This window comes from Pleurodeles waltl, chromosome 6 (genome assembly GCF_031143425.1).
Source record: "Pleurodeles waltl isolate 20211129_DDA chromosome 6, aPleWal1.hap1.20221129, whole genome shotgun sequence".
In the NCBI taxonomy this organism is placed as follows: domain Eukaryota; kingdom Metazoa; phylum Chordata; class Amphibia; order Caudata; family Salamandridae; genus Pleurodeles; species Pleurodeles waltl.
In genome coordinates this window covers 79,258,603-79,796,392 of record NC_090445.1, presented here as the reverse complement: position 1 = coordinate 79,796,392, position 537,790 = coordinate 79,258,603, and the positions used below count along the sequence as shown (strand labels likewise).

Below are 537,790 nucleotides of genomic sequence, written 5' to 3'. Positions count from 1 at the left end.
GTGCTTGTTTAAGAACACAGTGCTGACCTAAGCAAAGAACAGCTAGATAGAGAGAAATAAAACAAGACTGTAAATGTGGCTATTGTTAAAATAATAAACTAAGCTGAATAAAATATATCTAGTTTACAGTGCACAGCGGCAGGGCTAGTGTGCTAAAATAACATGCATGGAGCTATAGCTAAAATGGCTACACAACAGCATCATGTCCATGTATATGTAGACAATTGTTCAGTATGAGATGTGCACAAAGTGCTAACAGACTGAAGAATGGGAGCAATATAGGTGACAATACATGCCTCACCAATAGTGCAGGAATGCAAGGAGAATGGATACACATAGACTATAGAACACATCAATGTCTACATGTCAATATTTCACATATGGACAGAGAGGGCAACTGGGTCAGTACATCACCCAGTCATGTTGCCCACTTGCATATCATAATATTTTGCCCATCGCATGCCACCATGACAGGAGGCTGCGACACGTAACACCATCTGTACCCTGGCATGTTTCCAATGTTGAAGTCACAACAGAGACACTATGCCAAAAAATATGCCCAAGGGAATGCTAAGGACATCAAAACATGTCACCTGTACAAAATGTCCAACATCAGAGTGATGTACGTGAGAGGGGAAAGGTGACATCAAGTACGGCAATGGTAAATGTGAGATACAGGGCTGTATGACAACAATTGTGCATGTGTCTGCTGGGGAGTGTGCAAAGTACTGCTGAGTGGCAAACATGAAGAGGCTATGTCCTTGCTCAATGAATCCACACACCACTGCTCTAGCTACATGAACATATGACATTGTCAGGGGCCTGATGCATGTGCACAGGGATGTGATTAAAATGGGGTTCCTTTGACTTACCTCTTCACATGCAACCATGGTTTTGTGTTGCTATAGGTACTCACACTGTTGTGATATGAGAAGGCTGGCAGCTATGCCAGGCCTCAACACTGTGACACAGTGGTTTGCCATTGTTTGTGACTGTCATTACTAACCCGATGCCACATATGTCAGCACACATGGACCACTGTATTGGCTCAGCCATGGAAATGTGTATGGATTGAGAGCAAAAGGCAACCTAACAAAAAAGTAGGGCATTAGTTTCACAAGATCAGTGACTGACAGAAATGAGTTACACATGTGTTCTGACATACGGAAACATGGGTGGCACTGATGTGACAACACATGCATTTGTCAAATGGCAACATGTGTTTATGCAGGAAGAATGTAATGTGAGGTTTCACATCCCATGAACACACCACTGTTGTCACATGTGACAGCAATCACAAAACATATGTCCATACACACACAAGGCAGATGCCAGTCTTACACAACACATGTATACTTGACATCTCCAACAAGTACAGTGCATGGGGGCAGAAATGGCACATGTGTAGCAGAGCAACATGAAGGGAAATCCAATGACACAGCACAGAGTGAACACACATACACAGGCAAATTGGCTGGGTTGACGTGATGTTAATGCAGTCTAAGTCCACTGAGTACTGTGTGTAAAAGTTTACATGGTTGTCACATATATTCCCATGTGTTGAACATAGGCCACCACACATGTTTGGTGTCGTAGGTATGTGTACATCTGTATCTCAAACATAACAATGTGGTCCACACCAAAATTAGCTGACGTACACATGTATACACACATAGCACACATGTGCCAACATGTCTGTGGACACAGTGTAGCTACACATGCATATGTGCATGAGGTATTCAGTAATCGCATTCAGCACACTCACAAACAAACCCATAGGTCCAACATCCCATTGTCACCATAATGACAGTGCTGGACATACACCCACATGTTGCCATTACATATATACACCATAGTTGTACACATATGTAGCACCTCAAGTCACTCAGGGTACACTCAAAGGACACAATGCAAAAATCCACGTAATACCGTCATGCGTGAAAAATTTTCACGCATTTGCCAAACAATACCCCTAGGCTAATAGACGCAAAGGCCCTATGTGTCTATCTCACATCCATAGGCTTTTTTCAGACTAATGGTGTGAAAATACGATGCAAAACCGCCATGCATAAAAAAAAAAGACGCATGACTGAAAAACTTGACACACGCACCCAGGAAGTGATGTACCAGGACATCCTGTCTGCAAACATGCTACAGTGAGCGTAGTTTCATTTTCACTTACAGTCTGTTTCCCTGTGACTGTGTGAGGATATTTTTGGTGCTGCTGAATTTGTGGAGTGTTTGCTGTGTGCGTTGTGTACGTTGCTCTGTGTCCTGAGTTTATTTTATTTTATTATTGTGTCAATACTTGTATTTTGTCTATTGAGTGTACTGTAATTGTCTCTGTATTGTTGGGAGTTTGTCTTGGGTAATTAAGTAGTTGGGGTAATTTGGGTAGTTGGGGTATGAGTAGGGGTTACGTTTAATTTCTTTATTATTTGGGTGAAATCCATTCACCACTGGTAATGTCTGGGAAAGGGAGGATGAGCCGGATGTCTGCTGATGAGCTGGGGGTTCATCTGGCTTGTGGAACACTACCTCCACATGATGCTGCAACTGGGTGGCCAGGTGATCCAAGGTTACCCCATAAAGGCAGGGTGCTCCATCATCTTACCCGGATATTAAAAACAGGAAGAAACGACCACCAAATCAAGCACTGTTGGGCAAATCGGGTGTTGAGGGAGCAGGATCTGCTTGCCCATTGGGTAGTAGAGATTGGTGGAACAGTTGGTAAGTCTCCTATTGCCTTACAACCTTATTTTATTAGCATATGCATAACAGTTGCTGTTAAGTCTGAGTGCTGCATGCAGTGGCTGTGGACATGTCATATGCGACCTGCATGAAGAGTTTATGCCTCACGTTAGGGCTGCATTTCAATTGTACAACAAGAAAGCAAATGCAGGACAGATGTATAATTTACCATGCACAACCATCTCCAAGTGTTGTGATACATTCATATTGTAACTAGGTAAAGAACAGCTACAAATGAGGCCTGCGCCATGCAACATGCATGAAAGGGGACCTCAAAACATTGTTTTTATCACAAATTGTCATCCGCTGAGTCAGAAGATAATTCCCTAGGTATTATTTTCCAGCACCCAGAACAGCTGCTGTGAGAAGCTGTGAATTGTGGGCATACAAATGTGTGAGAAGGGCCCCCATTTACTCAGCAGTAGTTTTTGTGATCTGTTGCATCTCCTGCTGAGTGCATCATTGACCTTCACATGAATAGATGATGTTGAACGACACATGCATCATGCTGTGACATGTTTCTGACTACGCATACACATGGCGGTGAGTAAAGGGTGCAATGAGAGCCACAAGGAAGGTACAGATGCAATTGGTAATGCATCACTGTTGGTCTATTGGGTCCTTTGTGTAAATAGCCAAGGCCATGTAAGGGTGCTTGAACATGCAATGGTCCAGACTACTGGCAGTTTCATGTTCCAGTTCATTGTGTATCACAGACAGCCTATAAGATGTCAATAACCAGACACATATGCAGAGTCAGTCCCACAGGCCGCTTCTCACTGACAGTATGGGCTGCCCTGCATCAGCTCTATCACTGGCATACGACTCACTAACCTACACCCCCAGATGCATCCTTTAGCCACTTAGCAAGTGTGTCCATGTTGAGTCATATATCTATGCCCAGGCACTAATTCCTCTCTAGACTAACAATGGTATACAATGGCAGCAATGGCAGGCCACACACTATTGGCACTACATCCATGATTACATCCAGTCAATGTGCAAGTAGGTATCTCAACATTACATGTGTACACTCCCATAGCTATTTTGAAAGTATGTGTACCTTGAGATGGCACACACAGATACCTTACTTGACTGAAGGATGTATGATGGCATTCCTCAACACCTTGGAATACCCACACAACCCCAGGGTAGTAGTTTGTCAGTTAGCTGTGACAATGATGTAGATGTTTACAGCATCAGATGCAGGCAGAAATGCTATGGGTGCTACAATGGGCCAGGCACTGCGACAACCACTGCATGCCCCTCAGATGGAATAAACATTATCAAGCAGTCCTATATGGTAATGGAGGTGTCATGCTACCAGACAGCTGCATGACAATGTCATGTATAAATGGTGCAGTGAGAAGCACCACAGGAGTTTCAGGGACAGTGATGGTTTGTAAGTGCGTGGGTCTACCTTATTTGAGAGTATGTGTGATAGAGTGATCATAGAAGTTGGCCAGTTACTGTGATCTACCACTAGGACAACTACCTCTTTCAGCCTAACAAGTTTACACTGTACAATGTTGTCCATGTACTGCAACTTGCCTTTTACACTAAGCAATGTTTTCCATTAATGTCTTGCAGGTGGACCAGCCCGCTACACCATTGGAGAGGTGCTGTGTATACAAGATCCCAAAGCATCCAGTAAGTGTCATATTGTGCGTCCTGTGCGCCAATCCAGGGAATGCTGTGAGTCAGTCAGAGGTGTGGAATGTAATGACAGAAGTATTTGGTCCTGACCAATGATCTGTTATCATAGGAGGATGGATAATGACATCATGTATGTTGGAATGTTATGCAAATAGAATGGCTTGCATGTAGTTCACAGGCCAACGTGTGTAATAGGAATAGTTATGGCTGACCACATATTCATAGCTGTCTACCATTATGGGTCACAAGGCAGCTGTACATGTACATAGCATGCCTGTTGACAACCACTTTGTCACAGCACCATTGTCAGCACCGTGTGCCACACATAACATACACTTATTGACATGATGGTACAGATGTGTGTTCTGTCTGCAGAAGTAACTATGGGGATTATGTAGGAGACACACATACCACATGTGCCTCAGTAACCTTTAGATCTAATTTGTTGTAGGACAGCAGGAGCCATTATGTGCTGCACAACAGTCAGTAGTGTTCACAATTTGTGGACAACTCCACTCCAGATGGTTGTTGGAAAGGTCTATGATTCTTCCACACCAGGGGCCATATGTAAGAGCCCCTATCGCCACTGGAGCATCACTTAACTTGACGCTCCAGTCGCGCTAATCTCAGCTTATTATTTACAAGAAGGTGTAACACAATTTTTGTGGCGTTACGCCTCCTTGTAATTATGGGCCTCTCTGACGCAGTTTTCAGCGTCAGAGCAGCGTGCAATGGGTGTTGCTGTGGGCATGCCACAGCAACATCCATTGCATTTTGATGCTGCCTCAGATCCAAGAGATTCCGTAAACCTGAGGCAGCGCCATAATCAAATGCCACCCCAGGGGTGGCATTAGCAAGGCACTGCGAGGAGGAATACTTTTATCCTCCTCATTTTCCCCTTTTTCTATGCATGCTCCATTCTGCAGCCCGCATAGAAAGAGCAAAATTGCCAGAAATGTTTATTTATGTGCAGGAAGGGACACCTTCCTGCACATGAACAATAGCACCCCTCAGCGCAGACATCCATGCACAATGGTGCAAGGATGCCTGCATTGGTGCAGTCAGCTAAATTTAGGGCCAATGCAGGGGACAACACAGGTGTACGCCTTATCCAATTAAATACGGCGCATCCCTGTGTTGTGAAATTGACGGGAGCGCGGCGCTGCAAATTTTGGCTCTGCATCGCGCCCCGTCATTTTCCCATGAATATGGGCCCAGATGTCCACAGTTTTCACAACATTGTCCTGCCACCATGATAATTTTGACGGTTGTAGGTCACATCACATATGCAAATGATGTGAATTGTGTGTGTGTAGCTGGTATCTTGATGATGTATGACATGCATGTGCTAATGATATAACACATTTCAGGATACAGCTGCAGCACTCAATGCTGTGCTAATATCACTGTGGACCATCCATACAGCCACCTTGTGTGTGCAGTTTTACACAAGTAGGACTACATAGCACAGCGTAGGGAGTTTCAGTTCTGTAATGTGTTGACAACTGTGATGTGCAGCTCAGACTTTGCCCAACCGTTCTTCTGCCAACATTGCATCAGTTGCACATGTGGACACATAATGGGATATGGGGTGGCTCCTTGTCACATATACTCAGGGCAGGTCTTACACCAGGACACATGAATGTAGATTTACCTGACCTCAGAATAGCAGGTTTGTAGTTAGCAGCCCCACAATGATATGGGCCCCACCTTAACTCCATAATGTGTGGTCAGGCCGTGATGTATCACCAGGGGTGTTGAGGAAATGGATAGCATGCCCAGGCCCCCTAATGGCCAGAGAGGCAGTTAATTCAGACCTGTAGAGGCACATGATCCTCACAAGTTACATGACACAAATGTTGATGAAGGTTGTATTTGTTCCTATCAGTCCTGGGCCCTTTTGATTTACTATGGATTGCCGTCATCTCACTTACATGTACGTGATACTGGTGATGTCTAGTTGGTTTTAGACATAGATGAGGATCACGTCATTGTTGTGGAATGTGTGTGGTACTGTGTCAGTTACTGTTGCAGTGTAAGTTTAAACTCTGTACAAACTCCATCCAATGCTGATACTGATGCTTGCTTGTCCTCATATTTCAGCTGCCAACATGACCCTTGAGCAGAGGACAGACCGTTACCCTCACATCCTAGAAGTGGAACCGGGATACTGTAGGATACTCAGCCATTACATGCATGAGAGAGCTTCCGGGGAATGGCATGCCTTTCCACACGGTGGTCCCACGATGCAGGCACCAAGGGACACAGGAGCCAGCACCTCAGGGTTGCAAGGGGTCCCAGCTCCACCTACGCCCGAAACATCAGCACCACCTGTCAGCACACAGCCATAGGTAATGCCACAAGCAGCTGGTTTACTGACTCAGTTTGAGCTGGACCTCAGGAGGTACCTGAATGCTATCCTCTAGCGACTTGACAAACTGGAGGAGGAATCGGCTGACAACCGGAGAATGTTAAAGTTCATCAAGAAGAATATCATAAAACAGAAAAAATGAACTTTAGGACTGTTAGACCTGAGAACCTTAGGGTGGCCATTCCACAACTTTTTGCCTGCCGCACTTCACTTTTCTGACACAGTTTTTGCTGGTTTTAGGACTCTGCGCACTTTACCAAAGCCAACCAGTGCTAAAGTGCATATGCTCTCTCCCATAAACATGGTAATATTGGTTCATTCCCAATTGGCATATTTAATTTACTTATAAGTCCCTAGTAAAGTGCACTACATGTGCCCAGGGCCTGTAAATTAAATGCTACTAGTGGGTCTGCAGCACTGGTTGAGCCACCCACATATGTAGCCCTTTAACCATGTCTCAGGCCTGGCATTGCAAGGCCTGTGTGTGCAGTTTTACTGCTACTTCGACTTGGCATTTAAAAGTACTTGACACCTTTCTCTACATATAAGTCACCTCTAAGGTAGGCCCTAGGTAACCCATGGGGCAGGGTGCTATGTAGGTAAAAGGCAGGACATGAACATGTGTGTTTTATTTGTCCTGGTAGTTGGAAATTCCTAAATACATTTTCCACTACTGTGAGGCCTGCTCCTTTCATAGCTTAGCATTAGGGCTATCGTCACATACTGTTTGAGTGGTAGATTCTGGTCAGAAAGGAGTAACCAGGTCATATTTAGTATGGTCAGAATGGTAATAGAAAACCCTGCTTATTGGTGAGGTTGGATTTTATATTACTATTTTAGAAATGCCACTTTTAGAAAGTGAGCATTTCTCTGCACTTAAAATCCATCTGTGCCTTACAGCTCGTCTCCAATCAATGTCTGGGCTGGGCTGGTTGACAACTTCCTTGTGCATTTCACCCAGAAAACCACAAACACAGGATACTCAGTCACATCTGCACTCATCTGCGTACTGAATGGGTCTTACTGGGCTGAAAGGGTGGAGGGTCTGACACTTACATTTCAAAGGCTAGTGGCCTGCCCTCACACAGTGGACTGCCAAACCCCCTACTAGGACCATGGCAGAAAGACCTGTACTGAAAGGGGTACTTGTGTACTTCAAAACCACTCCTTGAAGTCTCCCCCACTTCAAAGACATTTTTGGGTATATAAACTGGGTCTCTGACCCCACCATAGTAGACACTTCTGGACCTGAACCTGCAACCTGTCAAGAGGAATTGCTTGGCTGCCCAAAGGACTCATCTGAACTGCTTTGCTGAAAAGGACTGCTGCCCTGCTGTTGCCCTGCTGCCCTGCTGCCCTCCTGTTTTCTGAAGTCTCAGGGCCAAGACTTATCTCTTGGGGAAACTCCTTGTGCGCCGAAAATCGACACACAGCTTGCCGGAAAGGATGCATAGCCATTTTGCGACCGAGAAATCGTCGCACAGCTGAGCCGGAACGACGGGACACAACTTCCCGAGTAAACAATTGACACAGCGCCTGCCTTGCGGCCGGAACTTTGACATACAGCCTACCGGATCAACACACAGCCAAACCGGAACGACACAGCCATACTTCCCGAGTGAAGAATCGATGCAGCGCCTGCAGTGCGACAGAAAATTCAGCGTATCGCCTGCCAGAACGACACAACGCCTGTAACTTTTTCCTGCACACCCAGGATTTCCCTGCATCGTCCCTGGGTGTCAAAAAGATCCCTGCATCGCAGTGAGGAACCAAGACTGCGCGTCGGAAATCAACGCAAAGCCCCTTGCAGTGTGGAAAGAAACAACACAATGTCTGTGGGCCCTGTAATATCTGACGCACACCCTATTTTCCTCCTTTGCGGTCTCCATGCATGTTATTTTTGATGCAAACCAGGTACTTTATGAAACCAAGAGACAACTGTTGATTTCTAAGATTTAAGACTCTTTTTAATCTTGCAAAATTAAAATCGCAACTTGTGCTTATTGAATCTTTATCGTTTTGACCTTAATTTAATCAGATACAAATCATATATTTTTCTAAACCTGTGTGGTGTATTTTGTGGTATTTTCACTGTGTTACTGTATGATTTATTGCACAAATACTTTACACATTGCCTTCTAAGCTAAGCCTGACTGCTCCGTGCCAAGCTACCAGAGGGTGGGCACAGGATAATTTGGATTGTGTGTGACTTACCCTGACTAGAATTGTGGTGTATACCTCTGCCAACTAGAGACCCCATTTCTAACAAGGACTATTTGGACTACCTCTCAGTTCCTTCCCCTCCCTATTGCGGTTGTTAGTTGTGGGTTGGGTTTTAGATAGTTAGTATTAGGTTAGTGTAGGGTAGGCATTAGTTAGGTTAAGTATGTTGGGGGGTTTAATTATAAAGTTTTTTTGGGTGGAGAGCTGGGTGGGGATAATGTTTGGGTATGTGTATTTATGTAATAAAATAAAAAAATAAAAAAAATAAACATTTTAGAAAAGTCTAAAAATATATATATTTGTATAGGAAATAGGATGTTAGTACATGTGTAGTTTAGTAATTGTTGTCCTACTTGTATCTTGTTTCTTAAGGGGAGGGGGCAATGTTTAGAGTGTGGTGTTCCATGTGTAAGATAAGTTTAGATTATGTTAGATATATGTAGTTGTTTGATGAGCATAGTTAGTATAGGTTAGCTTAGGGTAGCGAAGGTTTTAGTTACTAGATAGGACTTTGTTTTAGCAATCATTTTGTGTCAGTTGCCTGAATTTCTTGGCCTTCTTATGAGTGCACTGGGCAAATTAGGGGAATGGAAAATGGAAACATTACTGTCTTGTAATCCCTATATGCTTCCCCTATGGACAAAGGAGCTTTCACTTTCTCTGCAACATCACGTCTACTGGTCCATGCATTTGCCATCCAGTGTACCCGCCGTTCACAATGTTCATGTGTACTTTGTCTTGGACAGGTAAGTCTGGTTCTTCAGCTGTCATTGGTGGGGTCATGTAGTTTCAATATTGAGACCTGTGACACATCTGACAACAGGCACAATTGGAACTGTATCCTGTAACACTGACAGATGCCCATCACTGATGATGTTAGCTACCTCTGTACCACACAAATGATTTGTTCTGGGACACCCAGCTGCCTTTATTGGCATTGACTTGGTTCTCAGCCATACCTGCTGTATATCAGAAGTAAATGATGAATGCAAACATTTTAGTTTTTATACTCAGTTAATTGGTTGTATCAGACAACACCATCATACACCTGTAGGAATCTGGCTCTGTATATACTAAATCAAAATGAGATATAGGCTCTCATTTCAACATTGGTGGTAAAAACCGCCTACCCCTGCAGCAACGGCCGCCAAAAGACCGTCGCCATGGCTACTAGCCGCCGCAATATTATGACCACAGCCGGATTTCTGCCATAAGAATAGTGGAAATCCGGCTGTGGCTGCGGATGGCAGTAAGGTGGAGCTGCTACCACCAGCAGCGCCACGCCAGTAGACCGCCGCCAGCCGTATTATGACAAATAATACTGCATGGCGGTGTTCTGCTGGCGGGCGCTGCTGGTGGTAGCAGTGCCCCGTCGTGTCTCCTGCTGGAGGACCCCCTGGATCCAGGTAAGTCGGGTCTTCGACAGAGGAGGGGGGTGTTGTGTGTCTGTGTGTGTGTGGGGGGGGTGTTTTTGTGTGTCCAGTGCTGAATGCGTGTGTGCATGTACGTGTGTGCGAATGTGTCTGTGATTGGCTGTATGCATGCATGTATGTATGTGTGTGGGTGTATGTGTGTGTATGTTAGTGAAGGGGGGGTGTGGATGTTGGGGGGGTATGTAGAGGTAGGGGAGGTAGGGGAGGTGAGGAGACCCCTATCAGTGACAGGGAAGGAATTCCCTGTCACTGACATGGCCTACCACCATGGATTTTGTGGCGTTACGAACGCCACAAAAACCATGGCGGTAGGCGGGGTCATAATCCCTCAGGCCGCACAATGGCAGCAGCCGGGCTGGAGATGTATATCTCCAGCCCGGCGGCTGTTACCGCCGTGGCGGTCAGAGTGGTACATTGGGGGGTTGGCTTCTGCCAACCCGCCAATGTCATAATGTGGCGGTAATTACTGGCAGCCTGTTGGCTGTACTTAACGCCACATTATCGCCGACCGCCGGGGTCGTAACGACCCCCATAGTGTGCACAGAGTCCAGGGATTCCCCAAGAGGCTTGACAGAGGCAATAATAAGTAATACTAATGTTCTATTTGTGGTAGTGTGGTCGAGCAGTTAGGCTTATCAGAGAGTAGTGTTAAGCATTTGTTGTACATACACAAGCACTAAGTTAAAACACACACTCAATGACTTAACTCCAGGCCAATAGGTTTTTATATAGAAAAATATTCTTTTGTTAGTTTATTTTTAGAACCACAAGATTCATTTAGCAGGTAAGTACATTAATAGAAAGGTACTTTGCATAGTAATAGTTGAGACTTTGAATAGATTCAATATTGTACACAATTTTCATTAAAATGGCAAAAAGCTATTTTAAAAGTGGACACTGCAAATTTCAACAGTTCCTGGGGAGGTGAGTACAGTACAGTATCAGAGGTAAGTACCACACTTGCCGCTTCAATCTCTGGAGTATAGGTAGCCCACCGTTGGGGATTCAAGGCAACACCAAACACCCAGCACTAGCAACACAGGGCCGGTCAGGTGCAGAGGTCAAACAGGAGCCAAAATAACGTGGGCGTCTATGGAGATAAGGGGTACTCCGGTTCCAGTCTGTTGGCAGGTAAGTACCCGTGTTCTTGGAGAGCAGACCAGGAGGGTTTGGAGAAGTACTGGAGGGGCTCCAAGTAGGCACAAAAACCACACCCTCAGCGGCACGGGGGCGGCCAGGTGCAGTGTGACAACAGGGTGTCAGATTCTCAATAGAACTGTATGGAGTGGCCCGGGGGTCACTTAGGTGCTGCAGGCAGGGCACAGGGGGGCCTCTCAGGCAAGTCACTGACTGGGCAAGGGCCGCCTGCTGGTCATTGCTGCACCGGTGGTCGGTTTCTCACGGGCCTGGGGGTTGCGGGTGCAGTGCTTCTTCCAGGTGTCGAATTTCTTCGTCCCAGGCAGTTGCGGTCAGGGGGGTCCTCGGGATTCCCTCTGCAGGCGTCATTGTGGGGGTGCAGGGAGGTCAGCCTAGAGTGGACACGTCGTCGGAGTCGCCTGGGGGACCTGTCTGGATAGTTGATTTCTCTGGACACAGGCCGGGGGCGTCGGGTGCAGAGTGTTGGGGACTCACGCTTCTGGCATGAGGTGGGAGTCCCTTTAAAGATGGCTTCTTCTTTCTTGGTTGGACAGGTCCGCTATCCACAGGAGTTCTTGAACTTGGGTGCAGGGCAGTCCTCTGAGTCAGCAGAGGTCGCTGGGCCCGTAGGATGCATTGCTGTTCGTTGTGCAGGTTCTCTGAAGCAGGAGACAGGCCGGTAGGGCTGGGGCCAAAGCACTTGTCGTCTTCCTTCTTCTCTGCAGGGTTTTCCAGGTCAGCAGTCCTTCTTCTTTGTAGGTCTTCAGGAATCTGAAGTTCTGGGATCACGGACGCCCCTAAATACTGAATTTAGGGGTGTGTTAGGATCACAGGGCAGTAGCCAATGGCTACTATCCTTGAGGGTGGCTACACCCTCCTTGTGTTCCCTCCCTTTGGGGAGGGGCGCACATCCCTATCCCTATTGGGCTAAATACTCCCAAACAAGATGGAGGATTTTCCAAGGAGGGGGTCACTTCAGCTCTGGTCACCTTAGGGGTGGACCTGGCTGAGGGGGTGGCTCCTCCTTGTTTTTCTCATTACTTCCACTGACTTGCCGCCAAATGTGGGAGCTGCGTCCCAGGGGCGGGTATCTTCACTAGCTGGAGTGCCCTGGGGCATTGTAACACCAGGCTTGAGCCTTTGAGGCTCACCGCCAGGTGTTACAGTTCCTGCAGGGGGAGGTGTGAAGCATCTCCACCCAGCACAGGCTCTGTTTCTGACCACAGAGTGCAAAAAGGCACTCAACCCATGAATTCAGAAACTCGTCTGGAAGTGGCAGGCTGGCACAGACTGGTCAGTCACACACTAACAGTAGGGCTAACATATAGGGGGCATCTCTAAGATGCCGTCTGTGTGCATTTCTCAATAAATCCCACGCTGGCATCAGTATGGGATAATTGTGCTGAGAAGTTTGATACCAAACTTCCCAGTATTCTGTGTAGCCATTATGGTGCTGTGGAGTTTGTTATGACAAACTCCCAAACCATATACTCAGTATGGCTACCCTGCACTTACAATGTCTAAGAATGGATTTAGACACTGTAGGGGCATAGTGCTCATGCAGCTATGCCCTCACCTGTGGTATAGTGCACCCTTCCTTAGGGCTGTAAGGCCTGCTAGAGGGGTGACTTACCTATGCCACAGACAGTGGTTTGTGGGCATGGCACTCTGAGGGGAGTGCCATGTCGAATTTGTCTTTTCTCCTCACCAGCACACACAAGCTGCAAAGCAGTGTGCATGCACTGAGTGAGGGGTCTCTGAGGGTGGCATAGTACATGCTACAGCCCTTAGGGACTTTCCCTGGCCACAGGGCCCTTGGTACCAGGGGTACTTTTACAAGAGTCTTAACTGTGTGCCAGGGTTGTGCCAATTGTGGAAATAAAGGTACAGTTTTAGGGAAAGAACACTGGTGCTGGGACCTGGTTAGCAGGGTCCTATCACACTTCCAATCAAAGCTGGCATCAAAACTAGGCAAAAAGTGAGGGTGATCATGCCAACAGTGGGATTGTCCTACAGAACCCACCCCCCAAATGAAAGAGGATGAGACTAACCTTTCCCAAGAGAGTCTTCATGTCCAAGTGGAAGAACTTGGAAAGGCCATCTGCATTGGCATGGGTAGTCCTAGGTCTGTGTTCCACTACAAAGTCCATTCCCTGTAGGGGTATAGGCCACCTCAAAAGTTTAGGGTTCTCTCCTTTTATTTGCATGAGCCATCTGAGAGGTCTGTGGTCAGTTTGAACTATAAAGTGAGTACCAAACAATTATGCTCTCAACTTTTAAAATGACCAAACCACCGCAAGGACCTCCCTCTCAATGGCACTCCAACGCTGCTCCCTGGGGAGTACCCTCCTGCTAATGAAAGGAACAGGCTGGTCAAGGACATCATCATTGGTTTAGGACAGGACTGCTCCTATCCCATGTTCAGAGGCATCTGTCTGCACATTGAATTTCTCAAAATAATCTGGAGCTTTTAGAAATGGTGCTGAGCACATAGCTTCTTTTAGGGTGCCAAAGGCCTTTTGACAGTCTAGGTCCAGTTTACTTTCTTGGGCATTTTCTTGGAGGTACGTTCTGTGAGGGGAGTCGCTATGAATCCATATCCCTTCATAAACCTCCTGTAGTACCCAGTCAAGCCAAGGAATGCCCTGACTTGAGTCTGGGTTTTTGGAGCTTCCCAGTCCAGAATTGTCAGGATCTTGGGTTATAAGGGTTGCACTTGGCCTCCACTTACAAGGTGGTGGCCCAAGTGGAGGCCCAAGTGCACAACTGTTCCCTGCCCTATATGGCATTTGGATGTCTTGATAGAGAGGCCTGCTGCTTGCAGGGCCTGCAAAACCTTCTTCAGGTGGACCAGGTGATCCTGCCAGTTGGAACTAAAGACATCAATATCATCTAGATATGCTGCACTAAAGGACTCCAAGCCAGCAAGGACTTGATTCACCAACCTTTGAAGGTGGCAGGGGCATTCTTTAAGCCAAAGGGCATAACAGTAAACTGATAATGCCCATCAGGTGTTAAGAATGCTGTTTTCTCTTTTGCTCCAGGTGCCATCCTAATTTGCCAGTACCCTGCAGATAAGTCAAAGGTATTCAGAAATGTGGTTGCACCTAACTTGTCAATCAGTTCATCTGCTCTGGGTATGGGGTGAGCATCTGTCTTGGTGACAGAATTGAGTCCTCTGTAGTCCACACAAAACCTAATTTCTCTCTTTCCATCTTAGGTATGAGGTTTGGGGACCAAGACCACTGGGCTAGCCCAGGGACTGTCAGAGTGCTCTATTACCATTGGTTTGTGGATGATAAGGTGTGGTGAACTTATAAGTCATGCCACATGTGTTTGAGGTAAGCTGACATGAAGTTGGTACCTCTGTCTGAAACCACCTCCTTAGTGAAACCCACTCTATTAAAGAGACCATTTAGGGCCTTGGCTATTGCAGGGACAGTAGTCACCTAAGGGGAATTGCTTCAGGGTATCTGGTAGCATGATCCACTACTACCAGTATGTATTGATTCCCTGAGGCTGTGGGACGTTCAAGTGGACCCACAATGTCCACACCAACCCTTTCAAAGGGGACCCCCTGCACTGGAAGTGGAATGAGGGGGGGCTTTGGATGGCCACCTGTCTGCCACTTGCTTGACAGGTGACACAGGAGCTACAAAGCTCCCTTACTTTATGGGACATAATAGTTCACTAACAATAGAAATGGTTCACTAATCTTCCCGATGTCTTAGTTTGTCCCAAATGCCCAGCTAGAGGCCAAAGTGAGGATAATCTGTCCGATGTCTTGGTTTGTCCCAAATGTCCAGCTAGGGGCCAAAGTGAGGATAAACTTTCTAAATGCCTGAGGCACTACCACTCTCCCAGTGGCACCAGGTTTGGGATCTCTTGCCTCAGTGTAAAGGAGTCCATCCTCCCAATAGACCCTGTGGGATCCACTGACTTTTCCTTTTTCCTGTTCAGCAGCTTGCTGTCTCAGGCCTTCAAGAGTGGGACAAGTATTTTGTCCTTGGCACAGCTGTTCCCTTGAGGGCCACCCTGGGCCCAAGAGCTCTACCTGGTAAGGCTCCAGCTCCATGGACTCAGTTCCATCAGGGGATAGGATATCTTCCTGGGAAGAGAGGTCCTCTTTCTTTTGCTGTACATAGGCTGGTCCCCAAGCCCTCTTACATTTTCTCTTGGAAGGTTGGGTCATTATTCCAGGCATTTCTTTTTCACCCTGTGCTCTGTGCTCTTGTTGTTACACACACCAGTTCAGGGATACCCAGCATGGCCGCATGGGTTTTGAGTTCCACCTCAGCCCATGCTGAGGACTCCAAATCATTCCCTAGCAAACATTCTACTGGGATTCCAGAAGAGAACACTACCTGTTTCAGGCCAGTAACCCCTCCCCATTCTAAAGTCACCATTGCCATGGGATGAACCTTAGTTTCATTGTCAGCATTGGTTACTCGATATGTTTGTCCAGCCAAATACTGTCCTGGGGAAACCAGTTTGTCTGTCACCATGGTGACACTGGCACCTGTATCCCTCAGGGCTTCTACCTTTGTCTCATTTATCAAGAGCCGCTTCCTGTATTTTTGCATGTTAGGTGGCCAGGCAGCTAGTGTGGCTATATCCACCCTACCCTCAGAGACTAGAATAGCTTCAGTGTGAACTCTGATTTGCTCTGGGCACACTGTTGATCCCACCTGGAGACTGGCTATTCCAGTGCTAACAGGAGTAGAAGTTGTGGGACTTTTCTTGGGACAGGCCTGTTCTCCAATTTGGTGTCCATGTTATCTACAGGTGTGGCACCAGACCTTCTTGGGATCAAAGTTTTACCCTTTTACCCATTTGTGGACCGTGAAGAGGCTCGGGCCCACCCTCCTGAGAAGGTTTTTGGAGCCCTTGAGAAAACTCTTTAGTTTTGTCCTTGGACATCTCACCACCCTTCCCCTGGGAGGCTTTGTGACCCTTTTCCTTTGGTCACACCCTGTGGAAGTCTTGGTCACCCTTGTCTTGACCCAGTGGTCTGCCATCTTTCCCAATTCTTTGGGAGAAATTGGACCTAGGTCTACCAGGTGCTGATGCAGTTTCTCATTGAAGCAATTACTGAACAGATGTTCTTTCATAAATAAATTATACAGCCCATCATAGTACTGCCAGTTATCCAACCATCTAGTGTTTTGACTGAGAAGTCAACAAAATCAACCGAGGATTGGCTCGAGGTTTTGTGAGCCCCCTGAACCTAATTCTATACTCCTCAGTTGAGAATCCAAAGCCCTCAATCACGGTAGCCTTCATGAGATCATAGGATTCTGCATCTTTACCAGAGAGTGTGAGGAGTCTATCCCTACACTTACCAGTGAATATTTCCAACAGGAGAGCTCCCCGGTGAGATCTGCTTACTTTTCTGGTTGCGCAAGCCCTATCAAAAGCTGTGAACCATTTGGTGATATCATCACCTTCTTCATATTTTGAAACAATCCCTTTTGGGATTTTTAGGATGTCAGTATTCTCTCTGACCCTATTTATATTGTTGCCACCATTTATGGATGCTAAGCCCATTTCTTGTCTCTTCCTTTCCATAGCTAGGAGCTGTTTCTCCAAAGCTAATCTTTCGACCATCCTTGCTAAAAGGATGTCCTCCTCATTGAGGCTATCCTCAATGTTCCCAGAGAGACTGGACTCCCCTGTGGAATAACCAGAATCTCTGACTCTGATTTGTGGAGACAGGGGTCTTGGAACCCTGGTCTCCCTAGTTGGGTTAGGAGGGGGGAGTTCTACGTCCAGATCCCCAACTTCTTACCCATCTGAGGGGAGGTCTTCCCCTTCAGTAGGGTGGTCCCTAGTGTACTCTGCCAAGAGCTCCTGGAGCTTGACCTTGGTAGGTTTGGACCCAGTTTTAATTTTTCTTAACTTACACAGGGGCCTTAGCTCTGCCTTCCCTAGATGCAGGTAAGGGGTGAAGCTGAGTTCCATCACCATATCCTCTGTTACTTATTATGGCCCTCATTATGACCCTGATGGTGAGTGATAAAAGTGGCGGTAATACCGCCAACAGCCTGGCGGTAAGTACCGCCAAATTATGACCATGGCGGTGATAACTCCCATAGACAGCCAATGTACCACACCAACCGCCAGGGCGGAAACAACAGTCACCGCAGCAGTAGCCAACAACAGCCAGGCGGAAGACAAACTACCGCTGAAAGGAAATGCCTTCTTGGCATGGTTACCCCCTAACTTTTTGCCTTTGCTGATGCTAAGTTATGATTTGAAAGTGTGCTGGGACCCTGCTAACCAGGCCCAAGCACCAGTGTTCTTTCCCTAAACTGTACCTTTGTCTCCACAATTGGCACAACCCTGGCACTCAGGTAAGTCCCTTGTAACTGGTACCAAGGGCCCTGATGCCAGGGAAGGTCTCTAAGGGCTGCAGCATGTCTTATGCCACCCTGGGGACCCCTCACTCAGCACATGCACACTGCCTTACAGCTTGTGTGTGCTGGTGGGGAGAAAATGACTAAGTTGACATGGCACTCCCTTCAGAGTGCCATGCCAACTTCACACTGCCTGTGGCATAGGTAAGTCACCCCTCTAGCAGGCCTTAAAGCCCTAAGGCAGGGTGCACTATACCACAGGTGAGGGCATCGGTGCATGAGCACTATGCCCCTACAGTGTCTAAGCAAAACCTTAGACATTGTAAGTGCAGTGTAGCCATAAGAGTATATGGTCTGGGAGTTGGTCAAACACGAACTCCACAGTTCCATAATGGGTACACTGAAAACTGGGAAGTTCGGTATCAAACTTCTCAGCATAATAAATGCACACTGATGCCAGTGTGCAATTTATTGTAACATACACCCAGAGGGCATCTTAGAGATGCCCCCTGAATACCTACCCGACTTCTAGTGTAGGCTGACCAGTTTCTGCCAGCCTGCCACATACCAGACATGTTGCTGGCCACATGGGGAGAGTGCCTTTGTCACTCTGTGGCCAGGAACAAAGCCTGTACTGGGTGGAGGTGCTTCACACCTCCCCCTGCAGAAACTGTAACACGTGGCGGTGAGCCTCAAAGGCTCACACCTTTTGTTACAGCACCACAGGGCATCCCAGCCAGTGGAGATGCCCGCCCCCTCCAGCCACTGCCCCCACTTTTGGCGGCAAGGCTGGAGGAGATAATGAGAAAAACAAGTAGGAGTCACCCACCAGTCAGGACAGCCCCTAGGGTGTCCTGAGCTGAGGTGACCCCTGCCTTTAGAAATCCTCCGTCTTAAGTTTGGAGGAGTCCCCCAATAGGATTAGGGATGTGCCCCCCTCCCCACAGGGAGGAGGCACAAGGAGGGTGTAGTCACCCTCTAGGACAGTAGTCATTGGCTACTGACCTCCCAGACCTAAACACACCCCTAAATTTAGTATTTAGGGGCACCCCAGAACCCAGGAAATCAGATTCCTGTAACCTGAAGAAACAAGAAGGACTGCTGACCTACAAGCCTGCAGAGAAGGAGGAAGACAACAACTTCCTCCCAGCCTGTCTCCAACTTCGAAAACCTGCAACCAGCGACGCATCCGACAGGGACCAGCGACCTCTGAAGCCTCAGAGGACTGCCCTGGACTAAAGGACCAAGAAACTCCTGTGAGCAGCGGCCCTGCTCAAAACCAGCAACTTATTTGCAACAAAGAAGCAACTTTCAAAGACTGCACGTTTCCCGCCAGAAGCGTGAGACTTCACACTCTGCACCCGACGCCCCCGGCTCGAGATCCAAAGAACAAACAACTCAGGGAGGACTCCCTGGTGACTGTGAGCCCGTGAGTAACCAGAGACAACCCTCCTGAGCCCCCACAGCGACGCCTGCAGAGAGAATCCAGAGGCTCCCCCTGACTGCGACTGCCTGTAACAAGGGACCAGACGCCTGAAACCAGCACTGCACCCGCAGCCCCCAGGACCTGAAGGAACCAACCCTCAGTGTAGGAGTGACACCCAGGCGACCCTCTGCCTTGCCCAGGTGGTGGCTGTCCCGAGAAGCCCTCCCTGTGCCTGCCTGCACCGCTAGAGTGACCCCCGGGTCTCTCCATTGTTTTCCACCTGAAACCCGATGCCTGCTTTGCAAACTGCATCCGGCCGCCCCTGTGCCAATGAGGGTGTGTTTTGTGTGCCTACTTGTGTCCCCCCCAGGGCTCTACAAAACCCCCCTGGTCTGCCCTCTGAGGACGGGGGATACTTACCTGCTGGCAGACTGGAACCAGAGCACCCCTTTTCTCCATAGGAACCTACGTGTTTTGGGCACCTCTTTGACCTCTGCACCTGACCGGCCCTGAGCTGCTGGTGTGGTAACTTTGGGGTTGCCTTGAACCCCCAACGGTGGGCTACCTATGTCCCAGAACTGAGACTTGTAAGTGTTTTACTTATCTCCAAATCTAACCTTTACTTACCTCCCCCAGGAAATGTTAATTTTTGCAGTCTTCCACTTTGAAAATAGCTTATTGCCATTTTTACAAAGACTGTATATGATATTGCTTTTATTCAAAGTTCCTAAAGTATCTAAGTGAAGTACCTTACATTTAAAGGGTTTACTGTAAATCTTGAACCTGTGGTTCTTAAAATAAACTAAGAAAATATATTTTTCAATATAAAAACCTATTGACCTGGAGTAAGTCTTTGAGTGTGTGTTCCTCATTTATTGCCTCTGTGTGTACAACAAATGCTTAACACTACCCTCTGATAAGCCTACTGCTCGACCACACTACCACAAAATAGAGCATTAGAATTATCTAATCTTGCCACTATCTTACCTCTAAGGGGAACCCTTGGACTCTGTGCACACTATTTCTTACTTTGAAATAGTATATACAGAGCCAACTTCCTAAAACTGCCCACCATATTAAGACACTGCAATCCGCCACCTTTTCCGGGGCGGTACCAACGCCATCCAAACCCTGGCGGAAACGCATCACAGAAGAGAAAGGACTTACCATCGGAGACATAGGGAAGAACAACGCCTCCACGGAACCCGAATTGGAAGTTTTCCTGATGATCTTCTATGTTATGCTCCACCTGGAACATCAACGCAGTCGAAGACGACGACGGTTAGTACAGCCGCCTAGCACACAAGGGAAGGAAGCAGGAAAACGAGAGTGACACACACACACTCACTACACACACCATCCTCACACACACCATACACTCAACCAGCTTCACACGAAAAACAATTTGCCCCCGAAACACAGCAGAATAATGCAAGAACAACAGGAATGGACGAAAGTGATTGTAATCAAATCACCATCTGAAAAAAGCAATAGATTTGTCAATGAAACAGATATGTACACAAAGGGACACTGCCTGGTCCAATGTTTAAAGGGCCCACATGGCCACAGGGCACAATCTAAGGATAAACTTGAATCCTGACCTCATCCGGATAGTAGTCTGCAGGGGCATCAGTATGCAAATGGGCAGGCACTGCAGGGGACTTGGGGGGGGCACCTCAGCCGGATGAGGGAACAAGCACACTGTTTCTGGATGGGGCTCCATGCCCATTGCTCTGTCCTGGGTAGTGCAAGGCCACAGTCTCTCAGGTGGGTGTCTTTCCCATTGGTTCTGGAGGGGGCAACTTGCCCATTGCTTTGTCCTGGGGAGTGCAAGGCCACAGTCTCTCAGGTGGGTGACTTTCGCACTGGTTCTGGAGGGGGCAACTTGCCCATTGCTCTGTCCTGGGGAGGGCAAGGTCACAGTCTCTCAGGTGGGTGACTTTCCCACTGGTTCTGGAGGGGGCAACTCATACAGCAGCCCCTGGAGGGTGGGCTACATGGCGTCCGGCTGCAGTGTGTTGGAGCATGGCGGTGCCTCCTGGGAAGACTCTGCAGGTGGTGATGGCTGCAGAGTGGTGGTGGATGGAGGTGCCTCCTGATCAGCCTCTGCAGTTGCTGATGGCTGCAGTGTCGTGGTGGATGGAGGCGCCTGCTGGGCAGCCTCTGCAGTTGCTGATGGCTACAATTCATCAGCTGGCGGTGGGGGCCCGTGACAGCTGTTGGTGGTGGAGGTGTCAGCCTCTGCTGGAGTAGAGGGCTTCTTCTCCTCCATTACATGGGGCATGGATCCCTTACCCTTCCTGGCAGGGGTGGATGGCCTCTTCCCCTTCCTTGATGGAGGTGCAGGCTCCTTTCTCTTCTTGCCTGGTCGTGCAGGGTCCTTCCCCTTCTTGCCTGTATGTTCAGCCCCCTTCCCCTTCTTCGATGGAGGTGTGGTATCCTTCCCACCATGAGTAGGTGGTGCTAGCACTGTCCCGTGAACTGTTTGGCTGAGGTGCTGGGCTGGGTCTTTGGTACCCCGCTCCTATGGGCAGGACAAGGGGAGCCGGAGGGAAGAAGTCAAGTTGGGAAAGGAAAAGCTTTTTAGGGACGTTGGGGTGGGAGGAGGGAAGAGTGATGGGAGTGGAGGTTGAGGGAGTGGTTGTAGGAGGTGTATGTCTGCTGGATTTGGGTGCAGGTGCATGGGCTGTAGGCTGATGTGGGGTGGATGGCTATTGGGTGTGTGAGTGCTTGCGTTTGTGTCCTCTAGAAGGGGGGAGAGACAGGGTGGGAGAGGACAGAGGGGACACGTGCAGGTGTGTGTTCTGCTTGGTGTGGTGATGCTGGTGGTGGATGTTGATGTAGTGCATGCAGGTGTGAGTGTGGATGTGGATGTGACTGGGAGGGAGGTGGAGGAGGAGGAGGAGGGGTGACAGTGGGGACAGTGGATGTTGTCATGTCTGCAACTGTCTGGTGTTTGCGTGAGGGCTTGTGGGATGAAGTGTGGTGCTTGTGTTTGCCTGTGACACTCTTTGGTGTGGTCTTGTGTGCATGCTCGTCTGTATGTGTGCCTGGGATGGGTTGGGGTTTAGGAGAATGGAACTGGGTAGTGGAAGTTGGAGGGGGGACGGTAGAAACAGGGACAATGGCTGCCATCAGAGAAGAGGCCAGAGCCTGAATCGATCTCTGTTGGGCCGCCAAGCCTCTGTGAATGCCCTCCAGGAATGCATTGAATTGCTGAATCTGGGATGCCAGCCCCTGGATGGCATTCACAATGGTTGATTGCCCAACAGAGATGGATCTCCGGAGGTCAATAGCCTCCTCACTCAGCGCAGCAGAGCTCACTGGGGCAGGGCCTGAGGTGCCTGGGGCGGTGCTGGTACGGGGGATGGTGGCTATACCTGCAGCTGGGGTGGTCACAGAGGTGTCCACCACCACCAGGGAGATCCCATCGGAGGAGGTATCTGATTCTGTGGTGTCTCCTTCAGTCTCCGCCGTGGTGCTCCCCTTGCCCTCCGTCCCACTGGTTCCCTCGGCGTCGGTGGACTCTGCCTCCTGGGTCCTGTGGGATGCTGCTACCTCTGTCACTGATGCCCCTGCTCCTCCACCAGATAATGCTAATGCACACAAGTACAGAATGACAAAACAAGAAAGTGGGGGAGAGTGACAAAGGATACACTGGGTCAATGTCTCCACCAACACCACATACACCAGCCTACACATCACCGTCACACATAGAGAACAGGCTTAAGCACTATGCATTGCACTACCAGTTATATGGCTAGTCACTAAGGCAAGATGAGGAGCACACACCGCCAACTGCAGCACTCCTGGGACCCACGATACCCTGGCTGAAATGGACTGCTAACAAGCTAGGTTACCTGCATTTGCCATACACCCATTACTCTTCAGATAACCCGCGCTGCAATGTCTGGCCTGGCCTTAGGGGCACCCACTAACACACTTTCACCACCCGGATACCACCCCACCAGCCAAAATATGTATTGATACCCACTGTACTCACCCCGTGTGGCTGCTGTGATTCCCTCAAGCACCCATCTAGCTCCGGGTAGGCCACCGCCAGTACGCGGGCCATCAGGGGGGGTCAGGGTCAGACGGGCACCCCTTCCTCGTTGGGAGGCCATGCCCAGTTGGGCCTCCGTGGTCTTCCGTGCCCAGCGTCTCAGGTCCTCCCACCGTTTCCGACAGTTGTTGCTCCGCCTGCCAAAGACCCCCAGGATCCGCACGTCTTTGGCGATGGCACACCATATTCCCTTCTTTTGTTGGGCGCTGACCTGCAGAGGCAATAAAGACAGGAGAACACACACAGTCCAGCCTGTCACAGAAATGTCCCACCATAACCGTTTCCATCACCATTGGCACACACATACTCCAGCGCACACCATGTACACCGCCACAAGACATTCCCCCCATTTCCCCACCCCCCTTACAGGATGCTTGCACACACATCTCCATGCATCCTTCCCACATGCATCCTGCCCAAAGTGTACTCACCCGTTGGTCTGGAGGCCCATACAGCTGTCCGTACTGGGGTAGGACCCCATCCACCAGTCGCTCCATCTCCTCCGAAGTGAAGGCTGGAGCCCTTTCCCCGGTCACACGGGCCATGGTAGGTTACAGACACAGGTCACAGCAGCACACGCAGTGTAGGTGTTCTCCTGTTGAAGGTCAGGAAACAAGTGAGGAATCAGATAGAAAATGGCGGTCATATCCGCAGCGGTGTACGAAAGTCACCGCCGGCATAGATCCCCACTGGCCACTGTACTCCATAGAGCCTAATATTATCCAATGAGGAATGGCATGGCGGTGCAAGTTCGCCTTCCACCACGACGGCCCACGTCGGCGGAATTACCTTACTTTCAACCGGTCCCTACATACAGGACAGGCGGTCACCATTTCAAGGGGGGGTAAACAGGCATATCGACAATTACTGCGTCACAGATTAGATGCCACATACTTCGCCATTAACACTGTCCCAATACATAAGTGCATCAAGTGGACTGCAGTTGTGGTTTTGTTGTTCCAATTGTGACAGCCTACTCACTCTTGTATCACTTAGATACCTACCGCTGCGGGTGAATAGGAGGTGGAGACATAACCCCGTGTACACACCCCTGGTGGACTTAACTACACTGGAGGACAGGCACATTATACTCACCTATATACTGGACAGGACCACAATCACAGAGTTGTGTGCCCAGTTGGAGCCTGACCTGATCTCATCTATCCATCATCCGACTGGGATCCCCCTCTTGTGTAAGTGCTATCAGTGCTCCATTTCCTGGAAACAGGTTCTTTACAAAGTGATAGTGGGCTTGGCAGCAGGAATGTCACAGCCAATGTTCTCAATTGTGCTGGGAAGAGTGTTGTCTGCCCTGATAAAACACAGGTGCATCTACTTTGCTTTCCCCCAGATGGAAGATTTGGCCACAATGAAGGCTGGATTCTATGCAATGGGACATATCCCCAATATTATTGGGGCGATTGACGGGACACATATTGTGTTTGTTTCCCCCCGCCAGAATGAACAGATGTACAGGAATTGTAAGAGTTTCCACTCACTGACTATGCAGATGGTGTGCCTAGTGGACCAGTATATCTCCCACATCAATGCTAAGTATCCTGGGTCAGTGCATGATGCCTTTGTCCTGAGGAATATCAGCATCCTAAATGTGATGGCCCAACTACAGAGGCACATGGTGGGGCTAATAGGTGAGCCTTGGTCCCCACCCACTGTATGTTAGTGTATGCCTCTGGTGTTGACACCATAGGATTGTGTGTGGCTAAATGTTGTCCCTCAATACCTGCAGGTGACTCTGGCTACCCAAACCTATTGTGGCTGCTGACCCCGTGAGGAATGCCAGGACAAGAGCTGATGAACGGTATAATGAGGCACATGGGCGAACCAGACGGATCATCGAGAGGACCTTCGGTCTCCTGAAGGCCAGGTTCAGGTGCCTCCATCTGACAGGTGGATCCCTGTGCCACTCACCCAAGAAGGTCTGCCAAATAGTAGTGGCATGCTGCACGTTCCACAACCTGGCCCTCAGACACCATGTACCCTTTCTACAGGAGGAGGAGACAGGAGATGTCCCTGTGGCAGCAGTAGACACTGATGACAGTGAGGCTGAAGAGGCTGGGGATGAGGAAGAGAACAAAAGAACATCAGTTATCCTTCAGTACTTCCAATGACACACAGGTGAGACAGTGCAACTACACATTTCTATGACTATTTGTGTATTCTGTGTGGCTGTGGCATGATGGCATTAACTTCCTTTTACCTCTACTTACTGTCACTTATGGTTTGTCATTTTACAGATGTTGGTGATATAACAACTGTGTGCTGATGTGCTGACTACAGCCAGCTACAGGTCATTATTTCTATGCTCTCACAATGTACAGTGAATTTGCAATGGATGTTACTGTTTCTATGAATACACATTTTAAACACATGACATACAAGTAGTCGAGTTGTGTTCAAGGGTGTTTATTGTAGTGCAAAGAAATGTAGGGGAAGGTGCAATAGAATGGGGTGATGACGGAGGAAAGTCCAGGGTATTGTTCCAGTCTGTTTGTAGCACAGGTCCTGTGTCCAAGGGGCCATACGAAGGGGAGCAACAGCAGTTCAAGGTGGACAAGGTGACTGAGTGAGACACAAGAGGGACAATCAGGAGAGTCTCATTTCCTTGCGGTGGTCTTGGCAAGTGTCTCTGGCTTCTGTCTGGGTCACAGGGAACATTTGCGGAGTGGTTCACCTTCTGCAGGGGGAGGGATGTTGGTGGCCTGTGGGTCCTGTGGCAGGGTCTCCTGCCCACTAGCTGCAGCAGAAGTGGAGAGCTGGTCAATGGTCTGGCTAGTGGTAGGGGCTCACTGGTGTACTGTTGCCTCCCTCATGATGCTGGCCATGTCTGCCAGCACCCCTTCTATGGAGATCAGGGCGGTGTTAATGGCCTGCAAGTCCTCCCTGATCCCCTGATACTGTCCCTCCTGCAGCCACCTGTTCACCTGCATGTTGTCAAGAATCTGGCCTATTGTGTCCTGGGAATGTTGGTAGGTTCCCAGGATCTTGAAGAGTGCCTCCTGGAGAGTCGGTTCCCTGTTCCTGTCCTCCCCCGTCGCACAGCAGTCCTCCCAATGTCCCTATGGCCTGTGCCTCTGTCCCCTGAATGGTGTGCCCACTGCCACTGACCCCAGGTCCCTGATTGTCCTGGGAGCAAGGTGTGGCCTGGGTCCCTGTACAGGTGGGTACACTGCTGATTAACATGTCCTCGGGACAGAGGTGTGGGTACGCTGGGTGGGTGCTGTGGTGTTGGATCCTGATGGGGGAGGCTCTGTGGTGGTCTGTGAGTGGGCTGGGGTGACCGACTGTCCAGTGGTCCCTGATGGGCCAGGTTGTTGGTCCAGATCCTGAAGTCCAGAGTTACTGTCATCACTGGAGGCATCTTCTGTTGGGGGACTGGATGGCTGTGGCACCTCCTTTCCACTGAGATTGGCTGGGGCACCTGTGGGTATGTAAGAGATGTATTATGCTTCATACCTGTGACATATTGTACATCCCTATCCTCCCCTCTATGGTTGCTTTTGCCCTGCCACCTTTGACTGCATATGGTGATGTATTGTGGGATTGTTAGTTCCCCTATGCTGTGCATGCTTTGGTGATGGGTGTCCATGCAGGGCTGGGAGGGCTGTCCATGCATTGGTATGGCATGCAGGGCTTGGCATTGGGGTAGTCATCTGCGTTGGTGCAGTGTGTGGGATGGAGTGATGTGATAGGAGTGAGGGTGAGGGTGTGAGATGGCATACAGGTATGGGGGTGATAAGTGGTAATTATTGACCTACCAGTATCCAGTCCTCCGGCTACTCCAGCGAGTCCCTCAGGATGGAGTATTGCCAAGACTTGCTCCTCCCATGCTGTTGGCTGTAGGGGAGGAGCCGGAGGTCCACTGCCAGTCCTCTGTATGGCGAGCTGGTGCCTTGCTGCTATGAAACGTACCTTCCCCCGTAGGTCGTTCCACCTCTTCCTGATGTCGTCCCTTGTTCTTGGGTGCTGTCCCACGTCATCCACCCTGTCCACGATTCTCCACCATAACTCCATCTTCCTTCCAATGGATATTTGCTGTACCTGTGCTCCAAACAGCTGTGGCTCTACCCTGACAATTTCCTCCACCATGACCCTTATCTCCTCCTCAGTGAAACGGGGGTGCCTTTGAGGGGACTTGGGTGTTGTGTGGTGTGTGTTGGTGAGAGTGTGTTGAGTAATGTGGTGGGGTGTGTAATGTGGGGTGCATGAGGGATGTATGGGTGTAAGTGGTGTGTGTCTAGTTGTCTAACTGGTCTTGGTGTCAGTCTGGTGGCAATGATTTGTAATCGTAAAGGGTTGTGGGTAATGTGAGTGTGTGTTTTATAGTATTGTGGGTGGGTGTGTGTGGTGTGTGTATGAGTGTCAGGTGTGTGTTTTTCGTATGGCCAATGTAGTGTTGTTTTGTATGTGGGTTTCCATTCTGAGCGCGGCGGTATGTACCGCCAATAGTTTACCGCCGTTGAATGTCCGCTGTAGTGATTCGTGGGTCATAATGTGGTGGGCGTTGTTCTGTTGATGTGACTGTATGGGTTTTGGGACCGCCACTTTTGACTGACCTTTGGGCTGGCGGATTTGTGTATGTGGCTATATTCTGACGGATTAGTGTGTGTATGTCATAATATGGCGAACGGATATTCGCCATTGTGGCGGTATGTTGGCGGCCATCAGCGTGGTAGTAAGCAGCATTTACCGTCAATGTCAAAATGAGGACCTATGTCTCTAAAAGCTGGGATTACTTTTTAAGAAACTAAAAACTACTTCTAGTACTTAAATCCTAACTTTTGCAAAACTTTTAAACTTAAAAAAGAGATGCTAACAGGGACTTACACAAGGCCCTAGCAGGACTTTTAAAATTTTTGAAAAATATTCAAAATTCAAAAATCAATTTTCTAATGACAATTTTGGAATTTAGTTGTGTGATCAGGTATTGGCTGAGTAGTCCAGCAAATGCAAAGTCTTAGACTCCACCCATTTGTTTCAATGTAGGAAGCTGGGTCTGTATATACAAAATCAAAATGAGATATAAGGGTCATTACGACCCCGGCGGTCGGTGTAATAGTGACGGTACATACCACCACTATTATGACATTGGCGGTTTGGCCAATGCCAAACCACCAAGTTAACACACCGACTGCCACGGCGGTAACGACCGCCGGGCTAGAGATTACAGTCTCCAGCCCGGTGGCCATCACTAGGCCACCCATGGCATTTTGACTCCGCCCACTGCCATGGTTTCTGTGGTTTCTGTACTGCCACAGAAACCATGGCGGTAGGCACTATTACTGCCAGGGAATTCCTTCCCTGGCACTGATAGGGGTCTCCTCCGCCCCTCCCCCTCCCCAGAAATCTCCCCCACCCTCCCACTCCCCCTCCCGACCCCCCCACATATACACACATACACTCTCATACATACACACCCATACGCACATGCATTCCTACATTCACCCACGCATGCATACATTCATACACACTCACAGCAACACTCGCTAACATACATCCAGGCACACATGCAATCACACGACACAACATGCACGTACACACACACCCATTCATGCACACATGCATAACACACGCATGCACGCATACAAACACAGTCACATCCCTCCAGAAGTGCACACAACACCCACCCACCCCCCTCTCCTTTCGGAGGACCCGACTGACCTGCTTGCAGGGGGGCCTCCGGCAGGAGACGGGACATGGCGCTGCTGCCAGCAGCTGCATCCGCCAGCAAAACACTGTCAGGCCGTCTCATGGCTGACAGCCGCACCACCTTACCGCCGTCCGCCGCCATGACCGTAGATGGAGTCCCGCCAGCCTTCTGGCAGAATTCCGCTTACGATCATAAATATGTGGACGGTCGGTAGCCACAGCGACGGTATGTTGGCGGCTGTCGCCGTGGAGGTAGGTGGCATTTGCCACCAATTTCATAATGAGGGCAAATGTGTGCACAGAGTCCAGGGGTTCCCCAAGAGGCTTGACAGAGGCAATAATAGATAATACTAATGCTCTATTTGTGGTAGTGTGGTTGAGCAGTTAGGCTTATCAGAGGGTAGTGTTAAGCATTTGTTGTACACACACAGACAATAAGAGAAACACACACTCAATAACTTAACTCCAGACCAATAGTATTTTTATATAGAAAAATATTATTTTATTTTTAGAACCACAAGATTAATTTAGCAGGTAAGTACATTACATGAAAGGTACTTTGCACAATAATAGTTGAGACTTTGAATAGATTCAATATTGTACACAGTTTTCATTAAAATGTCAAAAAGATATTTTAAAAGTGGACATTGCAAAATTCAACAGTTCCTGGGGGAGGTAAGTACAGTACAGTTTCAGATGTACCACACTTAAGGGTTCAATCCATGGGTATAGGTAGTCCACCGTTGGGGGTTCAAGGCAAACACCACACACCCAGCACCAGCAACACATTGCCGGTCAGGTGCAGAGATCAAACAGGAGCCAAAATAACGTGGGCGCCCATGGAGATGGGGTGTACTCCGGTTCCAGTCTGCTGGCAGGTAAGTACCCTCGTTCTCGGAGGGCAGGCCAAGGGGGTTTGGAGGAGTACTGGAGGGACCCCAAGTAGGCACAAAAACCACACCCTCAGCGGCACGGGGGTGGCCGGGTGCAGTGTGCCAACAGGGCCTCGGGTTCTCAATAGAATTCTATGGATGGACCCGGGGGTCACTTAGGTGCTGCAGGCAGGGCACAGGTGGGCCTCACGGGCAAGCCACTAACTGGGCAAGGGTGAGGGCCACCTGCTGGTCATTGCTGCACTGGTGGTCGGATTCTCACGGACCTGGGGGCTGCAGGTGCAGTGCTTCTTCCAGGCGTCAGATATATGCGTCCCGGGCAGTCGCGGTCAGGGGGTCCTTGGGATTCCCTCTGCAGACATCGTCGTGCGGGTGCAAGGAGGTCTGCCAAGGGTGGACACGTTGTCGGAGTCGCCTGGGGGTCCTCTCTGGATAGTTGGTTTCTCTGGACACGGGCCGGGGGCGTCAGGTGCAGAGTGTTGTGGACTCACGCTTCTGGAGTGAGGTGGGAGTCCCTTTAAAGATGGTTTCTTCTTTCTTGGTTGGACAGGTCCGCTATCCACGGGAGTTCTTGATCCTTCTTGGGTGCAGGGTAGTCCTTTGAGTCGGCAGAGGTTGCTGGGCTCGCAGGATGCGTTGCTGTTCGCTGTGCAGGTTCTCTGAAGCAGGAGACAGGCCGGTAGGGCTGGGGCCAAAGCAGTTGTCGTCTTCCTTCTTCTCAGCGGGGTTTTTCAGGTCAGCAGTCCTTCTTTGTAGGTCGTCAAGAATCTGAAATCCTGGGTTCAGGGTCACCCCTAAATACTGAATTGAGGGGTGTGTTAAGGTCACAGGGCAGTAGCCAATGGCTACTGTCCTTGAGGGTGACTACACCCTCCTTGATCTCCCTCCCTTTGTTGAGGGGAGCACATCTCTATCCCTATCGGGCTAAATCCTCCCAAACAAGATGGAGGATTTTCCAAGGAGGGGGTCACTTCAGCTCTGGTCACCTTAGGGGTGGACCTGGCTAAGGGGGTGATTCCTCCTTGATTTTCTAATTATTTCCACGGACTTGCAGCCAAAAGTGGGGGCTGTATCCAAGGGGCGGGCATCTTCACTAGCAGGAGTGCCCTGGGGCATTGTAACACCAGACTTGAGCCTTTGAGGCTCACCGCTAGGTGTAACAGTACCTGGAGGGGGAGGTGTGAAGCACCTCCACCCAGGACAGGCTTTGTTTGTGACCACAGAGTGCACAAAGGCACTCACCCCATGTAGTTAGAAACTCGGTGGGACGTGGTAGGCTGGCACAGACCAGTCAGTCACACACTAACAGTAGGGCTAACATACAGGGGGCATCTCTAAGATGAGCCTCTGCGTGCATTTCTCAATACATCCCACACTGGCATCAGTGTGGGTTTATTGTGCTGAGAAGTTTGATACCAAACTTCCCAGGATTCAGTGTAGCCATTATGGTGCTGTGGAGTTGGTAATGACAAACTCCCAGACCATATACTCAGTATGGCTGCCCTGCACTTACAATGTCTAAGAATGGATTTAGACACTGTAGGGGCATAGTGCTCATGCAGCTATGCCTTCACCTGTGGTATAGTGCACCCTGCCTTAGGGCTGTAAGGCCTGCTGGAGGGGTGACTTACCTATGCCACAGACAGTGGTTTGTGGGCATGGCACTCTGAGAGGAGTGCCATGTCGACTTTGTCTTTTCTCCTCACTAGCACACACAAGCTGCAAAGCAGTATGCATGTACTAAGTGAGGGGTCTCTGAGGGTGGCATAATACATGCTGCAGCCCTTAGGGACCTTCCCTGGCCACAGGGGCCTTGGTACCAGGGGTAGCCTTTACAAGGGACTTAACTTTGTGCCAGGGCTGTGCCAATTGTGGAAACAAAGGTACAGTTTTAGGGAAAGAACATGGTGCTGGGGCCTGGTTAGCAGGGTCCCAGCACACTTCCAATTAAAGCTGGCATCAACACTAGGCAAAAAGGTGGGGGGGTTGACCATGCCAACAGTGGCATTTTCCTACAACACCTTTCTCATGTTAGCATCCTTGTGTATAGCTTGGTGACCCACAGTCCTGCACTCATGTACTGCTATACTGTAATCATTGCAATGGATTCACACAATTCAATCATTTAGCTGAGTAGCTGGATCACAGAAAACGTAGACATGATAAATGTGTACAAGATGTTTATATACAGGTGGAAGTGTGAAAGTGACTTATTTACAATGTCCTGGTCCGAGACCCCATTAGTAAAAGTCACTGATATGTGACACAGAGTCCAGGATTGAGGGACATGTCATGAGATATGCTTAGGAGTAGTGTCCACTAGTAAGGAGGAACATAAATTGCCAATTGGTATGTCAGAGACAATGACAGTACATAGCAGACAAGTCAACAGTGGGTGGGCGAAGAGAGCCCATTTCCTACTGTCACAACACTGGCATGAACTTGAGAGCTAAGGTGAATTGTCCATGTGGCACACACTGGTGCTACTGAAAGTAAGTTGTTCCATATCTTCATACTCTGATGTGTGTGGTGCATCTTGTGCCATTGGTGGTGCTGTTGTTGAGGTAGAGGGGGCCAAACACCCTTCAGGGGACAAAGAAGTGGAGTCCAAGTTCCCAGCAGCAGCCATTTGTAGTAAGACATCAGGCATCACTGCAGCAAGGAGAAACTGCTGCTTTTCAATATAGCTGCAACATCGTGGTGGTAGACAGCTATGTCTCCCCTGAGGGAGGCCACTTCCCACTGAATGGATTCCAGACTCCTGTCTGCTACGATGCTGTCAGTTTGGGAGGGGAATTGCTGTGGCCTCTCCCTCATGGCAGCAGCTATGTCTGCCAGGGACTGCTGGACTACAGACAGTGGGAAGTGTGTGCCTCGGATGGCAGCTATGTTTTCATTACCTGTTATGAGGCCACGTCCATACTCCCTCTAGGCTGCCTGCCATGTCTCCATCCCCACCCACACCTGCTTGGCCAGCTCCCACGGGACTCCTGCCACTGTCCTCTGAAAGGTGGTCTCTGGGTCCTTGGAGTCCAGGGCCTTGTCAGTACTGGCAGGTGGTATATTTTGGTTGTTGGGTGGTTCATGTGGAGACCTAGCAACGCTGTGTGTCCTTGCTGCAACTGGAGGTGGTGTCTGGAGGGATCCTAGGACGCCATGAGAGTCGGTTCATTGACGGTTGTGAGCTGGTCATCCAGTTCACCATTGAAATCCAGGACAGGCAGGTCGGTAGGAGGAAAGCCATCATCCTCTGCAATGAGATGGCTAAAATCGACCTTGGACTGTTATGGCAGTTGACATGGCACAAAATGTATTCGGTAGTGGAGGCTCAGTGACTAGTTAAAGGCCCAAGGTTGGTATTGTACATTATGTGGCATATATTTTTAGCCCCTAGATCCACTGGAGTGTCACGTAAAGGGACGCTCGAGTGGCGCTATGGGCTGCGTCGTTATTACTAGGTGGCATTAAACCACTTCTTGTGCCTTGGCGCCACCTTCTAAAAATCATCCCCTTCCCATGCAGCACTTTTCATGGAAGGGCCGTGTATTGGCTGTTGCTGTGGGCGGCCCACACCAACACCCATTGCATTTTGACGCAGCCTCAGATTTAGGTGTTTTTGTAGACCTGAGGCTGCGCCAATATCTATCACCACCCCAGGGGTGACATTAGCAGGGTGCAATGTCGACGTATACTTTATTACCTCCTCATGTTTTCCTTTGGTCAATGTGTGCTGCATTACACTGCATACATGGACCAAGCAGATTGCATATCAGATTTTTTTTGTGCAGGAAGGTGCTCCTGCCCACAATATTCTCCCCCTCAACGCAGCCTTCCTTGCACTATGGTGCAAGTGATGTGGCGTTGGGGCTGGACAGCTAATGTACCACTGGCACAGGGGTGGACACACGGATGGCTCATATGCTATTGATTTTTGGTCAAGAATGCATTTACTAAATGTCAGTGCGTGATCCAGCCTAATTTGGTACATAGGCACCCACCTTCATTTCCAGCTTGATCAGGCCTCTATCTTGTTTGATGGGGTGATTGCCGCTACTTGTATCACTGCACACATGGGCCCTCATGACGAGTCTGGCGGTCCTATGACCACCTGACTTGCAATTGTGCTTGGACCACCGCCAAATTCAGCGGCCCAACAGGCACATTGGAACCATTGTGTAAGCGCCATGGTCCAATGGCCTACGGGCTGGCGGTACCACCGGTCTTGATCCTCCAGGCCAGCACTGCAATCAGTGCTGCCGTCCAGATTATTATCCGACTTTCCCACCAGCCTTTGCATGGAAGTCCATCCACCATGCAAAGGCTGGTGGTAATGGGGTGCCCCTGCACTTGGCATAGGCAGTGCAGGTGCCCCCATGGGAAGCCCCTTTGCGCTTTCCACAGCCCAACTTACAGACACTGATAAACACACACCAACATTGACGCTGGCTATATTACAAGCCAGCATCAATGTTATGGTGATTTTCCCAGAGAGCTGGCAGCCCAAGACACGGTTTCCACCCACCGTCCCAGCCGGAATCTCATATTGCCTACCACAGAGGGAAGACCGCACTGGCGGTCTTTCCAACACAGGACTCTTGCTGGCTGGCTCCTCTGACGAATTTCATAATGGGAGCCATTATGTTCACAGACATGCACCTTGTGTTATATTTGTTCAATTGTTTGCCCATTCCCATGTGTGTAATATGGTAGTGTCTGAGTTGTTGTGGGTTCACCCTGTATGTGTTGTGTTCCACGGGTTTCAAGCTTTAGTGCAGATTTTTCTCTTGTGGCACATTTCAGGTCAGCAGCAATATGTGTAGCTCAACACTGCACCAGGTTAGTTACTCAGGGAAGTGCCATGTTTACTGGGATATGGGCCAGACCTGCAATTCCCCCAGCAGATGCACTGTTTTGTTCTCTCTGCACTGAGACAGGCATTGTTGATGCATGATGTAGGAGTGGCTGCCTTTAGGGGTTGAATTGTTTCTGTGCAGGGTGGTGTTCCTTCCTGTCATGTTAGCTAAGGTGGCACTTCAATGTATGCTGCAAATTATGACATATGTGTACTGGCAATGCTAGAAGGAGATAGGGGAGCATTTTTGCGAAATACACCATCCTGGGACTACTCAATGGTATTGACTTCCGTCCTAGTGTCAGATGTCTAAGTTGTGTTGGTACAGGAAGTTTGACAATATGCAAGGGGTGTTGTGATGGCACAGTGTATACACTTCCCTTCCAGATAATGTGCTGCATGTTTACGTGGTAGAGTATAGCCCTGGCGATTGGTGCATATCCATGTTGTGTATATGTTGGGGGGCATAGCACAACCAAGGCGTGTGTACATGTGTTGCTTGTATGGGATGGGGGCATCTGGATTCAGGGCACATGTGTCCCCATGCACTCCTTTAGTATGCATTTGGTGTGTCCTATCTACCTCCCCCTTCTGGCATTTGTAAGATTCCTGTTAATTCCCCCATGCAACTTACCCTGCATTTGTGGTGGTGGTTGGTAGTCTGTGATGCCCTGTCCTTGGATTCCTGTGACCACTCTTCCGAGATGACCACTGCAACCATCTCCTCCAGCTCATCCAGGTCCTCCGGTGGTGCTGAACTTCCACCTCCAATCTGCAGTGCTGCCTTTCTGTTCTTGGCCAATTTCTTCTTATTCTTAGATAAGCTTAGTTCTTAGTTCTACGTGTGTATTCATGCCAGCGCTTCTTGCACTCAGTGATAGTTCTCTTCACCTCTGCCACGCAGTTGATTTGTCTACTATTTGCCGCCATATAGCCTCTCTCTTACCAATTAGCAATTTGGAGGTGATGAAGAGCTGGTGTTGGTGCTCCGTCACGTTTCTGACAAGGATGTTGTGCTCCTCCTCACTGAAACAACACTTGCACTTTTTCTTCTCCTTCTCCAAGAACTTCTGTGGATCCTCCAGGCTGGTGCTTGGGTGATAGTCGTCTCCCTGGGGTCTCTCCTTGCCTGATTCTTCCATTTTCAGTTGCACTTGCACTTTTTCCTGCTTGTGCGCTTAAATTTGGCATTAATGCAGGTTAAAAATGGCGGTAACCCTTTTGCAACATGTTTACGTGCCGCAAAACGGTTTTGCACCACTTTTGCAGCATCAGTGTCATTTTTCTTTACGACAGGGCGCAATGGTTAGCATCATTTTTGTTGACGCTCACCATTCCTTTGCGCAGGCTTGCCCTATTTCATAAATATGGCGCCCGGCTTGCTAATATTTTTGACACTAAACTGCTCTAGCACAATTTTGTGTCAATAAGTATAAATATGCCCCCAAATGCCAATGTTTTGTGGCCATATGTGGGACAGGTTGTTATTTAGTTCAAGAAAGTTTATTTTTGCTTAAGCACCAGAGACACAAAAGTTACAGGAAATGTAGCTTGATATGTACATGAAATAATTCGGGAGGTTGCCAACTCGGTTCCTGTCTTTATGTGAAGTTTTAAAGCTGGTGATTCAGGGCAAGGAAACAGACATTTGCAAGCGTGAGCAGAGATACAGATCTTTACAGCTAGACACAGGTATCGGCTTTCGAAATAAATGTGAGTGCAGTCAATTGGTTTCCATGGTAAAGATAGCCTAACGACATAAATAAGAACACTTTTGAACTTTAGAGCCACCTGCTGCAAGTTTTTTTACCCTGAACAGTAATATGTTAGCTGCAAGTAGTAGTAGTAAGGAGAGGTTTAAAGCGTTTGTAGGGTACCTAAAAAGAGAATTTATTTAAAAGAAAAGGCCTCATCACTATTAAACACACCAAACGAACCTTGTCATTTTGTAAAGTTTAAATAAAAAATGTATTTGTAGCACTCCTCATACGTAAAAGGTACTGTCTGGTTACCAAAAGAACAGCCTTCTATTACATCATTATATTTTTTGAGAACTTTTCTTCGCCTATTCGGTTGCTCAACATTAACGAATTCATGTTGTGTGCAAACTTGTTTGCACCGCCAATACAATGTTGCTCTTCATCCGAAACAGCTTCACTGGTATGAAGTAATTAAACAGTACTGACCGGAAACTGACTCAGCATTTGACTCTCATACCTCAAAAGGTATTGTCACATTGGAACTGTCAAAGCAATGGCCACACTCAGATCAGAATATCCCGAAGAGAAAGCTTTGAAAGAGGTACAAAGAAATCGCTGACATGAATTACAGCTGTATATAAAAGTAAATACATACAATATTTTAAAAATATAACTGCAATTTAAAAGCCAAAAGGCTTAAAATCCGCAAAGGCAGAAAGTAAATTAATTTGTTACATGAATAAAATATATGTACACAGGGATTGAGGAAAGCGTTGTACATAATGCAACTTGCAAAAACAAAGTATTTCTAGCAATAGCAAAGTACACAATAAATAGGTTTAAGATGAAAAAAATGTGCACTAAAACCAGATAATGCGTGGATTGGGAAGCGTGCGCCCCATTAAGGTTGAAAACAAAGTACAACCACTGATGAGATTAACAAAATGTGTACTAAAACCAGATGAAGCATGGCAACAGTGAAGTGTGTGCCACATTGAGGATCAAAACAAAACACGACCCCTGATAGGAAGTGCTTGTCGCAATTTAAAAAAAAAAAAGTCCTCATACCGACAATAAAGTGAGCCAAGTGGAAGAGTCCTTATGGGAGCTAACAATTGCCAGTAAGCATTTGCAATGCAATGGGTCTCGCATATTTCAAACAAGTTATTTGGTATCTTTTGACAACACTGCCCACGAGCAAAAACAAAAAAATATGAGTGGAAACTGAGAAAAGACGACTTAACAAAATAAAATGAAGTTTGTTTTAAGAAATAACACTTTGCAATTTTGTTTGTCCTGCTGGGTACCTTTTTGCCAGTCACAAGCATTCTGTTGCGGGGCACTGGAAGTTAGAACAAAATAGTACCTTGATCACGTGGGCAGCAGCGGATGGGCACTAATTAAGTTGAAATCAATTAGTGGTTGATCACTGCTCCACAGAGAGGAACGGAAATGATGCCAGACGTGCCTTGACAAATTACGCGGCTGTAAATAATAGTGTCACGCAAACCAACAAATGGTGAATGACTGGCGGGCTCCAACCCCTTTACTGAACACAATAGTGACTCACATGTGAGGCGCACGCGCTAGTGCATGCACTTGCAGGCTCGACCCTAAAAAGGTGGGAGAAAGCAAGTTAATTTGAAGGACAGTGACACTGACAAATAAAAAGCAGCAGGTGGGCTGTGAACCCACAAACTGCACGCAACAGGTCCGTATACAGCAACGAAAGCGCTGCTTAGACTCAACATAACGAAGTGCTATGACACAGCCAACGCTGGCCATGTGATAGTGCTTTTTTTCTAGCGGAAGGGAGTAGAGGAGAGAGGCAAGCCACAATGGGGGGCTGAAGGTCGGAAAAGCAACAACCTATTTTTATATATGCATAAAAGGAAAATTAAAAGGCCAGGACACCAAACACCTGCACTCAGACAGCAGTGTGAATGGCTAATGAACAACCGTGGTGCAGTGCAATTTAGTGTTTCATGCACATTTGTATCATATTTATATGTTTTCAATAGCAATGTTAATCTATGTGCATCATACTAATCAACGTTAGGTGGCTTCATTTACTAGTAAAAAGATACACATATATAACTGTATTATAATCTTTATATTCTCTCCTGAGAACTGTATTTGTGGGTAGTTATCTTTTTTCCCCAAGGATGACGTGACTTGGGCCTAGACCTGAATCACAAGAATTATTTATTGAACAAATGCATCGCATGCAGTGATTGACGTGGGTGGGACGGAGGGGCACGACGCCTCGTTATATTTTGCATCTTTAATACAATATACAGATTCATACTGCATAATTATATGAATATGAACTGCTTTTGGATATATTGATTTTACTAAATGATGGTTGTTTGCACCCTAAATACATTTTGCTAATAAACCTTTGTATTTTGGACACCATCCTTTCTGTCTTTATTGTGGAGCAAAATTGGCTTCACTGTTATTGAAATGTACTGCTGATGCTAGCTTCTTCTATATGCTTTCAGTTGACAGCCAAAGGTCCATATGGCCAATGAAAGATCCTGTATGATGACCACATGAGGATATTTAGATACAGGAAAATCTTCCCCATCAATAGCAGCTGTTTTAGAAAAGGGTATTTTGGATTGAATATGCAACAGAGTCTGACGCCTCACATCAGCAGGAGCTAGTCTAACCCCCTTGCTCACTAATCAAGATCCCATAACAACTGGAAGTGATTCAGTTCACAAGCATCAGTGCAACCCATCTATGCATGCACGTAAGCATGTATAATGTGAACCCAGATAGTAAACTGTGGATAGCTGTACATCGTAGAAGAGTGACTGACTCAGGATCACGCACAAGGTGGAGGGGGGGGTTGGGAGTTTATCTTTCTCTCTCATTAAGCACCAGGGGTTGGTGGGGCTGCAGGCTTTGGAACTGGGGAGCCAGGTTTGAGTCCAGGCCTCTGCTCAACATCTTGAGATTCTGAGAAAATCGCTTAGTCTCCCTGTGCTTACAAAAAGATAAACGTGACCTTGTGTAATGTAAATGGTGCACATGTAAAGCTCTCCAATACCTCTGGGTCGAGACGGTGCTACATAAATCTACAAACACAAAAAATTAGGCCCAGCATCTGTGAGAAGGTAGCCTCTTTCTAGCCTTGTTACCCCCACTTTTGGCCTGTTTGTGAGTGTATGTCAGGGTGTTTGTCACTGTTTTCACTGTCTCACTGGGATCCTGATAGCCAGGCCTCAGTGCTCATAGTGAAAACACTATATTTTCAGTATGGTTGTTATGTGTCACTGGGATCCTGCTGGTCAGGACCCCAGTGCTCATAGGTTTGTGGCCTATATGTATGTGTCACTGGGACCCTGTCACACAGGGCCCCAGTGCTCATAGGTGTGCATGTATATGTTCCCTGTGTGGTGCCTAACTGTCTCACTGAGGCTCTGCTAACCAGAACCTCAGTGGTTATGCTCTCTCATTACTTTTAAATTGTCACTAACAGGCTAGTGACCAATTTTACCAATTCACATTGGCTTACTGGAACACCCTTCTAATTCCCTAGTATATGGTACTAAGGTACCCAGGGTATTGGGGTTCCAGGAGATCCCTATGGGCTGCAGCATTTCTTGTGCCACCCATAGGGAGCTCTGACAATTCTTACACAGGCCTGCCACTGCAGCCTGAGTGAAATAACGTCCACGTTATTTCACAGCCATTTTACACTGCACTTAAGTAACTTATAAGTCACCTATATGTCTAACCTTTACCTGGTAAAGGTTGGGTGCAAAGTTACTTAGTGTGAGGGCACCCTGGCACTAGCCAAGGTGCCCCCACATTGTTCAGAGCCAATTCCCTGAACTCTGTGAGTGCGGGGACACCATTACACGCGTGCACTACATATAGGTCACTACCTATATGTAGCTTCACCATGGTAACTCCGAATATGGCCATGTAACATGTCTATGATCATGGAATTGCCCCCTCTATGCCATCCTGGCATAGTTGGCACAATCCCATGATCCCAGTGGTCTGTAGCACAGACCCTGGTACTGCCAAACTGCCCTTCCTGGGGTTTCACTGCAGCTGCTGCTGCTGCCAACCCCTCAGACAGGCATCTGCCCTCCTGGGGTCCAGCCAGGCCTGGCCCAGGATGGCAGAACAAAGAACTTCCTCTGAGAGAGGGTGTGACACCCTCTCCCTTTGGAAAATGGTGTGAAGGCAGGGGAGGAGTAGCCTCCCCCAGCCTCTGGAAATGCTTTGTTGGGCACAGAGGTGCCCAATTCTGCATAAGCCAGTCTACACCGGTTCAGGGACCCCTTAGCCCCTGCTCTGGCGCGAAACTGGACAAAGGAAAGGGGAGTGACCACTCCCCTGACCTGCACCTCCCCTGGGAGGTGTCCAGAGCTCCTCCAGTGTGCTCCAGACCTCTGCCATCTTGGAAACAGAGGTGCTGCTGGCACACTGGACTGCTCTGAATGGCCAGTGCCACCAGGTGACGTCAGAGACTCCTGCTGATAGGCTCCTTCAGGTGTTAGTAGCCTTTCCTCTCTCCTAGGTAGCCAAACCCTCTTTTCTGGCTATTTAGGGTCTCTATCTCTGGGGAAACCTTAGATAACGAATGCATGAGCTCAGCCGAGTTCCTCTGCATCTCCCTCTTCACCTTCTGATAAGGAATCGACCGCTGACCGCGCTGGAAGCCTGCAAACCTGCAACATAGTAGCAAAGACGACTACTGCAACTCTGTAACGCTGATCCTGCCGCCTTCTCGACTGTTTTCCTGCTTGTGCATGCTGTGGGGGTAGTCTGCCTCCTCTCTGCACCAGAAGCTCCGAAGAAATCTCCCGTGGGCCGACGGAATCTTCCCCCTGCAACCGCAGGCACCGAAAAGCTGCATTACCGGTCCCTTGGGTCTCCTCTCAGCACGACGAGCGAGGTCCCTCGAATCCAGCAACACCGTCCAAGTGACCCCCACAGTCCAGTGACTCTTCAGCCCAAGTTTGGTGGAGGTAAGTCCTTGCCTCACCTCGCTGGGCTGCATTGCTGGGAACCGCGACTTTGCAAGCTACTCCGGCCCCTGTGCACTTCCGGCGGAAATCCTTCGTGCACAGCCAAGCCTGGGTCCACGGCACTCTAACCTGCATTGCACGACTTTCTAAGTTGGTCTCCGGCGACGTGGGACTCCTTTGTGCAACTTCGGCGAGCACCGTTTCACGCATCCTCGTAGTGCCTGTTTCTGGCACTTCTCCGGGTGCTACCTGCTTCACTGAGGGCTCTTTGTCTTGCTCGACGTCCCTTCTCTCTGCACGACTCTCCAAGGCGTGGTGGATCCATCCTCCAAAGGGGAAGTCTCTAGCCCTTGTCGTTCCTGCAGTATTCACAGTTCTTCAGCCTAGTAAGAGCTTCTTTGCACCAACCGCTGGCATTTCTTGGGCATCTGCCCATCTCCGAATTGCTTGTGACTTTTGGACTTGGTCCCCTTGTTCCACAGGTACCCTCAGTCAGGAATCCATCGTTGTTGCATTGCTGATTTGTGTTTTCCTTGCATTTTCCCTCTAACACGACTATTTTGTCCTTAGGGGAACTTTAGTGCACTTTGCACTCACTTTTCAGGGTCTTGGGGAGGGTTATTTTTCTAACTCTCACTATTTTCTAATAGTCCCAGCGACCCTCTACAAGGTCACATAGGTTTGGGGTCCATTCGTGGTTCGCATTCCACTTCTGGAGTATATGGTTTGTGTTGCCCCTATCCCTATGTTTCCCCATTGCATCCTATGGTAACTATACATTGTTTGCACTGTTTTCTAAGACTATACTGCATATTTTTGCTATTGTGTATATATATCTTGTGTATATTTCCTATCCTCTCACTGAGGGTACACTCTAAGATACTTTGGCATATTGTCATAAAAATAAAGTACCTTTATTTTTAGTATAACTGTGTATTGTGTTTTCTTATGATATTGTGCATATGACACTAGGTGGTACTGTAGTAGCTTCACACGTCTCCTAGTTCAGCCTAAGCTGCTCTGCTAAGCTACCATTATCTATCAGCCTAAGCTGCTAGACACCCTATACACTAATAAGGGATAACTGGGCCTGGTGCAAGGTGCAAGTACCCCTTGGTACTCACTACAAGCCAGTCCAGCCTCCTACAGCATCTGACATCATTTTTTCATGTGCATGCTCGCATACTGGTAATAGGCACAGGGCTTAGTGGCTTCCGCTGCTGCCACCCTTCAAGTCATCTCAAATTTGCAGGCCCCAGAACAGAGAATAAGTGATTGAAAGTTTTTCATATGCCAACGATCATGAAAAGTGAATGTGCCTGCCATTCAGATTTCAATAATCACTTCCAGTCCCCCCCCCTTTGCAATAGCTGCCCCATTGTCACAGCTATGTAAAACAGAACCTGGTATTAATAGGTGAAGAGAGCACCCTGTCTTGTCCTGTGTGGGGAGGGAGTTGGCTTCCAGCAATGAGCAGGCCAAGATCTGTATCAGAAGAGTGCAAGCATTCATCAAGGGAAAGCAAAAGAGCAGAGCCTACCTTTAGCATATGCACGTTGTGCGCACACCCAGGGCACCGACCTCCAGAGGAGCACTGGAGCTCCATGCAGTAGCCTTCCTACGACTTAGGTCAGAAGAAAAGTATATTCAAGCAATTTTTCTACGGCTGCTGCTGCCCTTGTATGCCATTTATTTGTCATGGCAAATCTTGCCTCCCCTCAGTTTCCTCCTAAGCCTTCAAAATTTTCAATACATAGGCAAAAGGATGGGTGTGTACCAAATTTCCAAATTTGGTTTTGCTCAGGGTGCTCTCTGAGCATAGTCCAAATCTGCAAAAGAGGCAGAGTAAATGTGGTCCTGGATGATGGGATGACCAAAGGGCATTGACCCAAAAGTGAACCAGCTACTACCCCACCATCTGCTGAAGGACAAATGGTTTGAAGAGGCGCAGAATCCTAGGAATGGCAGTGCTGGCTGAAAGCGAGCTAGGGCTTCCACTAGTCACTGTGAGAAACCTCCATAGACAGGCAAGAAGTGCTCTCCAAACTGTGGGTAGCGGCCAATTTGTTTGGTTGATGAGTAAGGAGGGTCCACGCAACAAGAATGACAATTGTAGGTGGTGCACACCATGAGAGAAATGCTAGATTTGCCATTCGAGTTAACGGTCCTAAGGAGAGGGAGAAATGGTTGCGGAGAGCAACGAGAATTAAGAAGAGCTCAGGAACCTTGAGGCCTCCCATGAGTAAGCCACAGCAGCTAAGAGTGTTAGAGGATAAAGAGTATCTGGGAGTATCACTGAGGACAAGGGCATCAGCTCAGCCACTGCATATGGAAGGAGCAGGCAGCATGGACAAGTGGTCTGCGAGCACCAGTGGGGCAACGCAAGTTCTATTGGAAGGCTGTAGGCGCTGTAACTATATGGGGGACAGAGCGGGCTGTGTATTCGTAGGTCGTTGGTGGGTGTATGCAGGGAACTGGTTGAGAGTGCCTCTGGCATGGGCTCAGCTGCTGATGGAGTGTAGTCCTTAGGAGTAGCCTCCTGCAAACAAAGTGGGGTGCAGAACTGTGGCTGCTGCACGTGTGTTCAATGGGATAGAAAAACAATCAATGGCATAGCCCAGAGCTCTCACTTACGAGAGCTACTGGCTTTTTCAGTGTTTTTTAGCTGTATTGCACAGCAGTATGGGTGCTTTCTTTTCTGGCTCAAGCAACAACAATGGGTAGTGGCGAGAAAGCAGGGGCGAGCAACAATAAAAGGCAGGGATAGCAAGCAACAACCATGGGAAGGATGGTGGGGGGATGGGATAAGCAACGGAGTGGGATGGGGAGGATGGAAAGTGCCTGCAAACAGGTGCACTCCTATGTAGTGCTACTAACTAAATAGAACAACAAGAATTTACAATGCAATAGGTCTCGCATTTTCTTGAGTTAGAGCTATTGACATTGTAAATTCATAGCTGAACTTTTCATGCCACATAAATTGATCAACTCTGCCTCATAATTTCGTCTTTTCCTGCCATATAATTCCAGTTGCCCAGCATTTAACTGAAGCACTTCCATTTACTTTCTTCCTCTATTTTAAACATATGTAATTATCATATAAACATTTATCAGAAATGAACTTTGGGCATTAGAGTGTGTTGGTCAAAACACCATAACAAAAATATAATTTGGGACGGATTGGAGGGTGAAAGGAAAGAGGGAGTCTGGAGTAAAGATGGAGAGAAAAAGTGGTGTAGTAACAGTGGCCTAGGCCCTGGAGTAAGAAAGCAAAATGATTGACTGGAATTTCGGTAGGAAAATAAAGCAGTAATTAGACTTGAGTGAGGTCCGTAGGCCTCTGAGCCCCAGTGCCACTGCACCTGTTGCTACATTGATAACTAGGCCTCAGGAGAAAAAGCATATGGCACAGAAAAAGAGAAGCGAAAGGAATACAACAGACAAAAGGAAGAAAGAGAAGGGTATGCAATGAAATAAAACAGAAGGGAAAATAGGAACAAGAAAATGAAAACACAACTAAGAGGAGAAATAGAGCAAACGGGAGACAGAAGAAAAAAGGAAGGAAGCTGGCGAACGAAAGATAAAGAGGAAAAAATAATGAAAGAAGTGTGAAAAGAAAGAGAAAAATTAATAATAGAGAAAAAAAGAGATTTGGTTAAAGAAACAAGCAGTGAAAGAACCAGGGCAGGTACGTACTGACACTTTCCCACAGACACAGAATGGGAAACCCACTTTGACACTTCAGGCCCGACAAGTAACTTGTGGCTTCCACATACAGAGGGGAAAAAGAGGGATTTATAGTAAAATGTGAATTGACACATAAAGATAAGAATAACACCAGAGAAAAAAAGGAAGAAAGGTCGAAAAAAAGTGAAAGGACGCATACCGAATCAAAGTAAAGAGCAAATAAAAAAGTCAAAGAAGGAATGAAGGGAATAGAAAAAATAGTGAAAGAATGAACGTCTAATGAAGGAAAAAGAGAGGAACAAAACAAGGAATTAAATAACCAAGTTTTTGCAAGCTTAAAAGAGGAGGTAGCAGGAGCAAGATCAAGAGGGAAATAAAAACAACAACTTGCAATGCAATAGGTCTTGCATATTTCAAACCAGTTAATTGTGATCTTTTGATAACAGAACCCATGAGCAAACACAAAAAAACATGAGTGGAAACTGAGAAAAGACGACCTAACAAAATAAATTTAGCTTTAAAAAATAAAACTTTGCAATTTTGTTTGTCCTGCTGGGTACGTTTTTGCCAGTCACAAGCCTTCTGTTTGCGGGGCACTGGAAGTTAGAACAAAATAGTATCTCGATCACGTTTGGGGCAGCGGACGGGTACTAATTAAGTTGCAACCAATTAGTGCTTGATCCGTGCTCCACACAGAAGAACAGAAATGATGCCAGACATGCCTTGACGAATTACAAGGCTGTAAAGAAGAGTGCCACGCAAACCAACAAATGATGAGTGACAGGTGGGCTCCAAGCCCTTTACTGAACACAAAAGCATCTTGCATATGAGACGCATACGCAAGCGCATGCACTCGCAGGCTCAACCCTAAAAAGGGAGAGGAGTAGAAATAAACAGTTGAAAGAAAGAGCGAAACTGTCAACGTTTGGATTTTAAGAGCTGGAAAGAGAAAAGTTGGGGAGAAAGAAAACATTGAAAGTAAACAGAGTAAAGGAAAGAATGGAGTGAGATAGGTGAAACAGGCCCTTCCAAATAAAGATGGCAGCTAAGAATAGATTTAATTGGCTCCCCCACGTCCTCAAACAAATGTCAGAGTGTGGAACAGCAGGGGGCACTGAAGAATAGCAGGAGGTGCACGAGCAGCAATATTTGGGCGCTTCAGATCAGGATTGGTGGTATAGACAAAGCTGTGTCCCGGCCCAGGGCTGGAATAACAGAAAGGCAGTGGGTGAGGAATGAGAAACAGAGCGTTGTGTAATACATAGTATTGGAATAATGGGGCGCTGCAGGTTAAGGTTAAGGTACACTGACAGAGTTTTATGTGAGCTACAGTACTGGAATAGTAACGGGCACACAAGGTCAGAAGTGAGGTATGTGAATAGAGCAATGTGCGGAACCTAGTGTTGGCTTGCCAGTGTTGCCAAGTGTTAGCCTGAAGGTGCCCTGGCGAAGCTGTGAGTGGGGCCCAGCATTGAAGTGGCATTGCCTCAAGCACAGAAGCGAGGAGTCCTGAGAAGAAATGTGCACTGAATTTTAGAATTTATGGATTTTGGCGTAGCTGTGGTGGTTCTCATTAACAATGGTCTTGGATGTTAGACTTGAGGTGCACTGGCTAAACTGTATTTTGCTCTTTTGGGTCCAGTATTGGCTTGGCAGTGGGACTGAATATTAAAATTGAGCTGCTATAATGGAACTGTATGTGAGGTACGGGGTCCCAGTACAGGAAAGGAAGTGACCTCACTGGGATAGAACTGGGATCCACTGATGGAGCTACGCCTGTGGTCCAGTACTACAAAAGCAGTGTACTGACTGTAAGAATTGAGGTGCTCTGGCAGACAGCGTGTGTGGGGATCTGGCATGGCTGAGGGGCTTGGAGCATGTGAAATGAGGTGCACTGATGGAGCTGTGTCTGTGTCCCAGTACTGTAACAGTAGTGTGTACTGACTGGAAGAATTGAGGTGCTCTGGTAGACAGCGTGTGTGGGGTGCTGGCATGGCTGAGGGACGTGGAGTGTATGAACTGAGGTGTATTGATGGAGCTGCGCCCGAGGTCCCAGTACTGGAGCAGCAGAGTGTACTGACTTGAAGAACTGAGGTGATCTGGCAGACAGTGTTTGTGGGGTTCCTGGCACAGGCACGGCTGAGGGCTTGGAGTGTGTGAACTGAGGTGCACTGGTGGAGCTGATTCAGAGGTTCCAGTACTGAAGCAGCAGAGTGTGCTAACTGGAAGAACTGAAGTGCTCTGACAGACAGTTTGTGTGGAGTTCCTGGCACTGGCACGGCGAGGGCTTGGAGTGTGTGAACTGAGGTGCACTGGTGGAGCTGGGCCCGAGGCCCCATTGCTGAGCAGCAGAGTGTACTGACTGGAAGAACTGAGGTGTGCTGGCAGACAGCATGTGTGGGGTTCCTGGCACTGGCATGGCTGAGGGCTTGGAATGTTTGAACTGAGGTGAACTGATGGAGTGGTGCCCGAGGTCCTAGTACTGGAGCAGCAGAGTGTACTTAGTGGAAGCACTGAGGTGCTCTGGCAGACAGCGTGTGTGGGGTTCCTGGCACTGGCACGGCTGAGGGCTTGGAGTTTGTGAACTAAGGTGCACTGATGGAGCTGCACCTGAGGTCCCAGTACTGGAACAGCAGAACTGAGGTGCTCTGGCAGACACCGTGTGGGGGGTTCTGGCACTGGCACAGTTTAGGGCTTGGAGTGTGTGAACTGAGGTGCAGTGATGAAGTTGCGAGTGGGATCCCAGTATGGACCAGAAGTGGGCACTGTCTCTAAGGATTGCAGAGTCCTGGTAAAGCTGGGTGACTATGCTATAAACAATTACAAGTGATTCTCCGCCCTTTCACAGCATCGGGGACCACAGACAGGCACCCCTGGTAAAGAAAATCCAAGCCAAGGAAGGGCAGGAGCCAGGCAGCTGAGAGAGGGTGCAGAGAGCTCACAAAGACCAAATGTGACCAAGATAACAGCCTGATTTATAGCCTTGTTTACAGCTAAGCTTGGAGCAAGAATGCTCTGCAAATGAAAATGGAAGCTTACCTGGACAGGAGCAGGAAACAAATTTAAAAAAAACATCCACCTACAGACCAGATATACAGGACAAAGCGTAATTATACAGTAGTTGGTTCCTGCTGCCACACAGAAGTAGAAACAAAGAGGCATGACTGACCACTAGCAAGCAAGGATTTTTAAATGACATAGAAACTAACAAATGAAATAGCTGGAAGCCCACAGAAGAAGTATACTTAAATGTATAGAAGAGATCGTACGCTTACACTCGACCTAAAAAGCACCTCAAGAAGAAGAAGCGTGCAGTCTGTAGAAGGACACTAGTCATAGACAGCATGTTGTACTTTATGCATGCTCCCTGGAAGTAGAGAAACATTTGACGAGAAAGTAAAACTAAAAGTGCTGACCAATAAGAAGCAAGGAAAGAAAGTGACATTGAAGTCACCCATTGGTAAGCAATGGGCGGCCTCTAAGCTCTTTAATTTTTTTTTTTAAAGAACAATAGTCTCGCAAATGACAGCATATGCGCTGTCTCAGACGAGACCTAAAAATGGCCACGTTAGTGAATTAGCTAAAAAATGGCCGGGGTTTGCAAATTGGGTCAGTTTTGAACTCTTAAAGATATGCTGTAAATTTGTCTTGCAAGGTATGGAAGACTGCATGGGTCACAGCTTGCTGCCGAAATCTTTGAGTTTTTTTTTAATATTAATGATATCAACAGTAAAAACTTTCGGACCAAACCATAAAACAGGTCACAAACAACCAAAATACCGGTCCCACACACTGACCCGTCAGAGCAGGCTGATGCCCCTATAGGACAGTCCAACCCTGAATGTTCTACATCTGGGGTCAGCCCTGCCATATACCATTCCTGGTGTCTGCTCTGAAACAAATTCCTGATATTCCTGAGTTCTCAGTGTTTGATGTCTGACAGAGAACATCTCATTGCTGAGGTCTATTCTGTAACATTTCACAGCGTATATGTCTGTTCTGGGACATTTCATAGCAGAGATTTGTAAAACGTAATTCCTGGTGATTGTTCCAAAATGTTGAAAAGGATGTGGCTACGAAAAGAGCAGCCAACTATGAAACTGGGAAACCTGGTTCGAGTCTTGATGCAAGCTCAACATCCTATGATCCTGGGCAAATCACTTAAGCTCCCCATCCCCAAACAAGCATTGGCAATGCCAACAGGTCTGGCTTTAAGTGAATGTTGTATGGTAATTTGAGCAAATAGAACAGATGAAGGACAGAATACTAAACAATGCAAACATTCACCCCCAGTCACAAAGATCTGAGTTTAATCCATCATTTTTGTTGCCCACCATGCCACCCCATTTTGAACCCTGCCATATACAAATCAGTCTTGACCCTACTCCCCTTGGCCACAGTCCCTCTCTAATGATGCTCACATAATTGTCTGGCGACAGCTGCACTGTCAAGCCTGACAATAAAAATGAATAGAGCCTTGTGTAGGGTTCCTGGTGCTGATGTAAAAGCGCTGCAATACCTTTGAATCAAGGTCGTGCTTTATAAAGTTGCAAAAAAATCCATGTTTCATTGCGGAGGTTGGAATTCGATTTCCACATTGCTGGTGTCTGTGTGTGACATTTAACCCTGGTGTCTGTGCAAGAATCCTCTATACTTCATGCCTGGTGTACAATATTACATAGCTAATAGTTGTTCTGTCTTGTGTGCTGCACATGTCTACTCTGAGACGTTTACATCTAGATGTCTCTTCTAGAACTCCATGAAGCGTGTCTGAACCAGGATGCGTTGCCATCGGGCTCTCATGGCAGACGCCATTAGCGATGTCTTTACTGCAACATTCGATGTGTAATAGAAAATATCTCACTAGTGATGAACCTTCTGGGAAAGGTCCCCTCAGATGTGGGTTAGGGGACAGTTAATACCGTAAGTCTGTGACATTCTTCTCAATTGTGAATGTGAGATAGAGAATCTAGCATTGCTGATGGCTGTTTTGAAACATTTGTAGCCTGCTATCTCTTCTAAAAAGCGGAGATGCGTGCAGCATAAATGTCTGGTACAGAAGATGCCAACGGCTGTGCTCTTACTGTGACTTCAGTGCCAGATGCCTATTTCAAGAGATCTGGGTTCCAGATGTCTGAACTAGAATATCTCACCGGAGATGTCAGTGAAATGATATTAAATGTAGATTTTCCTAGTAATTTATGACGGAAAGTCTTAATTTTATTAAAGACACAGAGGCGAATATTATGCGTTCTTTTCTTGAACGAGCAAGTCAAATAGAGTCATAAAACAAAGGGTAAATAAGTCCAACAATTGCCAGAGATAAAGAAATGAAACACAAGTCTTGAACCACAGCGATGAGCCGAGAGGGCGATGATTGAGGAAGCTGATCCTGGACAGGTTGCGATGACGCCTCCAGAGGACTCTTCTTGAAGAAGGAACTGATTGAGCTAGCGGCGTTATCCGGAAGCTGGAGGCAATGCTGGAGTCCCTGGGAGGGAAAGAAAAAGTACATATTAATAGAATTACTGTGGTGAGATAATATTCGCCTCCGTGTCCTTAATAAAATTAAGACTTTCCGTCATAAATTACTAGGAAAATCTACATTTTATGACAAGACCGGAGGCTCTATTATGCGCGTTTAAAGCTTGTCAATAACTAAGGAAGAAGCAGTTCTAACGGGTTTACAATAGAAGGTTTTGAAAACATTATCGTTTGACCAATCTGCCGACCTGAGAATGTCCTCTAAACTGGACCCAAGGGCAAAAGCTTTGGAGGCCATAGCCCCCCTGGAGGAATGTGCTCCAAAAACGGAAATATCTATTCCCGCTAGGGACATAATCAATTTAATCCAGCGGGCCAAAGTTGCCGAAGTCACTGGATTGTGGGGTTTTCGAAAAGAGATCAATAATTGATTGGAAGAGGACGTTCTCAGGTTAACGGTTCTTTTTTCATATTCTTTTAAACAAAGACCCACACATAACTTTGGCTTGTCCGGAAAGAAAGGGTAGAAAACGGAATGTAAGTTAGTTTTGGTGCGTTTGGAAATGTGAAATAGGACCCATGAAGGTAAGAACTGCCGGGCAGAGACATCTAAGGACCTAACGTCCGAAGTCCTTTTAAAAGAAATTAAGCATAGCAACATAGTAAGCTTAGCAGAGAGCATTTTAAGAGAAAGACTTGGATTATCCGGCCAGGAAAGGAAAAGATTGAAAACAAGAGAGACGTCCCAGATATGTGAATATTTGGCAGAAGGGGGTTTGGAGAGCTTGACTCCTTTCAGGAGACGACAGATCAAAGGATGGGACCCAATAGGGTTGCCATCAATATTTGAGTGGTTCATGGATATAGCCGATCTGTAAAGATTTATTGTGCAATATGACTTACCTAAGCCCTCCTGGGCGGCTAGGAAATTAATAATTAAATTTAAATCTGCTGAAAAGGGATTGGAACATTTTCCCAGACACCAGCTTGACCAAAGAGCCCAAGCTGATTTATAGGCTCGCCTCGTGCCGGGTGCCCATGCGTTATTAATGAACTCTGAAGCTTCTGCCGAAATAGTAAGGGGCTGTTGGGTACACCAGAAATGAGCCAGGCTGAGAGTGTTAAAGATTGTGAGGGCGACGAAAGGATCTAGAATGAGGGACCGAAAGGTCGGGAGTAAGATAGGGAAATCCACTGTCAGCTCGAGTAGGGGAGGGAACCAAACCTGAGATTGCCAAAAGGGAGTCAACAGGACGAGGGATGACTTCTGACGTCTGACCTGGTTCAGGACTCTGTTGATTAGGATAAAGGGAGGGAAGGCATAATTGAGGGATCCGGACCAATCTTGTAGGAAAGCGTCTGTAGCCAAAGCCAGCGGATCCGGGCGCCAGCTGAAAAAATGGGGAAGCTGAGTGTTGAGTCTGGACGCAAAGAGGTCTACCTGAAAAGGACCCCATTTCCTTTCTATCTGACGAAAGACTGACTGGTGTAATTTCCAGTCGCTGGAGTCCGAGAGGTGGCGTGAATGCCAGTCTGCTTTGGAATTCAATGATCCTGGTAGATATTCTGCTAAAAGGGAAAATTTGTGGGACAGGCAAAAATCCCAGAGGCTCTTGGCTAGCAGGGCCAGAGGTCTGGATCTGGTACCCCCTAAACGGTTGATGGAACGCACCGCTGATATATTGTCCATACGGAGCAGAATGGAGCATCGTGCTCTGTTTTTTGTGAAACTTCTGATCGCAAAGGAGCCTGCAAGAAGCTCTAAACAATTTATGTGCAATCTGGACTCCTCTGCGGACCATATACCGCCAGTCGATATCGAACCACAGCGGGCGCCCAAACCCGTGAGACTTTCATCTGATTCTAACACAAGATCGGGCACAGAGGGGAAGATGGATCTGCCGTTCCAAGTCTCTAAATGGGATATTCACCATTGGATTTCCATTTGGGATTCTTGATCCAAGGAGACGAGGTCGGAAAAGGCCAATCCTCGACGAAGATGAAGGATTTTGAGGCGCTGGAGGGCGCGGTAGTGAAGGGGTCCTGGAAAGATGGCCTGGATAGAGGAGGAGAGAAGGCCGACGACCCTTGCGAGGGCTCTGAGAGAAATAGTGTATTTTTGAAGAGTTAGGATTAGTTCTTTTTTTTTATTGCAGAAACCTTGGAACGGGGAAGGAACAGAGCGGCCGAAACGGAATCTATTTGGAAGCCCAGAAATTCTATTTGTTGACAGGGCAAAAGTACGGACTTTTCGTGATTTATCAGGAAACCGAGATCTGAGAGGAGGGTGGATGTTATCTGTAGATGGGTCAGCAAAGAGGATTTGCTCTGGTGCATGATCAGAATGTCGTCGAGATAGATAATCAGTCTGATGCCTAGGGAGCGAAGGTAGGTTACGACTGGTTTCAATAGTTTTGTGAAGCACCAGGGTGCGGAGGATAGGCCGAAAGGAAGAGAGGAAAAGTGATATGTTTTTGAATTCCAATGGAATTGCAAAAACTTTCTGTGAGAAAGATGAATAGGAACGGTCAGGTATGCGTCCTGCAAATCTAGTCTGACTAGCCAATCGAATTGGAGCAAGATATCCCTGAGATGGATAATGGTTTCCATCTTGAAGTGTCGATAGATGACAAACTGGTTGAAAGATTTCAGGTTGATTACCGGCCTTAGCTTTTTGTTCTTTTTGTGGATGAGGAATATAGAGCTGATGAATCCAGACGGATCTGGAGTGCAAGGGTGGATGGCGCCTTTTTCTAAGAGAGATTGGATCTCTAAAGAGATTAGAGAGGACATTTCTAGAGAAAACTTTGGAAGAGGAGGAAGACAGTATTGGAGGGGAGGAGAAAGAAGTTCGATCTGATATCCCTGAACAGTGGAAAGGACCCAAGGGTCTGCTGAGATTGACTCCCATTTTTGAAGAAAGAAACGAAGGCGACCTCTCACGGGAGGGCCAGAAAGTTGGCTTACCTTGATTAATGGGCGGTCTGGAGAAGCGCTGACCATGGTTGCGGAAACCCCTAGATCTTTGTGGGTAAAAGTGGGGTTTGAATTCGTGAGAATAGGAATTGAAGGAATTGGCATATCCTCTTGAGCCTTGATTCCTGTATGTGCGGCCAGTAAAGCGGCTCCTACCTCTACCGGCCCGGGAAAAAACACGTTGGTTAAAAACTTTCTTCAGATTTTGTTGGGCTTTGTCCAAGGATGAAAAGGTCGAAACAAAACGGCTGAGGTCTTTGATGAAGTTGTCACCGAAGAGTTTCCCGTCGGCCTGAATGCCGGGGTCCCGAGTGGCCAAGTTAGCCAACTTGGGGTCCATTTTGAGCAGAAGGCCCTTGCGTCTTTCGTGAATAATAGCAGAGTTCGCATTGCCCAAAAGACAAAAGGCTCTCTGAGTCCAAAGGGAAAGATCTAAGGGATCAATAGACGATTCCTCTAACCTGACTGATTCAGCTAGATCAAAGATCCCTGCCAGAGGACCTACCACGTCCAGGAGCTTGTCCTGACACGTGGTCCAGGCCTTGTCCACTCCTTTACGGGGATCCTTACCAAATTTGGTAAAGAAAGTGATGAGTGAGTCATTAATGGCTGGTGTTACAGTAATATTGGAGTCCAACGACGGTCTGGGGCATTCCGATTTTAATTTGGATCTCGTCTGTTTATCTAAAGGAAGACGTACACGGGAAGCAATGTAATCACCTACATGGTCCAACGGGAGCCATTCTGTTGAGTTAGGATGGTGTATGAGGGACGGATCAAACATGGGAACACCCTCTGAGTCGACCACGCTGGTAGAGGGGCCACCTGCCGCAATTTTGATACGTTTGGGGGAAGGAGAGGAAGGGGAAAACGTATCGTCAGGATTATCGGACTGAGATAAATCGTCCATGTCCTCATCGTCTGTGTCCAAAATTTTTGAAATCACAATCTTTTTAGGCGCAGTGATATGTTTTGATTTTGATTTACATTTCGATTGAGATGCCGTATTTTTGGCGGAAATCCCCTCCTTAGTAGGAGGCCTGGGAGGAATCAAGTCCTCAGTCTGGTGTGAGGCAAGCTCACTTCCTGTCTGTGCGCCTTTACCTGATTTGAAAGAGGATAGTTTCCGTTTTCTGCTTTCCCCCGCAGAATGGGCCATAGACTTGGACACCATGGACATGACTGAATTCTCAATATTTTTTGACATTTTGTCCATAGATGCTTTCATAGCATGTTTCACAGAGGACTGGATAAACTTATTCAAATCCTGTCTAAAGGATTCCTCATCCTCCTCAGAGGCAGACCTTGAGGGAGAACTCCCCAGTTCCATGATAAAAATTAAGTTACTGTGGGCAGAAACACCAGAAAAAATAAGCCCAAGAAGTGTACTTTAACCAGAAATCAAAGAGAGGTCAGTTAGGGGTTAATAGGAGCAGCACGCTCCCTGTACTGATAGTTGGCTCCTCCCCAAGGCGGAGACCCAAAGAGAAAACCAATTGAGGAGCGAAGAGGCACTGGGGAGAGGCAGCGATATAGAAGCTGTCCTCTGTGCACCGCCGGAGACGCGCGAAGCCGCTTCAAGAAAGGCTGCGGCAGACGGGAAGACCGGTAAGGGATTCCCTGTCAGACGCGCGTTGGAATAAGACGCACGCTGACTAAATGGAAAGAAAACTGTGCGATAGAACGCTCGGCGGAGCGCGCGCTGCAGTGACGGTTGTTGGCAGGAGGGGGGGGGGGAAGGAGGGGAAAGGAAAACGGGATAAAACAGCCGTGAAGCGGTGAAAAACAGTAAACAAATTACCCCCCCAACATAAGAACTACACCAAAACGATAAATAGCATCAAATACAACATCTAAAAAACCATTAAGTACGTAGAAGACCAAAGGAGAGTACTTATCTTGACTGCAAGCAGCAAGAAAAGAGGACTGCTTGCAGTCAAGGGTGCTCTCTATGGTTTATGGCCTCTTCCTATTGGTTCAGTTCTGGTTATTGTTTTGCTCCCATTGGTTAGACAATAGCTAACCCTCTTGGGAGTTGTAGTTTCTTGACTGCTGCTGTTTAAATTAAAGTAAGAAAAGAACGCATAATAGAGCCTCCGGTCTTGTCATAAAATTCCTGGTATATGTTCATAAACGTCAATTCACCGAAATGCCAGGGGTAGCAGAAGTGACATCGAACGACCTTTGACCTCCACTTTCACACACACACACACACACACACACATACTTATAAAAACACACAAATTCACACTTACATACTTTCTCTCTCACATAAACACCCTCTCACCCGCAAGCATGCACACAATAGACATTTACAAGCATTTTTTACTTACCTCAGCTGCCATGGAAGGGCATGTTCTAGCTAACTGTACTCCATGTTTATTACACTAATAGTGATTAATATATATTTTTTCACTATTAGTGTAATATAATATCGACAGACAACAAAGAGTGGAGCCCAAACTGACGTCCATAAGGACGAGCTGACACTGTGTCCCTGGCAGTGAATGTGCCACCTCTGAGGCCAGGGGTGGCAAAGGCAGTGCCAGGAGTCGCAAAGGGCAAGCCAGGGGTCGCAGCTGCGACCCCTGGCGACCCATAAATGACGTTTATGTTCTAGAAGGTCTATTGCGGGTTTAAAGGGGCAGGATAGATTAGTGAGGGCAGTTGTGTAATATTAAGCGGCAGCCCTGGGCTCTGTGGCCTTTAGGGTCTGACACCTGCTCTAGATGGAGAGATGTGTAAATTAGACAATGATTTTTCTAGTTCCTGATGTGATATGCCTTTTCTGAGGCGTCCTTGAATGAGCAAGCCGTGGTATGTGCTGTAAAAGCATTGGGGTTGGGTGTGCGATGTAGAAGGTTGAAGTACTGGTGTCTATTAAATATTTCGTCCTTTGAAGCCGGTCTGCAGCACAGTCTCCCTGATGTCTGTTGAGGAGGCCTGTGCTGCTGAGTGTGTTATAAATGACCAGTAGAAGGTGCTGTGAACTCTTCCTGTATCGTGACGTCACAGTGAGCCTTCAGAGTCGTGTTCCATAGCTGCTGTGTTGATCGTCAGGATGGCCGAGCGGTCTAAGGTGCCAGACCCAAGAGTGGTCTCTTCCTCTCAGCTGGGTGTTCTGGTCTCCGACTGGAGGCGTGGGTTCAAATCCCACTTCTGACACAATGTGTTTTTTTAGACCTACTTTAATCATAACCCCAGCGGGGACGAGACCTTAAACTCCTCTTTTTTGAAGGGGGTGGGGGGCCTCCGACCTCGCTGTAAGCACGGGTGGCTCAGGCTAGGAAAGGGCCCAATAAATGTGGGGCTTAGACTGCTCCCAGTAGCGCCCGCCAGGGCGGGAAGTGCTTTGTTGTGTGGAGTCCTGTGGGAGATCGTGAGGCAAACTGCAGATTGTGTGTTGTTTTAAGTCTCACCAATATAGCTGAAAAGGGTGAGTGATTATAAAAAGTACGCACAGACCTTTAAAAACACAGAAAACATAACGCCCATCGTAGGGCTCGAACCAACAACTCTGAAATTAAGAGTCTCATGTTCTACCACTGAGCTAGCCAGACTACGGACCCGCAATATCTGGCTCCCTTGTTACAGTGGTGTGCCTATTTATGTTTCTGTTGTGGTTTTTCTGGACCTGCTTCCGGGTACATACATGCAGCTCTCTTTCTGCTTCCTGTCGTCTGTCTCTTCACTTCAATGGGAATATTCCCAAGCAGCAGCGCAACCCCTGCCAGCCCCCGTGCGTGCTCTACCTACTCTTAATCTAACCCCAGCCTCTCACCCCTGCAGGAAGACTCCTGTGTCGATGCACGGATGTGTATCTGTGAAAACAAGATGACGATGTATTCCTGCTTCCCATTTTCGGTTCATTCTTTCCCTGCATTCAGGACATGACACGCACAGTGTCCCGCAGAGAGACTATGCAGAACACACTGAGCCTATAGCGCCTCACAGCCTGGCTACAGTGAGCTACAACAGTCGAAGAGAGTGAAGGTACAACTGGGCAACACACCCACTTACAAGGCGCTTGTGAGGCCCTGGTAGGGACTGTCACAGATGGGTAGACTGGCACAGTGCAAAGAGCTGCACCAACGTAGAAGTATCACAGGCACAGACTGGCGCATGGCAGTCTGGTGCAGTGCAAACTGCTGCAGCACTCATGTGAAGCATCACAGACTGCCACAGGACAGATGTGACGTATGGCTACACTGATCTGGCTGCGGAAAGAGGGAATGTAACCAAAGCTTCACCATCCTGAGCTCTGCCTGGTTATACCTGTGTAGTGACTGGGTAGAAACTGTACATTACATCAGGGATGGTATGAAAATAAGCAAAGCATTCATCACCCCGAGAGGAGGACAGTTTTACCCCCACAGTGTTTAGAAATAGGCCACACATTTTCTCAGCATAGGCCTGTAAATCTCACCAATACTGATAACTGAAGAGTTTCACCCCTGTAATGGCTGGAAAAAAGTCTTATATTATCACACAATAAATCTGTAATAACAATTACCCCCACCTTTGCTATATAATTATACCCAGCGTCATCAGAAGGGAAGTTTCCAGGCTTTCTGACAATGAAAGTGAAAAAGAACAATGTCTCTAAATAACAGGAAAACAATGCCTGGTCACTATCTTTTTTGTTTTGGCCTGAGGAGGACAACATCCATGACATTAGCATTGTTAATATAGGGAAATAAACATCCTAACTTTTAAATAAAGGTGTGGTTATTCATGACTGCGAGGTCATGGTGTGTCAATTACTGACTTTTAATGATTACTAATGTTATTGATTATTGTTGAAATTGACAAATTGGTTATTGATCAGTGTTGGTATTGTGTCTTTATGGTGGGAACATCTCAAGCGTTAGTCAAAAGGTTCATCGACCTATTCGTGTCCCCTTGTAAGTTTACTTATTACGGTCTGACGTGCTAACATCTGTTGTGTGACATTTAACCCCTGATGTCTTTGCAAGAATCCTCTATACTACATGGCCGGTGACAATATTACATATGTAATAGTTGTTTTGTCTTGTGTGCTGTATGTGTCTACTCTGAGGCGTTTAAATCTAGGTGTCTCTTCTAGAGCTCCATGAAGTATGTCTGACCCAGGATGCGTTGCCATCGGGCTCTCGTGGCAGACGCCATTAGCGATGTCTTTACTGCAACATTTGATTTGTAATCGAAAATATCTCCCTAGTGATGAACCTTCTGGGAACAGTCCCTTTAGATGTGGCTTAGGGGACAGTTTATACCGTAAGTCTGTGACATTCTTCTCAATTGTGAATGTGAGATAGAGAATCTGGCATTGCTGATAGCTGTTTTGGGAAGTATGCTGAAGATGTCTGTTGTGAAACATTTACATACTGCTATCTCTTCTAAAAAGAGGCAATGCCTGTGGCACAAATGTCTGGTACAGCAGATGCCAACGGCTGTGCTCTTACTGTGACTTCAGTGCAAGGTGCCCGTTCCAAGAGATCTGGGTTCCAGATGTCTGAACTAGAATATCTCACCGGAGAAGTCAGTGAAATTATATTAAATTTTTGGTTTATGTTCATGAACATCAATTCACCGAAATGCCGGGGGTAGCAGAAGTGACATCACACGACCTTTGACCTCCACTTTCACTCACACACACATACTTATAAAAACATACAAAAATTGACACTTGCATACATTCTCTCTCACATAAACACCCTCTCACCCGCAAGCATGCACACAATAGACATTTACAAGCATTTTTTTCTTACCTCAGCTGCCATGGACAGGCATATCCCAGCTAACTGTACTCCATTTTTATTACACTAATAGTGAATAATATATTATTTTTCACTATTAGCGTAATAAAAAAAATTGACAGACTACAAAGAGTGGAGCTCAAACTGAAGTCCATAAGGACGAGCTGCCACTGTGTTCCTGGCAGTGAATTTGCAATGAATGACGTTTATGTCAGAAAGGTCTGGTGCCGGGTTTGAAGGGGCAGGGTGGATTAGTAAGGGCAGTTGTGTAATATTAAGCGGCAGCCTTGGGCTCTGTGGCCTTTAGGGTCTGACACCTGCTCTAGATGGAGAGATGTGTAAATTAGACGATGATTTTTCTAGTTCCTGATGTGATATGCCTTTTCTGAGGCGTCCTTGAATGAGCAAGCCATGGTATGTGCTGTAAAAGCATTGGGGTTGGGTGTGTGATGTAGAAGGTTGAAGTGCTGGTGTTTATTGTTAAACATTTGGTCCTTCGATGCCCGTCTTGCAGCAGCGTCTCCCTGATGTCTGTTGAGGAGGCCCGTGCTGCTGAGTGTGTTGTGATAAATGTCCACTAGAGAACATGGTGAACTCTTCCTGTTTCGCGAGGTGGCAGTCAGCCTCCAGAGCCGCGTTCCAGAGACCTGCCGTGGATGGCCGAGCGGTGTAAGGCGCCGCATTTCAAAAGCAGTATTTTCCCTGGTCCCGTGATCAAATCCCGCTCCTGACATAAAGTAGTTTTTATACCTACTTTAATCATAACACCAGCGGGGATGAGACCTTAAACTCCTCTTTTTGAAAGGATGGGGGGGGGACAGGACGGACCGGAGCGGACTCCGAGCTCGCTGTAAGCACGGGTGGCTCAGGCTAGGAAAGGGCGCAGGAAAGGCTCGGCCTAGGAACGCTCCAAGCGGCGCCTCCCAGGGCGGGAAGTGCTGCGTTGTGTGGAGTCCTGTGGAAATGGTGAGGCAAACGGCAGGATGTGTGTGTGTGTAGTTTTAAGCCTCAGCGAAATATGTGAAAAAGGTGAGAGTTAATGTTAAATGAAAAAATGGAGAAACCTTTAAAAGGCATCACACCCAACGTGGGGCTTGAACCCACGACCCTGAGATTAAGAGTCTCATGCTCTACCAACTGAGCTAGCCAGGCTAAAGGAAGCATTATCTGTCACCCATTTTATAGCCGTGTACCGCAGTGATGTCCCTGAGAGTATCTATGTATTGGTGTTTATGCACCTGCTTCCGGGCACAAACCTCTCTCTCTCTCTCACTCTCTCTCTGAATGGGAATATTCCAAGCACCAGCGTAACCCCTGCCCGGCCTCTATTAATCTCATGTGCGGGTGGTTCCATGCACGGATGTGCGTCCGTGAAAACAAGATGACCTTGTATTCCTGCTTCCCATTTTCGTTTCCTGCTTTCCCTGCATTCAGGAAATGACATGCAGTCTCCCGCAGAGAAACTATGCAGAACAGACTGAGCTCATAGCGCCGCACAGCCTGGCTACAGTGAGCTACAACAGCTGACGAGAGTGAAGGTACAACTGGGCAACACACCCACTTACAAGGCGCTTGTGAGGCCCTGGCAGGGACTGTCACAGAAGGGCAGACTGGCACAGTGCAAAGAGCTGCACAAAGCTAGAAGTATCACAGGCACAGACTGGCACATGGCAGTCTGGTGCAGTGCAAACTGCTGCAGCACTGATGTGAAGCACCACAGACTGCCACAGGACAGATGTGACGTATGGCAGGTACAGGCTGGCACACAGGAGACTGGCACAACGCAGAGACTCATGGCGGGGTAGCATTATCACAGGTACAGACTGGCACAGTGCAAAGAGCTACACCAAGATGTGTGGAAGTATTACAGGTATAGACTGGAACAGGGCGGACTGGCACAGTGCAAAGACCCATGGCGGGGTAGGATTATCACATGTACATACTGGCACAGTGCAAAGAACTATACCAAAGCTGTGAGAGAGCGTAGTTTAAACATTACCTATTTTAGATGTGAAATGCTTATATTAACAACGCTAATATTATTCATTGAAACGTATTTTAAACGTGGAGAATTTTTTCACATGCATAAACTAATGTCGACTGTAAGGAATAATTGCTTGAGTTATGACTAATTGAATATATTAATACGTACGATAATTGCATTTTATTAGAATCCATAAGCCTTAAGTTAGCGTGAGTCGAAAACTAGCTGTGTAGCTCTCATATTAAAGCATATTTTTCTGTTTCTCCAGTGTGCTGACTTGCAAAAGGCCATGACCCATCATTTGTTCTTTTTCTTCGCTTATTGTATCATTGACTGTTATAGTCTCATCCGCATGCTAGTTGCTTTAGGATAAAGTTGCACGCTTTGCAACAAATATGGACACTTTCAAGGATACTGAACCACGGAAAAGAGAACTCTTGACCCGATGAACGTGCCAGAAAATGAAGTAACCCCGGATATGCCACCTACGAAAGACGTCAATTATGAAGACCAATCAGAAGAATGTAAATTATCGTAGAATGACAAATGCATTACTTAATGTATAATTTGATAGGTTACAGATAGTGGGGTGTAGTGACTATCCAATAGAATTTTGGGGGAGTGTATTACGAAAAAGGGATAAAAACCCATGACACAAGAGACTAGGGAGCATTAGGTAGGGAATGATATCGATTGCATCCAGAAACTCTGTCACTCTATTTGGTGATTTGAGACTTAGACAAAACCATCCTCACACATAGACTGCCCCATTACACTTTCTTCCTTATGAGGGAAGTGTCCCCTGCCATTCGACTAGATAGATTGACGGCGATCTAACTGATGTCCTGAAGACGAAGACTGATCCTGTATGCTGACCTATTCCGAGGAGGTTAAATTATGTTGTTGCTATTGAAATTCATTTATTTGCCTTTTCTTTCTAGGTACCAACTGCTGTGTATTTTTGATTAGAAACCTTAGTTAGATGTTTTCCAAATTGATGTTCTAAATTGTTTTGCATGAAGTCCAACATGCTGATGCTTATTGTGGTTAGATGAGGCATTTCATCTTGACTGACGTGACTGACGTGACTGACGTGGTGCTATGCTGAACTAAACATATATGAGGTTTTATGCGTCTAGATTTGTTCATCTTCATATTACTATCTTGTGTCTGTGATCTTTGTATTATTACCATATTGTGACTATGCTCTTTTGCTTCTTGGTTTTGAGATTAATACATTTGCTATTAAATTGTAATCAATAGGGAATAAAATTCACAAAACTTCAGTAAGGAGTGGACAAGCCGCAAGACTTTGTCAGCTGCAGTGTGTGTGAGTGTGACGTCAGTGGTGCCGCGCTGAGATAGGTCAGATGCTGAGAGGGGTCGCGCACGGATTGGCTGCCGTCCGTGAGAGGCAATAGGTTGAGAAAGGGCAGGTGAAGAGTGTCCTGGGAACTAAGCCATTTCTGATTAAATACGAAATAAAAAATTGCAAAAATTAATTTTGTTAAGGCATTCAAAAGCGCTCTAAAAGGAGATGTATATATTGTAGCAACTGATGGTGAACCTACACCACCTGAGGGTACTCCGGCTTACATAGTGATGGAAGAGAAAGGTGTCGCACCTTGTTTATGGATGAAACAGTGGCGCAAATTAACGGAAAAAGAAGGATGTTTAGCGTTTCCAGAGCATGGGACATTTAATCCAAAGGTACTAGAAAATCTGAGGTGGATGTTAAGTACACAGAAGCCACCTCCGAGACCGGCACAATATGAGGCTTTAGCGATTTGGGACTTAATGGCTCTTAGACACAGACAAGAAAGGTTTCAGAGAAGGCTGAGAAGGGCAGAAAAATCATATGCAGAAGCTAGGTGGGACAACGAGAACAAAATGTGGAGAAGGGGAATCGTAGATGGGTTGAAGTTATTTCCGGCAATAACCCAGGGAGAAGAGACACAGGGAAAGAAAGCCTCTTGTAAAACCGACAAAGATTCTGGCAAAACTAAAGAAAATAAGAGGTCCTGGGAAGAGAAAGATGATTCAGATGATGAGGAATTTATGGATAGATTGTTACATGATCGTCCGCCACCGTATGCAGTGAGCGACAGCGCTCCAAGCACTAGCTTGGATCCTGGGAACCAGACGCAGGAGAAGGGAGTTACTGATACGGTACAGACTAGCGATACAGCTTTGATACAGAATGGTGTCAGTGTACCCACTGCACCAGACTTGCCGATACAGTTGCAGCCTCCACCGCAGATAAAAAGAATTTACCCTGATGTTCCAGTGCTTGAGACTACTACGAACTTGATAGTGCCTGTGAGAAAGTAGCCTCTTTCTAGCCTTGTTACCCCCACTTTTGGCCTGTTTGTGAGTGTATGTCAGGGTGTTTTCACTGTCTCACTGGGATCCTGCTAGCCAGGGCCCAGTGCTCATAGTGAAAACCCTTTGTTTTCAGTATGTTTGTTATGTGTCACTGGGACCCTGCTAGTCAGGACCCCAGTGCTCATAAGTTTGTGGCCTATATGTATGTGTTCCCTGTGTGGTGCCTAACTGTCTCACTGAGGCTCTGCTAACCAGAACCTCAGTGGTTATGCTCTCTCATTTCTTTCAAATTGTCACTAACAGGCTAGTGACCAATTTTACCAATTTACATTGGCTTACTGGAACACCCTTATAATTCCCTAGTATATGGTACTGAGGTACCCAGGGTATTGGGGTTCCAGGAGATCCCTATGGGCTGCAGCATTTCTTTTGCCACCCATAGGGAGCTCTGACAATTCTTACACAGGCCTGCCACTGCAGCCTGAGTGAAATAACGTCCACGTTATTTCACAGCCATTTTACACTGCACTTAAGTAACTTATAAGTCACCTATATGTCTAACCTTTACCTGGTAAAGGTTAGGTGCAAAGTTACTTAGTGTGAGGGCACCCTGGCACTAGCCAAGGTGCCCCCACATTGTTCAGGGCCAATTCCCTGAACTTTGTGAGTGCGGGGACACCATTACACGCGTGCACTACATATAGGTCACTACCTATATGTAGCTTCACAATGGTAACTCCGAATATGGCCATGTAACATGTCTAAGATCATGGAATTGCCCCCTCTATGCCATCCTGGCATTATTGGTACAATTCCATGATCCCAGTGGTCTGTAGCACAGACCCTGGTACTGCCAAACTGCCTTTTCCGGGGTTTCACTGCAGCTGCTGCCAACCCCTTAGACAGGTTTCTGCCCCCCTGGGGTCAAGCCATGCTTGTCCCAGGATGGCAGAACAAAGGACTTCCTCTGAGAGAGGGTGTTACACCCTCTCCCTTTGGAAAATGGTGTGAAGGCAGGGGAGGAGTAGCCTCCCCCAGCCTCTGGAAATGCTTTCTTGGGCACAGATGTGCCCAATTCTGCATAAGCCAGTCTACACCGGTTCAGGGACCCCTTAGCCCCTGCTCTGGCGTGAAACTGGACAAAGGAAAGGGGAGTGACCACTCCCCTGACCTGCACCTCCCCTGGGAGGTGTCCAGAGCTCCTCCAGTGTGCTCCAGACCTCTGCCATCTTGGAAACAGAGGTGCTGCTGGCACACTGGACTGCTCTGAGTGGCCAGTGCCACCAGGTGACGTCAGAGACTCCTTCTGATAGGGTCCTTCAGGTGTTAGTAGCCTATCCTCTCTCCTAAGTAGCCAAACCCTCTTTTCTGGCTATTTAGGGTCTCTGTCTCTGGGGAAACTTTAGATAACGAATGCAAGAGCTCATCAGAGTTCCTCTGCATCTCTCTCTTCACCTTCTGATAAGGAATCGACTGCTGACCGCGCTGGAAGCCTGCGAAACTGCAACAAAGTAGCTAAGACGACTACTGCAACTCTGTAACGCTGATCCTGCCGCCTTATCGACTGTTTTCCTGTTTGTGCATGCTGTGGGGGTAGTCTGCCTCTTCTCTGCACCAGAAGCTCCGAAGAAATCTCCCGTGGGTCGACGGAATCTTCCCCCTGCAACCGCAGGCACCAAAAAGCTGCATTACCGGTCCCTTGGGTCTCCTCTCAGCACGACGAGCGAGGTCCCTCGAATCCAGCAACTCTGTCCAAGTGACCCCCACAGTCCAGTGACTCTTCAGTCCAAGTTTGGTGGAGGTAAGTCCTTGCCTCACCTCGCTGGGCTACATTGCTGGGAACCGCGACTTTTGCAGCTACTCCGGCCCCTGTGCACTTCCTGCGGAAATCCTTCGTGCACAGCCAAGCCTGGGTCCACAGCACTCTAACCTGCATTGCACGACTTTCTAAGTTGGTCTCCGGCGACGTGCAACTTCGGCGAGCACCGTTTCACGCATCCTCGTCGTGCCTGTTTCTGGCACTTCTCCGGGTGCTACCTCCTTCTCTTGCTCGATGTCCCCTCTCTCTGCTGGTCCAATTTGCAACCTCCTGGTCCCTCCTGGGCCGCAGCAGCGTCCGAAAATGCTAACCGCACGATTTGCAGCTAGCAAGGCTTGTTGGTGTTCTTTCGGCGGGAAAACACTTCTTCACGACTCTCCACGGCGAGAGGAATCCGTCCACCAAAGGGGAAGTCTCTAGCCCTTTTCGTTCCTGCAGAAACCGCAGCTTCTTCTGTCCAGTAGAAGCTTCTTTGCACCCGCAGCTGGCATTTCCTGGGCATTTGCCCATCTCCGACTTGCTTGTGACTTTTGGACTTGGTCCCCTTGTTCCACAGGTACCCTAGATTGGAAATCCACAGTTGTTGCATTGTTGGTTGGTGTCTTTCCTGCATTATTCCTCTATCACGACTCTTTGTCTTTTGGGGAACTTTAGTGCACTTTGCACTCACTTTTCAGGGTCTTGGGGAGGGCTAATTTTCTAACTCTCACTATTTTCTAATAGTCCCAGCGACCCTCTACAAGGTCACATAGGTTTGGGGTCCATTCGTGGTTCACATTCCACTTTTGGAGTATATGGTTTGTGTTGCCCCTATCCCTATGTGTTCCCATTGCATCCTATTGTAACTATACATTGCACCGTTTTCTAAGACTATACTGCATATTTTTGGTATTGTGTACATATAACTTGTGTATAATTGCTATCCTCATACTGAGGGTACTCACTGAGATACTTTGGCATATTGTCATAAAAATAAAGTACCTTTATTTTTAGTATATCTGTGTATTGTGTTTTCTTATGATATTGTGCAAGTGACACTAGTGGTACTGTAGTAGCTTCACACGTCTTCTAGTTCAGCCTAAGCTGCTCTGCTAAGCTACCATTATCTATCAGCCTAAGCTGCTAGACACCCTATACACTAATAAGGGATAACTGGGCCTGGTGCAAGGTGCAAGTACCCCTTGGTACTCACTACAAGCCAGTCCAGCCTCCTACATTGGTTGTGCAGCGGTGGGATAAGTGCTTTGAGACTACTTACCACTCTTGTCATTGTACTTTTCATAAGAGAAAAATATACAAAACAAGTTCAGTGTGTGTACACATTGCTAAAAAGTTTTGCATTTCCTCTTTTCACTCTTTTCTAAAGTGCTGAAAAGTACTTCTAAACTTTCAAAAAGTTCTTAAAAGTTTAAAAAGTTTTTTTCTGTCTTTCTAAAAAGTTCTGAAAACTTTTTTCTCTTTTTCTATCACTTTAACTCTCTCTACAAATGTCTGGCACAGGCCAAAATGTTGACCTGTCTAAGATTCCATATGATCACCTTGGCTGGAAAGGAGCAAGGAGTCTCTGCATAGAGAGAGGTTTGAGTGTAGGGAAGAATCCTTCCTTAGAACTGTTAATTAACATGCTTAGAGGACAGGATAAGGCCATAAGTGCCCCATCTGTTGAAAAAGTAGCTAATGGTTCTCAATCTGATCCAGGGACTCCCCCAGGAAAAGGTTCAGGAAAGAAACTTCTTAGCCTGCCCATTACTAGACAGTCTAGCATAGTTGGTACTGAGGTGGAGTCACATCATACAGATGATGTGCTCTCACATTACACTGTCAGCCAAGCTGTTAGGGTGGCTTCTGTAAGGGACAGGTCTCCTTCTGTTCATTCCCATCACACCTCTGTATCTAGAAATGTCCCTCCCACCAGCCCTGAAGACAGATTGTTAGAAAGGGAACTCAATAAGTTGAGGGTGGAACAAACCAGACTGAAGCTTAAAAAGCAACAGCTGGTTTTGGATAGACAGTCTTTAGAAATAGAGAGGGAAAGACAGAAGTTGGGTTTTGAAACCCATGGTGGCAGCAGCAGTATTCCCCATAGTCATCCTGTAAAAGAGCATGATTCCAGGAATCTGCATAAGATAGTTCCCCCTTATAAGGAGGGGGATGACATTAACAAGTGGTTTGCTGCACTTGAGAGGGCCTGTGTTGTACAGGATGTCCCTCAAAGGCAGTGGGCTGCTATCCTATGGCTATCATTTAGTGGAAAAGGTAGGGATAGGCTCCTTACTGTGAAAGAAAGTGATGCCAATAATTTCCAAGTTCTTAAGAATGCACTCCTGGATGGTTATGGCTTAACCACTGAACAATACAGGATAAAGTTCAGAGAGACCAAAAAGGAGTCTTCACAAGACTGGGTTGATTTCATTGACCATTCAGTGAAGGCCTTGGAGGGGTGGTTAAATGGCAGTAAGGTTACTGACTTTGAAAGCCTGTATAACTTAATCCTGAGAGAGCATATTCTTAATAATTGTGTGTCTGATTTGTTGCACCAGTACTTGGTGGACTCTGATCTGACCTCTCCCCAAGAATTGGGAAAGAAGGCAGACAAATGGGTCAGAACAAGGGTGAACAGAAAAGTTCATACAGGGGGTGACAAAGAGAACAATAAGAAGAAAGATGGTGAAAAATCTCAAGATAAGCATGGGGATAAGGGTAAAACCAAAGATTCCACTTCAAATCTTAAACACTCTTCAGGGGGTGGAGAAAAAACAAATTCTTCCTCTTCTTCTCAACCTACACAATTTAAAAAGCCTTGGTGCTTTGTGTGTAAAAACAGAGGCCATAGGCCAGGGGATAAGTCCTGTCCAGGTAAACCCCCTGAGCCTACCACCACTAATACATCAAGCTCTAGTGCCCCTAGCAGTAGTGGTACTAGTGGTGGGACTGCTGGCAACAGTCAAGTTAAGGGTGTAGTTGGGTTCACTTATGGGTCCATAGTAGAAACTGGGGTAGTCAGTCCCAAGACAGTTTCTGTCACACCTAGTGGCATTGGCCTTGCCACACTGGCTGCTTGTCCCCTTACAATGGATAAGTACAGGCAGACAGTTTCAATAAATGGTGTTGAGGCCTTGGCCTACAGGGACACAGGTGCCAGTATCACTTTGGTGACTGAAAACCTAGTGCATCCTGATCAACACATCATTGGACAACAGTATAAGATTATTGATGTCCATAACTCCACTAAGTTTCTTCCCTTAGCTATAATTCAGTTTAGTTGGGGTGGAGTTACTGGCCCTAAGCAGGTGGTAGTATCACCTAGCTTACCTGTAGATTGTCTCTTAGGTAATGACCTAGAGGCCTCAGGTTGGGCTGATGTAGAGTTGTATGCCCATGCAGCCATGCTGGGCATCCCAGAGGAATTGTTCCCTCTCATTTCTATTGAAATGAAAAAGCAAAGGATAGAAGGCCTGAAAACTCAGGATCCCTCTCCATCAACAGGTAAAAAGGGTATCACAGTATCCCCTAACCACCCTACCATTTAGGATACCATTCCTGTGGTGGGAGAAACCTCTCCTGGGGTGGCACCTGTTCCAAGGGAATCATCAGTTGGCAAAACTGTACTCCCTGAGGTGGAAGTAACTCTCTGTGGGATAACTAACATTGGTGACAAAAAGAGCACCATTTTAGTTAACATGGAGCATCCCTCCAACCCTCCCAGAGAAACTTTAGTGCAGAAACCCTGCACTGCCTCACAACACTTAGGACAGCATCCCTGCCCTAGTGTGGAGCTCATAGGACAGCATCCCTGCCCTGCTCCAACTCAACAGAAACAGCATCCCTGTTCTCTCTTCCAGCCATATGGACAAAGTTTTTGCCCAGCTATGGCTTTTCTGAGACAGCATCCCTGTCTGGCATTTCCATCACTACAAATAGGTTCAGTGGACAATTCCCACTGCTCTAAACTAAAACTTACTGATAGAAACTCTGAAAATACATCTTCACATTGTTGCTTAGCTAAAAAACTTCAAACAGGGTGGTTTACATCCCCACAGGGAAGTAACCATATAGTGGATGATAAAGGGAGTAACCAGTCTATTGCAGAGCTACTCTCTACTTATCACCACTTAGACAATAAAGTCTTAACTGGCCAAGGTTAGCCTTATTGTCCTTCGTTTGGGGGGGGGGGTTGTGTGAGAAAGTAGCCTCTTTCTAGCCTTGTTACCCCCACTTTTGGCCTGTTTGTGAGTGTATGTCAGGGTGTTTTCACTGTCTCACTGGGATCCTGCTAGCCAGGGCCCAGTGCTCATAGTGAAAACCCTTTGTTTTCAGTATGTTTGTTATGTGTCACTGGGACCCTGCTAGTCAGGACCCCAGTGCTCATAAGTTTGTGGCCTATATGTATTTGTTCCCTGTGTGGTGCCTAACTGTCTCACTGAGGCTTTGCTAACCAGAACCTCAGTGGTTATGCTCTCTCATTTCTTTCAAATTGTCACTAACAGGCTAGTGACCAAGTTTACCAATTTACATTGGCTTACTGGAACACCCTTATAATTCCCTAGTATATGGTACTGAGGTACCCAGGGTATTGGGGTTCCAGGAGATCCCTATGGGCTGCAGCATTTCTTTTGCCAGCCATAGGGAGCTCTGACAATTCTTACACAGGCCTGCCACTGCAGCCTGAGTGAAATAACGTCCACGTTATTTCACAGCCATTTTACACTGCACTTAAGTAACTTATAAGTCACCTATATGTCTAACCTTTACCTGGTAAAGGTTAGGTGCAAAGTTACTTAGTGTGAGGGCACCCTGGCACTAGCCAAGGTGCCCCCACATTGTTCAGGGCCAATTCCCTGAACTTTGTGAGTGCGGGGACACCATTACACGCGTGCACTACATATAGGTCACTACCTATTTGTAGCTTCACAATGGTAACTCCGAATATGGCCATGTAACATGTCTAAGATCATGGAATTGCCCCCTCTATGCCATCCTGGCATTATTGGTACAATTCCATGATCCCAGTGGTCTGTAGCACAGACCCTGGTACTGCCAAACTGCCTTTTCTGGGGTTTCACTGCAGCTGCTGCTGCTGACAACCCCTCAGACAGGTTTCTGCCCCCCTGGGGTCAAGCCAGGCTTGTCCCAGGATGGCAGAACAAAGGACTTCCTCTGAGAGAGGGTGTTACACCCTCTCCCTTTGGAAAATGGTGTGAAGGCAGGGGAGGAGTAGCCTCCCCCAGCCTCTGGAAATGCTTTCTTGGGCACAGATGTGCCCAATTCTGCATAAGCCAGTCTACACCGGTTCAGGGACCCCTTAGCCCCTGCTCTGGCGTGAAACTGGACAAAGGAAAGAGGAGTGACCACTCCCCTGACCTGCACCTCCCCTGGGAGGTGTCCAGAGCTCCTCCAGTGTGCTCCAGACCTCTGCCATCTTGGAAACAGAGGTGCTGCTGGCACACTGGACTGCTCTGAGTGGCCAGTGCCACCAGGTGACGTCAGAGACTCCTTCTGATAGGCTCCTTCAGGTGTTAGTAGCCTATCCTCTCTCCTAAGTAGCCAAACCATCTTTTCTGGCTATTTAGGGTCTCTGTCTCTGGGGAAACTTTAGATAACTTATGCAAGAGCTCATCAGAGTTCCTCTGCATCTCTCTCTTCACCTTCTGATAAGGAATCGACTGCTGACCGCGCTGGAAGCCTGCGAAACTGCAACAAAGTAGCTAAGACGACTACTGCAACCCTGTAATGCTGATCCTGCCGCCTTATCGACTGTTTTCCTGTTTGTGCATGCTGTGGGGGTAGTCTGCCTCCTCTCTGCACCAGAAGCTCCGAAGAAATCTCCCGTGGGTCGACGGAATCTTCCCCCTGCAACCGCAGGCACCAAAAAGCTGCTTTACCGGTCCCTTGGGTCTCCTCTCAGCACGACGAGCGAGGTCCCTCGAATCCAGCAACTCTGTCCAAGTGACCCCCACAGTCCAGTGACTCTTCAGTCCAAGTTTGGTGGAGGTAAGTCCTTGCCTCACCTCGCTGGGCTGCATTGCTGGGAACCGCGACTTTTGCAGCTACTCCGGCCCCTGTGCACTTCCGGCGGAAATCCTTCGTGCACAGCCAAGCCTGGGTCCACGGCACTCTAACCTGCATTGCACGACTTTCTAAGTTGGTCTCCGGCGACGTGGGACTCCTTTGTGCAACTTCGGCGAGCACCGTTTCACGCATCCTCGTCGTGCCTGTTTCTGGCACTTCTCCGGGTGCTACCTCCTTCTCTTGCTTGACGTCCCCTCTCTCTGCTGGTCCAATTTGCGACCTCCTGGTCCCTCCTGGGCCGCAGCAGCATCCGAAAACGCTAACCACACGATTTGCAGCTAGCAAGGCTTGTTGGCGTTCTTTCGGGGGGAAAACACTTCTGCACGACTCTCCACGGCGAGAGGAATCCGTCCACCAAAGGGGAAGTCTCTAGCCCTTTTCGTTCCTGCAGAAACCGCAGCTTCTTCTGTCCAGTAGAAGCTTATTTGCACCCGCAGCTGGCATTTCCTGGGCATTTGCCCATCTCCGACTTGCTTGTGACTTTTGGACTTGGTCCCCTTGTTCCACAGGTACCCTAGATTGGAAATCCACAGTTGTTGCATTGTTGGTTGGTGTCTTTCCTGCATTATTCCTCTATCACGACTCTTTGTCTTTTGGGGAACTTTAGTGCACTTTGCACTCACTTTTCAGGGTCTTGGGGAGGGCTAATTTTCTAACTCTCACTATTTTCTAATAGTCCCAGCGACCCTCTACAAGGTCACATAGGTTTGGGGTCCATTTGTGGTTCACATTCCACTTTTGGAGTATATGGTTTGTGTTGCCCCTATCCCTATGTGTTCCCATTGCATCCTATTGTAACTATACATTGCACTGTTTTCTAAGACTATACTGCATATTTTTGGTATTGTGTACATATAACTTGTGTATAATTGCTATCCTCATACTGAGGGTACTCACTGAGATACTTTGGCATATTGTCATAAAAATAAAGTACCTTTATTTTTAGTATATCTGTGTATTGTGTTTTCTTATGATATTGTGCAAGTGACACTTGTGGTACTGTAGTAGCTTCACACGTCTCCTAGTTCAGCCTAAGCTGCTCTGCTAAGCTACCATTATCTATCAGCCTAAGCTGCTAGACACCCTATACACTAATAAGGGATAACTGGGCCTGGTGCAAGGTGCAAGTACCCCTTGGTACTCACTACAAGCCAGTCCAGCCTCCTACAGTGCCGCCAGACCCGATATACACAAAGCCAAAGTTAATACAGATTGAATCGACCCCGAAGCTAGTGTCTCAACTGCCACAGCTGATACCTGGGTATAACCCTGTAGCAGGACCACCATTAGTACCTGTACCGGGTACACTGGAGCAAACCTATGGTGTTGCGGCTCCAAGAAGTCTGAGTTCAGGTCAGACACCTGCCGCTATATCGTTACCTATTACTGTTGGTTCCCCAGTGCCATTATATGCGCAAGATAAAACAGGGACGTGTGATCAGGGAGTTACGACTCAGGAAGCGATAAGAGGAGGGTCTATGAGAACTCCACAGATAATGGCCCCGGGAGAGCAAGTTAATGAGTCACTAAGACCCTTGATGGACCTTAGTCCCGTAGGGGCACCTCTCGAAGCAATGCGTCAAGCAGGGTTGGGAGTTTTAACTCCCCAAACCATGAGTACAAATACTTCACACTCTCCAGTGATACATGCAGGGAACATTTCACTGCAGGGTTTTACAGTACAACAGTTAAATGAATGGTTAGAGAAAACTTGTACCTCACAAAAGACTACAGTAACCACACTTGAACCTGAAAAAGAAAAACAAGACGAATACTTGAATATTGTACGATTAGGGACAGAAGCTGCCGAGTTAGTGGAAGGAACAATGGGAGTAAATAGGTTGGAATCATACACTGAGGCAGAATTGAGATACTTATGTCCCAAAATTACCAAAGAGGTAGGCAAAGTACATCAGAGATTAGCGAATCTGGCAGATAAATACAACATCGATATCGGAAATACTAAACATTTGAAAAGAAGTTACAGATTAGATTTTGACTCCAAAGATTTTGAACACATGAGATCTGCAGGCATGAAGGCACACCTGAGAGAACTGTTGCAAAGTGCACAGATTTGGGGTGCATTGGAGAAATGGGAAGGCCGATGGGCAAAGAAAAGAGATAAGGGAAAGGGAGATAGTCCAGGGTCCAATGAAGTTAGGACCACACCTAATCTGGATTCAGTAAAAATCTTACCTATGAGAGAGACAGCTGGTGGTGTTTTAGTGCATGTGCCATGGACTAGAGGAGACATTTTATCCTTTACGAATGATTATCCTAGGCTAAGAGAGAAGCTGATCGAGTGGTATCAACAGACGGACAGGTTCGTGAAGCTTGCAAAGTGTCTCTGGGAAGACTTGAATACTTTGTTTGAGATTATTGTTCCGCCGGATTTGTGGCTCGAGTGCAAGAGAGGGGTAGATTGGCCCACAAAGGAGCCGGCAAGAGATAAGGTGACTGGAGCACCTTCAGAAGAGGTGATGAAATATTATCATAAAGTAATTGAGTTCTTGAAACAAAAGGTGTCGCCGAAGGTGACCGATTGGCAGAAAATCGACCGGACCTCTCAAGAGGTTAAGGAGTCAATACATGCGTACTACGAGAGATTATTAAAAGCGTTCAAACATTACAGTGGTACTGAGACTATCGAACCGAAGGACATGAATCACCTTGTGTTTAGATTCGTCGAAGGGCTAAGACCGAAGGTCAGCCAGATGATTAAGAATCATTTGATTTGTTGGCAAGCTAAACCGATTGATGAAGTGTTGCAGTATGCGAAATACTGTAGTGATGAGATTGAGTTGAAGCAGAAAAAGTTGAAGGAGAAAGTGATGGTGATGCAGATAAGGGCTGCACAAGCTGGAATACAGGGAAATGGAGTTCAGCAAATGATACAGCAACAACCACAAATGAATGGTGTGTTCCAGGCACAGCCGAGAGGCAGAGGTCGAGGGTTTGTGAACCGTGGTTCGGACATGAATAATGTTGTTATTCAAAACGACGGTCAAGGAGTGAAAAAGATGTCACCATGTCACACGTGCGTGGGCGTGGGGCATTGGAAACGGGATTGTCCGAATATGGTGCAGGATGTTGCAGTTCAGCAAAGCATTAATGTTGGTACATTACAAAATCCACGAGGTCCAAAAGTGAGACATCAAAACCCGTATTTTCAGAATAATTTGGTACAAATGCCAGGGGTACAGCCCATGCAGCAGATGCAAATGCCGCGTTTTCAGTCAGTATCAATGCAACCAGTGCAGCAGCAGATTCTTATGGTGCCTGGACAGCAAATGCAATTACCCATGGCTCCGATGGAACAGCAACAGGTGATGCTTCCTCAGCAGGTCACAGGCCAGGTAACCAATCAAAATAACACTGTGCAACAATTCCCATTACGAGGTGAAAGTGGCATGAATGAGGATTGGTCAGATGACAGCTCAGACAGTGAAGAGTGCAGGCTTGCAGCATCTTTAGAGGTGGATCAGAGAGGCCCATATGTAGAGGGAAAAGTAATGGGCTATAAGGTTTCATTTTTGGTCGACACAGGAGCTACACGCTCAACAGTTCGAAGTGCAGAAGTCCCGAGATTACCTCTCTCAGGGCGTACTATACGAGTGGTTGGTGTGGCAAACCAGTACCTGACTAATCCGATTACTGATCCGGTGCAGGTTGAAATTGGTAATTTCCAAGGCCTGCATAGATTTGTTGTATGCAATTCAAGCCCAGTATCCTTACTAGGAAGGGACTTACTATGTAAGACAAAATGTTTGATTACCTGTTCCAACGATGGAATAGAAGTACAAACAAACAGCGACGATGAGGGAGAAGAGAGTCAATTCATAGAGGAAGGAGGAGAGACAAATGAAGACTACCCTCTGAATACTTTATTCCCAATGCATACTTTGATCGACCTACCTGTTGATTTACAAGGGACCGTAACAGAGAAAGTGTGGGATTTGACTGGGAAAGAAGTAGGGTTGATAAAAGGAGTAGAACCAGTCAAGGTTCAGATAAAGCCGAATGCAGTGTTCCCACAAGTACCGCAATACCACATGACCCAGGATGTCCTCATTGAGGCGTCACAAATAATTGCAGATTTTCTCAGACAGGGAGTCCTGAAAGAAGTTTTGAGCAGTCCGTGCAACTCTCCCATTATGGGTTTGAAGAAGCCCTGTGGGAAAGTTCGAATTGTGCAGGATTTGAGAAAAATAAATGAAATTGTGATAAAATGCTGCCCTGTGGTACCTAACCCAGCAGTAATAATGTTCCAGGTTCCTTGTGATGCTGAATGGTTTACTGTGGTAGACCTATCACAAGCATTCTTCTCAATACCTCTTCATGAAGACAGCCAATTTTTAGTCAGTTTCAAATTCCTGGATAAGGTGTACAGTTGGTGCAGAATTCCTCAGGGTTTTTCTGAGTCACCATCCATCTTCAATCAGATATTGAAGAAGGACTTAGAACCTCTCGTGCTGCCTTTTAATTAGACTCTTGTGCAATACATTGATGATTTGCTGATTGCATCCAAAACCAGAGACAGTTGTAAATATGATACCATTGCATTGTTGAATCATCTGGGAAAGAAATGACACAAGGTGTCACCCAGAAAGTTGCAATACTGTCAAAAAGAAGTGAAATACTTGGGACATTTGATTGAGAAAGGGTCCCGAAGAATATCAAAGGAAAGAATAACAGCTGTTTTGCAGATGAATCCCCCAATAACAAAAAGAGACGTCAGGATGTTTTGGGGAATGGTGGGCTACCGTCGCCAGTGGATACCCAACTTCTCGATCATCTCAAAACCTTTAATAAAATTGACAGGAAAAGAAGTCAAGGACGAGCCATACACAATAACTTTGACAAAAGAGGAGCTTGAATCATTTCTAGAATTGAAGGAATGCATGTGCAGGGCACCAGCATTAGGAATGCCTGATTATGAAAAACCTTTTCTGTTGTTCTGTCATGAACGTGATGCTTGTTCTTTGTCTGTTTTAACACAGGTCCACGGAGATGCAAATCGCCCTGTAGCATATTTTTCAGCTACCTTGGACCCTGTCGCAGCAGCCTTACCGGGTTGTTTGCGGGCAGTTGCAGCAGTTGGTCAAAGCCTTTCACAATGTGAAGGCATAGTCATGGGATACCCTCTGACAGTAATGGTTCCACATTCAGTTGAAATTCTGTTGACACGAACTAAGACACAACACATGACAAATGCACGACTCACTAGATATGAGACGATTATACTGGGGTCACCAAATGTCACACTAAAGAGATGCACTGTGCTGAACCCGGCAACCTTACTTCCCAATGAAAATACAGAAATCAAAGATGGGGAAGAATTTGAGCATGATTGTCTTGAGGTGACTGAGCTCTGTACCAAACCTCGCCCAGACATACAGGATACCCAGTTAAAAGAAAACGATTGCATTATGTTTGTTGATGGGTCCTGTCTAAGAGATTCAGCAGGAACATTGAGAGCCGGCTACGCAGTATGTACCATAACTGGCATTGTCGAAGCCTCCTGGCTCGAGAAAGTGTTTTCTGCACAGGTGGCAGAATTAATAGCTCTTACAAAGGCATGCCACGCAGCTGTAAATTTGAAAGTCACTATCTATACTGACAGCAGATATGGATTTGGAATTGTGCATGATTTTGGCCAACTTTGGTCACAAAGGGGTTTCATGACCTCCTCTGGTTCTCCTGTGAAAAATGGCGAACAAATAAAAGATTTGTTACATGCGATTCAGTTACCTCTTGAAATTGCCGTGGTGAAATGCAGTGCTCATACCAGATCACAAAATTTTGTGTCCATGGGAAACAGTTATGCAGATCAGGTCGCAAGATTTTGTACATTAAATTGTATATCGTTTAAAGAGCAGTGGGAATTGTTACCACAACCTGAAAACGACACAAGTTTAAGTCTAGCATTACGAGTGGTTGATACCTTAGATGAACTGAAAACATTACAAGGTCGTGCTAGCAAGGAAGAAAAACGTTCCTGGCAGAGAATGCAGTGTGTACAAAGGGCAGATGATCTATGGGTTTCAGAAGAGGGAAAACTGGTTCTGCCAAATAGTCTTTTGTCACAGTTTGCCCGGTTATACCATGGGCAGGCCCATCTAGGAAGAGACGCCATGATCAGATCCTTTAAGATTGATTGGTTCAATCCAAAATTCAGACATGCCGCAGAAATCACTTGCCACAGGTGCGTCATCTGTCAACAGATGAATGCTGGAAAAGGAACTGTGGTAACTTTGAGCCACATTGGGAGAGCTGGAGGTCCATTCAACAAAATGCAAATGGATTTTATCGAAATGCCTGTTTGTGGAGGATTGAAGTACGTGCTGGTGATTGTGTGTGTTTTCAGTCATTGGATTGAGGCATATCCCACACGTAGCAATGACAGTCTTACAGTTGCAAAACTACTACTCAGAGAACTGATACCAAGATTCGGGTTTCCGGTTTCTATAGAATCAGATAGGGGGAGACACTTCGACAATGAGGTGATTAAACTTATGTGTGCCGCACTCAACATTGAACAAAAGTTGCATTGTAGCTATCGCCCTGAAGCATCAGGACTAGTTGAACAGATGAATGGTACCTTAAAATCAAGAATAGCAAAAATGTGTGCTGCAACAAACATGAAATGGCCAGATGCTTTACCTCTAGTACTGATGTCTATGAAAAACACCCCAGATAAGAAAACGGGACTGTCCCCCCATGAAATCCTCATGGGCAGAGCAATGAGATTACCAGCGGTACCTGCAAATGCACTAGTGAATATTACAGATGATATGGTGTTGGATTACTGCAAAAGTTTGGCTGACGTGATTCGCTCTTTCTCTCACCAGGTGGAAGCTAACGCGTTGCCACCAATTGGCGAACCTGGTCATTCTCTGCAAACTGGAGATTGGGTGGTTGTCAAGAAGCATGTAAGAAAATCGTGTCTTGAGCCGCGTTGGAAGGGGCCGTATCAAGTAATATTGACGACCACCACTGCTGTGAAGTGTGCCAGGGTTCCCAACTGGATACATGCCAGTCACACAAAAAGGGTAACGTGTCCTGTTGAAGAGGAACTTGAAGTTTCCGGTACAGCAACTTCAGGAAGAGAAATCTCAGAGTCAGAGATCAGTCAAGAAGGAACTGAGACTACTGGAGAGCCCACTGAGAACAGCCTCGTTCCTCAAACTGTCAATGAGTTCGAGAGAGGTGACAGAGTGCCTATCTCAGTCGAGGCAGCAGGAGAACTAAGTCAAGGAGAGGTTCTCCCAGAAGTAGACGAGTACGGGTTAGAGTCCGAACTCAGCATAGAACCAGAAGACGAAAGAGAAGGAGAAATTGTAGATACAAATCGAAACGTGTCAGAGTCTCCTGAACCAGTTGCAGGTCCGTCAAGAGAAAACACCATATCACAAGAGGAGGGTGCTGTCCAACGTCCTGAAGGAAAACATCGAACAAAGACACATAGAGGCGATAATTGGCCAGACAAGTCACATCCTAAAATAAGAGAGGTATCAAATGACACAATAATAGAAGAAAGTGATACTTCACAAGCAGATGATCTGAGTGAAGGAGAGCAACAAGGTGAACGAAGGCTAAAAAGAAAAAGAATAGCAAACAGAAGATATACAGGTCTTGAATGGGCATATGCTACAACCTCTGAATGGCAAAATGAATTCTTAGCATTCTGTTTTGATCGAGAAATACCAGGCCAGTATTACGGTACCTGAAGATATTCAAAGGGAAGAACTCGACTGAAATTGAATTTGTGAAAGCTGAAAAAAAAAAAGACTTTAGAAACTACTGGAAGTGACACTAAACCGGATTTGACTTTAAAGAAACCTTATTACGACAAGCTGCTAACCGGAATTGACAAAAAAGGGTCCTGGAGTGAGTGAAGATGCTGTAATATACGCGAAGATTTTTTTTTTTCCTTTTTCCTCAAGTTGATTGTTGAACTGCTATTCTGATTCTATACAAACATGGCTTACAGTAGCAAAGGAAGTAAGGTGTGTGGTTGGTTAGGTCTTATAATAGGTGTTGTATGTGCAGTAATGATTGTGGGAGTGATCATGGGAATGCCATGGAGAGAGAAAGAAACTATTAATGCAACTTTGAAACCTGAAACTACAACTACTAAACTATCACCGTGGGAGAGATTTGAGCAAGACGCAAGACATATGCATGAGGGAACTAATGCAAAAGGGGAACTTTCTACTAATGTCTTCTATCGCTTATTAAATGAGTATGTGGAAACTATGGATGTGAAAGATTGTTATGTATGTACTAAAATCCCTTCATCTGTGTAGGAGGGAGTTACTTATCACAGCCTCCCTCTTACTTATGGAATTAGTTGCAGTTTGCTATTAACAAGATTCTATAATCAAGAGCATGTGCAGTACTTTTATTCAAACTTAGATGTTGTGTTTTCTTTTGTGCCTGTGATTGAATTCCTAAATAAATTAGCTAAAGAGCATGATATTAAAATAGTTAGAGGATTCTTTGAGCCAACACTTACATTTGGAACTGCTTATGCACATCGCAATAATTTGACTTGCTTATTATCTCCTGTAGAGAAAAGCTTTTTAGATCACACAGATGATAGACGCAAAGCACTAAAAGAAAGGTTAGAAAAAGGACTAGAAAAACATACTTATGCAAATGATTATGCTTACACTGCAATCAAAACACAAGGCAAACTAGCTATAGATGCATTACATCTAGGTAGGCTCTGTATATATAGACCAAAATCTGATCAAGACAATTTGTTTGTAGGTACGAGTGAATGTAGGCATGTGTTTTTGTTTCAGAGTAAATGGAGCTTTATGTTAAATGGACAAGATCCAGCAATCCCTGGAATCTATTATATTTGTGGACTGAATGCATATTACCGTCTCCCTAAGGGATGGTATGGGACATGTTATTTGGGAATAGTATTTCCAAAGATATACCAGATTGATGACTTGAAACAAATACCTAAAACGTCTGAATTACAACATCCTAGACAAAAACGAGAATCAGTGGCGGCTGTCATTGGTGATATATTTGGAGCCATAATCCCATCAGTGGGGGTTATTTTAAATTCTATGAAAATTCAAAAGTTGTCTACTATTGTGGATAACATGCTGACAAATTTTACAGGAGCTATACTCCTGATGGATACAGAACTTGCTGCAGAAAGAGCTATGACTCTTCAAAATCTGCTTGCTTTAGACATTCTTTTAGCAAAGAGTGGAGGTGTTTGCAAAATGCTTAATGAGCGTCATTGTTGCTCATTTATACCAGATAACAGTAAGAAAATTAGAAGCATGCTTACTAACCTTACCAGAGATAGTACAGATTTGAAGGATTTGAAAGAACCTGGTGTTTGGGAGAAATTTGGGAAAGGAATTGCCCGAGTGGGAAGCTGGTTTACCAACATTTGGAATGGGGTACTTGCAAAAATTATGATGGGTCTATTAATTGTTTTAATTTGTCTATTAGGATTGTGGGGGCCATGTAAAATCAATCACAAAGTGAAAAGAAATTGGACTAAAAGAACCAGAAGAAATGAAGAAAGTGAAAGAGAGAAAATGTTCAATGAAATATGGAAAGCTCACATAAGGGGCAAGATGTTGAAATGCGTATTATGCGCAAGGTGAAAAATTAAAATCAAAGAGAAAGATTGTGTGATGACGAGCGTCATCAGAGGAGGGACTGAGAGAGCGTAGTTTAAACATTACCTATTTTAGATGTGAAATGCTTATATTAACAACGCTAATATTATTCATTGAAACGTATTTTAAACGTGGAGAATTTTTTTACATGCATAAACTACTGTCGACTGTAAGGAATAATTGCTTGAATTATGACTAATTGAATATATTAATACGTACGATAATTGCATTTTATTAGAATCCATAAGCCTTAAGTTAGCGTGAGTCGAAAACTAGCTGTGTAGCTCTCATATTAAAGCATATTTTTCTGTTTCTCCAGTGTGCTGACTTGCAAAAGGCCATGACCCATCATTTGTTCTTTTTCTTCGCTTATTGTATCATTGACTGTTATACTCTCATCCGCATGCTAGTTGCTTTAGGATAAAGTTGCACGCTTTGCAACAAATATGGACACTTTCAAGGATACTGAACCACGGAAAAGAGAACTCTTGACCCGATGAACGTGCCAGAAAATGAAGTAACCCCGGATATGCCACCTACGAAAGACGTCAATTATGAAGACCAATCAGAAGAATGTAAATTATCGTAGAATGACAAATGCATTACTTAATGTATAATTTGATAGGTTACAGATAGTGGGGTGTAGTGACTATCCAATAGAATTTTGGGGGAATGTATTACGAAAAAGGGATAAAAACCCATGACACAAGAGACTAGGGAGCATTAGGTAGGGAATGATATCGATTGCATCCAGAAACTCTGTCACTCTATTTGGTGATTTGAGACTTCGACAAAACCATCCTCACCCATAGACTGCCCCATTACACTTTCTTCCTTATGAGGGAAGTGTCCCCTGCCATTCGACTAGATAGATTGACGGTGATCTAACTGATGTCCTGAAGACGAAGACTGATCCTGTAGGCTGACTCAATTCCGAGGAGGGTAAATTATGTTGTTGCTATTGAAATTCATTTATTTGCCTTTTCTTTCTAGGTGCCAACTGCTGTGTATTTTTTATTAGAGACCTTAGATGTTTTCCAAATTGATGTTCTAAATTGTTTTGCATGAAGTCCAACATGCTGATGCTAATTGTGGTTAGATGAGGCATTTCATCTTGACTGACGTGACTGACGTGGTGCTATGCTGAACTAAACATATATGAGGTTTTATGCGTCTAGATTTGTTCATCTTCATATTACTATCTTGTGTCTGTGATCTTTGTATTATTACCATATTGTGACTATGCTCTTTTGCTTCTTGGTTTTGAGATTAATACATTTGCTATTAGATTGTAATCAACAGGGAATAAAATTCACAAAACTTCAGTAAGGTGTGGTTATTCATGACTGAAAGGTCATGGTTGCGCCGAAGGTTTACTAATGTCTAAAGTGAAATATATTGTGGTGATATATGTTGACAATATTATTGATATATTGATTGATATATTGATCAGTTATCTCGTCTTACAGTGTCTCACCACTGGGTCCAAAGATTCATCGGCCTAAAACGAGTCCCGATGTGTATAAATTAACATAGAAGGGCGCGTTATCAGCTGCGAGGGCTACAGTACAGACCTGAAACATCACAGGCACCTACTGACGCAGAGCAGACTGGTACGTTATCGAGCGCTAAGACAGGACTGTGAGGTTTCTCTGCGCACATTCGGTGTATGACAGATCAAGTGTGGCATCTGAAATTAAAGCTAATGACGTGTTAGATTCCGAGCAGTCTTAAATGTGATATGTTATAATCGTGGGTTCCTGCTCAACCGTCGTTTACCCACGGAGAATTCATTTAAATGCGGGAAAAATTATCTAGTTGCCATAAAAAGAAATTTACATCCGTCTGATGAATTATCAGAATGACCGAAGTACAATGAACTTTAATAGGCATAGTTATATGGCCTAGAAATTAGCAATGAGGGTAAATCAGACAAGGAGACGGCAGGTAGTTTCACAAGAACTTCGCAAATCTAAGGATAATGGAGACCAAAATAAAGAAACACGTGTTTGCTCTAAAGATGAAAGAACGCTCCGGTGCCATCCTTTAGCAGCCAGTCCTCAGCATGCCTCTTGCAGCGATGGCAGTACTTGGTCGGTGTGGAGCATACAGGCGCTTCATACCGCGGTGGACACTGATATTACAGCTAACCCTAATGGCTTTCATCCAGCAGACCTAAACTATGCTCCCTACATGGTCCTAATTTACATGATCCATAGGTATATATATATATATATATATATATATATATATATATATATACGACTTCTTCAGCATAGATTTAGCCTGCTGCACGGCGTTGTAAAAATTTGGGAAAACTTTAGCTGCTCACGTGACAAAAATCCTGTTCAGCAAAAGCTGAAGCGCCTAAAGGATTGACTCTCAGACACATTGTTCGGTTGATGGTTGGCATCTCGTGCACATGTGACCTTAGGCATTCATCCTTACATTTTCTCCTGTAGAGAACAGCCCCTCCGTGTCCGTGAATACCAGATGCAGGAGTGGATGCCCCATTCAGGAACACTAGGGGCGATCTTTCAACACCCAGGCGACCCTTTCTCCTTCCAAGCTGGCCCATGGCTTCTAGGCGCCCGCCCCTCATGATAGCAGCGGTCCAGGTAAGGATCCGTACCTAGGTCGACCGCTAAATCTGGAATCCGGTCACCAACTCTAGGAGCTGTTGGGGGGATGGGGAAGAGTCAACCGTGGAATCTCTGCAGCTGTAAAACCATCTGAGACGTAGCGGCCAGAACACCGCTGAGGATACATTGAGCAGAAGACGATTGGATCGCAGACGTAAGAGGTATTGTTCCCGGGTTGTTTGAAAATGAGGGCCAAACGGTGCGATGTTCATCCCTCGGCCTCTTCCACATTGTTGATAAGAAGAGGTCTGTGACCGATAAATGCAGTAGAATAACACCCAGGAAGAAATCACTATCACGTGCATCCAGTTTCTAGACTAGATGACATCTAGTCTTGGTGACCAACCGCTCTGGGCCCCCACCTAGAAACGAACAGCCTCCACCCATTCGACCAAAATTACTGCAGTTTGCAAGCTCCCTATGTGACCCCATCACCACTACCACGGACCGCAGCGACCCAAAATGGCGGCCGCAACCCAGAGAGAAGCCGGAGCACCTCTTACCCGATAGACGCGACTCGGACCCCGCTGAGGGAAAGAAGCGATGACAGAGATTACCCTCTGCAGCAGAAAAGTAAGTGCAGTTAACCTCCCACCTTCGGAATCGGAGATGTTTGGAATGGGGGGGAGCATACAGCAACACGCACAGAGGAGCGCCGTTCTGAGCAGAGTGAGAGGCAGAAATGACTTGTAAAATAGACCCTCCTGCTAACGATCTGAGGGAGCGGTGGGTTTCAGAGACATCACTTTTCTTCCCTGTAACGATCCAGGTGGGAATAAACTGATTTTGGATCGTACATTTGGAACTCTGCACTCAGTAGTCAGAACTTACTGATATATGCAATCCAGGGCAGAGCCTGGGGGCCCTGAGTGCTGATGCTACCTGCTTCATTCATCCAAGACTGCTGAGTGGTTGAGTGGGAGAAAATCTTCAGAAATCCATACAGGGTAGCTAGCGGCTGTGAACGTGCCCCTTAAATCGCTCCCTTGACCCTTCACAGCATTGCTTTAAATACATGCTGTACAGAAAACTGACATCTGTACGTTTGGCGTTACTGAACTCACCTAAATAACTATCTAGTCCCTATTAATTCCACAAGAGACTGTAGGTGAAACTTTCCTGGAGTGTCTCTTGCATAGCTAAAAACTAGTATATGCCCTCCACAACCAACATTTAAATAACTGAAAGGATAACTCATGCACTGCCACGATGGGAAAACCAAAGAAACGTGAGACTCAGGAGCAAGAAGAATCGAGTGTGGCTAAACCCCGGATCATACCCCTAATATAAGGCTGCTTGATAATCCGCAAAATCAAGAAACTACTTGGCCAGTTGACCAGGGGGTCCTGGTGGTTTGTAGGGCGCCAGGCCCCATTGTGTATTTGTGGTGCTAGGAACTGTATTTCTTGTAGTTTGATTTTCTGACCCTGTTCTGGCTACCTCTAAATTGTGTTTTATGATTTTGAGGTTGTCTTGCATACTTTGGGTTATGCTAGTGAAATTATGTTCCACCCTGTGTTTTTTGCCCATAATGTTGGTGATACCTAGGAGGTAAGTGTCTAATATTAGACTGTTGAGATTTTGGGCGTACAATGCGTTTGATACCTTTTGTGATGCTGTGCTTTATGTGGTTTATATCTCAGGATGATAAGTACAGTGATTTTCCTCTTACACCACTCCATCTTCAGTCCTATCCTGTTGAATCAGCCCTGTTCTGAAGTAACTACCTATCCCTAATCGCCTCACTTCACTGTCTCCACAATAACTCAGGTTCCTGCACCCGACGTCTGGATTATGTGCCCCCCCTTGCCCTCATACTTCTCCTCACCACCACCGTCCTAGTAACACCCTTCCCTTATCCCCACCACCCTCCTCCTCCACAATTTCCCATCATGGCCTCCGCTCGAATTAAGTCTGGAATGAATTGCTACAAAATCATCTACCCTTCTAACCTGACTAAAGCTGCAGCAAAAAGTTTCAAGCATAACACCATTGAAAGTTTCCCCGATTCTCTTTTTGTCGATCAGTTTTACAATGGTCGGTATGGAGGGCTCAAAAACGATCAAATTTTTTTCACGCACGACATACCCTCTTGGTCTACCAGCTTTTACAATTCCTTTAACGTCACCTCCTCCTCCTCTATCCCTCATGGGAAACAGCTAAAAATGTCCCCCTCTGTGGGTTTTAACGGCTCCCTCACTATCTCACTCTATAACAACGGTACTGTTATGATCCAAGCCAAAGACACCTATCTCTCTCTCTTTGACCGCCTCTTCCCTTCCCTACTCCCCTCCCCTGCGACCGGGCTATCCCTTGACTCTCCATCTAGCTCCACCAATTACTCCCTTTCTCCTCCCTTGACCCCCCCACTCTCCAATAGGCTGCACCCTGGGGAGGCACAGGTCGACCCTCTTCTCTCCCCTCAGACCTCCCCTCCCATTCTTCCCCCCTCACAGTATGCCCCTCCCCTCTTCACTTCAGCCTCACCTCTAGCTAACACGCTCCTCGTCCATTCTGCACCGTCCCGGCACTCCATTCTCATCTCCTCCCCCCTATCCCTTACGGCCACCCCCCTCCTTAGACCACCTCTCCTCCAGCCCTCTCCCCTTGTCTATGTTCCCTACGTTCCCCTTGTTCCCTCCTCCTCTCTGCTTTTCCGCCCACTCCTCCCCTCACTATGTACCCCGATTTCCCCACAAATACATTCCATCTCTCTCCCTCCCCACTCTCCTCCAGCAATGCTGTGCTACCCCCTTTCCTCCCCTGGTAACCCCTTCCCTCCCTCGGACCGAGCAGAATCACTTCCTTTCTTCAACTTCCCTATCTCCCAATCCCCCCCACTCTGCCTGATACCCGCTCCCTCACAGCCACCTCACTTAGCTACCAGGACCTATCCAACCCCCTCCCCTCCCTTCCTTCCATACCTCCCTAATCCCTATGACTCCTCACACTCCTCCCCTCTCCTACCGCCCCACCGCCCCACTCCTCTCCTATCGCCCCCTAATTCTGCCCTTAATTCCTATCCTTCTTGCAACGCCAACAACGACAACTCTCCTCTCACCCCTGGCGCACCAACTCCTGCTCTCATCCAAAACCTTTCCCCACCTCTGAACCCTATACCCCTACTCCTCTCCCGTTCCCCCACCTCTCCCTGCCGTACACTGCCTAGTGCACCCCCTCCTGTTTCCATCGAGCCACCCAACATGCCGTGCTCTTCCTTACTCTCTCTGGAAAATAAGCTAGGCTCTCTAATCACCGCCATCTCCCAACTTGAAGCTACCATTTTAGTTTTAAGCTCCAAGATCTCGACTTTTCCACACACCGCAATTCATTTGGCAAACACTCACCCTTCAACGAGATGCACCTCACCCCCACACCCCATTATAGCTAAGCATAGCCTGTCGTCTGCAAATCCACACAAGCACTCGATCGCCACCCTTCCTTCACTTCCACTTCCCAGTAACCCTGTTATCTACACTATTCCGACCATCTCCTCTGTCAGAACCACTCGCCCACCTAAACCCTCCCGAGCGCCCTCATATAAGTACAATATCCCTATCACCCCTCATAACCCAAGTGCCCCCGTCACCAAAACAGTTGCGTCAGAGCTGCGCTGTTTACTCCACAACTGCAGATCTGCAATAAAACACAAACTTGAAATCTCCGATACCATCAACTTGCACAATATTGACATGCTCTTCCTCACAGAGACCTGGTTCAACGATACCTCTCAATCTATGTTTGATCTCCTTGTACCCACAGGCTATTCTATACTTAGAAATGACAGAATTGACAAAGTTGGGGGAGGTGTTGCAGTCATCTTTAGAAACTCCCTTCAACTTAAGGCTCATCCTAACAGCTCCTTTCACACCTTTGAATGCCTATCTCTTGAGCTTCAATTGCACCACCTCTCACCTCTCAGATTCCATGCTATTTACCACCCGCCTGGTAGCAGCCCTTCGTTTATGGAGGAACTCAAGGACTTCATCAGCGACCAATACACGCAAAGTGACAATCAGATCTTCGTGGGTGACTTCAATGTCCACTGGGGCTCGCCTCAAGACACCTATGCGAATTTGCTGGCCACCTTCCTCTCTGCAAACGATCTTATCCAACACTGCACAGAAACAACACACTCTAAAGGCTCAATCCTGGACCTTGTTATTTCTAAAGCAGGCTTGCTGACTATCGCTACCCCTATTCATGTAGACTGGTCGGACCACCTCCTCATCCCATTCTCTCTTCACCTATCACACTCTAAAACACTTGGCCAGCCTAAGAGGGCTACTTCCTGGTTCCGTGACACTAAAAATATTGACCTCAGTACCCTCTGTGATTCTGCTTTGCTATCACTTCCAAGGCTAGACCAGGACCTTGATGTTAACGATCTCACCTCCCAATGCCTCACAGTCCTTGCAGTCGAAATCAATAATGTCACTCCTCTCCAAAGCAAAAAGAAAAGGCCCACTCCCTCAGCACCTTGGTTCAACAAATCCCTCTATGAAGAAAGGAAGCTCCTAAGAGCCCTTGAGAAACAATGGAGACAAGTGCCCTCCACTGAAAATTTGGCCACGCTTCGTTCAGCAAGATCCAAGTACCACAAGCTCATCTTCCTTGGAAAAGCGTCGCACTACAAATCCCTCCTTGACTCAGCCAAAAATAGACCCAAAAAACTATTCGACCTCATCAAGAACCCAAACAGCTCTCCCCCAACCTCCAAATTGGAAGGTTCCACAAAGAAAGCAGCGGAATTCGATGTATTCTTTGACGAAAAGGTAAAATCACTTGTAAATCAGGTCATTCATCCTATCCCTACAGAGGAGCGCAAATCCTTAACCATTTGGCAAAACTTTGACCCCATCTCTGACGATGCTCTCCTTAAATGCATCCTCGATACAAAGCCTTCTAACCATTCTCTTGACCCCATCCCTAGTGCCATTGCCATTGACTTCTATACTAATTCTCTTTCCTATTGGACCACTCTGGTCAACCTCTTCCTCAGTCAAGGCTCCCTTCCTGTTTCCTTCAAAACTGGGCAGGTCACCCCTCTGCTTAAAAAACCCACCGCTGATGCGAACGACCTCAACAACTACCGTCCCATCACTAACCTACCCTTTCTTGCGAAAATCACAGAAAAATGTGTAGCAAAACAACTCTCTCGCCATATCAAGGAAAATGATCTTCTTGACAATTTCCAGTCTGGCTTCATTCAAAACTGCAGCACTGAAACAGCCCTGCTGCTAGTGATTGATGACGCGCTGCGGATACTCGATTCAGGGGAGTCTTGTCTTCTAATTCTTCTTGACCTTTCTGCAGCCTTTGACACTGTCAATCACAACACTCTCCTTAACACTCTTCAACAGAGAATGGGCATGGAGGGCAATGTGCTCAAATGGTTTGCCTCCTTCCTCTCTGATAGATCCCAAATGATCAAAATAGAGAACAGTCTTTCAGCTCCTTTAGCGGTCAGTCAAGGTGTTCCTCAAGGCTCCATACTTGCACCCACACTGTTCAATCTCTATTTAGAACCGTTGGGAAATCTCCTGAGTAAATCCGGGATCCACTATCATCTATATGCGGATGACACTCAGATCTACCTTAAGGTGGCCTCCACTCACGATCTCTCCTTCCTTAGCTCTACTCTCGACTCCATTCAAAACTGGATGATAACTCATCAACTGATCCTGAATCCCTACAAAACAGAATTCCTCCTCCTCTCCTCCTCACTTTCTCATCCCCCAGTAAAATCATGGATGGATCAGATCAATCTAATGAACAATAAGCCCATCATTGTCGAGAGCGCAAAATCCCTTGGTGTCATACTCGACAAAAAACTCAATCTACTCTCCCACATCGACTCCATTGCAAAGTCTGCTCGACACCAACTGCGCCTTCTTTGGGGGATGCGTCGCTTCTTCCCGGAGCACGACCTTAAAACTCTGGTCCAATCGCTGGTTCTCTCGAGATTGGACTACTGCAACTCTCTTCTTACTGGCCTTCCCAAATCCCACCTTTCCCCCCTGAAGTCTATTCTCCATTCAGCAGCTCGTTTCATATATGGGGCCAAAAGAAGCGACCACATCACACCCATGTTATCCACCCTCCGTTGGCTTCCCATAGAGGCAAGATCTATCTACAAAACTGCATGTATCACCCACAAAGCCTTGCACTCCTCCTCCCCTCGCTACCTGGTGAATAAACTGAAACTCTCTGGGGGCTCCAGACCATCACGTAATGCAGAAAAGTTATTGCTTGATCCACCCATTTTCAAGAAGGAAAGAACGATGGCCCAATCCTTTTCAGGCAACGCGGTGAGAATCTGGAACTCACTTCCGCCTCAGCTTCGGACCACCACCTCTTCCCAGGCCTTCAAAACTGACCTCAAAGCTCTCCTCCTTCAAAGACACTTCCAAATTTAATTCAAGCCCTCTGTTTTCTGAAGGAAGTCCTTCCATTATAGGAAAATCTGTTCTCCATGCCTATATAATTGCCTTCCCAGGGTGTTTTTGTGTTTTGAGTGTCTGCCATTTAGTGCAGTATTATACCTCTACCTGTATTTTGTACTCTTTTGTAACATGCACACGGCACCTTTCCTTTTACAACGTATCATTTGCTACCTTTTATTTCTTGTTTGCTTTTGATACATGCACAATGGCCACCACTGCCTCATGTAATGTAACTATAGTTTTTTTGTTTTGAGTGTCTACCTTTTATTGCAATTTTTTTTTATTTTTTCCTCTACTCGTACTTTATTTGCTCTTGTAACCTGCACACGTCACTTTTTCCTTTCGTATCGTTTGCTACCTCGTGTATTTTTTTTTGCTCTTGATACTTGCACAATTATCACTATTGCCTCATGTAATGTAAAGTTTGTTTTTGTAACAGACTCACTTGTTATTCTTCTCCTCTTGTATCTTTACTTTGCCTATTGTGAAGCGCTCTGACACCTTCGGGTAAAGTCCGCGCTATATAAAAACGCATTAAATAAAAATAAATAAATAAAATCACATCCGGCATCCCCTTTCTTCAGCTGGCAGGATGGCCGAGCGGTGTAAGGCCCCAGACTCAAGAGCGGTCTTTTCCCACCAGCTGGGTGTTCTGGTCTCTGAATGGAGGTGTGGGTTCAAATCCCATTTCTGACAAAATAATCTTTCACACCCACTTTAATTACCATGCACGCGAGATCTCTAACTTTAATTACTCACAGGGAGAAAACAGCCTAGGCCTAGTCCTTACTAAAAGTGTAGTTTTCTGTATGTGATGAAGAAAGTGCTTAGAGAGGCGGAGCTAACCTGTGCTCCGGGGCACCTTTCCAGAGTGAAAAGCGCTGCGTGAAGTATGATCGGACGCATTATGAGTTTTTTTTTTTAAGCTTGACTAGTATTGGTGGAAAACATGAGGACTGTAAAAAACGCGAATAAACCTTAAAAGAACAATTAGCGCCCACACAATCTTCATTTATAACCACTTTTCCTGACGCATAAACTTGTATACCCTTTTTAATTATGTCAGCGAGACCGCAAGCCTTAACTAATTATGGGGGGTAAGGGAGGGCACTGAGACCTCTCTAAATGTAAACTCTCAGAGCAGGAGGAGCTGAGACGGGCTACGATCGCTACCTGCAAGGGTGGAAAGTGTTGTGATAATGAGTGAAACTGCAGGATGTGTTTTTTTGTTTTGACAGATACTGGTGAATTTGGTGAAAAACATGAAGACTGCAAAAAACAATTAAGCGCCCAACGTGGGGCTCGAACACACGACCCTGAGATTAAGAGTCTCATGCTCTACCGACTGAGCTAGCCAGGCTGCTGTAGCTGTGTCATTTCACATGTTTTTTGTGAGGAACTAGTGTGTGGTTATCCCACGAGGCCCCTTTGTTTCATTTTCTCTGCTCCTGACTCGACACAGGCACCTTTCTCTTTCTCCATCTCTCGCTCTACCCCACTCTTATGTCCCCATCAGTCTCTCTGGAGCTCACTCTGGTACATACATGCATCTGTCCTCTCAACCTGTCTCTGGGCACATACTTGCAATTGCTTTTGTCTCTTTGCCATTGTTCTGGGTACAGTACACTCATCTGTCTCCCTGCATCCAGCCGCCTGTCTCTCTGGACCAGCTTCTGCTTACATACATGCAGCTCTCTTTCTGCTTCCAGCAGGCTGTCTCTCTTTGGGCCAGGTTTCAGAAGCCCCCACTGCCACCTTGCGCCACATTTGCATCAGTTTTAAAGCAAATGTGGTGCTAAGGTGGCATTTTCACCCACGCCATATTTACAAAGTGGCGCAATGCATGCATTCTGCCAGTTTGTAACCCCTTGCGCCACATTATGCCTGCGCCAGGCATAATGTATGCAAGGGTGGTGTTCATGCGCTAGTAGGCCCGAAAGAATGGCACAGTGAAATTTACCAGATTTTACTGCGCCACTTTTTCTCTCATTTTGCACAGCTGCTCAAAGCAGGCATTAAAATGACGCACCCATTTAAATCAATGCGCCTCCTTGCACTTTGCTACACTAGCATCAAATATTTTGGCGCTAGTGTAGCAAAGCGCCACAATAGCGTCAAACATTTTGATGCTATTGTTCTAACTACCACCATGGTGTGCCTTATGTTAAATACAGCACAACTATGGCGTTGTAGGTGCCTCTAGGGTGGCACAGAAAAAGAGGCTCGTCAGAGCTAATGAGCTACTTTTTTATCAATCTGGGTTTTTGAGTGTCTTCACTTGAATGAAAAGATTCTGAAGCAGCCCGCCCTGTGTGCATTTCCACCAACCATTAATACCCACTCCAGTATGTCACCCCGGGCAGATAAATAGCTTTGGAGGCGGTTCATAGCGCAATACGTGTCTGTGAAAACAAGACAAAGTTGTTTTTCTGCCTCAGTTACATTTCCACCTTCCATTACATTCAGGGACACAGGCACAGACTCTGTCAGAGAGAGTGTGAAGAGCAGAGTGACCCCATAGCGCCTCACAGCCTTGCTACAGTGAGCTACAACAGCTGAAGAGAGTGAAGGATTAACTGGACAACACACAGAGTTCCACTGGCTTGCGAGGCCCGACAGCAACTGACTCAGAAGGGCAGACTGGCACAGTGGAAAGAGCACCAAGGCTGTGTTGAAGCATCACAGGTACAGAGTGGCACAGGGCAGACTGGTACACCACGGTAGTCAAGAAGCACCGCAGGTACAGACTGGCACAGGGCAGACTGGCACAATGCAAAGAGCTACATCAGGGTAGTCAGGACGCATTGCAGGTATAGACTGGTGTAATGCAAAGTGCTGCACACAGGATGTGTAGAAGTATTAAAGGGGTAGCTTGGTGCAGGTCAGACTGGTGCAATGCAGAGAGGTACAGGACTGATGTTAAGTGTCAAGATACAGACTGGCACAGGGCAGACTGGTGCAATGCAGATAACTACAGCACTGATGTGAAGTATCATAGGAACCTGCAGACTCGTAGGAAACGTAGACTCGTACAATGCAGACAGCCGCAGCACTGATATGAAGTATCACTGGCGCAGACTGATGCAGGGCAAACTGGCGACATGCAGAGAGCTACAATATAGATGTGAACTGTAGAATATCTGCCTTTTCTGCATAGTCACTACAATGGACCCTATATTTGTGCTGGTTTTAGAACTCTGTGCAGTTTACCCCTGCTATTAAGTAGTAAAGTGCCTGTGCTCCCCCTTTGAACATGGTTGAATTGGCATACTTGATAATGGCATAGTTAACTTGCCAATAAGGTCCTGGTATATGGTACAAAGTGTACCAAAGACAAGGAAGTTAAATGTCACTAGTGCTATGCAGCACATATTGTGACATCCACTACAGTGACAGTGCAAACCTGGCTTCAGGCTCATCATTATAGCCTGACTGTAGCATATGGAAGATGCCATTCAATCAGTCAAAATAAACCCTCTCAATAAGTAAAAACCTCCCTTTTAAATATTAACAACTCATCCCAATGTAGGTGTTGTAGTCCGCTAGACAGGGAACATGGTATTTAACCATAGGGCATGTAGAACTTTAATGATAACATGTCCTTACAGTGATTAGCACCCACAAGCCATTTTCCACTGTGGGATGCCTAGCTGTCCTATTTAGAAAACCAGAGTACAGATTAAAATACTAATACTATATTTTGGGGATGGAACTAGTTACCAAAAAATGTAAACAACTATTTTAATAGTTAATAAAAATCCAATTCAATGGTGGGGTCGGATTTTTAATAGAAATTAAGGAAAAGTAACTTTTAGAAATCTATATTTTCCATGCCTGAAGTTCCTAGAGTCTAGTTTGCGTTGGCTCTGCAGCTTTTCACATCCAATAATTAGCCTTGAAAAGGTATGAAATGCTTCCCAGGAGCCGGTGCTGTAACAATACATGAGGGGACCCTCTCGAAGGGAAGATAAGGGTGCTCCATCACCCCACCTTAGTCCTATTGCACTGGATGCATTGTTGCGCTATCCCCCTATACACTTTGCCTCACTGCACAGTCTCTAGGATATATTAAACCTTTTTGAAAACAGCTCCTCAAAGACAGTCAATCAATATAAGGACAACCCAAGATTCTACAAAAACCTTTTTATTTAAGTTAGTTTTGGATTATATAATCTGACTTCAAAACAACCTTACATTGCTACACTGATCTGGCTACGGAGAGAGGGAATGTAACCAAAGCTTCACCATCCTGAGATCTGCCTGGTTATACCTGTGTAGTGACTGGGTACAAAATGTACATTACATCAGGGATGGTATGAAAATAAGCAAAGCATTCATCACCCCGAGAGGAGGACAGTTTTACCCACACAGTGTTTAGAAATAGGCCACACATTTTCTCAGCATAGGCCTGTAAATATCCCCAATACTGATAACTGAAGAGTTTCACCCCTGTAATGGCTGGAAAAAAGTCTTATATTATCACACAATAAATCTGTAATAACAATTACCCACACCTTTGCTATATAATTATACCCAGCATCATCGGAAGGGAAGTTTCCAGGCTTTCTGACAATGAAAGTGAAAAAGAACAATGTCTCTAAATAACAGGAAAACAATGCCTGGTCATTATCTTTTTTGTTTTGGCCTGAGGAGGACAACCTCCATGACATTAGCATTGTTAATATAGGGAAATAAACATCCTAACTTTTAAATAAAGGTGTGGTTATTCATGGCTGCGAGGTCATGGTGTGTCAATTACTGACTTTTAATGATTACTAATGTTATTGATTATTGTTGAAATTGACAAATTGGTGATTGATCAGTGTTGGTATTGTTTCTTTATGGTGGGAACATCTCAAGCGTTAGTCAAAAGGTTCATCGACCTACTCGCCTCCCCTTGTAAGTTTACTTAATACAGTCTGACGTGCTAACATCTGTTGTGTGACATTTAACCCCTGATGTCTTTGCAAGAATCTTCTATACTACATGGCCGGTGACAATATTACATATGTAATAGTTGTTTTGTCTTGTGTGCTGTATGTGTCCACTCTGAGGCATTTAAATCTATGTGTCTCTTCTAGAGCTCCATAAAGTATGTCTGACCCAGGATGCGTTGCCATCGGGCTCTCATGGCAGATGCCATTAGCGATGTCTTTACTGCAACATTTGATTTGTAATCGAAAATATCTCACTAGTGATGAACCTTCTGGGAACAGTCCCTTTAGATGTGGCTTAGGGGACAGTTTATACCGTAAGTCTGTGACATTCTTCTCAATTGTGAATGTGAGATAGAGAATCTGGCATTGCTGATAGCTGTTTCGGGAAGTATGCTCAAGATGTCTGTTGTGAAACATTTGCATGCTGCTATCTCTGCTAAAAAGAGGCGATGCCTGTGGCATAAATGTCTGGTACAGCAGATGCCAACGGCTGTGCTCTTACTGTGACTTCAGTGCCAGATGCCTCTTCCAAGAGATCTGGGTTCCAGATGTCTGAACTAGAATATCTCACCGGAGATGTCAGTGAAATGATATTAAATCATTGGTTTATGTTCATGAATGTCAATTCACCGAAATGCCGGGGGTAGCAGAAGTGACATCACACGACCTTTGACCTCCACTTTCACTCACACACACATACTTATAAAAACATACAAATTGACACTTGCATACATTCTCTCTCACATAAACACCCTCTCACCCGCAAGCATGCACACAATAGACATTTACAAGCATTTTTTACTTACCTCAGCTGCCATGGACAGGCATATCCCAGCTAACTGTACTCCATTTTTATTACACTAATAGTGAATACTATATTATTTTTCACTATTAGTGTAATAAAAAAATTGACAGACTACAAAGAGTGGAGCCCAAACTGAAGTCCATAAGGACGAGCTGCCACTGTGTTCCTGGCAGTGAATTTGCCATGAATGACGTTTATGTTTATGTCCCAGAAAGGTCTGGTGCCGGGTTTGAAGGGGAAGGGAGGATTATTAAGGGCAGTTGTGTAATATTAAGCGGCAGCCTTGGGCTCTGTGGCCTTTAGGGTCTGACACCTGCTCTAGATGGAGAGATGTGTAAATTAGACAATGATTTTTATAGTTCCTGATGTGATATGCCTTTTCTGACGCGTCCTTGAATGAGCAAGCCTGGTATGTGCTGTAAAAGTATTGGGGTTGGGTGTGTGATGTAGAAGGTTGAAGTGCTGGTGTTTATTGATAAACATTTGGTCCTTCGATGCCCGTCTTGCAGCAGCGTCTCCCTGATGTCTGTTGAGGAGGCCCGTGCTGCTGAGGGTGTTGTGATAAATGTCCAGTAGAGAAGATTGTGAACTCTCGCTGTTTCACAAGGTGGCAGTCAGCCTCCAGAGCCGTGTTCCAGAAACCTGCCGTGGGCTCCCGGAATGGCCGAGCGGTGTAAGGCGCCACATTCAAGAGCGGTATCTTCCCCAGTCCCGTGATCAAATCCTGCTGCCGACATTAAGTAGTTTTCATACCTACTTTAATCTTAACACCAGCGGGGATGAGACCTTAAACTCCTCTTTTTGAAAGGATGGGGGGGGGGGACAGGTCGGACCGGAGCGGACTCCAAGCTCGCTGTAAGCACGGGCGGCTCAGGCTAGGAAAGGGCGCAGGAAAGGCTCGGCCTAGGACCGCTCCCAGCGGCGCCTCCCAGGGTGGGAAGTGCTGCGTTGTGTGGAGTCCTGTGGGAATCGTGAGGCAAACTGCAGGATGTGTGTGTGTGTGCAGTTTTAAGCCTCAGCGAAATATTTGAAAAAGGTGAGAGTTAATGTTAAACCAGAAAAAGAAGAAGCCTTTAAAAAGCATCACGCCCAACATGGGGCTCGTACCCACAACCCTGAGATTAAGAGTCTCATGCGCTACCCACTGAGCTAGCCGGGCTGCTGTGATTATGTTATTTCACACACCCTCTGTGTGTTCTTTGTGAGGAAGTAGTGTGCGGTTATCCCAGGAGGCCCCATGTTTCATTTTCTCTGCTGCTGACTCGACACAGGCACCTTTCTCTTTCTCCATCTCTCGCTCTACCCCAGTCTTATGTCCCCATCAGTCTCTCTGGAGCTCACTCTGGTACGTACATGCATCTGTCCTCTCAACCTGTCTCTGGGCACATACTTAAATGTCCAGTAGAGAACAGTGTGAACTCTCCCTGTTTCGCGAGGTGGCAGTCAACCTCCAGAGCTGTGTTCCGGAGGCTGCCGGAATGGCCGAGCTGTATAAGGTGCCACATTCAAGAGCAGAATCTTCCCCAGTACTGTGATCAAATCCCGCTGCTGACATAAAGTAGTTTTCATACCTACTTTAATCATAATACCAGCGGGGATGAGACCTTAAACACCTCTTTTTGAAAGGATGGGTGGGGACAGGACGGACCGGAGCGGACTCCGAGCTCGCTGTAAGCACGGGCGGCTCAGGCTAGGAAAGGGAGCAGGAAAGGCTCGGCCTAGGACCACTCCCAGCAGCGCCTCCCAGGGCGGGAAGTGCTGCGTTGTGTGGAGTCCTGTGGGAATCGTGAGGCAAACTGCAGGATATGTGTGTGTGTGTGTATTTTTAAGCCTCAGCGAAATATCTGAAAAAGGTGAGAGTTAATGTTAAACCCGAAAATGGAGAAGCCTTTAAAAAGCATCACGCCCAACGTGGGGCTCGAACTCACGACCCTGAGATTAAGAGTCTCATGCTCTACCGACTGAGCTAGCCGGGTTGCTGTGCCAATGTCATTTCACACACCCTCTGTGTGTTCTTTGTGAGGAAGTAGTGTGTGGTTATCCAAGGAGGCCCCTTTGTTTCATTTTCTCTGCTGCTGACTCGACACAGGCACCTTTCTCTTTCTCCATCTCTCGCTCTGTCCCCATCAGTCTCTCTGGAGCTCACTCTGGTACATACATGCATCTGTCCTCTCAACCTGTCTCTGGGCACATACATAAATGTCCAGTAGAGAACAGTGTGAACTCTCCCTGTTTCGCGAGGTGGCAGTCAGCCTCCAGAGCCATGCTCCGTAGGCTGCCGGAATGGCCGAACGGTGTACGGTGCCACATTCAAGAGCAGTATCTTCCCCAGTCCTGTGATCAAATCCCACTGCCGACATAAAGTAGTTTTCATACCTACTTTAATCATAACACCAGCGGGGATGAGACCTTAAACTCCTCTTTTTGAAAGGATGGGGGGGGACAGGACGGACCGGAGCGGACTCCGAGCTCGCTGTAAGCACGGGCGGCTCAGGCTAGGAAAGGGCGCAGGAAAGGCTCGGCCTAGGACCGCTCCCAGCGGCGCCTCCCAGGGTGGGAAGTGCTGCGTTGTGTGGAGTCCTGTGGGAATCGTGAGGCAAACTGCAGGATGTGTGTGTGTGTGTAGTTTTAAGCCTCAGCGAAATATTTGAAAAAGGTGAGAGTTAATTTTAAACCAGAAAAAGAAGAAGCCTTTAAAAAGCATCACGCCCAACATGGGGCTCATACCCACAACCCTGAGATTAAGAGTCTCATGCGCTACCCACTGAGCTAGCTGGGCTGCTGTGCCTATATCATTTCACACACCCTCTGTGTGTTCTTTGTGAGGAAGTAGTGTGTGGTTATCCCAGGAGGCCCATTTGTTTCATTTTCTCTGCTGCTGACTCGACACAGGCACCTTTCTCTTTCTCCATCTTTCGCTCTACCCCAGTCTTATGTCCCCATCAGTCCCTCTGGAGCTCAGTCTGGTACATACATGCATCCGTCCTCTCAACCTGTCTCTGGGCACATACTTAAATGTCCAGTAGAGAACAGTGTGAACTCTCCCTGTTTCGCGAGGTGGCAGTCACCTTTCAGAGGCGTGTTACGGAGGCTGCCGGAATGGCCGAGCGGTGTAAGGCGCCACATTCAAGAGCAGTATTTTCCCCAGTTCTGTGATCAAATCCCGCCGTCGACATAAAGTAGTTTTCATACCTACTTTAATCATAACACCAGCGGGGATGAGACCTTAAACTCCTCTTTTTTAAAGGATGGGGGGGGACAGGACGGACCGGAGCGGACTCCGAGCTCGCTGTAAGCACGGGCGGCTCAGGCTAGGAAAGGGCACATGAAAGGCTCGGCCTCGGACCGCTCCCAGCGTCGCCTCCCAGGGCGGGAAGTGCTGCGTTGTGTGGAGTCCTGTGGGAATCGGGAGGCAAACTGCAGGATGTGTGTGTGTGTGTAGTTTTAAGCCTCAGCGAAATATCTGAAAAAGGTGAGAGTTAATGTTAAACCCGAAAATGGAGAAGCCTTTAAAAAAGCATCACGCCCAACGTGGGGCTCGAACCCACAACCCTGAGATTAAGAGTCTCATGCTCTACCGATTGAGCTAGCCAGGATGCTGTATCTATGTCATTTCACACACCCTCTGTGTGTTCTTTGTGAGGAAGTAGTGTGTGGTTATCCCAGGAGGCCCCTTTGTTTCATTTTCTCTGCTGCTGACTCGACACAGGCACCTTTCTCTTTCTCCATCTCTCGCAATACCCCAGTCTTATGTCCCCATCAGTCTCTCTGGAGCTCACTCTGGTACATACATGCATCTGTCCTCTCAACCTGTCTCTGGGCACATACTTAAATGTCCAGTAGAGAACAGTGTGAACTCTCCCTGTTTCGCGAGGTGGCAGTCAGCCTCCAGAGACATGTTCCGGAGGCTGCCGGAATGGCCGAGCGGTGTAAGGCGCCACATTCAAGAGCATTATCTTCCCCAGTCCCGTGATCAAATCCTGCTGCTGAAGTAAAGTAGTTTTCATACCTACTTTAATCATAACACCAGCGGGGATGAGACCTTAAACTCTTCCTTTTTGAAAGCATGGGGGGGGGAGGGCAGGACAGACCGGAGCGGACTCCGAGCTCGCTGTAAGCACGGGTGGCTCAGGCTAGGAAAGGGCGCAGGAAAGGCTCGGCCTAGGACCGCTCCCAGCGGCGCCTCCCAGGGCGGGAAGTGCTGCGTTGTGTGGAGTCCTGTGGGAATCGTGAGGAAACTGCAGGATGTGTGTGTGTGTGTAGTTTTAAGCCTCAGCGAAATATCTGAAAAAGGAGAGAGTTAATGTTAAACCCGAAAATGGAGAAGCCTTTAAAAAGCATCACACCCAACGTGGGGCTCGAACCCACGACCCTGAGATTAAGAGTTTCATGCTCTACTGACTGAGCTAGCCATGCTGCTGTGCTTTTGTCATTTCACACACCCTCTGTGTGTTCTATGTGAGGAAGTAGTGTGTGGTTATCCAAGGAGGCCACTTTGTTTCATTTTCTCTGCTGCTGACTCGACACAGGCACCTTTCTCTTTCTCCATCTCTCGCTCTACTCCAGTCTTATGTCCTCATCAGTCTCTCTGGAGCTCACTCTGGTACGTACATGCATCTGTCCTCTCAACCTGTCTCTGGGCACATACTTAAATGTCCAGTAGAGAACAGTGTGAACTCTCCCTGTTTCGCGAGGTGGCAGTCAGCCTCCAGAGCCGTGTTCCAGAGGCTGCCGGAATGGCCGAACGGTGTAAGGTGCCACATTCAAGAGCTGTATCTTCCCCAGTCCCGTGATCAAATCCTGCTGCTGACATAAAGTAGTTTTCATACCTACTTTAATCATAACACCAGCAGAGATGAGACCTTAAACTCCTCTTTTTGAAAGGATGGGGGGGGACAGGACGGACCGGAGCCGACTCCGAGCTCGCTGTAAGCACGGGCGGATCAGGCTAGGAAAGGGCGCAGGAAAGGCTCGGCCTAGGACCGCTCCCAGCGGCGCCTCCCAGGGCGGGAAGTGCTGCGTTGTGTGGAGTCCTGTGGGAATCGTGAGGCAAACTGCAGGATGTGTGTGTGTGTAGTTTTAAGCCTCAGTGAAATATCTGAAAAAGGTGAGAGTTAATGTTAAACCCGAAAATGGAGAAGCCTTTAAAAAGGATCACGCCCAACGTGGGGCTCAAACCCACGACCCTGAGATTAAGAGTATCATGCTCTACCAACTGAACTAGCTAGGCTGCTGTGCCTATGTGATTTCACACACCCTCTGTGTGTTCTTTGTGAGGAAGTAGTGTGTGGTTATCCCAGGAGGCCCCTTTGTTTCATTTTCTCTGCTGCTGACTCGACACAGGCACCTTTCTCTTTCTCCATCTCTCGCTCTACCCCAGTCTTATGTCCTCATCAGTCTCTCTGGAGCTCACTCTGGTACGTACATGCATCTGTCCTCTCAACCTGTCTCTGGGCACATACTTAAATGTCCAGTAGAGAACAGTGTGAACTCTCCCTGTTTCGCGAGGTGGCAGTCAGCCTCCAGAGCCGTGTTCCAGAGGCTGCAGGAATGGCCGAGTGGTGTAAGGTGCCACATTCAAGAGCTGTATCTTCCCCAGTCCCGTGATCAAATCCTGCTGCTTACATAAAGTAGTTTTCATACCTACTTTAATCATAACACCAGCAGAGATGAGACCTTAAACTCCTCTTTTTGAAAGGATGGGGGGGACAGGACGGACCGGAGCGGACTCCGAGCTCGCTATAAGCACGGGCGGGTCAGGCTAGGAAAGGGCGCAGGAAAGGCTCGGCCTAGGACCGCTCCCAGCGGCGCCTCCCAGGGCGGGAAGTGCTGCGTTGTGTGGAGTCCTGTGGGAATCGTGAGGCAAACTGCAGGATGTGTGTGTGTGCAGTTTTAAGCCTCAGCGAAATATCTGAAAAAGGTGAGAGTTAATGTTAAACCCGAAAAAGGAGAAGCCTTTAAAAAGCATCGCGCCCAACGTGGGGCTCGAACCCACGACCCTGTGATTAAGAATATCATGCTGTACCGACTGAGCTAGCCAGGCTGCTGTTCCTATGTCATTTCACACACCCTCTGTGTGTTCTTTGTGAGGAAGTAGTGTGTGGTTATCCCAGGAGGCCCCTTTGTTTTATTTTCTCTGCTGCTGACTCGACACAGGCACCTTTCTCTTTCTCCATCTCTCGCTCTACCCCAGTCTTATGTCCCCATCAGTCTCTCTAGAGCTCACTCTGGTACATACATGCATCTGTCCTCTCAACCTGTCTCTGGGCACATACTTAAATGTCCAGTAGAGAACAGTGTGAACTCTCCCTGTTTCGTGAGGTGGCAGTCAGCCTCCAGAGCCATGTTCTGGAGGCTGCCGGAATGGCTGAGTGGTGTAAGGCGCCACATTCAAGAGCAGTATCTTCTCTAGTTCTGTGATCAAATCCAGCTGCTGAAGTAAAGTAGTTTTCATACCTACTTTAATCATAACACCAGCGGGGATGAGACCTTAAACTCCTCTTTTTGAAAGGATGGGGGGGGGGACAGGACGGACCGGAGCGGACTCAGAGCTCGCTGTAAGCACGGGCGGCTCAGGCTAGGAAAGGGCGCAGGAAAGGCTCGGCCTAGGACCCCTCCCAGCGGCGCCTCCCAGGGCGGGAAGTGCTGCGTTGTGTGGAGTCCTGTGGGAATCGTGAGGCAAACTGCAGGATGTGTGTGTGTGTAGTTTTAAGCCTCAGCAAAATATCTGAAAAAGGTTAGAGTTAATGTTAAACCCGAAAATGGAGAAGCCTTTAAAAAGCATCACACCCAACTTGGGGCTCGAACCCACGACCCTGAGATTAAGAGATTCATGCTCTACCGACTGAGCTAGCCGGGCTGCTGTGCCTCTGTTATTTCACACACCCTCTGTGTGTTCTTTGTGAGGAAGTAGTGTGTGGTTATCCCAGGAGGCCCCTTTGTTTCATTTTCTCTGCTGCTGACTCGACACAGGCACCTTTCTCTTTCTCCATCTCTCGCTCTACCCCAGTCTTATGTCCCCATCAGTCTCTCTGGAGCTCACTCTGGTACATACATGCATCTGTCCTCTCAACCTGTCTCTGGGCACATACTTAAATGTCCAGTAGAGAACAGTGTGAACGCTCCCTGTTTCGCGGGGTGGCAGTCAGCCTCCAGAGCTGTGCTCCGGAGGCTGCTGGAATGGCCGAGCGGTGTAAGGCGCCCCATTCAAGAGCAGTATCTTCCCCAGTCCTGTGATCAGATCCCGCTGCCGACATAAAGTAGTTTTCATACCTACTTTAATCATAACACCAGCAGGGATGAGACATTAAACTCCTCTTTTTGAAAGGATGGGGGGGGACAGGACGGACCGGAGCGGACTCCTAGTTCGCTGTAAGCACGGGCGGCTCAGGCTAGGAAAGGGCGCAGGAAAGGCTCGGCCTAGGACCGCTCCCAGCGGCGCCTCCCAGGGCGGGAAGTGCTGCGTTGTGTGGAGTCCTGTGGGAATCGTGAGGCAAACTGCAGGATGTGTGTGTGTGTAGTTTTAAGCTTCAGCGAAATATCTGAAAAAGGTGAGAGTTTATGTTAAACCCGAAAATGGAGTAGCCTTTAAAAAGCATCACACCCAACGTGGGGCTCGAACCCACGACCCTGAGATTAAGAGTCTCATGCTCTACTGAATGAGCTAGCCGGGCTGCTGTGCATATGACATTTCACACACCCTCTGTGTGTTCTTTGTGAGGAAGTAGTGTGTGGTTATCCCAGGAGGCCCCTTTGTTTCATTTTCTCTGCTGCTGACTCGACACAGGCACCTTTCTCTTTCTCCATCTCTCGCTCTACCCCAGTCTTATGTGCTCATCAGACTCTCTGGAGCTCACTCTGGTACATACATGCATCTGTCCTCTCAACCTGTCTCTGGGCACATACTTAAATGTCCAGTAGAGAACAGTGTGAACTCTCCCTGTTTCGCGAGGTGGCAGTCAGCCTCCAGAGCCATGTTCCGGAGGCTTCCGGAATGGCTGAGCGGTGTAAGGCACCACATTCAACAGCAGTATCTTCACCCGTCCTGTGATCAAATCCCGCTGCCGACATAAAGTAGTTTTCATACCTACTTTAATCATAAAACCAGCGGGGATGAAACCGTAAAACTCCTCTTTTTGAAAGGATGGGGGTGGACAGGACGGACCGGAGCGGACTCTGAGCTCGCTGTAAGCACGGGTGGCTCAGGCTAGGAAAGGGCGCAGGAAAGGCTCGGCCTAGGACCGCTCCCAGCGGCACCTCCCAGGGCGGGAAGTCCTGCGTTGTGTGGAGTCCTGTGGGAATCGTGAGGAAACTGCAGGATGTGTGTGTGTGTGTAGTTTTAAGCCTTAGCGAAATATCTGAAAAAGGTGAGAGTTAATGTTAAACCCGAAAATGGAGAAGCCTTTAAAAAGCATCACACCCAACGTGGGGCTCGAACCCACAACCCTGAGATTAAGAGTCTCATGCTCTACCAACTGAGCTAGCCAGGCTGCTGTACCTATGTCATTTCACACACCCTCTGTGTGTTCTTTGTGAGGAAGTAGTGTGTGGTTATCCAAGGAGGCCCCTTTGTTTCATTTTCTCTGCTGCTGACTCGACACAGGCACCTTTCTCTTTCTCCATCTCTCGCTCTACCCCAGTCTTATGTCCCCATCAGTCTCTCTGGAGCTCACTCTGGTACATACATGCATCTGTCCTCTCAACCTGTCTCTTGGCACATACTTAAATGTCCAGTGGAGAAGAGTGTGAACTCTCCCTGTTTCGCGAGGTGGCAGTCAGCCTCCAGAGCCATGTTTCGGAGGCTGCCGGAATGGCCGAGTGGTGTAAGGTGCCACATTCAAGAGCAGTATCATCCCCAGTCCTGTGATCAAATCCCGCTGCTGACATAAAGTAGTTTTCATACCTACTTTAATCATAACACCAGCGGACATGAGACCTTAAACTCCTCTTTTTGAAAGGATGGGGGGGACAGGACGGACCGGAGCGGACTCCGAGCTCGCTGTAAGCACGGGCGGCTCAGGCTAGGAAAGGGCGCAGGAAAGGCTCGGCCTAGGACCACTCCCAGCGGCGCCTCCCAGGGCGGGAAGTGCTGCGTTGTGTGGAGTCCTTTGGGAATCGTGAGGCAAACTGCAGGATGCTTGTGTGTGTAGTTTTAAACCTCAGCGAAATATCTGAAAAAGGTGAGAGTTAATGTTAAACCCAAAAAAGGAGAAGCCTTTAAAAAGCATCACGCCCAACATGGGGCTCAAACCCACAACCCAGAGATTAAGAGTCTCATGCACTACCCACTGAGCTAGCCAGGCTGCTGTGACTATATCATTTCACACACCCTCTGTGTGTTCTTTGTGAGGAAGTAGTGTGTGGTTATCCCAGGAGGCCCCTTTGTTTCATTTTCTCTGCTGCTGACTCGACACAGGCACCTTTCTCTTTCTCCATCTGTCGCTCTACCCCAGTCTTATGTCCCCATCAGTCTCTCTGGAGCTCACTCTGGTATATACATGCATCTGTCCTCTCAACCTGTCTCTGGGCACATACTTAAATGTCCAGTAGAGAAGATTGTGAACTCTCCCTGTTTTGCGAGGTGGCAGTCAGCCTCCAGAGTTGTGTTCCGGAGGCTGCCGGAATGGCCGAGCGGTGTAAGGCGCCACATTCAAGAGCAGTATCTTCCCCACTCCTGTGATCAAATACCACTGCAGACATAAAGTAGTTTTCATACCTACCTTAATCATAACACCAGCGGGGATGAGACCTTAAACTCCTCTTTTTGAAAGGATGGGGGGGGACAGGACGGACCGGAGCGGACTCAGAGTTCGCTGTAAGCACGGGCGGCTCAGGCTAGGAAAGGGCGCAGGAAAGGCTCGGCCTAGGACCGCTCCCAGCGGCGCCTCCCAGGGCGGGAAGTGCTGCGTTGTGTGGAGTCCTGTGGGAATCGTGAGGCAAACTGCAGGATGTGTGTCTGTGTAGTTTTAAGCTTCAGCGAAATATCTGAAAAAGGTGAGAGTTTATGTTAAACCCGAAAAGGGAGAAGCCTTTAAAAAGCATTACACCCAACGTGGGGCTCGAACCCACAACCCTGAGATTAAGAGTCTCATGCTCTACCGATTGAGCTAGCCAGGCTGCTGTGCCTATGTCATTTCACACACCCTCTGTGTGTTCTTTGTGAGGAAGTAGTGTGTGGTTATCCCAGGAGGCCCCTTTGTTTCATTTTCTCTGCTGCTGACTCGACACAGGCACCTTGCTCTTTCTCCATCTCTCGTTCTACCCCAGTCTTATGTCCTCATCAGACTCTCTGGAGCTCACTCTGGTACATACATGCATCTGTCCTTTCAACCTGTCTCTGGGCACATACTTAAATGTCCAGTAGAGAACAGTGTGAACTCTCCCTGTTTCGCGAGGTGGCAGTCAGCCTCCAGAGTCATGTTCTGGAGGCTGCCGGAATGGCTGAGCCGTGTAAGGCACCACATTCAAGAGCAGTATTTTCCCCAGTCCTGTGATCAAATCCCGCTGCCGAAATAAAGTAGTTTTCATACCTACTTTAATCATAAAACCAGCGGGGATGAGACCGTAAAACTCCTCTTTTTGAAAGGATGGGGGTTTGACAGGACGGACCGGAGCGGACTCCGAGCTCGCTGTAAGCATGGGTGGCTCAGGCTAGGAAAGGGCGCAGGAAAGGCTCGGCCTAGGACCGCTCCCAGCGGCACCTCCCAGGGCGGGAAGTGCTGCGTTGTGTGGAGTCCTGTGGGAATCGTGAGGAAACTGCAGGATGTGTGTGTGTGTGTAGTTTTAAGCCTTAGCGAAATATCTGAAAAAGGTGAGAGTTAATGTTAAACCCGAAAATGGAGAAGCCTTTAAAAAGCATCACAACCAACGTGGGGCTCGAACCCACGACCCTGAAATTAAGAGTCTCATGCTCTACCAACTGAGCTAGCCAGGCTGCTGTGCCTATGTCATTTCACACACCCTCTGTGTGTTCTTTGTGAGGAAGTAGTGTGTGGTTATCCAAGGAGGCCCCTTTGTTTCATTTTCTCTGCTGCTGACTCGACACAGGCACCTTTCTCTTTCTCCATCTCTCGCTCTACCCCAGTCTCATGTCCCCATCAGTCTCTCTGGAGCTCACTCTGGTACATACATGCATCTGTCCTCTCAACCTGTCTCTTGGCACATACTTAAATGTCCAGTAGAGAACAGTGTGAAATCTCCCTGTTTCGCGAGGTGGCAGTCAGCATCCAGAGCCATGTTCCGGAGGCTGCCGGAATGGCCGAGTGGTGTAAGGTGCCACATTCAAGAGCAGTATCTTCCCCAGTCCTGTGATCAAATCCCGCTGCTGACATAAAGTAGTTTTCATACCTACTTTAATCATAACACCAGCGGAGATGAGACCTTAAACTCCTCTTTTTGAAAGGATGGGGGGGACAGGACGGACCGGAGCGGACTCCGAGCTCGCTGTAAGCACGGGCGGCTCAGGCTAGGAAAGGGCGCAGGAAAGGCTCGGCCTATGACCACTCCCAGCGGCGCCTCCCAGGGCGGGAAGTGCTGCGTTGTGTGGAGTCCTGTGGGAATCGTGAGGCAAACTGCAGGATGCTTGTGTGTGTAGTTTTAAGCCTCAGCGAAATATCTGAAAAAGGTGAGAGTTAATGTTAAACCCAAAAAAGGAGAAGCCTTTAAAAAGCATCACGCCCAACATGGGGCTCAAACCCACAACCCTGAGATTAAGAGTCTCATGCACTACCCACTGAGCTAGCCAGGCTGCTATCATTTCACACACCCTCTGTGTGTTCTTTGTGAGGAAGTAGTGTGTGGTTATCCCAAGAGGCCCCTTTGTTTCATTTTCTCTGCTGCTGACTCGACACAGGCACCTTTCTCTTTCTCCATCTGTCGCTCTACCCCAGTCTTATGTCCCCATCAGTCTCTCTGGAGCTCACTCTGGTATATACATGCATCTGTCCTCTCAACCTGTCTCTGGGCACATACTTAAATGTCCAGTAGAGAAGATTGTGAACTCTCCCTGTTTCGCGAGGTGGCAGTCAGCCTCCAGAGCTGTGTTCCGGAGGCTGCCGGAATGGCCGAGCGGTGTAAGGCGCCACATTCAAGAGCAGTATTTTCCCCAGTCCTGTGATCAAATACCGCTGCAGACATAAAGTAGTTTTCATACCTACCTTAATCATAACACCAGCGGGGATGAGACCTTAAACTCCTCATTTTGACAGGATGGGGGGGGACAGGACGGACCGGAGCGGACTCCGAGCTCGCTGTAAGCACGGGCGGCTCAGGCTAGGAAAGGCTCGGCCTAGGACCGCTCCCAGTGGCGCCTCCCAGGGCAGGAAGTGCTGCGTTGTGTGGAGTCCTGTGGGAATCGTGAGGCAAACTGCAGGATGTTTGTGTGTGTAGTTTTAAGCCTCAGCGAAATATCTGAAAAAGGTGAGAGTTAATGTTAAACCCGAAAATGGAGAAGCCTTTAAAAAGCATCACGCCCAACGTGGGGCTCAAACCCACGACCCTGAGATTAAGAGTCTCATGCTCTACCAACTGAGCTAGCTGGGCTGTTGTGCCTATGTTATTTCACACACCCTCTGTGTGTTCTTTGTGAGGCAGTAGTGTGTGGTTAACCCAGGAGGCCCCTTTGTTTAATTTTCTCTGCTGCTGACTCGACACAGGCACCTTTCTCTTTCTCCATCTCTCGCTCTACCCCAGTCTTATGTCCCCATCAGTCTCTCTGGAGCTCAATCTGGTACATACATGCATCTGTCCTCTCAACCTGTCTCTGGGCACATACTTAAATGTCCAGTGGAGAACAGTGTGAACTCGCCCTGTTTCGCGAGGTGGCAGTCAGCCTCCAGAGCCATGTTTCGGAGGCTGCCGGTATGGCCGAGTGGTGTAAGGTGCCACATTCAAGAGCAGTATCATCCCCAGTCCTGTGATCAAATCCCGCTGCTGACATAAAGTAGTTTTCATACCTACTTTAATCATAACACCAGCGGACATGAGACCTTAAACTCCTCTTTTTGAAAGGATGGGGGGGACAGGACGGACCGGAGCGGACTCCGAGCTCGCTGTAAGCACGGGCGGCTCAGGCTAGGAAAGGGCGCAGGAAAGGCTCGGCCTAGGACCACTCCCAGCGGCGCCTCCCAGGGCGGGAAGTGCTGCGTTGTGTGGAGTCCTTTGGGAAACGTGAGGCAAACTGCAGGATGCTTGTGTGTGTAGTTTTAAACCTCAGCGAAATATCTGAAAAAGGTGAGAGTTAATGTTAAACCCAAAAAAGGAGAAGCCTTTAAAAAGCATCACGCCCAACATGGGGCTCAAACCCACAACCCTGAGATTAAGAGTCTCATGCACTACCCACTGAGCTAGCCAGGCTGCTGTGACTATATCATTTCACACACCCTCTGTGTGTTCTTTGTGAGGAAGTAGTGTGTGGTTATCCCAGGAGGCCCCTTTGTTTCATTTTCTCTGCTGCTGACTCGACACAGGCACCTTTCTCTTTCTCCATCTGTCGCTCTACCCCAGTCTTATGTCCCCATCAGTCTCTCTGGAGCTCACTCTGGTATATACATGCATCTGTCCTCTCAACCTGTCTCTGGGCACATACTTAAATGTCCAGTAGAGAAGATTGTGAACTCTCCCTGTTTCGCGAGGTGGCAGTCAGCCTCCAGAGCTGTGTTCCGGAGGCTGCCGGAATGGCCGAGCGGTGTAAGGCGCCACATTCAAGAGCAGTATTTTCCCCAGTCCTGTGATCAAATACCGCTGCAGACATAAAGTAGTTTTCATACCTACCTTAATAATAACACCAGCGGGGATGAGACCTTAAACTCCTCATTTTGACAGGATGGGGGGGGACAGGACGGACCGGAGCGGACTCCGAGCTCGCTGTGAGCACGGGCGGCTCAGGCTAGGAAAGGCTCGGCCTATGACCGCTCCCAGTGGCGCCTCCCAGGGCGGGAAGTGCTGCGTTGTATGGAGTCCTGTGGGAATCGTGAGGCAAACTGCAGGATGTTTGTGTGTGTAGTTTTAAGCCTCAGCGAAATATCTGAAAAAGGTGAGAGTTAATGTTAAACCCGAAAATGGAGAAGCCTTTAAAAAGCATCACACCCAACGTGGGGCTCAAACCCACGACCCTGAGATTAAGAGTCTCATGCTCTACCAACTGAGCTAGCCGGGCTGCTGTGCCTATGTCATTTCACACACCCTCTGTGTGTTCTTTGTGAGGAAGTAGTGTGTGGTTATCCCAGGAGGCCCCTTTGTTTCATTTTCTCTGCTGCTGACTCGACACAGGCCCCTTTCTCTTTCTCCATCTCTCGCTCTACCCCAGTCTTATGTCCCCATCAGTCTTTCTGGAGCTCACTCTGGTACATACATGCATCTGTCCTCTCAACCTGTCTCTGGGCACATGCTTAAATGTCCAGTAGAGAACAGTGTGAACTCTCCCTGTTTCACGAGGTGGCAGTCAGCCTCCAGAGCCTTGTTCCAGACGCTGCCGGAATGGCCGAGCGGTGTAAGGCGCCACATTCAAGAGCCGTATCTTCCCCAGTCCTGTGGTCAAATCCAGCTGCTGACATAAAGTAGTTTTCATACCTACTTTAATCATAACACCAGCGGGGATGAAACCTTAAACTCCTCTTTTTGAAAGGATTGGGGGGGGGACAGGACGGACCGGAGCGGACTCCGAGCTCGCTGTAAGCACGGGCGGCTCAGGCTAGGAAAGGGCGCAGGAAAGGCTCGGCCTAGGACCGCTCCCAGGGGCGCCTCCCAGGGTGGGAAGTGCTGCGTTGTGTGGAGTCCTGTGGGAATCGTGAGGCAAACTGCAGGATGTGTGTGTGTGTGTGTGTAGTTTTAAGCCTCAGCTAAATATCTGAAAAAGGTGAGAGTTAATGTTAAACCCGAAAATGGAGAAGCCTTTAAAAAGCATCACACCCAACGTGAGGCTCGAACCCACAACCCTGAGATTAAGAGTCTCATGCTCTACCAGCTGAGCTAGCCAGGTTGCTGTGCCTATGTCATTTCACACACCCTCTGTGTGTTCTTTGTGAGGAAGTAGTGTGTGGTTATCCCAGGAAGCCCCTTTGTTTCATTTTCTCTGCTGCTGACTCGACACAGGCACCTTTCTCTTTCTCCATCTCTCGCTCTACCCCAGTCTTATGTCCACATCAGTCTCTCTGGAGCTCACTCTGGTACATACATGCATCTGTCCTCTCAACCTGTCTCTGGGCACATACTTAAATGTCCAGTAGAGAACAGTGTGAACTCTCCCTGTTTCGCGAGGGGGCAGTCAGCCTCCAGAGCCGTGTTCCGGAGGCTGCCGGAATGGCCGAGCGGTGTAAGGCGCCACATTCAAGAGCAGTATCTTCCCCAGTCCCGTAATTAAATCCTGCTGCCGACATAAAGTAGTTTTCATACCTACTTTAATCATAACACCAGCGGGGATGAGACCTTAAACTCCTCGTTTTGAAAGGATGGGGGGGGGGACAGGACGGACCGGAGCGGACTCCGAGCTCGCTGTAAGCACGGGCGGCTCAGGATAGGAAAGGGCACAGGAAAGGCTCGGCCTAGGACCGCTCCCAGCGGCGCCTCCCAGGGCGGGAAGTGCTGCGTTGTGTGGAGTCCTGTGGGAATCGTGAGGCAAGCTGCAGGATGTGTGTGTGTGTACTTTTAAGCCTCAGCGAAATATCTGAAAAAGGTGAGAGTTAATGTTCAACCCGAAAATGGAGAAGCCTTTAAAAAGCATCACACCCAACGTGGGGCTCGAACCCACGACCCTGAGATTAAGAGTCTCATGCTCTACCGACTGAGCGACCCGGGCTGCTGTGCCTATGTCATTTCACACACCCTCTGTGTGTTCTTTGTGAGGAAGTAGTGTGTGGTTATCCCAGGAGGCCCCTTTGTTTCATTTTCTCTGCTGCTGACTCGACACAGGCACCTTTCTCTTTCTCCATCTCTCGCTCTACCCCAGTCTTATGTCCCCATCAGTCTCTCTTGAGCTCACTCTGGTACATACATGCATCTGTCCTCTCAACCTGTCTCTGGGCACATACTTAAATGTCCAGTATAGAACAGTGTGAACTCTCCCTGTTTCGCGAGGTGGCAGTCAGCCTCCAGAGCCGTGTTCTGGAGGCTGCCGGAATGGCTGAGTGGTGTGAGGCGCCACATTCAAGAGCAGTATCTTCCCCAGTCCTGTGGTCAAATCCCGCTGCTGACATAAAGTAGTTTTCATACCTACTTTAATCATAACACCAGCAGGGATGAGACCTTAAACTCCACTTTTTGAAAGGATGAGGGGGGACAGGACGGACCGGAGTGGACTCCGAGCTCGCTGTAAGCACGGGCGGCTCAGGCTAGGAAAGGGTGCAGGAAAGGCTCGGCCTAGGACTGCTCCCAGTGGAGCCTCCCAGGGCGGGAAGTGCTGCGTTGTGTGGAGTCCTGTGGGAATCGTGAGGCAAACTGCAGGATGTGTGTGTGTGTAGTTTTAAGCCTCAGCAAAATATCTGAAAAAGGTGAGAGTTAATGTTAAACCCGAAAAGGGAGAAGCCTTTAAAAAGCATCACGCCCAACGTGGGACTCGAACCCACGAACCTGAGATTAAGAGTCTCATGCTCTACCGACTGAGCTAGCCGGGCTGCTGTGCCTATGACATTTCACACACCCTCTGTGTGTTCTTTGTGAGGAAGTAGTGTGTGGTTATCCCAGGAGGCCCCTTTGTTTCATTTTCTCTGCTGCTGACTCGACACAGGCACCTTTCTGTTTCTCCATCTCTCGCTCTACCCCAGTCTTATGTCCTCATCAGTCTCTCTGGAGCTCACTCTGGCACATACATGCATCCGTCCTCTCATCCTGTCTCTGGTCACATACTTAAATGTCCAGTAGAGAACAGTGTGAACTCTCCCTGTTTCGCGAGGTGGCAGTCAGCCTCCAGAGACATGCTCCGGAGGCTGCTGGAATGGCCGAGTGGTGTAAGGTGCCACATTCAAGAGCAGTATCTTCCCCAGTCCTGTGATCAAATCCTGCTGCTGACATAAAGTAGTTTTCATACCTACTTTAATCATAACACCAGCAGGGATGAGACCTTAAACTCCACTTTTTGAAAGGATGAGGGGGGACAGGACGGACCGGAGTGGACTCCGAGCTCGCTGTAAGCACGGGCGGCTCAGGCTAGGAAAGGGTGCAGGAAAGGCTCGGCCTAGGACTGCTCCCAGTGGAGCCTCCCAGGGCGGGAAGTGCTGCGTTGTGTGGAGTCCTGTGGGAATCGTGAGGCAAACTGCAGGATGTGTGTGTGTGTAGTTTTAAGCCTCAGCAAAATATCTGAAAAAGGTGAGAGTTAATGTTAAACCCGAAAATGGAGAAGCCTTTAAAAAGCATCATGCCCAACATGGGGCTCAAACCCACGACCCTGAGATTAAGAGTCTCATGCTCTACCGACTGAGCTAGCCGCGCTGCTGTGCCTATGTCATTTCACACACCCTCTGTGTGTTCTTTGTGAGGAAGTAGTGTGTGGTTATCCCAGGAGGCCCCTTTGTTTCATTTTCTCTGCTGCTGACTCGACACAGGCACCTTTCTCTTTCTCCATCTCTCGCTCTTCCCCAGTCTTATGTCCCCATCAGTCTTTCTGGAGCTCACTCAGGTACATACATGCATCTGTCCTTTCAACCTGTCTCTGGGCACATGCTTAAATGTCCAGTAGAGAAGAGTGTGAACTCTCCCTGTTTCGCGAGGTGGCAGTCAGCCTCCAGAGCCGTGCTCCGGAGGCTGCCGGAATGGCCGAGCGGTGTAAGGTGCCACATTCAAGAGCAGTATCTTCCCCAGTCCCGTGGTCAAATCCCGCTGCTGACGTAAAGTAGTTTTCATACCTACTTTAATCATAACACCAGCGGGGATGAGACCTTAAACTCCTCTTTTTGAAAGGATGGGGGGGGACAGGACGGACCGGAGCGGACTCCGAGCTCGCTGTAAGCACGGGCGGCTCAGGCTAGGAAAGGGCGCAGGAAAGGCTCGGCCTAGGACCGCTCCCAGCGGCACCTCCCAGGGCGGGAAATGCTGCATTGTGTGGAGTCCTGTGGGAATCGTGAGGCAAACTGCAGGATGTGTGTGTGTGTAGTTTTAAACCTCAGCGAAATATCTGAAAAAGGTGAGAGTTAATGTTAAACCCGAAAATGGAGAAGCCTTTAAAAAGCATCACGCCCAACGTGGGGCTCAAACCCACGAACCTGAGATTAAGAGTCTCATGCTCTTCCAACTGAGCTAGCCGGGCTGCTGTACCTATGTCATTTCACACACCCTCTGTGTGTTCTTTGTGAGGAAGTAGTGTGTGGTTATCCCAGGAGGCCCCTTTGTTTCATTTTCTCTGCTGCTGACTCGACACAGGCACCTTTCTCTTTCTCCATCTCTCGCTCTACCCCAGTCTTATGTCCTCATCAGTCTCTCTGGAGCTCACTCTGGCACATACATGCATCCGTCCTCTCATCCTGTCTCTGGTCACATACTTAAATGTCCAGTAGAGAACAGTGTGAACTCTCCCTGTTTCGCGAGGTGGCAGTCAGCCTCCAGAGACATGCTCCGGAGGCTGCTGGAATGGCCGAGTGGTGTAAGGTGCCACATTCAAGAGCAGTATCTTCCCCAGTCCTGTGATCAAATCCTGCTGCTGACATAAAGTAGTTTTCATACCTACTTTAATCATAACACCAGGAGGGATGAGACCTTAAACTCCACTTTTTGAAAGGATGAGGGGGGACAGGACGGACCGGAGTGGACTCCGAGCTCGCTGTAAGCACGGGCGGCTCAGGCTAGGAAAGGGTGCAGGAAAGGCTCGGCCTAGGACTGCTCCCAGTGGAGCCTCCCAGGGCGGGAAGTGCTGCGTTGTGTGGAGTCCTGTGGGAATCGTGAGGCAAACTGCAGGATGTGTGTGTGTGTAGTTTTAAGCCTCAGCAAAATATCTGAAAAAGGTGAGAGTTAATGTTAAACCCGAAAATGGAGAAGCCTTTAAAAAGCATCATGCCCAACGTGGGGCTCAAACCCACGACCCTGAGATTAAGAGTCTCATGCTCTACCGACTGAGCTAGCCGCGCTGCTGTGCCTATGTCATTTCACACACCCTCTGTGTGTTCTTTGTGAGGAAGTAGTGTGTGGTTATCCCAGGAGGCCCCTTTGTTTCATTTTCTCTGCTGCTGACTCGACACAGGCACCTTTCTCTTTCTCCATCTCTCGCTCTTCCCCAGTCTTATGTCCCCATCAGTCTTTCTGGAGCTCACTCAGGTACATACATGCATCTGTCCTTTCAACCTGTCTCTGGGCACATGCTTAAATGTCCAGTAGAGAAGAGTGTGAACTCTCCCTGTTTCGCGAGGTGGCAGTCAGCCTCCAGAGCCGTGTTCCGGAGGCTGCCGGAATGGCCGAGCGGTGTAAGGTGCCACATTCAAGAGCAGTATCTTCCCCAGTCCCGTGGTCAAATCCCGCTGCTGACGTAAAGTAGTTTTCATACCTACTTTAATCATAACACCAGCGGGGATGAGACCTTAAACTCCTCTTTTTGAAAGGATGGGGGGGGACAGGACGGACCGGAGCGGACTCCGAGCTCGCTGTAAGCACGGGCGGCTCAGGCTAGGAAAGGGCGCAGGAAAGGCTCGGCCTAGGACCGCTCCCAGCGGCACCTCCCAGGGCGGGAAATGCTGCATTGTGTGGAGTCCTGTGGGAATCGTGAGGCAAACTGCAGGATGTGTGTGTGTGTAGTTTTAAACCTCAGCGAAATATCTGAAAAAGGTGAGAGTTAATGTTAAACCTGAAAATGGAGAAGCCTTTAAAAAGCATCACGCCCAACGTGGGGCTCAAACCCACGAACCTGAGATTAAGAGTCTCATGCTCTTCCAACTGAGCTAGCCGGGCTGCTGTACCTATGTCATTTCACACACCCTCTGTGTGTTCTTTGTGAGGAAGTAGTGTGTGGTTATCCCAGGAGGCCCCTTTGTTTCATTTTCTCTGCTGCTGACTCGACACAGGCACCTTTCTCTTTCTCCATCTCTCGCTCTACCCCAGTCTTATGTCCTCATCAGTCTCTCCGGAGCTCACTCTGGTACATACATGCATCTGTCCTCTCAACCTGTCTCTGGGCACATACTTAAATGTCCAGTATAGAACAGTGTGAACTCTCCCTGTTTCGCGAGGTGGCAGTCAGCCTCCAGAGCCTTGTTCTGGAGGCTGCCGGAATGGCCGAGTGGTGTAAGGCGCCACATTCAAGAGCAGTATCTTCCCCAGTCCCGTGGTCAAATCCCGCTGCTGACATAAAGTAGTTTTCATACCTACTTTAATCATAACACCAGCGGGGATGAGACCTTAAACTCTTCTTTTTGAAAGGATGGGGGGGGGGAGGGGACGGACCGGAGCGGACTCCGAGTTCACTGTATGCACGGGCGGCTCAGGCTAGGAAAGGGCGCAGGAAAGGCTCGGCCTAGGACCGCTCCCAGCGGCGCCTCCCAGGGCGGGAAGTGCTGCGTTGTGTGGAGTCATGTGGGAATCGTGAGGCAAACTGCAGGATGTGTGTGTGTGTGTGTAGTTTTAAGCCTCAGCTAAATATCTGAAAAAGGTGAGAGTTAATGTTAAACCCGAAAATGGAGAAGCCTTTAAAAAGCATCACACCCAACGTGATGCTCAAACCCACAACCCTGAGATTAAGAGTCTCATGCTCTACCAGCTGAGCTAGCCAGGTTGCTGTGCCTATGTCATTTCACACACCCTCTGTGTGTTCTTTGTGAGGAAGTAGTGTGTGGTTATCCCAGGAGGCCCCTTTGTTTCATTTTCTCTGCTGCTGACTCGACACAGGCACCTTTCTCTTTCTCCATCTCTCGCTCTACCCCAGTCTTATGTCCACATCAGTCTCTCTGGAGCTCACTCTGGTACATACATGCATCTGTCCTCTCAACCTGTCTCTGGGCACATACTTAAATGTCCAGTAGAGAACAGTGTGAACTCTCCCTGTTTCGCGAGGGGGCAGTCAGCCTCCAGAGCCGTGTTCCGGAGGCTGCCGGAATGGCCGAGCGGTGTAAGGCGCCACATTCAAGAGCAGTATCTTCCCCAGTCCCGTAATTAAATCCTGCTGCTGACATAAAGTAGTTTTCATACCTACTTTAATCATAACACCAGCGGGGATGAGACCTTAAACTCCTCGTTTTGAAAGGATGGGGGGGGGGACAGGACGGACCGGAGCGGACTCCGAGCTCGCTGTAAGCACGGGCGGCTCAGGATAGGAAAGGGCGCAGGAAAGGCTCGGCCTAGGACCGCTCCCAGCGGCGCCTCCCAAGGCGGGAAGTGCTGCGTTGTGTGGAGTCCTGTGGGAATCGTGAGGCAAACTGCAGGATGTGTGTGTACTTTTAAGCCTCAGCGAAATATCTGAAAAAGGTGAGAGTTAATGTTCAACCCGAAAATGGAGAAGCCTTTAAAAAGCATCACACCCAACGTGGGGCTCGAACCCACGACCCTGAGATTAAGAGTCTCATGCTCTACCGACTGAGCTACCCGGGCTGCTGTGCCTATGTCATTTCACACACCCTCTGTGTGTTCTTTGTGAGGAAGTAGTGTGTGGTTATCCCAGGAGGCCCCTTTGTTTCATTTTCTCTGCTGCTGACTCGACACAGGCACCTTTCTCTTTCTCCATCTCTCGCTCTACCCCAGTCTTATGTCCCCATCAGTCTCTCTTGAGCTCACTCTGGTACATACATGCATCTGTCCTCTCAACCTGTCTCTGGGCACATACTTAAATGTCCAGTATAGAACAGTGTGAACTCTCCCTGTTTCGCGAGGTGGCAGTCAGCCTCCAGAGCCGTGTTCTGGAGGCTGCCGGAATGGCTGAGTAGTGTGAGGCGCCACATTCAAGAGCAGTATCTTCCCCAGTCCTGTGGTCAAATCCCGCTGCTGACATAAAGTAGTTTTCATACCTACTTTAATCATAACACCAGCGGGGATGAGACCTTAAAGTCCTCTTTTTGAAAGGATGGGGTGGGGACAGGACGGACCGGAGCGGACTCCGAGCTTTCTGTAAGCACGGGCAGCTCAGGCTAGGAAAGGGCGCAGGAAAGGCTCGGCCTAGGACCGCTCCCAGCGGCGCCTCCCAGGGCGGGAAGTGCTGCGTTGTGTGGAGTCCTGTGGGAATCGTGAGGCAAACTGCAGGATGTGTGTGTGTGTAGTTTTAAGCCTCAGCAAAATATCTGAAAAAGGTGAGAGTTAATGTTAAACCAGAAAATGGAGAAGCCTTTAAAAAGCATCACACCCAACATAGGGCTCGAACCCACGACCCTGAGATTAAGAGTCTCATGCACTACCGACTGAGCTAGCCGGGCTGCTGTGCCTATGTCATTTCACACACCCTCTGTGTGTTCTTTGTGAGGAAGTAGTGTGTAGTTATCCCAGGAGGCCCCTTTGTTTCATTTTCTCTGCTGCTGACTCGACACAGGCACCTTTCTCTTTCTCCATCTCTCGCTCTACCCCAGTCTTATGTCCTCATCAGTCTCTCTGGAGCTCACTCTGGTACATACATGCATCTGTCCTCTCAACCTGTCTCTGGGCACATACTTAAATGTCCAGTAGAGAACAGTGTGAACTCTCCCTGTTTCGCGAGGTTGCAGTCAGCATCCAGAGCAGTTTTCCTGAGGCTGCCGGAATGGCTGAGCGGTGTAAGGTGCCACATTCAAGAGCAGTATCTTCCCCAGTCCTGTGATCAAATCCCGCTGCCGACATAAAGTAGTTTTCATACCTACTTTAATCATAACACCAGCAAGGATGAGACTGTAAAACTCCTCTTTTTGAAAGGATGGGGGTGGACAGGACGGAGCGGAGCGGACTCCGAGCTCGCTGTAAGCACGGGCGGCTCAGGCTAGAAAAGGGCGCAGGAAAGGCTCGGCCTAGTATCGCTCCCAGCGGCGCCTCCCAGGGCGGGAAGTGCTGCGTTGTGTGGAGTCCTGTGGGAATCGTGAGGCAAACTGCACGATGTGTGTGTGTGTAGTTTTAAGCCTCAGCGAAATATCTGAAAAAGGTGAGAGTTAATGTTAAACCCCGAAAATGGAGAAGCCTTTAAAAAGCATCACGCCCAACGTGGAGCTCGAAACCACGACCCTGAGATTAAGAGTCTCATGCTCTACCGACTGAGCTAGCCGGGCTGCTGTGGCTATGTCATTTCACACACCCTCTGTGTTTTCTTTGTGAGGAAGTAGTGTGTGGTTATCCCAGGAGGCCCCTTTGTTTCATTTTCTCTGCTGCTGACCTGACACAGGCACCTTTCTCTTTCTCCATCTCTCGCTCTACCCCAGTCTTATGTCCCCATCAGTCTTTCTGGAGCTCACTCTGGTACATACATGCATCTGTCCTTTCAACCTGTCTCTGGGCACATGCTTAAATGTCCAGTAGAGAAGAGTGTGAACTCTCCCTGTTTCGCGAGGTGGCAGTCAGACTCCAGAGCCGTGTTCCGAAGTCTACCGGAATGGCCGAGCGGTGTAAGGCGCCACATTCAAAAGCAGTATCTTCCCCAGTCCCGTGATCAAATACCGCTGCAGAAATAAAGTAGTTTTCATACCTACCTTAATCATAACACCAGCGGGGATGAGACCTTAAACTCCTCATTTTTATAGGATGGGGGGGGGACAGGACGGACCGGAGCGGACTCCGAGCTCGCTGTAAGCACGGGCGGCTCAGGCTAGGAAAGGCTCGGCCTAGGACCGCTCCCAGTGGCGCCTCCCAGGGCGGGAAGTGCTGCGTTGTGTGGAGTCCTGTGGGAATCGTGAGGCAAACTGCAGGATGTGTGTGTGTGTAGTTTTAAGCCTCAGCGAAATATCTGAAAAAGGTGAGAGTTAATGTTAAACCCGAAAATGGGGAAGCCTTTAAAAAGCATCATGCCCAACGTGGGGCTCCAACCCACGACCCTGAGACTAAGAGTCTCATGCTATACCAACTGAGCTAGACGGGCTGCTGTGCCTATGTCATTTCACACACCCTCTGTGTGTTCTTTGTGAGGAAGTAGTGTGTGGTTATCCCAGGAGGCCCCTTTGTTTCATTTTCTCTGCTGCTGACTCGACACAGGCACCTTTCTCTTTCTCCATCTCTCGCTCTACCCCAATCTTATGTCCCCATCAGTCTTTCTGGAGGTCACTCTGGTACAAACATGCATCTGTCCTTTCAACCTGTCTCTGGGCACATGCTTAAATGTCCAGTAGAGAACAGTGTGAACTCTCACTGTTTCGCGAGATGGCAATCAGCCTCCAGAGCCGTCATCTTCAGGCTGCCGGAATGGCCGAGCGGTGTAAGGTGCCACATTCAAGAGCAGTATATTCCCCAGTCCTCTGATCTTATCCTGCTGCTGACATAAAGTAGTTTTCATACCTACTTTAATCATAACACCAGCAGGGATGAGACTTTAAATTCCTCTTGTTGAAAGGATGGGGGGGGACAGGATGGATCGGAGCGGACTCCGAGCTCGCTATAAGCCCGGGCGGCTCATGCTAGGAAAGGGCGCAGGAAAGGCTCGGCCTAGAACCGCTCCCAGCGGCGCCTCCCAGGGCGGGAAGTGCTGCGTTGTGTGGAGTCCTGTGGGAATCGTGAGGCAATCTGCAGGATGTGTGTTTTTAAGCCTCAGCAAAATATCTGAAAAAGGTGAGAGTTAATGTTAAACCCGAAAAGGGAGAAGCCTTTAAAAAGCATCACGCCCAACGTGGGACTCGAACCCACGAACCTGAGATTAAGAGTCTCATGCTCTACCGACTGAGCTAGCCGGGCTGCTGTGCCTATGACATTTCACACACCCTCTGTGTGTTCTTTGTGAGGAAGTAGTGTGTGGTTATCCCAGGAGGCCCCTTTGTTTCATTTTCTCTGCTGCTGACTCGACACAGGCACCTTTCTGTTTCTCCATCTCTCGCTCTACCCCAGTCTTATGTCCTCATCAGTCTCTCTGGAGCTCACTCTGGCACATACATGCATCCGTCCTCTCATCCTGTCTCTGGTCACATACTTAAATGTCCAGTAGAGAACAGTGTGAACTCTCCCTGTTTCGCGAGGTGGCAGTCAGCCTCCAGAGACATGCTCCGGAGGCTGCTGGAATGGCCGAGTGGTGTAAGGTGCCACATTCAAGAGCAGTATCTTCCCCAGTCCTGTGATCAAATCCTGCTGCTGACATAAAGTAGTTTTCATACCTACTTTAATCATAACACCAGCAGGGATGAGACCTTAAACTCCACTTTTTGAAAGGATGAGGGGGGACAGGACGGACCGGAGTGGACTCCGAGCTCGCTGTAAGCACGGGCGGCTCAGGCTAGGAAAGGGTGCAGGAAAGGCTCGGCCTAGGACTGCTCCCAGTGGAGCCTCCCAGGGCGGGAAGTGCTGCGTTGTGTGGAGTCCTGTGGGAATCGTGAGGCAAACTGCAGGATGTGTGTGTGTGTAGTTTTAAGCCTCAGCAAAATATCTGAAAAAGGTGAGAGTTAATGTTAAACCCGAAAATGGAGAAGCCTTTAAAAAGCATCATGCCCAACGTGGGGCTCAAACCCACGACCCTGAGATTAAGAGTCTCATGCTCTACCGACTGAGCTAGCCGCGCTGCTGTGCCTATGTCATTTCACACACCCTCTGTGTGTTCTTTGTGAGGAAGTAGTGTGTGGTTATCCCAGGAGGCCCCTTTGTTTCATTTTCTCTGCTGCTGACTCGACACAGGCACCTTTCTCTTTCTCCATCTCTCGCTCTTCCCCAGTCTTATGTCCCCATCAGTCTTTCTGGAGCTCACTCAGGTACATACATGCATCTGTCCTTTCAACCTGTCTCTGGGCACATGCTTAAATGTCCAGTAGAGAAGAGTGTGAACTCTCCCTGTTTCGTGAGGTGGCAGTCAGCCTCCAGAGCCGTGTTCCGGAGGCTGCCGGAATGGCCGAGCGGTGTAAGGTGCCACATTCAAGAGCAGTATCTTCCCCAGTCCCGTGGTCAAATCCCGCTGCTGACGTAAAGTAGTTTTCATACCTACTTTAATCATAACACCAGCGGGGATGAGACCTTAAACTCCTCTTTTTGAAAGGATGGGGGGGGACAGGACGGACCGGAGCGGACTCCGAGCTCGCTGTAAGCACGGGCGGCTCAGGCTAGGAAAGGGCGCAGGAAAGGCTCGGCCTAGGACCGCTCCCAGCGGCACCTCCCAGGGCGGGAAGTGCTGCATTGTGTGGAGTCCTGTGGGAATCGTGAGGCAAACTGCAGGATGTGTGTGTGTGTAGTTTTAAACCTCAGCGAAATATCTGAAAAAGGTGAGAGTTAATGTTAAACCCGAAAATGGAGAAGCCTTTAAAAAGCATCACGCCCAACGTGGGGCTCAAACCCACGAACCTGAGATTAAGAGTCTCATGCTCTTCCAACTGAGCTAGCCGGGCTGCTGTACCTATGTCATTTCACACACCCTCTGTGTGTTCTTTGTGAGGAAGTAGTGTGTGGTTATCCCAGGAGGCCCCTTTGTTTCATTTTCTCTGCTGCTGACTCGACACAGGCACCTTTCTCTTTCTCCATCTCTCGCTCTACCCCAGTCTTATGTCCTCATCAGTCTCTCCGGAGCTCACTCTGGTACATACATGCATCTGTCCTCTCAACCTGTCTCTGGGCACATACTTAAATGTCCAGTATAGAACAGTGTGAACTCTCCCTGTTTCGCGAGGTGGCAGTCAGCCTCCAGAGCCTTGTTCTGGAGGCTGCCGGAATGGCCGAGTGGTGTAAGGCGCCACATTCAAGAGCAGTATCTTCCCCAGTCCCGTGGTCAAATCCCGCTGCTGACATAAAGTAGTTTTCATACCTACTTTAATCATAACACCAGCGGGGATGAGACCTTAAACTCTTCTTTTTGAAAGGATGGGGGGGGGGAGGGGACGGACCGGAGCGGACTCCGAGCTCGCTGTATGCACGGGCGGCTCAGGCTAGGAAAGGGCGCAGGAAAGGCTCGGCCTAGGACCGCTCCCAGCGGCGCCTCCCAGGGCGGGAAGTGCTGCGTTGTGTGGAGTCATGTGGGAATCGTGAGGCAAACTGCAGGATGTGTGTGTGTGTGTGTAGTTTTAAGCCTCAGCTAAATATCTGAAAAAGGTGAGAGTTAATGTTAAACCCGAAAATGGAGAAGCCTTTAAAAAGCATCACACCCAACGTGATGCTCAAACCCACAACCCTGAGATTAAGAGTCTCATGCTCTACCAGCTGAGCTAGCCAGGTTGCTGTGCCTATGTCATTTCACACACCCTCTGTGTGTTCTTTGTGAGGAAGTAGTGTGTGGTTATCCCAGGAGGCCCCTTTGTTTCATTTTCTCTGCTGCTGACTCGACACAGGCACCTTTCTCTTTCTCCATCTCTCGCTCTACCCCAGTCTTATGTCCACATCAGTCTCTCTGGAGCTCACTCTGGTACATACATGCATCTGTCCTCTCAACCTGTCTCTGGGCACATACTTAAATGTCCAGTAGAGAACAGTGTGAACTCTCCCTGTTTCGCGAGGGGGCAGTCAGCCTCCAGAGCCGTGTTCCGGAGGCTGCCGGAATGGCCGAGCGGTGTAAGGCGCCACATTCAAGAGCAGTATCTTCCCCAGTCCCGTAATTAAATCCTGCTGCTGACATAAAGTAGTTTTCATACCTACTTTAATCATAACACCAGCGGGGATGAGACCTTAAACTCCTCGTTTTGAAAGGATGGGGGGGGGGACAGGACGGACCGGAGCGGACTCCGAGCTCGCTGTAAGCACGGGCGGCTCAGGATAGGAAAGGGCGCAGGAAAGGCTCGGCCTAGGACCGCTCCCAGCGGCGCCTCCCAAGGCGGGAAGTGCTGCGTTGTGTGGAGTCCTGTGGGAATCGTGAGGCAAACTGCAGGATGTGTGTGTACTTTTAAGCCTCAGCGAAATATCTGAAAAAGGTGAGAGTTAATGTTCAACCCGAAAATGGAGAAGCCTTTAAAAAGCATCACACCCAACGTGGGGCTCGAACCCACGACCCTGAGATTAAGAGTCTCATGCTCTACCGACTGAGTTAGCCGGGCTGCTGTGCCTATGTCATTTCACACACCCTCTGTGTGTTCTTTGTGAGGAAGTAGTGTGTGGTTATCCCAGGAGGCCCCTTTGTTTCATTTTCTCTGCTGCTGACTCGACACAGGCACCTTTCTCTTTCTCCATCTCTCGCTCTACCCCAGTCTTATGTCCCCATCAGTCTCTCTTGAGCTCACTCTGGTACATACATGCATCAGTCCTCTCAACCTGTCTCTGGGCACATACTTAAATGTCCAGTATAGAACAGTGTGAACTCTCCCTGTTTCGCGAGGTGGCAGTCAGCCTCCAGAGCCGTGTTCTGGAGGCTGCCGGAATGGCTGAGTGGTGTGAGGCGCCACATTCAAGAGCAGTATCTTCCCCAGTCCTGTGGTCAAATCCCGCTGCTGACATAAAGTAGTTTTCATACCTACTTTAATCATAACACCAGCGGGGATGAGACCTTAAAGTCCTCTTTTTGAAAGGATGGGGTGGGGACAGGACGGACCGGAGCGGACTCCGAGCTTGCTGTAAGCACGGGCAGCTCAGACTAGGAAAGGGCGCAGGAAAGGCTCGGCCTAGGACCGCTCCCAGCGGCGCCTCCCAGGGCGGGAAGTGCTGCGTTGTGTGGAGTCCTGTGGGAATCGTGAGGCAAACTGCAGGATGTGTGTGTGTGTAGTTTTAAGCCTCAGCAAAATATCTGAAAAAGGTGAGAGTTAATGTTAAACCCGAAAATGGAGAAGCCTTTAAAAAGCATCACTCCCAACATAGGGCTCGAACCCATGACCCTGAGATTAAGAGTCTCATGCACTACCGACTGAGCTAGCCGGGCTGCTGTGCCTATGTCATTTCACACACCCTCTGTGTGTTCTTTGTGAGGAAGTAGTGTGTGGTTATCCCAGGAGGCCCCTTTGTTTCATTTTCTCTGCTGCTGACTCGACACAGGCACCTTTCTCTTTCTCCATCTCTCGCTCTACCCCAGTCTTATGTCCTCATCAGTCTCTCTGGAGCTCACTCTGGTACATACATGCATCTGTCCTCTCAACCTGTCTCTGGGCACATACTTAAATGTCCAGTAGAGAACAGTGTGAACTCTCCCTGTTTCGCGAGGTTGCAGTCAGCATCCAGAGCGGTTTTCCTGAGGCTGCTGGAATGGCTGAGCGGTGTAAGGTGCCACATTCAAGAGCAGTATCTTCCCCAGGCCTGTGATCAAATCCCGCTGCCGACATAAAGTAGTTTTCATACCTACTTTAATCATAACACCAGCAAGGATGAGACCGTAAAACTCCTCTTTTTGAAAGGATGGGGGTGGACAGGACGGACCGGAGCAGACTCCGAGCTCGCTGTAAGCACGGGCGGCTCAGGCTAGGAAAGGGCGCAGGAAAGGCTCGGCCTAGGATCGCTCCCAGCGGCGCCTCCCAGGGCGGGAAGTGCTGCGTTGTGTGGAGTCCTGTGGGAATCGTGAGGCAAACTGCAGGATGTGTGTGTGTGTAGTTTTAAGCCTCAGCGAAATATCTGAAAAAGGTGAGAGTTAATGTTAAACCCCGAAAATGGAGAAGCCTTTAAAAAGCATCACGCCCAACGTGGAGCTCGAACCCACGACCCTGAGATTAAGAGTCTCATGCTCTACCGACTGAGCTAGCCGGGCTGCTGTGGCTATGTCATTTCACACACCCTCTGTGTGTTCTTTGTGAGGAAGTAGTGTGTGGTGATCCCAGGAGGCCCCTTTGTTTCATTTTCTCTGCTGCTGACCTGACACAGGCACCTTTCTCTTTCTCCATCTCTCGATCTACCCCAGTCTTATGTCCCCATCAGTCTTTCTGGAGCTCACTCTGGTACATACATGCATCTGTCCTTTCAACCTGTCTCTGGGCACATGCTTAAATGTCCAGTAGAGAAGAGTGTGAACTCTCCCTGTTTCGCGAGGTGGCAGTCAGACTCCAGAGCCGTGTTCCGAAGTCTGCCGGAATGGCCGAGCGGTGTAAGGCGCCACATTCAATAGCAGTATCTTCCCCAGTCCCGTGATCAAATACCGCTGCAGAAATAAAGTAGTTTTCATACCTACCTTAATCATAACACCAGCGGGGATGAGACCTTAAACTCCTCATTTTGATAGGATGGGGGGGGGGACAGGACGGACCGGAGCGGACTCCGAGCTCGCTGTAAGCACGGGCGGCTCAGGCTAGGAAAGGCTCGGCCTAGGACCGCTCCCAGTGGCGCCTCCCAGGGCGGGAAGTGCTGCGTTGTGTGGAGTCCTGTGGGAATCGTGAGGCAAACTGCAGGATGTGTGTGTGTGTAGTTTTAAGCCTCAGCGAAATATCTGAAAAAGGTGAGAGTTAATGTTAAACCCGAAAATGGGGAAGCCTTTAAAAAGCATCATGCCGAACGTGGGGCTCCAACCCACGACCCTGAGACTAAGAGTCTCATGCTATACTGACTGAGCTAGACGGGCTGCTGTGCCTATGTCATTTCAGACACCCTCTGTGTGTTCTTTGTGAGGAAGTAGTGTGTGGTTATCCCAGGAGGCCCCTTTGTTTCATTTTCTCTGGTGCTGACTCGACACAGGCACCTTTCTCTTTCTCCATCTCTCGCTCTACCCCAATCTTATGTCCCCATCAGTCTTTCTGGAGGTCACTCTGATACAAACATGCATCTGTCCTTTCAACCTGTCTCTGGGCACATGCTTAAATGTCCAGTAGAGAACAGTGTGAACGCTCACTGTTTCGCGAGATGGCAATCAGCCTCCAGAGCCGTCACCTTCAGGCTGCCGGAATGGCCGAGCGGTGTAAGGTGCCACATTCAAGAGCAGTATATTCCCCAGTCCTGTGATCTAATCCCGCTGCTGACATAAAGTAGTTTTCATACCTACTTTAATCATAACACCAGCAGGGATGAGACTTTAAATTCCTCTTTTTGAAAGGATGGGGGGGGACAAGATGGATCGGAGCGGACTCCGAGCTCGCTATAAGCACGGGCGGCTCAGGCTAGGAAAGGGCGCAGGAAAGGCTCGGCCTAGAACCGCTCCCAGCGGCGCCTCCCAGGGCGGGAAGTGCTGCGTTGTGTGGAGTCCTGTGGGAATCGTGAGGCAAACTGCAGGATGTGTGTGTGTGTAGTTTTAAGCCTCAGCAAAATATCTGAAAAAGGTGAGAGTTAATGTTAAACCCGAAAATGGAGAAGCCTTTAAAAAGCATCACGCCCAACGTGGGGCTCAAACCCACGACCCTGAGATTAAGAGTCTCATGCTCTACCGACTGAGCTAGCCGGGCTGCTGTGCCTATGTCATTTCACACACCCTCTGTGTGTTCTTTGTGAGGAAGTAGTGTGTGGTTATCCCAGGAGGCCCCTTTGTTTCATTTTCTCTGCTGCTGACTCGACACAGGCACCTTTCTCTTTCTCCATCTCTCGCTCTTCCCCAGTCTTATGTCCCCATCAGTCTTTCTGGAGCTCACTCAGGTACATACATGCATCTGTCCTTTCAACCTGTCTCTGGGCACATGCTTAAATGTCCAGTAGAGAAGAGTGTGAACTCTCCCTGTTTCGCGAGGTGGCAGTCAGCCTCCAGAGCCGTGTTCCGGAGGCTGCCGGAATGGCCGAGCGGTGTAAGGTGCCACATTCAAGAGCAGTATCTTCCCCAGTCCCGTGGTCAAATCCTGCTGCTGACGTAAAGTAGTTTTCATACCTACTTTAATCATAACACCAGCGGGGATGAGACCTTAAACTCCTCTTTTTGAAAGGATGGGGGGGGACAGGACGGACCAGAGCGGACTCCGAGCTCGCTGTAAGCACGGGCGGCTCAGGCTAGGAAAGGGCGCAGGAAAGGCTCGGCCTAGGTCTGCTGCCAGCGGCACCTCCCAGGGCGGGAAGTGCTGCATTGTGTGGAGTCCTGTGGGAATCGTGAGGCAAACTGCAGGATGTGTGTGTGTGTAGTTTTAAACCTCAGCGAAATATCTGAAAAAGGTGAGAGTTAATGTTAAACCCGAAAATGGAGAAGCCTTTAAAAAGCATCACGCCCAACGTGGGGCTCAAACCCACGAACCTGAGATTAAGAGTCTCATGCTCTACCAACTGAGCTAGCCGGGCTGCTGTACCGATGTCATTTCACACACCCTCTGTGTGTTCTTTGTGAGGAAGTAGTGTGTGGTTATCCCAGGAGGCCCCTTTGTTTCATTTTCTCTGCTGCTGACTCGACACAGGCACCTTTCTCTTTCTCCATCTCTCGCTCTACCCCAGTCTTATGTCCTCATCAGTCTCTCCGGAGCTCACTCTGGTACATACATGCATCTGTCCTCTCAACCTGTCTCTGGGCACATACTTAAATGTCCAGTATAGAACAGTGTGAACTCTCCCTGTTTCGCGAGGTGGCAGTCAGCCTCCAGAGCCGTGTTCTGGAGGCTGCCGGAATGGCCGAGTGGTGTAAGGCGCCACATTCAAGAGCAGTATCTTCCCCAGTCCCGTGGTCAAATCCCGCTTCTGACATAAAGTAGTTTTCATACCTACTTTAATCATAACACCAGCGGGGATGAGACCTTAAACTCTTCTTTTTGAAAGGATGGGGGGGGGGGAGGGGACGGACCGGAGCGGACTCCGAGCTCGCTGTAAGCACGGGCGGCTCAGGCTAGGAAAGGGCGCAGGAAAGGCTCGGCCTAGGACCGCTCCCAGCGGCGCCTCCCAGGGCGGGAAGTGCTGCGTTGTGTGGAGTCCTGTGGGAATCGTGAGGCAAACTGCAGGATGTGTGTGTGTGTAGTTTTAAGCCTCAGCGAAATATCTGAAAAAGGTGAGAGTTAATGTTAAACCCGAAAATGGAGAAGCCTTTAAAAAGCATCGCGCCCAACATGGGACTCGAACCCACGACCCTGAGATTAAGAGTCTCATGCGCTACCGACTGAGCTCGCCGGGCTGCTGTACCTGTCTTATTTCACACAACCTCTGTGTGTTCTTTGTGAGTCAGTAGTGTGTGGTTATCCCAGGAGGCCCCTTTGTTTCATTTTCTCTGCTGCTGACTCGACACAGGCCCCTTTCTCTTTCTCCATCTCTCGCTCTACCCCAGTCTTATGTCCCCATCAGTCTTTCTGGAGCTCACTCTGGTACATACATGCATCTGTCCTCTCAACCTGTCTCTGGGCACATACTTAAATGTCCAGTATAGAACAGTGTGAACTCTCCCTGTTTCGCGAGGTGGCAGTCAGCCTCCAGAGCCTTGTTCCAGAGGCTGCCGGAATGGCCGAGCGGTGTAAGGCGCCACATTCAAGAGACTACTCTTCCCCAGTCCTGTGGTCACATCCAGCTGCTGACATAAAGTAGTTTTCATACCTACTTTAATCATAACACCAGCGGGGATGAGACCTTAAACTCCTCTTTTTGAAAGGATGGGGGGGGACAGGACGGACCGGAGCGGACTCCGAGCTCGCTGTAAGCACGGGCGGCTCAGGCTAGGAAAGGGCGCAGGAAAGGCTCGGCCTAGGACCGCTCCCAGCGGCGCCTCCCAGGGTGGGAAGTGCTGCGTTGTGTGGAGTCCTGTGGGAATCGTGAGGCAAACTGCAGGATGTGTGTGTGTGTACTTTTAAGCCTCAGCGAAATATCTGAAAAAGGTGAGAGTTCATGTTCAACCCGAAAATGGAGAAGCCTTTAAAAAGCATCACACCCAACGTGGGGCTCGAACCCACGACCCTGAGATTAAGAGTCTCATGCTCTACCGACTGAGTTAGCCGGGCTGCTGTGCCTATGTCATTTCACACACCCTCTGTGTGTTCTTTGTGAGGAAGTAGTGTGTGGTTATCCCAGGAGGCCCCTTTGTTTCATTTTCTCTGCTGCTGACTCGACACAGGCACCTTTCTCTTTCTCCATCTCTCGCTCTACCCCAGTCTTATGTCCCCATCAGTCTCTCTTGAGCTCACTCTGGTACATACATGCATCTGTCCTCTCAACCTGTCTCTGGCACATACTTAAATGTCCAGTATAGAACAGTGTGAACTCTCCCTGTTTCGCGAGGTGGCAGTCAGCCTCCAGAGCCGTGTTCTGGAGGCTGCCGGAATGGCTGAGTGGTGTAAGGCACCACATTCAAGAGCAGTATCTTCCCCAGTCCTGTGGTCAAATCCCGCTGCTGACATAAAGTAGTTTTCATACCTACTTTAATCATAACACCAGCGGGGATGAGACCTTAAAGTCCTCTTTTTGAAAGGATGGGGTGGGGACAGGACGGACCGGAGCGGACTCCGAGCTTGCTGTAAGCACGGGGAGCTCAGGCTAGGAAAGGGCGCAGGAAAGGCTCGGCCTAGGACCGCTCCCAGCGGCGCCTCCCAGGGCAGGAAGTGCTGCGTTGTGTGGAGTCCTGTGGGAATCGTGAGGCAAACTGCAGGATGTGTGTGTGTGTAGTTTTAAGCCTCAGCAAAATATCTGAAAAAGGTGAGAGTTAATGTTAAACCCGAAAATGGAGAAGCCTTTAAAAAGCATCACACCCAACATAGGGCTCGATCCCACGACCCTGAGATTAAGAGTCTCATGCACTACCGACTGAGATAGCCGGGCTGCTGTGCCTATGTCATTTCACACACCCTCTGTGTGTTCTTTGTGAGGAAGTAGTGTGTGGTTATCCCAGGAGGCCCCTTTGTTTCATTTTCTCTGCTGCTGACTCGACACAGGCACCTTTCTCTTTCTCCATCTCTCGCTCTACCCCATTCTTATGTCCTCATCAGTCTTTCTGGAGCTCACTCTGGTACATACATGCATCTGTCCTTTCAACCTGTCTCTGGGCACATGCTTAAATGTCCAGTAGTGAAGAGTGTGAACTCACCCTGTTTCGCGAGGTGGCAGTCAGACTCCAGAGCAGTGTTCCGAAGTCTGCCGGAATGGCCGAGCGGTGTAAGGCGCCACATTCAATAGCAGTATCTTCCCCAGTCCCGTGATCAAATACCGCTGCAGAAATAAAGTAGTTTTCATACCTACCTTAATCATAACACCAGCGGGGATGAGACCTTAAACTCCTCATTTTGATAGGATGGGGGGGGGGACAGGACGGACCGGAGCGGACTCCGAGCTCGCTGTAAGCACGGGCGGCTCAGGCTAGGAAAGGCTCGGCCTAGGACCGCTCCCAGTGGCGCCTCCCAGGGCGGGAAGTGCTGCGTTGTGTGGAGTCCTGTGGGAATCGTGAGGCAAACTGCAGGATGTGTGTGTGTGTAGTTTTAAGCCTCAGCAAAATATCTGAAAAAGGTGAGAGTTAATGTTAAACCCGAAAATGGGGAAGCCTTTAAAAAGCATCATGCCCAACGTGGGGCTCCAACCCACGACCCTGAGACTAAGAGTCTCATGCTCTACCGACTGAGCTAGACGGGCTGCTGTGCCTATGTCATTTCACACACCCTCTGTGTGTTCTTTGTGAGGAAGTAGTGTGTGGTTATCCCAGGAGGCCCCTTTGTTTCATTTTCTCTGCTGCTGACTCGACACAGGCACCTTTCTCTTTCTCCATCTCTCGCTCTACCCCAATCTTATGTCCCCATCAGTCTTTCTGGAGCTCACTCTGGTACAAACATGCATCTGTCCTTTCAACCTGTCTCTGGGCACATGCTTAAATGTCCAGTAGAGAACAGTGTGAACTCTCACTGTTTCGCGAGATGGCAATCAGCCTCCAGAGCCGTCATCTTCAGGCTGCCGGAATGGCCGAGCGGTGTAAGGTGCCACATTCAAGAGCAGTATCTTCCCCAGTCCTGTGATCTAATCCCGCTGCTGACATAAAGTAGTTTTCATACCTACTTTAATCATAACACCAGCAGGGATGAGACTTTAAATTCCTCTTTTTGAAAGGATGGGAGGGGACAGGATGGATCGGAGCGGACTCCGAGCTCGCTATAAGCACGGGCGGCTCAGGCTAGGAAAGGGCGCAGGAAAGGCTCGGCCTAGAACCGCTCCCAGCGGCGCCTCCCAGGGCGGGAAGTGCTGCGTTGTGTGGAGTCCTGTGGGAATCGTGAGGCAAACTGCAGGATGTGTGTTTGTGTATTTTTAAGCCTCAGCAAAATATCTGAAAAAGGTGAGAGTTAATGTTAAACCCGAAAAGGGAGAAGCCTTTAAAAAGCATCACGCCCAACGTGGGGCTCGAACCCACGAACCTGAGATTAAGAGTCTCATGCTCTACCGACTGAGCTAGCCGGGCTGCTGTGGCTATGACATTTCACACACCCTCTGTGTGTTCTTTGTGAGGAAGTAGTGTGTGGTTATCCCAGGAGGCCCCTTTGTTTCATTTTCTCTGCTGCTGACTCGACACAGGCACCTTTCTGTTTCTCCATCTCTCGCTCTACCCCAGTCTTATGTCCTCATCAGTCTCTCTGGAGCTCACTCTGGCACATACATGCATCCGTCCTCTCATCCTGTGTCTGGTCACATACTTAAATGTCCAGTAGAGAACAGTGTGAACTCTCCCTGTTTCGCGAGGTGGCAGTCAGCCTCCAGAGACATGTTCCGGAGGCTGCTGGAATGGCCGAGTTGTGTAAGGCGCCACATTCAAGAGCAGTATCTTCCCCAGTCCTGTGATCAAATCCTGCTGCTGACATAAAGTAGTTTTCATACCTACTTTAATCATAACACCAGCAGGGATGAGACCTTAAACTCCTCTTTTTGAAAGGATGAGGGGGGACAGGACGGACCGGAGTTGACTCCGAGCTCGCTGTAAGCACGGGCGGCTCAGGCTAGGAAAGGGTGCAGGAAAGGCTCGGCCTAGGACTGCTCCCAGCGGAGCCTCCCAGGGCGGGAAGTGCTGCGTTGTGTGGAGTCCTGTGGGAATCGTGAGGCAAACTGCAGGATGTGTGTGTGTGTAGTTTTAAGCCTCAGCAAAATATCTGAAAAAGGTGAGAGTTAATGTTAAACCCGAAAATGGAGAAGCCTTTAAAAAGCATCACACACAACGTGGGGCTCGTACCCACGAGCCTGAGATAAAGAGTCTCATGCTCAACCGACTGAGATAGCCGGGCTGTTGTTCCTATATCATTTCACACACCCTCTGTGTGTTCTTTGTGAGGAAGTAGTGTGTGGTTATCCCAGGAGGCCCCTTTGTTTCATTTTCTCTGCTGCTGACTCGACACAGGCACCTTTCTCTTTCTCCATCTCTCGCTCTACCCCAGTCTTATGTCCCCATCAGTCTCTCTTGAGCTCACTCTGGTACATACATGCATCTGTCCTCTCAACCTGTCTCTAGGCACATACTTAAATGTCCAGTATAGAACAGTGTGAACTCTCCCTGTTTCGCGAGGTGGCAGTCAGCCTCCAGAGCCGTGTTCCGGAGGCTGCCGGAATGGCCGAGCGGTGTAAGGTGCCACTTTCCAGAGCAGTATCTTCCCCAGTCCTGTGATCAAATCCCACTGCTGACATAAAGTAATTTTCATACCTACTTTAATCATAACACCAGCGGGGATGAGACCTTAAATTCCTCTTTTTGAAAGGATGGGGGGGGGACAGGACGGACCGGAGTGGACCCCGAGCTCGCTGTAAGCACGGGCGGCTCAGGCTAGGAAAGGGTGCAGGAAAGGCTCGGCCTAGGACTGCTCCCAGCGGAGCCTCCCAGGGCGGGAAGTGCTGCGTTGTGTGGAGTCCTGTGGGAATCGTGAGGCAAACTGCAGGATGTGTGTGTGTGTAGTTTTAAGCCTCAGCAAAATATCTGAAAAAGGTGAGAGTTAATGTTAAACCCGAAAATGGAGAAGCCTTTAAAAAGCATCACACACAACGTGGGGCTCGTACCCACGAGCCTGAGATTAAGAGTCTCATGCTCAACCGACTGAGCTAGCCGGGCTGTTGTTCCTATATCATTTCACACACCCTCTGTGTGTTCTTTGTGAGGAAGTAGTGTGTGGTTATCCCAGGAGGCCCCTTTGTTTCATTTTCTCTGCTGCTGACTCGACACAGGCACCTTTCTCTTTCTCCATCTCTCGCTCTACCCCAGTCTTATGTCCCCATCAGTCTCTCTTGAGCTCACTCTGGTACATACATGCATCTGTCCTCTCAACCTGTCTCTAGGCACATACTTAAATGTCCAGTATAGAACAGTGTGAACTCTCCCTGTTTCGCGAGGTGGCAGTCAGCCTCCAGAGCCGTGTTCCGGAGGCTGCCGGAATGGCCGAGCGGTGTAAGGTGCCACTTTCCAGAGCAGTATCTTCCCCAGTCCTGTGATCAAATCCCACTGCTGACATAAAGTAGTTTTCATACCTACTTTAATCATAACACCAGCGGGGATGAGACCTTAAATTCCTCTTTTTGAAAGGATGGGGGGGGGAGGGCAGGACGGACCGGAGCGGACTCCGAGCTCGCTGTAAGCACGGGTGGCTCAGGCTAGGAAAGGGTGCAGGAAAGGCTCAGCCTAGGACCGCTCCCAGCGGCGCCTCCCAGGGCGGGAAGTGCTGCGTTGTGTGGAGTCCTGTGGGAATCGTGAGGAAACTGCAGGATGTGTGTGTGTGTGTAGTTTTAAGCCTCAGCGAAATATCTGAAAAAGGTGAGAGTTAATGTTAAACCCGAAAATGGAGAAGCCTTTTAAAAAGCATCACGTCCAACATGGGGCTCGAACCCACAACCCTGACATTAAGAGTCTCATGCTCTACCGACTGAGCTAGCCAGGCTGCTGTGCCTCTGTCATTTCACACACCCTCTGTGTGTTCTTTGTGAGGTAGTAGTGTGTGGTTATCCCAGGAGGCCCCTTTGTTTCATTTTCTCTGCTGCTGACTCGACACAGGCACCTTTCTCTTTCTCCATCTATTGCTCTACCCCAGTCTTATGTCCCCATCAGTCTCTCTTGAGCTCACTCTGGTACATACATGCATCTGTCCTCTCAACCTGTCTCTGGGCACATACTTAAATGTCCAGTATAGAACAGTGTGAACTCTCCCTGTTTCGCGAGGTGGCAGTCAGCCTCCAGAGCCGTGTTCTGGAGGCTGCCGGAATGGCCGAGTGGTGTAAGGTGCCACATTCAAGAGCAGTATCTTCCCCAGTCCTGTGGTCAAATCCCGCTGCTGACATAAAGTAGTTTTCATACCTACTTTAATCATAACACCAGCGGGGATGAGACCTTAAACTTCTTTTTTTGAAAGGATGGGGGTGGACAGGACGGACCTGAGCGGACTCCGAGCTCGCTGTAAGCACGGGCGGCTCAGGCTAGGAAAGGGCGCAGGAAAGGCTCGGCCTAGGACCGCTCCCAGCGGCGCCTTCCAGGGCGGGAAGTGCTGCATTGTGTGGAGTCCTGTGGGAATCGTGAGGCAAACTGCAGGATGTGTGTGTGTGTAGTTTTAAGCCTCAGCAAAATATCTGAAAAAGGTGAGAGTTAATGTTAAACCCGAAAATGGAGAAGCGTTTAAAAAGCATCACGCCCAACATGGGGCTCGAACCCACGACCCTGAGATTAAGAGTCTCATGCACTACTGACTGAGCTAGCCGGGCTGCTGTGCCTATGTCATTTCACACACCCTCTGTGTGTTCTTTGTGAGGAAGTAGTGTGTGGTTATCCCAGGAGGCCCCTTTGTTTCATTTTCTCTGCTGCTGACTCGACACAGGCACCTTTCTCTTTCTCCATCTCTCGCTCTACCCCAGTCTTATGTCCCCATCAGTCTCTCTGGAGCTCACTCTGGTACATACATGCATCTGTCCTCTCAACCTGTGTGAGAAGGTAGCCTCTTTCTAGCCTTGTTACCCCCACTTTTGGCCTGTTTGTGAGTGTATGTCAGGGTGTTTGTCACTGTTTTCACTGTCTCACTGGGATCCTGATAGCCAGGCCTCAGTGCTCATAGTGAAAACACTATGTTTTCAGTATGGTTGTTATGTGTCACTGGGATCCTGCTGGTCAGGACCCCAGTGCTCATAGGTTTGTGGCCTATATGTATGTGTCACTGGGACCCTGTCACACAGGGCCCCAGTGCTCATAGGTGTGCATGTATATGTTCCCTGTGTGGTGCCTAACTGTCTCACTGAGGCTCTGCTAACCAGAACCTCAGTGGTTATGCTCTCTCATTACTTTCAAATTGTCACTAACAGGCTAGTGACCAATTTTACCAATTTACATTGGCTTACTGGAACACCCTTATAATTCCCTAGTATATGGTACTGAGGTACCCAGGGTATTGGTGTTCCAGGAGATCCCTATGGGCTGCAGCATTTCTTTTGCCACCCATAGGGAGCTCTGACAATTCTTACACAGGCCTGCCACTGCAGCCTGAGTGAAATAACGTCCACGTTATTTCACAGCCATTTTACACTGCACTTAAATAACTTATAAGTCACCTATATGTCTAACCTTTACCTGGTAAAGGTTAGGTGCAAAGTTACTTAGTGTGTGGGCACCCTGGCACTAGCCAAGGTGCCCCCACATTGTTCAGAGCCAATTCACTGAACTTTGTGAGTGCGGGGACACCATTACACGCGTGCACTACATATAGGTCACTACCTATATGTAGCTTCACCATGGTAACTCCGAATATGGCCATGTAACATGTCTATGATCATGGAATTGCCCCCTCTATGCCATCCTGGCATTGTTGGTACAATTCCATGATCCCAGTGGTCTGTAGCACAGACCCTGGTACTGCCAGACTGCCCTTCCTGGGGTTTCACTGCAGCTGCTGCTGCTGCCAACCCCTCAGACAGGCAGCTGCCCTCCTGGGGTCCAGCCAGGCCTGGCCCAGGATGGCAGAACAAAGAACTTCCTCTGAGAGAGGGTGTGACACCCTCTCCCTTTGGAAAATGGTGTGAAGGCAGGGGAGGAGTAGCCTCCCCCAGCCTCTGGAAATGCTTTGTTGGGCACAGATGTGCCCAATTCTGCATAAGCCAGTCTACACCGGTTCAGGGACCCCTTAGCCCCTGCTCTGGCGCGAAACTGGACAAAGGAAAGGGGAGTGACCACTCCCCTGACCTGCACCTCCCCTGGGAGGTGTCCAGAGCTCCTCCAGTGTGCTCCAGACCTCTGCCATCTTGGAAACAGAGGTGCTGCTGGCACACTGGACTGCTCTGAGTGGCCAGTGCCACCAGGTGACGTCAGAGACTCCTGCTGATAGGCTCCTTCAGGTGTTAGTAGCCTTTCCTCTCTCCTAGGTAGCCAAACCCTCTTTTCTGGCTATTTAAGGTCTCTGTCTCTGGGGAAACTTCAGATAACGAATGCATGAGCTCAGCCGAGTTCCTCTGCATCTCCCTCTTCACCTTCTGATAAGGAATCGACCGCTGACCGCGCTGGAAGCCTGCAAACCTGCAACATAGTAGCAAAGACGACTACTGCAACTCTGTAACGCTGATCCTGCCGCCTTCTCGACTGTTTTCCTGCTTGTGCATGCTGTGGGGGTAGTCTGCCTCCTCTCTGCACCAGAAGCTCCGAAGAAATCTCCCGTGGGTCGACGGAATCTTCCCCCTGCAACCGCAGGCACCAAAAAGCTGCATTTCCGGTCCCTTGGGTCTCCTCTCAGCACGACGAGCGAGGTCCCTCGAATCCAGCGACACCGTCCAAGTGACCCCCACAGTCCAGTGACTCTTCAGCCCAAGTTTGGTGGAGGTAAGTCCTTGCCTCACCTCGCTGGGCTGCATTGCTGGGAACCGCGACTTTGCAAGCTACTCCGGCCCCTGTGCACTTCCGGCGGAAATCCTTCGTGCACAGCCAAGCCTGGGTCCACGGCACTCTAACCTGCATTGCACGACTTTCTAAGTTGGTCTCCGGCGACGTGGGACTCCTTTGTGCAACTTCGGCGAGCACCGTTTCACGCATCCTCGTAGTGCCTGTTTCTGGCACTTCTCCAGGTGCTACCTGCTTCAGTGAGGACTCTTTGTCTTGCACGACGTCCCCTCTCTCTGCAGGTCCAATTTGCGACCTCCTGGTCCCTCCTGGGCCCCAGCAGCGTCCAAAAACGCCAAACGCACGATTTGCGTGTAGCAAGGCTTGTTGGCGTCCATCCGGCGGGAAAACACTTCTACACGACTCTCCAAGGCGTGGGGAATTCATCCTCCAAAGGGGAAGTCTCTAGCCCTTGTCGTTCCTGCAGTATTCACAGTTCTTCAGCCTAGTAAGAGCTTCTTTGCACCAACCGCTGGCATTTCTTGGGCATCTGCCCATCTCCGAGCTGCTTGTGACTTTTGGACTTGGTCCCCTTGTTCCACAGGTACCCTCAGTCAGGAATCCATCGTTGTTGCATTGCTGATTTGTGTTTTCCTTGCATTTTCCCTCTAACACGACTATTTTGTCCTTAGGGGAACTTTGGTGCACTTTGCACTCACTTTTCAGGGTCTTGGGGAGGGTTATTTTTCTAACTCTCACTATTTTCTAATAGTCCCAGCGACCCTCTACAAGGTCACATAGGTTTGGGGTCCATTCGTGGTTCACATTCCACTTTTGGAGTATATGGTTTGTGTTGCCCCTATCCCTATGTTTCCCCATTGCATCCTATTGTAACTATACATTGTTTGCACTGTTTTCTAAGACTATACTGCATATTTTTGCTATTGTGTATATATATCTTGTGTATATTTCCTATCCTCTCACTGAGGGTACACTCTAAGATACTTTGGCATATTGTCATAAAAATAAAGTACCTTTATTTTTAGTATAACTGTGTATTGTGTTTTCTTATGATATTGTGCATATGACACTAAGTGGTACTGTAGTAGCTTCACACGTCTCCTAGTTCAGCCTAAGCTGCTCTGCTAAGCTACCATTATCTATCAGCCTAAGCTGCTAGACACCCTATACACTAATAAGGGATAACTGGGCCTGGTGCAAGGTGCAAGTACCCCTTGGTACTCACTACAAGCCAGTCCAGCCTCCTACATTGGTTGTGCAGTGGTGGGATAAGTGCTTGAGACTACTTACCACTCTTGTCATTGTACTTTTCATAAGAGAAAAATATACAAAACAAGGTCAGTGTATATACACATAGCCAAAAAGTTTTGCATTTCCTCTTTTCACTCTTTTCTAAGTGCTGAAAAGTACTTCTAAAACTTTCAAAAAGTTCTTAAAAGTTTAAAAAGTTTTTTCTGTCTTTCCAAAAAGTTCTGAAAACTTTTTTTTCTCTTTTTCTATCACTTTAACTCTCTCTAAAAAAAGGTCTGGCACAGGAAAAAATGTTGAACTGTCCAAACTTGCATATGATCACCTTAGCTGGAAAGGAGCAAGGAGTCTCTGCATAGAGAGAGGTTTGAGTGTAGGGAAGAATCCTTCCTTAGAACTGTTAATTAATATGCTTAGAGTACAGGATAAGGCCATGAGTGCCAAATCTGGTGAAAAAGTAGCTAATGGTTCTCAATCTGATCCAGGGACTCCCCCAGGAAAAGGTTCAGGAAAGAAACTTCTCAGCCTGCCCATTACTAGACAGTCTAGCATAGTTGGTACAGAGGTTGAATCACACCATACTGATGGTGTGCTCTCACATTATGCTGGTAGCCAAGCTGTTAGGGTGCCCTCTGTAAGGGACAGGTCTCCTTCTGTTCATTCCCATCATACCTCTGTATCTAGAAATGTCCCTCCCACCCACCCTGATGACAAATTGTTAGAAAGGGAGCTCAATAGATTGAGAGTGGAACAAACCAGACTGAAGCTCAAGAATCAACAGCTGGATTTGGATAGACAGTCTTTAGAAATAGAGAGGGAAAGACAGAAGTTGGGTTTAGATACCCATGGTGGCAGCAGCAGTATTCCCCATAGTCATCCTGCAAAAGAGCATGATTCCAGGAATCTGCATAAGATAGTTCCCCCTTACAAGGAGGGGGATGACATTAACAAGTGGTTTGCTGCACTTGAGAGGGCCTGTGCTGTACAGGATGTCCCTCAAAAGCAGTGGGCTGCTATCCAATGGCTATCATTTACTGGAAAAGGTAGGGATAGGCTCCTTACTGTAAAAGAAAATGATGCTAACAATTTCCAAGTTCTTAAGAATGCACTCCTGGATGGTTATGGCTTAACCACTGAACAGTACAGGATAAAGTTCAGAGATACCAAAAAGGAGTCTTCACAAGACTGGGTTGATTTCATTGACCATTCAGTGAAGGCCTTGGAGGGGTGGTTACATGGCAGTAAAGTTACTGATTATGAAAGCCTTTATAACACAATCCTGAGAGAGCATATACTTAATAATTGTGTGTCTGATTTGTTGCACCAGTACCTGGTAGACTCTGATCTGACCTCTCCCCAAGAATTGGGAAAGAAGGCAGACAAATGGGTCAGAACAAGGGTGAACAGAAAAGTTCATACAGGGGGTGACAAAGATGGCAATAAGAAGAAAGATGGTGAAAAATCTCAAGATAAGCATGGGGATAAGGGTAAAACCAAAGATCCCACTTCAAATCTTAAACACTCTTCAGAGGGTGGGGATAAAACAAATTCTTCCTCTTCTTCCCAACCTGCACACATTAAAAAGCCTTGGTGCTTTGTGTGTAAAAACAGAGGCCATAGGCCAGGGGATAAGTCCTGTCCAGGTAAACCACCTGAGCCTACCACCACTAATACATCAAGCTCTAGTGCCCCTAGCAGTAGTGGTACTAGTGGTGGGACTGCTGGCAACAGTCAAGCAAAGGGTGTAGTTGGGTTCACTTATGGGTCCATAGTGGAAACTGATGTAATCAGTCCCAAGACAGTTTCTGTCACACCTAGTGGCATTGGCCTTGCCACACTGGCTGCTTGTCCCCTTACAATGGATAAGTACAGGCAGACAGTTTCAATAAATGGTGTTGAGGCCTTGGCCTACAGGGACACAGGTGCCAGTTTCACTTTGGTGACTGAAAACCTAGTGCCTCCTGAACAACACATCATTGGACAACAGCATAAGATTATTGATGTCCATAACTCCACTAAGTTTCTTCCCTTAGCTATAATTCAGTTTAGTTGGGGTGGAGTTACTGGCCCTAAGCAGGTGGTGGTATCACCTAGCTTACCTGTAGACTGTCTCTTAGGTAATGACCTAGAGGCCTCAGGTTGGGCTGATGTAGAGTTTTATGCCCATGCAGCCATGCTGGGCATCCCTGAGGAATTGTTCCCTCTCATTTCTACTGAAATGAAAAAGCAAAGGAGAGAAGGCCTGAAAACTCAGGATCCCTCTCCATCAACAGGTAAAAAGGGTATCACAGTATCCCCTAACCACCCTACCATTCAGGATACCATTCCTGTGGTGGGAGAAACCTCTCCTGGGGTGGCACCTGTTCCAAGGGAATCATCAGCTGGCAAAGCTGGACTCCCTGAGGTGGAAGTACCTCTCTGTGGGATAACTAACATTGGTGAGAAAAACAGCACCATTTTAGTTAACATGGAGCATCCCTCCAACCCTCCCAGAGAAACTTTAGTGCAGAAACCCTGCACTACCTCACAACACTTAGGACAGCATCCCTGCCCTAGTGTGGAGCTCATAGGACAGCATCCCTGGCCTGCTCCAACTCAAGAGAAACAGCATCCCTGTTCTCTCTTCCAGCCAAATGGACAAAGTTTTTGCCCAGCTATGGCTTTACTGAGACAGCATCCCTGTCTGGCATTTCCATCATTACAAATAGGTTCAGTGGATAATTCCCACTGCTCTAAACTAAAACTTACTGATAGAAACTCTGAAAATACATCTTCACATTGTTGCTTAGCTAAAAAACTTCAAACAGGGTGGTTTACATCCCCACAGGGAAGTAACCATATAGTGGATGATAAAGGGAGTAACCAGTCTATTGCAGAGCTACTCTCTACTTATCACCACTTAGACAATAAAGTCTCAACTGGCCAAGGTTAGCCTTATTGTCCTTCGTTTGGGGGGGGGTTGTGTGAGAAGGTAGCCTCTTTCTAGCCTTGTTACCCCCACTTTTGGCCTGTTTGTGAGTATATGTCAGGGTGTTTGTCACTGTTTTCACTGTCTCACTGGGATCCTGATAGCCAGGCCTCAGTGCTCATAGTGAAAACACTATGTTTTCAGTATGGTTGTTATGTGTCACTGGGATCCTGCTGGTCAGGACCCCAGTGCTCATAGGTTTGTGGCCTATATGTATGTGTCACTGGGACCCTGTCACACAGGGCCCCAGTGCTCATAGGTGTGCATGTATATGTTCCCTGTGTGGTGCCTAACTGTCTCACTGAGGCTCTGCTAACCAGAACCTCAGTGGTTATGCTCTCTCATTACTTTCAAATTGTCACTAACAGGCTAGTGACCAATTTTACCAATTTACATTGGCTTACTGGAACACCCTTATAATTCCCTAGTATATGGTACTGAGGTACCCAGGGTATTGGGGTTCCAGGAGATCCCTATGGGCTGCAGCATTTCTTTTGCCACCCATAGGGAGCTCTGACAATTCTTACACAGGCCTGCCACTGCAGCCTGAGTGAAATAACGTCCACGTTATTTCACAGCCATTTTACACTGCACTTAAGTAACTTATAAGTCACCTATATGTCTAACCTTTACCTGGTAAAGGTTAGGTGCAAAGTTACTTAGTGTGTGGGCACCCTGGCACTAGCCAAGGTGCCCCCACATTGTTCAGAGCCAATTCACTGAACTTTGTGAGTGCGGGGACACCATTACACGCGTGCACTACATATAGGTCACTACCTATATGTAGCTTCACCATGGTAACTCCGAATATGGCCATGTAACATGTCTATGATCATGGAATTGCCCCCTCTATGCCATCCTGGCATTGTTGGTACAATTCCATGATCCCAGTGGTCTGTAGCACAGACCCTGGTACTGCCAGACTGCCCTTCCTGGGGTTTCACTGCAGCTGCTGCTGCTGCCAACCCCTCAGACAGGCAGCTGCCCTCCTGGGGTCCAGCCAGGCCTGGCCCAGGATGGCAGAACAAAGAACTTCCTCTGAGAGAGGGTGTGACACCCTCTCCCTTTGGAAAATGGTGTGAAGGCAGGGGAGGAGTAGCCTCCCCCAGCCTCTGGAAATGCTTTGTTGGGCACAGATGTGCCCAATTCTGCATAAGCCAGTCTACACCGGTTCAGGGACCCCTTAGCCCCTGCTCTGGCGCGAAACTGGACAAAGGAAAGGGGAGTGACCACTCCCCTGACCTGCACCTCCCCTGGGAGGTGTCCAGAGCTCCTCCAGTGTGCTCCAGACCTCTGCCATCTTGGAAACAGAGGTGCTGCTGGCACACTGGACTGCTCTGAGTGGCCAGTGCCACCAGGTGACGTCAGAGACTCCTGCTGATAGGCTCCTTCAGGTGTTAGTAGCCTTTCCTCTCTCCTAGGTAGCCAAACCCTCTTTTCTGGCTATTTAGGGTCTCTGTCTCTGGGGAAACTTCAGATAACGAATGCATGAGCTCAGCCGAGTTCCTCTGCATCTCCCTCTTCACCTTCTGATAAGGAATCGACCGCTGACCGCGCTGGAAGCCTGCAAACCTGCAACATAGTAGCAAAGACGACTACTGCAACTCTGTAACGCTGATCCTGCCGCCTTCTCGACTGTTTTCCTGCTTGTGCATGCTGTGGGGGTAGTCTGCCTCCTCTCTGCACCAGAAGCTCCGAAGAAATCTCCCGTGGGTCGACGGAATCTTCCCCCTGCAACCGCAGGCACCAAAAAGCTGCATTTCCGGTCCCTTGGGTCTCCTCTCAGCACGACGAGCGAGGTCCCTCGAATCCAGCGACACCGTCCAAGTGACCCCCACAGTCCAGTGACTCTTCAGCCCAAGTTTGGTGGAGGTAAGTCCTTGCCTCACCTCGCTGGGCTGCATTGCTGGGAACCGCGACTTTGCAAGCTACTCCGGCCCCTGTGCACTTCCGGCGGAAATCCTTCGTGCACAGCCAAGCCTGGGTCCACGGCACTCTAACCTGCATTGCACGACTTTCTAAGTTGGTCTCCGGCGACGTGGGACTCCTTTGTGCAACTTCGGCGAGCACCGTTTCACGCATCCTCGTAGTGCCTGTTTCTGGCACTTCTCCAGGTGCTACCTGCTTCAGTGAGGACTCTTTGTCTTGCACGACGTCCCCTCTCTCTGCAGGTCCAATTTGCGACCTCCTGGTCCCTCCTGGGCCCCAGCAGCGTCCAAAAACGCCAAACGCACGATTTGCGTGTAGCAAGGCTTGTTGGCATCCATCCGGCGGGAAAACACTTCTGCACGACTCTCCAAGGCGTGGGGAATTCATCCTCCAAAGGGGAAGTCTCTAGCCCTTGTCGTTCCTGCAGTATTCACAGTTCTTCAGCCTAGTAAGAGCTTCTTTGCACCAACCGCTGGCATTTCTTGGGCATCTGCCCATCTCCGAGCTGCTTGTGACTTTTGGACTTGGTCCCCTTGTTCCACAGGTACCCTCAGTCAGGAATCCATCGTTGTTGCATTGCTGATTTGTGTTTTCCTTGCATTTTCCCTCTAACACGACTATTTTGTCCTTAGGGGAACTTTGGTGCACTTTGCACTCACTTTTCAGGGTCTTGGGGAGGGTTATTTTTCTAACTCTCACTATTTTCTAATAGTCCCAGCGACCCTCTACAAGGTCACATAGGTTTGGGGTCCATTCGTGGTTCACATTCCACTTTTGGAGTATATGGTTTGTGTTGCCCCTATCCCTATGTTTCCCCATTGCATCCTATTGTAACTATACATTGTTTGCACTGTTTTCTAAGACTATACTGCATATTTTTGCTATTGTGTATATATATCTTGTGTATATTTCCTATCCTCTCACTGAGGGTACACTCTAAGATACTTTGGCATATTGTCATAAAAATAAAGTACCTTTATTTTTAGTATAACTGTGTATTGTGTTTTCTTATGATATTGTGCATATGACACTAAGTGGTACTGTAGTAGCTTCACACGTCTCCTAGTTCAGCCTAAGCTGCTCTGCTAAGCTACCATTATCTATCAGCCTAAGCTGCTAGACACCCTATACACTAATAAGGGATAACTGGGCCTGGTGCAAGGTGCAAGTACCCCTTGGTACTCACTACAAGCCAGTCCAGCCTCCTACAACCTGTCTCTGGGCACATACTTAAATGTCCAGTAGAGAACAGTGTGAACTCTCCCTGTTTCGCGAGGAGCAGTCAGCCTCCAGAGCTGTTTTCCGGAGGCTGCCGGAATGGCTGAGCGGTGTAAGGTGCCACATTCAAAAGCAGTATCTTCTCCAGGCCTGTGATCAAATCCCGCTGCCGACATAAAGTAGTTTTCATACCTACTTTAATCATAACACCAGCAGGGATGAGACCGTAAAACTCCTCTTTTTGAAAGGATGGGGGTGGACAGGACGGACCGGAGCGGACTCCGAGCTCGCTGTAAGCACGGGCGGCTCAGGCTAGGAAAGGGCGCAGGAAAGGCTCGGCCTAGGATCGCTCCCAGCGGCGCCTCCCAGGGCGGGAAGTGCTGCGTTGTGTGGAGTCCTGTGGGAATCGTGAGGCAAACTGCAGGATGTGTGTGTGTGCAGTTTTAAGCCTCAGCAAAATATCTGAAAAAGGTGAGAGTTAATGTTAAACCCGAAAATGGAGAAGCCTTTAAAAAGCATCACACCCAACGTGGAGCTCGAACCCACAACCCTGAGATTAAGAGTTTCATGCTCTACCGACTGAGCTAGCCGGGCTGCTGTGGCTATGTCATTTCACACACCCTCTGTGTGTTCTTTGTGAGGAAGTAGTGTGTGGTTATCCCAGGAGGCCCCTTTGTTTCATTTTCTCTGCTGCTGTCCTGACACAGGCACCTTTCTCTTTCTCCATCTCTCGCTCTACCCCAGTCTTATGTCCCCATCAGTCTTTCTGGAGCTCACTCTGGTACATACATGCATCTGTCCTCTCAACCTGTCTCTGGGCACATGCTTAAATGTCTAGTAGAGAACAGTGTGAACTCTCCCTGTTTCGCGAGGTGTCAGTCAGCCTCCAGAGCCTTGTTCCAGAGGCTGCCGGAATGGCCGAGCGGTGTAAGGTGCCACATTCAAGAGCCGTATCTTCCCCAGTCCTGTGGTCAAATCCAGCTGCTGACATAAAGTAGTTTTCATACCTACTTTAAGCATAACACCAGCGGGGATGAGACCTTAAACTCCTCTTTTTGAAAGGATGGGGGGGACAGGACGGACCGGAGCGGACTCCGAGCTCGCTGTAAGCACGGGAGGCTCAGGCTAGGAAAGGGCGCAGGAAAGGCTCGGCCTAGGAGCGCTCACAGCGGCGCCTCCCAGGGTGGGAAGTGCTGCGTTGTGTGGAGTCCTGTGGCAATCGTGAGGCAAACTGCAGGATGTGTGTGTGTGTGTGTAGTTTTAAGCCTCAGCGAAATATCTGAAAAAGGTGAGAGTTAATGTTAAACCCGAAAATGGAGAAGCCTTTAAAAAGCATCAGACCCAACGTGAGGCTCGAACCCAGAACCCTGAGATTAAGAGTCTCATGCGCTATCAGCTGAGCTAGCCGGGCTGCTGTGCCTATGTCATTTCACACACCCTCTGTGTGTTCTTTGTGAGGAAGTAGTGTGTGGTTATCCCAGGAGGCCCCTTTGTTTCATTTTCTCTGCTGCTGACTCGACACAGGCACCTTTCTCTTTCTCCATCTCTCGCTCTACCCCAGTCTTATGTCCTCATCAGTCTCTCTGGAGCTCACTCTGGTACATACATGCATCTGTCCTCTCAACCTGTCTCTGGGCACATACTTAAATGTCCAGTAGAGAACAGTGTGAACTCTCCCTGTTTCGCGAGGGGGCAGTCAGCCTCCAGAGCCGTGTTCCGGAGGCTGCCGGAATGGCCGAGCGGTGTAAGGCGCCACATTCAAGAGCAGTATCTTCCCCAGTCCCGTAATTAAATCCCGCTGCCAACATAAAGTAGTTTTCATACATACTTTAATCATAACACCAGCGGGGATGAGACCTTAAACTCCTCTTTTTGAAAGGATGGGGTGGGGACAGGACGGACCGGAGCGGACTCCGAGCTCGCTGTAAGCACGGGCAGCTCAGGCTAGGAAAGGGCGCAGGAAAGGCTCGGCCTAGGACCGCTCCCAGCGGCGCATCCCAGGGCGGGAAGTGCTGCGTTGTGTGGAGTCCTGTGGGAATCGTGAGGCAAACTGCAGGATGTGTGTGTGTGTAGTTTTAAGCCTCAGCAAAATATCTGAAAAAGGTGAGAGTTAATGTTAAACCCGAAAATGGAGAAGCCTTTAAAAAGCATCATGCCCAACATGGGACTCGAACCCACGACCCTGAGATTAAGAGTCTCATGCACTACCGACTGAGCTAGCCGGGCTGCTGTGCCTATGTCATTTCACACACCCTCTGTGTGTTCTTTGTGAGGAAGTAGTGTGTGGTTATCCCAGGAGGCCCCTTTGTTTCATTTTCTCTGCTGCTGACTCGACACAGGCACCTTTCTCTTTCTCCATCTCTCGCTCTACCCCAATCTTATGTCCCCATCAGTCTTTCTGCAGCTCACTCTGGTACAAACATGCATCTGTCCTTTCAACCTGTCTCTGGGCACATGCTTAAATGTCCAGTAGAGAACAGTGTGAACTCTCACTGTTTCGCGAGATGGCAGTCAGCCTCCAGAGCCGTCATCTTCAGGCTGCTGGAATGGCCGAGCGGTGTAAGGTGCCACATTCAAGAGCAGTATCTTCCCCAGTCCTGTGATCTAATCCCGCTGCTGACATAAAGTAGTTTTCATACCTACTTTAATCATAACACCAGCAGGGATGAGACTTTAAATTCCTCTTTTTGAAAGGATGGGGGGGGGACAGGATGGATCGGAGCGGACTCCGAGCTCGCTATAAGCACGGGCGGCTCAGGCTAGGAAAGGGCGCAGGAAAGGCTCGGCCTAGAACCGCTCCCAGAGGCGCCTCCCAGGGCGGGAAGTGCTGCGTTGTGTGGAGTCCTGTGGGAATCGTGAGGCAAACTGCAGGATGTGTGTTTGTGTATTTTTAAGCCTCAGCAAAATATCTGAAAAAGGTGAGAGTTAATGTTAAACCAGAAAAGGGAGAAGCCTTTAAAAAAGGATCACACCCAACGTGGGGCTCGAACCCACGAACCTGAGATTAAGAGTCTCATGCTCTACCGACTGAGCTAGCCTGGCTGCTGTGCCTATGACATTTCACACACCCTCTGTGTGTTCTTTGTGAGGAAGTAGTGTGTGGTTATCCCAGGAGGCCCCTTTGTTTCATTTTTCTCTGCTGCTGACTCGACACAGGCACCTTTCTCTTTCTCCATCTCTCGCTCTACCCCAGTCTTATGTCCTCATCAGTCTCTCTGGAGCTCACTCTGGCACATACATGCATCCGTCCTCTCATCCTGTCTCTGGTCACATACTTAAATGTCCAGTAGAGAACAGTGTGAACTCTCCCTGTTTCGGGAGGTGGCAGTCAGCCTCCAGAGACATGTTCCGGACGCTGCCGGAATGGCTGAGCGGTGTAAGGTGCCACATTCAAGAGCAGTATCTTCCCCAGGCCTGTGATCAAATCCTGCTGCCGACATAAAGTAGTTTTCATACCTACTTTAATCATAACACCAGCAGGGATGAGACCGTAAAACTCCTCTTTTTGAAAGGATGGGGGTGGACAGGACGGACCGGAGAGGACTCCGAGCTCGCTGTAAGCACGGGCGGCTCAGGCTAGGAAAGGGCGCAGGAAAGGCTCGGCCTAGGATCGCTCCCAGCGGCGCCTCCCAGGGCGGGAAGTGCTACGTTGTGTGGAGTCCTGTGGGAATCGTGAGGCAAACTGCAGGATGTGTGTGTGTGTAGTTTTAAGCCTCAGCAAAATATCTGAAAAAGGTGAGAGTTAATGTTAAACCCGAAAATGTAGAAGCCTTTAAAAAGCATCACGCCCAACGTGGAGCTCGAACCCACGACCCTGAGATTAAGAGTCTCATGCTCTACCGACTGAGCTAGCCGGGCTGCTGTGCTTATGTGATTTCACACACCCTCTGTGTGTTCTTTGTGAGGAAGTAGTGTGTGGTTATCCCAGGAGGCCCCTTTGTTTCATTTTCTCTGCTGCGGACCTGACACAGGCACCTTTCTCTTTCTCCATCTCTCGCTCTACCCCAGTCTTATGTCCCCATCAGTCTTTCTGGAGCTCACTCTGGTACATACATGCATCTGTCCTTTCAACCTGTCTCTGGGCACGTGCTTAAATGTCCAGTAGAGAAGAGTGTGAACTCTCCCTGTTTCGCGAGGTGGCAGTCAGCCTTCAGAGCCGTGTTCCGAAGTCTGCCGGAATGGCCGAGCGGTGTAAGGCGCCACATTCATTAGCAGTATCTTCCCCAGTCCTGTGGTCAAATCCTGCTGCTGACATAAAGTAGTTTTCATACCTACTTTAATCATAACACCAGCGGGGATGAGACCGTAAAACTCCTCTTTTTGAAAGGATGGTGGGGGACAGGACGGACTGGAGCGGACTCCGAGCTCGCTGTAAGCACGGGTGGCTCAGGCTAGGAAAGGGCACAGGAAAGGCTCGGCCTAGAACCGCTCCCAGCGGTGCCTCTCAGGGCGGGAAGTGCTGCGTTGTGTGGAGTCCTGTGGGAATCGTGAGGCAAACTGCAGGATGTGTGTGTGTGTAGTTTTAAGCCTCAGCTAAATATCTGAAAAAGGTGAGAGTTAATGTTAAACCCGAAAATGGAGAAGCCTTTAAAAAGCATCACGCCCAATGTGGGGCTCGAACCCACGTCCCTGAGATTAAGAGTCTCATGCTCTACCAACTGAGCTAGCCGGGCTGCTGCGCCTATGTCATTTCACACACCCTTTGTGTGTTCTTTGTGAGGAAGTAGTGTGTGGTTATCCCAGGAGGCCCCTTTGTTTCATTTTCTCTGCTGCTGACTCGACACAGGCACCTTTCTCTTTCTCCATCTCTCGCTCTACCCCAGTCTTATGTCCTCATCAGTCTCTCTGGAGCTCACTCTGGTACATACATGCATCTGTCCTCTCAACCTGTCTCTGGGCACATACTTAAATGTCCAGTAGAGAAGATTGTGAACTCTCCCTGTTTCGCGAGGTGGCAGTCAGCCTCCAGAGCTGTGTTCCTGAGGCTGCCGGAATGGCCGAGTGGTGTAAGGCGCCACATTCAAGAGCAGTATCTTCTTCAGTCCTGTGATTAAATACCGCTGCCGACATAAAGTAGTTTTCATACCTACTTTAATCATAACACCAGCGGGGATGAGACCTTAAACTCCTTTTTTGAAAGGATGGGGGGGGACAGCACGGACCGGAGCGGACTCCGAGCTCGCTGTAAGCACGGGCGGCTCAGGCTAGGAAAGGGCGCAGGAAAGACTTGGCCTAGGAACGCTCCCAGCGGCGCCTCCCAGGGCAGGAAGTGCTGCGTTGTGTGGAGTCCTGTGGGAATCGTGAGGCAAACTGCAGGATGCGTGTGTGTGTAGTTTTAAGCCTCAGCGAAATATCTGAAAAAGGTGAGAGTTAATGTTAAACCCGAAAATGGAGAAGCCTTTAAAAAGCATCACGCCCAACGTGGGGCTCGAACCCACAACCCTGAGATTAAGAGTCTCATAACCTACCGACTGAGCTAGCCGGGCTGCTGTGTCTATGTCATTTCACACAACCTCTGTGTGTTCTTTGTAAGGAAGTAGTGTGTGGTTATCCCAGGAGGCCCCTTTGTTTCATTTTCTCTGCTGCTGACTCGACACAGGCACCTTTCTCTTTCTCCATCTCTCGCTCTACCCCAGTCTTATGTCCCCATCAGTCTCTCTGGAGCTCACTCTGGTACATACATGCATCTGTCCTTTCAACCTGTCTCTGGGCACATACTTAAATGTCCAGTAGAGAACAGTGTGAACTCTCCCTGTGTCGCGATGTGGCAGTCAGCCTCCAGAGCCGTGTTTCTCAGGCTGCCGGAATGGCCGAGCGGTGTAAGGCGCCACATTCAAGAGCAATATCTTCCCCAGGCCTGTGATCAAATCCCGCTGCTGACATGATGTAGTTTTCATACCTACTTTAATCATAACACCAGCAGGGATGAGACTTTAAACTCCTCTTTTTGAAAGGATGGGGGGGTACAGGATGGACCGGAGCGGACTCCGAGCTCGCTGTAAGCACGGGCGGCTCAGGCTAGGAAAGGGCGCAGGAAAGGCTCGGCCTAGGACTGCTCCCAGCGGCGCCTCCCAGGGCGGGAAGTGCTGCATTGTGTGGAGTCCTGTGGGAATCGTGAGGCAAACTGCAGGATGTGTGTGTGTGTAGCTTTAAGCCTCAGCTAAATATCTGAAAAAGGTGAGAGTTAATGTTAAACCCGAAAATGGAGAAGCCTTTAAAAAGCATCACGCCCAACGTGGGGCTCGAACACACGACCCTGAGATTAAGAGTCTCATAACCTACCGACTGAGCTAGCCGGGCTGCTGTGTCTATGTCATTTCACACACCCTCTGTGTGTTCTTTGTGAGGAAGTAGTGTGTGGTTATCCCAGGAGGCCCCTTTGTTTCATTTTCTCTGCTGCTGACTCGACACAGGCACCTTTCTCTTTCTCCATCTCTCGCTCTACCCCAGTCTTATGTCCCCATCAGTCTTTCTGGAGCTCACTCTGGTACATACATGCATCTGTCCTTTCAACCTGTCTCTGGGCACATGCTTAAATGTCCAGTAGAGAAGAGTGTGAACTCTCCCTGTTTCGCGAGGTGGCAGTCAGCCTCCAGAGCCGTGTTCCGGAGGCTGCCGGTATGACCGAGCGGTGTTAGGCGCCACATTCAAGAGCAGTATCTTCCCCAGTCCCGTGGTCAAATCCCACTGCTGACATAAAGTAGTTTTCATACCTACTTTAATCATAACACCAGCGGGGATGAGACCTTAAACTCCTTTTTTGAAAGGATGGGGTGGGACAGGACGGACCGGAGCGGACTCCGAGCTCGCTGTAAGCACGGGCGGCTCAGGCTAGGAAAGGGCGCAGGAAAGGCTCGGCCTAGGACCGCTCCCAGGGCGGGAAGTGCTGCGTTGTGTGGAGTCCTGTGGGAATCGTGAGGCAAACTGCAGGATGTGTGTGTGTAGTTTTAAGCCTCAGCAAAATATCTGAAAAAGGTGAGAGTTAATGTTAAACCCGAAAATGGAGAAGCCTTTATAAAGCATCACACCCAACGTGGGGCTCGAACCCACGTCCCTGAGATTAAGAGTCTCATAATCTACCGACTGAGCTAGCCGGGCTGCTGTGCCTATGTCATTTCACACACCCTCTGTGTGTTCTTTGTAAGGAAGTAGTGTGTGGTTATCCCAGGAGGCCCCTTTGTTTCATTTTCTCTGCTGCTGACTCGACACAGGCACCTTTCTCTTTCTCCATCTCTCGCTCTACCCCAGTCTTATGTCCCCATCAGTCTCTCTGGAGCTCTCTCTGGTACATACATGCATCTGTCCTCTCAACCTGTCTCTGGGCACATACTTAAATGTCCAGTAGAGAACAGTGTGAACTCTCCCTGTTTCGCGAGGGGGCAGTCAGCCTCCAGGGCCGTGTTCCGGAGGCTGCCGGAATGGCCGAGCGGTGTAAGGCGCCACATTCAAGAGCAGTATCTTCCCCAGTCCCGTAATTAAATCCCGCTGCCGACATAAAGTAGTTTTCATACCTAGTTTAATCATAACACCAGCGGGGATGAGACCTTAAACTCCCCGTTTTGAAAGGATGGGGGGGGGACAGGACGGACCGGAGCGGACTCCGAACTCGCTGTAAGCACGGGCGGCTCAGGCTAGGAAAGGGCACAGGAAAGGCTCAGCCTAGGACCGCTCCCAGCGACGCCTCCCAGGGCGGGAAGTGCTGCGTTGTGTGGAGTCCTGTGGGAATCGTGAGGCAAACTGCAGGATGTGTGTGTGTGTAGTTTTAAGCCTCAGCGAAATATCTGAAAAAGGTGAGAGTTAATGTTAAACCCGAAAATGGAGAAGCCTTTAAAAAGCATCACGCCCAACGTGGGGCTCGAACCCACGACCCTGAGATTAAGAGTCTCATGCTCTACCGACTGAGCTAGCTAGGCTGCTGTGCCTATGTCATTTCACACACCCTCTGTGTGTTCTTTGTGAGGAAGTAGTGTGTGGTTATCCCAGGAGGCCCCTTTGTTTCATTTTCTCTGCTGCTGACTCGACACAGGCACCTTTCTCTTTCTCCATCTCTCGCTCTACCCCAGTCTTATGTCCTCATCAGTCTCTCTGGAGCTCACTCTGGTACATACATGCATCTGTCCTCTCAACCTGTCTCTGGGCACATACTTAAATGTCCAGTAGAGAACAGTGTGAACTCTCCCTGTTTCGCGAGGTGGCAGTCAGCCTCCAGAGCCGTTTTCCGGAGGCTGCCGGAATGGCTGAGCGGTGTAAGGCACCACATTCAAGAGCAGTATCTTCCCCAGTCCCGTGGTCAAATCCCGCTGCTGACATAAAGTACTTTTCATACCTACTTTAATCATAACACCAGCGGGGATGAGACCGTAAAACTCCTCTTTTTGAAAGGATGGGGGTGGACAGGACGGACCGGAGCGGACTCCGAGCTCGCTGTAAGCACGGGCGGCTCAGGCTAGGAAAGGGCGCAGGAAAGGCTCGGCCAAGGACCGCTCCCAGCGGCGCCTCCCAGGGCGGGAAGTGCTGCGTTGTGTGGAGTCCTGTGGGAATCGTGAGGCAAACTGCAGGATGTGTTTGTGTGTAGTTTTAAGCCTCAGCAAAATATCTGAAAAAGGTGAGAGTTAATGTTAAACCCGAAAATGGAGAAGCCTTTAAAAAGCATCACGCCCAACGTGGGGCTCGAACCCCCGACCCTGAGATTAAGAGTCTCATGCTCTACCGACTGAGCTAGCCGGGCTGCTGAGTCTATGTCATTTCACACACCCTCTGTGTGTTCTTTGTGAGGAAGTAGTGTGTGGTTATCCCAGGAGGCCCCTTTGTTTCATTTTCTCTGCTGCTGACTCGACACAGGCACCTTTCTCTTTCTCCATCTCTCGCTCTACCCCAGTCTTATGTCCTCATCAGTCTCTCTGGAGCTCACTCTGGTACATACATGCATCTGTCCTCTCAACCTGTCTCTGGGCACATACTTAAATGTCCAGTAGAGAACAGTGTGAACTCTCCCTGTTTCGCGAGGTGGCAGTCAGCCTCCAGAGCCGTTTTCCGGAGTCTGCCGGAATGGCTGAGCAGTGTAAGGTGCCACATTCAAGAGCAGTATCTTCCCCAGGCCTGTGATCAAATCCCGCTGCCGACATAAAGTAGTTTTCATACCTACTTTAATCATAACACCAGCGGGGATGAGACCGTAAAACTCCTCTTTTTGAAAGGATGGGGGTGGACAGGACGGACCGGAGCGGACTCCGAGCTCGCTGTAAGCACGGGCTGCTCAGGCTAGGAAAGGGCGCAGGAAAGGCTCGGCCTAGGACCGCTCCCAGCGGCGCCTCCCTGGGCGGGAAGTGCTGCGTTGTGTGGAGTCCTGTGGGAATCGTGAGGCAAACTGCAGGATGTGTGTGTGTGTAGTTTTAAGCCTCAGCAAAATATCTGAAAAAGGTGAGAGTTAATTTTAAACCCGAAAATGGAGAAGCCTTTAAAAAGCATCACGCCCAACATGGGGCTCGAACCCACAACCCTGAGATTAAGAGTCTCATAATTTACCAACTGAGCTAGCCGGGATGCTGTGCCTATGTCATTTCACACACCCTCTGTGTGTTCTTTGTGAGGAAGTAGTGTGTGGTTATCCCAGGAGGCCTCTTTGTTTCATTTTCTCTGCTGCTGACTCGACACAGGCACCTTTCTCTTTCTCCATCTCTCGCTCTACCCCAGTCTTATGTCCCCATCAGTCTCTCTGGAGCTCACTCTGGTACATACATGCATCTGTCCTTTCAACCTGTCTCTGGGCACATGCTTAAATGTCCAGTAGAGAAGAGTGTGAACTCTCCCTGTTTCGCGAGGGGGCAGTCAGCCTCCAGAGCCGTGTTCCGGAGGCTGCCGGAATGGTCGAGCGGTGTAAGGCGCCACATTCAAGAGCAGTATCTTCCTGAGTCCCGTAATTAAATCCCGCTGCCAACATAAAGTAGTTTTCATACCTACTTTAATCATAACACCAGCGGGGATGAGACCTTAAACTCCTCGTTTTGAAAGGATGGGGGGGGACAGGACGGACCGGAGCAGACTCCGAGCTCGCTGTAAGCACAGGCGGCTCAGGCTAGGAAAGGGCGCAGGAAAGGCTCGGCCTAGGACTGCTCCCAGCGGCGCCTCCCAGGGCGGGAAGTGCTGCGTTGTGTGGAGTCCTGTGGGAATCGTGAGGTAAACTGCAGGATGTGTGTGTGCGTAGTTTTGAGCCTCAGCGAAATATCTGAAAAAGGTGAGAGTTAATGTTAAACCCGAAAATGGAGAAGCCTTTAAAAAGCATCACGCACAGCGTGGGGCTCGAACCCACGACCCTGAGATTAAGAGTCTCATGCTCTACCGACTGAGCAAGCCGGGCTGCTGTGCCTGTGTCATTTCACACTCCCTCTGTGTGTTCTTTGTGAGGAAGTAGTGTGTGATTATCCCAGGAGGCCCCTTTGTTTCATTTTCTCTGCTGCTGACTCGACACAGGCACCTTTCTCTTTCTCCATCACTCGCTCTACCCCAGTCTTATGTCCTCATCAGTCTCTCTGGAGCTCACTCTGGTACATACATGCATCTGTCCTCTCAACCTGTCTCTGGGCACATACTTAAATGTCCAGTAGAGAACAGTGTGAACGCTCCCTGTTTCGCGAGGTGGCAGTCAGCCTCCAGAGCCGTTTTCCGGATTCTGCCGGAATGGCTGAGCAGTGTAAGGTGCCACATTCAAGAGCAGTATCTTCCCCAGGCCTGTGATCAAATCCCGCTGCCGACATAAAGTAGTTTTCATACCTACTTTAATCATAACACCAGCGGGGATGAGACCGTAAAACTCCTCTTTTTGAAAGGATGGGGGTGGACAGGACGGACCGGAGCGGACTCCGAGCTCGCTGTAAGCACGGGCGGCTCAGGCTAGGAAAGGGCGCAGAAAAGGCTCGGCCTAGGACCGCTCCCAGCGGCGCCTCCCAGGGCGGGAAGTGCTGCGTTGTGTGGAGACCTGTGGGAATCGTGAGGCAAACTGCAGGAAGTGTGTGTGTGTAGTTTTAAGCCTCAGCGAAATATCTGAAAAAGGTGAGAGTTAATGTTAAACCCGAAAATGGAGAAGCCTTTAAAAAGCATCACGCCCAACGTGGAGCTCGAACCCACAACCCTGAGATTAAGAGTCTCATGCTCTACCGACAGAGCTAGCCGGGCTGCTGTGTCTATGTCATTTCACACACCCTCTGTGTGTTCTTTGTGAGGAAGTAGTGTGTGGTTATCCCAGGAGGCCCCTTTGTTTCATTTTCTCTGCTGCTGACCTGACACAGGCACCTTTCTCTTTCTCCATCTCTCGCTCTACCCCAGTCTTATGTCCCCATCAGTCTTTCTGGAGCTCACTCTGGTACATACATGCATCTGTCCTTTCAACCTGTCTCTGGGCACATGCTTAAATGTCCAGTGGAGAAGAGTGTGAACTCTCCCTGTTTCGCGAGGTGGCAGTCAGCCTCCAGATCCGTTTTCCGAAGTCTGCCGGAATGGCCGAGCGGTGTAAGGCGCCACATTCAAGAGCAGTATCTTCTCCAGTCCCGTGGTCAAATCCCGCTGCTGACATAAAGTAGTTTTCATACCTACTTTAATCATAACACCAGCGGGGATGAGACCGTAAAACTCCTCCTTTTTGAAAGGATGGGGGTGGACAGGACGGACCGGAGCGGACTCCGAGCTCGCTGTAAGCACGGGTGGCTCAGGCTAGGAAAGGGCGCAGGAAAGGCTCGGCCTAGGACCGCTCCCAGCGGCGCCTCCCAGGGAGGGAAGTGCTGCGTTGTGTGGAGTCCTGTGGGAATCGTGAGGCAAACTGCAGGATGTGTGTGTGTGTAGTTTTAAGCCTCAGCAAAATATCTGAAAAAGGTGAGAGTTAATGTTAAACCCGAAAATGGAGAAGCCTTTAAAAAGCATCACACCCAACGTGGGGCTCGAACCCACGACCCTGAGATTAAGAGTCTCATGCTCTACCGACTGAGCTAGCCGGGCTGCTGTGCCTATGTCATTTCACACACCCTCTGTGTGCTCTTTGTGAGGAAGTAGTGTGTGGTTATCCCAGGAGGCCCCTTTGTTTCATTTTCTCTGCTGCTGACTCGACACAGGCACCTTTCTCTTTCTCCATCTCTCGCTCTACCCCAGTCTTATGTCCCCATCAGTCTCTCTGGAGCTCACTCTGGTACATACATGTATCTGTCCTCTCAACCTGTCTCTGGGCACATACTTAAATGTCCAGTAGAGAACAGTGTGAACTCTCCCTGTTTCGCGAGGGGGCAGTCAGCCTCCAGAGCCGTGTTCCGGAGGCTGCCGGAATGGCCGAGCGGTGTAAGGCGCCACATTCAAGAGCAGTATCTTCCCCAGTCCCATAATTAAATCCCGCTGCCGACATAAAGTAGTTTTCATACCTACTTTAATCATAACACCAGCGGGGATGAGACCTTAAACTCCTTGTTTTGAAAGGATGGGGGGGGGGACAGGACGGACCGGAGCGGACTCCGAGCTCGCTGTAAGCACGGGCGGCTCAGGCTAGGAAAGGGCGCAGGAAAGGCTCGGCCTAGGACCGCTCCCAGCGGCGCCTCCCAGGGCGGGAAGTGCTGCGTTGTGTGGAGTCCTGTGGGAATCGTGAGGCAAACTGCAGGATGTGTGTGTGTGTGTAGTTTTAAGCCTCAGCGAAATATCTGAAAAAGGTGAGAGTTAATGTTAAACCCGAAAATGGAGAAGCCTTTAAAAAGCATCACGCCCAACGTGGGGCTCGAACCCACGACCCTGAGATTAAGAGTCTCATGCTCTACCGACTGAGCTAGCCGGGCTGCTGTGCCTGTCATTTCACACACCCTCTGTGTGTTCTTTGTAAGGAAGTAGTGTGTGGTTATCCCAGGAGGCCCCTTTGTTTCATTTTCTCTGCTGCTGACTCGACACAGGCACCTTTCTCTTTCTCCATCTCTCGCTCTACCCCAGTCTTATGTCCCCATCAGTCTCTCTGGAGCTCACTCTGGTACATACATGCATCTGTCCTCTCAACCTGTCTCTGGGCACATACTTAAATGTCCAGTAGAGAACAGTGTGAACTCTCCCTGTTTCGCGAGGGGGCAGTCAGCCTCCAGAGCCGTGTTCCGGAGGCTGCCGGAATGGCTGAGCGGTGTAAGGCGCCACATTCAAGAGCAGTATCTTCCCCAGTCCCGTAATTAAATCCCGCTGCCGACATAAAGTAGTTTTCATACCTACTTTAATCATAACACCAGCGGGGATGAGACCTTAAACTCCTCGTTTTGAAAGGATGGGGGGGGGACAGGACGGACCGGAGCGGACTCCGAGCTCGCTGTAAGCACGGGCGGCTCAGGCTAGGAAAGGGCGCAGGAAAGGCTCGGCCTAGGACCGCTCCCAGCGGCGCCTCCCAGGGCGGGAAGTGCTGCGTTGTGTGGAGTCCTGTGGGAATCGTGAGGCAAACTGCAGGATGTGTGTGTGTGTGTAGTTTTAAGCCTCAGCGAAATATCTGAAAAAGGTGAGAGTTAATGTTAAACCCGAAAATGGAGAAGCCTTTAAAAAGCATCACGCCCAACGTGGAGCTCGAACCCACGACCCTGAGATTAAGAGTCTCATGCTCTACCGACTGAGCTAGCCGGGCTGCTGTGCCTGTCATTTCACACACCCTCTGTGTGTTCTTTGTAAGGAAGTAGTGTGTGGTTATCCCAGGAGGCCCCTTTGTTTCATTTTCTCTGCTGCTGACTCGACACAGGCACCTTTCTCTTTCTCCATCTCTCGCTCTACCCCAGTCTTATGTCCCCATCAGTCTCTCTGGAGCTCACTCTGGTACATACATGCATCTGTCCTCTCAACCTGTCTCTGGGCACATACTTAAATGTCCAGTAGAGAACAGTGTGAACTCTCCCTGTGTCGCGAGGTGGCAGTCAGCCTCCAGAGCCGTGTTCTGCATGCTGCCGGAATGGCCGAGCGGTGTAAGGCGCCACATTCAAGAGCAGTATTTTCCCCAGTCCCGTGATCAAATCCCGCTGCCGACATAAAGTAGTTTTCATACCTATTTTAATCATAACACCAGCAGGGATGAGACTTTAAACTCCTCTTTTTGAAAGGATGGGGGGGGACAGGACGGACCGGAGCGGACTCCGAGCTCGCTGTAAGCACGGGCGGCTCAGGCTAGGAAAGGGGGCAGGAAAGGCTCGGCCGAGGACCGCTCCCAGCGGCGCCTCCCAGGGCGATAAGTGCTGCGTTGTGTGGAGTCCTGTGGGAATCGTGAGGCAAACAGCAGGATGTGTGTTTGTGTATTTTTAAGCCTCAGCGAAATATCTGAAAAAGGTGAGAGTTAATGTTAAACCCGAAAAGGGAGAAGCCTTTAAAAAGCATTACACCCAACGTGGGGCTCGAACCCACAACCCTGAGATTAAGAGTCTCATGCTCTACCGATTGAGCTAGCCAGGCTGCTGTGCCTATGTCATTTCACACACCCTCTGTGTGTTCTTTGTGAGGAAGTAGTGTGTGGTTATCCCAGGAGGCCCCTTTGTTTCATTTTCTCTGCTGCTGACTCGACCCAGGCACCTTCCTATTTCTCCATCTCTCGCTCTACCCCAGTCTTATGTCCCCATCAGTCTCTCTGGAGCTCACTCTGGTACATACATGCATCTGTCCTCTCAACCTGTCTCTGGGCACATTCTTAAATGTCCAGTAGAGAACAGTGTGAACTCTCCCTGTTTCACGAGGGGGCAGTCAGCCTCCAGAGCCGTGTTCTGCAGGCTGCCGGAATGGCCGAGCGGTGTAAGGCGCCACATTCAAGAGCAGTATCTTCCCCAGTCCCGTAATTAAATCCTGCTGCCGACATAAAGTAGTTGTCATACCTACTTTAATCATAACACCAGCAGCGATGAGACTTTAAATTCCTCTTTTTGAAAGGATGGGGGGGGACAGGACGGACCGGAGCGGACTCCGAGCTCGCTGTAAGCACGGGCGGCTCAGGCTAGGAAAGGGCGCAGGAAAGGCTCGGCCTAGGACAGCTCCCAGCGGCGCCTCCCAGGGCGGGAAGTGCTGCATTGTGTGGAGTCCTGTGGGAATCGTGAGGCAAACTGCAGGATGTGTGTGTGTGTAGTTTTAAGCCTCAGCAAAATATCTAAAAAAGGTGAGAGTTAATGTTAAACCCGAAAATGGAGAAGCCTTTATAAAGCATCACGCCCAACGTGGGGCTCGAACCCACGACCCTGAAATTAAGAGTCTCATGCTCTACCGACTGAGCTAGCCGGGCTGTTGTGCCTATGTCATTTCACACACCCTCTGTGTGCTCTTTGTGAGGAAGTAGTGTGTGGTTATCCCAGGAGGCCCCTTTGTTTCATTTTCTCTGCTGCTGACTCGACACAGGCACCTTTCTCTTTCTCCATCTCTCGCTCTACCCCAGTCTTATGTCCCCATCAGTCTTTCTGGAGCTCAAGCTGGTACATACATGCATCTGTCCTTTCAACCTGTCTCTGGGCACATGCTTAAATGTCCAGTATAGAAGAGTGTGAACTCTCCCTGTTTCGCGAGGTGGCAGTCAGCCTCCAGAGCCGTTTTCCGAAGTCTGCCGGAATGGCCGAGCGGTGTAAGGTGCCACATTCAAGAGCAGTATCTTCCCCAGTCCCGTGGTCAAATCCCGCTGCTGACATAAAGTAGTTTTCATACCTACTTTAATCATAACACCAGCGGGGATGAGACCGTAAAACTCCTCTTTTTGAAAGGATGGGGGTGGACAGGACGGACCGGAGCGGACTCCGAGCTCGCTGTAAGCACGGGCGGCTCAGGCTTGGAAAGGGCGCAGGAAAGGCTCGGCCTAGGACCGCTCCGAGCGGCGCATCCCAGGGCGGGAAGTGCTGCGTTGTGTGGAGTCCTGTGGGAATCGTGAGGCAAACTGCAGGATGTGTGTGTGTGTGTAGTTTTAAGCCTCAGCGAAATATCTGAAAAAGGTGAGAGTTAATGTTAAACCCGAAAATGGAGAAGCCTTTAAAAAGCATCACGCCCAACGTGGGGCTCGAACCCACGACCCTGAGATTAAGAGTCTCATGCTCTACCGACTGAGCTAGCCAGGCTGCTGTGGCTTTATCATTTCACACACCCTCTGTGTGTTCTTTGTGAGGAAGTAGTGTGTGGTTATCCCAGGAGGCCCCTTTGTTTCAATTTCTCTGCTGCTGACCTGACACAGGCACCTTTCTCTTTCTCCATCTCTCGCTCTACCCCAGTCTTATGTCCCCATCAGTCTTTCTGGAGCTCACTCTGGTACATACATGCATCTGTCCTTTCAACCTGTCTCTGGGCACATGCTTAAATGTCCAGTAGAGAAGAGTGTGAACTCTCCCTGTTTCGCGAGGTGGCAGTCAGCCTCCAGAGCCGTTTTCCGAAGTCTGCCGGAATGGCCGAGCGGTGTAAGGTGCCACATTCAAGAGCAGTATCTTCCCCAGTCCTGTGGTCAAATCCCGCTGCTGACATAAAGTAGTTTTCATACCTACTTTAATCATAACACCAGCGGGGATGAGACCGTAAAACTCCTCTTTTTGAAAGGAAGGGTGGTGGACAGGACGGACCGGAGCGGACTCCGAGCTCGCTGTAAGCACGGGCGGCTCAGGCTAGGAAAGGGCGCAGGAAAGGCTCGGCCTAGGACAGCTCCCAGCGGCGCCTCCCAGGGCGGGAAGTGCTGCATTGTGTGGAGTCCTGTGGGAATCGTGAGGCAAACTGCAGGATGTGTGTGTGTGTAGTTTTAAGCCTCAGCAAAATATCTAAAAAAGGTGAGAGTTAATGTTAAACCCGAAAATGGAGAAGCCTTTATAAAGCATCACGCCCAACGTGGGGCTCGAACCCACGACCCTGAGATTAAGAGTCTCATGCTCTACCGACTGAGCTAGCCGGGCTGCTGTGCCTATGTCATTTCACACACCCTCTGTGTGCTCTTTGTGAGGAAGTAGTGTGTGGTTATCCCAGGAGGCCCCTTTGTTTCATTTTCTCTGCTGCTGACTCGACACAGGCACCTTTCTCTTTCTCCATCTGTCGCTCTACCCCAGTCTTATGTCCCCATCAGTCTCTCTGGAGCTCACTCTGGTACATACATGCATCTGTCCTCTCAACCTGTCTCTGGGCACATACTTAAATGTCCAGTAGAGAACAGAGTGAACTCTCCCTGTTTCGTGAGGGGGCAGTCAGCCTCCAGAGCCGTGTTCCGGAGGCTGCCGGAATGGCCGAGCGGTGTAAGGCGCCACATTCAAGAGCAGTATTTTCCCCAGTCCCGTAATTAAATCCCGCTGCCGACATAAAGTAGTTTTCATACCTACTTTAATCATAACACCAGCGGGGATGAGACCTTAAACTCCTCGTTTTGAAAGGATGGGGGGGGGACAGGACGGACCGGAGCGGACTCCGAGCTCGCTGTAAGCACGGGCGGCTCAGGCTAGGAAAGGGCGCAGGAAAGGCTCGGCCTAGGACCGCTCCCAGCGGCGCCTCCCAGGGCGGGAAGTACTGCGTTGTGTGGAGTCCTGTGGGAATCGTGAGGCAAACTGCAGGATGTGTGTGTGTGTGTAGTTTTAAGCCTCAGCGAAATATCTGAAAAAGGTGAGAGTTAATGTTAAACCCGAAAATGGAGAAGATTTTAAAAAGCATCACGCCCAACGTGGGGCTCGAACCCACGACCCTGAGATTAAGAGTCTCATGCTCTACCGACTGAGCTAGCCGGGCTGCTGTGACTGTAATTTCACACACCCTCTGTGTGTTCTTTGTAAGGAAGTAGTGTGTGGTTATCCCAGGAGGCCCCTTTGTTTCATTTTCTCTGCTGCTGACTCGACACAGGCACCTTTCTCTTTCTCCATCTCTCGCTCTACCCCAGTCTTATGTCCCCATCAGTCTCTCTGGAGCTCACTCTGGTACATACATGCATCTGTCCTCTCAACCTGTCTCTGGGCACATACTTAAATGTCCAGTAGAGAACAGTGTGAACTCTCCCTGTGTCGCGAGGTGGCAGTCAGCCTCCAGAGCCGTGTTCCGCAGGCTGCCGGATTGGCCGAGCGGTGTAAGGCGCCACATTCAAGAGCAGTATCTTCCCCAGTCCCGTGATCAAATCCTGCTGCCGACATAAAGTAGTTTTCATGCCTATTTTAATCATAACACCAGCAGGGATGAGACTTTAAACTCCTCTTTTTGAAAGGATGGGGGTGGACAGGACGGACCGGAGCGGACTCGGAGCTCGCTGTAAGCACGGGGGGCTCAGGCTAGGAAAGGGGGCAGGAAAGGCTCGGCTGAGGACCGCTCCCAGCGGCGCCTCCCAGGGCGATAAGTGCTGCGTTGTGTGGAGTCCTGTGGGAATCGTGAGGCAAACAGCAGGATGTGTGTTTGTGTATTTTTAAGCCTCAGCGAAATATCTGAAAAAGGTGAGAGTTAATGTTAAACCTGAAAAGGGAGAAGCCTTTAAAAAGCATCACGCCCAACGTGGGGCTCGAACCCACAACCCTGAGATTAAGAGTCTTATGCTCTACCGACTGAGCTAGCCAGGCTGCTGTGCCTATGTCATTTCACACACCCTCTGTGTGTTCTTTGTGAGGAAGTAGTGTGTGGTTATCCCAGGAGGCCCCTTTGTTTCATTTTCTCTGCTGCTGACTCGACCCAGGCACCTTCCTATTTCTCCATCTCTCGCTCTACCCCAGTCTTATGTCCCCATCAGTCTCTCTGGAGCTCACTCTGGTACATACATGCATCTGTCCTCTCAACCTGTCTCTGGGCACATACTTAAATGTCCAGTAGAGAACAGTGTGAACTCTCCCTGTTTCGCGAGGTGGCAGTCAGCCTTCAGAGCCGTTTTCCGAAGTCTGACGGAATGGCCGAGCGGTGTAAGGTGCCACATTCAAGAGCAGTATCTTCCCCAGTCCCGTGGTCAAATCCCGCTGCTGACATAAAGTAATTTTCATACCTACTTTAATCATAACACCAGCGGGGATGAGACCTTAAATTCCTCTTTTTGAAAGGATGGGGGGGGGACAGGACGGACCGGAGTGGACCCCGAGCTCGCTGTAAGCACGGGCGGCTCAGGCTAGGAAAGGGCGCAGGAAAGGCTCGGCCTAGGACAGCTCCCAGCGGCGCCTCCCAGGGCGGGAAGTGCTGCATTGTGTGGAGTCCTGTGGGAATCGTGAGGCAAACTGCAGGATGTGTGTGTGTGTAGTTTTAAGCCTCAGCAAAATATCTAAAAAAGGTGAGAGTTAATGTTAAACCCGAAAATGGAGAAGCCTTTATAAAGCATCACGCCCAACGTGGGGCTCGAACCTACGACCCTGAAATTAAGAGTCTCATGCTCTACCGACTGAGCTAGCCGGGCTGCTGTGCCTATGTCATTTCACACTCCCTCTGTGTGCTCTTTGTGAGGAAGTAGTGTGTGGTTATCCCAGGAGGCCCCTTTGTTTCATTTTCTCTGCTGCTGACTCGACACAGGCACCTTTCTCTTTCTCCATCTCTCGCTCTACCCCAGTCTTATGTCCCCATCAGTCTTTCTGGAGCTCAAGCTGGTACATACATGCATCTGTCCTTTCAACCTGTCTCTGGGCACATGCTTAAATGTCCAGCAGAGAAGAGAGTGAACTCTCCCTGTTTCGCGAGGTGGCAGTCAGCCTCCAGAGCCGTTTTCCGAAGTCTGACGGAATGGCCGAGCGGTGTAAGGTGCCACATTCAAGAGCAGTATCTTCCCCAGTCCCGTGGTCAAATCCCGCTGCTGACATAAAGTAGTTTTCATACCTACTTTAATCATAACACCAGCGGGGATGAGACCGTAAAACTCCTCTTTTTGAAAGGATGGGGGTGGACAGGACGGACCGGAGCGGACTCCAAGCTCGCTGTAAGCACGGGCGGCTCAGGCTTGGAAAGGGCGCAGGAAAGGCTCGGCCTAGGACCGCTCCGAGCGGCGCATCCCAGGGCGGGAAGTGCTGCGTTGTGTGGAGTCCTGTGGGAATCGTGAGGCAAACTGCAGGATGTGTGTGTGTGTGTAGTTTTAAGCCTCAGCGAAATATCTGAAAAAGGTGAGAGTTAATGTTAAACCCGAAAATGGAGAAGCCTTTAAAAAGCATCACGCTCAACGTGGGGCTCGAACCCACAACCCTGAGATTAAGAGTCTCATGCTCTACCGACTGAGCTAGCCAGGCTGCTGTGGCTATATCATTTCACACACCCTCTGTGTGTTCTTTGTGAGGAAGTAGTGTGTGGTTATCCCAGGAGGCCCCTTTGTTTCAATTTCTCTGCTGCTGACCTGACACAGGCACCTTTCTCTTTCTCCATCTCTCGCTCTACCCCAGTCTTATGTCCCCATCAGTCTTTCTGGAGCTCACTCTGGTACATACATGCATCTGTCCTTTCAACCTGTCTCTGGGCACATGCTTAAATGTCCAGTAGAGAAGAGTGTGAACTCTCCCTGTTTCGCGAGGTGGCAGTCAGCCTCCAGAGCCGTTTTCCGAAGTCTGCCGGAATGGCCGAGCGGTGTAAGGTGCCACATTCAAGAGCAGTATCTTCCCCAGTCCCGTGGTCAAATCCCGCTGCTAACATAAAGTAGTTTTCATACCTGTAGGAGGCTGGACTGGCTTGTAGTGAGTACCAAGGGGTACTTGCACCTTGCACCAGGCCCAGTTATCCCTTATTAGTGTATAGGGTGTCTAGCAGCTTAGGCTGATAGATAATGGTAGCTTAGCAAAGCAGCTCAGGCTGAACTAGGAGACGTGTGAAGCTACTACAGTACCACTTAGTGTCATATGCACAATATCATAAGAAAACACAATACACAGTTATACTAAAAATAAAGGTACTTTATTTTTATGACAATATGCCAAAGTATCTTAGAGTGTACCCTCAGTGAGAGGATAGGAAATATACACAAGATATATATACACAATAGCAAAAATATGCAGTATAGTCTTAGAAAACAGTGCAAACAATGTATAGTTACAATAGGATGCAATGGGGAAACATAGGGATAGGGGCAACACAAACCATATACTCCAGAAGTGGAATGCGAACCACGAATGTACCCCAAACCTATATGACCTTGTAGAGGGTCGCTGGGACTATTAGAAAATAGTGAGAGTTAGGAAAATAACCCTCCCCAAGACCCTGAAAAGTGAGTGCAAAGTGCACTAAAGTTCCCCTAAGGACAAAATAGTCGTGTTAGAGGGAGAATGCAAGGAAAACACAAATCAGCAATGCAACAACGATGGATTCCTGTCTGAGGGTACCTGTGGAACAAGGGGACCAAGTCCAAAAGTCACAAGCAGCTCGGAGATGGGCAGATGCCCAAGAAATGCCAGCGGTTGGTGCAAAGAAGCTCTTACTAGGCTGAAGAACTGTGAATACTGCAGGAACGACAACGGCTAGAGACTTCCCCTTTGGAGGATGGATCCCCCACGCCTTGGAGAGTCGTGCAGAAGTGTTTTCCCGCCGGATGGACGCCAACAAGACTTGCTACATGCAAATTGTGCGTTTGGCGTTTTTGGACGCTGCTGGGGCCCAGGAGGGACCAGAAGGTCGCAAATTGGACCTGCAGAGAGAGGGGACGACGAGCAAGACAAAGAGCCCTCACTGAAGCAGGTAGCCCCCGGAGAAGTGCCAGAAACAGGCACTACGAGGATGCGTGAAACGGTGCTCGCCGAAGTTGCACAAAGGAGTCCCACGTCGCCGGAGACCAACTTAGAAAGTCGTGCAATGCAGGTTAGAGTGCCGTGGACCCAGGCTTGGCTGTGCACAAAGGATTTCCGCCGGAAGTGCACAGGGGCCGGAGTAGCTTGCAAAGTCGCGGTTCCCAGCAATGCAGCCCAGCGAGGTGAGGCAAGGACTTACCTCCACCAAACTTGGGCTGAAGAGTCACTGGACTGTGGGGGTCACTTGGACGGTGTCGCTGGATTCGAGGGACCTCGCTCGTCGTGCTGAGAGGAGACCCAAGGGACCGGTAATGCAGCTTTTTGGTGCCTGCGGTTGCAGGGGGAAGATTCCGTCGACCCACGGGAGATTTCTTCGGAGCTTCTGGTGCAGAGAGGAGGCAGACTACCCCCACAGCATGCACAAGCAGGAAAACAGTCGAGAAGGCGGCAGGATCAGCGTTACAGAGTTGCAGTAGTCGTCTTTGCTACTATGTTGCAGGTTTGCAGGCTTCCAGCGCGGTCAGCGGTCGATTCCTTATCAGAAGGTGAAGAGGGAGATGCAGAGGAACTCGGCTGAGCTCATGCATTCGTTATCTAAAGTTTCCCCAGAGACAGAGACCCTAAATAGCCAGAAAAGAGGGTTTGGCTACCTAGGAGAGAGGAAAGGCTACTAACACCTGAAGGAGCCTATCACAAGGAGTCTCTGACGTCACCTGGTGGCACTGGCCACTCAGAGCAGTCCAGTGTGCCAGCAGCACCTCTGTTTCCAAGATGGCAGAGGTCTGGAGCACACTGGAGGAGCTCTGGACACCTCCCAGGGGAGGTGCAGGTCAGGGGAGTGGTCACTCCCCTTTCCTTTGTCCAGTTTCGCGCCAGAGCAGGGGCTAAGGGGTCCCTGAACCGGTGTAGACTGGCTTATGCAGAATTGGGCACATCTGTGCCCAACAAAGCATTTCCAGAGGCTGGGGGAGGCTACTCCTCCCCTGCCTTCACACCGTTTTCCAAAGGGAGAGGGTGTCACACCCTCTCTCAGAGGAAGTTCTTTGTTCTGCCATCCTGGGCCAGGCCTGGCTGGACCCCAGGAGGGCAGCTGCCTGTCTGAGGGGTTGGCAGCAGCAGCAGCTGCAGTGAAACCCCAGGAAGGGCAGTCTGGCAGTACCAGGGTCTGTGCTACAGACCACTGGGATCATGGAATTGTACCAACAATGCCAGGATGGCATAGAGGGGGCAATTCCATGATCATAGACATGTTACATGGCCATATTCGGAGTTACCATGGTGAAGCTACATATAGGTAGTGACCTATATGTAGTGCACGCGTGTAATGGTGTCCCCGCACTCACAAAGTTCAGTGAATTGTCTCTGAACAATGTGGGGGCACCTTGGCTAGTGCCAGGGTGCCCACACACTAAGTAACTTTGCACCTAACCTTTACCAGGTAAAGGTTAGACATATAGGTGACTTATAAGTTACTTAAGTGCAGTGTAAAATGGCTGTGAAATAACGTGGACGTTATTTCACTCAGGCTGCAGTGGCAGGCCTGTGTAAGAATTGTCAGAGCTCCCTATGGGTGGCAAAAGAAATGCTGCAGCCCATAGGGATCTCCTGGAACCCCAATACCCTGGGTACCTCAGTACCATATACTAGGGAATTATAAGGGTGTTCCAGTAAGCCAATGTAAATTGGTAAAATTGGTCACTAGCCTGTTAGTGACAATTTGAAAGTAATGAGAGAGCATAACCACTGAGGTTCTGGTTAGCAGAGCCTCAGTGAGACAGTTAGGCACCACACAGGGAACATATACATGCACGCCTATGAGCACTGGGGCCCTGTGTGACAGGGTCCCAGTGACACATACATATAGGCCACAAACCTATGAGCACTGGGATCCTGACAAGCAGGATCCCAGTGACACATAACAAACATACTGAAAACATAGTGTTTTCACTATGAGCACTGAGGCCTGGCTATCAGGATCCCAGTGAGACAGTGAAAACAGTGACAAACACCCTGACATACACTCACAAACAGGCCAAAAGTGGGGGTAACAAGGCTAGAAAGAGGCTACCTTCTCACACAACCCCCCCCCAAACGAAGGACAATAAGGCTAACCTTGGCCAGTTGAGACTTTATTGTCTAAGTGGTGATAAGTAGAGAGTAGCTCTGCAATAGACTGGTTACTCCCTTTATCATCCACTATATGGTTACTTCCCTGTGGGGATGTAAACCACCCTGTTTGAAGTTTTTTAGCTAACCAACAATGTGAAGATGTATTTTCAGAGTTTCTATCAGTAAGTTTTAGTTTAGAGCAGTGGGAATTATCCACTGAACCTATTTGTAATGATGGAAATGCCAGACAGGGATGCTGTCTCAGTAAAGCCATAGCTGGGCAAAAACTTTGTCCATTTGGCTGGAAGAGGGAACAGGGATGCTGTTTCTCTTGAGTTGGAGCAGGGCAGGGATGCTGTCCTATGAGCTCCACACTAGGGCAGGGATGCTGTCCTAAGTGTTGTGAGGCAGTACAGGGTTTCTGCACTAAAGTTTCTCTGGGAGGGTTGGAGGGATGCTCCATGTTAACTAAAATGGTGCTCTTTTTGTCACCAATGTTAGTTATCCCACAGAGAGGTACTTCTACCTCAGGGAGTCCAGCTATGCCAGCTGATGATTCCCTTGGAACAGGTGCCACCCCAGGAGAGGTTTCTCCCACCACAGGAATGGTATCCTGAATGGTAGGGTGGTTAGGGGATACTGTGATACCCTTTTTACCTGTTGATGGAGAGGGATCCTGAGTTTTCAGGCCTTCTCTCCTTTGCTTTTTCATTTCAGTAGAAATGAGAGGGAACAATTCCTCAGGGATGCCCAGCATGGCTGCATGGGCATAAAACTCTACATCAGCCCAACCTGAGGCCTCTAGGTCATTACCTAAGAGACAGTCTACAGGTAAGCTAGGTGATACCACCACCTGCTTAGGGCCAGTAACTCCACCCCAACTAAACTGAATTATAGCTAAGGGAAGAAACTTAGTGGAGTTATGGACATCAATAATCTTATACTGTTGTCCAATGATGTGTTGTTCAGGAGGCACTAGGTTTTCAGTCACCAAAGTGAAACTGGCACCTGTGTCCCTGTAGGCCAAGGCCTCAACACCATTTATTGAAACTGTCTGCCTGTACTTATCCATTGTAAGGGGACAAGCAGCCAGTGTGGCAAGGCCAGTGCCACTAGGTGTGACAGAAACTGTCTTGGGACTGATTACATCAGTTTCCACTATGGACCCATAAGTGAACCCAACTACACCCTTTGCTTGACTGTTGCCAGCAGTCCCACCACTAGTACCACTACTGCTAGGGGCACTAGAGCTTGATGTATTAGTGGTGGTAGGCTCAGGGGGTTTACCTGGACAGGACTTATCCCCTGGCCTATGGCCTCTATTTTTACACACAAAGCACCAAGGCTTTTTAATGTGTGCAGGTTGGGAAGAAGAGGAAGAATTTGTTTTATCCCCACCCTCTGAAGAGTGTTTAAGATTTGAAGTGGGATCTTTGGTTTTACCCTTATCCCCATGCTTATCTTGAGATTTTTCACCATCTTTCTTCTTATTGCCATCTTTGTCACCCCCTGTATGAACTTTTCTGTTCACCCTTGTTCTGACCCATTTGTCTGCCTTCTTTCCCAATTCTTGGGGAGAGGTCAGATCAGAGTCTACCAGGTACTGGTGCAACAAATCAGACACACAATTATTAAGTATATGCTCTCTCAGGATTGTGTTATACAGGCTTTCATAATCAGTAACTTTACTGCCATGTAACCACCCCTCCAAGGCCTTCACTGAATGGTCAATGAAATCAACCCAGTCTTGTGAAGACTCCTTTTTGGTCTCTCTGAACTTTATCCTGTACTGTTCAGTGGTTAAGCCATAACCATCCAGGAGTGCATTCTTAAGAACTGTAAAATTATTGGCATCATTTTCTTTCACTGTAAGGAGCCTATCCCTACCTTTTCCACTAAATGATAGCCATAGGATAGCAGCCCACTGCTTTTGAGGGACATCCTGTACAGCACAGGCCCTCTCAAGTGCAGCAAACCACTTGTTAATGTCATCCCCCTCCTTATAAGGGGGAACTATCTTGTGCAGATTCCTGGAATCATGCTCTTTTGCAGGATGACTATGGGAAATACTGCTGCTGCCACCATGGGTATCTAAACCCAACTTCTGTCTTTCCCTCTCTATTTCTAAAGACTGTCTATCCAAATCCAGCTGTTGCTTCTTGAGCTTCAGTCTGGTTTGTTCCACTCTCAATCTATTGAGCTCCCTTTCTAACAATCTGTCATCAGGGTGGGTGGGAGGGACATTTCTAGATACAGAGGTATGATGGGAATGAACAGAAGGAGACCTGTCCCTTACCAAGGGCACCCTAACAGCTTGGCTACCAGCATAATGTGAGAGCACATCATCAGTATGATGTGATTCAACCTCTGTACCAACTATGCTAGACTGTCTAGTAATGGGCAGGCTGAGAAGTTTCTTTCCTGAACCTTTTCCTGGGGGAGTCCCTGGATCAGATTGAGAACCATTAGCTACTTTATCTACAGATTGGGCACTTATGGCCTTATCCTGTACTCTAAGCATATTAATTAACAGTTCTAAGGAAGGATTCTTCCCTACACTCAAACCTCTCTCTATGCAGAGACTCCTTGCTCCTTTCCAGCTAAGGTGATCATATGCAAGTTTGGACAGTTCAACATTTTTTCCTGTGCCAGACATTTTTAGAGAGAGTTAAAGTGATAGACAAAGAGAAAAAAGTTTTCAGAACTTTTTTGGAAAGACTGAAAAAAACTTTTTAAACTTTTAAGAACTTTTTGAAAGTTTAGAAGTACTTTTCAGCACTTAGAAAAGAGTGAAAAGAGGAAATGCAAATCTTTTTGGCTATGTGTATATACACTGACCTTGTTTTGTATATTTTTCTCTTATGAAAAGTACAATGACAAGAGTGGTAAGTAGTCTCAAAGCACTTATCCCACCGCTGCACAACCAATGTAGGAGGCTGGACTGGCTTGTAGTGAGTACCAAGGGGTACTTGCACCTTGCACCAGGCCCAGTTATCCCTTATTAGTGTATAGGGTGTCTAGCAGCTTAGGCTGATAGATAATGGTAGCTTAGCAAAGCAGCTCAGGCTGAACTAGGAGACGTGTGAAGCTACTACAGTACCACTTAGTGTCATATGCACAATATCATAAGAAAACACAATACACAGTTATACTAAAAATAAAGGTACTTTATTTTTATGACAATATGCCAAAGTATCTTAGAGTGTACCCTCAGTGAGAGGATAGGAAATATACACAAGATATATATACACAATAGCAAAAATATGCAGTATAGTCTTAGAAAACAGTGCAAACAATGTATAGTTACAATAGGATGCAATGGGGAAACATAGGGATAGGGGCAACACAAACCATATACTCCAGAAGTGGAATGCGAACCACGAATGGACCCCAAACCTATGTGACCTTGTAGAGGGTCGCTGGGACTATTAGAAAATAGTGAGAGTTAGGAAAATAACCCTCCCCAAGACCCTGAAAAGTGAGTGCAAAGTGCACTAAAGTTCCCCTAAGGACAAAATAGTCGTGTTAGAGGGAGAATGCAAGGAAAACACAAATCAGCAATGCAACAACGATGGATTCCTGTCTGAGGGTACCTGTGGAACAAGGGGACCAAGTCCAAAAGTCACAAGCAGCTCGGAGATGGGCAGATGCCCAAGAAATGCCAGCGGTTGGTGCAAAGAAGCTCTTACTAGGCTGAAGAACTGTGAATACTGCAGGAACGACAAGGGCTAGAGACTTTCCCTTTGGAGGATGGATCCCCCACGCCTTGGAGAGTCGTGCAGAAGTGTTTTCCCGCCGGATGGACGCCAACAAGCCTTGCTACACGCAAATTGTGCGTTTGGCGTTTTTGGACGCTGCTGGGGCCCAGGAGGGACCAGGAGGTCGCAAATTGGACCTGCAGAGAGAGGGGACGTCGAGCAAGACAAAGAGCCCTCACTGAAGCAGGTAGCCCCCGGAGAAGTGCCAGAAACAGGCACTACGAGGATGCGTGAAACGGTGCTCGCCGAAGTTGCACAAAGGAGTCCCACGTCGCCGGAGACCAACTTAGAAAGTCGTGCAATGCAGGTTAGAGTGCCGTGGACCCAGGCTTGGCTGTGCACGAAGGATTTCCGCCGGAAGTGCACAGGGGCCGGAGTAGCTTGCAAAGTCGCGGTTCCCAGCAATGCAGCCCAGCGAGGTGAGGCAAGGACTTACCTCCACCAAACTTGGGCTGAAGAGTCACTGGACTGTGGGGGTCACTTGGACGGTGTCGCTGGATTCGAGGGACCTCGCTCGTCGTGCTGAGAGGAGACCCAAGGGACCGGTAATGCAGCTTTTTGGTGCCTGCGGTTGCAGGGGGAAGATTCCGTCGACCCACGGGAGATTTCTTCGGAGCTTCTGGTGCAGAGAGGAGGCAGACTACCCCCACAGCATGCACAAGCAGGAAAACAGTCGAGAAGGCGGCAGGATCAGCGTTACAGAGTTGCAGTAGTCGTCTTTGCTACTATGTTGCAGGTTTGCAGGCTTCCAGCGCGGTCAGCGGTCGATTCCTTATCAGAAGGTGAAGAGGGAGATGCAGAGGAACTCGGCTGAGCTCATGCATTCGTTATCTAAAGTTTCCCCAGAGACAGAGACCCTAAATAGCCAGAAAAGAGGGTTTGGCTACCTAGGAGAGAGGAAAGGCTACTAACACCTGAAGGAGCCTATCACAAGGAGTCTCTGACGTCACCTGGTGGCACTGGCCACTCAGAGCAGTCCAGTGTGCCAGCAGCACCTCTGTTTCCAAGATGGCAGAGGTCTGGAGCACACTGGAGGAGCTCTGGACACCTCCCAGGGGAGGTGCAGGTCAGGGGAGTGGTCACTCCCCTTTCCTTTGTCCAGTTTCGCGCCAGAGCAGGGGCTAAGGGGTCCCTGAACCGGTGTAGACTGGCTTATGCAGAATTGGGCACATCTGTGCCCAACAAAGCATTTCCAGAGGCTGGGGGAGGCTACTCCTCCCCTGCCTTCACACCGTTTTCCAAAGGGAGAGGGTGTCACACCCTCTCTCAGAGGAAGTTCTTTGTTCTGCCATCCTGGGCCAGGCCTGGCTGGACCCCAGGAGGGCAGCTGCCTGTCTGAGGGGTTGGCAGCAGCAGCAGCTGCAGTGAAACCCCAGGAAGGGCAGTCTGGCAGTACCAGGGTCTGTGCTACAGACCACTGGGATCATGGAATTGTACCAACAATGCCAGGATGGCATAGAGGGGGCAATTCCATGATCATAGACATGTTACATGGCCATATTCGGAGTTACCATGGTGAAGCTACATATAGGTAGTGACCTATATGTAGTGCACGCGTGTAATGGTGTCCCCGCACTCACAAAGTTCAGTGAATTGTCTCTGAACAATGTGGGGGCACCTTGGCTAGTGCCAGGGTGCCCACACACTAAGTAACTTTGCACCTAACCTTTACCAGGTAAAGGTTAGACATATAGGTGACTTATAAGTTACTTAAGTGCAGTGTAAAATGGCTGTGAAATAACGTGGACGTTATTTCACTCAGGCTGCAGTGGCAGGCCTGTGTAAGAATTGTCAGAGCTCCCTATGGGTGGCAAAAGAAATGCTGCAGCCCATAGGGATCTCCTGGAACCCCAATACCCTGGGTACCTCAGTACCATATACTAGGGAATTATAAGGGTGTTCCAGTAAGCCAATGTAAATTGGTAAAATTGGTCACTAGCCTGTTAGTGACAATTTGAAAGTAATGAGAGAGCATAACCACTGAGGTTCTGGTTAGCAGAGCCTCAGTGAGACAGTTAGGCACCACACAGGGAACATATACATGCACGCCTATGAGCACTGGGGCCCTGTGTGACAGGGTCCCAGTGACACATACATATAGGCCACAAACCTATGAGCACTGGGATCCTGACAAGCAGGATCCCAGTGACACATAACAAACATACTGAAAACATAGTGTTTTCACTATGAGCACTGAGGCCTGGCTATCAGGATCCCAGTGAGACAGTGAAAACAGTGACAAACACCCTGACATACACTCACAAACAGGCCAAAAGTGGGGGTAACAAGGCTAGAAAGAGGCTACCTTCTCACAATACCTACTTTAATCATAACACCAGCGGGGATGAGACCGTAAAACTCCTCTTTTTGAAAGGATGGGGGTGGACAGGACGGACCGGAGCGGACTCCGAGCTCGCTGTAAGCACGGGCGGCTCAGGCTAGGAAAGGGCGCAGGAAAGGCTCGGCCTAGGACAGCTCCCAGCGGCGCCTCCCAGGGCGGGAAGTGCTGCATTGTGTGGAGTCCTGTGGGAATCGTGAGGCAAACTGCAGGATGTGTGTGTGTGTAGTTTTAAGCCTCAGCAAAATATCTAAAAAAGGTGAGAGTTAATGTTAAACCCGAAAATGGAGAAGCCTTTATAAAGCATCACGCCCAACGTGGGGCTCGAACCCACGACCCTGAGATTAAGAGTCTCATGCTCTACCGACTGAGCTAGCCGGGCTGCTGGGCCTATGTAATTTCACACACCCTCTGTGTGCTCTTTGTGAGGAAGTAGTGTGTGGTTATCCCAGGAGGCCCCTTTGTTTCATTTTCTCTGCTGCTGACTCGACACAGGCACCTTTCTCTTTCTCCATCTCTCGCTCTACCCCAGTCTTATGTCCCCATCAGTCTCTCTGGAGCTCACTCTGGTACATACATGCATCTGTCCTCTCAACCTGTCTCTGGGCACATACTTAAATGTCCAGTAGAGAACAGTGTGAACTCTCCCTGTTTCGCGAGGGGGCAGTCAGCCTCCAGAGCCGTGTTCCGGAGGCTGCCGGAATGGCCGAGCAGTGTAAGGCGCCACATTCAAGAGCAGTATCTTTCCCAGTCCCGTAATTAAATCCCGCTGCCGACATAAAGTAGTTTTCATACCTACTTTAATCATAACACCAGCGGGGATGAGACCTTAAACTCCTCGTTTTGAAAGGATGGGGGGGGGACAGGACGGACCGGAGCGGACTCCGAGCTCGCTGTAAGCACGGGCGGCTCAGGCTAGGAAAGGGCGCAGGAAAGGCTCGGCCTAGGACCGCTCCCAGCGGCGCCTCCCAGGGCGGGAAGTGCTGCGTTGTGTGGAGTCCTGTGGGAATCGTGAGGCAAACTGCAGGATGTGTGTGTGTGTGTAGTTTTAAGCCTCAGCGAAATATCTGAAAAAGGTGAGAGTTAATGTTAAACCCGAAAATGGAGAAGCCTTTAAAAAGCATCACGCCCAACGTGGGGCTCGAACCCACGACCCTGAGATTAAGAGTCTCATGCTCTACCGACTGAGCTAGCCGGGCTGCTGTGCCTGTTATTTCACACACCCTCTGTGTGTTCTTTGTAAGGAAGTAGTGTGTGGTTATCCCAGGAGGCCCCTTTGTTTCATTTTCTCTGCTGCTGACTCGACACAGGCACCTTTCTCTTTCTCCATCTCTCGCTCTACCCCAGTCTTATGTCCCCATCAGTCTCTCTGGAGCTCACTCTGGTACATACATGCATCTGTCCTCTCAACCTGTCTCTGGGCACATACTTAAATGTCCAGTAGAGAACAGTGTGAACTCTCCCTGTGTCGCGAGGTGGCAGTCAGCCTCCAGAGCTGTGTTCTGCATGCTGCCGGAATGGCCGAGCGGTGTAAGGTGCCACATTCAAGAGCAGTATTTTCCCCAGTCCCGTGATCAAATCCCGCTGCCGACATAAAGTAGTTTTCATACCTATTTTAATCATAACACCAGCAGGGATGAGACTTTAAACTCCTCTTTTTGAAAGGATGGGGGGGGACAGGACGGACCGGAGCGGACTCCGAGCTCGCTGTAAGCACGGGCGGCTCAGGCTAGGAAAGGGGGCAGGAAAGGCTCGGCCGAGGACCGCTCCCAGCGGCGCCTCCCAGGGCGATAAGTGCTGCGTTGTGTGGAGTCCTGTGGGAATCGTGAGGCAAACAGCAGGATGTGTGTTTGTGTATTTTTAAGCCTCAGCGAAATATCTGAAAAAGGTGAGAGTTAATGTTAAACCCGAAAAGGGAGAAGCCTTAAAAAGCATCACGCCCAACGTGGGGCTCGAACCCACGACCCTGAGATTAAGAGTCTCATGCTCTACCGACTGAGCTAGCCGGGCTGCTGTGCCAAAGTCATTTCACACACCCTCTGTGTGCTCTTTGTGAGGAAGTAGTGTGTGGTTATCCCAGGAGGCCCCTTTGTTTCATTTTCTCTGCTGCTGACTCGACACAGGCACCTTTCTCTTTCTCCATCTCTCGCTCTACCCCAGTCTTATGTCCCCATCAGTCTTTCTGGAGCTCAAGCTGGTACATACATGCATCTGTCCTTTCAACCTGTCTCTGGGCACATGCTTAAATGTCCAGTAGAGAAGAGTGTGAACTCTCCCTGTTTCGCGAGGTGGCAGTCAGCCTCCAGAGCCGTTTTCCGAAGTCTGACGGAATGGCCGAGCGGTGTAAGGTGCCACATTCAAGAGCAGTATCTTCCCCAGTCCCATGGTCAAATCCCGCTGCTGACATAAAGTAGTTTTCATACCTACTTTAATCATAACACCAGCGGGGATGAGACCGTAAAACTCCTCTTTTTGAAAGGATGGGGGTGGACAGGACGGACCGGAGCGGACTCCGAGCTCGCTGTAAGCACGGGCGGCTCAGGCTTGGAAAGGGCGCAGGAAAGGCTCGGCCTAGGACCGCTCCGAGCGGCGCATCCCAGGGCGGGAAGTGCTGCGTTGTGTGGAGTCCTGTGGGAATCGTGAGGCAAACTGCAGGATGTGTGTGTGTGTGTAGTTTTAAGCCTCAGCGAAATATCTGAAAAAGGTGAGAGTTAATGTTAAACCCGAAAATGGAGAAGCCTTTAAAAAGCATCATGCCCAACGTGGGGCTCGAACCCACGACCCTGAGATTAAGAGTCTCATGCTCTACCGACTGAGCTAGCCAGGCTGCTGTGGCTATATCATTTCACACACCCTCTGTGTGTTCTTTGTGAGGAAGTAGTGTGTGGTTATCCCAGGAGGCCCCTTTGTTTCAATTTCTCTACTGCTGACCTGACACAGGCACCTTTCTCTTTCTCCATCTCTCGCTCTACCCCAGTCTTATGTCCCCATCAGTCTTTCTGGAGCTCACTCTGGTACATACATGCATCTGTCCTTTCAACCTGTCTCTGGGCACATGCTTAAAAGTCCAGTAGAGAAGAGTGTGAACTCTCCCTGTTTCGCGAGGTGGCAGTCAGCCTCCAGAGCCGTTTTCCGAAGTCTTCCGGAATGGCCGAGCGGTGTAAGGTGCCACATTCAAGAGCAGTATCTTCCCCAGTCCCGTAATTAAATCCCGCTGCCGACATAAAGTAGTTTTCATACCTACTTTAATCATAACACCAGCGGGGATGAGACCGTAAAACTCCTCGTTTTGAAAGGATGGGGGGGGGGACAGGACGGACCGGAGCGGACTCCGAGCTCGCTGTAAGCACGGGCGGCTCAGGCTAGGAAAGGGCGCAGGAAAGGCTCGGCCTAGGACCGCTCCCAGCGGCGCCTCCCAGGGCGGGAAGTGCTGCGTTGTGTGGAGTCCTGTGGGAATCGTGAGGCAAACTGCAGGATGTGTGTGTGTGTGTAGTTTTAAGCCTCAGCGAAATATCTGAAAAAGGTGAGAGTTAATGTTAAACCCGAAAATGGAGAAGCCTTTAAAAAGCATCACGCCCAACGTGGGGCTCGAACCCACGACCCTGAGATTAAGAGTCTCATGCTCTACCGACTGAGCTAGCCGGGCTGCTGTGCCTGTCATTTCACACACCCTCTGTGTGTTCTTTGTAAGGAAGTAGTGTGTGGTTATCCCAGGAGGCCCCTTTGTTTCATTTTCTCTGCTGCTGACTCGACACAGGCACCTTTCTCTTTCTCCATCTCTCGCTCTACCCCAGTCTTATGTCCCCATCAGTCTCTCTGGAGCTCACTCTGGTACATACATGCATCTGTCCTCTCAACCTGTCTCTGGGCACATACTTAAATGTCCAGTAGAGAACAGTGTGAACTCTCCCTGTGTCGCGAGGTGGCAGTCAGCCTCCAGAGCCGTGTTCTGCATGCTGCCGGAATGGCCGAGGGGTGTAAGGCGCCACATTCAAGAGCAGTATTTTCCCCAGTCCCGTGATCAAATCCCGCTGCCGACATAAAGTAGTTTTCATACCTATTTTAATCATAACACCAGCAGGGATGAGACTTTAAACTCCTCTTTTTGAAAGGATGGGGGGGGACAGGACGGACCGGAGCGGACTCCGAGCTCGCTGTAAGCACGGGCGGCTCAGGCTAGGAAAGGGGGCAGGAAAGGCTCGGCCGAGGACCGCTCCCAGCGGCGCCTCCCAGGGCGATAAGTGCTGCGTTGTGTGGAGTCCTGTGGGAATCGTGAGGCAAACAGCAGGATGTGTGTTTGTGTATTTTTAAGCCTCAGCGAAATATCTGAAAAAGGTGAGAGTTAATGTTAAACCCGAAAAGGGAGAAGCCTTTAAAAAGCATTACACCCAACATGGGGCTCGAACCCACAACCCTGAGATTAAGAGTCTCATGCTCTACCGATTGAGCTAGCCAGGCTGCTGTGCCTATGTCATTTCACACACCCTCTGTGTGTTCTTTGTGAGGAAGTAGTGTGTGGTTATCCCAGGAGGCCCCTTTGTTTCATTTTCTCTGCTGCTGACTCGACCCAGGCACCTTCCTATTTCTCCATCTCTCGCTCTACCCCAGTCTTATGTCCCCATCAGTCTCTCTGGAGCTCACTCTGGTACATACATGCATCTGTCCTCTCAACCTGTCTCTGGGCACATTCTTAAATGTCCAGTAGAGAACAGTGTGAACTCTCCCTGTTTCGCGAGGGGGCAGTCAGCCTCCAGAGCCGTGTTCTGCAGGCTGCCGGAATGGCCGAGCGGTGTAAGGCGCCACATTCAAGAGCAGTATCTTCCCCAGTCCCGTAATTAAATCCTGCTGCCGACATAAAGTAGTTGTCATACCTACTTTAATCATAACACCAGCAGGGATGAGACTTTAAATTCCTCTTTTTGAAAGGATGGGGGGGGACAGGACGGACCGGAGCGGACTCCGAGCTCGCTGTAAGCACGGGCGGCTCAGGCTAGGAAAGGGCGCAGGAAAGGCTCGGCCTAGGACAGCTCCCAGCGGCGCCTCCCAGGGCGGGAAGTGCTGCATTGTGTGGAGTCCTGTGGGAATCGTGAGGCAAACTGCAGGATGTGTGTGTGTGTAGTTTTAAGCCTCAGCAAAATATCTAAAAAAGGTGAGAGTTAATGTTAAACCCGAAAATGGAGAAGCCTTTATAAAGCATCACGCCCAACGTGGGGCTCGAACCCACGACCCTGAAATTAAGAGTCTCATGCTCTACCGACTGAGCTAGCCGGGCTGCTGTGCCTATGTCATTTCACACACCCTCTGTGTGCTCTTTGTGAGGAAGTAGTGTGTGGTTATCCCAGGAGGCCCCTTTGTTTCATTTTCTCTGCTGCTGACTCGACACAGGCACCTTTCTCTTTCTCCATCTCTCGCTCTACCCCAGTCTTATGTCCCCATCAGTCTTTCTGGAGCTCAAGCTGGTACATACATGCATCTGTCCTTTCAACCTGTCTCTGGGCACATGCTTAAATGTCCAGTAGAGAAGAGTGTGAACTCTCCCTGTTTCGCGAGGTGGCAGTCAGCCTCCAGAGCCGTTTTCCGAAGTCTGCCGGAATGGCCGAGCGGTGTAAGGTGCCACATTCAAGAGCAGTATCTTTCCCAGTCCCGTGGTCAAATCCCGCTGCTGACATAAAGTAGTTTTCATTCCTACTTTAATCATAACACCAGCGGGGATGAGACCGTAAAACTACTCTTTTTGAAAGGATGGGGGTGGACAGGACGGACCGGAGCGGACTCCGAACTCGCTGTAAGCACGGGCGGCTCAGGCTTGGAAAGGGCGCAGGAAAGGCTCGGCCTAGGACCTCTCCGAGCGGCGCATCCCAGGGCGGGAAGTGCTGCGTTGTGTGGAGTCCTGTGGGAATCGTGAGGCAAACTGCAGGATGTGTGTGTGTGTGTAGTTTTAAGCCTCAGCGAAATATCTGAAAAAGGTGAGAGTTAATGTTAAACCCGAAAATGGAGAAGCCTTTAAAAAGCATCATGCCCAACGTGGGGCTCGAACCCACGACCCTGAGATTAAGAGTCTCATGCTCTACCGACTGAGCTAGCCAGGCTGCTGTGGCTATATCATTTCACACACCCTCTGTGTGTTCTTTGTGAGGAAGTAGTGTGTGGTTATCCCAGGAGGCCCCTTTGTTTCAATTTCTCTACTGCTGACCTGACACAGGCACCTTTCTCTTTCTCCATCTCTCGCTCTACCCCAGTCTTATGTCCCCATCAGTCTTTCTGGAGCTCACTCTGGTACATACATGCATCTGTCCTTTCAACCTGTCTCTGGGCACATGCTTAAAAGTCCAGTAGAGAAGAGTGTGAACTCTCCCTGTTTCGCGAGGTGGCAGTCAGCCTCCAGAGCCGTTTTCCGAAGTCTTCCGGAATGGCCGAGCGGTGTAAGGTGCCACATTCAAGAGCAGTATCTTCCCCAGTCCCGTAATTAAATCCCGCTGCCGACATAAAGTAGTTTTCATACCTACTTTAATCATAACACCAGCGGGGATGAGACCGTAAAACTCCTCGTTTTGAAAGGATGGGGGGGGGGACAGGACGGACCGGAGCGGACTCCGAGCTCGCTGTAAGCACGGGCGGCTCAGGCTAGGAAAGGGCGCAGGAAAGGCTCGGCCTAGGACCGCTCCCAGCGGCGCCTCCCAGGGCGGGAAGTGCTGCGTTGTGTGGAGTCCTGTGGGAATCGTGAGGCAAACTGCAGGATGTGTGTGTGTGTGTAGTTTTAAGCCTCAGCGAAATATCTGAAAAAGGTGAGAGTTAATGTTAAACCCGAAAATGGAGAAGCCTTTAAAAAGCATCACGCCCAACGTGGGGCTCGAACCCACGACCCTGAGATTAAGAGTCTCATGCTCTACCGACTGAGCTAGCCGGGCTGCTGTGCCTGTCATTTCACACACCCTCTGTGTGTTCTTTGTAAGGAAGTAGTGTGTGGTTATCCCAGGAGGCCCCTTTGTTTCATTTTCTCTGCTGCTGACTCGACACAGGCACCTTTCTCTTTCTCCATCTCTCGCTCTACCCCAGTCTTATGTCCCCATCAGTCTCTCTGGAGCTCACTCTGGTACATACATGCATCTGTCCTCTCAACCTGTCTCTGGGCACATACTTAAATGTCCAGTAGAGAACAGTGTGAACTCTCCCTGTGTCGCGAGGTGGCAGTCAGCCTCCAGAGCCGTGTTCTGCATGCTGCCGGAATGGCCGAGGGGTGTAAGGCGCCACATTCAAGAGCAGTATTTTCCCCAGTCCCGTGATCAAATCCCGCTGCCGACATAAAGTAGTTTTCATACCTATTTTAATCATAACACCAGCAGGGATGAGACTTTAAACTCCTCTTTTTGAAAGGATGGGGGGGGACAGGACGGACCGGAGCGGACTCCGAGCTCGCTGTAAGCACGGGCGGCTCAGGCTAGGAAAGGGGGCAGGAAAGGCTCGGCCGAGGACCGCTCCCAGCGGCGCCTCCCAGGGCGATAAGTGCTGCGTTGTGTGGAGTCCTGTGGGAATCGTGAGGCAAACAGCAGGATGTGTGTTTGTGTATTTTTAAGCCTCAGCGAAATATCTGAAAAAGGTGAGAGTTAATGTTAAACCCGAAAAGGGAGAAGCCTTTAAAAAGCATTACACCCAACATGGGGCTCGAACCCACAACCCTGAGATTAAGAGTCTCATGCTCTACCGATTGAGCTAGCCAGGCTGCTGTGCCTATGTCATTTCACACACCCTCTGTGTGTTCTTTGTGAGGAAGTAGTGTGTGGTTATCCCAGGAGGCCCCTTTGTTTCATTTTCTCTGCTGCTGACTCGACCCAGGCACCTTCCTATTTCTCCATCTCTCGCTCTACCCCAGTCTTATGTCCCCATCAGTCTCTCTGGAGCTCACTCTGGTACATACATGCATCTGTCCTCTCAACCTGTCTCTGGGCACATTCTTAAATGTCCAGTAGAGAACAGTGTGAACTCTCCCTGTTTCGCGAGGGGGCAGTCAGCCTCCAGAGCCGTGTTCTGCAGGCTGCCGGAATGGCCGAGCGGTGTAAGGCGCCACATTCAAGAGCAGTATCTTCCCCAGTCCCGTAATTAAATCCTGCTGCCGACATAAAGTAGTTGTCATACCTACTTTAATCATAACACCAGCAGGGATGAGACTTTAAATTCCTCTTTTTGAAAGGATGGGGGGGGACAGGACGGACCGGAGCGGACTCCGAGCTCGCTGTAAGCACGGGCGGCTCAGGCTAGGAAAGGGCGCAGGAAAGGCTCGGCCTAGGACAGCTCCCAGCGGCGCCTCCCAGGGCGGGAAGTGCTGCATTGTGTGGAGTCCTGTGGGAATCGTGAGGCAAACTGCAGGATGTGTGTGTGTGTAGTTTTAAGCCTCAGCAAAATATCTAAAAAAGGTGAGAGTTAATGTTAAACCCGAAAATGGAGAAGCCTTTATAAAGCATCACGCCCAACGTGGGGCTCGAACCCACGACCCTGAAATTAAGAGTCTCATGCTCTACCGACTGAGCTAGCCGGGCTGCTGTGCCTATGTCATTTCACACACCCTCTGTGTGCTCTTTGTGAGGAAGTAGTGTGTGGTTATCCCAGGAGGCCCCTTTGTTTCATTTTCTCTGCTGCTGACTCGACACAGGCACCTTTCTCTTTCTCCATCTCTCGCTCTACCCCAGTCTTATGTCCCCATCAGTCTTTCTGGAGCTCAAGCTGGTACATACATGCATCTGTCCTTTCAACCTGTCTCTGGGCACATGCTTAAATGTCCAGTAGAGAAGAGTGTGAACTCTCCCTGTTTCGCGAGGTGGCAGTCAGCCTCCAGAGCCGTTTTCCGAAGTCTGCCGGAATGGCCGAGCGGTGTAAGGTGCCACATTCAAGAGCAGTATCTTTCCCAGTCCCGTGGTCAAATCCCGCTGCTGACATAAAGTAGTTTTCATTCCTACTTTAATCATAACACCAGCGGGGATGAGACCGTAAAACTACTCTTTTTGAAAGGATGGGGGTGGACAGGACGGACCGGAGCGGACTCCGAACTCGCTGTAAGCACGGGCGGCTCAGGCTTGGAAAGGGCGCAGGAAAGGCTCGGCCTAGGACCTCTCCGAGCGGCGCATCCCAGGGCGGGAAGTGCTGCGTTGTGTGGAGTCCTGTGGGAATCGTGAGGCAAACTGCAGGATGTGTGTGTGTGTGTAGTTTTAAGCCTCAGCGAAATATCTGAAAAAGGTGAGAGTTAATGTTAAACCCGAAAATGGAGAAGCCTTTAAAAAGCATCACGCCCAACGTGGGGCTCGAACCCACAACCCTGAGATTAAGAGTCTCATGCTCTACCGACTGAGCTAGCCAGGCTGCTGTGGCTATATCATTTCACACACCCTCTGTGTGTTCTTTGTGAGGAAGTAGTGTGTGGTTATCCCAGGAGGCCCCTTTGTTTCAATTTCTCTGCTGCTGACCTGACACAGGCACCTTTCTCTTTCTCCATCTCTCGCTCTACCCCAGTCTTATGTCCCCATCAGTCTTTCTGGAGCTCACTCTGGTACATACATGCATCTGTCCTTTCAACCTGTCTCTGGGCACATGCTTAAATGTCCAGTAGAGAAGAGTGTGAACTCTCCCTGTTTCGCGAGGTGGCAGTCAGCCTCCAGAGCCGTTTTCCGAAGTCTGCCGGAATGGCCGAGCGGTGTAAGGTGCCACATTCAAGAGCAGTATCATCCCCAGTCCCGTGGTCAAATCCCGCTGCTGACATAAAGTAGTTTTCATACCTACTTTAATCATAACACCAGCGGGGATGAGACCGTAAAACTCCTCTTTTTGAAAGGATGGGGGTGGACAGGACGGACCGGAGCGGACTCCGAGCTCGCTGTAAGCACGGGCGGTCAGGCTAGGAAAGGGCGCAGGAAAGGCTCGGCCTAGGACAGCTCCCAGCGGCGCCTCCCAGGGCGGGAAGTGCTGCATTGTGTGGAGTCCTGTGGGAATCGTGAGGCAAACTGCAGGATGTGTGTGTGTGTAGTTTTAAGCCTCAGCAAAATATCTAAAAAAGGTGAGAGTTAATGTTAAACCCGAAAATGGAGAAGCCTTTATAAAGCATCACGCCCAACGTGGGGCTCGAACCCACGACCCTGAGATTAAGAGTCTCATGCTCTACCGACTGAGCTAGCCGGGCTGCTGTGCCTATGTCATTTCACACACCCTCTGTGTGCTCTTTGTGAGGAAGTAGTGTGTGGTTATCCCAGGAGGCCCCTTTATTTCATTTTCTCTGCTGCTGAATCGACACAGGCAACTTTCTCTTTCTCCATCTCTCGCTCTACCCCAGTCTTATGTCCCCATCAGTCTCTCTGGAGCTCACTCTGGTACATACATGCATCTGTCCTCTCAACCTGTCTCTGGGCACATACTTAAATGTCCAGTAGAGAACAGTGTGAACTCTCCCTGTTTCGCGAGGGGGCAGTCAGCCTCCAGAGCCGTGTTCCGGAGGCTGCCGGAATGGCCGAGCGGTGTAAGGCGCCACATTCAAGAGCAGTATCTTCCCCAGTCCCGTAATTAAATCCCGCTGCCGACATAAAGTAGTTTTCATACCTACTTTAATCATAACACCAGCGGGGATGAGACCTTAAACTCCTCGTTTTGAAAGGATGGGGGGGGGACAGGACGGACCGGAGCGGACTCCGAGCTCGCTGTAAGCACGGGCGGCTCAGGCTAGGAAAGGGCGCAGGAAAGGCTCGGCCTAGGACCGCTCCCAGCGGCGCCTCCCAGGGCGGGAAGTGCTGCGTTGTGTGGAGTCCTGTGGGAATCGTGAGGCAAACTGCAGGATGTGTGTGTGTGTGTAGTTTTAAGCCTCAGCGAAATATCTGAAAAAGGTGAGAGTTAATGTTAAACCCGAAAATGGAGAAGCCTTTAAAAAGAACACGCCCAACGTGGGGCTCGAACCCACGACCCTGAGATTAAGAGTCTCATGCTCTACCGACTGAGCTAGCCGGGCTGCTGTGCCTGTCATTTCACACACCCTCTGTGTGTTCTTTGTAAGGAAGTAGTGTGTGGTTATCCCAGGAGGCCCCTTTGTTTCATTTTCTCTGCTGCTGACTCGACACAGGCACCTTTCTCTTTCTCCATCTCTCGCTCTACCCCAGTCTTATGTCCCCATCAGTCTCTCTGGAGCTCACTCTGGTACATACATGCATCTGTCCTCTCAACCTGTCTCTGGGCACATACTTAAATGTCCAGTAGAGAACAGTGTGAACTCTCCCTGTGTCGCGAGGTGGCAGTCAGCCTCCAGAGCCATGTTCTGCATGCTGCCGGAATGGCCGAGCGGTGTAAGGCGCCACATTCAAGAGCAGTATTTTCCCCAGTCCCGTGATCAAATCCCGCTGCCGACATAAAGTAGTTTTGATACCTATTTTAATCATAACACCAGCAGGGATGAGACTTTAAACTCCTCTTTTTGAAAGGATGGGGGGGGACAGGACGGACCGGAACGGACTCCGAGCTCGCTGTAAGTACGGGCGGCTCAGGCTAGGAAAGGGGGCAGGAAAGGCTCGGCCGAGGACCGCTCCCAGCGGCGCCTCCCAGGGCGATAAGTGCTGCGTTGTGTGGAGTCCTGTGGGAATCCTGAGGCAAACAGCAGGATGTGTGTTTGTGTATTTTTAAGCCTCAGCGAAATATCTGAAAAAGGTGAGAGTTAATGTTAAACCCGAAAAGGGAGAAGCCTTTAAAAAGCATTACACCCAACGTGGGGCTCGAACCCACAACCCTGAGATTAAGAATCGCATGCTCTACCGATTGAGCTAGCCAGGCTGCTGTGCCTATGTCATTTCACACACCCTCTGTGTGTTCTTTGTGAGGAAGTAGTGTGTGGTTATCCCAGGAGGCCCCTTTGTTTCATTTTCTCTGCTGCTGACTCGACACAGGCACCTTTCTCTTTCTCCATCTCTCGCTCTACCCCAGTCTTATGTCCCCATCAGTCTCTCTGGAGCTCACTCTGGTACATACATGCATCTGTCCTCTCAACCTGTCTCTGGGCACATACTTAAATGTCCACTAGAGAACAGTGTGAACTCTCCCTGTTTCGCGAGGGGGCAGTCAGCCTCCAGAGCCGTGTTCCGGAGGCTGCCGGAATGGCCGAGCGGTGTAAGGCGCCACATTCAAGAGCAGTATTTTCCCCAGTCCCGTAATTAAATCCCGCTGCCGACATAAAGTAGTTTTCATACCTACTTTAATCATAACACCAGCGGGGATGAGACCTTAAACTCCTCGTTTTGAAAGGATGGGGGGGGGGACAGGACGGACCGGAGCGGACTCCGAGCTCGCTGTAAGCACGGGCGGCTCAGGCTAGGAAAGGGCACAGGAAAGGCTCGGCCTAGGACCGCTCCCAGCGGCGCCTCCCAGGGCGGGAAGTGCTGCGTTGTGTGGAGTCCTGTGGGAATCGTGAGGCAAACTGCAGGATGTGTGTGTGTGTGTAGTTTTAAGCCTCAGCGAAATATCTGAAAAAGGTGAGAGTTAATGTTAAACCCGAAAATGGAGAAGCCTTTAAAAAGCATCACGCCCAACGTGGGGCTCGAACCCACGACCCTGAGATTAAGAGTCTCATGCTCTACCGACTGAGCTAGCCGGGCTGCTGTGACTGTAATTTCACACACCCTCTGTGTGTTCTTTGTAAGGAAGTAGTGTGTGGTTATCCCAGGAGGCCCCTTTGTTTCATTTTCTCTGCTGTTGACTCGACACAGGCACCTTTCTCTTTCTCCATCTCTCGCTCTATCCCAGTCTTATGTCCCCATCAGTCTCTCTGGAGCGCACTCTGGTACATACATGCATCTGTCCTCTCAACCTGTCTCTGGGCACATACTTAAATGTCCAGTAGAGAACAGTGTGAACTCTCCCTGTGTCGCGAGGTGGCAGTCAGCCTCCAGAGCCGTGTTCCGCAGGCTGCCGGAATGGCCGAGCGGTGTAAGGCGCCACATTCAAGAGCAGTATCTTCCCCAGTCCCGTGATCAAATCCTGCTGCCGACATAAAGTAGTTTTCATGCCTATTTTAATCATAACACCAGCAGGGATGAGACTTTAAACTCCTCTTTTTGAAAGGATGGGGGTGGACAGGACGGACCGGAGCGGACTCGGAGCTCGCTGTAAGCACGGGCGGCTCAGGCTAGGAAAGGGGGCAGGAAAGGCTCGGCTGAGGACCGCTCCCAGCGGCGCCTCCCAGGGCGAAAAGTGCTGCGTTGTGTGGAGTCCTGTGGGAATCGTGAGGCAAACAGCAGGATGTGTGTTTGTGTATTTTTAAGCCTCAGCGAAATATCTGAAAAAGGTGAGAGTTAATGTTAAACCCGAAAAGGGAGAAGCCTTTAAAAAGCATCACGCCCAACGTGGGGCTCGAACCCACAACCCTGAGATTAAGAGTCTTATGCTCTACCGACTGAGCTAGCCAGGCTGCTGTGCCTATGTCATTTCACACACCCTCTGTGTGTTCTTTGTGAGGAAGTAGTGTGTGGTTATCCCAGGAGGCCCCTTTGTTTCATTTTCTCTGCTGCTGACTCGACCCAGGCACCTTCCTATTTCTCCATCTCTCGCTCTACCCCAGTCTTATGTCCCCATCAGTCTCTCTGGAGCTCACTCTGGTACATACATGCATCTGTCCTCTCAACCTGTCTCTGGGCACATACTTAAATGTCCAGTAGAGAACAGTGTGAACTCTCCCTGTTTCGCGAGGGGGCAGTCAGCCTCCAGAGCCGTGTTCTGCAGGCTGCCGGAATGGCCGAGCGGTGTAAGGCGCCACATTCAAGAGCAGTATCTTCCCCAGTCCCGTAATTAAATCCTGCTGCCGACATAAAGTAGTTGTCATACCTACTTTAATCATAACACCAGCAGGGATGAGACTTTAAATTCCTCTTTTTGAAAGGATGGGGGGGGACAGGACGGACCGGAGCGGACTCCGAGCTCGCTGTAAGCACGGGCGGCTCAGGCTAGGAAAGGGCGCAGGAAAGGCTCGGCCTAGGACAGCTCCCAGCGGCGCCTCCCAGGGCGGGAAGTGCTGCATTGTGTGGAGTCCTGTGGGAATCGTGAGGCAAACTGCAGGATGTGTGTGTGTGTAGTTTTAAGCCTCAGCAAAATATCTAAAAAAGGTGAGAGTTAATGTTAAACCCGAAAATGGAGAAGCCTTTATAAAGCATCACGCCCAACGTGGGGCTCGAACCCACGACCCTGAAATTAAGAGTCTCATGCTCTACCGACTGAGCTAGCCGGGCTGCTGTGCCTATGTCATTTCACACACCCTCTGTGTGCTCTTTGTGAGGAAGTAGTGTGTGGTTATCCCAGGAGGCCCCTTTGTTTCATTTTCTCTGCTGCTGACTCGACACAGGCACCTTTCTCTTTCTCCATCTCTCGCTCTACCCCAGTCTTATGTCCCCATCAGTCTTTCTGGAGCTCAAGCTGGTACATACATGCATCTGTCCTTTCAACCTGTCTCTGGGCACATGCTTAAATGTCCAGTAGAGAAGAGTGTGAACTCTCCCTGTTTCGCGAGGTGGCAGTCAGCCTCCAGAGCCGTTTTCCGAAGTCTGACGGAATGGCTGAGCGGTGTAAGGTGCCACATTCAAGAGCAGTATCTTCCCCAGTCCCGTGGTCAAATCCCGCTGCTGACATAAAGTAGTTTTCATACCTACTTTACTCATAACACCAGCAGGGATGAGACCGTAAAACTCCTCTTTTTGAAAGGATGGGGGTGGACAGGACGGACCGGAGCGGACTCCGAGCTCGCTGTAAGCACGGGCGGCTCAGGCTTGGAAAGGGCGCAGGAAAGGCTCGGCCTAGGACTGCTCCGAGCGGCGCATCCCAGGGTGGGAAGTGCTGCGTTGTGTGGAGTCCTGTGGGAATCGTGAGGCAAACTGCAGGATGTGTGTGTGTGTGTAGTTTTAAGCCTCAGCGAAATATCTGAAAAAGGTGAGAGTTAATGTTAAACCCGAAAATGGAGAAGCCTTTAAAAAGCATCACGCCCAACGTGGGGCTCGAACCCACGACCCTGAGATTAAGAGTCTCATGCTCTACCGACTGAGCTAGCCAGGCTGCTGTGGCTATATCATTTCACACACCCTCTGTGTGTTCTTTGTGAGGAAGTAGTGTGTGGTTATCCCAGGAGGCCCCTTTGTTTCAATTTCTCTGCTGCTGACCTGACACAGGCACCTTTCTCTTTCTCCATCTCTCGCTCTACCCCAGTCTTATGTCCCCATCAGTCTTTCTGGAGCTCAAGCTGGTACATACATGCATCTGTCCTTTCAACCTGTCTCTGGGCACATGTTTAAATGTCCAGTAGAGAAGAGTGTGAACTCTCCCTGTTTCGCGAGGTGGCAGTCAGCCTCCAGAGCCGTTTTCCGAAGTCTGCCGGAATGGCCGAGCGGTGTAAGGTGCCACATTCAAGAGCAGTATCTTCCCCAGTCCCGTGGTCAAATCCCGCTGCTAACATAAAGTAGTTTTCATACCTACTTTAATCATAACACCAGCGGGGATGAGACCGTAAAACTCCTCTTTTTGAAAGGATGGGGGTGGACAGGACGGACCGGAGCGGACTCCGAGCTCGCTGTAAGCACGGGCGGCTCAGGCTAGGAAAGGGCGCAGGAAAGGCTCGGCCTAGGACAGCTCCCAGCGGCGCCTCCCAGGGCGGGAAGTGCTGCATTGTGTGGAGTCCTGTGGGAATCGTGAGGCAAACTGCAGGATGTGTGTGTGTGTAGTTTTAAGCCTCAGCAAAATATCTAAAAAAGGTGAGAGTTAATGTTAAACCCGAAAATGGAGAAGCCTTTATAAAGCATCACACCCAACGTGGGGCTCGAACCCACGACCCTGAGATTAAGAGTCTCATGCTCTACCGACTGAGCTAGCCGGGCTGCAGTGCCTATGTCATGTCACACACCCTCTGTGTGCTCTTTGTGAGGAAGTAGTGTGTGGTTATCCCAGGAGGCCCCTTTGTTTCATTTTCTCTGCTGCTGACTCGACACAGGCACCTTTCTCTTTCTCCATCTCTCGCTCTACCCCAGTCTTATGTCCCCATCAGTCTCTCTGGAGCTCACTCTGGTACATACATGCATCCGTCCTCTCAACCTGTCTCTGGGCACATACTTAAATGTCCAGTAGAGAACAGTGTGAACTCTCCCTGTTTCGCGAGGGGGCAGTCAGCCTCCAGAGCCGTGTTCCGGAGGCTGCCGGAATGGCCGAGCGGTGTAAGGCGCCACATTCAAGAGCAGTATCTTCCCCAGTCCCGTAATTAAATCCCGCTGCCGACATAAAGTAGTTTTCATACCTACTTTAATCATAACACCAGCGGGGATGAGACCTTAAACTCCTCGTTTTGAAAGGATGGGTGGGGGGGACAGGACGGACCGGAGCGGACTCCGAGCTCGCTGTAAGCACGGGCGGCTCAGGCTAGGAAAGGGCGCAGGAAAGGCTCGGCCTAGGACCGCTCCCAGCGGCGCCTCCCAGGGCGGGAAGTGCTGCGTTGTGTGGAGTCCTGTGGGAATCGTGAGGCAAACTGCAGGATGTGTGTGTGTGTGTAGTTTTAAGCCTCAGCGAAATATCTGAAAAAGGTGAGAGTTAATGTTAAACCCGAAAATGGAGAAGCCTTTAAAAAGCATCACGCCCAACGTGGGGCTCGAACCCACGACCCTGAGATTAAGAGTCTCATGCTCTTCCGACTGAGCTAGCCGGGCTGCTGTGCCTGTCATTTCACACACCCTCTGTGTGTTCTTTGTAAGGAAGTAGTGTGTGGTTATCCCAGGAGGCCCCTTTGTTTCATTTTCTCTGCTGCTGACTCGACACAGGCACCTTTCTCTTTCTCCATCTCTCGCTCTACCCCAGTCTTATGTCCCCATCAGTCTCTCTGGAGCTCACTCTGGTACATACATGCATCTGTCCTCTCAACCTGTCTCTGGGCACATACTTAAATGTCCAGTAGAGAACAGTGTGAACTCTCCCTGTGTCGCGAGGTGGCAGTCAGCCTCCAGAGCCGTGTTCTGCATGCTGCCGGAATGGCCGAGCGGTGTAAGGCGCCACATTCAAGCGCAGTATTTTCCCCAGTCCCGTGATCAAATCCCGCTGCCGACATAAAGTAGTTTTCATACCTATTTTAATCATAACACCAGCAGGGATGAGACTTTAAACTCCTCTTTTTGAAAGGATGGGGGGGGACAGGACGGACCGGAGCGGACTCCGAGCTCGCTGTAAGCACGGGCGGCTCAGGCTAGGAAAGGGGGCAGGAAAGGCTCGGCCGAGGACCGCTCCCAGCGGCGCCTCCCAGGGCGATAAGTGCTGCGTTGTGTGGAGTCCTGTGGGAATCGTGAGGCAAACAGCAGGATGTGTGTTTGTGTATTTTTAAGCCTCAGCGAAATATCTGAAAAAGGTGAGAGTTAATGTTAAACCCGAAAAGGGAGAAGCCTTTAAAAAGCATTACACCCAACATGGGGCTCGAACCCACAACCCTGAGATTAAGAGTCTCATGCTCTACCGATTGAGCTAGCCAGGCTGCTGTGCCTATGTCATTTCACACACCCTCTGTGTGTTCTTTGTGAGGAAGTAGTGTGTGGTTATCCCAAGAGGCCCCTTTGTTTCATTTTCTCTGCTGCTGACTCGAACCAGGCACCTTCCTATTTCTCCATCTCTCGCTCTACCCCAGTCTTATGTCCCCATCAGTCTCTCTGGAGCTCACTCTGGTACATACATGCATCTGTCCTCTCAACCTGTCTCTGGGCACATTCTTAAATGTCCAGTAGAGAACAGTGTGAACTCTCCCTGTTTCGCGAGGGGGCAGTCAGCCTCCAGAGCCGTGTTCTGCAGGCTGCCGGAATGGCCGAGCGGTGTAAGGCGCCACATTCAAGAGCAGTATCTTCCCCAGTCCCGTAATTAAATCCTGCTGCCGACATAAAGTAGTTGTCATACCTACTTTAATCATAACACCAGCAGGGATGAGACTTTAAATTCCTCTTTTTGAAAGGATGGGGGGGGACAGGACGGACCGGAGCGGACTCCGAGGTCGCTGTAAGCACGGGCGGCTCAGGCTAGGAAAGGGCGCAGGAAAGGCTCGGCCTAGGACAGCTCCCAGCGGCGCCTCCCAGGGCGGGAAGTGCTGCATTGTGTGGAGTCCTGTGGGAATCGTGAGGCAAACTGCAGGATGTGTGTGTGTGTAGTTTTAAGCCTCAGCAAAATATCTAAAAAAGGTGAGAGTTAATGTTAAACCCGAAAATGGAGAAGCCTTTATAAAGCATCACGCCCAACGTGGGGCTCGAACCCACGACCCTGAAATTATGAGTCTCATGCTCTACCGACTGAGCTAGCCGGGCTGCTGTGCCTATGTCATTTCACACACCCTCTGTGTGCTCTTTGTGAGGAAGTAGTGTGTGGTTATCCCAGGAGGCCCCTTTGTTTCATTTTCTCTGCTGCTGACTCGACACAGGCACCTTTCTCTTTCTCCATCTCTCGCTCTACCCCAGTCTTATGTCCCCATCAGTCTTTCTGGAGCTCAAGCTGGTACATACATGCATCTGTCCTTTCAACCTGTCTCTGGGCACATGCTTAAATGTCCAGTAGAGAAGAGTGTGAACTCTCCCTGTTTCGCGAGGTGGCAGTCAGCCTCCAGAGCCGTTTTCCGAAGTCTGCCGGAATGGCCGAGCGGTGTAAGGTGCCACATTCAAGAGCAGTATCTTCCCCAGTCCCGTGGTCAAATCCCGCTGCTGACATAAAGTAGTTTTCATACCTACTTTAATCATAACACCAGCGGGGATGAGACCGTAAAACTCCTCTTTTTGAAAGGATGGGGGTGGACAGGACGGACCGGAGCGGACTCCGAGCTCGCTGTAAGCACGGGCGGCTCAGGCTTGGAAAGGGCGCAGGAAAGGCTCGGCCTAGGACCGCTCCGAGCGGCGCATCCCAGGGCGGGAAGTGCTGCGTTGTGTGGAGTCCTGTGGGAATCGTGAGGCAAACTGCAGGATGTGTGTGTGTGTGTAGTTTTAAGCCTCAGCGAAATATCTGAAAAAGGTGAGAGTTAATGTTAAACCCGAAAATGGAGAAGCCTTTAAAAAGCATCACGCCCAACGTGGGGCTCGAACCCACGACCCTGAGATTAAGAGTCTCATGCTCTACCGACTGAGCTAGCCAGGCTGCTGTGGCTATATCATTTCACACACCCTCTGTGTGTTCTTTGTGAGGAAGTAGTGTGTGGTTATCCCAGTAGGCCCCTTTGTTTCAATTTCTCTGCTGCTGACCTGACACAGGCACCTTTCTCTTTCTCCATCTCTCGCTCTACCCCAGTCTTATGTCCCCATCAGTCTTTCTGGAGCTCACTCTGGTACATACATGCATCTGTCCTTTCAACCTGTCTCTGGGCACATGCTTAAATGTCCAGTAGAGAAGAGTGTGAACTCTCCCTGTTTCGCGAGGTGGCAGTCAGCCTCCAGAGCCGTTTTCCGAAGTCTGCCGGAATGGCCGAGCGGTGTAAGGTGCCACATTCAAGAGCAGTATCTTCCCCAGTCCCGTGGTCAAATCCCGCTGCTGACATAAAGTAGTTTTCATACCTACTTTAATCATAACACCAGCGGGGATGAGACCTTAAACTCCTCGTTTTGAAAGGATGGGGGGGGGGACAGGACGGACCGGAGCGGACTCCGAGCTCGCTGTAAGCACGGGCGGCTCAGGCTAGGAAAGGGCGCAGGAAAGGCTCGGCCTAGGACCGCTCCCAGCGGCGCCTCCCAGGGCGGGAAGTGCTGCGTTGTGTGGAGTCCTGTGGGAATCGTGAGGCAAACTGCAGGATGTGTGTGTGTGTGTAGTTTTAAGCCTCAGCGAAATATCTGAAAAAGGTGAGAGTTAATGTTAAACCCGAAAATGGAGAAGCCTTTAAAAAGCATCACGCCCAACGTGGGGCTCGAACCCACGACCCTGAGATTAAGAGTCTCATGCTCTACCGACTGAGCTAGCCGAGCTGCTGTGCCTGTTATTTCACACACCCTCTGTGTGTTCTTTGTAAGGAAGTAGTGTGTGGTTATCCCAGGAGGCCCCTTTGTTTCATTTTCTCTGCTGCTGACTCGACACAGGCACCTTTCTCTTTCTCCATCTCTCGCTCTACCCCAGTCTTATGTCCCCATCAGTCTCTCTGGAGCTCACTCTGGTACATACATGCATCTGTCCTCTCAACCTGTCTCTGGGCACATACTTAAATGTCCAGTAGAGAACAGTGTGAACTCTCCCTGTGTCGCGAGGTGGCAGTCAGCCTCCAGAGCCGTGTTCTGCATGCTGCCGGAATGGCCGAGCGGTGTAAGGCGCCACATTCAAGAGCAGTATTTTCCCCAGTCCCGTGATCAAATCCCGCTGCCGACATAAAGTAGTTTTCATACCTATTTTAATCATAACACCAGCAGGGATGAGACTTTAAACTCCTCTTTTTGAAAGGATGGGGGGGGACAGGACGGACCGGAGCGGACTCCGAGCTCGCTGTAAGCACGGGCGGCTCAGGCTAGGAAAGGGGGCAGGAAAGGCTCGGCCGAGGACCGCTCCCAGCGGCGCCTCCCAGGGCGATAAGTGCTGCGTTGTGTGGAGTCCTGTGGGAATCGTGAGGCAAACAGCAGGATGTGTGTTTGTGTATTTTTAAGCCTCAGCGAAATATCTGAAAAAGGTGAGAGTTAATGTTAAACCCGAAAAGGGAGAAGCCTTTAAAAAGCATTACACCCAACGTGGGGCTCGAACCCACAACCCTGAGATTAAGAGTCGCATGCTCTACCGATTGAGCTAGCCAGGCTGCTGTGCCTATGTCATTTCACACACCCTCTGTGTGTTCTTTGTGAGGAAGTAGTGTGTGGTTATCCCAGGAGGCCCCTTTGTTTCATTTTCTCTGCTGCTGACTCGACCCAGGCACCTTCCTATTTCTCCATCTCTCGCTCTACCCCAGTCTTATGTCCCCATCAGTCTCTCTGGAGCTCACTCTGGTACATACATGCATCTGTCCTCTCAACCTGTCTCTGGGCACATTCTTAAATGTCCAGTAGAGAACAGTGTGAACTCTCCCTGTTTCGCGAGGGGGCAGTCAGCCTCCAGAGCCGTGTTCTGCAGGCTGCCGGAATGGCCGAGCGGTGTAAGGCGCCACATTCAAGAGCAGTATCTTCCCCAGTCCCGTAATTAAATCCTGCTGCCGACATAAAGTAGTTGTCATACCTACTTTAATCATAACACCAGCAGGGATGAGACTTTAAATTCCTCTTTTTGAAAGGATGGGGGGGGACAGGACGGACCGGAGCGGACTCCGAGCTCGCTGTAAGCACGGGCGGCTCAGGCTAGGAAAGGGCGCAGGAAAGGCTCGGCCTAGGACAGCTCCCAGCGGCGCCTCCCAGGGCGGGAAGTGCTGCATTGTGTGGAGTCCTGTGGGAATCGTGAGGCAAACTGCAGGATGTGTGTGTGTGTAGTTTTAAGCCTCAGCAAAATATCTAAAAAAGGTGAGAGTTAATGTTAAACCCGAAAATGGAGAAGCCTTTATAAAGCATCACGCCCAACGTGGTGCTCGAACCCACGACCCTGAAATTAAGAGTCTCATGCTCTACCGACTGAGCTAGCCGGGCTGCTGTGCCTATGTCATTTCACACACCCTCTGTGTGCTCTTTGTGAGGAAGTAGTGTGTGGTTATCCCAGGAGGCCCCTTTGTTTCATTTTCTCTGCTGCTGACTCGACACAGGCACCTTTCTCTTTCTCCATCTCTCGCTCTACCCCAGTCTTATGTCCCCATCAGTCTTTCTGGAGCTCAAGCTGGTACATACATGCATCTGTCCTTTCAACCTGTCTCTGGGCACATGCTTAAATGTCCAGTAGAGAAGAGTGTGAACTCTCCCTGTTTCGCGAGGTGGCAGTCAGCCTCCAGAGCCGTTTTCCGAAGTCTGCCGGAATGGCCGAGCGGTGTAAGGTGCCACATTCAAGAGCAGTATCTTTCCCAGTCCCGTGGTCAAATCCCGCTGCTGACATAAAGTAGTTTTCATTCCTACTTTAATCATAACACCAGCGGGGATGAGACCGTAAAACTACTCTTTTTGAAAGGATGGGGGTGGACAGGACGGACCGGAGCGGACTCCGAGCTCGCTGTAAGCACGGGCGGCTCAGGCTTGGAAAGGGCGCAGGAAAGGCTCGGCCTAGGACCTCTCCGAGCGGCGCATCCCAGGGCGGGAAGTGCTGCGTTGTGTGGAGTCCTGTGGGAATCGTGAGGCAAACTGCAGGATGTGTGTGTGTGTGTAGTTTTAAGCCTCAGCGAAATATCTGAAAAAGGTGAGAGTTAATGTTAAACCCGAAAATGGAGAAGCCTTTAAAAAGCATCACGCCCAACGTGGGGCTCGAACCCACAACCCTGAGATTAAGAGTCTCATGCTCTACCGACTGAGCTAGCCAGGCTGCTGTGGCTATATCATTTCACACACCCTCTGTGTGTTCTTTGTGAGGAAGTAGTGTGTGGTTATCCCAGGAGGCCCCTTTGTTTCAATTTCTCTGCTGCTGACCTGACACAGGCACCTTTCTCTTTCTCCATCTCTCGCTCTACCCCAGTCTTATGTCCCCATCAGTCTTTCTGGAGCTCACTCTGGTACATACATGCATCTGTCCTTTCAACCTGTCTCTGGGCACATGCTTAAATGTCCAGTAGAGAAGAGTGTGAACTCTCCCTGTTTCGCGAGGTGGCAGTCAGCCTCCAGAGCCGTTTTCCGAAGTCTGCCGGAATGGCCGAGCGGTGTAAGGTGCCACATTCAAGAGCAGTATCTTCCCCAGTCCCGTGGTCAAATCCCGCTGCTGACATAAAGTAGTTTTCATACCTACTTTAATCATAACACCAGCGGGGATGAGACCGTAAAACTCCTCTTTTTGAAAGGATGGGGGTGGACAGGACGGACCGGAGCGGACTCCGAGCTCGCTGTAAGCACGGGCGGTCAGGCTAGGAAAGGGCGCAGGAAAGGCTCGGCCTAGGACAGCTCCCAGCGGCGCCTCCCAGGGCGGGAAGTGCTGCATTGTGTGGAGTCCTGTGGGAATCGTGAGGCAAACTGCAGGATGTGTGTGTGTGTAGTTTTAAGCCTCAGCAAAATATCTAAAAAAGGTGAGAGTTAATGTTAAACCCGAAAATGGAGAAGCCTTTATAAAGCATCACGCCCAACGTGGGGCTCGAACCCACGACCCTGAGATTAAGAGTCTCATGCTCTACCGACTGAGCTAGCCGGGCTGCTGTGCCTATGTCATTTCACACACCCTCTGTGTGCTCTTTGTGAGGAAGTAGTGTGTGGTTATCCCAGGAGGCCCCTTTATTTCATTTTCTCTGCTGCTGAATCGACACAGGCAACTTTCTCTTTCTCCATCTCTCGCTCTACCCCAGTCTTATGTCCCCATCAGTCTCTCTGGAGCTCACTCTGGTACATACATGCATCTGTCCTCTCAACCTGTCTCTGGGCACATACTTAAATGTCCAGTAGAGAACAGTGTGAACTCTCCCTGTTTCGCGAGGGGGCAGTCAGCCTCCAGAGCCGTGTTCCGGAGGCTGCCGGAATGGCCGAGCGGTGTAAGGCGCCACATTCAAGAGCAGTATCTTCCCCAGTCCCGTAATTAAATCCCGCTGCCGACATAAAGTAGTTTTCATACCTACTTTAATCATAACACCAGCGGGGATGAGACCTTAAACTCCTCGTTTTGAAAGGATGGGGGGGGGACAGGACGGACCGGAGCGGACTCCGAGCTCGCTGTAAGCACGGGCGGCTCAGGCTAGGAAAGGGCGCAGGAAAGGCTCGGCCTAGGACCGCTCCCAGCGGCGCCTCCCAGGGCGGGAAGTGCTGCGTTGTGTGGAGTCCTGTGGGAATCGTGAGGCAAACTGCAGGATGTGTGTGTGTGTGTAGTTTTAAGCCTCAGCGAAATATCTGAAAAAGGTGAGAGTTAATGTTAAACCCGAAAATGGAGAAGCCTTTAAAAAGCATCACGCCCAACGTGGGGCTCGAACCCACGACCCTGAGATTAAGAGTCTCATGCTCTACCGACTGAGCTAGCCGGGCTGCTGTGCCTGTCATTTCACACACCCTCTGTGTGTTCTTTGTAAGGAAGTAGTGTGTGGTTATCCCAGGAGGCCCCTTTGTTTCATTTTCTCTGCTGCTGACTCGACACAGGCACCTTTCTCTTTCTCCATCTCTCGCTCTACCCCAGTCTTATGTCCCCATCAGTCTCTCTGGAGCTCACTCTGGTACATACATGCATCTGTCCTCTCAACCTGTCTCTGGGCACATACTTAAATGTCCAGTAGAGAACAGTGTGAACTCTCCCTGTGTCGCGAGGTGGCAGTCAGCCTCCAGAGCCATGTTCTGCATGCTGCCGGAATGGCCGAGCGGTGTAAGGCGCCACATTCAAGAGCAGTATTTTCCCCAGTCCCGTGATCAAATCCCGCTGCCGACATAAAGTAGTTTTCATACCTATTTTAATCATAACACCAGCAGGGATGAGACTTTAAACTCCTCTTTTTGAAAGGATGGGGGGGGACAGGACGGACCGGAACGGACTCCGAGCTCGCTGTAAGTACGGGCGGCTCAGGCTAGGAAAGGGGGCAGGAAAGGCTCGGCCGAGGACCGCTCCCAGCGGCGCCTCCCAGGGCGATAAGTGCTGCGTTGTGTGGAGTCCTGTGGGAATCCTGAGGCAAACAGCAGGATGTGTGTTTGTGTATTTTTAAGCCTCAGCGAAATATCTGAAAAAGGTGAGAGTTAATGTTAAACCCGAAAAGGGAGAAGCCTTTAAAAAGCATTACACCCAACGTGGGGCTCGAACCCACAACCCTGAGATTAAGAATCGCATGCTCTACCGATTGAGCTAGCCAGGCTGCTGTGCCTATGTCATTTCACACACCCTCTGTGTGTTCTTTGTGAGGAAGTAGTGTGTGGTTATCCCAGGAGGCCCCTTTGTTTCATTTTCTCTGCTGCTGACTCGACACAGGCACCTTTCTCTTTCTCCATCTCTCGCTCTACCCCAGTCTTATGTCCCCATCAGTCTCTCTGGAGCTCACTCTGGTACATACATGCATCTGTCCTCTCAACCTGTCTCTGGGCACATACTTAAATGTCCACTAGAGAACAGTGTGAACTCTCCCTGTTTCGCGAGGGGGCAGTCAGCCTCCAGAGCCGTGTTCCGGAGGCTGCCGGAATGGCCGAGCGGTGTAAGGCGCCACATTCAAGAGCAGTATTTTCCCCAGTCCCGTAATTAAATCCCGCTGCCGACATAAAGTAGTTTTCATACCTACTTTAATCATAACACCAGCGGGGATGAGACCTTAAACTCCTCGTTTTGAAAGGATGGGGGGGGGGACAGGACGGACCGGAGCGGACTCCGAGCTCGCTGTAAGCACGGGCGGCTCAGGCTAGGAAAGGGCACAGGAAAGGCTCGGCCTAGGACCGCTCCCAGCGGCGCCTCCCAGGGCGGGAAGTGCTGCGTTGTGTGGAGTCCTGTGGGAATCGTGAGGCAAACTGCAGGATGTGTGTGTGTGTGTAGTTTTAAGCCTCAGCGAAATATCTGAAAAAGGTGAGAGTTAATGTTAAACCCGAAAATGGAGAAGCCTTTAAAAAGCATCACGCCCAACGTGGGGCTCGAACCCACGACCCTGAGATTAAGAGTCTCATGCTCTACCGACTGAGCTAGCCGGGCTGCTGTGACTGTAATTTCACACACCCTCTGTGTGTTCTTTGTAAGGAAGTAGTGTGTGGTTATCCCAGGAGGCCCCTTTGTTTCATTTTCTCTGCTGCTGACTCGACACAGGCACCTTTCTCTTTCTCCATCTCTCGCTCTCTCCCAGTCTTATGTCCCCATCAGTCTCTCTGGAGCGCACTCTGGTACATACATGCATCTGTCCTCTCAACCTGTCTCTGGGCACATACTTAAATGTCCAGTAGAGAACAGTGTGAACTCTCCCTGTGTCGCGAGGTGGCAGTCAGCCTCCAGAGCCGTGTTCCGCAGGCTGCCGGAATGGCCGAGCGGTGTAAGGCGCCACATTCAAGAGCAGTATCTTCCCCAGTCCCGTGATCAAATCCTGCTGCCGACATAAAGTAGTTTTCATGCCTATTTTAATCATAACACCAGCAGGGATGAGACTTTAAACTCCTCTTTTTGAAAGGATGGGGGTGGACAGGACGGACCGGAGCGGACTCGGAGCTCGCTGTAAGCACGGGCGGCTCAGGCTAGGAAAGGGGGCAGGAAAGGCTCGGCTGAGGACCGCTCCCAGCGGCGCCTCCCAGGGCGATAAGTGCTGCGTTGTGTGGAGTCCTGTGGGAATCGTGAGGCAAACAGCAGGATGTGTGTTTGTGTATTTTTAAGCCTCAGCGAAATATCTGAAAAAGGTGAGAGTTAATGTTAAACCCGAAAAGGGAGAAGCCTTTAAAAAGCATCACGCCCAACGTGGGGCTCGAACCCACAACCCTGAGATTAAGAGTCTTATGCTCTACCGTCTGAGCTAGCCAGGCTGCTGTGCCTATGTCATTTCACACACCCTCTGTGTGTTCTTTGTGAGGAAGTAGTGTGTGGTTATCCCAGGAGGCCCCTTTGTTTCATTTTCTCTGCTGCTGACTCGACCCAGGCACCTTCCTATTTCTCCATCTCTCGCTCTACCCCAGTCTTATGTCCCCATCAGTCTCTCTGGAGCTCACTCTGGTACATACATGCATCTGTCCTCTCAACCTGTCTCTGGGCACATACTTAAATGTCCAGTAGAGAACAGTGTGAACTCTCCCTGTTTCGCGAGGGGGCAGTCAGCCTCCAGAGCCGTGTTCTGCAGGCTGCCGGAATGGCCGAGCGGTGTAAGGCGCCACATTCAAGAGCAGTATCTTCCCCAGTCCCGTAATTAAATCCTGCTGCCGACATAAAGTAGTTGTCATACCTACTTTAATCATAACACCAGCAGGGATGAGACTTTAAATTCCTCTTTTTGAAAGGATGGGGGGGGACAGGACGGACCGGAGCGGACTCCGAGCTCGCTGTAAGCACGGGCGGCTCAGGCTAGGAAAGGGCGCAGGAAAGGCTCGGCCTAGGACAGCTCCCAGCGGCGCCTCCCAGGGCGGGAAGTGCTGCATTGTGTGGAGTCCTGTGGGAATCGTGAGGCAAACTGCAGGATGTGTGTGTGTGTAGTTTTAAGCCTCAGCAAAATATCTAAAAAAGGTGAGAGTTAATGTTAAACCCGAAAATGGAGAAGCCTTTATAAAGCATCACGCCCAACGTGGGGCTCGAACCCACGACCCTGAAATTAAGAGTCTCATGCTCTACCGACTGAGCTAGCCGGGCTGCTGTGCCTATGTCATTTCACACACCCTCTGTGTGCTCTTTGTGAGGAAGTAGTGTGTGGTTATCCCAGGAGGCCCCTTTGTTTCATTTTCTCTGCTGCTGACTCGACACAGGCACCTTTCTCTTTCTCCATCTCTCGCTCTACCCCAGTCTTATGTCCCCATCAGTCTTTCTGGAGCTCAAGCTGGTACATACATGCATCTGTCCTTTCAACCTGTCTCTGGGCACATGCTTAAATGTCCAGTAGAGAAGAGTGTGAACTCTCCCTGTTTCGCGAGGTGGCAGTCAGCCTCCAGAGCCGTTTTCCGAAGTCTGACGGAATGGCTGAGCGGTGTAAGGTGCCACATTCAAGAGCAGTATCTTCCCCAGTCCCGTGGTCAAATCCCGCTGCTGACATAAAGTAGTTTTCATACCTACTTTACTCATAACACCAGCAGGGATGATACCGTAAAACTCCTCTTTTTGAAAGGATGGGGGTGGACAGGACGGACCGGAGCGGACTCCGAGCTCGCTGTAAGCACGGGCGGCTCAGGCTTGGAAAGGGCGCAGGAAAGGCTCGGCCTAGGACTGCTCCGAGCGGCGCATCCCAGGGTGGGAAGTGCTGCGTTGTGTGGAGTCCTGTGGGAATCGTGAGGCAAACTGCAGGATGTGTGTGTGTGTGTAGTTTTAAGCCTCAGCGAAATATCTGAAAAAGGTGAGAGTTAATGTTAAACCCGAAAATGGAGAAGCCTTTAAAAAGCATCACGCCCAACGTGGGGCTCGAACCCACGACCCTGAGATTAAGAGTCTCATGCTCTACCGACTGAGCTAGCCAGGCTGCTGTGGCTATATCATTTCACACACCCTCTGTGTGTTCTTTGTGAGGAAGTAGTGTGTGGTTATCCCAGGAGGCCCCTTTGTTTCAATTTCTCTGCTGCTGACCTGACACAGGCACCTTTCTCTTTCTCCATCTCTCGCTCTACCCCAGTCTTATGTCCCCATCAGTCTTTCTGGAGCTCAAGCTGGTACATACATGCATCTGTCCTTTCAACCTGTCTCTGGGCACATGTTTAAATGTCCAGTAGAGAAGAGTGTGAACTCTCCCTGTTTCGCGAGGTGGCAGTCAGCCTCCAGAGCCGTTTTCCGAAGTCTGCCGGAATGGCCGAGCGGTGTAAGGTGCCACATTCAAGAGCAGTATCTTCCCCAGTCCCGTGGTCAAATCCCGCTGCTAACATAAAGTAGTTTTCATACCTACTTTAATCATAACACCAGCGGGGATGAGACCGTAAAACTCCTCTTTTTGAAAGGATGGGGGTGGACAGGACGGACCGGAGCGGACTCCGAGCTCGCTGTAAGCACGGGCGGCTCAGGCTAGGAAAGGGCGCAGGAAAGGCTCGGCCTAGGACAGCTCCCAGCGGCGCCTCCCAGGGCGGGAAGTGCTGCATTGTGTGGAGTCCTGTGGGAATCGTGAGGCAAACTGCAGGATGTGTGTGTGTGTAGTTTTAAGCCTCAGCAAAATATCTAAAAAAGGTGAGAGTTAATGTTAAACCCGAAAATGGAGAAGCCTTTATAAAGCATCACACCCAACGTGGGGCTCGAACCCACGACCCTGAGATTAAGAGTCTCATGCTCTACCGACTGAGCTAGCCGGGCTGCAGTGCCTATGTCATGTCACACACCCTCTGTGTGCTCTTTGTGAGGAAGTAGTGTGTGGTTATCCCAGGAGGCCCCTTTGTTTCATTTTCTCTGCTGCTGACTCGACACAGGCACCTTTCTCTTTCTCCATCTCTCGCTCTACCCCAGTCTTATGTCCCCATCAGTCTCTCTGGAGCTCACTCTGGTACATACATGCATCTGTCCTCTCAACCTGTCTCTGGGCACATACTTAAATGTCCAGTAGAGAACAGTGTGAACTCTCCCTGTTTCGCGAGGGGGCAGTCAGCCTCCAGAGCCGTGTTCCGGAGGCTGCCGGAATGGCCGAGCGGTGTAAGGCGCCACATTCAAGAGCAGTATCTTCCCCAGTCCCGTAATTAAATCCCGCTGCCGACATAAAGTAGTTTTCATACCTACTTTAATCATAACACCAGCGGGGATGAGACCTTAAACTCCTCGTTTTGAAAGGATGGGGGGGGGGACAGGACGGACCGGAGCGGACTCCGAGCTCGCTGTAAGCACGGGCGGCTCAGGCTAGGAAAGGGCGCAGGATAGGCTCGGCCTAGGACCGCTCCCAGCGGCGCCTCCCAGGGCGGGAAGTGCTGCGTTGTGTGGAGTCCTGTGGGAATCGTGAGGCAAACTGCAGGATGTGTGTGTGTGTGTAGTTTTAAGCCTCAGCGAAATATCTGAAAAAGGTGAGAGTTAATGTTAAACCCGAAAATGGAGAAGCCTTTAAAAAGCATCACGCCCAACGTGGGGCTCGAACCCACGACCCTGAGATTAAGAGTCTCATGCTCTTCCGACTGAGCTAGCCGGGCTGCTGTGCCTGTCATTTCACACACCCTCTGTGTGTTCTTTGTAAGGAAGTAGTGTGTGGTTATCCCAGGAGGCCCCTTTGTTTCATTTTCTCTGCTGCTGACTCGACACAGGCACCTTTCTCTTTCTCCATCTCTCGCTCTACCCCAGTCTTATGTCCCCATCAGTCTCTCTGGAGCTCACTCTGGTACATACATGCATCTGTCCTCTCAACCTGTCTCTGGGCACATACTTAAATGTCCAGTAGAGAACAGTGTGAACTCTCCCTGTGTCGCGAGGTGGCAGTCAGCCTCCAGAGCCGTGTTCTGCATGCTGCCGGAATGGCCGAGCGGTGTAAGGCGCCACATTCAAGCGCAGTATTTTCCCCAGTCCCGTGATCAAATCCCGCTGCCGACATAAAGTAGTTTTCATACCTATTTTAATCATAACACCAGCAGGGATGAGACTTTAAACTCCTCTTTTTGAAAGGATGGGGGGGGACAGGACGGACCGGAGCGGACTCCGAGCTCGCTGTAAGCACGGGCGGCTCAGGCTAGGAAAGGGGGCAGGAAAGGCTCGGCCGAGGACCGCTCCCAGCGGCGCCTCCCAGGGCGATAAGTGCTGCGTTGTGTGGAGTCCTGTGGGAATCGTGAGGCAAACAGCAGGATGTGTGTTTGTGTATTTTTAAGCCTCAGCGAAATATCTGAAAAAGGTGAGAGTTAATGTTAAACCCGAAAAGGGAGAAGCCTTTAAAAAGCATTACACCCAACATGGGGCTCGAACCCACAACCCTGAGATTAAGAGTCTCATGCTCTACCGATTGAGCTAGCCAGGCTGCTGTGCCTATGTCATTTCACACACCCTCTGTGTGTTCTTTGTGAGGAAGTAGTGTGTGGTTATCCCAGGAGGCCCCTTTGTTTCATTTTCTCTGCTGCTGACTCGAACCAGGCACCTTCCTATTTCTCCATCTCTCGCTCTACCCCAGTCTTATGTCCCCATCAGTCTCTCTGGAGCTCACTCTGGTACATACATGCATCTGTCCTCTCAACCTGTCTCTGGGCACATTCTTAAATGTCCAGTAGAGAACAGTGTGAACTCTCCCTGTTTCGCGAGGGGGCAGTCAGCCTCCAGAGCCGTGTTCTGCAGGCTGCCGGAATGGCCGAGCGGTGTAAGGCGCCACATTCAAGAGCAGTATCTTCCCCAGTCCCGTAATTAAATCCTGCTGCCGACATAAAGTAGTTGTCATACCTACTTTAATCATAACACCAGCAGGGATGAGACTTTAAATTCCTCTTTTTGAAAGGATGGGGGGGGACAGGACGGACCGGAGCGGACTCCGAGGTCGCTGTAAGCACGGGCGGCTCAGGCTAGGAAAGGGCGCAGGAAAGGCTCGGCCTAGGACAGCTCCCAGCGGCGCCTCCCAGGGCGGGAAGTGCTGCATTGTGTGGAGTCCTGTGGGAATCGTGAGGCAAACTGCAGGATGTGTGTGTGTGTAGTTTTAAGCCTCAGCAAAATATCTAAAAAAGGTGAGAGTTAATGTTAAACCCGAAAATGGAGAAGCCTTTATAAAGCATCACGCCCAACGTGGGGCTCGAACCCACGACCCTGAAATTATGAGTCTCATGCTCTACCGACTGAGCTAGCCGGGCTGCTGTGCCTATGTCATTTCACACACCCTCTGTGTGCTCTTTGTGAGGAAGTAGTGTGTGGTTATCCCAGGAGGCCCCTTTGTTTCATTTTCTCTGCTGCTGACTCGACACAGGCACCTTTCTCTTTCTCCATCTCTCGCTCTACCCCAGTCTTATGTCCCCATCAGTCTTTCTGGAGCTCAAGCTGGTACATACATGCATCTGTCCTTTCAACCTGTCTCTGGGCACATGCTTAAATGTCCAGTAGAGAAGAGTGTGAACTCTCCCTGTTTCGCGAGGTGGCAGTCAGCCTCCAGAGCCGTTTTCCGAAGTCTGCCGGAATGGCCGAGCGGTGTAAGGTGCCACATTCAAGAGCAGTATCTTCCCCAGTCCCGTGGTCAAATCCCGCTGCTGACATAAAGTAGTTTTCATACCTACTTTAATCATAACACCAGCGGGGATGAGACCGTAAAACTCCTCTTTTTGAAAGGATGGGGGTGGACAGGACGGACCGGAGCGGACTCCGAGCTCGCTGTAAGCACGGGCGGCTCAGGCTTGGAAAGGGCGCAGGAAAGGCTCGGCCTAGGACCGCTCCGAGCGGCGCATCCCAGGGCGGGAAGTGCTGCGTTGTGTGGAGTCCTGTGGGAATCGTGAGGCAAACTGCAGGATGTGTGTGTGTGTGTAGTTTTAAGCCTCAGCGAAATATCTGAAAAAGGTGAGAGTTAATGTTAAACCCGAAAATGGAGAAGCCTTTAAAAAGCATCACGCCCAACGTGGGGCTCGAACCCACGACCCTGAGATTAAGAGTCTCATGCTCTACCGACTGAGCTAGCCAGGCTGCTGTGGCTATATCATTTCACACACCCTCTGTGTGTTCTTTGTGAGGAAGTAGTGTGTGGTTATCCCAGGAGGCCCCTTTGTTTCAATTTCTCTGCTGCTGACCTGACACAGGCACCTTTCTCTTTCTCCATCTCTCGCTCTACCCCAGTCTTATGTCCCCATCAGTCTTTCTGGAGCTCACTCTGGTACATACATGCATCTGTCCTTTCAACCTGTCTCTGGGCACATGCTTAAATGTCCAGTAGAGAAGAGTGTGAACTCTCCCTGTTTCGCGAGGTGGCAGTCAGCCTCCAGAGCCGTTTTCCGAAGTCTGCCGGAATGGCCGAGCGGTGTAAGGTGCCACATTCAAGAGCAGTATCTTCCCCAGTCCCGTGGTCAAATCCCGCTGCTGACATAAAGTAGTTTTCATACCTACTTTAATCATAACACCAGCGGGGATGAGACCTTAAACTCCTCGTTTTGAAAGGATGGGGGGGGGGACAGGACGGACCGCAGCGGACTCCGAGCTCGCTGTAAGCACGGGCGGCTCAGGCTAGGAAAGGGCGCAGGAAAGGCTCGGCCTAGGACCGCTCCCAGCGGCGCCTCCCAGGGCGGGAAGTGCTGCGTTGTGTGGAGTCCTGTGGGAATCGTGAGGCAAACTGCAGGATGTGTGTGTGTGTGTAGTTTTAAGCCTCAGCGAAATATCTGAAAAAGGTGAGAGTTAATGTTAAACCCGAAAATGGAGAAGCCTTTAAAAAGCATCACGCCCAACGTGGGGCTCGAACCCACGACCCTGAGATTAAGAGTCTCATGCTCTACCGACTGAGCTAGCCGGGCTGCTGTGCCTGTCATTTCACACACCCTCTGTGTGTTCTTTGTAAGGAAGTAGTGTGTGGTTATCCCAGGAGGCCCCTTTGTTTCATTTTCTCTGCTGCTGACTCGACACAGGCACCTTTCTCTTTCTCCATCTCTCGCTCTACCCCAGTCTTATGTCCCCATCAGTCTCTCTGGAGCTCACTCTGGTACATACATGCATCTGTCCTCTCAACCTGTCTCTGGGCACATACTTAAATGTCCAGTAGAGAACAGTGTGAACTCTCCCTGTGTCGCGAGGTGGCAGTCAGCCTCCAGAGCCGTGTTCTGCATGCTGCCGGAATGGCCGAGCGGTGTAAGGCGCCACATTCAAGAGCAGTATTTTCCCCAGTCCCGTGATCAAATCCCGCTGCCGACATAAAGTAGTTTTCATACCTATTTTAATCATAACACCAGCAGGGATGAGACTTTAAACTCCTCTTTTTGAAAGGATGGGGGGGACAGGACGGACCGGAGCGGACTCCGAGCTCGCTGTAAGCACGGGCGGCTCAGGCTAGGAAAGGGGGCAGGAAAGGCTCGGCCGAGGACCGCTCCCAGCGGCGCCTCCCAGGGCGATAAGTGCTGCGTTGTGTGGAGTCCTGTGGGAATCGTGAGGCAAACAGCAGGATGTGTGTTTGTGTATTTTTAAGCCTCAGCGAAATATCTGAAAAAGGTGAGAGTTAATGTTAAACCCGAAAAGGGAGAAGCCTTTAAAAAGCATTACACCCAACGTGGGGCTCGAACCCACAACCCTGAGATTAAGAGTCGCATGCTCTACCGATTGAGCTAGCCAGGCTGCTGTGCCTATGTCATTTCACACACCCTCTGTGTGTTCTTTGTGAGGAAGTAGTGTGTGGTTATCCCAGGAGGCCCCTTTGTTTCATTTTCTCTGCTGCTGACTCGACCCAGGCACCTTCCTATTTCTCCATCTCTCGCTCTACCCCAGTCTTATGTCCCCATCAGTCTCTCTGGAGCTCACTCTGGTACATACATGCATCTGTCCTCTCAACCTGTCTCTGGGCACATTCTTAAATGTCCAGTAGAGAACAGTGTGAACTCTCCCTGTTTCGCGAGGGGGCAGTCAGCCTCCAGAGCCGTGTTCTGCAGGCTGCCGGAATGGCCGAGCGGTGTAAGGCGCCACATTCAAGAGCAGTATCTTCCCCAGTCCCGTAATTAAATCCTGCTGCCGACATAAAGTAGTTGTCATACCTACTTTAATCATAACACCAGCAGGGATGAGACTTTAAATTCCTCTTTTTGAAAGGATGGGGGGAGACAGGACGGACCGGAGCGGACTCCGAGCTCGCTGTAAGCACGGGCGGCTCAGGCTAGGAAAGGGCGCAGGAAAGGCTCGGCCTAGGACAGCTCCCAGCGGCGCCTCCCAGGGCGGGAAGTGCTGCATTGTGTGGAGTCCTGTGGGAATCGTGAGGCAAACTGCAGGATGTGTGTGTGTGTAGTTTTAAGCCTCAGCAAAATATCTAAAAAAGGTGAGAGTTAATGTTAAACCCGAAAATGGAGAAGCCTTTATAAAGCATCACACCCAACGTGGGGCTCGAACCCACGACCCTGAAATTAAGAGTCTCATGCTCTACCGACTGAGCTAGCCGGGCTGCTGTGCCTATGTCATTTCACACACCCTCTGTGTGCTCTTTGTGAGGAAGTAGTGTGTGGTTATCCCAGGAGGCCCCTTTGTTTCATTTTCTCTGCTGCTGACTCGACACAGGCACCTTTCTCTTTCTCCATCTCTCGCTCTACCCCAGTCTTATGTCCCCATCAGTCTTTCTGGAGCTCAAGCTGGTACATACATGCATCTGTCCTTTCAACCTGTCTCTGGGCACATGCTTAAATGTCCAGTAGAGAAGAGTGTGAACTCTCCCTGTTTCGCGAGGTGGCAGTCAGCCTCCAGAGCCGTTTTCCGAAGTCTGCCGGAATGGCCGAGCGGTGTAAGGTGCCACATTCAAGAGCAGTATCTTCCCCAGTCCCGTGGTCAAATCCCGCTGCTGACATAAAGTAGTTTTCATACCTACTTTAATCATAACACCAGCGGGGATGAGACCGTAAAACTCCTCTTTTTGAAAGGATGGGGGTGGACAGGACGGACCGGAGCGGACTCCGAGCTTGCTGTAAGCACGGGCGGCTCAGGCTTGGAAAGGGCGCAGGAAAGGCTCGGCCTAGGACCGCTCCGAGCGGCGCATCCCAGGGCGGGAAGTGCTGCGTTGTGTGGAGTCCTGTGGGAATCGTGAGGCAAACTGCAGGATGTGTGTGTGTGTGTAGTTTTAAGCCTCAGCAAAATATCTAAAAAAGGTGAGAGTTAATGTTAAACCCGAAAATGGAGAAGCCTTTATAAAGCATCACGCCCAACGTGGGGCTCGAACCCACGACCCTGAGATTAAGAGTCTCATGCTCTACCGACTGAGCTAGCCGGGCTGCTGTGCCTATGTCATTTCACACACCCTCTGTGTGCTCTTTGTGAGGAAGTAGTGTGTGGTTATCCCAGGAGGCCCCTTTGTTTCATTTTCTCTGCTGCTGACTCGACACAGGCACCTTTCTCTTTCTCCATCTCTCGCTCTACCCCAGTCTTATGTCCCCATCAGTCTCTCTGGAGCTCACTCTGGTACATACATGCATCTGTCCTCTCAACCTGTCTCTGGGCACATACTTAAATGTCCAGTAGAGAACAGTGTGAACTCTCCCTGTTTCGCGAGGGGGCAGTCAGCCTCCAGAGCCGTGTTCCGGAGGCTGCCGGAATGGCCGAGCGGTGTAAGGCGCCACATTCAAGAGCAGTATCTTCCCCAGTCCCGTAATTAAATCCCGCTACCGACATAAAGTAGTTTTCATACCTACTTTAATCATAACACCAGCGGGGATGAGACCTTAAACTCCTCGTTTTGAAAGGATGGGGGGGGGACAGGACGGACCAGAGCGGACTCCGAGCTCGCTGTAAGCACGGGCGGCTCAGGCTAGGAAAGGGCGCAGGAAAGGCTCGGCCTAGGACCGCTCCCAGCGGCGCCTCCCAGGGCGGGAAGTGCTGCGTTGTGTGGAGTCCTGTGGGAATCGTGAGGCAAACTGCAGGATGTGTGTGTGTGTGTAGTTTTAAGCCTCAGCGAAATATCTGAAAAAGGTGAGAGTTAATGTTAAACCCGAAAATGGAGAAGCCTTTAAAAAGCATCACGCCCAACGTGGGGCTCGAACCCACGACCCTGAGATTAAGAGTCTCATGCTCTACCGACTGAGCTAGCCGGGCTGCTGTGCCTGTCATTTCACACACCCTCTGTGTGTTCTTTGTAAGGAAGTAGTGTGTGGTTATCCCAGGAGGCCCCTTTGTTTCATTTTCTCTGCTGCTGACTCGACACAGGCACCTTTCTCTTTCTCCATCTCTCGCTCTACCCCAGTCTTATGTCCCCATCAGTCTCTCTAGATCTCACTCTGGTACATACATGCATCTGTCCTCTCAACCTGTCTCTGGGCACATACTTAAATGTCCAGTAGAGAACAGTGTGAACTCTCCCTGTGTCGCGAGGTGGCAGTCAGCCTCCAGAGCCGTGTTCTGCATGCTGCCGGAATGGCCGAGCGGTGTAAGGCGCCACATTCAAGAGCAGTATTTTCCCCAGTCCCGTGATCAAATCCCGCTGCAGACATAAAGTAGATTTCATACCTATTTTAATCATAACACCAGCAGGGATGAGACTTTAAACTTCTCTTTTTGAAAGGATGGGGGGGGACAGGACGGACCGGAGCGGACTCCGAGCTCGCTGCAAGCACGGGCGGCTCAGGCTAGGAAAGGGGGCAGGAAAGGCTCGGCCGAGGACCGCTCCCAGCGGCGCCTCCCAGGGCGATAAGTGCTGCGTTGTGTGGAGTCCTGTGGGAATCGTGAGGCAAACAGCAGGATGTGTGTTTGTGTATTTTTAAGCCTCAGCGAAATATCTGAAAAAGGTGAGAGTTAATGTTAAACCCGAAAAGGGAGAAGCCTTTAAAAAGCATTACACCCAACGTGGGGCTCGAACCCACAACCCTGAGATTAAGAGTCTCATGCTCTACCGATTGAGCTAGCCAGGCTGCTGTGCCTATGTCATTTCACACACCCTCTGTGTGTTCTTTGTGAGGAAGTAGTGTGTGGTTATCCCAGGAGGCCCCTTTGTTTCATTTTCTCTGCTGCTGACTCGACCCAGGCACCTTCCTATTTCTCCATCTCTCGCTCTACCCCAGTCTTATGTCCCCATCAGTCTCTCTGGAGCTCACTCTGGTACATACATGCATCTGTCCTCTCAACCTGTCTCTGGGCACATTCTTAAATGTCCAGTAGAGAACAGTGTGAACTCTCCCTGTTTCGCGAGGGGGCAGTCAGCCTCCAGAGCCGTGTTCTGCAGGCTGCCGGAATGACCGAGCGGTGTAAGGCGCCACATTCAAGAGCAGTATCTTCCCCAGTCCCGTAATTAAATCCTGCTGCCGACATAAAGTAGTTGTCATACCTACTTTAATCATAACACCAGCAGGGATGAGACTTTAAATTCCTCTTTTTGAAAGGATGGGGGGGGGACAGGACGGACCGGAGCGGACTCCGAGCTCGCTGTAAGCACGGGCGGCTCAGGCTAGGAAAGGGCGCAGGAAAGGCTCGGCCTAGGACAGCTCCCAGCGGCGCCTCCCAGGGCGGGAAGTGCTGCATTGTGTGGAGTCCTGTGGGAATCGTGAGGCAAACTGCAGGATGTGTGTGTGTGTAGTTTTAAGCCTCAGCAAAATATCTAAAAAAGGTGAGAGTTAATGTTAAACCCGAAAATGGAGAAGCCTTTATAAAGCATCACGCCCAACGTGGGGCTCGAACCCACGACCCTGAAATTAAGAGTCTCATGCTCTACCGACTGAGCTAGCCGGGCTGCTGTGCCTATGTCATTTCACACACCCTCTGTGTGCTCTTTGTGAGGAAGTAGTGTGTGGTTATCCCAGGAGGCCCCTTTGTTTCATTTTCTCTGCTGCTGACTCGACACAGGCACCTTTCTCTTTCTCCATCTCTCGCTCTACCCCAGTCTTATGTCCCCATCAGTCTTTCTGGAGCTCAAGCTGGTACATACATGCATCTGTCCTTTCAACCTGTCTCTGGGCACATGCTTAAATGTCCAGTAGAGAAGAGTGTGAACTCTCCCTGTTTCGCGAGGTGGCAGTCAGCCTCCAGAGCCGTTTTCCGAAGTCTGCCGGAATGGCCGAGCGGTGTAAGGTGCCACATTCAAGAGCAGTATCTTCCCCAGTCCCGTGGTCAAATCCCGCTGCTGACATAAAGTAGTTTTCATACCTACTTTAATCATAACACCAGCGGGGATGAGACCGTAAAACTCCTCTTTTTGAAAGGATGGGGGTGGACAGGACGGACCGGAGCGGACTCCGAGCTCGCTGTAAGCACGGGCGGCTCAGGCTTGGAAAGGGCGCAGGAAAGGCTCGGCCTAGGACCGCTCCGAGCGGCGCATCCCAGGGCGGGAAGTGCTGCGTTGTGTGGAGTCCTGTGGGAATCGTGAGGCAAACTGCAGGATGTGTGTGTGTGTGTAGTTTTAAGCCTCAGCGAAATATCTGAAAAAGGTGAGAGTTAATGTTAAACCCGAAAATGGAGAAGCCTTTAAAAAGCATCACGCCCAACGTGGGGCTCGAACCCACGACCCTGAGATTAAGAGTCTCATGCTCTACCGACTGAGCTAGCCAGGCTGCTGTGGCTATATCATTTCACACACCCTCTGTGTGTTCTTTGTGAGGAAGTAGTGTGTGGTTATCCCAGGAGGCCCCTTTGTTTCAATTTCTCTGCTGCTGACCTGACACAGGCACCTTTCTCTTTCTCCATCTCTCGCTCTACCCCAGTCTTATGTCCCCATCAGTCTTTCTGGAGCTCACTCTGGTACATACATGCATCTGTCCTTTCAACCTGTCTCTGTGCACATGCTTAAATGTCCAGTAGAGAAGAGTGTGAACTCTCCCTGTTTCGCGAGGTGGCAGTCAGCCTCCAGAGCCGTTTTACGAAGTCTGCCGGAATGGCCGAGCGGTGTAAGGTGCCACATTCAAGAGCAGTATCTTCCCCAGTCCCGTGGTCAAATCCCGCTGCTGACATAAAGTAGTTTTCATACCTACTTTAATCATAACACCAGCGGGGATGAGACCGTAAAACTCCTCTTTTTGAAAGGATGGGGGTGGACAGGACGGACCGGAGCGGACTCCGAGCTCGCTGTAAGCACGGGCGGCTCAGGCTAGGAAAGGGCGCAGGAAAGGCTCGGCCTAGGACAGCTCCCAGCGGCGCCTCCCAGGGCGCGAAGTGCTGCATTGTGTGGAGTCCTGTCGGAATCGTGAGGCAAACTGCAGGATGTGTGTGTGTGTAGTTTTAAGCCTCAGCAAAATATCTAAAAAAGGTGAGAGTTAATGTTAAACCCGAAAATGGAGAAGCCTTTATAAAGCATCACGCCCAACGTGGGGCTCGAACCCACGACCCTGAGATTAAGAGTCTCATGCTCTACCGACTGAGCTAGCCGGGCTGCTGTGCCTATGTCATTTCACACACCCTCTGTGTGCTCTTTGTGAGGAAGTAGTGTGTGGTTATCCCAGGAGGCCCCTTTGTTTCATTTTCTCTGCTGCTGACTCGACACAGGCACCTTTCTCTTTCTCCATCTCTCGCTCTACCCCAGTCTTATGTCCCCATCAGTCTCTCTGGAGCTCACTCTGGTACATACATGCATCTGTCCTCTCAACCTGTCTCTGGGCACATACTTAAATGTCCAGTAGAGAACAGTGTGAACTCTCCCTGTTTCGCGAGGGGGCAGTCAGCCTCCAGAGCCGTGTTCCGGAGGCTGCCGGAATGGCCGAGCGGTGTAAGGCGCCACATTCAAGAGCAGTATCTTCCCCAGTCCCGTAATTAAATCCCGCTGCCGACATAAAGTAGTTTTCATACCTACTTTAATCATAACACCAGCGGGGATGAGACCTTAAACTCCTCGTTTTGAAAGGATGGGGGGGGGACAGGACGGACCGGAGCGGACTCCGAGCTCGCTGTAAGCACGGGCGGCTCAGGCTAGGAAAGGGCGCAGGAAAGGCTCGGCCTAGGACCGCTCCCAGCGGCGCCTCCCAGGGCGGGAAGTGCTGCGTTGTGTGGAGTCCTGTGGGAATCGTGAGGCAAACTGCAGGATGTGTGTGTGTGTGTAGTTTTAAGCCTCAGCGAAATATCTGAAAAAGGTGAGAGTTAATGTTAAACCCGAAAATGGAGAAGCCTTTAAAAAGCATCACGCCCAACGTGGGGCTCGAACCCACGACCCTGAGATTAAGAGTCTCATGCTCTACCGACTGAGCTAGCCGGGCTGCTGTGCCTGTCATTTCACACACCCTCTGTGTGTTCTTTGTAAGGAAGTAGTGTGTGGTAATGCCAGGAGGCCCCTTTGTTTCATTTTCTCTGCTGCTGACTCGACACAGGCACCTTTCTCTTTCTCCATCTCTCGCTCTACCCCAGTCTTATGTCCCCATCAGTCTCTCTGGAGCTCACTCTGGTACATACATGCATCTGTCCTCTCAACCTGTCTCTGGGCACATACTTAAATGTCCAGTAGAGAACATTGTGAACTCTGCCCTGTGTCGCGAGGTGGCAGTCAGCCTCCAGAGCCGTGTTCTGCATGCTGCCAGAATGGCCGAGCGGTGTAAGGCGCCACATTCAAGAGCAGTATTTTCCCCAGTCCCGTGATCAAATCCCGCTGCAGACATAAAGTAGTTTTCATACCTATTTTAATCATAACACCAGCAGGGATGAGACTTTAAACTCCTCTTTTTGAAAGGATGGGGGGGGACAGGACGGACCGGAGCGGACTCCGAGCTCGCTGTAAGCACGGGCGGCTCAGGCTAGGAAAGGGGGCAGGAAAGGCTCGGCCGAGGACCGCTCCCAGCGGCGCCTCCCAGGGCGATAAGTGCTGCGTTGTGTGGAGTCCTGTGGGAATCGTGAGGCAAACAGCAGGATGTGTGTTTGTGTATTTTTAAGCCTCAGCGAAATATCTGAAAAAGGTGAGAGTTAATGTTAAACCCGAAAAGGGAGAAGCCTTTAAAAAGCATTACACCCAACGTGGGGCTCGAACCCACAACCCTGAGATTAAGAGTCTCATGCTCTACCGATTGAGCTAGCCAGGCTGCTGTGCCTATGTCATTTCACACACCCTCTGTGTGTTCTTTGTGAGGAAGTAGTGGGTGGTTATCCCAGGAGGCCCCTTTGTTTCATTTTCTCTGCTGCTGACTCGACCCAGGCACCTTCCTATTTCTCCATCTCTCGCTCTACCCCAGTCTTATGTCCCCATCAGTCTCTCTGGAGCTCACTCTGGTACATACATGCATCTGTCCTCTCAACCTGTCTCTGGGCACATTCTTAAATGTCCAGTAGAGAACAGTGTGAACTCTCCCTGTTTCGCGAGGGGGCAGTCAGCCTCCAGAGCCGTGTTCTGCAGGCTGCCGGAATGGCCGAGCGGTGTAAGGCGCCACATTCAAGAGCAGTATCTTCCCCAGTCCCGTAATTAAATCCTGCTGCCGACATAAAGTAGTTGTCATACCTACTTTAATCATAACACCAGCAGGGATGAGACTTTAAATTCCTCTTTTTGAAAGGATGGGGGGGGACAGGACGGACCGGAGCGGACTCCGAGCTCGCTGTAAGCACGGGCGGCTCAGGCTAGGAAAGGGCGCAGGAAAGGCTCGGCCTAGGACAGCTCCCAGCGGCGCCTCCCAGGGCGGGAAGTGCTGCATTGTGTGGAGTCCTGTGGGAATCGTGAGGCAAACTGCAGGATGTGTGTGTGTGTAGTTTTAAGCCTCAGCAAAATATCTAAAAAAGGTGAGAGTTAATGTTAAACCCGAAAATGGAGAAGCCTTTATAAAGCATCACGCCCAACGTGGGGCTCGAACCCACGACCCTGAAATTAAGAGTCTCATGCTCTACCGACTGAGCTAGCCGGGCTGCTGTGCCTATGTCATTTCACACACCCTCTGTGTGCTCTTTGTGAGGAAGTAGTGTGTGGTTATCCCAGGAGGCCCCTTTGTTTCATTTTCTCTGCTGCTGACTCGACACAGGCACCTTTCTCTTTCTCCATCTCTCGCTCTACCCCAGTCTTATGTCCCCATCAGTCTTTCTGGAGCTCAAGCTGGTACATACATGCATCTGTCCTTTCAACCTGTCTCTGGGCACATGCTTAAATGTCCAGTAGAGAAGAGTGTGAACTCTCCCTGTTTCGCGAGGTGGCAGTCAGCCTCCAGAGCCGTTTTCCGAAGTCTGCCGGAATGGCCGAGCGGTGTAAGGTGCCACATTCAAGAGCAGTATCTTCCCCAGTCCCGTGGTCAAATCCCGCTGCTGACATAAAGTAGTTTTCATACCTACTTTAATCATAACACCAGCGGGGATGAGACCGTAAAACTCCTCTTTTTGAAAGGATGGGGGTGGACAGGACGGACCGGAGCGGACTCAGAGCTCGCTGTAAGCACGGGCGGCTCAGGCTTGGAAAGGGCGCAGGAAAGGCTCGGCCTAGGACCGCTCCGAGCGGCGCATCCCAGGGCGGGAAGTGCTGCGTTGTGTGGAGTCCTGTGGGAATCGTGAGGCAAACTGCAGGATGTGTGTGTGTGTGTAGTTTTAAGCCTCAGCGAAATATCTGAAAAAGGTGAGAGTTAATGTTAAACCCGAAAATGGAGAAGCCTTTAAAAAGCATCACGCCCAACGTGGGGCTCGAACCCACGACCCTGAGATTAAGAGTCTCATGCTCTACCGACTGAGCTAGCCAGGCTGCTGTGGCTATATCATTTCACACACCCTCTGTGTGTTCTTTGTGAGGAAGTAGTGTGTGGTTATCCCAGGAGGCCCCTTTGTTTCAATTTCTCTGCTGCTGACCTGACACAGGCACCTTTCTCTTTCTCCATCTCTCGCTCTACCCCAGTCTTATGTCCCCATCAGTCTTTCTGGAGCTCACTCTGGTACATACATGCATCTGTCCTTTCAACCTGTCTCTGTGCACATGCTTAAATGTCCAGTAGAGAAGAGTGTGAACTCTCCCTGTTTCGCGAGGTGGCAGTCAGCCTCCAGAGCCGTTTTACGAAGTCTGCCGGAATGGCCGAGCGGTGTAAGGTGCCACATTCAAGAGCAGTATCTTCCCCAGTCCCGTGGTCAAATCCCGCTGCTGACATAAAGTAGTTTTCATACCTACTTTAATCATAACACCAGCGGGGATGAGACCGTAAAACTCCTCTTTTTGAAAGGATGGGGGTGGACAGGACGGACCGGAGCGGACTCCGAGCTCGCTGTAAGCACGGGCGGCTCAGGCTAGGAAAGGGCGCAGGAAAGGCTCGGCCTAGGACAGCTCCCAGCGGCGCCTCCCAGGGCGCGAAGTGCTGCATTGTGTGGAGTCCTGTCGGAATCGTGAGGCAAACTGCAGGATGTGTGTGTGTGTAGTTTTAAGCCTCAGCAAAATATCTAAAAAAGGTGAGAGTTAATGTTAAACCCGAAAATGGAGAAGCCTTTATAAAGCATCACGCCCAACGTGGGGCTCGAACCCACGACCCTGAGATTAAGAGTCTCATGCTCTACCGACTGAGCTAGCCGGGCTGCTGTGCCTATGTCACTTCACACACCCTCTGTGTGCTCTTTGTGAGGAAGTAGTGTGTGGTTATCCCAGGAGGCCCCTTTGTTTCATTTTCTCTGCTGCTGACTCGACACAGGCACCTTTCTCTTTCTCCATCTCTCGCTCTACCCCAGTCTTATGTCCCCATCAGTCTCTCTGGAGCTCACTCTGGTACATACATGCATCTGTCCTCTCAACCTGTCTCTGGGCACATACTTAAATGTCCAGTAGAGAACAGTGTGAACTCTCCCTGTTTCGCGAGGGGGCAGTCAGCCTCCAGAGCCGTGTTCCGGAGGCTGCCGGAATGGCCGAGCGGTGTAAGGCGCCACATTCAAGAGCAGTATCTTCCCCAGTCCCGTAATTAAATCCCGCTGCCGACATAAAGTAGTTTTCATACCTACTTTAATCATAACACCAGCGGGGATGAGACCTTAAACTCCTCGTTTTGAAAGGATGGGGGGGGGACAGGACGGACCGGAGCGGACTCCGAGCTCGCTGTAAGCACGGGCGGCTCAGGCTAGGAAAGGGCGCAGGAAAGGCTCGGCCTAGGACCGCTCCCAGCGGCGCCTCCCAGGGCGGGAAGTGCTGCGTTGTGTGGAGTCCTGTGGGAATCGTGAGGCAAACTGCAGGATGTGTGTGTGTGTGTAGTTTTAAGCCTCAGCGAAATATCTGAAAAAGGTGAGAGTTAATGTTAAACCCGAAAATGGAGAAGCCTTTAAAAAGCATCACGCCCAACGTGGGGCTCGAACCCACGACCCTGAGATTAAGAGTCTCATGCTCTACCGACTGAGCTAGCCGGGCTGCTGTTCCTGTCATTTCACACACCCTCTGTGTGTTCTTTGTAAGGAAGTAGTGTGTGGTAATGCCAGGAGGCCCCTTTGTTTCATTTTCTCTGCTGCTGACTCGACACAGGCACCTTTCTCTTTCTCCATCTCTCGCTCTACCCCAGTCTTATGTCCCCATCAGTCTCTCTGGAGCTCACTCTGGTACATACATGCATCTGTCCTCTCAACCTGTCTCTGGGCACATACTTAAATGTCCAGTAGAGAACATTGTGAACTCTGCCCTGTGTCGCGAGGTGGCAGTCAGCCTCCAGAGCCGTGTTCTGCATGCTGCCAGAATGGCCGAGCGGTGTAAGGCGCCACATTCAAGAGCAGTATTTTCCCCAGTCCCGTGATCAAATCCCGCTGCAGACATAAAGTAGTTTTCATACCTATTTTAATCATAACACCAGCAGGGATGAGACTTTAAACTCCTCTTTTTGAAAGGATGGGGGGGGACAGGACGGACCGGAGCGGACTCCGAGCTCGCTGTAAGCACGGGCGGCTCAGGCTAGGAAAGGGGGCAGGAAAGGCTCGGCCGAGGACCGCTCCCAGCGGCGCCTCCCAGGGCGATAAGTGCTGCGTTGTGTGGAGTCCTGTGGGAATCGTGAGGCAAACAGCAGGATGTGTGTTTGTGTATTTTTAAGCCTCAGCGAAATATCTGAAAAAGGTGAGAGTTAATGTTAAACCCGAAAAGGGAGAAGCCTTTAAAAAGCATTACACCCAACGTGGGGCTCGAACCCACAACCCTGAGATTAAGAGTCTCATGCTCTACCGATTGAGCTAGCCAGGCTGCTGTGCCTATGTCATTTCACACACCCTCTGTGTGTTCTTTGTGAGGAAGTAGTGGGTGGTTATCCCAGGAGGCCCCTTTGTTTCATTTTCTCTGCTGCTGACTCGACCCAGGCACCTTCCTATTTCTCCATCTCTCGCTCTACCCCAGTCTTATGTCCCCATCAGTCTCTCTGGAGCTCACTCTGGTACATACATGCATCTGTCCTCTCAACCTGTCTCTGGGCACATTCTTAAATGTCCAGTAGAGAACAGTGTGAACTCTCCCTGTTTCGCGAGGGGGCAGTCAGCCTCCAGAGCCGTGTTCTGCAGGCTGCCGGAATGGCCGAGCGGTGTAAGGCGCCACATTCAAGAGCAGTATCTTCCCCAGTCCCGTAATTAAATCCTGCTGCCGACATAAAGTAGTTGTCATACCTACTTTAATCATAACACCAGCAGGGATGAGACTTTAAATTCCTCTTTTTGAAAGGATGGGGGGGGACAGGACGGACCGGAGCGGACTCCGAGCTCGCTGTAAGCACGGGCGGCTCAGGCTAGGAAAGGGCGCAGGAAAGGCTCGGCCTAGGACAGCTCCCAGCGGCGCCTCCCAGGGCGGGAAGTGCTGCATTGTGTGGAGTCCTGTGGGAATCGTGAGGCAAACTGCAGGATGTGTGTGTGTGTAGTTTTAAGCCTCAGCAAAATATCTAAAAAAGGTGAGAGTTAATGTTAAACCCGAAAATGGAGAAGCCTTTATAAAGCATCACGCCCAACGTGGGGCTCGAACCCACGACCCTGAAATTAAGAGTCTCATGCTCTACCGACTGAGCTAGCCGGGCTGCTGTGCCTATGTCATTTCACACACCCTCTGTGTGCTCTTTGTGAGGAAGTAGTGTGTGGTTATCCCAGGAGGCCCCTTTGTTTCATTTTCTCTGCTGCTGACTCGACACAGGCACCTTCCTATTTCTCCATCTCTCGCTCTACCCCAGTCTTATGTCCCCATCAGTCTCTCTGGAGCTCACTCTGGTACATACATGCATCTGTCCTCTCAACCTGTCTCTGGGCACATTCTTAAATGTCCAGTAGAGAACAGTGTGAACTCTCCCTGTTTCGCGAGGGGGCAGTCAGCCTCCAGAGCCGTGTTCTGCAGGCTGCCGGAATGACCGAGCGGTGTAAGGCGCCACATTCAAGAGCAGTATCTTCCCCAGTCCCGTAATTAAATCCTGCTGCCGACATAAAGTAGTTGTCATACCTACTTTAATCATAACACCAGCAGGGATGAGACTTTAAATTCCTCTTTTTGAAAGGATGGGGGGGGACAGGACGGACCGGAGCGGACTCCGAGCTCGCTGTAAGCACGGGCGGCTCAGGCTAGGAAAGGGCGCAGGAAAGGCTCGGCCTAGGACAGCTCCCAGCGGCGCCTCCCAGGGCGGGAAGTGCTGCATTGTGTGGAGTCCTGTGGGAATCGTGAGGCAAACTGCAGGATGTGTGTGTGTGTAGTTTTAAGCCTCAGCAAAATATCTAAAAAAGGTGAGAGTTAATGTTAAACCCGAAAATGGAGAAGCCTTTATAAAGCATCACGCCCAACGTGGGGCTCGAACCCACGACCCTGAAATTAAGAGTCTCATGCTCTACCGACTGAGCTAGCCGGGCTGCTGTGCCTATGTCATTTCACACACCCTCTGTGTGCTCTTTGTGAGGAAGTAGTGTGTGGTTATCCCAGGAGGCCCCTTTGTTTCATTTTCTCTGCTGCTGACTCGACACAGGCACCTTTCTCTTTCTCCATCTCTCGCTCTACCCCAGTCTTATGTCCCCATCAGTCTTTCTGGAGCTCAAGCTGGTACATACATGCATCTGTCCTTTCAACCTGTCTCTGGGCACATGCTTAAATGTCCAGTAGAGAAGAGTGTGAACTCTCCCTGTTTCGCGAGGTGGCAGTCAGCCTCCAGAGCCGTTTTCCGAAGTCTGCCGGAATGGCCGAGCGGTGTAAGGTGCCACATTCAAGAGCAGTATCTTCCCCAGTCCCGTGGTCAAATCCCGCTGCTGACATAAAGTAGTTTTCATACCTACTTTAATCATAACACCAGCGGGGATGAGACCGTAAAACTCCTCTTTTTGAAAGGATGGGGGTGGACAGGACGGACCGGAGCGGACTCCGAGCTCGCTGTAAGCACGGGCGGCTCAGGCTTGGAAAGGGCGCAGGAAAGGCTCGGCCTAGGACCGCTCCGAGCGGCGCATCCCAGGGCGGGAAGTGCTGCGTTGTGTGGAGTCCTGTGGGAATCGTGAGGCAAACTGCAGGATGTGTGTGTGTGTGTAGTTTTAAGCCTCAGCGAAATATCTGAAAAAGGTGAGAGTTAATGTTAAACCCGAAAATGGAGAAGCCTTTAAAAAGCATCACGCCCAACGTGGGGCTCGAACCCACGACCCTGAGATTAAGAGTCTCATGCTCTACCGACTGAGCTAGCCAGGCTGCTGTGGCTATATCATTTCACACACCCTCTGTGTGTTCTTTGTGAGGAAGTAGTGTGTGGTTATCCCAGGAGGCCCCTTTGTTTCAATTTCTCTGCTGCTGACCTGACACAGGCACCTTTCTCTTTCTCCATCTCTCGCTCTACCCCAGTCTTATGTCCCCATCAGTCTTTCTGGAGCTCACTCTGGTACATACATGCATCTGTCCTTTCAACCTGTCTCTGGGCACATGCTTAAATGTCCAGTAGAGAAGAGTGTGAACTCTCCCTGTTTCGCGAGGTGGCAGTCAGCCTCCAGAGCCGTTTTACGAAGTCTGCCGGAATGGCCGAGCGGTGTAAGGTGCCACATTCAAGAGCAGTATCTTCCCCAGTCCCGTGGTCAAATCCCGCTGCTGACATAAAGTAGTTTTCATACCTACTTTAATCATAACACCAGCGGGGATGAGACCGTAAAACTCCTCTTTTTGAAAGGATGGGGGTGGACAGGACGGACCGGAGCGGACTCCGAGCTCGCTGTAAGCACGGGCGGCTCAGGCTAGGAAAGGGCGCAGGAAAGGCTCGGCCTAGGACAGCTCCCAGCGGCGCCTCCCAGGGCGCGAAGTGCTGCATTGTGTGGAGTCCTGTCGGAATCGTGAGGCAAACTGCAGGATGTGTGTGTGTGTAGTTTTAAGCCTCAGCAAAATATCTAAAAAAGGTGAGAGTTAATGTTAAACCCGAAAATGGAGAAGCCTTTATAAAGCATCACGCCCAACGTGGGGCTCGAACCCACGACCCTGAGATTAAGAGTCTCATGCTCTACCGACTGAGCTAGCCGGGCTGCTGTGCCTATGTCATTTCACACACCCTCTGTGTGCTCTTTGTGAGGAAGTAGTGTGTGGTTATCCCAGGCGGCCCCTTTGTTTCATTTTCTCTGCTGCTGACTCGACACAGGCACCTTTCTCTTTCTCCATCTCTCGCTCTACCCCAGTCTTATGTCCCCATCAGTCTCTCTGGAGCTCACTCTGGTACATACATGCATCTGTCCTCTCAACCTGTCTCTGGGCACATACTTAAATGTCCAGTAGAGAACAGTGTGAACTCTCCCTGTTTCGCGAGGGGGCAGTCAGCCTCCAGAGCCGTGTTCCGGAGGCTGCCGGAATGGCCGAGCGGTGTAAGGCGCCACATTCAAGAGCAGTATCTTCCCCAGTCCCGTAATTAAATCCCGCTGCCGACATAAAGTAGTTTTCATACCTACTTTAATCATAACACCAGCGGGGATGAGACCTTAAACTCCTCGTTTTGAAAGGATGGGGGGGGGGACAGGACGGACCGGAGCGGACTCCGAGCTCGCTGTAAGCACGGGCGGCTCAGGCTAGGAAAGGGCGCAGGAAAGGCTCGGCCTAGGACCGCTCCCAGCGGCGCCTCCCAGGGCGGGAAGTGCTGCGTTGTGTGGAGTCCTGTGGGAATCGTGAGGCAAACTGCAGGATGTGTGTGTGTGTGTAGTTTTAAGCCTCAGCGAAATATCTGAAAAAGGTGAGAGTTAATGTTAAACCCGAAAATGGAGAAGCCTTTAAAAAGCATCACGCCCAACGTGGGGCTCGAACCCACGACCCTGAGATTAAGAGTCTCATGCTCTACCGACTGAGCTAGCCGGGCTGCTGTGCCTGTCATTTCACACACCCTCTGTGTGTTCTTTGTAAGGAAGTAGTGTGTGGTAATGCCAGGAGGCCCCTTTGTTTCATTTTCTCTGCTGCTGACTCGACACAGGCACCTTTCTCTTTCTCCATCTCTCGCTCTACCCCAGTCTTATGTCCCCATCAGTCTCTCTGGAGCTCACTCTGGTACATACATGCATCTGTCCTCTCAACCTGTCTCTGGGCACATACTTAAATGTCCAGTAGAGAACATTGTGAACTCTGCCCTGTGTCGCGAGGTGGCAGTCAGCCTCCAGAGCCGTGTTCTGCATGCTGCCAGAATGGCCGAGCGGTGTAAGGCGCCACATTCAAGAGCAGTATTTTCCCCAGCCCCGTGATCAAATCCCGCTGCAGACATAAAGTAGTTTTCATACCTATTTTAATCATAACACCAGCAGGGATGAGACTTTAAACTCCTCTTTTTGAAAGGATGGGGGGGGACAGGACGGACCGGAGCGGACTCCGAGCTCGCTGTAAGCACGGGCGGCTCAGGCTAGGAAAGGGGGCAGGAAAGGCTCGGCCGAGGACCGCTCCCAGCGGCGCCTCCCAGGGCGATAAGTGCTGCGTTGTGTGGAGTCCTGTGGGAATCGTGAGGCAAACAGCAGGATGTGTGTTTGTGTATTTTTAAGCCTCAGCGAAATATCTGAAAAAGGTGAGAGTTAATGTTAAACCCGAAAAGGGAGAAGCCTTTAAAAAGCATTACACCCAACGTGGGGCTCGAACCCACAACCCTGAGATTAAGAGTCTCATGCTCTACCGATTGAGCTAGCCAGGCTGCTGTGCCTATGTCATTTCACACACCCTCTGTGTGTTCTTTGTGAGGAAGTAGTGGGTGGTTATCCCAGGAGGCCCCTTTGTTTCATTTTCTCTGCTGCTGACTCGACCCAGGCACCTTCCTATTTCTCCATCTCTCGCTCTACCCCAGTCTTATGTCCCCATCAGTCTCTCTGGAGCTCACTCTGGTACATACATGCATCTGTCCTCTCAACCTGTCTCTGGGCACATTCTTAAATGTCCAGTAGAGAACAGTGTGAACTCTCCCTGTTTCGCGAGGGGGCAGTCAGCCTCCAGAGCCGTGTTCTGCAGGCTGCCGGAATGGCCGAGCGGTGTAAGGCGCCACATTCAAGAGCAGTATCTTCCCCAGTCCCGTAATTAAATCCTGCTGCCGACATAAAGTAGTTGTCATACCTACTTTAATCATAACACCAGCAGGGATGAGACTTTAAATTCCTCTTTTTGAAAGGATGGGGGGGGACAGGACGGACCGGAGCGGACTCCGAGCTCGCTGTAAGCACGGGCGGCTCAGGCTAGGAAAGGGCGCAGGAAAGGCTCGGCCTAGGACAGCTCCCAGCGGCGCCTCCCAGGGCGGGAAGTGCTGCATTGTGTGGAGTCCTGTGGGAATCGTGAGGCAAACTGCAGGATGTGTGTGTGTGTAGTTTTAAGCCTCAGCAAAATATCTAAAAAAGGTGAGAGTTAATGTTAAACCCGAAAATGGAGAAGCCTTTATAAAGCATCACGCCCAACGTGGGGCTCGAACCCACGACCCTGAAATTAAGAGTCTCATGCTCTACCGACTGAGCTAGCCGGGCTGCTGTGCCTATGTCATTTCACACACCCTCTGTGTGCTCTTTGTGAGGAAGTAGTGTGTGGTTATCCCAGGAGGCCCCTTTGTTTCATTTTCTCTGCTGCTGACTCGACACAGGCACCTTTCTCTTTCTCCATCTCTCGCTCTACCCCAGTCTTATGTCCCCATCAGTCTTTCTGGAGCTCAAGCTGGTACATACATGCATCTTTCCTTTCAACCTGTCTCTGGGCACATGCTTAAATGTCCAGTAGAGAAGAGTGTGAACTCTCCCTGTTTCGCGAGGTGGCAGTCAGCCTCCAGAGCCGTTTTCCGAAGTCTGCCGGAATGGCCGAGCGGTGTAAGGTGCCACATTCAAGAGCAGTATCTTCCCCAGTCCCGTGGTCAAATCCCGCTGCTGACATAAAGTAGTTTTCATACCTACTTTAATCATAACACCAGCGGGGATGAGACCGTAAAACTCCTCTTTTTGAAAGGATGGGGGTGGACAGGACGGACCGGAGCGGACTCCGAGCTTGCTGTAAGCACGGGCGGCTCAGGCTTGGAAAGGGCGCAGGAAAGGCTCGGCCTAGGACCGCTCCGAGCGGCGCATCCCAGGGCGGGAAGTGCTGCGTTGTGTGGAGTCCTGTGGGAATCGTGAGGCAAACTGCAGGATGTGTGTGTGTGTGTAGTTTTGAGCCTCAGCGAAATATCTGAAAAAGGTGAGAGTTAATGTTAAACCCGAAAATGGAGAAGCCTTTAAAAAGCATCACGCCCGACGTGGGGCTCGAACCCACGACCCTGAGATTAAGAGTCTCATGCTCTACCGACTGAGCTAGCCAGGCTGCTGTGGCTATATCATTTCACACACCCTCTGTGTGTTCTTTGTGAGGAAGTAGTGTGTGGTTATCCCAGGAAGCCCCTTTGTTTCAATTTCTCTGCTGCTGACCTGACACAGGCACCTTTCTCTTTCTCCATCTCTCGCTCTACCCCAGTCTTATGTCCCCATCAGTCTTTCTGGAGCTCACTCTGGTACATACATGCATCTGTCCTCTCAACCTGTCTCTGGGCACATACTTAAATGTCCAGTAGAGAAGAGTGTGAACTCTCCCTGTTTCGCGAGGTGGCAGTCAGCCTCCAGAGCCGTTTTCCGAAGTCTGCCGGAATGGCCGAGCGGTGTAAGGTGCCACATTCAAGAGCAGTATCTTCCCCAGTCCCGTGGTCAAATCCCGCTGCTGACATAAAGTAGTTTTCATACCTACTTTAATCATAACTCCAGCGGGGATGAGACCGTAAAACTCCTCTTTTTGAAAGGATGGGGGTGGACAGGACGGACCGGAGCGGACTCCGAGCTCGCTGTAAGCACGGGCGGCTCAGGCTAGGAAAGGGCGCAGGAAAGGCTCGGCCTAGGACAGCTCCCAGCGGCGCCTCCCAGGGCGGGAAGTGCTGCATTGTGTGGAGTCCTGTGGGAATCGTGAGGCAAACTGCAGGATGTGTGTGTGTGTAGTTTTAAGCCTCAGCAAAATATCTAAAAAAGGTGAGAGTTAATGTTAAACCCGAAAATGGAGAAGCCTTTATAAAGCATCACGCCCAACATGGGGCTCGAACCCACGACCCTGAGATTAAGAGTCTCATGCTCTACCGACTGAGCTAGCCGGGCTGCTGTGCCTATGTCATTTCACACACCCTCTGTGTGCTCTTTGTGAGGAAGTAGTGTGTGGTTATCCCAGGAGGCCCCTTTGTTTCATTTTCTCTGCTGCTGACTCGACACAGGCACCTTTCTCTTTCTCCATCTCTCGCTCTACCCCAGTCTTATGTCCCCATCAGTCTCTCTGGAGCTCACTCTGGTACATACATGCATCTGTCCTCTCAACCTGTCTCTGGGCACATACTTAAATGTTCAGTAGAGAACAGTGTGAACTCTCCCTGTTTCGCGAGGGGGCAGTCAGCCTCCAGAGCCGTGTTCCGGAGGCTGCCGGAATGGCCGAGCGGTGTAAGGCGCCACATTCAAGAGCAGTATCTTCCCCAGTCCCGTAATTAAATCCCGCTGCCGACATAAAGTAGTTTTCATACCTACTTTAATCATAACACCAGCGGGGATGAGACCTTAAACTCCTCGTTTTGAAAGGATGGGGGGGGGACAGGACGGACCGGAGCGGACTCCGAGCTCGCTGTAAGCACGGGCGGCTCAGGCTAGGAAAGGGCGCAGGAAAGGCTCGGCCTAGGACCGCTCCCAGCGGCGCCTCCCAGGGCGGGAAGTGCTGCGTTGTGTGGAGTCCTGTGGGAATCGTGAGGCAAACTGCAGGATGTGTGTGTGTGTGTAGTTTTAAGCCTCAGCGAAATATCTGAAAAAGGTGAGAGTTAATGTTAAACCCGAAAATGGAGAAGCCTTTAAAAAGCATCACGCCCAACGTGGGGCTCGAACCCACGACCCCGAGATTAAGAGTCTCATGCTCTACCGACTGAGCTAGCCGGGCTGCTGTGCCTGTCATTTCACACACCCTCTGTGTGTTCTTTGTAAGGAAGTAGTGTGTGGTAATGCCAGGAGGCCCCTTTGTTTCATTTTCTCTGCTGCTGACTCGACACAGGCACCTTTCTCTTTCTCCATCTCTCGCTCTACCCCAGTCTTATGTCCCCATCAGTCTCTCTGGAGCTCACTCTGGTACATACATGCATCTGTCCTCTCAACCTGTCTCTGGGCACATACTTAAATGTCCAGTAGAGAACAGTGTGAACTCTCCCTGTGTCGCGAGGTGGCAGTCAGCCTCCAGAGCCGTGTTCTGCATGCTGCCGGAATGGCCGAGCGGTGTAAGGCGCCACATTCAAGAGCAGTATTTTCCCCAGTCCCGTGATCAAATCCCGCTGCAGACATAAAGTAGTTTTCATACCTATTTTAATCATAACACCAGCAGGGATGAGACTTTAAACTCCTCTTTTTGAAAGGATGGGGGGGGACAGGACGGACCGGAGCGGACTCCGAGCTCGCTGTAAGCACGGGCGGCTCAGGCTAGGAAAGGGGGCAGGAAAGGCTCGGCCGAGGACCGCTCCCAGCGGCGCCTCCCAGGGCGATAAGTGCTGCGTTGTGTGGAGTCCTGTGGGAATCGTGAGGCAAACAGCAGGATGTGTGTTTGTGTATTTTTAAGCCTCAGCGAAATATCTGAAAAAGGTGAGAGTTAATGTTAAACCCGAAAAGGGAGAAGCCTTTAAAAAGCATTACACCCAACGTGGGGCTCGAACCCACAACCCTGAGATTAAGAGTCTCATGCTCTACCGATTGAGCTAGCCAGGCTGCTGTGCCTATGTCATTTCACACACCCTCTGTGTGTTCTTTGTGAGGAAGTAGTGGGTGGTTATCCCAGGAGGCCCCTTTGTTTCATTTTCTCTGCTGCTGACTCGACCCAGGCACCTTCCTATTTCTCCATCTCTCGCTCTACCCCAGTCTTATGTCCCCATCAGTCTCTCTGGAGCTCACTCTGGTACATACATGCATCTGTCCTCTCAACCTGTCTCTGGGCACATTCTTAAATGTCCAGTAGAGAACAGTGTGAACTCTCCCTGTTTCGCGAGGGGGCAGTCAGCCTCCAGAGCCGTGTTCTGCAGGCTGCCGGAATGGCCGAGCGGTGTAAGGCGCCACATTCAAGAGCAGTATCTTCCCCAGTCCCGTAATTAAATCCTGCTGCCGACATAAAGTAGTTGTCATACCTACTTTAATCATAACACCAGCAGGGATGAGACTTTAAATTCCTCTTTTTGAAAGGATGGGGGGGGACAGGACGGACCGGAGCGGACTCCGAGCTCGCTGTAAGCACGGGCGGCTCAGGCTAGGAAAGGGCGCAGGAAAGGCTCGGCCTAGGACAGCTCCCAGCGGCGCCTCCCAGGGCGGGAAGTGCTGCATTGTGTGGAGTCCTGTGGGAATCGTGAGGCAAACTGCAGGATGTGTGTGTGTGTAGTTTTAAGCCTCAGCAAAATATCTAAAAAAGGTGAGAGTTAATGTTAAACCCGAAAATGGAGAAGCCTTTATAAAGCATCACGCCCAACGTGGGGCTCGAACCCACGACCCTGAAATTAAGAGTCTCATGCTCTACCGACTGAGCTAGCCGGGCTGCTGTGCCTATGTCATTTCACACACCCTCTGTGTGCTCTTTGTGAGGAAGTAGTGTGTGGTTATCCCAGGAGGCCCCTTTGTTTCATTTTCTCTGCTGCTGACTCGACACAGGCACCTTTCTCTTTCTCCATCTCTCGCTCTACCCCAGTCTTATGTCCCCATCAGTCTTTCTGGAGCTCAAGCTGGTACATACATGCATCTTTCCTTTCAACCTGTCTCTGGGCACATGCTTAAATGTCCAGTAGAGAAGAGTGTGAACTCTCCCTGTTTCGCGAGGTGGCAGTCAGCCTCCAGAGCCGTTTTCCGAAGTCTGCCGGAATGGCCGAGCGGTGTAAGGTGCCACATTCAAGAGCAGTATCTTCCCCAGTCCCGTGGTCAAATCCCGCTGCTGACATAAAGTAGTTTTCATACCTACTTTAATCATAACACCAGCGGGGATGAGACCGTAAAACTCCTCTTTTTGAAAGGATGGGGGTGGACAGGACGGACCGGAGCGGACTCCGAGCTTGCTGTAAGCACGGGCGGCTCAGGCTTGGAAAGGGCGCAGGAAAGGCTCGGCCTAGGACCGCTCCGAGCGGCGCATCCCAGGGCGGGAAGTGCTGCGTTGTGTGGAGTCCTGTGGGAATCGTGAGGCAAACTGCAGGATGTGTGTGTGTGTGTAGTTTTAAGCCTCAGCGAAATATCTGAAAAAGGTGAGAGTTAATGTTAAACCCGAAAATGGAGAAGCCTTTAAAAAGCATCACGCCCGACGTGGGGCTCGAACCCACGACCCTGAGATTAAGAGTCTCATGCTCTACCGACTGAGCTAGCCAGGCTGTGGGGCTATATCATTTCACACACCCTCTGTGTGTTCTTTGTGAGGAAGTAGTGTGTGGTTATCCCAGGAAGCCCCTTTGTTTCAATTTCTCTGCTGCTGACCTGACACAGGCACCTTTCTCTTTCTCCATCTCTCGCTCTACCCCAGTCTTATGTCCCCATCAGTCTTTCTGGAGCTCACTCTGGTACATACATGCATCTGTCCTCTCAACCTGTCTCTGGGCACATACTTAAATGTCCAGTAGAGAAGAGTGTGAACTCTCCCTGTTTCGCGAGGTGGCAGTCAGCCTCCAGAGCCGTTTTCCGAAGTCTGCCGGAATGGCCGAGCGGTGTAAGGTGCCACATTCAAGAGCAGTATCTTCCCCAGTCCCGTGGTCAAATCCCGCTGCTGACATAAAGTAGTTTTCATACCTACTTTAATCATAACACCAGCGGGGATGAGACCGTAAAACTCCTCTTTTTGAAAGGATGGGGGTGGACAGGACGGACCGGAGCGGACTCCGAGCTCGCTGTAAGCACGGGCGGCTCAGGCTAGGAAAGGGCGCAGGAAAGGCTCGGCCTAGGACAGCTCCCAGCGGCGCCTCCCAGGGCGGGAAGTGCTGCATTGTGTGGAGTCCTGTGGGAATCGTGAGGCAAACTGCAGGATGTGTGTGTGTGTAGTTTTAAGCCTCAGCAAAATATCTAAAAAAGGTGAGAGTTAATGTTAAACCCGAAAATGGAGAAGCCTTTATAAATCATCACGCCCAACGTGGGGCTCGAACCCACGACCCTGAGATTAAGAGTCTCATGCTCCACCGACTGAGCTAGCCGGGCTGCTGTGCCTATGTCATTTCACACACCCTCTGTGTGCTCTTTGTGAGGAAGTAGTGTGTGGTTATCCCAGGAGGCCCCTTTGTTTCATTTTCTCTGCTGCTGACTCGACACAGGCACCTTTCTCTTTCTCCATCTCTCGCTCTACCCCAGTCTTATGTCCCCATCAGTCTCTCTGGAGCTCACTCTGGTACATACATGCATCTGTCCTCTCAACCTGTCTCTGGGCACATACTTAAATGTCCAGTAGAGAACAGTGTGAACTCTCCCTGTTTCGCGAGGGGGCAGTCAGCCTCCAGAGCCGTGTTCCGGAGGCTGCCGGAATGGCCGAGCGGTGTAAGGCGCCACATTCAAGAGCAGTATCTTCCCCAGTCCCGTAATTAAATCCCGCTGCCGACATAAAGTAGTTTTCATACCTACTTTAATCATAACACCAGCGGGGATGAGACCTTAAACTCCTCGTTTTGAAAGGATGGGGGGGGGACAGGACGGACCAGAGCGGACTCCGAGCTCGCTGTAAGCACGGGCGGCTCAGGCTAGGAAAGGGCGCAGGAAAGGCTCGGCCTAGGACCGCTCCCAGCGGCGCCTCCCAGGGCGGGAAGTGCTGCGTTGTGTGGAGTCCTGTGGGAATCGTGAGGCAAACTGCAGGATGTGTGTGTGTGTGTAGTTTTAAGCCTCAGCGAAATATCTGAAAAAGGTGAGAGTTAATGTTAAACCCGAAAATGGAGAAGCCTTTAAAAAGCATCACGCCCAACGTGGGGCTCGAACCCACGACCCTGAGATTAAGAGTCTCATGCTCTACCAATTGAGCTAGCCGGGCTGCTGTGCCTGTCATTTCACACACCCTCTGTGTGTTCTTTGTAAGGAAGTAGTGTGTGGTTATCCCAGGAGGCCCCTTTGTTTCATTTTCTCTGCTGCTGACTCGACACAGGCACCTTTCTCTTTCTCCATCTCTCGCTCTACCCCAGTCTTATGTCCCCATCAGTCTCTCTGGATCTCACTCTGGTACATACATGCATCTGTCCTCTCAACCTGTCGCTGGGCACATACTTAAATGTCCAGTAGAGAACAGTGTGAACTCTCCCTGTGTCGCGAGGTGGCAGTCAGCCTCCAGAGCCGTGTTCTGCATGCTGCCGGAATGGCCGAGCGGTGTAAGGCGCCACATTCAAGAGCAGTATTTTCCCCAGTCCCGTGATCAAATCCCGCTGCAGACATAAAGTAGTTTTCATACCTATTTTAATCATAACACCAGCAGGGATGAGACTTTAAACTCCTCTTTTTGAAAGGATGGGGGGGGACAGGACGGACCGGAGCGGACTCCGAGCTCGCTGTAAGCACGGGCGGCTCAGGCTAGGAAAGGGGGCAGGAAAGGCTCGGCCGAGGACCGCTCCCAGCAGCGCCTCCCAGGGCGATTAGTGCTGCGTTGTGTGGAGTCCTGTGGGAATCGTGAGGCAAACAGCAGGATGTGTGTTTGTGTATTTTTAAGCCTCAGCGAAATATCTGAAAAAGGTGAGAGTTAATGTTAAACCCGAAAAGGGAGAAGCCTTTAAAAAGCATTACACCCAACGTGGGGCTCGAACCCACAACCCTGAGATTAAGAGTCTCATGCTCTACCGATTGAGCTAGCCAGGCTGCTGTGCCTATGTCATTTCACACACCCTCTGTGTGTTCTTTGTGAGGAAGTAGTGTGTGGTTATCCCAGGAGGCCCCTTTGTTTCATTTTCTCTGCTGCTGACTCGACCCAGGCACCTTCCTATTTCTCCATCTCTCGCTCTACCCCAGTCTTATGTCCCCATCAGTCTCTCTGGAGCTCACTCTGGTACATACATGCATCTGTCCTCTCAACCTGTCTCTGGGCACATTCTTAAATGTCCAGTAGAGAACAGTGTGAACTCTCCCTGTTTCGCGAGGGGGCAGTCAGCCTCCAGAGCTGTGTTCTGCAGGCTGCCGGAATGACCGAGCGGTGTAAGGCGCCACATTCAAGAGCAGTATCTTCCCCAGTCCTGTAATTAAATCCTGCTGCCGACATAAAGTAGTTGTCATACCTACTTTAATCATAACACCAGCAGGGATGAGACTTTAAATTCCTCTTTTTGAAAGGATGGGGGGGGACAGGACGGACCGGAGCGGACTCCGAGCTCGCTGTAAGCACGGGCGGCTCAGGCTAGGAAAGGGCGCAGGAAAGGCTCGGCCTAGGACAGCTCCCAGCGGCGCCTCCCAGGGCGGGAAGTGCTGCATTGTGTGGAGTCCTGTGGGAATCGTGAGGCAAACTGCAGGATGTGTGTGTGTGTAGTTTTAAGCCTCAGCAAAATATCTAAAAAAGGTGAGAGTTAATGTTAAACCCGAAAATGGAGAAGCCTTTATAAAGCATCACGCCCAACGTGGGGCTCGAACCCACGACCCTGAAATTAAGAGTCTCATGCTCTACCAACTGAGCTAGCCGGGCTGCTGTGCCTATGTCATTTCACACACCCTCTGTGTGCTCTTTGTGAGGAAGTAGTGTGTGGTTATCCCAGGAGGCCCCTTTGTTTCATTTTCTCTGCTGCTGACTCGACACAGGCACCTTTCTCTTTCTCCATCTCTCGCTCTACCCCAGTCTTATGTCCCCATCAGTCTTTCTGGAGCTCAAGCTGGTACATACATGCATCTGTCCTTTCAACCTGTCTCTGGGTACATGCTTAAATGTCCAGTAGAGAAGAGTGTGAACTCTCCCTGTTTCGCGAGGTGGCAGTCAGCCTCCAGAGCCGTTTTCCGAAGTCTGCCGGAATGGCCGAGCGGTGTAAGGTGCCACATTCAAGAGCAGTATCTTCCCCAGTCCCGTGGTCAAATCCCGCTGCTGACATAAAGTAGTTTTCATACCTACTTTAATCATAACACCAGCGGGGATGAGACCGTAAAACTCCTCTTTTTGAAAGGATGGGGGTGGACAGGACGGACCGGAGCGGACTCCGAGCTCGCTGTAAGCACGGGCGGCTCAGGCTTGGAAAGGGCGCAGGAAAGGCTCGGCCTAGGACCGCTCCGAGCGGCGCATCCCAGGGCGGGAAGTGCTGCGTTGTGTGGAGTCCTGTGGGAATCGTGAGGCAAACTGCAGGATGTGTGTGTGTGTGTAGTTTTAAGCCTCAGCGAAATATCTGAAAAAGGAGAGAGTTAATGTTAAACCCGAAAATGGAGAAGCCTTTAAAAAGCATCACGCCCAACGTGGGGCTCGAACCCACGACCCTGAGATTAAGAGTCTCATGCTCTACCGACTGAGCTAGCCAGGCTGCTGTGGCTATATCATTTCACACACCCTCTGTGTGTTCTTTGTGAGGAAGTAGTGTGTGGTTATCCCAGGAGGCCCCTTTGTTTCAATTTCTCTGCTGCTGACCTGACACAGGCACCTTTCTCTTTCTCCATCTCTCGCTCTACCCCAGTCTTATGTCCCCATCAGTCTTTCTGGAGCTCACTCTGGTACATACATGCATCTGTCCTTTCAACCTGTCTCTGGGCACATGCTTAAATGTCCAGTAGAGAAGAGTGTGAACTCTCCCTGTTTCGCGAGGTGGCAGTCAGCCTCCAGAGCCGTTTTCTGAAGTCTGCCGGAATGGCCGAGCGGTGTAAGGTGCCACATTCAAGAGCAGTATCTTCCCCAGTCCCGTGGTCAAATCCCGCTGCTGACATAAAGTAGTTTTCATACCTACTTTAATCATAACACCAGCGGGGATGAGTGTGAGAAGGTAGCCTCTTTCTAGCCTTGTTACCCCCACTTTTGGCCTGGTTGTGAGTGTATGTCAGGGTGTTTGTCACTGTTTTCACTGTCTCACTGGGATCCTGATAGCCAGGCCTCAGTGCTCATAGTGAAAACACCATGTTTTCAGTATGGTTGTTATGTGTCACTGGGATCCTGCTGGTCAGGACCCCAGTGCTCATAGGTTTGTGGCCTATATGTATGTGTCACTGGGACCCTGTCACACAGGGCCCCAGTGCTCATAGGTGTGCATGTATATGTTCCCTGTGTGGTGCCTAACTGTCTCACTGAGGCTCTGCTAACTAGAACCTCAGTGGTTATGCTCTCTCATTACTTTCAAATTGTCACTGACAGGCTAGTGACCATTTTTACCAATTTACATTGGCTTACTGGAACACCCTTATAATTCCCTAGTATATGGTACTGAGGTACCCAGGGTATTGGGGTTCCAGGAGATCCCTATGGGCTGCAGCATTTCTTTTGCCACCCATAGGGAGCTCTGACAATTCTTACACAGGCCTGCCACTGCAGCCTGAGTGAAATAACGTCCACGTTATTTCACAGCCATTTTTACACTGCACTTAAGTAATTTATAAGTCACCTATATGTCTAACCTTTACCTGGTAAAGGTTAGGTGCAAAGTTACTTAGTGTGAGGGCACCCTGGCAGTAGCCAAGGTGCCCCCATATTGTTCAGAGCCAATTCACTGAACTTTGTGAGTGCGGGGACACCATTACACGCGTGCACTACATATAGGTCACTACCTATATGTAGCTTCACCATGGTAACTCCGAATATGGCCATGTAACATGTCTATGATCATGGAATTGCCCCCTCTATGCCATCCTGGCATTGTTGTTACAATTCCATGATCCCAGTGGTCCGTAGCACAGACCCTGGTACTGCCAGACTGCCCTTCCTGGGGTTTCTCTGCAGCTGCTGCTGCTGCCAACCCCTCAGACAGGCAGCTGCCCTCCTGGGGTCCAGCCAGGCCTGGCCCAGGATGGCAGAACAAAGAACTTCCTCTGAGAGAGGGTGTGACACCCTCTCCCTTTGGAAAATGGTGTGAAGGCAGGGGAGGAGTAGCCTCCCCCAGCCTCTGGAAATGCTTTGTTGGGCACAGATGTGCCCAATTCTGCATAAGCCAGTCTACACCGGTTCAGGGACCCCTTAGCCCCTGCTCTGGCGCGAAACTGGACAAAGGAAAGGGGAGTGACCACTCCCCTGACCTGCACCTCCCCTGGGAGGTGTCCAGAGCTCCTCCAGTGTGCTCCAGACCTCTGCCATCTTGGAAACAGAGGTGCTGCTGGCACACTGGACTGCTCTGAGTGGCCAATGCCACCAGGTGACGTCAGAGACTCCTGCTGATAGGCTCCTTCAGGTGTTAGTAGCCTTTCCTCTCTCCTAGGTAGCCAAACCCTCTTTTCTGGCTATTTAGGGTCTCTGTCTCTGGGGAAACTTTAGATAACGAATGCACGAGCTCAGCCGAGTTCCTCTGCATCTCCCTCTTCACCTTCTGATAAGGAATCGACCGCTGACCGCGCTGGAAGCCTGCAAACCTGCAACATAGTAGCAAAGACGACTACTGCAACTCTGTAACGCTGATCCTGCCGCCTTCTCGACTGTTTTCCTGCTTGTGCATGCTGTGGGGGTAGTCTGCCTCCTCTCTGCACCAGAAGCTCCGAAGAAATCTCCCGTGGGTCGACGGAATCTTCCCCCTGCAACCGCAGGCACCAAAAAGCTGCATCTCCGGTCCCTTGGGTCTCCTCTCAGCACGACGAGCGAGGTCCCTCGAATCCAGCGACACCGTCCAAGTGACCCCCACAGTCCAGTGACTCTTCAGCCCAAGTTTGGTGGAGGTAAGTCCTTGCCTCACCTCGCTGGGCTGCATTGAGGGAACCGCGACTTTGCAAGCTACTCCGGCCCCTGTGCACTTCCGGCGGAAATCCTTCGTGCACAGCCAAGCCTGGGTCCACGGCACTCTAACCTGCATTGCACGACTTTCTAAGTTGGTCTCCGGCGACGTGGGACTCCTTTGTGCAACTTCGGCGAGCACCGTTTCACGCATCCTCGTAGTGCCTGTTTCTGGCACTTCTCCGGGTGCTACCTGCTTCAGTGAGGGCTCTTTGTCTTGCTCGACGTCTCCTCTCTCTGCAGGTCCAATTTGCGACCTTCTGGTCCCTCCTGGGCCCCAGCAGCGTCCAAAAACGCCAAACGCACGATTTGCGTGTAGCAAGGCTTGTTGGCGTCCATCCGGCGGGAAAACACTTCTGCACGACTCTCCAAGGCGTGGGGGATCCATCCTCCAAAGGGGAAGTCTCTAGCCCTTGTCGTTCCTGCAGTATTCACAGTTCTTCAGCCTAGAATGAGCTTCTTTGCACCAACCGCTGGCATTTCTTGGGCATCTGCCCATCTCCGAGCTGCTTGTGACTTTTGGACTTGGTCCCCTTGTTCCACAGGTACCTTCAGACAGGAATCCATCGTTGTTGCATTGCTGATTTGTGTTTTCCTTGCATTCTCCCTCTAACACGACTATTTTGTCCTTAGGGGAACTTTGGTGCACTTTGCATTCACTTTTCAGGGTCTTGGGGTGGGTTATTTTGCTAACTCTCACTATTTTCTAATAGTCCCAGCGACCCTCTACAAGGTCACATAGGTTTGGGGTCCATTCGTGGTTCGCATTCCACTTCTGGAGTATATGGTTTGTGTTGCCCCTATCCCTATGTTTCCCCATTGCATCCTATTGTAACTATACATTGTTTGCACTGTTTTCTAAGACTATACTGCATATTTTTGCTATTGTGTATATATATCTTGTGTATATTTCCTATCCTCTCACTGAGGGTACACTCTAAGATACTTTGGCATATTGTCATAAAAATAAAGTACCTTTATTTTTAGTATAACTGTGTATTGTGTTTTCTTATGATATTGTGCATATGACACTAAGTGGTACTGTAGTAGCTTCACACGTCTCCTAGTTCAGCCTAAGCTGCTCTGCTAAGCTACCATTATCTATCAGCCTAAGCTGCTAGACACCCTATACACTAATAAGGGATAACTGGGCCTGGTGCAAGGTGCAAGTACCCCTTGGTACTCACTACAAGCCAGTCCAGCCTCCTACATTGGTTGTGCAGTGGTGGGATAAGTGCTTGAGACTACTTACCACTCTTGTCATTGTACTTTTCATAAGAGAAAAATATACAAAACAAGGTCAGTGTATATACACATAGCCAAAAAGTTTTGCATTTCCTCTTTTCACTCTTTTCTAAGTGCTGAAAAGTACTTCTAAACTTTCAAAAAGTTCTTAAAAGTTTAAAAAGTTTTTTTCTGTCTTTCCAAAAAGTTCTGAAAACTTTTTTCTCTTTTTCTATCACTTTAACTCTCTCTAAAAAATGTCTGGCACAGGAAAAAATGTTGAACTGTCCAAACTGGCATATGATCACCTTAGCTGGAAAGGAGCAAGGAGTCTCTGCATAGAGAGAGGTTTGAGTGTAGGGAAGAATCCTTCCTTAGAACTGTTAATTAATATGCTTAGAGTACAGGATAAGGCCATAAGTGCCCAATCTGTAGAAAAAGTAGCTAATGGTTCTCAATCTGATCCAGGGACTCCCCCAGGAAAAGGTTCAGGAAAGAAACTCCTCAGCCTGCCCATTACTAGACAGTCTAGCATAGTTGGTACAGAGGTTGAATCACATCATACTGATGATGTGCTCTCACATTATGCTGGTAGCCAAGCTGTTAGGGTGCCCTCTGTAAGGGACAGGTCTCCTTCTGTTCATTCCCATCATACCTCTGTATCTAGAAATGTCCCTCCCACCCACCCTGATGACAGATTGTTAGAAAGGGAGCTCAATAGATTGAGAGTGGAACAAACCAGACTGAAGCTCAAGAAGCAACAGCTGGATTTGGATAGACAGTCTTTAGAAATAGAGAGGGAAAGACAGAAGTTGGGTTTAGATACCCATGGTGGCAGCAGCAGTATTCCCCATAGTCATCCTGCAAAAGAGCATGATTCCAGGAATCTGCACAAGATAGTTCCCCCTTATAAGGAGGGGGATGACATTAACAAGTGGTTTGCTGCACTTGAGAGGGCCTGTGCTGTACAGGATGTCCCTCAAAAGCAGTGGGCTGCTATCCTATGGCTATCATTTAGTGGAAAAGGTAGGGATAGGCTCCTTACAGTGAAAGAAAATGATGCCAATAATTTCCAAGTTCTTAAGAATGCACTCCTGGATGGTTATGGCTTAACCACTGAACAGTACAGGATAAAGTTCAGAGAGACCAAAAAGGAGTCTTCACAAGACTGGGTTGATTTCATTGACCATTCAGTGAAGGCCTTGGAGGGGTGGTTACATGGCAGTAAAGTTACTGATTATGAAAGCCTGTATAACACAATCCTGAGAGAGCATATACTTAATAATTGTGTGTCTGATTTGTTGCACCAGTACCTGGTAGACTCTGATCTGACCTCTCCCCAAGAATTGGGAAAGAAGGCAGACAAATGGGTCAGAACAAGGGTGAACAGAAAAGTTCATACAGGGGGTGACAAAGATGGCAATAAGAAGAAAGATGGTGAAAAATCTCAAGATAAGCATGGGGATAAGGGTAAAACCAAAGATCCCACTTCAAATCTTAAACACTCTTCAGAGGGTGGGGATAAAACAAATTCTTCCTCTTCTTCTCAACCTGCACACATTAAAAAGCCTTGGTGCTTTGTGTGTAAAAACAGAGGCCATAGGCCAGGGGATAAGTCCTGTCCAGGTAAACCCCCTGAGCCTACCACCACTAATACATCAAGCTCTAGTGCCCCTAGCAGTAGTGGTACTAGTGGTGGGACTGCTGGCAACAGTCAAGCAAAGGGTGTAGTTGGGTTCACTTATGGGTCCATAGTGGAAACTGATGTAATCAGTCCCAAGACAGTTTCTGTCACACCTAGTGGCACTGGCCTTGCCACACTGGCTGCTTGTCCCCTTACAATGGATAAGTACAGGCAGACAGTTTCAATAAATGGTGTTGAGGCCTTGGCCTACAGGGACACAGGTGCCAGTTTCACTTTGGTGACTGAAAACCTAGTGCCTCCTGAACAACACATCATTGGACAACAGTATAAGATTATTGATGTCCATAACTCCACTAAGTTTCTTCCCTTAGCTATAATTCAGTTTAGTTGGGGTGGAGTTACTGGCCCTAAGCAGGTGGTGGTATCACCTAGCTTACCTGTAGACTGTCTCTTAGGTAATGACCTAGAGGCCTCAGGTTGGGCTGATGTAGAGTTTTATGCCCATGCAGCCATGCTGGGCATCCCTGAGGAATTGTTCCCTCTCATTTCAAGTGAAATGAAAAAGCAAAGGAGAGAAGGCCTGAAAACTCAGGATCCCTCTCCATCAACAGGTAAAAAGGGTATCACAGTATCCCCTAACCACCCTACCATTCAGGATACTATTCCTGTGGTGGGAGAAACCTCTCCTGGGGTGGCACCTGTTCCAAGGGAATCATCAGCTAGCAAAGCTGGACTCCCTGAGGTGGAAGTACCTCTCTGTGGGATAACTAACATTGGTGAGAAAAAGAGCACCATTTTAGTTAACATGGAGCATCCCTCCAACCCTCCCAGAGAAACTTTAGTGCAGAAACTCTGCACTGCCTCACAACACTTAGGACAGCATCCCTGCCCTAGTGTGGAGCTGATAGGACAGCATCCCTGCCCTGCTCCAACTCAAGAGAAACAGCATCCCTGTTCTCTCTTCCAGCCAGATGGACAAAGTTTTTGCCCAGCTATGGCTTTTCAGAGACAGCATCCCTGTCTGGCATTTCCATCACTACAAATAGGTTCAGTGGACAATTCCCACTGCTCTAAACTAAAACTTACTGATAGAAACTCTGAAAATACATCTTCACATTGTTGCCTAGCTAAAAAACTTCAAACAGGGTGGTTTACATCCCCACAGGGAAGTAACCATATAGTGGATGATAAAGGGAGTAACCAGTCTATTGCAGAGCTACTCTCTACTTATCACCACTTAGACAATAAAGTCTCAACTGGCCAAGGTTAGCCTTATTGTCCTTCGTTTGGGGGGGGGTTGTGTGAGAAGGTAGCCTCTTTCTAGCCTTGTTACCCCCACTTTTGGCCTGGTTGTGAGTGTATGTCAGGGTGTTTGTCACTGTTTTCACTGTCTCACTGGGATCCTGATAGCCAGGCCTCAGTGCTCATAGTGAAAACACCATGTTTTCAGTATGGTTGTTATGTGTCACTGGGATCCTGCTGGTCAGGACCCCAGTGCTCATAGGTTTGTGGCCTATATGTATGTGTCACTGGGACCCTGTCACACAGGGCCCCAGTGCTCATAGGTGTGCATGTATATGTTCCCTGTGTGGTGCCTAACTGTCTCACTGAGGCTCTGCTAACTAGAACCTCAGTGGTTATGCTCTCTCATTACTTTCAAATTGTCACTGACAGGCTAGTGACCATTTTTACCAATTTACATTGGCTTACTGGAACACCCTTATAATTCCCTAGTATATGGTACTGAGGTACCCAGGGTATTGGGGTTCCAGGAGATCCCTATGGGCTGCAGCATTTCTTTTGCCACCCATAGGGAGCTCTGACAATTCTTACACAGGCCTGCCACTGCAGCCTGAGTGAAATAACGTCCACGTTATTTCACAGCCATTTTTACACTGCACTTAAGTAACTTATAAGTCACCTATATGTCTAACCTTTACCTGGTAAAGGTTAGGTGCAAAGTTACTTAGTGTGAGGGCACCCTGGCAGTAGCCAAGGTGCCCCCACATTGTTCAGAGCCAATTCACTGAACTTTGTGAGTGCGGGGACACCATTACACGCGTGCACTACATATAGGTCACTACCTATATGTAGCTTCACCATGGTAACTCCGAATATGGCCATGTAACATGTCTATGATCATGGAATTGCCCCCTCTATGCCATCCTGGCATTGTTGGTACAATTCCATGATCCCAGTGGTCCGTAGCACAGACCCTGGTACTGCCAGACTGCCCTTCCTGGGGTTTCTCTGCAGCTGCTGCTGCTGCCAACCCCTCAGACAGGCAGCTGCCCTCCTGGGGTCCAGCCAGGCCTGGCCCAGGATGGCAGAACAAAGAACTTCCTCTGAGAGAGGGTGTGACACCCTCTCCCTTTGGAAAATGGTGTGAAGGCAGGGGAGGAGTAGCCTCCCCCAGCCTCTGGAAATGCTTTGTTGGGCACAGATGTGCCCAATTCTGCATAAGCCAGTCTACACCGGTTCAGGGACCCCTTAGCCCCTGCTCTGGCGCGAAACTGGACAAAGGAAAGGGGAGTGACCACTCCCCTGACCTGCACCTCCCCTGGGAGGTGTCCAGAGCTCCTCCAGTGTGCTCCAGACCTCTGCCATCTTGGAAACAGAGGTGCTGCTGGCACACTGGACTGCTCTGAGTGGCCAATGCCACCAGGTGACGTCAGAGACTCCTGCTGATAGGCTCCTTCAGGTGTTAGTAGCCTTTCCTCTCTCCTAGGTAGCCAAACCCTCTTTTCTGGCTATTTAGGGTCTCTGTCTCTGGGGAAACTTTAGATAACGAATGCACGAGCTCAGCCGAGTTCCTCTGCATCTCCCTCTTCACCTTCTGATAAGGAATCGACCGCTGACCGCGCTGGAAGCCTGCAAACCTGCAACATAGTAGCAAAGACGACTACTGCAACTCTGTAACGCTGATCCTGCCGCCTTCTCGACTGTTTTCCTGCTTGTGCATGCTGTGGGGGTAGTCTGCCTCCTCTCTGCACCAGACGCTCCGAAGAAATCTCCCGTGGGTCGACGGAATCTTCCCCCTGCAACCGCAGGCACCAAAAAGCTGCATCTCCGGTCCCTTGGGTCTCCTCTCAGCACGACGAGCGAGGTCCCTCGAATCCAGCGACACCGTCCAAGTGACCCCCACAGTCCAGTGACTCTTCAGCCCAAGTTTGGTGGAGGTAAGTCCTTGCCTCACCTCGCTGGGCTGCATTGCTGGGAACCGCGACTTTGCAAGCTACTCCGGCCCCTGTGCACTTCCGGCGGAAATCCTTCGTGCACAGCCAAGCCTGGGTCCACGGCACTCTAACCTGCATTGCACGACTTTCTAAGTTGGTCTCCGGCGACGTGGGACTCCTTTGTGCAACTTCGGCGAGCACCGTTTCACGCATCCTCGTAGTGCCTGTTTCTGGCACTTCTCCGGGTGCTACCTGCTTCAGTGAGGGCTCTTTGTCTTGCTCGACGTCCCCTCTCTCTGCAGGTCCAATTTGCGACCTTCTGGTCCCTCCTGGGCCCCAGCAGCGTCCAAAAACGCCAAACGCACGATTTGCGTGTAGCAAGGCTTGTTGGCGTCCATCCGGCGGGAAAACACTTCTGCACGACTCTCCAAGGCGTGGGGGATCCATCCTCCAAAGGGAAAGTCTCTAGCCCTTGTCGTTCCTGCAGTATTCACAGTTCTTCAGCCTAGTAAGAGCTTCTTTGCACCAACCGCTGGCATTTCTTGGGCATCTGCCCATCTCCGAGCTGCTTGTGACTTTTGGACTTGGTCCCCTTGTTCCACAGGTACCTTCAGACAGGAATCCATCGTTGTTGCATTGCTGATTTGTGTTTTCCTTGCATTCTCCCTCTAACACGACTATTTTGTCCTTAGGGGAACTTTGGTGCACTTTGCATTCACTTTTCAGGGTCTTGGGGTGGGTTATTTTGCTAACTCTCACTATTTTCTAATAGTCCCAGCGACCCTCTACAAGGTCACATAGGTTTGGGGTCCATTCGTGGTTCGCATTCCACTTCTGGAGTATATGGTTTGTGTTGCCCCTATCCCTATGTTTCCCCATTGCATCCTATTGTAACTATACATTGTTTGCACTGTTTTCTAAGACTATACTGCATATTTTTGCTATTGTGTATATATATCTTGTGTATATTTCCTATCCTCTCACTGAGGGTACACTCTAAGATACTTTGGCATATTGTCATAAAAATAAAGTACCTTTATTTTTAGTATAACTGTGTATTGTGTTTTCTTATGATATTGTGCATATGACACTAAGTGGTACTGTAGTAGCTTCACACGTCTCCTAGTTCAGCCTAAGCTGCTCTGCTAAGCTACCATTATCTATCAGCCTAAGCTGCTAGACACCCTATACACTAATAAGGGATAACTGGGCCTGGTGCAAGGTGCAAGTACCCCTTGGTACTCACTACAAGCCAGTCCAGCCTCCTACAATGAGACCGTAAAACTCCTCTTTTTGAAAGGATGGGGGTGGACAGGACGGACCGGAGCGGACTCCGAGCTCGCTGTAAGCACGGGCGGCTCAGGCTAGGAAAGGGCGCAGGAAAGGCTCGGCCTAGGACAGCTCCCAGCGGCGCCTCCCAGGGCGGGAAGTGCTGCATTGTGTGGAGTCCTGTGGGAATCGTGAGGCAAACTGCAGGATGTGTGTGTGTGTAGTTTTAAGCCTCAGCAAAATATCTAAAAAAGGTGAGAGTTAATGTTAAACCCGAAAATGGAGAAGCCTTTATAAAGCATCACGCCCAACGTGGGGCTCGAACCCACGACCCTGAGATTAAGAGTCTCATGCTCTACCGACTGAGCTAGCCGGGCTGCTGTGCCTATGTCATTTCACACACCCTCTGTGTGCTCTTTGTGAGGAAGTAGTGTGTGGTTATCCCAGGAGGCCCCTTTGTTTCATTTTCTCTGCTGCTGACTCGACACAGGCACCTTTCTCTTTCTCCATCTCTCGCTCTACCCCAGTCTTATGTCCCCATCAGTCTCTCTGGAGCTCACTCTGGTACATACATGCATCTGTCCTCTCAACCTGTCTCTGGGCACATACTTAAATGTTCAGTAGAGAACAGTGTGAACTCTCCCTGTTTCGCGAGGGGGCAGTCAGCCTCCAGAGCCGTGCTCCGGAGGCTGCCGGAATGGCCGAGCGGTGTAAGGCGCCACATTCAAGAGCAGTATCTTCCCCAGTCCCGTAATTAAATCCTGCTGCCGACATAAAGTAGTTTTCATACCTACTTTAATCATAACACCAGCGGGGATGAGACCTTAAACTCCTCGTTTTGAAAGGATGGGGGGGGGACAGGACGGACCGGAGCGGACTCCGAGCTCGCTGTAAGCACGGGCGGCTCAGGCTAGGAAAGGGCGCAGGAAAGGCTCGGCCTAGGACCGCTCCCAGCGGCGCCTCCCAGGGCGGGAAGTGCTGCGTTGTGTGGAGTCCTGTGGGAATCGTGAGGCAAACTGCAGGATGTGTGTGTGTGTGTAGTTTTAAGCCTCAGCGAAATATCTGAAAAAGGTGAGAGTTAATGTTAAACCCGAAAATGGAGAAGCCTTTAAAAAGCATCACGCCCAACGTGGGGCTCGAACCCACGACCCTGAGATTAAGAGTCTCATGCTCTACCGACTGAGCTAGCCGGGCTGCTGTGCCTGTCATTTCACACACCCTCTGTGTGTTCTTTGTAAGGAAGTAGTGTGTGGTTATCCCAGGAGGCCCCTTTGTTTCATTTTCTCTGCTGCTGACTCGACACAGGCACCTTTCTCTTTCTCCATCTCTCGCTCTACCCCAGTCTTATGTCCCCATCAGTCTCTCTGGAGCTCACTCTGGTACATACATGCATCTGTCCTCTCAACCTGTCTCTGGGCACATACTTAAATGTCCAGTAGAGAACAGTGTGAACTCTCCCTGTGTCGCGAGGTGGCAGTCAGCCTCCAGAGCCGTGTTCTGCATGCTGCCGGAATGGCCGAGCGGTGTAAGGCGCCACATTCAAGAGCAGTATTTTCCCCAGTCCCGTGATCAAATCCCGCTGCAGACATAAAGTAGTTTTCATACCTATTTTAATCATAACACCAGCAGGGATGAGACTTTAAACTCCTCTTTTTGAAAGGATGGGGGGGGACAGGACGGACCGGAGCGGACTCCGAGCTCGCTGTAAGCACGGGCGGCTCAGGCTAGGAAAGGGGGCAGGAAAGGCTCGGCCGAGGACCGCTCCCAGCGGCGCCTCCCAGGGCGATAAGTGCTGCGTTGTGTGGAGTCCTGTGGGAATCGTGAGGCAAACAGCAGGATGTGTGTGTGTGTGTAGTTTTAAGCCTCAGCAAAATATCTAAAAAAGGTGAGAGTTAATGTTAAACCCGAAAATGGAGAAGCCTTTATAAAGCATCACGCCCAATGTGGGGCTCGAACCCACGACCCTGAGATTAAGAGTCTCATGCTCTACCGACTGAGCTAGCCGGGCTGCTGTGCCTATGTCATTTCACACACCCTCTGTGTGCTCTTTGTGAGGAAGTAGTGTGTGGTTATCCCAGGAGGCCCCTTTGTTTCATTTTCTCTGCTGCTGACTCGACACAGGCACCTTTCTCTTTCTCCATCTCTCGCTCTACCCCAGTCTTATGTCCCCATCAGTCTCTCTGGAGCTCACTCTGGTACATACATGCATCTGTCCTCTCAACCTGTCTCTGGGCACATACTTAAATGTCCAGTAGAGAACAGTGTGAACTCTCCCTGTTTCGCGAGGGGGCAGTCAGCCTCCAGAGCCGTGTTCCGGAGGCTGCCGGAATGGCCGAGCGGTGTAAGGCGCCACATTCAAGAGCAGTATCTTCCCCAGTCCCGTAATTAAATCCCGCTGCCGACATAAAGTAGTTTTCATACCTACTTTAATCATAACACCAGCGGGGATGAGACCTTAAACTCCTCGTTTTGAAAGGATGGGGGGGGGACAGGACGGACCGGAGCGGACTCCGAGCTCGCTGTAAGCACGGGCGGCTCAGGCTAGGAAAGGGCGCAGGAAAGGCTCGGCCTAGGACCGCTCCCAGCGGCGCCTCCCAGGGCGGGAAGTGCTGCGTTGTGTGGAGTCCTGTGGGAATCGTGAGGCAAACTGCAGGATGTGTGTGTGTGTGTAGTTTTAAGCCTCAGCGAAATATCTGAAAAAGGTGAGAGTTAATGTTAAACCCGAAAATGGAGAAGCCTTTAAAAAGCATCACGCCCAACGTGGGGCTCGAACCCACGACCCTGAGATTAAGAGTCTCATGCTCTACCGACTGAGCTAGCCGGGCTGCTGTGCCTGTCATTTCACACACCCTCTGTGTGTTCTTTGTAAGGAAGTAGTGTGTGGTTATCCCAGGAGGCCCCTTTGTTTCATTTTCTCTGCTGCTGACTCGACACAGGCACCTTTCTCTTTCTCCATCTCTCGCTCTACCCCAGTCTTATGTCCCCATCAGTCTCTCTGGAGCTCACTCTGGTACATACATGCATCTGTCCTCTCAACCTGTCTCTGGGCACATACTTAAATGTCCAGTAGAGAACAGTGTGAACTCTCCCTGTGTCGCGAGGTGGCAGTCAGCCTCCAGAGCCGTGTTCTGCATGCTGCCGGAATGGCCGAGCGGTGTAAGGTGCCACATTCAAGAGCAGTATTTTCCCCAGTCCCGTGATCAAATCCCGCTGCCGACATAAAGTAGTTTTCATACCTATTTTAATCATAACACCAGCAGGGATGAGACTTTAAACTCCTCTTTTTGAAAGGATGGGGGGGGACAGGACGGACCGGAGCGGACTCCGAGCTCGCTGTAAGCACGGGCGGCTCAGGCTAGGAAAGGGGGCAGGAAAGGCTCGGCCGAGGACCGCTCCCAGCGGCGCCTCCCAGGGCGATAAGTGCTGCGTTGTGTGGAGTCCTGTGGGAATCGTGAGGCAAACAGCAGGATGTGTGTTTGTGTATTTTTAAGCCTCAGCGAAATATCTGAAAAAGGTGAGAGTTAATGTTAAACCCGAAAAGGGAGAAGCCTTTAAAAAGCATTACACCCAACGTGGGGCTCGAACCCACAACCCTGAGATTAAGAGTCTCATGCTCTACCGATGGAGCTAGCCAGGCTGCTGTGCCTATGTCATTTCACACACCCTCTGTGTGTTCTTTGTGAGGAAGTAGTGTGTGGTTATCCCAGGAGGCCCCTTTGTTTCATTTTCTCTGCTGCTGACTCGACCCAGGCACCTTCCTATTTCTCCATCTCTCGCTCTACCCCAGTCTTATGTCCCCATCAGTCTCTCTGGAGCTCACTCTGGTACATACATGCATCTGTCCTCTCAACCTGTCTCTGGGCACATTCTTAAATGTCCAGTAGAGAACAGTGTGAACTCTCCCTGTTTCGCGAGGGGGCAGTCAGCCTCCAGAGCCGTGTTCTGCAGGCTGCCGGAATGGCCGAGCGGTGTAAGGCGTCACATTCAAGAGCAGTATCTTCCCCAGTCCCGTAATTAAATCCTGCTGCCGACATAAAGTAGTTGTCATACCTACTTTAATCATAACACCAGCAGGGATGAGACTTTAAATTCCTCTTTTTGAAAGGATGGGGGGGGACAGGACGGACCGGAGCGGACTCCGAGCTCGCTGTAAGCACGGGCGGCTCAGGCTAGGAAAGGGCGCAGGAAAGGCTCGGCCTAGGACAGCTCCCAGCGGCGCCTCCCAGGGCGGGAAGTGCTGCATTGTGTGGAGTCCTGTGGGAATCGTGAGGCAAACTGCAGGATGTGTGTGTGTGTAGTTTTAAGCCTCAGCAAAATATCTAAAAAAGGTGAGAGTTAATGTTAAACCCAAAAATGGAGAAGCCTTTTTAAAGCATCACGCCCAACGTGGGGCTCGAACCCACGACCCTGAAATTAAGAGTCTCATGCTCTACCGACTGAGCTAGCCGGGCTGCTGTGCCTATGTCATTTCACACACCCTCTGTGTGCTCTTTGTGAGGAAGTAGTGTGTGGTTATCCCAGGAGGCCCCTTTGTTTCATTTTCTCTGCTGCTGACTCGACACAGGCACCTTTCTCTTTCTCCATCTCTCGCTCTACCCCAGTCTTATGTCCCCATCAGTCTTTCTGGAGCTCAAGCTGGTACATACATGCATCTGTCCTTTCAACCTGTCTCTGGGCACATGCTTAAATGTCCAGTAGAGAAGAGTGTGAACTCTCCCTGTTTCGCGAGGTGGCAGTCAGCCTCCAGAGCCGTTTTCCGAAGTCTGCCGGAATGGCCGAGCGGTGTAAGGTGCCACATTCAAGAGCAGTATCTTCCCCAGTCCCGTGGTCAAATCCCGCTGCTGACATAAAGTAGTTTTCATACCTACTTTAATCATAACACCAGCGGGGATGAGACCGTAAAACTCCTCTTTTTGAAAGGATGGGGGTGGACAGGACGGACCGGAGCGGACTCCGAGCTCGCTGTAAGCACGGGCGGCTCAGGCTTGGAAAGGGCGCAGGAAAGGCTCGGCCTAGGACCGCTCCGAGCGGCGCATCCCAGGGCGGGAAGTGCTGCATTGTGTGGAGTCCTGTGGGAATCGTGAGGCAAACTGCAGGATGTGTGTGTGTGTGTAGTTTTAAGCCTCAGCGAAATATCTGAAAAAGGTGAGAGTTAATGTTAAACCCGAAAATGGAGAAGCCTTTAAAAAGCATCACGCCCAACGTGGGGCTCGAACCCACGACCCTGAGATTAAGAGTCTCATGCTCTACCGACTGAGCTAGCCAGGCTGCTGTGGCTATATCATTTCAAACACCCTCTGTGTGTTCTTTGTGAGGAAGTAGTGTGTGGTTATCCCAGGAGGCCCCTTTGTTTCAATTTCTCTGCTGCTGACCTGACACAGGCACCTTTCTCTTTCTCCATCTCTCGCTCTACCCCAGTCTTATGTCCCCATCAGTCTTTCTGGAGCTCACTCTGGTACATACATGCATCTGTCCTTTCAACCTGTCTCTGGGCACATGCTTAAATGTCCAGTAGAGAAGAGTGTGAACTCTCCCTGTTTCGCGAGGTGGCAGTCAGCCTCCAGAGCCGTTTTCCGAAGTCTGCCGGAATGGCCGAGCGGTGTAAGGTGCCACATTCAAGAGCAGTATCTTCCCCAGTCCCGTGGTCAAATCCTGCTGCTGACATAAAGTAGTTTTCATACCTACTTTAATCATAACACCAGCGGGGATGAGACCGTACAACTCCTCTTTTTGAAAGGATGGGGGTGGACAGGACGGACCGGAGCGGACTCCGAGCTCGCTGTAAGCACGGGCGGCTCAGGCTAGGAAAGGGCGCAGGAAAGGCTCGGCCTAGGACAGCTCCCAGCGGCGCCTCCCAGGGCGGGAAGTGCTGAATTGTGTGGAGTCCTGTGGGAATCGTGAGGCAAACTGCAGGATGTGTGTGTGTGTAGTTTTAAGCCTCAGCAAAATATCTAAAAAAGGTGAGAGTTAATGTTAAACCCGAAAATGGAGAAGCCTTTATAAAGCATCACGCCCAACGTGGGGCTCGAACCCACGACCCTGAGATTAAGAGTCTCATGCTCTACCGACTGAGCTAGCCGGGCTGCTGTGCCTATGTCATTTCACACACCCTCTGTGTGCTCTTTGTGAGGAAGTAGTGTGTGGTTGTCCCAGGAGGCCCCTTTGTTTCATTTTCTCTGCTGCTGACTCGACACAGGCACCTTTCTCTTTCTCCATCTCTCGCTCTACCCCAGTCTTATGTCCCCATCAGTCTCTCTGGAGCTCACTCTGGTACATACATGCATCTGTCCTCTCAACCTGTCTCTGGGCACATACTTAAATGTCCAGTAGAGAACAGTGTGAACTCTCCCTGTTTCGCGAGGGGGCAGTCAGCCTCCAGAGCCGTGTTCCGGAGGCTGCCGGAATGGCCGAGCGGTGTAAGGCGCCACATTCAAGAGCAGTATCTTCCCCAGTCCCGTAATTAAATCCCGCTGCCGACATAAAGTAGTTTTCATACCTACTTTAATCATAACACCAGCGGGGATGAGACCTTAAACTCCTCGTTTTGAAAGGATGGGGGGGGGACAGGACGGACCGGAGCGGACTCCGAGCTCGCTGTAAGCACGGGCGGCTCAGGCTAGGAAAGGGCGCAGGAAAGGCTCGGCCTAGGACCGCTCCCAGCGGCGCCTCCCAGGGCGGGAAGTGCTGCGTTGTGTGGAGTCCTGTGGGAATCGTGAGGCAAACTGCAGGATGTGTGTGTGTGTGTGTAGTTTTAAGCCTCAGCGAAATATCTGAAAAAGGTGAGAGTTAATGTTAAACCCGAAAATGGAGAAGCCTTTAAAAAGCATCACGCCCAACGTGGGGCTCGAACCCACGACCCTGAGATTAAGAGTCTCATGCTCTACCGACTGAGCTAGCCAGGCTGCTGTGCCTGTCATTTCACACACCCTCTGTGTGTTCTTTGTAAGGAAGAAGTGTGTGGTTATCCCAGGAGGCCCCTTTGTTTCATTTTCTCTGCTGCTGACTCGACACAGGCACCTTTCTCTTTCTCCATCTCTCGCTCTACCCCAGTCTTATGTCCCCATCAGTCTCTCTGGAGCTCACTCTGGTACATACATGCATCTGTCCTCTCAACCTGTCTCTGGGCACATACTTAAATGTCCAGTAGAGAACAGTGTGAACTCTCCCTGTGTCGCGAGGTGGCAGTCAGCCTCCAGAGCCGTGTTCTGCATGCTGCCGGAATGGCCGAGCGGTGTAAGGCGCCACATTCAAGAGCAGTATTTTCCCCAGTCCCGTGATCAAATCCCGCTGCCGACATAAAGTAGTTTTCATACCTATTTTAATCATAACACCAGCAGGGATGAGACTTTAAACTCCTCTTTTTGAAAGGATGGGGGGGGACAGGACGGACCGGAGCGGACTCCGAGCTCGCTGTAAGCACGGGCGGCTCAGGCTAGGAAAGGGGGCAGGAAAGGCTCGGCCGAGGACCACTCCCAGCGGCGCCTCCCAGGGCGATAAGTGCTGCGTTGTGTGGAGTCCTGTGGGAATCGTGAGGCAAACAGCAGGATGTGTGTTTGTGTATTTTTAAGCCTCAGCGAAATATCTGAAAAAGGTGAGAGTTAATGTTAAACCCGAAAAGGGAGAAGCCTTTAAAAAGCATTACACCCAACGTGGGGCTCGAACCCACAACCCTGAGATTAAGAGTCTCATGCTCTACCGATTGAGCTAGCCAGGCTGCTGTGCCTATGTCATTTCACACACCCTCTGTGTGTTCTTTGTGAGGAAGTAGTGTGTGGTTATCCCAGGAGGCCCCTTTGTTTCATTTTCTCTGCTGCTGACTCGACCCAGGCACCTTCCTATTTCTCCATCTCTCGCTCTACCCCAGTCTTATGTCCCCATCAGTCTCTCTGGAGCTCACTCTGGTACATACATGCATCTGTCCTCTCAACCTGTCTCTGGGCACATTCTTAAATGTCCAGTAGAGAACAGTGTGAACTCTCCCTGTTTCGCGAGGGGGCAGTCAGCCTCCAGAGCCGTGTTCTGCAGGCTGCCGGAATGGCCGAGCGGTGTAAGGCGCCACTTTCAAGAGCAGTATCTTCCCCAGTCCCGTAATTAAATCCTGCTGCCGACATAAAGTAGTTGTCATACCTACTTTAATCATAACACCAGCAGGGATGAGACTTTAAATTCCTCTTTTTGAAAGGATGGGGGGGGACAGGACGGACCGGAGCGGACTCCGAGCTCGCTGTAAGCACGGGCGGCTCAGGCTAGGAAAGGGCGCAGGAAAGGCTCGGCCTAGGACAGCTCCCAGCGGCGCCTCCCAGGGCGGGAAGTGCTGCATTGTGTGGAGTCTTGTGGGAATCGTGAGGCAAACTGCAGGATGTGTGTGTGTGTAGTTTTAAGCCTCAGCAAAATATCTAAAAAAGGTGAGAGTTAATGTTAAACCCGAAAATGGAGAAGCCTTTATAAAGCATCACGCCCAACGTGGGGCTCGAACCCACGACCCTGAAATTAAGAGTCTCATGCTCTACCGACTGAGCTAGCCGGGCTGCTGTGCCTATGTCATTTCACACACCCTCTGTGTGCTCTTTGTGAGGAAGTAGTGTGTGGTTATCCCAGGAGGCCCCTTTGTTTCATTTTCTCTGCTGCTGACTCGACACAGGCACCTTTCTCTTTCTCCATCTCTCGCTCTACCCCAGTCTTATGTCCCCATCAGTCTTTCTGGAGCTCAAGCTGGTACATACATGCATCTGTCCTTTCAACCTGTCTCTGGGGACATGCTTAAATGTCCAGTAGAGAAGAGTGTGAACTCTCCCTGTTTCGCGAGGTGGCAGTCAGCCTCCAGAGCCGTTTTCCGAAGTCTGCCGGAATGGCCGAGCGGTGTAAGGTGCCACATTCAAGAGCAGTATCTTCCCCAGTCCCGTGGTCAAATCCCGCTGCTGACATAAAGTAGTTTTCATACCTACTTTAATCATAACACCAGCGGGGATGAGACCGTAAAACTCCTCTTTTTGAAAGGATGGGGGTGGACAGGACGGACCGGAGCGGACTCCGAGCTCGCTGTAAGCACGGGCGGCTCAGGCTTGGAAAGGGCGCAGGAAAGGCTCGGCCTAGGACCGCTCCGAGCGCCGCATCCCAGGGCGGGAAGTGCTGCGTTGTGTGGAGTCCTGTGGGAATCGTGAGGCAAACTGCAGGATGTGTGTGTGTAGTTTTAAGCCTCAGCGAAATATCTGAAAAAGGTGAGAGTTAATGTTAAACCCGAAAATGGAGAATCCTTTAAAAAGCATCACCCCCAACGTGGGGCTCGAACCCACGACCCTGTGATTAAGAGTCTCATGCTCTACCGACTGAGCTAGCCAGGCTGCTGTGGCTATATCATTTCACACACCCTCTGTGTGTTCTTTGTGAGGAAGTAGTGTGTGGTTATCCCAGGAGGCCCCTTTGTTTCAATTTCTCTGCTGCTGACCTGACACAGGCACCTTTCTCTTTCTCCATCTCTCGCTCTACCCCAGTCTTATGTCCCCATCAGTCTTTCTGGAGCTCACTCTGGTACATACATGCATCTGTCCTTTCAACCTGTCTCTGGGCACATGCTTAAATGTCCAGTAGAGAAGAGTGTGAACTCTCCCTGTTTCGCGAGGTGGCAGTCAGCCTCCAGAGCTGTTTTCCGAAGTCTGCCGGAATGGCCGAGCGGTGTAAGGTGCCACATTCAAGAGCAGTATCTTCCCCAGTCCCGTGGTCAAATCCTGCTGCTGACATAAAGTAGTTTTCATACCTACTTTAATCATAACACCAGCGGGGATGAGACCGTAAAACTCCTCTTTTTGAAAGGATGGGGGTGGACAGGACGGACCGGAGCGGACTCCGAGCTCGCTGTAAGCACGGGCGGCTCAGGCTAGGAAAGGGCGCAGGAAAGGCTCGGCCTAGGACAGCTCCCAGCGGCGCCTCCCAGGGCGGGAAGTGCTGCATTGTGTGGAGTCCTGTGGGAATCGTGAGGCAAACTGCAGGATGTGTGTGTGTGTAGTTTTAAGCCTCAGCAAAATATCTAAAAAAGGTGAGAGTTAATGTTAAACCCGAAAATGGAGAAGCCTTTATAAAGCATCACGCCCAACGTGGGGCTCGAACCCACGACCCTGAGATTAAGAGTCTCTTGCTCTACCGACTGAGCTAGCCGGGCTGCTGTGCCTATGTCATTTCACACACCCTCTGTGTGCTCTTTGTGAGGAAGTAGTGTGTGGTTATCCCAGGAGGCCCCTTTGTTTCATTTTCTCTGCTGCTGACTCGACACAGGCACCTTTCTCTTTCTCCATCTCTCGCTCTACCCCAGTCTTATGTCCCCATCAGTCTCTCTGGAGCTCACTCTGGTACATACATGCATCTGTCCTCTCAACCTGTCTCTGGGCACATACTTAAATGTCCAGTAGAGAACAGTGTGAACTCTCCCTGTTTCGCGAGGGGGCAGTCAGCCTCCAGAGCCGTGTTCCGGAGGCTGCCGGAATGGCCGAGCGGTGTAAGGCGCCACATTCAAGAGCAGTATCTTCCCCAGTCCCGTAATTAAATCCCGCTGCCGACATAAAGTAGTTTTCATACCTACTTTAATCATAACACCAGCGGGGATGAGACCTTAAACTCCTCGTTTTGAAAGGATGGGGGGGGGACAGGACGGACCGGAGCGGACTCCGAGCTCGCTGTAAGCACGGGCGGCTCAGGCTAGGAAAGGGCGCAGGAAAGGCTCGGCCTAGGACCGCTCCCAGCGGCGCCTCCCAGGGCGGGAAGTGCTGCGTTGTGTGGAGTCCTGTGGGAATCGTGAGGCAAACTGCAGGATGTGTGTGTGTGTGTAGTTTTAAGCCTCAGCGAAATATCTGAAAAAGGTGAGAGTTAATGTTAAACCCGAAAATGGAGAAGCCTTTAAAAAGCATCACGCCCAACGTGGGGCTCGAACCCACGACCCTGAGATTAAGAGTCTCATGCTCTACCGACTGAGCTAGCCGGGCTGCTGTGCCTGTCATTTCACACACCCTCTGTGTGTTCTTTGTAAGGAAGTAGTGTGTGGTTATCCCAGGAGGCCCCTTTGTTTCATTTTCTCTGCTGCTGACTCGACACAGGCACCTTTCTCTTTCTCCATCTCTCGCTCTACCCCAGTCTTATGTCCCCATCAGTCTCTCTGGAGCTCACTCTGGTACATACATGCATCTGTCCTCTCAACCTGTCTCTGGGCACATACTTAAATGTCCAGTAGAGAACAGTGTGAACTCTCCCTGTGTCGCGAGGTGGCAGTCAGCCTCCAGAGCCGTGTTCTGCATGCTGCCGGAATGGCCGAGCGGTGTAAGGCGCCACATTCAAGAGCAGTATTTTCCCCAGTCCCGTGATCAAATCCCGCTGCCGACATAAAGTAGTTTTCATACCTATTTTAATCATAACACCAGCAGGGATGAGACTTTAAACTCCTCTTTTTGAAAGGATGGGGGGGGACAGGACGGACCGGAGCGGACTCCGAGCTCGCTGTAAGCACGGGCGGCTCAGGCTAGGAAAGGGGGCAGGAAAGGCTCGGCCGAGGACCACTCCCAGCGGCGCCTCCCAGGGCGATAAGTGCTGCGTTGTGTGGAGTCCTGTGGGAATCGTGAGGCAAACAGCAGGATGTGTGTTTGTGTATTTTTAAGCCTCAGCGAAATATCTGAAAAAGGTGAGAGTTAATGTTAAACCCGAAAAGGGAGAAGCCTTTAAAAAGCATTACACCCAACGTGGGGCTCGAACCCACAACCCTGAGATTAAGAGTCTCATGCTCTACCGATTGAGCTAGCCAGGCTGCTGTGCCTATGTCATTTCACACACCCTCTGTGTGTTCTTTGTGAGGAAGTAGTGTGTGGTTATCCCAGGAGGCCCCTTTGTTTCATTTTCTCTGCTGCTGACTCGACCCAGGCACCTTCCTATTTCTCCATCTCTCGCTCTACCCCAGTCTTATGTCCCCATCAGTCTCTCTGGAGCTCACTCTGGTACATACATGCATCTGTCCTCTCAACCTGTCTCTGGGCACATTCTTAAATGTCCAGTAGAGAACAGTGTGAACTCTCCCTGTTTCGCGAGGGGGCAGTCAGCCTCCAGAGCCGTGTTCTGCAGGCTGCCGGAATGGCCGAGCGGTGTAAGGCGCCACTTTCAAGAGCAGTATCTTCCCCAGTCCCGTAATTAAATCCTGCTGCCGACATAAAGTAGTTGTCATACCTACTTTAATCATAACACCAGCAGGGATGAGACTTTAAATTCCTCTTTTTGAAAGGATGGGGGGGGACAGGACGGACCGGAGCGGACTCCGAGCTCGCTGTAAGCACGGGCGGCTCAGGCTAGGAAAGGGCGCAGGAAAGGCTCGGCCTAGGACAGCTCCCAGCGGCGCCTCCCAGGGCGGGAAGTGCTGCATTGTGTGGAGTCTTGTGGGAATCGTGAGGCAAACTGCAGGATGTGTGTGTGTGTAGTTTTAAGCCTCAGCAAAATATCTAAAAAAGGTGAGAGTTAATGTTAAACCCGAAAATGGAGAAGCCTTTATAAAGCATCACGCCCAACGTGGGGCTCGAACCCACGACCCTGAAATTAAGAGTCTCATGCTCTACCGACTGAGCTAGCCGGGCTGCTGTGCCTATGTCATTTCACACACCCTCTGTGTGCTCTTTGTGAGGAAGTAGTGTGTGGTTATCCCAGGAGGCCCCTTTGTTTCATTTTCTCTGCTGCTGACTCGACACAGGCACCTTTCTCTTTCTCCATCTCTCGCTCTACCCCAGTCTTATGTCCCCATCAGTCTTTCTGGAGCTCAAGCTGGTACATACATGCATCTGTCCTTTCAACCTGTCTCTGGGGACATGCTTAAATGTCCAGTAGAGAAGAGTGTGAACTCTCCCTGTTTCGCGAGGTGGCAGTCAGCCTCCAGAGCCGTTTTCCGAAGTCTGCCGGAATGGCCGAGCGGTGTAAGGTGCCACATTCAAGAGCAGTATCTTCCCCAGTCCCGTGGTCAAATCCCGCTGCTGACATAAAGTAGTTTTCATACCTACTTTAATCATAACACCAGCGGGGATGAGACCGTAAAACTCCTCTTTTTGAAAGGATGGGGGTGGACAGGACGGACCGGAGCGGACTCCGAGCTCGCTGTAAGCACGGGCGGCTCAGGCTTGGAAAGGGCGCAGGAAAGGCTCGGCCTAGGACCGCTCCGAGCGGCGCATCCCAGGGCGGGAAGTGCTGCGTTGTGTGGAGTCCTGTGGGAATCGTGAGGCAAACTGCAGGATGTGTGTGTGTAGTTTTAAGCCTCAGCGAAATATCTGAAAAAGGTGAGAGTTAATGTTAAACCCGAAAATGGAGAAGCCTTTAAAAAGCATCACCCCCAACGTGGGGCTCGAACCCACGACCCTGTGATTAAGAGTCTCATGCTCTACCGACTGAGCTAGCCAGGCTGCTGTGGCTATATCATTTCACACACCCTCTGTGTGTTCTTTGTGAGGAAGTAGTGTGTGGTTATCCCAGGAGGCCCCTTTGTTTCAATTTCTCTGCTGCTGACCTGACACAGGCACCTTTCTCTTTCTCCATCTCTCGCTCTACCCCAGTCTTATGTCCCCATCAGTCTTTCTGGAGCTCACTCTGGTACATACATGCATCTGTCCTTTCAACCTGTCTCTGGGCACATGCTTAAATGTCCAGTAGAGAAGAGTGTGAACTCTCCCTGTTTCGCGAGGTGGCAGTCAGCCTCCAGAGCTGTTTTCCGAAGTCTGCCGGAATGGCCGAGCGGTGTAAGGTGCCACATTCAAGAGCAGTATCTTCCCCAGTCCCGTGGTCAAATCCCGCTGCTGACATAAAGTAGTTTTCATACCTACTTTAATCATAACACCAGCGGGGATGAGACCGTAAAACTCCTCTTTTTGAAAGGATGGGGGTGGACAGGACGGACCGGAGCGGACTCCGAGCTCGCTGTAAGCACGGGCGGCTCAGGCTAGGAAAGGGCGCAGGAAAGGCTCGGCCTAGGACAGCTCCCAGCGGCGCCTCCCAGGGCGGGAAGTGCTGCATTGTGTGGAGTCCTGTGGGAATCGTGAGGCAAACTGCAGGATGTGTGTGTGTGTAGTTTTAAGCCTCAGCAAAATATCTAAAAAAGGTGAGAGTTAATGTTAAACCCGAAAATGGAGAAGCCTTTATAAAGCATCACGCCCAACGTGGGGCTCGAACCCACGACCCTGAGATTAAGAGTCTCTTGCTCTACCGACTGAGCTAGCCGGGCTGCTGTGCCTATGTCATTTCACACACCCTCTGTGTGCTCTTTGTGAGGAAGTAGTGTGTGGTTATCCCAGGAGGCCCCTTTGTTTCATTTTCTCTGCTGCTGACTCGACACAGGCACCTTTCTCTTTCTCCATCTCTCGCTCTACCCCAGTCTTATGTCCCCATCAGTCTCTCTGGAGCTCACTCTGGTACATACATGCATCTGTCCTCTCAACCTGTCTCTGGGCACATACTTAAATGTCCAGTAGAGAACAGTGTGAACTCTCCCTGTTTCGCGAGGGGGCAGTCAGCCTCCAGAGCCGTGTTCCGGAGGCTGCCGGAATGGCCGAGCGGTGTAAGGCGCCACATTCAAGAGCAGTATCTTCCCCAGTCCCGTAATTAAATCCCGCTGCCGACATAAAGTAGTTTTCATACCTACTTTAATCATAACACCAGCGGGGATGAGACCTTAAACTCCTCGTTTTGAAAGGATGGGGGGGGGACAGGACGGACCGGAGCGGACTCCGAGCTCGCTGTAAGCACGGGCGGCTCAGGCTAGGAAAGGGCGCAGGAAAGGCTCGGCCTAGGACCGCTCCCAGCGGCGCCTCCCAGGGCGGGAAGTGCTGCGTTGTGTGGAGTCCTGTGGGAATCGTGAGGCAAACTGCAGGATGTGTGTGTGTGTGTAGTTTTAAGCCTCAGCGAAATATCTGAAAAAGGTGAGAGTTAATGTTAAACCCGAAAATGGAGAAGCCTTTAAAAAGCATCACGCCCAACGTGGGGCTCGAACCCACGACCCTGAGATTAAGAGTCTCATGCTCTACCGACTGAGCTAGCCGGGCTGCTGTGCCTGTCATTTCACACACCCTCTGTGTGTTCTTTGTAAGGAAGTAGTGTGTGGTTATCCCAGGAGGCCCCTTTGTTTCATTTTCTCTGCTGCTGACTCGACACAGGCACCTTTCTCTTTCTCCATCTCTCGCTCTACCCCAGTCTTATGTCCCCATCAGTCTCTCTGGAGCTCACTCTGGTACATACATGCATCTGTCCTCTCAACCTGTCTCTGGGCACATACTTAAATGTCCAGTAGAGAACAGTGTGAACTCTCCCTGTGTCGCGAGGTGGCAGTCAGCCTCCAGAGCCGTGTTCTGCATGCTGCCGGAATGGCCGAGCGGTGTAAGGCGCCACATTCAAGAGCAGTATTTTCCCCAGTCCCGTGATCAAATCCCGCTGCCGACATAAAGTAGTTTTCATACCTATTTTAATCATAACACCAGCAGGGATGAGACTTTAAACTCCTCTTTTTGAAAGGATGGGGGGGGACAGGACGGACCGGAGCGGACTCCGAGCTCGCTGTAAGCACGGGCGGCTCAGGCTAGGAAAGGGGGCAGGAAAGGCTCGGCCGAGGACCGCTCCCAGCGGCGCCTCCCAGGGCGATAAGTGCTGCGTTGTGTGGAGTCCTGTGGGAATCGTGAGGCAAACAGCAGGATGTGTGTTTGTGTATTTTTAAGCCTCAGCGAAATATCTGAAAAAGGTGAGAGTTAATGTTAAACCCGAAAAGGGAGAAGCCTTTAAAAAGCATTACACCCAACGTGGGGCTCGAACCCACAACCCTGAGATTAAGAGTCTCATGCTCTACCGATTGAGCTAGCCAGGCTGCTGTGCCTATGTCATTTCACACACCCTCTGTGTGTTCTTTGTGAGGAAGTAGTGTGTGGTTATCCCAGGAGGCCCCTTTGTTTCATTTTCTCTGCTGCTGACTCGACCCAGGCACCTTCCTATTTCTCCATCTCTCGCTCTACCCCAGTCTTATGTCCCCATCAGTCTCTCTGGAGCTCACTCTGGTACATACATGCATCTGTCCTCTCAACCTGTCTCTGGGCACATTCTTAAATGTCCAGTAGAGAACAGTGTGAACTCTCCCTGTTTCGCGAGGGGGCAGTCAGCCTCCAGAGCCGTGTTCTGCAGGCTGCCGGAATGGCCGAGCGGTGTAAGGCGCCACATTCAAGAGCAGTATCTTCCCCAGTCCCGTAATTAAATCCTGCTGCCGACATAAAGTAGTTGTCATACCTACTTTAATCATAACACCAGCAGGGATGAGACTTTAAATTCCTCTTTTTGAAAGGATGGGGGGGGACAGGACGGACCGGAGCGGACTCCGAGCTCGCTGTAAGCACGGGCGGCTCAGGCTAGGAAAGGGCGCAGGAAAGGCTCGGCCTAGGACAGCTCCCAGCGGCGCCTCCCAGGGCGGGAAGTGCTGCATTGTGTGGAGTCCTGTGGGAATCGTGAGGCAAACTGCAGGATGTGTGTGTGTGTAGTTTTAAGCCTCAGCAAAATATCTAAAAAAGGTGAGAGTTAATGTTAAACCCGAAAATGGAGAAGCCTTTATAAAGCATCACGCCCAATGTGGGGCTCGAACCCACGACCCTGAGATTAAGAGTCTCATGCTCTACCGACTGAGCTAGCCGGGCTGCTGTGCCTGTCATTTCACACACCCTCTGTGTGTTCTTTGTAAGGAAGTAGTGTGTGGTTATCCCAGGAGGCCCCTTTGTTTCATTTTCTCTGCTGCTGACTCGACACAGGCACCTTTCTCTTTCTCCATCTCTCGCTCTACCCCAGTCTTATGTCCCCATCAGTCTCTCTGGAGCTCACTCTGGTACATACATGCATCTGTCCTCTCAACCTGTCTCTGGGCACATACTTAAATGTCCAGTAGAGAACAGTGTGAACTCTCCCTGTGTCGCGAGGTGGCAGTCAGCCTCCAGAGCCGTGTTCTGCATGCTGCCGGAATGGCCGAGCGGTGTAAGGCGCCACATTCAAGAGCAGTATTTCCCCAGTCCCGTGATCAAATCCCGCTGCCGACATAAAGTAGTTTTCATACCTATTTTAATCATAACACCAGCAGGGATGAGACTTTAAACTCCTCTTTTTGAAAGGATGGGGGGGGACAGGACGGACCGGAGCGGACTCCGAGCTCGCTGTAAGCACGGGCGGCTCAGGCTAGGAAAGGGGGCAGGAAAGGCTCGGCCGAGGACCGCTCCCAGCGGCGCCTCCCAGGGCGATAAGTGCTGCGTTGTGTGGAGTCCTGTGGGAATCGTGAGGCAAACAGCAGGATGTGTGTTTGTGTATTTTTAAGCCTCAGCGAAATATCTGAAAAAGGTGAGAGTTAATGTTAAACCCGAAAAGGGAGAAGCCTTTAAAAAGCATTACACCCAACGAGGGGCTCGAACCCACAACCCTGAGATTAAGAGTCTCATGCTCTACCGATTGAGCTAGCCAGGCTGCTGTGCCTATGTCATTTCACACACCCTCTGTGTGTTCTTTGTGAGGAAGTAGTGTGTGGTTATCCCAGGAGGCCCCTTTGTTTCATTTTCTCTGCTGCTGACTCGACCCAGGCACCTTCCTATTTCTCCATCTCTCGCTCTACCCCAGTCTTATGTCCCCATCAGTCTCTCTGGAGCTCACTCTGGTACATACATGCATCTGTCCTCTCAACCTGTCTCTGGGCACATTCTTAAATGTCCAGTAGAGAACAGTGTGAACTCTCCCTGTTTCGCGAGGGGGCAGTCAGCCTCCAGAGCCGTGTTCTGCAGGCTGCCGGAATGGCCGAGCGGTGTAAGGCGCCACATTCAAGAGCAGTATCTTCCCCAGTCCCGTAATTAAATCCTGCTGCCGACATAAAGTAGTTGTCATACCTACTTTAATCATAACACCAGCAGGGATGAGACTTTAAATTCCTCTTTTTGAAAGGATGGGGGGGGACAGGACGGACCGGAGCGGACTCCGAGCTCGCTGTAAGCACGGGCGGCTCAGGCTAGGAAAGGGCGCAGGAAAGGCTCGGCCTAGGACAGCTCCCAGCGGCGCCTCCCAGGGCGGGAAGTGCTGCATTGTGTGGAGTCCTGTGGGAATCGTGAGGCAAACTGCAGGATGTGTGTGTGTGTAGTTTTAAGCCTCAGCAAAATATCTAAAAAAGGTGAGAGTTAATGTTAAACCCGAAAATGGAGAAGCCTTTATAAAGCATCACGCCCAACGTGGGGCTCGAACCCACGACCCTGAATTTAAGAGTCTCATGCTCTACCGACTGAGCTAGCCGGGCTGCTGTGCCTATGTCATTTCACACACCCTCTGTGTGCTCTTTGTGAGGAAGTAGTGTGTGGTTATCCCAGGAGGCCCCTTTGTTTCATTTTCTCTGCTGCTGACTCGACACAGGCACCTTTCTCTTTCTCCATCTCTCGCTCTACCCCAGTCTTATGTCCCCATCAGTCTTTCTGGAGCTCAAGCTGGTACATACATGCATCTGTCCTTTCAACCTGTCTCTGGGCACATGCTTAAATGTCCAGTAGAGAAGAGTGTGAACTCTCCCTGTTTCGCGAGGTGGCAGTCAGCCTCCAGAGCTGTTTTCCGAAGTCTGCCGGAATGGCCGAGCGGTGTAAGGTGCCACATTCAAGAGCAGTATCTTCCCCAGTCCCGTGGTCAAATCCCGCTGCTGACATAAAGTAGTTTTCATACCTACTTTAATCATAACACCAGCGGGGATGAGACCGTAAAACTCCTCTTTTTGAAAGGATGGGGGTGGACAGGACGGACCGGAGCGGACTCCGAGCTCGCTGTAAGCACGGGCGGCTCAGGCTTGGAAAGGGCGCAGGAAAGGCTCGGCCTAGGACCGCTCCGAGCGGCGCATCCCAGGGCGGGAAGTGCTGCGTTGTGTGGAGTCCTGTGGGAATCGTGAGGCAAACTGCAGGATGTGTGTGTGTGTGTAGTTTTAAGCCTCAGCGAAATATCTGAAAAAGGTGAGAGTTAATGTTAAACCCGAAAATGGAGAAGCCTTTAAAAAGCATCACGCCCAACGTGGGGCTCGAACCCACGACCCTGAGATTAAGAGTCTCATGCTCTACCGACTGAGCTAGCCGGGCTGCTGTGGCTATATCATTTCACACACCCTCTGTGTGTTCTTTGTGAGGAAGTAGTGTGAGGTTATCCCAGGAGGCCCCTTTGTTTCAATTTCTCTGCTGCTGACCTGACACAGGCACCTTTCTCTTTCTCCATCTCTCGCTCTACCCCAGTCTTATGTCCCCATCAGTCTTTCTGGAGCTCACTCTGGTACATACATGCATCTGTCCTTTCAACCTGTCTCTGGGCACATGCTTAAATGTCCAGTAGAGAAGAGTGTGAACTCTCCCTGTTTCGCGAGGTGGCAGTCAGCCTCCAGAGCCGTTTTCCGAAGTCTGCCGGAATGGCCGAGCGGTGTAAGGTGCCACATTCAAGAGCAGTATCTTCCCCAGTCCTGTGGTCAAATCCCGCTGCTGACATAAAGTAGTTTTCATACCTACTTTAATCATAACACCAGCGGGGATGAGACCGTAAAACTCCCCTTTTTGAAAGGATGGGGGTGGACAGGACGGACCGGAGCGGACTCCGAGCTCGCTGTAAGCACGGGCGGCTCAGGCTAGGAAAGGGCGCAGGAAAGGCTCGGCCTAGGACAGCTCCCAGCGGCGCCTCCCAGGGTGGGAAGTGCTGCATTGTGTGGAGTCCTGTGGGAATCGTGAGGCAAACTGCAGGATGTGTGTGTGTGTAGTTTTAAGCCTCAGCAAAATATCTAAAAAAGGTGAGAGTTAATGTTAAACCCAAAAATGGCGAAGCCTTTATAAAGCATCACGCCCAACGTGGGGCTCGAACCCACGACCCTGAGATTAAGAGTCTCATGCTCTACCGACTGAGCTAGCCGGGCTGCTGTGCCTATGTCATTTCACACACCCTCTGTGTGCTCTTTGTGAGGAAGTAGTGTGTGGTTATCCCAGGAGGCCCCTTTGTTTCATTTTCTCTGCTGCTGACTCGACACAGGCACCTTTCTCTTTCTCCATCTCTCGCTCTACCCCAGTCTTATGTCCCCATCAGTCTCTCTGGAGCTCACTCTGGTACATACATGCATCTGTCCTCTCAACCTGTCTCTGGGCACATACTTAAATGTCCAGTAGAGAACAGTGTGAACTCTCCCTGTGTCGCGAGGTGGCAGTCAGCCTCCAGAGCCGTGTTCTGCATGCTGCCGGAATGGCCGAGGGGTGTAAGGCGCCACATTCAAGAGCAGTATTTTCCCCAGTCCGTGATCAAATCCCGCTGCCGACATAAAGTAGTTTTCATACCTACTTTAATCATAACACCAGCGGGGATGAGACCTTAAACTCCTCGTTTTGAAAGGATGGGGGGGGGGGGACAGGACGGACCGGAGCGGACTCCGAGCTCGCTGTAAGCACGGGCGGCTCAGGCTAGGAAAGGGCGCAGGAAAGGCTCGGCCTAGGACCGCTCCCAGCGGCGCCTCCCAGGGCGGGAAGTGCTGCGTTGTGTGGAGTCCTGTGGGAATCGTGAGGCAAACTGCAGGATGTGTGTGTGTGTAGTTTTAAGCCTCAGCGAAATATCTGAAAAAGGTGAGAGTTAATGTTAAACCCGAAAATGGAGAAGCCTTTAAAAAGCATCACGCCCAACGTGGGGCTCGAACCCACAACCCTGAGATTAAGAGTCTCATGCTCTACCGACTGAGCTAGCGGGGGTGCTGTGCCTGTCATTTCACACACCCTCTGTGTGTTCTTTGTAAGGAAGTAGTGTGTGGTTATCCCAGGAGGCCCCTTTGTTTCATTTTTTCTGCTGCTGACTCGACACAGGCACCTTTCTCTTTCTCCATCTCTCGCTCTACCCCAGTCTTATGTCCCCATCAGTCTCTCTGGAGCTCACTCTGGTACATACATGCATCTGTCCTCTCAACCTGTCTCTGGGCACATACTTAAATGTCCAGTAGAGAACAGTGTGAACTCTCCCTGTGTAGCGAGGTGGCAGTCAGCCTCCGGAGCCGTGTTCTGCATGCTGCCGGAATGGCCGAGCGGTGTAAGGCGCCACATTCAAGAGCAGTATTTTCCCCAGTCCCGTGATCAAATCCCGCTGCCGACATAAAGTAGTTTTCATACCTATTTTAATCATAACACCAGCAGGGATGAGACTTTAAACTCCTCTTTTTGAAAGGATGGGGGGGGACAGGACGGACCGGAGCTGACTCCGAGCTCGCTGTAAGCACGGGCGGCTCAGGCTAGGAAAGGGGGCAGGAAAGGCTCGGCCGAGGACCGCTCCCAGCGGCGCCTCCCAGGGCGATAAGTGCTGCATTGTGTGGAGTCCTGTGGGAATCGTGAGGCAAACAGCAGGATGTGTGTTTGTGTATTTTTAAGCCTCAGCGAAATATCTGAAAAAGGTGAGAGTTAATGTTAAACCCGAAAAGGGAGAAGCCTTTAAAAAGCATTACACCCAACGTGGGGCTCGAACCCACAACCCTGAGATTAAGAGTCTCATGCTCTACCGATTGAGCTAGCCAGGCTGCTGTGCCTATGTCATTTCACACACCCTCTGTGTGTTCTTTGTGAGGAAGTAGTGTGTGGTTATCCCAGGAGGCCCCTTTGTTTCATTTTCTCTGCTGCTGACTCGACCCAGGCACCTTCCTATTTCTCCATCTCTCGCTCTACCCCAGTCTTATGTCCCCATCAGTCTCTCTGGAGCTCACTCTGGTACATACATGCATCTGTCCTCTCAACCTGTCTCTGGGCACATTCTTAAATGTCCAGTAGAGAACAGTGTGAACTCTCCCTGTTTCGCGAGGGGGCAGTCAGCCTCCAGAGCCGTGTTCTGCAGGCTGCCGGAATGGCCGAGCGGTGTAAGGCGCCACATTCAAGAGCAGTATCTTCCCCAGTCCCGTAATTAAATCCTGCTGCCGACATAAAGTAGTTGTCATACCTACTTTAATCATAACACTAGCAGGGATGAGACTTTAAATTCCTCTTTTTGAAAGGATGGGGGGGGACAGGACGGACCGGAGCGGACTCCGAGCTCGCTGTAAGCACGGGCGGCTCAGGCTAGGAAAGGGCGCAGGAAAGGCTCGGCCTAGGACAGCTCCCAGCGGCGCCTCCCAGGGCGGGAAGTGCTGCATTGTGTGGAGTCCTGTGGGAATCGTGAGGCAAACTGCAGGATGTGTGTGTGTGTAGTTTTAAGCCTCAGCAAAATATCTAAAAAAGGTGAGAGTTAATGTTAAACCCGAAAATGGAGAAGCCTTTATAAAGCATCACGCCCAACGTGGGGCTCGAACCCACGACCCTGAAATTAAGAGTCTCATGCTCTACCGACTGAGCTAGCCGGGCTGCTGTGCCTATGTCATTTCACACACCCTCTGTGTGCTCTTTGTGAGGAAGTAGTGTGTGGTTATCCCAGGAGGCCCCTTTGTTTCATTTTCTCTGCTGCTGACTCGACACAGGCACCTTTCTCTTTCTCCATCTCTCGCTCTACCCCAGTCTTATGTCCCCATCAGTCTTTCTGGAGCTCAAGCTGGTACATACATGCATCTGTCCTTTCAACCTGTCTCTGGGCACATGCTTAAATGTCCAGTAGAGAAGAGTGTGAACTCTCCCTGTTTCGCGAGGTGGCAGTCAGCCTCCAGAGCCGTTTTCCGAAGTCTGCCGGAATGGCCGAGCGGTGTAAGGTGCCACATTCAAGAGCAGTATCTTCCCCAGTCCCGTGGTCAAATCCCGCTGCTGACATAAAGTAGTTTTCATACCTACTTTAATCATAACACCAGCGGGGATGAGACCGTAAAACTCCTCTTTTTGAAAGGATGGGGGTGGACAGGACGGACCGGAGCGGACTCCGAGCTCGCTGTAAGCACGGGCGGCTCAGGCTTGGAAAGGGCGCAGGAAAGGCTCGGCCTAGGACCGCTCCGAGCGGCGCATCCCAGGGCGGGAAGTGCTGCGTTGTGTGGAGTCCTGTGGGAATCGTGAGGCAAACTGCAGGATGTGTGTGTGTGTGTAGTTTTAAGCCTCAGCGAAATATCTGAAAAAGGTGAGAGTTAATGTTAAACCCGAAAATGGAGAAGCCTTTAAAAAGCATCACGCCCAACGTAGGGCTCGAACCCACGACCCTGAGATTAAGAGTCTCATGCTCTACCGACTGAGCTAGCCAGGCTGCTGTGGCTATATCATTTCACACACCCTCTGTGTGTTCTTTGTGAGGAAGTAGTGTGTTGTTATCCCAGGAGGCCCCTTTGTTTCAATTTCTCTGCTGCTGACCTGACACAGGCACCTTTCTCTTTCTCCATCTCTCGCTCTACCCCAGTCTTATGTCCCCATCAGTCTTTCTGGAGCTCACTCTGGTACATACATGCATCTGTCCTTTCAACCTGTCTCTGGGCACATGCTTAAATGTCCAGTAGAGAAGAGTGTAAACTCTCCCTGTTTCGCGAGGTGGCAGTCAGCCTCCAGAGCCGTTTTCCGAAGTCTGCCGGAATGGCCGAGCGGTGTAAGGTGCCACATTCAAGAGCAGTATCTTCCCCAGTCCCGTGGTCAAATCCCGCTGCTGACATAAAGTAGTTTTCATACCTACTTTAATCATAACACCAGCGGGGATGAGACCGTAAAACTCCTCTTTTTGAAAGGATGGGGGTGGACAGGACGGACCGGAGCGGACTCCGAGCTCGCTGTAAGCACGGGCGGCTCAGGCTAGGAAAGGGCGCAGGAAAGGCTCGGCCTAGGACAGCTCCCAGCGGCGCCTCCCAGGGCGGGAAGTGCTGCATTGTGGGGAGTCCTGTGGGAATCGTGAGGCAAACTGCAGGATGTGTGTGTGTGTAGTTTTAAGCCTCAGCAAAATATCTAAAAAAGGTGAGAGTTAATGTTAAACCCGAAAATGGAGAAGCCTTTATAAAGCATCACACCCAACGTGGGGCTCGAACCCACGACCCTGAGATTAAGAGTCTCATGCTCTACCGACTGAGCTAGCCGGGCTGCTGTGCCTATGTGTAGGAGGCTGGACTGGCTTGTAGTGAGTACCAAGGGGTACTTGCACCTTGCACCAGGCCCAGTTATCCCTTATTAGTGTATAGGGTGTCTAGCAGCTTAGGCTGATAGATAATGGTAGCTTAGCAAAGCAGCTCAGGCTGAACTAGGAGACGTGTGAAGCTACTACAGTACCACTTAGTGTCATATGCACAATATCATAAGAAAACACAATACACAGTTATACTAAAAATAAAGGTACTTTATTTTTATGACAATATGCCAAAGTATCTTAGAGTGTACCCTCAGTGAGAGGATAGGAAATATACACAAGATATATATACACAATAGCAAAAATATGCAGTATAGTCTTAGAAAACAGTGCAAACAATGTATAGTTACAATAGGATGCAAAGGGGAAACATAGGGATAGGGGCAACACAAACCATATACTCCAGAAGTGGAATGCGAACCACGAATGGACCCCAAACCTATGTGACCTTGTAGAGGGTCGCTGGGACTATTAGAAAATAGTGAGAGTTAGAAAAATAACCCTCCCCAAGACCCTGAAAAGTAAGTGCAAAGTGCACTAAAGTTACCCTAAGGACAAAATAGTCGTGTTAGAGGGAAAATGCAAAGAAAACACAAATCAGCAATGCAACAACGATGGATTCCTGACTGAGGGTACCTGTGGAACAAGGGGACCAAGTCCAAAAGTCACAAGCAGCTCGGAGATGGGCAGATGCCCAAGAAATGCCAGCGGTTGGTGCAAAGAAGCTCTTACTAGGCTGAAGAACTGTGAATACTGCAGGAACGACAAGGGCTAGAGGCTTCCCCTTTGGAGGATGGATCCCCCACGCCTTGGAGAGTCGTGCAGAAGTGTTTTCCCGCCGGATGGACGCCAACAAGCCTTGCTACACGCAAATCGTGCGTTTGGCGTTTTTGGACGCTGCTGGGGCCCAGGAGGGACCAGGAGGTCGTAAATTGGACCTGCAGAGAGAGGGGACGTCGAGCAAGACAAAGAGCCCTCACTGAAGCAGGTAGGACCCGGAGAAGTGCCAGAAACAGGCACTACGAGGATGCGTGAAACGGTGCTCGCCGAAGTTGCACAAAGGAGTCCCACGTCGCCGGAGACCAACTTAGAAAGTCGTGCAATGCAGGTTAGAGTGCCGTGGACCCAGGCTTGGCTGTGCACACAGGATTTCCGCCGGAAGTGCACAGGGGCCGGAGAAGCTTGCAAAGTCGCGGTTCCCAGCAATGCAGCCCAGCGAGGTGAGGCAAGGACTTACCTCCACCAAACTCGGGCTGAAGAGTCACTGGACTGTGGGGGTCACTTGGACGGTGTCGCTGGATTCGAGGGACCTCGCTCGTCGTGCTGAGAGGAGACCCAAGGGACCGGAGATGCAGCTTTTTGGTGCCTGCGGTTGCAGGGGGAAGATTCCGTCGACCCACGGGAGATTTCTTCGGAGCTTCTGGTGCAGAGAGGAGGCAGACTACCCCCACAGCATGCACAAGCAGGAAAACAGTCGAGAAGGCGGCAGGATCAGCGTTACAGAGTTGCAGTAGTCGTCTTTGCTACTATGTTGCAGGTTTGCAGGCTTCCAGCGCGGTCAGCGGTCGATTCCTTATCAGAAGGTGAAGAGGGAGATGCAGAGGAACTCGGCTGAGCTCATGCATTCGTTATCTAAAGTTTCCCCAGAGACAGAGACCCTAAATAGCCAGAAAAGAGGGTTTGGCTACCTAGGAGAGAGGAAAGGCTACTAACACCTGAAGGAGCCTATCAGCAGGAGTCTCTGACGTCACCTGGTGGCACTGGCCACTCAGAGCAGTCCAGTGTGCCAGCAGCACCTCTGTTTCCAAGATGGCAGAGGTCTGGAGCACACTGGAGGAGCTCTGGACACCTCCCAGGGGAGGTGCAGGTCAGGGGAGTGGTCACTCCCCTTTCCTTTGTCCAGTTTCGCGCCAGAGCAGGGGCTAAGGGGTCCCTGAACCGGTGTAGACTGGCTTATGCAGAATTGGGCACCTCTGTGCCCAACAAAGCATTTCCAGAGGCTGGGGGAGGCTACTCCTCCCCTGCCATCAAACCATTTTCCAAAGGGAGAGGGTGTCACACCCTCTCTCAGAGGAAGTTCTTTGTTCTGCCATCCTGGGCCAGGCCTGGCTGGACCCCAGGAGGGCAGCTGCCTGTCTGAGGGGTTGGCAGCAGCAGCAGCTGCAGAGAAACCCCAGGAAGGGCAGTCTGGCAGTACCAGGGTCTGTGCTACAGACCACTGGGATCATGGAATTGTCCCAACAATGCCAGGATGGCATAGAGGGGGCAATTCCATGATCATAGACATGTTACATGGCCATATTCGGAGTTAATATGGTGAAGCTACATATAGGTAGTGACCTATATGTAGTGCACGCGTGTAATGGTGTCCCCGCACTCACAAAGTTCAGTGAATTGGCTCTGAACAATGTGGGGGCACCTTGGCTAGTGCCAGGGTGCCCTCACACTAAGTAACTTTGCACCTAACCTTTACCAGGTAAAGGTTAGACATATAGGTGACTTATAAGTTACTTAAGTGCAGTGTAAAATGGCTGTGAAATAACGTGGACGTTATTTCACTCAGGCTGCAGTGGCAGGCCTGTGTAAGAATTGTCAGAGCTCCCTATGGGTGGCAAAAGAAATGCTGCAGCCCATAGGGATCTCCTGGAACCCCAATACCCTGGGTACCTCAGTACCATATACTAGGGGATTATAAGGGTGTTCCAGTAAGCCAATGTAAATTGGTAAAAATGGTCACTAGCCTGTCAGTGACAATTTGGAAAGAAATGAGAGAGCATAACCACTGAGGTTCTGATTAGCAGAGCCTCAGTGAGACAGTTAGTCACTACACAGGTAACACATACAGGCACACTTATGAGCACTGGGGCCCTGGGTTACCAGGGTCCCAGTGACACATACAACTAAAACAACATATATACAGTGAAAAATGGGGGTAACATGCCAGGCAAGATGGTACTTTCCTACACTATGTCATTTCACACACCCTCTGTGTGCTCTTTGTGAGGAAGTAGTGTGTGGTTATCCCAGGAGGCCCCTTTGTTTCATTTTCTCTGCCGCTGACTCCACACAGGCACCTTTCTCTTTCTCCATCTCTCGCTCTACCCCAGTCTTATGTCCCCATCAGTCTCTCTGGAGCTCACTCTGGTACATACATGCATCTGTCCTCTCAACCTGTCTCTGGGCACATACTTAAATGTCCAGTAGAGAACAGTGTGAACTCTCCCTGTTTCGCGAGGGGGCAGTCAGCCTCCAGAGCCGTGTTCCGGAGGCTGCCGGAATGGCCGAGCGGTGTAAGGCGCCACATTCAAGAGCAGTATCTTCCCCAGTCCCGTAATTAAATCCCGCTGCCGACATAAAGTAGTTTTCATACCTACTTTAATCATAACACCAGCGGGGATGAGACCTTAAACTCCTCGTTTTGAAAGGATGGGGGGGGGACAGGACGGACCGGAGCGGACTCCGAGCTCGCTGTAAGCACGGGCGGCTCAGGCTAGGAAAGGGCGCAGGAAAGGCTCGGCCTAGGACCGCTCCCAGCGGCGCCTCCCAGGGCGGGAAGTGCTGCGTTGTGTGGAGTCCTGTGGGAATCGTGAGGCAAACTGCAGGATGTGTGTGTGTGTGTAGTTTTAAGCCTCAGCGAAATATCTGAAAAAGGTGAGAGTTAATGTTAAACCCGAAAATGGAGAAGCCTTTAAAATGCATCACGCCCAACGTGGGGCTCGAACCCACGACCCTGAGATTAAGAGTCTCATGCTCTACCGACTGAGCTAGCCGGGCTGCTGTGCCTGTCATTTCACACACCCTCTGTGTGTTCTTTGTAAGGAAGTAGTGTGTGGTTATCCCAGGAGGCCCCTTTGTTTCATTTTCTCTGCTGCTGACTCGACACAGGCACCTTTCTCTTTCTCCATCTCTCGCTCTACCCCAGTCTTATGTCCCCATCAGTCTCTCTGGAGCTCACTCTGGTACATACATGCATCTGTCCTCTCAACCTGTCTCTGGGCACATACTTAAATGTCCAGTAGAGAACAGTGTGAACTCTCCCTGTGTCGCGAGGTGGCAGTCAGCCTCCAGAGCCGTGTTCTGCATGCTGCTGGAATGGCCGAGCGGTGTAAGGCGCCACATTCAAGAGCAGTATTTTCCCCAGTCCCGTGATCAAATCCCGCTGCCGACATAAAGTAGTTTTCATACCTATTTTAATCATAACACCAGCAGGGATGAGACTTTAAACTCCTCTTTTTGAAAGGATGGGGGGGGACAGGACGGACCGGAGCGGACTCCGAGCTCGCTGTAAGCACGGGCGGCTCAGGCTAGGAAAGGGGGCAGGAAAGGCTCGGCCGAGGACCGCTCCCAGCGGCGCCTCCCAGGGCGATAAGTGCTGCGTTGTGTGGAGTCCTGTGGGAATCGTGAGGCAAACAGCAGGATGTGTGTTTGTGTATTTTTAAGCCTCAGCGAAATATCTGAAAAAGGTGAGAGTTAATGTTAAACCCGAAAAGGGAGAAGCCTTTAAAAAGCATTACACCCAACGTGGGGCTCGAACCCACAACCCTGAGATTAAGAGTCTCATGCTCTACCGATTGAGCTAGCCAGGCTGCTGTGCCTATGTCATTTCACACACCCTCTGTGTGCTCTTTGTGAGGAAGTAGTGTGTGGTTATCCCAGGAGGCCCCTTTGTTTCATTTTCTCTGCTGCTGACTCGACCCAGGCACCTTCCTATTTCTCCATCTCTCGCTCTACCCCAGTCTTATGTCCCATCAGTCTCTCTGGAGCTCACTCTGGTACATACATGCATCTGTCCTCTCAACCTGTCTCTGGGCACATTCTTAAATGTCCAGTAGAGAACAGTGTGAACTCTCCCTGTTTCGCGAGGGGGCAGTCAGCCTCCAGAGCCGTGTTCTGCAGGCTGCCGGAATGGCCGAGCGGTGTAAGGCGCCACATTCAAGAGCAGTATCTTCCCCAGTCCCGTAATTAAATCCTGCTGCCGACATAAAGTAGTTGTCATACCTACTTTAATCATAACACCAGCAGGGATGAGACTTTAAATTCCTCTTTTTGAAAGGATGGGGGGGGACAGGACGGACCGGAGCGGACTCCGAGCTCGCTGTAAGCACGGGCGGCTCAGGCTAGGAAAGGGCGCAGGAAAGGCTCGGCCTAGGACAGCTCCCAGCGGCGCCTCCCAGGGCGGGAAGTGCTGCATTGTGTGGAGTCCTGTGGGAATCGTGAGGCAAACTGCAGGATGTGTGTGTGTGTAGTTTTAAGCCTCAGCAAAATATCTAAAAAAGGTGAGAGTTAATGTTAAAACGAAAATGGAGAAGCCTTTATAAAGCATCACGCCCAACGTGGGGCTCGAACCCACGACCCTGAAATTAAGAGTCTCATGCTCTACCGACTGAGCTAGCCGGGCTGCTGTGCCTATGTCATTTCACACACCCTCTGTGTGCTCTTTGTGAGGAAGTAGTGTGTGGTTATCCCAGGAGGCCCCTTTGTTTCATTTTCTCTGCTGCTGACTCGACACAGGCACCTTTCTCTTTCTCCATCTCTCGCTCTACCCCAGTCTTATGTCCCCATCAGTCTTTCTGGAGCTCAAGCTGGTACATACATGCATCTGTCCTTTCAACCTGTCTCTGGGCACATGCTTAAATGTCCAGTAGAGAAGAGTGTGAACTCTCCCTGTTTCGCGAGGTGGCAGTCAGCCTCCAGAGCCGTTTTCCGAAGTCTGCCGGAATGGCCGAGCGGTGTAAGGTGCCACATTCAAGAGCAGTATCTTCCCCAGTCCCGTGGTCAAATCCCGCTGCTGACATAAAGTAGTTTTCATACCTACTTTAATCATAACACCAGCGGGGATGAGACCGTAAAACTCCTCTTTTTGAAAGGATGGGGGTGGACAGGACGGACCGGAGCGGACTCCGAGCTCGCTGTAAGCACGGGCGGCTCAGGCTTGGAAAGGGCGCAGGAAAGGCTCGGCCTAGGACCGCTCCGAGCGGCGCATCCCAGGGCGGGAAGTGCTGCGTTGTGTGGAGTCCTGTGGGAATCGTGAGGCAAACTGCAGGATGTGTGTGTGTGTGTAGTTTTAAGCCTCAGCGAAATATCTGAAAAAGGTGAGAGTTAATGTTAAACCCGAAAATGGAGAAGCCTTTAAAAAGCATCACGCCCAACGTAGGGCTCGAACCCACGACCCTGAGATTAAGAGTCTCATGCTCTACCGACTGAGCTAGCCAGGCTGCTGTGGCTATATCATTTCACACACCCTCTGTGTGTTCTTTGTGAGGAAGTAGTGTGTTGTTATCCCAGGAGGCCCCTTTGTTTCAATTTCTCTGCTGCTGACCTGACACAGGCACCTTTCTCTTTCTCCATCTCTCGCTCTACCCCAGTCTTATGTCCCCATCAGTCTTTCTGGAGCTCACTCTGGTACATACATGCATCTGTCCTTTCAACCTGTCTCTGGGCACATGCTTAAATGTCCAGTAGAGAAGAGTGTAAACTCTCCCTGTTTCGCGAGGTGGCAGTCAGCCTCCAGAGCCGTTTTCCGAAGTCTGCCGGAATGGCCGAGCGGTGTAAGGTGCCACATTCAAGAGCAGTATCTTCCCCAGTCCCGTGGTCAAATCCCGCTGCTGACATAAAGTAGTTTTCATACCTACTTTAATCATAACACCAGCGGGGATGAGACCGTAAAACTCCTCTTTTTGAAAGGATGGGGGTGGACAGGACGGACCGGAGCGGACTCCGAGCTCGCTGTAAGCACGGGCGGCTCAGGCTAGGAAAGGGCGCAGGAAAGGCTCGGCCTAGGACAGCTCCCAGCGGCGCCTCCCAGGGCGGGAAGTGCTGCATTGTGTGGAGTCCTGTGGGAATCGTGAGGCAAACTGCAGGATGTGTGTGTGTGTAGTTTTAAGCCTCAGCAAAATATCTAAAAAAGGTGAGAGTTAATGTTAAACCCGAAAATGGAGAAGCCTTTATAAAGCATCACACCCAACGTGGGGCTCGAACCCACGACCCTGAGATTAAGAGTCTCATGCTCTACCGACTGAGCTAGCCGGGCTGCTGTGCCTATGTGTAGGAGGCTGGACTGGCTTGTAGTGAGTACCAAGGGGTACTTGCACCTTGCACCAGGCCCAGTTATCCCTTATTAGTGTATAGGGTGTCTAGCAGCTTAGGCTGATAGATAATGGTAGCTTAGCAAAGCAGCTCAGGCTGAACTAGGAGACGTGTGAAGCTACTACAGTACCACTTAGTGTCATATGCACAATATCATAAGAAAACACAATACACAGTTATACTAAAAATAAAGGTACTTTATTTTTATGACAATATGCCAAAGTATCTTAGAGTGTACCCTCAGTGAGAGGATAGGAAATATACACAAGATATATATACACAATAGCAAAAATATGCAGTATAGTCTTAGAAAACAGTGCAAACAATGTATAGTTACAATAGGATGCAAAGGGGAAACATAGGGATAGGGGCAACACAAACCATATACTCCAGAAGTGGAATGCGAACCACGAATGGACCCCAAACCTATGTGACCTTGTAGAGGGTCGCTGGGACTATTAGAAAATAGTGAGAGTTAGAAAAATAACCCTCCCCAAGACCCTGAAAAGTAAGTGCAAAGTGCACTAAAGTTCCCCTAAGGACAAAATAGTCGTGTTAGAGGGAAAATGCAAAGAAAACACAAATCAGCAATGCAACAACGATGGATTCCTGACTGAGGGTACCTGTGGAACAAGGGGACCAAGTCCAAAAGTCACAAGCAGCTCGGAGATGGGCAGATGCCCAAGAAATGCCAGCGGTTGGTGCAAAGAAGCTCTTACTAGGCTGAAGAACTGTGAATACTGCAGGAACGACAAGGGCTAGAGGCTTCCCCTTTGGAGGATGGATCCCCCACGCCTTGGAGAGTCGTGCAGAAGTGTTTTCCCGCCGGATGGACGCCAACAAGCCTTGCTACACGCAAATCGTGCGTATGGCGTTTTTGGATGCTGCTGGGGCCCAGGAGGGACCAGGAGGTCGTAAATTGGACCTGCAGAGAGAGGGGACGTCGAGCAAGACAAAGAGTCCTCACTGAAGCAGGTAGCACCCGGAGAAGTGCCAGAAACAGGCACTACGAGGATGCGTGAAACGGTGCTCGCCGAAGTTGCACAAAGGAGTCCCACGTCGCCGGAGACCAACTTAGAAAGTCGTGCAATGCAGGTTAGAGTGCCGTGGACCCAGGCTTGGCTGTGCACACAGGATTTCCACCGGAAGTGCACAGGGGCCGGAGAAGCTTGCAAAGTCGCGGTTCCCAGCAATGCAGCCCAGCGAGGTGAGGCAAGGACTTACCTCCACCAAACTCGGGCTGAAGAGTCACTGGACTGTGGGGGTCACTTGGACGGTGTCGCTGGATTCGAGGGACCTCGCTCGTCGTGCTGAGAGGAGACCCAAGGGACCGGAGATGCAGCTTTTTGGTGCCTGCGGTTGCAGGGGGAAGATTCCGTCGACCCACGGGAGATTTCTTCGGAGCTTCTGGTGCAGAGAGGAGGCAGACTACCCCCACAGCATGCACAAGCAGGAAAACAGTCGAGAAGGCGGCAGGATCAGCGTTACAGAGTTGCAGTAGTCGTCTTTGCTACTATGTTGCAGGTTTGCAGGCTTCCAGCGCGGTCAGCGGTCGATTCCTTATCAGAAGGTGAAGAGGGAGATGCAGAGGAACTCGGCTGAGCTCATGCATTCGTTATCTAAAGTTTCCCCAGAGACAGAGACCCTAAATAGCCAGAAAAGAGGGTTTGGCTACCTAGGAGAGAGGAAAGGCTACTAACACCTGAAGGAGCCTATCAGCAGGAGTCTCTGACGTCACCTGGTGGCACTGGCCACTCAGAGCAGTCCAGTGTGCCAGCAGCACCTCTGTTTCCAAGATGGCAGAGGTCTGGAGCACACTGGAGGAGCTCTGGACACCTCCCAGGGGAGGTGCAGGTCAGGGGAGTGGTCACTCCCCTTTCCTTTGTCCAGTTTCGCGCCAGAGCAGGGGCTAAGGGGTCCCTGAACCGGTGTAGACTGGCTTATGCAGAATTGGGCACCTCTGTGCCCAACAAAGCATTTCCAGAGGCTGGGGGAGGCTACTCCTCCCCTGCCATCAAACCATTTTCCAAAGGGAGAGGGTGTCACACCCTCTCTCAGAGGAAGTTCTTTGTTCTGCCATCCTGGGCCAGGCCTGGCTGGACCCCAGGAGGGCAGCTGCCTGTCTGAGGGGTTGGCAGCAGCAGCAGCTGCAGAGAAACCCCAGGAAGGGCAGTCTGGCAGTACCAGGGTCTGTGCTACAGACCACTGGGATCATGGAATTGTCCCAACAATGCCAGGATGGCATAGAGGGGGCAATTCCATGATCATAGACATGTTACATGGCCATATTCGGAGTTAATATGGTGAAGCTACATATAGGTAGTGACCTATATGTAGTGCACGCGTGTAATGGTGTCCCCGCACTCACAAAGTTCAGTGAATTGGCTCTGAACAATGTGGGGGCACCTTGGCTAGTGCCAGGGTGCCCTCACACTAAGTAACTTTGCACCTAACCTTTACCAGGTAAAGGTTAGACATATAGGTGACTTATAAGTTACTTAAGTGCAGTGTAAAATGGCTGTGAAATAACGTGGACGTTATTTCACTCAGGCTGCAGTGGCAGGCCTGTGTAAGAATTGTCAGAGCTCCCTATGGGTGGCAAAAGAAATGCTGCAGCCCATAGGGATCTCCTGGAACCCCAATACCCTGGGTACCTCAGTACCATATACTAGGGGATTATAAGGGTGTTCCAGTAAGCCAATGTAAATTGGTAAAAATGGTCACTAGCCTGTCAGTGACAATTTGGAAAGAAATGAGAGAGCATAACCACTGAGGTTCTGATTAGCAGAGCCTCAGTGAGACAGTTAGTCACTACACAGGTAACACATACAGGCACACTTATGAGCACTGGGGCCCTGGGTTACCAGGGTCCCAGTGACACATACAACTAAAACAACATATATACAGTGAAAAATGGGGGTAACATGCCAGGCAAGATGGTACTTTCCTACACTATGTCATTTCACACACCCTCTGTGTGCTCTTTGTGAGGAAGTAGTGTGTGGTTATCCCAGGAGGCCCCTTTGTTTCATTTTCTCTGCCGCTGACTCCACACAGGCACCTTTCTCTTTCTCCATCTCTCGCTCTACCCCAGTCTTATGTCCCCATCAGTCTCTCTGGAGCTCACTCTGGTACATACATGCATCTGTCCTCTCAACCTGTCTCTGGGCACATACTTAAATGTCCAGTAGAGAACAGTGTGAACTCTCCCTGTTTCGCGAGGGGGCAGTCAGCCTCCAGAGCCGTGTTCCGGAGGCTGCCGGAATGGCCGAGCGGTGTAAGGCGCCACATTCAAGAGCAGTATCTTCCCCAGTCCCGTAATTAAATCCCGCTGCCGACATAAAGTAGTTTTCATACCTACTTTAATCATAACACCAGCGGGGATGAGACCTTAAACTCCTCGTTTTGAAAGGATGGGGGGGGGACAGGACGGACCGGAGCGGACTCCGAGCTCGCTGTAAGCACGGGCGGCTCAGGCTAGGAAAGGGCGCAGGAAAGGCTCGGCCTAGGACCGCTCCCAGCGGCGCCTCCCAGGGCGGGAAGTGCTGCGTTGTGTGGAGTCCTGTGGGAATCGTGAGGCAAACTGCAGGATGTGTGTGTGTGTGTAGTTTTAAGCCTCAGCGAAATATCTGAAAAAGGTGAGAGTTAATGTTAAACCCGAAAATGGAGAAGCCTTTAAAAAGCATCACGCCCAACGTGGGGCTCGAACCCACGACCCTGAGATTAAGAGTCTCATGCTCTACCGACTGAGCTAGCCGGGCTGCTGTGCCTGTCATTTCACACACCCTCTGGGTGTTCTTTGTAAGGAAGTAGTGTGTGGTTATCCCAGGAGGCCCCTTTGTTTCATTTTCTCTGCTGCTGACTCGACACAGGCACCTTTCTCTTTCTCCATCTCTCGCTCTACCCCAGTCTTATGTCCCCATCAGTCTCTCTGGAGCTCACTCTGGTACATACATGCATCTGTCCTCTCAACCTGTCTCTGGGCACATACTTAAATGTCCAGTAGAGAACAGTGTGAACTCTCCCTGTGTCGCGAGGTGGCAGTCAACCTCCAGAGCCGTGTTCTGCATGCTGCCGGAATGGCCGAGCGGTGTAAGGTGCCACATTCAAGAGCAGTATTTTCCCCAGTCCCGTGATCAAATCCCGCTGCCGACATAAAGTAGTTTTCATACCTATTTTAATCATAACACCAGCAGGGATGAGACTTTAAACTCCTCTTTTTGAAAGGATGGGGGGGGACAGGACGGACCGGAGCGGACTCCGAGCTCGCTGTAAGCACGGGCGGCTCAGGCTAGGAAAGGGGGCAGGAAAGGCTCGGCCGAGGACCGCTCCCAGCGGCGCCTCCCAGGGCGATAAGTGCTGCGTTGTGTGGAGTCCTGTGGGAATCGTGAGGCAAACAGCAGGATGTGTGTTTGTGTATTTTTAAGCCTCAGCGAAATATCTGAAAAAGGTGAGAGTTAATGTTAAACCCGAAAAGGGAGAAGCCTTTAAAAAGCATTACACCCAACGTGGGGCTCGAACCCACAACCCTGAGATTAAGAGTCTCATGCTCTACCGATTGAGCTAGCCAGGCTGCTGTGCCTATGTCATTTCACACACCCTCTGTGTGCTCTTTGTGAGGAAGTAGTGTGTGGTTATCCCAGGAGGCCCCTTTGTTTCATTTTCTCTGCTGCTGACTCGACCCAGGCACCTTCCTATTTCTCCATCTCTCGCTCTACCCCAGTCTTATGTCCCATCAGTCTCTCTGGAGCTCACTCTGGTACATACATGCATCTGTCCTCTCAACCTGTCTCTGGGCACATTCTTAAATGTCCAGTAGAGAACAGTGTGAACTCTCCCTGTTTCGCGAGGGGGCAGTCAGCCTCCAGAGCCGTGTTCTGCAGGCTGCCGGAATGGCCGAGCGGTGTAAGGCGCCACATTCAAGAGCAGTATCTTCCCCAGTCCCGTAATTAAATCCTGCTGCCAACATAAAGTAGTTGTCATACCTACTTTAATCATAACACCAGCAGGGATGAGACTTTAAATTCCTCTTTTTGAAAGGATGGGGGGGGACAGGACGGACCGGAGCGGACTCCGAGCTCGCTGTAAGCACGGGCGGCTTAGGCTAGGAAAGGGCGCAGGAAAGGCTCGGCCTAGGACAGCTCCCAGCGGCGCCTCCCAGGGCGGGAAGTGCTGCATTGTGTGGAGTCCTGTGGGAATCGTGAGGCAAACTGCAGGATGTGTGTGTGTGTAGTTTTAAGCCTCAGCAAAATATCTAAAAAAGGTGAGAGTTAATGTTAAAACGAAAATGGAGAAGCCTTTATAAAGCATCACGCCCAACGTGGGGCTCGAACCCACGACCCTGAAATTAAGAGTCTCATGCTCTACCGACTGAGCTAGCCGGGCTGCTGTGCCTATGTCATTTCACACACCCTCTGTGTGCTCTTTGTGAGGAAGTAGTGTGTGGTTATCCCAGGAGGCCCCTTTGTTTCATTTTCTCTGCTGCTGACTCGACACAGGCACCTTTCTCTTTCTCCATCTCTCGCTCTACCCCAGTCTTATGTCCCCATCAGTCTTTCTGGAGCTCAAGCTGGTACATACATGCATCTGTCCTTTCAACCTGTCTCTGGGCACATGCTTAAATGTCCAGTAGAGAAGAGTGTGAACTCTCCCTGTTTCGCGAGGTGGCAGTCAGCCTCCAGAGCCGTTTTCCGAAGTCTGCCGGAATGGCCGAGCGGTGTAAGGTGCCACATTCAAAAGCAGTATCTTCCCCAGTCCCGTGGTCAAATCCCGCTGCTGACATAAAGTAGTTTTCATACCTACTTTAATCATAACACCAGCGGGGATGAGACCGTAAAACTCCTCTTTTTGAAAGGATGGGGGTGGACAGGACGGACCGGAGCGGACTCCGAGCTCGCTGTAAGCACGGGCGGCTCAGGCTTGGAAAGGGCGCAGGAACGGCTCGGCCTAGGACCGCTCCGAGCGGCGCATCCCAGGGCGGGAAGTGCTGCGTTGTGTGGAGTCCTGTGGGAATCGTGAGGCAAACTGCAGGATGTGTGTGTGTGTGTAGTTTTAAGCCTCAGCGAAATATCTGAAAAAGGTGAGAGTTAATGTTAAACCCGAAAATGGAGAAGCCTTTAAAAAGCATCACGCCCAACGTGGGGCTCGAACCCACGACCCTGAGATTAAGAGTCTCATGCTCTACCGACTGAGCTAGCCAGGCTGCTGTGGCTATATCATTTCACACACCCTCTGTGTGTTCTTTGTGAGGAAGTAGTGTGTGGTTATCCCAGGAGGCCCCTTTGTTTCAATTTCTCTGCTGCTGACCTGACACAGGCACCTTTCTCTTTCTCCATCTCTCGCTCTACCCCAGTCTTATGTCCCCATCAGTCTTTCTGGAGCTCACTCTGGTACATACATGCATCTGTCCTTTCAACCTGTCTCTGGGCACATGCTTAAATGTCCAGTAGAGAAGAGTGTGAACTCTCCCTGTTTCGCGAGGTGGCAGTCAGCCTCCAGAGCCGTTTTCCGAAGTCTGCCGGAATGGCCGAGCGGTGTAAGGTGCCACATTCAAGAGCAGTATCTTCCCCAGTCCCGTGGTCAAATCCCGCTGCTGACATAAAGTAGTTTTCATACCTACTTTAATCATAACACCAGCGGGGATGAGACCGTAAAACTCCTCTTTTTGAAAGGATGGGGGTGGACAGGACGGACCGGAGCGGACTCCGAGCTCGCTGTAAGCACGGGCGGCTCAGGCTAGGAAAGGGCGCAGGAAAGGCTCGGCCTAGGACAGCTCCCAGCGGCGCCTCCCAGGGCGGGAAGTGCTGCATTGTGTGGAGTCCTGTGGGAATCGTGAGGCAAACTGCAGGATGTGTGTGTGTGTAGTTTTAAGCCTCAGCAAAATATCTAAAAAAGGTGAGAGTTAATGTTAAACCCGAAAATGGAGAAGCCTTTATAAAGCATCACGCCCAACGTGGGGCTCGAACCCACGACCCTGAGATTAAGAGTCTCATGCTCTACCGACTGAGCTAGCCGGGCTGCTGTGCCTATGTCATTTCACACACCCTCTGTGTGTTCTTTGTGAGGAAGTAGTGTGTGGTTATCCCAGGAGGCCCCTTTGTTTCATTTTCTCTGCTGCTGACTCGACACAGGCACCTTTCTCTTTCTCCATCTCTCGCTCTACCCCAGTCTTATGTCCCCATCAGTCTCTCTGGAGCTCACTCTGGTACATACATGCATCTGTCCTCTCAACCTGTCTCTGGGCACATACTTAAATGTCCAGTAGAGAACAGTGTGAACTCTCCCTGTGTCGCGAGGTGGCAGTCAGCCTCCAGAGCCGTGTTCTGCATGCTGCCGGAATGGCCGAGCGGTGTAAGGCGCCACATTCAAGAGCAGTATTTTCCCCAGTCCCGTGATCAAATCCCGCTGCCGACATAAAGTAGTTTTCATACCTATTTTAATCATAACACCAGCAGGGATGAGACTTTAAACTCCTCTTTTTGAAAGGATGGGGGGGGGACAGGACGGACCGGAGCGGACTCCGAGCTCGCTGTAAGCACGGGCGGCTCAGGCTAGGAAAGGGGGCAGGAAAGGCTCGGCCGAGGACCGCTCCCAGCGGCGCCTCCCAGGGCGATAAGTGCTGCGTTGTGTGGAGTCCTGTGGGAATCGTGAGGCAAACAGCAGGATGTGTGTTTGTGTATTTTTAAGCCTCAGCGAAATATCTGAAAAAGGTGAGAGTTAATGTTAAACCCGAAAAGGGAGAAGCCTTTAAAAAGCATTACACCCAACGTGGGGCTCGAACCCACAACCCTGAGATTAAGAGTCTCATGCTCTACCGATTGAGCTAGCCAGGCTGCTGTGCCTATGTCATTTCACACACCCTCTGTGTGCTCTTTGTGAGGAAGTAGTGTGTGGTTATCCCAGGAGGCCCCTTTGTTTCATTTTCTCTGCTGCTGACTCGACCCAGGCACCTTCCTATTTCTCCATCTCTCGCTCTACCCCAGTCTTATGTCCCATCAGTCTTTCTGGAGCTCACTCTGGTACATACATGCATCTGTCCTCTCAACCTGTCTCTGGGCACATTCTTAAATGTCCAGTAGAGAACAGTGTGAACTCTCCCTGTTTCGCGAGGGGGCAGTCAGCCTCCAGAGCCGTGTTCTGCAGGCTGCCGGAATGGCCGAGCGGTGTAAGGCGCCACATTCAAGAGCAGTATCTTCCCCAGTCCCGTAATTAAATCCTGCTGCCGACATAAAGTAGTTGTCATACCTACTTTAATCATAACACCAGCAGGGATGAGACTTTAAATTCCTCTTTTTGAAAGGATGGGGGGGGACAGGACGGACCGGAGCGGACTCCGAGCTCGCTGTAAGCACGGGCGGCTCAGGCTAGGAAAGGGCGCAGGAAAGGCTCGGCCTAGGACAGCTCCCAGCGGCGCCTCCCAGGGCGGGAAGTGCTGCATTGTGTGGAGTCCTGTGGGAATCGTGAGGCAAACTGCAGGATGTGTGTGTGTGTAGTTTTAAGCCTCAGCAAAATATCTAAAAAAGGTGAGAGTTAATGTTAAAACGAAAATGGAGAAGCCTTTATAAAGCATCACGCCCAACGTGGGGCTCGAACCCACGACCCTGAAATTAAGAGTCTCATGCTCTACCGACTGAGCTAGCCGGGCTGCTGTGCCTATGTCATTTCACACACCCTCTGTGTGCTCTTTGTGAGGAAGTAGTGTGTGGTTATCCCAGGAGGCCCCTTTGTTTCATTTTCTCTGCTGCTGACTCGACACAGGCACCTTTCTCTTTCTCCATCTCTCGCTCTCCAGTCTTATGTCCCATCAGTCTTTCTGGAGCTCAAGCTGGTACTATGTCCATCAGCTTTCTGGCTCAACTTACATACATCATCTGCCTTCACCTTCTCTGGGCACATGCTTAAATGTCCAGTAGAGAAGAGTGTGAACTCTCCCTGTTTCGCGAGGTGGCAGTCAGCCTCCAGAGCCGTTTTCCGAAGTCTGCCGGAATGGCCGAGCGGTGTAAGGTGCCACATTCAAGAGCAGTATCTTCCCCAGTCCCGTGGTCAAATCCCGCTGCTGACATAAAGTAGTTTTCATACCTACTTTAATCATAACACCAGCGGGGATGAGACCGTAAAACTCCTCTTTTTGAAAGGATGGGGGTGGACAGGACGGACCGGAGCGGACTCCGAGCTCGCTGTAAGCACGGGCGGCTCAGGCTTGGAAAGGGCGCAGGAACGGCTCGGCCTAGGACCGCTCCGAGCGGCGCATCCCAGGGCGGGAAGTGCTGCGTTGTGTGGAGTCCTGTGGGAATCGTGAGGCAAACTGCAGGATGTGTGTGTGTGTGTAGTTTTAAGCCTCAGCGAAATATCTGAAAAAGGTGAGAGTTAATGTTAAACCCGAAAATGGAGAAGCCTTTAAAAAGCATCACGCCCAACGTGGGGCTCGAACCCACGACCCTGAGATTAAGAGTCTCATGCTCTACCGACTGAGCTAGCCAGGCTGCTGTGGCTATATCATTTCACACACCCTCTGTGTGTTCTTTGTGAGGAAGTAGTGTGTGGTTATCCCAGGAGGCCCCTTTGTTTCAATTTCTCTGCTGCTGACCTGACACAGGCACCTTTCTCTTTCTCCATCTCTCGCTCTACCCCAGTCTTATGTCCCCATCAGTCTTTCTGGAGCTCACTCTGGTACATACATGCATCTGTCCTTTCAACCTGTCTCTGGGCACATGCTTAAATGTCCAGTAGAGAAGAGTGTGAACTCTCCCTGTTTCGCGAGGTGGCAGTCAGCCTCCAGAGCCGTTTTCCGAAGTCTGCCGGAATGGCCGAGCGGTGTAAGGTGCCACATTCAAGAGCAGTATCTTCCCCAGTCCCGTGGTCAAATCCCGCTGCTGACATAAAGTAGTTTTCATACCTACTTTAATCATAACACCAGCGGGGATGAGACCGTAAAACTCCTCTTTTTGAAAGGATGGGGGTGGACAGGACGGACCGGAGCGGACTCCGAGCTCGCTGTAAGCACGGGCGGCTCAGGCTAGGAAAGGGCGCAGGAAAGGCTCGGCCTAGGACAGCTCCCAGCGGCGCCTCCCAGGGCGGGAAGTGCTGCATTGTGTGGAGTCCTGTGGGAATCGTGAGGCAAACTGCAGGATGTGTGTGTGTGTAGTTTTAAGCCTCAGCAAAATATCTAAAAAAGGTGAGAGTTAATGTTAAACCCGAAAATGGAGAAGCCTTTATAAAGCATCACGCCCAACATGGGGCTCGAACCCACGACCCTGAGATTAAGAGTCTCATGCTCTACCGACTGAGCTAGCCGGGCTGCTGTGCCTATGTCATTTCACACACCCTCTGTGTGTTCTTTGTGAGGAAGTAGTGTGTGGTTATCCCAGGAGGCCCCTTTGTTTCATTTTCTCTGCTGCTGACTCGACACAGGCACCTTTCTCTTTCTCCATCTCTCGCTCTACCCCAGTCTTATGTCCCCATCAGTCTCTCTGGAGCTCACTCTGGTACATACATGCATCTGTCCTCTCAACCTGTCTCTGGGCACATACTTAAATGTCCAGTAGAGAACAGTGTGAACTCTCCCTGTGTCGCGAGGTGGCAGTCAGCCTCCAGAGCCGTGTTCTGCATGCTGCCGGAATGGCCGAGCGGTGTAAGGCGCCACATTCAAGAGCAGTATTTTCCCCAGTCCCGTGATCAAATCCCGCTGCCGACATAAAGTAGTTTTCATACCTATTTTAATCATAACACCAGCAGGGATGAGACTTTAAACTCCTCTTTTTGAAAGGATGGGGGGGGGACAGGACGGACCGGAGCGGACTCCGAGCTCGCTGTAAGCACGGGCGGCTCAGGCTAGGAAAGGGGGCAGGAAAGGCTCGGCCGAGGACCGCTCCCAGCGGCGCCTCCCAGGGCGATAAGTGCTGCGTTGTGTGGAGTCCTGTGGGAATCGTGAGGCAAACAGCAGGATGTGTGTTTGTGTATTTTTAAGCCTCAGCGAAATATCTGAAAAAGGTGAGAGTTAATGTTAAACCCGAAAAGGGAGAAGCCTTTAAAAAGCATTACACCCAACGTGGGGCTCGAACCCACAACCCTGAGATTAAGAGTCTCATGCTCTACCGATTGAGCTAGCCAGGCTGCTGTGCCTATGTCATTTCACACACCCTCTGTGTGCTCTTTGTGAGGAAGTAGTGTGTGGTTATCCCAGGAGGCCCCTTTGTTTCATTTTCTCTGCTGCTGACTCGACCCAGGCACCTTCCTATTTCTCCATCTCTCGCTCTACCCCAGTCTTATGTCCCATCAGTCTTTCTGGAGCTCACTCTGGTACATACATGCATCTGTCCTCTCAACCTGTCTCTGGGCACATTCTTAAATGTCCAGTAGAGAACAGTGTGAACTCTCCCTGTTTCGCGAGGGGGCAGTCAGCCTCCAGAGCCGTGTTCTGCAGGCTGCCGGAATGGCCGAGCGGTGTAAGGCGCCACATTCAAGAGCAGTATCTTCCCCAGTCCCGTAATTAAATCCTGCTGCCGACATAAAGTAGTTGTCATACCTACTTTAATCATAACACCAGCAGGGATGAGACTTTAAATTCCTCTTTTTGAAAGGATGGGGGGGGACAGGACGGACCGGAGCGGACTCCGAGCTCGCTGTAAGCACGGGCGGCTCAGGCTAGGAAAGGGCGCAGGAAAGGCTCGGCCTAGGACAGCTCCCAGCGGCGCCTCCCAGGGCGGGAAGTGCTGCATTGTGTGGAGTCCTGTGGGAATCGTGAGGCAAACTGCAGGATGTGTGTGTGTGTAGTTTTAAGCCTCAGCAAAATATCTAAAAAAGGTGAGAGTTAATGTTAAACCCGAAAATGGAGAAGCCTTTATAAAGCATCACGCCCAACGTGGGGCTCGAACCCACGACCCTGAAATTAAGAGTCTCATGCTCTACCGACTGAGCTAGCCGGGCTGCTGTGCCTATGTCATTTCACACACCCTCTGTGTGCTCTTTGTGAGGAAGTAGTGTGTGGTTATCCCAGGAGGCCCCTTTGTTTCATTTTCTCTGCTGCTGACTCGACACAGGCACCTTTCTCTTTCTCCATCTCTCGCTCTACCCCAGTCTTATGTCCCCATCAGTCTTTCTGGAGCTCAAGCTGGTACATACATGCATCTGTCCTTTCAACCTGTCTCTGGGCACATGCTTAAATGTCCAGTAGAGAAGAGTGTGAACTCTCCCTGTTTCGCGAGGTGGCAGTCAGCCTCCAGAGCCGTTTTCCGAAGTCTGCCGGAATGGCCGAGCGGTGTAAGGTGCCACATTCAAGAGCAGTATCTTCCCCAGTCCCGTGGTCAAATCCCGCTGCTGACATAAAGTAGTTTTCATACCTACTTTAATCATAACACCAGCGGGGATGAGACCGTAAAACTCCTCTTTTTGAAAGGATGGGGGTGGACAGGACGGACCGGAGCGGACTCCGAGCTCGCTGTAAGCACGGGCGGCTCAGGCTTGGAAAGGGCGCAGGAAAGGCTCGGCCTAGGACCGCTCCGCGCGGCGCATCCCAGGGCGGGAAGTGCTGCGTTGTGTGGAGTCCTGTGGGAATCGTGAGGCAAACTGCAGGATGTGTGTGTGTGTGTGTAGTTTTAAGCCTCAGCAAAATATCTGAAAAAGGTGAGAGTTAATGTTAAACCCGAAAATGGAGAAGCCTTTAAAAAGCATCACGCCCAACGTGGGGCTCGAACCCACGACCCTGAGATTAAGAGTCTCATGCTCTACCGACTGAGCTAGCCAGGCTGCTGTGGCTATATCATTTCACACACCCTCTGTGTGTTCTTTGTGAGGAAGTAGTGTGTGGTTATCCCAGGAGGCCCCTTTGTTTCAATTTCTCTGCTGCTGACCTGACACAGGCACCTTTCTCTTTCTCCATCTCTCGCTCTACCCCAGTCTTATGTCCCCATCAGTCTTTCTGGAGCTCTCTCTGGTACATACATGCATCTGTCCTTTCAACCTGTCTCTGGGCACATGCTTAAATGTCCAGTAGAGAAGAGTGTGAACTCTCCCTGTTTCGCGAGGTGGCAGTCAGCCTCCAGAGCCGTGTTCCGGAGGCTGCCGGAATGGCCGAGCGGTGTAAGGCGCCACATTCAAGAGCAGTATCTTCCCCAGTCCCGTAATTAAATCCCGCTGCCGACATAAAGTAGTTTTCATACCTACTTTAATCATAACACCAGCGGGGATGAGACCTTAAACTCCTCGTTTTGAAAGGATGGGGGGGGGACAGGACGGACCGGAGCGGACTCCGAGCTCGCTGTAAGCACGGGCGGCTCAGGCTAGGAAAGGGCGCAGGAAAGGCTCGGCCTAGGACCGCTCCCAGCGGCGCCTCCCAGGGCGGGAAGTGCTGCGTTGTGTGGAGTCCTGTGGGAATCGTGAGGCAAACTGCAGGATGTGTGTGTGTGTGTAGTTTTAAGCCTCAGCGAAATATCTGAAAAAGGTGAGAGTTAATGTTAAAGCCGAAAATGGAGAAGCCTTTAAAAAGCATCACGCCCAACGTGGGGCTCGAACCCACGACCCTGAGATTAAGAGTCTCATGCTCTTCCGACTGAGCTAGCCGGGCTGCTGTGCCTGTCATTTCACACACCCTCTGTGTGTTCTTTGTAAGGAAGTAGTGTGTGGTTATCCCAGGAGGCCCCTTTGTTTCATTTTCTCTGCTGCTGACTCGACACAGGCACCTTTCTCTTTCTCCATCTCTCGCTCTACCCCAGTCTTATGTCCCCATCAGTCTCTCTGGAGCTCACTCTGGTACATACATGCATCTGTCCTCTCAACCTGTCTCTGGGCACATACTTAAATGTCCAGTAGAGAACAGTGTGAACTCTCCCTGTGTCGCGAGGTGGCAGTCAGCCTCCAGAGCCGTGTTCTGCATGCTGCCGGAATGGCTGAGCGGTGTAAGGCGCCACATTCAAAAGCAGTATTTTCCCCAGTCCCGTGATCAAATCCCACTGCCGACATAAAGTAGTTTTCATTCCTATTTTAATCATAACACCAGCAGGGATGAGACTTTAAACTCCTCTTTTTGAAAGGATGGGGGGGGACAGGACGGACCGGAGCGGACTCCGAGCTTGCTGTTAGCACGGGCGGCTCAGGCTAGGAAAGGGGGCAGGAAAGGCTCGGCCGAGGACCGCTCCCAGCGGCGCCTCCCAGGGCGATAAGTGCTGCGTTGTGTGGAGTCCTGTGGGAATCGTGAGGCAAACAGCAGGATGTGTGTTTGTGTATTTTTAAGCCTCAGCGAAATATCTGAAAAAGGTGAGAGTTAATGTTAAACCCGAAAAGGGAGAAGCCTTTAAAAAGCATTACACCCAACGTGGGGCTCGAACCCACAACCCTGAGATTAAGAGTCTCATGCTCTACCGATTGAGCTAGCCAGGCTGCTGTGCCTATGTCATTTCACACACCCTCTGTGTGTTCTTTGTGAGGAAGTAGTGTGTGGTTATCCCAGGAGGCCCCTTTGTTTCATTTTCTCTGCTGCTGACTCGACCCAGGCACCTTCCTATTTCTCCATCTCTCGCTCTACCCCAGTCTTATGTCCCCATCAGTCTCTCTGGAGCTCACTCTGGTACATACATGCATCTGTCCTCTCAACCTGTCTCTGGGCACATTCTTAAATGTCCAGTAGAGAACAGTGTGAACTCTCCCTGTTTCGCGAGGGGGCAGTCAGCCTCCAGAGCCGTGTTCTGCAGGCTACCGGAATGGCCGAGCGGTGTAAGGCGCCACATTCAAGAGCAGTATCTTCCCCAGTCCCGTAATTAAATCCTGCTGCCGACATAAAGTAGTTGTCATACCTACTTTAATCATAACACCAGCAGGGATGAGACTTTAAATTCCTCTTTTTGAAAGGATGGGGGGGGACAGGACGGACCGGAGCGGACTCCGAGCTCGCTGTAAGCACGGGCGGCTCAGGCTAGGAAAGGGCGCAGGAAAGGCTCGGCCTAGGACAGCTCCCAGCGGCGCCTCCCAGGGCGGGAAGTGCTGCATTGTGTGGAGTCCTGTGGGAATCGTGAGGCAAACTGCAGGATGTGTGTGTGTGTAGTTTTAAGCCTCAGCAAAATATCTAAAAAAGGTGAGAGTTAATGTTAAACCCGAAAATGGAGAAGCCTTTATAAAGCATCACGCCCAACGTGGGGCTCGAACCCACGACCCTGAAATTAAGAGTCTCATGCTCTACCGACTGAGCTAGCCGGGCTGCTGTGCCTATGTCATTTCACACACTGTAGGAGGCTGGACTGGCTTGTAGTGAGTACCAAGGGGTACTTGCACCTTGCACCAGGCCCAGTTATCCCTTATTAGTGTATAGGGTGTCTAGCAGCTTAGGCTGATAGATAATGGTAGCTTAGCAAAGCAGCTCAGGCTGAACTAGGAGACGTGTGAAGCTACTACAGTACCACTTAGTGTCATATGCACAATATCATAAGAAAACACAATACACAGTTATACTAAAAATAAAGGTACTTTATTTTTATGACAATATGCCAAAGTATCTTAGAGTGTACCCTCAGTGAGAGGATAGGAAATATACACAAGATATATATACACAATAGCAAAAATATGCAGTATAGTCTTAGAAAACAGTGCAAACAATGTATAGTTACAATAGGATGCAATGGGGAAACATAGGGATAGGGGCAACACAAACCATATACTCCAGAAGTGGAATGCGAACCACGAATGGACCCCAAACCTATGTGACCTTGTAGAGGGTCGCTGGGACTATTAGAAAATAGTGAGAGTTAGCAAAATAACCCTCCCCAAGACCCTGAAAAGTGAGTGCAAAGTGCACCAAAGTTCCCCTAAGGACAAAATAGTCGTGTTAGAGGGAAAATGCAAGGAAAACACAAATCAGCAATGCAACAACGATGGATTCCTGACTGAGGGTACCTGTGGAACAAGGGGACCAAGTCCAAAAGTCACAAGCAGCTCGGAGATGGGCAGATGCCCAAGAAATGCCAGCGGTTGGTGCTAAGAAGCTCTTACTAGGCTGAAGAACTGTGAATACTGCAGGAACGATAAGGGCTAGAGACTTCCCCTTTGGAGGATGGATCCCTCACGCCTTGGAGAGTCGTGCAGAAGTGTTTTCCCGCCGGATGGATGCCAACAAGCCTTGCTACATGCAAATCGTGCGTTTGGCGTTTTTGGACGCTGCTGGGGCCCAGGAGAGACCAGAAGGTCGCAAATTGGACCTGCAGAGAGAAGGGACGTCGAGCAAGACAAAGAGCCCTCACTGAAGCAGGTAGCACCCGGAGAAGTGCCAGAAACAGGCACTACGAGGATGCGTGAAACGGTGCTCGCCGAAGTTGCACAAAGGAGTCCCACGTCGCCGGAGACCAACTTAGAAAGTCGTGCAATGCAGGTTAGAGTGCCGTGGACCCAGGCTTGGCTGTGCACGAAGGATTTCCGCCGGAAGTGCACAGGGGCCGGAGTAGCTTGCAAAGTCGCGGTTCCCAGCAATGCAGCCCAGCGAGGTGAGGCAAGGACTTACCTCCACCAAACTTGGGCTGAAGAGTCACTGGACTGTGGGGGTCACTTGGACGGTGTCGCTGGATTCGAGGGACCTCGCTCGTCGTGCTGAGAGGAGACCCAAGGGACCGGTAATGCAGCTTTTTGGTGCCTGCGGTTGCAGGGGGAAGATTCCGTCGACCCACGGGAGATTTCTTCGTAGCTTCTGGTGCAGAGAGGAGGCAGACTACCCCCACAGCATGCACAAGCAGGAAAACAGTCGAGAAGGCGGCAGGATCAGCGTTACAGAGTTGCAGTAGTCGTCTTTGCTACTATGTTGCAGGTTTGCAGGCTTCCAGCGCGGTCAGCGGTCGATTCCTTATCAGAAGGTGAAGAGGGAGATGCAGAGGAACTCGGCTGAGCTCATGCATTCGTTATCTAAAGTTTCCCCAGAGACAGAGACCCTAAATAGCCAGAAAAGAGGGTTTGGCTACCTAGGAGAGAGGAAAGGCTACTAACACCTGAAGGAGCCTATCAGCAGGAGTCTCTGACGTCACCTGGTGGCACTGGCCACTCAGAGCAGTCCAGTGTGCCAGCAGCACCTCTGTTTCCAAGATGGCAGAGGTCTGGAGCACACTGGAGGAGCTCTGGACACCTCCCAGGGGAGGTGCAGGTCAGGGGAGTGGTCACTCCCCTTTCCTTTGTCCAGTTTCGCGCCAGAGCAGGGGCTAAGGGGTCCCTGAACCGGTGTAGACTGGCTTATGCAGAATTGGGCACATCTGTGCCCAACAAAGCATTTCCAGAGGCTGGGGGAGGCTACTCCTCCCCTGCCTTCACACCATTTTCCAAAGGGAGAGGGTGTCACACCCTCTCTCAGAGGAAGTTCTTTGTTCTGCCATCCTGGGCCAGGCCTGGCTGGACCCTAGGAGGGCAGCTGCCTGTCTGAGGGGTTGGCAGCAGCAGCAGCTGCAGAGAAACCCCAGGAAGGGCAGTCTGGCAGTACCAGGGTCTGTGCTACAGACCACTGGGATCATGGAATTGTACCAACAATGCCAGGATGGCATAGAGGGGGCAATTCCATGATCATAGACATGTTACATGGCCATATTCGGAGTTACCATGGTGAAGCTACATATAGGTAGTGACCTATATGTAGTGCACGCGTGTAATGGTGTCCCCGCACTCACAAAGTTCAGTGAATTGGCTCTGAACAATGTGGGGGCACCTTGGCTAGTGCCAGGGTGCCCTCACACTAAGTAACTTTGCACCTAACCTTTACCAGGTAAAGGTTAGACATATAGGTGACTTATAAGTTACTTAAGTGCAGTGTAAAATGGCTGTGAAATAACGTGGACGTTATTTCACTCAGGCTGCAGTGGCAGGCCTGTGTAAGAATTGTCAGAGCTCCCTATGGGTGGCAAAAGAAATGCTGCAGCCCATAGGGATCTCCTGGAACCCCAATACCCTGGGTACCTCAGTACCATATACTAGGGAATTATAAGGGTGTTCCAGTAAGCCAATGTAAATTGGTAAAATTGGTCACTAGCCTGTTAGTGACAATTTGAAAGTAATGAGAGAGCATAACCACTGAGGTTCTGGTTAGCAGAGCCTCAGTGAGACAGTTAGGCACCACACAGGGAACATATACATGCACACCTATGAGCACTGGGGCCCTGTGTGACAGGGTCCCAGTGACACATACATATAGGCCACAAACCTATGAGCACTGGGGTCCTGACTAGCAGGATCCCAGTGACACATAACAACCATACTGAAAACATGGTGTTTTCACTATGAGCACTGAGGCCTGGCTATCAGGATCCCAGTGAGACAGTGAAAACAGTGACAAACACCCTGACATACACTCACAAACAGGCCAAAAGTGGGGGTAACAAGGCTAGAAAGAGGCTACCTTCTCACACACACCCTCTGTGTGCTCTTTGTGAGGAAGTAGTGTGTGGTTATCCCAGGAGGCCCCTTTGATTCATTTTCTCTGCTGCTGACTCGACACAGGCACCTTTCTCTTTCTCCATCTCTCGCTCTACCCCAGTCTTATGTCCCCATCAGTCTTTCTGGAGCTCAAGCTGGTACATACATGCATCTGTCCTTTCAACCTGTCTCTGGGCACATGCTTAAATGTCCAGTAGAGAAGAGTGTGAACTCTCCCTGCTTCGCGAGGTGGCAGTCAGCCTCCAGAGCCGTTTTCCGAAGTCTGCCGGAATGGCCGAGCGGTGTAAGGTGCCACATTCAAGAGCAGTATCTTCCCCAGTCCCGTGGTCAAATCCCGCTGCTGACATAAAGTAGTTTTCATACCTACTTTAATCATAACACCAGCGGGGATGAGACCGTAAAACTCCTCTTTTTGAAAGGATGGGGGTGGACAGGACGGACCGGAGCGGACTCCGAGCTCGCTGTAAGCACGGGCGGCTCAGGCTTGGAAAGGGCGCAGGAAAGGCTCGGCCTAGGACCGCTCCGAGCGGCGCATCCCAGGGCGGGAAGTGCTGCGTTGTGTGGAGTCCTGTGGGAATCGTGAGGCAAACTGCAGGATGTGTGTGTGTGTGTAGTTTTAAGCCTCAGCGAAATATCTGAAAAAGGTGAGAGTTAATGTTAAACCCGAAAATGGAGAAGCCTTTAAAAAGCATCACGCCCAACGTGGGGCTCGAACCCACGACCCTGAGATTAAGAGTCTCATGCTCTACCGACTGAGCTAGCCAGGCTGCTGTGGCTATATCATTTCACACACCCTCTGTGTGTTCTTTGTGAGGAAGTAGTGTGTGGTTATCCCAGGAGGCCCCTTTGTTTCAATTTCTCTGCTGCTGACCTGACACAGGCACCTTTCTCTTTCTCCATCTCTCGCTCTACCCCAGTCTTATGTCCCCATCAGTCTTTCTGGAGCTCACTCTGGTACATACATGCATCTGTCCTTTCAACCTGTCTCTGGGCACATGCTTAAATGTCCAGTAGAGAAGAGTGTGAACTCTCCCTGTTTCGCGAGGTGGCAGTCAGCCTCCAGAGCCGTTTTCCGAAGTCTGCCGGAATGGCCGAGCGGTGTAAGGCGCCACATTCAAGAGCAGTATCTTCCCCAGTCCCGTAATTAAATCCCGCTGCCGACATAAAGTAGTTTTCATACCTACTTTAATCATAACACCAGCGGGGACGAGACCTTAAACTCCTCGTTTTGAAAGGATGGGGGGGGGGACAGGACGGACCGGAGCGGACTCCGAGCTCGCTGTAAGCACGGGCGGCTCAGGCTAGGAAAGGGCGCAGGAAAGGCTCGGCCTAGGACCGCTCCCAGCGGCGCCTCCCAGGGCGGGAAGTGCTGCGTTGTGTGGAGTCCTGTGGGAATCGTGAGGCAAACTGCAGGATGTGTGTGTGTGTGTGTAGTTTTAAGCCTCAGCGAAATATCTGAAAAAGGTGAGAGTTAATGTTAAACCCGAAAATGGAGAAGCCTTTAAAAAGCATCACGCCCAACGTGGGGCTCGAACCCACGACCCTGAGATTAAGAGTCTCATGCTCTACCGACTGAGCTAGCCGGGCTGCTGTGCCTGTCATTTCACACACCCTCTGTGTGTTCTTTGTAAGGAAGTAGTGTGTGGTTATCCCAGGAGGCCCCTTTGTTTCATTTTCTCTGCTGCTGACTCGACACAGGCACCTTTCTCTTTCTCCATCTCTCGCTCTACCCCAGTCTTATGTCCCCATCAGTCTCTCTGGAGCTCACTCTGGTACATACATGCATCTGTCCTCTCAACCTGTCTCTGGGCACATACTTAAATGTCCAGTAGAGAACAGTGTGAACTCTCCCTGTGTCGCGAGGTGGCAGTCAGCCTCCAGAGGCGTGTTCTGCATGCTGCCGGAATGGCCGAGCGGTGTAAGGCGCCACATTCAAGAGCAGTATTTTCCCCAGTCCCGTGATCAAATCCCGCTGCCGACATAAAGTAGTTTTCATACCTATTTTAATCATAACACCAGCAGGGATGAGACTTTAAACTCCTCTTTTTGAAAGGATGGGGGGGGACAGGACGGACCGGAGCGGACTCCGAGCTCGCTGTAAGCACGGGCGGCTCAGGCTAGGAAAGGGGGCAGGAAAGGCTCGGCCGAGGACCGCTCCCAGCGGCGCCTCCCAGGGCGATAAGTGCTGCGTTGTGTGGAGTCCTGTGGGAATCGTGAGGCAAACAGCAGGATGTGTGTTTGTGTATTTTTAAGCCTCAGCGAAATATCTGAAAAAGGTGAGAGTTAATGTTAAACCCGAAAAGGGAGAAGCCTTTAAAAAGCATTACACCCAACGTGGGGCTCGAACCCACAACCCTGAGATTAAGAGTCTCATGCTCTACCGATTGAGCTAGCCAGGCTGCTGTGCCTATGTCATTTCACACACCCTCTGTGTGTTCTTTGTGAGGAAGTAGTGTGTGGTTATCCCAGGAGGCCCCTTTGTTTCATTTTCTCTGCTGAAGACTCGACCCAGGCACCTTCCTATTTCTCCATCTCTCGCTCTACCCCAGTCTTATGTCCCCATCAGTCTCTCTGGAGCTCACTCTGGTACATACATGCATCTGTCCTCTCAACCTGTCTCTGGGCACATTCTTAAATGTCCAGTAGAGAACAGTGTGAACTCTCCCTGTTTCGCGAGGGGGCAGTCAGCCTCCAGAGCCGTGTTCTGCAGGGTGCCGGAATGGCCGAGCGGTGTAAGGCGCCACATTCAAGAGCAGTATCTTCCCCAGTCCCGTAATTAAATCCTGCTGCCGACATAAAGTAGTTGTCATACCTACTTTAATCATAACACCAGCAGGGATGAGACTTTAAATTCCTCTTTTTGAAAGGATGGGGGGGGACAGGACGGACCGGAGCGGACTCCGAGCTCGCTGTAAGCACGGGCGGCTCAGGCTAGGAAAGGGCGCAGGAAAGGCTCGGCCTAGGACAGCTCCCAGCGGCGCCTCCCAGGGCGGGAAGTGCTGCATTGTGTGGAGTCCTGTGGGAATCGTGAGGCAAACTGCAGGATGTGTGTGTGTGTAGTTTTAAGCCTCAGCAAAATATCTAAAAAAGGTGAGAGTTAATGTTAAACCCGAAAATGGAGAAGCCTTTATAAAGCATCACGCCCAACGTGGGGCTCGAACCCACGACCCTGAAATTAAGAGTCTCATGCTCTACCGACTGAGCTAGCCGGGCTGCTGTGCCTATGTCATTTCACACACCCTCTGTGTGCTCTTTGTGAGGAAGTAGTGTGTGGTTATCCCAGGAGGCCCCTTTGTTTCATTTTCTCTGCTGCTGACTCGACACAGGCACCTTTCTCTTTCTCCATCTCTCGCTCTACCCCAGTCTTATGTCCCCATCAGTCTTTCTGGAGCTCAAGCTGGTACATACATGCATCTGTCCTTTCAACCTGTCTCTGGGCACATGCTTAAATGTCCAGTAGAGAAGAGTGTGAACTCTCCCTGTTTCGCGAGGTGGCAGTCAGCCTCCAGAGCCGTTTTCCGAAGTCTGACGGAATGGCCGAGCGGTGTAAGGTGCCACATTCAAGAGCAGTATCTTCCCCAGTCCCGTGGTCAAATCCCGCTGCTGACGGAAAGTAGTTTTCATACCTACTTTAATCATAACACCAGCGGGGATGAGACCGTAAAACTCCTCTTTTTGAAAGGATGGGGGTGGACAGGACGGACCGGAGCGGACTCCGAGCTCGCTGTAAGCACGGGCGGCTCAGGCTTGGAAAGGGCGCAGGAAAGGCTCGGCCTAGGACCGCTCCGAGCGGCGCATCCCAGGGCGGGAAGTGCTGCGTTGTGTGGAGTCCTGTGGGAATCGTGAGGCAAACTGCAGGATGTGTGTGTGTGTGTAGTTTTAAGCCTCAGCGAAATATCTGAAAAAGGTGAGAGTTAATGTTAAACCCGAAAATGGAGAAGCCTTTAAAAAGCATCACGCCCAACGTGGGGCTCGAACCCACGACCCTGAGATTAAGAGTCTCATGCTCTACCGACTGAGCTAGCCAGGCTGCTGTGGCTATATCATTTCACACACCCTCTGTGTGTTCTTTGTGAGGAAGTAGTGTGTGGTTATCCCAGGAGGCCCCTTTGTTTCAATTTCTCTGCTGCTGACCTGACACAGGCACCTTTCTCTTTCTCCATCTCTCGCTCTACCCCAGTCTTATGTCCCCATCAGTCTTTCTGGAGCTCACTCTGGTACATACATGCATCTGTCCTTTCAACCTGTCTCTGGGCACATGCTTAAATGTCCAGTAGAGAAGAGTGTGAACTCTCCCTGTTTCGCGAGGTGGCAGTCAGCCTCCAGAGCCGTTTTCCGAAGTCTGCCGGAATGGCCGAGCGGTGTAAGGTGCCACATTCAAGAGCAGTATCTTCCCCAGTCCCGTGGTCAAATCCCGCTGCTGACATAAAGTAGTTTTCATACCTACTTTAATCATAACACCAGCGGGGATGAGACCGTAAAACTCCTCTTTTTGAAAGGATGGGGGTGGACAGGACGGACCGGAGCGGACTCCGAGCTCGCTGTAAGCACGGGCGGCTCAGGCTAGGAAAGGGCGCAGGAAAGGCTCGGCCTAGGACAGCTCCCAGCGGCGCCTCCCAGGGCGGGAAGTGCTGCATTGTGTGGAGTCCTGTGGGAATCGTGAGGCAAACTGCAGGATGTGTGTGTGTGTAGTTTTAAGCCTCAGCAAAATATCTAAAAAAGGTGAGAGTTAATGTTAAACCCGAAAATGGAGAAGCCTTTATAAAGCATCACGCCCAACGTGGGGCTCGAACCCACGACCCTGAGATTAAGAGTCTCATGCACTACCGACTGAGCTAGCCGGGCTGCTGTGCCTATGTCATTTCACACACCCTCTGTGTGCTCTTTGTGAGGAAGTAGTGTGTGGTTATCCCAGGAGGCCCCTTTGTTTCATTTTCTCTGCTGCTGACTCGACACAGGCACCTTTCTCTTTCTCCATCTCTCGCTCTACCCCAGTCTTATGTCCCCATCAGTCTCTCTGGAGCTGTGAGAAGGTAGCCTCTTTCTAGCCTTGTTACCCCCACTTTTGGCCTGTTTGTGAGTGTATGTCAGGGTGTTTGTCACTGTTTTCACTGTCTCACTGGGATCCTGATTGCCAGGCCTCAGTGCTCATAGTGAAAACACTATGTTTTCAGTATGTTTGTTATGTGTCACTGGGATCCTGCTAGTCAGGACCCCAGTGCTCATAGGTTTGTGGCCTATATGTATGTGTCACTGGGACCCTGTCACACAGGGCCCCAGTGCTCATAGGGGTGCATGTATATGTTCCCTGTGTGGTGCCTAACTGTCTCACTGAGGCTCTGCTAACCAGAACCTCAGTGGTTATGCTCTCTCATTACTTTCAAATTGTCACTAACAGGCTAGTGACCATTTCTACCAATTTACATTGGCTTACTTGAACACCCTTATAATTCCCTAGTATATGGTACTGAGGTACCCAGGGTATTGGGGTTCCAGGAGATCCCTATGGGCTGCAGCATTTCTTTTGCCACCCATAGGGAGCTCTGACAATTCTTACACAGGTCTGCCACTGCAGCCTGAGTGAAATAACGTCCACGTTATTTCACAGCCATTTTACACTGCACTTAAGTAACTTATAAGTCACCTATATGTCTAACCTTTACCTGGTAAAGGTTAGGTGCAAAGTTACTTAGTGTGAGGGCACCCTGGCACTAGCCAAGGTGCCCCCACATTGTTCAGAGCCAATTCACTGAACTTTGTGAGTGCGGGGACACCATTACACGCGTGCACTACATATAGGTCACTACCTATATGTAGCTTCACCATGGTAACTCCGAATATGGCCATGTAACATGTCTATGATCATGGAATTGCCCCCTCTATGCCATCCTGGCATTGTTGGTACATTTCCATGATCCCAGTGGTCTGTAGCACAGACCCTGGTACTGCCAGACTGCCCTTCCTGGGGTTTCACTACAGCTGCTGCTGCTGCCAACCCCTCAGACAGGCAGCTGCCCTCCTGGGGTCCAGCCAGGCCTGGCCCAGGATGGCAGAACAAAGAACTTCCTCTGAGAGAGGGTGTGACACCCTCTCCCTTTGGAAAATGGTGTGAAGGCAGGGGAGGAGTAGCCTCCCCCAGCCTCTGGAAATGCTTTGTTGGGCACAGATGTGCCCAATTCTGCATAAGCCAGTCTACACCGGTTCAGGGACCCCTTAGCCCCTGCTCTGGCGCGAAACTGGACAAAGGAAAGGGGAGTGACCACTCCCCTGACCTGCACCTCCCCTGGGAGGTGTCCAGAGCTCCTCCAGTGTGCTCCAGACCTCTGCCATCTTGGAAACAGAGGTGCTGCTGGCACACTGGACTGCTCTGAGTGGCCAGTGCCACCAGGTGACGTCAGAGACTCCTTGTGATAGGCTCCTTCAGGTGTTAGTAGTCTTTCCTCTCTCCTAGGTAGCCAAACCCTCTTTTCTGGCTATTTAGGGTCTCTGTCTCTGGGGAAACTTTAGATAACGAATGCATGAGCTCAGCCGAGTTCCTCTGCATCTCCCTCTTCACCTTCTGATAAGGAATCGACCGCTGACCGCGCTGGAAGCCTGCAAACCTGCAACATAGTAGCAAAGACGACTACTGCAACTCTGTAACGCTGATCCTGCCGCCTTCTCGACTGTTTTCCTGCTTGTGCATGCTGTGGGGGTAGTCTGCCTCCTCTCTGCACCAGAAGCTCCGAAGAAATCTCCCGTGGGTCGACGGAATCTTCCCCCTGCAACCGCAGGCACCAAAAAGCTGCATCTCCGGTCCCTTGGGTCTCCTCTCAGCACGACGAGCGAGGTCCCTCGAATCCAGCGACACCGTCCAAGTGACCCCCACAGTCCAGTGACTCTTCAGCCCAAGTTTGGTGGAGGTAAGTCCTTGCCTCACCTCGCTGGGCTGCATTGCTGGGAACCGCGACTTTGCAAGCTTCTCCGGCCCCTGTGCACTTCCGGCGGAAATCCTTCGTGCACAGCCAAGCCTGGGTCCACGGCACTCTAACCTGCATTGCACGACTTTCTAAGTTGGTCTCCGGCGACGTGGGACTCCTTTGTGCAACTTCGGCGAGCACCGTTTCACGCATCCTCGTAGTGCCTGTTTCTGGCACTTCTCCGGGTGCTACCTGCTTCAGTGAGGGCTCCTTGTCTTGCTCGACGTCCCCTCTCTCTGCAGGTCCAATTTGCGACCTCCTGGTCCCTCCTGGGCCCCAGCAGCGTCCAAAAACGCCAAACGCACGATTTGCGTGTAGCAAGGCTTGTTGGCGTCCATCCGGCGGGAAAACACTTCTGCACGACTCTCCAAGGCGTGGGGGATCCATCCTCCAAAGGGGAAGTCTCTAGCCCTTGTCGTTCCTGCAGTATTCACAGTTCTTCAGCCTAGTAAGAGCTTCTTTGCACCAACCGCTGGCATTTCTTGGGCATCTGCCCATCTCCGAGCTGCTTGTGACTTTTGGACTTGGTCCCCTTGTTCCACAGGTACCTTCAGACAGGAATCCATCGTTGTTGCATTGCTGATTTGTGTTTTCCTTGCATTCTCCCTCTAACACGACTATTTTGTCCTTAGGGGAACTTTGGTGCACTTTGCACTCACTTTTCAGGGTCTTGGGGAGGGTTATTTTTCTAACTCTCACTATTTTCTAATAGTCCCAGCGACCCTCTACAAGGTCACATAGGTTTGGGGTCCATTCGTGGTTCACATTCCACTTTTGGAGTATATGGTTTGTGTTGCCCCTATCCCTATGTTTCCCCATTGCATCCTATTGTAATTATACATTGTTTGCACTGTTTTCTAAGACTATACTGCATATTTTTGCTATTGTGTATATATATCTTGTGTATATTTCCTATCCTCTTACTGAGGGTACACTCTAAGATACTTTGGCATATTGTCATAAAAATAAAGTACCTTTATTTTTAGTATAACTGTGTATTGTGTTTTCTTATGATATTGTGCATATGACACTAAGTGGTACTGTAGTAGCTTCACACGTCTCCTAGTTCAGCCTGAGCTGCTTTGCTAAGCTACCATTATCTATCAGCCTAAGCTGCTAGACACCCTATACACTAATAAGGGATAACTGGGCCTGGTGCAAGGTGCAAGTACCCCTTGGTACTCACTACAAACCAGTCCAGCCTCCTACATTGGTTGTGCAGTGGTGGGATAAGTGCTTTGAGACTACTTACCACTCTTGTCATTGTACTTTTCATAAGAGAAAAATATACAAAACAAGGTCAGTGTATATACACATAGCCAAAAAGTTTTGCATTTCCTCTTTTCACTCTTTTCTAAGTGCTGAAAAGTACTTCTAAACTTTCAAAAAGTTCTTAAAAGTTTAAAAAGTTTTTTTTCTGTCTTTCCAAAAAGTTCTGAAAACTTTTTTCTCTTTGTCTATCACTTTAACTCTCTCTAAAAATGTCTGGCACAGGCCAAAAAGTTGAACTGTCCAAACTTGCATATGATCACCTTAGCTGGAAAGGAGCAAGGAGTCTCTGCATAGAGAGAGGTTTGAGTGTAGGGAAGAATCCTTCCTTAGAACTGTTAATTAATATGCTTAGAGTACAGGATAAGGCCATAAGTGCCCAATCTGTAGAAAAAGTAGCTAATGGTTCTCAATCTGATCCAGGGACTCCCCCAGGAAAAGGTTCAGGAAAGAAACTTCTCAGCCTGCCCATTACTAGACAGTCTAGCATAGTTGGTACAGAGGTTGAATCACATCATACTGATGATGTGCTCTCACATTATACTGGTAGCCAAGCTGTTAGGGTGCCCTCTGTAAGGGACAGGTCTCCTTCTGTTCATTCCCATCATACCTCTGTATCTAGAAATGTCCCTCCCACCCACCCTGATGACAGATTGTTAGAAAGGGAGCTCAATAGATTGAGAGTGGAACAAACCAGACTGAAGCTCAAGAAGCAACAGCTGGATTTGGATAGACAGTCTTTAGAAATAGAGAGGGAAAGACAGAAGTTGGGTTTAGATACCCATGGTGGCAGCAGCAGTATTCCCCATAGTCATCCTGCAAAACAGCATGATTCCAGGAATCTGCACAAGATAGTTCCCCCTTATAAGGAGGGGGATGACATTAACAAGTGGTTTGCTGCACTTGAGAGGGCCTGTGCTGTACAGGATGTCCCTCAAAAGCAGTGGGCTGCTATCCTATGGCTATCATTTAGTGGAAAAGGTAGGGATAGGCTCCTTACAGTGAAAGAAAATGATGCCAATAATTTCCAAGTTCTTAAGAATGCACTCCTGGATGGTTATGGCTTAACCACTGAACAGTACAGGATAAAGTTCAGAGAGACCAAAAAGGAGTCTTCACAAGACTGGGTTGATTTCATTGACCAGGCAGTGAAGGCCTTGGAGGGGTGGTTACATGGCAGTAAAGTTACTGATTATGAAAGCCTGTATAACACAATCCTGAGAGAGCATATACTTAATAATTGTGTGTCTGATTTGTTGCACCAGTACCTGGTAGACTCTGATCTGACCTCTCCCCAAGAATTGGGAAAGAAGGCAGACAAATGGGTCAGAACAAGGGTGAACAGAAAAGTTCATACAGGGGGTGACAAAGATGGCAATAAGAAGAAAGATGGTGAAAAATCTCAAGATAAGCATGGGGATAAGGGTAAAACCAAAGATCCCACTTCAAATCTTAAACACTCTTCAGAGGGTGGGGATAAAACAAATTCTTCCTCTTCTTCCCAACCTGCACACATTAAAAAGCCTTGGTGCTTTGTGTGTAAAAATAGAGGCCATAGGCCAGGGGATAAGTCCTGTCCAGGTAAACCCCCTGAGCCTACCACCACTAATACATCAAGCTCTAGTGCCCCTAGCAGTAGTGGTACTAGTGGTGGGACTGCTGGCAACAGTCAAGCAAAGGGTGTAGTTGGGTTCACTTATGGGTCCATAGTGGAAACTGATGTCATCAGTCCCAAGACAGTTTCTGTCACACCTAGTGGCATTGGCCTTGCCACACTGGCTGCTTGTCCCCTTACAATGGATAAGTACAGGCAGACAGTTTCAATAAATGGTGTTGAGGCCTTGGCCTACAGGGACACAGGTGCCAGTTTCACTTTGGTGACTGAAAACCTAGTGCCTCCTGAACAACACATCATTGGACAACAGTATAAGATTATTGATGTCCATAACTCCACTAAGTTTCTTCCCTTAGCTATAATTCAGTTTAGTTGGGGTGGAGTTACTGGCCCTAAGCAGGTGGTGGTATCACCTAGCTTACCTGTAGACTGTCTCTTAGGTAATGACCTAGAGGCCTCAGGTTGGGCTGATGTAGAGTTTTATGCCCATGCAGCCATGCTGGGCATCCCTGAGGAATTGTTCCCTCTCATTTCAAGTGAAATGAAAAAGCAAAGGAGAGAAGGCCTGAAAACTCAGGATCCCTCTCCATCAACAGGTAAAAAGGGTATCACAGTATCCCCTAACCACCCTACCATTCAGGATACTATTCCTGTGGTGGGAGAAACCTCTCCTGGGGTGGCACCTGTTCCAAGGGAATCATCAGCTGGCAAAGCTAGACTCCCTGAGGTGGAAGTACCTCTCTGTGGGATAACTAACATTGGTGAGAAAAACAGCACCATTTTAGTTAACATGGAGCATCCCTCCAACCCTCCCAGAGAAACTTTAGTGCAGAAACCCTGCACTACCTCACAACACTTAGGACAGCATCCCTGCCCTAGTGTGGAGCTCATAGGACAGCATCCCTGCCCTGCTCCAACTCAAGAGAAACAGCATCCCTGTTCTCTCTTCCAGCCAGATGGACAAAGTTTTTGCCCAGCTATGGCTTTTCTGAGACAGCATCCCTGTCTGGCATTTCCATCACTACAAATAGGTTCAGTGGACAATTCCCACTGCTCTAAACTAAAACTTACTGATAGAAACTCTGAAAATACATCTTCACATTGTTGCTTAGCTAAAAAACTTCAAACAGGGTGGTTTACATCCCCACAGGGAAGTAACCATATAGTGGATGATAAAGGGAGTAACCAGTCTATTGCAGAGCTACTCTCTACTTATCACCACTTAGACAATAAAGTCTCAACTGGCCAAGGTTAGCCTTATTGTCCTTCGTTTGGGGGGGGGTTGTGTGAGAAGGTAGCCTCTTTCTAGCCTTGTTACCCCCACTTTTGGCCTGTTTGTGAGTGTATGTCAGGGTGTTTGTCACTGTTTTCACTGTCTCACTGGGATCCTGATTGCCAGGCCTCAGTGCTCATAGTGAAAACACTATGTTTTCAGTATGTTTGTTATGTGTCACTGGGATCCTGCTAGTCAGGACCCCAGTGCTCATAGGTTTGTGGCCTATATGTATGTGTCACTGGGACCCTGTCACACAGGGCCCCAGTGCTCATAGGGGTGCATGTATATGTTCCCTGTGTGGTGCCTAACTGTCTCACTGAGGCTCTGCTAACCAGAACCTCAGTGGTTATGCTCTCTCATTACTTTCAAATTGTCACTAACAGGCTAGTGACCATTTCTACCAATTTACATTGGCTTACTTGAACACCCTTATAATTCCCTAGTATATGGTACTGAGGTACCCAGGGTATTGGGGTTCCAGGAGATCCCTATGGGCTGCAGCATTTCTTTTGCCACCCATAGGGAGCTCTGACAATTCTTACACAGGTCTGCCACTGCAGCCTGAGTGAAATAACGTCCACGTTATTTCACAGCCATTTTACACTGCACTTAAGTAACTTATAAGTCACCTATATGTCTAACCTTTACCTGGTAAAGGTTAGGTGCAAAGTTACTTAGTGTGAGGGCACCCTGGCACTAGCCAAGGTGCCCCCACATTGTTCAGAGCCAATTCACTGAACTTTGTGAGTGCGGGGACACCATTACACGCGTGCACTACATATAGGTCACTACCTATATGTAGCTTCACCATGGTAACTCCGAATATGGCCATGTAACATGTCTATGATCATGGAATTGCCCCCTCTATGCCATCCTGGCATTGTTGGTACAATTCCATGATCCCAGTGGTCTGTAGCACAGACCCTGGTACTGCCAGACTGCCCTTCCTGGGGTTTCACTACAGCTGCTGCTGCTGCCAACCCCTCAGACAGGCAGCTGCCCTCCTGGGGTCCAGCCAGGCCTGGCCCAGGATGGCAGAACAAAGAACTTCCTCTGAGAGAGGGTGTGACACCCTCTCCCTTTGGAAAATGGTGTGAAGGCAGGGGAGGAGTAGCCTCCCCCAGCCTCTGGAAATGCTTTGTTGGGCACAGATGTGCCCAATTCTGCATAAGCCAGTCTACACCGGTTCAGGGACCCCTTAGCCCCTGCTCTGGCGCGAAACTGGACAAAGGAAAGGGGAGTGACCACTCCCCTGACCTGCACCTCCCCTGGGAGGTGTCCAGAGCTCCTCCAGTGTGCTCCAGACCTCTGCCATCTTGGAAACAGAGGTGCTGCTGGCACACTGGACTGCTCTGAGTGGCCAGTGCCACCAGGTGACGTCAGAGACTCCTGCTGATAGGCTCCTTCAGGTGTTAGTAGCCTTTCCTCTCTCCTAGGTAGCCAAACCCTCTTTTCTGGCTATTTAGGGTCTCTGTCTCTGGGGAAACTTTAGATAACGAATGCATGAGCTCAGCCGAGTTCCTCTGCATCTCCCTCTTCACCTTCTGATAAGGAATCGACCGCTGACCGCGCTGGAAGCCTGCAAACCTGCAACATAGTAGCAAAGACGACTACTGCAACTCTGTAACGCTGATCCTGCCGCCTTCTCGACTGTTTTCCTGCTTGTGCATGCTGTGGGGGTAGTCTGCCTCCTCTCTGCACCAGAAGCTCCGAAGAAATCTCCCGTGGGTCGACGGAATCTTCCCCCTGCAACCGCAGGCACCAAAAAGCTGCATCTCCGGTCCCTTGGGTCTCCTCTCAGCACGACGAGCGAGGTCCCTCGAATCCAGCGACACCGTCCAAGTGACCCCCACAGTCCAGTGACTCTTCAGCCCAAGTTTGGTGGAGGTAAGTCCTTGCCTCACCTCGCTGGGCTGCATTGCTGGGAACCGCGACTTTGCAAGCTTCTCCGGCCCCTGTGCACTTCCGGCGGAAATCCTTCGTGCACAGCCAAGCCTGGGTCCACGGCACTCTAACCTGCATTGCACGACTTTCTAAGTTGGTCTCCGGCGACGTGGGACTCCTTTGTGCAACTTCGGCGAGCACCGTTTCACGCATCCTCGTAGTGCCTGTTTCTGGCACTTCTCCGGGTGCTACCTGCTTCAGTGAGGGCTCCTTGTCTTGCTCGACGTCCCCTCTCTCTGCAGGTCCAATTTGCGACCTCCTGGTCCCTCCTGGGCCCCAGCAGCGTCCAAAAACGCCAAACGCACGATTTGCGTGTAGCAAGGCTTGTTGGCGTCCATCCGGCGGGAAAACACTTCTGCACGACTCTCCAAGGCGTGGGGGATCCATCCTCCAAAGGGGAAGTCTCTAGCCCTTGTCGTTCCTGCAGTATTCACAGTTCTTCAGCCTAGTAAGAGCTTCTTTGCACCAACCGCTGGCATTTCTTGGGCATCTGCCCATCTCCGAGCTGCTTGTGACTTTTGGACTTGGTCCCCTTGTTCCACAGGTACCTTCAGACAGGAATCCATCGTTGTTGCATTGCTGATTTGTGTTTTCCTTGCATTCTCCCTCTAACACGACTATTTTGTCCTTAGGGGAACTTTGGTGCACTTTGCACTCACTTTTCAGGGTCTTGGGGAGGGTTATTTTTCTAACTCTCACTATTTTCTAATAGTCCCAGCGACCCTCTACAAGGTCACATAGGTTTGGGGTCCATTCGTGGTTCACATTCCACTTTTGGAGTATATGGTTTGTGTTGCCCCTATCCCTATGTTTCCCCATTGCATCCTATTGTAATTATACATTGTTTGCACTGTTTTCTAAGACTATACTGCATATTTTTGCTATTGTGTATATATATCTTGTGTATATTTCCTATCCTCTTACTGAGGGTACACTCTAAGATACTTTGGCATATTGTCATAAAAATAAAGTACCTTTATTTTTAGTATAACTGTGTATTGTGTTTTCTTATGATATTGTGCATATGACACTAAGTGGTACTGTAGTAGCTTCACACGTCTCCTAGTTCAGCCTGAGCTGCTTTGCTAAGCTACCATTATCTATCAGCCTAAGCTGCTAGACACCCTATACACTAATAAGGGATAACTGGGCCTGGTGCAAGGTGCAAGTACCCCTTGGTACTCACTACAAACCAGTCCAGCCTCCTACAGGAGCTCACTCTGGTACATACATGCATCTGTCCTCTCAACCTGTCTCTGGGCACATACTTAAATGTCCAGTAGAGAACAGTGTGAACTCTCCCTGTTTCGCGAGGGGGCAGTCAGCCTCCAGAGCCGTGTTCCGGAGGCTGCCGGAATGGCCGAGCGGTGTAAGGCGCCACATTCAAGAGCAGTATCTTCCCCAGTCCCGTAATTAAATCCCGCTGCCGACATAAAGTAGTTTTCATACCTACTTTAATCATAACACCAGCGGGGATGAGACCTTAAACTCCTCGTTTTGAAAGGATGGGGGGGGGACAGGACGGACCGGAGCGGACTCCGAGCTCGCTGTAAGCACGGGCGGCTCAGGCTAGGAAAGGGCGCAGGAAAGGCTCGGCCTAGGACCGCTCCCAGCGGCGCCTCCCAGGGCGGGAAGTGCTGCGTTGTGTGGAGTCCTGTGGGAATCGTGAGGCAAACTGCAGGATGTGTGTGTGTGTGTAGTTTTAAGCCTCAGCGAAATATCTGAAAAAGGTGAGAGTTAATGTTAAACCCGAAAATGGAGAAGCCTTTAAAAAGCATCACGCCCAACGTGGGGCTCGAACCCACGACCCTGAGATTAAGAGTCTCATGCTCTACCGACTGAGCTAGCCGGGCTGCTGTGCCTGTCATTTCACACACCCTCTGTGTGTTCTTTGTAAGGAAGTAGTGTGTGGTTATCCCAGGAGGCCCCTTTGTTTCATTTTCTCTGCTGCTGACTCGACACAGGCACCTTTCTCTTTCTCCATCTCTCGCTCTACCCCAGTCTTATGTCCCCATCAGTCTCTCTGGAGCTCACTCTGGTACATACATGTATCTGTCCTCTCAACCTGTCTCTGGGCACATACTTAAATGTCCAGTAGAGAACAGTGTGAACTCTCCTTGTGTCGCGAGGTGGCAGTCAGCCTCCAGAGCCGTGTTCTGCATGCTGCCGGAATGGCAGAGCGGTGTAAGGCGCCACATTCAAGAGCAGTATTTTCCCCAGTCCCGTGATCAAATCCCGCTGCCGACATAAAGTAGTTTTCATACCTATTTTAATCATAACACCAGCAGGGATGAGACTTTAAATTCCTCTTTTTGAAAGGATGGGGGGGGACAGGACGGACCGGAGCGGACTCCGAGCTCGCTGTAAGCACGGGCGGCTCAGGCTAGGAAAGGGGGCAGGAAAGGCTCGGCCGAGGACCGCTCCCAGCGGCGCCTCCCAGGGCGATAAGTGCTGCGTTGTGTGGAGTCCTGTGGGAATCGTGAGGCAAACAGCAGGATGTGTGTTTGTGTATTTTTAAGCCTCAGCGAAATATCTGAAAAAGGTGAGAGTTAATGTTAAACCCGAAAAGGGAGAAGCCTTTAAAAAGCATTACACCCAACGTGGGGCTCGAACCAACAACCCTGAGATTAAGAGTCTCATGCTCTACCGATTGAGCTAGCCAGGCTGGTGTGCCTATGTCATTTCACACACCCTCTGTGTGTTCTTTGTGAGGACGTAGTGTGTGGTTATCCCAGGAGGCCCCTTTGTTTCATTTTCTCTGCTGCTGACTCGACCCAGGCACCTTCCTATTTCTCCATCTCTCGCTCTACCCCAGTCTTATGTCCCCATCAGTCTCTCTGGAGCTCACTCTGGTACATACATGCATCTGTCCTCTCAACCTGTCTCTGGGCACATTCTTAAATGTCCAGTAGAGAACAGTGTGAACTCTCCCTGTTTCGCGAGGGGGCAGTCAGCCTCCAGAGCCGTGTTCTGCAGGCTGCCGGAATGGCCGAGCGGTGTAAGGCGCCACATTCAAGAGCAGTATCTTCCCCAGTCCCGTAATTAAATCCTGCTGCCGACATAAAGTAGTTGTCATACCTACTTTAATCATAACACCAGCAGGGATGAGACTTTAAATTCCTCTTTTTGAAAGGATGGGGGGGGAAAGGACGGACCGGAGCGGACTCCGAGCTCGCTGTAAGCACGGGCGGCTCAGGCTAGGAAAGGGCGCAGGAAAGGCTCGGCCTAGGACAGCTCCCAGCGGCGCCTCCCAGGGCGGGAAGTGCTGCATTGTGTGGAGTCCTGTGGGAATCGTGAGGCAAACTGCAGGATGTGTGTGTGTGTAGTTTTAAGCCTCAGCAAAATATCTAAAAAAGGTGAGAGTTAATGTTAAACCCGAAAATGGAGAAGCCTTTATAAAGCATCACGCCCAACGTGGGGCTCGAACCCACGACCCTGAAATTAAGAGTCTCATGCTCTACCGACTGAGCTAGCCGGGCTGCTGTGCCTATGTCATTTCACACACCCTCTGTGTGCTCTTTGTGAGGAAGTAGTGTGGTTATCCCAGGAGGCCCCTTTGTTTCATTTTCTCTGCTGCTGACTCGACACAGGCACCTTTCTCTTTCTCCATCTCTCGCTCTACCCCAGTCTTATGTCCCCATCAGTCTTTCTGGAGCTCAAGCTGGTACATACATGCATCTGTCCTTTCAACCTGTCTCTGGGCACATGCTTAAATGTCCAGTAGAGAAGAGTGTGAACTCTCCCTGTTTCGCGAGGTGGCAGTCAGCCTCCAGAGCCGTTTTCCGAAGTATGCCGGAATGGCCGAGCGGTGTAAGGTGCCACATTCAAGAGCAGTATCTTCCCCAGTCCCGTGGTCAAATCCCGCTGCTGACTTAAAGTAGTTTTCATACCTACTTTAATCATAACACCAGCGGGGATGAGACCGTAAAACTCCTCTTTTTGAATGGATGGGGGTGGACAGGACGGACCGGAGCGGACTCCGAGCTCGCTGTAAGCACGGGCGGCTCAGGCTTGGAAAGGGCGCAGGAAAGGCTCGGCCTAGGACCGCTCCGAGCGGCGCATCCCAGGGCGGGAAGTGCTGCGTTGTGTGGAGTCCTGTGGGAATCGTGAGGCAAACTGCAGGATGTGTGTGTGTGTGTAGTTTTAAGCCTCAGCGAAATATCTGAAAAAGGTGAGAGTTAATGTTAAACCCGAAAATGGAGAAGCCTTTAAAAAGCATCACGCCCAACGTGGGGCTCGAACCCACGACCCTGAGATTAAGAGTCTCATGCTCTACCGACTGAGCTAGCCAGGCTGCTGTGGCTATATCATTTCACACACCCTCTGTGTGTTCTTTGTGAGGAAGTAGTGTGTGGTTATCCCAGGAGGCCCCTTTGTTTCAATTTCTCTGCTGCTGACCTGACACAGGCACCTTTCTCTTTCTCCATCTCTCGCTCTACCCCAGTCTTATGTCCCCATCAGTCTTTCTGGAGCTCACTCTGGTACATACATGCATCTGTCCTTTCAACCTGTCTCTGGGCACATGCTTAAATGTCCAGTAGAGAAGAGTGTGAACTCTCCCTGTTTCGCGAGGTGGCAGTCAGCCTCCAGAGCCGTTTTCCGAAATCTGCCGGAATGGCCGAGCGGTGTAAGGTGCCACATTCAAGAGCAGTATCTTCCCCAGTCCCGTGGTCAAATCCCGCTGCTGACATAAAGTAGTTTTCATACCTACTTTAATCATAACACCAGCGGGGATGAGACCGTAAAACTCCTCTTTTTGAAAGGATGGGGGTGGACAGGACGGACCGGAGCGGACTCCGAGCTCGCTGTAAGCACGGGCGGCTCAGGCTAGGAAAGGGCGCAGGAAAGGCTCGGCCTAGGACAGCTCCCAGCGGCGCCTCCCAGGGCGGGAAGTGCTGCATTGTGTGGAGTCCTGTGGGAATCGTGAGGCAAACTGCAGGATGTGTGTGTGTGTAGTTTTAAGCCTCAGCAAAATATCTAAAAAAGGTGAGAGTTAATGTTAAACCCGAAAATGGAGAAGCCTTTAAAAAGCATCACGCCCAACGTGGGGCTCGAACCCACGACCCTGAGATTAAGAGTCTCATGCTCTACCGACTGAGCTAGCCGGGCTGCTGTGCCTGTCATTTCACACACCCTCTGTGTGTTCTTGGTAAGGAAGTAGTGTGTGGTTATCCCAGGAGGCCCCTTTGTTTCATTTTCTCTGCTGCTGACTCGACACAGGCACCTTTCTCTTTCTCCATCTCTCGCTCTACCCCAGTCTTATGTCCCCATCAGTCTCTCTGGAGCTCACTCTGGTACATACATGCATCTGTCCTCTCAACCTGTCTCTGGGCACATACTTAAATGTCCAGTAGAGAACAGTGTGAACTCTCCCTGTGTCGCGAGGTGGCAGTCAGCCTCCAGAGCCGTGTTCTGCATGCTGCCGGAATGGCCGAGCGGTGTAAGGCGCCACATTCAAGAGCAGTATTTTCCCCAGTCCCGTGATCAAATCCCGCTGCCGACATAAAGTAGTTTTCATACCTATTTTAATCATAACACCAGCAGGGATGAGACTTTAAACTCCTCTTTTTGAAAGGATGGGGGGGGACAGGACGGACCGGAGCGGACTCCGAGCTCGCTGTAAGCACGGGCGGCTCAGGCTAGGAAAGGGGGCAGGAAAGGCTCGGCCGAGGACCGCTCCCAGCGGCGCCTCCCAGGGCGATAAGTGCTGCGTTGTGTGGAGTCCTGTGGGAATCGTGAGGCAAACAGCAGGATGTGTGTTTGTGTATTTTTAAGCCTCAGCGAAATATCTGAAAAAGGTGAGAGTTAATGTTAAACCCGAAAAGGGAGAAGCCTTTAAAAAGCATTACACCCAACGTGGGGCTCGAACCCACAACCCTGAGATTAAGAGTCTCATGCTCTACCGATTGAGCTAGCCAGGCTGCTGTGCCTATGTCATTTCACACACCCTCTGTGTGTTCTTTGTGAGGAAGTAGTGTGTGGTTATCCCAGGAGGCCCCTTTGTTTCATTTTCTCTGCTGCTGACTCGACCCAGGCACCTTCCTATTTCTCCATCTCTCGCTCTACCCCAGTCTTATGTCCCCATCAGTCTCTCTGGAGCTCACTCTGGTACATACATGCATCTGTCCTCTCAACCTGTCTCTGGGCACATTCTTAAATGTCCAGTAGAGAACAGTGTGAACTCTCCCTGTTTCGCGAGGGGGCAGTCAGCCTCCAGAGCCGTGTTCTGCTGGCTGCCGGAATGGCCGAGCGGTGTAAGGCGCCACATTCAAGAGCAGTATCTTCCCCAGTCCCGTAATTAAATCCTGCTGCCGACATAAAGTAGTTGTCATACCTACTTTAATCATAACACCAGCAGGGATGAGACTTTAAATTCCTCTTTTTGAAAGGATGGGGGGGGACAGGACGGACCGGAGCGGACTCCGAGCTCGCTGTAAGCACGGGCGGCTCAGGCTAGGAAAGGGCGCAGGAAAGGCTCGGCCTAGGACAGCTCCCAGCGGCGCCTCCCAGGGCGGGAAGTGCTGCATTGTGTGGAGTCCTGTGGGAATCGTGAGGCAAACTGCAGGATGTGTGTGTGTGTAGTTTTAAGCCTCAGCAAAATATCTAAAAAAGGTGAGAGTTAATGTTAAACCCGAAAATGGAGAAGCCTTTATAAAGCATCAATCCCAACGTGGGGCTCGAACCCACGACCCTGTAATTAAGAGTCTCATGCTCTACCGACTGAGCTAGCCGGGCTGCTGTGCCTATGTCATTTCACACACCCTCTGTGTGCTCTTTGTGAGGAAGTAGTGTGTGGTTATCCCAGGAGGCCCCTTTGTTTCATTTTCTCTGCTGCTGACTCGACACAGGCACCTTTCTCTTTCTCCATCTCTCGCTCTACCCCAGTCTTATGTCCCCATCAGTCTTTCTGGAGCTCAAGCTGGTACATACATGCATCTGTCCTTTCAACCTGTCTCTGGGCACATGCTTAAATGTCCAGTAGAGAAGAGTGTGAACTCTCCCTGTTTCGCGAGGTGGCAGTCAGCCTCCAGAGCCGTTTTCCGAAGTCTGCCGGAATGGCCGAGCGGTGTAAGGTGCCACATTCAAGAGCAGTATCTTCCCCAGTCCCGTGGTCAAATCCCGCTGCTGACTTAAAGTAGTTTTCATACCTACTTTAATCATAACACCAGCGGGGATGAGACCGTAAAACTCCTCTTTTTGAATGGATGGGGGTGGACAGGACGGACCGGAGCGGACTCCGAGCTCGCTGTAAGCACGGGCGGCTCAGGCTTGGAAAGGGCGCAGGAAAGGCTCGGCCTAGGACCGCTCCGAGCGGCGCATCCCAGGGCGGGAAGTGCTGCGTTGTGTGGAGTCCTGTGGGAATCGTGAGGCAAACTGCAGGATGTGTGTGTGTGTGTAGTTTTAAGCCTCAGCGAAATATCTGAAAAAGGTGAGAGTTAATGTTAAACCCGAAAATGGAGAAGCCTTTAAAAAGCATCACGCCCAACGTGGGGCTCGAACCCACGACCCTGAGATTAAGAGTCTCATGCTCTACCGACTGAGCTAGCCAGGCTACTGTGGCTATATCATTTCACACACCCTCTGTGTGTTCTTTGTGAGGAAGTAGTGTGTGGTTATCCCAGGAGGCCCCTTTGTTTCAATTTCTCTGCTGCTGACCTGACACAGGCACCTTTCTCTTTCTCCATCTCTCGCTCTACCCCAGTCTTATGTCCCCATCAGTCTTTCTGGAGCTCACTCTGGTACATACATGCATCTGTCCTTTCAACCTGTCTCTGGGCACATGCTTAAATGTCCAGTAGAGAAGAGTGTGAACTCTCCCTGTTTCGCGAGGTGGCAGTCAGCCTCCAGAGCCGTTTTCCGAAATCTGCCGGAATGGCCGAGCGGTGTAAGGTGCCACATTCAAGAGCAGTATCTTCCCCAGTCCCGTGGTCAAATCCCGCTGCTGACATAAAGTAGTTTTCATACCTACTTTAATCATAACACCAGCGGGGATGAGACCGTAAAACTCCTCTTTTTGAAAGGATGGGGGTGGACAGGACGGACCGGAGCGGACTCCGAGCTCGCTGTAAGCACGGGCGGCTCAGGCTAGGAAAGGGCGCAGGAAAGGCTCGGCCTAGGACAGCTCCCAGCGGCGCCTCCCAGGGCGGGAAGTGCTGCATTGTGTGGAGTCCTGTGGGAATCGTGAGGCAAACTGCAGGATGTGTGTGTGTGTAGTTTTAAGCCTCAGCAAAATATCTAAAAAAGGTGAGAGTTAATGTTAAACCCGAAAATGGAGAAGCCTTTATAAAGCATCACGCCCAACGTGGGGCTCGAACCCACGACCCTGAGATTAAGAGTCTCATGCTCTACCGACTGAGCTAGCCGGGCTGCTGTGCCTATGTCATTTCACACACCCTCTGTGTGCTCTTTGTGAGGAAGTAGTGTGTGGTTATCCCAGGAGGCCCCTTTGTTTCATTTTCTCTGCTGCTGACTCGACACAGGCACCTTTCTCTTTCTCCATCTCTCGCTCTACCCCAGTCTTATGTCCCCATCAGTCTCTCTGGAGCTCACTCTGGTACATACATGCATCTGTCCTCTCAACCTGTCTCTGGGCACATACTTAAATGTCCAGTAGAGAACAGTGTGAACTCTCCCTGTTTCGCGAGGGGGCAGTCAGCCTCCAGAGCCGTGTTCCGGAGGCTGCCGGAATGGCCGAGCGGTGTAAGGCGCCACATTCAAGAGCAGTATCTTCCCCAGTCCCGTAATTAAATCCCGCTGCCGACATAAAGTAGTTTTCATACCTACTTTAATCATAACACCAGCGGGGATGAGACCTTAAACTCCTCGTTTTGAAAGGATAGGGGGGGGGACAGGACGGACCGGAGCGGACTCCGAGCTCGCTGTAAGCACGGGCGGCTCAGGCTAGGAAAGGGCGCAGGAAAGGCTCGGCCTAGGACCGCTCCCAGCGGCGCCTCCCAGGGCGGGAAGTGCTGCGTTGTGTGGAGTCCTGTGGGAATCGTGAGGCAAACTGCAGGATGTGTGTGTGTGTGTGTAGTTTTAAGCCTCAGCGAAATATCTGAAAAAGGTGAGAGTTAATGTTAAACCCGAAAATGGAGAAGCCTTTAAAAAGCATCACGCCCAACGTGGGGCTCGAACCCACGACCCTGAGATTAAGAGTCTCATGCTCTACCGACTGAGCTAGCCAGGCTGCTGTGCCTGTCATTTCACACACCCTCTGTGTGTTCTTTGTAAGGAAGTAGTGTGTGGTTATCCCAGGAGGCCCCTTTGTTTCATTTTCTCTGCTGCTGACTCGACACAGGCACCTTTCTCTTTCTCCATCTCTCGCTCTACCCCAGTCTTATGTCCCCATCAGTCTCTCTGGAGCTCACTCTGGTACATACATGCATCTGTCCTCTCAACCTGTCTCTGGGCACATACTTAAATGTCCAGTAGAGAACAGTGTGAACTCTCCCTGTGTCGCGAGGTGGCAGTCAGCCTCCAGAGCCGTGTTCTGCATGCTGCTGGAATGGCCGAGCGGTGTAAGGCGCCACATTCAAGAGCAGTATTTTCCCCAGTCCCGTGATCAAATCCCGCTGCCGACATAAAGTAGTTTTCATACCTATTTTAATCATAACACCAGCAGGGATGAGACTTTAAACTCCTCTTTTTGAAAGGATGGGGGGGACAGGACGGACCGGAGCGGACTCCGAGCTCGCTGTAAGCACGGGCGGCTCAGGCTAGGAAAGGGGGCAGGAAAGGCTCGGCCGAGGACCGCTCCCAGCGGCGCCTCCCAGGGCGATAAGTGCTGCGTTGTGTGGAGTCCTGTGGGAATCGTGAGGCAAACAGCAGGATGTGTGTTTGTGTATTTTTAAGCCTCAGCGAAATATCTGAAAAAGGTGAGAGTTAATGTTAAACCCGAAAAGGGAGAAGCCTTTAAAAAGCATTACAGCCAACGTGGGGCTCGAACCCACAACCCTGAGATTAAGAGTCTCATGCTCTACCGATTGAGCTAGCCAGGCTGCTGTGCCTATGTCATTTCACACACCCTCTGTGTGTTCTTTGTGAGGAAGTAGTGTGTGGTTATCCCAGGAGGCCCCTTTGTTTCATTTTCTCTGCTGCTGACTCGACCCAGGCACCTTCCTATTTCTCCATCTCTCGCTCTACCCCAGTCTTATGTCCCCATCAGTCTCTCTGGAGCTCACTCTGGTACATACATGCATCTGTCCTCTCAACCTGTCTCTGGGCACATTCTTAAATGTCCAGTAGAGAACAGTGTGAACTCTCCCTGTTTCGCGAGGGGGCAGTCAGCCTCCAGAGCCGTGTTCTGCTGGCTGCCGGAATGGCCGAGCGGTGTAAGGCGCCACATTCAAGAGCAGTATCTTCCCCAGTCCCGTAATTAAATCCTGCTGCCGACATAAAGTAGTTGTCATACCTACTTTAATCATAACACCAGCAGGGATGAGACTTTAAATTCCTCTTTTTGAAAGGATGGGGGGGGACAGGACGGACCGGAGCGGACTCCGAGCTCGCTGTAAGCACGGGCGGCTCAGGCTAGGAAAGGGCGCAGGAAAGGCTCGGCCTAGGACAGCTCCCAGCGGCGCCTCCCAGGGCGGGAAGTGCTGCATTGTGTGGAGTCCTGTGGGAATCGTGAGGCAAACGGCAGGATGTGTGTGTGTGTAGTTTTAAGCCTCAGCAAAATATCTAAAAAAGGTGAGAGTTAATGTTTAACCCGAAAATGGAGAAGCCTTTATAAAGCATCACGCCCAACGTGGGGCTCGAACCCACGACCCTGAAATTAAGAGTCTCATGCTCTACCGACTGAGCTAGCCGGGCTGCTGTGCCTATGTCATTTCACACACCCTCTGTGTGCTCTTTGTGAGGAAGTAGTGTGTGGTTATCCCAGGAGGCCCCTTTGTTTCATTTTCTCTGCTGCTGACTCGACACAGGCACCTTTCTCTTTCTCCATCTCTCGCTCTACCCCAGTCTTATGTCCCCATCAGTCTTTCTGGAGCTCAAGCTGGTACATACATGCATCTGTCCTTTCAACCTGTCTCTGGGCACATGCTTAAATGTCCAGTAGAGAAGAGTGTGAACTCTCCCTGTTTCGCGAGGTGGCAGTCAGCCTCCAGAGCCGTTTTCCGAAGTCTGCCGGAATGGCCGAGCGGTGTAAGGTGCCACATTCAAGAGCAGTATCTTCCCCAGTCCCGTGGTCAAATCCAGCTGCTGACATAAAGTAGTTTTCATACCTACTTTAATCATAACACCAGCGGGGATGAGACCGTAAAACTCCTCTTTTTGAAAGGATGGGGGTGGACAGGACGGACCGGAGCGGACTCCGAGCTCGCTGTAAGCACGGGCGGCTCAGGCTTGGAAAGGGCGCAGGAAAGGCTCGGCCTAGGACCGCTCCGAGCGGCGCATCCCAGGGCGGGAAGTGCTGCGTTGTGTGGAGTCCTGTGGGAATCGTGAGGCAAACTGCAGGATGTGTGTGTGTAGTTTTAAGCCTCAGCGAAATATCTGAAAAAGGTGAGAGTTAATGTTAAACCCGAAAATGGAGAAGCCTTTAAAAAGCATCACGCCCAACGTGGGGCTCGAACCCACGACCCTGAGATTAAAAGTCTCATGCTCTACCGACTGAGCTAGCCAGGCTGCTGTGTCTATATCATTTCACACACCCTCTGTGTGTTCTTTGTGAGGAAGTAGTGTGTGGTTATCCCAGGAGGCCCCTTTGTTTCAATTTCTCTGCTGCTGACCTGACACAGGCACCTTTCTCTTTCTCCATCTCTCGCTCTACCCCAGTCTTATGTCCCCATCAGTCTTTCTGGAGCTCACTCTGGTACATACATGCATCTGTCCTTTCAACCTGTCTCTGGGCACATGCTTAAATGTCCAGTAGAGAAGAGTGTGAACTCTCACTGTTTCGCGAGGTGGCAGTCAGCCTCCAGAGCCGTTTTCCGAAGTCTGCCGGAATGGCCGAGTGGTGTAAGGTGCCACATTCAAGAGCAGTATCTTCCCCAGTCCCGTGGTCAAATCCCGCTGCTGACATAAAGTAGTTTTCATACCTACTTTAATCATAACACCAGCGGGGATGAGACCGTAAAACTCCTCTTTTTGAAAGGATGGGGGTGGACAGGACGGACCGGAGCGGACTCCGAGCTCGCTGTAAGCACGGGCGGCTCAGGCTAGGAAAGGGCGCAGGAAAGGCTCGGCCTAGGACAGCTCCCAGCGGCGCCTCCCAGGGCGGGAAGTGCTGCATTGTGTGGAGTCCTGTGGGAATCGTGAGGCAAACTGCAGGATGTGTGTGTGTGTAGTTTTAAGCCTCAGCAAAATATCTAAAAAAGGTGAGAGTTAATGTTAAACCCGAAAATGGAGAAGCCTTTATAAAGCATCACGCCCAACGTGGGGCTCGAACCCACGACCCTGAAATTAAGAGTCTCATGCTCTACCGACTGAGCTAGCCGGGCTGCTGTGCCCATGTCATTTCACACACCCTCTGTGTGCTCTTTGTGAGGAAGTAGTGTGGTTATCCCAGGAGGCCCCTTTGTTTCATTTTCTCTGCTGCTGACTCGACACAGGCACCTTTCTCTTTCTCCATCTCTCGCTCTACCCCAGTCTTATGTCCCCATCAGTCTTTCTGGAGCTCAAGCTGGTACATACATGCATCTGTCCTTTCAACCTGTCTCTGGGCACATGCTTAAATGTCCAGTAGAGAAGAGTGTGAACTCTCCCTGTTTCGCGAGGTGGCAGTCAGCCTCCAGAGCCGTTTTCCGAAGTCTGCCGGAATGGCCGAGCGGTGTAAGGTGCCACATTCAAGAGCAGTATCTTCCCCAGTCCCGTGGTCAAATCCCGCTGCTGACATAAAGTAGTTTTCATACCTACTTTAATCATAACACCAGCGGGGATGAGACCGTAAAACTCCTCTTTTTGAAAGGATGGGGGTGGACAGGACGGACCGGAGCGGACTCCGAGCTCGCTGTAAGCACGGGCGGCTCAGGCTAGGAAAGGGCGCAGGAAAGGCTCGGCCTAGGACCGCTCCCAGCGGCGCCTCCCAGGGCGGGAAGTGCTGCGTTGTGTGGAGTCCTGTGGGAATCGTGAGGCAAACTGCAGGATGTGTGTGTGTGTGTAGTTTTAAGCCTCAGCGAAATATCTGAAAAAGGTGAGAGTTAATGTTAAACCCGAAAATGGAGAAGCCTTTAAAAAGCATCACGCCCAACGTGGGGCTCGAACCCACGACCCTGAGATTAAGAGTCTCATGCTCTACCGACTGAGCTAGCCGGCCTGCTGTGCCTGTCATTTCACACACCCTCTGTGTGTTCTTTGTAAGGAAGTAGTGTGTGGTTATCCCAGGAGGCCCCTTTGTTTCATTTTCTCTGCTGCTGACTCGACACAGGCACCTTTCTCTTTCTCCATCTCTCGCTCTACCCCAGTCTTATGTCCCCATCAGTCTCTCTGGAGCTCACTCTGGTACATACATGCATCTGTCCTCTCAACCTGTCTCTGGGCACATACTTAAATGTCCAGTAGAGAACAGTGTGAACTCTCCCTGTGTCGCGAGGTGGCAGTCAGCCTCCAGAGCCGTGTTCTGCATGCTGCCGGAATGGCCGAGCGGTGTAAGGCGCCACATTCAAGAGCAGTATTTTCCCCAGTCCCGTGATCAAATCCCGCTGCCGACATAAAGTAGTTTTCATACCTATTTTAATCATAACACCAGCAGGGATGAGACTTTAAACTCCTCTTTTTGAAAGGATGGGGGGGGACAGGACGGACCGGAGCGGACTCCGAGCTCGCTGTAAGCACGGGCGGCTCAGGCTAGGAAAGGGGGCAGGAAAGGCTCGGCCGAGGACCGCTCCCAGCGGCGCCTCCCAGGGCGATAAGTGCTGCGTTGTGTGGAGTCCTGTGGGAATCGTGAGGCAAACAGCAGGATGTGTGTTTGTGTATTTTTAAGCCTCAGCGAAATATCTGAAAAAGGTGAGAGTTAATGTTAAACCCGAAAAGGGAGAAGCCTTTAAAAAGCATTACACCCAACGTGGGGCTCGAACCCACAACCCTGAGATTAAGAGTCTCATGCTCTACCGATTGAGCTAGCCAGGCTGCTGTGCCTATGTCATTTCACACACCCTCTGTGTGTTCTTTGTGAGGAAGTAGTGTGTGGTTATCCCAGGAGGCCCCTTTGTTTCATTTTCTCTGCTGCTGACTCGACCCAGGCACCTTCCTATTTCTCCATCTCTCGCTCTACCCCAGTCTTATGTCCCCATCAGTCTCTCTGGAGCTCACTCTGGTACATACATGCATCTGTCCTCTCAACCTGTCTCTGGGCACATTCTTAAATGTCCAGTAGAGAACAGTGTGAACTCTCCCTGTTTCGCGAGGGGGCAGTCAGCCTCCAGACCCGTGTTCTGCTGGCTGCCGGAATGGCCGAGCGGTGTAAGGCGCCACATTCAAGAGCAGTATCTTCCCCAGTCCCGTAATTAAATCCTGCTGCCGACATAAAGTAGTTGTCATACCTACTTTAATCATAACACCAGCAGGGATGAGACTTTAAATTCCTCTTTTTGAAAGGATGGGGGGGGACAGGACGGACCGGAGCGGACTCCGAGCTCGCTGTAAGCACGGGCGGCTCAGGCTAGGAAAGGGCGCAGGAAAGGCTCGGCCTAGGACAGCTCCCAGCGGCGCCTCCCAGGGCGGGAAGTGCTGCATTGTGTGGAGTCCTGTGGGAATCGTGAGGCAAACGGCAGGATGTGTGTGTGTGTAGTTTTAAGCCTCAGCAAAATATCTAAAAAAGGTGAGAGTTAATGTTAAACCCGAAAATGGAGAAGCCTTTATAAAGCATCACGCCCAACGTGGGGCTCGAACCCACGACCCTGAGATTAAGAGTCTCATGCTCTACCGACTGAGCTAGTCGGGCTGCTGTGGCTATATCATTTCACACACCCTCTGTGTGTTCTTTGTGAGGAAGTAGTGTGGGTTTATCCCAGGAGGCCCCTTGGTTTCAATTTCTCTGCTGCTGACCTGACACAGGCACCTTTCTCTTTCTCCATCTCTCGCTCTACCCCAGTCTTATGTCCCCATCAGTCTTTCTGGAGCTCACTCTGGTACATACATGCATCTGTCCTTTCAACCTGTCTCTGGGCACATGCTTAAATGTCCAGTAGAGAAGAGTGTGAACTCTCCCTGTTTCGCGAGGTGGCAGTCAGCCTCCAGAGCCGTTTTCCGAAGTCTGCCGGAATGGCCGAGCGGTGTAAGGTGCCACATTCAAGAGCAGTATCTTCCCCAGTCCCGTGGTCAAATCCCGCTGCTGACATAAAGTAGTTTTCATACCTACTTTAATCATAACACCAGCGGGGATGAGACCGTAAAACTCCTCTTTTTGAAAGGATGGGGGTGGACAGGACGGACCGGAGCGGACTCCGAGCTCGCTGTAAGCACGGGCGGCTCAGGCTAGGAAAGGGCGCAGGAAAGGCTCGGCCTAGGACAGCTCCCAGCGGCGCCTCCCAGGGCGGGAAGTGCTGCATTGTGTGGAGTCCTGTGGGAATCGTGAGGCAAACTGCAGGATGTGTGTGTGTGTAGTTTTAAGCCTCAGCAAAATATCTAAAAAAGGTGGGAGTTAATGTTAAACCCGAAAATGGAGAAGCCTTTATAAAGCATCACGCCCAACGTGGGGCTCGAACCCACGACCCTGAGATTAAGAGTCTCATGCTCTACCGACTGAGCTAGCTGGGCTGCTGTGCCTATGTCATATCACACACCCTCTGTGTGCTCTTTGTGAGGAAGTAGTGTGTGGTTATCCCAGGAGGCCCCTTTGTTTCATTTTCTCTGCTGCTGACTCGACACAGGCACCTTTCTCTTTCTCCATCTCTCGCTCTACCCCAGTCTTATGTCCCCATCAGTCTCTCTGGAGCTCACTCTGGTACATACATGCATCTGTCCTCTCAACCTGTCTCTGGGCACATACTTAAATGTCCAGTAGAGAACAGTGTGAACTCTCCCTGTGTCGCGAGGTGGCAGTCAGCCTCCAGAGCCGTGTTCTGCATGCTGCCGGAATGGCCGAGCGGTGTAAGGCGCCACATTCAAGAGCAGTATTTTCCCCAGTCCCGTGATCAAATCCCGCTGCCGACATAAAGTAGTTTTCATACCTATTTTAATCATAACACCAGCAGGGATGAGACTTTAAACTCCTCTTTTTGAAAGGATGGGGGGGGACAGGACGGACCGGAGCGGACTCCGAGCTCGCTGTAAGCACGGGCGGCTCAGGCTAGGAAAGGGCGCAGGAAAGGCTCGGCCTAGGACAGCTCCCAGCGGCGCCTCCCAGGGCGGGAAGTGCTGCATTGTGTGGAGTCCTGTGGGAATTGTGAGGCAAACTGCAGGATGTGTGTGTGAGTAGTTTTAAGCCTCAGCAAAATATCTAAAAAAGGTGAGAGTTAATGTTAAACCCGAAAATGGAGAAGCCTTTATAAAGCATCACGCCCAACGTGAGGCTCGAACCCACGACCCTGAAATTAAGAGTCTCATGCTCTACCGACTGAGCTAGCCGGGCTGCTGTGCCTATGTCATTTCACACACCCTCTGTGTGCTCTTTGTGAGGAAGTAGTGTGTGGTTATCCCAGGAGGCCCCTTTGTTTCATTTTCTCTGCTGCAGACTCGACACAGGCACCTTTCTCTTTCTCCATCTCTCGCTCTACCCCAGTCTTATGTCCCCATCAGTCTTTCTGGAGCTCAAGCTGGTACATACATGCATCTGTCCTTTCAACCTGTCTCTGGGCACATGCTTAAATGTCCAGTAGAGAAGAGTGTGAACTCTCCCTGTTTCGCGAGGTGGCAGTCAGCCTCCAGAGCCGTTTTCCGAAGTCTGCTGGAATGGCCGAGCGGTGTAAGGTGCCACATTCAAGAGCAGTATCTTCCCCAGTCCCGTGGTCAAATCCCGCTGCTGACATAAAGTAGTTTTCATACCTACTTTAATCATAACACCAGCGGGGATGAGACCGTAAAACTCCTCTTTTTGAAAGGATGGGGGTGGACAGGACGGACCGGAGCGGACTCCGAGCTCGCTGTAAGCACGGGCGGCTCATGCTTGGAAAGGGCGCAGGAAAGGCTCGGCCTAGGACCGCTCCGAGCGGCGCATCCCAGGGCGGGAAGTGCTGCGTTGTGTGGAGTCCTGTGGGAATCGTGAGGCAAACTGCAGGATGTGTGTGTGTGTGTAGTTTTAAGCCTCAGCGAAATATCTGAAAAAGGTGAGAGTTAATGTTTAACCCGAAAATGGAGAAGCCTTTAAAAAGCATCACGCCCAACGTGGGGCTCGAACCCACGACCCTGAGATTAAGAGTCTCATGCTCTACCGACTGAGCTAGCCAGGCTGCTGTGGTTATATCATTTCACACACCCTCTGTGTGTTCTTTGTGAGGAAGTAGTGTGTGGTTATCCCAGGAGGCCCCTTTGTTTCAATGTCTCTGCTGCTGACCTGACACAGGCACCTTTCTCTTTCTCCATCTCTCGCTCTACCCCAGTCTTATGTCCCCATCAGTCTTTCTGGAGCTCACTCTGGTACATACATGCATCTGTCCTTTCAACCTGTCTCTGGGCACATGCTTAAATGTCCAGTAGAGAAGAGTGTGAACTCTCCCTGTTTCGCGAGGTGGCAGTCAGCCTCCAGAGCCCTTTTCCGAAGTCTGCCGGAATGGCCGAGCGGTGTAAGGTGCCACATTCAAGAGCAGTATCTTCCCCAGTCCCGTGGTCAAATCCCGCTGCTGACATAAAGTAGTTTTCATACCTACTTTAATCATAACACCAGCGGGGATGAGACCGTAAAACTCCTCTTTTTGAAAGGATGGGGGTGGACAGGACGGACCGGAGCGGACTCCGAGCTCGCTGTAAGCACGGGCGGCTCAGGCTAGGAAAGGGCGCAGGAAAGGCTCGGCCTAGGACAGCTCCCAGCGGCGCCTCCCAGGGCGGGAAGTGCTGCATTGTGTGGAGTCCTGTGGGAATCGTGAGGCAAACTGCAGGATGTGTGTGTGTGTAGTTTTAAGCCTCAGCAAAATATCTAAAAAAGGTGAGAGTTAATGTTAAACCCGAAAATGGAGAAGCCTTTATAAAGCATCACGCCCAACGTGGGGCTCGAACCCACGACCCTGAAATTAAGAGTCTCATGCTCTACCGACTGAGCTAGCCGGGCTGCTGTGCCTATGTCATTTCACACACCCTCTGTGTGCTCTTTGTGAGGAAGTAGTGTGGTTATCCCAGGAGGCCCCTTTGTTTCATTTTCTCTGCTGCTGACTCGACACAGGCACCTTTCTCTTTCTCCATCTCTCGCTCTACCCCAGTCTTATGTCCCCATCAGTCTTTCTGGAGCTCAAGCTGGTACATACATGCATCTGTCCTTTCAACCTGTCTCTGGGCACATGCTTAAATGTCCAGTAGAGAAGAGTGTGAACTCTCCCTGTTTCGCGAGGTGGCAGTCAGCCTCCAGAGCCGTTTTCCGAAGTCTGCCGGAATGGCCGAGCGGTGTAAGGTGCCACATTCAAGAGCAGTATCTTCCCCAGTCCCGTGGTCAAATCCCGCTGCTGACATAAAGTAGTTTTCATACCTACTTTAATCATAACACCAGCGGGGATGAGACCGTAAAACTCCTCTTTTTGAAAGGATGGGGGTGGACAGGACGGACCGGAGCGGACTCCGAGCTCGCTGTAAGCACGGGCGGCTCATGCTTGGAAAGGGCGCAGGAAAGGCTCGGCCTAGGACCGCTCCGAGCGGCGCATCCCAGGGCGGGAAGTGCTGCGTTGTGTGGAGTCCTGTGGGAATCGTGAGGCAAACTGCAGGATGTGTGTGTGTGTGTAGTTTTAAGCCTCAGCGAAATATCTGAAAAAGGTGAGAGTTAATGTTTAACCCGAAAATGGAGAAGCCTTTAAAAAGCATCACGCCCAACGTGGGGCTCGAACCCACGACCCTGAGATTAAGAGTCTCATGCTCTACCGACTGAGCTAGCCAGGCTGCTGTGGCTATATCATTTCACACACCCTCTGTGTGTTCTTTGTGAGGAAGTAGTGTGTGGTTATCCCTGGAGGCCCCTTTGTTTCAATGTCTCTGCTGCTGACCTGACACAGGCACCTTTCTCTTTCTCCATCTCTCGCTCTACCCCAGTCTTATGTCCCCATCAGTCTTTCTGGAGCTCACTCTGGTACATACATGCATCTGTCCTTTCAACCTGTCTCTGGGCACATGCTTAAATGTCCAGTAGAGAAGAGTGTGAACTCTCCCTGTTTCGCGAGGTAGCAGTCAGCCTCCAGAGCCCTTTTCCGAAGTCTGTCGGAATGGCCGAGCGGTGTAAGGTGCCACATTCAAGAGCAGTATCTTCCCCAGTCCCGTGGTCAAATCCCGCTGCTGACATAAAGTAGTTTTCATACCTACTTTAATCATAACACCAGCGGGGATGAGACCGTAAAACTCCTCTTTTTGAAAGGATGGGGGTGGACAGGACGGACCGGAGCGGACTCCGAGCTCGCTGTAAGCACGGGCGGCTCAGGCTAGGAAAGGGCGCAGGAAAGGCTCGGCCTAGGACAGCTCCCAGCGGCGCCTCCCAGGGCGGGAACTGCTGCATTGTGTGGAGTCCTGTGGGAATCGTGAGGCAAACTGCAGGATGTGTGTGTGTGTGTAGTTTTAAGCCTCAGCAAAATATCTAAAAAAGGTGAGAGTTAATGTTAAACCCGAAAATGGAGAAGCCTTTATAAAGCATCACGCCCAACGTGGGGCTCGAACCCACGACCCTGAAATTAAGAGTCTCATGCTCTACCGACTGAGCTAGCCGGGCTGCTGTGCCTATGTCATTTCACACACCCTCTGTGTGCTCTTTGTGAGGAAGTAGTGTGGTTATCCCAGGAGGCCCCTTTGTTTCATTTTCTCTGCTGCTGACTCGACACAGGCACCTTTCTCTTTCTCCATCTCTCGCTCTACCCCAGTCTTATGTCCCCATCAGTCTTTCTGGAGCTCAAGCTGGTACATACATGCATCTGTCCTTTCAACCTGTCTCTGGGCACATGCTTAAATGTCCAGTAGAGAAGAGTGTGAACTCTCCCTGTTTCACGAGGTGGCAGTCAGCCTCCAGAGCCGTTTTCCGAAGTATGCCGGAATGGCCGAGCGGTGTAAGGTGCCACATTCAAGAGCAGTATCTTCCCCAGTCCCGTGGTCAAATCCCGCTGCTGACTTAAAGTAGTTTTCATACCTACTTTAATCATAACACCAGCGGGGATGAGACCGTAAAACTCCTCTTTTTGAATGGATGGGGGTGGACAGGACGGACCGGAGCGGACTCCGAGCTCGCTGTAAGCACGGGCGGCTCAGGCTTGGAAAGGGCGCAGGAAAGGCTCGGCCTAGGACCGCTCCGAGCGGCGCATCCCAGGGCGGGAAGTGCTGCGTTGTGTGGAGTCCTGTGGGAATCGTGAGGCAAACTGCAGGATGTGTGTGTGTGTGTAGTTTTAAGCCTCAGCGAAATATCTGAAAAAGGTGAGAGTTAATGTTAAACCCGAAAATGGAGAAGCCTTTAAAAAGCATCACGCCCAACGTGGGGCTCGAACCCACGACCCTGAGATTAAGAGTCTCATGCTCTACCGACTGAGCTAGCCGGGCTGCTGTGCCTGTCATTTCACACACCCTCTGTGTGTTCTTTGTAAGGAAGTAGTGTGTGGTTATCCCAGGAGGCCCCTTTGTTTCATTTTCTCTGCTGCTGACTCGACACAGGCACCTTTCTCTTTCTCCATCTCTCGCTCTACCCCAGTCTTATGTCCCCATCAGTCTCTCTGGAGCTCACTCTGGTACATACATGCATCTGTCCTCTCAACCTGTCTCTGGGCACATACTTAAATGTCCAGTAGAGAACAGTGTGAACTCTCCCTGTGTCGCGAGGTGGCAGTCAGCCTCCAGAGCCGTGTTCTGCATGCTGCCGGAATGGCCGAGCGGTGTAAGGCGCCACATTCAAGAGCAGTATTTTCCCCAGTCCCGTGATCAAATCCCGCTGCCGACATAAAGTAGTTTTCATACCTATTTTAATCATAACACCAGCAGGGATGAGACTTTAAACTCCTCTTTTTGAAAGGATGGGGGGGGACAGGACGGACCGGAGCGGACTCCGAGCTCGCTGTAAGCACGGGCGGCTCAGGCTAGGAAAGGGGGCAGGAAAGGCTCGGCCGAGGACCGCTCCCAGCGGCGCCTCCCAGGGCGATAAGTGCTGCGTTGTGTGGAGTCCTGTGGGAATCGTGAGGCAAACAGCAGGATGTGTGTTTGTGTATTTTTAAGCCTCAGCGAAATATCTGAAAAAGGTGAGAGTTAATGTTAAACCCGAAAAGGGAGAAGCCTTTAAAAAGCATTACACCCAACGTGGGGCTCGAACCCACAACCCTGAGATTAAGAGTCTCATGCTCTACCGATTGAGCTAGCCAGGCTGCTGTTCCTATGTCATTTCACACACCCTCTGTGTGCTCTTTGTGAGGAAGTAGTGTGTGGTTATCCCAGGAGGCCCCTTTGTTTCATTTTCTCTGCTGCTGACTCGACCCAGGCACCTTCCTATTTCTCCATCTCTCGCTCTACCCCGGTCTTATGTCCCATCAGTCTCTCTGGAGCTCACTCTGGTACATACATGCATCTGTCCTCTCAACCTGTCTCTGGGCACATTCTTAAATGTCCAGTAGAGAACAGTGTGAACTCTCCCTGTTTCGCGAGGGGGCAGTCAGCCTCCAGAGCCGTGTTCTGCAGGCTGCCGGAATGGCCGAGCGGTGTAAGGCGCCACATTCAAGAGCAGTATCTTCCCCAGTCCCGTAATTAAATCCTGCTGCCGACATAAAGTAGTTGTCATACCTACTTTAATCATAACACCAGCAGGGATGAGACTTTAAATTCCTCTTTTTGAAAGGATGGGGGGGGACAGGACGGACCGGAGCGGACTCCGAGCTCGCTGTAAGCACGGGCGGCTCAGGCTAGGAAAGGGCGCAGGAAAGGCTCGGCCTAGGACAGCTCCCAGCGGCGCCTCCCAGGGCGGGAAGTGCTGCATTGTGTGGAGTCCTGTGGGAATCGTGAGGCAAACTGCAGGATGTGTGTGTGTGTAGTTTTAAGCCTCAGCAAAATATCTAAAAAAGGTGAGAGTTAATGTTAAAACGAAAATGGAGAAGCCTTTATAAAGCATCACGCCCAACGTGGGGCTCGAACCCACGACCCTGAAATTAAGAGTCTCATGCTCTACCGACTGAGCTAGCCGGGCTGCTGTGCCTATGTCATTTCACACACCCTCTGTGTGCTCTTTGTGAGGAAGTAGTGTGTGGTTATCCCAGAGGCCCCTTTGTTTCATTTTCTCTGCTGCTGACTCGACACAGGCACCTTTCTCTTTCTCCATCTCTCGCTCTACCCCAGTCTTATGTCCCCATCAGTCTTTCTGGAGCTCAAGCTGGTACATACATGCATCTGTCCTTTCAACCTGTCTCTGGGCACATGCTTAAATGTCCAGTAGAGAAGAGTGTGAACTCTCCCTGTTTCGCGAGGTGGCAGTCAGCCTCCAGAGCCGTTTTCCGAAGTCTGCCGGAATGGCCGAGCGGTGTAAGGTGCCACATTCAAGAGCAGTATCTTCCCCAGTCCCGTGGTCAAATCCCGCTGCTGACATAAAGTAGTTTTCATACCTACTTTAATCATAACACCAGCGGGGATGAGACCGTAAAACTCCTCTTTTTGAAAGGATGGGGGAGGACAGGACGGACCGGAGCGGACTCCGAGCTCGCTGTAAGCACGGGCGGCTCAGGCTTGGAAAGGGCGCAGGAAAGGCTCGGCCTAGGACCGCTCCGAGCGGCGCATCCCAGGGCGGGAAGTGCTGCGTTGTGTGGAGTCCTGTGGGAATCGTGAGGCAAACTGCAGGATGTGTGTGTGTGTGTAGTTTTAAGCCTCAGCGAAATATCTGAAAAAGGTGAGAGTTAATGTTAAACCCGAAAATGGAGAAGCCTTTAAAAAGCATCACGCCCAACGTGGGGCTTGAACCCACGACCCTGAGATTAAGAGTCTCATGCTCTACCGACTGAGCTAGCCAGGCTGCTGTGGCTATATCATTTCACACACCCTCTGTGTGTTCTTTGTGAGGAAGTAGTGTGTGGTTATCCCAGGAGGCCCCTTTGTTTCAATTTCTCTGCTGCTGACCTGACACAGGCACCTTTCTCTTTCTCCATCTCTCGCTCTACCCCAGTCTTATGTCCCCATCAGTCTTTCTGGAGCTCACTCTGGTACATACATGCATCTGTCCTTTCAACCTGTCTCTGGGCACATGCTTAAATGTCCAGTAGAGAAGAGTGTGAACTCTCCCTGTTTCGCGAGGTGGCAGTCAGCCTCCAGAGCCGTTTTCCGAAGTCTGCCGGAATGGCCGAGCGGTGTAAGGTGCCACATTCAAGAGCAGTATCTTCCCCAGTCCCGTGGTCAAAACCCACTGCTGACATAAAGTAGTTTTCATACCTACTTTAATCATAACACCAGCGGGGATGAGACCGTAAAACTCCTCTTTTTGAAAGGATGGGGGTGGACAGGACGGACCGGAGCGGACTCCGAGCTCGCTGTAAGCACGGGCGGCTCAGGCTAGGAAAGGGCGCAGGAAAGGCTCGGCCTAGGACAGCTCCCAGCGGCGCCTCCCAGGGCGGGAAGTGCTGCATTGTGTGGAGTCCTGTGGGAATCGTGAGGCAAACTGCAGGATGTGTGTGTGTGTAGTTTTAAGCCTCAGCAAAATATCTAAAAAAGGTGAGAGTTAATGTTAAACCCGAAAATGGAGAAGCCTTTATAAAGCATCACGCCCAACGTGGGGCTCGAACCCACGACCCTGAGATTAAGAGTCTCATGCTCTACCGACTGAGCTAGCCGGGCTGCTGTGCCTATGTCGTTTCACACACCCTCTGTGTGTTCTTTGTGAGGAAGTAGTGTGTGGTTATCCCAGGAGGCCCCTTTGTTTCATTTTCTCTGCTGCTGACTCGACACAGGCACCTTTCTCTTTCTCCATCTCTCGCTCTACCCCAGTCTTATGTCCCCATCAGTCTCTCTGGAGCTCACTCTGGTACATACATGCATCTGTCCTCTCAACCTGTCTCTGGGCACATACTTAAATGTCCAGTAGAGAACAGTGTGAACTCTCCCTGTGTCGCGAGGTGGCAGTCAGCCTCCAGAGCCGTGTTCTGCATGCTGCCGGAATGGCCGAGCGGTGTAAGGCGCCACATTCAAGAGCAGTATTTTCCCCAGTCCCGTGATCAAATCCCGCTGCCGACATAAAGTAGTTTTCATACCTATTTTAATCATAACACCAGCAGGGATGAGACTTTAAACTCCTCTTTTTGAAAGGATGGGGGGGGGACAGGACGGACCGGAGCGGACTCCGAGCTCGCTGTAAGCACGGGCGGCTCAGGCTAGGAAAGGGGGCAGGAAAGGCTCGGCCGAGGACCGCTCCCAGCGGCGCCTCCCAGGGCGATAAGTGCTGCGTTGTGTGGAGTCCTGTGGGAATCGTGAGGCAAACAGCAGGATGTGTGTTTGTGTATTTTTAAGCCTCAGCGAAATATCTGAAAAAGGTGAGAGTTAATGTTAAACCCGAAAAGGGAGAAGCCTTTAAAAAGCATTACACCCAACGTGGGGCTCGAACCCACAACCCTGAGATTAAGAGTCTCATGCTCTACCGATTGAGCTAGCCAGGCTGCTGTGCCTATGTCATTTCACACACCCTCTGTGTGCTCTTTGTGAGGAAGTAGTGTGTGGTTATCCCAGGAGGCCCCTTTGTTTCATTTTCTCTGCTGCTGACTCGACCCAGGCACCTTCCTATTTCTCCATCTCTCGCTCTACCCCAGTCTTATGTCCCATCAGTCTTTCTGGAGCTCACTCTGGTACATACATGCATCTGTCCTCTCAACCTGTCTCTGGGCACATTCTTAAATGTCCAGTAGAGAACAGTGTGAACTCTCCCTGTTTCGCGAGGGGGCAGTCAGCCTCCAGAGCCGTGTTCTGCAGGCTGCCGGAATGGCCGAGCGGTGTAAGGCGCCACATTCAAGAGCAGTATCTTCCCCAGTCCCGTAATTAAATCCTGCTGCCGACATAAAGTAGTTGTCATACCTACTTTAATCATAACACCAGCAGGGATGAGACTTTAAATTCCTCTTTTTGAAAGGATGGGGGGGGACAGGACGGACCGGAGCGGACTCCGAGCTCGCTGTAAGCACGGGCGGCTCAGGCTAGGAAAGGGCGCAGGAAAGGCTCGGCCTAGGACAGCTCCCAGCGGCGCCTCCCAGGGCGGGAAGTGCTGCATTGTGTGGAGTCCTGTGGGAATCGTGAGGCAAACTGCAGGATGTGTGTGTGTGTAGTTTTAAGCCTCAGCAAAATATCTAAAAAAGGTGAGAGTTAATGTTAAACCGAAAATGGAGAAGCCTTTATAAAGCATCACGCCCAACGTGGGGCTCGAACCCACGACCCTGAAATTAAGAGTCTCATGCTCTACCGACTGAGCTAGCCGGGCTGCTGTGCCTATGTCATTTCACACACCCTCTGTGTGCTCTTTGTGAGGAAGTAGTGTGTGGTTATCCCAGGACGCCCCTTTGTTTCATTTTCTCTGCTGCTGACTCGACACAGGCACCTTTCTCTTTCTCCATCTCTCGCTCTACCCCAGTCTTATGTCCCCATCAGTCTTTCTGGAGCTCAAGCTGGTACATACATGCATCTGTCCTTTCAACCTGTCTCTGGGCACATGCTTAAATGTCCAGTAGAGAAGAGTGTGAACTCTCCCTGTTTCGCGAGGTGGCAGTCAGCCTCCAGAGCCGTTTTCCGAAGTCTGCCGGAATGGCCGAGCGGTGTAAGGTGCCACATTCAAGAGCAGTATCTTCCCCAGTCCCGTGGTCAAATCCCGCTGCTGACATAAAGTAGTTTTCATACCTACTTTAATCATAACACCAGCGGGGATGAGACCGTAAAACTCCTCTTTTTGAAAGGATGGGGGTGGACAGGACGGACCGGAGCGGACTCCGAGCTCGCTGTAAGCACGGGTGGCTCAGGCTTGGAAAGGGCGCAGGAAAGGCTCGGCCTAGGACCGCTCCGCGCGGCGCATCCCAGGGCGGGAAGTGCTGCGTTGTGTGGAGTCCTGTGGGAATCGTGAGGCAAACTGCAGGATGTGTGTGTGTGTGTAGTTTTAAGCCTCAGCAAAATATCTGAAAAAGGTGAGAGTTAATGTTAAACCCGAAAATGGAGAAGCCTTTAAAAAGCATCACGCCCAACGTGGGGCTCGAACCCACGACCCTGAGATTAAGAGTCTCATGCTCTACCGACTGAGCTAGCCAGGCTGCTGTGGCAATATCATTTCACACACCCTCTGTGTGTTCTTTGTGAGGAAGTAGTGTGTGGTTATCCCAGGAGGCCCCTTTGTTTCAATTTCTCTGCTGCTGACCTGACACAGGCACCTTTCTCTTTCTCCATCTCTCGCTCTACCCCAGTCTTATGTCCCCATCAGTCTTTCTGGAGCTCTCTCTGGTACATACATGCATCTGTCCTTTCAACCTGTCTCTGGGCACATGCTTAAATGTCCAGTAGAGAAGAGTGTGAACTCTCCCTGTTTCGCGAGGTGGCAGTCAGCCTCCAGAGCCGTTTTCCGAAGTCTGCCGGAATGGCCGAGCGGTGTAAGGTGCCACATTCAAGAGCAGTATCTTCCCCAGTCCCGTGGTCAAATCCCGCTGCTGACATAAAGTAGTTTTCATACCTACTTTAATCATAACACCAGCGGGGATGAGACCGTAAAACTCCTCTTTTTGAAAGGATGGGGGTGGACAGGACGGACCGGAGCGGACTCCGAGCTCGCTGTAAGCACGGGCGGCTCAGGCTAGGAAAGGGCGCAGGAAAGGCTCGGCCTAGGACAGCTCCCAGCGGCGCCTCCCAGGGCGGGAAGTGCTGCATTGTGTGGAGTCCTGTGGGAATCGTGAGGCAAACTGCAGGATGTGTGTGTGTGTAGTTTTAAGCCTCAGCAAAATATCTAAAAAAGGTGAGAGTTAATGTTAAACCCGAAAATGGAGAAGCCTTTATAAAGCATCACGCCCAACGTGGGGCTCGAACCCACGACCCTGAGATTAAGAGTCTCATGCTCTACCGACTGAGCTAGCCGGGCTGCTGTGCCTATGTCATTTCACACACCCTCTGTGTGCTCTTTGTGAGGAAGTAGTGTGTGGTTATCCCAGGAGGCCCCTTTGTTTCATTTTCTCTGCTGCTGACTCGACACAGGCACCTTTCTCTTTCTCCATCTCTCGCTCTACCCCAGTCTTATGTCCCCATCAGTCTCTCTGGAGCTCACTCTGGTACATACATGCATCTGTCCTCTCAACCTGTCTCTGGGCACATACTTAAATGTCCAGTAGAGAACAGTGTGAACTCTCCCTGTTTCGCGAGGGGGCAGTCAGCCTCCAGAGCCGTGTTCCGGAGGCTGCCGGAATGGCCGAGCGGTGTAAGGCGCCACATTCAAGAGCAGTATCTTCCCCAGTCCCGTAATTAAATCCCGCTGCCGACATAAAGTAGTTTTCATACCTACTTTAATCATAACACCAGCGGGGATGAGACCTTAAACTCCTCGTTTTGAAAGGATGGGGGGGGGACAGGACGGACCGGAGCGGACTCCGAGCTCGCTGTAAGCACGGGCGGCTCAGGCTAGGAAAGGGCGCAGGAAAGGCTCGGCCTAGGACCGCTCCCAGCGGCGCCTCCCAGGGCGGGAAGTGCTGCGTTGTGTGGAGTCCTGTGGGAATCGTGAGGCAAACTGCAGGATGTGTGTGTGTGTGTAGTTTTAAGCCTCAGCGAAATATCTGAAAAAGGTGAGAGTTAATGTTAAAGCCGAAAATGGAGAAGCCTTTAAAAAGCATCACGCCCAACGTGGGGCTCGAACCCACGACCCTGAGATTAAGAGTCTCATGCTCTTCCGACTGAGCTAGCCGGGCTGCTGGGCCTGTCATTTCACACACCCTCTGTGTGTTCTTTGTAAGGAAGTAGTGTGTGGTTATCCCAGGAGGCCCCTTTGTTTCATTTTCTCTGCTGCTGACTCGACACAGGCACCTTTCTCTTTCTCCATCTCTCGCTCTACCCCAGTCTTATGTCCCCATCAGTCTCTCTGGAGCTCACTCTGGTACATACATGCATCTGTCCTCTCAACCTGTCTCTGGGCACATACTTAAATGTCCAGTAGAGAACAGTGTGAACTCTCCCTGTGTCGCGAGGTGGCAGTCAGCCTCCAGAGCCGTGTTCTGCATGCTGCCGGAATGGCCGAGCGGTGTAAGGCGCCACATTCAAAAGCAGTATTTTCCCCAGTCCCGTGATCAAATCCCACTGCCGACATAAAGTAGTTTTCATACCTATTTTAATCATAACACCAGCAGGGATGAGACTTTAAACTCCTCTTTTTGAAAGGATGGGGGGGGACAGGACGGACCGGAGCGGACTCCGAGCTTGCTGTTAGCACGGGCGGCTCAGGCTAGGAAAGGGGGCAGGAAAGGCTCGGCCGAGGACCGCTCCCAGCGGCGCCTCCCAGGGCGATAAGTGCTGCGTTGTGTGGAGTCCTGTGGGAATCGTGAGGCAAACAGCAGGATGTGTGTTTGTGTATTTTTAAGCCTCAGCGAAATATCTGAAAAAGGTGAGAGTTAATGTTAAACCCGAAAAGGGAGAAGCCTTTAAAAAGCATTACACCCAACGTGGGGCTCGAACCCACAACCCTGAGATTAAGAGTCTCATGCTCTACCGATTGAGCTAGCCAGGCTGCTGTGCCTATGTCATTTCACACACCCTCTGTGTGTTCTTTGTGAGGAAGTAGTGTGTGGTTATCCCAGGAGGCCCCTTTGTTTCATTTTCTCTGCTGCTGACTCGACCCAGGCACCTTCCTATTTCTCCATCTCTCGCTCTACCCCAGTCTTATGTCCCCATCAGTCTCTCTGGAGCTCACTCTGGTACATACATGCATCTGTCCTCTCAACCTGTCTCTGGGCACATTCTTAAATGTCCAGTAGAGAACAGTGTGAACTCTCCCTGTTTCGCGAGGGGGCAGTCAGCCTCCAGAGCCGTGTTCTGCAGGCTACCGGAATGGCCGAGCGGTGTAAGGCGCCACATTCAAGAGCAGTATCTTCCCCAGTCCCGTAATTAAATCCTGCTGCCGACATAAAGTAGTTGTCATACCTACTTTAATCATAACACCAGCAGGGATGAGACTTTAAATTCCTCTTTTTGAAAGGATGGGGGGGGACAGGACGGACCGGAGCGGACTCCGAGCTCGCTGTAAGCACGGGCGGCTCAGGCTAGGAAAGGGCGCAGGAAAGGCTCGGCCTAGGACAGCTCCCAGCGGCGCCTCCCAGGGCGGGAAGTGCTGCATTGTGTGGAGTCCTGTGGGAATCGTGAGGCAAACTGCAGGATGTGTGTGTGTGTAGTTTTAAGCCTCAGCAAAATATCTAAAAAAGGTGAGAGTTAATGTTAAACCCGAAAATGGAGAAGCCTTTATAAAGCATCACGCCCAACGTGGGGCTCGAACCCACGACCCTGAAATTAAGAGTCTCATGCTCTACCGACTGAGCTAGCCGGGCTGCTGTGCCTATGTCATTTCACACACTGTAGGAGGCTGGACTGGCTTGTAGTGAGTACCAAGGGGTACTTGCACCTTGCACCAGGCCCAGTTATCCCTTATTAGTGTATAGGGTGTCTAGCAGCTTAGGCTGATAGATAATGGTAGCTTAGCAAAGCAGCTCAGGCTGAACTAGGAGACGTGTGAAGCTACTACAGTACCACTTAGTGTCATATGCACAATATCATAAGAAAACACAATACACAGTTATACTAAAAATAAAGGTACTTTATTTTTATGACAATATGCCAAAGTATCTTAGAGTGTACCCTCAGTGAGAGGATAGGAAATATACACAAGATATATATACACAATAGCAAAAATATGCAGTATAGTCTTAGAAAACAGTGCAAACAATGTATAGTTACAATAGGATGCAATGGGGAAACATAGGGATAGGGGCAACACAAACCATATACTCCAGAAGTGGAATGCGAACCACGAATGGACCCCAAACCTATGTGACCTTGTAGAGGGTCGCTGGGACTATTAGAAAATAGTGAGAGTTAGCAAAATAACCCTCCCCAAGACCCTGAAAAGTGAGTGCAAAGTGCACCAAAGTTCCCCTAAGGACAAAATAGTCGTGTTAGAGGGAAAATGCAAGGAAAACACAAATCAGCAATGCAACAACGATGGATTCCTGACTGAGGGTACCTGTGGAACAAGGGGACCAAGTCCAAAAGTCACAAGCAGCTCGGAGATGGGCAGATGCCCAAGAAATGCCAGCGGTTGGTGCTAAGAAGCTCTTACTAGGCTGAAGAACTGTGAATACTGCAGGAACGACAAGGGCTAGAGACTTCCCCTTTGGAGGATGGATCCCCCACGCCTTGGAGAGTCGTGCAGAAGTGATTTCCCGCCGGATGGACGCCAACAAGCCTTGCTACATGCAAATCGTGCGTTTGGCGTTTTTGGACGCTGCTGGGGCCCAGGAGAGACCAGAAGGTCTCAAATTGGACCTGCAGAGAGAAGGGACGTCGAGCAAGACAAAGAGCCCTCACTGAAGCAGGTAGCACCCGGAGAAGTGCCAGAAACAGGCACTACGAGGATGCGTGAAACGGTGCTCGCCGAAGTTGCACAAAGGAGTCCCACGTCGCCGGAGACCAACTTAGAAAGTCGTGCAATGCAGGTTAGAGTGCCGTGGACCCAGGCTTGGCTGTGCACGAAGGATTTCCGCCGTAAGTGCACAGGGGCCGGAGTAGCTTGCAAAGTCGCGGTTCCCAGCAATGCAGCCCAGCGAGGTGAGGCAAGGACTTACCTCCACCAAACTTGGGCTGAAGAGTCACTGGACTGTGGGGGTCACTTGGACGGTGTCGCTGGATTCGAGGGACCTCGCTCGTCGTGCTGAGAGGAGACCCAAGGGACCGGTAATGCAGCTTTTTGGTGCCTGCGGTTGCAGGGGGAAGATTCCGTCGACCCACGGGAGATTTCTTCGTAGCTTCTGGTGCAGAGAGGAGGCAGACTACCCCCACAGCATGCACAAGCAGGAAAACAGTCGAGAAGGCGGCAGGATCAGCGTTACAGAGTTGCAGTAGTCGTCTTTGCTACTATGTTGCAGGTTTGCAGGCTTCCAGCGCGGTCAGCGGTCGATTCCTTATCAGAAGGTGAAGAGGGAGATGCAGAGGAACTCGGCTGAGCTCATGCATTCGTTATCTAAAGTTTCCCCAGAGACAGAGACCCTAAATAGCCAGAAAAGAGGGTTTGGCTACCTAGGAGAGAGGAAAGGCTACTAACACCTGAAGGAGCCTATCAGCAGGAGTCTCTGACGTCACCTGGTGGCACTGGCCACTCAGAGCAGTCCAGTGTGCCAGCAGCACCTCTGTTTCCAAGATGGCAGAGGTCTGGAGCACACTGGAGGAGCTCTGGACACCTCCCAGGGGAGGTGCAGGTCAGGGGAGTGGTCACTCCCCTTTCCTTTGTCCAGTTTCGCGCCAGAGCAGGGGCTAAGGGGTCCCTGAACCGGTGTAGACTGGCTTATGCAGAATTGGGCACATCTGTGCCCAACAAAGCATTTCCAGAGGCTGGGGGAGGCTACTCCTCCCCTGCCTTCACACCATTTTCCAAAGGGAGAGGGTGTCACACCCTCTCTCAGAGGAAGTTCTTTGTTCTGCCATCCTGGGCCAGGCCTGGCTGGACCCTAGGAGGGCAGCTGCCTGTCTGAGGGGTTGGCAGCAGCAGCAGCTGCAGAGAAACCCCAGGAAGGGCAGTCTGGCAGTACCAGGGTCTGTGCTACAGACCACTGGGATCATGGAATTGTACCAACAATGCCAGGATGGCATAGAGGGGGCAATTCCATGATCATAGACATGTTACATGGCCATATTCGGAGTTACCATGGTGAAGCTACATATAGGTAGTGACCTATATGTAGTGCACGCGTGTAATGGTGTCCCCGCACTCACAAAGTTCAGTGAATTGGCTCTGAACAATGTGGGGGCACCTTGGCTAGTGCCAGGGTGCCCTCACACTAAGTAACTTTGCACCTAACCTTTACCAGGTAAAGGTTAGACATATAGGTGACTTATAAGTTACTTAAGTGCAGTGTAAAATGGCTGTGAAATAACGTGGACGTTATTTCACTCAGGCTGCAGTGGCAGGCCTGTGTAAGAATTGTCAGAGCTCCCTATGGGTGGCAAAAGAAATGCTGCAGCCCATAGGGATCTCCTGGAACCCCAATACCCTGGGTACCTCAGTACCATATACTAGGGAATTATAAGGGTGTTCCAGTAAGCCAATGTAAATTGGTAAAATTGGTCACTAGCCTGTTAGTGACAATTTGAAAGTAATGAGAGAGCATAACCACTGAGGTTCTGGTTAGCAGAGCCTCAGTGAGACAGTTAGGCACCACACAGGGAACATATACATGCACACCTATGAGCACTGGGGCCCTGTGTGACAGGGTCCCAGTGACACATACATATAGGCCACAAACCTATGAGCACTGGGGTCCTGACTAGCAGGATCCCAGTGACACATAACAACCATACTGAAAACATGGTGTTTTCACTATGAGCACTGAGGCCTGGCTATCAGGATCCCAGTGAGACAGTGAAAACAGTGACAAACACCCTGACATACACTCACAAACAGGCCAAAAGTGGGGGTAACAAGGCTAGAAAGAGGCTACCTTCTCACACACACCCTCTGTGTGCTCTTTGTGAGGAAGTAGTGTGTGGTTATCCCAGGAGGCCCCTTTGTTTCATTTTCTCTGCTGCTGACTCGACACAGGCACCTTTCTCTTTCTCCATCTCTCGCTCTACCCCAGTCTTATGTCCCCATCAGTCTTTCTGGAGCTCAAGCTGGTACATACATGCATCTGTCCTTTCAACCTGTCTCTGGGCACATGCTTAAATGTCCAGTAGAGAAGAGTGTGAACTCTCCCTGCTTCGCGAGGTGGCAGTCAGCCTCCAGAGCCGTTTTCCGAAGTCTGCCGGAATGGCCGAGCGGTGTAAGGTGCCACATTCAAGAGCAGTATCTTCCCCAGTCCCGTGGTCAAATCCCGCTGCTGACATAAAGTAGTTTTCATACCTACTTTAATCATAACACCAGCGGGGATGAGACCGTAAAACTCCTCTTTTTGAAAGGATGGGGGTGGACAGGACGGACCGGAGCGGACTCCGAGCTCGCTGTAAGCACGGGCGGCTCAGGCTTGGAAAGGGCGCAGGAAAGGCTCGGCCTAGGACCGCTCCGAGCGGCGCATCCCAGGGCGGGAAGTGCTGCGTTGTGTGGAGTCCTGTGGGAATCGTGAGGCAAACTGCAGGATGTGTGTGTGTGTGTAGTTTTAAGCCTCAGCGAAATATCTGAAAAAGGTGAGAGTTAATGTTAAACCCGAAAATGGAGAAGCCTTTAAAAAGCATCACGCCCAACGTGGGGCTCGAACCCACGACCCTGAGATTAAGAGTCTCATGCTCTACCGACTGAGCTAGCCAGGCTGCTGTGGCTATATCATTTCACACACCCTCTGTGTGTTCTTTGTGAGGAAGTAGTGTGTGGTTATCCCAGGAGGCCCCTTTGTTTCAATTTCTCTGCTGCTGACCTGACACAGGCACCTTTCTCTTTCTCCATCTCTCGCTCTACCCCAGTCTTATGTCCCCATCAGTCTTTCTGGAGCTCACTCTGGTACATACATGCATCTGTCCTTTCAACCTGTCTCTGGGCACATGCTTAAATGTCCAGTAGAGAAGAGTGTGAACTCTCCCTGTTTCGCGAGGTGGCAGTCAGCCTCCAGAGCCGTTTTCCGAAGTCTGCCGGAATGGCCGAGCGGTGTAAGGTGCCACATTCAAGAGCAGTATCTTCCCCAGTCCCGTGGTCAAATCCCGCTGCTGACATAAAGTAGTTTTCATACCTACTTTAATCATAAGACCAGCGGGGATGAGACCGTAAAACTCCTCTTTTTGAAAGGATGGGGGTGGACAGGACGGACCGGAGCGGACTCCGAGCTCGCTGTAAGCACGGGCGGCTCAGGCTAGGAAAGGGCGCAGGAAAGGCTCGGCCTAGGACAGCTCCCAGCGGCGCCTCCCAGGGCGGGAAGTGCTGCATTGTGTGGAGCCTGTGGGAATCGTGAGGCAAACTGCAGGATGTGTGTGTGTGTAGTTTTAAGCCTCAGCAAAATATCTAAAAAAGGTGAGAGTTAATGTTAAACCCGAAAATGGAGAAGCCTTTATAAAGCATCACGCCCAACGTGGGGCTCGAACCCACGACCCTGAGATTAAGAGTCTCATGCTCTACCGACTGAGCTAGCCGGGCTGCTGTGCCTATGTCATTTCACACACCCTCTGTGTGCTCTTTGTGAGGAAGTAGTGTGTGGTTATCCCAGGAGGCCCCTTTGTTTCATTTTCTCTGCTGCTGACTCGACACAGGCACCTTTCTCTTTCTCCATCTCTCGCTCTACCCCAGTCTTATGTCCCCATCAGTCTCTCTGGAGCTCACTCTGGTACATACATGCATCTGTCCTCTCAACCTGTCTCTGGGCACATACTTAAATGTCCAGTAGAGAACAGTGTGAACTCTCCCTGTTTCGCGAGGGGGCAGTCAGCCTCCAGAGCCGTGTTCCGGAGGCTGCCGGAATGGCCGAGCGGTGTAAGGCGCCACATTCAAGAGCAGTATCTTCCCCAGTCCCGTAATTAAATCCCGCTGCCGACATAAAGTAGTTTTCATACCTACTTTAATCATAACACCAGCGGGGACGAGACCTTAAACTCCTCGTTTTGAAAGGATGGGGGGGGGGACAGGACGGACCGGAGCGGACTCCGAGCTCGCTGTAAGCACGGGCGGCTCAGGCTAGGAAAGGGCGCAGGAAAGGCTCGGCCTAGGACCGCTCCCAGCGGCGCCTCCCAGGGCGGGAAGTGCTGCGTTGTGTGGAGTCCTGTGGGAATCGTGAGGCAAACTGCAGGATGTGTGTGTGTGTGTAGTTTTAAGCCTCAGCGAAATATCTGAAAAAGGTGAGAGTTAATGTTAAACCCGAAAATGGAGAAGCCTTTAAAAAGCATCACGCCCAACGTGGGGCTCGAACCCACGACCCTGAGATTAAGAGTCTCATGCTCTACCGACTGAGCTAGCCGGGCTGCTGTGCCTGTCATTTCACACACCCTCTGTGTGTTCTTTGTAAGGAAGTAGTGTGTGGTTATCCCAGGAGGCCCCTTTGTTTCATTTTCTCTGCTGCTGACTCGACACAGGCACCTTTCTCTTTCTCCATCTCTCGCTCTACCCCAGTCTTATGTCCCCATCAGTCTCTCTGGAGCTCACTCTGGTACATACATGCATCTGTCCTCTCAACCTGTCTCTGGGCACATACTTAAATGTCCAGTAGAGAACAGTGTGAACTCTCCCTGTGTCGCGAGGTGGCAGTCAGCCTCCAGAGGCGTGTTCTGCATGCTGCCGGAATGGCCGAGCGGTGTAAGGTGCCACATTCAAGAGCAGTATTTTCCCCAGTCCCGTGATCAAATCCCGCTGCCGACATAAAGTAGTTTTCATACCTATTTTAATCATAACACCAGCAGGGATGAGACTTTAAACTCCTCTTTTTGAAAGGATGGGGGGGGACAGGACGGACCGGAGCGGACTCCGAGCTCGCTGTAAGCACGGGCGGCTCAGGCTAGGAAAGGGGGCAGGAAAGGCTCGGCCGAGGACCGCTCCCAGCGGCGCCTCCCAGGGCGATAAGTGCTGCGTTGTGTGGAGTCCTGTGGGAATCGTGAGGCAAACAGCAGGATGTGTGTTTGTGTATTTTTAAGCCTCAGCGAAATATCTGAAAAAGGTGAGAGTTAATGTTAAACCCGAAAAGGGAGAAGCCTTTAAAAAGCATTACACCCAACGTGGGGCTCGAACCCACAACCCTGAGATTAAGAGTCTCATGCTCTACCGATTGAGCTAGCCAGGCTGCTGTGCCTATGTCATTTCACACACCCTCTGTGTGTTCTTTGTGAGTAAGTAGTGTGTAGTTATCCCAGGAGGCCCCTTTGTTTCATTTTCTCTGCTGAAGACTCGACCCAGGCACCTTCCTATTTCTCCATCTCTCGCTCTACCCCAGTCTTATGTCCCCATCAGTCTCTCTGGAGCTCACTCTGGTACATACATGCATCTGTCCTCTCAACCTGTCTCTGGGCACATTCTTAAATGTCCAGTAGAGAACAGTGTGAACTCTCCCTGTTTCGCGAGGGGGCAGTCAGCCTCCAGAGCCGTGTTCTGCAGGGTGCCGGAATGGCCGAGCGGTGTAAGGCGCCACATTCAAGAGCAGTATCTTCCCCAGTCCCGTAATTAAATCCTGCTGCCGACATAAAGTAGTTGTCATACCTACTTTAATCATAACACCAGCAGGGATGAGACTTTAAATTCCTCTTTTTGAAAGGATGGGGGGGGACAGGACGGACCGGAGCGGACTCCGAGCTCGCTGTAAGCACGGGCGGCTCAGGCTAGGAAAGGGCGCAGGAAAGGCTCGGCCTAGGACAGCTCCCAGCGGCGCCTCCCAGGGCGGGAAGTGCTGCATTGTGTGGAGTCCTGTGGGAATCGTGAGGCAAACTGCAGGATGTGTGTGTGTGTGTGTAGTTTTAAGCCTCAGCAAAATATCTAAAAAAGGTGAGAGTTAATGTTAAACCCGAAAATGGAGAAGCCTTTATAAAGCATCACGCCCAACGTGGGGCTCGAACCCACGACCCTGAAATTAAGAGTCTCATGCTCTACCGACTGAGCTAGCCGGGCTGCTGTGCCTATGTCATTTCACACACCCTCTGTGTGCTCTTTGTGAGGAAGTAGTGTGTGGTTATCCCAGGAGGCCCCTTTGTTTCATTTTCTCTGCTGCTGACTCGACACAGGCACCTTTCTCTTTCTCCATCTCTCGCTCTACCCCAGTCTTATGTCCCCATCAGTCTTTCTGGAGCTCAAGCTGGTACATACATGCATCTGTCCTTTCAACCTGTCTCTGGGCACATGCTTAAATGTCCAGTAGAGAAGAGTGTGAACTCTCCCTGTTTCGCGAGGTGGCAGTCAGCCTCCAGAGCCGTTTTCCGAAGTCTGACGGAATGGCCGAGCGGTGTAAGGTGCCACATTCAAGAGCAGTATCTTCCCCAGTCCCGTGGTCAAATCCCGCTGCTGACGGAAAGTAGTTTTCATACCTACTTTAATCATAACACCAGCGGGGATGAGACCGTAAAACTCCTCTTTTTGAAAGGATGGGGGTGGACAGGACGGACCGGAGCGGACTCCGAGCTCGCTGTAAGCACGGGCGGCTCAGGCTTGGAAAGGGCGCAGGAAAGGCTCGGCCTAGGACCGCTCCGAGCGGCGCTTCCCAGGGCGGGAAGTGCTGCGTTGTGTGGAGTCCTGTGGGAATCGTGAGGCAAACTGCAGGATGTGTGTGTGTGTGTAGTTTTAAGCCTCAGCGAAATATCTGAAAAAGGTGAGAGTTAATGTTAAACCCGAAAATGGAGAAGCCTTTAAAAAGCATCACGCCCAACGTGGGGCTCGAACCCACGACCCTGAGATTAAGAGTCTCATGCTCTACCGACTGAGCTAGCCAGGCTGCTGTGGCTATATCATTTCACACACCCTCTGTGTGTTCTTTGTGAGGAAGTAGTGTGTGGTTATCCCAGGAGGCCCCTTTGTTTCAATTTCTCTGCTGCTGACCTGACACAGGCACCTTTCTCTTTCTCCATCTCTCGCTCTACCCCAGTCTTATGTCCCCATCAGTCTTTCTGGAGCTCACTCTGGTACATACATGCATCTGTCCTTTCAACCTGTCTCTGGGCACATGCTTAAATGTCCAGTAGAGAAGAGTGTGAACTCTCCCTGTTTCGCGAGGTGGCAGTCAGCCTCCAGAGCCGTTTTCCGAAGTCTGCCGGAATGGCCGAGCGGTGTAAGGTGCCACATTCAAGAGCAGTATCTTCCCCAGTCCCGTGGTCAAATCCTGCTGCTGACATAAAGTAGTTTTCATACCTACTTTAATCATAACACCAGCGGGGATGAGACCGTAAAACTCCTCTTTTTGAAAGGATGGGGGTGGACAGGACGGACCGGAGCGGACTCCGAGCTCGCTGTAAGCACGGGCGGCTCAGGCTAGGAAAGGGCGCAGGAAAGGCTCGGCCTAGGACAGCTCCCAGCGGCGCCTCCCAGGGCGGGAAGTGCTGCATTGTGTGGAGTCCTGTGGGAATCGTGAGGCAAACTGCAGGATGTGTGTGTGTGTAGTTTTAAGCCTCAGCAAAATATCTAAAAAAGGTGAGAGTTAATGTTAAACCCGAAAATGGAGAAGCCTTTATAAAGCATCACGCCCAACGTGGGGCTCGAACCCACGACCCTGAGATTAAGAGTCTCATGCACTACCGACTGAGCTAGCCGGGCTGCTGTGCCTATGTCATTTCACACACCCTCTGTGTGCTCTTTGTGAGGAAGTAGTGTGTGGTTATCCCAGGAGGCCCCTTTGTTTCATTTTCTCTGCTGCTGACTCGACACAGGCACCTTTCTCTTTCTCCATCTCTCGCTCTACCCCAGTCTTATGTCCCCATCAGTCTCTCTGGAGCTCACTCTGGTACATACATGCATCTGTCCTCTCAACCTGTCTCTGGGCACATACTTAAATGTCCAGTAGAGAACAGTGTGAACTCTCCCTGTTTCGCGAGGGGGCAGTCAGCCTCCAGAGCCGTGTTCCGGAGGCTGCCGGAATGGCCGAGCGGTGTAAGGCGCCACATTCAAGAGCAGTATCTTCCCCAGTCCCGTAATTAAATCCCGCTGCCGACATAAAGTAGTTTTCATACCTACTTTAATCATAACACCAGCGGGGATGAGACCTTAAACTCCTCGTTTTGAAAGGATGGGGGGGGGACAGGACGGACCGGAGCGGACTCCGAGCTCGCTGTAAGCACGGGCGGCTCAGGCTAGGAAAGGGCGCAGGAAAGGCTCGGCCTAGGACCGCTCCCAGCGGCGCCTCCCAGGGCGGGAAGTGCTGCGTTGTGTGGAGTCCTGTGGGAATCGTGAGGCAAACTGCAGGATGTGTGTGTGTGTGTAGTTTTAAGCCTCAGCGAAATATCTGAAAAAGGTGAGAGTTAATGTTAAACCCGAAAATGGAGAAGCCTTTAAAAAGCATCACGCCCAACGTGGGGCTCGAACCCACGACCCTGAGATTAAGAGTCTCATGCTCTACCAACTGAGCTAGCCGGGCTGCTGTGCCTGTCATTTCACACACCCTATGTGTGTTCTTTGTAAGGAAGTAGTGTGTGGTTATCCCAGGAGGCCCCTTTGTTTCATTTTCTCAGCTGCTGACTCGACACAGGCACCTTTCTCTTTCTCCATCTCTCGCTCTACCCCAGTCTTATGTCCCCATCAGTCTCTCTGGAGCTCACTCTGGTACATACATGTATCTGTCCTCTCAACCTGTCTCTGGGCACATACTTAAATGTCCAGTAGAGAACAGTGTGAACTCTCCTTGTGTCGCGAGGTGGCAGTCAGCCTCCAGAGCCGTGTTCTGCATGCTGCCGGAATGGCAGAGCGGTGTAAGGCGCCACATTCAAGAGCAGTATTTTCCCCAGTCCCGTGATCAAATCCCGCTGCCGACATAAAGTAGTTTTCATACCTATTTTAATCATAACACCAGCAGGGATGAGACTTTAAACTCCTCTTTTTGAAAGGATGGGGGGGGACAGGACGGACCGGAGCGGACTCCGAGCTCGCTGTAAGCACGGGTGGCTCAGGCTAGGAAAGGGGGCAGGAAAGGCTCGGCCGAGGACCGCTCCCAGCGGCGCCTCCCAGGGCGATAAGTGCTGCGTTGTGTGGAGTCCTGTGGGAATCGTGAGGCAAACAGCAGGATGTGTGTTTGTGTATTTTTAAGCCTCAGCGAAATATCTGAAAAAGGTGAGAGTTAATGTTAAACCCGAAAAGGGAGAAGCCTTTAAAAAGCATTACACCCAACGTGGGGCTCGAACCAACAACCCTGAGATTAAGAGTCTCATGCTCTACCGATTGAGCTAGCCAGGCTGCTGTGCCTATGTCATTTCACACACCCTCTGTGTGTTCTTTGTGAGGACGTAGTGTGTGGTTATCCCAGGAGGCCCCTTTGTTTCATTTTCTCTGCTGCTGACTCGACCCAGGCACCTTCCTATTTCTCCATCTCTCGCTCTACCCCAGTCTTATGTCCCCATCAGTCTCTCTGGAGCTCACTCTGGTACATACATGCATCTGTCCTCTCAACCTGTCTCTGGGCACATTCTTAAATGTCCAGTAGAGAACAGTGTGAACTCTCCCTGTTTCGCGAGGGGGCAGTCAGCCTCCAGAGCCGTGTTCTGCAGGCTGCCGGAATGGCCGAGCGGTGTAAGGCGCCACATTCAAGAGCAGTATCTTCCCCAGTCCCGTAATTAAATCCTGCTGCCGACATAAAGTAGTTGTCATACCTACTTTAATCATAACACCAGCAGGGATGAGACTTTAAATTCCTCTTTTTGAAAGGATGGGGGGGGAAAGGACGGACCGGAGCGGACTCCGAGCTCGCTGTAAGCACGGGCGGCTCAGGCTAGGAAAGGGCGCAGGAAAGGCTCGGCCTAGGACAGCTCCCAGCGGCGCCTCCCAGGGCGGGAAGTGCTGCATTGTGTGGAGTCCTGTGGGAATTGTGAGGCAAACTGCAGGATGTGTGTGTGTGTAGTTTTAAGCCTCAGCAAAATATCTAAAAAAGGTGAGAGTTAATGTTAAACCCGAAAATGGAGAAGCCTTTATAAAGCATCACGCCCAACGTGGGGCTCGAACCCACGACCCTGAAATTAAGAGTCTCATGCTCTACCGACTGAGCTAGCCGGGCTGCTGTGCCTATGTCATTTCACACACCCTCTGTGTGCTCTTTGTGAGGAAGTAGTGTGGTTATCCCAGGAGGCCCCTTTGTTTCATTTTCTCTGCTGCTGACTCGACACAGGCACCTTTCTCTTTCTCCATCTCTCGCTCTACCCCAGTCTTATGTCCCCATCAGTCTTTCTGGAGCTCAAGCTGGTACATACATGCATCTGTCCTTTCAACCTGTCTCTGGGCACATGCTTAAATGTCCAGTAGAGAAGAGTGTGAACTCTCCCTGTTTCGCGAGGTGGCAGTCAGCCTCCAGAGCCGTTTTCCGAAGTATGCCGGAATGGCCGAGCGGTGTAAGGTGCCACATTCAAGAGCAGTATCTTCCCCAGTCCCGTGGTCAAATCCCGCTGCTGACTTAAAGTAGTTTTCATACCTACTTTAATCATAACACCAGCGGGGATGAGACCGTAAAACTCCTCTTTTTGAATGGATGGGGGTGGACAGGACGGACCGGAGCGGACTCCGAGCTCGCTGTAAGCACGGGCGGCTCAGGCTTGGAAAGGGCGCAGGAAAGGCTCGGCCTAGGACCGCTCCGAGCGGCGCATCCCAGGGCGGGAAGTGCTGCGTTGTGTGGAGTCCTGTGGGAATCGTGAGGCAAACTGCAGGATGTGTGTGTGTGTGTAGTTTTAAGCCTCAGCGAAATATCTGAAAAAGGTGAGAGTTAATGTTAAACCCGAAAATGGAGAAGCCTTTAAAAAGCATCACGCCCAACGTGGGGCTCGAACCCACGACCCTGAGATTAAGAGTCTCATGCTCTACCGACTGAGCTAGCCAGGCTGCTGTGGCTATATCATTTCACACACCCTCTGTGTGTTCTTTGTGAGGAAGTAGTGTGTGGTTATCCCAGGAGGCCCCTTTGTTTCAATTTCTCTGCTGCTGACCTGACACAGGCACCTTTCTCTTTCTCCATCTCTCGCTCTACCCCAGTCTTATGTCCCCATCAGTCTTTCTGGAGCTCACTCTGGTACATACATGCATCTGTCCTTTCAACCTGTCTCTGGGCACATGCTTAAATGTCCAGTAGAGAAGAGTGTGAACTCTCCCTGTTTCGCGAGGTGGCAGTCAGCCTCCAGAGCCGTTTTCCGAAATCTGCCGGAATGGCCGAGCGGTGTAAGGTGCCACATTCAAGAGCAGTATCTTCCCCAGTCCCGTGGTCAAATCCCGCTGCTGACATAAAGTAGTTTTCATACCTACTTTAATCATAACACCAGCGGGGATGAGACCGTAAAACTCCTCTTTTTGAAAGGATGGGGGTGGACAGGACGGACCGGAGCGGACTCCGAGCTCGCTGTAAGCACGGGCGGCTCAGGCTAGGAAAGGGCGCAGGAAAGGCTCGGCCTAGGACAGCTCCCAGCGGCGCCTCCCAGGGCGGGAAGTGCTGCATTGTGTGGAGTCCTGTGGGAATCGTGAGGCAAACTGCAGGATGTGTGTGTGTGTAGTTTTAAGCCTCAGCAAAATATCTAAAAAAGGTGAGAGTTAATGTTAAACCCGAAAATGGAGAAGCCTTTATAAAGCATCACGCCCAACGTGGGGCTCGAACCCACGACCCTGAGATTAAGAGTCTCATGCTCTACCGACTGAGCTAGCCGGGCTGCTGTACCTATGTCATTTCACACACCCTCTGTGTGCTCTTTGTGAGGAAGTAGTGTGTGGTTATCCCAGGAGGCCCCTTTGTTTCATTTTCTCTGCTGCTGACTCGACACAGGCACCTTTCTCTTTCTCCATCTCTCGCTCTACCCCAGTCTTATGTCCCCATCAGTCTCTCTGGAGCTCACTCTGGTACATACATGCATCTGTCCTCTCAACCTGTCTCTGGGCACATACTTAAATGTCCAGTAGAGAACAGTGTGAACTCTCCCTGTTTCGCGAGGGGGCAGTCAGCCTCCAGAGCCGTGTTCCGGAGGCTGCCGGAATGGCCGAGCGGTGTAAGGCGCCACATTCAAGAGCAGTATCTTCCCCAGTCCCGTAATTAAATCCCGCTGCCGACATAAAGTAGTTTTCATACCTACTTTAATCATAACACCAGCGGGGATGAGACCTTAAACTCCTCGTTTTGAAAGGATGGGGGGGGGGACAGGACGGACCGGAGCGGACTCCGAGCTCGCTGTAAGCACGGGCGGCTCAGGCTAGGAAAGGGCGCAGGAAAGGCTCGGCCTAGGACCGCTCCCAGCGGCGCCTCCCAGGGCGGGAAGTGCTGCGTTGTGTGGAGTCCTGTGGGAATCGTGAGGCAAACTGCAGGATGTGTGTGTGTGTGTGTAGTTTTAAGCCTCAGCGAAATATCTGAAAAAGGTGAGAGTTAATGTTAAACCCGAAAATGGAGAAGCCTTTAAAAAGCATCACGCCCAACGTGGGGCTCGAACCCACGACCCTGAGATTAAGAGTCTCATGCTCTACCGACTGAGCTAGCCGGGCTGCTGTGCCTGTCATTTCACACACCCTCTGTGTGTTCTTGGTAAGGAAGTAGTGTGTGGTTATCCCAGGAGGCCCCTTTGTTTCATTTTCTCTGCTGCTGACTCGACACAGGCACCTTTCTCTTTCTCCATCTCTCGCTCTACCCCAGTCTTATGTCCCCATCAGTCTCTCTGGAGCTCACTCTGGTACATACATGCATCTGTCCTCTCAACCTGTCTCTGGGCACATGTGAGAAGGTAGCCTCTTTCTAGCCTTGTTACCCCCACTTTTGGCCTGTTTGTGAGTGTATGTCAGGGTGTTTGTCACTGTTTTCACTGTCTCACTGGGATCCTGATAGCCAGGCCTCAGTGCTCATAGTGAAAACACCATGTTTTCAGTATGGTTGTTATGTGTCACTGGGATCCTGCTGGTCAGGACCCCAGTGCTCATAGGTTTGTGGCCTATATGTATGTGTCACTGGGACCCTGTCACACAGGGCCCCAGTGCTCATAGGTGTGCATGTGTATGTTCCCTGTGTGGTGCCTAACTGTCTCACTGAGGCTCTGCTAACCAGAACCTCAGTGGTTATGCTCTCTCATTTCTTTCCAAATTGTCACTGACAGGCTAGTGACCATTTTTACCAATTTACATTGGCTTACTGGAACACCCTTATAATTCCCTAGTATATGGTACTGAGGTACCCAGGGTATTGGGGTTCCAGGAGATCCCTATGGGCTGCAGCATTTCTTTTGCCACCCATAGGGAGCTCTGACAATTCTTACACAGGCCTGCCACTGCAGCCTGAGTGAAATAACGTCCACGTTATTTCACAGCCATTTTACACTGCACTTAAGTAACTTATAAGTCACCTATATGTCTAACCTTTACCTGGTAAAGGTTAGGTGCAAAGTTACTTAGTGTGAGGGCACCCTGGCACTAGCCAAGGTGCCCCCACATTGTTCAGAGCCAATTCACTGAACTTTGTGAGTGCGGGGACACCATTACACGCGTGCACTACATATAGGTCACTACCTATATGTAGCTTCACCATGGTAACTCCGAATATGGCCATGTAACATGTCTATGATCATGGAATTGCCCCCTCTATGCCATCCTGGCATTGTTGGTACAATTCCATGATCCCAGTGGTCTGTAGCACAGACCCTGGTACTGCCAGACTGCCCTTCCTGGGGTTTCTCTGCAGCTGCTGCTGCTGCCAACCCCTCAGACAGGCAGCTGCCCTCCTGGGGTCCAGCCAGGCCTGGCCCAGGATGGCAGAACAAAGAACTTCCTCTGAGAGAGGGTGTGACACCCTCTCCCTTTGGAAAATGGTGTGAAGGCAGGGGAGGAGTAGCCTCCCCCAGCCTCTGGAAATGCTTTGTTGGGCACAGGTGTGCCCAATTCTGCATAAGCCAGTCTACACCGGTTCAGGGACCCCTTAGCCCCTGCTCTGGCGCGAAACTGGACAAAGGAAAGGGGAGTGACCACTCCCCCGACCTGCACCTCCCCTGGGAGGTGTCCAGAGCTCCTCCAGTGTGCTCCAGACCTCTGCCATCTTGGAAACAGAGGTGCTGCTGGCACACTGGACTGCTCTGAGTGGCCAGTGCCACCAGGTGACGTCAGAGACTCCTTGTGATAGGCTCCTTCAGGTGTTAGTAGCCTTTCCTCTCTCCTAGGTAGCCAAACCCTCTTTTCTGGCTATTTAGGGTCTCTGTCTCTGGGGAAACTTTAGATAACGAATGCATGAGCTCAGCCGAGTTCCTCTGCATCTCCCTCTTCACCTTCTGATAAGGAATCGACCGCTGACCGCGCTGGAAGCCTGCAAACCTGCAACATAGTAGCAAAGACGACTACTGCAACTCTGTAACGCTGATCCTGCCGCCTTCTCGACTGTTTTCCTGCTTGTGCATGCTGTGGGGGTAGTCTGCCTCCTCTCTGCACCAGAAGCTCCGAAGAAATCTCCCGTGGGTCGACGGAATCTTCCCCCTGCAACCGCAGGCACCAAAAAGCTGCATTTCCGGTCCCTTGGGTCTCCTCTCAGCACGACGAGCGAGGTCCCTCGAATCCAGCGACACTGTCCAAGTGACCGCCACAGTCCAGTGACTCTTCAGCCCAAGTTTGGTGGAGGTAAGTCCTTGCCTCACCTCGCTGGGCTGCATTGCTGGGAACCGCGACTTTGCAAGCTACTCCGGCCCCTGTGCACTTCCGGCGGAAATCCTTCGTGCACAGCCAAGCCTGGGTCCACGGCACTCTAACCTGCATTGCACGACTTTCTAAGTTGGTCTCCGGCGACGTGGGACTCCTTTGTGCAACTTCGGCGAGCACCGTTTCACGCATCCTCGTAGTGCCTGTTTCTGGCACTTCTCCGGGTGCTACCTGCTTCAGTGAGGGCTCTTTGTCTTGCTCGACGTCCCCTCTCTCTGCAGGTCCAATTTGCGACCTCCTGGTCCTTCCTGGGCCCCAGCAGCGTCCAAAAACGCCAAACGCACGATTTGCGTGTAGCAAGGCTTGTTGGCGTCCATCCGGCGGGAAAACACTTCTGCACGACTCTCCAAGGCGTGGGGGATCCATCCTCCAAAGGGGAAGTCTCTAGCCCTTGTCGTTCCTGCAGTATTCACAGTTCTTCAGCCTAGTAAGAGCTTCTTTGCACCAACCGCTGGCATTTCTTGGGCATCTGCCCATCTCCGAGCTGCTTGTGACTTTTGGACTTGGTCCCCTTGTTCCACAGGTACCTTCAGACAGGAATCCATCGTTGTTGCATTGCTGATTTGTGTTTTCCTTGCATTCTCCCTCTAACACGACTATTTTGTCCTTAGGGGAACTTTAGTGCACTTTGCACTCACTTTTCAGGGTCTTGGGGAGGGTTATTTTTCTAACTCTCACTATTTTCTAATAGTCCCAGCGACCCTCTACAAGGTCACATAGGTTTGGGGTCCATTCGTGGTTCGCATTCCACTTCTGGAGTATATGGTTTGTGTTGCCCCTATCCCTATGTTTCTCCATTGCATCCTATTGTAACTATACATTGTTTGCACTGTTTTCTAAGACTATACTGCATATTTTTGCTATTGTGTATATATATCTTGTGTATATTTCCTATCCTCTCACTGAGGGTACACTCTAAGATACTTTGGCATATTGTCATAAAAATAAAGTACCTTTATTTTTAGTATAACTGTGTATTGTGTTTTCTTATGATATTGTGCATATGACACTAAGTGGTACTGTAGTAGCTTCACACGTCTCCTAGTTCAGCCTAAGCTGCTCTGCTAAGCTACCATTATCTATCAGCCTAAGCTGCTAGACACCCTATACACTAATAAGGGATAACTGGGCCTGGTGCAAGGTGCAAGTACCCCTTGGTACTCACTACAAGCCAGTCCAGCCTCCTACATTGGTTGTGCAGCGGTGGGATAAGTACTTTGAGACTACTTACCACTCTTGTCATTGTACTTTTCATAAGAGAAAAATATACAAAACAAGGTCAGTGTATATACACATAGCCAAAAAGTTTTGCATTTCCTCTTTTCACTCTTTTCTAAGTGCTGAAAAGTACTTCTAAACTTTCAAAAAGTTCTTAAAAGTTTAAAAAGTTTTTTCTGTCTTTCCAAAAAGTTCTGAAAACTTTTTTCTCTTTGTCTATCACTTTAACTCTCTCTAAAAATGTCTGGCACAGGCCAAAAAGTTGAACTGTCCAAACTTGCATATGATCACCTTAGCTGGAAAGGAGCAAGGAGTCTCTGCATAGAGAGAGGTTTGAGTGTAGGGAAGAATCCTTCCTTAGAACTGTTAATTAATATGCTTAGAGTACAGGATAAGGCCATAAGTGCCCAATCTGTAGAAAAAGTAGCTAATGGTTCTCAATCTGATCCAGGGACTCCCCCAGGAAAAGGTTCAGGAAAGAAACTTCTCAGCCTGCCCATTACTAGACAGTCTAGCATAGTTGGTACAGTGGTTGAATCACATCATACTGATGATGTGCTCTCACATTATGCTGGTAGCCAAGCTGTTAGGGTGCCCCTTGTAAGGGACAGGTCTCCTTCTGTTCATTCCCATCATACCTCTGTATCTAGAAATGTCCCTCCCACCCACCCTGATGACAGATTGTTAGAAAGGGAGCTCAATAGATTGAGAGTGGAACAAACCAGACTGAAGCTCAAGAAGCAACAGCTGGATTTGGATAGACAGTCTTTAGAAATAGAGAGGGAAAGACAGAAGTTGGGTTTAGATACCCATGGTGGCAGCAGCAGTATTCCCCATAGTCATCCTGCAAAAGAGCATGATTCCAGGAATCTGCACAAGATAGTTCCCCCTTATAAGGAGGGGGATGACATTAACAAGTGGTTTGCTGCACTTGAGAGGGCCTGTGCTGTACAGGATGTCCCTCAAAGGCAGTGGGCTGCTATCCTATGGCTATCATTTAGTGGAAAAGGTAGGGATAGGCTCCTTACTGTGAAAGAAAATGATGCCAATAATTTTACAGTTCTTAAGAATGCACTCCTGGATGGTTATGGCTTAACCACTGAACAGTACAGGATAAAGTTCAGAGATACCAAAAAGGAGTCTTCACAAGACTGGGTTGATTTCATTGACCAGGCAGTGAAGGCCTTGGAGGGGTGGTTACATGGCAGTAAAGTTACTGATTATGACAGCCTGTATAACTTGATCCTGAGAGAGCATATTCTTAATAATTGTGTGTCTGATTTGTTGCACCAGTACTTGGTGGACTCTGATCTGACCTCTCCCCAAGAATTGGGAAAGAAGGCAGACAAATGGGTCAGAACAAGAGTGAACAGAAAAGTTCATACAGGGGGTGACAAAGATGGCAATAAGAAGAAAGATGGTGAAAAATCTCAAGATAAGCATGGGGATAAGGGTAAAACCAAAGATCCCACTTCAAATCTTAAACACTCTTCAGAGGGTGGGGATAAAACAAATTCTTCCTCTTCTTCCCAAACTGCACACATTAAAAAGCCTTGGTGCTTTGTGTGTAAAAATAGAGGCCATAGGCCAGGGGATAAGTCCTGTCCAGGTAAACCCCCTGAGCCTACCACCACTAATACATCAAGCTCTAGTGCCCCTAGCAGTAGTGGTACTAGTGGTGGGACTGCTGGCAACAGTCAAGCAAAGGGTGTAGTTGGGTTCACTTATGGGTCCATAGTGGAAACTGATGTAATCAGTCCCAAGACAGTTTCTGTCACACCTAGTGGCACTGGCCTTGCCACACTGGCTGCTTGTCCCCTTACAATGGATAAGTACAGGCAGACAGTTTCAATAAATGGTGTTGAGGCCTTGGCCTACAGGGACACAGGTGCCAGTTTCACTTTGGTGACTGAAAACCTAGTGCCTCCTGAACAACACATCATTGGACAACAGTATAAGATTATTGATGTTCATAACTCCACTAAGTTTCTTCCCTTAGCTATAATTCAGTTTAGTTGGGGTGGAGTTACTGGCCCTAAGCAGGTGGTGGTATCACCTAGCTTACCTGTAGACTGTCTCTTAGGTAATGACCTAGAGGCCTCAGGTTGGGCTGATGTAGAGTTTTATGCCCATGCAGCCATGCTGGGCATCCCTGAGGAATTGTTCCCTCTCATTTCAAGTGAAATGAAAAAGCAAAGGAGAGAAGGCCTGAAAACTCAGGATCCCTCTCCATCAACAGGTAAAAAGGGTATCACAGTATCCCCTAACCACCCTACCATTCAGGATACTATTCCTGTGGTGGGAGAAACCTCTCCTGGGGTGGCACCTGTTCTAAGGGAATCATCAGCTGGCAAAGCTGGACTCCCTGAGGTGGAAGTACCTCTCTGTGGGATAACTAACATTGGTGAGAAAAACAGCACCATTTTAGTTAACATGGAGCATCCCTCCAACCCTTCCAGAGAAACTTTAGTGCAGAAACCCTGCACTACCTCACAACACTTAGGACAGCATCCCTGCCCTAGTGTGGAGCTCATAGGACAGCATCCCTGCCCTGCTCCAACTCAAGAGAAACAGCATCCCTGTTCTCTCTTCCAGCCAGATGGACAAAGTTTTTGCCCAGCTATGGCTTTTCTGAGACAGCATCCCTGTCTGGCATTTCCATCACTACAAATAGGTTCAGTGGACAATTCCCACTGCTCTAAACTAAAACTTACTGATAGAAACTCTGAAAATACATCTTCACATTGTTGCTTAGCTAAAAAACTTCAAACAGGGTGGTTTACATCCCCACAGGGAAGTAACCATATAGTGGATGATAAAGGGAGTAACCAGTCTATTGCAGAGCTACTCTCTACTTATCACCACTTAGACAATAAAGTCTCAACTGGCCAAGGTTAGCCTTATTGTCCTTCGTTTGGGGGGGGGTTGTGTGAGAAGGTAGCCTCTTTCTAGCCTTGTTACCCCCACTTTTGGCCTGTTTGTGAGTGTATGTCAGGGTGTTTGTCACTGTTTTCACTGTCTCACTGGGATCCTGATAGCCAGGCCTCAGTGCTCATAGTGAAAACACCATGTTTTCAGTATGGTTGTTATGTGTCACTGGGATCCTGCTGGTCAGGACCCCAGTGCTCATAGGTTTGTGGCCTATATGTATGTGTCACTGGGACCCTGTCACACAGGGCCCCAGTGCTCATAGGTGTGCATGTGTATGTTCCCTGTGTGGTGCCTAACTGTCTCACTGAGGCTCTGCTAACCAGAACCTCAGTGGTTATGCTCTCTCATTTCTTTCCAAATTGTCACTGACAGGCTAGTGACCATTTTTACCAATTTACATTGGCTTACTGGAACACCCTTATAATTCCCTAGTATATGGTACTGAGGTACCCAGGGTATTGGGGTTCCAGGAGATCCCTATGGGCTGCAGCATTTCTTTTGCCACCCATAGGGAGCTCTGACAATTCTTACACAGGCCTGCCACTGCAGCCTGAGTGAAATAACGTCCACGTTATTTCACAGCCATTTTACACTGCACTTAAGTAACTTATAAGTCACCTATATGTCTAACCTTTACCTGGTAAAGGTTAGGTGCAAAGTTACTTAGTGTGAGGGCACCCTGGCACTAGCCAAGGTGCCCCCACATTGTTCAGAGCCAATTCACTGAACTTTGTGAGTGCGGGGACACCATTACACGCGTGCACTACATATAGGTCACTACCTATATGTAGCTTCACCATGGTAACTCCGAATATGGCCATGTAACATGTCTATGATCATGGAATTGCCCCCTCTATGCCATCCTGGCATTGTTGGTACAATTCCATGATCCCAGTGGTCTGTAGCACAGACCCTGGTACTGCCAGACTGCCCTTCCTGGGGTTTCTCTGCAGCTGCTGCTGCTGCCAACCCCTCAGACAGGCAGCTGCCCTCCTGGGGTCCAGCCAGGCCTGGCCCAGGATGGCAGAACAAAGAACTTCCTCTGAGAGAGGGTGTGACACCCTCTCCCTTTGGAAAATGGTGTGAAGGCAGGGGAGGAGTAGCCTCCCCCAGCCTCTGGAAATGCTTTGTTGGGCACAGGTGTGCCCAATTCTGCATAAGCCAGTCTACACCGGTTCAGGGACCCCTTAGCCCCTGCTCTGGCGCGAAACTGGACAAAGGAAAGGGGAGTGACCACTCCCCCGACCTGCACCTCCCCTGGGAGGTGTCCAGAGCTCCTCCAGTGTGCTCCAGACCTCTGCCATCTTGGAAACAGAGGTGCTGCTGGCACACTGGACTGCTCTGAGTGGCCAGTGCCACCAGGTGACGTCAGAGACTCCTTGTGATAGGCTCCTTCAGGTGTTAGTAGCCTTTCCTCTCTCCTAGGTAGCCAAACCCTCTTTTCTGGCTATTTAGGGTCTCTGTCTCTGGGGAAACTTTAGATAACGAATGCATGAGCTCAGCCGAGTTCCTCTGCATCTCCCTCTTCACCTTCTGATAAGGAATCGACCGCTGACCGCGCTGGAAGCCTGCAAACCTGCAACATAGTAGCAAAGACGACTACTGCAACTCTGTAACGCTGATCCTGCCGCCTTCTCGACTGTTTTCCTGCTTGTGCATGCTGTGGGGGTAGTCTGCCTCCTCTCTGCACCAGAAGCTCCGAAGAAATCTCCCGTGGGTCGACGGAATCTTCCCCCTGCAACCGCAGGCACCAAAAAGCTGCATTTCCGGTCCCTTGGGTCTCCTCTCAGCACGACGAGCGAGGTCCCTCGAATCCAGCGACACTGTCCAAGTGACCGCCACAGTCCAGTGACTCTTCAGCCCAAGTTTGGTGGAGGTAAGTCCTTGCCTCACCTCGCTGGGCTGCATTGCTGGGAACCGCGACTTTGCAAGCTACTCCGGCCCCTGTGCACTTCCGGCGGAAATCCTTCGTGCACAGCCAAGCCTGGGTCCACGGCACTCTAACCTGCATTGCACGACTTTCTAAGTTGGTCTCCGGCGACGTGGGACTCCTTTGTGCAACTTCGGCGAGCACTGTTTCACGCATCCTCGTAGTGCCTGTTTCTGGCACTTCTCCGGGTGCTACCTGCTTCAGTGAGGGCTCTTTGTCTTGCTCGACGTCCCCTCTCTCTGCAGGTCCAATTTGCGACCTCCTGGTCCCTCCTGGGCCCCAGCAGCGTCCAAAAACGCCAAACGCACGATTTGCGTGTAGCAAGGCTTGTTGGCGTCCATCCGGCGGGAAAACACTTCTGCACGACTCTCCAAGGCGTGGGGGATCCATCCTCCAAAGGGGAAGTCTCTAGCCCTTGTCGTTCCTGCAGTATTCACAGTTCTTCAGCCTAGTAAGAGCTTCTTTGCACCAACCGCTGGCATTTCTTGGGCATCTGCCCATCTCCGAGCTGCTTGTGACTTTTGGACTTGGTCCCCTTGTTCCACAGGTACCTTCAGACAGGAATCCATCGTTGTTGCATTGCTGATTTGTGTTTTCCTTGCATTCTCCCTCTAACACGACTATTTTGTCCTTAGGGGAACTTTAGTGCACTTTGCACTCACTTTTCAGGGTCTTGGGGAGGGTTATTTTTCTAACTCTCACTATTTTCTAATAGTCCCAGCGACCCTCTACAAGGTCACATAGGTTTGGGGTCCATTCGTGGTTCGCATTCCACTTCTGGAGTATATGGTTTGTGTTGCCCCTATCCCTATGTTTCTCCATTGCATCCTATTGTAACTATACATTGTTTGCACTGTTTTCTAAGACTATACTGCATATTTTTGCTATTGTGTATATATATCTTGTGTATATTTCCTATCCTCTCACTGAGGGTACACTCTAAGATACTTTGGCATATTGTCATAAAAATAAAGTACCTTTATTTTTAGTATAACTGTGTATTGTGTTTTCTTATGATATTGTGCATATGACACTAAGTGGTACTGTAGTAGCTTCACACGTCTCCTAGTTCAGCCTAAGCTGCTCTGCTAAGCTACCATTATCTATCAGCCTAAGCTGCTAGACACCCTATACACTAATAAGGGATAACTGGGCCTGGTGCAAGGTGCAAGTACCCCTTGGTACTCACTACAAGCCAGTCCAGCCTCCTACCTGTCTCTGGGCACATACTTAAATGTCCAGTAGAGAACAGTGTGAACTCTCCCTGTGTCGCGAGGTGGCAGTCAGCCTCCAGAGCCGTGTTCTGCATGCTGCCGGAATGGCCGAGCGGTGTAAGGCGCCACATTCAAGAGCAGTATTTTCCCCAGTCCCGTGATCAAATCCCGCTGCCGACATAAAGTAGTTTTCATACCTATTTTAATCATAACACCAGCAGGGATGAGACTTTAAACTCCTCTTTTTGAAAGGATGGGGGGGGACAGGACGGACCGGAGCGGACTCCGAGCTCGCTGTAAGCACGGGCGGCTCAGGCTAGGAAAGGGGGCAGGAAAGGCTCGGCCGAGGACCGCTCCCAGCGGCGCCTCCCAGGGCGATAAGTGCTGCGTTGTGTGGAGTCCTGTGGGAATCGTGAGGCAAACAGCAGGATGTGTGTTTGTGTATTTTTAAGCCTCAGCGAAATATCTGAAAAAGGTGAGAGTTAATGTTAAACCCGAAAAGGGAGAAGCCTTTAAAAAGCATTACACCCAACGTGGGGCTCGAACCCACAACCCTGAGATTAAGAGTCTCATGCTCTACCGATTGAGCTAGCCAGGCTGCTGTGCCTATGTCATTTCACACACCCTCTGTGTGTTCTTTGTGAGGAAGTAGTGTGTGGTTATCCCAGGAGGCCCCTTTGTTTCATTTTCTCTGCTGCTGACTCGACCCAGGCACCTTCCTATTTCTCCATCTCTCGCTCTACCCCAGTCTTATGTCCCCATCAGTCTCTCTGGAGCTCACTCTGGTACATACATGCATCTGTCCTCTCAACCTGTCTCTGGGCACATTCTTAAATGTCCAGTAGAGAACAGTGTGAACTCTCCCTGTTTCGCGAGGGGGCAGTCAGCCTCCAGAGCCGTGTTCTGCTGGCTGCCGGAATGGCCGAGCGGTGTAAGGCGCCACATTCAAGAGCAGTATCTTCCCCAGTCCCGTAATTAAATCCTGCTGCCGACATAAAGTAGTTGTCATACCTACTTTAATCATAACACCAGCAGGGATGAGACTTTAAATTCCTCTTTTTGAAAGGATGGGGGGGGACAGGACGGACCGGAGCGGACTCCGAGCTCGCTGTAAGCACGGGCGGCTCAGGCTAGGAAAGGGCGCAGGAAAGGCTCGGCCTAGGACAGCTCCCAGCGGCGCCTCCCAGGGCGGGAAGTGCTGCATTGTGTGGAGTCCTGTGGGAATCGTGAGGCAAACGGCAGGATGTGTGTGTGTGTAGTTTTAAGCCTCAGCAAAATATCTAAAAAAGGTGAGAGTTAATGTTTAACCCGAAAATGGAGAAGCCTTTATAAAGCATCACGCCCAACGTGGGGCTCGAACCCACGACCCTGAAATTAAGAGACTCATGCTCTACCGACTGAGCTAGCCGGGCTGCTGTGCCTATGTCATTTCACACACCCTCTGTGTGCTCTTTGTGAGGAAGTAGTGTGTGGTTATCCCAGGAGGCCCCTTTGTTTCATTTTCTCTGCTGCTGACTCGACACAGGCACCTTTCTCTTTCTCCATCTCTCGCTCTACCCCAGTCTTATGTCCCCATCAGTCTTTCTGGAGCTCAAGCTGGTACATACATGCATCTGTCCTTTCAACCTGTCTCTGGGCACATGCTTAAATGTCCAGTAGAGAAGAGTGTGAACTCTCCCTGTTTCGCGAGGTGGCAGTCAGCCTCCAGAGCCGTTTTCCGAAGTCTGCCGGAATGGCCGAGCGGTGTAAGGTGCCACATTCAAGAGCAGTATCTTCCCCAGTCCCGTGGTCAAATCCCGCTGCTGACTTAAAGTAGTTTTCATACCTACTTTAATCATAACACCAGCGGGGATGAGACCGTAAAACTCCTCTTTTTGAATGGATGGGGGTGGACAGGACGGACCGGAGCGGACTCCGAGCTCGCTGTAAGCACGGGCGGCTCAGGCTTGGAAAGGGCGCAGGAAAGGCTCGGCCTAGGACCGCTCCGAGCGGCGCATCCCAGGGCGGGAAGTGCTGCGTTGTGTGGAGTCCTGTGGGAATCGTGAGGCAAACTGCAGGATGTGTGTGTGTGTGTAGTTTTAAGCCTCAGCGAAATATCTGAAAAAGGTGAGAGTTAATGTTAAACCCGAAAATGGAGAAGCCTTTAAAAAGCATCACGCCCAACGTGGGGCTCGAACCCACGACCCTGAGATTAAGAGTCTCATGCTCTACCGACTGAGCTAGCCAGGCTACTGTGGCTATATCATTTCACACACCCTCTGTGTGTTCTTTGTGAGGAAGTAGTGTGTGGTTATCCCAGGAGGCCCCTTTGTTTCAATTTCTCTGCTGCTGACCTGACACAGGCACCTTTCTCTTTCTCCATCTCTCGCTCTACCCCAGTCTTATGTCCCCATCAGTCTTTCTGGAGCTCACTCTGGTACATACATGCATCTGTCCTTTCAACCTGTCTCTGGGCACATGCTTAAATGTCCAGTAGAGAAGAGTGTGAACTCTCCCTGTTTCGCGAGGTGGCAGTCAGCCTCTAGAGCCGTTTTCCGAAATCTGCCGGAATGGCCGAGCGGTGTAAGGTGCCACATTCAAGAGCAGTATCTTCCCCAGTCCCGTGGTCAAATCCCGCTGCTGACATAAAGTAGTTTTCATACCTACTTTAATCATAACACCAGCGGGGATGAGACCGTAAAACTCCTCTTTTTGAAAGGATGGGGGTGGACAGGACGGACCGGAGCGGACTCCGAGCTCGCTGTAAGCACGGGCGGCTCAGGCTAGGAAAGGGCGCAGGAAAGGCTCGGCCTAGGACAGCTCCCAGCGGCGCCTCCCAGGGCGGGAAGTGCTGCATTGTGTGGAGTCCTGTGGGAATCGTGAGGCAAACTGCAGGATGTGTGTGTGTGTAGTTTTAAGCCTCAGCAAAATATCTAAAAAAGGTGAGAGTTAATGTTAAACCCGAAAATGGAGAAGCCTTTATAAAGCATCACGCCCAACGTGGGGCTCGAACCCACGACCCTGAGATTAAGAGTCTCATGCTCTACCGACTGAGCTAGCCGGGCTGCTGTGCCTATGTCATTTCACACACCCTCTGTGTGCTCTTTGTGAGGAAGTAGTGTGTGGTTATCCCAGGAGGCCCCTTTGTTTCATTTTCTCTGCTGCTGACTCGACACAGGCACCTTTCTCTTTCTCCATCTCTCGCTCTACCCCAGTCTTATGTCCCCATCAGTCTCTCTGGAGCTCACTCTGGTACATACATGCATCTGTCCTCTCAACCTGTCTCTGGGCACATACTTAAATGTCCAGTAGAGAACAGTGTGAACTCTCCCTGTTTCGCGAGGGGGCAGTCAGCCTCCAGAGCCGTGTTCCGGAGGCTGCCGGAATGGCCGAGCGGTGTAAGGCGCCACATTCAAGAGCAGTATCTTCCCCAGTCCCGTAATTAAATCCCGCTGCCGACATAAAGTAGTTTTCATACCTACTTTAATCATAACACCAGCGGGGATGAGACCTTAAACTCCTCGTTTTGAAAGGATGGGGGGGGGGACAGGACGGACCGGAGCGGACTCCGAGCTCGCTGTAAGCACGGGCGGCTCAGGCTAGGAAAGGGCGCAGGAAAGGCTCGGCCTAGGACCGCTCCCAGCGGCGCCTCCCAGGGCGGGAAGTGCTGCGTTGTGTGGAGTCCTGTGGGAATCGTGAGGCAAACTGCAGGATGTGTGTGTGTGTGTGTGTAGTTTTAAGCCTCAGCGAAATATCTGAAAAAGGTGAGAGTTAATGTTAAACCCGAAAATGGAGAAGCCTTTAAAAAGCATCACGCCCAACGTGGGGCTCGAACCCACGACCCTGAGATTAAGAGTCTCATGCTCTACCGACTGAGCTAGCCGGGCTGCTGTGCCTGTCATTTCACACACCCTCTGTGTGTTCTTTGTAAGGAAGTAGTGTGTGGTTATCCCAGGAGGCCCCTTTGTTTCATTTTCTCTGCTGCTGACTCGACACAGGCACCTTTCTCTTTCTCCATCTCTCGCTCTACCCCAGTCTTATGTCCCCATCAGTCTCTCTGGAGCTCACTCTGGTACATACATGCATCTGTCCTCTCAACCTGTCTCTGGGCACATACTTAAATGTCCAGTAGAGAACAGTGTGAACTCTCCCTGTGTCGCGAGGTGGCAGTCAGCCTCCAGAGCCGTGTTCTGCATGCTGCCGGAATGGCCGAGCGGTGTAAGGCGCCACATTCAAGAGCAGTATTTTCCCCAGTCCCGTGATCAAATCCCGCTGCCGACATAAAGTAGTTTTCATACCTATTTTAATCATAACACCAGCAGGGATGAGACTTTAAACTCCTCTTTTTGAAAGGATGGGGGGGGACAGGACGGACCGGAGCGGACTCCGAGCTCGCTGTAAGCACGGGCGGCTCAGGCTAGGAAAGGGGGCAGGAAAGGCTCGGCCGAGGACCGCTCCCAGCGGCGCCTCCCAGGGCGATAAGTGCTGCGTTGTGTGGAGTCCTGTGGGAATCGTGAGGCAAACAGCAGGATGTGTGTTTGTGTATTTTTAAGCCTCAGCGAAATATCTGAAAAAGGTGAGAGTTAATGTTAAACCCGAAAAGGGAGAAGCCTTTAAAAAGCATTACACCCAACGTGGGGCTCGAACCCACAACCCTGAGATTAAGAGTCTCATGCTCTACCGATTGAGCTAGCCAGGCTGCTGTGCCTATGTCATTTCACACACCCTCTGTGTGTTCTTTGTGAGGAAGTAGTGTGTGGTTATCCCAGGAGGCCCCTTTGTTTCATTTTCTCTGCTGCTGACTCGACCCAGGCACCTTCCTATTTCTCCATCTCTCGCTCTACCCCAGTCTTATGTCCCCATCAGTCTCTCTGGAGCTCACTCTGGTACATACATGCATCTGTCCTCTCAACCTGTCTCTGGGCACATTCTTAAATGTCCAGTAGAGAACAGTGTGAACTCTCCCTGTTTCGCGAGGGGGCAGTCAGCCTCCAGAGCCGTGTTCTGCTGGCTGCCGGAATGGCCGAGCGGTGTAAGGCGCCACATTCAAGAGCAGTATCTTCCCCAGTCCCGTAATTAAATCCTGCTGCCGACATAAAGTAGTTGTCATACCTACTTTAATCATAACACCAGCAGGGATGAGACTTTAAATTCCTCTTTTTGAAAGGATGGGGGGGGACAGGACGGACCGGAGCGGACTCCGAGCTCGCTGTAAGCACGGGCGGCTCAGGCTAGGAAAGGGCGCAGGAAAGGCTCGGCCTAGGACAGCTCCCAGCGGCGCCTCCCAGGGCGGGAAGTGCTGCATTGTGTGGAGTCCTGTGGGAATCGTGAGGCAAACGGCAGGATGTGTGTGTGTGTAGTTTTAAGCCTCAGCAAAATATCTAAAAAAGGTGAGAGTTAATGTTTAACCCGAAAATGGAGAAGCCTTTATAAAGCAATACGCCCAACGTGGGGCTCGAACCCACGACCCTGAAATTAAGAGTCTCATGCTCTACCGACTGAGCTAGCCGGGCTGCTGTGCCTATGTCATTTCACACACCCTCTGTGTGCTCTTTGTGCGGAAGTAGTGTGTGGTTATCCCAGGAGGCCCCTTTGTTTCATTTTCTCTGCTGCTGACTCGACACAGGCACCTTTCTCTTTCTCCATCTCTCGCTCTACCCCAGTCTTATGTCCCCATCAGTCTTTCTGGAGCTCAAGCTGGTACATACATGCATCTGTCCTTTCAACCTGTCTCTGGGCACATGCTTAAATGTCCAGTAGAGAAGAGTGTGAACTCTCCCTGTTTCGCGAGGTGGCAGTCAGCCTCCAGAGCCGTTTTCCGAAGTCTGCCGGAATGGCCGAGCGGTGTAAGGTGCCACATTCAAGAGCAGTATCTTCCCCAGTCCCGTGGTCAAATCCAGCTGCTGACATAAAGTAGTTTTCATACCTACTTTAATCATAACACCAGCGGGGATGAGACCGTAAAACTCCTCTTTTTGAAAGGATGGGGGTGGACAGGACGGACCGGAGCGGACTCCGAGCTCGCTGTAAGCACGGGCGGCTCAGGCTTGGAAAGGGCGCAGGAAAGGCTCGGCCTAGGACCGCTCCGAGCGGCGCATCCCAGGGCGGGAAGTGCTGCGTTGTGTGGAGTCCTGTGGGAATCGTGAGGCAAACTGCAGGATGTGTGTGTGTAGTTTTAAGCCTCAGCGAAATATCTGAAAAAGGTGAGAGTTAATGTTAAACCCGAAAATGGAGAAGCCTTTAAAAAGCATCACGCCCAACGTGGGGCTCGAACCCACGACCCTGAGATTAAAAGTCTCATGCTCTACCGACTGAGCTAGCCAGGCTGCTGTGTCTATATCATTTCACACACCCTCTGTGTGTTCTTTGTGAGGAAGTAGTGTGTGGTTATCCCAGGAGGCCCCTTTGTTTCAATTTCTCTGCTGCTGACCTGACACAGGCACCTTTCTCTTTCTCCATCTCTCGCTCTACCCCAGTCTTATGTCCCCATCAGTCTTTCTGGAGCTCACTCTGGTACATACATGCATCTGTCCTTTCAACCTGTCTCTGGGCACATGCTTAAATGTCCAGTAGAGAAGAGTGTGAACTCTCACTGTTTCGCGAGGTGGCAGTCAGCCTCCAGAGCCGTTTTCCGAAGTCTGCCGGAATGGCCGAGCGGTGTAAGGTGCCACATTCAAGAGCAGTATTTTCCCCAGTCCCGTGGTCAAATCCCGCTGCTGACATAAAGTAGTTTTCATACCTACTTTAATCATAACACCAGCGGGGATGAGACCGTAAAACTCCTCTTTTTGAAAGGATGGGGGTGGACAGGACGGACCGGAGCGGACTCCGAGCTCGCTGTAAGCACGGGCGGCTCAGGCTAGGAAAGGGCGCAGGAAAGGCTCGGCCTAGGACAGCTCCCAGCGGCGCCTCCCAGGGCGGGAAGTGCTGCATTGTGTGGAGTCCTGTGGGAATCGTGAGGCAAACTGCAGGATGTGTGTGTGTGTAGTTTTAAGCCTCAGCAAAATATCTAAAAAAGGTGAGAGTTAATGTTAAACCCGAAAATGGAGAAGCCTTTATAAAGCATCACGCCCAACGTGGGGCTCGAACCCACGACCCTGAAATTAAGAGTCTCATGCTCTACCGACTGAGCTAGCCGGGCTGCTGTGCCCATGTCATTTCACACACCCTCTGTGTGCTCTTTGTGAGGAAGTAGTGTGGTTATCCCAGGAGGCCCCTTTGTTTCATTTTCTCTGCTGCTGACTCGACACAGGCACCTTTCTCTTTCTCCATCTCTCGCTCTACCCCAGTCTTATGTCCCCATCAGTCTTTCTGGAGCTCAAGCTGGTACATACATGCATCTGTCCTTTCAACCTGTCTCTGGGCACATGCTTAAATGTCCAGTAGAGAAGAGTGTGAACTCTCCCTGTTTCGCGAGGTGGCAGTCAGCCTCCAGAGCCGTTTTCCGAAGTCTGCCGGAATGGCCGAGCGGTGTAAGGTGCCACATTCAAGAGCAGTATCTTCCCCAGTCCCGTGGTCAAATCCCGCTGCTGACATAAAGTAGTTTTCATACCTACTTTAATCATAACACCAGCGGGGATGAGACCGTAAAACTCCTCTTTTTGAAAGGATGGGGGTGGACAGGACGGACCGGAGCGGACTCCGAGCTCGCTGTAAGCACGGGCGGCTCAGGCTAGGAAAGGGCGCAGGAAAGGCTCGTCCTAGGACCGCTCCCAGCGGCGCCTCCCAGGGCGGGAAGTGCTGCGTTGTGTGGAGTCCTGTGGGAATCGTGAGGCAAACTGCAGGATGTGTGTGTGTGTGTAGTTTTAAGCCTCAGCGAAATATCTGAAAAAGGTGAGAGTTAATGTTAAACCCGAAAATGGAGAAGCCTTTAAAAAGCATCACGCCCAACGTGGGGCTCGAACCCACGACCCTGAGATTAAGAGTCTCATGCTCTACCGACTGAGCTAGCCGGCCTGCTGTGCCTGTCATTTCACACACCCTCTGTGTGTTCTTTGTAAGGAAGTAGTGTGTGGTTATCCCAGGAGGCCCCTTTGTTTCATTTTCTCTGCTGCTGACTCGACACAGGCACCTTTCTCTTTCTCCATCTCTCGCTCTACCCCAGTCTTATGTCCCCATCAGTCTCTCTGGAGCTCACTCTGGTACATACATGCATCTGTCCTCTCAACCTGTCTCTGGGCACATACTTAAATGTCCAGTAGAGAACAGTGTGAACTCTCCCTGTGTCGCGAGGTGGCAGTCAGCCTCCAGAGCCGTGTTCTGCATGCTGCCGGAATGGCCGAGCGGTGTAAGGCACCACATTCAAGAGCAGTATTTTCCCCAGTCCCGTGATCAAATCCCGCTGCCGACATAAAGTAGTTTTCATACCTATTTTAATCATAACACCAGCAGGGATGAGACTTTAAACTCCTCTTTTTGAAAGGATGGGGGGGGACAGGACGGACCGGAGCGGACTCTGAGCTCGCTGTAAGCACGGGCGGCTCAGGCTAGGAAAGGGGGCAGGAAAGGCTCGGCCGAGGACCGCTCCCAGCGGCGCCTCCCAGGGCGATAAGTGCTGCGTTGTGTGGAGTCCTGTGGGAATCGTGAGGCAAACAGCAGGATGTGTGTTTGTGTATTTTTAAGCCTCAGCGAAATATCTGAAAAAGGTGAGAGTTAATGTTAAACCCGAAAAGGGAGAAGCCTTTAAAAAGCATTACACCCAACGTGGGGCTCGAACCCACAACCCTGAGATTAAGAGTCTCATGCTCTACCGATTGAGCTAGCCAGGCTGCTGTGCCTATGTCATTTCACACACCCTCTGTGTGTTCTTTGTGAGGAAGTAGTGTGTGGTTATCCCAGGAGGCCCCTTTGTTTCATTTTCTCTGCTGCTGACTCGACCCAGGCACCTTCCTATTTCTCCATCTCTCGCTCTACCCCAGTCTTATGTCCCCATCAGTCTCTCTGGAGCTCACTCTGGTACATACATGCATCTGTCCTCTCAACCTGTCTCTGGGCACATTCTTAAATGGCCAGTAGAGAACAGTGTGAACTCTCCCTGTTTCGCGAGGGGGCAGTCAGCCTCCAGACCCGTGTTCTGCTGGCTGCCGGAATGGCCGAGCGGTGTAAGGCGCCACATTCAAGAGCAGTATCTTCCCCAGTCCCGTAATTAAATCCTGCTGCCGACATAAAGTAGTTGTCATACCTACTTTAATCATAACACCAGCAGGGATGAGACTTTAAATTCCTCTTTTTGAAAGGATGGGGGGGGACAGGACGGACCGGAGCGGACTCCGAGCTCGCTGTAAGCACGGGCGGCTCAGGCTAGGAAAGGGCGCAGGAAAGGCTCGGCCTAGGACAGCTCCCAGCGGCGCCTCCCAGGGCGGGAAGTGCTGCATTGTGTGGAGTCCTGTGGGAATCGTGAGGCAAACGGCAGGATGTGTGTGTGTGTAGTTTTAAGCCTCAGCAAAATATCTAAAAAAGGTGAGAGTTAATGTTAAACCCGAAAATGGAGAAGCCTTTATAAAGCATCACGCCCAACGTGGGGCTCGAACCCACGACCCTGAGATTAAGAGTCTCATGCTCTACCGACTGAGCTAGTCGGGCTGCTGTGGCTATATCATTTCACACACCCTCTGTGTGTTCTTTGTGAGGAAGTAGTGTGGGTTTATCCCAGGAGGCCCCTTGGTTTCAATTTCTCTGCTGCTGACCTGACACAGGCACCTTTCTCTTTCTCCATCTCTCGCTCTACCCCAGTCTTATGTCCCCATCAGTCTTTCTGGAGCTCACTCTGGTACATACATGCATCTGTCCTTTCAACCTGTCTCTGGGCACATGCTTAAATGTCCAGTAGAGAAGAGTGTGAACTCTCCCTGTTTCGCGAGGTGGCAGTCAGCCTCCAGAGCCGTTTTCCGAAGTCTGCCGGAATGGCCGAGCGGTGTAAGGTGCCACATTCAAGAGCAGTATCTTCCCCAGTCCCGTGGTCAAATCCCGCTGCTGACATAAAGTAGTTTTCATACCTACTTTAATCATAACACCAGCGGGGATGAGACCGTAAAACTCCTCTTTTTGAAAGGATGGGGGTGGACAGGACGGACCGGAGCGGACTCCGAGCTCGCTGTAAGCACGGGCGGCTCAGGCTAGGAAAGGGCGCAGGAAAGGCTCGGCCTAGGACAGCTCCCAGCGGCGCCTCCCAGGGCGGGAAGTGCTGCATTGTGTGGAGTCCTGTGGGAATCGTGAGGCAAACTGCAGGATGTGTGTGTGTGTAGTTTTAAGCCTCAGCAAAATATCTAAAAAAGGTGAGAGTTAATGTTAAACCCGAAAATGTAGAAGCCTTTATAAAGCATCACGCCCAACGTGGGGCTCGAACCCACGACCCTGAGATTAAGAGTCTCATGCTCTACCGACTGAGCTAGCTGGGCTGCTGTGCCTATTTCATATCACACACCCTCTGTGTGCTCTTTGTGAGGAAGTAGTGTGTGGTTATCCCAGGAGGCCCCTTTGTTTCATTTTCTCTGCTGCTGACTCGACACAGGCACCTTTCTCTTTCTCCATCTCTCGCTCTACCCCAGTCTTATGTCCCCATCAGTCTCTCTGGAGCTCACTCTGGTACATACATGCATCTGTCCTCTCAACCTGTCTCTGGGCACATACTTAAATGTCCAGTAGAGAACAGTGTGAACTCTCCCTGTTTCGCGAGGGGGCAGTCAGCCTCCAGAGCCGTGTTCCGGAGGCTGCCGGAATGGCCGAGCGGTGTAAGGCGCCACATTCAAGAGCAGTATCTTCCCCAGTCCCGTAATTAAATCCCGCTGCCAACATAAAGTAGTTTTCATACCTACTTTAATCATAACACCAGCGGGGATGAGACCTTAAACTCCTCGTTTTGAAAGGATGGGGGGGGGACAGGACGGACCGGAGCGGACTCCGAGCTCGCTGTAAGCACGGGCGGCTCAGGCTAGGAAAGGGCGCAGGAAAGGCTCGGCCTAGGACCGCTCCCAGCGGCGCCTCCCAGGGCGGGAAGTGCTGCGTTGTGTGGAGTCCTGTGGGAATCGTGAGGCAAACTGCAGGATGTGTGTGTGTGTGTAGTTTTAAGCCTCAGCGAAATATCTGAAAAAGGTGAGAGTTAATGTTAAACCCGAAAATGGAGAAGCCTTTAAAAAGCATCACGCCCAACGTGGGGCTCGAACCCACGACCCTGAGATTAAGAGTCTCATGCTCTACCGACTGAGCTAGCCGGGCTGCTGTGCCTGTCATTTCACACACCCTCTGTGTGTTCTTTGTAAGGAAGTAGTGTGTGGTTATCCCAGGAGGCCCCTTTGTTTCATTTTCTCTGCTGCTGACTCGACACAGGCACCTTTCTCTTTCTCCATCTCTCGCTCTACCCCAGTCTTATGTCCCCATCAGTCTCTCTGGAGCTCACTCTGGTACATACATGCATCTGTCCTCTCAACCTGTCTCTGGGCACATACTTAAATGTCCAGTAGAGAACAGTGTGAACTCTCCCTGTGTCGCGAGGTGGCAGTCAGCCTCCAGAGCCGTGTTCTGCATGCTGCCGGAATGGCCGAGCGGTGTAAGGCGCCACATTCAAGAGCAGTATTTTCCCCAGTCCCGTGATCAAATCCCGCTGCCGACATAAAGTAGTTTTCATACCTATTTTAATCATAACACCAGCAGGGATGAGACTTTAAACTCCTCTTTTTGAAAGGATGGGGGGGGACAGGACGGACCGGAGCGGACTCCGAGCTCGCTGTAAGCACGGGCGGCTCAGGCTAGGAAAGGGCGCAGGAAAGGCTCGGCCTAGGACAGCTCCCAGCGGCGCCTCCCAGGGCGGGAAGTGCTGCATTGTGTGGAGTCCTGTGGGAATCGTGAGGCAAACTGCAGGATGTGTGTGTGAGTAGTTTTAAGCCTCAGCAAAATATCTAAAAAAGGTGAGAGTTAATGTTAAACCCGAAAATGGAGAAGCCTTTATAAAGCATCACGCCCAACGTGAGGCTCGAACCCACGACCCTGAAATTAAGAGTCTCATGCTCTACCGACTGAGCTAGCCGGGCTGCTGTGCCTATGTCATTTCACACACCCTCTGTGTGCTCTTTGTGAGGAAGTAGTGTGTGGTTATCCCAGGAGGCCCCTTTGTTTCATTTTCTCTGCTGCAGACTCGACACAGGCACCTTTCTCTTTCTCCATCTCTCGCTCTACCCCAGTCTTATGTCCCCATCAGTCTTTCTGGAGCTCAAGCTGGTACATACATGCATCTGTCCTTTCAACCTGTCTCTGGGCACATGCTTAAATGTCCAGTAGAGAAGAGTGTGAACTCTCCCTGTTTCGCGAGGTGGCAGTCAGCCTCCAGAGCCGTTTTCCGAAGTCTGCCGGAATGGCCGAGCGGTGTAAGGTGCCACATTCAAGAGCAGTATCTTCCCCAGTCCCGTGGTCAAATCCCGCTGCTGACATAAAGTAGTTTTCATACCTACTTTAATCATAACACCAGCGGGGATGAGACCGTAAAACTCCTCTTTTTGAAAGGATGGGGGTGGACAGGACGGACCGGAGCGGACTCCGAGCTCGCTGTAAGCACGGGCGGCTCATGCTTGGAAAGTGCGCAGGAAAGGCTCGGCCTAGGACCGCTCCGAGCGGCGCATCCCAGGGCGGGAAGTGCTGCGTTGTGTGGAGTCCTGTGGGAATCGTGAGGCAAACTGCAGGATGTGTGTGTGTGTGTAGTTTTAAGCCTCAGCGAAATATCTGAAAAAGGTGAGAGTTAATGTTTAACCCGAAAATGGAGAAGCCTTTAAAAAGCATCACGCCCAACGTGGGGCTCGAACCCACGACCCTGAGATTAAGAGTCTCATGCTCTACCGACTGAGCTAGCCAGGCTGCTGTGGCTATATCATTTCACACACCCTCTGTGTGTTCTTTGTGAGGAAGTAGTGTGTGGTTATCCCAGGAGGCCCCTTTGTTTCAATGTCTCTGCTGCTGACCTGACACAGGCACCTTTCTCTTTCTCCATCTCTCGCTCTACCCCAGTCTTATGTCCCCATCAGTCTTTCTGGAGCTCACTCTGGTACATACATGCATCTGTCCTTTCAACCTGTCTCTGGGCACATGCTTAAATGTCCAGTAGAGAAGAGTGTGAACTCTCCCTGTTTCGCGAGGTGGCAGTCAGCCTCCAGAGCCGTTTTCCGAAGTCTGCCGGAATGGCCGAGCGGTGTAAGGTGCCACATTCAAGAGCAGTATCTTCCCCAGTCCCGTGGTCAAATCCCGCTGCTGACATAAAGTAGTTTTCATACCTACTTTAATCATAACACCAGCGGGGATGAGACCGTAAAACTCCTCTTTTTGAAAGGATGGGGGTGGACAGGACGGACCGGAGCGGACTCCGAGCTCGCTGTAAGCACGGGCGGCTCAGGCTAGGAAAGGGCGCAGGAAAGGCTCGGCCTAGGACCGCTCCCAGCGGCGCCTCCCAGGGCGGGAAGTGCTGCGTTGTGTGGAGTCCTGTGGGAATCGTGAGGCAAACTGCAGGATGTGTGTGTGTGTGTAGTTTTAAGCCTCAGCGAAATATCTGAAAAAGGTGAGAGTTAATGTTAAACCCGAAAATGGAGAAGCCTTTAAAAAGCATCACGCCCAACGTGGGGCTCGAACCCACGACCCTGAGATTAAGAGTCTCATGCTCTACCGACTGAGCTAGCCGGCCTGCTGTGCCTGTCATTTCACACACCCTCTGTGTGTTCTTTGTAAGGAAGTAGTGTGTGGTTATCCCAGGAGGCCCCTTTGTTTCATTTTCTCTGCTGCTGACTCGACACAGGCACCTTTCTCTTTCTCCATCTCTCGCTCTACCCCAGTCTTATGTCCCCATCAGTCTCTCTGGAGCTCACTCTGGTACATACATGCATCTGTCCTCTCAACCTGTCTCTGGGCACATACTTAAATGTCCAGTAGAGAACAGTGTGAACTCTCCCTGTGTCGCGAGGTGGCAGTCAGCCTCCAGAGCCGTGTTCTGCATGCTGCCGGAATGGCCGAGCGGTGTAAGGCACCACATTCAAGAGCAGTATTTTCCCCAGTCCCGTGATCAAATCCCGCTGCCGACATAAAGTAGTTTTCATACCTATTTTAATCATAACACCAGCAGGGATGAGACTTTAAACTCCTCTTTTTGAAAGGATGGGGGGGGACAGGACGGACCGGAGCGGACTCCGAGCTCGCTGTAAGCACGGGCGGCTCAGGCTAGGAAAGGGGGCAGGAAAGGCTCGGCCGAGGACCGCTCCCAGCGGCGCCTCCCAGGGCGATAAGTGCTGCGTTGTGTGGAGTCCTGTGGGAATCGTGAGGCAAACAGCAGGATGTGTGTTTGTGTATTTTTAAGCCTCAGCGAAATATCTGAAAAAGGTGAGAGTTAATGTTAAACCCGAAAAGGGAGAAGCCTTTAAAAAGCATTACACCCAACGTGGGGCTCGAACCCACAACCCTGAGATTAAGAGTCTCATGCTCTACCGATTGAGCTAGCCAGGCTGCTGTGCCTATGTCATTTCACACACCCTCTGTGTGTTCTTTGTGAGGAAGTAGTGTGTGGTTATCCCAGGAGGCCCCTTTGTTTCATTTTCTCTGCTGCTGACTCGACCCAGGCACCTTCCTATTTCTCCATCTCTCGCTCTACCCCAGTCTTATGTCCCCATCAGTCTCTCTGGAGCTCACTCTGGTACATACATGCATCTGTCCTCTCAACCTGTCTCTGGGCACATTCTTAAATGTCCAGTAGAGAACAGTGTGAACTCTCCCTGTTTCGCGAGGGGGCAGTCAGCCTCCAGACCCGTGTTCTGCTGGCTGCCGGAATGGCCGAGCGGTGTAAGGCGCCACATTCAAGAGCAGTATCTTCCCCAGTCCCGTAATTAAATCCTGCTGCCGACATAAAGTAGTTGTCATACCTACTTTAATCATAACACCAGCAGGGATGAGACTTTAAATTCCTCTTTTTGAAAGGATGGGGGGGGACAGGACGGACCGGAGCGGACTCCGAGCTCGCTGTAAGCACGGGCGGCTCAGGCTAGGAAAGGGCGCAGGAAAGGCTCGGCCTAGGACAGCTCCCAGCGGCGCCTCCCAGGGCGGGAAGTGCTGCATTGTGTGGAGTCCTGTGGGAATCGTGAGGCAAATGGCAGGATGTGTGTGTGTGTAGTTTTAAGCCTCAGCAAAATATCTAAAAAAGGTGAGAGTTAATGTTAAACCCGAAAATGGAGAAGCCTTTATAAAGCATCACGCCCAACGTGGGGCTCGAACCCACGACCCTGAGATTAAGAGTCTCATGCTCTACCGACTGAGCTAGTCGGGCTGCTGTGGCTATATCATTTCACACACCCTCTGTGTGTTCTTTGTGAGGAAGTAGTGTGGGTTTATCCCAGGAGGCCCCTTGGTTTCAATTTCTCTGCTGCTGACCTGACACAGGCACCTTTCTCTTTCTCCATCTCTCGCTCTACCCCAGTCTTATGTCCCCATCAGTCTTTCTGGAGCTCACTCTGGTACATACATGCATCTGTCCTTTCAACCTGTCTCTGGGCACATGCTTAAATGTCCAGTAGAGAAGAGTGTGAACTCTCCCTGTTTCGCGAGGTGGCAGTCAGCCTCCAGAGCCGTTTTCCGAAGTCTGCCGGAATGGCCGAGCGGTGTAAGGTGCCACATTCAAGAGCAGTATCTTCCCCAGTCCCGTGGTCAAATCCCGCTGCTGACATAAAGTAGTTTTCATACCTACTTTAATCATAACACCAGCGGGGATGAGACCGTAAAACTCCTCTTTTTGAAAGGATGGGGGTGGACAGGACGGACCGGAGCGGACTCCGAGCTCGCTGTAAGCACGGGCGGCTCAGGCTAGGAAAGGGCGCAGGAAAGGCTCGGCCTAGGACAGCTCCCAGCGGCGCCTCCCAGGGCGGGAAGTGCTGCATTGTGTGGAGTCCTGTGGGAATCGTGAGGCAAACTGCAGGATGTGTGTGTGTGTAGTTTTAAGCCTCAGCAAAATATCTAAAAAAGGTGAGAGTTAATGTTAAACCCGAAAATGGAGAAGCCTTTATAAAGCATCACGCCCAACGTGGGGCACGAACCCACGACCCTGAGATTAAGAGTCTCATGCTCTACCGACTGAGCTAGCTGGGCTGCTGTGCCTATGTCATATCACACACCCTCTGTGTGCTCTTTGTGAGGAAGTAGTGTGTGGTTATCCCAGGAGGCCCCTTTGTTTCATTTTCTCTGCTGCTGACTCGACACAGGCACCTTTCTCTTTCTCCATCTCTCGCTCTACCCCAGTCTTATGTCCCCATCAGTCTCTCTGGAGCTCACTCTGGTACATACATGCATCTGTCCTCTCAACCTGTCTCTGGGCACATACTTAAATGTCCAGTAGAGAACAGTGTGAACTCTCCCTGTTTCGCGAGGGGGCAGTCAGCCTCCAGAGCCGTGTTCCGGAGGCTGCCGGAATGGCCGAGCGGTGTAAGGCGCCACATTCAAGAGCAGTATCTTCCCCAGTCCCGTAATTAAATCCCGCTGCCAACATAAAGTAGTTTTCATACCTACTTTAATCATAACACCAGCGGGGATGAGACCTTAAACTCCTCGTTTTGAAAGGATGGGGGGGGGACAGGACGGACCGGAGCGGACTCCGAGCTCGCTGTAAGCACGGGCGGCTCAGGCTAGGAAAGGGCGCAGGAAAGGCTCGGCCTAGGACCGCTCCCAGCGGCGCCTCCCAGGGCGGGAAGTGCTGCGTTGTGTGGAGTCCTGTGGGAATCGTGAGGCAAACTGCAGGATGTGTGTGTGTGTGTAGTTTTAAGCCTCAGCGAAATATCTGAAAAAGGTGAGAGTTAATGTTAAACCCGAAAATGGAGAAGCCTTTAAAAAGCATCACGCCCAACGTGGGGCTCGAACCCACGACCCTGAGATTAAGAGTCTCATGCTCTACCGACTGAGCTAGCCGGGCTGCTGTGCCTGTCATTTCACACACCCTCTGTGTGTTCTTTGTAAGGAAGTAGTGTGTGGTTATCCCAGGAGGCCCCTTTGTTTCATTTTCTCTGCTGCTGACTCGACACAGGCACCTTTCTCTTTCTCCATCTCTCGCTCTACCCCAGTCTTATGTCCCCATCAGTCTCTCTGGAGCTCACTCTGGTACATACATGCATCTGTCCTCTCAACCTGTCTCTGGGCACATACTTAAATGTCCAGTAGAGAACAGTGTGAACTCTCCCTGTGTCGCGAGGTGGCAGTCAGCCTCCAGAGCCGTGTTCTGCATGCTGCCGGAATGGCCGAGCGGTGTAAGGCGCCACATTCAAGAGCAGTATTTTCCCCAGTCCCGTGATCAAATCCCGCTGCCGACATAAAGTAGTTTTCATACCTATTTTAATCATAACACCAGCAGGGATGAGACTTTAAACTCCTCTTTTTGAAAGGATGGGGGGGGACAGGACGGACCGGAGCGGACTCCGAGCTCGCTGTAAGCACGGGCGGCTCAGGCTAGGAAAGGGCGCAGGAAAGGCTCGGCCTAGGACAGCTCCCAGCGGCGCCTCCCAGGGCGGGAAGTGCTGCATTGTGTGGAGTCCTGTGGGAATCGTGAGGCAAACTGCAGGATGTGTGTGTGAGTAGTTTTAAGCCTCAGCAAAATATCTAAAAAAGGTGAGAGTTAATGTTAAACCCGAAAATGGAGAAGCCTTTATAAAGCATCACGCCCAACGTGAGGCTCGAACCCACGACCCTGAAATTAAGAGTCTCATGCTCTACCGACTGAGCTAGCCGGGCTGCTGTGCCTATGTCATTTCACACACCCTCTGTGTGCTCTTTGTGAGGAAGTAGTGTGTGGTTATCCCAGGAGGCCCCTTTGTTTCATTTTCTCTGCTGCAGACTCGACACAGGCACCTTTCTCTTTCTCCATCTCTCGCTCTACCCCAGTCTTATGTCCCCATCAGTCTTTCTGGAGCTCAAGCTGGTACATACATGCATCTGTCCTTTCAACCTGTCTCTGGGCACATGCTTAAATGTCCAGTAGAGAAGAGTGTGAACTCTCCCTGTTTCGCGAGGTGGCAGTCAGCCTCCAGAGCCGTTTTCCGAAGTCTGCCGGAATGGCCGAGCGGTGTAAGGTGCCACATTCAAGAGCAGTATCTTCCCCAGTCCCGTGGTCAAATCCCGCTGCTGACATAAAGTAGTTTTCATACCTACTTTAATCATAACACCAGCGGGGATGAGACCGTAAAACTCCTCTTTTTGAAAGGATGGGGGTGGACAGGACGGACCGGAGCGGACTCCGAGCTCGCTGTAAGCACGGGCGGCTCATGCTTGGAAAGGGCGCAGGAAAGGCTCGGCCTAGGACCGCTCCGAGCGGCGCATCCCAGGGCGGGAAGTGCTGCGTTGTGTGGAGTCCTGTGGGAATCGTGAGGCAAACTGCAGGATGTGTGTGTGTGTGTAGTTTTAAGCCTCAGCGAAATATCTGAAAAAGGTGAGAGTTAATGTTTAACCCGAAAATGGAGAAGCCTTTAAAAAGCATCACGCCCAACGTGGGGCTCGAACCCACGACCCTGAGATTAAGAGTCTCATGCTCTACCGACTGAGCTAGCCAGGCTGCTGTGGCTATATCATTTCACACACCCTCTGTGTGTTCTTTGTGAGGAAGTAGTGTGTGGTTATCCCAGGAGGCCCCTTTGTTTCAATGTCTCTGCTGCTGACCTGACACAGGCACCTTTCTCTTTCTCCATCTCTCGCTCTACCCCAGTCTTATGTCCCCATCAGTCTTTCTGGAGCTCACTCTGGTACATACATGCATCTGTCCTTTCAACCTGTCTCTGGGCACATGCTTAAATGTCCAGTAGAGAAGAGTGTGAACTCTCCCTGTTTCGCGAGGTGGCAGTCAGCCTCCAGAGCCCTTTTCCGAAGTCTGCCGGAATGGCCGAGCGGTGTAAGGTGCCACATTCAAGAGCAGTATCTTCCCCAGTCCCGTGGTCAAATCCCGCTGCTGACATAAAGTAGTTTTCATACCTACTTTAATCATAACACCAGCGGGGATGAGACCGTAAAACTCCTCTTTTTGAAAGGATGGGGGTGGACAGGACGGACCGGAGCGGACTCCGAGCTCGCTGTAAGCACGGGCGGCTCAGGCTAGGAAAGGGCGCAGGAAAGGCTCGGCCTAGGACAGCTCCCAGCGGCGCCTCCCAGGGCGGGAAGTGCTGCATTGTGTGGAGTCCTGTGGGAATCGTGAGGCAAACTGCAGGATGTGTGTGTGTGTAGTTTTAAGCCTCAGCAAAATATCTAAAAAAGGTGAGAGTTAATGTTAAACCCGAAAATGGAGAAGCCTTTATAAAGCATCACGCCCAACGTGGGGCTCGAACCCACGACCCTGAAATTAAGAGTCTCATGCTCTACCGACTGAGCTAGCCGGGCTGCTGTGCCTATGTCATTTCACACACCCTCTGTGTGCTCTTTGTGAGGAAGTAGTGTGGTTATCCCAGGAGGCCCCTTTGTTTCATTTTCTCTGCTGCTGACTCGACACAGGCACCTTTCTCTTTCTCCATCTCTCGCTCTACCCCAGTCTTATGTCCCCATCAGTCTTTCTGGAGCTCAAGCTGGTACATACATGCATCTGTCCTTTCAACCTGTCTCTGGGCACATGCTTAAATGTCCAGTAGAGAAGAGTGTGAACTCTCCCTGTTTCGCGAGGTGGCAGTCAGCCTCCAGAGCCGTTTTCCGAAGTCTGCCGGAATGGCCGAGCGGTGTAAGGTGCCACATTCAAGAGCAGTATCTTCCCCAGTCCCGTGGTCAAATCCCGCTGCTGACATAAAGTAGTTTTCATACCTACTTTAATCATAACACCAGCGGGGATGAGACCGTAAAACTCCTCTTTTTGAAAGGATGGGGGTGGACAGGACGGACCGGAGCGGACTCCGAGCTCGCTGTAAGCACGGGCGGCTCATGCTTGGAAAGGGCGCAGGAAAGGCTCGGCCTAGGACCGCTCCGAGCGGCGCATCCCAGGGCGGGAAGTGCTGCGTTGTGTGGAGTCCTGTGGGAATCGTGAGGCAAACTGCAGGATGTGTGTGTGTGTGTAGTTTTAAGCCTCAGCGAAATATCTGAAAAAGGTGAGAGTTAATGTTTAACCCGAAAATGGAGAAGCCTTTAAAAAGCATCACGCCCAACGTGGGGCTCGAACCCACGACCCTGAGATTAAGAGTCTCATGCTCTACCGACTGAGCTAGCCAGGCTGCTGTGGCTATATCATTTCACACACCCTCTGTGTGTTCTTTGTGAGGAAGTAGTGTGTGGTTATCCCTGGAGGCCCCTTTGTTTCAATGTCTCTGCTGCTGACCTGACACAGGCACCTTTCTCTTTCTCCATCTCTCGCTCTACCCCAGTCTTATGTCCCCATCAGTCTTTCTGGAGCTCACTCTGGTACATACATGCATCTGTCCTTTCAACCTGTCTCTGGGCACATGCTTAAATGTCCAGTAGAGAAGAGTGTGAACTCTCCCTGTTTCGCGAGGTGGCAGTCAGCCTCCAGAGCCCTTTTCCGAAGTCTGCCGGAATGGCCGAGCGGTGTAAGGTGCCACATTCAAGAGCAGTATCTTCCCCAGTCCCGTGGTCAAATCCCGCTGCTGACATAAAGTAGTTTTCATACCTACTTTAATCATAACACCAGCGGGGATGAGACCGTAAAACTCCTCTTTTTGAAAGGATGGGGGTGGACAGGACGGACCGGAGCGGACTCCGAGCTCGCTGTAAGCACGGGCGGCTCAGGCTAGGAAAGGGCGCAGGAAAGGCTCGGCCTAGGACAGCTCCCAGCGGCGCCTCCCAGGGCGGGAAGTGCTGCATTGTGTGGAGTCCTGTGGGAATCGTGAGGCAAACTGCAGGATGTGTGTGTGTGTGTAGTTTTAAGCCTCAGCAAAATATCTAAAAAAGGTGAGAGTTAATGTTAAACCCGAAAATGGAGAAGCCTTTATAAAGCATCACGCCCAACGTGGGGCTCGAACCCACGACCCTGAAATTAAGAGTCTCATGCTCTACCGACTGAGCTAGCCGGGCTGCTGTGCCTATGTCATTTCACACACCCTCTGTGTGCTCTTTGTGAGGAAGTAGTGTGTGGTTATCCCAGGAGGCCCCTTTGTTTCATTTTCTCTGCTGCTGACTCGACACAGGCACCTTTCTCTTTCTCCATCTCTCGCTCTACCCCAGTCTTATGTCCCCATCAGTCTCTCTGGAGCTCACTCTGGTACATACATGCATCTGTCCTCTCAACCTGTCTCTGGGCACATACTTAAATGTCCAGTAGAGAACAGTGTGAACTCTCCCTGTGTCGCGAGGTGGCAGTCAGCCTCCAGAGCCGTGTTCTGCATGCTGCCGGAATGGCCGAGCGGTGTAAGGCGCCACATTCAAGAGCAGTATTTTCCCCAGTCCCGTGATCAAATCCCGCTGCCGACATAAAGTAGTTTTCATACCTATTTTAATCATAACACCAGCAGGGATGAGACTTTAAACTCCTCTTTTTGAAAGGATGGGGGGGGACAGGACGGACCGGAGCGGACTCCGAGCTCGCTGTAAGCACGGGCGGCTCAGGCTAGGAAAGGGGGCAGGAAAGGCTCGGCCGAGGACCGCTCCCAGCGGCGCCTCCCAGGGCGATAAGTGCTGCATTGTGTGGAGTCCTGTGGGAATCGTGAGGCAAACAGCAGGATGTGTGTTTGTGTATTTTTAAGCCTCAGCGAAATATCTGAAAAAGGTGAGAGTTAATGTTAAACCCGAAAAGGGAGAAGCCTTTAAAAAGCATTACACCCAACGTGGGGCTCGAACCCACAACCCTGAGATTAAGAGTCTCATGCTCTACCGATTGAGCTAGCCAGGCTGCTGTGCCTATGTCATTTCACACACCCTCTGTGTGTTCTTTGTGAGGAAGTAGTGTGTGGTTATCCCAGGAGGCCCCTTTGTTTCATTTTCTCTGCTGCTGACTCGACCCAGGCACCTTCCTATTTCTCCATCTCTCGCTCTACCCCAGTCTTATGTCCCCATCAGTCTCTCTGGAGCACACTCTGGTACATACATGCATCTGTCCTCTCAACCTGTCTCTGGGCACATTCTTAAATGTCCAGTAGAGAACAGTGTGAACTCTCCCTGTTTCGCGAGGGGGCAGTCAGCCTCCAGAGCCGTGTTCTGCTGGCTGCCGGAATGGCCGAGCGGTGTAAGGCGCCACATTCAAGAGCAGTATCTTCCCCAGTCCCGTAATTAAATCCTGCTGCCGACATAAAGTAGTTGTCATACCTACTTTAATCATAACACCAGCAGGGATGAGACTTTAAATTCCTCTTTTTGAAAGGATGGGGGGGGACAGGACGGACCGGAGCGGACTCCGAGCTCGCTGTAAGCACGGGCGGCTCAGGCTAGGAAAGGGCGCAGGAAAGGCTCGGCCTAGGACAGCTCCCAGCGGCGCCTCCCAGGGCGGGAAGTGCTGCATTGTGTGGAGTCCTGTGGGAATCGTGAGGCAAACGGCAGGATGTGTGTGTGTGTAGTTTTAAGCCTCAGCAAAATATCTAAAAAAGGTGAGAGTTAATGTTAAACCCGAAAATGGAGAAGCCTTTATAAAGCATCACGCCCAATGTGGGGCTCGAACCCACGACCCTGAAATTAAGAGTCTCATGCTCTACCGACTGAGCTAGCCGGGCTGCTGTGCCTATGTCATTTCACACACCCTCTGTGTGCTCTTTGTGAGGAAGTAGTGTGTGGTTATCCCAGGAGGCCCCTTTGTTTCATTTTCTCTGCTGCTGACTCGACACAGGCACCTTTCTCTTTCTCCATCTCTCGCTCTACCCCAGTCTTATGTCCCCATCAGTCTTTCTGGAGCTCAAGCTGGTACATACATGCATCTGTCCTTTCAACCTGTCTCTGGGCACATGCTTAAATGTCCAGTAGAGAAGAGTGTGAACTCTCCCTGTTTCGCGAGGTGGCAGTCAGCCTCCAGAGCCGTTTTCCGAAGTCTGCCGGAATGGCCGAGCGGTGTAAGGTGCCACATTCAAGAGCAGTATCTTCCCCAGTCCCGTGGTCAAATCCCGCTGCTGACATAAAGTAGTTTTCATACCTACTTTAATCATAACACCAGCGGGGATGAGACCGTAAAACTCCTCTTTTTGAAAGGATGGGGGTGGACAGGACGGACCGGAGCGGACTCCGAGCTCGCTGTAAGCACGGGCGGCTCAGGCTTGGAAAGGGCGCAGGAAAGGCTCGGCCTAGGACCGCTCCGAGCGGCGCATCCCAGGGCGGGAAGTGCTGCGTTGTGTGGAGTCCTGTGGGAATCGTGAGGCAAACTGCAGGATGTGTGTGTGTGTGTAGTTTTAAGCCTCAGCGAAATATCTGAAAAAGGTGAGAGTTAATGTTAAACCCGAAAATGGAGAAGCCTTTAAAAAGCATCACCCAACGTGGGGCTCGAACCCACGACCCTGAGATTAAGAGTCTCATGCTCTACCGACTGAGCTAGTCAGGCTGCTGTGGCTATATCATTTCACACACCCTCTGTGTGTTCTTTGTGAGGAAGTAGTGTGGGTTTATCCCAGGAGGCCCCTTGGTTTCAATTTCTCTGCTGCTGACCTGACACAGGCACCTTTCTCTTTCTCCATCTCTCGCTCTACCCCAGTCTTATGTCCCCATCAGTCTTTCTGGAGCTCACTCTGGTACATACATGCATCTGTCCTTTCAACCTGTCTCTGGGCACATGCTTAAATGTCCAGTAGAGAAGAGTGTGAACTCTCCCTGTTTCGCGAGGTGGCAGTCAGCCTCCAGAGCCGTTTTCTGAAGTCTGCCGGAATGGCCGAGCGGTGTAAGGTGCCACATTCAAGAGCAGTATCTTCCCCAGTCCCGTGGTCAAATCCCGCTGCTGACATAAAGTAGTTTTCATACCTACTTTAATCATAACACCAGCGGGGATGAGACCGTAAAACTCCTCTTTTTGAAAGGATGGGGGTGGACAGGACGGACCGGAGCGGACTCCGAGCTCGCTGTAAGCACGGGCGGCTCAGGCTAGGAAAGGGCGCAGGAAAGGCTCGGCCTAGGACAGCTCCCAGCGGCGCCTCCCAGGGCGGGAAGTGCTGCATTGTGTGGAGTCCTGTGGGAATCGTGAGGCAAACTGCAGGATGTGTGTGTGTGTAGTTTTAAGCCTCAGCAAAATATCTAAAAAAGGTGAGAGTTAATGTTAAACCCGAAAATGGAGAAGCCTTTATAAAGCATCACGCCAAACGTGGGGCTCGAACCCACGACCCTGAGATTAAGAGTCTCATGCTCTACCGACTGAGCTAGCTGGGCTGCTGTGCCTATGTCATATCACACACCCTCTGTGTGCTCTTTGTGAGGAAGTAGTGTGTGGTTATCCCAGGAGGCCCCTTTGTTTCATTTTCTCTGCTGCTGACTCGACACAGGCACCTTTCTCTTTCTCCATCTCTCGCTCTACCCCAGTCTTATGTCCCCATCAGTCTCTCTGGAGCTCACTCTGGTACATACATGCATCTGTCCTCTCAACCTGTCTCTGGGCACATACTTAAATGTCCAGTAGAGAACAGTGTGAACTCTCCCTGTTTCGCGAGGGGGCAGTCAGCCTCCAGAGCCGTGTTCCGGAGGCTGCCGGAATGGCCGAGCGGTGTAAGGCGCCACATTCAAGAGCAGTATCTTCCCCAGTCCCGTAATTAAATCCCGCTGCCAACATAAAGTAGTTTTCATACCTACTTTAATCATAACACCAGCGGGGATGAGACCTTAAACTCCTCGTTTTGAAAGGATGGGGGGGGGACAGGACGGACCGGAGCGGACTCCGAGCTCGCTGTAAGCACGGGCGGCTCAGGCTAGGAAAGGGCGCAGGAAAGGCTCGGCCTAGGACCGCTCCCAGCGGCGCCTCCCAGGGCGGGAAGTGCTGCGTTGTGTGGAGTCCTGTGGGAATCGTGAGGCAAACTGCAGGATGTGTGTGTGTGTGTAGTTTTAAGCCTCAGCGAAATATCTGAAAAAGGTGAGAGTTAATGTTAAACCCGAAAATGGAGAAGCCTTTAAAAAGCATCACGCCCAACGTGGGGCTCGAACCCACGACCCTGAGATTAAGATTCTCATGCTCTACCGACTGAGCTAGCCGGGCTGCTGTGCCTGTCATTTCACACACCCTCTGTGTGTTCTTTGTAAGGAAGTAGTGTGTGGTTATCCCAGGAGGCCCCTTTGTTTCATTTTCTCTGCTGCTGACTCGACACAGGCACCTTTCTCTTTCTCCATCTCTCGCTCTACCCCAGTCTTATGTCCCCATCAGTCTCTCTGGAGCTCACTCTGGTACATACATGCATCTGTCCTCTCAACCTGTCTCTGGGCACATACTTAAATGTCCAGTAGAGAACAGTGTGAACTCTCCCTGTGTCGCGAGGTGGCAGTCAGCCTCCAGAGCCGTGTTCTGCATGCTGCCGGAATGGCCGAGCGGTGTAAGGCGCCACATTCAAGAGCAGTATTTTCCCCAGTCCCGTGATCAAATCCCGCTGCCGACATAAAGTAGTTTTCATACCTATTTTAATCATAACACCAGCAGGGATGAGACTTTAAACTCCTCTTTTTGAAAGGATGGGGGGGGACAGGACGGACCGGAGCGGACTCCGAGCTCGCTGTAAGCACGGGCGGCTCAGGCTAGGAAAGGGCGCAGGAAAGGCTCGGCCTAGGACAGCTCCCAGCGGCGCCTCCCAGGGCGGGAAGTGCTGCATTGTGTGGAGTCCTGTGGGAATCGTGAGGCAAACTGCAGGATGTGTGTGTGAGTAGTTTTAAGCCTCAGCAAAATATCTAAAAAAGGTGAGAGTTAATGTTAAACCCGAAAATGGAGAAGCCTTTATAAAGCATCACGCCCAACGTGAGGCTCGAACCCACGACCCTGAAATTAAGAGTCTCATGCTCTACCGACTGAGCTAGCCGGGCTGCTGTGCCTATGTCATTTCACACACCCTCTGTGTGCTCTTTGTGAGGAAGTAGTGTGTGGTTATCCCAGGAGGCCCCTTTGTTTCATTTTCTCTGCTGCAGACTCGACACAGGCACCTTTCTCTTTCTCCATCTCTCGCTCTACCCCAGTCTTATGTCCCCATCAGTCTTTCTGGAGCTCAAGCTGGTACATACATGCATCTGTCCTTTCAACCTGTCTCTGGGCACATGCTTAAATGTCCAGTAGAGAAGAGTGTGAACTCTCCCTGTTTCGCGAGGTGGCAGTCAGCCTCCAGAGCCGTTTTCCGAAGTCTGCCGGAATGGCCGAGCGGTGTAAGGTGCCACATTCAAGAGCAGTATCTTCCCCAGTCCCGTGGTCAAATCCAGCTGCTGACATAAAGTAGTTTTCATACCTACTTTAATCATAACACCAGCGGGGATGAGACCGTAAAACTCCTCTTTTTGAAAGGATGGGGGTGGACAGGACGGACCGGAGCGGACTCCGAGCTCGCTGTAAGCACGGGCGGCTCATGCTTGGAAAGGGCGCAGGAAAGGCTCGGCCTAGGACCGCTCCGAGCGGCGCATCCCAGGGCGGGAAGTGCTGCGTTGTGTGGAGTCCTGTGGGAATCGTGAGGCAAACTGCAGGATGTGTGTGTGTGTGTAGTTTTAAGCCTCAGCGAAATATCTGAAAAAGGTGAGAGTTAATGTTTAACCCGAAAATGGAGAAGCCTTTAAAAAGCATCACGCCCAACGTGGGGCTCGAACCCACGACCCTGAGATTAAGAGTCTCATGCTCTACCGACTGAGCTAGCCAGGCTGCTGTGGCTATATCATTTCACACACCCTCTGTGTGTTCTTTGTGAGGAAGTAGTGTGTGGTTATCCCAGGAGGCCCCTTTGTTTCAATGTCTCTGCTGCTGACCTGACACAGGCACCTTTCTCTTTCTCCATCTCTCGCTCTACCCCAGTCTTATGTCCCCATCAGTCTTTCTGGAGCTCACTCTGGTACATACATGCATCTGTCCTTTCAACCTGTCTCTGGGCACATGCTTAAATGTCCAGTAGAGAAGAGTGTGAACTCTCCCTGTTTCGCGAGGTGGCAGTCAGCCTCCAGAGCCCTTTTCCGAAGTCTGCCGGAATGGCCGAGCGGTGTAAGGTGCCACATTCAAGAGCAGTATCTTCCCCAGTCCCGTGGTCAAATCCCGCTGCTGACATAAAGTAGTTTTCATACCTACTTTAATCATAACACCAGCGGGGATGAGACCGTAAAACTCCTCTTTTTGAAAGGATGGGGGTGGACAGGACGGACCGGAGCGGACTCCGAGCTCGCTGTAAGCACGGGCGGCTCAGGCTAGGAAAGGGCGCAGGAAAGGCTCGGCCTAGGACAGCTCCCAGCGGCGCCTCCCAGGGCGGGAAGTGCTGCATTGTGTGGAGTCCTGTGGGAATCGTGAGGCAAACTGCAGGATGTGTGTGTGTGTAGTTTTAAGCCTCAGCAAAATATCTAAAAAAGGTGAGAGTTAATGTTAAACCCGAAAATGGAGAAGCCTTTATAAAGCATCACGCCCAACGTGGGGCTCGAACCCACGACCCTGAAATTAAGAGTCTCATGCTCTACCGACTGAGCTAGCCGGGCTGCTGTGCCTATGTCATTTCACACACCCTCTGTGTGCTCTTTGTGAGGAAGTAGTGTGGTTATCCCAGGAGGCCCCTTTGTTTCATTTTCTCTGCTGCTGACTCGACACAGGCACCTTTCTCTTTCTCCATCTCTCGCTCTACCCCAGTCTTATGTCCCCATCAGTCTTTCTGGAGCTCAAGCTGGTACATACATGCATCTGTCCTTTCAACCTGTCTCTGGGCACATGCTTAAATGTCCAGTAGAGAAGAGTGTGAACTCTCCCTGTTTCGCGAGGTGGCAGTCAGCCTCCAGAGCCGTTTTCCGAAGTCTGCCGGAATGGCCGAGCGGTGTAAGGTGCCACATTCAAGAGCAGTATCTTCCCCAGTCCCGTGGTCAAATCCCGCTGCTGACATAAAGTAGTTTTCATACCTACTTTAATCATAACACCAGCGGGGATGAGACCGTAAAACTCCTCTTTTTGAAAGGATGGGGGTGGACAGGACGGACCGGAGCGGACTCCGAGCTCGCTGTAAGCACGGGCGGCTCATGCTTGGAAAGGGCGCAGGAAAGGCTCGGCCTAGGACCGCTCCGAGCGGCGCATCCCAGGGCGGGAAGTGCTGCGTTGTGTGGAGTCCTGTGGGAATCGTGAGGCAAACTGCAGGATGTGTGTGTGTGTGTAGTTTTAAGCCTCAGCGAAATATCTGAAAAAGGTGAGAGTTAATGTTTAACCCGAAAATGGAGAAGCCTTTAAAAAGCATCACGCCCAACGTGGGGCTCGAACCCACGACCCTGAGATTAAGAGTCTCATGCTCTACCGACTGAGCTAGCCAGGCTGCTGTGGCTATATCATTTCACACACCCTCTGTGTGTTCTTTGTGAGGAAGTAGTGTGTGGTTATCCCTGGAGGCCCCTTTGTTTCAATGTCTCTGCTGCTGACCTGACACAGGCACCTTTCTCTTTCTCCATCTCTCGCTCTACCCCAGTCTTATGTCCCCATCAGTCTTTCTGGAGCTCACTCTGGTACATACATGCATCTGTCCTTTCAACCTGTCTCTGGGCACATGCTTAAATGTCCAGTAGAGAAGAGTGTGAACTCTCCCTGTTTCGCGAGGTGGCAGTCAGCCTCCAGAGCCCTTTTCCGAAGTCTGCCGGAATGGCCGAGCGGTGTAAGGTGCCACATTCAAGAGCAGTATCTTCCCCAGTCCCGTGGTCAAATCCCGCTGCTGACATAAAGTAGTTTTCATACCTACTTTAATCATAACACCAGCGGGGATGAGACCGTAAAACTCCTCTTTTTGAAAGGATGGGGGTGGACAGGACGGACCGGAGCGGACTCCGAGCTCGCTGTAAGCACGGGCGGCTCAGGCTAGGAAAGGGCGCAGGAAAGGCTCGGCCTAGGACAGCTCCCAGCGGCGCCTCCCAGGGCGGGAAGTGCTGCATTGTGTGGAGTCCTGTGGGAATCGTGAGGCAAACTGCAGGATGTGTGTGTGTGTGTAGTTTTAAGCCTCAGCAAAATATCTAAAAAAGGTGAGAGTTAATGTTAAACCCGAAAATGGAGAAGCCTTTATAAAGCATCACGCCCAACGTGGGGCTCGAACCCACGACCCTGAAATTAAGAGTCTCATGCTCTACCGACTGAGCTAGCCGGGCTGCTGTGCCTATGTCATTTCACACACCCTCTGTGTGCTCTTTGTGAGGAAGTAGTGTGTGGTTATCCCAGGAGGCCCCTTTGTTTCATTTTCTCTGCTGCTGACTCGACACAGGCACCTTTCTCTTTCTCCATCTCTCGCTCTACCCCAGTCTTATGTCCCCATCAGTCTCTCTGGAGCTCACTCTGGTACATACATGCATCTGTCCTCTCAACCTGTCTCTGGGCACATACTTAAATGTCCAGTAGAGAACAGTGTGAACTCTCCCTGTTTCGCGAGGGGGCAGTCAGCCTCCAGAGCCGTGTTCCGGAGGCTGCCGGAATGGCCGAGCGGTGTAAGGCGCCACATTCAAGAGCAGTATCTTCCCCAGTCCCGTAATTAAATCCCGCTGCCGACATAAAGTAGTTTTCATACCTACTTTAATCATAACACCAGCGGGGATGAGACCTTAAACTCCTCGTTTTGAAAGGATGGGGGGGGGACAGGACGGACCGGAGCGGACTCCGAGCTCGCTGTAAGCACGGGCGGCTCAGGCTAGGAAAGGGCGCAGGAAAGGCTCGGCCTAGGACCGCTCCCAGCGGCGCCTCCCAGGGCGGGAAGTGCTGCGTTGTGTGGAGTCCTGTGGGAATCGTGAGGCAAACTGCAGGATGTGTGTGTGTGTGTAGTTTTAAGCCTCAGCGAAATATCTGAAAAAGGTGAGAGTTAATGTTAAACCCGAAATGGAGAAGCCTTTAAAAAGCATCACGCCCAACGTGGGGCTCGAACCCACGACCCTGAGACCCACGTCTCATGCTCTACCGACTGAGCTAGCCGGCCTGCTGTGCCTGTCATTTCACACACCCTCTGTGTGTTCTTTGTAAGGAAGTAGTGTGTGGTTATCCCAGGAGGCCCCTTTGTTTCATTTTCTCTGCTGCTGACTCGACACAGGCACCTTTCTCTTTCTCCATCTCTCGCTCTACCCCAGTCTTATGTCCCCATCAGTCTCTCTGGAGCTCACTCTGGTACATACATGCATCTGTCCTCTCAACCTGTCTCTGGGCACATACTTAAATGTCCAGTAGAGAACAGTGTGAACTCTCCCTGTGTCGCGAGGTGGCAGTCAGCCTCCAGAGCCGTGTTCTGCATGCTGCCGGAATGGCCGAGCGGTGTAAGGCGCCACATTCAAGAGCAGTATTTTCCCCAGTCCCGTGATCAAATCCCGCTGCCGACATAAAGTAGTTTTCATACCTATTTTAATCATAACACCAGCAGGGATGAGACTTTAAACTCCTCTTTTTGAAAGGATGGGGGGGGACAGGACGGACCGGAGCGGACTCCGAGCTCGCTGTAAGCACGGGCGGCTCAGGCTAGGAAAGGGGGCAGGAAAGGCTCGGCCGAGGACCGCTCCCAGCGGCGCCTCCCAGGGCGATAAGTGCTGCATTGTGTGGAGTCCTGTGGGAATCGTGAGGCAAACAGCAGGATGTGTGTTTGTGTATTTTTAAGCCTCAGCGAAATATCTGAAAAAGGTGAGAGTTAATGTTAAACCCGAAAAGGGAGAAGCCTTTAAAAAGCATTACACCCAACGTGGGGCTCGAACCCACAACCCTGAGATTAAGAGTCTCATGCTCTACCGATTGAGCTAGCCAGGCTGCTGTGCCTATGTCATTTCACACACCCTCTGTGTGTTCTTTGTGAGGAAGTAGTGTGTGGTTATCCCAGGAGGCCCCTTTGTTTCATTTTCTCTGCTGCTGACTCGACCCAGGCACCTTCCTATTTCTCCATCTCTCGCTCTACCCCAGTCTTATGTCCCCATCAGTCTCTCTGGAGCACACTCTGGTACATACATGCATCTGTCCTCTCAACCTGTCTCTGGGCACATTCTTAAATGTCCAGTAGAGAACAGTGTGAACTCTCCCTGTTTCGCGAGGGGGCAGTCAGCCTCCAGAGCCGTGTTCTGCTGGCTGCCGGAATGGCCGAGCGGTGTAAGGCGCCACATTCAAGAGCAGTATCTTCCCCAGTCCCGTAATTAAATCCTGCTGCCGACATAAAGTAGTTGTCATACCTACTTTAATCATAACACCAGCAGGGATGAGACTTTAAATTCCTCTTTTTGAAAGGATGGGGGGGGACAGGACGGACCGGAGCGGACTCCGAGCTCGCTGTAAGCACGGGCGGCTCAGGCTAGGAAAGGGCGCAGGAAAGGCTCGGCCTAGGACAGCTCCCAGCGGCGCCTCCCAGGGCGGGAAGTGCTGCATTGTGTGGAGTCCTGTGGGAATCGTGAGGCAAACGGCAGGATGTGTGTGTGTGTAGTTTTAAGCCTCAGCAAAATATCTAAAAAAGGTGAGAGTTAATGTTAAACCCGAAAATGGAGAAGCCTTTATAAAGCATCACGCCCAACGTGGGGCTCGAACCCACGACCCTGAAATTAAGAGTCTCATGCTCTACCGACTGAGCTAGCCGGGCTGCTGTGCCTATGTCATTTCACACACCCTCTGTGTGCTCTTTGTGAGGAAGTAGTGTGTGGTTATCCCAGGAGGCCCCTTTGTTTCATTTTCTCTGCTGCTGACTCGACACAGGCACCTTTCTCTTTCTCCATCTCTCGCTCTACCCCAGTCTTATGTCCCCATCAGTCTTTCTGGAGCTCAAGCTGGTACATACATGCATCTGTCCTTTCAACCTGTCTCTGGGCACATGCTTAAATGTCCAGTAGAGAAGAGTGTGAACTCTCCCTGTTTCGCGAGGTGGCAGTCAGCCTCCAGAGCCGTTTTCCGAAGTCTGCCGGAATGGCCGAGCGGTGTAAGGTGCCACATTCAAGAGCAGTATCTTCCCCAGTCCCGTGGTCAAATCCCGCTGCTGACATAAAGTAGTTTTCATACCTACTTTAATCATAACACCAGCGGGGATGAGACCGTAAAACTCCTCTTTTTGAAAGGATGGGGGTGGACAGGACGGACCGGAGCGGACTCCGAGCTCGCTGTAAGCACGGGCGGCTCAGGCTTGGAAAGGGCGCAGGAAAGGCTCGGCCTAGGACCGCTCCGAGCGGCGCATCCCAGGGCGGGAAGTGCTGCGTTGTGTGGAGTCCTGTGGGAATCGTGAGGCAAACTGCAGGATGTGTGTGTGTGTGTAGTTTTAAGCCTCAGCGAAATATCTGAAAAAGGTGAGAGTTAATGTTAAACCCGAAAATGGAGAAGCCTTTAAAAAGCATCACGCCCAACGTGGGGCTCGAACCCACGACCCTGAGATTAAGAGTCTCATGCTCTACCGACTGAGCTAGTCAGGCTGCTGTGGCTATATCATTTCACACACCCTCTGTGTGTTCTTTGTGAGGAAGTAGTGTGGGTTTATCCCAGGAGGCCCCTTGGTTTCAATTTCTCTGCTGCTGACCTGACACAGGCACCTTTCTCTTTCTCCATCTCTCGCTCTACCCCAGTCTTATGTCCCCATCAGTCTTTCTGGAGCTCACTCTGGTACATACATGCATCTGTCCTTTCAACCTGTCTCTGGGCACATGCTTAAATGTCCAGTAGAGAAGAGTGTGAACTCTCCCTGTTTCGCGAGGTGGCAGTCAGCCTCCAGAGCCGTTTTCCGAAGTCTGACGGAATGGCCGAGCGGTGTAAGGTGCCACATTCAAGAGCAGTATCTTCCCCAGTCCCGTGGTCAAATCCCGCTGCTGACATAAAGTAGTTTTCATACCTACTTTAATCATAACACCAGCGGGGATGAGACCGTAAAACTCCTCTTTTTGAAATGATGGGGGTGGACAGGACGGACCGGAGCGGACTCCGAGCTCGCTGTAAGCACGGGCGGCTCAGGCTAGGAAAGGGCGCAGGAAAGGCTCGGCCTAGGACAGCTCCCAGCGGCGCCTCCCAGGGCGGGAAGTGCTGCATTGTGTGGAGTCCTGTGGGAATCGTGAGGCAAACTGCAGGATGTGTGTGTGTGTAGTTTTAAGCCTCAGCAAAATATCTAAAAAAGGTGAGAGTTAATGTTAAACCCGAAAATGGAGAAGCCTTTATAAAGCATCACGCCCAACGTGGGGCTCGAACCCACGACCCTGAGATTAAGAGTCTCATGCTCTACCGACTGAGCTAGCCGGGCTGCTGTGCCTATGTCATATCACACACCCTCTGTGTGCTCTTTGTGAGGAAGTAGTGTGTGGTTATCCCAGGAGGCCCCTTTGTTTCATTTTCTCTGCTGCTGACTCGACACAGGCACCTTTCTCTTTCTCCATCTCTCGCTCTACCCCAGTCTTATGTCCCCATCAGTCTCTCTGGAGCTCACTCTGGTACATACATGCATCTGTCCTCTCAACCTGTCTCTGGGCACATACTTAAATGTCCAGTAGAGAACAGTGTGAACTCTCCCTGTTTCGCGAGGGGGCAGTCAGCCTCCAGAGCCGTGTTCCGGAGGCTGCCGGAATGGCCGAGCGGTGTAAGGCGCCACATTCAAGAGCAGTATCTTCCCCAGTCCCGTAATTAAATCCCGCTGCCGACATAAAGTAGTTTTCATACCTACTTTAATCATAACACCAGCGGGGATGAGACCTTAAACTCCTCGTTTTGAAAGGATGGGGGGGGGACAGGACGGACCGGAGCGGACTCCGAGCTCGCTGTAAGCACGGGCGGCTCAGGCTAGGAAAGGGCGCAGGAAAGGCTCGGCCTAGGACCGCTCCCAGCGGCGCCTCCCAGGGCGGGAAGTGCTGCGTTGTGTGGAGTCCTGTGGGAATCGTGAGGCAAACTGCAGGATGTGTGTGTGTGTGTAGTTTTAAGCCTCAGCGAAATATCTGAAAAAGGTGAGAGTTAATGTTAAACCCGAAAATGGAGAAGCCTTTAAAAAGCATCACGCCCAACGTGGGGCTCGAACCCACGACCCTGAGATTAAGAGTCTCATGCTCTACCGACTGAGCTAGCCGGGCTGCTGTGCCTGTCATTTCACACACCCTCTGTGTGTTCTTTGTAAGGAAGTAGTGTGTGGTTATCCCAGGAGGCCCCTTTGTTTCATTTTCTCTGCTGCTGACTCGACACAGGCACCTTTCTCTTTCTCCATCTCTCGCTCTACCCCAGTCTTATGTCCCCATCAGTCTCTCTGGAGCTCACTCTGGTACATACATGCATCTGTCCTCTCAACCTGTCTCTGGGCACATACTTAAATGTCCAGTAGAGAACAGTGTGAACTCTCCCTGTGTCGCGAGGTGGCAGTCAGCCTCCAGAGCCGTGTTCTGCATGCTGCCGGAATGGCCGAGCGGTGTAAGGCGCCACATTCAAGAGCAGTATTTTCCCCAGTCCCGTGATCAAATCCCGCTGCCGACATAAAGTAGTTTTCATACCTATTTTAATCATAACACCAGCAGGGATGAGACTTTAAACTCCTCTTTTTGAAAGGATGGGGGGGGACAGGACGGACCGGAGCGGACTCCGAGCTCGCTGTAAGCACGGGCGGCTCAGGCTAGGAAAGGGCGCAGGAAAGGCTCGGCCTAGGACAGCTCCCAGCGGCGCCTCCCAGGGCGGGAAGTGCTGCATTGTGTGGAGTCCTGTGGGAATCGTGAGGCAAACTGCAGGATGTGTGTGTGTGTAGTTTTAAGCCTCAGCAAAATATCTAAAAAAGGTGAGAGTTAATGTTAAACCCGAAAATGGAGAAGCCTTTATAAAGCATCACGCCCAACGTGAGGCTCGAACCCACGACCCTGAAATTAAGAGTCTCATGCTCTACCGACTGAGCTAGCCGGGCTGCTGTGCCTATGTCATTTCACACACCCTCTGTGTGCTCTTTGTGAGGAAGTAGTGTGTGGTTATCCCAGGAGGCCCCTTTGTTTCATTTTCTCTGCTGCTGACTCGACACAGGCACCTTTCTCTTTCTCCATCTCTCGCTCTACCCCAGTCTTATGTCCCCATCAGTCTTTCTGGAGCTCAAGCTGGTACATACATGCATCTGTCCTTTCAACCTGTCTCTGGGCACATGCTTAAATGTCCAGTAGAGAAGAGTGTGAACTCTCCCTGTTTCGCGAGGTGGGAGTCAGCCTCCAGAGCCGTTTTCCGAAGTCTGCCGGAATGGCCGAGCGGTGTAAGGTGCCACATTCAAGAGCAGTATCTTCCCCAGTCCCGTGGTCAAATCCCGCTGCTGACATAAAGTAGTTTTCATACCTACTTTAATCATAACACCAGCGGGGATGAGACCGTAAAACTCCTCTTTTTGAAAGGATGGGGGTGGACAGGACGGACCGGAGCGGACTCCGAGCTCGCTGTAAGCACGGGCGGCTCATGCTTGGAAAGGGCGCAGGAAAGGCTCGGCCTAGGACCGCTCCGAGCGGCGCATCCCAGGGCGGGAAGTGCTGCGTTGTGTGGAGTCCTGTGGGAATCGTGAGGCAAACTGCAGGATGTGTGTGTGTGTGTAGTTTTAAGCCTCAGCGAAATATCTGAAAAAGGTGAGAGTTAATGTTTAACCCGAAAATGGAGAAGCCTTTAAAAAGCATCACGCCCAACGTGGGGCTCGAACCCACGACCCTGAGATTAAGAGTCTCATGCTCTACCGACTGAGCTAGCCAGGCTGCTGTGGCTATATCATTTCACACACCCTCTGTGTGTTCTTTGTGAGGAAGTAGTGTGTGGTTATCCCAGGAGGCCCCTTTGTTTCAATGTCTCTGCTGCTGACCTGACACAGGCACCTTTCTCTTTCTCCATCTCTCGCTCTACCCCAGTCTTATGTCCCCATCAGTCTTTCTGGAGCTCACTCTGGTACATACATGCATCTGTCCTTTCAACCTGTCTCTGGGCACATGCTTAAATGTCCAGTAGAGAAGAGTGTGAACTCTCCCTGTTTCGCGAGGTGGCAGTCAGCCTCCAGAGCCGTTTTCCGAAGTCTGCCGGAATGGCCGAGCGGTGTAAGGTGCCACATTCAAGAGCAGTATCTTCCCCAGTCCCGTGGTCAAATCCCGCTGCTGACATAAAGTAGTTTTCATACCTACTTTAATCATAACACCAGCGGGGATGAGACCGTAAAACTCCTCTTTTTGAAAGGATGGGGGTGGACAGGACGGACCGGAGCGGACTCCGAGCTCGCTGTAAGCACGGGCGGCTCAGGCTAGGAAAGGGCGCAGGAAAGGCTCGGCCTAGGACAGCTCCCAGCGGCGCCTCCCAGGGCGGGAAGTGCTGCATTGTGTGGAGTCCTGTGGGAATCGTGAGGCAAACTGCAGGATGTGTGTGTGTGTAGTTTTAAGCCTCAGCAAAATATCTAAAAAAGGTGAGAGTTAATGTTAAACCCGAAAATGGAGAAGCCTTTATAAAGCATCACGCCCAACGTGGGGCTCGAACCCACGACCCTGAGATTAAGAGTCTCATGCTCTACCGACTGAGCTAGCCGGGCTGCTGTGCCTATGTCATTTCACACACCCTCTGTGTGCTCTTTGTGAGGAAGTAGTGTGTGGTTATCCCAGGAGGCCCCTTTGTTTCATTTTCTCTGCTGCTGACTCGACACAGGCACCTTTCTCTTTCTCCATCTCTCGCTCTACCCCAGTCTTATGTCCCCATCAGTCTCTCTGGAGCTCACTCTGGTACATACATGCATCTGTCCTCTCAACCTGTCTCTGGGCACATACTTAAATGTCCAGTAGAGAACAGTGTGAACTCTCCCTGTTTCGCGAGGGGGCAGTCAGCCTCCAGAGCCGTGTTCCGGAGGCTGCCGGAATGGCCGAGCGGTGTAAGGCGCCACATTCAAGAGCAGTATCTTCCCCAGTCCCGTAATTAAATCCCGCTGCCGACATAAAGTAGTTTTCATACCTACTTTAATCATAACACCAGCGGGGATGAAACCTTAAACTCCTCGTTTTGAAAGGATGGGGGGGGGGACAGGACGGACCGGAGCGGACTCCGAGCTCGCTGTAAGCACGGGTGGCTCAGGCTAGGAAAGGGCGCAGGAAAGGCTCGGCCTAGGACCGCTCCCAGCGGCGCCTCCCAGGGCGGGAAGTGCTGCGTTGTGTGGAGTCCTGTGGGAATCGTGAGGCAAACTGCAGGATGTGTGTGTGTTTGTAGTTTTAAGCCTCAGCGAAATATCTGAAAAAGGTGAGAGTTAATGTTAAACCCGAAAATGGAGAAGCCTTTAAAAAGCATCACGCCCAACGTGGGGCTCGAACCCACGACCCTGAGATTAAGAGTCTCATGCTCTACCGACTGAGCTAGCCGGGCTGCTGTGCCTGTCATTTCACACACCCTCTGTGTGTTCTTTGTAAGGAAGTAGTGTGTGGTTATCCCAGGAGGCCCCTTTGTTTCATTTTCTCTGCTGCTGACTCGACACAGGCACCTTTCTCTTTCTCCATCTCTCGCTCTACCCCAGTCTTATGTCCCCATCAGTCTCTCTGGAGCTCACTCTGGTACATACATGCATCTGTCCTCTCAACCTGTCTCTGGGCACATACTTAAATGTCCAGTAGAGAACAGTGTGAACTCTCCCTGTGTCGCGAGGTGGCAGTCAGCCTCCAGAGCCGTGTTCTGCATGCTGCCGGAATGGCCGAGCGGTGTAAGGCGCCACATTCAAGAGCAGTATTTTCCCCAGTCCCGTGATCAAATCCCGCTGCCGACATAAAGTAGTTTTCATTCCTATTTTAATCATAACACAAGCAGGGATGAGACTTTAAACTCCTCTTTTTGAAAGGATGGGGGGGGACAGGACGGACCGGAGCGGACTCCGAGCTCGCTGTAAGCACGGACGGCTCAGGCTAGGAAAGGGGGCAGGAAAGGCTCGGCCGAGGACCGCTCCCAGCGGCGCCTCCCAGGGCGATAAGTGCTGCGTTGTGTGGAGTCCTGTGGGAATCGTGAGGCAAACAGCAGGATGTGTGTTTGTGTATTTTTAAGCCTCAGCGAAATATCTGAAAAAGGTGAGAGTTAATGTTAAACCCGAAAAGGGAGAAGCCTTTAAAAAGCATTACACCCAACGTGGGGCTCGAACCCACAACCCTGAGATTAAGAGTCTCATGCTCTACCGATTGAGCTAGCCAGGCTGCTGTGTCTATGTCATTTCACACACCCTCTGTGTGTTCTTTGTGAGGAAGTAGTGTGTGGTTATCCCAGGAGGCCCCTTTGTTTCATTTTCTCTGCTGCTGACTCGACCCAGGCACCTTCCTATTTCTCCATCTCTCGCTCTACCCCAGTCTTATGTCCCCATCAGTCTCTCTGGAGCTCACTCTGGTACATACATGCATCTGTCCTCTCAACCTGTCTCTGGGCACATTCTTAAATGTCCAGTAGAGAACAGTGTGAACTCTCCCTGTTTCGCGAGGGGGCAGTCAGCCTCCAGAGCCGTGTTCTGCAGGCTGCCGGAATGGCCGAGCGGTGTAAGGCGCCACATTCAAGAGCAGTATCTTCCCCAGTCCCGTAATTAAATCCTGCTGCCGACATAAAGTAGTTGTCATACCTACTTTAATCATAACACCAGCAGGGATGAGACTTTAAATTCCTCTTTTTGAAAGGATGGGGGGGGACAGGACGGACCGGAGCGGACTCCGAGCTCGCTGTAAGCACGGGCGGCTCAGGCTAGGAAAGGGCGCAGGAAAGGCTCGGCCTAGGACAGCTCCCAGCGGCGCCTCCCAGGGCGGGAAGTGCTGCATTGTGTGGAGTCCTGTGGGAATCGTGAGGCAAACTGCAGGATGTGTGTGTGTGTAGTTTTAAGCCTCAGCAAAATATCTAAAAAAGGTGAGAGTTAATGTTAAACCCGAAAATGGAGAAGCCTTTATAAAGCATCAAGCCCAACGTGGGGCTCGAACCCACGACCCTGTAATTAAGAGTCTCATGCTCTACCGACTGAGCTAGCCGGGCTGCTGTGCCTATGTCATTTCACACACCCTCTGTGTGCTCTTTGTGAGGAAGTAGTGTGTGGTTATCCCAGGAGGCCCCTTTGTTTCATTTTCTCTGCTGCTGACTCGACACAGGCACCTTTCTCTTTCTCCATCTCTCGCTCTACCCCAGTCTTATGTCCCCATCAGTCTTTCTGGAGCTCAAGCTGGTACATACATGCATCTGTCCTTTCAACCTGTCTCTGGGCACATGCTTAAATGTCCAGTAGAGAAGAGTGTGAACTCTCCCTGTTTCGCGAGGTGGCAGTCAGCCTCCAGAGCCGTTTTCCGAAGTCTGCCGGAATGGCCGAGCGGTGTAAGGTGCCACATTCAAGAGCAGTATCTTCCCCAGTCCCGTGGACAAATCCCGCTGCTGACATAAAGTAGTTTTCATACCTACTTTAATCATAACACCAGCGGGGATGAGACCGTAAAACTCCTCTTTTTGAAAGGATGGGGGTGGACAGGACGGACCGGAGCGGACTCCGAGCTCGCTGTAAGCACGGGCGGCTCAGGCTTGGAAAGGGCGCAGGAAAGGCTCGGCCTAGGACCGCTCCGAGCGGCGCATCCCAGGGCGGGAAGTGCTGCGTTGTGTGGAGTCCTGTGGGAATCGTGAGGCAAACTGCAGGATGTGTGTGTGTGTGTAGTTTTAAGCCTCAGCGAAATATCTGAAAAAGGTGAGAGTTAATGTTAAACCCGAAAATGGAGAAGCCTTTAAAAAGCATCACGCCCAACGTGGGGCTCGAACCCACGACCCTGAGATTAAGAGTCTCATGCTCTACCGACTGAGCTAGCCAGGCTGCTGTGGCTATATCATTTCACACACCCTCTGTGTGTTCTTTGTGAGGAAGTAGTGTGTGGTTATCCCAGGAGGCCCCTTTGTTTCAATGTCTCTGCTGCTGACCTGACACAGGCACCTTTCTCTTTCTCCATCTCTCGCTCTACCCCAGTCTTATGTCCCCATCAGTCTTTCTGGAGCTCACTCTGGTACATACATGCATCTGTCCTTTCAACCTGTCTCTGGGCACATGCTTAAATGTCCAGTAGAGAAGAGTGTGAACTCTCCCTGTTTCGCGAGGTGGCAGTCAGCCTCCAGAGCCCTTTTCCGAAGTCTGCCGGAATGGCCGAGCGGTGTAAGGTGCCACATTCAAGAGCAGTATCTTCCCCAGTCCCGTGGTCAAATCCCGCTGCTGACATAAAGTAGTTTTCATACCTACTTTAATCATAACACCAGCGGGGATGAGACCGTAAAACTCCTCTTTTTGAAAGGATGGGGGTGGACAGGACGGACCGGAGCGGACTCCGAGCTCGCTGTAAGCACGGGCGGCTCAGGCTAGGAAAGGGCGCAGGAAAGGCTCGGCCTAGGACAGCTCCCAGCGGCGCCTCCCAGGGCGGGAAGTGCTGCATTGTGTGGAGTCCTGTGGGAATCGTGAGGCAAACTGCAGGATGTGTGTGTGTGTAGTTTTAAGCCTCAGCAAAATATCTAAAAAAGGTGAGAGTTAATGTTAAACCCGAAAATGGAGAAGCCTTTATAAAGCATCACGCCCAACGTGGGGCTCGAACCCACGACCCTGAAATTAAGAGTCTCATGCTCTACCGACTGAGCTAGCCGGGCTGCTGTGCCTATGTCATTTCACACACCCTCTGTGTGCTCTTTGTGAGGAAGTAGTGTGGTTATCCCAGGAGGCCCCTTTGTTTCATTTTCTCTGCTGCTGACTCGACACAGGCACCTTTCTCTTTCTCCATCTCTCGCTCTACCCCAGTCTTATGTCCCCATCAGTCTTTCTGGAGCTCAAGCTGGTACATACATGCATCTGTCCTTTCAACCTGTCTCTGGGCACATGCTTAAATGTCCAGTAGAGAAGAGTGTGAACTCTCCCTGTTTCGCGAGGTGGCAGTCAGCCTCCAGAGCCGTTTTCCGAAGTCTGCCGGAATGGCCGAGCGGTGTAAGGTGCCACATTCAAGAGCAGTATCTTCCCCAGTCCCGTGGTCAAATCCCGCTGCTGACATAAAGTAGTTTTCATACCTACTTTAATCATAACACCAGCGGGGATGAGACCGTAAAACTCCTCTTTTTGAAAGGATGGGGGTGGACAGGACGGACCGGAGCGGACTCCGAGCTCGCTGTAAGCACGGGCGGCTCATGCTTGGAAAGGGCGCAGGAAAGGCTCGGCCTAGGACCGCTCCGAGCGGCGCATCCCAGGGCGGGAAGTGCTGCGTTGTGTGGAGTCCTGTGGGAATCGTGAGGCAAACTGCAGGATGTGTGTGTGTGTGTAGTTTTAAGCCTCAGCGAAATATCTGAAAAAGGTGAGAGTTAATGTTTAACCCGAAAATGGAGAAGCCTTTAAAAAGCATCACGCCCAACGTGGGGCTCGAACCCACGACCCTGAGATTAAGAGTCTCATGCTCTACCGACTGAGCTAGCCAGGCTGCTGTGGCTATATCATTTCACACACCCTCTGTGTGTTCTTTGTGAGGAAGTAGTGTGTGGTTATCCCTGGAGGCCCCTTTGTTTCAATGTCTCTGCTGCTGACCTGACACAGGCACCTTTCTCTTTCTCCATCTCTCGCTCTACCCCAGTCTTATGTCCCCATCAGTCTTTCTGGAGCTCACTCTGGTACATACATGCATCTGTCCTTTCAACCTGTCTCTGGGCACATGCTTAAATGTCCAGTAGAGAAGAGTGTGAACTCTCCCTGTTTCGCGAGGTGGCAGTCAGCCTCCAGAGCCCTTTTCCGAAGTCTGCCGGAATGGCCGAGCGGTGTAAGGTGCCACATTCAAGAGCAGTATCTTCCCCAGTCCCGTGGTCAAATCCCGCTGCTGACATAAAGTAGTTTTCATACCTACTTTAATCATAACACCAGCGGGGATGAGACCGTAAAACTCCTCTTTTTGAAAGGATGGGGGTGGACAGGACGGACCGGAGCGGACTCCGAGCTCGCTGTAAGCACGGGCGGCTCAGGCTAGGAAAGGGCGCAGGAAAGGCTCGGCCTAGGACAGCTCCCAGCGGCGCCTCCCAGGGCGGGAAGTGCTGCATTGTGTGGAGTCCTGTGGGAATCGTGAGGCAAACTGCAGGATGTGTGTGTGTGTAGTTTTAAGCCTCAGCAAAATATCTAAAAAAGGTGAGAGTTAATGTTAAACCCGAAAATGGAGAAGCCTTTATAAAGCATCACGCCCAACGTGGGGCTCGAACCCACGACCCTGAAATTAAGAGTCTCATGCTCTACCGACTGAGCTAGCCGGGCTGCTGTGCCTATGTCATTTCACACACCCTCTGTGTGCTCTTTGTGAGGAAGTAGTGTGTGGTTATCCCAGGAGGCCCCTTTGTTTCATTTTCTCTGCTGCTGACTCGACACAGGCACCTTTCTCTTTCTCCATCTCTCGCTCTACCCCAGTCTTATGTCCCCATCAGTCTCTCTGGAGCTCACTCTGGTACATACATGCATCTGTCCTCTCAACCTGTCTCTGGGCACATACTTAAATGTCCAGTAGAGAACAGTGTGAACTCTCCCTGTTTCGCGAGGGGGCAGTCAGCCTCCAGAGCCGTGTTCCGGAGGCTGCCGGAATGGCCGAGCGGTGTAAGGCGCCACATTCAAGAGCAGTATCTTCCCCAGTCCCGTAATTAAATCCCGCTGCCGACATAAAGTAGTTTTCATACCTACTTTAATCATAACACCAGCGGGGATGAGACCTTAAACTCCTCGTTTTGAAAGGATGGGGGGGGGGACAGGACGGACCGGAGCGGACTCCGAGCTCGCTGTAAGCACGGGCGGCTCAGGCTAGGAAAGGGCGCAGGAAAGGCTCGGCCTAGGACCGCTCCCAGCGGCGCCTCCCAGGGCGGGAAGTGCTGCGTTGTGTGGAGTCCTGTGGGAATCGTGAGGCAAACTGCAGGATGTGTGTGTGTGTGTAGTTTTAAGCCTCAGCGAAATATCTGAAAAAGGTGAGAGTTAATGTTAAACCCGAAATGGAGAAGCCTTTAAAAAGCATCACGCCCAACGTGGGGCTCGAACCCACGACCCTGAGACCCACGTCTCATGCTCTACCGACTGAGCTAGCCGGCCTGCTGTGCCTGTCATTTCACACACCCTCTGTGTGTTCTTTGTAAGGAAGTAGTGTGTGGTTATCCCAGGAGGCCCCTTTGTTTCATTTTCTCTGCTGCTGACTCGACACAGGCACCTTTCTCTTTCTCCATCTCTCGCTCTACCCCAGTCTTATGTCCCCATCAGTCTCTCTGGAGCTCACTCTGGTACATACATGCATCTGTCCTCTCAACCTGTCTCTGGGCACATACTTAAATGTCCAGTAGAGAACAGTGTGAACTCTCCCTGTGTCGCGAGGTGGCAGTCAGCCTCCAGAGCCGTGTTCTGCATGCTGCCGGAATGGCCGAGCGGTGTAAGGCGCCACATTCAAGAGCAGTATTTTCCCCAGTCCCGTGATCAAATCCCGCTGCCGACATAAAGTAGTTTTCATACCTATTTTAATCATAACACCAGCAGGGATGAGACTTTAAACTCCTCTTTTTGAAAGGATGGGGGGGGACAGGACGGACCGGAGCGGACTCCGAGCTCGCTGTAAGCACGGGCGGCTCAGGCTAGGAAAGGGGGCAGGAAAGGCTCGGCCGAGGACCGCTCCCAGCGGCGCCTCCCAGGGCGATAAGTGCTGCGTTGTGTGGAGTCCTGTGGGAATCGTGAGGCAAACAGCAGGATGTGTGTTTGTGTATTTTTAAGCCTCAGCGAAATATCTGAAAAAGGTGAGAGTTAATGTTAAACCCGAAAAGGGAGAAGCCTTTAAAAAGCATTACACCCAACGTGGGGCTCGAACCCACAACCCTGAGATTAAGAGTCTCATGCTCTACCGATTGAGCTAGCCAGGCTGCTGTGCCTATGTCATTTCACACACCCTCTGTGTGTTCTTTGTGAGGAAGTAGTGTGTGGTTATCCCAGGAGGCCCCTTTGTTTCATTTTCTCTGCTGCTGACTCGACCCAGGCACCTTCCTATTTCTCCATCTCTCGCTCTACCCCAGTCTTATGTCCCCATCAGTCTCTCTGGAGCACACTCTGGTACATACATGCATCTGTCCTCTCAACCTGTCTCTGGGCACATTCTTAAATGTCCAGTAGAGAACAGTGTGAACTCTCCCTGTTTCGCGAGGGGGCAGTCAGCCTCCAGAGCCGTGTTCTGCTGGCTGCCGGAATGGCCGAGCGGTGTAAGGCGCCACATTCAAGAGCAGTATCTTCCCCAGTCCCGTAATTAAATCCTGCTGCCGACATAAAGTAGTTGTCATACCTACTTTAATCATAACACCAGCAGGGATGAGACTTTAAATTCCTCTTTTTGAAAGGATGGGGGGGGACAGGACGGACCGGAGCGGACTCCGAGCTCGCTGTAAGCACGGGCGGCTCAGGCTAGGAAAGGGCGCAGGAAAGGCTCGGCCTAGGACAGCTCCCAGCGGCGCCTCCCAGGGCGGGAAGTGCTGCATTGTGTGGAGTCCTGTGGGAATCGTGAGGCAAACGGCAGGATGTGTGTGTGTGTAGTTTTAAGCCTCAGCAAAATATCTAAAAAAGGTGAGAGTTAATGTTAAACCCGAAAATGGAGAAGCCTTTATAAAGCATCACGCCCAACGTGGGGCTCGAACCCACGACCCTGAAATTAAGAGTCTCATGCTCTACCGACTGAGCTAGCCGGGCTGCTGTGCCTATGTCATTTCACACACCCTCTGTGTGCTCTTTGTGAGGAAGTAGTGTGTGGTTATCCCAGGAGGCCCCTTTGTTTCATTTTCTCTGCTGCTGACTCGACACAGGCACCTTTCTCTTTCTCCATCTCTCGCTCTACCCCAGTCTTATGTCCCCATCAGTCTTTCTGGAGCTCAAGCTGGTACATACATGCATCTGTCCTTTCAACCTGTCTCTGGGCACATGCTTAAATGTCCAGTAGAGAAGAGTGTGAACTCTCCCTGTTTCGCGAGGTGGCAGTCAGCCTCCAGAGCCGTTTTCCGAAGTCTGCCGGAATGGCCGAGCGGTGTAAGGTGCCACATTCAAGAGCAGTATCTTCCCCAGTCCCGTGGTCAAATCCCGCTGCTGACATAAAGTAGTTTTCATACCTACTTTAATCATAACACCAGCGGGGATGAGACCGTAAAACTCCTCTTTTTGAAAGGATGGGGGTGGACAGGACGGACCGGAGCGGACTCCGAGCTCGCTGTAAGCACGGGCGGCTCAGGCTTGGAAAGGGCGCAGGAAAGGCTCGGCCTACGACCGCTCCGAGCGGCGCATCCCAGGGCGGGAAGTGCTGCGTTGTGTGGAGTCCTGTGGGAATCGTGAGGCAAACTGCAGGATGTGTGTGTGTGTGTAGTTTTAAGCCTCAGCGAAATATCTGAAAAAGGTGAGAGTTAATGTTAAACCCGAAAATGGAGAAGCCTTTAAAAAGCATCACGCCCAACGTGGGGCTCGAACCCACGACACTGAGATTAAGAGTCTCATGCTCTACCGACTGAGCTAGTCAGGCTGCTGTGGCTATATCATTTCACACACCCTCTGTGTGTTCTTTGTGAGGAAGTAGTGTGGGTTTATCCCAGGAGGCCCCTTGGTTTCAATTTCTCTGCTGCTGACCTGACACAGGCACCTTTCTCTTTCTCCATCTCTCGCTCTACCCCAGTCTTATGTCCCCATCAGTCTTTCTGGAGCTCACTCTGGTACATACATGCATCTGTCCTTTCAACCTGTCTCTGGGCACATGCTTAAATGTCCAGTAGAGAAGAGTGTGAACTCTCCCTGTTTCGCGAGGTGGCAGTCAGCCTCCAGAGCCGTTTTCCGAAGTCTGACGGAATGGCCGAGCGGTGTAAGGTGCCACATTCAAGAGCAGTATCTTCCCCAGTCCCGTAATTAAATCCCGCTGCCGACATAAAGTAGTTTTCATACCTACTTTAATCATAACACCAGCGGGGATGAGACCTTAAACTCCTCGTTTTGAAAGGATGGGGGGGGGACAGGACGGACCGGAGCGGACTCCGAGCTCGCTGTAAGCACGGGCGGCTCAGGCTAGGAAAGGGCGCAGGAAAGGCTCGGCCTAGGACCGCTCCCAGCGGCGCCTCCCAGGGCGGGAAGTGCTGCGTTGTGTGGAGTCCTGTGGGAATCGTGAGGCAAACTGCAGGATGTTTGTGTGTGTGTGTAGTTTTAAGCCTCAGCGAAATATCTGAAAAAGGTGAGAGTTAATGTTAAACCCGAAAATGGAGAAGCCTTTAAAAAGCATCACGCCCAACGTGGGGCTCGAACCCACGACCCTGAGATTAAGAGTCTCATGCTCTACCGACTGAGCTAGCCGGGCTGCTGTGCCTGTCATTTCACACACCCTCTGTGTGTTCTTTGTAAGGAAGTAGTGTGTGGTTATCCCAGGAGGCCCCTTTGTTTCATTTTCTCTGCTGCTGACTCGACACAGGCACCTTTCTCTTTCTCCATCTCTCGCTCTACCCCAGTCTTATGTCCCCATCAGTCTCTCTGGAGCTCACTCTGGTACATACATGCATCTGTCCTCTCAACCTGTCTCTGGGCACATACTTAAATGTCCAGTAGAGAACAGTGTGAACTCTCCCTGTGTCGCGAGGTGGCAGTCAGCCTCCAGAGCCGTGTTCTGCATGCTGCCGGAATGGCCGAGCGGTGTAAGGCGCCACATTCAAGAGCAGTATTTTCCCCAGTCCCGTGATCAAATCCCGCTGCCGACATAAAGTAGTTTTCATACCTATTTTAATCATAACACCAGCAGGGATGAGACTTTAAACTCCTCTTTTTGAAAGGATGGGGGGGGACAGGACGGACCGGAGCGGACTCCGAGCTCGCTGTAAGCACGGGCGGCTCAGGCTAGGAAAGGGCGCAGGAAAGGCTCGGCCTAGGACAGCTCCCAGCGGCGCCTCCCAGGGCGGGAAGTGCTGCATTGTGTGGAGTCCTGTGGGAATCGTGAGGCAAACTGCAGGATGTGTGTGTGTGTAGTTTTAAGCCTCAGCAAAATATCTAAAAAAGGTGAGAGTTAATGTTAAACCCGAAAATGGAGAAGCCTTTATAAAGCATCACGCCCAACGTGAGGCTCGAACCCACGACCCTGAAATTAAGAGTCTCATGCTCTACCGACTGAGCTAGCCGGGCTGCTGTGCCTATGTCATTTCACACACCCTCTGTGTGCTCTTTGTGAGGAAGTAGTGTGTGGTTATCCCAGGAGGCCCCTTTGTTTCATTTTCTCTGCTGCTGACTCGACACAGGCACCTTTCTCTTTCTCCATCTCTCGCTCTACCCCAGTCTTATGTCCCCATCAGTCTTTCTGGAGCTCAAGCTGGTACATACATGCATCTGTCCTTTCAACCTGTCTCTGGGCACATGCTTAAATGTCCAGTAGAGAAGAGTGTGAACTCTCCCTGTTTCGCGAGGTGGGAGTCAGCCTCCAGAGCCGTTTTCCGAAGTCTGCCGGAATGGCCGAGCGGTGTAAGGTGCCACATTCAAGAGCAGTATCTTCCCCAGTCCCGTGGTCAAATCCCGCTGCTGACATAAAGTAGTTTTCATACCTACTTTAATCATAACACCAGCGGGGATGAGACCGTAAAACTCCTCTTTTTGAAAGGATGGGGGTGGACAGGACGGACCGGAGCGGACTCCGAGCTCGCTGTAAGCACGGGCGGCTCATGCTTGGAAAGGGCGCAGGAAAGGCTCGGCCTAGGACCGCTCCGAGCGGCGCATCCCAGGGCGGGAAGTGCTGCGTTGTGTGGAGTCCTGTGGGAATCGTGAGGCAAACTGCAGGATGTGTGTGTGTGTGTAGTTTTAAGCCTCAGCGAAATATCTGAAAAAGGTGAGAGTTAATGTTTAACCCGAAAATGGAGAAGCCTTTAAAAAGCATCACGCCCAACGTGGGGCTCGAACCCACGACCCTGAGATTAAGAGTCTCATGCTCTACCGACTGAGCTAGCCAGGCTGCTGTGGCTATATCATTTCACACACCCTCTGTGTGTTCTTTGTGAGGAAGTAGTGTGTGGTTATCCCAGGAGGCCCCTTTGTTTCAATGTCTCTGCTGCTGACCTGACACAGGCACCTTTCTCTTTCTCCATCTCTCGCTCTACCCCAGTCTTATGTCCCCATCAGTCTTTCTGGAGCTCACTCTGGTACATACATGCATCTGTCCTTTCAACCTGTCTCTGGGCACATGCTTAAATGTCCAGTAGAGAAGAGTGTGAACTCTCCCTGTTTCGCGAGGTGGCAGTCAGCCTCCAGAGCCGTTTTCCGAAGTCTGCCGGAATGGCCGAGCGGTGTAAGGTGCCACATTCAAGAGCAGTATCTTCCCCAGTCCCGTGGTCAAATCCCGCTGCTGACATAAAGTAGTTTTCATACCTACTTTAATCATAACACCAGCGGGGATGAGACCGTAAAACTCCTCTTTTTGAAAGGATGGGGGTGGACAGGACGGACCGGAGCGGACTCCGAGCTCGCTGTAAGCACGGGCGGCTCAGGCTAGGAAAGGGCGCAGGAAAGGCTCGGCCTAGGACAGCTCCCAGCGGCGCCTCCCAGGGCGGGAAGTGCTGCATTGTGTGGAGTCCTGTGGGAATCGTGAGGCAAACTGCAGGATGTGTGTGTGTGTAGTTTTAAGCCTCAGCAAAATATCTAAAAAAGGTGAGAGTTAATGTTAAACCCGAAAATGGAGAAGCCTTTATAAAGCATCACGCCCAACGTGGGGCTCGAACCCACGACCCTGAGATTAAGAGTCTCATGCTCTACCGACTGAGCTAGCCGGGCTGCTGTGCCTATGTCATTTCACACACCCTCTGTGTGCTCTTTGTGAGGAAGTAGTGTGTGGTTATCCCAGGAGGCCCCTTTGTTTCATTTTCTCTGCTGCTGACTCGACACAGGCACCTTTCTCTTTCTCCATCTCTCGCTCTACCCCAGTCTTATGTCCCCATCAGTCTCTCTGGAGCTCACTCTGGTACATACATGCATCTGTCCTCTCAACCTGTCTCTGGGCACATACTTAAATGTCCAGTAGAGAACAGTGTGAACTCTCCCTGTTTCGCGAGGGGACAGTCAGCCTCCAGAGCCGTGTTCCGGAGGCTGCCGGAATGGCCGAGCGGTGTAAGGCGCCACATTCAAGAGCAGTATCTTCCCCAGTCCCGTAATTAAATCCCGCTGCCGACATAAAGTAGTTTTCATACCTACTTTAATCATAACACCAGCGGGGATGAGACCTTAAACTCCTCGTTTTGAAAGGATGGGGGGGGGGACAGGACGGACCGGAGCGGACTCCGAGCTCGCTGTAAGCACGGGTGGCTCAGGCTAGGAAAGGGCGCAGGAAAGGCTCGGCCTAGGACCGCTCCCAGCGGCGCCTCCCAGGGCGGGAAGTGCTGCGTTGTGTGGAGTCCTGTGGGAATCGTGAGGCAAACTGCAGGATGTGTGTGTGTTTGTAGTTTTAAGCCTCAGCGAAATATCTGAAAAAGGTGAGAGTTAATGTTAAACCCGAAAATGGAGAAGCCTTTAAAAAGCATCACGCCCAACGTGGGGCTCGAACCCACGACCCTGAGATTAAGAGTCTCATGCTCTACCGACTGAGCTAGCCGGGCTGCTGTGCCTGTCATTTCACACACCCTCTGTGTGTTCTTTGTAAGGAAGTAGTGTGTGGTTATCCCAGGAGGCCCCTTTGTTTCATTTTCTCTGCTGCTGACTCGACACAGGCACCTTTCTCTTTCTCCATCTCTCGCTCTACCCCAGTCTTATGTCCCCATCAGTCTCTCTGGAGCTCACTCTGGTACATACATGCATCTGTCCTCTCAACCTGTCTCTGGGCACATACTTAAATGTCCAGTAGAGAACAGTGTGAACTCTCCCTGTGTCGCGAGGTGGCAGTCAGCCTCCAGAGCCGTGTTCTGCATGCTGCCGGAATGGCCGAGCGGTGTAAGGCGCCACATTCAAGAGCAGTATTTTCCCCAGTCCCGTGATCAAATCCCGCTGCCGACATAAAGTAGTTTTCATTCCTATTTTAATCATAACACAAGCAGGGATGAGACTTTAAACTCCTCTTTTTGAAAGGATGGGGGGGGACAGGACGGACCGGAGCGGACTCAGAGCTCGCTGTAAGCACGGACGGCTCAGGCTAGGAAAGGGGGCAGGAAAGGCTCGGCCGAGGACCGCTCCCAGCGGCGCCTCCCAGGGCGATAAGTGCTGCGTTGTGTGGAGTCCTGTGGGAATCGTGAGGCAAACAGCAGGATGTGTGTTTGTGTATTTTTAAGCCTCAGCGAAATATCTGAAAAAGGTGAGAGTTAATGTTAAACCCGAAAAGGGAGAAGCCTTTAAAAAGCATTACACCCAACGTGGGGCTCGAACCCACAACCCTGAGATTAAGAGTCTCATGCTCTACCGATTGAGCTAGCCAGGCTGCTGTGTCTATGTCATTTCACACACCCTCTGTGTGTTCTTTGTGAGGAAGTAGTGTGTGGTTATCCCAGGAGGCCCCTTTGTTTCATTTTCTCTGCTGCTGACTCGACCCAGGCACCTTCCTATTTCTCCATCTCTCGCTCTACCCCAGTCTTATGTCCCCATCAGTCTCTCTGGAGCTCACTCTGGTACATACATGCATCTGTCCTCTCAACCTGTCTCTGGGCACATTCTTAAATGTCCAGTAGAGAACAGTGTGAACTCTCCCTGTTTCGCGAGGGGGCAGTCAGCCTCCAGAGCCGTGTTCTGCAGGCTGCCGGAATGGCCGAGCGGTGTAAGGCGCCACATTCAAGAGCAGTATCTTCCCCAGTCCCGTAATTAAATCCTGCTGCCGACATAAAGTAGTTGTCATACCTACTTTAATCATAACACCAGCAGGGATGAGACTTTAAATTCCTCTTTTTGAAAGGATGGGGGGGGACAGGACGGACCGGAGCGGACTCCGAGCTCGCTGTAAGCACGGGCGGCTCAGGCTAGGAAAGGGCGCAGGAAAGGCTCGGCCTAGGACAGCTCCCAGCGGCGCCTCCCAGGGCGGGAAGTGCTGCATTGTGTGGAGTCCTGTGGGAATCGTGAGGCAAACTGCAGGATGTGTGTGTGTGTAGTTTTAAGCCTCAGCAAAATATCTAAAAAAGGTGAGAGTTAATGTTAAACCCGAAAATGGAGAAGCCTTTATAAAGCATCAAGCCCAACGTGGGGCTCGAACCCACGACCCTGTAATTAAGAGTCTCATGCTCTACCGACTGAGCTAGCCGGGCTGCTGTGCCTATGTCATTTCACACACCCTCTGTGTGCTCTTTGTGAGGAAGTAGTGTGTGGTTATCCCAGGAGGCCCCTTTGTTTCATTTTCTCTGCTGCTGACTCGACACAGGCACCTTTCTCTTTCTCCATCTCTCGCTCTACCCCAGTCTTATGTCCCCATCAGTCTTTCTGGAGCTCAAGCTGGTACATACATGCATCTGTCCTTTCAACCTGTCTCTGGGCACATGCTTAAATGTCCAGTAGAGAAGAGTGTGAACTCTCCCTGTTTCGCGAGGTGGCAGTCAGCCTCCAGAGCCGTTTTCCGAAGTCTGCCGGAATGGCCGAGCGGTGTAAGGTGCCACATTCAAGAGCAGTATCTTCCCCAGTCCCGTGGACAAATCCCGCTGCTGACATAAAGTAGTTTTCATACCTACTTTAATCATAACACCAGCGGGGATGAGACCGTAAAACTCCTCTTTTTGAAAGGATGGGGGTGGACAGGACGGACCGGAGCGGACTCCGAGCTCGCTGTAAGCACGGGCGGCTCAGGCTTGGAAAGGGCGCAGGAAAGGCTCGGCCTAGGACCGCTCCGAGCGGCGCATCCCAGGGCGGGAAGTGCTGCGTTGTGTGGAGTCCTGTGGGAATCGTGAGGCAAACTGCAGGATGTGTGTGTGTGTGTAGTTTTAAGCCTCAGCGAAATATCTGAAAAAGGTGAGAGTTAATGTTAAACCCGAAAATGGAGAAGCCTTTAAAAAGCATCACGCCCAACGTGGGGCTCGAACCCACGACCCTGAGATTAAGAGTCTCATGCTCTACCGACTGAGCTAGCCAGGCTGCTGTGGCTATATCATTTCACACACCCTCTGTGTGTTCTTTGTGAGGAAGTAGTGTGTGGTTATCCCAGGAGGCCCCTTTGTTTCAATTTCTCTGCTGCTGACCTGACACAGGCACCTTTCTCTTTCTCCATCTCTCGCTCTACCCCAGTCTTATGTCCCCATCAGTCTTTCTGGAGCTCACTCTGGTACATACATGCATCTGTCCTTTCAACCTGTCTCTGGGCACATGCTTAAATGTCCAGTAGAGAAGAGTGTGAACTCTCCCTGTTTCGCGAGGTGGCAGTCAGCCTCCAGAGCCGTTTTCCGAAGTCTGCCGGAATGGCCGAGCGGTGTAAGGTGCCACATTCAAGAGCAGTATCTTCCCGAGTCCCGTGGTCAAATCCCGCTGCTGACATAAAGTAGTTTTCATACCTACTTTAATCATAACACCAGCGGGGATGAGACCGTAAAACTCCTCTTTTTGAAAGGATGGGGGTGGACAGGACGGACCGGAGCGGACTCCGAGCTCGCTGTAAGCACGGGCGGCTCAGGCTAGGAAAGGGCGCAGGAAAGGCTCGGCCTAGGACAGCTCCCAGCGGCGCCTCCCAGGGCGGGAAGTGCTGCATTGTGTGGAGTCCTGTGGGAATCGTGAGGCAAACTGCAGGATGTGTGTGTGTGTAGTTTTAAGCCTCAGCAAAATATCTAAAAAAGGTGAGAGTTAATGTTAAACTCGAAAATGGAGAAGCCTTTATAAAGCATCACGCCCAACGTGGGGCTCGAACCCACGACCCTGAGATTAAGAGTCTCATGCTCTACCGACTGAGCTAGCCTGGCTGCTGTGCCTATGTCATTTCACACACCCTCTGTGTGCTCTTTGTGAGGAAGTAGTGTGTGGTTATCCCAGGAGGCCCCTTTGTTTCATTTTCTCTGCTGCTGACTCGACACAGGCACCTTTCTCTTTCTCCATCTCTCGCTCTACCCCAGTCTTATGTCCCCATCAGTCTCTCTGGAGCTCACTCTGGTACATACATGCATCTGTCCTCTCAACCTGTCTCTGGGCACATACTTAAATGTCCAGTAGAGAACAGTGTGAACTCTCCCTGTTTCGCGAGGGGGCAGTCAGCCTCCAGAGCCGTGTTCCGGAGGCTGCCGGAATGGCCGAGCGGTGTAAGGCGCCACATTCAAGAGCAGTATCTTCCCCAGTCCCGTAATTAAATCCCGCTGCCGACATAAAGTAGTTTTCATACCTACTTTAATCATAACACCAGCGGGGATGAGACCTTAAACTCCTCGTTTTGAAAGGATGGGGGGGGGACAGGACGGACCGGAGCGGACTCCGAGCTCGCTGTAAGCACGGGCGGCTCAGGCTAGGAAAGGGCGCAGGAAAGGCTCGGCCGAGGACCGCTCCCAGAGGCGCCTCCCAGGGCGATAAGTGCTGCGTTGTGTGGAGTCCTGTGGGAATCGTGAGGCAAACAGCAGGATGTGTGTTTGTGTATTTTTAAGCCTCAGCGAAATATCTGAAAAAGGTGAGAGTTAATGTTAAACCCGAAAAGGGAGAAGCCTTTAAAAAGCATTACACCCAACGTGGGGCTCGAACCCACAACCCTGAGATTAAGAGTCTCATGCTCTACCGATTGAGCTAGCCAGGCTGCTGTGCCTATGTCATTTCACACACCCTCTGTGTGTTCTTTGTGAGGAAGTAGTGTGTGGTTATCCCAGGAGGCCCCTTTGTTTCATTTTCTCTGCTGCTGACTCGACCCAGGCACCTTCCTATTTCTCCATCTCTCGCTCTACCCCAGTCTTATGTCCCCATCAGTCTCTCTGGAGCTCACTCTGGTACATACATGCATCTGTCCTCTCAACCTGTCTCTGGGCACATTCTTAAATGTCCAGTAGAGAACAGTGTGAACTCTCCCTGTTTCGCAAGGGGGCAGTCAGCCTCCAGAGCCGTGTTCTGCAGGCTGCCGGAATGGCCGAGCGGTGTAAGGCGCCACATTCAAGAGCAGTATCTTCCCCAGTCCCGTAATTAAATCCTGCTGCCGACATAAAGTAGTTGTCATACCTACTTTAATCATAACACCAGCAGGGATGAGACTTTAAATTCCTCTTTTTGAAAGGATGGGGGGGGACAGGACGGACCGGAGCGGACTCCGAGCTCGCTGTAAGCACGGGCGGCTCAGGCTAGGAAAGGGCGCAGGAAAGGCTCGGCCTAGGACAGCTCCCAGCGGCGCCTCCCAGGGCGGGAAGTGCTGCATTGTGTGGAGTCCTGTGGGAATCGTGAGGCAAACTGCAGGATGTGTGTGTGTGTAGTTTTAAGCCTCAGCAAAATATCTAAAAAAGGTGAGAGTTAATGTTAAACCCGAAAATGGAGAAGCCTTTATAAAGCATCACGCCCAACGTGGGGCTCGAACCCACGACCCTGAAATTAAGAGTCTCATGCTCTACCGACTGAGCTAGCCGGGCTGCTGTGCCTATGTCATTTCACACACCCTCTGTGTGCTCTTTGTGAGGAAGTAGTGTGGTTATCCCAGGAGGCCCCTTTGTTTCATTTTCTCTGCTGCTGACTCGACACAGGCACCTTTCTCTTTCTCCATCTCTCGCTCTACCCCAGTCTTATGTCCCCATCAGTCTTTCTGGAGCTCAAGCTGGTACATACATGCATCTGTCCTTTCAACCTGTCTCTGGGCACATGCTTAAATGTCCAGTAGAGAAGAGTGTGAACTCTCCCTGTTTCGCGAGGTGGCAGTCAGCCTCCAGAGCCGTTTTCCGAAGTCTGCCGGAATGGCCGAGCGGTGTAAGGTGCCACATTCAAGAGCAGTATCTTCCCCAGTCCCGTGGTCAAATCCCGCTGCTGACATAAAGTAGTTTTCATACCTACTTTAATCATAACACCAGCGGGGATGAGACCGTAAAACTCCTCTTTTTGAATGGATGGGGGTGGACAGGACGGACCGGAGCGGACTCCGAGCTCGCTGTAAGCACGGGCGGCTCAGGCTTGGAAAGGGCGCAGGAAAGGCTCGGCCTAGGACCGCTCCGAGCGGCGCATCCCAGGGCGGGAAGTGCTGCGTTGTGTGGAGTCCTGTGGGAATCGTGAGGCAAACTGCAGGATGTGTGTGTGTGTGTAGTTTTAAGCCTCAGCAAAATATCTGAAAAAGGTGAGAGTTAATGTTAAACCCCAAAATGGAGAAGCCTTTAAAAAGCATTACGCCCAACGTGGGGCTCGAACCCACGACCCTGAGATTAAGAGTCTCATGCTCTACCGACTGAGCTAGCCAGGCTGCTGTGGCTATATCATTTCACACACCCTCTGTGTGTTCTTTGTGAGGAAGTAGTGTGTGGTTATCCCAGGAGGCCCCTTTGTTTCAATTTCTCTGCTGCTGACCTGACACAGGCACCTTTCTCTTTCTCCATCTCTCGCTCTACCCCAGTCTTATGTCCCCATCAGTCTTTCTGGAGCTCACTCTGGTACATACATGCATCTGTCCTTTCAACCTGTCTCTGGGCACATGCTTAAATGTCCAGTAGAGAAGAGTGTGAACTCTCCCTGTTTCGCGAGGTGGCAGTCAGCCTCCAGAGCCGTTTTCCGAAGTCTGCCGGAATGGCCGAGCGGTGTAAGGTGCCACATTCAAGAGCAGTATCTTCCCCAGTCCCGTGGTCAAATCCCGCTGCTGACATAAAGTAGTTTTCATACCTACTTTAATCATAACACCAGCGGGGATGAGACCGTAAAACTCCTCTTTTTGAAAGGATGGGGGTGGACAGGACGGACCGGAGCGGACTCCGAGCTCGCTGTAAGCACGGGCGGCTCAGGCTAGGAAAGGGCGCAGGAAAGGCTCGGCCTAGGACAGCTCCCAGCGGCGCCTCCCAGGGCGGGAAGTGCTGCATTGTGTGGAGTCCTGTGGGAATCGTGAGGCAAACTGCAGGATGTGTGTGTGTGTAGTTTTAAGCCTCAGCAAAATATCTAAAAAAGGTGAGAGTTAATGTTAAACCCGAAAATGGAGAAGCCTTTATAAAGCATCACGCCCAACGTGGGGCTCAAACCCACGACCCTGAGATTAAGAGTCTCATGCTCTACCGACTGAGCTAGCCGGGCTGCTGTGCCTATGTCATTTCACACACCCTCTGTGTGCTCTTTGTGAGGAAGTAGTGTGTGGTTATCCCAGGAGGCCCCTTTGTTTCATTTTCTCTGCTGCTGACTCGACACAGGCACCTTTCTCTTTCTCCATCTCTCGCTCTACCCCAGTCTTATGTCCCCATCAGTCTCTCTGGAGCTCACTCTGGTACATACATGCATCTGTCCTCTCAACCTGTCTCTGGGCACATACTTAAATGTCCAGTAGAGAACAGTGTGAACTCTCCCTGTTTCGCGAGGGGGCAGTCAGCCTCCAGAGCCGTGTTCCGGAGCCTGCCGGAATGGCCGAGCGGTGTAAGGCGCCACATTCAAGAGCAGTATCTTCCCCAGTCCCGTAATTAAATCCCGCTGCCGACATAAAGTAGTTTTCATACCTACTTTAATCATAACACCAGCGGGGATGAGACCTTAAACTCCTCGTTTTGAAAGGATGGGGGGGGGGACAGGACGGACCGGAGCGGACTCCGAGCTCGCTGTAAGCACGGGCGGCTCAGGCTAGGAAAGGGCGCAGGAAAGGCTCGGCCTAGGACCGCTCCCAGCGGCGCCTCCCAGGGCGGGAAGTGCTGCGTTGTGTGGAGTCCTGTGGGAATCGTGAGGCAAACTGCAGGATGTGTGTGTGTTTGTAGTTTTAAGCCTCAGCGAAATATCTGAAAAAGGTGAGAGTTAATGTTAAACCCGAAAATGGAGAAGCTTTTAAAAAGCATCACGCCCAACGTGGGGCTCGAACCCACGACCCTGAGATTAAGAGTCTCATGCTCTACCGACTGAGCTAGCCGGGCTGCTGTGCCTGTCATTTCACACACCCTCTGTGTGTTCTTTGTAAGGAAGTAGTGTGTGGTTATCCCAGGAGGCCCCTTTGTTTCATTTTCTCTGCTGCTGACTCGACACAGGCACCTTTCTCTTTCTCCATCTCTCGCTCTACCCCAGTCTTATGTCCCCATCAGTCTCTCTGGAGCTCACTCTGGTACATACATGCATCTGTCCTCTCAACCTGTCTCTGGGCACATACTTAAATGTCCAGTAGAGAACAGTGTGAACTCTCCCTGTGTCGCGAGGTGGCAGTCAGCCTCCAGAGCCGTGTTCTGCATGCTGCCGGAATGGCCGAGCGGTGTAAGGCGCCACATTCAAGAGCAGTATTTTCCCCAGTCCCGTGATCAAATCCCGCTGCCGACATAAAGTAGTTTTCATACCTATTTTAATCATAACACCAGCAGGGATGAGACTTTAAACTCCTCTTTTTGAAAGGATGGGGGGGGACAGGACGGACCGGAGCGGACTCCGAGCTCGCTGTAAGCACGGACGGCTCAGGCTAGGAAAGGGGGCAGGAAAGGCTCGGCCGAGGACCGCTCCCAGCGGCGCCTCCCAGGGCGATAAGTGCTGCGTTGTGTGGAGTCCTGTGGGAATCGTGAGGCAAACAGCAGGATGTGTGTTTGTGTATTTTTAAGCCTCAGCGAAATATCTGAAAAAGGTGAGAGTTAATGTTAAACCCGAAAAGGGAGAAGCCTTTAAAAAGCATTACACCCAACGTGGGGCTCGAACCCACAACCCTGAGATTAAGAGTCTCATGCTCTACCGATTGAGCTAGCCAGGCTGCTGTGCCTATGTCATTTCACACACCCTCTGTGTGTTCTTTGTGAGGAAGTAGTGTGTGGTTATCCCAGGAGGCCCCTTTGTTTCATTTTCTCTGCTGCTGACTCGACCCAGGCACCTTCCTATTTCTCCATCTCTCGCTCTACCCCAGTCTTATGTCCCCATCAGTCTCTCTGGAGCTCACTCTGGTACATACATGCATCTGTCCTCTCAACCTGTCTCTGGGCACATTCTTAAATGTCCAGTAGAGAACAGTGTGAACTCTCCCTGTTTCGCGAGGGGGCAGTCAGCCTCCAGAGCCGTGTTCTGCAGGCTGCCGGAATGGCCGAGCGGTGTAAGGCGCCACATTCAAGAGCAGTATCTTCCCCAGTCCCGTAATTAAATCCTGCTGCCGACATAAAGTAGTTGTCATACCTACTTTAATCATAACACCAGCAGGGATGAGACTTTAAATTCCTCTTTTTGAAAGGATGGGGGGGGACAGGACGGACCGGAGCGGACTCCGAGCTCGCTGTAAGCACGGGCGGCTCAGGCTAGGAAAGGGCGCAGGAAAGGCTCGGCCTAGGACAGCTCCCAGCGGCGCCTCCCAGGGCGGGAAGTGCTGCATTGTGTGGAGTCCTGTGGGAATCGTGAGGCAAACTGCAGGATGTGTGTGTGTGTAGTTTTAAGCCTCAGCAAAATATCTAAAAAAGGTGAGAGTTAATGTTAAACCCGAAAATGGAGAAGCCTTTATAAAGCATCACGCCCAACGTGGGGCTCGAACCCACGACCCTGTAATTAAGAGTCTCATGCTCTACCGACTGAGCTAGCCGGGCTGCTGTGCCTATGTCATTTCACACACCCTCTGTGTGCTCTTTGTGAGGAAGTAGTGTGTGGTTATCCCAGGAGGCCCCTTTGTTTCATTTTCTCTGCTGCTGACTCGACACAGGCACCTTTCTCTTTCTCCATCTCTCGCTCTACCCCAGTCTTATGTCCCCATCAGTCTTTCTGGAGCTCAAGCTGGTACATACATGCATCTGTCCTTTCAACCTGTCTCTGGGCACATGCTTAAATGTCCAGTAGAGAAGAGTGTGAACTCTCCCTGTTTCGCGAGGTGGCAGTCAGCCTCCAGAGCCGTTTTCCGAAGTCTGCCGGAATGGCCGAGCGGTGTAAGGTGCCACATTCAAGAGCAGTATCTTCCCCAGTCCCGTGGACAAATCCCGCTGCTGACATAAAGTAGTTTTCATACCTACTTTAATCATAACACCAGCGGGGATGAGACCGTAAAACTCCTCTTTTTGAAAGGATGGGGGTGGACAGGACGGACCGGAGCGGACTCCGAGCTCGCTGTAAGCACGGGCGGCTCAGGCTTGGAAAGGGCGCAGGAAAGGCTCGGCCTAGGACCGCTCCGAGCGGCGCATCCCAGGGCGGGAAGTGCTGCGTTGTATGGAGTCCTGTGGGAATCGTGAGGCAAACTGCAGGATGTGTGTGTGTGTGTAGTTTTAAGCCTCAGCGAAATATCTGAAAAAGGTGAGAGTTAATGTTAAACCCGAAAATGGAGAAGCCTTTAAAAAGCATCACGCCCAACGTGGGGCTCGAACCCACGACCCTGAGATTAAGAGTCTCATGCTCTACCGACTGAGCTAGCCAGGCTGCTGTGGCTATATCATTTCACACACCCTCTGTGTGTTCTTTGTGAGGAAGTAGTGTGTGGTTATCCCAGGAGGCCCCTTTGTTTCAATTTCTCTGCTGCTGACCTGACACAGGCACCTTTCTCTTTCTCCATCTCTCGCTTTACCCCAGTCTTATGTCCCCATCAGTCTTTCTGGAGCTCACTCTGGTACATACATGCATCTGTCCTTTCAACCTGTCTCTGGGCACATGCTTAAATGTCCAGTAGAGAAGAGTGTGAACTCTCCCTGTTTCGCGAGGTGGCAGTCAGCCTCCAGAGCCGTTTTCCGAAGTCTGCCGGAATGGCCGAGCGGTGTAAGGTGCCACATTCAAGAGCAGTATCTTACCCAGTCCCGTGGTCAAATCCTGCTGCTGACATAAAGTAGTTTTCATACCTACTTTAATCATAACACCAGCGGGGATGAGACCGTAAAACTCCTCTTTTTGAAAGGATGGGGGTGGACAGGACGGACCGGAGCGGACTCCGAGCTCGCTGTAAGCACGGGCGGCTCAGGCTAGGAAAGGGCGCAGGAAAGGCTCGGCCTAGGACAGCTCCCAGCGGCGCCTCCCAGGGCGGGAAGTGCTGCATTGTGTGGAGTCCTGTGGGAATCGTGAGGCAAACTGCAGGATGTGTGTGTGTGTAGTTTTAAGCCTCAGCAAAATATCTAAAAAAGGTGAGAGTTAATGTTAAACCCGAAAATGGAGAAGCCTTTATAAAGCATCACGCACAACGTGGGGCTCGAACCCACGACCCTGAGATTAAGAGTCTCATGCTCTACCGACTGAGCTAGCCGGGCTGCTGTGCCTATGTCATTTCACACACCCTCTGTGTGCTCTTTGTGAGGAAGTAGTGTGTGGTTATCCCAGGAGGCCCCTTTGTTTCATTTTCTCTGCTGCTGACTCGACACAGGCACCTTTCTCTTTCTCCATCTCTCGCTCTACCCCAGTCTTATGTCCCCATCAGTCTCTCTGGAGCTCACTCTGGTACATACATGCATCTGTCCTCTCAACCTGTCTCTGGGCACATACTTAAATGTCCAGTAGAGAACAGTGTGAACTCTCCCTGTTTCGCGAGGGGGCAGTCAGCCTCCAGAGCCGTGTTCCGGAGGCTGCCGGAATGGCCGAGCGGTGTAAGGCGCCACATTCAAGAGCAGTATCTTCCCCAGTCCCGTAATTAAATCCCGCTGCCGACATAAAGTAGTTTTCATACCTACTTTAATCATAACACCAGCGGGGATGAGACCTTAAACTCCTCGTTTTGAAAGGATGGGGGGGGGACAGGACGGACCGGAGTGGACTCCGAGCTCGCTGTAAGCACGGGCGGCTCAGGCTAGGAAAGGGCGCAGGAAAGGCTCGGCCGAGGACCGCTCCCAGCGGCGCCTCCCAGGGCGATAAGTGCTGCGTTGTGTGGAGTCCTGTGGGAATCGTGAGGCAAACAGCAGGATGTGTGTTTGTGTATTTTGAAAGCCTCAGCGAAATATCTGAAAAAGGTGAGAGTTAATGTTAAACCCGAAAAGGGAGAAGCCTTTAAAAAGCATTACACCCAACGTGGGGCTCGAACCCACAACCCTGAGATTAAGAGTCTCATGCTCTACCGATTGAGCTAGCCAGGCTGCTGTGCCTATGACATTTCACACACCCTCTGTGTGTTCTTTGTGAGGAAGTAGTGTGTGGTTATCCCAGGAGGCCCCTTTGTTTCATTTTCTCTGCTGCTGACTCGACCCAGGCACCTTCCTATTTCTCCATCTCTCGCTCTACCCCAGTCTTATGTCCCCATCAGTCTCTCTGGAGCTCACTCTGGTACATACATGCATCTGTCCTCTCAACCTGTCTCTGGGCACATTCTTAAATGTCCAGTAGAGAACAGTGTGAACTCTCCCTGTTTCGCGAGGGGGCAGTCAGCCTCCAGAGCCGTGTTCAGCAGGCTGCCGGAATGGCCGAGCGGTGTAAGGCGCCACATTCAAGAGCAGTATCTTCCCCAGTCCCGTAATTAAATCCTGCTGCCGACATAAAGTAGTTGTCATACCTACTTTAATCATAACACCAGCAGGGATGAGACTTTAAATTCCTCTTTTTGAAAGGATGGGGGGGGACAGGACGGACCGGAGCGGACTCCGAGCTCGCTGTAAGCACGGGCGGCTCAGGCTAGGAAAGGGCGCAGGAAAGGCTCGGCCTAGGACAGCTCCCAGCGGCGCCTCCCAGGGCGGGAAGTGCTGCATTGTGTGGAGTCCTGTGGGAATCGTGAGGCAAACTGCAGGATGTGTGTGTGTGTAGTTTTAAGCCTCAGCAAAATATCTAAAAAAGGTGAGAGTTTATGTTAAACCCGAAAATGGAGAAGCCTTTATAAAGCATCACGCCCAACGTGGGGCTCGAACCCACGACCCTGAGATTAAGAGTCTCATGCTCTACCGACTGAGCTAGCCGGGCTGCTGTGCCTATGTCATTTCACACACCCTCTGTGTGCTCTTTGTGAGGAAGTAGTGTGTGGTTATCCCAGGAGGCCCCTTTGTTTCATTTTCTCTGCTGCTGACTCGACACAGGCACCTTTCTCTTTCTCCATCTCTCGCTCTACCCCAGTCTTATGTCCCCATCAGTCTCTCTGGAGCTCACTCTGGTACATACATGCATCTGTCCTCTCAACCTGTCTCTGGGCACATACTTAAATGTCCAGTAGAGAACAGTGTGAACTCTCCCTGTTTCGCGAGGGGGCAGTCAGCCTCCAGAGCCGTGTTCCGGAGGCTGCCGGAATGGCCGAGCGGTGTAAGGCGCCACATTCAAGAGCAGTATCTTCCCCAGTCCCGTAATTAAATCCCGCTGCCGACATAAAGTAGTTTTCATACCTACTTTAATCATAACACCAGCGGGGATGAGACCTTAAACTCCTCGTTTTGAAAGGATGGGGGGGGGGACAGGACGGACCGGAGCGGACTCCGAGCTCGCTGTAAGCACGGGCGGCTCAGGCTAGGAAAGGGCGCAGGAAAGGCTCGGCCTAGGACCGCTCCCAGCGGCGCCTCCCAGGGCGGGAAGTGCTGCGTTGTGTGGAGTCCTGTGGGAATCGTGAGGCAAACTGCAGGATGTGTGTGTGTGTGTAGTTTTAAGCCTCAGCGAAATATCTGAAAAAGGTGAGAGTTAATGTTAAACCCGAAAATGGAGAAGCCTTTAAAAAGCATCACGCCCAACGTGGGGCTCGAACCCACGACCCTGAGATTAAGAGTCTCATGCTCTACCGACTGAGCTAGCCGGGCTGCTGTGCCTGTCATTTCACACACCCTCTGTGTGTTCTTTGTAAGGAAGTAGTGTGTGGTTATCCCAGGAGGCCCCTTTGTTTCATTTTCTCTGCTGCTGACTCGACACAGGCACCTTTCTCTTTCTCCATCTCTCGCTCTACCCCAGTCTTATGTCCCCATCAGTCTCTCTGGAGCTCACTCTGGTACATACATGCATCTGTCCTCTCAACCTGTCTCTGGGCACATACTTAAATGTCCAGTAGAGAACAGTGTGAACTCTCCCTGTGTCGCGATGTGGCAGTCAGCCTCCAGAGCCGTGTTCTGCATGCTGCCGGAATGGCCGAGCGGTGTAAGGCGCCACATTCAAGAGCAGTATTTTCCCCAGTCCCGTGATCAAATCCCGCTGCTGACATAAAGTAGTTTTCATACCTATTTTAATCATAACACCAGCAGGGATGAGACTTTAAACTCCTCTTTTTGAAAGGATGGGGGGGGACAGGACGGACCGGAGCGGACTCCGAGCTCGCTGTAAGCACGGGCGGCTCAGGCTAGGAAAGGGGGCAGGAAAGGCTCGGCCGAGGACCGCTCCCAGCGGCGCCTCCCAGGGCGATAAGTGCTGCGTTGTGTGGAGTCCTGTGGGAATCGTGAGGCAAACTGCAGGATGTGTGTGTGTGTGTAGTTTTAAGCCTCAGCGAAATATCTGAAAAAGGTGAGAGTTAATGTTAAACCCGAAAATGGAGAAGCCTTTAAAAAGCATCACGCCCAACGTGGGGCTCGAACCCACGACCCTGAGATTAAGAGTCTCATGCTCTACCGACTGAGCTAGCCAGGCTGCTGTGGCTATATCATTTCACACACCCTCTGTGTGTTCTTTGTGAGGAAGTAGTGTGTGGTTATCCCAGGAGGCCCCTTTGTTTCAATTTCTCTGCTGCTGACCTGAAACAGGCACCTTTCTCTTTCTCCATCTCTCGCTCTACCCCAGTCTTATGTCCCCATCAGTCTTTCTGGAGCTCACTCTGGTACATACATGCATCTGTCCTTTCAACCTGTCTCTGGGCACATGCTTAAATGTCCAGTAGAGAAGAGTGTGAACTCTCCCTGTTTCGCGAGGTGGCAGTCAGCCTCCAGAGCCGTTTTCCGAAGTCTGCCGGAATGGCCGAGCGGTGTAAGGTGCCACATTCAAGAGCAGTATCTTCCCCAGTCCCGTGGTCAAATCCCGCTGCTGACTTAAAGTAGTTTTCATACCTACTTTAATCATAACACCAGCGGGGATGAGACCGTAAAACTCCTCTTTTTGAAAGGATGGGGGTGGACAGGACGGACCGGAGCGGACTCCGAGCTCGCTGTAAGCACGGGCGGCTCAGGCTAGGAAAGGGCGCAGGAAAGGCTCGGCCTAGGACAGCTCCCAGCGGCGCCTCCCAGGGCGGGAAGTGCTGCATTGTGTGGAGTCCTGTGGGAATCGTGAGGCAAACTGCAGGATGTGTGTGTGTGTAGTTTTAAGCCTCAGCAAAATATCTAAAAAAGGTGAGAGTTAATGTTAAACCCGAAAATGGAGAAGCCTTTATAAAGCATCACGCCCAACGTGGGGCTCGAACCCACGACCCTGAGATTAAGAGTCTCATGCTCTACCGACTGAGCTAGCCGGGCTGCTGTGCCTATGTCATTTCACACACCCTCTGTGTGCTCTTTGTGAGGAAGTAGTGTGTGGTTATCCCAGGAGGCCCCTTTGTTTCATTTTCTCTGCTGCTGACTCGACACAGGCACCTTTCTCTTTCTCCATCTCTCGCTCTACCCCAGTCTTATGTCCCCATCAGTCTCTCTGGAGCTCACTCTGGTACATACATGCATCTGTCCTCTCAACCTGTCTCTGGGCACATACTTAAATGTCCAGTAGAGAACAGTGTGAACTCTCCCTGTTTCGCGAGGGGGCAGTCAGCCTCCAGAGCCGTGTTCCGGAGGCTGCCGGAATGGCCGAGCGGTGTAAGGCGCCACATTCAAGAGCAGTATCTTCCCCAGTCCCGTAATTAAATCCCGCTGCCGACATAAAGTAGTTTTCATACCTACTTTAATCATAACACCAGCGGGGATGAGACCTTAAACTCCTCGTTTTGAAAGGATGGGGGGGGGGGACAGGACGGACCGGAGCGGACTCCGAGCTCGCTGTAAGCACGGGCAGCTCAGGCTAGGAAAGGGCGCAGGAAAGGCTCGGCCTAGGACCGCTCCCAGCGGCGCCTCCCAGGGCGGGAAGTGCTGCGTTGTGTGGAGTCCTGTGGGAATCGTGAGGCAAACTGCAGGATGTGTGTGTGTGTGTAGTTTTAAGCCTCAGCGAAATATCTGAAAAAGGTGAGAGTTAATGTTAAACCCGAAAATGGAGAAGCCTTTAAAAAGCATCACGCCCAACGTGGGGCTCGAACCCACGACCCTGAGATTAAGAGTCTCATGCTCTACCGACTGAGCTAGCCGGGGTGCTGTGCCTGTCATTTCACACACCCTCTGTGTGTTCTTTGTAAGGAAGTAGTGTGTGGTTATCCCAGGAGGCCCCTTTGTTTCATTTTCTCTGCTGCTGACTCGACACAGGCACCTTTCTCTTTCTCCATCTCTCGCTCTACCCCAGTCTTATGTCCCCATCAGTCTCTCTGGAGCTCACTCTGGTACATACATGCATCTGTCCTCTCAACCTGTCTCTGGGCACATACTTAAATGTCCAGTAGAGAACAGTGTGAACTCTCCCTGTGTCGCGAGGTGGCAGTCAGCCTCCAGAGCCGTGTTCTGCATGCTGCCGGAATGGCCGAGCGGTGTAAGGTGCCACATTCAAGAGCAGTATTTTCCCCAGTCCCGTGATCAAATCCCGCTGCCGACATAAAGTAGTTTTCATACCTATTTTAATCATAACACCAGCAGGGATGAGACTTTAAACTCCTCTTTTTGAAAGGATGGGGGGGGACAGGACGGACCGGAGCGGACTCCGAGCTCGCTGTAAGCACGGGCGGCTCAGGCTAGGAAAGGGGGCAGGAAAGGCTCGGCCGAGGACCGCTCCCAGCTGCGCCTCCCAGGGCGATAAGTGCTGCGTTGTGTGGAGTCCTGTGGGAATCGTGAGGCAAACAGCAGGATGTGTGTTTGTGTATTTTTAAGCCTCAGCGAAATATCTGAAAAAGGTGAGAGTTAATGTTAAACCCGAAAAGGGAGAAGCCTTTAAAAAGCATTACACCCAACGTGGGGCTCGAACCCACAACCCTGAGATTAAGAGTCTCATGCTCTACCGATTGAGCTAGCCAGGCTGCTGTGCCTATGTCATTTCACACACCCTCTGTGTGTTCTTTGTGAGGAAGTAGTGTGTGGTTATCCCAGGAGGCCCCTTTGTTTCATTTTCTCTGCTGCTGACTCGACCCAGGCACCTTCCTATTTCTCCATCTCTCGCTCTACCCCAGTCTTATGTCCCCATCAGTCTCTCTGGAGCTCACTCTGGTACATACATGCATCTGTCCTCTCAACCTGTCTCTGGGCACATTCTTAAATGTCCAGTAGAGAACAGTGTGAACTCTCCCTGTTTCGCGAGGGGGCAGTCAGCCTCCAGAGCCGTGTTCTGCTGGCTGCCGGAATGGCCGAGCGGTGTAAGGCGCCACATTCAAGAGCAGTATCTTCCCCAGTCCCGTAATTAAATCCTGCTGCCGACATAAAGTAGTTGTCATACCTACTTTAATCATAACACCAGCAGGGATGAGACTTTAAATTCCTCTTTTTGAAAGGATGGGGGGGGACAGGACGGACCGGAGCGGACTCCGAGCTGGCTGTAAGCACGGGCGGCTCAGGCTAGGAAAGGGCGCAGGAAAGGCTCGGCCTAGGACAGCTCCCAGCAGCGCCTCCCAGGGCGGGAAGTGCTGCATTGTGTGGAGTCCTGTGGGAATCGTGAGGCAAACGGCAGGATGTGTGTGTGTGTAGTTTTAAGCCTCAGCAAAATATCTAAAAAAGGTGAGAGTTAATGTTAAACCCGAAAATGGAGAAGCCTTTATAAAGCATCACGCCCAACGTGGGGCTCGAACCCACGACCCTGAAATTAAGAGTCTCATGCTCTACCGACTGAGCTAGCCGGGCTGCTGTGCCTATGTCATTTCACACACCCTCTGTGTGCTCTTTGTGAGGAAGTAGTGTGTGGTTATCCCAGGAGGCCCCTTTGTTTCATTTTCTCTGCTGCTGACTCGACACAGGCACCTTTCTCTTTCTCCATCTCTCGCTCTACCCCAGTCTTATGTCCCCATCAGTCTTTCTGGAGCTCAAGCTGGTACATACATGCATCTGTCCTTTCAACCTGTCTCTGGGCACATGCTTAAATGTCCAGTAGAGAAGAGTGTGAACTCTCCCTGTTTCGCAAGGTGGCAGTCAGCCTCCAGAGCCGTTTTCCGAAGTCTGCCGGAATGGCCGAGCGGTGTAAGGTGCCACATTCAAGAGCAGTATCTTCCCCAGTCCCGTGGTCAAATCCCGCTGCTGACATAAAGTAGTTTTCATACCTACTTTAATCATAACACCAGCGGGGATGAGACCGTAAAACTCCTCTTTTTGAAAGGATGGGGGTGGACAGGACGGACCGGAGCGGACTCCGAGCTCGCTGTAAGCACGGGCGGCTCAGGCTTGGAAAGGGTGCAGGAAAGGCTCGGCCTAGGACCGCTCCGAGCGGCGCATCCCAGGGCGGGAAGTGCTGCGTTGTGTGGAGTCCTGTGGGAATCGTGAGGCAAACTGCAGGATGTGTGTGTGTGTGTAGTTTTAAGCCTCAGCGAAATATCTGAAAAAGGTGAGAGTTAATGTTAAACCCGAAAATGGAGAAGCCTTTAAAAAGCATCACGCCCAACGTGGGGCTCGAACCCACGACCCTGAGATTAAGAGTCTCATGCTCTACCGACTGAGCTAGCCAGGCTGCTGTGGCTATATCATTTCACACACCCTCTGTGTGATCTTTGTGAGGAAGTAGTGTGTGGTTATCCCAGGAGGCCCCTTTGTTTCAATTTCTCTGCTGCTGACCTGACACAGGCACCTTTCTCTTTCTCCATCTCTCGCTCTACCCCAGTCTTATGTCCCCATCAGTCTTTCTGGAGCTCACTCTGGTACATACATGCATCTGTCCTTTCAACCTGTCTCTGGGCACATGCTTAAATGTCCAGTAGAGAAGAGTGTGAACTCTCCCTGTTTCGCGAGGTGGCAGTCAGCCTCCAGAGCCGTTTTCCGAAGTCTGCCGGAATGGCCGAGCGGTGTAAGGTGCCACATTCAAGAGCAGTATCTTCCCCAGTCCCGTGGTCAAATCCCGCTGCTGACATAAAGTAGTTTTCATACCTACTTTAATCATAACACCAGCGGGGATGAGACCGTAAAACTCCTCTTTTTGAAAGGATGGGGGTGGACAGGACGGACCGGAGCGGACTCCGAGCTCGCTGTAAGCACGGGCGGCTCAGGCTAGGAAAGGGCGCAGGAAAGGCTCGGCCTAGGACAGCTCCCAGCGGCGCCTCCCAGGGCGGGAAGTGCTGCATTGTGTGGAGTCCTGTGGGAATCGTGAGGCAAACTGCAGGATGTGTGTGTGTGTAGTTTTAAGCCTCAGCAAAATATCTAAAAAAGGTGAGAGTTAATGTTAAACCCGAAAATGGAGAAGCCTTTATAAAGCATCACGCCCAACGTGGGGCTCGAACCCACGACCCTGAGATTAAGAGTCTCATGCTCTACCGACTGAGCTAGCCGGGCTGCTGTGCCTATGTCATATCACACACCCTCTGTGTGCTCTTTGTGAGGAAGTAGTGTGTGGTTATCCCAGGAGGCCCCTTTGTTTCATTTTCTCTGCTGCTGACTCGACACAGGCACCTTTCTCTTTCTCCATCTCTCGCTCTACCCCAGTCTTATGTCCCCATCAGTCTCTCTGGAGCTCACTCTGGTACATACATGCATCTGTCCTCTCAACCTGTCTCTGGGCACATACTTAAATGTCCAGTAGAGAACAGTGTGAACTCTCCCTGTTTCGCGAGGGGGCAGTCAGCCTCCAGAGCCGTGTTCCGGAGGCTGCCGGAATGGCCGAGCGGTGTAAGGCGCCACATTCAAGAGCAGTATCTTACCCAGTCCCGTAATTAAATCCCGCTGCCGACATAAAGTAGTTTTCATACCTACTTTAATCATAACACCAGCGGGGATGAGACCTTAAACTCCTCGTTTTGAAAGGATGGGGGGGGGACAGGACGGACCGGAGCGGACTCCGAGCTCGCTGTAAGCACGGGCGGCTCAGGCTAGGAAAGGGCGCAGGAAAGGCTCGGCCTAGGACCGCTCCCAGCGGCGCCTCCCAGGGCGGGAAGTGCTGCGTTGTGTGGAGTCCTGTGGGAATCGTGAGGCAAACTGCAGGATGTGTGTGTGTGTGTGTAGTTTTAAGCCTCAGCGAAATATCTGAAAAAGGTGAGAGTTAATGTTAAACCCGAAAATGGAGAAGCCTTTAAAAAGGCATCACGCCCAACGTGGGGCTCGAACCCACGACCCTGAGATTAAGAGTCTCATGCTCTACCGACTGAGCTAGCCGGGCTGCTGTGCCTGTCATTTCACACACCCTCTGTGTGTTCTTTGTAAGGAAGTAGTGTGTGGTTATCCCAGGAGGCCCCTTTGTTTCATTTTCTCTGCTGCTGACTCGACACAGGCACCTTTCTCTTTCTCCATCTCTCGCTCTACCCCAGTCTTATGTCCCCATCAGTCTCTCTGGAGCTCACTCTGGTACATACATGCATCTGTCCTCTCAACCTGTCTCTGGGCACATACTTAAATGTCCAGTAGAGAACAGTGTGAACTCTCCCTGTGTCGCGAGGTGGCAGTCAGCCTCCAGAGCCGTGTTCTGCATGCTGCCGGAATGGCCGAGCGGTGTAAGGCGCCACATTCAAGAGCAGTATTTTCCCCAGTCCCGTGATCAGATCCCGCTGCCGACATAAAGTAGTTTTCATACCTATTTTAATCATAACACCAGCAGGGATGAGACTTTAAACTCCTCTTTTTGAAAGGATGGGGGGGGACAGGACGGACCGGAGCGGACTCCGAGCTCGCTGTAAGCACGGGCGGCTCAGGCTAGGAAAGGGGGCAGGAAAGGCTCGGCCGAGGACCGCTCCCAGCGGCGCCTCCCAGGGCGATAAGTGCTGCGTTGTGTGGAGTCCTGTGGGAATCGTGAGGCAAACAGCAGGATGTGTGTTTGTGTATTTTTAAGCCTCAGCGAAATATCTGAAAAAGGTGAGAGTTAATGTTAAACCCGAAAAGGGAGAAGCCTTTAAAAAGCATTACACCCAACGTGGGGCTCGAACCCACAACCCTGAGATTAAGAGTCTCATGCTCTACCGATTGAGCTAGCCAGGCTGCTGTGCCTATGTCATTTCACACACCCTCTGTGTGTTCTTTGTGAGGAAGTAGTGTGTGGTTATCCCAGGAGGCCCCTTTGTTTCATTTTCTCTGCTGCTGACTCGACCCAGGCACCTTCCTATTTCTCCATCTCTCGCTCTACCCCAGTCTTATGTCCCCATCAGTCTCTCTGGAGCTCACTCTGGTACATACATGCATCTCTCCTCTCAACCTGTCTCTGGGCACATTCTTAAATGTCCAGTAGAGAACAGTGTGAACTCTCCCTGTTTCGCGAGGGGGCAGTCAGCCTCCAGAGCCGTGTTCTGCAGGCTGCCGGAATGGCCGAGCGGTGTAAGGCGCCACATTCAAGAGCAGTATCTTCCCCAGTCCCGTAATTAAATCCTGCTGCCGACATAAAGTAGTTGTCATACCTACTTTAATCATAACACCAGCAGGGATGAGACTTTAAATTCCTCTTTTTGAAAGGATGGGGGGGGACAGGACGGACCGGAGCGGACTCCGAGCTCGCTGTAAGCACGGGCGGCTCAGGCTAGGAAAGGGCGCAGGAAAGGCTCGGCCTAGGACAGCTCCCAGCGGCGCCTCCCAGGGCGGGAAGTGCTGCATTGTGTGGAGTCCTGTGGGAATCGTGAGGCAAACTGCAGGATGTGTGTGTGTGTAGTTTTAAGCCTCAGCAAAATATCTAAAAAAGGTGAGAGTTAATGTTAAACCCGAAAATGGAGAAGCCTTTATAAAGCATCGCCCAACGTGGGGCTCGAACCCACGACCCTGAAATTAAGAGTCTCATGCTCTACCGACTGAGCTAGCCGGGCTGCTGTGCCTATGTCATTTCACACACCCTCTGTGTGCTCTTTGTGAGGAAGTAGTGTGTGGTTATCCCAGGAGGCCCCTTTGTTTCATTTTCTCTGCTGCTGACTCGACACAGGCACCTTTCTCTTTCTCCATCTCTCGCTCTACCCCAGTCTTATGTCCCCATCAGTCTTTCTGGAGCTCAAGCTGGTACATACATGCATCTGTCCTTTCAACCTGTCTCTGGGCACATGCTTAAATGTCCAGTAGAGAAGAGTGTGAACTCTCCCTGTTTCGCGAGGTGGCAGTCAGCCTCCAGAGCCGTTTTCCGAAGTCTGCCGGAATGGCCGAGCGGTGTAAGGTGCCACATTCAAGAGCAGTATCTTCCCCAGTCCCGTGGTCAAATCCCGCTGCTGACATAAAGTAGTTTTCATACCTACTTTAATCATAACACCAGCGGGGATGAGACCGTAAAACTCCTCTTTTTGAAAGGATGGGGGTGGACAGGACGGACCGGAGCGGACTCCGAGCTCGCTGTAAGCACGGGCGGCTCAGGCTAGGAAAGGGCGCAGGAAAGGCTGTAAGCACGGGCGGATGGGGGGGTACAGGACGGACCGGAGCGGACTCCGAGCTCGCTGTAAGCACGGGCGGCTCAGGCTAGGAAAGGGGGCAGGAAAGCTCGGCCGAGGAACGCTCCCAGCGGCGCCTCCCAGGGCGATAAGTGCTGCGTTGTGTGGAGTCCTGTGGGAATCGTGAGGCAAACAGCAGGATGTGTGTTTGTGTATTTTTAAGCCTCAGCGAAATATCTGAAAAAGGTGAGAGTTAATGTTAAACCCGAAAAGGGAGAAGCCTTTAAAAAGCATTACACCCAACGTGGGGCTCGAACCCACAACCCTGAGATTAAGAGTCTCATGCTCTACCGATTGAGCTAGCCAGGCTGCTGTGCCTATGTCATTTCACACACCCTCTGTGTGCTCTTTGTGAGGAAGTAGTGTGTGGTTATCCCAGGAGGCCCCTTTGTTTCATTTTCTCTGCTGCTGACTCGACACAGGCACCTTTCTCTTTCTCCATCTCTCGCCCTACCCCAGTCTTATGTCCCCATCAGTCTCTCTGGAGCTCACTCTGGTACATACATGCATCTGTCCTCTCAACCTGTCTCTGGGCACATACTTAAATGTCCAGTAGAGAACAGTGTGAACTCTCCCTGTTTCGCGAGGGGGCAGTCAGCCTCCAGAGCCGTGTTCCGGAGGCTGCCGGAATGGCCGAGCGGTGTAAGGCGCCACATTCAAGAGCAGTATCTTCCCCAGTCCCGTAATTAAATCCCGCTGCCGACATAAAGTAGTTTTCATACCTACTTTAATCATAACACCAGCGGGGATGAGACCTTAAACTCCTCGTTTTGAAAGGATGGGGGGGGGACAGGACGGACCGGAGCGGACTCCGAGCTCGCTGTAAGCACGGGCGGCTCAGGCTAGGAAAGGGCGCAGGAAAGGCTCGGCCTAGGACCGCTCCCAGCGGCGCCTCCCAGGGCGGGAAGTGCTGCGTTGTGTGGAGTCCTGTGGGAATCGTGAGGCAAACTGCAGGATGTGTGTGTGTGTGTAGTTTTAAGCCTCAGCGAAATATCTGAAAAAGGTGAGAGTTAATGTTAAACCCGAAAATGGAGAAGCCTTTAAAAAGCATCACGCCCAACGTGGGGCTCGAACCCACGACCCTGAGATTAAGAGTCTCATGCTCTACCGACTGAGCTAGCCGGGCTGCTGTGCCTGTCATTTCACACACCCTCTGTGAGTTCTTTGTAAGGAAGTAGTGTGTGGTTATCCCAGGAGGCCCCTTTGTTTCATTTTCTCTGCTGCTGACTCGACACAGGCACCTTTCTCTTTCTCCATCTCTCGCTCTACCCCAGTCTTATGTCCCCATCAGTCTCTCTGGAGCTCACTCTGGTACATACATGCATCTGTCCTCTCAACCTGTCTCTGGGCACATACTTAAATGTCCAGTAGAGAACAGTGTGAACTCTCCCTGTGTCGCGAGGTGGCAGTCAGCCTCCAGAGCCGTGTTCTGCATGCTGCCGGAATGGCCGAGCGGTGTAAGGCGCCACATTCAAGAGCAGTATTTTCCCCAGTCCCGTGATCAAATCCCGCTGCCGACATAAAGTAGTTTTCATACCTATTTTAATCATAACACCAGCAGGGATGAGACTTTAAACTCCTCTTTTTGAAAGGATGGGGGGGGACAGGACGGACCGGAGCGGACTCCGAGCTCGCTGTAAGCACGGACGGCTCAGGCTAGGAAAGGGGGCAGGAAAGGCTCGGCCGAGGACCGCTCCCAGCGGCGCCTCCCAGGGCGATAAGTGCTGCGTTGTGTGGAGTCCTGTGGGAATCGTGAGGCAAACAGCAGGATGTGTGTTTGTGTATTTTTAAGCCTCAGCGAAATATCTGAAAAAGGTGAGAGTTAATGTTAAACCCGAAAAGGGAGAAGCCTTTAAAAAGCATTACACCCAACGTGGGGCTCGAACCCACAACCCTGAGATTAAGAGTCTCATGCTCTACCGATTGAGCTAGCCAGGCTGCTGTGCCTATGTCATTTCACACACCCTCTGTGTGTTCTTTGTGAGGAAGTAGTGTGTGGTTATCCCAGGAGGCCCCTTTGTTTCATTTTCTCTGCTGCTGACTCGACCCAGGCACCTTCCTATTTCTCCATCTCTCGCTCTACCCCAGTCTTATGTCCCCATCAGTCTCTCTGGAGCTCACTCTGGTACATACATGCATCTGTCCTCTCAACCTGTCTCTGGGCACATTCTTAAATGTCCAGTAGAGAACAGTGTGAACTCTCCCTGTTTCGCGAGGGGGCAGTCAGCCTCCAGAGCCGTGTTCTGCAGGCTGCCGGAATGGCCGAGCGGTGTAAGGCGCCACATTCAAGAGCAGTATCTTCCCCAGTCCCGTAATTAAATCCTGCTGCCGACATAAAGTAGTTGTCATACCTACTTTAATCATAACACCAGCAGGGATGAGACTTTAAATTCCTCTTTTTGAAAGGATGGGGGGGGACAGGACGGACCGGAGCGGACTCCGAGCTCGCTGTAAGCACGGGCGGCTCAGGCTAGGAAAGGGCGCAGGAAAGGCTCGGCCTAGGACAGCTCCCAGCGGCGCCTCCCAGGGCGGGAAGTGCTGCATTGTGTGGAGTCCTGTGGGAATCGTGAGGCAAACTGCAGGATGTGTGTGTGTGTAGTTTTAAGCCTCAGCAAAATATCTAAAAAAGGTGAGAGTTAATGTTAAACCCGAAAATGGAGAAGCCTTTATAAAGCATCATGCCCAACGTGGGGCTCAAACCCACGACCCTGAAATTAAGAGTCTCATGCTCTACCGACTGAGCTAGCCAGGCTGCTGTACCTATGTCATTTCACACACCCTCTGTGTGCTCTTTGTGAGGAAGTAGTGTGTGGTTATCCCAGGAGGCCACTTTGTTTCATTTTCTCTGCTGCTGACTCGACACAGGCACCTTTCTCTTTCTCCATCTCTCGCTCTACCCCAGTCTTATGTCCCCATCAGTCTTTCTGGAGCTCAAGCTGGTACATACATGCATCTGTCCTTTCAACCTGTCTCTGGGCACATGCTTAAATGTCCAGTAGAGAAGAGTGTGAACTCTCCCTGTTTCGCGAGGTGGCAGTCAGCCTCCAGAGCCGTTTTCCGAAGTCTGCCGGAATGGCCGAGCGGTGTAAGGTGCCACTTTCAAGAGCAGTATCTTCCCCAGTCCCGTGGACAAATCCCGCTGCTGACATAAAGTAGTTTTCATACCTACTTTAATCATAACACCAGCGGGGATGAGACCGTAAAACTCCTCTTTTTGAAAGGATGGGGGTGGACAGGACGGACCGGAGCGGACTCCGAGCTCGCTGTAAGCACGGGCGGCTCAGGCTTGGAAAGGGCGCAGGAAAGGCTCGGCCTAGGACCGCTCCGAGCGGCGCATCCCAGGGCGGGAAGTGCTGCGTTGTGTGGAGTCCTGTGGGAATCGTGAGGCAAACTGCAGGATGTGTGTGTGTGTGCAGTTTTAAGCCTCAGCGAAATATCTGAAAAAGGTGAGAGTTAATGTTGAACCCGAAAATGGAGAAGCCTTTAAAAAGCATCACGCCCAACGTGGGGCTCGAACCCACGACCCTGAGATTAAGAGTCTCATGCTCTACCGACTGAGCTACCCAGGCTGCTGTGGCTATATCATTTCACACACCCTCTGTGTTTTCTTTGTGAGGAAGTAGTGTGTGGTTATCCCAGGAGGCCCCTTTGTTTCAATTTCTCTGCTGCTGACCTGACACAGGCACCTTTCTCTTTCTCCATCTCTCGCTCTACCCCAGTCTTATGTCCCCATCAGTCTTTCTGGAGCTCACTCTGGTACATACATGCATCTGTCCTTTCAACCTGTCTCTGGGCACATGCTTAAATGTCCAGTAGAGAAGAGTGTGAACTCTCCCTGTTTCGCGAGGTGGCAGTCAGCCTCCAGAGCCGTTTTCCGAAGTCTGCCGGAATGGCCGAGCGGTGTAAGGTGCCACATTCAAGAGCAGTATCTTCCCCAGTCCTGTGGTCAAATCCCGCTGCTGACATAAAGTAGTTTTCATACCTACTTTAATCATAACACCAGCGGGGATGAGACCGTAAAACTCCTCTTTTTGAAAGGATGGGGGTGGACAGGACGGACCGGAGCGGACTCCGAGCTCGCTGTAAGCACGGGCGGCTCAGGCTAGGAAAGGGCGCAGGAAAGGCTCGGCCTAGGACAGCTCCCAGGGCGGGAAGTGCTGCATTGTGTGGAGTCCTGTGGGAATCGTGAGGCAAACTGCAGGATGTGTGTGTGTGTAGTTTTAAGCCTCAGCAAAATATCTAAAAAAGGTGAGAGTTAATGTTAAACCCGAAAATGGAGAAGCCTTTATAAAGCATCACGCCCAACGTGGGGCTCGAACCCACGACCCTGAGATTAAGAGTCTCATGCTCTACCGACTGAGCTAGCCGGGCTGCTGTGCCTATGTCATTTCACACACCCTCTGTGTGCTCTTTGTGAGGAAGTAGTGTGTGGTTATCCCAGGAGGCCCCTTTGTTTCATTTTCTCTGCTGCTGACTCGACACAGGCACCTTTCTCTTTCTCCATCTCTCGCTCTACCCCAGTCTTATGTCCCCATCAGTCTCTCTGGAGCTCACTCTGGTACATACATGCATCTGTCCTCTCAGCCTGTCTCTGGGCACATACTTAAATGTCCAGTAGAGAACAGTGTGAACTCTCCCTGTTTCGCGAGGGGGCAGTCAGCCTCCAGAGCCGTGTTCCGGAGGCTGCCGGAATGGCCGAGCGGTGTAAGGCGCCACATTCAAGAGCAGTATCTTCCCCAGTCCCGTGATCAAATCCCGCTGCCGACATAAAGTAGTTTTCATACCTATTTTAATCATAACACCAGCAGGGATGAGACTTTAAACTCCTCTTTTTGAAAGGATGGGGGGGGACAGGACGGACCGGAGCGGACTCCGAGCTCGCTGTAAGCACGGGCGGCTCAGGCTAGGAAAGGGCGCAGGAAAGGCTCGGCCTAGGACCGCTCCCAGCGGCGCCTCCCAGGGCGGGAAGTGCTGCGTTGTGTGGAGTCCTGTGGGAATCGTGAGGCAAACTGCAGGATGTGTGTGTGTGTGTAGTTTTAAGCCTCAGCGAAATATCTGAAAAAGGTGAGAGTTAATGTTAAACCCGAAAATGGAGAAGCCTTTAAAAAGCATCACGCCCAACATGGGGCTCGAACCCACGACCCTGAGATTAAGAGTCTCATGCTCTACCGACTGAGCTAGCCGGGCTGCTGTGCCTGTCATTTCACACACCCTCTGTGTGTTCTTTGTAAGGAAGTAGTGTGTGGTTATCCCAGGAGGCCCCTTTGTTTCATTTTCTCTGCTGCTGACTCGACACAGGCACCTTTCTCTTTCTCCATCTCTCGCTCTACCCCAGTCTTATGTCCCCATCAGTCTCTCTGGAGCTCACTCTGGTACATACATGCATCTGTCCTCTCAACCTGTCTCTGGGCACATACTTAAATGTCCAGTAGAGAACAGTGTGAACTCTCCCTGTGTCGCGAGGTGGCAGTCAGCCTCCAGAGCCGTGTTCTGCATGCTGCCGGAATGGCCGAGCGGTGTAAGGCGCCACATTCAAGAGCAGTATTTTCCCCAGTCCCGTGATCAAATCCCGCTGCCGACATAAAGTAGTTTTCATACCTATTTTAATCATAACACCAGCAGGGATGAGACTTTAAACTCCTCTTTTTGAAAGGATGGGGGGGGACAGGACGGACCGGAGCGGACTCCGAGCTCGCTGTAAGCACGGGCGGCTCAGGCTAGGAAAGGGGGCAGGAAAGGCTCGGCCGAGGACCGCTCCCAGCGGCGCCTCCCAGGGCGATAAGTGCTGCGTTGTGTGGAGTCCTGTGGGAATCGTGAGGCAAACAGCAGGATGTGTGTTTGTGTATTTTTAAGCCTCAGCGAAATATCTGAAAAAGGTGAGAGTTAATGTTAAACCCGAAAAGGGAGAAGCCTTTAAAAAGCATTACACCCAACGTGGGGCTCGAACCCACAACCCTGAGATTAAGAGTCTCATGCTCTACAGATTGAGCTAGCCAGGCTGCTGTGCCTATGTCATTTCACACACCCTCTGTGTGTTCTTTGTGAGGAAGTAGTGTGTGGTTATCCCAGGAGGCCCCTTTGTTTCATTTTCTCTGCTGCTGACTCGACCCAGGCACCTTCCTATTTCTCCATCTCTCGCTCTACCCCAGTCTTATGTCCCCATCAGTCTCTCTGGAGCTCACTCTGGTACATACATGCATCTGTCCTCTCAACCTGTCTCTGGGCACATTCTTAAATGTCCAGTAGAGAACAGTGTGAACTCTCCCTGTTTCGCGAGGGGGCAGTCAGCCTCCAGAGCCGTGTTCTGCAGGCTGCCGGAATGGCCGAGCGGTGTAAGGCGCCACATTCAAGAGCAGTATCTTCCCCAGTCCCGTAATTAAATCCTGCTGCCGACATAAAGTAGTTGTCATACCTACTTTAATCATAACACCAGCAGGGATGAGACTTTAAATTCCTCTTTTTGAAAGGATGGGGGGGGACAGGACGGACCGGAGCGGACTCCGAGCTCGCTGTAAGCACGGGCGGCTCAGGCTAGGAAAGGGCGCAGGAAAGGCTCGGCCTAGGACAGCTCCCAGCGGCGCCTCCCAGGGTGGGAAGTGCTGCATTGTGTGGAGTCCTGTGGGAATCGTGAGGCAAACTGCAGGATGTGTGTGTGTGTAGTTTTAAGCCTCAGCAAAATATCTAAAAAAGGTGAGAGTTAATGTTAAACCCGAAAATGGAGAAGCCTTTATAAAGCATCACGCCCAACGTGGGGCTCGAACCCACGACCCTGAAATTAAGAGTCTCATGCTCTACCGACTGAGCTAGCCGGGCTGCTGTGCCTATGTCATTTCACACACCCTCTGTGTGCTCTTTGTGAGGAAGTAGTGTGTGGTTATCCCAGGAGGCCCCTTTGTTTCATTTTCTCTGCTGCTGACTCGACACAGGCACCTTTCTCTTTCTCCATCTCTCGCTCTACCCCAGTCTTATGTCCCCATCAGTCTTTCTGGAGCTCAAGCTGGTACATACATGCATCTGTCCTTTCAACCTGTCTCTGGGCACATGCTTAAATGTCCAGTAGAGAAGAGTGTGAACTCTCCCTGTTTCGCGAGGTGGCAGTCAGCCTCCAGAGCCGTTTTCCGAAGTCTGCCGGAATGGCCGAGCGGTGTAAGGTGCCACATTCAAGAGCAGTATCTTCCCCAGTCCCGTGGTCAAATCCCGCTGCTGACATAAAGTAGTTTTCATACCTACTTTAATCATAACACCAGCGGGGATGAGACCGTAAAACTCCTCTTTTTGAAAGGATGGGGGTGGACAGGACGGACCGGAGCAGACACCGAGCTCGCTGTAAGCACGGGCGGCTCAGGCTAGGAAAGGGCGCAGGAAAGGCTCGGCCTAGGACAGCTCCCAGCGGCGCCTCCCAGGGCGGGAAGTGCTGCATTGTGTGGAGTCCTGTGGGAATCGTGAGGCAAACTGCAGGATGTGTGTGTGTGTAGTTTTAAGCCTCAGCAAAATATCTAAAAAAGGTGAGAGTTAATGTTAAACCCGAAAATGGAGAAGCCTTTATAAAGCATCACGCCCAACGTGGGGCTCGAACCCACGACCCTGAGATTAAGAGTCTCATGCTCTACCGACTGAGCTAGCCGGGCTGCTGTGCCTATGTCATTTCACACACCCTCTGTGTGCTCTTTGTGAGGAAGTAGTGTGTGGTTATCCCAGGAGGCCCCTTTGTTTCATTTTCTCTGCTGCTGACTCGACACAGGCACCTTTCTCTTTCTCCATCTCTCGCTCTACCCCAGTCTTATGTCCCCATCAGTCTCTCTGGAGCTCACTCTGGTACATACATGCATCTGTCCTCTCAACCTGTCTCTGGGCACATACTTAAATGTCCAGTAGAGAACAGTGTGAACTCTCCCTGTTTCGCGAGGGGGCAGTCAGCCTCCAGAGCCGTGTTCCGGAGGCTGCCGGAATGTCCGAGCGGTGTAAGGCGCCACATTCAAGAGCAGTATCTTCCCCAGTCCCGTAATTAAATCCCGCTGCCGACATAAAGTAGTTTTCATACCTACTTTAATCATAACACCAGCGGGGATGAGACCTTAAACTCCTCGTTTTGAAAGGATGGGGGGGGGACAGGACGGACCGGAGCGGACTCCGAGCTCGCTGTAAGCACGGGCGGCTCAGGCTAGGAAAGGGCGCAGGAAAGGCTCGGCCTAGGACCGCTTCCAGCGGCGCCTCCCAGGGCGGGAAGTGCTGCGTTGTGTGGAGTCCTGTGGGAATCGTGAGGCAAACTGCAGGATGTGTGTGTGTGTGTAGTTTTAAGCCTCAGCGAAATATCTGAAAAAGGTGAGAGTTAATGTTAAACCCGAAAATGGAGAAGCCTTTATAAAGCATCACGCCCAACGTGGGGCTCGAACCCACGACCCTGAGATTAAGAGTCTCATGCTCTACCGACTGAGCTAGCCGGGCTGCTGTGCCTATGTCATTTCACACACCCTCTGTGTGCTCTTTGTGAGGAAGTAGTGTGTGGTTATCCCAGGAGGCCCCTTTGTTTCATTTTCTCTGCTGCTGACTCGACACAGGCACCTTTCTCTTTCTCCATCTCTCGCTCTACCCCAGTCTTATGTGCCCATCAGTCTCTCTGGAGCTCACTCTGGTACATACATGCATCTGTCCTCTCAACCTGTCTCTGGGCACATACTTAAATGTCCAGTAGAGAACAGTGTGAACTCTCCCTGTTTCGCGAGGGGGCAGTCAGCCTCCAGAGCCGTGTTCCGGAGGCTGCCGGAATGTCCGAGCGGTGTAAGGCGCCACATTCAAGAGCAGTATCTTCCCCAGTCCCGTAATTAAATCCCGCTGCCGACATAAAGTAGTTTTCATACCTACTTTAATCATAACACCAGCGGGGATGAGACCTTAAACTCCTCGTTTTGAAAGGATGGGGGGGGGACAGGACGGACCGGAGCGGACTCCGAGCTCGCTGTAAGCACGGGCGGCTCAGGCTAGGAAAGGGCGCAGGAAAGGCTCGGCCTAGGACCGCTTCCAGCGGCGCCTCCCAGGGCGGGAAGTGCTGCGTTGTGTGGAGTCCTGTGGGAATCGTGAGGCAAACTGCAGGATGTGTGTGTGTGTGTAGTTTTAAGCCTCAGCGAAATATCTGAAAAAGGTGAGAGTTAATGTTAAACCCACGACCCTGAAATTAAGAGTCTCATGCTCTACCGACTGAGCTAGCCGGGCTGCTGTGCCTATGTCATTTCACACACCCTCTGTGTGCTCTTTGTGAGGAAGTAGTGTGTGGTTATCCCAGGAGGCCCCTTTGTTTCATTTTCTCTGCTGCTGACTCGACACAGGCACCTTTCTCTTTCTCCATCTCTCGCTCTACCCCAGTCTTATGTCCCCATCAGTCTCTCTGGAGCTCACTCTGGTACATACATGCATCTGTCCTCTCAACCTGTCTCTGGGCACATACTTAAATGTCCAGTAGAGAACAGTGTGAACTCTCCCTGTTTCGCGAGGGGGCAGTCAGCCTCCAGAGCCGTGTTCCGGAGGCTGCCGGAATGGCCGAGCGGTGTAAGGTGCCACATTCAAGAGCAGTATCTTCCCCAGTCCCGTGGTCAAATCCCGCTGCTGACATAAAGTAGTTTTCATACCTATTTTAATCATAACACCAGCGGGGATGAGACCGTAAAACTCCTCTTTTTGAAAGGATGGGGGTGGACAGGACGGACCGGAGCGGACTCCGAGCTCGCTGTAAGCACGGGCGGCTCAGGCTTGGAAAGGGCGCAGGAAAGGCTCGGCCTAGGACCGCTCCGAGCGGCGCATCCCAGGGCGGGAAGTGCTGCGTTGTGTGGAGTCCTGTGGGAATCGTGAGGCAAACTGCAGGATGTGTGTGTGTGTGTAGTTTTAAGCCTCAGCGAAATATCTGAAAAAGGTGAGAGTTAATGTTAAACCCACGACCCTGAAATTAAGAGTCTCATGCTCTACCGACTGAGCTAGCCGGGCTGCTGTGCCTATGTCATTTCACACACCCTCTGTGTGCTCTTTGTGAGGAAGTAGTGTGTGGTTATCCCAGGAGGCCCCTTTGTTTCATTTTCTCTGCTGCTGACTCGACACAGGCACCTTTCTCTTTCTCCATCTCTCGCTCTACCCCAGTCTTATGTCCCCATCAGTCTCTCTGGAGCTCACTCTGGTACATACATGCATCTGTCCTCTCAACCTGTCTCTGGGCACATACTTAAATGTCCAGTAGAGAACAGTGTGAACTCTCCCTGTTTCGCGAGGGGGCAGTCAGCCTCCAGAGCCGTGTTCCGGAGGCTGCCGGAATGGCCGAGCGGTGTAAGGTGCCACATTCAAGAGCAGTATCTTCCCCAGTCCCGTGGTCAAATCCCGCTGCTGACATAAAGTAGTTTTCATACCTACTTTAATCATAACACCAGCGGGGATGAGACCGTAAAACTCCTCTTTTTGAAAGGATGGGGGTGGACAGGACGGACCGGAGCGGACTCCGAGCTCGCTGTAAGCACGGGCGGCTCAGGCTTGGAAAGGGCGCAGGAAAGGCTCGGCCTAGGACCGCTCCGAGCGGCGCATCCCAGGGCGGGAAGTGCTGCGTTGTGTGGAGTCCTGTGGGAATCGTGAGGCAAACTGCAGGATGTGTGTGTGTGTGTAGTTTTAAGCCTCAGCGAAATATCTGAAAAAGGTGAGAGTTAATGTTAAACCCGAAAATGGAGAAGCCTTTAAAAAGCATCACGCCCAACGTGGGGCTCGAACCCACGACCCTGAGATTAAGAGTCTCATGCTCTACCGACTGAGCTAGCCAGGCTGCTGTGGCTATATCATTTCACACACCCTCTGTGTGTTCTTTGTGAGGAAGTAGTGTGTGGTTATCCCAGGAGGCCCCTTTGTTTCAATTTCTCTGCTGCTGACCTGACACAGGCACCTTTCTCTTTCTCCATCTCTCGCTCTACCCCAGTCTTATGTCCCCATCAGTCTTTCTGGAGCTCACTCTGGTACATACATGCATCTGTCCTTTCAACCTGTCTCTGGGCACATGCTTAAATGTCCAGTAGAGAAGAGTGTGAACTCTCCCTGTTTCGCGAGGTGGCAGTCAGCCTCCAGAGCCGTTTTCCGAAGTCTGCCGGAATGGCCGAGCGGTGTAAGGTGCCACATTCAAGAGCAGTATCTTCCCCAGTCCCGTGGTCAAATCCCGCTGCTGACATAAAGTAGTTTTCATACCTACTTTAATCATAACACCAGCGGGGATGAGACCGTAAAACTCCTCTTTTTGAAAGGATGGGGGTGGACAGGACGGACCGGAGCAGACTCCGAGCTCGCTGTAAGCACGGGCGGCTCAGGCTAGGAAAGGGCGCAGGAAAGGCTCGGCCTAGGACAGCTCCCAGCGGCGCCTCCCAGGGCGGGAAGTGCTGCATTGTGTGGAGTCCTGTGGGAATCGTGAGGCAAACTGCAGGATGTGTGTGTGTGTAGTTTTAAGCCTCTGCAAAATATCTAAAAAAGGTGAGAGTTAATGTTAAACCCGAAAATGGAGAAGCCTTTATAAAGCATCACGCCCAACGTGGGGCTCGAACCCACGACCCTGAGATTAAGAGTCTCATGCTCTACTGACTGAGCTAGCCGGGCTGCTGTGCCTATGTCATTTCACACACCCTCTGTGTGCTCTTTGTGAGGAAGTAGTGTGTGGTTATCCCAGGAGGCCCCTTTGTTTCATTTTCTCTGCTGCTGACTCGACACAGGCACCTTTCTCTTTCTCCATCTCTCGCTCTACCCCAGTCTTATGTCCCCATCAGTCTCTCTGGAGCTCACTCTGGTACATACATGCATCTGTCCTCTCAACCTGTCTCTGGGCACATACTTAAATGTCCAGTAGAGAACAGTGTGAACTCTCCCTGTTTCGCGAGGGGGCAGTCAGCCTCCAGAGCCGTGTTCCGGAGGCTGCCGGAATGGCCGAGCGGTGTAAGGCGCCACATTCAAGAGCAGTATCTTCCCCAGTCCCGTAATTAAATCCCGCTGCCGACATAAAGTAGTTTTCATACCTACTTTAATCATAACACCAGCGGGGATGAGACCTTAAACTCCTCGTTTTGAAAGGATGGGGGGGGGACAGGACGGACCGGAGCGGACTCCGAGCTCGCTGTATGCACGGGCGGCTCAGGCTAGGAAAGGGCGCAGGAAAGGCTCGGCCTAGGACCGCTTCCAGCGGCGCCTCCCAGGGCGGGAAGTGCTGCGTTGTGTGGAGTCCTGTGGGAATCGTGAGGCAAACTGCAGGATGTGTGTGTGTGTGTAGTTTTAAGCCTCAGCGAAATATCTGAAAAAGGTGAGAGTTAATGTTAAACCCGAAAATGGAGAAGCCTTTAAAAAGCATCACGCCCAACGTGGGGCTCGAACCCACGACCCTGAGATTAAGAGTATCATGCTCTACCGACTGAGCTAGCCGGGCTGCTGTGCCTGTCATTTCACACACCCTCTGTGTGTTCTTTGTAAGGAAGTAGTGTGTGGTTATCCCAGGAGGCCCCTTTGTTTCATTTTCTCTGCTGCTGACTCGACCCAGGCACCTTCCTATTTCTCCATCTCTCGCTCTACCCCAGTCTTATGTCCCCATCAGTCTCTCTGGAGCTCACTCTGGTACATACATGCATCTGTCCTCTCAACCTGTCTCTGGGCACATTCTTAAATGTCCAGTAGAGAACAGTGTGAACTCTCCCTGTTTCGCGAGGGGGCAGTCAGCCTCCAGAGCCGTGTTCTGCAGGCTGCCGGAATGGCCGAGCGGTGTAAGGCGCCACATTCAAGAGCAGTATCTTCCCCAGTCCCGTAATTAAATCCTGCTGCCGACATAAAGTAGTTGTCATACCTACTTTAATCATAACACCAGCAGGGATGAGACTTTAAATTCCTCTTTTTGAAAGGATGGGGGGGGACAGGACGGACCGGAGCGGACTCCGAGCTCGCTGTAAGCACGGGCGGCTCAGGCTAGGAAAGGGCGCAGGAAAGGCTCGCCTAGGACAGCTCCCAGCGGCGCCTCCCAGGGCGGGAAGTGCTGCATTGTGTGGAGTCCTGTGGGAATCGTGAGGCAAACTGCAGGATGTGTGTGTGTGTAGTTTTAAGCCTCAGCAAAATATCTAAAAAAGGTGAGAGTTAATGTTTAACCCGAAAATGGAGAAGCCTTTATAAAGCATCACGCCCAACGTGGGGCTCGAACCCACGACCCTGAAATTAAGAGTCTCATGCTCTACCGACTGAGCTAGCCGGGCTGCTGTGCCTATGTCATTTCACACACCCTCTGTGTGCTCTTTGTGAGGAAGTAGTGTGTGGTTATCCCAGGAGGCCCCTTTGTTTCATTTTCTCTGCTGCTGACTCGACACAGGCACCTTTCTCTTTCTCCATCTCTCGCTCTACCCCAGTCTTATGTCCCCATCAGTCTTTCTGGAGCTCAAGCTGGTACATACATGCATCTGTCCTTTCAACCTGTCTCTGGGCACATGCTTAAATGTCCAGTAGAGAAGAATGTGAACTCTCCCTGTTTCGCGAGGTGGCAGTCAGCCTCCAGAGCCGTTTTCCGAAGTCTGCCGGAATGGCCGAGCGGTGTAAGGTGCCACATTCAAGAGCAGTATCTTCCCCAGTCCCGTGGTCAAATCCTGCTGCTGACATAAAGTAGTTTTCATACCTACTTTAATCATAACACCAGCGGGGATGAGACCGTAAAACTCCTCTTTTTGAAAGGATGGGGGTGGACAGGACGGACCGGAGCGGACTCCGAGCTCGCTGTAAGCACGGGCGGCTCAGGCTTGGAAAGGGCGCAGGAAAGGCTCGGCCTAGGACCGCTCCGAGCGGCGCATCCCAGGGCGGGAAGTGCTGCGTTGTGTGGAGTCCTGTGGGAATCGTGAGGCAAACTGCAGGATGTGTGTGTGTGTGTAGTTTTAAGCCTCAGCGAAATATCTGAAAAAGGTGAGAGTTAATGTTAAACCCGAAAATGGAGAAGCCTTTAAAAAGCATCACGCCCAACGTGGGGCTCGAACCCACGACCGTGAGATTAAGAGTCTCATGCTCTACCGACTGAGCTAGCCGGGCTGCTGTGCCTATGTCATTTCACACACCCTCTGTGTGCTCTTTCTGAGGAAGTAGTGTGTGGTTATCCCAGGAGGCCCCTTTGTTTCATTTTCTCTGCTGCTGACTCGACACAGGCACCTTTCTCTTTCTCCATCTCTCGCTCTACCCCAGTCTTATGTCCCCATCAGTCTCTCTGGAGCTCACTCTGGTACATACATGCATCTGTCCTCTCAACCTGTCTCTGGGCACATACTTAAATGTCCAGTAGAGAACAGTGTGAACTCTCCCTGTTTCGCGAGGGGGCAGTCAGCCTCCAGAGCCGTGTTCCGGAGGCTGCCGGAATGGCCGAGCGGTGTAAGGCGCCACATTCAAGAGCAGTATCTTCCCCAGTCCCGTAATTAAATCCCGCTGCCGACATAAAGTAGTTTTCATACCTACTTTAATCATAACACCAGCGGGGATGAGACCTTAAACTCCTCGTTTTGAAAGGATGGGGGGGGGACAGGACGGACCGGAGCGGACTCCGAGCTCGCTGTAAGCACGGGCGGCTCAGGCTAGGAAAGGGCGCAGGAAAGGCTCGGCCTAGGACCGCTCCCAGCGGCGCCTCCCAGGGCGGGAAGTGCTGCGTTGTGTGGAGTCCTGTGGGAATCGTGAGGCAAACTGCAGGATGTGTGTGTGTGTGTAGTTTTAAGCCTCAGCGAAATATCTGAAAAAGGTGAGAGTTAATGTTAAACCCGAAAATGGAGAAGCCTTTAAAAAGCATCACGCCCAACGTGGGGCTCGAACCCACAACCCTGAGATTAAGAGTCTCATGCTCTACCGACTGAGCTAGCCTGGCTGCTGTGCCTGTCATTTCACACACCCTCTGTGTGTTCTTTGTAAGGAAGTAGTGTGTGGTTATCCCAGGAGGCCCCTTTGTTTCATTTTCTCTGCTGCTGACTCGACACAGGCACCTTTCTCTTTCTCCATCTCTCGCTCTACCCCAGTCTTATGTCCCCATCAGTCTCTCTGGAGCTCACTCTGGTACATACATGCATCTGTCCTCTCAACCTGTCTCTGGGCACATACTTAAATGTCCAGTAGAGAACAGTGTGAACTCTCCCTGTGTCGCGAGGTGGCAGTCAGCCTCCAGAGCCGTGTTCTGCATGCTGCCGGAATGGCCGAGCGGTGTAAGGCGCCACATTCAAGAGCAGTATTTTCCCCAGTCCCGTGATCAAATCCCGCTGCCGACATAAAGTAGTTTTCATACCTATTTTAATCATAACACCAGCAGGGATGAGACTTTAAACTCCTCTTTTTGAAAGGATGGGGGGGGACAGGACGGACCGTAGCGGACTCCGAGCTCGCTGTAAGCACGGGCGGCTCAGGCTAGGAAAGGGGGCAGGAAAGGCTCGGCCGAGGACCGCTCCCAGCGGTGCCTCCCAGGGCGATAAGTGCTGCGTTGTGTGGAGTCCTGTGGGAATCGTGAGGCAAACAGCAGGATGTGTGTTTGTGTATTTTTAAGCCTCAGCGAAATATCTGAAAAAGGTGAGAGTTAATGTTAAACCCGAAAAGGGAGAAGCCTTTAAAAAGCATTACACCCAACGTGGGGCTCGAACCCACAACCCTGAGATCAAGAGTCTCATGCTCTACTGATTGAGCTAGCCAGGCTGCTGTGCCTATGTCATTTCACACACCCTCTGTGTGTTCTTTGTGAGGAAGTAGTGTGTGGTTATCCCAGGAGGCCCCTTTGTTTCATTTTCTCTGCTGCTGACTCGACCCAGGCACCTTCCTATTTCTCCATCTCTCGCTCTACCCCAGTCTTATGTCCCCATCAGTCTCTCTGGAGCTCACTCTGGTACATACATGCATCTGTCCTCTCAACCTGTCTCTGGGCACATTCTTAAATGTCCAGTAGAGAACAGTGTGAACTCTCCCTGTTTCGCGAGGGGGCAGTCAGCCTCCAGAGCCGTGTTCTGCAGGCTGCCGGAATGGCCGAGCGGTGTAAGGCGCCACATTCAAGAGCAGTATCTTCCCCAGTCCCGTAATTAATTCCTGCTGCCGACATAAAGTAGTTGTCATACCTACTTTAATCATAACACCAGCAGGGATGAGACTTTAAATTCCTCTTTTTGAAAGGATGGGGGGGGACAGGACGGACCGGAGCGGACTCCGAGCTCGCTGTAAGCACGGGCGGCTCAGGCTAGGAAAGGGCGCAGGAAAGGCTCGGCCTAGGACAGCTCCCAGCGGCGCCTCCCAGGGCGGGAAGTGCTGCATTGTGTGGAGTCCTGTGGGAATCGTGAGGCAAACTGCAGGATGTGTGTGTGTGTAGTTTTAAGCCTCAGCAAAATATCTAAAAAAGGTGAGAGTTAATGTTAAACCCGAAAATGCAGAAGCCTTTATAAAGCATCACGCCCAACGTGGGGCTCGAACCCACGACCCTGAAATTAAGAGTCTCATGCTCTACCGACTGAGCTAGCCGGGCTGCTGTGCCTATGTCATTTCACACACCCTCTGTGTGCTCTTTGTGAGGAAGTAGTGTGTGGTTATCCCAGGAGGCCCCTTTGTTTCATTTTCTCTGCTGCTGACTCGACACAGGCACCTTTCTCTTTCTCCATCTCTCGCTCTACCCCAGTCTTATGTCCCCATCAGTCTTTATGGAGCTCAAGCTGGTACATACATGCATCTGTCCTTTCAACCTGTCTCTGGGCACATGCTTAAATGTCCAGTAGAGAAGAGTGTGAACTCTCCCTGTTTCGCGAGGTGGCAGTCAGCCTCCAGAGCCGTTTTCCGAAGTCTGCCGGAATGGCCGAGCGGTGTAAGGTGCCACATTCAAGAGCAGTATCTTCCCCAGTCCCGTGGTCAAATCCCGCTGCTGACATAAAGTAGTTTTCATACCTACTTTAATCATAACACCAGCGGGGATGAGACCGTAAAACTCCTCTTTTTGAAAGGATGGGGGTGGACAGGACGGACCGGAGCGGACTCCGAGCTCGCTGTAAGCACGGGCGGCTCAGGCTTGGAAAGGCTCGGCCTAGGACCGCTCCGAGCGGCGCATCCCAGGGCGGGAAGTGCTGCGTTGTGTGGAGTCCTGTGGGAATCGTGAGGCAAACTGCAGGATGTGTGTGTGTGTGTAGTTTTAAGCCTCAGCGAAATATCTGAAAAAGGTGAGAGTTAATGTTAAACCCGAAAATGGAGAAGCCTTTAAAAAGCATCACGCCCAACGTGGGGCTCGAACCCACGACCCTGAGATTAAGAGTCTCATGCTCTACCGACTGAGCTAGCCAGGCTGCTGTGGCTATATCATTTCACACACCCTCTGTGTGTTCTTTGTGAGGAAGTAGTGTGTGGTTATCCCAGGAGGCCCCTTTGTTTCAATTTCTCTGCTGCTGACCTGACACAGGCACCTTTCTCTTTCTCCATCTCTCGCTCTACCCCAGTCTTATGTCCCCATCAGTCTTTCTGGAGCTCACTCTGGTACATACATGCATCTGTCCTTTCAACCTGTCTCTGGGCACATGCTTAAATGTCCAGTAGAGAAGAGTGTGAACTCTCCCTGTTTCGCGAGGTGGCAGTCAGCCTCCAGAGCCTTTTTCCGAAGTCTGCCGGAATGGCCGAGCGGTGTAAGGTGCCACATTCAAGAGCAGTATCTTTCCCAGTCCCGTGGTCAAATCCCGCTGCTGACATAAAGTAGTTTTCATACCTACTTTAATCATAACACCAGCGGGGATGAGACCGTAAAACTCCTCTTTTTGAAAGGATGGGGGTGGACAGGACGGACCGGAGCGGACTCCGAGCTCGCTGTAAGCACGGGCGGCTCAGGCTAGGAAAGGGCGCAGGAAAGGCTCGGCCTAGGACAGCTCCCAGCGGCGCCTCCCAGGGCGGGAAGTGCTGCATTGTGTGGAGTCCTGTGGGAATTGTGAGGCAAACTGCAGGATGTGTGTGTGTGTAGTTTTAAGCCTCAGCAAAATATCTAAAAAAGGTGAGAGTTAATGTTAAACCCGAAAATGGAGAAGCCTTTATAAAGCATCACGCCCAACGTGGGGCTCGAACCCACGACCCTGAGATTAAGAGTCTCATGCTCTACCGACTGAGCTAGCCGGGCTGCTGTGCCTATGTCATTTCACACACCCTCTGTGTGCTCTTTGTGAGGAAGTAGTGTGTGGCTATCCCAGGAGGCCCCTTTGTTTCATTTTCTCTGCTGCTGACTCGACACAGGCACCTTTCTCTTTCTCCATCTCTCGCTCTACCCCAGTCTTATGTCCCCATCAGTCTCTCTGGAGCTCACTCTGGTACATACATGCATCTGTCCTCTCAACCTGTCTCTGGGCACATACTTAAATGTCCAGTAGAGAACAGTGTGAACTCTCCCTGTTTCGCGAGGGGGCAGTCAGCCTCCAGAGCCGTGTTCCGGAGGCTGCCGGAATGGCCGAGCGGTTTAATGCGGCACATTCAAGAGCAGTATCTTCCCCAGTCCCGTAATTAAATCCCGCTGCCGACATAAAGTAGTTTTCATACCTACTTTAATCATAACACCAGTGGGGATGAGACCTTAAACTCCTCGTTTTGAAAGGATGGGGGGGGGACAGGACGGACAGGAGCGGACTCCGAGCTCGCTGTAAGCACGGGCGGCTCAGGCTAGGAAAGGGCGCAGGAAAGGCTCGGCCTAGGACCGCTCCCAGCGGCGCCTCCCAGGGCGGGAAGTGCTGCGTTGTGTGGAGTCCTGTGGGAATCGTGAGGCAAACTGCAGGATGTGTGTGTGTGTGTAGTTTTAAGCCTCAGCGAAATATCTGAAAAAGGTGAGAGTTAATGTTAAACCCGAAAATGGAGAAGCCTTTAAAAAGCATCACACCCAACGTGGGGCTCGAACCCACGACCCTGAGATTAAGAGTCTCATGCTCTACCGACTGAGCTAGCCGGGCTGCTGTGCCTGTCATTTCACACACCCTCTGTGTGTTCTTTGTAAGGAAGTAGTGTGTGGTTATCCCAGGAGGCCCCTTTGTTTCATTTTCTCTGCTGCTGACTCGACACAGGCACCTTTCTCTTTCTCCATCTCTCGCTCTACCCCAGTCTTATGTCCCCATCAGTCTCTCTGGAGCTCACTCTGGTACATACATGCATCAGTCCTCTCAACCTGTCTCTGGGCACATACTTAAATGTCCAGTAGAGAACAGTGTGAACTCTCCCTGTGTCGCGAGGTGGCAGTCAGCCTCCAGAGCCGTGTTCTGCATGCTGCCGGAATGGCCGAGCGGTGTAAGGCGCCACATTCAAGAGCAGTATTTTCCCCAGTCCCGTGATCAAATCCCGCTGCCGACATAAAGTAGTTTTCATTCCTATTTTAATCATAACACCAGCAGGTATGAGACTTTAAACTCCTCTTTTTGAAAGGATGGGGGGGGACAGGACGGACCGGAGCTGACTCCGAGCTCGCTGTAAGCACGGGCGGCTCAGGCTAGGAAAGGGGGCAGGAAAGGCTCGGCCGAGGACCGCTCCCAGCGGCGCCTCCCAGGGCGATAAGTGCTGCGTTGTGTGGAGTCCTGTGGGAATCGTGAGGCAAACAGCAGGATGTGTGTTTGTGTATTTTTAAGCCTCAGCGAAATATCTGAAAAAGGTGAGAGTTAATGTTAAACCCGAAAAGGGAGAAGCCTTTAAAAAGCATTACACCCAACGTGGGGCTCGAACCCACAACCCTGAGATTAAGAGTCTCATGCTCTACCGATTGAGCTAGCCAGGCTGCTGTGCCTATGTCATTTCACACACCCTCTGTGTGTTCTTTGTGAGGAAGTAGTGTGTGGTTATCCCAGGAGGCCCCTTTGTTTCATTTTCTCTGCTGCTGACTCGACCCAGGCACCTTCATATTTCTCCATCTCTCGCTCTACCCCAGTCTTATGTCCCCATCAGTCTCTCTGGAGCTCACTCTGGTACATACATGCATCTGTCCTCTCAACCTGTCTCTGGGCACATACTTAAATGTCCAGTAGAGAACAGTGTGAACTCTCCCTGTGTCGCGAGGTGGCAGTCAGCCTCCAGAGCCGTGTTCTGCATGCTCCCGGAATGGCCGAGCGGTGTAAGGCGCCACATTCAAGAGCAGTATTTTCCCCAGTCCCGTGATCAAATCATGCTGCCGACATAAAGTAGTTTTCATACCTATTTTAATCATAACACCAGCAGGGATGAGACTTTAAACTCCTCTTTTTGAAAGGATGGGGGGGGACAGGACGGACCGGAGCGGACTCCGAGCTCGCTGTAAGCACGGGCGGCTCAGGCTAGGAAAGGGGGCAGGAAAGGCTCGGCCGAGGACCGCTCCCAGCGGCGCCTCCCAGGGCGATAAGTGCTGCGTTGTGTGGAGTCCTGTGGGAATCGTGAGGCAAACAGCAGGATGTGTGTTTGTGTATTTTTAAGCCTCAGCGAAATATCTGAAAAAGGTGAGAGTTAATGTTAAACCCGAAAAGGGAGAAGCCTTTAAAAAGCATTACACCCAACGTGGGGCTCGAACCCACAACCCTGAGATTAAGAGTCTCATGCTCTACCGATTGAGCTAGCCAGGCTGCTGTGCCTATGTCATTTCACACACCCTCTGTGTGTTCTTTGTGAGGAAGTAGTGTGTGGTTATCCCAGGAGGCCCCTTTGTTTCATTTTCTCTGCTGCTGACTCGACCCAGGCACCTTCCTATTTCTCCATCTCTCGCTCTACCCCAGTCTTATGTCCCCATCAGTCTCTCTGGAGCTCACTCTGGTACATACATGCATCTGTCCTCTCAACCTGTCTCTGGGCACAATCTTAAATGTCCAGTAGAGAACAGTGTGAACTCTCCCTGTTTCGCGAGGGGGCAGTCAGCCTCCAGAGCCGTGTTCTGCAGGCTGCCGGAATGGCCGAGCGGTGTAAGGCGCCACATTCAAGAGCAGTATCTTCCCCAGTCCCGTAATTAAATCCTGCTGCCGACATAAAGTAGTTGTCATACCTACTTTAATCATAACACCAGCAGGGATGAGACTTTAAATTCCTCTTTTTGAAAGGATGGGGGGGGACAGGACGGACCGGAGCGGACTCCGAGCTCGCTGTAAGCACGGGCGGCTCAGGCTAGGAAAGGGCGCAGGAAAGGCTCGGCCTAGGACAGCTCCCAGCGGCGCCTCCCAGGGCGGGAAGTGCTGCATTGTGTGGAGTCCTGTGGGAATCGTGAGGCAAACTGCAGGATGTGTGTGTGTGTAGTTTTAAGCCTCAGCAAAATATCTAAAAAAGGTGAGAGTTAATGTTAAACCCGAAAATGGAGAAGCCTTTATAAAGCATCACGCCCAACGTGGGGCTCGAACCCACGACCCTGAAATTAAGAGTCTCATGCTCTACCGACTGAGCTAGCCAGGCTGCTGTGGCTATATCATTTCACACACCCTCTGTGTGTTCTTTGTGAGGAAGTAGTGTGTGGTTATCCCAGGAGGCCCCTTTGTTTCAATTTCTCTGCTGCTGACCTGACACAGGCACCTTTCTCTTTCTCCATCTCTCGCTCTACCCCAGTCTTATGTCCCCATCAGTCTTTCTGGAGCTCACTCTGGTACATACATGCATCTGTCCTTTCAACCTGTCTCTGGGCACATGCTTAAATGTCCAGTAGAGAAGAGTGTGAACTCTCCCTGTTTCGCGAGGTGGCAGTCAGCCTCCAGAGCCGTTTTCCGAAGTCTGCCGGAATGGCCGAGCGGTGTAAGGTGCCACATTCAAGAGCAGTATCTTCCCCAGTCCCGTGGTCAAATCCCGCTGCTGACATAAAGTAGTTTTCATACCTACTTTAATCATAACACCAGCGGGATGAGACCGTAAAACTCCTCTTTTTGAAAGGATGGGGGTGGACAGGACGGACCGGAGCGGACTCCGAGCTCGCTGTAAGCACGGGCGGCTCAGGCTAGGAAAGGGCGCAGGAAAGGCTCGGCCTAGGACAGCTCCCAGCGGCGCCTCGCAGGGCGGGAAGTGCTGCATTGTGTGGAGTCCTGTGGGAATCGTGAGGCAAACTGCAGGATGTGTGTGTGTGTAGTTTTAAGCCTCAGCAAAATATCTAAAAAAGGTGAGAGTTAATGTTAAACCCGAAAATGGAGAAGCCTTTATAAAGCATCACGCCCAACGTGGGGCTCGAACCCACGACCCTGAGATTAAGAGTCTCATGCTCTACCGACTGAGCTAGCCGGGCTGCTGTGCCTATGTCATTTCACACACCCTCTGTGTGCTCTTTGTGAGGAAGTAGTGTGTGGTTATCCCAGGAGGCCCCTTTGTTTCATTTTCTCTGCTGCTGACTCGACACAGGCACCTTTCTCTTTCTCCATCTCTCGCTCTACCCCAGTCTTATGTCCCCATCAGTCTCTCTGGAGCTCACTCTGGTACATACATGCATCTGTCCTCTCAACCTGTCTCTGGGCACATACTTAAATGTCCAGTAGAGAACAATGTGAACTCTCCCTGTTTCGCGAGGGGGCAGTCAGCCTCCAGAGCCGTGTTCCGGAGGCTGCCGGAATGGCCGAGCGGTGTAAGGCGCCACATTCAAGAACAGTATCTTCCCCAGTCCCGTAATTAAATCCCGCTGCCGACATAAAGTAGTTTTCATACCTACTTTAATCATAACACCAGCGGGGATGAGACCTTAAACTCCTCGTTTTGAAAGGATGGGGGGGGGACAGGACGGACCGGAGCGGACTCCGAGCTCGCTGTAAGCACGGGCGGCTCAGGCTAGGAAAGGGCGCAGGAAAGGCTCGGCCTAGGACCGCTCCCAGCGGCGCCTCCCAGGGCGGGAAGTGCTGCGTTGTGTGGAGTCCTGTGGGAATCGTGAGGCAAACTGCAGGATGTGTGTGTGTGTGTAGTTTTAAGCCTCAGCGAAATATCTGAAAAAGGTGAGAGTTAATGTTAAACCCGAAAATGGAGAAGCCTTTAAAAAGCATCACGCCCAATGTGGGGCTCGAACCCACGACCCTGAGATTAAGAGTCTCATGCTCTACCGACTGAGCTAGCCAGGCTGCTGTGCCTGTCATTTCACACACCCTCTGTGTGTTCTTTGTAAGGAAGTAGTGTGTGGTTATCCCAGGAGGCCCCTTTGTTTCATTTTCTCTGCTGCTGACTCGACACAGGCACCTTTCTCTTTCTCCATCTCTCGCTCTACCCCAGTCTTATGTCCCCATCAGTCTCTCTGGAGCTCACTCTGGTACATACATGCATCTGTCCTCTCAACCTGTCTCTGGGCACATACTTAAATGTCCAGTAGAGAACAGTGTGAACTCTCCCTGTGTCGCGAGGTGGCAGTCAGCCTCCAGAGCCGTGTTCTTCTTGCTGCCGGAATGGCCGAGCGGTGTAAGGCGCCACATTCAAGAGCAGTATTTTCCCCAGTCCCGTGATCAAATCCCGCTGCCGACATAAAGTAGTTTTCATACCTATTTTAATCATAACACCAGCAGGGATGAGACTTTAAACTCCTCTTTTTGAAAGGATGGGGGGGGACAGGACGGACCGGAGCGGACTCCGAGCTCGCTGTAAGCACGAGCGGCTCAGGCTAGGAAAGGGGGCAGGAAAGGCTCGGCCGAGGACCGCTCCCAGCGGCGCCTCCCAGGGCGATAAGTGCTGCGTTGTGTGGAGTCCTGTGGGAATCGTGAGGCAAACAGCAGGATGTGTGTTTGTGTATTTTTAAGCCTCAGCGAAATATCTGAAAAAGGTGAGAGTTAATGTTAAACCCGAAAAGGGAGAAGCCTTTAAAAAGCTTTACACCCAACGTGGGGCTCGAACCCACAACCTTGAGATTAAGAGTCTCATGCTCCACCGATTGAGCTAGCCAGGCTGCTGTGCCTATGTCATTTCACACACCCTCTGTGTGTTCTTTGTGAGGAAGTAGTGTGTGGTTATCCCAGGAGGCCCCTTTGTTTCATTTTCTCTGCTGCTGACTCGACCCAGGCACCTTCCTATTTCTCCATCTCTCGCTCTACCCCAGTCTTATGTCCCCATCAGTCTCTCTGGAGCTCACTCTGGTACATACATGCATCTGTCCTCTCAACCTGTCTCTGGGCACATTCTTAAATGTCCAGTAGAGAACAGTGTGAACTCTCCCTGTTTCGCGAGGGGGCAGTCAGCCTCCAGAGCCGTGTTCTGCAGGCTGCCGGAATGGCCGAGCGGTGTAAGGCGCCACATTCAAGAGCAGTATCTTCCCCAGTCCCGTAATTAAATCCTGCTGCCGACATAAAGTAGTTGTCATACCTACTTTAATCATAACACCAGCAGGGATGAGACTTTAAATTCCTCTTTTTGAAAGGATGGGGGGGGACAGGACGGACCGGAGCGGACTCCGAGCTCGCTGTAAGCACGGGCGGCTCAGGCTAGGAAAGGGCGCAGGAAAGGCTCGGCCTAGGACAGCTCCCAGCGGCGCCTCCCAGGGCGGGAAGTGCTGCATTGTGTGGAGTCCTGTGGGAATCGTGAGGCAAACTGCAGGATGTGTGTGTGTGTAGTTTTAAGCCTCAGCAAAATATCTAAAAAAGGTGAGAGTTAATGTTAAACCCGAAAATGGAGAAGCCTTTATAAAGCATCATGCCCAACGTGGGGCTCGAACCCACGACCCTGAAATTAAGAGTCTCATGCTCTACCGACTGAGCTAGCCGGGCTGCTGTGCCCATGTCATTTCACACACCCTCTGTGTGCTCTTTGTGAGGAAGTAGTGTGGTTATCCCAGGAGGCCCCTTTGTTTCATTTTCTCTGCTGCTGACTCGACACAGGCACCTTTCTCTTTCTCCATCTCTCGCTCTACCCCAGTCTTATGTCCCCATCAGTCTTTCTGGAGCTCAAGCTGGTACATACATGCATCTGTCCTTTCAACCTGTCTCTGGGCACATGCTTAAATGTCCAGTAGAGAAGAGTGTGAACTCTCCCTGTTTCGCGAGGTGGCAGTCAGCCTCCAGAGCCGTTTTCCGAAGTCTGCCGGAATGGCCGAGCGGTGTAAGGTGCCACATTCAAGAGCAGTATCTTCCCCAGTCCCGTGGTCAAATCCCGCTGCTGACATAAAGTAGTTTTCATACCTACTTTAATCATAACACCAGCGGGGATGAGACCGTAAAACTCCTCTTTTTGAAAGGATGGGGGTGGACAGGACGGACCGGAGCGGACTCGGAGCTCGCTGTAAGCACGGGCGGCTCAGGCTTGGAAAGGGCGCAGGAAAGGCTCGGCCTAGGACCGCTCCGAGCGGCGCATCCCAGGGCGGGAAGTGCTGCGTTGTGTGGAGTCCTGTGGGAATCGTGAGGCAAACTGCAGGATGTGTGTGTGTGTGAAGTTTTAAGCCTCAGCGAAATATCTGAAAAAGGTGAGAGTTAATGTTAAACCCGAAAATGGAGAAGCCTTTAAAAAGCATCACGCCCAACGTGGGGCTCGAACCCACGACCCTGAGATTAAGAGTCTCATGCTCTACCGACTGAGCTAGCCAGGCTGCTGTGGCTATATCATTTCACACACCCTCTGTGTGTTCTTTGTGAGGAAGTAGTGTGTGGTTATCCCAGGAGGCCCCTTTGTTTCAATTTCTCTGCTGCTGACCTGACACAGGCACCTTTCTCTTTCTCCATCTCTCGCTCTACCCCAGTCTTATGTCCCCATCAGTCTTTCTGGAGCTCACTCTGGTACATACATGCATCTGTACTTTCAACCTGTCTCTGGGCACATGCTTAAATGTCCAGTAGAGAAGAGTGTGAACTCTCCCTGTTTCGCGAGGTGGCAGTCAGCCTCCAGAGCCGTTTTCCGAAGTCTGCCGGAATGGCCGAGCGGTGTAAGGTGCCACATTCAAGAGCAGTATCTTCCCCAGTCCCGTGGTCAAATCCCGCTGCTGACATAAAGTAGTTTTCATACCTACTTTAATCATAACACCAGCGGGGATGAGACCGTAAAACTCCTCTTTTTGAAAGGATGGGGGTGGACAGGACGGACCGGAGCGGACTCCGAGCTCGCTGTAAGCACGGGCGGCTCAGGCTAGGAAAGGGCGCAGGAAAGGCTCGGCCTAGGACAGCTCCCAGCGGCGCCTCCCAGGGCGGGAAGTGCTGCATTGTGTGGAGTCCTGTGGGAATCGTGAGGCAAACTGCAGGATGTGTGTGTGTGTAGTTTTAAGCCTCAGCAAAATATCTAAAAAAGGTGAGAGTTAATGTTAAACCCGAAAATGGAGAAGCCTTTATAAAGCATCACGCCCAACGTGGGGCTCGAACCCACGACCCTGAGATTAAGAGTCTCATGCTCTACCGACTGAGCTAGCCGGGCTGCTGTGCCTATGTCATTTCACACACCCTCTGTGTGCTCTTTGTGAGGAAGTAGTGTGTGGTTATCCCAGGAGGCCCCTTTGTTTCATTTTCTCTGCTGCTGACTCGACACAGGCACCTTTCTCTTTCTCCATCTCTCGCTCTACCCCAGTCTTATGTCCCCATCAGTCTCTCTGGAGCTCACTCTGGTACATACATGCATCTGTCCTCTCAACCTGTCTCTGGGCACATACTTAAATGTCCAGTAGAGAACAGTGTGAACTCTCCCTGTTTCGCGAGGGGGCAGTCAGCCTCCAGAGCCGTGTTCCGGAGGCTGCCGGAATGGCAGAGCGGTGTAAGGCGCCACATTCAAGAGCAGTATCTTCCCCAGTCCCGTAATTAAATCCCGCTGCCGACATAAAGTAGTTTTCATACCTACTTTAATCATAACACCAGCGGGGATGAGACCTTAAACTCCTCTTTTTGAAAGGATGGGGGGGGGACAGGACGGACCGGAGCGGACTCCGAGCTCGCTGTAAGCACGGGCGGCTCAGGCTAGGAAAGGGCGCAGGAAAGGCTCGGCCTAGGACCGCTCCCAGCGGCGCCTCCCAGGGCGGGAAGTGCTGCGTTGTGTGGAGTCCTGTGGGAATCGTGAGGCAAACTGCAGGATGTGTGTGTGTGTGTAGTTTTAAGCCTCAGCGAAATATCTGAAAAAGGTGAGAGTTAATGTTAAACCCGAAAATGGAGAAGCCTTTAAAAAGCATCACGCCCAACGTGGGGCTCGAACCCACGACCCTGAGATTAAGAGTCTCATGATCTACCGACTGAGCTAGCCGGGCTGCTGTGCCTGTCATTTCACACACCCTCTGTGTGTTCTTTGTAAGGAAGTAGTGTGTGGTTATCCCAGGAGGCCCCTTTGTTTCATTTTCTCTGCTGCTGACTCGACACAGGCACCTTTCTCTTTCTCCATCTCTCGCTCTACCCCAGTCTTATGTCCCCATCAGTCTCTCTGGAGCTCACTCTGGTACATACATGCATCTGTCCTCTCAACCTGTCTCTGGGCACATACTTAAATGTCCAGTAGAGAACAGTGTGAACTCTCCCTGTGTCGCGAGGTGGCAGTCAGCCTCCAGAGCCGTGTTCTGCATGCTGCCGGAATGGCCGAGCGGTGTAAGGCGCCACATTCAAGAGCAGTATTTTCCCCAGTCCCGTGATCAAATCCCGCTGCCGACATAAAGTAGTTTTCATACCTATTTTAATCATAACACCAGCAGGGATGAGACTTTAAACTCCTCTTTTTGAAAGGATGGGGGGGGACAGGACGGACCGGAGCGGACTCCGAGCTCGCTGTAAGCACGGGCGGCTCAGGCTAGGAAAGAGGGCAGGAAAGGCTCGGCCGAGGACCGCTCCCAGCGGCGCCTCCCAGGGCGATAAGTGCTGCGTTGTGTGGAGTCCTGTGGGAATCGTGAGGCAAACAGCAGGATGTGTGTTTGTGTATTTTTAAGCCTCAGCGAAATATCTGAAAAAGGTGAGAGTTAATGTTAAACCCGAAAAGGGAGAAGCCTTTAAAAAGCATTACACCCAACGTGGGGCTCGAACCCACAACCCTGAGATTAAGAGTCTCATGCTCTACCGATTGAGCTAGCCAGGCTGCTATGCCTATGTCATTTCACACACCCTCTGTGTGTTCTTTGTGAGGAAGTAGTGTGTGGTTATCCCAGGAGGCCCCTTTGTTTCATTTTCTCTGCTGCTGACTCGACCCAGGCACCTTCCTATTTCTCCATCTCTCGCTCTACCCCAGTCTTATGTCCCCATCAGTCTCTCTGGAGCTCACTCTGGTACATACATGCATCTGTCCTCTCAACCTGTCTCTGGGCACATTCTTAAATGTCCAGTAGAGAACAGTGTGAACTCTCCCTGTTTCGCGAGGGGGCAGTCAGCCTCCAGAGCCGTGTTCTGCAGGCTGCAGGAATGGCCGAGCGGTGTAAGGCGCCACATTCAAGAGCAGTATCTTCCCCAGTCCCGTAATTAAATCCTGCTGCCGACATAAAGTAGTTGTCATACCTACTTTAATCATAACACCAGCAGGGATGAGACTTTAAATTCCTCTTTTTGAAAGGATGGGGGGGGACAGGACGGACCGGAGCGGACTCCGAGCTCGCTGTAAGCACGGGCGGCTCAGGCTAGGAAAGGGCGCAGGAAAGGCTCGGCCTAGGACAGCTCCCAGCGGCGCCTCCCAGGGCGGGAAGTGCTGCATTGTGTGGAGTCCTGTGGGAATCGTGAGGCAAACTGCAGGATGTGTGTGTGTGTAGTTTTAAGCCTCAGCAAAATATCTAAAAAAGGTGAGAGTTAATGTTAAACCCAAAAATGGAGAAGCCTTTATAAAGCATCACGCCCAACGTGGGGCTCGAACCCACGACCCTGAAATTAAGAGTCTCATGCTCTACCGACTGAGCTAGCCGGGCTGCTGTGCCTATGTCATTTCACACACCCTCTGTGTGCTCTTTGTGAGGAAGTAGTGTGTGGTTATCCCAGGAGGCCCCTTTGTTTCATTTTCTCTGCTGCTGACTCGACACAGGCACCTTTCTCTTTCTCCATCTCTCGCTCTACCCCAGTCTTATGTCCCCATCAGTCTTTCTGGAGCTCAAGCTGGTACATACATGCATCTGTCCTTTCAACCTGTCTCTGGGCACATGCTTAAATGTCCAGTAGAGAAGAGTGTGAACTCTCCCTGTTTCGCGAGGTGGCAGTCAGCCTCCAGAGCCGTTTTCCGAAGTCTGCCGGAATGGCCGAGCGGTGTAAGGTGCCACATTCAAGAGCAGTATCTTCCCCAGTCCCGTGGTCAAATCCCGCTGCTGACATAAAGTAGTTTTCATACCTACTTTAATCATAACACCAGCGGGGATGAGACCGTAAAACTCCTCTTTTTGAAAGGATGGGGGTGGACAGGACGGACCGGAGCGGACTCCGAGCTCGCTGTAAGCACTGGCGGCTCAGGCTAGGAAAGGGCGCAGGAAAGGCTCGGCCTAGGACAGCTCCCAGCGGCGCCTCCCAGGGCGGGAAGTGCTGCATTGTGTGGAGTCCTGTGGGAATCGTGAGGCAAACTGCAGGATGTGTGTGTGTGTGTAGTTTTAAGCTTCAGCAAAATATCTAAAAAAGGTGTGAGTTAATGTTAAACCCGAAAATGGAGAAGCCTTTATAAAGCATCACGCCCAACGTGGGGCTCGAACCCACAACCCTGAGATTAAGAGTCTCATGCTCTACCGACTGAGCTAGCCGGGCTGCTGTGCCTATGTCATTTCACACACCCTCTGTGTGCTCTTTGTGAGGAAGTAGTGTGTGGTTATCCCAGGAGGCCCCTTTGTTTCATTTTCTCTGCTGCTGACTCGACACAGGCACCTTTCTCTTTCTCCATCTCTCGCTCTACCCCAGTCTTATGTCCCCATCAGTCTCTCTGGAGCTCACTCTGGTACATACATGCATCTGTCCTCTCAACCTGTCTCTGGGCACATACTTAAATGTCCAGTAGAGAACAGTGTGAACTCTCCCTGTTTCGCGAGGGGGCAGTCAGCCTCCAGAGCCTTGTTCCGGAGGCTGCCGGAATGGCCGAGCGGTGTAAGGCGCCACATTCAAGAGCAGTATCTTCCCCAGTCCCGTAATTAAATCCCGCTGCCGACATAAAGTAGTTTTCATACCTACTTTAATCATAACACCAGCGGGGATGAGACCTTAAACTCCTCGTTTTGAAAGGATGGGGGGGGGACAGGACGGACCGGAGCGGACTCCGAGCTCGCTGTAAGCACGGGCGGCTCAGGCTAGGAAAGGGCGCAGGAAAGGCTCGGCCTAGGACCGCTCCCAGCGGCGCCTCCCAGGGCGGGAAGTGCTGCGTTGTGTGGAGTCCTGTGGGAATCGTGAGGCAAACTGCAGGATGTGTGTGTGTGTGTAGTTTTAAGCCTCAGCGAAATATCTGAAAAAGGTGAGAGTTAATGTTAAACCCGAAAATGGAGAAGCCTTTAAAAAGCATCACGCCCAACGTGGGGCTCGAACCCACGACCCTGAGATTAAGAGTCTCATGCTCTACCGACTGAGCTAGCCGGGCTGCTGTGCCTGTCATTTCACACACCCTCTGTGTGTTCTTTGTAAGGAAGTAGTGTGTGGTTATCCCAGGAGGCCCCTTTGTTTCATTTTCTCTGCTGCTGACTGTGAGAAGGTAGCCTCTTTCTAGCCTTGTTACCCCCACTTTTGGCCTGTTTGTGAGTGTATGTCAGGGTGTTTGTCACTGTTTTCACTGTCTCACTGGGATCCTGATAGCCAGGCCTCAGTGCTCATAGTGAAAACACTATGTTTTCAGTATGTTTGTTATGTGTCACTGGGATCCTGCTGGTCAGGACCCCAGTGCTCATAGGTTTGTGGCCTATATGTATGTGTCACTGGGACCCTGTCACACAGGGCCCCAGTGCTCATAGGTGTGCATGTATATGTTCCCTGTGTGGTGCCTAACTGTCTCACTGAGGCTCTGCTAACCAGAACCTCAGTGGTTATGCTCTCTCATTTCTTTCCAAATTGTCACTGACAGGCTAGTGACCATTTTTACCAATTTACATTGGCTTACTGGAACACCCTTATAATTCCCTAGTATATGGTACTGAGGTACCCAGGGTATTGGGGTTCCAGGAGATCCCTATGGGCTGCAGCATTTCTTTTGCCACCCATAGGGAGCTCTGACAATTCTTACACAGGCCTGCCACTGCAGCCTGAGTGAAATAACGTCCACGTTATTTCACAGCCATTTTACACTGCACTTAAGTAACTTATAAGTCACCTATATGTCTAACCTTTACCTGGTAAAGGTTAGGTGCAAAGTTACTTAGTGTGAGGGCACCCTGGCACTAGCCAAGGTGCCCCCACATTGTTCAGAGCCAATTCACTGAACTTTGTGAGTGCGGGGACACCATTACACGCGTGCACTACATATAGGTCACTACCTATATGTGGCTTCACCATGGTAACTCCGAATATGGCCATGTAACATGTCTATGATCATGGAATTGCCCCCTCTATACCATCCTGGCATAGTTGGCACAATCCCATGATCCCAGTGGTCTGTAGCACAGACCCTGGTACTGCCAAACTGCCCTTCCTGGGGTTTCACTGCAGCTGCTGCTGCTGCCAACCCCTCAGACAGGCAGCTGCCCTCCTGGGGTCCAGCCAGGCCTGGCCCAGGATGGCAGAACAAAGAACTTCCTCTGAGAGAGGGTGTGACACCCTCTCCCTTTGGAAAATGGTGTGAAGGCAGGGGAGGAGTAGCCTCCCCCAGCCTCTGGAAATGCTTTGTTGGGCACAGATGTGCCCAATTCTGCATAAGCCAGTCTACACCGGTTCAGGGACCCCTTAGCCCCTGCTCTGGCGCGAAACTGGACAAAGGAAAGGGGAGTGACCACTCCCCTGACCTGCACCTCCCCTGGGAGGTGTCCAGAGCTCCTCCAGTGTGCTCCAGACCTCTGCCATCTTGGAAACAGAGGTGCTGCTGGCACACTGGACTGCTCTGAGTGGCCAGTGCCACCAGGTGACGTCAGAGACTCCTTGTGATAGGCTCCTTCAGGTGTTGCTAGCCTATCCTCTCTCCTAGGTAGCCAAACCCTCTTTTCTGGCTATTTAGGGTCTCTGTCTCTGGGGAAACTTTAGATAACGAATGCATGAGCTCAGCCGAGTTCCTCTGCATCTCCCTCTTCACCTTCTGATAAGGAATCGACCGCTGACCGCGCTGGAAGCCTGCAAACCTGCAACATACTAGCAAAGACGACTACTGCAACTCTGTAACGCTGATCCTGCCGCCTTCTCGACTGTTTTCCTGCTTGTGCATGCTGTGGGGGTAGTCTGCCTCCTCTCTGCACCAGAAGCTCCGAAGAAATCTCCTGTGGGTCGACGGAATCTTCCCCCTGCAACCGCAGGCACCAAAAAGCTGCATTACCGGTCCCTTGGGTCTCCTCTCAGCACGACGAGCGAGGTCCCTCGAATCCAGCGACACCGTCCAAGTTACCCCCGCAGTCCAGTGACTCTTCAGCCCAAGTTTGGTGGAGGTAAGTCCTTGCCTCACCTCGCTGGGCTGCATTGCTGGGAACCGCGACTTTGCAAGCTTCTCCGGCCCCTGTGCACTTCCGGCGGAAATCCTGTGTGCACAGCCAAGCCTGGGTCCACGGCACTCTAACCTACATTGCACGACTTTCTAAGTTGGTCTCCGGCGACGTGGGACTCCTTTGTGCAACTTCGGCGAGCACCGTTTCACGCATCCTCGTAGTGCCTGTTTCTGGCACTTCTCCGGGTGCTACCTGCTTCAGTGAGGGCTCTTTGTCTTGCTCGACGTCCCCTCTCTCTGCAGGTCCAATTTGCGACCTTCTGGTCCCTCCTGGGCCCCACCAGCGTCCAAAAACGCCAAACGCACGATTTGCGTGTAGCAAGGCTTGTTGGCGTCCATCCGGCGGGAAACACTTCTGCACGACTCTCCAAGGCGTGTGGGATCCATCCTCCAAAGGGGAAGTCTCTAGCCCTTGTCGTTCCTGCAGTATTCACAGTTCTTCAGCCTAGTAAGAGCTTCTTTGCACCAACCGCTGGCATTTCTTGGGCATCTGCCCAGCTACGAGCTGCTTGTGACTTTTGGACTTGGTCCCCTTGTTCCACAGGTACCCTCAGACAGGAATCCATCGTTGTTGCATTGCTGATTTGTGTTTTCCTTGCATTCTCCCTCTAACACGTCTATTTTGTCCTTAGGGGAACTTTAGTGCACTTTGCACTCACTTTTCAGGGTCTTGGGGAGGGTTATTTTGCTAACTCTCACTATTTTCTAATAGTCCCAGCGACCCTCTACAAGGTCACATAGGTTTGGGGTCCATTCGTGGTTCGCATTCCACTTCTGGAGTATATGGTTTGTGTTGCCCCTATCCCTATGTTTCCCCATTGCATCCTATTGTAACTATACATTGTTTGCACTGTTTTCTAAGACTATACTGCATATTTTTGCTATTGTGTATATATATCTTGTGTATATTTCCTATCCTCTCACTGAGGGTACACTCTAAGATACTTTGGCATATTGTCATAAAAATAAAGTACCTTTATTTTTAGTATAACTGTGTATTGTGTTTTCTTATGATATTGTGCATATGACACTAAGTGGTACTGTAGTAGCTTCACACGTCTCCTAGTTCAGCCTGAGCTGCTTTGCTAAGCTACCATTATCTATCAGCCTAAGCTGCTAGACACCCTATACACTAATAAGGGATAACTGGGCCTGGTGCAAGGTGCAAGTACCCCTTGGTACTCACTACAAGCCAGTCCAGCCTCCTACATTGGTTATGCAGTGGTGGGATAAGTGCTTTGAGACTACTTACCACTCTTGTCATTGTACTTTTCATAAGAGAAAAATATACAAAACAAGGTCAGTGTATATACACATAGCCAAAAAGTTTTGCATTTCCTCTTTTCACTCTTTTCTAAGTGCTGAAAAGTACTTCTAAACTTTCAAAAAGTTCTTAAAAGTTTAAAAAGTTTTTTCTGTCTTTCCAAAAAGTTCTGAAAACTTTTTTCTCTTTGTCTATCACTTTAACTCTCTCTAAAAAATGTCTGGCACAGGCCAAAAAGTTGAACTGTCCAAACTTGCATATGATCACCTTAGCTGGAAAGGAGCAAGGAGTCTCTGCATAGAGAGAGGTTTGAGTGTAGGGAAGAATCCTGCCTTGGAACTGTTAATTAACATGCTTAGAGAACAAGATAAGGCCATAGGTGCCCCATCTGTTGAAAAAGTACCTAATAGTTCCCAATCTGATTCAGGGACTCCCCCAGGAAAAGATTCAGGAAAGAAACTTCATAGCCTGCCCATTACTAGACAATCTAGCATAGATGGTAATGATGATGAGCCACACCAAATAAATAGTGTTGTCTCACATCATAGCAAAATCATTTATTCTCACCATACTGGTAGTAATGTTTCTGTAAACCAAGCTGTTAAATTGGCTTCTGTAAGGGACAGGTCTCCTTCTGTTCATTCCCATCATAGCTCTGTTTCTAGAAATGTCCCTCCCACCAACCCTGATGACAGAATGTTAGAGAGGGAACTCAATAAGTTGAGGGTGGAACAAACCAGACTGAAGCTTAAAAAGCAACAGCTGGATTTGGATAGACAGTCTTTTGAATTAGAGAAGGAAAGACAGAAGTTGGGTTTAGATACCCATGGGGGCAGCAGCAGTATTCCCCATAGTCATCCTGCAAAAGAGCATGATTCCAGGAATCTGCACAAGATAGTTCCCCCTTATAAGGAGGGGGATGACATTAACAAGTGGTTTGCTGCACTTGAGAGGGCCTGTGTTGTACAGGATGTCCCTCAAAGGCAGTGGGCTGCTATCCTATGGCTATCATTTAGTGGAAAGGGTAGGGATAGACTCCTTACTGTGAAAGAAAGTGATGCCAATAATTTTACAGTTCTTAAGAATGCACTCCTGGATGGTTATGGCTTAACCACTGAACAGTACAGGATAAAGTTCAGAGAGACCAAAAAGGAGTCTTCACAAGACTGGGTTGATTTCATTGACCATTCAGTGAGGGCCTTGGAGGGGTGGTTACATGGCAGTAAAGTTACTGATTATGAAAGCCTGTATAACACAATCCTGAGAGAGCATATACTTAATAATTGTGTGTCTGATTTGTTGCACCAGTACCTGGTAGACTCTGATCTGACCTCTCCCCAAGAATTGGGAAAGAAGGCAGACAAATGGGTCAGAACAAGGGTGAACAGAAAAGTTCATACAGGGGGTGACAAAGATGGCAATAAGAAGAAAGATGGTGAAAAATCTCAAGATAAGCATGGGGATAAGGATAAAACCAAAGATCCCACTTCAAATCTTAAACACTCTTCAGAGGGTGGGGATAAAACAAATTCTTCCTCTTCTTCCCAACCTGCACACATTAAAAAGCCTTGGTGCTTTGTGTGTAAAAACAGAGGCCATAGGCCACGGGATAAGTCCTGTCCAGGTAAACCCCCTGAGCCTACCACCACTAATACATCAAGCTCTAGTGCCCCTAGCAGTAGTGGTACTAGTGGTGGGACTGCTGGCAACAGTCACGCAAAGGGTGTAGTTGGGTTCACTTTTGGGTCCATAGTAGAAACTGGGGTAGTCACTCCCAAGACAGTTTCTGTCACACCTAGTGGCACTGGCCTTGCCACACTGGCTGCTTGTCCCCTTACAATGGATAAGTACAGGCAGACAGTTTCAATAAATGGTGTTGAGGCCTTGGCCTACAGGGACACAGGTGCCAGTTTCACTTTGGTGACTGAAAACCTAGTGCCTCCTGAACAACACATCATTGGACAACAGTATAAGATTATTGATGTCCATAACTCCACTAAGTTTCTTCCCTTAGCTATAATTCAGTTTAGTTGGGGTGGAGTTACTGGCCCTAAGCAGGTGGTGGTATCACCTAGCTTACCTGTAGACTGTCTCTTAGGTAATGACCTAGAGGCCTCAGGTTGGGCTGATGTAGAGTTTTATGCCCATGCAGCCATGCTGGGCATCCCTGAGGAATTGTTCCCTCTCATTTCTACTGAAATGAAAAAGCAAAGGAGAGAAGGCCTGAAAACTCAGGATCCCTCTCCATCAACAGGTAAAAAGGGTATCACAGTATCCCCTAACCACCCTACCATTCAGGATACCATTCCTGTGGTGGGAGAAACCTCTCCTGGGGTGGCACCTGTTCCAAGGGAATCATCAGCTGGCAAAGCTGGACTCCCTGAGGTGGAAGTACCTCTCTGTGGGATAACTAACATTGGTGACAAAAAGAGCACCATTTTAGTTAACATGGAGCATCCCTCCAACCCTCCCAGAGAAACTTTAGTGCAGAAACCCTGTACTGCCTCACAACACTTAGGACAGCATCCCTGCCCTAGTGTGGAGCTCATAGGACAGCATCCCTGCCCTGCTCCAACTCAAGAGAAACAGCATCCCTGTTCCCTCTTCCAGCCAAATGGACAAAGTTTTTGCCCAGCTATGGCTTTACTGAGACAGCATCCCTGTCTGGCATTTCCATCATTACAAATAGGTTCAGTGGATAATTCCCACTGCTCTAAACTAAAACTTACTGATAGAAACTCTGAAAATACATCTTCACATTGTTGGTTAGCTAAAAAACTTCAAACAGGGTGGTTTACATCCCCACAGGGAAGTAACCATATAGTGGATGATAAAGGGAGTAACCAGTCTATTGCAGAGCTACTCTCTACTTATCACCACTTAGACAATAAAGTCTCAACTGGCCAAGGTTAGCCTTATTGTCCTTCGTTTGGGGGGGGGTTGTGTGAGAAGGTAGCCTCTTTCTAGCCTTGTTACCCCCACTTTTGGCCTGTTTGTGAGTGTATGTCAGGGTGTTTGTCACTGTTTTCACTGTCTCACTGGGATCCTGATAGCCAGGCCTCAGTGCTCATAGTGAAAACACTATGTTTTCAGTATGTTTGTTATGTGTCACTGGGATCCTGCTGGTCAGGACCCCAGTGCTCATAGGTTTGTGGCCTATATGTATGTGTCACTGGGACCCTGTCACACAGGGCCCCAGTGCTCATAGGTGTGCATGTATATGTTCCCTGTGTGGTGCCTAACTGTCTCACTGAGGCTCTGCTAACCAGAACCTCAGTGGTTATGCTCTCTCATTTCTTTCCAAATTGTCACTGACAGGCTAGTGACCATTTTTACCAATTTACATTGGCTTACTGGAACACCCTTATAATTCCCTAGTATATGGTACTGAGGTACCCAGGGTATTGGGGTTCCAGGAGATCCCTATGGGCTGCAGCATTTCTTTTGCCACCCATAGGGAGCTCTGACAATTCTTACACAGGCCTGCCACTGCAGCCTGAGTGAAATAACATCCACGTTATTTCACAGCCATTTTACACTGCACTTAAGTAACTTATAAGTCACCTATATGTCTAACCTTTACCTGGTAAAGGTTAGGTGCAAAGTTACTTAGTGTGAGGGCACCCTGGCACTAGCCAAGGTGCCCCCACATTGTTCAGAGCCAATTCACTGAACTTTGTGAGTGCGGGGACACCATTACACGCGTGCACTACATATAGGTCACTACCTATATGTGGCTTCACCATGGTAACTCCGAATATGGCCATGTAACATGTCTATGATCATGGAATTGCCCCCTCTATACCATCCTGGCATAGTTGGCACAATCCCATGATCCCAGTGGTCTGTAGCACAGACCCTGGTACTGCCAAACTGCCCTTCCTGGGGTTTCACTGCAGCTGCTGCTGCTGCCAACCCCTCAGACAGGCAGCTGCCCTCCTGGGGTCCAGCCAGGCCTGGCCCAGGATGGCAGAACAAAGAACTTCCTCTGAGAGAGGGTGTGACACCCTCTCCCTTTGGAAAATGGTGTGAAGGCAGGGGAGGAGTAGCCTCCCCCAGCCTCTGGAAATGCTTTGTTGGGCACAGATGTGCCCAATTCTGCATAAGCCAGTCTACACCGGTTCAGGGACCCCTTAGCCCCTGCTCTGGCGCGAAACTGGACAAAGGAAAGGGGAGTGACCACTCCCCTGACCTGCACCTCCCCTGGGAGGTGTCCAGAGCTCCTCCAGTGTGCTCCAGACCTCTGCCATCTTGGAAACAGAGGTGCTGCTGGCACACTGGACTGCTCTGAGTGGCCAGTGCCACCAGGTGACGTCAGAGACTCCTGCTGATAGGCTCCTTCAGGTGTTAGTAGCCTTTCCTCTCTCCTAGGTAGCCAAACCCTCTTTTCTGGCTATTTAGGGTCTCTGTCTCTGGGGAAACTTCAGATAACGAATGCATGAGCTCAGCCGAGTTCTTCTGCATCTCCCTCTTCACCTTCTGATAAGGAATCGACCGCTGACCGCGCTGGAAGCCTGCAAACCTGCAACATAGTAGCAAAGACGACTACTGCAACTCTGTAACGCTGATCCTGCCGCCTTCTCGACTGTTTTCCTGCTTGTGCATGCTGTGGGGGTAGTCTGCCTCCTCTCTGCACCAGAAGCTCCGAAGAAATCTCCCGTGGGTCGACGGAATCTTCCCCCTGCAACCGCAGGCACCAAAAAGCTGCATTACCGGTCCCTTGGGTCTCCTCTCAGCACGACGAGCGAGGTCCCTCGAATCCAGCGACACCGTCCAAGTGACCCCCACAGTCCAGTGACTCTTCAGCCCAAGTTTGGTGGAGGTAAGTCCTTGCCTCACCTCGCTGGGCTGCATTGCTGGGAACCGCGACTTTGCAAGCTTCTCCGGCCCCTGTGCACTTCCGGCGGAAATCCTGTGTGCACAGCCAAGCCTGGGTCCACGGCACTCTAACCTGCATTGCACGACTTTCTAAGTTGGTCTCCGGCGACGTGGGACTCCTTTGTGCAACTTCGGCGAGCACCGTTTCACGCATCCTCGTAGTGCCTGTTTCTGGCACTTCTCCGGGTGCTACCTGCTTCAGTGAGGGCTCTTTGTCTTGCGCGACGTCCCCTCTGTCTGCAGGTCCAATTTGCGACCTTCTGGTCCCTCCTGGACCCCACCAGCGTCCAAAAACGCCAAACGCACGATTTGCGTGTAGCAAGGCTTGTTGGCGTCCATCCGGCGGGAAAACACTTCTGCACGACTCTCCAAGGCGTGGGGGATCCATCCTCCAAAGGGAAAGTCTCTAGCCCTTGTCGTTCCTGCAGTATTCACAGTTCTTCAGCCTAGTAAGAGCTTCTTTGCACCAACCGCTGGCATTTCTTGGGCATCTGCCCAGCTACGAGCTGCTTGTGACTTTTGGACTTGGTCCCCTTGTTCCACAGGTACCCTCAGACAGGAATCCATCATTGTTGCATTGCTGATTTGTGTTTTCCTTGCATTCTCCCTCTAACACGACTATTTTGTCCTTAGGGGAACTTTAGTGCACTTTGCACTCACTTTTCAGGGTCTTGGGGAGGGTTATTTTGCTAACTCTCACTATTTTCTAATAGTCCCAGCGACCCTCTACAAGGTCACATAGGTTTGGGGTCCATTCGTGGTTCGCATTCCACTTCTGGAGTATATGGTTTGTGTTGCCCCTATCCCTATGTTTCCCCATTGCATCCTATTGTAACTATACATTGTTTGCACTGTTTTCTAAGACTATACTGCATATTTTTGCTATTGTGTATATATATCTTGTGTATATTTCCTATCCTCTCACTGAGGGTACACTCTAAGATACTTTGGCATATTGTCATAAAAATAAAGTACCTTTATTTTTAGTATAACTGTGTATTGTGTTTTCTTATGATATTGTGCATATGACACTAAGTGGTACTGTAGTAGCTTCACACGTCTCCTAGTTCAGCCTGAGCTGCTTTGCTAAGCTACCATTATCTATCAGCCTAAGCTGCTAGACACCCTATACACTAATAAGGGATAACTGGGCCTGGTGCAAGGTGCAAGTACCCCTTGGTACTCACTACAAGCCAGTCCAGCCTCCTACACTGACTCGACACAGGCACCTTTCTCTTTCTCCATCTCTCGCTCTACCCCAGTCTTATGTCCCCATCAGTCTCTCTGGAGCTCACTCTGGTACATACATGCATCTGTCCTCTCAACCTGTCTCTGGGCACATACTTAAATGTCCAGTAGAGAACAGTGTGAACTCCCCCTGTGTCGCGAGGTGGCAGTCAGCCTCCAGAGCCATGTTCTGCATGCTGCCGGAATGGCCGAGCGGTGTAAGGCGCCACATTCAAGAGCAGTATTTTCCCCAGTCCCGTGATCAAATCCCGCTGCCGACATAAAGTAGTTTTCATACCTATTTTAATCATAACACCAGCAGGGATGAGACTTTAAACTCCTCTTTTTGAAAGGATGGGGGGGGACAGGACGGACCGGAGCGGACTCCGAGCTCGCTGTAAGCACGGGCGGCTCAGGCTAGGAAAGGGGGCAGGAAAGGCTCGGCCGAGGACCGCTCCCAGCGGCGCCTCCCAGGGCGATAAGTGCTGCGTTGTGTGGAGTCCTGTGGGAATCGTGAGGCAAACAGCAGGATGTGTGTTTGTGTATTTTTAAGCCTCAGCGAAATATCTGAAAAAGGTGAGAGTTAATGTTAAACCCGAAAAGGGAGAAGCCTTTAAAAAGCATTACACCCAACGTGGGGCTCGAACCCACAACCCTGAGATTAAGAGTCTCATGCTCTACCGATTGAGCTAGCCAGGCTGCTGTGCCTATGTCATTTCACACACCCTCTGTGTGTTCTTTGTGAGGAAGTAGTGTGTGGTTATCCCAGGAGGCCCCTTTGTTTCATTTTCTCTGCTGCTGACTCGACCCAGGCACCTTCCTATTTCTCCATCTCTCGCTCTACCCCAGTCTTATGTCCCCATCAGTCTCTCTGGAGCTCACTCTGGTACATACATGCATCTGTCCTCTCAACCTGTCTCTGGGCACATTCTTAAATGTCCAGTAGAGAACAGTGTGAACTCTCCCTGTTTCGCGAGGGGGCAGTCAGCCTCCAGAGCCGTGTTCTGCAGGCTGCCGGAATGGCCGAGCGGTGTAAGGCGCCACATTCAAGAGCAGTATCTTCCCCAGTCCCGTAATTAAATCCTGCTGCCGACATAAAGTAGTTGTCATACCTACTTTAATCATAACACCAGCAGGGATGAGACTTTAAATTCCTCTTTTTGAAAGGATGGGGGGGGACAGGACGGACCGGAGCGGACTCCGAGCTCGCTGTAAGCACGGGCGGCTCAGTCTAGGAAAGGGCGCAGGAAAGGCTCGGCCTAGGACAGCTCCCAGCGGCGCCTCCCAGGGCGGGAAGTGCTGCATTGTGTGGAGTCCTGTGGGAATCGTGAGGCAAACTGCAGGATGTGTGTGTGTGTAGTTTTAAGCCTCAGCAAAATATCTAAAAAAGGTGAGAGTTAATGTTAAACCCGAAAATGGAGAAGCCTTTATAAAGCATCACGCCCAACGTGGGGCTCGAACCCACAACCCTGAAATTAAGAGTCTCATGCTCTACCGACTGAGCTAGCCGGGCTGCTGTGCCTATGTCATTTCACACACCCTCTGTGTGCTCTTTGTGAGGAAGTAGTGTGTGGTTATCCCAGGAGGCCCCTTTGTTTCATTTTCTCTGCTGCTGACTCGACACAGGCACCTTTCTCTTTCTCCATCTCTCGCTCTACCCCAGTCTTATGTCCCCATCAGTCTTTCTGGAGCTCAAGCTGGTACATACATGCATCTGTCCTTTCAACCTGTCTCTGGGCACATGCTTAAATGTCCAGTAGAGAAGAGTGTGAACTCTCCCTGTTTCGCGAGGTGGCAGTCAGCCTCCAGAGCCGTTTTCCGAAGTCTGCCGGAATGGCCGAGCGGTGTAAGGTGCCACATTCAAGAGCAGTATCTTCCCCAGTCCCGTGGTCAAATCCCGCTGCTGACATAAAGTAGTTTTCATACCTACTTTAATCATAACACCAGCGGGGATGAGACCGTAAAACTCCTCTTTTTGAAAGGATGGGGGTGGACAGGACGGACCGGAGCGGACTCCGAGCTCGCTGTAAGCACGGGCGGCTCAGGCTTGGAAAGGGCGCAGGAAAGGCTCGGCCTAGGACCGCTCCGAGCGGCGCATCCCAGGGCGGGAAGTGCTGCGTTGTGTGGAGTCCTGTGGGAATCGTGAGGCAAACTGCAGGATGTGTGTGTGTGTGTAGTTTTAAGCCTCAGCGAAATATCTGAAAAAGGTGAGAGTTAATGTTAAACCCGAAAATGGAGAAGCCTTTAAAAAGCATCACGCCCAACGTGGGGCTCGAACCCACGACCCTGAGATTAAGAGTCTCATGCCTTACCGACTGAGCTAGCCAGGCTGCTGTGGCTATATCATTTCACACACCCTCTGTGTGTTCTTTGTGAGGAAGTAGTGTGTGGTTATCCCAGGAGGCCCCTTTGTTTCAATTTCTCTGCTGCTGACCTGACACAGGCACCTTTCTCTTTCTCCATCTCTCGCTCTACCCAGTCTTATGTCCCCATCAGTCTTTCTGGAGCTCACTCTGGTACATACATGCATCTGTCCTTTCAACCTGTCTCTGGGCACATGCTTAAATGTCCAGTAGAGAAGAGTGTGAACTCTCCCTGTTTCGCGAGGTGGCAGTCAGCCTCCAGAGCCGTTTTACGAAGTCTGCCGGAATGGCCGAGCGGTGTAAGGTGCCACATTCAAGAGCAGTATCTTCCCCAGTCCCGTGGTCAAATCCCGCTGCTGACATAAAGTATTTTTCATACCTACTTTAATCATAACACCAGCGGGGATGAGACCGTAAAACTCCTCTTTTTGAAAGGATGGGGGTGGACAGGACGGACCGGAGCAGACTCCGAGCTCGCTGTAAGCACGGGCGGCTCAGGCTAGGAAAGGGCGCAGGAAAGGCTCGGCCTAGGACAGCTCCCAGCGGCGCCTCCCAGGGCGGGAAGTGCTGCATTGTGTGGAGTCCTGTGGGAATCGTGAGGCAAACTGCAGGATGTGTGTGTGTGTAGTTTTAAGCCTCAGCAAAATATCTAAAAAAGGTGAGAGTTAATGTTAAACCCGAAAATGGAGAAGCCTTTATAAAGCATCACGCCCAACGTGGGGCTCGAACCCACGACCCTGAGATTAAGAGTCTCATGCTCTACCGACTGAGCTAGCCGGGCTGCTGTGCCTATGTCATTTCACACACCCTCTGTGTGCTCTTTGTGAGGAAGTAGTGTGTGGTTATCCCAGGAGGCCCCTTTGTTTCATTTTCTCTGCTGCTGACTCGACACAGGCACCTTTCTCTTTCTCCATCTCTCGCTCTACCCCAGTCTTATGTCCCCATCAGTCTCTCTGGAGCTCACTCTGGTACATACATGCATCTGTCCTCTCAACCTGTCTCTGGGCACATACTTAAATGTCCAGTAGAGAACAGTGTGAACTCTCCCTGTTTCGCGAGGGGGCAGTCAGCCTCCAGAGCCGTGTTCCGGAGGCTGCCGGAATGGCCGAGCGGTGTAAGGCGCCACATTCAAGAGCAGTATCTTTCCCAGTCCCGTAATTAAATCCCGCTGCCGACATAAAGTAGTTTTCATACCTACTTTAATCATAACACCAGCGGGGATGAGACCTTAAACTCCTCGTTTTGAAAGGATGGGGGGGGGACAGGACGGACCGGAGCGGACTCCGAGCTCGCTGTAAGCACGGGCGGCTCAGGCTAGGAAAGGGCGCAGGAAAGGCTCGGCCTAGGACCGCTCCCAGCGGCGCCTCCCAGGGCGGGAAGTGCTGCGTTGTGTGGAGTCCTGTGGGAATCGTGAGGCAAACTGCAGGATGTGTGTGTGTGTGTAGTTTTAAGCCTCAGCGAAATATCTGAAAAAGGTGAGAGTTAATGTTAAACCCGAAAATGGAGAAGCCTTTAAAAAGCATCACGCCCAACGTGGGTCTCGAACCCACGACCCTGAGATTAAGAGTCTCATGCTCTACCGACTGAGCTAGCTGGGCTGCTGTGCCTGTCATTTCACACACCCTCTGTGTGTTCTTTGTAAGGAAGTAGTGTGTGGTTATCCCAGGAGGCCCCTTTGTTTCATTTTCTCTGCTGCTGACTCGACACAGGCACCTTTCTCTTTCTCCATCTCTCGCTCTACCCCAGTCTTATGTCCCCATCAGTCTCTCTGGAGCTCACTCTGGTACATACATGCATCTGTCCTCTCAACCTGTCTCTGGGCACATACTTAAATGTCCAGTAGAGAACAGTGTGAACTCTCCCTGTGTCGCGAGGTGGCAGTCAGCCTCCAGAGCCGTGTTCTGCATGCTGCCGGAATGGCCGAGCGGTGTAAGGCGCCACATTCAAGAGCAGTATTTTCCCCAGTCCCGTGATCAAATCCCGCTGCCGACATAAAGTAGTTTTCATACCTATTTTAATCATAACACCAGCAGGGATGAGACTTTAAACTCCTCTTTTTGAAAGGATGGGGGGGGACAGGACGGACCGGAGCGGACTCCGAGCTCGCTGTAAGCACGGGCGGCTCAGGCTAGGAAAGGGGGCAGGAAAGGCTCGGCCGAGGACCGCTCCCAGCGGCGCCTCCCAGGGCGATAAGTGCTGCGTTGTGTGGAGTCCTGTGGGAATCGTGAGGCAAACAGCAGGATGTGTGTTTGTGTATTTTTAAGCCTCAGCGAAATATCTGAAAAAGGTGAGAGTTAATGTTAAACACGAAAAGGGAGAAGCCTTTAAAAAGCATTTCACCCAACGTGGGGCTCGAACCCACAACCCTGAGATTAAGAGTCTCATGCTCTACCGATTGAGCTAGCCAGGCTGCTATGCCTATGTCATTTCACACACCCTCTGTGTGTTCTTTGTGAGGAAGTAGTGTGTGGTTATCCCAGGAGGCCCCTTTGTTTCATTTTCTCTGCTGCTGACTCGACCCAGGCACCTTCCTATTTCTCCATCTCTCGCTCTACCCCAGTCTTATGTCCCCATCAGTCTCTCTGGAGCTCACTCTGGTACATACATGCATCTGTCCTCTCAACCTGTCTCTGGGCACATTCTTAAATGTCCAGTAGAGAACAGTGTGAACTCTCCCTGTTTCGCGAGGGGGCAGTCAGCCTCCAGAGCCGTGTTCTGCAGGCTGCCGGAATGGCCGAGCGGTGTAAGGCGCCACATTCAAGAGCAGTATCTTCCCCAGTCCCGTAATTAAATCCTGCTGCCGACATAAAGTAGTTGTCATACCTACTTTAATCATAACACCAGCAGGGATGAGACTTTAAATTCCTCTTTTTGAAAGGATGGGGGGGGACAGGACGGACCGGAGCGGACTCCGAGCTCGCTGTAAGCACGGGCGGCTCAGGCTAGGAAAGGGCGCAGGAAAGGCTCGGCCTAGGACAGCTCCCAGCGGCGCCTCCCAGGGCGGGAAGTGCTGCATTGTGTGGAGTCCTGTGGGAATCGTGAGGCAAACTGCAGGATGTGTGTGTGTGTAGTTTTAAGCCTCAGCAAAATATCTAAAAAAGGTGAGAGTTAATGTTAAACCCGAAAATGGAGAAGCCTTTATAAAGCATCACGCCCAACGTGGGGCTCGAACCCACGACCCTGAAATTAAGAGTCTCATGCTCTACCGACTGAGCTAGCCGGGCTGCTGTGCCTATGTCATTTCACACACCCTCTGTGTGCTCTTTGTGAGGAAGTAGTGTGTGGTTATCCCAGGAGGCCCCTTTGTTTCATTTTCTCTGCTGCTGACTCGACACAGGCACCTTTCTCTTTCTCCATCTCTCGCTCTACCCCAGTCTTATGTCCCCATCAGTCTTTCTGGAGCTCAAGCTGGTACATACATGCATCTGTCCTTTCAACCTGTCTCTGGGCACATGCTTAAATGTCCAGTAGAGAAGAGTGTGAACTCTCCCTGTTTCGCGAGGTGGCAGTCAGCCTCCAGAGCCGTTTTCCGAAGTCTGCCGGAATGGCCGAGCGGTGTAAGGTGCCACATTCAAGAGCAGTATCTTCCCCAGTCCCGTGGTCAAATCCCGCTGCTGACATAAAGTAGTTTTCATACCTACTTTAATCATAACACCAGCGGGGATGAGACCGTAAAACTCCTCTTTTTGAAAGGATGGGGGTGGACAGGACGGACCGGAGCGGACTCCGAGCTCGCTGTAAGCACGGGCGGCTCAGGCTTGGAAAGGGCGCAGGAAAGGCTCGGCCTAGGACCGCTCCGAGCGGCGCATCCCAGGGCGGGAAGTGCTGCGTTGTGTGGAGTCCTGTGGGAATCGTGAGGCAAACTGCAGGATGTGTGTGTGTGTGTAGTTTTAAGCCTCAGCGAAATATCTGAAAAAGGTGAGAGTTAATGTTAAACCCGAAAATGGAGAAGCCTTTATAAAGCATCACGCCCAACGTGGGGCTCGAACCCACGACCCTGAGATTAAGAGTCTCATGCACTACCGACTGAGCTAGCCGGGCTGCTGTGCCTATGTCATTTCACACACCCTCTGTGTGCTCTTTGTGAGGAAGTAGTGTGTGGTTATCCCAGGAGGCCCCTTTGTTTCATTTTCTCTGCTGCTGACTCGACACAGGCACCTTTCTCTTTCTCCATCTCTCGCTCTACCCCAGTCTTATGTCCCCATCAGTCTCTCTGGAGCTCACTCTGGTACATACATGCATCTGTCCTCTCAACCTGTCTCTGGGCACATACTTAAATGTCCAGTAGAGAACAGTGTGAACTCTCCCTGTTTCGCGAGGGGGCAGTCAGCCTCCAGAGCCGTGTTCCGGAGGCTGCCGGAATGGCCGAGCGGTGTAAGGCGCCACATTCAAGAGCAGTATCTTCCCCAGTCCCGTAATTAAATCCCGCTGCCGACATAAAGTAGTTTTCATACCTACTTTAATCATAACACCAGCGGGGATGAGACCTTAAACTCCTCGTTTTGAAAGGATGGGGGGGGGACAGGACGGACCGGAGCGGACTCCGAGCTCGCTGTAAGCACGGGCGGCTCAGGCTAGGAAAGGGCGCAGGAAAGGCTCGGCCTAGGACCGCTCCCAGCGGCGCCTCCCAGGGCGGGAAGTGCTGCGTTGTGTGGAGTCCTGTGGGAATCGTGAGGCAAACTGCAGGATGTGTGTGTGTGTGTAGTTTTAAGCCTCAGCGAAATATCTGAAAAAGGTGAGAGTTAATGTTAAACCCGAAAATGGAGAAGCCTTTAAAAAGCATCACACCCAACATGGGGCTCGAACCCACGACCCTGAGATTAAGAGTCTCATGCTCTACCGACTGAGCTAGCCAGGCTGCTGTGCCTGTCATTTCACACACCCTCTGTGTGTTCTTTGTAAGGAAGTAGTGTGTGGTTATCCCAGGAGGCCCCTTTGTTTCATTTTCTCTGCTGCTGACTCGACACAGGCACCTTTCTCTTTCTCCATCTCTCGCTCTACCCCAGTCTTATGTCCCCATCAGTCTCTCTGGAGCTCACTCTGGTACATACATGCATCTGTCCTCTCAACCTGTCTCTGGGCACATACTTAAATGTCCAGTAGAGAACAGTGTGAAGTCTCCCTGTGTCGCGAGGTGGCAGTCAGCCTCCAGAGCCGTGTTCTGCATGCTGCCGGAATGGCCGAGCGGTGTAAGGCGCCACATTCAAGAGCAGTATTTTCCCCAGTCCCGTGATCAAATCCCGCTGCCGACATAAAGTAGTTTTCATACCTATTTTAATCATAACACCAGCAGGGATGAGACTTTAAACTCCTCTTTTTGAAAGGATGGGGGGGGACAGGACGGACCGGAGCGGACTCCGAGCTCGCTGTAAGCACGGGCGGCTCAGGCTAGGAAAGGGGGTAGGAAAGGCTCGGCCGAGGACCGCTCCCAGCGGCGCCTCCCAGGGCGATAAGTGCTGCGTTGTGTGGAGTCCTGTGGGAATCGTGAGGCAAACAGCAGGATGTGTGTTTGTGTATTTTTAAGCCTCAGCGAAATATCTGAAAAAGGTGAGAGTTAATGTTAAACCCGAAAAGGGAGAAGCCTTTAAAAAGCATTACACCCAACGTGGGGCTCGAACCCACAACCCTGAGATTAAGAGTCTCATGCTCTACCGATTGAGCTAGCCAGGCTGCTGTGCCTATGTCATTTCACACACCCTCTGTGTGTTCTTTGTGAGGAAGTAGTGTGTGGTTATCCCAGGAGGCCCCTTTGTTTCATTTTCTCTGCTGCTGACTCGACCCAGGCACCTTCCTATTTCTCCATCTCTCGCTCTACCCCAGTCTTATGTCCCCATCAGTCTCTCTGGAGCTCACTCTGGTACATACATGCATCTGTCCTCTCAACCTGTCTCTGGGCACATTCTTAAATGTCCAGTAGAGAACAGTGTGAACTCTCCCTGTTTCGCGAGGGGGCAGTCAGCCTCCAGAGCCGTGTTCTGCAGGCTGCCGGAATGGCCGAGCGGTGTAAGGCGCCACATTCAAGAGCAGTATCTTCCCCAGTCCCGTAATTAAATCCTGCTGCCGACATAAAGTAGTTGTCATACCTACTTTAATCATAACACCAGCAGGGATGAGACTTTAAATTCCTCTTTTTGAAAGGATGGGGGGGGACAGGACGGACCGGAGCGGACTCCGAGCTCGCTGTAAGCACGGGCGGCTCAGTCTAGGAAAGGGCGCAGGAAAGGCTCGGCCTAGGACAGCTCCCAGCGGCGCCTCCCAGGGCGGGAAGTGCTGCATTGTGTGGAGTCCTGTGGGAATCGTGAGGCAAACTGCAGGATGTGTGTGTGTGTAGTTTTAAGCCTCAGCAAAATATCTAAAAAAGGTGAGAGTTAATGTTAAACCCGAAAATGGAGAAGCCTTTATAAAGCATCACGCCCAACGTGGGGCTCGAACCCACGACCCTGAAATTAAGAGTCTCATGCTCTACCGACTGAGCTAGCCGGGCTGCTGTGCCTATGTCATTTCACACACCCTCTGTGTGCTCTTTGTGAGGAAGTAGTGTGTGGTTATCCCAGGAGGCCCCTTTGTTTCATTTTCTCTGCTGCTGACTCGACACAGGCACCTTTCTCTTTCTCCATCTCTCGCTCTACCCCAGTCTTATGTCCCCATCAGTCTTTCTGGAGCTCAAGCTGGTACATACATGCATCTGTCCTTTCAACCTGTCTCTGGGCACATGCTTAAATGTCCAGTAGAGAAGAGTGTGAACTCTCCCTGTTTCGCGAGGTGGCAGTCAGCCTCCAGAGCCATTTTCCGAAGTCTGCCGGAATGGCCGAGCGGTGTAAGGTGCCACATTCAAGAGCAGTATCTTCCCCAGTCCCGTGGTCAAATCCCGCTGCTGACATAAAGTAGTTTTCATACCTACTTTAATCATAACACCAGCGGGGATGAGACCGTAAAACTCCTCTTTTTGAAAGGATGGGGGTGGACAGGACGGACCGGAGCGGACTCCGAGCTCGCTGTAAGCACGGGCGGCTCAGGCTTGGAAAGGGCGCAGGAAAGGCTCGGCCTAGGACCGCTCCGAGCGGCGCATCCCAGGGCGGGAAGTGCTGCGTTGTGTGGAGTCCTGTGGGAATCGTGAGGCAAACTGCAGGATGTGTGTGTGTGTGTAGTTTTAAGCCTCAGCGAAATATCTGAAAAAGGTGAGAGTTAATGTTAAACCCGAAAATGGAGAAGCCTTTAAAAAGCATCACGCCCAGCGTGGGGCTCGAACCCACGACCCTGAGATTAAGAGTCTCATGCTCTACCGACTGAGCTAGCCAGGCTGCTGTGGCTATATCATTTCACACACCCTCTGTGTGTTCTTTGTGAGGAAGTAGTGTGTGGTTATCCCAGGAGGCCCCTTTGTTTCAATTTCTCTGCTGCTGACCTGACACAGGCACCTTTCTCTTTCTCCATCTCTCGCTCTACCCCAGTCTTATGTCCCCATCAGTCTTTCTGGAGCTCACTCTGGTACATACATGCATCTGTCCTTTCAACCTGTCTCTGGGCACATGCTTAAATGTCCAGTAGAGAAGAGTGTGAACTCTCCCTGTTTCGCGAGGTGGCAGTCAGCCTCCAGAGCCGTTTTCCGAAGTCTGCCGGAATGGCCGAGCGGTGTAAGGTGCCACATTCAAGAGCAGTATCTTCCCCAGTCCCGTGGTCAAATCCCGCTGCTGACATAAAGTAGTTTTCATACCTACTTTAATCATAACACCAGCGGGGATGAGACCGTAAAACTCCTCTTTTTGAAAGGATGGGGGTGGACAGGACGGACCGGAGCGGACTCCGAGCTCGCTGTAAGCACGGGCGGCTCAGGCTAGGAAAGGGCGCAGGAAAGGCTCGGCCTAGGACAGCTCCCAGCGGCGCCTCCCAGGGCGGGAAGTGCTGCATTGTGTGGAGTCCTGTGGGAATCGTGAGGCAAACTGCAGGATGTGTGTGTGTGTAGTTTTAAGCCTCAGCAAAATATCTAAAAAAGGTGAGAGTTAATGTTAAACCCGAAAATGGAGAAGCCTTTATAAAGCATCACGCCCAACGTGGGGCTCGAACCCACGACCCTGAGATTAAGAGTCTCATGCTCTACCGACTGAGCTAGCCGGGCTGCTGTGCCTATGTCATTTCACACACCCTCTGTGTGCTCTTTGTGAGGAAGTAGTGTGTGGTTATCCCAGGAGGCCCCTTTGTTTCATTTTCTCTGCTGCTGACTCGACACAGGCACCTTTCTCTTTCTCCATCTCTCGCTCTACCCCAGTCTTATGTCCCCATCAGTCTCTCTGGAGCTCACTCTGGTACATACATGCATCTGTCCTCTCAACCTGTCTCTGGGCACATACTTAAATGTCCAGTAGAGAACAGTGTGAACTCTCCCTGTTTCGCGAGGGGGCAGTCAGCCTCCAGAGCCGTGTTCCGGAGGCTGCCGGAATGGCCGAGCGGTGTAAGGCGCCACATTCAAGAGCAGTATCTTCCCCAGTCCCGTAATTAAATCCCGCTGCCGACATAAAGTAGTTTTCATACCTACTTTAATCATAACACCAGCGGGGATGAGACCTTAAACTCCTCGTTTTGAAAGGATGGGGGGGGGACAGGACGGACCGGAGCGGACTCCGAGCTCGCTGTAAGCACGGGCGGCTCAGGCTAGGAAAGGGCGCAGGAAAGGCTCGGCCTAGGACCGCTCCCAGCGGCGCCTCCCAGGGCAGGAAGTGCTGCGTTGTGTGGAGTCCTGTGGGAATCGTGAGGCAAACTGCAGGATGTGTGTGTGTGTGTAGTTTTAAGCCTCAGCGAAATATCTGAAAAAGGTGAGAGTTAATGTTAAACCCGAAAATGGAGAAGCCTTTAAAAAGCATCACGCCCAACGTGGGGCTCGAACCCACGACCCTGAGATTAAGAGTCTCATGCTCTACCGACTGAGCTAGCCGGGCTGCTGTGCCTGTCATTTCACACACCCTCTGTGTGTTCTTTGTAAGGAAGTAGTGTGTGGTTATCCCAGGAGGCCCCTTTGTTTCATTTTCTCTGCTGCTGACTCGACACAGGCACCTTTCTCTTTCTCCATCTCTCGCTCTACCCCAGTCTTATGTCCCCATCAGTCTCTCTGGAGCTCACTCTGGTACATACATGCATCTGTCCTCTCAACCTGTCTCTGGGCACATACTTAAATGTCCAGTAGAGAACAGTGTGAACTCTCCCTGTGTCGCGAGGTGGCAGTCAGCCTCCAGAGCCGTGTTCTGCATGCTGCCGGAATGGCCGAGCGGTGTAAGGCGCCACCTTCAAGAGCAGTATTTTCCCCAGTCCCCTGATCAAATCCCGCTGCCGACATAAAGTAGTTTTCATACCTATTTTAATCATAACACCAGCAGGGATGAGACTTTAAACTCCTCTTTTTGAAAGGATGGGGGGGGGACAGGACGGACCGGAGCGGACTCCGAGCTCGCTGTAAGCACGAGCGGCTCAGGCTAGGAAAGGGGGCAGGAAAGGCTCGGCCGAGGACCGCTCCCAGCGGCGCCTCCCAGGGCGATAAGTGCTGCGTTGTGTGGAGTCCTGTGGGAATCGTGAGGCAAACAGCAGGATGTGTGTTTGTGTATTTTTAAGCCTCAGCGAAATATCTGAAAAAGGTGAGAGTTAATGTTAAACCCGAAAAGGGAGAAGCCTTTAAAAAGCATTACACCCAACGTGGGGCTCGAACCCACAACCCTGAGATTAAGAGTCTCATGCTCTACCGATTGAGCTAGCCAGGCTGCTGTGCCTATGTCATTTCACACACCCTCTGTGTGTTCTTTGTGAGGAAGTAGTGTGTGGTTATCCCAGGAGGCCCCTTTGTTTCATTTTCTCTGCTGCTGACTCGACCCAGGCACCTTCCTATTTCTCCATCTCTCGCTCTACCCCAGTCTTATGTCCCCATCAGTCTCTCTGGAGCTCACTCTGGTACATACATGCATCTGTCCTCTCAACCTGTCTCTGGGCACATTCTTAAATGTCCAGTAGAGAACAGTGTGAACTCTCCCTGTTTCGCGAGGGGGCAGTCAGCCTCCAGAGCCGTGTTCTGCAGGCTGCCGGAATGGCCGAGCGGTGTAAGGCGCCACATTCAAGAGCAGTATCTTCCCCAGTCCCGTAATTAAATCCTGCTGCAGACATAAAGTAGTTGTCATACCTACTTTAATCATAACACCAGCAGGGATGAGACTTTAAATTCCTCTTTTTGAAAGGATGGGGGGGGACAGGACGGACCGGAGCGGACTCCGAGCTCGCTGTAAGCACGGGCGGCTCAGGCTAGGAAAGGGCGCAGGAAAGGCTCGGCCTAGGACAGCTCCCAGCGGCGCCTCCCAGGGCGGGAAGTGCTGCATTGTGGAGTCCTGTGGGAATCGTGAGGCAAACTGCAGGATGTGTGTGTGTGTAGTTTTAAGCCTCAGCAAAATATCTAAAAAAGGTGAGAGTTAATGTTAAACCCGAAAATGGAGAAGCCTTTATAAAGCATCACGCCCAACGTGGGGCTCGAACCCACGACCCTGAAATTAAGAGTCTCATGCTCTACCGACTGAGCTAGCCGGGCTGCTGTGCCTATGTCATTTCACACACCCTCTGTGTGCTCTTTGTGAGGAAGTAGTGTGTGGTTATCCCAGGAGGCCCCTTTGTTTCATTTTCTCTGCTGCTGACTCGACACAGGCACCTTTCTCTTTCTCCATCTCTCGCTCTACCCCAGTCTTATGTCCCCATCAGTCTTTCTGGAGCTCAAGCTGGTACATACATGCATCTGTCCTTTCAACCTGTCTCTGGGCACATGCTTAAATGTCCAGTAGAGAAGAGTGTGAACTCTCCCTGTTTCGCGAGGTGGCAGTCAGCCTCCAGAGCCGTTTTCCGAAGTCTGCCGGAATGGCCGAGCGGTGTAAGGTGCCACATTCAAGAGCAGTATCTTCCCCAGTCCCATGGTCAAATCCCGCTGCTGACATAAAGTAGTTTTCATACCTACTTTAATCATAACACCAGCGGGGATGAGACCGTAAAACTCCTCTTTTTGAAAGGATGGGGGTGGACAGGACGGACCGGAGCGGACTCCGAGCTCGCTGTAAGCACGGGCGGCTCAGGCTTGGAAAGGGCGCAGGAAAGGCTCGGCCTAGGACCGCTCCGAGCGGCGCATCCCAGGGCGGGAAGTGCTGCGTCGTGTGGAGTCCTGTGGGAATCGTGAGGCAAACTGCAGGATGTGTGTGTGTGTGTAGTTTTAAGCCTCAGCGAAATATCTGAAAAAGGTGAGAGTTAATGTTAAACCCGAAAATGGAGAAGCCTTTAAAAAGCATCACGCCCAACGTGGGGCTCGAACCCACGACCCTGAGATTAAGAGTCTCATGCTCTACCGACTGAGCTAGCCAGGCTGCTGTGGCTATATCATTTCACACACCCTCTGTGTGTTCTTTGTGAGGAAGTAGTGTGTGGTTATCCCAGGAGACCCCTTTGTTTCAATTTCTCTGCTGCTGACCTGACACAGGCACCTTTCTCTTTCTCCATCTCTCGCTCTACCCCAGTCTTATGTCCCCATCAGTCTTTCTGGAGCTCACTCTGGTACATACATGCATCTGTCCTTTCAACCTGTCTCTGGGCACATGCTTAAATGTCCAGTAGAGAAGAGTGTGAACTCTCCCTGTTTCGCGAGGTGGCAGTCAGCCTCCAGAGCCGTTTTCCGAAGTCTGCCGGAATGGCCGAGCGATGTAAGGTGCCACATTCAAGAGCAGTATCTTCCCCAGTCCCGTGGTCAAATCCCGCTGCTGACATAAAGTAGTTTTCATACCTACTTTAATCATAACACCAGCGGGGATGAGACCGTAAAACTCCTCCTTTTTGAAAGGATGGGGGTGGACAGGACGGACCGGAGCGGACTCCGTGCTCGCTGTAAGCACGGGCGGCTCAGGCTAGGAAAGGGCGCAGGAAAGGCTCGGCCTAGGACCGCTCCCAGCGGCGCCTCCCAGGGCGGGAAGTGCTGCATTGTGTGGAGTCCTGTGGGAATCGTGAGGCAAACTGCAGGATGTGTGTGTGTAGTTTTAAGCCTCAGCAAAATATCTGAAAAAGGTGAGAGTTAATGTTAAACCCGAAAATGGAGAAGCCTTTAAAAAGCATCACTCCCAACGTGGGGCTCGAACCCACGATCCTGAGATTAAGAGTCTCATGCTCTACCGACTGAGCTAGCCGGGCTGCTGTGCCTATGTCATTTCACACACCCTCTGTGTGTTCTTTGTGAGGAAGTAGTGTGTGGTTATCCCAGGAGGCCCCTTTGTTTCATTTTCTCTGCTGCTGACTCGACACAGGCACCTTTCTCTTTCTCCATCTCTCGCTCTACCCCAGTCTTATGTCCCCATCAGTCTCTCTGGAGCTCACTCTGGTACATACATGCATCTGTCCTCTCAACCTGTCTCTGGGCACATACTTAAATGTCCAGTAGAGAACAGTGTGAACTCTCCCTGTTTCGCGAGGGGGCAGTCAGCCTCCAGAGCCGTGTTCCGGAGGCTGCCGGAATGGCCGAGCAGTGTAAGGCGCCACATTCAAGAGCAGTATCTTCCCCAGTCCCGTAATTAAATCCCGCTGCCGACATAAAGTAGTTTTCATACCTACTTTAATCATAACACCAGCGGGGATGAGACCTTAAACTCCTCGTTTTGAAAGGATGGGGGGGGGACAGGACGGACCGGAGCGGACTCCGAGCTCGCTGTAAGCACGGGCGGCTCAGGCTAGGAAAGGGCGCAGGAAAGGCTCGGCCTAGGACCGCTCCCAGCGGCACCTCCCAGGGCGGGAAGTGCTGCGTTGTGTGGAGTCCTGTGGGAATCGTGAGGCAAACTGCAGGATGTGTGTGTGTGTAGTTTTAAGCCTCAGCAAAATATCTAAAAAAGGTGAGAGTTAATGTTAAACCCGAAAATGGAGAAGCCTTTATAAAGCATCACGCCCAACGTGGGGCTCGAACCCACGACCCTGAGATTAAGAGTCTCATGCTCTACCGACTGAGCTAGCCGGGCTGCTGTGCCTATGTCATTTCACACACCCTCTGTGTGCTCTTTGTGAGGAAGTAGTGTGTGGTTATCCCAGGAGGCCCCTTTGTTTCATTTTCTCTGCTGCTGACTCGACACAGGCACCTTTCTCTTTCTCCATCTCTCGCTCTACCCCAGTCTTATGTCCCCATCAGTCTTTCTGGAGCTCAAGCTGGTACATACATGCATCTGTCCTTTCAACCTGTCTCTGGGCACATGCTTAAATGTCCAGTAGAGAAGAGTGTGAACTCTCCCTGTTTCGCGAGGTGGCAGTCAGCCTCCAGAGCCGTTTTCCGAAGTCTGCTGGAATGGCCGAGCGGTGTAAGGTGCCACATTCAAGAGCAGTATCTTCCCCAGTCCTGTGGTCAAATCCCGCTGCTGACATAAAGTAGTTTTCATACCTACTTTAATCATAACACCAGCGGGGATGAGACCGTAAAACTCCTCTTTTTGAAAGGATGGGGGGGGACAGGACGGACCGGAGCGGACTCCGAGCTCGCTGTAAGCACGGACGGCTCAGGCTAGGAAAGGGCGCAGGAAAGGCTCGGCCTAGGACCGCTCCCAGCGGCGCCTCCCAGGGCGGGAAGTGCTGCGTTGTGTGGAGTCCTGTGGGAATCGTGAGGCAAACTGCAGGATGTGTGTGTGTGTAGTTTTAAGCCTCAGCGAAATATCTGAAAAAGGTGAGAGTTAATGTTAAACCCGAAAATGGAGAAGCCTTTAAAAAGCATCACGCCCAACGTGGGGCTCGAACCCACAACCCTGAGATTAAGAGTCTCATGCTCTACCGACTGAGCTAGCCGGGCTGCTGTGCCTGTCATTTCACACACCCTCTGTGTGTTCTTTGTAAGGAAGTAGTGTGTGGTTATCCCAGGAGGCCCCTTTGTTTCATTTTCTCTGCTGCTGACTCGACACAGGCACCTTTCTCTTTCTCCATCTCTCGCTCTACCCCAGTCTTATGTCCCCATCAGTCTCTCTGGAGCTCACTCTGGTACATACATGCATCTGTCCTCTCAACCTGTCTCTGGGCACATTCTTAAATGTCCAGTAGAGAACAGTGTGAACTCTCCCTGTTTCGCGAGGGGGCAGTCAGCCTCCAGAGCCGTGTTCTGCAGGCTGCCGGAATGGCCGAGCGGTGTAAGGCGCCACATTCAAGAGCAGTCTCTTCCCCAGTCCCGTAATTAAATCCTGCTGCCGACATAAAGTAGTTGTCATACCTACTTTAATCATAACACCAGCAGGGATGAGACTTTAAATTCCTCTTTTTGAAAGGATGGGGGGGGACAGGACGGACCGGAGCGGACTCCGAGCTCGCTGTAAGCACGGGCGGCTCAGGCTAGGAAAGGGCGCAGGAAATGCTCGGCCTAGGACAGCTCCCAGCGGCGCCTCCCAGGGCGGGAAGTGCTGCATTGTGTGGAGTCCTGTGGGAATCGTGAGGCAAACTGCAGGATGTGTGTGTGTGTAGTTTTAAGCCTCAGCAAAATATCTAAAAAAGGTGAGAGTTAATGTTAAACCCGAAAATGGAGAAGCCTTTATAAAGCATCGCGCCCAACATGGGGCTCGAACCCACGACCCTGAAATTAAGAGTCTCATGCTCTACCAACTGAGCTAGCCGGGCTGCTGTGCCTATGTCATTTCACACACCCTCTGTGTGCTCTTTGTGAGGAAGTAGTGTGTGGTTATCCCAGGAGGCCCCTTTGTTTCATTTTCTCTGCTGCTGACTCGACACAGGCACCTTTCTCTTTCTCCATCTCTCGCTCTACCCCAGTCTTATGTCCCCATCAGTCTTTCTGGAGCTCAAGCTGGTACATACATGCATCTGTCCTTTCAACCTGTCTCTGGGCACATGCTTAAATGTCCAGTAGAGAAGAGTGTGAACTCTCCCTGTTTCGCGAGGTGGCAGTCAGCCTCCAGAGCCGTTTTCCGAAGTCTGCCGGAATGGCCGAGCGGTGTAAGGTGCCACATTCAAGAGCAGTATCTTCCCCAGTCCCGTGGTCAAATCCCGCTGCTGACATAAAGTAGTTTTCATACCTACTTTAATCATAACACCAGCGGGGATGAGACCGTAAAACTCCTCTTTTTGAAAGGATGGGGGTGGACAGGACGGACCGGAGCGGACTCCGAGCTCGCTGTAAGCACGGGCGGCTCAGGCTTGGAAAGGGCGCAGGAAAGGCTCGGCCTAGGACCGCTCCGAGCGGCGCATCCCAGGGCGGGAAGTGCTGCGTTGTGTGGAGTCCTGTGGGAATCGTGAGGCAAACTGCAGGATGTGTGTGTGTGTGTGTAGTTTTAAGCCTCAGCGAAATATCTGAAAAAGGTGAGAGTTAATGTTAAACCCGAAAATGGAGAAGCCTTTAAAAAGCATCACGCCCAACGTGGGGCTCGAACCCACGACCCTGAGATTAAGAGTCTCATGCTCTACCGACTGAGCTAGCCAGGCTGCTGTGGCTATATCATTTCACACACCCTCTGTGTGTTCTTTGTGAGGAAGTAGTGTGTGGTTATCCCAGGAGGCCCCTTTGTTTCAATTTCTCTGCTGCTGACCTGACACAGGCACCTTTCTCTTTCTCCATCTCTCGCTCTACCCCAGTCTTATGTCCCCATCAGTCTTTCTGGAGCTCACTCTGGTACATACATGCATCTGTCCTTTCAACCTGTCTCTGGGCACATGCTTAAATGTCCAGTAGAGAAGAGTGTGAACTCTCCCTGTTTCGCGAGGTGGCAGTCAGCCTCCAGAGCCGTTTTCCGAAGTCTGCCGGAATGGCCGAGCGGTGTAAGGTGCCACATTCAAGAGCAGTATCTTCCCCAGTCCCGTGGTCAAATCCCGCTGCTGACATAAAGTAGTTTTCATACCTACTTTAATCATAACACCAGCGGGGATGAGACCGTAAAACTCCTCTTTTTGAAAGGATGGGGGTGGACAGGACTGACCGGAGCGGACTCCAACCTCGCTGTAAGCACGGGCGGCTCAGGCTAGGAAAGGGCGCAGGAAAGGCTCGGCCTAGGACAGCTCCCAGCGGCGCCTCCCAGGGCGGGAAGTGCTGCATTGTGTGGAGTCCTGTGGGAATCGTGAGGCAAACTGCAGGATGTGTGTGTGTGTAGTTTTAAGCCTCAGCAAAATATCTAAAAAAGGTGAGAGTTAATGTTAAACCCGAAAATGGAGAAGCCTTTATAAAGCATCACGCCCAACGTGGGGCTCGAACCCACGACCGTGAGATTAAGAGTCTCATGCTCTACCGACTGAGCTAGCCGGGCTGCTGTGCCTATGTCATTTCACACACCCTCTGTGTGCTCTTTGTGAGGAAGTAGTGTGTGGTTATCCCAGGAGGCCCCTTTGTTTCATTTTCTCTGCTGCTGACTCGACACAGGCACCTTTCTCTTTCTCCATCTCTCGCTCTACCCCAGTCTTATGTCCCCATCAGTCTCTCTGGAGCTCACTCTGGTACATACATGCATCTGTCCTCTCAACCTGTCTCTGGGCACATACTTAAATATCCAGTAGAGAACAGTGTGAACTCTCCCTGTTTCGCGAGGGGGCAGTCAGCCTCCAGAGCCGTGTTCCGGAGGCTGCCGGAATGGCCGAGCAGTGTAAGGCGCCACATTCAAGAGCAGTATCTTCCCCAGTCCCGTAATTAAATCCCGCTGCCGACATAAAATAGTTTTCATACCTACTTTAATCATAACACCAGCGGGGATGAGACCTTAAACTCCTCGTTTTGAAAGGATGGGGGGGACAGGACGGACCGGAGCGGACTCCGAGCTCGCTGTAAGCACGGGCGGCTCAGGCTAGGAAAGGGCGCAGGAAAGGCTCGGCCTAGGACCGCTCCCAGCGGCACCTCCCAGGGCGGGAAGTGCTGCGTTGTGTGGAGTCCTGTGGGAATTGTGAGGCAAACTGCAGGATGTGTGTGTGTGTGTAGTTTTAAGCCTTAGCGAAATATCTGAAAAAGGTGAGAGTTAATGTTAAACCCGAAAATGGAGAAGCCTTTAAAAAGCATCACGCCCAATGTGGAGCTCAAACCCACGACGCTGAGATTAAGAGTCTCATGCTCTACCGACTGAGCTAGCCGGGTTGCTGTGGCTATGTCATTTCACACACCCTCTGTGTGTTCTTTGTGAGGAAGTAGTGTGTGGTTATCCCAGGAGGCCCCTTTGTTTCATTTTCTCTGCTGCTGACCTGACACAGGCACCTTTCTCTTTCTCCATCTCTCGCTCTACCCCAGTCTTATGTCCCCATCAGTCTTTCTGGAGCTCACTCTGGTACATACATGCATCTGTCCTTTCAACCTGTCTCTGGGCACATGCTTAAATGTCCAGTAGAGAAGAGTGTGAACTCTCCCTGTTTCGCGAGGTGGCAGTCAGCCTCCAGAGCCGTGTTCCGAAGTCTGCCGGAATGGCCGAGCGGTCTAAGGCGCCACATTCAAGAGCAGTATCTTCCCCAGTCCTGTGGTCAAATCCTGCTGCTGACATAAAGTAGTTTTCATACCTACTTTAATCATAACACCAGCGGGGATGAGACCGTAAAACTCCTCTTTTTGAAAGGATGGGGGTGGACAGGACGGACCGGAGCGGACTCCGAGCTCGCTGTAAGCACGGGCGGCTCAGGCTAGGAAAGGGCGCAGGAAAGGCTCGGCCTAGGACCGCTCCCAGCGGCGCCTCCCAGGGCGGGAAGTGCTGCGTTGTGTGGAGTCCTGTGGGAATCGTGAGGCAAACTGCAGGATGTGTGTGTGTGTAGTTTTAAGCCTCAGCAAAATATCTGAAAAAGGTGAGAGTTAATGTTAAACCCGAAAATGGAGAAGCCTTTAAAAAGCATCACGCCCAACGTGGGGCTCGAACCCACGACCCTGAGATTAAGAGTCTCATGCTCTACCGACTGAGCTAGCCGGGCTGCTGTGCCTATGTAATTTCACACACCCTCTGTGTGTTCTTTGTGAGGAAGTAGTGTGTGGTTATCCCAGGAGGCCACTTTGTTTCATTTTCTCTGCTGCTGACTCGACACAGGCACCTTTCTCTTTCTCCATCTCTCGCTCTACCCCAGTCTTATGTCCCCATCAGTCTCTCTGGAGCTCACTCTGGTACATACATGCATCTGTCCTCTCAACCTGTCTCTGGGCACATTCTTAAATGTCCAGTAGAGAACAGTGTGAACTCTCCCTGTTTCGCGAGGGGGCAGTCAGCCTCCAGAGCCGTGTTCCGGAGGCTGCCGGAATGGCCGAGCGGTGTAAGGCGCCACATTCAAGAGCAGTATCTTCCCCAGTCCCGTAATTAAATCCCGCTGCCGACATAAAGTAGTTTTCATACCTACTTTAATCATAACACCAGCGGGGATGAGACCTTAAACTCCTCGTTTTGAAAGGATGGGGGGGAACAGGACGGACCGGAGCGGACTCCGAGCTCGCTGTAAGCACGGGCGGCTCAGGCTAGGAAAGGGCTAGGAAAGGGCGCAGGAAAGGCTCGGCCTAGGACCGCTCCCAGCGGTGCCTCCCAGGGCGGGAAGTGATGCATTGTGTAGAGTCCTGTGGGAATCGTGAGCCAAACTGCAGGATGTGTGTGTGTGTGTGGTTTTAAGCCTCAGCGAAATATCTGAAAAAGGTGAGAGTTAAAGTTAAACCCGAAAATGGAGAAGCCTTTAGAAAGCATCACACCCAACGTGTGGCTCGAACCCACGACCCTGAGATTAAGAGTCTCATGCTCTACTGACTGAGCTAGCCAGGCTGCTGTGCCTATGTCATTTCATACACCCTCTGTGTGTTCTTTGTGAGGAAGTAGTGTGTGGTTATCCCAGGAGGCCGCTTTGTTTCATTTTCTCTGCTGCTGACTCGACACAGGCACCTTTCTCTTTCTCCATCTCTCGCTCTACCCCAGTCTTATGTCCCCATCAGTCTTTCTGGAGCTCACTCTGGTACATACATGCATCTGTCCTTTCAACCTGTCTCTGGGCACATGCTTAAATGTCCAGTAGAGAAGAGTGTGAACTCTCCCTGTTTCGCGAGGTGGCAGTCAGCCTCCAGAGCCGTTTTCCGAAGTCTGCCGGAATGGCCGAGCGGTGTAAGGTGCCACATTCAAGAGCAGTATCTTCCCCAGTCCCGTGGTCAAATCCCGCTGCTGACATAAAGTAGTTTTCATACCTACTTTAATCATAACACCAGCGGGGATGAGACCGTAAAACTCCTCTTTTTGAAAGGATGGGGGTGGACAGGACGGACCGGAGCGGACTCCGAGCTCGCTGTAAGCACGGGCGGCTCAGGCTAGGAAAGGGCGCAGGAAAGGCTCGGCCTAGGACAGCTCCCAGCGGCGCCTCCCAGGGCGGGAAGTGCTGCATTGTGTGGAGTCCTGTGGGAATCGTGAGGCAAACTGCAGGATGTGTGTGTGTGTAGTTTTAAGCCTCAGCAAAATATCTAAAAAAGGTGAGAGTTAATGTTAAACCCGAAAATGGAGAAGCCTTTATAAAGCATCACGCCCAACGTGGGGCTCGAACCCACGACCCTGAGATTAAGAGTCTCATGCTCTACCGACTGAGCTAGCCAGGCTGCTGTACCTATGTCATTTCACACACCCTCTGTGTGCTCTTTGTGAGGAAGTAGTGTGTGGTTATCCCAGGAGGCCCCTTTGTTTCATTTTCTCTGCTGCTGACTCGACACAGGCACCTTTCTCTTTCTCCATCTCTCGCTCTACCCCAGTCTTATGTCCCCATCAGTCTCTCTGGAGCTCACTCTGGTACATACATGCATCTGTCCTCTCAACCTGTCTCTGGGCACATACTTAAATATCCAGTAGAGAACAGTGTGAACTCTCCCTGTTTCGCGAGGGGGCAGTCAGCCTCCAGAGCCGTGTTCCGGAGGCTGCCGGAATGGCCGAGCAGTGTAAGGCGCCACATTCAAGAGCAGTATCTTCCCCAGTCCCGTAATTAAATCCCGCTGCCGACATAAAGTAGTTTTCATACCTACTTTAATCATAACACCAGCGGGGATGAGACCTTAAACTCCTCGTTTTGAAAGGATGGGGGGGGACAGGACGGACCGGAGCGGACTCCGAGCTCGCTGTAAGCACGGGCGGCTCAGGCTAGGAAAGGGCGCAGGAAAGGCTCGGCCTAGGACCGCTCCCAGCGGCACCTCCCAGGGCGGGAAGTGCTGCGTTGTGTGGAGTCCTGTGGGAATTGTGAGGCAAACTGCAGGATGTGTGTGTGTGTGTAGTTTTAAGCCTTAGCGAAATATCTGAAAAAGGTGAGAGTTAAAGTTAAACCCGAAAATGGAGAAGCCTTTAGAAAGCATCACACCCAACGTGTGGCTCGAACCCACGACCCTGAGATTAAGAGTCTCATGCTCTACTGACTGATCTAGCCGGGCTGCTGTGCCTATGTCATTTCATACACCCTCTGTGTGTTCTTTGTGAGGAAGTAGTGTGTGGTTATCCCAGGAGGCCGCTTTGTTTCATTTTCTCTGCTGCTGACTCGACACAGGCACCTTTCTCTTTCTCCATCTCTCGCTCTACCCCAGTCTTATGTCCCCATCAGTCTTTCTGGAGCTCACTCTGGTACATACATGCATCTGTCCTTTCAACCTGTCTCTGGGCACATGCTTAAATGTCCAGTAGAGAAGAGTGTGAACTCTCCCTGTTTCGCGAGGTGGCAGTCAGCCTCCAGAGCCGTTTTCCGAAGTCTGCCGGAATGGCCGAGCGGTGTAAGGTGCCACATTCAAGAGCAGTATCTTCCCCAGTCCCGTGGTCAAATCCCGCTGCTGACATAAAGTAGTTTTCATACCTACTTTAATCATAACACCAGCGGGGATGAGACCGTAAAACTCCTCTTTTTGAAAGGATGGGGGTGGACAGGACGGACCGGAGCGGACTCCGAGCTCGCTGTAAGCACGGGCGGCTCAGGCTAGGAAAGGGCGCAGGAAAGGCTCGGCCTAGGACAGCTCCCAGCGGCGCCTCCCAGGGCGGGAAGTGCTGCATTGTGTGGAGTCCTGTGGGAATCGTGAGGCAAACTGCAGGATGTGTGTGTGTGTAGTTTTAAGCCTCAGCAAAATATCTAAAAAAGGTGAGAGTTAATGTTAAACCCGAAAATGGAGAAGCCTTTATAAAGCATCACGCCCAACGTGGGGCTCGAACCCACGACCCTGAGATTAAGAGTCTCATGCTCTACCGACTGAGCTAGCCAGGCTGCTGTGCCTATGTCATTTCACACACCCTCTGTGTGCTCTTTGTGAGGAAGTAGTGTGTGGTTATCCCAGGAGGCCCCTTTGTTTCATTTTCTCTGCTGCTGACTCGACACAGGCACCTTTCTCTTTCTCCATCTCTCGCTCTACCCCAGTCTTATGTCCCCATCAGTCTCTCTGGAGCTCACTCTGGTACATACATGCATCTGTCCTCTCAACCTGTCTCTGGGCACATACTTAAATATCCAGTAGAGAACAGTGTGAACTCTCCCTGTTTCGCGAGGGGGCAGTCAGCCTCCAGAGCCGTGTTCCGGAGGCTGCCGGAATGGCCGAGCAGTGTAAGGCGCCACATTCAAGAGCAGTATCTTCCCCAGTCCCGTAATTAAATCCCGCTGCCGACATAAAGTAGTTTTCATACCTACTTTAATCATAACACCAGCGGGGATGAGACCTTAAACTCCTCGTTTTGAAAGGATGGGGGGGGACAGGACGGACCGGAGCGGACTCCGAGCTCGCTGTAAGCACGGGCGGCTCAGGCTAGGAAAGGGCGCAGGAAAGGCTCGGCCTAGGACCGCTCCCAGCGGCGCCTCCCAGGGCAGGAAGTGCTGCGTTGTGTGGAGTCCTGTGGGAATCGTGAGGCAAACTGCAGGATGTGTGTGTGTGTGTAGTTTTAAGCCTCAGCGAAATATCTGAAAAAGGTGAGAGTTAATGTTAAACCCGAAAATGGAGAAGCCTTTAAAAAGCATCACGCCCAACGTGGGGCTCGAACCCACGACCCTGAGATTAAGAGTCTCATGCTCTACCGACTGAGCTAGCCGGGCTGCTGTGCCTGTCATTTCACACACCCTCTGTGTGTTCTTTGTAAGGAAGTAGTGTGTGGTTATCCCAGGAGGCCCCTTTGTTTCATTTTCTCTGCTGCTGACTCGACACAGGCACCTTTCTCTTTCTCCATCTCTCGCTCTACCCCAGTCTTATGTCCCCATCAGTCTCTCTGGAGCTCACTCTGGTACATACATGCATCTGTCCTCTCAACCTGTCTCTGGGCACATACTTAAATGTCCAGTAGAGAACAGTGTGAACTCTCCCTGTGTCGCGAGGTGGCAGTCAGCCTCCAGAGCCGTGTTCTGCATGCTGCCGGAATGGCCGAGCGGTGTAAGGCGCCACCTTCAAGAGCAGTATTTTCCCCAGTCCCCTGATCAAATCCCGCTGCCGACATAAAGTAGTTTTCATACCTATTTTAATCATAACACCAGCAGGGATGAGACTTTAAACTCCTCTTTTTGAAAGGATGGGGGGGGGACAGGACGGACCGGAGCGGACTCCGAGCTCGCTGTAAGCACGAGCGGCTCAGGCTAGGAAAGGGGGCAGGAAAGGCTCGGCCGAGGACCGCTCCCAGCGGCGCCTCCCAGGGCGATAAGTGCTGCGTTGTGTGGAGTCCTGTGGGAATCGTGAGGCAAACAGCAGGATGTGTGTTTGTGTATTTTTAAGCCTCAGCGAAATATCTGAAAAAGGTGAGAGTTAATGTTAAACCCGAAAAGGGAGAAGCCTTTAAAAAGCATTACACCCAACGTGGGGCTCGAACCCACAACCCTGAGATTAAGAGTCTCATGCTCTACCGATTGAGCTAGCCAGGCTGCTGTGCCTATGTCATTTCACACACCCTCTGTGTGTTCTTTGTGAGGAAGTAGTGTGTGGTTATCCCAGGAGGCCCCTTTGTTTCATTTTCTCTGCTGCTGACTCGACCCAGGCACCTTCCTATTTCTCCATCTCTCGCTCTACCCCAGTCTTATGTCCCCATCAGTCTCTCTGGAGCTCACTCTGGTACATACATGCATCTGTCCTCTCAACCTGTCTCTGGGCACATTCTTAAATGTCCAGTAGAGAACAGTGTGAACTCTCCCTGTTTCGCGAGGGGGCAGTCAGCCTCCAGAGCCGTGTTCTGCAGGCTGCCGGAATGGCCGAGCGGTGTAAGGCGCCACATTCAAGAGCAGTATCTTCCCCAGTCCCGTAATTAAATCCTGCTGCAGACATAAAGTAGTTGTCATACCTACTTTAATCATAACACCAGCAGGGATGAGACTTTAAATTCCTCTTTTTGAAAGGATGGGGGGGGACAGGACGGACCGGAGCGGACTCCGAGCTCGCTGTAAGCACGGGCGGCTCAGGCTAGGAAAGGGCGCAGGAAAGGCTCGGCCTAGGACAGCTCCCAGCGGCGCCTCCCAGGGCGGGAAGTGCTGCATTGTGGAGTCCTGTGGGAATCGTGAGGCAAACTGCAGGATGTGTGTGTGTGTAGTTTTAAGCCTCAGCAAAATATCTAAAAAAGGTGAGAGTTAATGTTAAACCCGAAAATGGAGAAGCCTTTATAAAGCATCACGCCCAACGTGGGGCTCGAACCCACGACCCTGAAATTAAGAGTCTCATGCTCTACCGACTGAGCTAGCCGGGCTGCTGTGCCTATGTCATTTCACACACCCTCTGTGTGCTCTTTGTGAGGAAGTAGTGTGTGGTTATCCCAGGAGGCCCCTTTGTTTCATTTTCTCTGCTGCTGACTCGACACAGGCACCTTTCTCTTTCTCCATCTCTCGCTCTACCCCAGTCTTATGTCCCCATCAGTCTTTCTGGAGCTCAAGCTGGTACATACATGCATCTGTCCTTTCAACCTGTCTCTGGGCACATGCTTAAATGTCCAGTAGAGAAGAGTGTGAACTCTCCCTGTTTCGCGAGGTGGCAGTCAGCCTCCAGAGCCGTTTTCCGAAGTCTGCCGGAATGGCCGAGCGGTGTAAGGTGCCACATTCAAGAGCAGTATCTTCCCCAGTCCCATGGTCAAATCCCGCTGCTGACATAAAGTAGTTTTCATACCTACTTTAATCATAACACCAGCGGGGATGAGACCGTAAAACTCCTCTTTTTGAAAGGATGGGGGTGGACAGGACGGACCGGAGCGGACTCCGAGCTCGCTGTAAGCACGGGCGGCTCAGGCTTGGAAAGGGCGCAGGAAAGGCTCGGCCTAGGACCGCTCCGAGCGGCGCATCCCAGGGCGGGAAGTGCTGCGTCGTGTGGAGTCCTGTGGGAATCGTGAGGCAAACTGCAGGATGTGTGTGTGTGTGTAGTTTTAAGCCTCAGCGAAATATCTGAAAAAGGTGAGAGTTAATGTTAAACCCGAAAATGGAGAAGCCTTTAAAAAGCATCACGCCCAACGTGGGGCTCGAACCCACGACCCTGAGATTAAGAGTCTCATGCTCTACCGACTGAGCTAGCCAGGCTGCTGTGGCTATATCATTTCACACACCCTCTGTGTGTTCTTTGTGAGGAAGTAGTGTGTGGTTATCCCAGGAGACCCCTTTGTTTCAATTTCTCTGCTGCTGACCTGACACAGGCACCTTTCTCTTTCTCCATCTCTCGCTCTACCCCAGTCTTATGTCCCCATCAGTCTTTCTGGAGCTCACTCTGGTACATACATGCATCTGTCCTTTCAACCTGTCTCTGGGCACATGCTTAAATGTCCAGTAGAGAAGAGTGTGAACTCTCCCTGTTTCGCGAGGTGGCAGTCAGCCTCCAGAGCCGTTTTCCGAAGTCTGCCGGAATGGCCGAGCGATGTAAGGTGCCACATTCAAGAGCAGTATCTTCCCCAGTCCCGTGGTCAAATCCCGCTGCTGACATAAAGTAGTTTTCATACCTACTTTAATCATAACACCAGCTGGGATGAGACCGTAAAACTCCTCCTTTTTGAAAGGATGGGGGTGGACAGGACGGACCGGAGCGGACTCCGTGCTCGCTGTAAGCACGGGCGGCTCAGGCTAGGAAAGGGCGCAGGAAAGGCTCGGCCTAGGACCGCTCCCAGCGGCGCCTCCCAGGGCGGGAAGTGCTGCATTGTGTGGAGTCCTGTGGGAATCGTGAGGCAAACTGCAGGATGTGTGTGTGTAGTTTTAAGCCTCAGCAAAATATCTGAAAAAGGTGAGAGTTAATGTTAAACCCGAAAATGGAGAAGCCTTTAAAAAGCATCACTCCCAACGTGGGGCTCGAACCCACGATCCTGAGATTAAGAGTCTCATGCTCTACCGACTGAGCTAGCCGGGCTGCTGTGCCTATGTCATTTCACACACCCTCTGTGTGTTCTTTGTGAGGAAGTAGTGTGTGGTTATCCCAGGAGGCCCCTTTGTTTCATTTTCTCTGCTGCTGACTCGACACAGGCACCTTTCTCTTTCTCCATCTCTCGCTCTACCCCAGTCTTATGTCCCCATCAGTCTCTCTGGAGCTCACTCTGGTACATACATGCATCTGTCCTCTCAACCTGTCTCTGGGCACATACTTAAATGTCCAGTAGAGAACAGTGTGAACTCTCCCTGTTTCGCGAGGGGGCAGTCAGCCTCCAGAGCCGTGTTCCGGAGGCTGCCGGAATGGCCGAGCAGTGTAAGGCGCCACATTCAAGAGCAGTATCTTCCCCAGTCCCGTAATTAAATCCCGCTGCCGACATAAAGTAGTTTTCATACCTACTTTAATCATAACACCAGCGGGGATGAGACCTTAAACTCCTCGTTTTGAAAGGATGGGGGGGGACAGGACGGACCGGAGCGGACTCCGAGCTCGCTGTAAGCACGGGCGGCTCAGGCTAGGAAAGGGCGCAGGAAAGGCTCGGCCTAGGACCGCTCCCAGCGGCACCTCCCAGGGCGGGAAGTGCTGCGTTGTGTGGAGTCCTGTGGGAATCGTGAGGCAAACTGCAGGATGTGTGTGTGTGTAGTTTTAAGCCTCAGCAAAATATCTAAAAAAGGTGAGAGTTAATGTTAAACCCGAAAATGGAGAAGCCTTTATAAAGCATCACGCCCAACGTGGGGCTCGAACCCACGACCCTGAGATTAAGAGTCTCATGCTCTACCGACTGAGCTAGCCGGGCTGCTGTGCCTATGTCATTTCACACACCCTCTGTGTGCTCTTTGTGAGGAAGTAGTGTGTGGTTATCCCAGGAGGCCCCTTTGTTTCATTTTCTCTGCTGCTGACTCGACACAGGCACCTTTCTCTTTCTCCATCTCTCGCTCTACCCCAGTCTTATGTCCCCATCAGTCTTTCTGGAGCTCAAGCTGGTACATACATGCATCTGTCCTTTCAACCTGTCTCTGGGCACATGCTTAAATGTCCAGTAGAGAAGAGTGTGAACTCTCCCTGTTTCGCGAGGTGGCAGTCAGCCTCCAGAGCCGTTTTCCGAAGTCTGCTGGAATGGCCGAGCGGTGTAAGGTGCCACATTCAAGAGCAGTATCTTCCCCAGTCCTGTGGTCAAATCCCGCTGCTGACATAAAGTAGTTTTCATACCTACTTTAATCATAACACCAGCGGGGATGAGACCGTAAAACTCCTCTTTTTGAAAGGATGGGGGGGGACAGGACGGACCGGAGCGGACTCCGAGCTCGCTGTAAGCACGGACGGCTCAGGCTAGGAAAGGGCGCAGGAAAGGCTCGGCCTAGGACCGCTCCCAGCGGCGCCTCCCAGGGCGGGAAGTGCTGCGTTGTGTGGAGTCCTGTGGGAATCGTGAGGCAAACTGCAGGATGTGTGTGTGTGTAGTTTTAAGCCTCAGCGAAATATCTGAAAAAGGTGAGAGTTAATGTTAAACCCGAAAATGGAGAAGCCTTTAAAAAGCATCACGCCCAACGTGGGGCTCGAACCCACAACCCTGAGATTAAGAGTCTCATGCTCTACCGACTGAGCTAGCCGGGCTGCTGTGCCTGTCATTTCACACACCCTCTGTGTGTTCTTTGTAAGGAAGTAGTGTGTGGTTATCCCAGGAGGCCCCTTTGTTTCATTTTCTCTGCTGCTGACTCGACACAGGCACCTTTCTCTTTCTCCATCTCTCGCTCTACCCCAGTCTTATGTCCCCATCAGTCTCTCTGGAGCTCACTCTGGTACATACATGCATCTGTCCTCTCAACCTGTCTCTGGGCACATTCTTAAATGTCCAGTAGAGAACAGTGTGAACTCTCCCTGTTTCGCGAGGGGGCAGTCAGCCTCCAGAGCCGTGTTCTGCAGGCTGCCGGAATGGCCGAGCGGTGTAAGGCGCCACATTCAAGAGCAGTCTCTTCCCCAGTCCCGTAATTAAATCCTGCTGCCGACATAAAGTAGTTGTCATACCTACTTTAATCATAACACCAGCAGGGATGAGACTTTAAATTCCTCTTTTTGAAAGGATGGGGGGGGACAGGACGGACCGGAGCGGACTCCGAGCTCGCTGTAAGCACGGGCGGCTCAGGCTAGGAAAGGGCGCAGGAAATGCTCGGCCTAGGACAGCTCCCAGCGGCGCCTCCCAGGGCGGGAAGTGCTGCATTGTGTGGAGTCCTGTGGGAATCGTGAGGCAAACTGCAGGATGTGTGTGTGTGTAGTTTTAAGCCTCAGCAAAATATCTAAAAAAGGTGAGAGTTAATGTTAAACCCGAAAATGGAGAAGCCTTTATAAAGCATCGCGCCCAACATGGGGCTCGAACCCACGACCCTGAAATTAAGAGTCTCATGCTCTACCAACTGAGCTAGCCGGGCTGCTGTGCCTATGTCATTTCACACACCCTCTGTGTGCTCTTTGTGAGGAAGTAGTGTGTGGTTATCCCAGGAGGCCCCTTTGTTTCATTTTCTCTGCTGCTGACTCGACACAGGCACCTTTCTCTTTCTCCATCTCTCGCTCTACCCCAGTCTTATGTCCCCATCAGTCTTTCTGGAGCTCAAGCTGGTACATACATGCATCTGTCCTTTCAACCTGTCTCTGGGCACATGCTTAAATGTCCAGTAGAGAAGAGTGTGAACTCTCCCTGTTTCGCGAGGTGGCAGTCAGCCTCCAGAGCCGTTTTCCGAAGTCTGCCGGAATGGCCGAGCGGTGTAAGGTGCCACATTCAAGAGCAGTATCTTCCCCAGTCCCGTGGTCAAATCCCGCTGCTGACATAAAGTAGTTTTCATACCTACTTTAATCATAACACCAGCGGGGATGAGACCGTAAAACTCCTCTTTTTGAAAGGATGGGGGTGGACAGGACGGACCGGAGCGGACTCCGAGCTCGCTGTAAGCACGGGCGGCTCAGGCTTGGAAAGGGCGCAGGAAAGGCTCGGCCTAGGACCGCTCCGAGCGGCGCATCCCAGGGCGGGAAGTGCTGCGTTGTGTGGAGTCCTGTGGGAATCGTGAGGCAAACTGCAGGATGTGTGTGTGTGTGTGTAGTTTTAAGCCTCAGCGAAATATCTGAAAAAGGTGAGAGTTAATGTTAAACCCGAAAATGGAGAAGCCTTTAAAAAGCATCACGCCCAACGTGGGGCTCGAACCCACGACCCTGAGATTAAGAGTCTCATGCTCTACCGACTGAGCTAGCCAGGCTGCTGTGGCTATATCATTTCACACACCCTCTGTGTGTTCTTTGTGAGGAAGTAGTGTGTGGTTATCCCAGGAGGCCCCTTTGTTTCAATTTCTCTGCTGCTGACCTGACACAGGCACCTTTCTCTTTCTCCATCTCTCGCTCTACCCCAGTCTTATGTCCCCATCAGTCTTTCTGGAGCTCACTCTGGTACATACATGCATCTGTCCTTTCAACCTGTCTCTGGGCACATGCTTAAATGTCCAGTAGAGAAGAGTGTGAACTCTCCCTGTTTCGCGAGGTGGCAGTCAGCCTCCAGAGCCGTTTTCCGAAGTCTGCCGGAATGGCCGAGCGGTGTAAGGTGCCACATTCAAGAGCAGTATCTTCCCCAGTCCCGTGGTCAAATCCCGCTGCTGACATAAAGTAGTTTTCATACCTACTTTAATCATAACACCAGCGGGGATGAGACCGTAAAACTCCTCTTTTTGAAAGGATGGGGGTGGACAGGACTGACCGGAGCGGACTCCAACCTCGCTGTAAGCACGGGCGGCTCAGGCTAGGAAAGGGCGCAGGAAAGGCTCGGCCTAGGACAGCTCCCAGCGGCGCCTCCCAGGGCGGGAAGTGCTGCATTGTGTGGAGTCCTGTGGGAATCGTGAGGCAAACTGCAGGATGTGTGTGTGTGTAGTTTTAAGCCTCAGCAAAATATCTAAAAAAGGTGAGAGTTAATGTTAAACCCGAAAATGGAGAAGCCTTTATAAAGCATCACGCCCAACGTGGGGCTCGAACCCACGACCGTGAGATTAAGAGTCTCATGCTCTACCGACTGAGCTAGCCGGGCTGCTGTGCCTATGTCATTTCACACACCCTCTGTGTGCTCTTTGTGAGGAAGTAGTGTGTGGTTATCCCAGGAGGCCCCTTTGTTTCATTTTCTCTGCTGCTGACTCGACACAGGCACCTTTCTCTTTCTCCATCTCTCGCTCTACCCCAGTCTTATGTCCCCATCAGTCTCTCTGGAGCTCACTCTGGTACATACATGCATCTGTCCTCTCAACCTGTCTCTGGGCACATACTTAAATATCCAGTAGAGAACAGTGTGAACTCTCCCTGTTTCGCGAGGGGGCAGTCAGCCTCCAGAGCCGTGTTCCGGAGGCTGCCGGAATGGCCGAGCAGTGTAAGGCGCCACATTCAAGAGCAGTATCTTCCCCAGTCCCGTAATTAAATCCCGCTGCCGACATAAAGTAGTTTTCATACCTACTTTAATCATAACACCAGCGGGGATGAGACCTTAAACTCCTCGTTTTGAAAGGATGGGGGGGACAGGACGGACCGGAGCGGACTCCGAGCTCGCTGTAAGCACGGGCGGCTCAGGCTAGGAAAGGGCGCAGGAAAGGCTCGGCCTAGGACCGCTCCCAGCGGCACCTCCCAGGGCGGGAAGTGCTGCGTTGTGTGGAGTCCTGTGGGAATTGTGAGGCAAACTGCAGGATGTGTGTGTGTGTGTAGTTTTAAGCCTTAGCGAAATATCTGAAAAAGGTGAGAGTTAATGTTAAACCCGAAAATGGAGAAGCCTTTAAAAAGCATCACGCCCAATGTGGAGCTCAAACCCACGACGCTGAGATTAAGAGTCTCATGCTCTACCGACTGAGCTAGCCGGGTTGCTGTGGCTATGTCATTTCACACACCCTCTGTGTGTTCTTTGTGAGGAAGTAGTGTGTGGTTATCCCAGGAGGCCCCTTTGTTTCATTTTCTCTGCTGCTGACCTGACACAGGCACCTTTCTCTTTCTCCATCTCTCGCTCTACCCCAGTCTTATGTCCCCATCAGTCTTTCTGGAGCTCACTCTGGTACATACATGCATCTGTCCTTTCAACCTGTCTCTGGGCACATGCTTAAATGTCCAGTAGAGAAGAGTGTGAACTCTCCCTGTTTCGCGAGGTGGCAGTCAGCCTCCAGAGCCGTGTTCCGAAGTCTGCCGGAATGGCCGAGCGGTCTAAGGCGCCACATTCAAGAGCAGTATCTTCCCCAGTCCTGTGGTCAAATCCTGCTGCTGACATAAAGTAGTTTTCATACCTACTTTAATCATAACACCAGCGGGGATGAGACCGTAAAACTCCTCTTTTTGAAAGGATGGGGGTGGACAGGACGGACCGGAGCGGACTCCGAGCTCGCTGTAAGCACGGGCGGCTCAGGCTAGGAAAGGGCGCAGGAAAGGCTCGGCCTAGGACCGCTCCCAGCGGCGCCTCCCAGGGCGGGAAGTGCTGCGTTGTGTGGAGTCCTGTGGGAATCGTGAGGCAAACTGCAGGATGTGTGTGTGTGTAGTTTTAAGCCTCAGCAAAATATCTGAAAAAGGTGAGAGTTAATGTTAAACCCGAAAATGGAGAAGCCTTTAAAAAGCATCACGCCCAACGTGGGGCTCGAACCCACGACCCTGAGATTAAGAGTCTCATGCTCTACCGACTGAGCTAGCCGGGCTGCTGTGCCTATGTAATTTCACACACCCTCTGTGTGTTCTTTGTGAGGAAGTAGTGTGTGGTTATCCCAGGAGGCCACTTTGTTTCATTTTCTCTGCTGCTGACTCGACACAGGCACCTTTCTCTTTCTCCATCTCTCGCTCTACCCCAGTCTTATGTCCCCATCAGTCTCTCTGGAGCTCACTCTGGTACATACATGCATCTGTCCTCTCAACCTGTCTCTGGGCACATTCTTAAATGTCCAGTAGAGAACAGTGTGAACTCTCCCTGTTTCGCGAGGGGGCAGTCAGCCTCCAGAGCCGTGTTCCGGAGGCTGCCGGAATGGCCGAGCGGTGTAAGGCGCCACATTCAAGAGCAGTATCTTCCCCAGTCCCGTAATTAAATCCCGCTGCCGACATAAAGTAGTTTTCATACCTACTTTAATCATAACACCAGCGGGGATGAGACCTTAAACTCCTCATTTTGAAAGGATGGGGGGGAACAGGACGGACCGGAGCGGACTCCGAGCTCGCTGTAAGCACGGGCGGCTCAGGCTAGGAAAGGGCTAGGAAAGGGCGCAGGAAAGGCTCGGCCTAGGACCGCTCCCAGCGGTGCCTCCCAGGGCGGGAAGTGATGCATTGTGTAGAGTCCTGTGGGAATCGTGAGCCAAACTGCAGGATGTGTGTGTGTGTGTGGTTTTAAGCCTCAGCGAAATATCTGAAAAAGGTGAGAGTTAAAGTTAAACCCGAAAATGGAGAAGCCTTTAGAAAGCATCACACCCAACGTGTGGCTCGAACCCACGACCCTGAGATTAAGAGTCTCATGCTCTACTGACTGAGCTAGCCAGGCTGCTGTGCCTATGTCATTTCATACACCCTCTGTGTGTTCTTTGTGAGGAAGTAGTGTGTGGTTATCCCAGGAGGCCGCTTTGTTTCATTTTCTCTGCTGCTGACTCGACACAGGCACCTTTCTCTTTCTCCATCTCTCGCTCTACCCCAGTCTTATGTCCCCATCAGTCTTTCTGGAGCTCACTCTGGTACATACATGCATCTGTCCTTTCAACCTGTCTCTGGGCACATGCTTAAATGTCCAGTAGAGAAGAGTGTGAACTCTCCCTGTTTCGCGAGGTGGCAGTCAGCCTCCAGAGCCGTTTTCCGAAGTCTGCCGGAATGGCCGAGCGGTGTAAGGTGCCACATTCAAGAGCAGTATCTTCCCCAGTCCCGTGGTCAAATCCCGCTGCTGACATAAAGTAGTTTTCATACCTACTTTAATCATAACACCAGCGGGGATGAGACCGTAAAACTCCTCTTTTTGAAAGGATGGGGGTGGACAGGACGGACCGGAGCGGACTCCGAGCTCGCTGTAAGCACGGGCGGCTCAGGCTAGGAAAGGGCGCAGGAAAGGCTCGGCCTAGGACAGCTCCCAGCGGCGCCTCCCAGGGCGGGAAGTGCTGCATTGTGTGGAGTCCTGTGGGAATCGTGAGGCAAACTGCAGGATGTGTGTGTGTGTAGTTTTAAGCCTCAGCAAAATATCTAAAAAAGGTGAGAGTTAATGTTAAACCCGAAAATGGAGAAGCCTTTATAAAGCATCACGCCCAACGTGGGGCTCGAACCCACGACCCTGAGATTAAGAGTCTCATGCTCTACCGACTGAGCTAGCCAGGCTGCTGTGCCTATGTCATTTCACACACCCTCTGTGTGCTCTTTGTGAGGAAGTAGTGTGTGGTTATCCCAGGAGGCCCCTTTGTTTCATTTTCTCTGCTGCTGACTCGACACAGGCACCTTTCTCTTTCTCCATCTCTCGCTCTACCCCAGTCTTATGTCCCCATCAGTCTCTCTGGAGCTCACTCTGGTACATACATGCATCTGTCCTCTCAACCTGTCTCTGGGCACATACTTAAATATCCAGTAGAGAACAGTGTGAACTCTCCCTGTTTCGCGAGGGGGCAGTCAGCCTCCAGAGCCGTGTTCCGGAGGCTGCCGGAATGGCCGAGCAGTGTAAGGCGCCACATTCAAGAGCAGTATCTTCCCCAGTCCCGTAATTAAATCCCGCTGCCGACATAAAGTAGTTTTCATACCTACTTTAATCATAACACCAGCGGGGATGAGACCTTAAACTCCTCGTTTTGAAAGGATGGGGGGGGACAGGACGGACCGGAGCGGACTCCGAGCTCGCTGTAAGCACGGGCGGCTCAGGCTAGGAAAGGGCGCAGGAAAGGCTCGGCCTAGGACCGCTCCCAGCGGCACCTCCCAGGGCGGGAAGTGCTGCGTTGTGTGGAGTCCTGTGGGAATTGTGAGGCAAACTGCAGGATGTGTGTGTGTGTGTAGTTTTAAGCCTTAGCGAAATATCTGAAAAAGGTGAGAGTTAAAGTTAAACCCGAAAATGGAGAAGCCTTTAGAAAGCATCACACCCAACGTGTGGCTCGAACCCACGACCCTGAGATTAAGAGTCTCATGCTCTACTGACTGAGCTAGCCGGGCTGCTGTGCCTATGTCATTTCATACACCCTCTGTGTGTTCTTTGTGAGGAAGTAGTGTGTGGTTATCCCAGGAGGCCGCTTTGTTTCATTTTCTCTGCTGCTGACTCGACACAGGCACCTTTCTCTTTCTCCATCTCTCGCTCTACCCCAGTCTTATGTCCCCATCAGTCTTTCTGGAGCTCACTCTGGTACATACATGCATCTGTCCTTTCAACCTGTCTCTGGGCACATGCTTAAATGTCCAGTAGAGAAGAGTGTGAACTCTCCCTGTTTCGCGAGGTGGCAGTCAGCCTCCAGAGCCGTTTTCCGAAGTCTGCCGGAATGGCCGAGCGGTGTAAGGTGCCACATTCAAGAGCAGTATCTTCCCCAGTCCCGTGGTCAAATCCCGCTGCTGACATAAAGTAGTTTTCATACCTACTTTAATCATAACACCAGCGGGGATGAGACCGTAAAACTCCTCTTTTTGAAAGGATGGGGGTGGACAGGACGGACCGGAGCGGACTCCGAGCTCGCTGTAAGCACGGGCGGCTCAGGCTAGGAAAGGGCGGAGGAAAGGCTCGGCCTAGGACAGCTCCCAGCGGCGCCTCCCAGGGCGGGAAGTGCTGCATTGTGTGGAGTCCTGTGGGAATCGTGAGGCAAACTGCAGGATGTGTGTGTGTGTAGTTTTAAGCCTCAGCAAAATATCTAAAAAAGGTGAGAGTTAATGTTAAACCCGAAAATGGAGAAGCCTTTATAAAGCATCACGCCCAACGTGGGGCTCGAACCCACGACCCTGAGATTAAGAGTCTCATGCTCTACCGACTGAGCTAGCCAGGCTGCTGTGCCTATGTCATTTCACACACCCTCTGTGTGCTCTTTGTGAGGAAGTAGTGTGTGGTTATCCCAGGAGGCCCCTTTGTTTCATTTTCTCTGCTGCTGACTCGACACAGGCACCTTTCTCTTTCTCCATCTCTCGCTCTACCCCAGTCTTATGTCCCCATCAGTCTCTCTGGAGCTCACTCTGGTACATACATGCATCTGTCCTCTCAACCTGTCTCTGGGCACATACTTAAATATCCAGTAGAGAACAGTGTGAACTCTCCCTGTTTCGCGAGGGGGCAGTCAGCCTCCAGAGCCGTGTTCCGGAGGCTGCCGGAATGGCCGAGCAGTGTAAGGCGCCACATTCAAGAGCAGTATCTTCCCCAGTCCCGTAATTAAATCCCGCTGCCGACATAAAGTAGTTTTCATACCTACTTTAATCATAACACCAGCGGGGATGAGACCTTAAACTCCTCGTTTTGAAAGGATGGGGGGGGACAGGACGGACCGGAGCGGACTCCGAGCTCGCTGTAAGCACGGGCGGCTCAGGCTAGGAAAGGGCGCAGGAAAGGCTCGGCCTAGGACCGCTCCCAGCGGCACCTCCCAGGGCGGGAAGTGCTGCGTTGTGTGGAGTCCTGTGGGAATTGTGAGGCAAACTGCAGGATGTGTGTGTGTGTGTAGTTTTAAGCCTTAGCGAAATATCTGAAAAAGGTGAGAGTTAATGTTAAACCCGAAAATGGAGAAGCCTTTAAAAAGCATCACGCCCAATGTGGAGCTCGAACCCACGACCCTGAGATTAAGAGTCTCATGCTCTACCGACTGAGCTAGCCGGGCTGCTGTGGCTATGTCATTTCACACACCCTCTGTGTGTTCTTTGTGAGGAAGTAGTGTGTGGTTATCCCAGGAGGCCCCTTTGTTTCATTTTCTCTGCTGCTGACCTGACACAGGCACCTTTCTCTTTCTCCATCTCTCGCTCTACCCCAGTCTTATGTCCCCATCAGTCTTTCTGGAGCTCACTCTGGTACATACATGCATCTGTCCTTTCAACCTGTCTCTGGGCACATGCTTAAATGTCCAGTAGAGAAGAGTGTGAACTCTCCCTGTTTCGCGAGGTGGCAGTCAGCCTCCAGAGCCGTGTTCCGAAGTCTGCCGGAATGGCCGAGAGGTCTAAGGCGCCACATTCAAGAGCAGTATCTTCCCCAGTCCTGTGGTCAAATCCTGCTGCTGACATAAAGTAGTTTTCATACCTACTTTAATCATAACACCAGCGGGGATGAGACCGTAAAACTCCTCTTTTTGAAAGGATGGGGGTGGACAGGACGGACCGGAGCGGACTCCGAGCTCGCTGTAAGCACGGGCGGCTCAGGCTAGGAAAGGGCGCAGGAAAGGCTCGGCCTAGGACCGCTCCCAGCGGCGCCTCCCAGGGCGGGAAGTGCTGCGTTGTGTGGAGTCCTGTGGGAATCGTGAGGCAAACTGCAGGATATGTGTGTGTGTAGTTTTAAGCCTCAGCAAAATATCTGAAAAAGGTGAGAGTTAATGTTAAACCCGAAAATGGAGAAGCCTTTAAAAAGCATCACGCCCAACGTGGGGCTCGAACCCACGACCCTGAGATTAAGAGTCTCATGCTCTACCGACTGAGCTAGCCGGGCTGCTGTGCCTATGTAATTTTACACACCCTCTGTGTGTTCTTTGTGAGGAAGTAGTGTGTGGTTATCCCAGGAGGCCACTTTGTTTCATTTTCTCTGCTGCTGACTCGACACAGGCACCTTTCTCTTTCTCCATCTCTCGCTCTACCCCAGTCTTATGTCCCCATCAGTCTCTCTGGAGCTCACTCTGGTACATACATGCATCTGTCCTCTCAACCTGTCTCTGGGCACATTCTTAAATGTCCAGTAGAGAACAGTGTGAACTCTCCCTGTTTCGCGAGGGGGCAGTCAGCCTCCAGAGCCGTGTTCCGGAGGCTGCCGGAATGGCCGAGCGGTGTAAGGCGCCACATTCAAGAGCAGTATCTTCCCCAGTCCCGTAATTAAATCCCGCTGCCGACATAAAGTAGTTTTCATACCTACTTTAATCATAACACCAGCGGGGATGAGACCTTAAACTCCTCGTTTTGAAAGGATGGGGGGGAACAGGACGGACCGGAGCGGACTCCCAGCTCGCTGTAAGCACGGGCGGCTCAGGCTAGGAAAGGGCGCAGGAAAGGCTCGGCCTAGGACCGCTCCCAGCGGCGCCTCCCAGGGCGGGAAGTGCTGCGTTGTGTGGAGTCCTGTGGGAATCGTGAGGCAAACTGCAGGATGTGTGTGTGTGTAGTTTTAAGCCTCAGCGAAATATCTGAAAAAGGTGAGAGTTAATGTTAAACCCGAAAATGGAGAAGCCTTTAAAAAGCATCACGCCCAACGTGGGGCTCGAACCCACGACCCTGAGATTAAGAGTCTCATGCTCTACCGACTGAGCTAGCCGGGCTGCTGTGCCTGTCATTTCACACACCCTCTGTGTGTTCTTTGTAAGGAAGTAGTATGTGGTTATCCCAGGAGGCCCCTTTGTTTCATTTTCTCTGCTGCTGACTCGACACATGCACCTTTCTCTTTCTCCATCTCTCGCTCTACCCCAGTCTTATGTCCCCATCAGTCTCTCTGGAGCTCACTCTGGTACATACATGCATCTGTCCTCTCAACCTGTCTCTGGGCACATACTTAAATGTCCAGTAGAGAACAGTGTGAACTCTCCCTGTGTCGCGAGGTGGCAGTCAGCCTCCAGAGCCGTGTTCCGCAGGCTGCCGGAATGGCCGAGCGGTGTAAGGCGCCACATTCAAGAGCAGTATCTTCCCCAGTCCCGTGATCAAATCCCGCTGCTGACATAAAGTAGTTTTCATACCTATTTTAATCATAACACCAGCAGGGATGAGACTTTAAACTCCTCTTTTTGAAAGAATGGGGGGGGACAGGACGGACCGGAGCGGACTCTGAGCTCGCTGTAAGCACGGGCGGCTCAGGCTAGGAAAGGGGGCAGGAAAGGCTCGGCCGAGGACCGCTCCCAGCGGCGCCTCCCAGGGCGATAAGTGCTGCGTTGTGTGGAGTCCTGTGGGAATCGTGAGGCAAACAGCAGGATGTGTGTTTGTGTATTTTTAAGCCTCAGCGAAATATCTGAAAAAGGTGAGAGTTAATGTTAAACCCGAAAAGGGAGAAGCCTTTAAAAAGCATCTCGCCCAACGTGGGGCTCGAACCCACAACCCTGAGATTAAGAGTCTCATGCTCTACCGACTGAGCTAGCCGGGCTGCTGTGCCTATTTCATTTCACACACCCTCTGTGTGTTCTTTGTGAGGAAGTAGTGTGTGGTTATCCCAGGAGGCCCCTTTGTTTCATTTTCTCTGCTGCTGACTCGACCCAGGCACCTTTCTATTTCTCCATCTCTCGCTCTACCCCAGTCTTATGTCCCCATCAGTCTCTCTGGAGCTCACTCTGGTACATACATGCATCTGTCCTCTCAACCTGTCTCTGGGCACATACTTAAATGTCCAGTAGAGAACAGTGTGAACTCTCCCTGTTTCGCGAGGTGGCAGTCCGCCTCCAGAGCCGTGTTTTGGAGGCTGCCGGAATGGCCGAGCGGTGTGAGGCGCCACATTCAAGAGCAGTGTCTTCCCCAGTCCTGTGATCAAATACCGCTGCCAACATAAAGTAGTTTTCATACCTACTTTAATCATAACACTAGCGGGGATGAGACCTTAAAATCCTCTTTTTGAAAGGATGGGGGGGGACAGGACGGACCGGAGCGGACTCCGAGCTCGCTGTAAGCACGGGCGGCTCAGGCTAGGAAAGGGCGCAGGAAAGGCTCGGCCTAGGACAGCTCCCAGCGGCGCCTCCCAGGGTGGGAAGTGCTGCGTTATGTGGAGTCCTGTGGGAATCGTGAGGCAAACTGCAGGATGTGTGTGTGTGTAGTTTTAAGCCTCAGCGAAATATCTGAAAAAGGTGAGAGTTAATGTTCAACCCGAAAATGGAGAAGCCTTTATAAATCATCACACCCAATGTGGAGGTCGAACCCACGACCCTGAGATTAAGAGTCTCATGCTCTACCGACGGAACAAGCCGGGCTGCTGTGGCTATGTCATTTCACACACCCTCTGTGTGTTCTTTTGAGGAAGTAGTGTGTGGTTATCCCAGGAGGCCCCTTTGTTTCATTTTCTCTGCTGCTGACCTGACACAGGCACCTTTCTCTTTCTCCATCTCTCGCTCTACCCCAGTCTTATGTCCCCATCAGTCTTTCTGGAGCTCACTCTGGTACATACATGCATCTGTCCTTTCAACCTGTCTCTGGGCACATGCTTAAATGTCCAGTAGAGAAGAGTGTGAACTCTCCCTGTTTCCCGAGGTGGCAGTCAGCCTCCAGATCCGTTTTCCAAAGTCTGCCGGAATGGCCGAGCGGTGTAAGGTGCCACATTCAAGAGCAGTATCTTCCGCAGTCCCGTGGTCAAATCCCGCTGCTGACATAAAGTAGTTTTCATACCTACTTTAATCATAACACCAGCGGGGATGAGACTGTAAAACTCCTCCTTTTTGAAAGGATGGGGGTGGACAGGACGGACCGGAGCGGACTCCGAGTTCGCTGTAAGCACGGGCGGCTCAGGCTAGGAAAGGGCGCAGGAAAGGCTCGGCCTAGGACCGCTCCCAGCGGCGCCTCCCAGGGCGGGAAGTGCTGCATTGTGTGGAGTCCTGTGGGAATCGTGAGGCAAACTGCAGGATGTGTGTGTGTAGTTTTAAGCCTCAGCAAAATATCTGAAAAAGGTGAGAGTTAATGTTAAACCCGAAAATGGAGAAGCCTTTAAAAAGCATCACTCCCAACGTGGGGCTCAAACCCACGATCCTGAGATTAAGAGTCTCATGCTCTACCGACTGAGCTAGCCGGGCTGCTGTGCCTATGTCATTTCACACACCCTCTGTGTGTTCTTTGTGAGGAAGTAGTGTGTGGTTATCCCAGGAGGCCCCTTTGTTTCATTTTCTCTGCTGCTGACTCGACACAGGCACCTTTCTCTTTCTCCATCTCTCGCTCTACCCCAGTCTTATGTCCCCATCAGTCTCTCTGGAGCTCACTCTGGTACATACATGCATCTGTCCTATCAACCTGTCTCTGGGCACATTCTTAAATGTCCAGTAGAGAATAGTGTGAACTCTCCCTGTTTCGCGAGGGGGCAGTCAGCCTCCAGAGCCGTGTTCCGGAGGCTGCCGGAATGGCCGAGCGGTGTAAGGTGCCACATTCAAGAGCAGTATCTTCCCCAGTCCCGTAATTAAATCCCGCTGCCGACATAAAGTAGTTTTCATACCTACTTTAATCATAACACCAGCGGGGATGAGACCTTAAACTCCTCATTTTGAAAGGATGGGGGGGGACAGGACGGACCGGAGCGGACTCCGAGCTCGCTGTAAGCACGGGCGGCTCAGGCTAGGAAAGGGCGCAGGAAAGGCTCGGCCTAGGACCGCTCCCAGCGGCGCCTCCCAGGGCGGGAAGTGCTGCGTTGTGTGGAGTCCTGTGGGAATCGTGAGGCAAACTGCAGGATGTGTGTGTGTGTAGTTTTAAGCCTCAGCGAAATATCTGAAAAAGGTGAGAGTTAATGTTAAACCCGAAAATGGAGAAGCCTTTAAAAAGCATCACCCCCAACGTGGGGCTCGAACCCACGACCCTGAGATAAAGAGTCTCATGCTCTACCGACTGAGCTAGCCGGGCTGCTGTGCCTATCTCATTTCACACACCCTCTGTGTGTTCTTTGTGAGGAAGTAGTGTGTGGTTATCCCAGGAGGCCCCTTTGTTTCATTTTCTCTGCTGCTGACTCGACACAGGCACCTTTCTCTTTCTCCATCTCTCGCTCTACCCCAGTCTTATGTCCCCATCAGTCTCTCTGGAGCTGACTCTGGTACATACATGCATCTGTCCTCTCAACCTGTCTCTGGGCACATACTTAAATGTCCAGTAGAGAACAGTGTGAACTCTCCCTGTTTCGCGAGGGGGCAGTCAGCCTCCAGAGCCGTGTTCCGGAGGCTGCCGGAATGGCTGAGCGGTGTAAGGCGCCACATTCAAGAGCAGTATCTTCCCCAGTCCCGTAATTAAATCCCGCTGCCGACATAAAGTAGTTTTCATACCTACTTTAATCATAACACCAGCGGGGATGAGACTGTAAAACTCCTCGTTTTGAAAGGATGGGGGTGGACAGGACGGACCGGAGCGGACTCCGAGCTCGCTGTAAGCACGGGCGGCTCAGGCTAGGAAAGAGCGCAGGAAAGGCTCGGCCTAGGACCGTTCCCAGCGGCGCCTCCCAGGGCGGGAAGTGCTGCATTGTGTGGAGTCCTGTGGGAATTGTGAGGCAAACTGCAGGATGTGTGTGTGTGTAGTTTTAAGCCTCAGCAAAATATCTAAAAAAGGTGAGAGTTAATGTTAAACCCGAAAATGGAGAAGCCTTTAAAAAGCATCACGCCCAACGTGGAGCTCGAACCCACGACCCTGAGATTAAGAGTCTCATGCTCTACCGACAGAGCTAGCCGGGCTGCTGTGTCTATGTCATTTCACACACCCTCTGTGTGTTCTTTGTGAGGAAGTAGTGTGTGGTTATCCCAGGAGGCCCCTTTGTTTCATTTTCTCTGCTGCTGACCTGACACAGGCACCTTTCTCTTTCTCCATCTCTCGCTCTACCCCAGTCTTATGTCCCCATCAGTCTTTCTGGAGCTCACTCTGGTACATACATGCATCTGTCCTTTCAACCTGTCTCTGGGCACATGCTTAAATGTCCAGTGGAGAAGAGTGTGAACTCTCCCTGTTTCGCGAGGTGGCAGTCAGCCTCCAGATCCGTTTTCCGAAGTCTGCCGGAATGGCTGAGTGGAGTAAGGTGCCACATTCAAGAGCAGTATCTTCCCCAGTCCCGTGGTCAAATCCCGCTGTTGACATAAAGTAGTTTTCATACCTACTTTAATCATAACACCAGCGGGGATGAGACCGTAAAACTCCTCCTTTTTGAAAGGATGGGGGTGGACAGGACGGACCGGACTCCGAGCTCGCTGTAAGCACGGGCGGCTCAGGCTAGGAAAGGGCGCAGGAAAGGCTTGGCCTAGGACCGCTCCCAGCGGCGCCTCCCAGGGCGGGAAGTGCTGCGTTGTGTGGAGTCCTGTGGGAATCGTGAGGCAAACTGCAGGATGTGTGAGTGTGTAGTTTTAAGCCTCAGCAGAATATCTGAAAAAGGTGAGAGTTAATGTTAAACCCGAAAATGGAGAAGCCTTTAAAAAGCATCACACCCAACGTGGGGCTCGAACCCACGACCCTGAGATTAAGAGTCTCATGCTCTACCGACTGAGCTAGCCGGGCTGCTGTGCCTATGTCATTTCACACACCCTCTGTGTGTTCTTTGTGAGGAAGTAGTGTGTGGTTATCCCAGGAGGCCCCTTTGTTTCATTTTCTCTGCTGCTGACTCGACACAGGCACCTTTCTCTTTCTCCATCTCTCGCTCTACCCCAGTCTTATGTCCTCATCAGTCTCTCTGGAGCTCACTCTGGTACATACATGCATCTGTCCTCTCAACCTGTCTCTGGGCACATACTTAAATGTCCAGTAGAGAACAGTGTGAACTCTCCCTGTTTCGCGAGGTGGCAGTCAGCCTCCAGAGCCGTTTTCCGGAGGCTGCCGGAATGGTTGAGCGGTGTAAGGTGCCACATTCAAGAGCAGTATCTTCCCCAGGCCTGTGATCAAATACTGCTGCCAACATAAAGTAGTTTTCATACCTACTTTAATCATAACACCAGCGGGGATGAGACCTTGAAATCCTCTTTTTGAAAGGATGGGGGGGGACAGGACGGAGCGGAGCGGACTCCAAGCTCGCTGTAAGCACGGCCGGCTCAGGCTAGGAAAGTGCGCATGAAAGGCTCGGGCTAGGACCACTCCCAGCGGCGCCTCCCAGGGCGGGAAGTGCTGCGTTGTGTGGAGTCCTGTGGGAATCGTGAGGCAAACTGCAGGATGTGTGTGTGTGTAGTTTTAAGCCTCAGCAAAATATCTGAAAAAGGTGAGAATTAATGTTAAACCCGAAAATGGAGAAGCCTTTAAAAAGCATCACGCCCAACGTGTGGCTCGAACCCACGACCCTGAGATTAAGAGTCACATGCTCTACCGACTGAGCTAGCCGGGCTGCTGTGCCTATGTCATTTCACACACCCTCTGTGTGTTCTTTGTGAGGAAGTAGTGTGTGGTTATCCCAGGAGGCCCCTTTGTTTCATTTTCTCTGCTGCTGACTCGACACACGCACCTTTCTCTTTCTCCATCTCTCGCTCTACCCCAGTCTTATGTCCTCATCAGTCTCTCTGGAGCTCACTCTGGTACATACATGCATCTGTCCTCTCAACCTGTCTCTGGGCACATACTTAAATGTCCAGTAGAGAACAGTGTGAACTCTCCCTGTTTCGCGAGGTGGCAGTCAGCCTCCAGAGCCGTTTTCCGGAGGCTGCCGGAATGGCTGAGCGGTGTAAGGTGCCACATTCAAGACCAGTATCTTCCCCAGGCCTGTGATCAAATCCCGCTGCCGACATAAAGTAGTTTTCATACCTACTTTAATCATAACACCAGCGGGGATGAGACCGTAAAACTCCTCTTTTTGAAAGGATGGGGGTGGACAGGACGGACCGGAGCGGACTCCGAGCTCGCTGTAAGCACGGGCGGCTCAGGCTAGGAAAGGGGGCAGGAAAGGCTCGGCCTAGGACCGCTCCCAGCGGCGCCTCCCAGGGTGGGAAGTGCTGCGTTTTGTGGAGTCCTGTGGGAATCGTGAGGCAAACTGCAGGATGTGTGTGTGTGTAGTTTTAAGCCTCAGCGAAATATCTGAAAAAGGTGAGAGTTAATGTTAAACCCGAAAATGGAGAAGCCTTTAAAAAGCATCACGCCCAACGTGGGGCTCGAACCCACGACCCTGAGATTAAGAGTCTCATGCTCTACCGACTGAGCTAGCCGGGTGCTGTGCCTATGTAATTTCACACACCCTCTGTGTGTTCTTTGAAAGGAAGTAGTGTGTGGTTATCCCAGGAGGCCCCTTTGGTTCATTTTCTCTGCTGCTGACTCGACACAGGCACCTTTCTCTTTCTCCATCTCTCGCTCTACCCCAGTCTTATGTCCCCATCAGTCTCTCTGGAGCTCACTCTGGTACATACATGCATCTGTCCTCTCAACCTGTCTCTGGGCACATACTTAAATGTCCAGTAGAGAACAGTGTGAACTCTCCCTGTGTCGCGAGGTGGCAGTCAGCCTCCAGAGCCGTGTTCCGCAGGCTGCCGGAATGGCCGAGCGGTGTAAGGCGCCACATTCAAGAGCAGTATCTTCCCCAGTCCCGTGATCAAATCCTGCTGCCGACATAAAGTAGTTTTCATACCTACTTTAATCATAACACCAGCAGGGATGAGACTTTAAACTCCTCTTTTTGAAAGGATGGGGGGGGACAGGACGGACCGGAGCGGACTCCGAGCTCGCTGTAAGCACGGGCGGCTCAGGCTAGGAAAGGGGGCAGGAAAGGCTCGGCCTAGGAACGCTCCCAGCGGCGCCTCCCAGGGCGATAAGTGCTGCGTTGTGTGGAGTCCTGTGGGAATCGTGAGGCAAACAGCAGGATGTGTGTGTGTGTAGTTTTAGGCCTCAGCGAAATATCTGAAAAAGGTGAGAGTTAATGTTCAACCCGAAAATGGAGAAGCCTTTAAAAATCATCACGCCCAATGTGGAGGTCAAACCCACGACCCTGAGATTAAGAGTCTCATGCTCTACCGACGGAGCTAGCCGGGCTGCTGTGGCTATATCATTTCACACACCCTCTGTGTGTTCTTTGTGAGGAAGTAGTGTGTGGTTATCCCAGGAGGCCCCTTTGTTTCATTTTCTCTGCTGCTGACCTGACACAGGCACCTTTCTCTTTCTCCATCTCTCGCTCTACCCCAGTCTTATGTCCCCATCAGTCTTTCTGGAGCTCACTCTGGTACATACATGCATATGTCCTTTCAACCTGTCTCTGGGCACATGCCTAATTGTCCAGTAGAGACGAGTGTGAACTCTCCCTGTTTCGCGAGGTGGCAGTCAGCCTCCAGAACCATTTTCCGAAGTCTGCCGGAATGGCCGAGCGGTGTAAGGTGCCACATTCAAGAGCAGTATCTTCCCCAGTCCCGTGGTCAAATCCCGCTGCTGACATAAAGTAGTTTTCATACCTACTTTAATCATAACACCAGCGGGGATGAGACCGTAAAACTCCTCTTTTTGAAAGGATGGGGGTGGACAGGACGGACCGGAGCGGACTCCGAGCTCGCTGTAAGCACGGGCGGCTCAGGCTAGGAAAGGGCGCAGGAAAGGCTCTGCCTAGGACTGCTCCCAGCGGCGCCTCCCAGGGCGGGAAGTGCTGCGTTGTGTGGAGTCCTGTGGGAATCGTGAGGCAAACTGCAGGATGTGTGTGTGTGTAGTTTTAAGCCTCAGCAAAATATCTGAAAAAGGTGAGAGTTAATGTTAAACCCGAAAATGGAGAAGCCTTTAAAAAGCATCACGCCCAACGTGGGGCTCGAACCCACGACACTGAGATTAAGAGTCTCATGCTCTACCGACTGAGCTAGCCGGGCTGCTGTGCCTATGTCATTTCACACTCCCTCTGTGTGTTCTTTGTGAGGAAGTAGTGTGTGGTTATCCCAGGAGGCCCCTTTGTTTCATTTTCTCTGCTGCTGACTCGACACAGGCACCATTCTCTTTCTCCATCTCTCGCTCTACCCCAGTCTTATGTCCCCATCAGTCTCTCTGGAGCTCACTCTGGTACATACATGCATCTGTCCTCTCAACCTGTCTCTGGGCACATTCTTAAATGTCCAGTAGAGAACAGTGTGAACTCTCCCTGTTTCGCGAGGGGGCAGTCAGCCTCCAGAGCCGTGTTCCGGAGGCTGCCGGAATGGCCGAGCGGTGTAAGGCGCCACATTCAAGAGCAGTATCTTCCCCAGTCCCGTAATTAAATCCCGCTGCCGACATAAAGTAGTTTTCATACCTACTTTAATCATAACACCAGCGGGGATGAGACCTTAAACTCCTCGTTTTGAAAGGATGGGGGGGGACAGGACGGACCGGAGCGGACTCCGAGCTCGCTGTAACCACGGGCGGCTCAGGCTAGGAAAGGGCGCAGGAAAGGCTCGGCCTAGGACCGCTCCCAGCGGCGCCTCCCAGGGCGGGAAGTGCTGCGTTGTGTGGAGTCCTGTGGGAATCGTGAGGCAAACTGCAGGATGTGTGTGTGTGTGTGTGTGTGTAGTTTTAAGCCTCAGCGAAATATCTGAAAAAGGTGAGAGTTAATGTTAAACCCGAAAATGGAGAAGCCTTTCAAAAGCATCACGCCCAACGTGGGGCTCGAACCCACGACCCTGAGATTAAGAGTCTCATGCTCTACCGACTGAGGTAGCCGGGCTGCTGTGCCTGTCATTTCACAAACCCTCTGTGTGTTCTTTGTAAGGAAGTAGTGTGTGGTTATCCCAGGAGGCCCCTTTGTTTCATTTTCTCTGCTGCTGACTCGACACAGGCACCTTTCTCTTTCTCCATCTCTCGCTCTACCCCAGTCTTATGTCCCCATCAGTCTCTCTGGAGCTCACTCTGGTACATACATGCATCTGTCCTATCAACCTGTCTCTGGGCACATTCTTAAATGTCCAGTAGAGAATAGTGTGAACTCTCCCTGTTTCGCGAGGGGGCAGTCAGCCTCCAGAGCCGTGTTCCGGAGGATGCCGGAATGGCCGAGCGGTGTAAGGTGCCACATTCAAGAGCAGTATCTTCCCCAGTCCCGTGGTCAAATCCCGCTGCTGACATAAAGTAGTTTTCATACCTACTTTAATCATAACACCAGCGGGGATGAGACCGTAAAACTCCTCCTTTTTGAAAGGATGGGGGTGGACAGGACGGACCGGACTCCGAGCTCGCTGTAAGCACGGGCGGCTCAGGCTAGGAAAGGGCGCAGGAAAGGCTTGGCCTAGGACCGCTCCCAGCGGCGCCTCCCAGGGCGGGAAGTGCTGCGTTGTGTGGAGTCCTGTGGGAATCGTGAGGCAAACTGCAGGATGTGTGTGTGTGTAGTTTTAAGCCTCAGCAAAATATCTGAAAAAGGTGAGAGTTAATGTTAAACCCGAAAATGGAGAAGCCTTTAAAAAGCATCACGCCCAACGTGGGGCTCGAACCCACGACCCTGAGATTAAGAGTCTCATGCTCTACCGACTGAGCTAGCCGGGCTGCTGTGCCTATGTCATTTCACACACCCTCTGTGTGTTCTTTGTGAGGAAGTAGTGTGTGGTTATCCCAGGAGGCCCCTTTGTTTCATTTTCTCTGCTGCTGACTCGACACAGGCACCTTTCTCTTTCTCCATCTCTCGCTCTACCCCAGTCTTATGTCGTCATCAGTCTCTCTGGAGCTCACTCTGGTACATACATGCATCTGTCCTCTCAACCTGTCTCTGGGCACATACTTAAATGTCCAGTAGAGAACAGTGTGAACTCTCCCTGTTTCGCGAGGTGGCAGTCAGCCTCCAGAGCCGTTTTCCGGAGGCTGCAGGAATGGTTGAGCGGTGTAAGGTGCCACATTCAAGAGCAGTATCTTCCCCAGGCCTGTGATCAAATACTGCTGCCAACATAAAGTAGTTTTCATACCTACTTTAATCATAACACCAGCGGGGATGAGACCTTAAAATCCTCTTTTTGAAAGGATGGGGGGGGACAGGACGGAGCGGAGCGGACTCCAAGCTCGCTGTAAGCACGGCCGGCTCAGGCTAGGAAAGTGCGCATGAAAGGCTCGGGCTAGGACCACTCCCAGCGGCGCCTCCCAGGGCGGGAAGTGCTGCGTTGTGTGGAGTCCTGTGGGAATCGTGAGGCAAACTGCAGGATGTGTGTGTGTGTAGTTTTAAGCCTCAGCAAAATATCTGAAAAAGGTGAGAATTAATGTTAAACCCGAAAATGGAGAAGCCTTTAAAAAGCATCACGCCCAACGTGTGGCTCGAACCCACGACCCTGAGATTAAGAGTCTCATGCTCTACCGACTGAGCTAGCCGGGCTGCTGTGCCTATGTCATTTCACACACCCTCTGTGTGTTCTTTGTGAGGAAGTAGTGTGGTTATCCCAGGAGGCCCCTTTGTTTCATTTTCTCTGCTGCTGACTCGACACACGCACCTTTCTCTTTCTCCATCTCTCGCTCTACCCCAGTCTTATGTCCTCATCAGTCTCTCTGGAGCTCACTCTGGTACATACATGCATCTGTCCTCTCAACCTGTCTCTGGGCACATACTTAAATGTCCAGTAGAGAACAGTGTGAACTCTCCCTGTTTCGCGAGGTGGCAGTCAGCCTCCAGAGCCGTTTTCCGGAGGCTGCCGGAATGGCTGAGCGGTGTAAGGTGCCACATTCAAGACCAGTATCTTCCCCAGGCCTGTGATCAAATCCCGCTGCTGACATAAAGTAGTTTTCATTCCTACTTTAATCATAACACCAGCGGGGATGAGACCGTAAAACTCCTCTTTTTGAAAGGATGAGGGTGGACAGGACGGACCGGAGCGGACTCCGAGCAAGCACGGGCGGCTCAGGCTAGGAAAGGGCGCAGGAAAGGCTCGGCCTAGGACCGCTCCCAGCGGTGCCTCCCAGGGTGGGAAGTGCTGCGTTTTGTGGAGTCCTGTGGGAATCGTGAGGCAAACTGCAGGATGTGTGTGTGTGTAGTTTTAAGCCTCAGCGAAATATCTGAAAAAGGTGAGAGTTAATGTTAAACCCGAAAATGGAGAAGCCTTTAAAAAGCATCACGCCCAATGTGGAGCTCGAACCCACGACCCTGAGATTAAGAGTCTCATGCTCTACCGACTGAGCTAGCCAGGCTGCTGCGGCTATGTCATTTCACACACCCTCTGTGTGTTCTTTGTGAGGAAGTAGTGTGTGGTTATCCCAGGAGGCCCCTTTGTTTCATTTTCTCTGCTGCTGACCTGACACAGGCTCCTTTCTCTTTCTCCATCTCTCGCTCTACCCCAGTCTTATGTCCCCATCAGTCTTTCAGGAGCTCACTCTGGTACATACATGCATCTGTCCTTTCAACCTGTCTCTGGGCACATGCTTAAATGTCCAGTAGAGAAGAGTGTGAACTCTCCCTGTTTCGCGAGGTGGCAGTCAGCCTCCAGAGCCGTGTTCCGAAGTCTGCCGGAATGGGCGAGCGGTGTAAGACGCTACATTCAAGAGCAGTATCTTCCCCAGTCCCGTGGTCAAATCCCGCTGCTGACATAAAGTAGTTTTCATACCTACTTTAATCATAACACCAGTGGGGATGAGACCGTAAAACTCCTCTTTTTGAAAGGATGGGGGTGGACAGGATGGACCGGAGCGGACTCCGAGCTCGCTGTAAGCACGGGCGGCTCAGGCTAGGAAAGGGCGCAGGAAAGGCTCGGCCTAGGACCGCTCCCAGCGGCGCCTCCCAGGTCGGGAAGTGCTGCGTTGTGTGGAGTCCTGTGGGAATCGTGAGGCAAACTGCAGGATGTGTGTGTGTGTAGTTTTAAGCCTCAGCAAAATATCTGAAAGAGGTGAGAGTTAATGTTAAACCCGAAAATGGAGAAGCCTTTAAAAAGCATCACACCCAACGTGGGGCTCGAACCCACGACTCTGAGATTAAGAGTCTCATGCTCTACCGACTGAGCTAGCCGGGCTGCTGTGCCTATGTAATTTCACACACCCTCTGTGTGTTCTTTGTAAGGAAGTAGTGTGTGGATATCCCAGGAGGCCCCTTTGTTTCATTTTCTCTGCTGCTGACTCGACACAGGCACCTTTCTCTTTCTCCATCTCTCGCTCTACCCCAGTCTTATGTCCCCATCAGTCTCTCTGGAGCTCACTCTGGTACATACATGCATCTGTCCTCTCAACCTGTCTCTGGGCACATACTTAAATGTCCAGTAGAGAACAGTGTGAACTCTCCCTGTGTCGCGAGGTGGCAGTCAGCCTCCAGAGCCGTGTTCCGCAGGCTGCCGGAATGGCCGAGCGGTGTAAGGTGCCACATTCAAGAGCAGTATCTTCCCCAGTCCCGTGATCAAATCCCGCTGCCGACATAAAGTAGTTTTCATACCTACTTTAATCATAACACCAGCAGGGATGAGACTTTAAACTCCTCTTTTTGAAAGGATGGGGGGGGACAGGACGGACCGGAGCGGACTCCGAGCTCGCTGTAAGCACGGGCGGCTCAGGCTAGGAAAGGGGGCAGGAAAGGCTCGGCCTAGGAACGCTCCCAGCGGCGCCTCCCAGGGCGATAAGTGCTGCGTTGTGTGGAGTCATGTGGGAATCGTGAGGCAAACAGCAGGATGTGTGTTTGTGTATTTTTAAGCCTCAGAGAAATATCTGAAAAAGGTGAGAGTTAATGTTAAACCCGAAAAGGGAGAAGCCTTTAAAAAGCATCACGCCCAACGTGGGGCTCGAACCCACAACCCTGAGATTAAGAGTCTCATGCTCTACCGACTGAGCTAGCCGGGCTGCTGTGCCTATGTCATTTCACACACCCTCTGTGTGTTCTTTGTGAGGAAGTAGTGTGTTGTTATCCCAGGAGGCCCCTTTGTTTCATTTTCTCTGCTGCTGACTCGACCCAGGCACCTTTCTATTTCTCCATCTCTCGCTCTACCCCAGTCTTATGTCCCCATCAGTCTCTCTGGAGCTCACTCTGGTACATACATGCATCTGTCCTCTCAACGTGTCTCTGGGCACATACTTAAATGTCCAGTAGAGAACAGTGTGAACTCTCCCTGTTTCGCGAGGTGGCAGTCCGCCTCCAGAGCCGTGTTTCGGAGTCTGCCGGAATGGCCGAGCGGTGTGAGGCGCCACATTCAAGAGCAGTATCTTCCCCAGTCCTGTGATCAAATACCGCTGCCAACATAAAGTAGTTTTCATACCTACTTTAATCATAACACTAGCGGGGATGAGACCTTAAAATCCTCTTTTTGAAAGGATGGGGGGGGACAGGACGGACCGGAGCGGACTCCGAGCTCGCTGTAAGCACGGGCGGCTCAGGCTAGGAAAGGGCGCAGGAAAGGGTCGGCCTAGGACCGCTCCCAGCGGCGCCTCCCAGGGTGGGAAGTGCTGCGTTATGTGGAGTCCTGTGGGAATCGTGAGGCAAACTGCAGGATGTGTGTGTGTGTAGTTTTAAGCCTCAGCGAAATATCTGAAAAAGGTGAGAGTTAATGTTCAACCCGAAAATGGAGAAGCCTTTAAAAATCATCACGCCCAATGTGGAGGTCAAACCCACGACCCTGAGATTAAGAGTCTCATGCTCTACCGACGGAGCTAGCCGGGCTGCTGTGGCTATATCATTTCACACACCCTCTGTGTGTTCTTTGTGAGGAAGTAGTGTGTGGTTATCCCAGGAGGCCCCTTTGTTTCATTTTCTCTGCTGCTGACCTGACACAGGCACCTTTCTCTTTCTCCATCTCTCGCTCTACCCCAGTCTTATGTCCCCATCAGTCTTTCTGGAGCTCACTCTGGTACATACATGCATATGTCCTTTCAACCTGTCTCTGGGCACATGCTTAAATGTCCAGTAGAGAAGAGTGTGAACTCTCCCTGTTTCGCGAGGTGGCAGTCAGCCTCCAGAGTCATTTTCCGAAGTCTGCCGGAATGGCCGAGCGGTGTAAGGTGCCACATTCAAGAGCAGTATCTTCCCCAGTCCCGTGGTCAAATCCCGCTGCTGACATAAAGTAGTTTTCATACCTACTTTAATCATAACACCAGCGGGGATGAGACCGTAAAACTCCTCTTTTTGAAAGGATGGGGGTGGACAGGACGGACCGGAGCGGACTCCGAGCTCGCTGTAAGCACGGGCGGCTCAGGCTAGGAAAGGGCGCAGGAAAGGCTCTGCCTAGGACCGCTCCCAGCGGCGCCTCCCAGGGCGGGAAGTGCTGCGTTGTGTGGAGTCCTGTGGGAATCGTGAGGCAAACTGCAGGATGTGTGTGTGTGTAGTTTTAAGCCTCAGCAAAATATCTGAAAAAGGTGAGAGTTAATGTTAAACCCGAAAATGGAGAAGCCTTTAAAAAGCATCACGCCCAACGTGGGGCTCGAACCCACGACACTGAGATTAAGAGTCTCATGCTCTACCGACTGAGCTAGCCGGGCTGCTGTGCCTATGTCATTTCACACACCCTCTGTGTGTTCTTTGTGAGGAAGTAGTGTGTGGTTATCCCAGGAGGCCCCTTTGTTTCATTTTCTCTGCTGCTGACTCGACACAGGCACCTTTCTCTTTCTCCATCTCTCGCTCTACCCCAGTCTTATGTCCCCATCAGTCTCTCTGGAGCTCACTCTGGTACATACATGCATCTGTCCTCTCAACCTGTCTCTGGGCACATTCTTAAATGTCCAGTAGAGAACAGTGTGAACTCTCCCTGTTTCGCGAGGGGGCAGTCAGCCTCCAGAGCCGTGTTCCGGAGGCTGCCGGAATGGCCGAGCGGTGTAAGGCGCCACATTCAAGAGCAGTATCTTCCCCAGTCCCGTAATTAAATCCCGCTGCCGACATAAAGTAGTTTTCATACCTACTTTAATCATAACACCAGCGGGGATGAGACCTTAAACTCCTTGTTTTGAAAGGATGGGGGGGGACAGGACGGACCGGAGCGGACTCCGAGCTCGCTGTAACCACGGGCGGCTCAGGCTAGGAAAGGGCGCAGGAAAGGCTCGGCCTAGGACCGCTCCCAGCGGCGCCTCCCAGGGCGGGAAGTGCTGCGTTGTGTGGAGTCCTGTGGGAATCGTGAGGCAAACTGCAGGATGTGTGTGTGTGTGTAGTTTTAAGCCTCAGCGAAATATCTGAAAAAGGTGAGAGTTAATGTTAAACCCGAAAATGGAGAAGCCTTTAAAAAGCATCACGCCCAACGTGGGGCTCGAACCCACGACCCTGAGATTAAGAGTCTCATGCTCTACCGACTGAGCTAGCCGGGCTGCTGTGCCTGTCATTTCACAAACCCTCTGTGTGTTCTTTGTAAGGAAGTAGTGTGTGGTTATCCCAGGAGGCCCCTTTGTTTCATTTTCTCTGCTGCTGACTCGACACAGGCACCTTTCTCTTTCTCCATCTCTCGCTCTACCCCAGTCTTATGTCCCCATCAGTCTCTCTGGAGCTCACTCTGGTACATACATGCATCTGTCCTCTCAACCTGTCTCTGGGCACATTCTTAAATGTCCAGTAGAGAACAGTGTGAACTCTCCCTGTTTCGCGAGGTGGCAGTCCGCCTCCAGAGCCGTGTTTCGGAGGCTGCCGGAATGGCTGAGCGGTGTGAGGCGCCACATTCAAGAGCAGTATCTTCCCCAATCCTGTGATCAAATATCGCTGCCAACATAAAGTAGTTTTCATACCTACTTTAATCATAACACTAGCGGGGATGAGACCTTAAAATCCTCTTTTTGAAAGGATGGGGGGGGACAGGACGGACCGGAGCGGATTCCGAGCTCGCTGTAAGCACGGGCGGCTCAGGCTAGGAAAGGGCGCAGGAAAGGCTCGGCCTACGACCGCTCCCAGCGGCGCCTCCCAGGGCGGGAAGTGCTGCGTTGTGTGGAGTCCTGTGGGAATCGTGAGGCAAACTGCAGGATGTGTGTGTGTGTAGTTTTAAGCCTCAGCAAAATATCTGAAAAAGGTGAGAGTTAATGTTAAACCCGAAAATGGAGAAGCCTTTAAAAAGCATCACGCCCAACGTGGGGCTCGAACCCACGACCCTGAGATTAAGAGTCTCATGCTCTACCGACTGAGCTAGCCGGGCTGCTGTGCTTATCTCATTTCACACACCCTCTGTGTGTTCTTTGTGAGGAAGTAGTGTGTGGTTATCCCAGGAGGCCCCTTTGTTTCATTTTCTCTGCTGCTGACTCGACACAGGCACCTTTCTCTTTCTCCATCTCTCGCTCTACCCCAGTCTTATGTCCCCATCAGTCTCTCTGGAGCTCACTCTGGTACATACATGCATCTGTCCTCTCAACCTGTCTCTGGGCACATACTTAAATGTCCAGTAGAGAACAGTGTGAACTCTCCCTGTTTCGCGAGGGGGCAGTCAGCCTCCAGAGCCGTGTTCCGGAGGCTGCCGGAATGGCTGAGCGGTGTAAGGCGCCACATTCAAGAGCAGTATCTTCCCCAGTCCCGTAATTAAATCCCGCTGCCGACATAAAGTAGTTTTCATACCTACTTTAATCATAACACCAGCGGGGATGAGACCTTAAACTCCTCGTTTTGAAAGGATGGGGGGGGGGACAGGACGGACCGGAGCGGACTCCGAGCTCGCTGTAAACACGGGCGGCTCAGGCTAGGAAAGAGCGCAGGAAAGGCTCGGCCTAGGACCGTTCCCAGCGGCGCCTCCCAGGGTGGGAAGTGCTGCGTTGTGTGGAGTCCTGTGGGAATCGTGAGGCAAACTGCAGGATGTGTGTGTGTGTGTAGTTTTAAGCCTCAGCGAAATATCTGAAAAAGGTGAGAGTTAATGTTAAACCCGAAAATGGAGAAGCCTTTAAAAAGCATCACGCTCAACGTGGGGCTCGAACCCACAACCCTGAGATTAAGAGTCTCATGCTCTACCAACTGAGCTAGCCGGGCTGCTGTGCCTATGTCATTTCACACACCCTCTGTGTGTTCTTTGAGAGGAAGTAGTGTGTGGTTATCCCAGGAGGCCCCTTTGTTTCATTTTCTCTGCTGCTGACCTGACACAGGCACCTTTCTCTTTCTCTATCTCTCGCTCTACCCCAGTCTTATGTCCCCATCAGTCTTTCTGGAGCTCACTCTGGTACATACATGCATCTGTCCTTTCAACCTGTCTCTGGGAACATGCTTAAATGTCCAGTAGAGAAGAGTGTGAACTCTCCCTGTTTCGCGAGGTGGCAGTCAGCCTCCAGAGCCGTTTTCTGAAGTCTGCCGGAATGGCCGAGCGGTGTAAGGTGCCACATTCAAGAGCAGTATCTTCCCCAGTCCCGTGGTCAAATCCCGCTGCTGACATAAAGTAGTTTTCATACCTACTTTAATCATAACACCAGCGGGGATGAGACCGTAAAACTCCTCTTTTTGAAAGGATGGGGGTGGACAGGACGGACCGGAGCGGACTCCGAGCTCGCTGTAAGCACGGGCGGCTCAGGCTAGGAAAGGGCGCAGGAAAGGCTCGGCCTAGGACCGCTCCCAGCGGCGCCTCCCAGGTCGGGAAGTGCTGCGTTGTGTGGAGTCCTGTGGGAATCGTGAGGCAAACTGCAGGATGTGTGTGTGTGTAGTTTTAAGCCTCAGCAAAATATCTGAAAAAGGTGAGAGTTAATGTTAAACCCGAAAATGGAGAAGCCTTTAAAAAGCATCACACCCAACGTGGGGCTCGAACCCACGACCCTGAGATTAAGAGTCTCATGCTCTACCGACTGAGCTAGCCGGGCTGCTGTGCCTAGGTAATTTCACACACCCTCTGTGTGTTCTTTGTAAGGAAGTAGTGTGTGGTTATCCCAGGAGGCCCCTTTGTTTCATTTTCTCTGCTGCTGACTCGACACAGGCACCTTTCTCTTTCTCCATCTCTCGCTCTACCCCAGTCTTATGTCCCCATCAGTCTCTCTGGAGCTCACTCTGGTACATACATGCATCTGTCCTCTCAACCTGTCTCTGGGCACATACTTAAATGTCCAGTAGAGAACAGTGTGAACTCTCCCTGTGTCGCGAGGTGGCAGTCAGCCTCCAGAGCCGTGTTCCGCAGGCTGCCGGAATGGCCGAGCGGTGTAAGGCGCCACATTCAAGAGCAGTATCTTCCCCAGTCCCGTGATCAAATCCCGCTGCCGACATAAAGTAGTTTTCATACCTACTTTAATCATAACACCAGCAGGGATGAGACTTTAAACTCCTCTTTTTGAAAGGATGGGGGGGGACAGGACGGACCGGAGCGGACTCCGAGCTCGCTGTAAGCACGGGCGGCTCAGGCTAGGAAACGGGGCAGGAAAGGCTCGGCCTAGGAACGCTCCCAGCGGCGCCTCCCAGGGCGATAAGTGCTGCGTTGTGTGGAGTCCTGTGGGAATCGTGAGGCAAACAGCAGGATGTGTGTTTGTGTATTTTTAAGCCTCAGCGAAATATCTGAAAAAGGTGAGAGTTAATGTTAAACCCGAAAAGGGAGAAGCCTTTAAAAAGCATCACGCCCAACGTGGGGCTCGAACCCACAACCCTGAGATTAAGAGTCTCATGCTCTACCGACTGAGCTAGCCGGGCTGCTGTGCCTATGTCATTTCACACACCCTCTGTGTGTTCTTTGTGAGGAAGTAGTGTGTTGTTATCCCAGAAGGCCCCTTTGTTTCATTTTCTCTGCTGCTGACTCGACCCAGGCACCTTTCTATTTCTCCATCTCTCGCTCTACCCCAGTCTTATGTCCCCATCAGTCTCTCTGGAGCTCACTCTGGTACATACATGCATCTGTCCTCTCAACGTGTCTCTGGGCACATACTTAAATGTCCAGTAGAGAACAGTGTGAACTCTCCCTGTTTCGCGAGGTGGCAGTCCGCCTCCAGAGCCGTGTTTCGGAGTCTGCCGGAATGGCCGACCGGTGTGAGGCGCCACATTCAAGAGCAGTATCTTCCCCAGTCCTGTGATCAAATACCGCTGCCAACATAAAGTAGTTTTCATACCTACTTTAATCATAACACTAGCGGGGATGAGACCTTAAAATCCTCTTTTTGAAAGGATGGGGGGGGACAGGACGGACCGGAGCGGACTCCGAGCTCGCTGTAAGCACGGGCGGCTCAGGCTAGGAAAGGGCGCAGGAAAGGCTCGGCCTAGGACCGCTCCCAGCGGCGCCTCCCAGGGTGGGAAGTGCTGCGTTATGTGGAGTCCTGTGGGAATCGTGAGGCAAACTGCAGGATGTGTGTGTGTGTAGTTTTAAGCCTCAGCAAAATATCTGAAAAAGGTGAGAGTTAATGTTCAACCCGAAAATGGAGAAGCCTTTAAAAATCATCACGCCCAATGTGGAGGTCAAACCCACGACCCTGAGATTAAGAATCTCATGCTCTACCGACGGAGCTAGCCGGGCTGCTGTGGCTATATCATTTCACACACCCTCTGTGTGTTCTTTGTGAGGAAGTAGTGTGTGGTTATCCCAGGAGGCCCCTTTGTTTCATTTTCTCTGCTGCTGACCTGACACAGGCTCCTTTCTCTTTCTCCATCTCTCGCTCTACCCCAGTCTTATGTCCCCATCAGTCTTTCTGGAGCTCACTCTGGTACATACATGCATATGTCCTTTCAACCTGTCTCTGGGCACATGCTTAAATGTCCAGTAGAGAAGAGTGTGAACTCTCCCTGTTTCGCGAGGTGGCAGTCAGCCTCCAGAGCCATTTTCAGAAGTCTGCCGGAATGGCCGAGCGGTGTAAGGTGCCACATTCAAGAGCAGTATCTTCCCCAGTCCCGTGGTCAAATCCCGCTGCTGATATAAAGTAGTTTTCATACCTACTTTAATCATAACACCAGCGGGGATGAGACCGTAAAACTCCTCTTTTTGAAAGGATGGGGGTGGACAGGACGGACCGGAGCGGACTCCGAGCTCGCTGTAAGCACGGGCGGCTCAAGCTAGGAAAGGGCGCAGGAAAGGCTCTGCCTAGGACCGCTCCCAGCGGCGCCTCCCAGGGCGGGAAGTGCTGCGTTGTGTGGAGTCCTGTGGGAATCGTGAGGCAAACTGCAGGATGTGTGTGTGTGTAGTTTTAAGCCTCAGCAAAATATCTGAAAAAGGTGAGAGTTAATGTTAAACCCGAAAATGGAGAAGCCTTTAAAAAGCATCACGCCCAACGTGGGGCTCGAACCCACGACCCAGAGATTAAGAGTCTCATGCTCTACCGACTGAGCTAGCCAGGCTGCTATGCCTATGTCATTTCACACACCCTCTGTGTGTTCTTTGTAAGGAAGTAGTGTGTGGTTATCCCAGGAGGACCCTTTGTTTCATTTTCTCTGCTGCTGACTCGACACAGGCACCTTTCTCTTTCTCCATCTCTCGCTCTACCCCAGTCTTATGTCCACATCAGTCTCTCTGGAGCTCACTCTGGTACATACATGCATCTGTCCTCTCAACCTGTCTCTGGGCACATACTTAAATGTCCAGTAGAGAACAGTGTGAACTCTCCCTGTGTCGCGAGGTGGCAGTCAGCCTCCAGAGCCGTGTTCCGCAGGCTGCCGGAATGGCCGAGCGGTGTAAGGCGCCACATTCAAGAGCAGTATCTTCCCCAGTCCCGTGATCAAATCCCGCTGCCGACATAAAGTAGTTTTCATACCTACTTTAATCATAACACCAGCAGGGATGAGACTTTAAACTCCTCTTTTTGAAAGGATGGGGGGGGACAGGACGGACCGGAGCGGACTCCGAGCTCGCTGTAAGCACGGGCGGCTCAGGCTAGGAAAGGGGGCAGGAAAGGCTCGGCCTAGGACCGCTCCCAGCGGCGCCTCCCAGGGCGATAAGTGCTGCGTTGTGTGGAGTCCTGTGGGAATCGTGAGGCAAACAGCAGGATGTGTGTTTGTGTATTTTTAAGCCTCAGCGAAATATCTGAAAAAGGTGAGAGTTAATGTTAAACCCGAAAAGGGAGAAGCCTTTAAAAAGGCATCACACCCAACGTGGGGCTCGAACCCACGACCCTCAGATTAAGAGTCTCATGCTCTACTGACTGAGCTAGCCAGGCTGCTGTGCCTATGTCATTTCACACACCCTCTGTGTGTTCTTTGTGAGGAAGTAGTGTGTGTGTGGTTATCCCAGGAGGCCCCTTTGTTTCATTTTCTCTGCTGCTGACTCGACACAGGCACCTTTCTCTTTCTCCATCTCTCGCTCTACCCCAGTCTTATGTCCTCATCAGTCTCTCTGGAGCTCACTCTGGTACATACATGCATCTGCCCTCTCAACCTGTCTCTGGGCACATACTTAAATTTCCAGTAGACAACAGTGTGAACTCTCCCTGTTTCGCGAGGTGGCAGTCAGCCTCCAGAGCCGTTTTCCGGAGGCTGCTGGAATGGCTGAGCGGTGTAAGGTGCCACATTCAAGAGCAGTATCTTCCCCAGGCCTGTGATCAAATCCCGCTGCCGACATAAAGTAGTTTTCATACCTACTTTAATCATAACACCAGCGGGGATGAGACCGTAAAACTCCTCTTTTTGAAAGGATGGGGGTGGACAGGACGGACCGGAGCGGACTCCGAGCTCGCTGTAAGCACGGGCGGCTCAGGCTAGGAAAGGGCGCAGGAAAGGCTCGGCCTAGGACCTCTCCCAGCGGCGCCTCCCAGGGTGGCAAGTGCTGCGTTTTGTGGAGTCCTGTGGGAATCGTGAGGCAAACTGCAGGATGAGTGTGTGTGTAGTTTTAAGCCTCAGCGAAATATCTGAAAAAGGTGAGAGTTAATGTTAAACCCGAAAATGGAGAAGCCTTTAAAAAGCATCACGCCCAATGGGGAGCTCGAACCCACGACCCTGAGATTAAGAGTCTCATGCTCTACCGACTGAGCTAGTCAGGCTGCTGTGGCTATGTCTTTTCACACACCCTCTGTGTGTTCTTTGTGAGGAAGTAGTGTGTGGTTATCCCAGGAGGCCCCTTTGTTTCATTTTCTCTGCTGCTGACCTGACACAGGCTCCTTTCTCTTTCTCCATCTCTCGCTCTACCCCAGTCTTATGTCCCCATCAGTCTTTCTGGAGCTCACTCTGGTACATACATGCATCTGTCCTTTCAACCTTTCTCTGGGCACATGCTTAAATGTCCAGTAGAGAAAAGTGTGAACTCTCCCTGTTTCGCGAGGTGGCAGTCAGCCTCCAGAGCCGTGTTCCGAAGTCTGCCGGAATGGCCGAGCGGTGTAAGACGCTACATTCAAGAGCAGTATCTTCCCCAGTCCCGTGGTCAAATCCTGCTGCTGACATAAAGTAGTTTTCATACATACTTTAATCATAACACCAGCGGGGATGAGTCCTTAAACTCCTCTTTTTGAAAGGATGGGGGGGGGACAGGTCGGACCGGAGCGGACTCCGAGCTCGCTGTAAGCTCAGGCTAGGAAAGGGCGCAGGAAAGGCTCGGCCTAGGACCGCTCCCAGCGGCGCCTCCCAGGGCGGGAAGTGCTGCGTTGTGTGGAGTCCTCTGGGAATCGTGAGGCAAACTGCAGGATGTGTGTGTGTGTAGTTTTAAGCCTCAGCAAAATATCTGAAAAAGGTGAGAGTTAATGTTAAACCCGAAAATGGAGAAGCCTTTAAAAAGCATCACACCCAACGTGGGGCTCGAACCCACGACCCTGAGATTAAGAGTCTCATGCTCTACCGACTGAGCTAGCCGGGATGCTGTGCCTACGTCATTTCACACACCCTCTGTGTGTTCTTTGTGAGGAAGTAGTGTGTGGTTATCCCAGGAGGCCCCTTTGTTTCATTTTCTCTGCTGCTGACTCGACACAGGCACCTTTCTCTTTCTCCATCTCTCGCTCTACCCCAGTCTTATGTCCCCATCAGTCTCTTTGGAGCTCACTCTGGTACATACATGCATCTGTCCTCTCAACCTGTCTCTGGGCACATTCTTAAATGTCCAGTAGAGAACAGTGTGAACTCTCCCTGTTTCGCGAGGGGGCAGTCAGCCTCCAGAGCCGTGTTCCGGAGGCTGCCGGAATGGCCGAGCGGTGTAAGGCGCCACATTCAAGAGCAGTATCTTCCCCAGTCCCGTAATTAAATCCCGCTGCCGACATAAAGTAGTTTTCATACCTACTTTAATCATAACACCAGCGGGGATGAGACCTTAAACTCCTCGTTTTGAAAGGATGGGGGGGGACAGGACGGACCGGAGCGGAGTCCGAGCTCGCTGTAAGCACGGGCGGCTCAGGCTAGGAAAGGGCGCAGGAAAGGCTCGGCCTAGGACCGCTCCCAGCGGCGCCTCCCAGGGCGGGAAGTGCTGCGTTGTGTGGAGTCCTGTGGGAATCGTTAGGCAAACTGCAGGATGTGTGTGTGTGTAGTTTTAAGCCTCAGCAAAATATCTGAAAAAGGTGAGAGTTAATGTTAAACCCGAAAATGGAGAAGCCTTTAAAAAGCATCACGCCCAACGTGGGGCTCGAACCCACGACCCTGAGATTAAGAGTCTCATGCTCTACCGACTGAGCTAGCCGGGCTGCTGTGCCTATGTCATTTCACACACCCTCTGTGTGTTCTTTGTAAGGAAGTAGTGTGTGGTTATCCCAGGAGGCCCCTTTGTTTCATTTTCTCTGCTGCTGACTCGACACAGGCACCTTTCTCTTTCTCCATCTCTCGCTCTACCCCAGTCTTATGTCCCCATCAGTCTCTCTGGAGCTCACTCTGGTACATACATGCATCTGTCCTCTCAACCTGTCTCTGGGCACATACTTAAATGTCCAGTAGAGAACAGTGTGAACTCTCCCTGTGTCGCGAGGTGGCAGCCAGCCTCCAGAGCCGTGTTCCGCAGGCTGCCGGAATGGCCGAGCGGTGTAAGGCGCCACATTCAAGAGCAGTATCTTCCCCAGTCCCGTGATCAAATCCCGCTGCTGACATAAAGTAGTTTTCATACCTCCTTTAATCATAACACCAGCAGGGATGAGACTTTAAACTCGTCTTTTTGAAAGGATGGGGGGGACAGGACGCACCGGAGCGGACTCCGAGCTCGCTGTAAGCACGGGCGGCTCAGGCTAGGAAAGGGGGCAGGAAAGGCTCCGCCTAGGACCGCTTCCAGCGGCGCCTCCCAGGGCGATAAGTGCTGCGTTGTGTGGAGTCCTGTGGGAATCGTGAGGCAAACAGCAGGATGTGTGTTTGTGTATGTTTAAGCCTCAGCGAAATATCTGAAAAAGGTGAGAGTTAATGTTAAACCCGAAAAGGGAGAAGCCTTTAAAAAGCATCACGCCCAACGTGGGGCTCGAACCCACAACCCTGAGATTAAGAGTCTCATGCTCTACCGACTGAGCTAGCCGGGCTGCTGTGCCTATGTCATTTCACACACCCTCTGTGTGTTCTTTGTGAGGAAGTAGTGTGTGGTTATCCCAGGAGGCCCCTTTGTTTCATTTTCTCTGCTGCTGACTCGACCCAGGCACCTTTCTATTTCTCCATCTCTCGCTCTACCCCAGTCTTATGTCCCCATCAGTCTCTCTGGAGCTCACTCTGGTACATACATGCATCTGTCCTCTCAACCTGTCTCTGGGCACATACTTAAATGTCCAGTAGAGAACAGTGTGAACTCTCCCTGTTTCGCGAGGTGGCAGTCCGCCTCCAGAGCCGTGTTTCGGAGGCTGCCGGAATGGCCGAGCGGTGTGAGGCGCCACATTCAAGAGCAGTATCTTCCCCAGTCCTGTGATCAAATACCGCTGCCAACATAAAGTAGTTTTCATACCTACTTTAATCATAACACTAGCGGGGATGAGACCTTAAAATCCTCTTTTTGAAAGGATGGGGGGGGACAGGACGGACCGGAGCGGACTCCGAACTCGCTGTAAGCACGGGCGGCTCAGGCTAGGAAAGGGCGCAGGAAAGGCTCGGCCTAGGACCGCTCCCAGCGGCGCCTCCCAGGGTGGGAAGTGCTGCGTTATGTGGAGTCCTGTGGGAATCGTGAGGCAAACTGCAGGATGTGTGTGTGTGTAGTTTTAAGCCTCAGCGAAATATCTGAAAAAGGTGAGAGTTAATGTTCAACCCGAAAATGGAGAAGCCTTTAAAAATCATCACGCCCAATGTGGAGGTCGAACCCACGACCCTGAGATTAAGAGTCTCATGCTCTACCGACGGAGCTAGCCGGGCTGCTGTGGCAGTGTCATTTCACACACCCTCTGTGTGTTCTTTGTGAGGCAGTAGTGTGTGGTTATCCCAGGAGGCCCCTTTGTTTCATTTTCTCTGCTGCTGACCTGACACAGGCACCTTTCTCTTTCTCCATCTCTCGCTCTACCCCAGTCTTATGTCCCCATCAGTCTTTCTGGAGCTCACTCTGGTACATACATGCATCTGTCCTTTCAACCTGTCTCTGGGCACATGCTTAAATGTCCAGTAGAGAAGAGTGTGAACTCTCCCTGTTTCCCGAGGTGGCAGTCAGCCTCCAGATCCATTTTCCGAAGTCTGCCGGAATGGCCGAGCGGTGTAAGGTGCCACATTCAAGAGCAGTATCTTCCCCAGTCCCGTGGTCAAATCCCGTTGCTGACATAAAGTAGTTTTCATACCTACTTTAATCATAACACCAGCGGGTATGAGACCGTAAAACTCCTCCTTTTTGAAAGGATGGGGGTGGACAGGACGGACCGGAGCGGACTCCGAGCTCGCTGTAAGCACGGGCGGCTCAGGCTAGGAAAGGGCGCAGGAAAGGCTTGGCCTAGGACCGCTCCCAGCGGCGCCTCCCAGGGCGGGAAGTGCTGCGTTGTGTGGAGTCCTGTGGGAATCGTGAGGCAAACTGCAGGATGTGTGTGTGTGTAGTTTTAAGCCTCAGCAAAATATCTGAAAAAGGTGAGAGTTAATGTTAAACCCCAAAATGGAGAAGCCTTTAAAAAGCATCACACCCAACGTGGGGCTCGAACCCACGACCCTGATATTCAGAGTCTCATGCTCTACCGACTGAGCTAGCCGGGCTGCTGTGCCTATTTCATTTCACACACCCTCTGTGTGTTCTTTGTGAGGAAGTAGTGTGTGGTTATCCCAGGAGGCCCCTTTGTTTCATTTTCTCTGCTGCTGACTCGACACAGGCACCTTTCTCTTTCTCCATCTCTCGCTCTACCCCAGTCTTATGTCCCCATCAGTCTCTCTGGAGCTCACTCTGGTACATACATGCATCTGTCCTCTCAACCTGTCTCTGGGCACATACTTAAATGTCCAGTAGAGAACAGTGTGAACTCTCCCTGTTTCGCGAGGGGGCAGTCAGCCTCCAGAGCCGTGTTCCTGAGGCTGCCGGAATGGCTGAGCGGTGTAAGGCGCCACATTCAAGAGCAGTATCTTCCCCAGTCCCGTAATTAAATCCCGCTGCTGACATAAAGTAGTTTTCATACCTACTTTAATCATAACACCAGCGAGGATGAGACCTTAAACTCCTCGTTTTGAAAGGATGGGGGGGGACAGGACGGACCGGAGCGGACTCCGAGCTCGCTGTAAGCACGGGCAGCTCAGGCTAGGAAAGAGCGCAGGAAAGGCTCGGCCTAGGACCGTTCCCAGCGGCGCCTCCCAGGGCGGGAAGTGCTGCATTGTGTGGAGTCCTGTGGGAATCGTGAGGCATACTGCAGGATGTGTGTGTGTGTGTAGTTTTAAGCCTCAGCAAAATATCTGAAAAAGGTGAGAGTTAATGTTAACTCTAGGTATCCTAGATTGGAAATCCACAGTTGTTGCATTGCTGGTTTGTGTCTTTCCTGCATTATTCCTCTAACACGACTCTTTTGTCCTTAGGGGAACTTTAGTGCACTTTGCACTCACTTTTCAGGGTCTTGGGGAGGGTTATTTTTCTAACTCTCACTATTTTCTAATAGTCCCAGCGACCCTCTACAAGGTCACATAGGTTTGGGGTCCATTCGTGGTTCGCATTCCACTTTTGGAGTATATGGTTTGTGTTGCCCCTATCCCTATGTTTCCCCATTGCATCCTATTGTAACTATACATTGTTTGCACTGTTTTCTAAGACTATACTGCATATTTTTGCTATTGTGTATATATATCTTGTGTATATTTCCTATCCTCTCACTGAGGGTACACTCTAAGATACTTTGGCATATTGTCATAAAAATAAAGTACCTTTATTTTTAGTATAACTGTGTATTGTGTTTTCTTATGATATTGTGCATATGACACTAAGTGGTACTGTAGTAGCTTCATACGTCTCCTAGTTCAGCCTAAGCTGCTCCCTAAGCTACCATTATCTATCAGCCTAAGCTGCTAGACACCCTATACACTAATAAGGGATACCTGGGCCTGGTGCAAGGTGTAAGTACCCCTTGGTACTCACTAAAAGCCAGTCCAGCCTCCTACATTGGTTGTGCAGTGGTGGGATAAGTGCTTGAGACTACTTACCACTCTTGTCATTGTACTTTTCATAAGAGGAAAATATACAAAACAAGGTCAGTGTATATACACATAGCCAAAAAGTTTTGCATTTCCTCTTTTCACTCTTTTCTAAGTGCTGAAAAGTACTTCTAAAACTTTCAAAAAGTTCTTAAAAGTTTAAAAAGTTTTTTCTGTCTTTCCAAAAAGTTCTGAAAACTTTTTTCTTTTTTTTTCTATCACTTTAACTCTCTCTAAAAATGTCTGGCACAGGCCAAAATGTTGAACTGTCCAAACTTGCATATGATCACCTTAGCTGGAAAGGAGCAAGGAGTCTCTGCATAGAGAGAGGTTTGAGTGTAGGGAAGAATCCTTCCTTAGAACTGTTAATTAACATGCTTAGAGTACAGGATAAGGCCATAAGTGCCCAATCTGGTGAAAAAGTAGCTAATGGTTCTCAATCTGATCCAGGGACTCCCCCAGGAAAAGATTCAGGAAAGAAACTTCTCAGCCTGCCCATTACTAGACAGTCTAGCATAGTTGGTACAGAGGTTGAATCACACCATAC

The 537,790-nt window shown here is 50.9% G+C and overlaps 1 protein-coding gene and 251 non-coding genes across 252 annotated transcripts in view; 1 reads left to right on the top strand and 251 right to left on the bottom strand.

Annotated features, from left to right (window-relative positions):
• Positions 1-50,414, top strand: part of LOC138301488 (putative nuclease HARBI1) — a 70,991-nt gene extending 20,577 nt beyond the window's left edge. The window contains exons 3-4 of the mRNA XM_069242000.1: positions 4,342-4,401; positions 50,305-50,414. Of these exons, the coding sequence (XP_069098101.1) occupies positions 4,342-4,401; positions 50,305-50,414 (170 nt within the window). The remainder of the gene's footprint in view (positions 1-4,341; positions 4,402-50,304) is intronic.
• Positions 50,415-108,557: 58,143 nt separating this feature from the next.
• TRNAK-CUU (transfer RNA lysine (anticodon CUU)) lies at positions 108,558-108,630 on the bottom strand. Its single transcript has one exon. It is a non-coding gene; the product is annotated as a tRNA-Lys (tRNA).
• Positions 108,631-112,624: 3,994 nt separating this feature from the next.
• On the bottom strand, positions 112,625-112,697 carry TRNAK-CUU (transfer RNA lysine (anticodon CUU)). The gene has a single exon. It is a non-coding gene; the product is annotated as a tRNA-Lys (tRNA).
• Positions 112,698-120,752: 8,055 nt separating this feature from the next.
• TRNAK-CUU (transfer RNA lysine (anticodon CUU)) lies at positions 120,753-120,825 on the bottom strand. Its single transcript has one exon. It is a non-coding gene; the product is annotated as a tRNA-Lys (tRNA).
• A 6,436-nt stretch (positions 120,826-127,261) lies between these two features.
• On the bottom strand, positions 127,262-127,334 carry TRNAK-CUU (transfer RNA lysine (anticodon CUU)). Its single transcript has one exon. It is a non-coding gene; the product is annotated as a tRNA-Lys (tRNA).
• A 4,804-nt stretch (positions 127,335-132,138) lies between these two features.
• TRNAK-CUU (transfer RNA lysine (anticodon CUU)) lies at positions 132,139-132,211 on the bottom strand. The gene has a single exon. It is a non-coding gene; the product is annotated as a tRNA-Lys (tRNA).
• A 17,339-nt stretch (positions 132,212-149,550) lies between these two features.
• On the bottom strand, positions 149,551-149,623 carry TRNAK-CUU (transfer RNA lysine (anticodon CUU)). The gene has a single exon. It is a non-coding gene; the product is annotated as a tRNA-Lys (tRNA).
• Positions 149,624-152,790: 3,167 nt separating this feature from the next.
• On the bottom strand, positions 152,791-152,863 carry TRNAK-CUU (transfer RNA lysine (anticodon CUU)). Its single transcript has one exon. It is a non-coding gene; the product is annotated as a tRNA-Lys (tRNA).
• Positions 152,864-156,865: 4,002 nt separating this feature from the next.
• On the bottom strand, positions 156,866-156,938 carry TRNAK-CUU (transfer RNA lysine (anticodon CUU)). Its single transcript has one exon. It is a non-coding gene; the product is annotated as a tRNA-Lys (tRNA).
• Positions 156,939-157,683: 745 nt separating this feature from the next.
• On the bottom strand, positions 157,684-157,756 carry TRNAK-CUU (transfer RNA lysine (anticodon CUU)). The gene has a single exon. It is a non-coding gene; the product is annotated as a tRNA-Lys (tRNA).
• Positions 157,757-160,124: 2,368 nt separating this feature from the next.
• Positions 160,125-160,197, bottom strand: TRNAK-CUU (transfer RNA lysine (anticodon CUU)). The gene has a single exon. It is a non-coding gene; the product is annotated as a tRNA-Lys (tRNA).
• Positions 160,198-160,941: 744 nt separating this feature from the next.
• Positions 160,942-161,014, bottom strand: TRNAK-CUU (transfer RNA lysine (anticodon CUU)). Its single transcript has one exon. It is a non-coding gene; the product is annotated as a tRNA-Lys (tRNA).
• Positions 161,015-161,757: 743 nt separating this feature from the next.
• TRNAK-CUU (transfer RNA lysine (anticodon CUU)) lies at positions 161,758-161,830 on the bottom strand. Its single transcript has one exon. It is a non-coding gene; the product is annotated as a tRNA-Lys (tRNA).
• A 744-nt stretch (positions 161,831-162,574) lies between these two features.
• Positions 162,575-162,647, bottom strand: TRNAK-CUU (transfer RNA lysine (anticodon CUU)). Its single transcript has one exon. It is a non-coding gene; the product is annotated as a tRNA-Lys (tRNA).
• A 12,440-nt stretch (positions 162,648-175,087) lies between these two features.
• TRNAK-CUU (transfer RNA lysine (anticodon CUU)) lies at positions 175,088-175,160 on the bottom strand. The gene has a single exon. It is a non-coding gene; the product is annotated as a tRNA-Lys (tRNA).
• A 744-nt stretch (positions 175,161-175,904) lies between these two features.
• On the bottom strand, positions 175,905-175,977 carry TRNAK-CUU (transfer RNA lysine (anticodon CUU)). Its single transcript has one exon. It is a non-coding gene; the product is annotated as a tRNA-Lys (tRNA).
• Positions 175,978-176,715: 738 nt separating this feature from the next.
• Positions 176,716-176,788, bottom strand: TRNAK-CUU (transfer RNA lysine (anticodon CUU)). The gene has a single exon. It is a non-coding gene; the product is annotated as a tRNA-Lys (tRNA).
• A 744-nt stretch (positions 176,789-177,532) lies between these two features.
• On the bottom strand, positions 177,533-177,605 carry TRNAK-CUU (transfer RNA lysine (anticodon CUU)). The gene has a single exon. It is a non-coding gene; the product is annotated as a tRNA-Lys (tRNA).
• A 746-nt stretch (positions 177,606-178,351) lies between these two features.
• Positions 178,352-178,424, bottom strand: TRNAK-CUU (transfer RNA lysine (anticodon CUU)). The gene has a single exon. It is a non-coding gene; the product is annotated as a tRNA-Lys (tRNA).
• Positions 178,425-179,977: 1,553 nt separating this feature from the next.
• TRNAK-CUU (transfer RNA lysine (anticodon CUU)) lies at positions 179,978-180,050 on the bottom strand. Its single transcript has one exon. It is a non-coding gene; the product is annotated as a tRNA-Lys (tRNA).
• A 744-nt stretch (positions 180,051-180,794) lies between these two features.
• Positions 180,795-180,867, bottom strand: TRNAK-CUU (transfer RNA lysine (anticodon CUU)). The gene has a single exon. It is a non-coding gene; the product is annotated as a tRNA-Lys (tRNA).
• Positions 180,868-181,613: 746 nt separating this feature from the next.
• On the bottom strand, positions 181,614-181,686 carry TRNAK-CUU (transfer RNA lysine (anticodon CUU)). Its single transcript has one exon. It is a non-coding gene; the product is annotated as a tRNA-Lys (tRNA).
• Positions 181,687-183,239: 1,553 nt separating this feature from the next.
• On the bottom strand, positions 183,240-183,312 carry TRNAK-CUU (transfer RNA lysine (anticodon CUU)). Its single transcript has one exon. It is a non-coding gene; the product is annotated as a tRNA-Lys (tRNA).
• Positions 183,313-184,056: 744 nt separating this feature from the next.
• TRNAK-CUU (transfer RNA lysine (anticodon CUU)) lies at positions 184,057-184,129 on the bottom strand. The gene has a single exon. It is a non-coding gene; the product is annotated as a tRNA-Lys (tRNA).
• Positions 184,130-184,870: 741 nt separating this feature from the next.
• Positions 184,871-184,943, bottom strand: TRNAK-CUU (transfer RNA lysine (anticodon CUU)). Its single transcript has one exon. It is a non-coding gene; the product is annotated as a tRNA-Lys (tRNA).
• Positions 184,944-185,686: 743 nt separating this feature from the next.
• TRNAK-CUU (transfer RNA lysine (anticodon CUU)) lies at positions 185,687-185,759 on the bottom strand. Its single transcript has one exon. It is a non-coding gene; the product is annotated as a tRNA-Lys (tRNA).
• Positions 185,760-187,316: 1,557 nt separating this feature from the next.
• Positions 187,317-187,389, bottom strand: TRNAK-CUU (transfer RNA lysine (anticodon CUU)). Its single transcript has one exon. It is a non-coding gene; the product is annotated as a tRNA-Lys (tRNA).
• A 1,553-nt stretch (positions 187,390-188,942) lies between these two features.
• On the bottom strand, positions 188,943-189,015 carry TRNAK-CUU (transfer RNA lysine (anticodon CUU)). The gene has a single exon. It is a non-coding gene; the product is annotated as a tRNA-Lys (tRNA).
• Positions 189,016-189,759: 744 nt separating this feature from the next.
• On the bottom strand, positions 189,760-189,832 carry TRNAK-CUU (transfer RNA lysine (anticodon CUU)). The gene has a single exon. It is a non-coding gene; the product is annotated as a tRNA-Lys (tRNA).
• A 742-nt stretch (positions 189,833-190,574) lies between these two features.
• TRNAK-CUU (transfer RNA lysine (anticodon CUU)) lies at positions 190,575-190,647 on the bottom strand. Its single transcript has one exon. It is a non-coding gene; the product is annotated as a tRNA-Lys (tRNA).
• Positions 190,648-191,393: 746 nt separating this feature from the next.
• Positions 191,394-191,466, bottom strand: TRNAK-CUU (transfer RNA lysine (anticodon CUU)). Its single transcript has one exon. It is a non-coding gene; the product is annotated as a tRNA-Lys (tRNA).
• A 1,553-nt stretch (positions 191,467-193,019) lies between these two features.
• Positions 193,020-193,092, bottom strand: TRNAM-CAU (transfer RNA methionine (anticodon CAU)). Its single transcript has one exon. It is a non-coding gene; the product is annotated as a tRNA-Met (tRNA).
• Positions 193,093-193,836: 744 nt separating this feature from the next.
• On the bottom strand, positions 193,837-193,909 carry TRNAK-CUU (transfer RNA lysine (anticodon CUU)). Its single transcript has one exon. It is a non-coding gene; the product is annotated as a tRNA-Lys (tRNA).
• Positions 193,910-194,654: 745 nt separating this feature from the next.
• Positions 194,655-194,727, bottom strand: TRNAK-CUU (transfer RNA lysine (anticodon CUU)). Its single transcript has one exon. It is a non-coding gene; the product is annotated as a tRNA-Lys (tRNA).
• Positions 194,728-197,097: 2,370 nt separating this feature from the next.
• TRNAK-CUU (transfer RNA lysine (anticodon CUU)) lies at positions 197,098-197,170 on the bottom strand. The gene has a single exon. It is a non-coding gene; the product is annotated as a tRNA-Lys (tRNA).
• A 741-nt stretch (positions 197,171-197,911) lies between these two features.
• TRNAK-CUU (transfer RNA lysine (anticodon CUU)) lies at positions 197,912-197,984 on the bottom strand. Its single transcript has one exon. It is a non-coding gene; the product is annotated as a tRNA-Lys (tRNA).
• A 744-nt stretch (positions 197,985-198,728) lies between these two features.
• On the bottom strand, positions 198,729-198,801 carry TRNAK-CUU (transfer RNA lysine (anticodon CUU)). The gene has a single exon. It is a non-coding gene; the product is annotated as a tRNA-Lys (tRNA).
• Positions 198,802-200,358: 1,557 nt separating this feature from the next.
• Positions 200,359-200,431, bottom strand: TRNAK-CUU (transfer RNA lysine (anticodon CUU)). Its single transcript has one exon. It is a non-coding gene; the product is annotated as a tRNA-Lys (tRNA).
• A 1,553-nt stretch (positions 200,432-201,984) lies between these two features.
• On the bottom strand, positions 201,985-202,057 carry TRNAK-CUU (transfer RNA lysine (anticodon CUU)). The gene has a single exon. It is a non-coding gene; the product is annotated as a tRNA-Lys (tRNA).
• Positions 202,058-202,801: 744 nt separating this feature from the next.
• On the bottom strand, positions 202,802-202,874 carry TRNAK-CUU (transfer RNA lysine (anticodon CUU)). The gene has a single exon. It is a non-coding gene; the product is annotated as a tRNA-Lys (tRNA).
• Positions 202,875-203,616: 742 nt separating this feature from the next.
• On the bottom strand, positions 203,617-203,689 carry TRNAK-CUU (transfer RNA lysine (anticodon CUU)). The gene has a single exon. It is a non-coding gene; the product is annotated as a tRNA-Lys (tRNA).
• Positions 203,690-204,434: 745 nt separating this feature from the next.
• Positions 204,435-204,507, bottom strand: TRNAK-CUU (transfer RNA lysine (anticodon CUU)). The gene has a single exon. It is a non-coding gene; the product is annotated as a tRNA-Lys (tRNA).
• Positions 204,508-206,060: 1,553 nt separating this feature from the next.
• Positions 206,061-206,133, bottom strand: TRNAM-CAU (transfer RNA methionine (anticodon CAU)). Its single transcript has one exon. It is a non-coding gene; the product is annotated as a tRNA-Met (tRNA).
• Positions 206,134-206,877: 744 nt separating this feature from the next.
• On the bottom strand, positions 206,878-206,950 carry TRNAK-CUU (transfer RNA lysine (anticodon CUU)). Its single transcript has one exon. It is a non-coding gene; the product is annotated as a tRNA-Lys (tRNA).
• A 745-nt stretch (positions 206,951-207,695) lies between these two features.
• TRNAK-CUU (transfer RNA lysine (anticodon CUU)) lies at positions 207,696-207,768 on the bottom strand. Its single transcript has one exon. It is a non-coding gene; the product is annotated as a tRNA-Lys (tRNA).
• Positions 207,769-210,137: 2,369 nt separating this feature from the next.
• On the bottom strand, positions 210,138-210,210 carry TRNAK-CUU (transfer RNA lysine (anticodon CUU)). The gene has a single exon. It is a non-coding gene; the product is annotated as a tRNA-Lys (tRNA).
• A 744-nt stretch (positions 210,211-210,954) lies between these two features.
• On the bottom strand, positions 210,955-211,027 carry TRNAK-CUU (transfer RNA lysine (anticodon CUU)). The gene has a single exon. It is a non-coding gene; the product is annotated as a tRNA-Lys (tRNA).
• Positions 211,028-212,581: 1,554 nt separating this feature from the next.
• Positions 212,582-212,654, bottom strand: TRNAK-CUU (transfer RNA lysine (anticodon CUU)). The gene has a single exon. It is a non-coding gene; the product is annotated as a tRNA-Lys (tRNA).
• A 744-nt stretch (positions 212,655-213,398) lies between these two features.
• On the bottom strand, positions 213,399-213,471 carry TRNAK-CUU (transfer RNA lysine (anticodon CUU)). The gene has a single exon. It is a non-coding gene; the product is annotated as a tRNA-Lys (tRNA).
• A 742-nt stretch (positions 213,472-214,213) lies between these two features.
• TRNAK-CUU (transfer RNA lysine (anticodon CUU)) lies at positions 214,214-214,286 on the bottom strand. The gene has a single exon. It is a non-coding gene; the product is annotated as a tRNA-Lys (tRNA).
• A 744-nt stretch (positions 214,287-215,030) lies between these two features.
• On the bottom strand, positions 215,031-215,103 carry TRNAK-CUU (transfer RNA lysine (anticodon CUU)). The gene has a single exon. It is a non-coding gene; the product is annotated as a tRNA-Lys (tRNA).
• Positions 215,104-216,657: 1,554 nt separating this feature from the next.
• TRNAK-CUU (transfer RNA lysine (anticodon CUU)) lies at positions 216,658-216,730 on the bottom strand. Its single transcript has one exon. It is a non-coding gene; the product is annotated as a tRNA-Lys (tRNA).
• Positions 216,731-217,474: 744 nt separating this feature from the next.
• TRNAK-CUU (transfer RNA lysine (anticodon CUU)) lies at positions 217,475-217,547 on the bottom strand. The gene has a single exon. It is a non-coding gene; the product is annotated as a tRNA-Lys (tRNA).
• A 742-nt stretch (positions 217,548-218,289) lies between these two features.
• TRNAK-CUU (transfer RNA lysine (anticodon CUU)) lies at positions 218,290-218,362 on the bottom strand. Its single transcript has one exon. It is a non-coding gene; the product is annotated as a tRNA-Lys (tRNA).
• A 744-nt stretch (positions 218,363-219,106) lies between these two features.
• Positions 219,107-219,179, bottom strand: TRNAK-CUU (transfer RNA lysine (anticodon CUU)). The gene has a single exon. It is a non-coding gene; the product is annotated as a tRNA-Lys (tRNA).
• A 1,554-nt stretch (positions 219,180-220,733) lies between these two features.
• On the bottom strand, positions 220,734-220,806 carry TRNAK-CUU (transfer RNA lysine (anticodon CUU)). The gene has a single exon. It is a non-coding gene; the product is annotated as a tRNA-Lys (tRNA).
• A 741-nt stretch (positions 220,807-221,547) lies between these two features.
• On the bottom strand, positions 221,548-221,620 carry TRNAK-CUU (transfer RNA lysine (anticodon CUU)). Its single transcript has one exon. It is a non-coding gene; the product is annotated as a tRNA-Lys (tRNA).
• A 744-nt stretch (positions 221,621-222,364) lies between these two features.
• On the bottom strand, positions 222,365-222,437 carry TRNAK-CUU (transfer RNA lysine (anticodon CUU)). The gene has a single exon. It is a non-coding gene; the product is annotated as a tRNA-Lys (tRNA).
• A 742-nt stretch (positions 222,438-223,179) lies between these two features.
• TRNAK-CUU (transfer RNA lysine (anticodon CUU)) lies at positions 223,180-223,252 on the bottom strand. Its single transcript has one exon. It is a non-coding gene; the product is annotated as a tRNA-Lys (tRNA).
• A 745-nt stretch (positions 223,253-223,997) lies between these two features.
• On the bottom strand, positions 223,998-224,070 carry TRNAK-CUU (transfer RNA lysine (anticodon CUU)). Its single transcript has one exon. It is a non-coding gene; the product is annotated as a tRNA-Lys (tRNA).
• Positions 224,071-225,624: 1,554 nt separating this feature from the next.
• TRNAK-CUU (transfer RNA lysine (anticodon CUU)) lies at positions 225,625-225,697 on the bottom strand. Its single transcript has one exon. It is a non-coding gene; the product is annotated as a tRNA-Lys (tRNA).
• Positions 225,698-226,441: 744 nt separating this feature from the next.
• Positions 226,442-226,514, bottom strand: TRNAK-CUU (transfer RNA lysine (anticodon CUU)). The gene has a single exon. It is a non-coding gene; the product is annotated as a tRNA-Lys (tRNA).
• Positions 226,515-227,256: 742 nt separating this feature from the next.
• On the bottom strand, positions 227,257-227,329 carry TRNAK-CUU (transfer RNA lysine (anticodon CUU)). The gene has a single exon. It is a non-coding gene; the product is annotated as a tRNA-Lys (tRNA).
• Positions 227,330-228,073: 744 nt separating this feature from the next.
• On the bottom strand, positions 228,074-228,146 carry TRNAK-CUU (transfer RNA lysine (anticodon CUU)). The gene has a single exon. It is a non-coding gene; the product is annotated as a tRNA-Lys (tRNA).
• A 1,553-nt stretch (positions 228,147-229,699) lies between these two features.
• TRNAK-CUU (transfer RNA lysine (anticodon CUU)) lies at positions 229,700-229,772 on the bottom strand. Its single transcript has one exon. It is a non-coding gene; the product is annotated as a tRNA-Lys (tRNA).
• Positions 229,773-230,516: 744 nt separating this feature from the next.
• On the bottom strand, positions 230,517-230,589 carry TRNAK-CUU (transfer RNA lysine (anticodon CUU)). The gene has a single exon. It is a non-coding gene; the product is annotated as a tRNA-Lys (tRNA).
• Positions 230,590-232,147: 1,558 nt separating this feature from the next.
• TRNAK-CUU (transfer RNA lysine (anticodon CUU)) lies at positions 232,148-232,220 on the bottom strand. Its single transcript has one exon. It is a non-coding gene; the product is annotated as a tRNA-Lys (tRNA).
• A 1,553-nt stretch (positions 232,221-233,773) lies between these two features.
• Positions 233,774-233,846, bottom strand: TRNAK-CUU (transfer RNA lysine (anticodon CUU)). The gene has a single exon. It is a non-coding gene; the product is annotated as a tRNA-Lys (tRNA).
• A 744-nt stretch (positions 233,847-234,590) lies between these two features.
• Positions 234,591-234,663, bottom strand: TRNAK-CUU (transfer RNA lysine (anticodon CUU)). The gene has a single exon. It is a non-coding gene; the product is annotated as a tRNA-Lys (tRNA).
• A 9,996-nt stretch (positions 234,664-244,659) lies between these two features.
• TRNAK-CUU (transfer RNA lysine (anticodon CUU)) lies at positions 244,660-244,732 on the bottom strand. The gene has a single exon. It is a non-coding gene; the product is annotated as a tRNA-Lys (tRNA).
• Positions 244,733-245,476: 744 nt separating this feature from the next.
• On the bottom strand, positions 245,477-245,549 carry TRNAK-CUU (transfer RNA lysine (anticodon CUU)). Its single transcript has one exon. It is a non-coding gene; the product is annotated as a tRNA-Lys (tRNA).
• Positions 245,550-246,290: 741 nt separating this feature from the next.
• TRNAK-CUU (transfer RNA lysine (anticodon CUU)) lies at positions 246,291-246,363 on the bottom strand. Its single transcript has one exon. It is a non-coding gene; the product is annotated as a tRNA-Lys (tRNA).
• A 744-nt stretch (positions 246,364-247,107) lies between these two features.
• On the bottom strand, positions 247,108-247,180 carry TRNAK-CUU (transfer RNA lysine (anticodon CUU)). Its single transcript has one exon. It is a non-coding gene; the product is annotated as a tRNA-Lys (tRNA).
• Positions 247,181-248,733: 1,553 nt separating this feature from the next.
• On the bottom strand, positions 248,734-248,806 carry TRNAK-CUU (transfer RNA lysine (anticodon CUU)). Its single transcript has one exon. It is a non-coding gene; the product is annotated as a tRNA-Lys (tRNA).
• Positions 248,807-249,550: 744 nt separating this feature from the next.
• On the bottom strand, positions 249,551-249,623 carry TRNAK-CUU (transfer RNA lysine (anticodon CUU)). Its single transcript has one exon. It is a non-coding gene; the product is annotated as a tRNA-Lys (tRNA).
• Positions 249,624-250,365: 742 nt separating this feature from the next.
• On the bottom strand, positions 250,366-250,438 carry TRNAK-CUU (transfer RNA lysine (anticodon CUU)). The gene has a single exon. It is a non-coding gene; the product is annotated as a tRNA-Lys (tRNA).
• A 746-nt stretch (positions 250,439-251,184) lies between these two features.
• Positions 251,185-251,257, bottom strand: TRNAK-CUU (transfer RNA lysine (anticodon CUU)). The gene has a single exon. It is a non-coding gene; the product is annotated as a tRNA-Lys (tRNA).
• Positions 251,258-252,810: 1,553 nt separating this feature from the next.
• Positions 252,811-252,883, bottom strand: TRNAK-CUU (transfer RNA lysine (anticodon CUU)). Its single transcript has one exon. It is a non-coding gene; the product is annotated as a tRNA-Lys (tRNA).
• Positions 252,884-255,255: 2,372 nt separating this feature from the next.
• TRNAK-CUU (transfer RNA lysine (anticodon CUU)) lies at positions 255,256-255,328 on the bottom strand. The gene has a single exon. It is a non-coding gene; the product is annotated as a tRNA-Lys (tRNA).
• A 1,553-nt stretch (positions 255,329-256,881) lies between these two features.
• TRNAK-CUU (transfer RNA lysine (anticodon CUU)) lies at positions 256,882-256,954 on the bottom strand. Its single transcript has one exon. It is a non-coding gene; the product is annotated as a tRNA-Lys (tRNA).
• A 2,372-nt stretch (positions 256,955-259,326) lies between these two features.
• Positions 259,327-259,399, bottom strand: TRNAK-CUU (transfer RNA lysine (anticodon CUU)). Its single transcript has one exon. It is a non-coding gene; the product is annotated as a tRNA-Lys (tRNA).
• Positions 259,400-260,952: 1,553 nt separating this feature from the next.
• On the bottom strand, positions 260,953-261,025 carry TRNAK-CUU (transfer RNA lysine (anticodon CUU)). Its single transcript has one exon. It is a non-coding gene; the product is annotated as a tRNA-Lys (tRNA).
• Positions 261,026-263,394: 2,369 nt separating this feature from the next.
• On the bottom strand, positions 263,395-263,467 carry TRNAK-CUU (transfer RNA lysine (anticodon CUU)). The gene has a single exon. It is a non-coding gene; the product is annotated as a tRNA-Lys (tRNA).
• A 742-nt stretch (positions 263,468-264,209) lies between these two features.
• Positions 264,210-264,282, bottom strand: TRNAK-CUU (transfer RNA lysine (anticodon CUU)). Its single transcript has one exon. It is a non-coding gene; the product is annotated as a tRNA-Lys (tRNA).
• A 2,370-nt stretch (positions 264,283-266,652) lies between these two features.
• TRNAK-CUU (transfer RNA lysine (anticodon CUU)) lies at positions 266,653-266,725 on the bottom strand. Its single transcript has one exon. It is a non-coding gene; the product is annotated as a tRNA-Lys (tRNA).
• A 1,559-nt stretch (positions 266,726-268,284) lies between these two features.
• On the bottom strand, positions 268,285-268,357 carry TRNAK-CUU (transfer RNA lysine (anticodon CUU)). The gene has a single exon. It is a non-coding gene; the product is annotated as a tRNA-Lys (tRNA).
• A 3,744-nt stretch (positions 268,358-272,101) lies between these two features.
• TRNAK-CUU (transfer RNA lysine (anticodon CUU)) lies at positions 272,102-272,174 on the bottom strand. The gene has a single exon. It is a non-coding gene; the product is annotated as a tRNA-Lys (tRNA).
• Positions 272,175-273,725: 1,551 nt separating this feature from the next.
• On the bottom strand, positions 273,726-273,798 carry TRNAK-CUU (transfer RNA lysine (anticodon CUU)). Its single transcript has one exon. It is a non-coding gene; the product is annotated as a tRNA-Lys (tRNA).
• A 1,559-nt stretch (positions 273,799-275,357) lies between these two features.
• Positions 275,358-275,430, bottom strand: TRNAK-CUU (transfer RNA lysine (anticodon CUU)). The gene has a single exon. It is a non-coding gene; the product is annotated as a tRNA-Lys (tRNA).
• Positions 275,431-279,174: 3,744 nt separating this feature from the next.
• On the bottom strand, positions 279,175-279,247 carry TRNAK-CUU (transfer RNA lysine (anticodon CUU)). Its single transcript has one exon. It is a non-coding gene; the product is annotated as a tRNA-Lys (tRNA).
• Positions 279,248-280,798: 1,551 nt separating this feature from the next.
• Positions 280,799-280,871, bottom strand: TRNAK-CUU (transfer RNA lysine (anticodon CUU)). The gene has a single exon. It is a non-coding gene; the product is annotated as a tRNA-Lys (tRNA).
• Positions 280,872-281,615: 744 nt separating this feature from the next.
• On the bottom strand, positions 281,616-281,688 carry TRNAK-CUU (transfer RNA lysine (anticodon CUU)). The gene has a single exon. It is a non-coding gene; the product is annotated as a tRNA-Lys (tRNA).
• A 742-nt stretch (positions 281,689-282,430) lies between these two features.
• On the bottom strand, positions 282,431-282,503 carry TRNAK-CUU (transfer RNA lysine (anticodon CUU)). The gene has a single exon. It is a non-coding gene; the product is annotated as a tRNA-Lys (tRNA).
• A 1,554-nt stretch (positions 282,504-284,057) lies between these two features.
• TRNAK-CUU (transfer RNA lysine (anticodon CUU)) lies at positions 284,058-284,130 on the bottom strand. The gene has a single exon. It is a non-coding gene; the product is annotated as a tRNA-Lys (tRNA).
• A 765-nt stretch (positions 284,131-284,895) lies between these two features.
• On the bottom strand, positions 284,896-284,968 carry TRNAK-CUU (transfer RNA lysine (anticodon CUU)). Its single transcript has one exon. It is a non-coding gene; the product is annotated as a tRNA-Lys (tRNA).
• Positions 284,969-285,710: 742 nt separating this feature from the next.
• Positions 285,711-285,783, bottom strand: TRNAK-CUU (transfer RNA lysine (anticodon CUU)). Its single transcript has one exon. It is a non-coding gene; the product is annotated as a tRNA-Lys (tRNA).
• A 1,555-nt stretch (positions 285,784-287,338) lies between these two features.
• Positions 287,339-287,411, bottom strand: TRNAK-CUU (transfer RNA lysine (anticodon CUU)). The gene has a single exon. It is a non-coding gene; the product is annotated as a tRNA-Lys (tRNA).
• Positions 287,412-288,157: 746 nt separating this feature from the next.
• On the bottom strand, positions 288,158-288,230 carry TRNAK-CUU (transfer RNA lysine (anticodon CUU)). The gene has a single exon. It is a non-coding gene; the product is annotated as a tRNA-Lys (tRNA).
• A 744-nt stretch (positions 288,231-288,974) lies between these two features.
• TRNAK-CUU (transfer RNA lysine (anticodon CUU)) lies at positions 288,975-289,047 on the bottom strand. Its single transcript has one exon. It is a non-coding gene; the product is annotated as a tRNA-Lys (tRNA).
• A 1,553-nt stretch (positions 289,048-290,600) lies between these two features.
• Positions 290,601-290,673, bottom strand: TRNAK-CUU (transfer RNA lysine (anticodon CUU)). Its single transcript has one exon. It is a non-coding gene; the product is annotated as a tRNA-Lys (tRNA).
• A 3,894-nt stretch (positions 290,674-294,567) lies between these two features.
• TRNAK-CUU (transfer RNA lysine (anticodon CUU)) lies at positions 294,568-294,640 on the bottom strand. Its single transcript has one exon. It is a non-coding gene; the product is annotated as a tRNA-Lys (tRNA).
• A 747-nt stretch (positions 294,641-295,387) lies between these two features.
• On the bottom strand, positions 295,388-295,460 carry TRNAK-CUU (transfer RNA lysine (anticodon CUU)). The gene has a single exon. It is a non-coding gene; the product is annotated as a tRNA-Lys (tRNA).
• A 1,553-nt stretch (positions 295,461-297,013) lies between these two features.
• TRNAK-CUU (transfer RNA lysine (anticodon CUU)) lies at positions 297,014-297,086 on the bottom strand. Its single transcript has one exon. It is a non-coding gene; the product is annotated as a tRNA-Lys (tRNA).
• Positions 297,087-297,830: 744 nt separating this feature from the next.
• Positions 297,831-297,903, bottom strand: TRNAK-CUU (transfer RNA lysine (anticodon CUU)). The gene has a single exon. It is a non-coding gene; the product is annotated as a tRNA-Lys (tRNA).
• A 10,813-nt stretch (positions 297,904-308,716) lies between these two features.
• On the bottom strand, positions 308,717-308,789 carry TRNAK-CUU (transfer RNA lysine (anticodon CUU)). The gene has a single exon. It is a non-coding gene; the product is annotated as a tRNA-Lys (tRNA).
• A 1,553-nt stretch (positions 308,790-310,342) lies between these two features.
• Positions 310,343-310,415, bottom strand: TRNAK-CUU (transfer RNA lysine (anticodon CUU)). Its single transcript has one exon. It is a non-coding gene; the product is annotated as a tRNA-Lys (tRNA).
• A 742-nt stretch (positions 310,416-311,157) lies between these two features.
• On the bottom strand, positions 311,158-311,230 carry TRNAK-CUU (transfer RNA lysine (anticodon CUU)). Its single transcript has one exon. It is a non-coding gene; the product is annotated as a tRNA-Lys (tRNA).
• Positions 311,231-311,972: 742 nt separating this feature from the next.
• On the bottom strand, positions 311,973-312,045 carry TRNAK-CUU (transfer RNA lysine (anticodon CUU)). Its single transcript has one exon. It is a non-coding gene; the product is annotated as a tRNA-Lys (tRNA).
• Positions 312,046-314,415: 2,370 nt separating this feature from the next.
• On the bottom strand, positions 314,416-314,488 carry TRNAK-CUU (transfer RNA lysine (anticodon CUU)). Its single transcript has one exon. It is a non-coding gene; the product is annotated as a tRNA-Lys (tRNA).
• Positions 314,489-315,230: 742 nt separating this feature from the next.
• On the bottom strand, positions 315,231-315,303 carry TRNAK-CUU (transfer RNA lysine (anticodon CUU)). Its single transcript has one exon. It is a non-coding gene; the product is annotated as a tRNA-Lys (tRNA).
• Positions 315,304-316,050: 747 nt separating this feature from the next.
• TRNAK-CUU (transfer RNA lysine (anticodon CUU)) lies at positions 316,051-316,123 on the bottom strand. Its single transcript has one exon. It is a non-coding gene; the product is annotated as a tRNA-Lys (tRNA).
• Positions 316,124-317,675: 1,552 nt separating this feature from the next.
• TRNAK-CUU (transfer RNA lysine (anticodon CUU)) lies at positions 317,676-317,748 on the bottom strand. Its single transcript has one exon. It is a non-coding gene; the product is annotated as a tRNA-Lys (tRNA).
• A 740-nt stretch (positions 317,749-318,488) lies between these two features.
• Positions 318,489-318,561, bottom strand: TRNAK-UUU (transfer RNA lysine (anticodon UUU)). Its single transcript has one exon. It is a non-coding gene; the product is annotated as a tRNA-Lys (tRNA).
• A 742-nt stretch (positions 318,562-319,303) lies between these two features.
• TRNAK-CUU (transfer RNA lysine (anticodon CUU)) lies at positions 319,304-319,376 on the bottom strand. The gene has a single exon. It is a non-coding gene; the product is annotated as a tRNA-Lys (tRNA).
• Positions 319,377-321,744: 2,368 nt separating this feature from the next.
• TRNAK-CUU (transfer RNA lysine (anticodon CUU)) lies at positions 321,745-321,817 on the bottom strand. Its single transcript has one exon. It is a non-coding gene; the product is annotated as a tRNA-Lys (tRNA).
• A 742-nt stretch (positions 321,818-322,559) lies between these two features.
• On the bottom strand, positions 322,560-322,632 carry TRNAK-CUU (transfer RNA lysine (anticodon CUU)). The gene has a single exon. It is a non-coding gene; the product is annotated as a tRNA-Lys (tRNA).
• A 1,558-nt stretch (positions 322,633-324,190) lies between these two features.
• On the bottom strand, positions 324,191-324,263 carry TRNAK-CUU (transfer RNA lysine (anticodon CUU)). The gene has a single exon. It is a non-coding gene; the product is annotated as a tRNA-Lys (tRNA).
• A 742-nt stretch (positions 324,264-325,005) lies between these two features.
• On the bottom strand, positions 325,006-325,078 carry TRNAK-CUU (transfer RNA lysine (anticodon CUU)). The gene has a single exon. It is a non-coding gene; the product is annotated as a tRNA-Lys (tRNA).
• A 742-nt stretch (positions 325,079-325,820) lies between these two features.
• TRNAK-CUU (transfer RNA lysine (anticodon CUU)) lies at positions 325,821-325,893 on the bottom strand. The gene has a single exon. It is a non-coding gene; the product is annotated as a tRNA-Lys (tRNA).
• Positions 325,894-326,637: 744 nt separating this feature from the next.
• On the bottom strand, positions 326,638-326,710 carry TRNAK-CUU (transfer RNA lysine (anticodon CUU)). Its single transcript has one exon. It is a non-coding gene; the product is annotated as a tRNA-Lys (tRNA).
• Positions 326,711-327,452: 742 nt separating this feature from the next.
• TRNAK-CUU (transfer RNA lysine (anticodon CUU)) lies at positions 327,453-327,525 on the bottom strand. The gene has a single exon. It is a non-coding gene; the product is annotated as a tRNA-Lys (tRNA).
• Positions 327,526-329,076: 1,551 nt separating this feature from the next.
• On the bottom strand, positions 329,077-329,149 carry TRNAK-CUU (transfer RNA lysine (anticodon CUU)). Its single transcript has one exon. It is a non-coding gene; the product is annotated as a tRNA-Lys (tRNA).
• Positions 329,150-329,892: 743 nt separating this feature from the next.
• Positions 329,893-329,965, bottom strand: TRNAK-CUU (transfer RNA lysine (anticodon CUU)). The gene has a single exon. It is a non-coding gene; the product is annotated as a tRNA-Lys (tRNA).
• A 742-nt stretch (positions 329,966-330,707) lies between these two features.
• On the bottom strand, positions 330,708-330,780 carry TRNAK-CUU (transfer RNA lysine (anticodon CUU)). The gene has a single exon. It is a non-coding gene; the product is annotated as a tRNA-Lys (tRNA).
• Positions 330,781-332,334: 1,554 nt separating this feature from the next.
• On the bottom strand, positions 332,335-332,407 carry TRNAK-CUU (transfer RNA lysine (anticodon CUU)). Its single transcript has one exon. It is a non-coding gene; the product is annotated as a tRNA-Lys (tRNA).
• A 744-nt stretch (positions 332,408-333,151) lies between these two features.
• Positions 333,152-333,224, bottom strand: TRNAK-CUU (transfer RNA lysine (anticodon CUU)). The gene has a single exon. It is a non-coding gene; the product is annotated as a tRNA-Lys (tRNA).
• A 742-nt stretch (positions 333,225-333,966) lies between these two features.
• Positions 333,967-334,039, bottom strand: TRNAK-CUU (transfer RNA lysine (anticodon CUU)). The gene has a single exon. It is a non-coding gene; the product is annotated as a tRNA-Lys (tRNA).
• A 744-nt stretch (positions 334,040-334,783) lies between these two features.
• TRNAK-CUU (transfer RNA lysine (anticodon CUU)) lies at positions 334,784-334,856 on the bottom strand. Its single transcript has one exon. It is a non-coding gene; the product is annotated as a tRNA-Lys (tRNA).
• A 1,553-nt stretch (positions 334,857-336,409) lies between these two features.
• TRNAK-CUU (transfer RNA lysine (anticodon CUU)) lies at positions 336,410-336,482 on the bottom strand. Its single transcript has one exon. It is a non-coding gene; the product is annotated as a tRNA-Lys (tRNA).
• Positions 336,483-340,376: 3,894 nt separating this feature from the next.
• TRNAK-CUU (transfer RNA lysine (anticodon CUU)) lies at positions 340,377-340,449 on the bottom strand. The gene has a single exon. It is a non-coding gene; the product is annotated as a tRNA-Lys (tRNA).
• Positions 340,450-341,190: 741 nt separating this feature from the next.
• TRNAK-CUU (transfer RNA lysine (anticodon CUU)) lies at positions 341,191-341,263 on the bottom strand. The gene has a single exon. It is a non-coding gene; the product is annotated as a tRNA-Lys (tRNA).
• Positions 341,264-342,008: 745 nt separating this feature from the next.
• On the bottom strand, positions 342,009-342,081 carry TRNAK-CUU (transfer RNA lysine (anticodon CUU)). Its single transcript has one exon. It is a non-coding gene; the product is annotated as a tRNA-Lys (tRNA).
• A 1,557-nt stretch (positions 342,082-343,638) lies between these two features.
• On the bottom strand, positions 343,639-343,711 carry TRNAK-CUU (transfer RNA lysine (anticodon CUU)). Its single transcript has one exon. It is a non-coding gene; the product is annotated as a tRNA-Lys (tRNA).
• Positions 343,712-344,455: 744 nt separating this feature from the next.
• On the bottom strand, positions 344,456-344,528 carry TRNAK-CUU (transfer RNA lysine (anticodon CUU)). Its single transcript has one exon. It is a non-coding gene; the product is annotated as a tRNA-Lys (tRNA).
• A 1,559-nt stretch (positions 344,529-346,087) lies between these two features.
• Positions 346,088-346,160, bottom strand: TRNAK-CUU (transfer RNA lysine (anticodon CUU)). Its single transcript has one exon. It is a non-coding gene; the product is annotated as a tRNA-Lys (tRNA).
• A 1,553-nt stretch (positions 346,161-347,713) lies between these two features.
• TRNAK-CUU (transfer RNA lysine (anticodon CUU)) lies at positions 347,714-347,786 on the bottom strand. Its single transcript has one exon. It is a non-coding gene; the product is annotated as a tRNA-Lys (tRNA).
• Positions 347,787-348,528: 742 nt separating this feature from the next.
• On the bottom strand, positions 348,529-348,601 carry TRNAK-CUU (transfer RNA lysine (anticodon CUU)). The gene has a single exon. It is a non-coding gene; the product is annotated as a tRNA-Lys (tRNA).
• Positions 348,602-349,343: 742 nt separating this feature from the next.
• On the bottom strand, positions 349,344-349,416 carry TRNAK-CUU (transfer RNA lysine (anticodon CUU)). Its single transcript has one exon. It is a non-coding gene; the product is annotated as a tRNA-Lys (tRNA).
• A 747-nt stretch (positions 349,417-350,163) lies between these two features.
• On the bottom strand, positions 350,164-350,236 carry TRNAK-CUU (transfer RNA lysine (anticodon CUU)). The gene has a single exon. It is a non-coding gene; the product is annotated as a tRNA-Lys (tRNA).
• An 11,633-nt stretch (positions 350,237-361,869) lies between these two features.
• TRNAK-CUU (transfer RNA lysine (anticodon CUU)) lies at positions 361,870-361,942 on the bottom strand. The gene has a single exon. It is a non-coding gene; the product is annotated as a tRNA-Lys (tRNA).
• Positions 361,943-362,684: 742 nt separating this feature from the next.
• TRNAK-CUU (transfer RNA lysine (anticodon CUU)) lies at positions 362,685-362,757 on the bottom strand. The gene has a single exon. It is a non-coding gene; the product is annotated as a tRNA-Lys (tRNA).
• Positions 362,758-363,506: 749 nt separating this feature from the next.
• Positions 363,507-363,579, bottom strand: TRNAK-CUU (transfer RNA lysine (anticodon CUU)). The gene has a single exon. It is a non-coding gene; the product is annotated as a tRNA-Lys (tRNA).
• A 1,553-nt stretch (positions 363,580-365,132) lies between these two features.
• TRNAK-CUU (transfer RNA lysine (anticodon CUU)) lies at positions 365,133-365,205 on the bottom strand. Its single transcript has one exon. It is a non-coding gene; the product is annotated as a tRNA-Lys (tRNA).
• A 740-nt stretch (positions 365,206-365,945) lies between these two features.
• On the bottom strand, positions 365,946-366,018 carry TRNAK-UUU (transfer RNA lysine (anticodon UUU)). The gene has a single exon. It is a non-coding gene; the product is annotated as a tRNA-Lys (tRNA).
• Positions 366,019-366,760: 742 nt separating this feature from the next.
• Positions 366,761-366,833, bottom strand: TRNAK-CUU (transfer RNA lysine (anticodon CUU)). Its single transcript has one exon. It is a non-coding gene; the product is annotated as a tRNA-Lys (tRNA).
• A 2,368-nt stretch (positions 366,834-369,201) lies between these two features.
• Positions 369,202-369,274, bottom strand: TRNAK-CUU (transfer RNA lysine (anticodon CUU)). Its single transcript has one exon. It is a non-coding gene; the product is annotated as a tRNA-Lys (tRNA).
• Positions 369,275-370,016: 742 nt separating this feature from the next.
• TRNAK-CUU (transfer RNA lysine (anticodon CUU)) lies at positions 370,017-370,089 on the bottom strand. Its single transcript has one exon. It is a non-coding gene; the product is annotated as a tRNA-Lys (tRNA).
• A 744-nt stretch (positions 370,090-370,833) lies between these two features.
• On the bottom strand, positions 370,834-370,906 carry TRNAK-CUU (transfer RNA lysine (anticodon CUU)). The gene has a single exon. It is a non-coding gene; the product is annotated as a tRNA-Lys (tRNA).
• A 1,556-nt stretch (positions 370,907-372,462) lies between these two features.
• Positions 372,463-372,535, bottom strand: TRNAK-CUU (transfer RNA lysine (anticodon CUU)). Its single transcript has one exon. It is a non-coding gene; the product is annotated as a tRNA-Lys (tRNA).
• A 2,370-nt stretch (positions 372,536-374,905) lies between these two features.
• On the bottom strand, positions 374,906-374,978 carry TRNAK-CUU (transfer RNA lysine (anticodon CUU)). The gene has a single exon. It is a non-coding gene; the product is annotated as a tRNA-Lys (tRNA).
• Positions 374,979-376,537: 1,559 nt separating this feature from the next.
• Positions 376,538-376,610, bottom strand: TRNAK-CUU (transfer RNA lysine (anticodon CUU)). The gene has a single exon. It is a non-coding gene; the product is annotated as a tRNA-Lys (tRNA).
• Positions 376,611-378,166: 1,556 nt separating this feature from the next.
• TRNAK-CUU (transfer RNA lysine (anticodon CUU)) lies at positions 378,167-378,239 on the bottom strand. Its single transcript has one exon. It is a non-coding gene; the product is annotated as a tRNA-Lys (tRNA).
• A 742-nt stretch (positions 378,240-378,981) lies between these two features.
• Positions 378,982-379,054, bottom strand: TRNAK-CUU (transfer RNA lysine (anticodon CUU)). The gene has a single exon. It is a non-coding gene; the product is annotated as a tRNA-Lys (tRNA).
• Positions 379,055-379,796: 742 nt separating this feature from the next.
• On the bottom strand, positions 379,797-379,869 carry TRNAK-CUU (transfer RNA lysine (anticodon CUU)). Its single transcript has one exon. It is a non-coding gene; the product is annotated as a tRNA-Lys (tRNA).
• Positions 379,870-380,613: 744 nt separating this feature from the next.
• Positions 380,614-380,686, bottom strand: TRNAK-CUU (transfer RNA lysine (anticodon CUU)). The gene has a single exon. It is a non-coding gene; the product is annotated as a tRNA-Lys (tRNA).
• A 5,631-nt stretch (positions 380,687-386,317) lies between these two features.
• TRNAK-CUU (transfer RNA lysine (anticodon CUU)) lies at positions 386,318-386,390 on the bottom strand. The gene has a single exon. It is a non-coding gene; the product is annotated as a tRNA-Lys (tRNA).
• A 742-nt stretch (positions 386,391-387,132) lies between these two features.
• On the bottom strand, positions 387,133-387,205 carry TRNAK-CUU (transfer RNA lysine (anticodon CUU)). The gene has a single exon. It is a non-coding gene; the product is annotated as a tRNA-Lys (tRNA).
• Positions 387,206-387,947: 742 nt separating this feature from the next.
• On the bottom strand, positions 387,948-388,020 carry TRNAK-CUU (transfer RNA lysine (anticodon CUU)). Its single transcript has one exon. It is a non-coding gene; the product is annotated as a tRNA-Lys (tRNA).
• Positions 388,021-388,764: 744 nt separating this feature from the next.
• On the bottom strand, positions 388,765-388,837 carry TRNAK-CUU (transfer RNA lysine (anticodon CUU)). Its single transcript has one exon. It is a non-coding gene; the product is annotated as a tRNA-Lys (tRNA).
• Positions 388,838-391,205: 2,368 nt separating this feature from the next.
• Positions 391,206-391,278, bottom strand: TRNAK-CUU (transfer RNA lysine (anticodon CUU)). Its single transcript has one exon. It is a non-coding gene; the product is annotated as a tRNA-Lys (tRNA).
• Positions 391,279-392,022: 744 nt separating this feature from the next.
• Positions 392,023-392,095, bottom strand: TRNAK-CUU (transfer RNA lysine (anticodon CUU)). Its single transcript has one exon. It is a non-coding gene; the product is annotated as a tRNA-Lys (tRNA).
• A 742-nt stretch (positions 392,096-392,837) lies between these two features.
• On the bottom strand, positions 392,838-392,910 carry TRNAK-CUU (transfer RNA lysine (anticodon CUU)). Its single transcript has one exon. It is a non-coding gene; the product is annotated as a tRNA-Lys (tRNA).
• Positions 392,911-393,654: 744 nt separating this feature from the next.
• TRNAK-CUU (transfer RNA lysine (anticodon CUU)) lies at positions 393,655-393,727 on the bottom strand. The gene has a single exon. It is a non-coding gene; the product is annotated as a tRNA-Lys (tRNA).
• A 1,556-nt stretch (positions 393,728-395,283) lies between these two features.
• Positions 395,284-395,356, bottom strand: TRNAK-CUU (transfer RNA lysine (anticodon CUU)). Its single transcript has one exon. It is a non-coding gene; the product is annotated as a tRNA-Lys (tRNA).
• A 742-nt stretch (positions 395,357-396,098) lies between these two features.
• TRNAK-CUU (transfer RNA lysine (anticodon CUU)) lies at positions 396,099-396,171 on the bottom strand. The gene has a single exon. It is a non-coding gene; the product is annotated as a tRNA-Lys (tRNA).
• Positions 396,172-396,916: 745 nt separating this feature from the next.
• TRNAK-CUU (transfer RNA lysine (anticodon CUU)) lies at positions 396,917-396,989 on the bottom strand. Its single transcript has one exon. It is a non-coding gene; the product is annotated as a tRNA-Lys (tRNA).
• A 2,370-nt stretch (positions 396,990-399,359) lies between these two features.
• TRNAK-CUU (transfer RNA lysine (anticodon CUU)) lies at positions 399,360-399,432 on the bottom strand. Its single transcript has one exon. It is a non-coding gene; the product is annotated as a tRNA-Lys (tRNA).
• A 742-nt stretch (positions 399,433-400,174) lies between these two features.
• TRNAK-CUU (transfer RNA lysine (anticodon CUU)) lies at positions 400,175-400,247 on the bottom strand. Its single transcript has one exon. It is a non-coding gene; the product is annotated as a tRNA-Lys (tRNA).
• Positions 400,248-400,989: 742 nt separating this feature from the next.
• On the bottom strand, positions 400,990-401,062 carry TRNAK-CUU (transfer RNA lysine (anticodon CUU)). The gene has a single exon. It is a non-coding gene; the product is annotated as a tRNA-Lys (tRNA).
• Positions 401,063-401,804: 742 nt separating this feature from the next.
• On the bottom strand, positions 401,805-401,877 carry TRNAK-CUU (transfer RNA lysine (anticodon CUU)). Its single transcript has one exon. It is a non-coding gene; the product is annotated as a tRNA-Lys (tRNA).
• A 2,369-nt stretch (positions 401,878-404,246) lies between these two features.
• TRNAK-CUU (transfer RNA lysine (anticodon CUU)) lies at positions 404,247-404,319 on the bottom strand. The gene has a single exon. It is a non-coding gene; the product is annotated as a tRNA-Lys (tRNA).
• Positions 404,320-405,882: 1,563 nt separating this feature from the next.
• On the bottom strand, positions 405,883-405,955 carry TRNAK-CUU (transfer RNA lysine (anticodon CUU)). The gene has a single exon. It is a non-coding gene; the product is annotated as a tRNA-Lys (tRNA).
• A 1,556-nt stretch (positions 405,956-407,511) lies between these two features.
• On the bottom strand, positions 407,512-407,584 carry TRNAK-CUU (transfer RNA lysine (anticodon CUU)). The gene has a single exon. It is a non-coding gene; the product is annotated as a tRNA-Lys (tRNA).
• A 742-nt stretch (positions 407,585-408,326) lies between these two features.
• Positions 408,327-408,399, bottom strand: TRNAK-CUU (transfer RNA lysine (anticodon CUU)). Its single transcript has one exon. It is a non-coding gene; the product is annotated as a tRNA-Lys (tRNA).
• Positions 408,400-409,144: 745 nt separating this feature from the next.
• TRNAK-CUU (transfer RNA lysine (anticodon CUU)) lies at positions 409,145-409,217 on the bottom strand. The gene has a single exon. It is a non-coding gene; the product is annotated as a tRNA-Lys (tRNA).
• A 2,370-nt stretch (positions 409,218-411,587) lies between these two features.
• TRNAK-CUU (transfer RNA lysine (anticodon CUU)) lies at positions 411,588-411,660 on the bottom strand. Its single transcript has one exon. It is a non-coding gene; the product is annotated as a tRNA-Lys (tRNA).
• A 2,371-nt stretch (positions 411,661-414,031) lies between these two features.
• Positions 414,032-414,104, bottom strand: TRNAK-CUU (transfer RNA lysine (anticodon CUU)). Its single transcript has one exon. It is a non-coding gene; the product is annotated as a tRNA-Lys (tRNA).
• Positions 414,105-414,846: 742 nt separating this feature from the next.
• TRNAK-CUU (transfer RNA lysine (anticodon CUU)) lies at positions 414,847-414,919 on the bottom strand. Its single transcript has one exon. It is a non-coding gene; the product is annotated as a tRNA-Lys (tRNA).
• A 742-nt stretch (positions 414,920-415,661) lies between these two features.
• On the bottom strand, positions 415,662-415,734 carry TRNAK-CUU (transfer RNA lysine (anticodon CUU)). The gene has a single exon. It is a non-coding gene; the product is annotated as a tRNA-Lys (tRNA).
• Positions 415,735-416,479: 745 nt separating this feature from the next.
• Positions 416,480-416,552, bottom strand: TRNAK-CUU (transfer RNA lysine (anticodon CUU)). The gene has a single exon. It is a non-coding gene; the product is annotated as a tRNA-Lys (tRNA).
• A 2,370-nt stretch (positions 416,553-418,922) lies between these two features.
• Positions 418,923-418,995, bottom strand: TRNAK-CUU (transfer RNA lysine (anticodon CUU)). Its single transcript has one exon. It is a non-coding gene; the product is annotated as a tRNA-Lys (tRNA).
• Positions 418,996-421,367: 2,372 nt separating this feature from the next.
• Positions 421,368-421,440, bottom strand: TRNAK-CUU (transfer RNA lysine (anticodon CUU)). The gene has a single exon. It is a non-coding gene; the product is annotated as a tRNA-Lys (tRNA).
• Positions 421,441-422,185: 745 nt separating this feature from the next.
• TRNAK-CUU (transfer RNA lysine (anticodon CUU)) lies at positions 422,186-422,258 on the bottom strand. Its single transcript has one exon. It is a non-coding gene; the product is annotated as a tRNA-Lys (tRNA).
• A 741-nt stretch (positions 422,259-422,999) lies between these two features.
• TRNAK-CUU (transfer RNA lysine (anticodon CUU)) lies at positions 423,000-423,072 on the bottom strand. The gene has a single exon. It is a non-coding gene; the product is annotated as a tRNA-Lys (tRNA).
• Positions 423,073-423,814: 742 nt separating this feature from the next.
• TRNAK-CUU (transfer RNA lysine (anticodon CUU)) lies at positions 423,815-423,887 on the bottom strand. The gene has a single exon. It is a non-coding gene; the product is annotated as a tRNA-Lys (tRNA).
• A 2,372-nt stretch (positions 423,888-426,259) lies between these two features.
• Positions 426,260-426,332, bottom strand: TRNAK-CUU (transfer RNA lysine (anticodon CUU)). Its single transcript has one exon. It is a non-coding gene; the product is annotated as a tRNA-Lys (tRNA).
• Positions 426,333-427,076: 744 nt separating this feature from the next.
• Positions 427,077-427,149, bottom strand: TRNAK-CUU (transfer RNA lysine (anticodon CUU)). The gene has a single exon. It is a non-coding gene; the product is annotated as a tRNA-Lys (tRNA).
• A 742-nt stretch (positions 427,150-427,891) lies between these two features.
• Positions 427,892-427,964, bottom strand: TRNAK-CUU (transfer RNA lysine (anticodon CUU)). The gene has a single exon. It is a non-coding gene; the product is annotated as a tRNA-Lys (tRNA).
• Positions 427,965-428,711: 747 nt separating this feature from the next.
• TRNAK-CUU (transfer RNA lysine (anticodon CUU)) lies at positions 428,712-428,784 on the bottom strand. Its single transcript has one exon. It is a non-coding gene; the product is annotated as a tRNA-Lys (tRNA).
• A 1,551-nt stretch (positions 428,785-430,335) lies between these two features.
• TRNAK-CUU (transfer RNA lysine (anticodon CUU)) lies at positions 430,336-430,408 on the bottom strand. The gene has a single exon. It is a non-coding gene; the product is annotated as a tRNA-Lys (tRNA).
• A 1,659-nt stretch (positions 430,409-432,067) lies between these two features.
• On the bottom strand, positions 432,068-432,140 carry TRNAK-CUU (transfer RNA lysine (anticodon CUU)). The gene has a single exon. It is a non-coding gene; the product is annotated as a tRNA-Lys (tRNA).
• A 2,370-nt stretch (positions 432,141-434,510) lies between these two features.
• On the bottom strand, positions 434,511-434,583 carry TRNAK-CUU (transfer RNA lysine (anticodon CUU)). Its single transcript has one exon. It is a non-coding gene; the product is annotated as a tRNA-Lys (tRNA).
• A 729-nt stretch (positions 434,584-435,312) lies between these two features.
• On the bottom strand, positions 435,313-435,385 carry TRNAK-CUU (transfer RNA lysine (anticodon CUU)). Its single transcript has one exon. It is a non-coding gene; the product is annotated as a tRNA-Lys (tRNA).
• A 743-nt stretch (positions 435,386-436,128) lies between these two features.
• On the bottom strand, positions 436,129-436,201 carry TRNAK-CUU (transfer RNA lysine (anticodon CUU)). The gene has a single exon. It is a non-coding gene; the product is annotated as a tRNA-Lys (tRNA).
• A 1,553-nt stretch (positions 436,202-437,754) lies between these two features.
• On the bottom strand, positions 437,755-437,827 carry TRNAK-CUU (transfer RNA lysine (anticodon CUU)). Its single transcript has one exon. It is a non-coding gene; the product is annotated as a tRNA-Lys (tRNA).
• A 742-nt stretch (positions 437,828-438,569) lies between these two features.
• Positions 438,570-438,642, bottom strand: TRNAK-CUU (transfer RNA lysine (anticodon CUU)). The gene has a single exon. It is a non-coding gene; the product is annotated as a tRNA-Lys (tRNA).
• Positions 438,643-439,386: 744 nt separating this feature from the next.
• TRNAK-CUU (transfer RNA lysine (anticodon CUU)) lies at positions 439,387-439,459 on the bottom strand. The gene has a single exon. It is a non-coding gene; the product is annotated as a tRNA-Lys (tRNA).
• Positions 439,460-441,733: 2,274 nt separating this feature from the next.
• On the bottom strand, positions 441,734-441,806 carry TRNAK-CUU (transfer RNA lysine (anticodon CUU)). Its single transcript has one exon. It is a non-coding gene; the product is annotated as a tRNA-Lys (tRNA).
• A 2,370-nt stretch (positions 441,807-444,176) lies between these two features.
• On the bottom strand, positions 444,177-444,249 carry TRNAK-CUU (transfer RNA lysine (anticodon CUU)). Its single transcript has one exon. It is a non-coding gene; the product is annotated as a tRNA-Lys (tRNA).
• A 744-nt stretch (positions 444,250-444,993) lies between these two features.
• On the bottom strand, positions 444,994-445,066 carry TRNAK-CUU (transfer RNA lysine (anticodon CUU)). The gene has a single exon. It is a non-coding gene; the product is annotated as a tRNA-Lys (tRNA).
• A 2,370-nt stretch (positions 445,067-447,436) lies between these two features.
• Positions 447,437-447,509, bottom strand: TRNAK-CUU (transfer RNA lysine (anticodon CUU)). Its single transcript has one exon. It is a non-coding gene; the product is annotated as a tRNA-Lys (tRNA).
• Positions 447,510-448,241: 732 nt separating this feature from the next.
• Positions 448,242-448,314, bottom strand: TRNAK-CUU (transfer RNA lysine (anticodon CUU)). Its single transcript has one exon. It is a non-coding gene; the product is annotated as a tRNA-Lys (tRNA).
• A 742-nt stretch (positions 448,315-449,056) lies between these two features.
• Positions 449,057-449,129, bottom strand: TRNAK-CUU (transfer RNA lysine (anticodon CUU)). The gene has a single exon. It is a non-coding gene; the product is annotated as a tRNA-Lys (tRNA).
• Positions 449,130-449,873: 744 nt separating this feature from the next.
• TRNAK-CUU (transfer RNA lysine (anticodon CUU)) lies at positions 449,874-449,946 on the bottom strand. Its single transcript has one exon. It is a non-coding gene; the product is annotated as a tRNA-Lys (tRNA).
• Positions 449,947-453,127: 3,181 nt separating this feature from the next.
• TRNAK-CUU (transfer RNA lysine (anticodon CUU)) lies at positions 453,128-453,200 on the bottom strand. The gene has a single exon. It is a non-coding gene; the product is annotated as a tRNA-Lys (tRNA).
• A 2,370-nt stretch (positions 453,201-455,570) lies between these two features.
• On the bottom strand, positions 455,571-455,643 carry TRNAK-CUU (transfer RNA lysine (anticodon CUU)). The gene has a single exon. It is a non-coding gene; the product is annotated as a tRNA-Lys (tRNA).
• A 742-nt stretch (positions 455,644-456,385) lies between these two features.
• TRNAK-CUU (transfer RNA lysine (anticodon CUU)) lies at positions 456,386-456,458 on the bottom strand. Its single transcript has one exon. It is a non-coding gene; the product is annotated as a tRNA-Lys (tRNA).
• A 742-nt stretch (positions 456,459-457,200) lies between these two features.
• Positions 457,201-457,273, bottom strand: TRNAK-CUU (transfer RNA lysine (anticodon CUU)). Its single transcript has one exon. It is a non-coding gene; the product is annotated as a tRNA-Lys (tRNA).
• Positions 457,274-459,643: 2,370 nt separating this feature from the next.
• TRNAK-CUU (transfer RNA lysine (anticodon CUU)) lies at positions 459,644-459,716 on the bottom strand. The gene has a single exon. It is a non-coding gene; the product is annotated as a tRNA-Lys (tRNA).
• A 744-nt stretch (positions 459,717-460,460) lies between these two features.
• On the bottom strand, positions 460,461-460,533 carry TRNAK-CUU (transfer RNA lysine (anticodon CUU)). The gene has a single exon. It is a non-coding gene; the product is annotated as a tRNA-Lys (tRNA).
• Positions 460,534-461,277: 744 nt separating this feature from the next.
• Positions 461,278-461,350, bottom strand: TRNAK-CUU (transfer RNA lysine (anticodon CUU)). The gene has a single exon. It is a non-coding gene; the product is annotated as a tRNA-Lys (tRNA).
• A 12,477-nt stretch (positions 461,351-473,827) lies between these two features.
• TRNAK-CUU (transfer RNA lysine (anticodon CUU)) lies at positions 473,828-473,900 on the bottom strand. Its single transcript has one exon. It is a non-coding gene; the product is annotated as a tRNA-Lys (tRNA).
• Positions 473,901-474,644: 744 nt separating this feature from the next.
• On the bottom strand, positions 474,645-474,717 carry TRNAK-CUU (transfer RNA lysine (anticodon CUU)). The gene has a single exon. It is a non-coding gene; the product is annotated as a tRNA-Lys (tRNA).
• Positions 474,718-476,270: 1,553 nt separating this feature from the next.
• On the bottom strand, positions 476,271-476,343 carry TRNAK-CUU (transfer RNA lysine (anticodon CUU)). The gene has a single exon. It is a non-coding gene; the product is annotated as a tRNA-Lys (tRNA).
• Positions 476,344-479,530: 3,187 nt separating this feature from the next.
• TRNAK-CUU (transfer RNA lysine (anticodon CUU)) lies at positions 479,531-479,603 on the bottom strand. The gene has a single exon. It is a non-coding gene; the product is annotated as a tRNA-Lys (tRNA).
• Positions 479,604-480,347: 744 nt separating this feature from the next.
• TRNAK-CUU (transfer RNA lysine (anticodon CUU)) lies at positions 480,348-480,420 on the bottom strand. Its single transcript has one exon. It is a non-coding gene; the product is annotated as a tRNA-Lys (tRNA).
• A 742-nt stretch (positions 480,421-481,162) lies between these two features.
• Positions 481,163-481,235, bottom strand: TRNAK-CUU (transfer RNA lysine (anticodon CUU)). The gene has a single exon. It is a non-coding gene; the product is annotated as a tRNA-Lys (tRNA).
• Positions 481,236-481,979: 744 nt separating this feature from the next.
• Positions 481,980-482,052, bottom strand: TRNAK-CUU (transfer RNA lysine (anticodon CUU)). The gene has a single exon. It is a non-coding gene; the product is annotated as a tRNA-Lys (tRNA).
• A 1,552-nt stretch (positions 482,053-483,604) lies between these two features.
• Positions 483,605-483,677, bottom strand: TRNAK-CUU (transfer RNA lysine (anticodon CUU)). Its single transcript has one exon. It is a non-coding gene; the product is annotated as a tRNA-Lys (tRNA).
• Positions 483,678-484,421: 744 nt separating this feature from the next.
• On the bottom strand, positions 484,422-484,494 carry TRNAK-CUU (transfer RNA lysine (anticodon CUU)). The gene has a single exon. It is a non-coding gene; the product is annotated as a tRNA-Lys (tRNA).
• A 1,556-nt stretch (positions 484,495-486,050) lies between these two features.
• Positions 486,051-486,123, bottom strand: TRNAK-CUU (transfer RNA lysine (anticodon CUU)). Its single transcript has one exon. It is a non-coding gene; the product is annotated as a tRNA-Lys (tRNA).
• Positions 486,124-486,865: 742 nt separating this feature from the next.
• On the bottom strand, positions 486,866-486,938 carry TRNAK-CUU (transfer RNA lysine (anticodon CUU)). The gene has a single exon. It is a non-coding gene; the product is annotated as a tRNA-Lys (tRNA).
• Positions 486,939-488,496: 1,558 nt separating this feature from the next.
• TRNAK-CUU (transfer RNA lysine (anticodon CUU)) lies at positions 488,497-488,569 on the bottom strand. The gene has a single exon. It is a non-coding gene; the product is annotated as a tRNA-Lys (tRNA).
• A 742-nt stretch (positions 488,570-489,311) lies between these two features.
• On the bottom strand, positions 489,312-489,384 carry TRNAK-CUU (transfer RNA lysine (anticodon CUU)). Its single transcript has one exon. It is a non-coding gene; the product is annotated as a tRNA-Lys (tRNA).
• A 1,557-nt stretch (positions 489,385-490,941) lies between these two features.
• Positions 490,942-491,014, bottom strand: TRNAK-CUU (transfer RNA lysine (anticodon CUU)). The gene has a single exon. It is a non-coding gene; the product is annotated as a tRNA-Lys (tRNA).
• A 1,569-nt stretch (positions 491,015-492,583) lies between these two features.
• Positions 492,584-492,656, bottom strand: TRNAK-CUU (transfer RNA lysine (anticodon CUU)). The gene has a single exon. It is a non-coding gene; the product is annotated as a tRNA-Lys (tRNA).
• Positions 492,657-494,214: 1,558 nt separating this feature from the next.
• Positions 494,215-494,287, bottom strand: TRNAK-CUU (transfer RNA lysine (anticodon CUU)). Its single transcript has one exon. It is a non-coding gene; the product is annotated as a tRNA-Lys (tRNA).
• A 743-nt stretch (positions 494,288-495,030) lies between these two features.
• On the bottom strand, positions 495,031-495,103 carry TRNAK-CUU (transfer RNA lysine (anticodon CUU)). The gene has a single exon. It is a non-coding gene; the product is annotated as a tRNA-Lys (tRNA).
• Positions 495,104-496,655: 1,552 nt separating this feature from the next.
• On the bottom strand, positions 496,656-496,728 carry TRNAK-CUU (transfer RNA lysine (anticodon CUU)). Its single transcript has one exon. It is a non-coding gene; the product is annotated as a tRNA-Lys (tRNA).
• A 744-nt stretch (positions 496,729-497,472) lies between these two features.
• Positions 497,473-497,545, bottom strand: TRNAK-CUU (transfer RNA lysine (anticodon CUU)). Its single transcript has one exon. It is a non-coding gene; the product is annotated as a tRNA-Lys (tRNA).
• Positions 497,546-499,100: 1,555 nt separating this feature from the next.
• TRNAK-CUU (transfer RNA lysine (anticodon CUU)) lies at positions 499,101-499,173 on the bottom strand. The gene has a single exon. It is a non-coding gene; the product is annotated as a tRNA-Lys (tRNA).
• Positions 499,174-499,915: 742 nt separating this feature from the next.
• Positions 499,916-499,988, bottom strand: TRNAK-CUU (transfer RNA lysine (anticodon CUU)). Its single transcript has one exon. It is a non-coding gene; the product is annotated as a tRNA-Lys (tRNA).
• A 1,558-nt stretch (positions 499,989-501,546) lies between these two features.
• TRNAK-CUU (transfer RNA lysine (anticodon CUU)) lies at positions 501,547-501,619 on the bottom strand. The gene has a single exon. It is a non-coding gene; the product is annotated as a tRNA-Lys (tRNA).
• Positions 501,620-502,361: 742 nt separating this feature from the next.
• On the bottom strand, positions 502,362-502,434 carry TRNAK-CUU (transfer RNA lysine (anticodon CUU)). The gene has a single exon. It is a non-coding gene; the product is annotated as a tRNA-Lys (tRNA).
• Positions 502,435-503,991: 1,557 nt separating this feature from the next.
• On the bottom strand, positions 503,992-504,064 carry TRNAK-CUU (transfer RNA lysine (anticodon CUU)). The gene has a single exon. It is a non-coding gene; the product is annotated as a tRNA-Lys (tRNA).
• A 1,569-nt stretch (positions 504,065-505,633) lies between these two features.
• TRNAK-CUU (transfer RNA lysine (anticodon CUU)) lies at positions 505,634-505,706 on the bottom strand. The gene has a single exon. It is a non-coding gene; the product is annotated as a tRNA-Lys (tRNA).
• Positions 505,707-507,264: 1,558 nt separating this feature from the next.
• TRNAK-CUU (transfer RNA lysine (anticodon CUU)) lies at positions 507,265-507,337 on the bottom strand. The gene has a single exon. It is a non-coding gene; the product is annotated as a tRNA-Lys (tRNA).
• Positions 507,338-508,895: 1,558 nt separating this feature from the next.
• TRNAK-CUU (transfer RNA lysine (anticodon CUU)) lies at positions 508,896-508,968 on the bottom strand. Its single transcript has one exon. It is a non-coding gene; the product is annotated as a tRNA-Lys (tRNA).
• A 741-nt stretch (positions 508,969-509,709) lies between these two features.
• TRNAK-CUU (transfer RNA lysine (anticodon CUU)) lies at positions 509,710-509,782 on the bottom strand. Its single transcript has one exon. It is a non-coding gene; the product is annotated as a tRNA-Lys (tRNA).
• Positions 509,783-510,521: 739 nt separating this feature from the next.
• Positions 510,522-510,594, bottom strand: TRNAK-CUU (transfer RNA lysine (anticodon CUU)). Its single transcript has one exon. It is a non-coding gene; the product is annotated as a tRNA-Lys (tRNA).
• Positions 510,595-514,588: 3,994 nt separating this feature from the next.
• On the bottom strand, positions 514,589-514,661 carry TRNAK-CUU (transfer RNA lysine (anticodon CUU)). Its single transcript has one exon. It is a non-coding gene; the product is annotated as a tRNA-Lys (tRNA).
• A 3,184-nt stretch (positions 514,662-517,845) lies between these two features.
• TRNAK-CUU (transfer RNA lysine (anticodon CUU)) lies at positions 517,846-517,918 on the bottom strand. Its single transcript has one exon. It is a non-coding gene; the product is annotated as a tRNA-Lys (tRNA).
• A 1,560-nt stretch (positions 517,919-519,478) lies between these two features.
• TRNAK-CUU (transfer RNA lysine (anticodon CUU)) lies at positions 519,479-519,551 on the bottom strand. The gene has a single exon. It is a non-coding gene; the product is annotated as a tRNA-Lys (tRNA).
• A 3,176-nt stretch (positions 519,552-522,727) lies between these two features.
• TRNAK-CUU (transfer RNA lysine (anticodon CUU)) lies at positions 522,728-522,800 on the bottom strand. The gene has a single exon. It is a non-coding gene; the product is annotated as a tRNA-Lys (tRNA).
• Positions 522,801-524,356: 1,556 nt separating this feature from the next.
• On the bottom strand, positions 524,357-524,429 carry TRNAK-CUU (transfer RNA lysine (anticodon CUU)). The gene has a single exon. It is a non-coding gene; the product is annotated as a tRNA-Lys (tRNA).
• A 743-nt stretch (positions 524,430-525,172) lies between these two features.
• Positions 525,173-525,245, bottom strand: TRNAK-CUU (transfer RNA lysine (anticodon CUU)). Its single transcript has one exon. It is a non-coding gene; the product is annotated as a tRNA-Lys (tRNA).
• Positions 525,246-525,984: 739 nt separating this feature from the next.
• TRNAK-CUU (transfer RNA lysine (anticodon CUU)) lies at positions 525,985-526,057 on the bottom strand. Its single transcript has one exon. It is a non-coding gene; the product is annotated as a tRNA-Lys (tRNA).
• A 1,560-nt stretch (positions 526,058-527,617) lies between these two features.
• TRNAK-CUU (transfer RNA lysine (anticodon CUU)) lies at positions 527,618-527,690 on the bottom strand. Its single transcript has one exon. It is a non-coding gene; the product is annotated as a tRNA-Lys (tRNA).
• Positions 527,691-528,431: 741 nt separating this feature from the next.
• Positions 528,432-528,504, bottom strand: TRNAK-CUU (transfer RNA lysine (anticodon CUU)). Its single transcript has one exon. It is a non-coding gene; the product is annotated as a tRNA-Lys (tRNA).
• Positions 528,505-533,314: 4,810 nt separating this feature from the next.
• Positions 533,315-533,387, bottom strand: TRNAK-CUU (transfer RNA lysine (anticodon CUU)). Its single transcript has one exon. It is a non-coding gene; the product is annotated as a tRNA-Lys (tRNA).
• Positions 533,388-534,127: 740 nt separating this feature from the next.
• On the bottom strand, positions 534,128-534,200 carry TRNAK-CUU (transfer RNA lysine (anticodon CUU)). Its single transcript has one exon. It is a non-coding gene; the product is annotated as a tRNA-Lys (tRNA).
• Positions 534,201-535,757: 1,557 nt separating this feature from the next.
• TRNAQ-CUG (transfer RNA glutamine (anticodon CUG)) lies at positions 535,758-535,830 on the bottom strand. The gene has a single exon. It is a non-coding gene; the product is annotated as a tRNA-Gln (tRNA).
• Between the last annotated feature and the right edge of the window lie 1,960 nt (positions 535,831-537,790).